We start from the raw sequence: 576,716 nt of genomic DNA on the forward strand, positions 1-576,716 counted from the left end.
TTATGTAAATGGTTTAGTTATCAATAGCCTTATATTTTTATCAGTTTATTTCCTCAAAATTGACTTCCTTTCCCAGAAATTAAAAATAGGTTTTATTTTCATACAGTATATTCTGATTACAATTTCTCTGCCTCGACTCCTCCCAGTTCCTCCCCACTTCCCCTCCCATCTGGATCTACTCCCTTTTTGCCTTTCATTAGAAAGCAAACAAAAAATCTAAGGGATAATGACAAAATATAATAAGATAAAACAAAAACAAACACATTGAAATAGGACAAAACGAACAGAAGAAAAACACTCCCCCACCTCCACCCCCACCCCCCACTCCCCTCACCTACCCCACCGCACCACCTCTGCACACACCAAGGCATAAGAAACATTCAGGAATCCCATTGAAAATGCAAAACTGGAAGCCATAATACATATGCAAAGCAGAAGAGTTATAAAGTAAATAAATAAATAAAAAAAATAAAAGTTAAAAAAATTAATAATTAATCAAGACAATCCTGAGAAGACATTTTGAGACAAGGACCCTCCAAAGATGCTGTTGAATTTGTTTTTCTGTTGTCCCTTCTCCTGCTGGGCATGCAGTCTACCCTTAAGAGTGGCTTTTTTTCCCTCAATGAGACTCCCTTGGAGTCCACTTCTCCTTTCAGCTCTAGGACCCCATGTGGTATAGACCACTACAGGCCCTGTGCATGCTGCCTCAGTTTCTATGAGTTCCTATGTGCATCTGTCCTTCTGTGTTTTGAAGGCCTCTTTCCTTGGTGTCCTCCATCCTCTCTGGCTCTTGCCCAGGGTTCCCTGAGTCCTGAGAGGAGGGATGTGATGGAGACATCCATTTAGGGCTGAGTGTTCCAAGGTCTCACTCTCTGCGTATCGCCTGGTGTCTGTATTTGTTCCCATCTGCTTGCAGGAGGAAGGCACTGTTCTATGAATTTAGCAGAAGGTCATTAGGAGTCGTTTTATCTCTATGTCTCTTTTGTTAAACAGCAGTATTTGGTTTCCCCTTAGGTCGCTGGGCTATCCAATCTCAGGTTCTTGGTCACCTAGCAGCACTGGGGATGGGTTCCATCTCATGGAGTGGGCCTTCAGTCAAATCAGATATTGGTTGGTTACTCCTACAAGCTTTGTGCCACCATTGCACTGGTGTGTCTTGCTGGCAGGGCACTGTTGTAGACTGAAGGGTTTGCAGCTGGGTTGGTGTTCACATTCCTCTGTTGGTAGCCTGTAGAGTACCTTCTGGTACCCAAAACACTATCCAGTAGGGGTGAAGGCTCTATGTAGGCACCAGCTCAACTTTGTGTCCAATGAGTTGTAATGGTGTTATTTTCAGCAATAGGACCTTAGTGTCTGTTTATGGAGAGCAACCTATACAGCCTTTGCAATAGCCTGGTTTATTAAGATCAATCCATGTGAGTCTATTTAATGGGTAATAGGGATTTATTAAGATATAAATTGAGGAAATACACTCACAAATACAGAGCCAAGTGAACAGCTGAAGTTGTCCTCTGTTCTGACCTGAAGCGAATCCACCTGGCAGTCCAATCAGACCAGGAAGCAGGCAGCAGGGAGAAGGGGCCCAAAGCACTGCCTCCTTCAGGCCTTATAGCCCAAGGTCATGGGCAGAGCAAATATCATTACATCTTTCTGTAGCTGGAGAGTTTCTCCAGCTCTCGCCAAACCCCGGCAGTCCCGCAGCCCACTTACAAAATAAACACACAGACTCTTATATTATTTAAACTGTTTGGCCTAATGGCTCAGGCTTCTACCTATCTAGTTCTTACACCTTAAATTAACCCATTTCTATAAATCTATACCTTGCCACATGGCTCGTAGCTTACCAGTATCTTACATGTTGGTACTCATGGAAGCATCTGGCAGTGTCTTCTGACTCAGCCTTCCTGTTCCCAGAATTCTTTTCTCTGCTTGTCCCGCCTATACTTCCTGCCTGGCTACTGGCCAATCAGCATTTTATTTATATAGAGCGATATCCACAGCATCTCTCCTTTTTTTGTCTCCCAGGGGACCCCTTTGTCCAATAACTTGATTGGATGTAATCCATTCCTGGTACTGAAGTTTCATTTGGTGATGAGAGATGTCCAGTTGAGGCTCTGTTTCCCCTGTTACTTGGTGATTTCATTTAGATCACCTTCATATGTGTATATATTTTAGGAAGCCTCTAGTGTATTAGGTTTATAAATAACCTTCAAATGGTGCTTAATTTTAGCTTTCCCTTCCCTATTACCTTCCTCATCTCCCTCCTTGTTTGATCCAGCGCCCACCATCCATCCAGAATTATCTCTATCTGCTTTCCCTAGGGATAGCTGTCCCTTCCCCGAGTCCCTTCCTCTATACTTAACCTCTGTGATTCTATGGATTGTAGCTTGCTTATCTTTGACTTAACAGCTAACATATTCATATAAGCAAATATATACCATATGTGTCTTTCTGGGCTTGGGTTACCTCCCTCAGGATGACTTTTTCTAGTTCCATCAATTTACCTGTGAATTGAATGATTTCATTTTTGTTAATGGTTGAGTAATATTCCATTGGGTAAATGTACCATGTTTTCTTCATCCATTCATCCGTTGACTGACATCTAGATTGTTCCACTTTCTGGCTATGAATAGAGCAGCAATGACCATGGTTGAGAAACTGTCTCTGTGGTAAGACGAAGCATCCTTTGAGTATAAGCCTAAGAATGATATAGCTGAATCTTGAGGTAGATTGATTCCCATCTTCCTGAGGAACCGCCACACTGATTTCCACAATGGCTGTACAAGTTTGCACTCCCACTGGTGATGAACAAGTGTTCATTCCTCTTACTCCATATCCTTGCCAACATGAGATGTCATTTATTTTATTGATCTTGCCCATTCTGACAGGTATAAGATGGAATCTCAAAGTAGCTTTGATTTGCATTTCCTTGGTAACTGAGGATGTTGAACATTTCTTTGAGTGCTTCTCAGCCATTTGAGTTTTGTTTTTTGAAAATTCTGTTTAGATCTGTACCCCATTTTTTAATTGGATTATTTGGTTTCTTGATATTTAGTTTTTTGAGTTCTTTATATATTTTTGATATTAGCCCTCTATCAGATGTGTATAGTTATGAAAACTTTTTCCCATTCTATAGCCTGCTATTTTATCTGAAAGATGGTGTCCTTTGGTGTGCAGAAGCTTTTCAGTTTTGTGAGGTCCCATTTATTAGTTGTTGATCTTAATGCCTGTGCTATTGGTGTTCTGTTAAGTGTGGAGGCCCAAATTACTCAGGGTTTGAGAATTAGAGCTTGCTTTACCCAGCAGGGCTGCATAAAGGGATGATTTGACCACAGATGTGGTTACCAGGTGTTTGGAAGGGTCTACATCTGGCTGTGCAGTGTGCTTTGATCTAGCAAGGGGGAGGTCTTTTGCCCCTCCCCTTGGCATTGATATAAAAAGCCTTTTTGAATAAATGGAAAAGGCCACTGGGTATTGACCCAGGTCCTCCCAAAGCTATCCTGTGTTTGTCTTTCTCCTCTTCACTATCTTTCAATCTAATATTTTCTCACCCCTCTCTCATTCTCCAAAGAACCATTGAAAAGGTGGGAGCTGGCCTCCCACAGTTCACAAGTCTTTTCCTGTGCCATTGAGTTCAAGGTTATTTGCTATTCCCTCTTCTATCAGAGTAAGTATATCTTACCTTACGTTGAGGTCTTTGATTCATTTGGAGTTGAATTTTGTGCAGGCTGATAAGTATATGGGTCTATTTGCATCCTTCTACATCCAGTTTGACCTGCACCATTTGTTGAAGATGCTGTCTTTTTTTCTAATGTGTATTTATAACTTCTTTATCAAAAATCAGGTGTTCATAGAAGTGAAGATTTATGTCTGGGTCTCCAATTTGATTCCATTTATTGACATATCTGTTTTTGTACCAATACCATGCTGTTTTTATTACTATAGCTGTGTAGTACAATTTGAGATTGGGGATGGTGATTCCTCTAGCAGTTCTTCTATTATTTAGGATTGATTTAGCTATCCTGTTTGTTTTTCTTTTTATCTTGTTTTGTTTATGTTTTTCCATATGAAGCTGAAAATTGTCCTTTCAAGATCTGTGAAGGATTATGTTGAAATTTTGATTGGGATTGTATTGAGTCTGTAGATTTCTTATTGTAGGATGACCATTTTTACTATATTAATCCTACTGGTCCATGAGCATGGGACATCTTTCCATCTCCTGGTATCTTCTTCAATTTCTTTCTTCAATGTCTTAAACTTTTTATCATACAAGTCTCTCAATTGTTTGGCTAGAGTTACTCCAAGATGTTATGTATTTTTGAGGCTGTTGTGAAGGGTATTGTTTTCCTGATTTCTTTCTCAGTCCATTTGTCATTTGTATATAGGAAGGCTACTGATTTTTGTGAGTTAATTTTGTATCCAGTGACTTGGCTGAAAGTGTTTATCAGTAGGAGTTTTCTAGTGGAATTTTTATCGTCACATATGTTTACTCTCATACCATCTGAAAATAGAGATAGTAATTTCTTCCTTTCTAATTTGTATCCCCTTGATCTCCCTCAGTTGTCTTATTCAACTAGTTCAGATTTCAAGTACTATGTTGAATAGGTTTGGAGAAAGTAGACACCCTGTCTTGTTCTTGACTTTACTGGAATTGCTTGGAGTTTTTTTCCATGTAAGTTGATGTTAGCTGTAGGCTTGCTGTAAACTGCCATTATTGTGTTGAGGTATGCCGCTTACATCCCTCATCTCTACAGGACTTTTGTCTTGAAGGGGTGTTGGATTTTTGTCAAAGGCCTTTTCTGCATCTAATGAGATGATCATGTGGTTTTTGTTTTTCAGTTTATTTATATTGTGGATTACAATTATTGAATTATGTATGTTGAACTATTCCTGCATCTCAGGGTGAAGCCTGCTGGGTCAAGATGGATGATCTTTTTGATGTGTTCTTGGACTTTGTTTGCAACTATTTTATTGAGAATTTTTGCATTTATGTTCATTAGGGAAACTGGTCTGTAATTCTCTTTCTTTGTTGGGTCTTTATGTAGTTTAGGTATCAGGGTCACTGTGGTCTCATAAAATGAACAATGTTTCTTCTGTTTCTATTTTGTGGAAAAATTTGAGGAGTATTGGCATTAATTTTTCTTTGAAAGTGTGGTAGAATTCTGTGCTAAAACCATCTGGCTTTTGTTGTTGTTGTTGGACACTTTCAATGACTGCTTCCATTTCACTAGGAGTTATAGGTCTGTTAAAATTACCTGATCTTGATTTTACTTTTGTAGGGGATATATATCAAGAAATTATCCATTTCTTCCAGATGCTAGGCAAGTTCCTAGGAATCCACAAGGAAGACTCCAGCTTAGACTACTAGCAATGGTGGAGAGGGTGCCTGAACTGGCTTACCATAGTAATCAGATCGGTGAATATCCTAACTGTCATCATAGAGCCTTTCTCCAGTAACTGATGGAAGCAGATGTAGAGATCCACAGCTAGGCACCAGGCTGAGCTCCCAGAGTCAAGCCGAGGAGAGAGAAGAAGGATTCTGTGAGCAAGGGACATCAAGATCATGATGGGGAAACCTACAGAGACAACCAAAGCAAACTAATGGGAACTCATGAAATTTAGATCAACCGCTGTGGAACCTGCATGGGACTGGACTAGGCCCTCTGCATAGTGGGACAGTTGTGTAGCTTGATCTGCTTGGGGGGCCCCCTGGCAGTAGGATCAGAGTCCATCCCTGGTTCATGAGCAGGCCTTTTGGAGCCCACTTCTATGATGAGACACCTTGCACAGCCTTGGGGCAGGGAGAGGGGCTTGACCTGCCTTTACTAAATGTACTTCCCCATGGGAGGCCTTACCTTCTTGTAGGAGGGAATAGGAGTGGATTGGGAGGGGGAGGCCGGGGGTTGGGAGGAGGGAAGAGGGAGATCTTTGGTATGTAAAACAAATAAAACATTTTTTCTTAATTAAAAAAAGAAATTATTCATTTCTTTTAGATTTTCCAGTTTAGTGAATTACAAGTTTCTAAAGTATGTCATTATGATTTTTTGAATTTCTTCAGTGTCTTATATCACCCTTTTCATCTATAATTTTGCTAGTTTGCATCTTCTTTCTCTACTGTTTAGTTAATTTAGTTAAGAGTTTGTCAATGTTATTGGTTTTCCCAAAGCACTGATGTTGTATGATATTTTGTTTGTGTTCTGACAAATAAAGCTTGCCTAGAGATCAGAGGGCAGAGCTAGCCACTAGTTAACCATAGAGGCCAGGCAGTAGTGGCTCACACCTTTGATCACAGCACTTGGGATCTCATGCCTTTGATCCCAGCACTTGGGAGGTGCATGCCTTTAATCCTAGCACTAGGGAGGTTGAAGATAGGGATATAAAGTGGGTGGAGACAGAATTGTGCCCATTCATTCTGAGGATTTGTAGAGACAGGATCCCACCCATTTAGTCTGAGATCTCATAGAGACTAATTAGGATCGTGCTTCATCTGGCACCCAATGTGGATGATAGAGTATTTTCTTTAATTTTGCCAAATACAAATAGACTAGATATAACTAGTTTTTTTTGTTATATGTAATTTTACTATATTAAAGTTAAAACCTTCCTTTTTGATTAGACAGAAAGGGGAAATGCTGTGAATGGTCTTTCTGTATACTGTGAATATGTGTTGTTCTCATTGGTTGATAAATAATGGTTGGTTTGGCCTATAGCCAGGCAGAATAAGGCTGGGTGGGAAAGCCAAACTGAGAATGATGGGAAGAAGGAAGGTGGAGTCAGCTGACACCAGCCAGCTACCCAAGGAAGCAAGATGTATAGAAAATGAGGTGACAAGACATGAACCATGTGGTAAAGCATAGATAATATGGGTTAATTTAAATGTAAGCGCTAACTAATAATAAGCCTGAGCCATCAGTCAAACATATATAATTAATATGTCTCTGATTATTTGGAAATGGCTGCAAGATGGGGAAGGACAGAGAAAAGCCTCCATTACACACCAACTCTTTGTTTCACTGATTCTTTGCATGTTTTTATTTGTTTCTACTTTATTGATTTCAGCACTGGGTTTGGTTATTTCTTGCCATCTACTTCTTTTGAGTGTGATTTCTCCTTTTTGTTCTAGAGCTTTCCAGTGTGCTGTTACTAGTATGAGATCTTTCCAATTTTTTTTTTAATGTAGGCAGTTAGTGCTATGAACTTTCCTTTTAGAACCACCTTTATTTTGTTCCATAAGTTTGGGTATGTTGTGTATTCATTTTCATTCAATTCTAAATAGTTTTAAATTTCTTAATTTCTGTCTTTACCATTTTTCATTCAGTAGTGAGTTAGTTGTTCAGTTTCCATAAGTTTGCAAGCTTTCTGTTGTTTCTGTTTTTGATATCCAGCCTTAATCTGTGGTGGTCAGCTAAGAGGCAGGTTGTTATTTCAATTTTATTGTATCTGTTAAGACTTTCTTTATATCCCAGTATGTGGTCAGTTTTGGAGAAAGTTCCATGAACTGCTAAGAAGGTATATTCTTTTGTGTTTGAGTGAAATGTTCTGTAGTATCTGTTAGGTCCATTTGGTTTATGATATTATTTAGCTCCAGCATTTCTCTGTTTAGTTTTTGTCTGGATGACCTGTCTATTGGCAAGAGTGGAATACTGAATTCATCCAATATCACTGTGTGATGGTCAATATGTGATTTAAACTGTAGTGATGTTTATTTTACAAACTTGGGTGCCCTTGTGTTTGGTTCATAGATGTTAAGAATTGTAATGTTCTCTTGGTGGATTTTTCCTTGATGAGTGTGTAGTGTCTTTCCCTATCTCTTTCAGTTAGTTTTGTTTTGAAGTCTATTTTGTTGGATATTAAAATGGCTACTTATATCTTAGGTCCATTTGCCTGGAATATCTTTTCCATTCTTTTACCCAGAGGTGGCGTATATCCTTGATGTTAAGGTATATTTCTTGGATGCATCAGAAGGATGGACTCTTGTCTTAATTAGGGTTTCTATTGCTGTGAAGAGACACCATGACCATGGCAACTCTTATAAAAGAAAATATTTAATTGTGTGGCTCACTTACAGTTCAGAGGATCAGTCCATTAATGCCATGGTGGGAAGCAAGGCAGCATACAGGCAGACATGGTGCTAGAGAGGTAGCTGAGAGTTCTTACTTCTTGACTCACAGGCAACAGGAAGAGAACTGAGACACTGGGTGGTATCGAGCATATCTGAGGCCTCAAAGCCTGACTCCACAGTGTCATGCTTCCTCCAACAAGGCTATACTTACTCCAACACAGCCACACTTTCTAATAGTGCTACTCCCTTTGGGGGCCCTTTTCTTTCCAACTACCATAGTTCTGTTTTCACATTCATTCTGTCCATCTGTGTCTTTTTATTGGAGTAGTGAGATCATTGATGTTGAGAGTTATCAATGAGCAATGTTTGTTGATTCCTGTTATTTTGTTGTTGTAGTGTGTTACCCCCCCCCCCCCCGATTTTTCTGGCCTGGGATTATTTATTCCTGTGTTTTCTTCTGTATGGTTAACCTCTTCAGGTTGAAGTTTCTTTCTAGCACCTTCTGTATGGCTTGATCTGTGCATAGATACTGCTTAAAATTTGGCTTTATTATAGAATGTCTTTCTTTCTGTATCTATGGTGATTGAAAGTTTTGCCAGATATAGTATTTTTGGCTGGCATCTATGGTCTCTTAAATTTTGTAGAACATCTGTACAGGCCCTTCTGGCTTTTAGAGTCTTCATTGAGAAATCAGATGCTATTCTAATAGAACTGCTTGTATGTGTGACTTGATCTTTTCCCCCTGAAAGTCTTAATATTCTTTGTTCTGCATGTTCAGTGTTTTATTATGTGCTGAGGGGACTTTCTTTTCTGGCCCAACCTATATGATGTTCTGTATGCTGCATCTCCTTCATTAGGTTAGGAAAATTTTCTTCAATTATTTTGTTGAAAACATTTTCTGTGGGTTTGACCTAGGTTTCTTCTCCTCTCTTTATTTGTTTTAGTTTTTGTCTTTTCATAGTGTCCTAGATTTCCTGAATGTTTTGTGTCTAGAATTTTTTAGAGTTAACATTTTCTTTGACAGAGGTATCAATTTCTTCTGTCTTTTCTTCAATGCCTGAGATTCTCTCTTCCATCTCTTGTATTCTGTTGGTGAGGCTTGCCTCTGGGCTTCTTGGTCAAATTCTTAAATTTTTCATTCCTATGTTTCTCTCAGTTTGGGTTTTTATTTATTCTATTTCCATTTTTAGTTCTGAAACTGTTTTATTCATTTCCTCCCACTGTTTGTGTTTTCATAAATGGATTTATTTTTTTCCTTGTCTTGTGCTTCAGCTCTGTTGCATTTCCCAGGGCCTACTGCAGTAGAATTGCTGGGCTCTACTGGGTACATAATGTCTTGGCTGTTACTGTGTTCTTACATTGGTGTCTAAGCATCTGGTTTGAGATGCTTGTAATTCTAGATGCTGATATCTGGCAGATTTTTTTTAATGATATACTTTAATGAACTGGCAAATAAATGTTTCACTGACTTTTGTAAGCTATTTAACAGCACTGTGCAAAGCCCTGATTTGTAGTTAAGTTGGAGAAAAGTATGGGTAACCTGACTGGTGTCAGATGTGGTAGGCAGACCAGTCCTGTGAGACTGAGTCCTTCAGTTTATAGAGTGTCAGGTTAACTCTGGGTGGATGGTGCCAGAATTGAATAGAATTGTAGAGCACCTAGAGTTGGAGAGTTTGTTGCTATGGAAAAACCTCCCACACAATTGGTATCAGGAGTGTTTTGTGGGTAAAGGGAAACAGAGCTTATTTTCCTTATTTTATTTCTATTCCTCTTTCATAATCCCAGTTTTTTCTTTGATATCATTTGGGATAACTGTTATTTTACTGTTTGAAAGACCTTAGAAGCCAGCTAGAAAGCCTATTTACATTTTTGAGAGCAATATGCCGGCAGACTCTTAGGTGCTGCAAATACAGTGGGGAGCCAGCTAAACACTGCTCTGTGCTCCCACAAGAGTGTGTGTTGTGGTACATGCATGAACAGATCTTCCTCTTATTCCCAACTCTGCAATTCTCTCTGTGTCTTCTGAGATGTTTGACACGTTCCTTCTTAAGCTATGTCTTGGTTTATGTTTTTCACACACCAGAGCTTGAGACAAGGATTTGAAGGCCAGTTGGTTTATTTGGAGACAGAGTAGGCAGGAGAGGGAGTGGGAAAGAAGCAGGGAAGGAAGCCAGTAACAATGTGTTAATGATAAGACTTCACCAGGTGGACAAATTGAGCTCCTTTCTGTTTGGCACCTCAGTAGATGGTCTACAGAAACTCTCTGTGACACAGCCACTGAGCAACAAGAAAAATGAGGAGTCCCTGTCCCTTCCTTAGTGGGTGTTGTTTCTGGGAATATTAACTCCATGACACTTCTGGTCTGCTCTTCTTGTGACCACGTGTGCTCTCATAAGCAGAGAGGAACATGAGCACAGGAAGGAAAGAAGCTCAGGATGCTAAGAGCTGCCCTGTGATAATGCTGAGCCATGCCCAGGGCAGTCGGTTAAACCACTGGTGCTTCAGACACCATCCATCTGCAAGAGGAAGAACACTTACAAAGAGTAGCAACAGAGGAGAAAAACAGGAGAGGAAATGGGCATGGAAAGCCTGTATAGCTCATAGATCACAACAGTATTTGATCACTATAGGTAGAAGTTTCTGTCCTGCAAGCCCAAACTTCTGCCTACAAATGGTGCTCAAACATCCTGCACCGACATCCACATAAAACCTGAGAGAGCTTGGGAAAGAGTTCTAGACGCGCAGAAATGGAGCCAGGCATAGCTTTCTGGTGTTGTCTCTCATGCTGGCCGCAGTGCTGAGAAGCATCTCCCAGCCACTCTCTGCAGACTTGAGCCACTAACCTGAGCCCTGACAGCATGCCATGAGCTAAGTCGCTCAGCAGGTTCCAGCAGTCTCTCACGTGGGTGGTGATACAGAGAGGCATCTCCCTGCAGCTGCCTGTAGGAACAGCCAGCCGCCATGCACTACCACCAGACACTAAGCTAAGCTACACTGGCAGTGGCTGACATAGCAGTTTAAGATTTGTTTCATGGGATCAAAAAACAATATAGATGCTCAGTAAAAACAGATCCAGACAAAAAAGCCTCTGAAGGGGTTACAGTGTGTTTAAAACTATACATAGGCTTGGGAGCGAGAAGGGGAGGAGTATGTACAGTCATAGATTACCTTTAAAAGTTTATATATGTTTAAGGTATTGTGTTAATGCAGTTCATTTAAAAATGTAATGCATGAAAAAACAAAAAAAAAGAAAAATGTAATACATAATTAAGAAATACAGATTAATAAATAGTCATCTATAATAATCAAACTTACTCATGTTAGATATGTTTTCAAGGTCATACATAGATAGATATATTTAGATAGATAGATGGTCTTCAAACACTTCAAAGACCTACAGAATATGTCATTTATGTTTAATACCTTAAGGCTTTTTATGACAGTGAGACACATCTACTCCTGACAGCATCAGTTTACTTCAGAGTAGATGATGGGCATCAAAGAAAATCCATATGGAGTTTGCTTTCCTTGTGGCAAAAGCTAGTTAGCCACTGGGCAAGAAACTGCTCTTGCTTCAATTGCTGACAGTATACTGTCCAAACTGGACCAGTAGGATGCAAAACACAATTGCCAAGATAAGGTAGGACAGTCCTTCAAAATTTCCTGTTTCTCAGAAATGTCTGTCAGATATACTAGGCCTGTAGGCCAAAGTTGGATGCCCCAATGTTACAGAAGAACCTAGAGTGACTGTCCAGGTAGCCAGATGTCCCTGTCACTAGGTAACATTTCACCCTTCTAGGGTCTTTGACAGAATTGAAGACTAAACAGTCATCATAAGTTTTCCTTAGTTATGATACAAGGTAAATTAAGTATAAAACTTTAGAGTCACAAAGATAAGATAAATTCTCTAAATTTGCCAAATACAAATGGACTGGATATTGTAACTATAATTCTTACTTAATGACTGTTTTGTTGTATATAATTTTACTATGTTAAAGTTAAAACCTTCCTTTTTAATTATACAAAAAGGGGGAAATGTGGAATATTCCTTTATACTGTGTGAATATATGTTGCTATGATTGGTTTAATAAAGAAGCTAACTGGCTAGTAGTTGGACAGGATAAGGTTAGGAAGAGCCAAACAGAGAATGCTGGGAAGAAAAAGAAAGGTGGAGTCAGAGGAGTATTGAGCAGATGCTAAGAGAAGCAAGATGGACATGCTGTAATGAGAAAAGGTACTAGGCCACGTGACAAAGCATAGATAAGAAATATGGGTTAATTTAAATGTAAGAGTTAGCTAGTAACAAGACTGAGCTATTGGCCAAGCATTTATTATTCATAGTAAGTCTCCATGTTGGTTATTTGGGAGCGGCTGCTGGGACAGGAAAACTCCATTTACAAATCACAATCAAGACTGCACATCTCATTCTAAATTATGGGCAAATCAAGTGGAAAAATGATGCCTTCCTTCCTTCCTCCCTCCCACTATTTTTCTTCTTTTATTTTAGTCATTTACACTACAGTGACTCAAAATGTGATTTCTTTTTAAGAACAGGATTTTCCAAAGAAAGTTGTAAAGTTTAATTTTTGCTCATTTCAATACTTTTGAAAGTGCAAAAGTGAAAACAGAGGAGATAACAGTAAAAGCTATTTTCGATGGTAACGTGAGAGGAGGATAGACTAAGAGCAGGAAACAGTGACACTTTCCTTTAAACCCAGTCCTCCAGAGACTGAGGCATAGACCACTAGTCAGCTTGGGAAACAAAGCTATAGCCTATCTTAAAAATGAAAACAAGGGAAAAAAAGAAAGAAAAAAGAGAATGAGAAAGGGCAGTGGTAAGGTTGCTATCTACTCTCTGAGCCAGGGAGTCCTTATCTGGAGGATGCTTAGGTTGAATTCTGGTTTCCTCAGAGAAGCCACTGAGGCTCACAATCTGGAAAGCTGGAGGTTTCAGGTGTGTTGTGCTTCTAGAGAGGCCAGGCAGCACCTGCTGGTTCCCTTGTCGCCTCCGCTGGAATTGATATTTTTAGTTTCATGTTTTTTCTTGTTAGTAACATACTATTGTTAGGATGGCACATTTATTTTTAATGTGGGTTGATACTTTTTCTTAAAAAAAAAAGATGTGTCTATAGGAGGTGAATAATTTTCTATGTCAATCATTTATAAGCAAAATAACTCTGGGAAAATAATTTATTTTTTAATGAAGGGAAGCAAGGAATGAAGGGAAGACAGAATTGGTGAGGAAGCTTGTGACTCCTCAGGAAGCAAAACTCAGCATGATACCCCAGTCTCCCTCCCCCACCCTGCCTCCATTTTATTTCTGACCCCTCCCCTTCTCCAGTGGGTTACTTATAAATTACCAAAAAAATGAATTCTTGATACCTTACACTCCTTTTGTAAATGAAATAGTGTTGTCTGATTCTGTATTTGTGAACCATTATAAACTTACAGTTAGGTTTTCTTTTCTTTTTTTTTAATTTTTTTTGGTTTTTTGAGACAGAGTTTCTCTGTGTAGCTTTGGAGCCTATCCTGGAACTCAATCTGTAGACCAGACTGGCCTTGAACTCACGGAGATCCGCCTGCCTCTGCCTTCCAAGCACTTGGATTAAAGGCGTGTGCCACCACTGCCCAGCTACAGTTAGGTTTTTAGTTGGGACACAAACACACATGCTTTGCGCTTCAACAGAGTTTTCTCTCCACCTGCACTCTGAGTAGGGCGGCCTTCTTCATTCAGAGGTGAAGCTGTACACTTGCGCAGTGTTTGTGGCTTGTAAACTTATCCAACAGTCTCATTTGCCTAAGCGAACTGGAAAGTGGAGAGGTGAAATGACCCAAACCATAACATTGTTCTTATTTCTAAGGTCAGAGCCATTCAGTGCTGCTCAGCCACAGCTCACATCTCAGTCCAAAACTGTCAAGGACTTCTGGGCAAGGCAACAGGACAACTCAAGTCTTGGTTTTTGAGACCTAAGTTGGAGGAGCCAAATGCCCCCAATTTGTAATCTGGGAGTCTGAATGTCCTGGGCTAGAGTTGCTGATGAGTGGCAGGGCATTATGTCCTGAAGTGGGTGGGTGCCACCAAATGTTTTTGGAAGTTTCTGATGATTGTTGCATTTTCCACTGTGATAAGACAGATAGACCTCTCCCCTAAACTTCAGCTAAGGGAGAAAGGTTCTAAGGGAACCACTGAGGATGCTTAATCTGCCAACTTTATGTTAGAAAACAAAAACAAAACAGAAGAATACCTAACAGTCTGTAGAAAGGAGCTGACAAAGTTCCCCTTTGGAGTAAGCTTTCCTGAGGTGGTGGTGGGGATCTGGATCTGCGATATAACATTTGAAACATAGAGGTCATAATGGATTTGGACGTGACACAGCCTAATGATAGGGAGAGGTGAGACATGTGCCAGAGGACAGAACAAAAGAAAATGAAAGCAAGCGAGAGAAACCAGACTGCCCTTGGAGTCAAATGCCTGTCTAACAGCAGCAGGGGTAAGGATGCAAACTTCTCTTCTCAGCAAAGGAGCAGGATGAATAACAACATGGAAAGATCAGTAGCTTTTCTAAATACTAGTAACAAATGTTCTAAGAAAGAAATTGGGAAGACACTCCCATTCACAGTATCCCTAAACAATTAAAATAGGAATGACCCTAACCACGGTGGTGAAAGACCTGTATTGCACTGACTCCTTGTCTCAGTCTCTGCTTTGGGGAAACGAGAAACGGAAGCTAACAGTGTGGGCCTGGCCATGCACCACACTCCTGTCCCCCTGTCAAGGTTCCAGGCTACAGAAGACTAGCTCCATTTTGTTCTAGACACATTGTTCACATTGGTCAGTCCATTCTGCTGAACCCTCCAGAGACAGAATGCTACCTCACTCACTGGGTAGCATCAGAATACAATAATTCTGCTTTAAACACCCTCTGCTAATGGCTGTGAGGATAGAAAGGGGGGGTATGTGGGCCCACAAAGGTTTCCTAGTGAGATCTGAGCTTGCTTTACCCAGCAGGGCTGCATTAAGGGATGGCTTGACCATGTGTGTGGTTACCAGGTGATTGGAAGGGTTTGCACTTGGCTGTGCTAGGGGGAGGTCTTTTGCTCCACCCCTTGGCATTCCTATAAAAAGCCCTTTAGAAGAGCTAGGAGGGGCCAATAGATATTGATCTGGGCCTTCCTGAAGCTATCCTGTGTTTCTGTCTGTTTCTCTCTCCACTATATTTCTGTCTAACTTTTTTTATCCCTCCCTCCTCAAGAGTACCCTGAGAAAAATGGGAAAATATGAGAGCCGGTCTCCCACAGAGGAAATTAAGGAAACATGGGAAAGGAAAGACTCACTCTCACCAGCTGAAAAATCAAGACTGTCAGCACAATTAGCAACATGTTCTCTGAAGATTTCCTATGTGTGGACGATATTATTCCTATGTAGGGATACTTAACATTAATAACATTAAAATAGCACTCAACCATGCTAGTGTGTGTGACATTTACTCCTTTTTCTGATATTTTCAAGAAATCTCACAAGACTTTTGTTTACAATAAAAACACCCTTTCCTTTGAACCCAATGATCTAGGATATCCTTATCAGTAGTAATCCTATCCAACACACCCCAAGAAAGACCCCATGATCCCTTTCAAGTCCTTAGTCACCCTTTGAAGATGGGAATTCAGAATCCACCAAAATCATTTATGGGTCTATGTAAAAACAACAAAAGGCAACTCAAGAGGAAGCTCACATCCACCCTCTTAAATCTTGCACTTAAATTTACGTTAAAAATCTGTTTTAATAAATTCCCACTCTGCTTCACACTGGCTCATCCTGAAATTCTTTTCTATGAAGTTAGGAATCCTGACAGCATCTGAAGGGAGGTCTCATAACTCCCGAGGCTGCAGGTGGCAGCAGCAGAGAGCTGGACCTCAGGCCCTCCGGCTATTGATTTGCCCCATCTGAAAAAGAAAGCTGATCACTGTTCTACGTGTCCATAAAACAGGAAGAAAAAAATATTCACTTCACAGACTGTCTGGGAGGATGAAGGCAACTAACCCAAGAAAATGCTAGCCACACTGTGGGTGCACCGACGGTTGGGTCTTCTCTCTCCTACACCATACACTGCAAGCTTCCTGAGGACGAAGACCAGAGAGAACTCATCGATTTCTCAAGTTCTTGGCAGGGTCCCTGGGACACAGTCAATGCTCAGTGGATCATTGAATTGGAGGAGTGAGAAGTGCAGAAAGCAGCTGTCCTGCCTCTGTCCCCTCAGGCCTTTCAGTGCTTTGAATGTAAACCTGTTAACTTTGACTACCCAAAACCTGTTTGCCCAAGGCAGTGGTTCTAACCTGTGGGTTGAGACCCTTTGGGGGACAGAATGACCCTTTCACAGGGATCACCTATCAGATGTCCTATAAATCAGATATTTACAATTCATAACAGTAGCAAAATTACAGTTATGGAGTAGCAACAAAATAATTTTATGGTTGTGTGTGTGTGGGGAGGGTCACCGCAACATGAGGAACTGTATTAAAAGGTTGAAGCATTAGGAAGGTTGAGAACCACTGGCCCAAGGGCTTTGTATAGGGCACCACCTGTCTGTGTGGGAGCTCAGGCAATTAATGTCCCCCAAAGAACTCATCAGTAATGACATCTGTAAATTCCTGCTTTCCTTGCTCCACAGGCAGAATATATAGAGAGTACATGTTCTACCCAATCTACCAGAAATCTGCCCTGAACTCCAGTGGCCAGAGGTGGTGCCTTTGATACCCACCCTAGTGTTTCCTTCTTGCCTGTTTTTCTTGAGATCCCCTCCAGATAAAGCACACAGAAGCCCCTCCCTAGTCAGCTTGTAGGGGACCCTAAATGATGAGAAGGAATTAAGTTTGAAGTGTTTGTGACACACGAGGCTCTCAGAAGTAAGGCCCTTCCCTTCTCACCACATCCATCCCTCCTCCACCTGGCTTGAGATCTTTGTGTAAGCTTCTTGTCTCCCTCTCTTTCACCCTGGGCCAGCACACTTGCCAAGTCCCAGCTGCCTTCTTGCGGGCTGTGGTGGCATCTGTTTTAGATGGCTGATTTTCAGGCCCCTCAGCAGTCCCACGACTGATGTAGCAAAGTGAATCTTGTGTTTTCTAGGCACTGAGATGACCTCAGCTTGCTCAGGGCTCATCATCCTGATCGGATTTGCCTGCTGTCATGAAGATAGTGACTGAAGGTCATTACTTTTCTCTTGGATTCTACTAAGAGTCTCTCTGTACATTTGCTTGTGGGTCTGTGTGCTCCCTGCTAAATAATGTGGTGAACAGTACAAAATGCTATTTTGCCATGGTGGGAAAATGCCAGTGGCTTTCCAGAGCGAGGCTCTTTCTCCCTTGGTCTGTCATCTTGAAGCTGTCCTCAGTGGTGGCACCAGAGAAGAGGCCCAGAAGTGGACATTTTGGTGACTTGTAAACTACTAGTGTGGAAAGCCTGCTTTCCATGTTCTTCTAGGTTCCCTCCTCCGTACTGTTCTCCACATCATTTAAAACAACATCAAACTCTTGTTGTGACTGTGCTGGATTGTAGAGTACCAACACGGATCTTTTCTTACTGGCACTCAGCGTCTTGGCTGGACAGTCACACAAGCCATGCTGATTATCAACTCAGCCCCTGTCACCCCATTACAAAGTCGTTTGAGGTTTTGTTTGTGTTTGCTTTTGCGTTTTGAAATAGGCTCTCCTTATGTTGTCAGTGATGGCCTTGATCTCACTGTTCACAGCAGATAGGCCACAACTTCAGTGCCTTGGTTTCCCAAGTGCTGTGACCACGGGTGTATACCACGGTGTCTAGCTTCTTCACCACGAATTTTAAAAGGACATTCAAGGCTCCCACTTACTCGTTTAGTTTTTTAAATTACCTTTATTTTGATGTGTGTGGGTGTTGTGCCTGCCTGTATGTCTATGCACCGTGTGTACACAGTGCCCATGGAGGCCAAATGAGAGCATCAGATCCCCTGGGACTGCAGTTACAGATAATTGTGGATTGTCATGTGGGTACTGGGAATTGAACCAGGGTCCTCCAGGAGAGCATCCAAGTGCTCTTAATCACTGAGCTATTTCTCCAGCCCCAACCCTACCATTTATGATGTACCCCACAGGTGCAAGACTCTGCTACTCTGTTTACATACATTATTTCATTTACGCCTCATGCCGACTGTCTAAGATAGGTAATTATTCCCTTGTCTTGCAGATCAGGAAACTAAACCTAAAGATTTCAAAAATAGCTAGAAAGTTACAGAGCTAGGATTCAAGCCTAGCCTTCAGCAGAGGTCGTGGCCTTCTCCTCACCCATCAACCCCCTGCTTGGTCTTAGGCCCCTGACTTGCCTGTTGGGAGCCAGAAGAGTGACACCTTTCCATTGGTGCCTGGGAAGCTGGTACCATCTTCCACTTCTGCTACACTTCCCCCTTTCCAGGCATGGCCTGCTGTGAAGTAGAGTTGTTCATCAGAACTTTGGTCTGCTCCCAAGACCATCCCCATGGAATCTATCTGTGTAGTGTCTATCTGTCACCTTCTCAGGCATCTGTATTCCCACCTTCCCCGAAGTCACCCTTCTCTTTACTTCAGTATGTGTTCTAGAGCCAAGACACCCAGCTTGCTCTCTCAAAAGGGGAGGACACCTTCGTTATAACACGAAGATGGTGACCTTTATCGAGGTCAGAACTAGATCACCATGATGGCAAATTTGTGGCAAGTCTTAGATGACTTGTCCTCAGCATCCTGCTGTGGTCCCCTTAACTAAGCAGGAAGTCAGGAGTTGTTTCTCTGGGGCAGTTCTTAAGCTTTATCCACTCTCCATCACAGCCTGTGTGGGAAATCTGCAGCAGCTCTTGATTTGGATGAGGAAATTCTTTATTGGGTGAGGACAGCTTGGCATAAACCTGTGAGCAGGTTTCCTGATGGTCCAGAGCCTACCTATGGCGATTTCTAAGCAAGAAGATCAGCATGGCAACAATTAGGCCAATCACAAATAAATCCCAGTATGGTTCGACAGTGTTGTCCAGTTTCAGCCATTTCCATCTCATGGTGAACTGCTGGCAAGAGGCATTCAGTCAAAAAAGGAAACAATCCTAGCATCTCACTGTAGTCAGAATCATTTCCCCTCACAAACCTACCACTGCCACCCTACCCTCAAGTCATCCCCCAGCTCCCTTCCATCTTAGAAGATGTGATCTATCTCAGAGTAGAGCCCATACACAGGCTGAATTACCACCATTAAAAATAACCACAAAGATGTATAAAATTTAGCTTGACAAGGTGGCACTTGCCTGTAGTCCCTGCACTGGGAAGGCTGAGGCAGAAGGATCTCAAATTTGAGGTCAGTCTGGGTTACACAGTGACTTCCAGGTCAGCCTTGATGATATCATAAGGCCCTTTCTCAAAAAAAAGATTAATTTCTACTCTTAAGAACTACAGTTCTCTGTGGCATCACTTGCCACCTGCCATCTGCTTACCAGTCTCAGATTTTGATGGCAAGAGCTGTATTTTGAACAAATATATATAGCACATCCCTGCTTACTCTGAACATGGAGTGTGAGGAAAGAGTGTCTGCTGAATTAATTCACTGGTTGTACTACATAGTGTCAACACATATTCAACAAGCAGAATTGCTGTGTGGTAAGTACAAGACTTTGCATTCTACTTATCAAAGAAAAGTTAACTAAAAAAAAAAAAAAAAAAGACTCCCTTAGTAAGCCTCATCACTTTGTCCCAGAGTGTCTTTATCAAAATCTATTTGAGACAAACTTACATTAAAAAACAGAATATCTCGGAGCAAATGCATAGTTTCCAGTTTCATAAGGGCAAAGAACACAGGAATATGAGCATCTGGGCTTGTCTGAGCAGCCATGTCATACAATCTTCTGGCCAGGTGAATGTCCTAGAAAGGAAGCAGTCCATCCCCATCAGGTACAGATACTTGAGAACCAGAAGCTGTTGTTAGAAATGCCACAATTTATGTTTGGTAGGCAGAATGGGTCCACAAAATTGTCTACACCCTCATCATGCCAGAGCAGGAGAGGGAAGCTAAAAGTACAGGAGGAACTCAACTTGCCACACTGGATGGTGGGATGTGGGGGTCACATGGAAAGAATCAGAAGCAGCTCAATGAGCCAGCAAGGCAGCAGGGGGCATGGTCTTTTTAACACTTCAGGGAACTTAATTCACCAACAACCTGAATAAGACTGAAAATGCATTCCTCCCCACTGCCTCCAGTACAGAATTAGCCTTGACTCTAGTCATAGGAGATCATAAGCAGAGTCAGGCCATTTAGACTCTTGATCTAAAGAGACCATGAGAAAATAAATGTGCTGTTTTGGGGAAGGACATTTGTGATAGAAAACTAACATAGGCCTCAAAACCCTTTCTTATTATTATCCTGGGTTGGTTAGCTCCTACTTGCGAGCAAAGAACTTTAGGTACTTGTGAGTATAGATCCCTGAAATAAAAGTGTAGTTAGCTATAGAATAATAATCACATAATCTCCATAGTATGAATCATGGAATGTGCTTATTTATTTCTCTCCAGGTTCTTGACAATCTTGAACTATCTGTTCAAAACTAAGTTTAATAAGATGCTTACTGCAAAGTAGGGCTTCAATCATTCTTACAGAACGAATGGGTAGGCTATTTTATCTCTCAGGTTGGAATCTGATTCCTGAATGATATATTACCATATTCTTTTGGGGCTTTTTCCTTATTGAATTATGCCAAGGTAGAAAATTATTTTCTTTATTTTCCATCTACTTATGGCTTATGTTTTTATTTTTATTTTGTTTGCTTAACATTGATGAAAAGTCTTCTAAGGAGTATTCCTTTAAAGCATTTTTTTTGGTTTTTTTCAAGACAGGGTTTCTCTGTGTAGCTTTGCGCCTTTCCTGGAACTCACTCTGTAGCCCAGGCTGGCCTTGAACTCACAGAGATCCCGAGTGTTGGAATTAAAGGCGTGTGCCACCACAGCTTGGCCCCTTTAAAACATTTTTACATTTATTTTGTGTTTATGCGTGCGTGCGTGTGTGTGTGTGTGTGTGTGTGTGTGTGTGTGTGTGTGTGTATGGTGTGTGTGTGTGTGTGTGTGTGTGTGTGTGTGTATGGTGTGTGTGTGTGTGTGTGTGTGTGTGTGTGTGTATGGTGTGTGTGTGTGTGTGTGTGTGTGTATGGTGTGTGTGTGTGTGTGTGTGTGTGTGTGTGTGTATGCTATAGTTCCCAAGTGGAGGCCAGAGGCCAACTTCAGTACTCTCCTTCCACCATGTGTGTTTCATACATTGAACAAGATGTCTTTCTGTATGCTGTGAATATGTGTAGCTCCCATTAGATAATAAATAAATCTGCATTGGCCTATGACAGGGCAGGATGGAGCCAGCTGGGGAAAATCCAAAAGAGATAGTGAGAGAAGAAGGGTGGAGTCCAGGAGCAACAAGATGCCAGCAGACCGGTAACGCCACGGCCATGTGGCAACGTATAGATTAATAGGAATGGGTTAAGATGAAAGAGCTAGCTAGCAAGAAGCTGAAGCCATGGGCCATACAGTTTGTAATTAATATAAACCTCTGAGTAATTATTTTATAAGTGGCTGTGGGACTCTCAGGTGGGAGAGATTCCTCCGGACTGCTGGGCAAGGCGGGACCAGAGAAACTTCCGGCCACAGTGGTCAGGCTTGGTGGCCAGCTCCTTTACCCACTGAACTGTCTCCCTGGCTCAGGAGTATTACTTTTTTTTTTTTTTTTTTTGTTTTTTTGTTTTTTTGTTTTTTTGTTTTTCGAGACAGGGTTTCTCTTTGTAGCTTTGCGCATTTCCTGGAACTCACAGAGATCCACCTGGCTCTGCCTCCTGAGCACTGGGATTAAAGGTGTGTGCCACCACCACCCAGTGGGAATATTACTTTTAAAGCGTCTTTCCCAGAACTGTGTTTTTGTTGGGCATCTATGTATTATGGAGAGTTTTTTCTTTTTTCCCAAGAAATTCACTTTGTTTTTGGTTCTGGGGATTGAATTCAACACCTCGTACATGCTAGGCTACCAAGCTGCATTCTCAAACCCAGGTTTAGGCTTCAATAACGTGTGAGCCCTTGGGGCCTCTGCTAACACTTTTCTCATGTGATGTTCCTTCGGCTGTGTGCTGCTTATCATTTGTTCCTCTCTCTGCATTCCTTCCCTCCCTCCCTGACCCCCTATGGAAGCAGGGTCTTACTGTGTGACCCACGCTTGGCCTTGAACTCACAATCTTCCAGACAGCAGCCTCCTGAAGGCTGGGATCACAGGTGTGTGCCACCACACCTGGCTCGTTTCTCAAAGACTTCTAAAGCTTCGAGGTCTGCTAAATAAATTTGTTGGAAGGAAAAAAAAATGCTCACCTAAAGTACTTAAAATTCAAGAGATTGGGACAAATCTTCCTAGCAAGAAAGAAAATAGACATTGTAAACTGTGGTCTATGTCTTTAATTCCAGCCCATTCAGTGTGTGTGTGTGTTCATAGGCCAGCGGGGTTCACCTTCTAAAGCCGTATCAGCCCACATGAGGAAGGCATATCGACTCAAATGATGTGGAACTGGGCAGCTTTTGTCAATGATTGAGGTGTTCACTTACTGGTTTTTGGTTTTTATTGTTATTATTTGTGTGTTTGTGAAGGTACATGTCACAACACATGTGTGGAGTCATGACAACTGGTGTCAGATCGCCTTACATTTTAATGTGAGTTCCATGTCACCAGACACAGCAAGTGCCTTTACCAGCCGAGCCACCTCACTGGCCCTTGTTTTTGATTTTTGAGATAGGACTTCATGAAGCCCAGGCTGGCATCGAACTCACTACATAACTGAGGATGACCTTGAAGTCCTGATCTTCCTGCTTCTTACCTGCCAAGTGCTAGAATTACATGTCTGTAATTCTTAAATTAATCAGCATTAATTTAATTAATGATTAATTAAGTTAATCATTATTAGTTTATTTCTTGAGGCATAGGAATCTCCATTCATTTATGTGATCTGGAGTTTAAAAATGGCAAGAAGTATCTATAAGTAAGATGGGCATACATGCCTTGCTCAACAGACTTCGAAGTTTGCAGAGGGGTGAGATGGGATATGAAAAATCTTCCTTTAAAATTCCAGAAAAAGAAATTCTTGCATGCTTCTAGCTAATAAGGGCAACTCAAATAAAGGAATTTTCATTGCTAAACTCTAGAAATGACTCCTCATTCCTTGACTTTACTTAGCGAAAGGTTAATACCACTGAAACAAACAAACGAAAAGTCTTCTTTTGATATATATTGTTCTGAGGATGCCCAGGACTCAGTAAACAAGTCCACCAGATACCTAATCAACTTAGACATAACTTGTGCTCTGTACATGAGAGTTTACTTTAAAGTCAGTGGTTCAGGTTAGGTGGATCAATCTCTGACTCTTCTCAAAGAATATGTTCTAACTAAAATATCAGGTGTGCCACAGTACTGCTTAGTGTGCTCATATGTTCAAAATGGCTTCTTACGGGCCCAAGAGGTAGACTTCTCTGACAAGGAAGCACGACACACAGGTTCTCCAGGCCCAAATATTTAATGTCATCAAAGATTTCCTATACTAAAATAGACCATGTGAATAGAAAGGTGGTTGTTGGAGTAATTTATTTTCATTTTCTTATTATGATCGTATCTCTCGGAAATTAGGGGAAACTGATATTATAGAACTGAATAGGAAAAAAATAATTCACCATAACCCTCCAGTGCAGAGGGAACTACTGATAATATTTTATACACATTCTTCCAGCAAATGATATGTTTTTCCCAGAGGGCATTGCAATCTCTTTGAAGATTATTTTGTTTTGTCCCTTGTGGTGGTATTGTGTTCCCCCAAAATATTGTGCACCCTAATAAACTTATCCGGGGTCAGAGACAAAACAGCCACTAGATACAAAGGCTAGAAAATGATGGCACTCACACCTTTAATCCTAGCACTCCAGAGGCAGAAATCCATCTGGATCTCTGTGAGTTCAAGGCCACACTGGAAACAGCCAAGCATGGTGACTCACACCTTTAATGCCAGAAAGCGAGCCTTTAATCTCAGGGAGTGATGGCAAAAACAGAAAGATATATAAGGCGTGAGGACCAGAAACTAGAAGCGTTTGGCTGGTTAAGCATTTGGCTGGTTAAGCATCTGGCTGGTTAAGCTTTCAGGCTTCTAGCAGCACAGTTCAGCTGAGAACCATTCGGATATGAGGACACAGAGGCTTCTAGTCTGAGGAAACAAGACCAGCTGAGAAGTTGGCCAGGTGAGGTTAGCTGTGGCTTGTTCTGTCTCTCTGACCATCCAGCATTTCACCCCAACAACTGGCCCCGGGTTTGATTTTATTAATAAGACTCTCTAAGATTCATGCTACAGTCCCTGACCCCAGAGCCAAGCCCACTACTTCATAATGTGAACAATCACCTGGTAAATATACAGATGAGTGAATGAAAACCAGGCCATAACATGGCATTCTAGAAGTAGGTATCTTTTTTTTTTTTTTCTTCGAGACAGGGTTTCTCTGTGTAGCTTTGCGCCTTTCCTGGGACTCACTTGGTAGCCCAGGCTGGCCTCGAACTCACAGAGATCCGCCTGCCTCTGCCTCCCGAGTGCTGGGATTAAAGGCGTGCGCCATCACCGCCCGGCTGAAGCAGGTATCTTTTAAACCTGGGAATATATTGAAATAGTTGAGGGGGAGGAATATATTGCTTAGAATATATTTAGAAGGAAAATGGTATATGAGGCTGTTGTTATCAAGGACAGTTAAGTCAAAGAAGGCATTGAATTTAAAGAAAGAAGTCTAGGATTTATAATGCCAGTAAGGTGTTTTCAGTTTGTGTGTTTGTCTATCTGCATTGCCTTTGGGGGACAGTAAAGGAGGTGGCAGTTTGAAGGAGTTATACTTTATCCACAATAACATAGTAGTGGTAGATGAATTAAGTATTCCTTAAGGTAATGCTAACACTTGTAAGAAATAAACTCCCCCAATTCAGGGACATAATACTGAAATGTTTGTTTTTACCTTTAATCAACGTTTTAACGTGGATGTTCCTGGGTGGTAGAGGATTTTCTTCACTGGTAATTAAGGGACTCTTTCCATTAAGTGGTTCTGCATTTCCCCAGAGCCTCTGCTTTCTGTTGTGTTCCATCCACAAAGTGCAAAAGGACTAGGAAGAAGCTCCATTTACCTACTGACTGCCTTAGCACAAATGGCACCTTTCACTTAAGCTGTTGGGGGAGGGGGGGGCGGACACATGGATGCAAAGGATGTTGGGAAATGTAGTCTAACAAGACAGGCATTTCTCCATAATTGTTCTAAAGACCAGAGATTCTAATCTGTAGTGGGCAGAGGTATTTCTGGTAAAAACGTAATGGGAGAACATCAGAACTGAAGGCACCACGTAGCCTTTGCAACAGACCAACGAGATAAAAAATTCAGACCTGATCCAGAGCCGAGACAGTTGGAATAGCCAGTAGGAATGGACAGCAGGCTTTGTTCATGGTTAAGCTTCTGAAATAATTTAAAAATATAAACTGCAAAAGAGTCTCGTAGTAATTTGTCAGCTGAATGCTTGTGCTTTTAAGTTCCTATCCTCAGTTAATTTTACCATCCTTCCAGCAAAACAGCCACCATCTTCATCAGGTGAGCTGAGTCTGCTTGCAGATGGTCCTTATATTGGGCTTGGAGTGTTGATACTCCCTCACAGCAGGAGTTGGGGAGGGTCATTGGGCCCTCAATTCGGTATCCAGCTGCTTCTCACAGCCCTTTGTAAGTCTGTCCTGTTTGCACGTGGCCACAGGGAGGCGCTAGAGTATACAGGCTTGGGAAGCTCAGGGGAGGGGGTCCATCTTTTCAGCTATGGAGAAGCCAACGGCCGTGCTGGATAAAAACTTGCCAGTGTGGCTGCTTTGGGGTCACCCACTGTCCTGTCAGTAACTCCTGGCTCATGTTCTGTAAGTAAAGCCCTCCCCATGCCCCATTAGTTCCCCAGGGTGAACTTTGGAGGAACCGTTCCTCTGTTCACATCTCTGGCAGAGAAGGGATTTGGGAAACAAGGTGCTGTTCTGTGTTCCTACAGCGATGCAGTCTGTCCTGACCCCGAGTTTAGATCCAGCAGCCCACTGAACTGAGGTGCTTCTCAGTGAGGCTGTTAGGATAAGTCGTCTGCGTTACCTTAAGTCCAGCGTATGTTCCCAAAGACAAAAGAGCGCACCAGAGGCTCGTATTTTTACAGCGACTCCACAAGAGTTGATGGATACCTCACTTTCATTCCTTGAACTCAAGATTTTACCAAATATGACTCCTTCAACCTTCTTACATTCTCAGAGGCTCTCTGGAAGTGACATTACCCTCATTTTTCTCACTGGTTCTCATGAAGACTTAGGGTAACAAGAACTGGGAAGTGCCACGCTGAAGAAATGGACAGTATGTGATGATAAACACTAGAAATGCCATGCTCCTAACACCTTTGTAATAAGTTTGGGGACTGAACTTGCTGGGATGCTTATTTTTGAAAACTAGAGTCACTTTATTAATTTGTCTGAGATGACAAAATTAATAAAGTTTGCCCTAAACACTTGATTATTTTTCTAACTGCTAAATGAAGAGATTAGTAGGACAAAACGGAGTGATCTCTCATCAGCTAAATCTAAAGTCCTGATGGAAATCGAGCGAAGCTCCTGGTTTCTTTCTTTTTTTCTCTCTTTGGTTTTTATTTGCCCCCCCCCCCCCCCCCGCCTCCCCCTACCCCCACCTCTGGTTTTTAATGTAGATGCTTTCTGTCAAAACAACAACAGAGGAACAAACAAAAATCCTCAAGACCTCCAGTGAGGAAAGTTGATCAGTTTGATCACAGTGAGCGACCTGTGAGTTAAGAGGAAACCTGGCAGGAAAGACTAGAAAAGGGTCAGAGAGAAGAGCCTGTGGCTGTATTTCTAGTGTGGAATGGATGTCCCAACAGCTGCCATCTGAATAGTGAAGAGAGTGAGCAGCAAAGAGGTTCACTGGGGGGGTCTGGGGGGAACCAAAGCCTCTGGGTGATGGTCCGAAAGCTGGGCCCTGGACAGTGTGTTGTTTTTTTCTGCCATCTTGGCCGCCTGTCCTGAGAGGATGCTCCATTCTGCCTCTGGGGACGCAGGAGAAAATGGTCTCACTATGGTGAGGAGGTGGCTGTTAAGAGAGAGTCCTGTTTTGAGTCACCCTAGGTAGGAGAGCTAACTTAGGTGGGGTCATGGCTTTTCTTGGGTTTTGGTGTTTTATATGAGGAATTATGAATAAAAGCTGGAATCTTATTGAAACCTTAGCAGCTGTTCAAATTCCCTTCTGATCTAAATGACATCATTCCACATGCTATTTAACTCCAAGGCCCTTTCACACAGGCTCGTTCATTTCCTTCTCTACACTGGGGGGGGGGGGGGGTAGGCCAGGTATCATTAGTTCTGTGTCACTGACGTGGATGGCAGCAGGACGTGGAAGGTCAATGAATGACATCCGGAGAAATCCCCAACTGAACCACTTGCTCCTGTGCGTTTTACAAACAGGTAGCTCACGTCTGCTAGGAATGGGAGACTGGGCTGGCTTTGGAGTTGGCTGGATTTGGGAGGCTGATGAGAAATGATCAGGCAAAGGCAGGCTGCAGGGAGATCAAGACCGTGGGTGGGGTCTGCATCACTCGGCAGTCGGGCCTAAGAAGCCTTTGGCTGTAGACAGCACTGGCTGGCCAATTCTCAGGAAACTCCCCACCAGTGACTCTCAATCGCTAGTCCTACTGGACTGAAGAAGAAAACACAGACAATCAGTAGTGTTTCACTCTAGAAATATTTAGGAATATAAACACTGTGGAGAGAAACATGCTTTGTTACTGAGAATGACTCTAGTCAGTCCCGTTTTTGTTTTTGTTTTTGTTTTTGTTTTTTTTTCTGAAAGTGTTTGGGATCAGACATGCTTGGCACAAAATTCTGGATCCACCACTAAAGAAATTCTGCAAAGTTGGCCAAATGACTTTATATCCGAAGTGTGGATTCCTGATGCACACAAGGGCAGAGTGCTTACCTCAATATCTCTGTCTGTCTGTCTATCACACCTAACCAAAACTGGTTAATATTGGCATTTAACATACCTGCCTCCTCCTTTCGGACTTCTAACACATCTCTGCCGGATTGCGCCCACTGACTAAAGGGTTTTCCCCACTAGTGTTTGTACCGTTAGCTCGCTTTCATTAATGAATATGCCTTCAGCTAGATGTGGTCTCTATAGTCTCTTAGTTCTCTTTAGAGTGCCCAGTATGGTGTTATGGAGATAATGGCTGCTTTCTGAGACGTTTCTGGATTAATGAATGCCACCTTAATCTATAGATTGGGCCTCATTCCACCTTGCTGTTGTGACTGACAGTTTAGGAGTTGGTGGAGATGTCAATGCATAAGTCATGTTAGTGAAAACGTGGAGAGGAATTGGTCCAAATTAGATTTCTTCCACTCATTAATTATGTCCTTGGTATAAATGAAGATATGAAAGTAATAGGGTAGTTATATATGTTAGCATGAGGCAGAGGGACTTTTCTTTCTTTTACATTGATGACATCAATGAAATTCCAAACACTTATAAATGTTCTGTTCTCACACAGCCGTCATTACTAGCTTTGAACCAATGCAGTTACCTTCGCGATACCCAAGCCATGTTCATACATGTAGGCCAGATTGAACATGGCTTGTGCACTGTGATGCTTGTCTGCTGCGATGCTGTAGTGTGTGGCTGCCGTTTCATAGTCTTTCTTAGTCCCATAACCATAGTAATGGTAATCTCCAATTTTCACTCTAGCGAAAGCATTCCCTGAGAGAAATAGCAGAGAGAGAGAGAACAGTAACCCAAGTGATTCATGTATAGTCCTCAGTAAATCAACCTAATAAGCTGTAAAAACACTGAATACGTACACTTATATATGTGTATACAATGAAATATTCAAAATCTCACAGTTAAGATTACATATACGATATGAAACACAAGACACAACACTCAATGCTAATAGCCTTCATTGCAGGATAATATTCATGATTATAAATGTACATGATAAAGTATACACAAATTTGTATTTAGAGACAGGATGACAGCTCTTGGAAAACTGAATTCTATCTTTCCTGCCCTTAGAATTCCTTTCTAAAACTCCACTCTCATGTGACAGTGGCCCCGTAAGAACAAGGCAAGAACTCCAAGGCTCTTAATTACTAAAATTGTTCTGGAGCCTAGTCTGGCACTTGATAAATATTTATGGAATGATCATGCTAGGGTATTTTTAGAAAATGCCTTCCCAAGAGGTAATTTAGGATATTACTTTCCAATAAACATGGATATGTAGATATATCAAAGAGGGAGGAAATCACATTACTTTTAAAGATTTGTGGCATCGTTCTTTTGAAGGCCACTTAGAAATGGCCTTTAAGTGTGTGTATGTATCTCAGGAGATGGCCATGCTTCTGTTCCCTAAAAGAATGTCAGTTGAAAGGATGAGGGAAAATTCATGTTGGACATTTGTCTCAGCTGTGGCCAATGTTTCACAAGATCCAGGCTTTCTCGGAAAATGGAAACCATGTGTATTAGGGTCTGAGGCATGTCTTGAGATACAGGACTTCTTCAAAAATTCTTTCTCAATCTGGCCCAGTGCAGTGGATTTTTTTTTTTAAGTTACACCTTTGGGTAACAAAGTTCCTCTAAACTTCTAGTGTCTCCTGTTAAAGCACAGATACTTCACAGATAGGTGACACCACAAGCCATCTTTGTTTCCATCTGAGCAGAGTTAACATTTTAAAAGTCTTAAGCTGATGAAGACACTAGGTTTCAGATTTTGCTTCCAACATAATTAACACAAAATGTATAGGCAAGTGGGAGCAAGGACTGATGGGGATGGCACTTAAACAAGGGTAATTATAGAGACCAGGAGAGACATGATGCGTCAAAGAGAAACCCACTCCATCTCTAATTTTGTTTGAAGCTGTCATGCTGACCACAAGGTTCCTTCTTGGCCATAGTCACAAAGGGATGGGACACTTGTGTATTCTTAAGCTTTTCAGTTAAGAGCATGATCCCCCAAGTCCCTGAGAATGGAGGACAGTGAACAAGCCTGTCCTCAGAGCAACAGTACCCTAACGAGTGCCTGTGGCAATTCTGACAGGCTCCTGGATAGATCTGTTGACTAGAGAGAGATTTCTACTGCAGTTCCACAGATGCAAGGTGGTTCTGAGCCCTGATGTCTCAGTACCCTCTTCATATGAAGCAGCTGCTAAAAGAAGCATTAGTGACTAATTGAAAGTTTTCATTATTAGATTTCCTACGTTTTGTGAGCCAGTCAGCAGCCATAACTTTGAGATGGGTGTGTCTGAACTTTTTGACACGATGATTTTGAGCAACCTGGCAAGCTGTGTGTGTGTGTGTGTGTGTGTGTGTGTGTGTGTGTGTGTGTGTGTATTCTATTTAATGTTAATATCTCTTCATTTTCAGTTTCTCTTTTCTTTGGTCCAATTTCCACACACCATTTCCTGGCTTGAAATAAACGTGTATTTGTTGCAACTGAGCTGATTTGCCATGGCTGAGAGATTGCTGGCATTGTTTTTCTCACTCCAAATAAGGTCTTTATTGCATTTTACAAAACATAGAATTTCTCACTAAAACCACATTGATGGCTTGCTGCTGTCTAACCGGCTCGGCTGGGTCTGTGAAGGCACCACTGTGGGTTTTTTCCCTCTGCTTCATATTAGCATCAGCTGAGAGTCATTTTTTATCCTATTACATCCTGTTAAAAGGGATGATTCAGCCTTAACAGGAGATGATTTCAGGAAACCTAATTGGAAATAAAATTGCTCTCTTATTGCTAGAGTTCCTCACACGTCCAAATGCCAACCGTGACAGCTGTGCAACATCTCTCTGGTTTTAATACTGTAATTTTAGGGGGGGGGGATGGGGAGGGGCACGGTGATTCAAATGCCACCTGACAGTACTGTTCCGAGCAATGATGGTGTACATTCCTTACCACATGTGAAACCAATGAGTAGGAAGGCCTTGAGGATGCTGAGAAAGGATCTTCCCACTTTTTTTTTTTTTTAAATTTTAACGTACTGACGGTGAAGGAGAGATCTGAAGTGTGTTGTCAACATCAGTGTCTCACTTTAGAGAAGTCAAACATAGTCGGCACATAATTAATTTTGCCTACAGACTCATAGAGACACAGGTCACATCTCAGGTTAGCTCAGTAAACAACTCAGCAAATGAATGACTAAAGCCAGATGAAGAAAATTGTTTTCTTGAGTAAAATTATCGTGTTTCAAACAACAGTTCTGGTACCATGGAGACAGAGACAAATTCCTAGGGCTTGCTAAACTAAAGGACTTTGAGACTAATGAAGAAAATGAATTCTCAGAAATGACCTCTCACAGCAGTATAATTCGAAGTGCCCTCTGCTTGACACCCTGGTACCTCTCTGCCTCTGTGCCCAACAACACAGCTGAAGCGTAGCAGATGAATAGTCATGGTTATGGTCCAGCTATGTGCCTAGTTTGATCTGTTTTATACCTTGAATGGCGGCTCGGTTCCATAGCAGAAGTGCCATTGGATACATCTTCTCTTTCCCCAGAATTTTAGCCTTTTCTAAAAGGAAAAAGAAAAAAAAAAGAACTATTCCATGAAAAAGGCTTAAATGAGGACATAGTAAGCCATTTTTGCATATGTATGGTTGGGGAATTTTGAAAATTGTATCTTACTAGATTCCAAAATGAATGCTGAGTTGCTTTGAGCTACTTCGTATCCCATTTCTGCAAGCAGTGCATACTGAATAAGAGAAGAGTCCACGTCGCCATCCTTATAGGCAAAGTAGGCTGTCAGGAATTTCTCAGCCCAGTGGCCTAGCTCACAGACACCTTTATACAGCTGAAGACGGAAAGAGAAATCAAACAAGCTAGTTAGCTTCATCCCACATGATGATCTGTGATCCTCATCTCCAGCTTCCGCTGGCTTAGCAGGCAAGAACTTTTTCTGAAATTGCCTGGCTTTTGAAAATTATTTAGAGTGAAGAATTAATACATCTATAGGCACACAGATTCTCAGGGTAGTTTTGTCTTTGGCACATTGCTCTCCGGCTCCTTTTAATTTGTGTAATAGACTTTCCTGGCTTGGAGGCTCTCTGACGAATAAGCATATCAATTTGGAGGGCTTTGTTGTTGATAGTGTCATTTTACAGGCACTGATGCTCTGCATGGAAGAGGCTACAGCTGATGTGGAAATGAGAAGGAAGGGGAAGTCAGTGCCTGAGGGTATAGGTGACATAATGGGGAGGGAGGTGTGCAGAGCTCCGTGGGGACAAATGTCAACTTAGCTGAATAGCCCTTATGTAACCAAAAGAGGTTAGCCATACATAATTCATTAGGAAGTTGGCAAAGGAACAAATCTAAAGATAGATTATTAGCTGGCAGCTTTGGAAATGAGTTTCAGAGGGACCAGATTGCAACGTGGAGGTATTTATACTGGTGCAGCGGACATATTTAATAAATCAATGAAGGGCATTACGGTCCTAAAAGCATTCTTTTGAAAAGTACATTACTGGCTCAGGCTGAAAGAACCCACTTTCTCAATTGTCATCCAAGTCATCAAAAATCTAAGGACCCTGTCTTCTGGGAAGGAATGGGCTATATTTTCTAGGCTAAATCAAGCCTGCCTTTCCCGAGTAGTGACTCCCAGTCTCACTGGGAGTCCCAGGTTGCTCTGGTGCTTTGACTGACGGCTGGAACAGAGCTTCTAAACTGAATCCAGAGGCCAACTCTGACTGTGCTGAGGAGCCAGACTCCAGAGAGGAAGGGGTCATTTCTCTCCTTCTCTCTCCCAATTTAAGTTACGCTCCTGTTTTTCCTCCTGTCAAATGGTGGTGTTCATTGCCAACTGTGAGAAAAGAGTGATAAAACAAAGACAACGACCTACTCTGTGTGACTAATGGAAGAGCTGTAACAGAAACCCCGGGTTTACCTCTACGGCCGTTCTGCAGGATCTCAGCACCCCTGTTCCAGTTGCGTACATCTCGGCTAGGTAATAAATGGCGAGAGGCTGCCCACTCTGAGAGGCCAAGTAAAAATATTTGAAGGCAAGTTTATAATCCTTCCATACTCCAAAGCCAGCTGAAAATTAAAATTCTTTTAAGTCACTCAATTTAAAAAAAAAAAACAAAAACATTCGATGGATATAATGGTCATAGTGATACCCACAAGTCTAAACAGGATGGGAAAAGACCGAGAACTGTAAGTAAAACTACTTTAGGTTCACTATTTTTGGGACAAGTGGCTGAGTTACTCTATGATCTTTACCCAGTCAGAAAATTAAGAAAGAAGGGCTGTTCAGTTTCACGTACATAAGGAGACCAAGAAGTGTGTGATCATGGGAGTTTCTCTGTGATCATACCGTATCGTCTCTCTCTGTCTGTCTGATACACACACACACACACACACACACACACACACACATACACACACACACACACTCCATGTAGATCTTAACCAGCCTCAAACACAGAACAGGGAAACCTCAGGTCCAGGAAGAACAGTCCTGTCTGAGCTCATGATTGGAGGAAGGAGAGGTAGAGGCATTTGGTGCTGGGCAGTCAGTAGATCTCTAGCAGGAGAGGTTCTTGGCTCAGTTCTCTTGTTACTGTTATTCCTCTTTCTGAGTCATTCCCATCTAGGGACTTCACTTGCAAAAAACAAGGACCTTTCCCTGGATCAGCTTTACATTCCCTTCCAGCTCAAAGGTTTCCTGGCTTTTAATAGCAGTGCCACACGGGAATTAAGCTAGAGCCATGGCTCAGCCTGGTATGGTGGCACTCACCTGAAATCACAACACTCTGGAGACTACAGAAAGAGGCCAGTGAGTCTAAGACAGCTCAGACTACATAGTGAGACTCTATGTCTAAACTGATAAGTAAATAAATAAAACTTGAAAAAAAAATTAAAAGGAGCAGAACATTTGGTGACAGATCACTTGGGATTGAATCCCAGCCTGTCTGTGTAGTCTTGGGTAAGATGTGTGGGCCTTGGTATGACTCAGTCTGCTCAGCTGTAAGCTATGGGGTATCCATATGTTGAGAGAGTACAATGAACTGGAACATGTAAGGCCATTACTATTACTCTTCCTAGATGCTCGAGGAATCAGACAGATCTAAACTGAGGACTTGGAGTGAATTAGGAGAACACAGTGTCAAACATATAGTACAAAACAGGCCCCCTAGAGCTGGACCACAGTGGCAAACGTCAGCAGACTTCTTGAGTAGATGTTACCTACTTGAGAGAGTTGGCTGTTGTCCAGGCTCCATCTCAGCCATGATGGACTTGGTGAGGGCATGTTCAGATGTCTGGGATTTGTCCTGACCACTCACTCTTTGGACAAATGTCCATCACTGTCTGGTGCTCCTTCCTCTAACTACCTCGCTATTGCTCTAAGAAGGCAGTATTTTTTTTGCCTGTGAACTAACTGAGGGCAACTCCACCTAATCTTCCCTCACTCATCCCTCCTCACCATCCTCCCCTAAGTTTATGTACCTGTACTTTCACTTGCCTTCCAGTGCTGCAGGATGAGAAATCCCACTTCTCTGTCAAGACCCTGAGGCCTCCACCTACCTGGGATCAATCAGATCTTAACGCCACCAACTTTTCCCAGACCCTCCTTTTATCAATTATAATTATGTTCATGTCTCTCATCATGTTATAAAAATTCCTTCTTGGATGTTGTTCCCTTCAGTTCCTTTTCTCTCTTAGAGATACATTTTGGAAATACTATTTTTCTTCTTTCTCGCCTTGTAGTCACACCCTAACCCACTGTCAACCAGTCCTCATTCCAATAAACACAATAATCTCACCAAGATTCTCCATATTGACCAAGCAATAAGGATACTGAATAATTTCTCTTTCCTTCCCTCCTCATTCCCCTCTCTTCCTTCTCTCCCCTCCCTTCTGCCTTTTCACTTCCTCCCCCTCTTCTCTCTGCCCTTCCCCCAACTCTCTTCCTCCACCTCCACTACTCTATCACCAGACTTTGTGCTACGTTATCAGTAAAATGTACACAGTATCTGCAAAGTTCTGTCTTTTCGCCCTTTTGGATCCCTGTCAACCCTTCTCCCCTTCCAGGATTTTGTTCTTTTTGACAACCATGCTTCTTTGGCTTATCCTTTCAAGATGCCAAAAGGGATCACCAGATTTATGAACATAGCCACATCTCCCTTTTCTCACATTCTTTCTTTTTCCTCTGCAAGCTCAACTACTCTTAACTTACACCTATATGTTTATGTCTCAGATCTTTCTCCTCAGCCTTGACCTCTCTTGTGAGTGCCATTGTTACTTCTGGATGTGTATGTACGCTGCTATCACAAGAACCTCAAAACATATATATTTAAAGTTTTATGTGCATTGATGTGAAGGAGTCAGATTCCCTGGAACTGGAGTTATGACAGTTGTGAGCTGCCATATGGGTGCTGGAAATTGAACCCAGGTCCTCTGGAAGAGCAGCCCGTGCTCTTAACCACTGAGCCATCTCTCCAGCCCGCGAACCTCAAAGTTAACATAGTCAAAGGTGGGCATCCTGCCTCTGTATCTCCTCACCCTTTCAACTAATGTCCAAGTCTTTAGGTTTCTTTAAATCTCTCTTTAAACTGATGCCTTAATGTTCTTTGCAAGCCACTCACAGCAACCCTTTGATGCTTGTTATATGTGGAGAAGATTTACTAATGCATACATCGTTCTAAATGAAGTAGCCATATTTGTGGTACCTACAGTAGTACATGAAGCCTAGCTGGAACTGTGCATTAGGCCATCCCTTCTCTGCAGCTTTCTGGAAGTATTTAAGTGCTTCACCGTAATTCTGCAAGATAATTACACTTATTACTCAAAGTTATATGCATAACTCCATGGTAACAACCACTTTCCAGCTTAAGAGTACTGTCAGTGTCCTATAGGCTAGTTAAAATAGCACCAGAAATATAATACATTTTCATTATTATATTAGATTCCATAAAGAAATCATTATGTTATTTCATTATAAATTGTATTTTTCTGTATTGGTAGTTGGTTTTTTTTAGATGAGGGAAGGTCACTCAAAAGACATATTAAGCTAAGAAGATAAATTTCTCTATCAATAAAATCCTCAGGAGGCAGCTGTTTCAAAAGCTAGTTTGACCCTGTGAGTCTCAGACACAACTGGATGCTATTCTTGTCACATATTTGTTCCTCTGTCTGTTTGGCAAAGATTTTACTGAATCATTTCATTCTCTGTCAGATATACTGGTTTGTCTAAACCAAACAATAAAAGCTAATTTCTATACATTAATGCATAACCATTAATGTTAACCGCAAAAATGCTAGAAATATGTTGAAGGGATGGCAAGGTTATTGAACTTACCACAGGAACACCTTTTCCATGAAAATAAAGGAGACCAAGTCCATGAAGACCAATTGCATTGCCCTAGAAGAATTTAAAAAATCTGTGATAAGGAAAACTACTGCAAAATCAATTCAAGTATTTCAAACGCACCCAGTAAGAAATGGCCAAGGCCATCAATTAGGAGGATGGCAAGTCATTCGGCCTCTCTAGCACCCTTTCATACCTTTATTTCATCACCCCTGTGACTAGAAGAACAAAACAGAAGGAAATAGAAGTCAGATTTTTTTTTTTTTTTTTTTTTTTTTTGGTTTTTTGAGACAGGGTTTCCCTGTGTAGCTTTGCGCCTTTCCTGGAACTCACTTGGTAGCCCAGGCTGGCCTCGAACTCACAGAGATCCGCCTGGCTCTGCCTCCCGAGTGCTGGGATTAAAGGCGTGCGCCACCACCGCCCGGCCAGATTTTTATTTCATTCTTTCATTTAGCCCTTAGTGCTTGCTTTGTGGGTGATTCCATAAGAGGCACTGGGCAGAGTAAAGGTAAACTCTGCCTTGGGGGTCACGGACTCCTGGGTTCTGAGCCATATCAAAGTGGGTCACCTTTCTTTCCCCTTCCTTCCTCCCTTCCTTCCTCCCTTCCTTCCTTCCTTCCTTCCTCCCTCCCTTCCTTCCTTCCTTCCTTCCTTCCTTCCTGCCTTCCTTCCTTCCTTCTTGCCTGCCTTCCTTCCTTCCTTCCTTCCTTCCTTCCTTCCTTCCATCCTTCCTTCCTTCCTTCCTTCTTTTCCTCTTTTCAGTTGGTTTTGTTTGTTTTAGAGTTCTTACCCAATAGCCCAGGCTGTACTCAAACCTACAATCATCCTGCCTCAGTGTCTCAAGTGATTATAGGCCGACACCGCCAAGCCCTGTTATGTGGGTCTTATTCCTTAGTCATGCTAAATGTAGTAAGTCTTGAAGTAAAATAAGTTGAGAATGTTGTGGACAGATAAAAGGGGGTACTTGACTGTTTGGTTGAGGCTAGGAACATGGGAGAATCAAGTTACCATGGTAGTGACATTTGAGCCGAGACTTGAAGGATGGATTCATTTTCTAGAATGGGAAGGTCTATTCAAACGATTGTTACCTAATTTGTCTAAAGGGAGTTGACATCAATAGCCAAATAGTATTTCAGGACATTGGATTTCAATGCAACCACTGCTAACAGTTAATAATTTATTATTATTTGTATATATTACATGTGGTGTATGTTTATTCAAATTCAACTGCTCATGACATGACAAATGTCTATCCGACGCTAAATTACCATTTCTGTTTCTAATTTATACTTAGAACTCTAAAAATGGGGTGCTTTCAATACAGGGAGGGCAGTGCTGCATGAGCATGTGTTCTGGTGTATCGATATTTAGTGTGCCAGTACTAGGTGAAGGGGGAGCCTTAAAATGACAGGCCATGTGGCTCATGGTAAAGCTCTTTGGTGTGCAAGTAGAACAACCTGAGTCATAGCCCTGGGACCTATGGAAGCCATAGTTTCCTGAAAGGTGTTCTCTGATCTCCATATGTTGTGGGATGCATACACACACACACACACACACACACACACACACACACACACACACACACAGAGTGACTTTCCAACAGAGAGTTCCCTCTTTTCTTCTCTCCCCTCATGTCTTTTGCCCTCTGGTGGCTGTGTAAGAAGCCGGAGCTTGGCCACTTGGCTTTCGTTCAGCAGATCTGTGCATCGATCTGTTTTATAGGCTTACAGAGTTTCCTCAGGAAGTTAAATTCTGATAAAAAGCTCTCCAGTGTCTCCTAACAACCTAAATTTAGTTCTGTGGATGCAGCCAGAGCATGCCCCCGTGACCTGGGAAGAGCACAGAAGCAGAGAAGGCATATTTTAAATACCATCTCAAGAATCCCAGCTTTGAGCCTGTGCATTTCAAAGGACTGAATATTATAAAAAAATCCTTTGGATATTCCATCAATATTAACTACATGGCATAAAAGCCCTCCCTGTTTGTTTTGTGTTGGGTATTAATCCTGAGGCCTGCAACTACACAAACATTCTGTAACTGGGCTATATCCCAGCCCTTTCTTCTCTTTTTTCTTCCATCCACCTGTGATTTCTGGTGGTCACCGTTACTCTGCTCTGGGAACAATAAGACCTATTGTGATGGATGTGGCAAAGTCTAGTGAGTCTATTATCTAAGAAGCATCATTTAAATGTTGAAAAAAAAAATGAAAGGCCAGGGAAGGAGAAGAAGGACAAAGGGAAAGGACTATAACAGCCAGAACAAACTACTTTCTTTCTCTCACTGGTAACTCAATGATGATGGTAAGCCTAGAGCACCTATTTACAATCTTAGCACCGGAGTGGCCCACTCTGTCTTCTCCATGCTCTGTGCTGGTGACGTAAAGAGTCATAGGACACTGCCCTCTGAGTGTGACAGCCATTACCTTCTTCATCATCAGAATATCTGTGGCTGCTTGCAAGAGACCCTCACAATCAGGTCTATTGATTTTTCCTCATAGAAGAAGGGGGAGTCATTAGACTCTGCGTGAGATTCCAGATGTTCCCTTTTACACCCTTCTTTCCGATGTATGGAATTCTGCTTCATTTGCAGATCTTGTGGTTTGGGGTCTCCCTGGAGTGTATAGAGTATGCATCTATGATGAAGTCATTGTCTGTGCTGCACTGAGGCTTTCCAGTGGGGTGGCTGCTCTGGCGTCATCCATGTTCCTCTAAGTCAGTGGATCTCAACCTCTAAGTCATGACCCCTTTCAGGAGTTGAACAACCCTTTCACGGGGTTCACCTAAGGCCAACTGGCATATCAGATATTTACATTACAATTCATAACAGTAGCAAAATTACAGTTCTGAAGTAGCAATGAAATAATTTTATGGTTGGGGGTCAGCACAACATGAGGAAGTGTATTAAAGGGTCACAGCTTTAGGAAGGTTGAGAACCACTGCTCTAAGTCACCCTTGCCCATGCTCTATAGGTAAGCCAGTAAACTCACTGGTGTGCCAAGTTGGATTTGGTGGAACCATCCTTTGATCTGTCATTGAGTCCAACCTAAGGTAACTTGACTTGGACAAGTGGTAGAACAGAGGAGAGGGAGACAACCCAGAGCGGACCTGCCTTGTCTAGGGACAGCAGCCTCTGGCTAGTTCTCTGCTTCCGATGTTGCCACATAAAACAGTAATCCTGCTTAACTCTTGCCATTTTAAAAGAAAATCCAAAATCATATTTTCATTTGCCAACATGGTAACAAGGTTTAAGGGAGGGACATCTCACATGGATTATCATGATCATGAGCCACAAAAGGATTTGACTGTCTGTGGTTTGATGTGACATTTACTGATTTGAAAAGCACTTTCTGGGCTGACCAAAACATATGTATAGCCAACTTCCCAGTATACAACTTCCATGTTAGGGCTTAGTGTTCTTGATTAGTTAAGGGACATGAACCTCAGGAGCAGATGGTCATTTAGCTGACATTTAATGAACCTTAGCAAGAGGCTAGGACCTTGTCCTCCTCAAATTGAGGAGACATAGATTCCAGACAGTAGAAAAGTAGCCAGAGGCAGAAAGCTCTAGATGCCAGAGTAGACACTAATTCAAAAGAAAGAAATGATTTTGTGAGCAAAAGGATGTAGGGAGGCTTAGTGGAGGGAACAAGGATTGAGCCCTGCTCAGGATGAGTAGAACTTAGAATGAAGACTACAGGACAGAAGGGTGTGATAAATGTATGAAGATAGAGTTGGGCCTGGTGTGTCCTGTGTGAGACAAAGGAGTTTGTAAATGATACTTTTATGTCCTGGTACTGATAGAACTTTAAAGCAAATTAAACAGCACACACACACACACACACACACACACACACACACACACACACACGCACGCACAGGCACACACACACACACATTATTTTGGAGACAGGTTGTTCAGGTTAGCCTTGAACTTGATATGTAACTCCTGATTCTTCTGCTTCCACCTCTGGAGTGCTAGGATCATAGGCATGTATCACCACATCTGCTTTCTTCAATGTAAAGTTCAAACCCAGGATTTTATGCACAGCAGACAAGCAGTCTACTGACTGAGCTATAGCTAAATCCCAAGAACAGTATTTTAATTAATTAATTAATTAATTAATTAATTTGGTTTTTCGAGACAGGGTTTCTCTGTGTAGCTTTGCACCTTTTCCTGGAACTCTCTTGGTAGCCCAGGCTGGCCTCGAACTCACAGAGATCCACCTGGCTCTGCCTCCCGAGTGCTGGAATTAAAGGCGTGCGCCACCACCGCCCGGCGTTATTTTTAAGTTGCAAAACAAAACATGTGTGAGAACTCTAACAAGTTGTTCGGGCAATAGCTATGGAGTATGGTTGTGCCCACCTAATGCCATCGAGAAGAATTACATTCAATACAGTTTTAAACATCCTTCATAAAGAAGAAAAGCTAAGATTAAAATATAACTAGCCTGGGTCACTGCTAGTTACAAATTCTTTAGCATCTGGGGAGCAGAGTTAATTTATGCCCAGCTTCCTGGCATTATTCCTTTGGGGTGACAAGTCCATATTATTTGCCAGATTACAAAAGATTGTCCTCAGTTACCTCCTTTAAGCCTGCCCTCCCTTGTCTCCCTAATCTAGTGGTGTTCCAGATAACTGTCTCCCTGAGCAGTGATTTCATACAAATTACAAGGGAGAGGTGCCGAGACCAGCCTCTCAGTCATTTTAGCACCAGAGCAGCAGCCACTGTCTGCTTGTCATTCCTAAACAGGCTCCTAAGGCAGTGTACAGCTTGTAAAAACAGAACAGTTGAAAGTATTCTTGATCCAAATGCTTCTTGGTTTTGCCAGTTTATAAAATAAAATCGTAAGACAGGAAAAAAAAATGCTTCCTATTGTGAGTGCCAGAGAGTTAATCAGGGCATTTCCTGAGACTAGGCCAATGGGTGTGGGATGAGGTCTTTCTTTGTATAGAAAAGGGATTCTGGGTAGCCTACTGAGTTTGCTCCGACAGACACCAGCTTCACCGAGCCTACAGCAAAGATATTTTCTTTGTTTTGTTTAGTTTTTTTTTCCCTTTGACATAAGGTCTCATTATGTCACGCTGTGTGGTCTTGAACTCACAGTGATCTGCCTGCCTCTACTTCCTGAGTACTATGATTAAAGCCATGTTCAGCAGCAGGAGATAGATCATGGATGTCCTCAGGTACTGGGGTCGGAAGAGATGGGTTTCAGGACCTTCAAAGACACTAAAGTCCTCAGATTCTGGACCTCCCATATGTGATCATGTACTATTGCATGTAGCCTATGCACATTCCCTATACTTTGAATCATCTCTATATAACACAACAAATACAACCTCAAGGTGATGTAAATGGTTTTTATATTGTATAGAGAATAAGAAATGGCAAGAAAATGTCTGTATGCATTCCATTGCAATTTTTGGATTCATTTATTAGTTGAATGCATGCATATGGAACATGGTATACAGAGGGTCAACTGTCACACCCTTTCTGTATATTCCCTCATAGCTGCAAGCTATTCTGCCTTGGCTATGTTTCGAGGTTCACTCTACCTGACTAGTTCCAGATTACAAAAGACAACTGTTAATGTCCAGCAACTATTATATGCCAGGCAATGCTTTCATGGTTTGTAATATGACAACATCAGGCAAATCTTATATTCTGAACTTACTGATAGGGAAAGTGAGGCACAGAAAAGTTATATAACTTATCATGGCCACACTGGAGAAAATTGCAGGAATGATGCTTAAGCCAGAGAATCGTGTTCTTCATCGCCTTTCCTTGGCCACGCCCCAACAACCTTCCACACGGGCTACTGGGGCTCTAGCCTTTAGATAAACTGTCCCTGAGGAAAGCTAGATGGTGACTATGTTTGTCTTAACCTTATTGCAGTTAGTGATTAATGTGTCCTCTCCACTCCTACCCCTATATTTTCTGTTCCCAAGTCATGGCTTTTTCTACTGCTCAGGGGAGAGGGAAGCTGCGTTTCTGTCTAGCTTCCTGCTGGCTCCAGCAAGGGCGGCGGAGTCACTGCCCTTTTCATTTACTAAAAGACAGAAGACAGGCCATATCCCGCCATGCTCCAGCTCAGTACTTTATTGCTGATGATCTACTCCTCTAGGACATGCAAGTCCTTTCTTAGGCTTATTGTCGGGTACAAAAGAAACTCTGGACCAATGGCTACCTGTGGTGCCTAATAGCATACCAAAGTGAGTGTATTAGGCTCTCTCAGTTTATTGCAAATACCTGTTACAGAGTCCATGCTGGCACCCTGACTCCTCCCAGCTCTTCTCACCCGCCCCCTACCCTAAACTTCTCCAGCTCATGGGCTTCCCTCCCTACAGCTTCTCATTCCCATATAACCCTGCCATTTTGGCCACATGCTTGCTCTCTTGATCTCCTTCTGTCTTCCCGTCTTTGCTCTCTTTCTTGGTTCTCCTCGCTCTCCCCCCTCCCCTCCTCTCAGTCTGCTCTGGACTCTTCCAGATGCCTCTGGCTGTACTCTCCCTCATAGCTACCGTAAAAACTTTCCCCTCAACCAGACCTTGGAGTGGTCATGTCCTCACTTCATACACCACGTGCTCGTTTTGGCAGCACATATACTAAAATTGAAACGATACAGAGAAGCTTAGCATGGCCCCTGCTCACTTTATACACTTATCACAGGGCCTTAGGATTTTGAAGTCAATCCTTGGGCATCAGTCTGCTTGAGATAGAAGCCAGTTCTCTTATGTGTTTAAGGCAGTGGGCTGAGGGTGTACCTTGCTGGCGGCCATGGAGAAGTATTTGAAGGCAGTGGCATTATTTTGTGGTGCAGCAGTATTCCCCTCTAAGTACATCTATGGATAAAAAAGAGGATATCAATAGGAAAATCATTTAAAAGTGATGCAAATATTTAAAAACTAAATAGCAATAATGATCGCCAGAGCATTGTGAGTATAGTAAATATCACTGAATTATACATTTTAAAGTAGTACCCATTATCTTAATTTTATGTCAGTTAAGAGAGCAGAAGAAACTAATGTCACCTACTACACACACACTAGAGTGATGTTGCCCCAGGACAAACGGACCCTATTTATGTTTTCTCATATTTCTTGCATCTAAATTACAGTTTGTAACATTTCTAGAAGCAGGGTACTCATTCCCATGGTAACTAATGCAAATCAGCTACAGGGAGCCAAAGCAGCCTGGGGAGTGGAGAAAGCAGAGTCTTTATGGGAAAGAATAGCCCATCCCAGGAGGTGTAAGGGCTGATTTTGACTTTGGTTGGTGTAAAACTGTTTCTCATTCCAGGGGTGGAGGAAAGAGACACTTACTTGACTGGGCCAGGGCCTGTACCAGTCTCTGATGACATCTAGCCTGTTACCTGTTGGGCCTCATAGCTACCCTTTGCAGAGAAGTTCAGGCCAGGTGTATTGCAAGGTTCTGTGAATGCCTCAGATAAAGGCTGAGTTTCTAATAGGCTTCTTCCTGTCATCTCAAGAGTACTACCCACAGGCTGCAGTGGAGTACCTCTTTAACTGCTTGTATAAAAGGGGTCTTCAAGTGTGGTCACACCTTACCCTGCATTCAACTAGCTGTACTAGTTAATTCTTAGAATACATGTACACGTGCATGCGTGTGAGTGTGCGTGTGCGTGTGCGTGTGCGTGTGTGTGTGTGTGTGTGTGTGTGTGCTTCATTCATTTATTTATTTGCAGTGCTAGTGATTGATTGGTCCTTGTACATACTAGGAAAACACTTTGCCACTAAACTGCATCTCAAGTCCATTTCTTAGGGGTGTGTGTGTGTGTGTGTGTGTGTGTGTGTGTGTGAGTGATATGCATGTGTAGGCCCAGAAATCACATTGAATGTCTTCCTTGATGAATCTCTACCTTATATAATTAATTAATTAACTAACTAATTAATTATTATTTTTTGGTCAGGAGTAGTGGTATATGGCTTTAATCTCAGCACTCAAGGGGTTTAGGGAGATGGATCTCTGTGAGTCTGAGGCCAGCACCTGGTCTATGTAGCAAGCTTCAGGCCAGTCAGGTCTACATTTTGCGTGTGCATGTGTGTATGTATGTGTGTTGGGGTGGCCATATTGCTAGCATGCATGCCACAGCACGACAGTTTTGTTGAGTTGATTCTTTTATTCCACTTTCATGTGGTTTCTGATGATTGAATTCAGATCACCAGAATTTCCCAGCAGATGTCTTACCTGCTGAGTGATCTTACTGGCCCTTCTACCTTACATTTTTAGGCAGGGTCTCTCACTAAGCCCGAGACTCACTGATTCAGCTAGACTAGCTGGCCAATGAGCTCCAAAGATCTGCCTGCCTCTACCGATTCAGAACTGAGGTTACAGACCTGCATAACCATGATAGGCTTTTTTGGGGCGGGGGATGGTGGAGATTGAAGCCCAGGTCTTCATGCTTGACAGCAGGCCACTTTATGAATCAAGACATCTCCCAGTCCCCGTGTTTCTTAGCTTTTAAAGAAATATCAAGTACTGATGAACTAGAATGTACCTTTCCTATAAATGCCATGGCATTTGCGCTCCCAGCCTTTGCTGCCTTTAAAAAGTAGTATAGTGCCTTCTGGAGAGAAAAGGAACAGTATTATTGCCAGTCACAAATACATTCTACAAACTGGCTCTTTGAACCAGATTTTATTCATTCAATGTGCATTCAAAAGTATATATGAAATAATCACTTTGTTTAAGGCACTCTTCCAAGTGTTATTTCAACTATAAACCTGAAGAGTGGGAGAATGTGTGTGTGTGTGTGTGTGTGTGTGTGTGTGTGTGTGTGTGTGTTCTCAAAACAGGGCAAATATATTTTATATACATATGTTATATATATATATATTTTAGAATATAAAACTTTTTTCTTCTCACATTTGGAAAAGCTGGATAGGCATGTGGCTTCATAGCAAAAGATGAATCTCAGCTACAGATTTAAATAGTCCAGTATTTGGAAAAGTAGGCTTTTATGTACCTATTTTGAGACATTTTGTACTACAGTTGGCAGAATCCTAATGTTTATAAGGCAGAATAAGGCCAGACACACCTAGCTGCTTGCTGAGACCATGTCTTTGTGTAGAGGTCAGCTTCAAGACAATTTTTTCTGAATCAAAATGAAGGAGATCAGCAAAACCTCTGATTTCTCTAAGTAATAAGATTAAACATTCTAGAATAATCTTATCTCTTACTGCTGCATTCTCTCGGCCTCATCTTGACTTTCTAGAAAATTCCTGAGAAACAAAAGTGACCAACCACAAGAAAGAGACCAAAAAAAAAAACTTTGTTGTCACATTTACACACAATTCATCTGTTTGAACTCAATGAGTCTATTCTTTACAAAGTCTTGACTAGATTAATATGCAATTATCTGCTCCCTCCCAAAGAGAAGAAAATATTTAGGGAAGAAATATGGACAAATCTTTTATATGAAAATTGGCTCTAAAAATGTTGCCATATTATTTGAGAGCTATTTTTATATTGCTAAGTCAGTCTTCTCTGGGGACGTAAGTACAGATGCACCTTTGCTGGACTTCAATGCATCATCTCTTTTAGTCTTCATTTGTCCTTTAGAAAATTTGACTGGCATTTGCTACATGCCTATTGATGTATTAGGTATTATAGGTCATTCATAAATGAACAAAATCATGGTCCCTTAGATTTCATATTGCTAGAAGTTCCACCAGGTGAAAAAAGACATCAATGATGATCTATTGTTGACCCTGAATATTGTAATATTGACCTGCCAAGTAAGATTTTCCCATTGGTGAAATAGTGGCATGACTGTTGGGGGTAACCAACACCTTTCTGATTGGATTTAAGGCCAGCTCTACAGGAGAAAATTCATGGCTGATACTGTTAACTTGACCAAAGGCCCACAGCTAGAGAGGTCATAGGCCCTAAGAGAGAACCTATTACTTCCTTCATTTTGCTAAATGCCCATATTATCAAACTATTTTCTAAATAGTTATGTTTCTATACCCATAGATTAGTGTTACTGTTAACCTTGGCCAGAGAAGCTTCTTTTTGCAGTGAGTAACAGTTAGTACAGAGACTCATGGTTACCAAAGACATGTGAGTAAGTCATTATTAAGTGCTCAGCCCTAAATGGAACATCTCCATCATTCCCTATCCCCCATCCCATACCCACACTGGCTCAAGGTACACCATGGCAGAGGAGATGGAAAGAATGTGTGAGCCTTAAGAATGGAGAGGAGAGCTGTGAAATGCTGTCTTCTGGACATGACATGGCTGTTTCACTTATGAATTCACAGCAGCTGTGGTTACCTGCACAAGAACTGTATAAGATCAAGCCAGTCAACATTACAGCATGGGATGGTGCAGGGCCTTAGTGGCCCTGTTCTTAGTTTAGGAGCTATTGATAGTTTAAAGTGTTGGGGAGGATAGAGTCATGTTTCTTTGAGGGTTTGGCCACTGGTAAGTTGCTAATACCCCAGTGGATGGCTCCACAACCATGTGAATGTAGGTAGCACTAACTGGACTTAGTGTTATTTATGCCTAGAAGAATTTATAACTATATTTATATATGTATATATGAAGAGAATGTGAGGTGAGAGAGGGATGTATTGGGGGAGGGGTCTGGAAGAATAAGTGGGGAGTGAAGTAGATATGTTGAAGATATATTGAATACATGTGTGAAAATATCAAAGAATAAATAAAATTATTTTAAAATAAAACATGGTTCCTAATTTGCTACCTGACAATGGTGCTGAGAAAAAAAACAAACAAAAACAAATGAACATATGTTCATAGCACTGAGTAGGTGAGATAAAAGGAATGCCCCCAAATAATTAGATGGGTAGAGAACGGGAGAAGAATATAGGTTGTACTGTTTCCTAACAAGTGTTTTTATGGCTTTTCTTTCTAAATTCTCATACTGTCATTATAAGGAAGGTACTGTTAATATATGGTCCTATTTAATGACATCTAAAGTCATGCACAGTGTATATATTCCATAAGAGGACCAAATACATTTTCTATGTCCTTGGAACTCTTCATGGGATAAAGGGGAAGGCCAAAGTGATAGAAGCCTCACTATATTGAGGCAGTCAGAAACCAGAGGAGTGTCAAGAGAAAGAGAGTCTTCATTCCTTTGGGAATGTCTAAGCTGCCTAAGAAGTCATCATTGTTTCAGTGTGGCCGGAATAGAATACCCCAAATCTAGGGCTTGTAAAAGAGAACGCAGGCTTTGACTACAAAACTAAGGATTTAATTTTAGAAAATAAACATCATTAGAGATTTACAATCATTGGGAAACCTTGAAACTAGAAATCTCTGGACTAATCTAAGTGTTAGATAGGAGAAAATTAAAACTATGTATGATTTGCCAAATTAAAAAACCACACTGGTTTTGAAAAAGGGCTTTTTGTATGGATGCTCTTCCTATCCAAATACTAACCGGGCCTGGCCCTGCTTGGGTTCTGAGACCTGGTGAGACTGGGTACATTCGGGTTGGTATTGTCAGAGACTCGGTGGGCCAAAGCTAAGCATACACCCAAATAAGGGTGTCGTCTGTGCAAGTCACATTATCTAGGTTTGATTTCCTCATTTAGATTCTCCTCCTCTGTGTTCTCCCAGTACCCTGTTCTGTCCCTATAATGTCATTCACCTACCAATTTATCTGTTTGTCTCCTTCAATGTTGGATCCTCTGTACTTAGCACCGTGTCTTCATATATTAAGCATGCATAAAATATTTTTAAAATCAGTGAATGAGTATGTATGAATCTTTAAAACAAGGGACCTGGACTTTAATCTTTATGAGACATCTTGGCCTAAGTATCATGGTCCTAAAATCATTTCAAAGTCCACTTTAGTAATTTGGCTCTCAATTAGTTTGCAGTAGAAAGTTCTGGGAAAAAAAAGTTTCATTCTGGGAAAAAAAGATAATTTGAACTTTTAAAAGGAAATAATCTACTCAGAAGCAAGTCCAAGAGTTCCCAACCCTTGTGAACAATGTGACCCCATAAAGTTTGTGAGAGTTGGCAGCTTCTCATACAGCACTTAGTGATATGGCTTATTCTACTCCACCGTCAGGGCTTCCTCTACTCCACTGCTGCAACTCTCTTCACTCCACCGTCAGGGCTTCCTCTACTCCACTGTCGTGACTCTCTTCACTCCACCGTCATGGCTAACTTCATTCCAGTGTTGTAGCTTACTCTACTCCAGTATTGTGGTTTTTTTTTTACTTCGCTGTCTTTGCCTACTTGGAACTTCAGTTCTATTTAAATTTACTGGTTCTGATATGATTGCTTCTATTGTGTGATTGCTTCTATTCTTTTTTTTTTTTTTTTTTTTTTTAAAGAGAAAGGGTTTCTCTGTGTAGCCCTAGCTGTCCCGAAACTCACTCTGTAGACTCAGAGATCCACCTGCCTCTGCCTTGTAGTGTTGGGATTAAAGGTGTGCACCACCACACCTAGCTGTAAAAATGTATTTAACATCACATGAAACTGCCATGCAAGTCACTTTGGTGGATATACAAAAAGATACCCCATGAAGGCAATTTTATGTAAAACCAAGTTGCTCTCAAGCATTTTGATGGTTTGGAGATGTAGTTCAGGTTGTAGAGTGCTTGTGCTTGCCTAGCTTGCATAAAACCCTGGTTTGATCTCTAGTACTGCATAAACTGGATGAGGTGATGCATGTCCCAAGTAATACCTGCACTTGGGAGATGGAGGCAGGGTAACCAGAAGATCAAGGTCATTCTCAGTTACATAATGATTTTGAGGCCAGCCTTGGCTATATGAGATCATGCCAAAAACAAACAAAACAGAATAATTATCCACCCAGCCATCCATGTATCTTTTAAATATTCACTGAGCAGAGCCACTGATGTAGCTCAGCTGGTAGACTGCCTGCTTAGTATACACAAGTCCTTGGATTCAATGCCCAGCACCACTTAAACTGGGCATGGTATACGTGCCTGTAATCCCATCACTCAGGAGGTGGAAGTAGGAGGATCAGAAGTTCAGAGTTATCCTCAGCTACGTAGTGAGTTTGAGGCCAGCCTGGAGTACATGAGATCTTGCTTTGAAGAAAATTATTGAGCACTTATCAATTGCTCATTCTACAATGTACATTTTGATCAGGATAGATCTTACTGCAGTGGCAGATTATAGTCTAAAGTTATATTGACAGCTACTTTCTTTCTCAGTAGAATAATGGTTTGTATTACAGCTAATGGAATGTTACTATGAAAAATAGCATGTCTCAGGCATTGTGTTAGGTAAAGTTTCATTATTTAAACTCCCCCCTCTTGTAAATTTGGCTTTTTATTGGCTCTAAGAAAATCCCTAATTTAATCAGTTTGTATCATTTTCTTTAGAATGAAATGAGAAGGAAATGCATTATTCTGAAAACATTCATGAAGACTTCCCTTATCCAAGGCTCTGTAGATCATCCTGGAAAGGGACACTAGTCTTTCTCTATATTGGGTGGCAGAGAGGATAATGCAGATGGCTCTCAGGATTGATAATATTCCTCTGCCAGTTTTAATTTAATTATGCTGCATCCACTTTAATAATATGCACCCAAGCACCCAGCATTCCTAATCCAATTCATTCTGAGCTTTTATATTTTTAAGAATGCAAATGAAATTAAAATATGTGTATAGAAAAATTCAAGATAATGTAATCAAGAATTGCACATACACAATTTTTAATAATTATAAATTTGGTCAGAGAGGTGCCAAATTATTCCCTATGATAACAAATTCTGAGAGAAATTAATTTAATCAAATAGTGAGCAGTGATGGGGAAAGGGAGGATAGTTCCAGGGCATTTTGGTATTTAATTTGCTGATCAGCAAACTGGAGCATCACATTTCAAATGAGCCTTGTGGCAATAATTTCTTCAGTGAACTGAAACATCAGACGGGCTGAAGTGGTGGTTTTCATGCCGAGAGGCACCGTCAATGTGTAGGTTACTAGCATCCACTCATTCGATATATATTTACCGAGTGCACTATTCCTAGTAGAAGACAAACTAGTGAGCAAGAGGAACAAGGCCATAAATTCCACTGTGGACACAGACAGCAATGAAGACCAATAGAATAAAGGGAGGTACATGTGCTATGTGGAAAATAAACGGTGTGGGAGTATAAGTGGTGGAACACTGGAGTTGTCAAGAAAATTCTTTCCAAGGAGGTGAGACTCAAAGGATAAGAAGCCAAATATGTGAGAAGCTGCCATAGTAGCCCCTCAGAATCTTCTTATTCTTTCACCTTCCCCTCTTCCCTGTGGCTAGCTAACTGAGCATAAGCCAAACAGGCTTAAGGTGAGATTTCTGGAGGAATGTCCACATATATTCAATTTCATTAGACTGAGGAGTAGAAAGGATCAGCCTGAACCTGTCCTAAAGAGTGCTTGATTATAAGGAAAGGTTCTGGAGTTAAACTCATGGTCTTGAGATCTCTAGATGAGAAAAACGAGGCCCAAGCCAATGATTAGAAAGTCAGAGATGGAAGGACCTGAGTGATCATGCTTCTCTCTGCATTCTTGCTCTAAAAATGGGAAAGCAGATTTTAGAGGCTATATTGTGAGAGGGGTGCAAGAATAAACGATATTTACTAGAAATAACACAGGTTTTCAGTGCCGAAGGCCTTCATTCAATTTTGCGATTTATTTTTGATGATTGATTTTTATGTATGAGGATTTTGCCTACATGAGTGTCTGTGTACCAGGCCCAGAAGGAGGCCAGAAGAGAGTGTCAGATCCTTTGGAACTGGAGTTATTATAGACGGTTGTGAGCCACCATGTGGGTGCTGGGAACTGAACCTGGGTCCTCTGTTCTCTTAGCTGCTGAGCCAGTACACCATTCTTCAAATTCTGCTTCTTAAATGCACTTACTTTCCAGCTCTGAGACTTGAAACAATTTGCTTTATCTCTACAGAGCAGGCTTTTCACTTACAAAGCACTCAAAAAAATCTCCACAGCAGTGCTGCTGCCTGAGACAGGTCCTCAGGATGCCTGGCTCTTGGCCGCTGCCACTATAGCCTTGCGATCCTTCAGTGCCACTCAGGAGGGCTTGTACTGCTGAGCTGAGGTGGCTCCAGTTCCCTTCAAATGTTCATGTTGTGTGTGGCTGACTGACAGTACGCGCGTGCGTGTGCGTGTGCGTGTGCGTGTGCGTGTGCGTGTGTGTGTGTGTGTGTGTGTGTGTGTGTGTGTGAGTGTGTGTAGGGTATTATATAAAAAGGCTCTTGTCATCCTTAAGTCAATCAAAGTTCCTGTTTAGAACAAATGAGGAAATGTTCCCAGTTATGTACCCAATGACTAACATCTATTATAGGCTAAAATCAGACACTGGAGCAATCTTATGAACACAGAACTCCCGTCTAAGGAGCTAACACAGTGCTCACAATCAGGTTTTAAAAGCCCTGGAAACCTCCATTTCAGCTCCCCCAATATGCAGATGCTTATGTAAATTGCTACTTTATGGAATTAACTTTGACATTTATCTGATGTTTACCATCTCTCATATAAAAGAGAAAACAACAGCACCAAAGACATATATAAAATAACAGTATCAAGTGAAGTGAGACTAACAGACCCCTTTTTAATGTAGCTGCCTGATAAAGGGGTGATTTCTGTCCCTTAGGCTGTTAGGTTTATGTTGAGACAGAGTTTTCCTTCCTGTGAGAAAATGAGCACGTGGCTCCTAGAAAATGATAGTAAGTGCAACATCATTTGTTTCTCCAGGTCTGCGGTGATTGGCACCTTGAAACCACATCAGAATCGAGGACAGAACTTAGCCTGCGATGTGGCATCTCACCTATGTGGGTTAGGCTTGTTTATCCTTTTTCCTCCAATATGTATTTGGAGGGCTAATTAGGCCTCTAACTCACCACAATAAGGTAAGATCAAGCACAGTGATGAATTGCAGAGATGCTTAAGTTACAGTTAAAAGCAGCCTGATTCCTGACCTAGCCTAACCTGATGAATTAGGCCCTCAGGCAACTTAGCAGAAATTTCCCATGAGGACTTTCTGCAACTGGCCTTTGGGAAAGACAAAAGTTCAAGGCCAGTGAATGGGGGCGTTCTCCATGCTCAACACCAGCCTGACAGAATGTAGGGAGTAGGAAATGTTGAGGGTCTGCACAGGCATGGGACATCCTCTGCCCTAGGTGCTCCTCAGAAGTTGCTTTGTGCCTGAAGACAAGTTAGGAAAATGCAATCGTGGGGTGAACTCTGCTTTCCCTCAGAATATGACCAAAGGCACAGCTGTGGGCTTCCCACATCCTGCCTACTACCCCCTCTTCCATTTTTCACTGGGCCCTCAGTTTACCTCACCTCTACCATTATCCCCTATAGGACTGAAGTTTAAGATCAACTTACATAGTAATCCTGATCTAGGCCTTTCCTCCCAATTAGATGTAATTGTCCAAGGGATACCTGGAAATGATGATTTTTGATAATAAAGCAATATTAATTTAAATAAAAATAGTATTTATTTGTTGATTTTACTATAGTGCATTGCTTCAGTTTGATGTTATTGGCATGCTTTGGAAGAGGTGGGGAACATTCCAGTCTATGTTCTTTGATCACATGATCAGTTGCTACTAGGCATATGGCTTCCTTAGTGGCAAAAAGCCACTGGCTGGTGTATGGTAATGTCCAGATTCATGGGTAAAGGGGCCTTAGTCTATGACTCACTAAGATCACATAGATGCTGTCCTGTTCCCACTCTGGATCCTCAGGAGGCCATCTACATTAATGCCAACATTGGAGATACTATTTTCCATCACTAAAACCTAGGTTTTTAAAAAGTGAAATTTCCAGGAAGAAATGAAAAACCACCACCATCACCACCACCACCACCACCACCATCTTGCTATCACCGTGGCAGCTATTTCTTGAATAAACCCCAAAAAACCACAGGTAGCAAGGGGACAAAACAGAAGGAAGCAGAGAGGAGAGGGTATCCCCCACTTCACATTCAAAGTAGGGCATTGTTGATCCCCCTGGCCAGCTCTCTGGTAACTGGCATGTTCTGAGAATGTGGTCTTTTCTGTGTGCATTACTTGTATCTGAACATCTCCTCTTTCTGCCAAGTACTTATAGTACTGGTATATGTCCCAATCCAAAATCTCACTGTTGGAGCTCAGATTTTCAGGTCTTTCGGTTAGTCTCACTTTCTCCACTGGAATTCCTTCACTTTTTTCCAATTTGTCAGCAACTGTGAATAGAAACAAATCAGAAAATAGAACACTCGGCCGGCAAGAAGTAACAGTTGACTTGGAGAAACACGGTTAGACTCATTCTGCTTAAATTGTGCAGGAATCTGGACTGCTGACAGGGAAGAGCCATAGGAAATCGGGACTTGCTGGGTTTTGTTTATTTGGATATGAAAAACAGTGGGAAAAAGTCTGTACTTGCCTTTGAAACTCATATAAATATTATCAGCATAGACTTGTGTGAGGATATGGGCAAGGTTTTAAAGGGACACCCATTGATCCCCCTGTGCTAACTTTTTCCGGGATGGCCATTGCAATAGAAGAATAAGGGCTACTCATTTATTCCCTATAGATAGTCTGAGAATAAATACAAAAATACATTTGCTTGAATATTCCTAACAAAATGTACAGTTGAAATACATACATAGCGATTCCATTATCATTAAGCATATGAAAAATGATCTTGTCATAAATAGCCTATGAAATCCAACAGTATTTTTTTCAAGCCCCCCTTTCCCCAGATGTCTGAGATACATGTTTAGATGTTATTGTAGATACAGAAGTTAATCTAATGGACTCAACCCACCTCTAGGAAGACTTTTATTTAGAACTGTATGTAATCTCTCTGAGTGATGTTGCAAGATGGAACGTGACATATAACTCTGAAGAGCCTCTAGGAAGGAACGCAAACTACCCCATGCTCTATTTTTGTAGTCAAAAATTGTGTGGTAGAACAATGACTGAACTGTGGAGTGATCCCTCCCGTGTGTGTGTGTGTGTGTGTGTGTGTGTGTGTGTGTGTCTTCTATTTGTTTCATTAGAATTTCTTTTTCACTTCTTTATTTTTTTAAGACAGGGTCTTTTTATATAGCTCTGGCTAGCCTCAAACTTGAAGTGACCATTCTGTGTTTCTGCATCCCAGATACAGAGTTTATAGGTTGTGACGGTTTAAAAGAAAACGGCCCCTTGTTGGAGTAGGTGTGGCCTTGCTGGAGGAAATGTCTCACTGTGGGGGCAGGCTTTGAGGTCTCCTGTGCTCAAGCTACACCCAATGTGGACACAGAGACTCCTTCTGCTGCCTGTGGATCAAGATATAAAACTCAGCCGGGTGGTGGTGGTGGTGGTGGTGGTGGTGGTGGTGGTGGTGGTGGTGCACGCCTTTAATCTCAGCACTTGGGAGGCAGAGCCAGGCGGATCTCTGTGAGTTCCAGGCCAGCCTGGTCTACAGAGTGAGATCCAGGACAGGCACCAAAACTACACAGAGAAACCCTGTCTTGAAAAAACAAAAACAAAACAATAAACAAACAAAAAGATATAAAACTCTCAGCACCATGCTTGCCTGCATGCTGCCACGCTGCTCACCATGATGATAATGGATGAAACCTCTAAAACTGTAAGCCAGCTCCAATTAAATGTCTTCCTATATAAGAGTTGAGGTGCTCATGGTGTCTCTTCACAGCAATAGAAACATTAAGATGCAGGCCCATACTACCATAACTCCACTAGGAACTTTTTAACAAACTGTCCAACATTATGTAGGTTAGAATTAGGGGAGTTCACTTAGTGTTTATGTTTAAGAAGCAAATATTCTAGCAAGGCATAGTGGTGCACAGCTCTTGGGAGAGAGAGGCAGGTGGACCTCTGTGAGTTAGAGTCCAGCCTAGTTCTACATAGGGAATTCCAGGCCAGCCAAGGATATATATAATGAGACCTTGTCTCAAACAACAACAACAACAACAACAACAACAACAACAACAACAACAACCCAACCAACCAACCAAAAACTGCCCTCCCTCCAAAAAAACCTTATGAGATTTACTCACTATAATCTGCCACTTTCTTGTAATGATTTAGGGCAACTTCACAATTTTGTAGAACATTGATTCCTGACAAATATCTGTACCCCTAAAACACAAGCATATATATGTGTTATTATTTGTATAATGCTATAGTTACAATATATCTACTTTGGTCTAAGAATATTTACAAACCAGAATCATCTGGGACATCATGCTTCCTCCAGCACTTCCAAAGGTATAATATATCAGTGCCTAAGGTACAAGAAATACAATTATATTGGTTTCCTAAATTTGGAACTCAAGTCAAATACTGTTTCTTCATTCCTACCCAGTAATGAACCAAAAAACCATTCCAATATACCCCAAGTTTCAATCTGTTCTGTTAATATAGTTTCCATTTATTGGGGGTTACCAGGGTATAGAGTCTGTGATAAAGGCATGACATATGGCATTTCATTTTATCATCTTAAAATCCTATGAAATAGATAGTATCTACCTTCAGTAAAGAACCTGATGTATGAGACTTCAAGAAATTTGTGGCAGATTGCTAAATTTCTCTGTTGAGTAGGTACTTTTAATACAACAGTAGAATGAGCCTCTCTAAGAATAAATTCTATTCAATGTTCCTTTTAAATAAGTAAATTTTGTTCCAGAAAAAATAGAGTTAACTTTACCTTGGCTTGATCATATTCCATTCCTATTCCATAAGAAGACAAAAATCCTAGTGCCTAAAGGGCATAAGAAAACACAAAACGGAGTCAATTTGTTTCATCATTTTTATCTACATATTTATTTTTTAGATTTGTTTATTTTATTTTATGGGTGTGAATGCTTTGCCTGCATGTATCTATGTGCACCATGTGTATACCTGGTGCCCTCAGAGGTCAAAAGGGGGGCATTGGATTCCCTGGAGCTGGAGTTATAGATGGCTGGGAACCACCATGTGGGTTCTGGGAATCAAATCCTGGTTCACTGCAAGAGCAACAAGTGCTCTTAGCCACTGAACCATCTCTCCAACTCCATAACTTTTTGTCTATATTGATAATGGATATCTTACATATATTTTTTATAATAATTTGTACTGTTATTTATAATACAAAAAGTGCTTTTATATTGGGAGGATTATATAATATGTGAATCTTTGGTACTTGTTGTACTTTAAAATAAGATATAATAATAAAATAGTAAAGTCAGGTGTGGTGGTACATATCTGTAATCCTAGGAGGCTGAGGAAGGAGGATCATGGCATCTAGGCTATCCTAGGCTACATAGAAAGACCTTGTCTCAAAAACAAAACAAAACAAAACAAAAGCAAGCAAACTAGAAAATATTATAAACTTGTGGTTGATGTATGTTTTCCTTTGTTGTAAATAAAATTTTCCTTAGATATGTGTTAGGGTCTGCCAGAGTCCAGCTCTGACCTGTCCAAGAGTTCTTTGGGGGAGGAGAGAGGAATGAGGAAATGACAGATAGAAAGATAGAAACAGATAATAAAAAAAGACAGAGACACAGGGTAGCTTCGGGAAGGCCCTGGGTCAATACCCAGTGGCCTCGAGGTTTATTCCAAAGGGCTTTTTATACAATGCCAAGGGTTGAGGCAAAAGACCGCCCCCATTCAAGATCAAAGCACAACATATAGCCAATTGTAGACCCTTTAAAACACCTGGTAACCACACCTGTGGCCAAATCATCCCATTATGCAGCCCTGCTGGGTAAAGCAAGTTCAGATTCTCTGACCTTGAGTAAGGTCTTACTAGGGAGCCTCTGTGGGCCCCCACAGATATAAACTTTCTCTATTTCTTGCTTTTTGTGATATGGTGATTGAGCCCAGGACCTCACATGTGCAGGGCAATGCTCTAATTTAAGTATTTTTATTCATATTTTAAAAATAAAATAGAATTGACATAATAAAATACTTAAAAATATACTGAATAAAGAGTGAAAGCCTGATCACAGAGCAACATGGAAGTATTGGAAGCCCCTGCCTGCATCCGACACAGTATGCCATCCAAAAAGCTTTTATAGAAACCACAGAAACAAGTTAAATCAGTACATCAGTGTGACGCACCAAGCGAAAAATGGGATTCAAAGCCCACATAGGCAGCTCCCAGATGGTTTGACCTATGATTTCCCACATTTGTGATGGTGTGAAAGCAATATGTGCTCTATAGAAACTGTGTTTCAAATCTGGATTTTGTTATTTCCTGGGCTAGTGCCACGGCATACTATACTCCTAGGATGCAGGGCAGTAGCAGCAAGCTGCAGTTCCTGGTCCAATGTGCTCACAAGGGTGGACCACTCTGTGATGTATGTGTTGGTAAGTTATAGTGTTTGGAAGGTGACACGGACTAAGTGCATTTCAACTTGTGATATTTTCAATTTCTTATTGGCCCTTTGAGATTCATTTCTTCCAGCAGCTCTCTGTGAACCCTTCTCAGTTCTTACTGGGCCACTCCAGTAGTCTCCAGGCCTATCTCTTCCTGTCTGTTCTTCATCTGCCATCATCATCATCTCATCTACCATTACCAAGCTTGTATTTATATGTCACAGAGTTTATAAGGATGCTGTCAAATGTCAAGCATGTTCATCGAGGTTCAATAATTCAATTACCCCAGGAAATGAGTAATTGTATTATACTTTCAAGGATAAAGAACCCTGTTACTTTTCATTTATGTGTGTGTGTGTGTGTGTGTGTGTGTGTGTGTGTGTGTGTGTGTGTGTAGGCCAGAGTATAATCTCAGGAGTTCCTCAGGTATCATCCACTTCTTTTTTGTTTGTTTTTGTTGAGGCAGGGCCTCTTACTGGCCTGGAACTTGGTAGGTCAAGTTACGCTGGTGTGGCCGGCCAGCAAGCTACAGGGCTCGCCTGCCTGTCTTTGCCTCCCTAGTGTTGGGGTTACAGGCTCATGTCATCGCCCCTGGCTTTAAATGGGTTCTGAGCTTAGAACCCAGATCCTCATTTTTACAGAGCAAGCACTTTCCGAACTGCGCCATAACCCGAGTCCTGTGTTGCTTTTGTGATTAGGAAATTGACTCTAGAAGTTATTTTTTCCCTTTCTAATTAATACATTAGTGTAACTTCTGTCCTTTACCTAATCTGCACACTGATCAAAGCCCCTACTCTGAAAATCTTCACGTTCTTCTTTAGCCTCCTTTTAAAGAAGGTGCACCTTGCACACTCATTGCAAGTGGAAAGCCCTGGGACTCCTCTGCATCTTGGAATGTGTGCTTGAAATAGCTAAATTGGCTCTTTTAAAAGATGCCACTAGCCACTTTTTGATTAAAAAAATTTCCTGCAACTCCTGGCAATTCCTGATTGTGCTCAGTTTAGAATCTGGTTCAATTATGCAGAAACTTTGACAGTAAACAAACATACTGAACTTTAAAGAGAAGGTATCATTTGGGCTTATATTTGAAGACTCTCTACGGAGTACATCGTTTTGGGCCGAGCTCAGCAAACACGTTGGTCTGTCCTTCAGGAAAACTGTGTAGACTGGTGAAGTTGCGAAGTAAAGCTGGTATTAAATTTCTACTCTGCGATGGGGAAGGGACAGTTCTCTATACAGAGCTCACTGAAGATGAAAGGACTGGACCACGATGGAACCACCCTTGTGTAATCAAACCAACCAGGGTCATGCTTCCTCCCTCTTTAGCGGAGTGATGACAATAAATGACAGGCTCTGCATTCAACCCATGTTTATTATTTTTATGCTGCTTACAGCATTCCAGGACAATAGAGGAAGCTGAAAGGCCTTAAGGGCTGTCACTTGGTGGACTGTCCTTTCCTTTGTGCCTGGGTGGGCATCGCCACCTAACAACTTCATCACCATCCGTTTTTAGTGGTGTTTGTCTTTTCTTTTTGGGATAAGGATAAGATAAAACTAGGCGGATCATAAAATGATTAAATCTTAACCCAGGAAAGAAACATTTTGTGAGCTGAGAGAAGAGTGGTGACATCTGTGACTCTCTAGCAGTTTTGAAGGTCAGATTCTGCATGCCGGCTTCTCATAAGACTCGATTCTGAATTCCGCCGGTTTGCTTATGGCACTCAGCACGGGTAAATGCCTGGGATTTACTGTGAAGGCTTTAGCGTAATGGATATTTTACCGTATTTTAAAGTAAGTTACTCGGGGTCTGCCGTAACAATTTAAAAATCAAACATCTCTCTGTTTGCTTTTTCTAAGAAATTATTAAAGGAGGAGGAAGATTAAGCAATTTCCCTCTAATTACCATACGAAGCTGGAAAGCATTTGTGATCATTACTTTTGGCTCAAACTACATGTGAAAGCAAAGTGTGAATCAGTTCTAATGAGTAACTCAGATGCTCTTAATACAAGGCCATTAACTTCAAAAACACCCAACAGAAGCCTCGAATCGTCGAAGTGGTTATTAGATTGACACTAGAGATGATGTTTTCAGCCATGGCATGGTGCTGATGGCCAGAGTCTTTCCAGAAACCCTTCAACCCTTCAAATTTGACATAAACAAAGAATATGTGGAGCCGCTGCCATTGAGATACAATTATTTTCAAAACATAGAACACAGTAAAACATCACTCACATCTTTCTCTTTTATACATCCGTGGCAGTTATTTTTATATAATAGAAAGGATTTTCATATAATCTGTGGTGAAACTGTTTTGAATTGTATAGCCAAACAAGTGTGTACATTTAAGTCCAATGACTTAAAAAAATTCACATTTGTATGTGTGTGTGTGTGTGACAATAAGCATGTGTTTTAGGTGTTTAAAGGACCACTCCTGGTAGATAGTCATGGCCTTTCACTGATCAAACTCAGGGTGCAGGCTACAGACAGGCACCTTTCCCTGCTGAGTCATTTTCATGGAGACTACTCTCTCTCTGTACACACACACACACACACACACACACACACACACACACACACAGAGATTATATACTCTCTCTCTATATATAATATATACACAGTATATATAATAGCACATATATTATATATAAGAATATTGTTATTTGGTCACATTTCCAGCTTCTTTAGGTGCATTTCTGTGTGACATTGTCCTCCCAGTTCCCAGAAACATTTCTGACAATCCATACAGTGTTCCTAGATTAGGCTAGCTCAAACAGCAGGCCAACAAAGATGCTCCTGGCCAGCCCTATTAGGTGTTATCAGGATGGTCTGTGGCACAAAAATCTCTTCAACTGGCTGTTCTTTGTACAATAAATCAATGAGTGAATGAATGAGTAAATTGATTCTTAGGGAAGTTGCTAGAGGTAACAATGATAGATAGCTTTAGTTCAGCCTCATTTCCGCTGCAGTCCTGGAGACTTTCTACTCATCTGTATACAAATGATCTGTTTCCTAATCCATAAGGGGTCAGCCTGAGATTAAAGGAGTCCCAGGATGTCAGAGAAGGGGTAAGTGGGCTTTGCTAGAGGACTTTTACCAAGCAGTAGTATAACATGCCACATTTCAACAGCATGACTGGAATTTGCATATCAGGTCAATGTCAACCTCTGTTGGTTAAGTTTGTTCACACGCACATTCTCTCTTCTGGTCTTCCTTGAGACCAAACACACATATACTGGACAGATAACCTCACTTTTACATCTGAGGAAACTGAGACTCAGAAAGGACACATCCCAAGGTGGGGCCAGTGTTGGAACCCATGGATAAAACAAGGACTGGCTGACCTAAAAGACAGAGCTGTTGAGGTGAACATTGTCACACCCTAGTATGCATTAATGCCCTTTAACGGCGGCGGCGGCGGCGGCGGCGGTGGCGGCGGCGGCGGTGGCACAGGCCTTTAATCCCAGCTCTTTGGAGGCAGAGGCAGGCGGATCTCTGTGAGTTCAAGGCCAGCCTGGGCTACAGAGTGAGTTCCAGGACAGCCAGGGCTGTTACACAGAGAAACCCTGTCTCAAAAAAACCAAAACAAAAAACAAAAAACAAAAACAAACAAAAAACAAAACAAAAAACCAAATGGGTTGAGGATTTAGCTCAGTGGTAGAGCGCTTGCCTAGCAAGCCCAAGGCCCTGGGTTCGATCCTCAACTCAAAAAAAAATGCCCTTTAACATTTGCTAAGGATTCTTGAAGGTGTTATTTATTTCTTCCAGCAGCTTTGTGAAGCGCACACATTATTACCAAGCTCCTTTTTAGATTTGAGAAAACGGAGGTTTCGAGACATAACTTCTTTAGGGATACCAAACATGAACACAAGATGGAAAAGCTATTAGGATGCAGAACCCAAGGCCACATATGATTGAACATGGTCTGGGAACTCCTGCTGTGCTACCTCACTGTGGTACCTCACTGTGGTACCTTGCAGCCTGTGACTGTGTTTCCTAGAGTTTCCCATCAGTGCCTGCCTCTCTATAGAAAGATGATCACGGCGATTCGCGGCCAGCGGTTGTAGTTTGGAGTTGTCTCCTCCGCTACTAGGTTTGCCCTAGAAAATTATTTTCTGACTAACTTTAAAGCCAATGGCAAACTATTTGATCAGAGTGCAGTCTGGTTGACTTAATTTATATGTGCATTGAAAATAAGGAAAGGAATTAAGTGATATAAATGGTAGGGTCATCCAAAGCTTTGTATTTTTGGTTAACCAAACTATGAGATATAACAATTCTTATATTTTATTAACATTCACAGATGTGTCCATTGTGTTCTTTTTATATATAATTGCAAGAATTCCATGGAGTTAAACACAGTATCCACCAACATAAATTAAGATTGTATGGATCTTTAAATAATGACATTGATCTGTATGTATTTACCTAGAAAGATATCCATGGTATTAAGTGAATAAAGAGCTGGCTAGGGAGCAGCAAATGTATGTGATCTCATTTTAAAAACTATATAGTATAACAGTTCTAGAAGTATAATAGTGAGAACAATAATTTTTATAGCTTTCCTCTGCCTAACTGAAACTGTGTCTATTAGCAGTCAGTAACCCCTCCCTATCTACCCACTTCTCTCTTCTTTTATAATGAATGACCATGGTGTTCCAAGCATGGAATTGAATGCCCCACAATAACTCCATTAAGTCATTCATGACTATAATTCATTCAACTTTACATTTTTTTTTTTGTCTCAGACACTTTACTAAATGTCAGAGATGCACTATTGAACAAGTTGCAGTGTCCGATGTTTTATAATTATCTTAATTTTATAGATGCAGATTTACAGAGATTGCCCTATCTATCATGGGTTTTTGGTTCAACTTCTTCTGGCTCAACTAAGCATACAGTCCCACAGGAACCCCATGGACCTCTCTTGCCACCAGCTGTATTCTGAAAAGATTGGGGCAAATGAACCACAGTGTGCCAGTGGGTAAGTGTCAAGCCTTCCTTAGCAATGTATACAATCTTCTAGAAGCTGCCATCCCAGATCCCTCAGGAGATGAGACCTACATGGAGAGAATGTGAAAACCATCTTGGTGTAAATGCTTCACCCCCACATAAAGACTCCACAAGTACAGACACGGGGTTCTCATTTAAAGGTTTACTATCATCAGGCTCAATAGTTCATTTTAGTATCTCCCCCTCCAAAGGCAGTTTGCCAGTCAGAGGCCATTTCCATCATAAGGCATGCTAGGTAAAGACACAGTTCAAATTTTATTCTTATCAGGTTACCTGGGAAACAGAATTGGAGTGTGAACCAAAGGTCAAATTCCCATGCAGAAGAAGGGGGAAGGGTTTTTGTTCAATAAGTAGCTTATTCACTAAGCAAGCATAATAGTGCATTCAAACTGAATCCGACTCCATGCATATTTCCTGTACTGCATTGGATAGTAACAAGGAAGGTCTCTAGTGTACACCTTTTAGGTGACCTTACTTTTGTCTTCATATTTTATGAATTCTTATATTTTTGTTTTTTGGCTAATGGTGTGAATTTTGTCTGTAAATCAGACAAAAACCTTTTCATAAAACACTATAGCAACATAAAAGCATGCCTTAACTTTATATTAAGGGGCTGAGACAAAATGATGTGTGCAGTTGCATGTGATTAGGGTGATGTGAAAAGAGAGCCGCATAGAGTGAGAGGGCAAGTGAAAATACGTGGTAGTCCTCATAATAGCTGAGCCAGGGGATTGACTCCTGAAGGTCTTTGTCTTTATTCTCTCCCCACCTCCTACCTCTCTCTTGCTATGCAGCCAAGAATGACCTTAAACTCTGATTCTCCTGCCTCTACCTCCTGAGTTCTGGGATTATAGTATGTACCACCAAGCCCTGTTTTAGACAGTGTTGGAGCTCAAACTCAAGGCTTCATTGTGCCAGGAAAGCACACTACCAACTGAGCCATGTCCCAAGCCCCAGTTTTTCTGATTTTTTTAATGAAATGATTATTTTATTATCAGAATAAAGTAAAACACATTTATTAAAATAGAAAAAGGAATGCTCTTAGCTTATAAAAGATTTGAAATTAAAAGTCAGGCAACATTACCTTAAGATTTTGTTCCACATTTCTTTCAAAGATAAACACATTCTATATATACTTTAACAATATTTGGATTCAGAGGTCTTGTGTCAAAATACACACATGGATAGATGGGAAGGTAGATTAGAGAACAGCTCTGCTCTGTTCCTATGAACCAGAAGAGTTTATCCCAAGTTCCTGCTGTACTCTTACCTGGACACCATTTCAGGGTGTTCTGAGTGGCCATAGGTCTGGGTCCATGCAGAGGGTGGGGGTATTATTTCTTCTCCCCTTTCATATGTTTGTGTTAATTGATGATGTAGCTATTGAAAAAAATTTCATTGTCTTTCAAAACTCACGTTTTGGGCTTTGTATGATCCTTCTTTAGCCAAAGACTCATATAACTGGATAGCTGCTGTTATATTTTGCATGCCGAAACTTCCAAATAGCAAAGCATCAGCCATTTTTTCCATAGCTTTCAAATTTCCCATGTCAGCTGCTCTGGCAAAGAGTATGTAGGCTCTGTTTTGAGAATGTAAAGTCAGGAAGTTGATTAGCAAAAGTGAACATTTCTGCTCCTCCTTCATATGTCTTTCTAGCAGGTAAACCGTGGTTGTCACTATTAGTAATGATGCAGCTTTGCTGAAATCCATTATACCTTTAGACCAATAATTCACTTTTATGTCAATCAAAGATTTAAATTTCAAAACTGTCTGACAAATTATGAAGCCACCAAAAATGAGGTATTTATATAATATATACCATGTACCAAGCCTATATACCAACTAAAGTGAAAAATTAAAGACTTATTCTAAAGCAGTGAGCTCTTCTATGGTCACTTCCATTATTAATAAGCATTTGTTTTATAAAATAAATTCCAAAAAATATAAGAATTATCATAATTGAAATGTCACATCTAGGAAATCTGTATCACAAGAATGTTGGTAAATTTATAGTCTAAAATAATCTTCGAAAGCAGAACTAGTTCGTCAACACAGCAGAGCCAGACTGTTTAGAAAAATAACAATCCAAACAAACTTTAATGGGTGGGGCTTTAGCGTCTAAGTGCCAGGTTCAAGTCCTGGCTCCACCAATTGCTAGTTGGAAAGCTTTAGTCTAACTTCTCCATTCCTTCTTCGGCCGTAACACTGGGATGGTTGTAGCACCTACTCCAGGCTGCTGTGAGATGACCCTGTGGTTTGCTTGGCATAGGGCCTTATTTACCTAGTACTGTTAGGATGATCCCATTGATTAAAATTTTATAGCGTAATAATTGTTCTGTAATTAGGTGGTGAATGGTGTGAAATTTTAGTGGTTAAAATACAGACATTGTAAGGTCGCCTTACACACTGCATTGTCACCTGATCTGTATTGCACACAGTGCCAGAAGGCATAACAAAGCCCAAACGCAGGTCAGAGACAGAAAATGTTTTGGGGATTTGTTCTTATTTTTATAACGTTTTTTGGTAGTACAAGATCAAAAAGTATTACCCATAATTTAATCTTGGTACAAATATAGGAACACACACACACACACACACACACACACACAGTCTTTGATTCTAATTTAAAATAACTAAACTAAGAGACTTAATTTTATGCACAACCTATCTATGCCGATACTAAAGTTGCTAGCTGGCTAGAGTAGAATAGGCTAAGGAAAAAAACCCTCAAGCAGAGAGATATCCAGTTGGGCACTGGAGTTCTGGCTGTCAAAATAGAGGGCCTGTACTCCAGTGGAACAAGCTGGAAGCCAGAGTGTTAAGAAAGAAATCATAGTCAAAGGAAGCTAAGATTGTGGAAAGCAAAGAACTGGGGAAAAGGTCTCAAAGTCAATGTGATGACTTAGTCTTGATTTTCAACTTGACTAGATTCAGAATCACCATGGAAACATATCTCTGGGTGTCTCTAAGAGAGTGTTTTCTGAAAGGTTTAACTAAGGGGTGAAGCCCCATCCTGAATGTGAGCATTACCATCCCACAGGCTACAGTTCTGGGCTGAATAAAGAGGAGAAAGCAGGCTGGACATCAGCCTTCATCTCATCGTTTCCTGACTGTGTGGCCAGTTGTCTCGTGGTCCGGCTGTGTGATTTTTTCTGACTGTGTGGCCAGTTGTCTCGTGGTCCGGCTGTGTGATTTTCTTGCCATGGTGTGACCTCAAGCTGTGACCCCACACAAAGCCTTCTTTAAGTTGCTTTGTCAGACATTTTGTCAAAGCAATGAAAAAAGTAACCAGTTCAGAAAATGTGTACTAATGTATGAGGCCATTGATATGGGTAAACCTGACTATGCGGCTGATGGTCTTTTAGAACTTGTCTGTGGAAGAATGTGGAAGAGCTGAGAAATATGTGCTAGAGAAGCCCTGGGATGCTGGAAACAGAGCTTACTGAGCCATTCTGGTGGGAGTGTGGGAGACCAGGACGCTGAATGCACTCTCTCTGTGTAAGAGAGCCTTCATGTTATATTTTGGCTTCAGTTTGCCCATATGTTCTTAACTTGGGTGACACTGAACTAAAAAATAATAAACTAGTTTGTTTGGTTGATGGAATTTTGTGTCAGGATCACATTTAGACTGTGATCTAAGTTCTCTTATTTAGATGAACAATGAGAGAGAAAGCAGAAAAATATGAAGAGCAAGGAACTTGGTAAGGAAAGGACTGGGAGCAGAAGAATTGTGAACAAAGACGGTTTGGATGAAGCCTCTGAAAGTATTAAAGAGATTAAAGAGTATTGTTAGAGAGAAGTCTCACACTCTTCATTGGGATAATAAAAAAGGTCCCCGAGGGCAAGTTGCCACTCACTAGAGGATCTAACTTGTGGAAGTAAAAATTCATTTGGAAGGAGAAAGCCTGGGCTAGATCAACATGTAAGTGCTTAGCGTTAAACCTGATGACCTGAGTTCAATCCACAAGACCCTCATGGTGGGAAGAGAGAGCTGACCTCTAACCAAGTGCTATGACCCACACAATTAATAAAAAAGGAATACAATTTTTGATCAATAAGTGGAAGGAGAGAGCTTGAACTGAGAAGGTCACTGAAGAGATTCCTTGCTAGAAAATCACCACCTACGGAAGTGTTTCCCCTGGGGCAGCCCAGAGGCCCCTCTCACTGTGTCTGAGAGGACCGGCCTGTATCTCAAACCAACAACAGAACTTGGCAGTGTTGTTTGTGGAATACTGACTTTGCAGGCATAAAAGATGAAAGAGTGAAGGAATCATAGAGGCCTTTGCTAAGGCTAGGGATTGAGGCTAGGCAATGTGTTGCAGGGTCAGATTCCCTATAAAAAAGCTAAGCTGTTAAGGCGTGAAGCTGGGCAGATAAAGCCTATGTTGTAGTGGAGACCCTAGGATCTTGGAGATGCCATGAATGTCAAATGTCCACTGAGGAATGCTGCAGGCATGAAGTATACCCAAAAGAGACCATGGCAGCAAAGCTGGAAAGGTAGAACTGCCCAGTACCACAGGAACTCACCATACTCAATCCCAAGCCCCAAGTGCTGGCCATAGTGCTATATGCAGGATTTGTGGTTTGCCCTGTTGGCCTTCAGTCTTGCTTTGATCTGATCTTTTCTTGGTATGCCCCCATTTCTCCCTTTTGGAATGAAATATTTACATCATGCCATCGTATATTATGAACATACAGTGTGATTTTTTTTTTTTTTTTATTTTACAGGGACACATAGTTAGGAGTTTTCTGTTGAGTTTCAGAAGAGACTTTGGAGTTTGAATTTTTGAGCAGTTAATAACTTTGAAGACTTTTAGTGATGGATTAAATGCATTTTTTCATTATGAGATAAACACAAGACTTTAGGGAGCCGGGATGTAAGGTTACTCTTTAAAAGGGTATGTTTGGGTGACAATTGACAAGAGGTGGATATGTGACAGTCTTGTCAGATTGATGCGATGGAAACACCTCTGGGTGTGTCTTTGAGGGTGTTTCCAGATAGATTTAATTGAGGACTGAAGACCCACCTTGAGTATAGGTGGAGCCATCACATGGGCTGGGCTCCTGTGCTGAATTAAAGTGGGAAAGTCCACTGATCATCAGCATTCTGGTTCCTAACTGGTGACCAGGTGCCTCGCAGTCCTGTTCCATCACTTCTTTGCCAGTATGGACTGTACCCTTGAACTATGACCCCAAATACACCCTTCCTTAAATTGCTTTTGCTTTGTCACATCGATGAGAAAAATAACCAATACAGTTGATAAAGACAAATGTCTAGGACCAAAGACAGATGTTAGGAAGAGAGCCTGACAACTGGGATACAGAGTCCCTTGTGACTTTTGTCACCTCACCTGCTGCTACAAAACCCTACAGCCTACTGGACTGAGAAGGGCACCAGCAGAGAGCAGGGACAGGAAACCTGATATGGGGCATTCCATGATCGACTCAGTCTAGTACCAAAAGGCAGCAATAGGCTTTGAAACAAATCTTTGTAGATGTCTTTAATCCCATGAGAAGGGTTGGCATTATGGCTTTCTTATTAGGAAAGTCCAAAGTCATAAAAGAGATGAAGAATCCAGGACCAGAGAAGTTGCTTCTGGCTAGGAAAGAGTAAGAGCTGGGTTGCAGTTCCCAAGAGAAAAAAAAAATTAGGAGAATCTGGGTAACATGGACAGACGCAATAAACTGAGCAATTGGCATCATCTGTAAAGGTTGTGGTGCTGGCTACTGAGATGAATGCTAGGGAAGGAAGGTCTAAATGCTTCTCCCGGGCTCACCAGTAACTTGCTGTGTAGAGCAGCTTATCTCCATCCCTTCTTTCTGTCAGGGAGTAGTTCTTAGTGAAGGACCAACCCTAGGAAGAATGCATTCAGAATGCAGATGTGGACAAGCTGAAAGGCTTAGTGCCGTTTCAAACTATGTCATCCTTATCCTGGGAAGTGACAGAACAAGGAGGTGGGCTGGAGAAATGAAATGATTCCCCTTTCTTTGGTGGTGTACACAGTAATTATTCTCTCCACCTTTCTGCATCTTAGATATGAATATACAGGTGTGCTTGACTTAAGGACAGTATGCGTTATCCTAACAGTACAAGAACTTTTGCTTAGCATTCCCGTAAACTCCTGGATGTCTTGGTTTGAGCAACTCTGGTTTTCTGTTTCCCGGTGCTCAGAAGGGTCAGGGACTCAAACCACAGTTGCACTTCTGCTGCTGAAAAAAACAAGCTGCTCTTCTGTGACTTTTGGGCAAGGATTGGGATCAGGAAAGCCTGGGCAAGAATTGTCTGGTGTAAAAGCTCCTGTGCTGGTGGGAGATTTGCTCCCAGGACTGCATTTCCCCCTGTCGTTTATACCCAAGAGGAAGGATCCCTTCAATGTGAAGTGGAACCGTTACTTGGGACCTGTAGCTGGAGTTTTCTCCAGTCCTGCCTGGCCCACAGTCAGGACAAATTTCTCTCACCCGCCAGTCCTGCAGCCGCTTAGACCCAACCGAATAAACACACAGAGACTTATATTGCTTACAAACTGTATGGCCGCAGCAGGCTTCTTGTTATCTAGTTCTTATATCTTATATCTTAAATTAACCCATTTCTATAAGTCTATAAGGCTTACCAGTACCTGACATCTCGCTTTTCATGGCGGCAGCTGGCAGCGTCTCTCTGACTCAGCCTTCCACTTCCCAGAATTCTCCTCTCTCCTTGTCCTGCCTATACTTCCTGCCTAGCTACTGGCCAATCAGTGTTTTATTTATTAACCAATCAGAGCAACACATTTAACATACAGAACATCCCACAGCAGGGACCTTCTAGGAGTGTTTTTGCACTATCAGACCAAATCTAAATTATCACTTGGCTTGACAGGGAATACACTAGTGGGCTCCTTATCCCTTGGCACTCTCATGCTACAGGCTGGGAAACCAAGCCCCAGCATTTGTTTGTTTGTTCTTTTTTTAATTGTGTGTATGTGCATGTGTGTGTAGTGTTGTACATGTATATGCACATACACGTGTCTGTGTGTGTGTGTGTGTGTGTGTGTGTATGTGTGTGTGTGCATGTTGAGGCCAGATGTTGACATTGGGTATCTTCCTTTGTTACTCTCCACATTATTTTTTGACACAAGGTTTCTTGTTGAGTTCTTAGAACCACTTAACTAGACTGGAAGCCAGGGACCTTGAGGATCTGCTTGTCCCCAACCCCAGTGCTAGGGTGACAAGTGTGGGTCACCATGCCTGGCTTTTACACAGGTGCTTTGGATTCAAACTCTGGTTCTTGTGCTCATGTGGCAGGTATTCTACAGATGGTTGTCTCCCTAGCCTCACTCCCAGGCCTTGAAGGGTAAAAATGAAGTACCACTTATCTTGCTGAACTCATCTTTGAACAAAACGGTATTATATGTATTAAAGTGCTTTGAGGGTGGTGGTGTTGCACACCTTTAATCCAAGCACTTAGGAGGCAGAGGCAGGCAGAGCTCTGTGAGTTCGAGGCCAGCCTGGTCTACAAAGCGAGTTCCAGGACAGCTAGGACTGTTACACAGAGAAACCCTGTCTCAGAAAAAAAAATGCTTTGAAAGCCATAAGGTCTATACAAATACTCAGGTAGAATAAAGCATACTAAAACACAAGCCATTTTATTTCACTTGAAATTTCTTACAATTAGAGTAAAAAAGCATTTTTGCTGCATGTGCCTATCAGTCACTTAGGTCTGCATGTTGCTTCATGGAAAAGAATCCCAATCTCAACACAATCCTCTTGCTTGTTAAAGGGATCAATTTGGGAATCCTTAAGTAATCATTGAACCCTTTTAAAAGCAAAAGCTGATGAACAAAGTGAACTTATTTATTATTCCAATAAGCTTTTAGTAATAAACTAAATTTTCTGATTGTCTAGTTTTTTTTTTTTTTTTTTCAACCTGGAAATTTAACTTGGCTAAAGGAACTAGATACTTACTCTGTTTTCTGTTTTTGGCTTTTAGACTCCTGGAGCATCTTGTTGCCCATCTTAAATAATTCATCTCCTTTATCTGTGATACTTTTCTTGGCTTGCTTTTTGACTATATGGGGGAAAAGGGAATAAAACCCAATATTATTTCTATTTTTAAATTTTGAGAAACAATGTGCTGACTCTGTGCTAGCGTTTTGTTTTGAGTTTTGCTACTCATTTGTCTAGTATTTGCATTTCAAGTAGATCATTTGGTATTATCCCTAGCTCAGGGGCCTGGAAAGTAGAGGAAAGAGATGCTTCCAATGGAAGGAGAGGTGTTCTCAGCCTAAGAAAAGGATGTGGGCTTCTGCAAGCAGAAGGTGAGAGGTCTCCTGGTACACCCTAGACAGAGGTAGGATCTGAGGTGCTGTGTTCTTAGTCCTGGCTGTCAATGCCTCCCTTGTCTGTGCCACTTGGTCCATATACTTAGAGCCCTGAGATTCTACAAGGACATGGGCCAGGTATCTCCAGGATGACCAGAATAGGCATAGGAGCTGAAGAGGCAGTTTTCTTGCAAAATCTTCTTTGTGTAAGGCTTCCACCATTCCTTAAAACCTTCCTGAGATGCATCAAGGAGTCTCATGAGACTTAAGAAAAATAAAGAAGTGATGTTTTTCTAACATTTATGCAACACTAATTTTTTTAAAAAACACTATTACTTGGTTTATTGATAAGAAAGCTAATTGGGCAGACTCCTATTTCCCTACCCTTCAACTATCTGTCTTTCTCCTCTCTCTCTGCTCTCTCTTCCTTTGTCTCCAAGTCCATTACAATACACAGTGAAGCCTGATCAGAAAAATAGAGCCTGAAGCCCTTTCCAAGGAAAGGCATTTGGGATTTGAAGCCTCATTAACAGGAGCACAAAGAACTTTAAGTGGCTTTTTTTTTCTCCCAGACAAGATAACAAGAGATGTCTATTTTAAAAAGTAGAAAAAATAACCAAAAAGTAAATTTTAAATTATTTTGAAAGCTTCAAGTTATTCAATCAATTCAGAAACACCAGACATTTTAGCATCTAATTTCTGCTTTGAGTTATGTTATCTATACTCATGATTAAAAGGGAAAAGTCATAGAGAAAAAAAAGCCTGACTAATCTGTGTATAGACTAGCAATTATTGATATTAGCATGCTTTCTTTCAAAGTATGGGCATATATTCTGGAAGATAGACTATAAGGAATGATTTACCATGAAAAAACTCTTCCCCAGGGCTGTTACTTTTATTAGTAATTTTTTTGACTTCCCAAATGTATTGAAATACATATTTTCACGACTATAGCAGGATTCAATTTCCAGATAAAGTTATCTTCTTGATGCTTTAATTTTGTTCTTATGATTTGAAGGTTTCCAAACTTGGGAAAGCATAGTAAGGAAATGATTTCAGGAGGCGTTCTAAATTTGATGTGAGGCAGACTAGATAGACATAGGAAGAAAACAGGTGGGCTGGGAGAGGGAGAGCGAAAGAGCGGATGAGATCAACACGATGGGTCAAGACAACTGCTCACAGTCCTTTGCTTTGTTATTACAAAATAATAACATTTCTGTCCATATCATCAGCCTTGCAAATTTGCCTGTTCCCATCATGCAGCTGATGTAATGACACATCCAAAACTCTCATTAAAGAACAATAAAGGCCGGGGGGGGGGCACGGGGGGGGGGGGGCAGGGCTTGAACCTTATTCTTGGCAAATCATGACCCAGTCCTGGAATTCCTTGTTGCCCCTGAACACACATACACCTTAATTTCTCAGTAATCCTCTTCACCATTGAAGTTTGCCCATAAGGCCAAGCTACCCAAAGTCTGGGGGTAATGTGACTCTAGAGAAACTCACACGCACCTCTTGAGAACATGTTTTTTGAGGTAGGATAGAAAGACAGGGGAAATAGGGGGACATGGGAAGGGAAAAGAGACCCTTATTCTTGAGTCTGGTTGAAGTTTTTTCTAGCTGAGAATCAAGAATTAAAGCATCTGGGCATGGTGGCACATACCTTAAATCCCAGCAGTTGGGAGACAGAGGCAGTTCGAGACCAGCCTGGGCTACAGAGCAAGTTCGAGGATAGCAAGGGTTACTCTTAAAAATAACAACAACATGAACTGGCCTACTCTGGTAATCAGATTGGTGAATACCCTAACTGTCATCATAGAGGCTTTATCCAGTAACTAATGGAAGCATATGCAAAGATACATGGCTGGCTGGCCAGGCGCCAGGTGGAGCTCCAGGGGTCCAGTCGACTCTCAACTACTTCAGAGCATCATGTCTGCCTGCATCGACAGCATCATGTCTGCCTGTATGCCGCCATGTCCCACCATAATGATAATGGACTGACCCTCTGAACTGTTAAGTGAGCCACCCCAATTAAATGTTTTGCTTTGTAAGAGTTGCTGTGGTCAAGGTGTCTCTTCACAGCAATAGAAACCCTAACTAAGAAAGAAGCTGGTACCAGGGACAGGAGTATTGCTGTGATAGGCCTGATCATGTTTTTGTTTGAAGGAATATGAACTTTGGGACTGTGGAGTAGAAAAGCAGTTAGAATGCTTTAAGTGCTGCTTAATGGGCCATTTTAGTAGGAGCGTGGCAGACAGTGGTGTTGAATGTGGTTTAATGAATTGTGGGGGCTTCACCAAGAGTTTTCAGAGGAGAAGAATTTTAGTATGTTGCCTAGAGATTGTTCTTGAGATACTTTAGTGGAGAAAGTGACTGCCTTTTGCCCGTGTCCAAAGAGTCTGCCTGAGGCTAAAGTGAAGAGATTTGGATTAATTCCGTTGGCAGAAGAAATCTCCAAACAGCCTGGTATAGACTCTGACTTGTGGTTATGAGTGATAACTCTAATGAAGATTCATAATGAAAATGAACCAGCTGAGCAGGATAAATTACAAAATGCAAACTTTGAGGAGAGAAAGAGCACCACGAAGTGGAATGGACCTAAATCCCGTGTTCAAGGAAATAAACAAATTAAGAAATGAAATTTAGGGAGTGGTGACCTCAGGTCAAGATCCCACTCAGCTAAATTTCTAACTTGTGGAAAGGAACTAAAGAAAAGCTTAGAGCCTGGAGTGGTGGTGTATGCCTTTAATCTTAGTACTCCAGAGGCAGAGGCTGATGGATATCTGAGTTTGAGGCTAGCCTGGTCTACAGAGCAAGTTCAAGGACAGCCAAGCTTAGGCAGTAAAGGTAACAATGAAAAACAGAAAGTTGGTGAAGATGTAATTGAATGAGGGGCCGTGTTCTAGCCCCAGCAAGCAGCAGAACTTGGCAGCTTTGTCCATGTGGTTCTGGTTTTAGAGCTGAGGATAGAAGAAAAGGGTTATGGAATTTGCCCCCAAGACTAAGGAAAGCTGTTGAGGCTAGTCAGGGGTGTCCCTGAATGGAAGTCTAGTAGAGAGGTCATTGTGTGAAGCTGTGAAGTTGAAGCCTGGATTGCCTTGGAGATCCCAAGATGTTAGAGATGCCAGAGTCTTGATATACCTAACAGGGAGTGGAACCAGCCTAAGAGAAAGAAGTGTGTTGCAGTCAACAAAGCTGAATGGAGCTGGAGATCTGAAGAGTACTTTGACTTTAGGCATGGAGATGCAGGGTTTGGAGTTTGCCCAGCTGGTTTTCCATCTTGCTTTGGTCCAATATTTCCTTGCTATGTTCCCTTTCCTGCATTTTGGAATTATAATGCATACCCTGTGCCATTATATGTTGGAAGTATGTGATCTGATTTTTGATTTTTATTTTTACACATGATTACAGTTAAGAGGTTACATGAATCTCAGAATAGACTTTGTACTTTTAAACATTGTTGAGATTATGATAGACTATGGTGACTTTTGAAGCTGGAATAAATGCATTTTGCTTTATAGTATTGTTACAAGCTTATGGGGAGCAGGGAGTGGAATGTGATAGTTTGAATGTAATCGGCCCCCATAATCTCATAGGGAGTGGTAGTACTATTAGGAGGTATGCTTTGTTGGAGTGAGTATGGCCTTGTTGGAGGAAGTGTGTCACTGTGGGGTGGGCTTTGAGGTCTTTTTTTCACTCAAGCTTTGCTCATTGTGACACTGAGACCACTTCCTATTGCCTGTAAGTTGTAGGACCCTCAGCTCCTTCTCCAGCACCACATCTGCCTGCATGCAGCCATGTCCCACCATGATAATAATGCACTAACCCTCTGAACTGTAAGTGAGCCACTCTAATGAAATGTTTCCTTTGTAAGAGTTGACAGGGTTGTGGTGTCTCTTCACAGCATTAGAAACCCTAACTAAGACAGTTGCTTATATAGAGACAAAATTTCTTTTATATATAGATATTTCAAATAAGCATGTTAAAATAGCAATGAATTGTTCCTAATGTCTGAGCATATATGACCTTCAAATGAGGTCTTATTCCTTTCCCAAACATTTTCTGGGAATCTAACAAATAAGACTATTAATTTTTGTTTACAGTGAAAACATTCTAACTTTCTGTGCAACACTGGTGCTCTTGAGTTTTATTTCATCAGCTGTAATCCCAGCCAATACACTTCTGGGGCCACATTATGAGCTCATTAGCTGAAAAGGAAAGGTTCTTTAGGAATCTTTTGAGATATAACTTTAGATGCCACCAAAAAAAGCTCTTGTGGCTATTGTAAAGACACTGAATGTGACTCCCTCTTGAGCAGGTTACACTCATACTTAGGTGTATCTTCTCCGTTCCCTGAGCTTCTCTCTTCCTTGATTAAATCTATATTAAAATATCTTCTCAATAAACTCTAACTCTGCATCATACTGGTTCAGGCTGAAGTTCTTTTCTGCTATGAAGTCAAGAATCCTGGCCGAGCAGTGGTGGCACATACCTTTAATCCCAGCACTTGGGAGGCAGAGGCAGGCAGATCTTTGTGAGTTCAAGGCCAGCCTGGTCCATAGAGTGAGTTCCAGGACAGCCAAGACTGTTTCACAAAGAAATCCTGTCTCGAAAAACCAAAAAAAAAAAAAAAAGAAAAAAAAAAAAAAAGAAAAGAGCTCAGGCTACCGTAGGCAGCTATAACACAGAGCTGTGTCTCTGGCCTACACTTCACTGATGTTGTTGCCTTCACTCTGTGTGGTGGTTTGAATGAAAATGGCCCCCATAGGTATGTTCCAGCTCCAGTAAGTAGCAGAACTTGGCAGCTTTGGCCACATTGTTAGAGCTTTAGAACCAAAGATAGAAGGGAGGGGTTATGGAATCTCCCTCTGAGACTAAGGAAAGCCGCTGAAGCCAGGCATACATACATCAGGGGTGTCCCTGCATGGAGGCATAGAGAGGCCATTGTGTAAAGCTGTGAAGTTGAAGCCTGGATTGCCTTGGAGACCCCAAGATGTTGGAGATGCCATAGTCATGGGATACCGGCCTAGGAAAGCTGCTAACATGAGATAGAACCAGCCCAAGAGAAAGAAGTGTGTTGCAGTCAACAAAGCTGAATAAGGTTGGATATCTGAAGAGCATTTTGATATCAGTCATGGAGATGCAGAGTTTGGAGTTTGCTCAGCTGGTTTTTGGTCTTGCTTTGTTCCAGTATTTCCTCACTATGCTCCCTTTTGGAGTGATAAAGTATATCCTGTGCCATTATATGTTGGAAGTATGTGATCTGCTTTTTGATTTTTACAAGAGATTACAGTTAAGAGATTGCCATGCATTTCAGAAGAGACTTTGAACTTCAGACTTTTAAACAGGGTTGAGAATGTAATAGCCCATGGGGACTTTTGAGTTTGGACTGAATGAATTTTTGCATTATGACATGGCTACAAGCCTTTGGGGGACAGGGAGTGGAATGTGATGGTTTGAATGACAATGCACTATTAGGAGGCGTGACTTTGTTGGAGGGAGTGTGTCACCAGGGAAGGGCCTTGAGGTTTCAAATGCTCAAGCCAGGCCCAGTGTTTCTCTTCATGTTACATCCAGATGCAACTCTTGGCTCCTCCAGCAATGTCTGCCTGTGTGCAACCATGCTTCCCATCATGATGACAATAGACTAAACTTCTGAACTGTAAGCCAGCCCCAATTAAATGTTTTCCTTTATAAGAGTTGTCATGGCCGTGGTATCTCTTCACAGCAATAGAAACCCTAACTAAGATACTCTAAACAAAATCTTGCCCCCATTCTCTACTTTGTCTTATTTTTAATTCTTCCTCTGATAGTGATAAGAACCTAGAAACACCAGATAAATGGCTCTGTTTGGTCTCTTAGTCTTTAATACTTCTCCACTATATGCTGCCAGCAACAGATTTAGAGGGCCTCCTTGAGTTTGGAGTTCTCTGATTGGCCAGCCTGTGGGTGCCTGTTCTGCCCTGATGAAAAAAAAAACAGGCTTTCTTATGATAGGTGTTCTAGTTTCATTTTGCTGCTTCATTAAAAATACTCTGAAAACTCAGAGGAGGAAAAGGTTTATTTCAGCTTACAAGTTATAGTCTGTGATTGAGGGAAGTCAGGGCAGGAACTTGAGGCAGACACCATGGAGGATTGCTGTTGCTGGCTCACTACCAGGCCTATACTTAGTTAGCTTTCTTTTGTTTTAGATTTTATTTATTTTTAGTTTATGTATATGTGTTTTGCCTGTATGTGTGACTGTGTACTATGTGTATGCCTAGTGTTTGCAGAAGTCAGAAGAGGATGTCAGGTCCTTTAGAACTGGAGTTACAGATGGTTGTGAACTACTCTGTAGGTGCTGGGATTTGAACCTGGGTCCCCTGTAAGAACAAATTGTCTTAACTGCTGAACCATCTTTCTAGACTTTAGCTAGATTTCTTATATAGCTGAGTACTACCTGTCAAGGGAGTGCTGCCACCCAGAGTGGAGTTGGCCCTCCTATATCTATTAAGGCAATTAAGATAATCCCCCACAGCTGGGTATGGTGGCACATGCTTTTAATTCCAGCACTCAGGAGGCAGAGGCAGGCAGCTTTCTGGGAGTTCAAGGTCAGCATGGTCTACCATAGCAAGTTCCAGGACAGCCAGAACTACATAGAGAAACACACATTCTCTTCCTTTATCTCAAAAACAAAAACAAAACCCAAAGATAGTCCCCTCAGACATGCCCACAATTTATCTGATGTAAGTAATCCCTCAACTGAGACTCTTCTCTGTTGACTCTTTTTTTTTTTGCTTTGTAAATAACTCCTATCATCTCCTAGCCTGCTGCAGGAATAAATCTTCACTCCTCATATCTTAGCTATGCTGATTTTGGCTCTGTACTTGCCAACATGCTAGCCTATTATGTTGGGTTACAAGGAATTAGTTGAGAAGATGATCTAGTAGAAGGCAGGGACAGATGCCTTCAAATGAAGCCAAATCTGCCAGCACCTTGGCTTTAGAGTTTGAGTCCACGTAACTGCGAGAAAACAATGATTTCTGTTGTTTAAGCCACTTGGTACACGGTATTTTGTTATAACAGTGCTGGGGAACTCGATGCTCATCCTGGATTGCATGGAAACCAACTGCTTCTTCCCTGGAGGAAGAGACACGCCCAAATCAAAGCATGGACTGCCTGCCAAAGGCAGGAGGGACTGTATGTAGCTTTCCACGGTCTCTCTAGGTCTCCAGCCTGGAGCTCTGACTTTGTTAGACAACTGCATTTCCCAGTCACTCACTTCTGACAAGGTTTGCTTTTTGAGATTATACGTAGGTAGTGTAGCTGGTAAACTTCCCTGTGTTTGGCAGTTCCTGGACCCAGAGCACCTTCCCACAGATGATGGTAATCTTTGGCTAATATTGCTGACCCTTCAATTGCCAACTTTCCTAATTATGTTCAAGACACACACACACACACACACACACACACACACACACACACAAATCTATCCTTTGAAAGGACACTTAGGTGTGCCTATCTTTTGAGTCACCTGTACCCACTCCTGGCCTGTCATGCCTTTATCCCATGTTTCCCTTCAAAGCTCCGTCTTCTCCAAAAGCACTTTGCTCTGCCTTTTACTACATTTTTCCTTCTTTTTTTTTTTTAAATTTTTATTTTGCAATACAATTCAGTTCTACATATCAGCCACAGATTCCCTTGTTCTCCCCCCTCCCGCACCCCTCACCTTCCCCCCAGCCCGCCCCCCATTCCAATCTCCTCCAGGGCAAAGCCTTCCCCACAGACTGAGATCAACCTGGTGGACTCAGTCCAGGTAGGTCCAGTCCCCTCCTCCCAGGCCGAGCCAAGGGACCCTGCATAGGCCCCAGGTTTCAAACAGCTGACTCATACAATGAGCACAGGACCCGGTGCCACTTCCTGGATGCCTCCCAAACAGATCAGGCCAATCAACTGTCTCACCCACTCGGAGGGCCTGATCCAGTTGGTGACCCCTCAGCCATTGGTTCATATTTCATGTGTTTCCGTTTGTTTGACTATTTGTCTCTGTGCTTTATCCGACCTTGGTCTCAACAATTCTCGCTCATATAAGCGACAGCCTACAGAATGGGAAAAGATCTTCACCAATCCCACATCTGACAGAGGACTGATATCCAGAATATATAAGGAACTCAAGAAATTAGACATCAAAATGCCCAACAGTCCAATTAAGAAATGGGCTATAGAACTAAATAGAGAATTCTCAACAGAGGAAACTCAAATGGCTGAAAGACATTTAAGGAATTGCTCAACATCCCAGGGAAATGCAAATCAAAACAACTCTGAGATACCACCTTACGCCTGTCAGAATGGCTAAGATCAAAAACACTGAAGACACCTTATCCTGGAGAGGATGTGGAGCTAGGGGAACTCTCCTCCACTGCTGGTGGGAATGCAAGCTTGTACAACCACTTTAGAAATCAATATGGCGATTTCTTAGAAAATTGGGAATCCATCTCCCCCAAGATCCAGCTATACCACTCTTGGGCATATACCCAAGGAATGCTCAACCACACCACAAGAGCACTTGTTCAGCTATGTTCATATCAGCATTGTTTGTAATAGCCAGAACATGGAAACAACCTAGATGCCCTTCAACTGAAGAATGGATAAACAAAATGTGGTACATATACACAATGGAATACTACTCAGCAGAGAAAAACAATGACATCATGAGGTTTGCAGACAAATGGATGGATCTAGAAAAAATCATCCTGAGTGAGGTATCCCAGACTCAGAAAGACAAACATGGTATGTACTCACTCATAACAGGATACTAGATGTGGAACAAGGATGACTGGACTGCTACTCACATCACCAGGCAGGCTACCTGGAAAACAGGACCCCAAGAAAGACACAGAGATCGCCCAATGACAGAGAAATGGAATGAGATCTACATGAACAGCCTGGACATGAGTGGGGGTAGTGAAGGGCGAGGGTCGAGGGAAAGAGAGCTTGGGTGAGTGGGAGATCCCAGCTGGATCAACAACAGAGAGGGAGAACAAGGAATAGGAGACCATGGTAAATGAAGACCACATGAGAATAGGAAGAAACAAAGTGCTAGAGAGGCCCACAGAAATCCACAAAGATACCCCCACAACAGACTGCTGGCAATGGTCGAGAGACAGTCCGAACTGACCTACTCTGGTGATGGGATGGCCAAACACCCTAATTGTCGTGCTAGAAACCTCATCCTTCTTTTTTTTATGTTTAGCCACAGACTCTAAAATCTTAACATCCATATTATAAGTAAATACTCTTTTAAGTTACCTAGAAAACATACAGAAAGAGGATAATAAATTATTTCACATCTCAAGTTATATTTACATCATGTATTATGCAAAGGATCATCAAGAATTAAAGGGATTGATGGATGAGCCAGGAGTCACTGAGTCTGACCACAAGTCAGGTGTATTCACAAAGTGACAGAGATAAAAATGGAAGGTTCTTTCCCAGGGCAGCGAGACTCTCTCACACCGACTGCTATGTCCTCACTAATTGTAGTTGCATTTAATATGGAACTACTTCAGGAAGTCTGATTTTCAGGATTCACATCAGGAAAACTCTTCACATTCACCCTTGTGTGTGCCAAGCAGACAGAATATTGTCAAAGGAGGGAGAATAATGATCTGTTACTAAAAATAACATTCCATCCAAGAAAAAATGACTCAGCAAGGGTTTAGCAGATAAAGATGCGATTAACTGAAAAACACTTGAATAAGAATAATATTACTGCAATATTATACTTGATTATCTCCTGTTCATTGTCATCAAACACCAAGACCCCCAGGGGTACTGGAGGAAGTGGTAGACAGTGTTAGCTGTAGGGAAAAATACTCCTTTTCTTCAAGCATCTATGAAAGTAAAACTTGAGATCAGGGATTCTGACTTGAGATATAATTTATTACCTAAAACTCTTAATTTAGCTAAATATGTTTTATAAAATAAGATTCAAACAATATATAATAGTAGGTATTACTGCTTATAAAGCAGTTAGTATTGGACAATTCTCAGTGCTTATATTTACTAATTCTTTTCACCGACTATGAGAAGGACTATTATCATTCTTATTTTAATGCTGAAATGGTGTGGACACAAAGACGTCTGGCAGCTTGAGCAAGGTCACTCAACTGGTCCACTGTAGATGACGGCTCAATTCTAGGCAGTGTGACTCAAGTCTGTGCTCATGTAGTCACTACTTCTTTAAAAAACAAAAGTTTGGGGACACCATGGGCATCGTTTCCAGGCATCTACAACAGGAGGGGCTTCAGACTGAATTAGCCACCACTTTGCAAGAATGGACTAAGTTCATTTGCATGTAACTGTGTTGACTTGAGGAAGCCTTTCAGCAAACAGCAGGAGAGACAGTAAGGTGCGTGCTGAGTTCCCTGAGAAGCAGATGGCCGCGAAAGAGTCCTGTTTAAGAAGTGCCTTTGGGTGTCTGAGTCTTGCCTATTTCTCTCTCTCAAAATCAAGCCTGGCTCCCCAGCTTAGTAGCTGGAAATCAACCCTGTTAATAAGGAGAAGGAGAATTTAGAACTCTGAGACCAAGCTCCCTTAAGTTGGGCGTTTCCTTCTCATCCTTCCCCCAACACATAAGATTGATTTACATCCCTCAAGACGTACATGAGCCAGTCTTTGAGGCTGATCCTTCAAGATCAAAAGAGAAAAGAGGTCTTGCCAGTGAGTGATCCAAGACATAGTCATTCTTTGCCTCCCAACCTCTCCCTCTGGGAAGTGTCCTTGGATTCTCATCTGGGGAGAAGTTGGATTGGGCAGAGGAAAATCCTGAAGCAGGTTTGATAAAAAACACTTTGTAGGCACCCCACAGGGTACTCTGGAGTGAGAGTAGCCTTAGGACTGTCCCAAGTATGGTGAGATGATCAGGGTTTTATGCTCTGGGTCTGATGGCTGTCAGCAGTGGCTACCAGTGGAAGGGCCAGCTGTTTATCCACAGCTGTCTGGCTGGGAATACTATCCCATTCGGGACTGGCTACTGAAGGCTATCTGTAGCCTGTAGCCTCAGCAACTGGGGACATGTCCTTCATTAAAGGAGTCTTTGTCTGGCATTTCCCAGTTTCTGTTGCAAATATTCAAAAAGTCGATAAAATAGAATGCAAATGATAAACTTAGCCTAGCTGCTTTAGATTGCAGAAAGGAGAAAAAGGAATGTCTAAATTCGTTTTAGATGAGTTGTAAAATACCCTCCTCCAACCAAGGACGTGGTAGTGGCTGAGGATGATAACTAAAATGAATGCTGATTAATCCCACGGGAGGCAGGAAGGAACACAAGAGCCAGAGCAAGCTCCAGCCACTCCAGGGCTCAGGCTGGCTATTGATTTGTCTTGCTAACAATTTAATAAGGATAATTACTTTTTTAGACTTAATTTTATCTCAGAAGAAAGAATTAGCTGTTGAAGTCACAGTGCTAAGGTACTCTGAGGGAAACCGCACCATTTTTTAAAGATAATGCCTTCGAGAACATCATGTTCAACTGTAAAACATCACTCAAATGTGCTCTAGAGGTCTAAGGCTTTTTTTACCTTTGAATATCACCTATAATGTAGCATACTTCAAAGAAAATTCTGAATTTGAACTCAGTTCTGAGACCATGTCCTAACTGCACAGAGACAAGTTTTGACACAATTTAATTCATCAAGTTTTGTTTTGTTTTTTTTTTTTTTTTTTTTTTTTAATTCTGAGTGTATGGTAGATACTGTGCCAGGAACATATCTTGCTTTTAAGCAATGGGGATGCAACTACTCTTTGTTATATTTGAGAAATTCTGAGTTAAAAATAATTGGCAAGATTGAAAATGAGTCATTGCTTTGTTTTCAAAGCATTGAAAACCATATGCACGTTCTAGAGACTTCAATTTGATGTTAATTGTTTCCATTTTCTAGAACAGAAGCATTTTGAGGCTAGTTAGGCTGAGCTTTGTTTCTCTTTTTTTGATGGACTCAGTGGTCTGGGGAACTGCACTTATCTACAACACCTGTTTCTCATTGTGAAGAGTATATCTTGTGCATGGAAATGTTAAATGGGGACTGAAGAAGGTCAGAGTTCCACAAGGTTAATAGTGAGCCTGTAATCATGTCTAATCCCCATGTTATTGCTTTATTTTCACAGCTTGTAAAGTTCAAATTTTTCCTTTAGAGGAGATCTTGCCTCCACAAGCTTCCTCTTTTTTAACTCCTGATGTTCCAAGTACTGTTCTTATGCTGTTTACAGTTGCAGGAAACACAAAGTGATAAGGGCCAGTTTATATTTAAACAACCTGGTGCTGTTATAGATACCTGGCACTGGCCAAGGTGACTAATAATGGGCATGGGAGGGAAGGGGTATAAATGATCACAAAATGGCTAACATTGGATGTCTGCAGAATCCAAAGCGTAACAGTGGTATATAATCTGTTACATAACTATTGCTGGCAGACCGTCACTTTAGTATGCATTTTATATAAATTTGGCCCTGAAGTCAAAGACCAGAGAACCTCTGCCCTCATCAGCCTGCCTACGTGTGTGTGTGTGTGTGTGTGTGTGTGTGTGTGTGTGTGTGTGTGTGTATGCGTGTGTGTATGCTTGTCTGTGTGTGTCTGTGCCTGCCTGTGTTCTGCCCAAGTGTGGTGGTGTGTGTCTGGGTACCTGGTGTTCTATGTGCTGTTTTTTACCCCCAGAGTGAATAAGCATGTTTTATCTGTCTATGACTTCTCAAAATCCCTTCAACCTCCCGTCTCCAGTGACCATCCTCCTCTCCTGGCATCACCACATACCCACTGACTCACAGGGAAATGCAACATCTTTTTTAGTTATTCTAAAAGAATTTTCTCTCTATGAAGCAAGTCTGAGAACTGCAGACTTAAGATTTCACAGAGCAGAAAAAGAGGCTGACATACCCCAGGGATTAAAATAGCTTCTTTGGTTATCTCAGGCATGGATGATTTAAAAACACAACTTGGATCTCCCAATTTTGGGGTTTATTGGCACCCCAACTTGGCACAACCACCATGTTCCTGGATCCAAATATTTCTCCATATTTTTCTGTGTAATTCTTCTCACCTTTTCACAAACAAAGAGAGTGTGGAAGCTGGGTGTGGCATCATACATCTGTAATGCCATCACTCAGGAGGTGGAGGCAGGAATTTGGAAAGTTCACGATCACACTCTCATCCTTTCTACATAGGGAACTGTAGGCCAGCCTGGGATACCTGGAACCCTACCCAAACAAACAAACATGAAGTCTCAATGCTGCCTACACATGAGCTGAACAAGGATGCCACCAATAGACATACTAACATGAAAAGGGGAAGGTCAAGAGGCCTGAACCAACAGGAAGAACTGTAGGCAATTAAAGGATGCTGAGTGCAGGAGAAACAGTCTTCTCCAGCGACAGCACACCAATTGCTTATCTAATACCAACCGGTCAGCCCTGAAAATATATATATACAAGTAACATCATACAGACTATGCAGGTTGTATTTATATACTGCACGCACATACCACCACCACCACCACTACTACCAACAACAACAACAATTAAATGAAAAAAAAAAAAAACAGAGGCCATGAGTTGGAAAGAGAAGGTTTGAAGGGAGGAAAGAAAAGAGGGAAATGATATTATAATCTCAGAAAATAAAAGCATAGGCTGGGCAGTGGTGGCGCATGCCTTTAATCCCAGCACTCTGGAGGCAGAGCCAGGCGGATCTCTGTGAGTTTGAGGCCAGCCTAATTTACAGAATGAGCTCCAGGACAGGCACCACAACTACACAGAGAAACCCTGTCTCAAAAAACCAAATAAATAAATGAATGAATGAATGAATAAATAAATAAATAAATAAATAAAAGTATAAACAAAGAACCCAAAAGTAAACAAGTAAAACCTTTCAGTCCTCTCCCCGGGTCTGCAAGAAAGTGTCTTCCCTTGAAGAATTGGCATCAGCTGCTAGCAGATTCCTGTGTGGGGTGGGATAGGGTCAGGAGCAGATGTTTGTCCACTTCCTATCCATAAACACTTATTAGGGCAGCTTTACAAACAAAGACATGCATGCCTTTCAACATATTTCAGCAAATAAAAATTTCTCAACCTCATCACATTTAAAACTCTATCTGGCAGATCAGGTAAATATTATTCTGGAGATTTATATTGGACTACTGTGAGTTCTTGCCTCTAAATTTGGCCCTGTATCATTGACTTCTGTAATAAGTCAATGAGATGACTCCATGGGTAAAGGCTTTCAATTTGCCATGAATACATTATGTCTTATCACTGTGCTCTGATGTCAGAAATAGCAATAGTGCCGGGCGGTGGTGGCGCACGCCTTTAATCCCAGCACTCGGGAGGCAGAGCCAGGCGGATCTCTGTGAGTTCGAGGCCAGCCTGGACTACCAAGTGAATCCCAGGAAAGGCGCAAAGCTACACAGAGAAACCCTGTCTCGAAAAACCAAACCAAAAAAAAAAAAAAAAAAAAAAAAAAAAGAAATAGCAATAGTGTATTCTGCAGAATACAGGATATCATGGTTAATAAATCCAACTCCACCCACCACAAGTTGACCCTGACTAGCAGGAGATGTGAGGGGACTAAGATCATTGTGGGTTCCATGTAAGTTAAGGACTTTATAAGAAAGGGGTGCATTGAAGAATAGCAAGGGCCTTGTATAACCCAGTGGCTAATCTTGTATTTAGATAATCTCATGTCATCTTCTAGAAATACCAAAAAAGATGTGAGACTAGCTGACCTCTGGCATTCCCTCTTTAAGGCTCCGTAATTTCACTTTTAATTTATCATATGTCAATGAAAGCCTTCATTCCTTCCAGTTCATGTTCTAATTTGCCTGCCTGAAAAGCCAGCATGCTGGAGGCCCCCTGATTGCTTTTCTTGTGAACTACTTTCGACAGTTTCTGTATAGGTTAGGTCAAAGGGCAACCATAGGGAATACAAAGAGTAGGCAGAGAGTGAGATAAGGGTAAATACTCCTTGGATTGCCAATCTGTGACTCTGTAGCCTGGCATTTTCTCTTGACCTAGGGTCACAGTTCTGTCACAGAGTTTTCTCCAAGCACTTCTGGCTGCGTTCTCAATTCCAGTAGTCACTACTACCCTGATGTCCTTTGGAGCCTTGAGATGATGATGTTACTCCTGCTACTAGTCTGGGGGAGCTTTGTGGTTTCACTCCATCCAGTTTAAACCCTGTTTTAAATTTTTCTCAAATGACTCCATTGAAAGATGCCATTTGTTTCTTGCCAAAAAAAGGGTATTGATATTTTCAGGTTCTCTCTAGAACTATCTCCTAGCTAAGCAGCAAACTGGTCTTTTGTGGGTAAATATGGGGTCAAATACTCTTGACATATTACACTTTTGAAAATTTAAATATCTTTGTTAAAGCAGGACTTTGAGAAGGAGCTGAGTCTGGGTCAATAAGAAACCTTCTGGCCTCTAAATGGATTGTTCCCTCTGGAATCCCACTGTTTTCGGGTTCTGCCTCTTGCTATTATTAGCGGTGATGCTTCTCTGTATTTACTTCTAGCAGAACAATACAGTTCTCATTTCTATAAATCTTGATGAAGGGATAGTGTGGCTTACAAAATGGGGCTTCTCATGTGTACTCGGCAGGACTTTGAATAGACACCAGCGATGAACGTATGCACACATCCTGGAGTTCCAGAGGACAATAATGCATTTCTTTGAAGTCAAGTTACACTATTCAAAATGTGAATTTTTAAGTCTACTGAATACACAGTAGCTGTTCCTGGTAGAGTAAAAGTATTTTTCATTATTTGTTCTCTTTTAAAACTTGCAAATGAAAGTCAGGTGGCCGTGGTGCACCCCTTTAGTCCCAGCACTCAGGAGACAGAGCCGAGATGATCTCTGTGAGTTCGAGTCCAGTCTGGTCTACAGAGTGAGATCCAGGACAGGCACCAAAGCTACACAGAGAAACCCTGTCTCGAAAAACCAAAAATAAAATAAAATAAAATAAAATAAACCTTGCAAATCAATTTGGTGCTTAGAAAATTGCTACATGCTTATCAAATAGTTCTGCATCTCCCCAAAGCCACTTGAGAAGCATGAAATCAAAAATTTTTGGAGAGTGTGTTTGATTGCATAGCCCATGCTGGCCTCAAACTTGCAACTCTCCTGCTAACTGCTTCTGAGTGCTAGATTACAGTTATGTGCCTCTGTGCCCGGAAAACGTTTTTGCTCTTGTCAGCCATCTTTCACGATAAGCGGAATAGCTTAGTGGCTAAGAACTAGAGAACTCCATCACTCAACCATTCAGGTTCAAATTTCACTTTGTGAAACAGCTTTGCAATGTTAAGCTGTGATGGCTAATATCCATCATTAACTTGACAGGGTCTAGCCTCTGGGCTTGCCCATGAGATATTATCTAGACTAGGTTAATTGAGGAGGGAGGCCCCAGCCTGAATATGGGCAGTACTGTTTCTTGGCCTTGGGTCCTGGACTCCTTAAGAAGGAAGAAGCCAGCATCTGAGCACAAGCATCATTGCACTCTGCTTCCTGACTATGGATTCAGTGTGACCAGCTGCCTCGGGCTCCTGCTGCCTTGATTTCCCCACCATGATGGGCTGTACCCTTGAACTGTTAACTGGAGCAAATCCCTCCTTTCTTAAATTAAGGTTGCCATGGTATTTTATCACACAACTAAGACATATCCCTTGCATGCTTACAAAAGTCACGAGGCGGGGGCTGGGGAGATGACGGGATAAATAAAGCTCACGCTGCACAGGCATGAGGACAGAAGTTTGGATCCCCAGAACCCATGTGACAGCCGGGTAAGGGTAGCAGCCCAACTGTAATTACAGTGCATTGAAAACAGAGACAGGAGATCCACCAGGGCAAGCTGGCTAGCCAGACTAGCCATTGTGGGAGTGTGCATACACCCACACATGTACATCACATGCACATACACATTTAAGAAAAAAAAAATCAGGAGTACTTGTTCCTAAGTCTGTGCCAGTTGTACTGTCATTATAACTATAGAATTTGATAGAACAGCACATAAACCGATGAAATACAACTACAAAAAGACTATATGAATGGAAAGTAATTTAAATGCTATGGGAAATTTTGAGAATGGAGTGTCACTCAAAATCACCCAATTTAATTATAATGATGCATCTTAAGAGATTGAAGGGGCAGGGAACTCTGCAGATATCTGGAAGAATTCTGAATAAGCTTACCATGATGGTAAATATTGTTAACTGGACAGGACTGAGTAACACTGGGGATAAGACTTCCAGGGAAAAGCTTTTGCGTTTGCTTGTCTGCTTTTGGCTTCTGACTGGCAAGTTTATGTTCCTGGTTTGTGAGTTCGTCTACACTGTTGCCTCCACCTCTGCTACCATCCTTTGTCAACGCCACAACCCAGCTTCTTCGGCCTCTGTTCTAGTTAAGGTCACTATTGCTGTGGTGAAACATCATAACCAAAGCCACTTGGGGGAGGAAAGGGTTTGTTTGGCTTACACTTCCACATCACACTTCATCATTAAAGGAAGTCAGAACTCAAACAGGGCCGGAGCTGATGCAAAGGTCATGGAGGGGTGCTTCTTATTGCCCTGCTACCCATGGCTGGCTCAGCCTGCTTTCTTATAGAACCCAGGACCACTAGCCCAGGAATGGCACCACCCACAATAGGTTGGGCCCTCCTCCACCAATGACTAATTAATAAAATGCCCTACAAGCCTGCCTCTAGCATGATCTTATGGAGGCATTTTCTTGAGGTTCCCTCCTCTCAAATGACTTTAGCTTGTGTCAAGCTGACATAAACTATCCAGCACAGCCTTCAAATGTAGACTGAAGACCAAAGGTTCTCTACTAATCCTCCAAGCCTTCAGTACTACTGAAACTTCTGAGGTGAAGTGGTGAACACAGCCACTGTTGGACACCCAGAGCAATGGTGTAAGCCAATTTAGTAAGTCCACTTTTAATATATATTCATTCTATTAGTTCTGTCCCCCTAGTCTTTGAATAATACAATTGCTCCATGTGTCTATAGTTCCCTATTGTACAAGAAAGATCCTGTTGGGAGAGTTCATGTGTAGTAGAATGGGTATGGTTTATATTAGGAAGGCCAATGTATGCTGAGTAAAAGGCAAACCACATTTCTCCATTAAAAAAAATTGACAGATAAATATTACAATGTGTATGTCTTACATTTTGAGTAAATTTAGATGTGCACATTTTGATAGAATCACTGAAAACTGATATCCTTAACTTCATCCTCAATTTTAGCTCTCAAGCATCTATTTAAATAACATGCTAATAAAGTAGAAATTTATATACATCTATTACACAAGAGCATGCATTGGGCTTAAATAAAACGTTGAAAATAATTTTTAAACTTTATGCTTGAGTGTCAACATGAATGTAGGAGAAGGGCACATGTTGGGAAGTTACTGGTTCCAGAGAGAGCAGGAAAGGCATAACAGAAGGGACTATGGGATGAATGTGATCAAAATTCCTTACACAGATACATGATATTGTCAAAGAATAAAAGTTTAAAAATGATTGGGCACCACTTAAATTCTGCACACAGACTCTGTGAAGACCATATTTTTCTAGAATCTTCTTTTATATTAAGAAGTCTAACTATGAAGCGTGTGTGCTTCTGTTATGGAGACTTCAATTACTAGCATAGAACAAAAGGGCTGTTACATTCATTTTGGTTTCCTTTAGCATAAGAGGGTTACTCTTAGCAGAGTGAGTGATAAGGACCTATATACTTTCAGAGATTTTCTCCCATGAGGTATAATTATTAACCTTGCTTATTATCATTATTCTCAATTCTGAGTTAAAATCCTAGAAGTTGACAGCATAATGCTATTGTGCATGTAAATATTTATAACAATAGCCTATGTTTTATCAGAAGCAGCCCTAAAATACGATCTTTGGTTAGTCATTTCAGATTGACATGTGGGAGCATGCTCTACTTACAATAGTTTTGATTTCTCTTCAGGAGATCTTTATTTTGAATTCCTTTCATTTTTAATTTATGTTGATTCTTCTTTTTTTCTAAGGGATTTTCTCTTTTATTGGTTATTTTACTTGATTTTTCTTGTTCCAGTAGATTCAATAAAAATTGCTTGACTTTGCTCACTGATACCTACAAAGAAAAGGATTTGTGTTCACTTCACTCCTGTATGACTTTTTAAATGAAACAAGAAAGTTAAAAAAAATCCCCATTTCTAAAACAAATATATAAGTTTAGTGTGATTACTCTAATTCTTGCTTTTTTTTTTTTTTTTTTTTTTTTTGGTTTTTGGAGACAGGGTTTCTCTGTGTAGCTTTGTGCCTTTCCTAGAACTCACTTGGTAGCCCAGGCTGGCCTCGAACTCACAGAGATCCGCCTGGCTCTGCCTCCCGAGTGCTGGGATTAAAGGCGTGCGCCACCACCGCCCGGCTTAATTCTTGCTTTTTTAAACATCAAAATGACATATGTCTTGCTGCTATATGCCATTTATTTCATCCAGGTTGTATGAAATAAACCCTTTGAAATCTATTTTATTATCTGAACCATGTAACCAAACACTAAAAGCTAAATGTTATAAATAAAATAAAAAGAGAATGTAACCAATCTACTCTTCCCCGGTAAGTTGTCATGGTGATATCAATTATGTGAGCTAAAATAAATGGAGATGATCCTGCCTCATGTGTTACAACAAGTATGTGTGTTGCGACTTTTAAAAATGTAAAAAAAAAAATCTTTTCCCAGTGTAAAAAATGTAAAAAAAAACCCCTTTTCCCCAGTGTATTTTCCAGAAATCATCTAATTAACCTACATGAACTAAGGCTACAAGCTTTTCAGTGTATGTATGTGCAATTTGTTTTGAATTGTATAAAATAATAAAAAAACCCAAAAAGTCTATGAAGGAAACTTACATACATACTTTTTCAGGATAAATTATATGAGAATCTTTTGTCAATTAATGCTTCTACAAAGGGTCAGGTTTTTTTCTCTGTTACCAAAGAAGTTTAAACTTCCACTTTCTGAAATGCTTAATCCTAAGGTATTCAGAGGCAAGGTGCTAGGCAAAAGCTTTTTAAAAGACAGCTTTGTTGGGCTGGGGATTTAGCTCAGATGGTAGATTTTGATCCCTAGCTTTACATTTAGTGGGGCATGATGGTGTATACCTATAAACCCAGTAGGAGAATATGAAGTTCAAGGTCATTTCCCCATATAATGAGTTTGAGGCCAGGATAGGCTATGTGAGACCTTGTCCCCAAACAAAATCACAACTTCAGCTTTGTTGACCTATAATCAACTTACCATAACTTACCCATTTGACATGTTCATTTTTTTTCAATATTCACAAAACATGTACAATAGTCAGTTTTAGAACATTTTATCGCCTCAAGAGGAAACCATAGCTGTCACCATCTTATTTTCAAATCTGTCCTACTGTTAGCCCTAACTACTTAATCTGTATTCTGTCCCTAAAATTCATATTTTGATTCTTCATATGCACATTGTCACATAGTGATATTTTTTTCTTTCTTGTGTGACTGTTTCCTTGCAGGATGATTCTTTTCAAAGCTAAACTTCATTGTAGCTTATATCAACATTTCACTCCTTTTTATGGTCAAATAATAAACCACATATGGGTATATTCAATTTTCTATTGCTGTGATAAAATATTCCGACTTAAGGAAGAAAAGATTGGGAAGGTTTATTTTGGCACATAGTCCCAGGATGCAGTTCATCAGGGCAAGAAAGTCAGGATGGCAAGACCTCGGGGAGACAGCTGGTCTCACTAGTCAGGAAGCCGAGGGAGACCAGTGCTTGTACTCACATCCTTTACTCCTTTTTGTTCAGTTTGGGGCCCCAGCCTACAGGATGGTGCTACCCATGTTTAGTGTGATTGTATTAGTTACTTTTCTATTGCTGTGATAAAACACCATGGCCAAGGCAATTTACAGAAGGAAGGATTTATTTGGGCTTCCTGTTCCACAGGGATAAGAATCTGTCATGGTGGGGGGCAGATCATCTGCACGCAGCAGGCATGGTAGCTGGAGCCAGTCAGCACCTATGGAAGGTATTCTCATTCACATCACCACACTCCTTGCTCCCCACTCCCTATTTAATCTCAGGAAGATACCTCAGGCCTGTGGAGAGGCTAACCACACCCTCCCAGATGTGCCCAGAGACTTGTGTACTGAGCGATTGTAAATTCTGTCAAATTCACAGTCAACACAAACCATCACAACAGATAATCCAAGTTCTATCCTCCCTCCCTCCCTCCCTCCCTCCCTCCCTCCCTCCCTCCCTCCCTCCCTCTTTCCCTCCCTCCTCCTCTTCCTTCCTTCCCTTCTTTTTGTATTAGGTCAGACCTGAAAGGAATCCATAGTGCTGTCAGCCACTTTCTAGTCAATGAAAATGTAAGGGGCTGGGAAGTGTTATCTTGGTACTGGGAAGCAAGAACAGGAGCTCCCTGCATGCCTTGCCATCACGAGATTATCATCTTCAGGCAGGAAAGAAAGACAGGAGAATTTTGGGGGCACGAGAAGGGAGTCTTTTACCCTAGAGTCTGTAGCTTCACTTGACTTTTAGCTGAAGATCAGGTATTCTAGCACATTCCATGAAGTATCCCAGTATTCTAGCTGGCAGTATTGCTCAGTATAGAGAGTTGTCCGCCTTTGAGCCTGGTGACCTGAACTCAGTCCCTAGAACCTACATCTCATGGTGGAAAGAGAGAACAATTCTCTTAAGTTGTCCTTTGACTTCTGCACACACACACACACATGCAAACACACACACACACACACACACACACACACACACACACACACGAGAGAGAGAGAGAGAGAGAGAGAGAGAGAGAGAGAGAGAGAGAGAGAGAGAGAAAGATCCACATAATCAGCATTTACTGTGAAGTGTTTTGACACAGAGAAAAAAAATTCCTTCTATTATAAGATACATTTATATTTATTATAAAATTATTTTCTATTACGAATGTTAAGATAGCAGTAAACAAGGAGGTTTAGGGCCTGAGTGTATGACCTTGAATATGGCCTTTCTTCTCTCCCAGTTATTTCCTGGGAATCTTACAAATAAAATTATTGACTGTGTTTACAATGAAAATATCCAAACTTTCTGTACCCCCATGATCTAGGTTTTACTTTATAAGCTATAATCCTCTACAGTGTGCCCAGGAACCATCCCATGATCTCAATAAATTTCCTTAGCAACCTTTGAAGGTAATTTCAGACACCACAAAACATATATAAATAATATATGTGTATATATTATTATATATGTATATATATTATATATATATATATGTATACTGTAAAGATAGCAAAGGTTAGTTCTCCTTTAAGAAGCCCATGCCCATAAGTAGCTCCAGGTTGCATCTTTCCCCGGAGTGTCTTTCTATTAACTCCTGTGCATAAATCTATGTTTAAAAATCTTCTAATAAACTGTGACTCTGCTTCATGCTGGCTCATCCTGAAATTCCTTTCCATGGTGAAGTTAAGGAACTGGCTTTACCTGAGTGGAAGTCTCTAAATACAAGTCCTCAGGATGTTGCACGGGGCTGTGCTCCCTGCCTGAAGAACCGCCACTCACAGACAATATGCTATGCTACTAAAAGAATGGCATTTAAAACATCAATGCAAAGTAACGATAGGCAGTGGTGGCTCACTCCTTTAATCCCAGAACTTTGGGGAGGGAGGACACAGGTAGGTGGGTCTCTGAGTTCTAGGCCAACCTGGACTACAGAGCAAGTTTCAGGATAGCCAGAGCTATATAGAAAAACCCTGTCTTGAAAAACTAAAAAAAAAAAAAAAAAAAAAAAAAAAGTTCTAGCATCTAGTTGAGGAGGCAGTATGAGCTTGACTAATGTCTGCTAATGCCTCTGATGGCCTAATGTCTCGACCTCCTTTTTCTATAGTGTTTTCTGAGTGGTTTCCTCTCTCATTCCCTCAAAGCAAGTAGAACAGTCAGCTGGGACAAGTATTAGAAAGCCTTTCTATGATTTTCAAAGACATCAAAAGCTGGGAGATACAACTGTGAATAAAAAGTCTCTACCTTCAAAACATTATTTTCTGGTTGGGAAGATAACAGCCAACTGATAGAATGAGGTTTTAAAAGTTAGTGTTATTGGATCTAGGGTGTCTAGGGACACATTTTCCTGTGAGTGGACCCCTGTGGGAAGAGACAGAACTAGTTATACAAATAGCTCAGGAAGGAGAGTTCCGGCAGTGATACAGCGAAGACAAGGTCAGGAGCACACGGATGTGCTGGGAAGACAGTGCAGCCGAAGTGTGGTGAGTGATGGTTGAACAGTGGTAGGCAGAGGGGCAGCTCCGAAGCCAGGACCAGGGCTGTGCATGGTGCTCCACGTGAGCGGGAGACCTGAGCCGAGGCGTGATCGCCACTGATAGATTTTAATTTCCAGGAGTCACTGGTTGCTGTAGGAGAATATTATGTGTTGTAGAGAGACTGGGGTAAAGAGGAGGTCAGTTGGGATAAACCGGGTGGGAACTAAAGATGATGATTGAGGGAGGAGTAACAGAGGCAGGTGTCTGGGTAGGCAGAAGTGTTTGCGAGTAGGAGTTTCTGTTGAAGGACTTGGAATGTGTACTTTATCTTGTAAACGGGAAACTGAAAGGAGGAAGTTTTGGCAAGTCTGTTTTTAAACTGCCAGGGAGTGTTTTAGTCAGAGATGGAAGCTGTGTTGAGTTTCATTTCTCCTCACCTTTTCCCCACACCCTCTTTACTCTCCTGCATCAGGAAGATTCATGATAGAGGAGTTCTTCTGAAATATCCCATGGACACATCCTACCCAATTTAGAAGCCCTTAGCCCACAGCCATAACAGGATACAATCCAGCTCCTTTGTATAAATGCTAATATTTATCTCCCAAGTCTTCCTTTTTGTAGTACTCCTCCCACACATATGCAGACATCGAGGGCAGTCTCTCTTACACTCACTAGTCCCTAAACAATATAGGTCTGTCCCTACTTCCTTGTTCTTGCCTACATATTTTTCATTGTCCCTTGTTACCATTATGCCAAATATCTCTCCTGTCTCAAGACCCAGCTGTAGCTCCTTCCCAGGGCCATCCTCATGGCCCTGTGGCCCACAGTACCCTTCCCTCTGAACTTGTGATTACTTCCTTCTTGGATAGTACTAGTTCACTGCTCCTGTCTCTAAAGGGACATATATATTTTTCAAGACAAGACCTCAAACTTACAGAGATCCATCTGCTTCTGCTTCCCCAGTGGTGGAATTAAAGGCATGCACCATCACTGCCCTGCCATAAAGTAACATCATTTTATATCATACATTTCATGGTTCATTTACTCAGTTCACTATATATTTTGTAAACTTCTTAGTGTACTTTTCTATTTAAAATATATTATCTTGAGTAGAGGAGAGCCAAATAAATGTGTAGATTTATATATTTCACAGTAATCCCTCTTCCCTTAAATCACTGGCATAGTAGAGAATCTTTTCACATGAGAGACTCAAATATTGATGGACTCTGAGGAAAAAAAGAATTTATCTTGCTCTATATTCAGTCCTAATCTGTAGCTAAATTATAGTTTGTTTGTTGTTGTTTTGTGCCTATAGATGTTTCCACAGCAGAATCCAGTCTTAAATACTTGGATAAAGGCAAACAAAATATATAGAAATAGTCCTAGCATTCTGAAAAAACTTCTATTTCAAGAATCTGGCCACTAGAATTGATGTATTTCCATGTTTTGTCTGAATGATAATTGACTTTACTCTGAAAAGCACACAAATTTTACTTATTCAAATTCCCCATCCTAACAGTCCTTACCTCAAGGAAAAGTACCGTAGATTTTTACATAGATGTTATATGTAATATGTAATATTTTATGTTCAATAATTAATCTCAGTTTACCCACTCTGTAAAATGGGTAAAATAATACTGTCCATTTCAGTAAGTATTGTGAGACACAAATAAGTTGATGCCTGGAAAGAGCTTTGTATATGATAGTCAAGTATTGGTTGTTATCAATATTTTATTGACCATATATTTCTGTTTAAATAAAAGTTTTTGTGTCTCTAAACCTCCAGAATGCAGGTCCTATAGCTGTTTTATTTGTTCTGTTCATTAGTGAACTATGTCTTGAGCCAGAGAAATCAGTGCATGTTATTCGATAAAAAAACAAAACAAAACAAAACCGCCACCATCAACAAGAACAACCACCTTCCCCCAAAAAACAGAGCAGGGCATGGTGGCACCTTTAATCCCAGTACTTAGGAGGTAGAAGAAGACAGATCTCTGTGAGTTCAAGGCCAGCATGGTCTACATAGTGGGTTCTAAGACAGCCAGGGCTATGTAGAGGGAGCCTATCTCAAAAAACCAAAACTGAACAAACAACCAAAAAGCAAAAACAAAACAAAACAATAACAAAAAACAACCACTACCACCCCACAATTTTCTTAATATCTTAAGTAGAATATCTAAAATTCTTTTGGGTAGTAATTGCACTAATTTTAGCCAATAACATTAAACAGTAATTTTAGTATTTCAAATTGCTGTCTGGGCTGTGTTTATTTGATGCTGAAAATGTCAGTTGGTCCACAAATCCCACATTTATTTTTTAATAGAATTTCATAAAGAAAAAAACATGACTAATGACTGAAGGGTTGTTGTAGCCTCCTAGTATAGCTCTTGGGAGTCAATGAATATGAAATAAGCAACTCAGTGCCCTTTAGCAATGATTCCTTTGTTCACATTTGCTGTCTCTGAGAATTAAAGAGACAATGGCAAGAGGGGCTGAGATACTTGCTGCTCTTTGGGAATTTCCATTAGCTTATGAGAAGAAAAACAATAACAATAATCAGTAAAAAAAAAATGATCAGGTTAGTCTCAGAGATCTATGCATGCTGTGAAGGGAATTAAACAAGACACAAGGGCAAAGAGGGAACTGGTCCTAACTAGATTAGACAGGGTGCCTTGCTGTAAAGGTGACTTTGCTGCCAACAAGTTAATGACAAAGAGTAGTAATGAACAGATACGGAGGCAGCCTCCCCAGCAGAAGGAAAAGCAAATGACAGTACCCCATGTGGGACCAATCAGTTATGCCTTAGGCATGAGAATAAGGCCCTGAATGAGTGTGAGCTAAGGAGAGAATTACAGAGCAGTCACATAGGGAGGCAGAGGGTTCTGTACAGGGGGAGTAGGGAGCTGGGGTTTCATTCAGGCAGGCAGCTATCACTGCACAGTTAACAGTGACACACTCTGATTTACACTTTACAAGGAGAGTTCTGACTGATGTGAGCAACAGACTGCAGAGAGAGGGAGCAGGGAGAATAGTGTGGAAACTGTAGCAGGCGACTGGGTGAAGAACAGTGTGACACTGACGAGCGCAGAAGCAAAGGAGAGAAACCACACGGGCAGACAAAGGATGCTTCAGAAGTAGCACCGAGAGGAACCAGAGAGGGACTGGACGTAGACGCAGGAGAAACGACAAAGTCAAAGATAATCTCTTGCAGTTTTGTTTAAGCAGCTGAATGGATGAAGAATCAAGTTACAGAGAATGGAGAAGAGTGGAGGCAGGGCTGCATTAGTGAGGGACTCAGACCCTCTCTGTCTTCCTCTGCATGCTTGTAATGCATCTGAAGCAGTGGGTCTCACTCAGCCTTCCTAATTCTGTGACCCTGTAATGCAATTCACGTTGTAGTGATGCCCACCCATAAAATTATTTTGTTGCTGTATCATAACTGTAATTTTGGTAGCTATGAATCATAATGTAAATATCTGTGTTTTCTGATGGTCTTAGGTGAAAGGGTTGTTAGATCCAAAGGGGGTCATGACCCACAGGTTGAGAACTATCGGGTGTGGGACTATACTCTATATGGAGAACAGAAATTGTTTCTCGAAGAGTGAGTCATGCCAGTAATGAGTTGGGACAGGAGCCTTGTTCTTTGTAAATGATAAACAGGTGGAAAGTTAAAAAATTGCACAGTGACGATTCTTTACCTTCTAGTGACTTTTCCAGGGTGCTACATTCAAAAGACATTTCTCACTTTCCTTAACTCTCTATGTCCTTCTGACATTTCTAGCTCTTACCCCTCAGCAATCACCACTCCTTGGCTTTGATCCACTACATCATGCCTCACAAATACTTCCCCCGGGAAAAGAGTGGATGTGAAGTAACAGCTTACTGAAGTCATTCATGAGGGCAAGTGAGTGACATAGCAAGACGAGATCAATCTTCCTCACGAGTGGCCCCTATTTAGGTGGAGCATGAGATGGCAGAAAGAACCCAGGCTGCTGCCACTGGTTTGATAAGATTGAGGAGATGAATTTCAACTTTCTAGTGTGTACAGAAGGAGATTCCATGTGCCGTGTTTAAGCCATCATATTTCTAAAGTGTGAACACTTGTGTTCCAGACATCATCAGAGAAAGGCCAGTGTATGCAACAGTCAGGAAGAAGAGAGAAGAAAGTGGCATTTTCTGTAGAAGCACTTGGTTTCTCTAGATCACTGATTCTCAAAACATGGTCCTGGAACAGCTGCCTCGGCATCACCTAGGAGTAAGGGATGCAGATTCTTGGCTCCACCTTAGGTATAGAAGCAGAATCTCGGGGAGCGGGGGGTGAAACCCACTCTCCTGCGGTCTGACACATCTCCCATCAGAATCTACTGCCTGGTAAAGATGCAGAGCCCCTGCTCTGGGCAGCAGTGGAAGAAGGTTGAAAGCAAATGAGAAAGAAATCAAAGCACGCGAATAAAGTACCATGGAAATGTGTGTCACTCATCCAACATTGACGATGCGCGCACACATAGCACATAGCCAAAACTTGCAGAGAGCAGATGCTGTTTCTGCTAGGGCTTTCAATCAAGAATTTAAACCGTATCAGATCACCCTTTCTCTAAGTCTTAAATACATGTATACAGCATGTGTTTGACAGAAAGGGAAGATGGGTAATTCTGAACATTAGACTCTATTTTAGCAGCTCCCCTCTCTTAAAGTAAATTTTCATCTTTGAGTTGCTTAAATTGAAGCAAAGGGGCTTTTGGTAATCATCTTAGTGTTCTTCATTTCTTTAGACGATTTTCAATTAGGACTAGAAAATGATCTTAGGATATATTGCCTAACATGACTAAGGATTTTATTTTTAGCAAGGCAAATATGTTAAATGCAGTAAGTACCACCATGTTTAAAGAAAATGCCTACTCCCTAATAGAGAGCAAACAACCTTCATTTAAAAAATGTCATCCAATTGATGAGAGAGAGGAGAGATACTGCAGGCAAGGGACGTCGAGATCATGATGGGAAGACATGAAGAGATGACTGGCCATACTAGTGGAAGCCCGTGAACTGTGGACTGGTGGCTGTGGAGCCCCCATGGGACTGGACTAGGCCCTCTGGATACAGAAGACAGTTGTTTGGCTCAAACTGTTTGGGAGGCACCCAGGCAGGGGGATCGGGATCTGTCCCTGGCTTCTGGAACCCAGTGCCTATGGTGTGACACCTTGCACAGCCTTGGTGCAGTGGGAAGGGGCTTGGACCTGCCTAGGCTCAGTGTGCTGGGATTTGGGGACTCCCCATGGGAGACCTCGATTTGGGGGATGTGGGGTTGCGGGGTGGCTTGGGAAAGAGGGCTGGGGAGTGGGAGGAGGGCAGAGGGGGGGTCTGTGGATAGCATGAGGAGTGAGTAGAAAAATTCTTAATAAAGAAAAATGAAAAAAAATGTCTTCCTCTTAGACTTCTGGGAATGATGGCAGACAAGAAGCTGCCTCTGGGGCTGGAGAGATGGCTCAGAGGTTAAGAACACTGGCTGTTCTTCCAGAGGTCCTGGGTTCAATTCCCAGCACCCATATGGTGGCTCACAACCATCTGCAATGAGATCTGGCTCCCTCTTCTGGCCTGCAGGGATACATGCAAATAGAACACTGTATACATAATAAATAAATAAATCTTTAAAAAAAAAAAAAAAAAGAAGCTGCCTCTGTGTGACCCAGGAGAAAAGTAAAAATAAGAAAAAGACGACTCTACTCCAAAAAGAAAAAGAAAAGGAGAATTTTAGGAAATCACAAAGATATCGATAGGCTATGATAGGCTACCCCAAAACTACAGAGAAAATGATGGGTGATGCACAGATGTTAGCTGAGCTGACAGTTCCAGTCAGTAGCTCCCTGGAAGTGGGAGGGGGATTCTCATTCAGAAGGTAAAACATGGAGCTTTAACGAGAAGAGACTGGTGCCCTATCCCTTAAGGCAGGCTCACAATACGCATATGCTGTAGATCCAGTTAGGAGGGTTTTTGTTTGCTTGTTTTATTTTTCTTGTCTCTTTTGTTTAAGAGAAGATTTTGCTAGGCAGTTCTAGTTGGCCTGGAACTTCCTATGTAGACCAGTCTGATTTTCCTGCAGCTGTCTCCCAAGTTCTCAGATAACAGGTATGTGTGATCATGCCATATAAGTCATAGATATTGCTAAGACAGGGATTCCTCTAGCAAATGGGTCAGCAGAGAAGAAGAAGAAGAAGAAGAAGAAGAAGAAGAAGAAGAAGAAGAAGAGGAGGAGGAGGAGGAGGAGGAGGAGGAGGAGGAGGAGGAGGAGCAGCAGCAGCAGCAGCAACAGCAGCCCATTGTGTCACTCTATATGACTTGGAAGCAGTGACTGAATGTCATCTTGAGAGGGAATCTACTATCTCAAACTGAGCCAACTCTGGCAGCCTGAGAACAGGGAGCAACTGCTGTGGATATCGCGCTGTATAAATAAAACACTGATTGGCCAGTAGCCAGGCAGGAAGTATAGGCAGGACAAGGAGAGAGGAGAATTCTGGGAAACGGAAGGTTGAGTCAGAGAGACGCTGCCAGCCACCACCATGACAAGCGAGATGTAAGGTACTGGTAAGCCACAAGGCACGTGGCAACTTATAGATTAATAGAAATGGGTTAATTTAAGATATAAGAACAGCCGGGCGGTGGTGGCGCACGCCTTTAATCCCAGCACTTGGGAGGCAGAGGCAGGAGGATCTCTGTGAGTTCAAGGCCAGCCTGGTCTACAGAGCGAGATCCAGGAAAGGCGCAAAGCTACACAGAGAAACCCTGTCTCGAAAAAAACCAAAAAAAAAAAAAAAGACATAAGAACAATTAGCAAGAAGCCTGCCACGGCCATACAGTTTGTAACCAATGTAAGTCTCTGTGTGTTTACTTGGTCGTGTCTGAGTGGCTGTGGGACTGGCAGGTGAGAGAGATTTGTCCAGACTGTGGGCCAGGCAGGAAAACTCTAGCTACAACCCCCCTCATTACAACAATAGCCACCACATGTGATACAATTTGAGGAGTCTTAGGAGGATGGGAGAACCTGGCCAGCCCACAGAAATGTGGCCAGCATAGGACCCTTCCATGTAAAGAAGGGAAACTGACAATACAAGACAACTCTGGTGACCATTGGTCACTGTCCAATGCAGGTGCAACAGTCTAAGCCATGGGTAGGCTAAGAGTTCATGAATTCAAATGGTCTCTCCTCACTCCTGTGCATAAAACTAGCCATCGCTCAGTTCTGATGCCCCAGAAGGAGATGTGCCAACACTTCATGTTTTTTACCTTCTCCTTTTTATTTATTTTTGGACCCCCTATAATCATCCTTATCTGTTTTCCTACACTTTCAGCAGCATTTTTACTTTGTTATACTTTAAATTTTTGTGTTTCTATTTTCATTCTCTTTATACATTCATCTAATTTTGTGCATGCATTTTCAAGAATGTACAGTATTTTCTCTTTTCTTTGCCTCCCCTCATCTCTGTGAGTCCCTCCTTTTGTTTTTCCATTACAATCTTAGCAGGATTTTGATGTTATCTTATTAGTTTTCATTAAAAAAAGAAAATTCTTGGGTTTTATTGTTTTATTCCTCTTCTTACATTTATCTAATTTTGTTTCTGAATAATATTTATTATTGGGAAATGTTTGGTTTTTGTTTTTTAAATTTTCTGTACTATTTCACTTTTCTCCTGATAATATTCTTCTCTAATCCTCTTTTTCATCTCCCTTACTTTTATCTAGTGTGTCTTCCTCTATTTATCCCTTTCCTATGCCTTCTTTCTTTATTTCAGTCATTTTACTATTTCCACACTTTAAATAATTTTTAAGTTCATATCATGTTCTACAGTAGTTTCACAATTTTCTGTTTCATGGTTGTTGGTAATATATTATTGGGTTTTAATTGTTTTTAAATGTATTCTTATATCTTGTACAGTTTAATTGTGTTGCTGTTAGAACTGCTTTCTCCTCTCTGAGTGGTACTGCTAATTGAGACCTCAAGAGTAAACATCTCAAGAAGCTCCCCAAATAATACTAGAAAAGATATCCAAACCAACAGATCAGCAAAACACAATGCAGACACACAAGAAACATGAAAAAACAAGGCAACATGACTTCTCCAGGAGATCATGATTCCTTAAGTACTGGATTAAAAGATCATGAAATAAGTAACATGCCAGATAAATACTTCAAAGTTTTCTGGTAAAATTGGCCAACCATGTCAAAGAGGATCCAAATTCAACCAAGGACTCTGTTGCTCTGATTGACTGATAAATAAAATGCTGATTGGCTAGTAGCCAGGCAGGAAATATAGTGTAGGCTGGATAAGGAGAGAAGAGAATTCTGGGAAGTGGAAAACTGATGCTGCCAGCTGCCCTGCCATGAGAAGCAAGATGTAAGGTTCCAGTAAGCCACAAGCCATGTGGCAACTTATAGATTAATAGAAATGGGTTAATTTAAGATATAAGAAATAGATAGCAAGAAGCCTGAGCCATTAGGCCAAACAGTTTAAATAATATAAGCATCTGTGTGTTTATTTGGTTCTGAGTGGCTGCAGGTCTGAGCAGGACTGGAGAAAACTCCAACTACAAAGGACCTAGAAAGGAAAGTTCACAACATGGAAGGAAGGTCAGCAAATAAATGAGAATATCAGAAAGATATATGAAAAAGTCACTGATGTAGAAAATATCAGTAAGATACATGAAAAAAGTCACTGATGTGGAATAAAAATCCAGCAGCAACAACAATAAAAATGCAACCAAATAGAAACATGGGAATTAAAAAAAAATCAATGATTCAAACAAGAAAATATAGTGGAAAGCATCACTACTAGACTGAACCAGTCAGTAGGAAAACTGTCAGAGATGGAAGACAAGATCTAGAATGTACTACATTCAAAGATCAATAAAGAAAAAAAGTATGACCATAGTATCCAAGAAGTCTGAGATATGATCAAGAGACTAAACCTAAAAATCTGTATGATAAAAGAAGGGGTTGAGGAAAACTCAAGGTGGGAAAATCGTACCGATATATATATATAGTTACTGCTATTTTTTATTTCTCCCCCTTAGTGTGAATATCCATATATTGCTGAATTAATGTTTGAAATTAATGTGTTTGAAAACAACAGTCTCTTCCAGGGTATTCTATAACATCTAAGGTTGTACAATGGGACATGAATAAGTGTTGTGAATGAATGAATGAGTGTGTGTGTGTGTGTGTGTGTGTGTGTGTGTGTGTGTGTGTGTATGTGTGTGTGTATCACAGAACTAGAAAGAGGACCAGGATAGTGGAGGAAGAGATTTTGAGGGGTAGGGAGGTGTAAAAGAATACTTATGGCATGAAGGCAATAGTGGGGATATTTGGGGTGTAATGAAAAAAAATCAGCAAGGAGGACCTATAAGAGATAGGGTAGGTTAATGAGGACATGCTAGAAACAAACTATAATGACACAAATGTGGGACAAACATGCAACAAAACCCATTTTGTACCCGAACATAAAATTTTATTAAAAAAAGACAAAATAAATTTCTTTTGGCAAAGCATTTGCTGATTATTTTATTGCATATTTTCATGCTACCTTCTAATGTCTTCAACTACTAGGTTATAGTATGTTCTTTGGAACATAAGGAGAAGTTTTATGGAATGCATACCATAAGATAATAGACTACAGTAGACAAGATGTAGACTGGATATCTGGAAGATGGTGAGTGACCTTGATGGTTGGCAGTGGAACAGTTGAAATGATTTGGTGCATTATGTATCTTAAGGACCAAGAGAACTGGAGAGCTGTGTATGAGAGAAAGAAGTAGACATGACTTTAGGAGCTCCTTCATCTAAGCATATAGTAGACAGAGGAGCCAATAACTAACATGGGAGACACTGGGGGAGGAAAGTTAGGGTTAAGGAAAGTCAGAGTTCCTTTTAGATGCCCTCATAGTGAGCCTATGTAGTTTGTGTCTGGGGTTGTGTTGGCATACACAATAGATGATAGGTTGAGAGAGTTGTGGGTAGATAGCTGCAGATTTGCTTTTTACATTGGTTGTTTTGAAAACTGTTTTCAGTAAGAAAAGAAAGTGTGATCATCTGCCAGAAATGAAGGGTGCATCTATTAGAAGTCTGAGAAGAAAGAGCTACAGTAAGCTTGACTAGTCAGATGTTAGGGTTTCCTGGGAAACACTAAAGGCCTACTTGAGGCTGGTGGTCCTGATAGTAAAATGAGGCACTGGTTTTCTGATTTATTCCCAGCCATGTCAACTACTCAGGTGTGTAACTGAGGACACAGAGGACAGTGTTTCATCAGGGTTGAGATTTCGCAGTAAAACATGATGGAATCATCAATGCCAAGAATGCCTCTTTGTTTGCATATGGTTTAAAACAGCAAGAGTATGTTGTTTCATAGATTTTGGAATTCTGTCCTAATTCCAAGCCAAAATTAATCAAATTAAAATTTTCAAATTAAAACTCAATCAACAACCTAAATAGCAATTATTAGCATCAAATGTTCTAACACAATACAATCCAAATATATACTAACTTTATACTAACATGTTATAAAATGATGGCTGGAAAATTTCAACATTTTTGTTTTCATAATTAAATTATATGTCTTTATAAAAGCAGTTTTGGATACCAAGTAAGAACAATGAAATATATAATTTACAATAGGTCTGAAACTGAGCTGTAGTGTTTCAGAGTGGTATTTGTTGGCAATGCATGGCATGATGTCATGCGAAGTGCAAGTGTGCTTGTGGTGTATTTAGAACCAAGTTACAATGACACTGTGCAATGTGCTATGTATAAGTGCTTGCAGAAACACCAGATTCATTACATGTTTGAGTCTGAATTAACCTTTGGGTATTGTTCATTCAGAAATGTTTTATTATTGCTCAACTTTTTGCAGTCTCTACATTCAGTCCAGGATGTGTAGTGTTTGAAGCCTACTATTTTAAGAAGCTGTTTTTTTTTTTTTTTTTTTTTATCAGATCCCAAAGCCTTAACTGTGGTTCTCTCATTCAGAAGAAATACCAAAAGCCTTTTTTTGTGAATTTGGTGCTGAAATTTAGTTGGTGGGAAAACCTTACCTAACTCCTGGTGAGGTTATTCATTTCTTTATGTGGCAGTTTGAATGAGAATGATCCCCATAGTCCCATATGTTTGAATACTTAGTTCCCAGTTGGTGAAACTGTTTGGGAAGGATTAGGAGATGCAGTCTCATTGGAGGAGGTGTGTCACTGGGGGCAGGCTTTGAGATTCCAAAAGACTTATGCCATTCCCAATGCTCTCTCTTTTACCTCCTGGTTGCAGATTAAAATGTGAGCTCTCAGCTGTTTCTGCTGATACGCCTTTGCTCTGCTATCATGGACTCTAATCATCTCACATCATAAGTCCAATTAAATGCTCTCATTTATAAGTTTTATTGGTCATGGTGTTTTGTCACAGCAATAGAAAAGTAAGTGAGACACTTTATTTATTCCTATTTATGTGAATATTCTTGTATTTCCAAATTATAAATGTATTTGAAAATGCAGTTTTCTAGTTTCTTCTAGGATATTCTATAATATATGAGATATATGTGTATGTATCTTTTCTAATTTTACTTTTTACAGCTTTTATATTTTATATTTGTATGTGAATCTTGTTTCACATTGTATATGTATGTATGTATGTATATATGTATATTCTAAAATTACAAAAAAAGAACTGAAACTTCTCAATCTCCTAAAATATTTTAGCAGAAGGAAAACTTTCAAACCCAGTTTCTGTTATCAAAGCGAGACAAGGAAAGTACAAGGAAGGAAAACTATAGACCAATATCTCTGATAAAATTGATACAAAAATATTCATCAAAAAGCCAGAAAACTGAATTCAGTAGTATATTAAACAGTTTAGATACTGTGGAGAAATAGAAGTCATTCTTGGAATGCAAGGATAGCTTAATTTTCTTGAAAATTAATAAATGTAATATATCACATTGAGTACTCAATGATGTCCAATATGCAGAGAAAATATTTGACAAAGTCAATACTTTTTTATAGTAAAAATCAACAAATAAGGAATAAAAGAGAATTACCTCAATATAATAAAGACCACGTGCTAACACTGCTTACCTGACATCATACTCATTTGTCTTAGATTGGGAGCTTTTCCTTTAACATTAAGATCAAGACAAGGACATCCAATTTTGCCACTTATATTTAGCATAGCATTGACAGTTCCACCCAGAGTATTAGACAGGAAAAAACATCTATTCAACTTGGAGAAGATAGAGTTATCTATCAACAGAAAACCTAATCATATGTGTAGAAAACCTTACAGATTCTTTACAAAACTGCTACACACACACACAAAAAAAAAAAAAAGCAAAAACAAACACAAAAAATACCACCCCAGACTCTAGCTAGTCATGCTGGATCATGCCTGCAATCCCAGTGCATGGGAGGTGGATATAGGAAGATCAGGAGTTCAAGGTCAACTTCAGCTACAACATTGAGTTTGAAGTAAATCTGTGCTACCTGATATCCTGTTTTCTTAAAATAACCAACCAACCAACCAACAAACCAACCAGCCAATCCAATCAACCCAAAAGGAAAGTAAGAAAACAATTCATTGAATAGTATCCTCAAAAGGAGCACAGAACTTAGAAACCCTAGGCAAGAAGGCAAAGACACATACAGCAGACTACAGAGCATTGCTGGAAGAAGTTAAAGAAGAAACAAATACATAGAGATACAGACTATGTTTATGGACAGAAATTTTAATATTGTTGAGTTATCAATAATACCCAAACTGAGCTACAAATCTAATGCCACCCTTGTAAAAATTCCAGTGGTATATTTTTGCAGAAATAGAAAATTCATCCTAAAATACAAATCTCAAGGAATTCGGGATAGTCAAAATGATCTTGAAAACTTGGATGTTTCATATTTTCTAATACCCAAATTTACAACAAATTACAGTAGGAAAAATATTGTCATACTTGTCTAACATGCATGAGGCCCTGGGTTCAGTCCTCAGACTGCAGAAAATGAGTATACACACACACACACACACACACACACACACACACACACACACTACAAAAAATGAAAAGTGAAAAAAAAGCATTGTGGGGTACTGACAACAGAAACAGATGTTTATAACAGAATATGAGAGGCCAGAAACAAACTCTCCATTATATGGTTGGATGCTTTTTGACAAGGCAGCCAATGCCATTCCATGGGAAAGGATGGACATTTCAACAACTGTGCTGGAAAAACCATCTCCATATGCAAAACAGTAAAAATGGATCTTAGCTTTCATCATAAATAAAACTCAAATAACCAAAGAGCTAAATGTAAGATCTTTGCCCACTAGAGTCTTAGAGGAAACCGTAAGGGAAAAGCTTCATGACATTAAATTAGTAAGACTACCTTCGATATGATCCCATATTTGTAGTCATAGAAGTGAATAGAGATAAATTGGACAATAGAAACATTAAAAACTGCTATGCAAGGAACCAGGACCCTATAGATGAGTGAAGAGGCAACCCATGGAATTGGAAAAAAATTTCCAAATCAGATAAAAAGTTAATGGCTAGAATATATAAAAAGCTGCTACAAGAAAGAACAAAAGCAACGATAAAAACCCTCACAAATAACATGACTGAAAACTAAGCAAAAGACTTGAGAACACAAAGTAAATCAGCCTCTAAATGAGAAGTGCTGTATGCTTCCACTTACATGAAATACCTAAAGTACTTCATAGAAACAGCAAGTACAAAGTTGGTTGCCGGGGCTGCAGAGGGAGGAAAATATGGGGAGTTGTTAGCTAACTGTTAGAGCTTCTGTTTTCCAAGATAAAATGAGTCCTGGAAATTAGGTGCATACTGAGTGAATGTAATTAACAGCAGTGAACTGTTCACTTAAAACCGGTGATTGATAAATGCTGTATGAGGTATATATTAGTATAATCCCCAAACCTCCTGAAATATGGTTGTCCTCACAGGTTTTGGAAAGTGCTATGATTATGTAGCCATGAGGAAATAAGAAAAGAAGGGAATGAGGACACAGAGACAGTGAAGAGCAAATGTAAGGACAGATGGCCTTGAGGTACTGGTGAGGCTGGAGTGTTTGTGTAACAACATGGAATGGTACCGGTGGTCATGAGGAACTGGGATTCTGGACTGTGACCCCAGGGAAGGAGAGAAAGGGATGATTAGTGGTAGCAAGATTTAAGTAATGAAGGGACAAACCTAGAGTTCATGAACAGAGCAATGTGCAAGAGTAAAGTGAAAACAGAAACACCAGAGCTACCCTTCTGCCCTCATCTCCATACATTCCAACAACTGAACAAATACAAAGGGCTACAGATGTGTACCGCCCTATCCTGGACCGGAACAAGTGGATTGTGGGAAACAGTATTCTAGAGGGTACCAGGGAAAGAAGTGCTTAGGAGAAAGCCAGATTCTGGATAGAGATAAAGAGGGAAGGTACTATCTGCAAAAGTATGATTCAAGATGGGTGGTTTGAAAGAGACCAAATGTCTAGAGGTTGAAGACTCCATGAATTCTATGACCAAGCCTTGAACAGATGGAAGCACCTTTAATTAAATGTGTACACTTTTATAGTATCTATCACATTGCAAAGATTGGGCTAGGGAAAGATGAATAAGATACCATATTATACACCAGAAGCTCAAAGAAGTGTTATCAAATAGAGGTCTGGAAAACATAAAATAACATTTAAAACCTTTTGAAAACTCTGAATTAGAGCTACTGTGTGGTACATAATAGGTATTGTGTCTGATGAATGAACACATTGAACTCTTGTAATCCTAAGATTCTTACATTTTTAATGGGCTAAGCTATTCTCATTTTCAAGTTGTGGATAAGCATTTGAATAACCAATTCTATACAAAGGCATTAAGAAGAATGAATAGTACATGTGAAGGGATCTGATAAAGTTTAAAATATTGTATACCTATGAGAACACAACTCCAAATATAAACTGACTGCATCATAAATCATGACTCTGGAAATGTGCCTTTTTAAAAAGTGGAATTATTTATCGGACCACAATGTTAATATCACAGTAAGCACAAATGACACTAGGCGAGTTGAGAAGGGAGCTGCTCCATGCTGAGGGCAACACCGCTGCTTCCCCGCTTTAGAGTGTTATTGGTTGTGATTGTTGTCCCAGTGGCCCATCAATCATGCACTTGAGTTGTTTTAGCAGGCCTTTGTGATTCCCTCATACTACTATTCTATCAAACACCCAAGAGTTTATTACCTCTGTGATCACTGTTATTTTATTACTTTGTTTTTTATAACTTGGAGACAAATTCACACAGTTTAGCCCTAGCTGGCCTGAAACTTGCTATATAGATCAGGCTTGTCTTGAACTTGTGCCAATGCTCCTGCCACTGCCTCCCGAGTGCTGGGATCAGATGCCTCATGCCTGTGTTGGTCATTCTTTAATACTGAAGGGAATAATATACAGAGCTTCTGAAAGTACTGAATCATTAACACAAGAATCATTAACTTTAAGCCAATGGTTCTCAACCTGTGGGTTGTGACCCCTTTGTGGGGGGGTCTAACAACCCTTTCACAGGGGTCACCTAAGACCATCTGCATACCATATATTTACATTACAATTCATAACAGTAGCAAAATTATAGTTATGAAAATGATTTTGTGGTTGGGGGGTCACCACAACATGAGAAACTGTATTAAAGAGTTGCAGCATTAGGAAGGTTGAGAACTACTGCTTTAAGCAGAGAGAGAGAGAGAGAGAGAGAGAGAGAGAGAGAGAGAGAGAGAGAGAGAGAGAGAGAGAGAGAGAGAATGTGTGAGTGTTTTGGAGCAGAGTAGACAGCTTTTGTGGACTGTAGCACGTTAAAGTCAGAAAGCAAGTCCGAAAGGGAAAACTAGGGGAAGAGCAGTATTGTTTCGGTGGTTTTGTTGTTGGAACATTAGTGGTCATTGTCATGAAAAGATAGCCCAAACCTTCCTGGTCTGCAATGATGGTACAAATGTGACAGAATACATTCAGCAAGAGCGGCTCACTTCATTGTTAAGGAGCCATGAAACACTGCACCAAGCTTGGGAGCTAGGTCTTTGGCCTGTGATCTCTTCACCTCTTAAGTCTAGGCTCCACGAGGCTGTTTTAGGGATGTTTTAGAAAACATAAGCCAAAGAATTGGGAGAGATACAGCGCATCAACACGCTGACTTGACACACTCCTCTTTTGTCTTTGATACAAAGGTGGTGTGTTTGGGACTTTGTGTATGTTGAGAGCTCCTGGAGAACCATTTAGGATTCTTTCTTGCCAGGGTTATACACGCAGGGTAGATTCCTAACTACACTAGGCATTGAGAGGACATTTATGGGTCAGAGTTACCTCTGCATCTTGAGCAATAACAGGTTTCAAGCAAAGGCATGTCTGCAAATGACTTACATACAACCTTACACTAGTCGCTGGGCTGAGAGTAGAGTGAAGAATTGAATCCCCTCCCTCTAAGACGCCAGAGGACACTCTGAGGTTACTAAAGTGCTTGAGACCTTTCTGTTTAAACACTGAGGGCTGCAGGCCAGCCAGAGCCCAGGGAAAGGCTCAGACCAGTGAACAGTCTTCTTTGAAGGAAGGAATACTACAGAGTGAGAATTTTTCAAAGTAAAAATGCAACAATAGCTAATTATCTGTTTGAGAAATTCAGAGCATGCTGAATACACACTATTAACAGTGCCTATAACCAAAATTTTCTATTGAAAAAATATGATTTAGCAAAAATATTTACCTGTGTGGTGACATTCATTTCTTTTTGTTTTTTATTATATCTTTCTGCTTCAGTATCTGCAACATACAAAGCATTTCTATAAAATTTGAAGACATCGAAAACATTCACAAAATGCAGTTTCTAGTTTAAAAACTTTCTCGGAGTGTTAGAGCTTGCATTGTAGTACTTGAGATGCTTTACAGTCCAGAGTTACTAATGAAATGTTAAAATAATCCCTTTGTTGATCGTTTTAAAAGCTGTAATCTACTTCAATGAGGCATTTGGAAACCGACCTAAGATGCATGGAGTCTACAAGTGTCAGCACCAGATACAGTCGTGGAAAGCACTCTGAGCTGATTGTTTGTTTGTTTGAAGCTGTTTGTAAGTCACAGGGGTGTAGACAGCAAACTAGAGAAAACCTCTGAGGCAGTGAAAGAGGAGAGTAAAAAAGAATTAAAAAATGACTTTATTGCAAAGGGAAATAGAAGAAAAGCTTTGGAAACCCACAAAGGCAGCAGAAAGATATGGAAAATAACGGAAAAAATACATAAAACACAAGATGCAGACAAGCAAGAAGCTGAGTACAGCTTCAGCCCCGCAGTTCCTCGTGAGGACCCAGAAGCTGCTTCCCAAGGGAAGCCTGATGGAGGCCAGGCCTCCCTTCTCAGGACAAGCCAGGCTCCCAGGAACATCAGCTCCAGTGGCTGGTGCAGATGAGACAGGGATCACATCGGTGGATCAGTCAGCAGGACAAAGATAACATTTTGTCATGACATACCACTTGAGGGCTGCTGAGCATGGCTTTTTTCCCCCTGTTTTACTTGCATATATTAATTATATGTAATGGTAGGTTTCATTGTGATACTTTCACACACACACACACACACACACACACGCACACGCACACGCACACGCACACACACACACACACACACACACACACACGAAGTATTCTGAGCACATTCACACACATCTCTTAACCCTTTCTTGCCCCCCACCCAGTGCTATTGCTCAACCCTTTTTCTTTCCCAACCAGTTCTTCTTTTAATGGACCATTGTCCTCTTCCTCTCTCTCCCCTCTTCCTCCTCTCTCCCTCTCTCTCCTGGTCTCTCTTCTTTCTCCCTCTACCCCCTTTTTCTCCCTCCTCCCCTCTTCCTTCCTCTTTCTTTCTCCCTCCCTCTGCCCCCATTTCTTTATGATCTACTGAGTTTAATTAGGGTGTTTACAGGAGCATGGTTGATTAAGGAGTTATTTACGTGAGCTAAAATAGTGCTATGTTAATGAAGACAAGGCCCTTTCATTAACATTATATCTTTATGGAGGGATGGCATCTCATGATCCCCTCCTTTTTCTGTGACAGAATGTTGATGGGCCAAGTTTTATGCTGATAATCATAGCTTTTGAGAGCTCAACTGCGGCTATTCTTGACTACATCTGGAATTAACTTAAAACCCACATACACCTGTGAGGGATTTCCTTTAGTTAGCTAAATTATTTTAAGTTGGAAGACCCACTTCTAATCCAGATCTTTGAAGTGGGAAGACATACCTTTAATGCAGATCTTTTGAGGTGGGAGGGCCCACCTTTATTCTGGGCTGTACCTTTTGCTGGCAGCCAATATCAAGGACATGGAAGAAGGAAGCTTTCTCTTTGCCTGCTTGCTCTCACCGGCAAGTCCATTTTTTCACTGCAATTACAGCCTGCTTCCTTGGAATTCTGGTAAATACTGAAGGCGAGCTGAGAAATCCAGCCTCATGGACTGAACAACTACTGGATTTTTAGACCTTTCATTGATAGACAGCCATAGTTGGACTACCTGAACATGGCCTGTAAGCCATTTTAATAAATCCCCCCATATATATATATGTATATGTATATATATAATCATTCTATTGGTTCTGTTCTTCCTCTAGAAAACCTTGACTAATACAGCAATACTACAAGGCTATGCCATGCTCTGCACCACCTTAAGAGAGAAACTATTCTTAAAATAGTTTTATTTTATAAATTTATTTTATAAATAAAAAAACTATTCTTAAAAACTGAGACCAGGGAACACTCAGAGGGGGCCTGCCACAGCTTCAGAGAGAGAGAAGGCCAAGAAAAACAATGTACTTTTAGCATACAGGAAGGCTGAATATTAATGGGCTCTGTTGTATTTAATTTTTATTTATGGTTTTGTCATTCAGCTTCATACATTTGGATAATTTTGTTAAAACATTTTTTATTTGGGAAAAATGTTTTTTTCTTTGTTTCTTTTTTGATCTCTGTATTTCCTCTTCCTGCCTTTGTTTATTAGTATTTTAACAATATTGGCTTTAAATTTGTAAATAATTTTTATTAAGTGTGTGTATGTGTGTGTGTGTGCGCGCGCATGTGCCACAATGAACATATGGACTCAGGAAATGTTCAGCTTTCTCTTTTCTGTGATGTGAGTCCCAGGATGCTCAAATTCTGATCATCAGCGCCTCTACTCAATGAACCATCTTGCCAGTCCCAATATCCTTTACTTTTATGTATATTCATTGTACACAATACTGTGTTACATAGGGATATTTAAATCCAATTATATACTATACATTGAATGTATTCCTTCCCTATACCCCATCTTTCCTTTTCTAACCTTGCCTACTCTATTTAGACCCTTGTTCCCTTAGACAATTTTGCTTTAATTGCTACTTTAATGTCATATATACATACACATACGATTTTGTGCATTTATATAAAGTCTAGGTACCACAGATCAAAGCAAACATACAATGTTTGTCTTCTAGGACTGGCTTATTCACTTAACATGATTACTTTCAGCTACATGCATTTCCTTGAAAACTATATTCACTCTTCTTTGTTGCTGAAAAAAAAACCTTCATTGTACACACACACACACACACACACACACACACACACAAATTAGGAGGTAGGATCTGCATATGAGAGCAATATGCAGTATTTGTCTTTCTGTGCCTCAGTCACTCTGCTTAGTATGCTATTTCTACTTTCATAAATTTTCCTGCACATTTCATTATTCTTTATTACTGAGTAAAATTCCATTGCAGTATATATATATATATATAAAATTATTCATTTATCTTTCGATGAGCATCTAAACTGTTCCATTTCCTTTCTGCTATGAATAGGGTAGCAATAAACATGGATGTGCAAGTATCTCTGAACTAGAATATAGAGTTATTTGGGTATATGCCTAGAAGAGGTATATCTGGGTCACATAGTAGTTCTGTTTTTAGTTTTTTGAGATCCTACCAATGAATTCCATAATGGCAGCACCAGTTTACTGTAAATAAGTATTGTTTTTAACTAAATCTAAACCATTCAATTTTACCAATAAAGATTTGGGAGCCAGATGCCGATGTGAAAGCCCACCTAGCTCAGTTGGTAGCACATGAGACTCTTAATCTCAGGGTCATGGGTTCAGCCCCACATTGGGTGCCAAATATTTTTAACTAAATCCCAATTATTCAATTTTAACAATAAAGACTCAGGAGCCAGATGCTGGGATGAAAGTCTACTGGTTTAGAGAGGTAGAGAAACTACCCAGCTGACCTTCTACCTCTGCTGACATCCCAGAAAGAGCTTTCTCCTATGCTGGCTAAAACAAACTTCTCCAACAGGATGTCCCTCCCTTCTACTTCCTATGCATCTCTCCTCTTCCTGCCCCCCCATCCTCCTGACTTCTTCTTACACTCTATGGTAGTTTTCCTGTCAACTGGCTGCTTGCTCTTCCTCTTGACCTATGGTTGATTTTATTTAATCCTGTTTACAATATTCAAACAGAAAGCTGTTAGATTAAAGGTATGTACTAGGGCTGAGCAACAGCACAGGTAGAACCACAGGTTCCTCCAGTAAACAGTGCAATCTCAGGGTTCACAGTGTGATCAAATCTCCTGCAACAAATAAGGGTTCCCCATTCCTCCCTATATCTTGGCCATCATCTGTTGGCATTCTGACTGAGGTGAGGTAGAATCTCAAAGTAGTTTAATTTGATTTTTCCTGAAAGCTAAGGATGATAATTAAGGACACGCAACTTTTTCCCCCATATGATCATTGGCCATTTGTATTTTATCTTCTGAGAACTGTCTGAACATTTTATTAGCCCATTTATTGATTGGGTTGTTCTTAGATATTTGAATTCTTTGTATATTCTAGATACTCTATGTCAGAGGTATAGGCAGATAAATTATCTCCCATTCTGCAGACTGTGTCTTCACTTGATTATTTAGCTTATAGCCTTTTCTTTCACAGGTTCTATTTGGCTATTGTTGGCCTTCTTCTCCAAGTGACTACTAGAGTGTATTAATAAAGTCCTTCCTGTCCATGAACACACCACCCTGAATATGATTGATTTGGAAGCTAAGCAGGCTTAGACCTGATTTGCGCTTAGATGGAACACTGTCCTATGCCTATATCTTGAGTATTATTTGGACCTTCTTGTTATTTGGACCTTCTATTCCCAGTCTTTTCAGGGCTTTTATTGTAAAGGAATACTGATTTTTGTCAAAAGCCTTTTCAGCATCTATTGAAATCACCATGTTATTCTTGTCTTTGAGTCCATTTATATGATGTATTATATTTACTGATTTGCATATGTTGAACTATCCTTGCATATATGGAATGAAGCCAAGTTGATGATGATGAATGATCCTTTTGATATGTGCTTGAACTCTGTTTTCAATTCTTTGGTGAGAATTTTTGCATCTATGTTTATTAGGGAAATAAATTTATATATTTTTGTATGTCTTTATCTGGTTTTTGGGTCAGGGTAATAATGATTATAAAAAGTTTAATGTTCATAAATTTGTGTATATAGAAAATATAGACTATTTTGTATATATAGAAGATACAGATACTTTCATTTGCTGTTTATTTTTAGTTTTATCCTACTATCAGAGAGAAAACAATATATTATTTCAATTTTCTTATATTTCTTAAGCTTTAGTTAGTGTCCTAATATGGAAAGTTCCTTCTGTAGATGTCTCTTCAGTCCATTTGATCTATTGTAATTTAATAAAAAAATTTCTCTTTATTTCTGGTTAACAAGACATACTCATCAATGAGAATCTGATATTTAAATCATCCATTATTATAGTGCTGAGACAAATCTGTGTCTTTATAAAGAGTAATGTTCATGAAATTAGGTGCACAAGATTTGGTGGGTATATATTTAGAACTATAATATCCTTTTAACAGATTGTCCTTTAATCCATAGAAAGTAATCTTATTTGTTTTAAATTAATTTTGTTCGAAGTCAACTTTGTCAATTATTAAAACAACAACACCTATTTATTGTTCTATTTGCTTAGAATACTTTTCTCCATCCTTTCATCCCAAGATTGTACCTGCTTTTGATGGTAACGGCCATTTCTTGGAGGCAACAAATTAATAGATATTGTTTTAAAATCCAGTATGCTGATCTGTTTCGTTTGGTTAGAGAACTGAGGTCATAAGTATCTAGAATTGTTACCAAAAGGTATATATTAATTCATGTCTTTATTAATTTTGTAGTGGTTGGTGGTTTCTTACTCCTCATTTTCTTAACTACTGTTCCAGCAGTTTCCTCTTTCCTGTAGCCTTATGGATGTATTTATCTTTCTCATCAGTCCAAAGGACTTTTTTCAAGAATCTTCTGTGGAGATGACGTGGCCATAAATTCCTTTAGCCTGCTTTTCCATGGAGATTATTGCTTTCTCCTTTAATTATGACAGATCATTTTTCTGGGTATAGCAATCAGGGTTGGCACATCAATCCAAACACTTCAGGCTTTTAAAGTTTTTGCTGAGAAAGCCATTATTGAAATGTTCTTTTATATGTAATGTTTCTCTCAGCTTTCAAAATAATTTGTTCACTATATTTAATGTTTTAACTATAGTATGATATGACCACATTTATTTGATTCCAGAGTTCTGTGGCTTGTTTAGCATATACAAATCAATAAGTATAATTCCCACATAAATAAATGTAAGGACAGATATTACATTATCATCTCAGTTGATCTACAAAAGACTTCTGACAAAGTTCAACATCCATTCATGATCAAAGAGACCATGAAGAGGTAGAATAAATCTCAACACAATAAGACTGTAGATAACAAACTCACAGACAACAAAATACTAAATTGACAGCATTTCCTCTAAGATCTGGAATAAGACAAGGCTGCCCATACTCTCCATTCCTACTTATTATAGTACTTGAGTCTTAGCTAGGGCAATAACCCTGATATTAATCTTAATCACAGACATACAGACCAGTGAAGTAGAGAGCCTGCAAATAAACTCATAAAGTTACAATCATCTCATGTTTGACAAACGTGTAAAAGGCATACGTCAGAGAAAGATACTTTCATTGACAAATGCTTCCGGAAAAACTGGATTCCTACATGTAAATGAATTAAATTTGATCCCTATTTTATCTTGCACAAAATCAATTCAAAATGGATCAAACATCACCATAGTATAAGACCCAAAACTTTGGAATTTCTACAAGAAACATATGCTGTGGGATGTATGGCAAATGTGTTGCTAATTAATCAATAAAACACTGATTGGCCGTTGGCTAGGCAGGAAGTATAGGCGGGGCAAGGAGGAGAATAAAGCTGGGAAGTGGAAGGCTGAGTCAGAGAGACACTGCCAGCCGCCAGGATGACAACCAGCATGTGAAGATGCCGGTAAGCCACGAGCCATGTGGCAAGGCATAGATTAATGGAAATGGATTAATTTAAGTTGTAAGAACAGTTAGCAAGAAGCCTGCCATGGCCATACAGTTTGTAACCAATATAAGTCTCTGTGTTTACTTGGTCGGGTCTGAGGCTGTGGGACTGGCAGGTGATAGAGATTTGTCCTGACTGTGGGCCAGGCAGGAAAACTTAAGCTACAAACATGGATAAGGCACTTCAAGGATTTTTTAAATAAGAATCTAATGGGAAATATCACAAGAATTCTGGTTTACAAAGTGAGTTCCAGGACAGCCCAGGCTACTTAATGAGACCCTGTGTATATATAAAAAAAGAATAAGAAAAAATTCCTTGCCTAATCTAAGTGTTAGACAGGGAATTAACACCCAGGATATATAAAGTATTGCAGAAATTAATAAAAACCCATATACCAGCCAATGAACAAATGTGCTAATGATTGGAATAAACAATTCTCAAAGTGAAAAATAAAAATATTCAATAAATACTTGGAAATGTGTTCAACATCCTTATCAAGAGAAATTCTTAATTTAATGAACATGTCTTGGAGATTCTATCTTACCCCAGCCACTACAGCTATCATCAAGAAAATAAATGACAAGAAATAAAAGCAAGGAAGTTGAGAAATCAGAACCCATATTAACTGATGATAGGAATGTAAACAGAGAGAATCAGTATAGATATCTTTTTTTTTTTTTTCCGAGACAGGGTTTCTCTGTGTAGTTTTGCGCCTTTCCTTGAACACCCTCTGTAGTCCAGGCTGGCCTCAAACTCACAGAGATCCGCCTGCCTCTGCCTCCCGAGTGCTGGGATTAAAGGCGTGCGCCACCACCGCCCGGCATAGGTATCGTTTTTAAAAAGAAACTGATAATCTCTCTCTCTCTCTCTCTTTCTCTCTCTCTCTCTCTCTCTCTCTCTCTCTCTCCCCCCCCCCGTGTGTGTGTGTGTGTGTGTGTGTGTGTGTGTGTGTGTGTATAAGTCATGAAACTAGAATGAGGAAAAGAAGTGACTGATGAAATACATGCAGTAAGAAAGCAGAAGGGGACTAGCTAGGGGAAGAAAGGAAACCAAGTGGAGGAGAGGAAGGCACTGAGAAAGGGAACAGGTGAGGACAAAGTATAACACACGTGTCTGTTGTGAAACATTTGTTTATGCTGTGGAACATTTGCTTTAATGATGTAAAGGTGTGTTGCATTCTTTTTTTTTTTTTGGTTTTTCAAGACAGGGTTTCTCTGTGTAGTTTTGGTGCCTGTCCTGGATCTTGCTCTATAGACCAGGCTGAACTCGAACTCCCAGAGATCTGCTTGGCTCTGCCTCCCGAGTGCTGAGATTAAAGGCGTGCATCACCACTGCCCTGTTGCATTCTTTTATGTTGCATTTGTTTAACTTGTGAAGCTGTGTTACTGTGCCAGTCTAAAACACCTTATTGGTCTAATAAGGAGCTGAATGGCCAACGGCAAGACAGGAGAAAGGATAGGAGGGGCTGGCAGGCAGAGAGAATAAATAGAAGGAGAAAAAGAGGGATCAGGAAGCAAGAGAGATCAAGGAGCAAGAGAACAAGGAGAGGAGAATGCTAGGGACCAGCCACACAGCCACACAGCCAGCCATGGAATAAGAGTGAAAGTAAGATATACAGAAGTAAGAAAAGGAAAAAGCCCAGAGGCAAAAGGTAGACAGGGATAATTTAAGAAAGGCTGGCTAGAAACAAGCCAAGCAAATGCCAGACATTTATAAGTAATAATAAGACTCTGGATTTATTTGGGAGCTGGGTGGTGGTTTCTTTAAAAGTTTCTGCCTGCTGGTGAGCCCTTGAGGAGTCAGTATGTTAAATAGGAACAAAAGTAAGTAAAAATGCCTGTGACAGCACAAGCATCAGTATTCTAGAGTTCTAGGAAAGTTGAGTGCAGTTCCTGGTCATGTACCTCCCACTGGGCCTCGAGCTTGGCTTTCATGACCCAAGGGCAGTTGGAGCAAGCTGAGGGCCACATGGAGGATCCAGGCATAGCTTAGCAGTTTAAAGTTTGCTTATGTAGTCAAAAAGACTAGAGATTTGCAGTAAAAGAGGTCCAGATTGGAAAAAAAACCTCTAAACAGGTTCCTGTGTGTTTTTAATGCACTTAGGCTTAAGAAAGAAAAGAAATTGGGTATAGGCAGTTTAGAAAGAAATAAATAGTTTTTAAAAAGTCTTTAAAGAGACAGTAAAATAATATAAAAGAAAAAAGCCACATAAAGAAGGGAAATACACAGGGAGTTTGAATCCTATATAGTATTGTGTTGATTTTGAATTTTTTGATTGCTGATGGGCAAAAACTGATGGGAGACATAGGATTGTGAACTGGACTGCAAAAATTGAACCAACATAGATACTTTAGGGCTATCTTAACTTTAAAAAAGAAGTCAAATGTTTTGTCAAATGGAAATAAAAAATGCTTTGGAGAAGAGGTTTTGCTTTTGTTTCCACAGGAAACAAGAGGCTGTGGATTCCTTCCAGGTTAATATGGTTTGATCAGGGTTATTGCTGGTCTTCCTAGAACTTGGTCATTATTTATTATTAGGGACCCGTAAAGATGTCTTCACCCACAGACAACAGGAAGCAGTTTGGGGAACACAATGTCCACATTCCCAAGAGGGGTGTGGGAGGCTTTTGATTATTTGGTGGGTTATGAATGTTTGTTATCATTTAGGAGCATATAGGAATTTATGAATGATAAAAGGGTATATTTTAAAGTAAAAAAATAACTATTAATCTCAAATACAAATTTTGTATTTGTATGTACTTTTGTATATTGATACCAATTTAAGGTACTTTTTGTTACGACACATTGTATATATGTTTCTACTCTTGTTTAAAGGACTTTTGTATATTGATACAAATTTAAGGTAATTTTTGTTACAACATGCTGTATATGTGTTTCTACTCTTGTTTAAAGGACTTTTGTATATTGATACAAATTTAAGGTAATTTTTGTTAAAACATGTTGTATATATGTTTCTACTCTTGTTTAAAGGACTTTTGTATATTGTTACAAATTTAAGGTAATTCTTGTTAATAACATACTGTATATATGTTTCTACTCTTGTTTAAAGGATTTTTGTATATTGATACAAATTTAAGGTTATTTTTGTTACAGCATATTGTATATATGTTTCTACTCTTGTTTAAGGCATTGTACCTATGCAGTTCATTTAAAAATGTAAGGTAAATTTCTAGTTTTTGAAAGCTATTATTATAAACTATTTAGAATAATCAAGAAACACAGGTCAGTAGTTAGTCATCTGTAACAATCAAATTTGTAGATATGTTAGGTATATTTTCAGGATCATACAGAGATATATTTTAGATCGATAAATAGCCTTCAAACACTTCAAAGGCCTATAGACTATGGCATTTAAAATGTTTTTGTTAACTTTATGCTTTTCATGATAATGAGATATATCTTCTCCTAGCAGTACCAATTTACTTCATAAAAGGATGATGGACATTGAAGAAATTCCATAGGAGTTTGCTTTCATTGTGGCAAGATTAGCCATTTGGGCAAGAAACTGCTTTTGCCTTGACTGCTTGACTGTGTGCTGTATAAATTGGACATGCAGGAGGCCCCACAGGAAAGTGACTGCTAAACTTTGCTAAAACAGGCAGGAAAGTCCTTTGAGATTCCTGCTTCACAGAAAAGTCTGCCAGACATTCTGCAGGACACAGAGGAAAGCAACTAATGAACTTTGCCAGTACAAGGTAGGACAGTCCTTCAAATTTCCTGCTTCACTGAAAAGTCTGCCAGATATTCTAGGCCTGTAGGCTGAAGATGGATGCCCCAATGTTACAGAGGAACTATGAGTAACTGTCCAGGCAGCAAGACGTCTCTGTTGTTAGGTAATATTAATTACTTCTAGGGTCATTGATGGAGTTAAAGACTAAATAATTGGAGTTACAGTTTTCCTTAGTTATGATAGAAGTAAATTGGGTATAAAATTTTGGAGTCACTAAGATAGGATAGATGATGGAGTATTTTCTCTAAATTTGCCAGACACAAATATACTGAATATTGAAAATTAATTCTTACTTGATAACTGTTATTTATATATATTTTTATTATGTTAAAGTTAAAACCTTTCATTTTTATTTAGGCAAAAAGGGGGAAATGTTGTAGAATATTATTTTAAGATGTGTTACATTTGTTTATGCTGTGGAACATTTGCTTTAATGATGCAAAGATGTGTTGCATTCTTTTATGTTACATTTGTTTAACTTGTGAAGCTTTGTTACTGTGCCAGTCTAAAACACCTTATTGGCCTAACAAAGAGCTGAATGGTCAATAGCATAGCAGGAAAAAAGATAGGAGGGGCTGGCAGGCAGAGAGAACAAGTAGAAGGAGAAAAAGAGGAATCAGGAAGTAAGAGAGATCAAGGAGCAAGAGACGAGGAGAGGAGAATGCTAGGGGCCAGCCACCCAGCCACATAGCCAGCCATGGAATAAGAGTGAAAGTAAGAATACAGAAAAAAAGGAAAAATTTCAGAGGTAAAAGGTAAATGAAGATAATTTAAGTTAAGGAAAGCTGGCTAGAAATAAGTCAAGCAAATGCCAGGCATTTATAAGTAATAATAAGACTCTGTGGATTTATTTGGCAGCTGGGTGGCAGGCTCCCGAAAGAGCCAAAGAGCAAAGAGTAAAAACCACATACAACACATGTCTGACAATTAGTGATGAAATTCATTGCTTTGTATGCTCACCAAAAACATTAATAAAAATAAGTTACAGACCTATAGCAAAATGAATACATGCACTTGAAAAAAATTAAATGCTGAGCGGATTTCTACCATGTAAATGCAAATTCCACAAAAGCAAGGAACTATAATAATAAACATTTTAGACTGAAAAAATTTAAGCTAGAAGCATTGAAAGAGGCCAAGATAACACTACAAGACCATTTTTTCAATATATCACTATTAAACAGATATATCCAAATGTCATACTAATTTATTGATCATTTACAATCTGCTTATTTCTGAGGTGGAATTTAATTAAAATGTATCTGTGTAAACAAATGGCATTTAGCAATAAAAACATAGAAACACACACACACATATGTTTCTATGTTTTATATGTAGTTTTTAAAGACTGAGTCTTGCTATTTAGCCCAGGCAAGACTCCAAGCCACCACTTCCCTTACACATTTTTCCCAGTGTTGAAATGCCATGTCTCTGCTGCCACTCGGCCTTTCAGTTTTAAATTCTTCTGTTTTGTATTGTAGTCCTTGGTATTGAACCTGGGGCCTTGCACATGCTGGGTAAGCAGTCTAGCACTCAGCTACATCTCCATTCTTAAATTTCATATTCTCATTGGCTTATCTGTAGGTCAGAGGGGTATTGAAATTAATATAATTAAATGGCATGGTATAATTTGAGAAATGCCAGCTAGTATTGATTATACTAGGATTTTAATTGAGAAAATAATTTTCAATAAATTCTCAAATCAATTTTTGACAAATCTGTTCATAGGAACATAAGTCATATATATTATGTTATCTTTGATATATATATGTACCATATATATGTTATCTTTGGTATGCTGTTGGGAATTAAAAAGTTCAATTACTGTACTTTAATTTAATACATTATAAAACTGATCCTACATATTTCAGCTTGTTGGCGGGGCCTATGACCAATCTATTTGGGAGGCTGAGGTTTAGAACTCCAAATTTTAAGGCCAACTTAGGAAAATTAGTTAGAACTTGCCTCACAATAAAAAGTAAAGAGGAATTCGACTATAGCTCAGTGGTAAAATGTTTGCTTAGCATGTATAAGCCCCTTGGTTCAATCCCCAGTACTAAAAACAAAAATGAGAATGAAAACAAAAACAAAACCCCATGATTTGTGAAATAAAACACACATGCATGTGATATGCTCACATTCTAGAGACATAAGAATTTGATACAGAACAAATATAGGTAGTCAAATTTTTATACTTACAAAAGTTATGAGATTTTACTTTGAAAGCAGGTCATAAATTTCCTCATGTTTTCTCTAGGATTGCATTTATTGGCCTAATATATTTTATCCTTCTGTCACTGGCGAACTTTACTTATTCCCCCCTCAATAGAAGCAAATCTACTAAAATTAATTATTTTTGACTGACACATAGATATGTATTTATGAGGTAAGATGCTATGTTTTGATCCTGGTAGCAAACTCGTAGTCACATGTTCTGTTTATTTTGTGTGATACACCGTGTAAGAACTAGTCACGGGTTATTTGATATTTAGCCCCTTGTCAAGTTACATAAGAAACTGGTAAATTCTAACCTAAAATTTAACCTTTACATGATGATAAATGTATTAATGAACATACTGTGTTAAAGATTCTATACAGTTTATAAAATTATGTATATTTGGGTTGCTGCTTAGATTCAGGGAGTAAGATAAATTAAACTAGAATTAAAAATGTTATGAATGAAATTTTCTCTATCCCATTTGTGGCTGATGGAGGGCCATACATAGTTTGCAAGTCAAGATGGCATCATTGTTCCTCACTGTGCCTTCCAATCTAATAAGTCCTCATTTTCTGCCTTTTCCATTAAGTTTACTATGATAAGCAAGTGAGATAACCCATGTATATTGCACAGTATTTTATATTTGGTGCATTACAAATTTCAGCTTTTTGATATCTAATTTGTTTTTAAGACAAGGTCTTTTTGTGTAGCTTTGGCTGTCCTAGAACTAGTTCTGTAGACCAAGCTTGCCTCAAACTCACAGAGATCTGTCTGCCTCTGCCTCTGCCTCCTGAGTGCCGGGATTGAAGAGGATTAAAGGCATGCACAACCACAGCCTGGATGGATATCTAATTCTTTAATGAATTTAACTTAAGATGACTGGAGAGATAGCACTGGTTGCTTTTGCAGAGGACCTGAGTTCAGTTCCATGCTATGGAATAATACTTGTGTACACTGTAGATTTGTCACTCAAATAGGTTTAATAAAACACTGATTGGCCAGTAGCCAAGCTGGAAGTATAGGTGGGCTGACTAAACTAGGGATGATGGGAAGGAGAAGGGTGGAGTTAGGAGTCACTAGCCAGATGCAAAAGGAACAGGAGATGAATGTGCCATGCTAATAAAGGTACCACCACATGGCAAGGCTTAAATAGAAATATGGGTGAATTTAAATGTAAGAGTTAGCTACTAACAAGCCTGAGTTATCAGTCACGCATTTATAATTTATATTCAGCCTCTGAGTTGGTTATCTGGGACCAGGTGATTGGGACAGGAAATGTCCATTTATAGTTCCATGCATCCACATGTGGCTCACAAACATCTGTAACTCCAGTTCCAGGGGATCTGGTACACTCTTTTGCCCTCTACAGGTACTGGGCATGTATGTGGTACACATACATACATGCAAACAAAATACTCATACACATAAAGTAAACCTAATTAAAAAATACATGTAAGGTAATAGTTTAAAAAAACTATGGGAAATAAAGCTTTGTTAGTGACTTCATAGTTTTAGACATTACTGTTTTGCTTATTACTAGTCTTCTCTCAATGACTGCTTTTATTCAAATTACTTAGTCTAATTATATTTGTGTATAAGAAATGATATGCTGTGACTTGATATTATAGTAACAGTAAATGCCTAGTAATTTTAAAACTCCATTATTACAGCTAGAGAAAAATGCTAGGAAAAGCAATGTGATTTGCTAGATTCCCATTGTCATTTTCTGCAAAGTACATGCAATATAATTAGACCTAGCATGACAGAATGTACAGACACAGAATACAAAGTACAAGGTGTCATGTGTTTGAGACAGAGGACCAAATTATGGATATTAAATGGAATAAAATTTATATTATAAACTGGGCCAGAAAAATCAAACTGTCAGTGCCAAGAGTAACATGAAAATTACAGGGCTAAAGTCAGTTATCAAAGGAAGGATAAGTGTATCTGAGAGAATTACTGGAGTGGGTGGGGGTGGAAGAATATGGCTGAAGGCATTAACTCTTTAGTAACTTAAGAAAATAGAAGCAATCAGTCATTATCTCCAGCAGAAGATGGACAATCAGAACACTTGGCATTTACTAAAATCTGATCCAATTTTCCTCTCAAGCTTTTAGAGTCTCACCTCAGAAAATGAAATTTTGATTGGCTATTAGGGAAAACATTCTATGGCAAGGAATACAACCCAGTTACTTTCTGAGTGGTTGTTATGTATCAAGTGAGAAGCCATGGCAATTGCTAGCTAGGTGTTGGGGGCCCCACATCATCACTTCTTCCTGCATGAATGCCAACATCGCCACAAATTCTAACACTGCGGGAGGAATTTGCTGTGTTTGGGAAGGAAATGCCAGAAATTTTACTTCTGGTAAATGAGGCTTTCATTATTAAATGTATCTGTTTTAAAGATACATTTTGTACAACACACAATACATTAGAACAGCAACCTACCATCCATATGTGCATATACCTTCAAAAGTTTGATGTGAAGTTAGCCTTGGAAGGGAAATAAAGCATTACTAAACTCTAGAATGGAATATCTAACTACAATTTATTATATGCCAGATTCTTTATATATTTTATCTCCAATATGTGTAACAAGCCAGTAAAGGAGTACACAGGAAATATCTGTGTTCATATTTTACTGTTAGGAAACTGATGCTAAGTGAGAATCACCAATGTGTCTAAAGCCAATGCCAGAATGAGATTCTCACACAAGTCTGACTCTAGACATTTCCTACTTTCTGTGCTGTTGTGGCTTGAAGCTATCGAGGGATCCATACTAGACTGACTTTAACTGGGGAGATGTTCACGGCCACAGAATGGAATCATGACTTGACAGTGAGGATTAAAGGTGTGCCCAGTCATTGAGCTAACACCACTCTGTTTCTTATTTTCTTCAGTTTCATTTCCTTCCTACTGAGTTCCCAGATTTTTTCCCTTTCCTACATTGATCTTGGATCCCAGGACAACAGTTATAGTTAATAAATACCTTAAGACAAAGGACTGAAACAACCCCCACAGGAGACCTTGGCACCAACATAGTTGCCCACAGTAGATTCCAAGATTCCAGAGGTGAGATCCCACCACCACTACTGTCTTTCCTGGATGTGATGCTGAGCCTGGTCTGCTGGAACTCTCTGGGGCTGGGCTTTTCCTCTAGCTAGCTCCAATAACAAGATCAGTTGAAAGCAGCAGCAAAGGCTCCCTCAGTCTACAGAATTACAGGGAGAAACCAATCCTTGATGTTTCAATTCCCCGTGATTTGTGTTGTTAGTGCCGCAATTTGAAATTGAAACAATTGTTTCATCCAGTATGCAGCCTCTTAAACTCCCAGTTCACAGAAGCAAAGGTAGATCAGTAGGTGATACCGAAATAAGTCACACAGAACACACTAACAGAATTGACAAAAGGACTTGAGCAAAATAATATCTGAAAGCATTCATTATAGTTCTTTACAGAGTTCATTCCCAGGAGAACCTCAACACACACCATTTCCTAGCTCCACCATTGGCTTGCCCAATATAAACTCATCTTGTTTTTCCTTCTGGTGTTGTCTACATCTAACCTTTATATTTTAATTCATTTCCAAGACCTGTTTTTCATATACCTCTCCTTGGTAGCCAATAGCTTGGTTTTTATTATTCTATTGAATGGTCTTACTCTTCCTTCAATCATTTGTGTTTCCTTGATATAAAGTCTTGAACAGAAACAAAAATAAGAGATTGATGAAAGTCCACGTCTCTTCACCTTTATCCTATTGTTACAGGCCCAGCTCTAACATTCTCAGAGGCTAAGGAACATGAATGAAGGTACTCATGTATTTAAATATCACCAAATACTTAAATGTGGTCATTAAAAGTAATAATCAATTAAATAAGTATATCTACTATCCCCATAGCTTGTTAATGAATGTTTGTTACAAACCTGGAAGACAGGGTTCAGGTATAGAATCTTCTCAATCCTTGGTTGTGGGTGAGAATTTGACAGCATGAGAAGAGCCAACACCAGGGCTCTAGTTGCAACCTGTTTGTCCTCTTCCAAAGAGCACTTTCTAAATGTATGGCACACCTGATTTCGACATTAGAATTGCTTTTTCAGTGGTCCATAATGACCGCTTTACTGACCTTATTCAATGACATATCATCTCTGTTACGCTTTAAAATCTCCCTTCTAGACTTTGTGTTGGACACAAAGTCTCTGTGTCCTTACACCAACCTAGACAGCTTTCTTCTTTTCTTGCCACTATTCGAGGCTCACTCTTCTGTTTTATGTCTCCTAATGATCATGCTTACTCAAGCTCAGGCTTTAGTTCTTTGGTGTGATCTAAGCATTTACCTTGGCCAAGAAGAGTTTAGAGTGGACATCTGAGAAGTGTTTAGAGGACAGGAAACAAAGAGAGGGTGATATGCTGATTCCAGGGGTCAGAAGCCACTTAGGAAAAAGCCCTGGGAGAGAAAGACCCTCTACTAGTTGTCTCTTTGTGTGTTTCCTCACTCCTAATAAAAGCCAGTCTTCATAGGCTGAATCTGTCAGCTATGTTTGAGATTTCCCACACTGCTACCTGTCTCTAGATTTTTTTTCCTGCCTCTTAATTTTTTAACTGGCAGAGAAAACACACCTGATCTATCACCTCTAGATAATGATATTTGTTGGATCTCTTTGAGGACTCACTAAAATGCTACCTTGCCAGCACACTATGTTCCAAGGTTACACAAAGTTGTCAAATGGCTGCCTTGTGTTCTGGATCTTTACCATGGTCCAGACTCCTTAGGTTGACCTGCCTCTGAGACACTCTGACTGCTGTCTCTTTCTCATTGGCCCTGTATTGACTGGGACAAGCTAGAGGATCTCCCTAACATCACTTAGGGACATCTCCGAGAGGGGGATGTTGAGGGACTAGGAGTTAGACAGATCCTTAATAGACAAACAGAAGGGAAGAGGGACCATGACTAGGTAATAAAGATGCTGGCATCCTCTTCTCCAAGATGGCCAGCAACCTTGTGGCCAACATGGCTAGCTTCTTCCTCACCCTCCTGACCTGAGATAAAAGCCTGCCAACTACAAACAAAGACCTGGAGGGCTTTTCCCCTTCCTTCCTGTAGGACTCTGGTGCTGATGTACCATTCCTAAGAGTTCAAGGCCAGATCAGAACATATTTATGTAACAGTGTGGGCCAATCAGCTCTTCTGTCTTTGCTCAAACTGACCAACCCTAAGTTAGGGGAGGAAGACCCTATAAAGACTTAAAAACCTGAGCACTCCAGGAAAGACTGGATTTTTCAGGCTCTCAAGTTCCCTATTTTGCTTTGCAGAGATGTTTCTCTATCTATATGCTTGTGTGTGTGTGTGTGTGTGTGTGTGTGTGTGTGTGTGTGTGTGTGTGTATGTGTGTGTGTGTATTTCCTCACTACTAATAAAAGCCTGTTTTCACCAGGAAAAAAAAATGCTGTGTGAATCAAGCTCTAATATCTGAAAAGCAGAAAACACAAGTTATGGGAAAAGGAATTGATAAAAAATTAATGGAAAAATTAAGGCTCCAAGGATACCATAACAGAAAGTTTATGCAAGTGCAAGTCAAGAAAGGGTCCAGGTTCCAGCCCCATCAAGCAGAAGAACTTGGCAGCTTTGGCCATGTGGTTTTGAATTTAAAGTTAAGAAGGTTATAGGAAAGGGGGTTATGGAATCTTCCACTGAGGTCAAAGAAAGCTGCTGAGGTCAGGTGTTTGGCAAGGCAGTCCCTCCATGGAGGCCCAGAGAGGCCATTGCGTGAAGCTGTCAAGGTGAAGCCCGGATTGCCTTGAAGAACCCAAGATGTTAGAGATGCCAGATACCTGACAAGGCAAGCTGCAGACAGGGTGTGGAACCAGCCCAAGAGAGAGAAGTGTGTTGCAGTCAACAAAGCTGGAAGGAGTAGGAGATCAGAGGAGTCCTTTGACACTGGACATGGAGATGCAGAGTTTGGAGTTTGCCCCGCTGGGTTTCGGTCTTGCTTTGGTCCAGTCTTTCCTCACTATGTGTCCTTTCCTCCCTTGTGGGATGGTAACATTTATTCTTTGCCATTGTATGTTGTAAGTATGTGATCTGCTTCTTGATTTTGATTTTACCGGGGTTACAGTTAAGAGACTGTCTTGAGTCTCAGAAGAGACTTTGGGCTTTTAAACAATTTTGAGACCAAGACAAACTATGGGGAGTTTTGAAGTTGGACTAAATGCATTTTGTGTTATGATACGGCCACAGGCCTATGGCGGACAGGGAGTGGAAAGTGGTGGTTTGAATGAGAAAGGCCCCATTAGCTTATAAATTTTCATGCTTAGTTCCCAGTTGATGAACTGTTTTTGCAAAGTATTAGGAGGTATGATCTTGTCGGAGAAGATGTATCACTGAAAGGAGAATTTGAGGCTTCAAAAGCCCATGCCAGGTCCTGTGTGTGTCTCTCTTTGCCTACAGATTAGGATATACAGCTCTCAGCTGCTGCTTCAGCGCCATGTCTGTCTGCCTTCCACCATGACGATCATGGACTAACCCTCTAAAATAGTAAGCAAGCCCCTAATTAAATGTTTTCTTTTATAAGAAAAGAAAAGAAAAGAAAAGAAAAACACAAGTTATAGGAGAATCCATCCAGACAGGCATAGAGGCTGATGGAGATGAGACACAGGAAGGCATCTAGGTTGATGGAGATGAGACACACCAAACAAGGGCAGTTCTAAAATCTGGGAACAAGTCCGGGGAGCAAATCAGGCTGAAAATAAGTGAATGTAGACATTTGGAAAAATCTAAGTTACCAGATGACTGGTGAGACAGTGTGGTGGGAAGTGTAAAGATGGGCTGCATGAGAGTCTAGAGAAAACTCCCCCAAAGGGACATTTTGTGGCGATGGAAATTCAGCTTCCTGAGGAAAGTGGAGCGTAAATCAACCTCTTTTCATTTTGTGCCTGCATTCATATGATAGCTGCCTCACAGATTTAGTCATGATTGATCTAATTTTAATCTAATTTACACGTACCCTCAGAATAATTCCCCCTCTACAGACACATATCCACTTAAAAACCCATTAAGTCCTTGTTGCATAAAACACGAAATCCCTCAGTTGACCTCTATTTCCTTCATTATCAGTTTTAACCCCATATTCATAGCTCCCTCTAAATCCAAATAATCACCACTTCATTAGTTACTGGTTCCACCTTTGAAAGTTTTCTTCTTCCATTTATATAATAACAACGTTTTCTATTGAAAATTATTGAAAATTTCCCTTAAAAAGCCATGTGTCTATGTCTTTTATGCATTTGATTTGTGAGCCACTTAACTTTGGATATCACCAAGAAAGATGCTCAGAAAGGGCATGTCCTATCTTAACTGTACAAAACTGAGTAAGTTCTTTAAACGATCTGAGCCTCAGTTTCCTATCAGCTGGGAACACCTGCCTTCCCTTGAAATTGTCTATTCACCCCATAGAACAGAGTAGAATCAAATTGTGGAAGTGTCCAGTGAAGGCGAGTATTGAATTCAAGGCAGCACAATAATAAATATCAATTCTCTTCTCCTTTCCCAGTGACCCACCTTTAAAAAAAATCCTGTGCTGGAGATCAAACCCAAGCCTGCCTTGTGCCAACTAGGCAAGTGCTCCACCACTGAGCTACACAGCCAGTGTCCAGAAGACCTGTTTTGTACACGTGGAATTAGCATTTGCACAGACAGCATTGCCCCCCCCCCTTGACTTAAAATGAAGAAGCCTTACTTTGTAAGCAGGGGAGGCACCCGCAGCCCAGGGGTCCACTTTGTTTCAGCTTTTATTCTCCCCATCCCAGGGCTTCCACCTTCCCCTTAAGCTCCTGGCCTCACTGATGTACCACATCTAAAGCTGGAGGCCTTTTCAACAGAAATTTAATCGTAAGGATCGACAGCAACAAAAACATCATTAACGGAGATCTGGTTACAGTACATGGACTGCTTTCTCCGTGACCTGGGCTCACTCCTTCTCTAGCAGAATTTCACAAGACTCTTTACCCTCTTTCTAATAGGAGGAAGTGCCATCTTCCTGTCCATGCCAGGAGTAAGATTCTCCTCAACATCTAGTTCTGTGACTCTGCTACTCACAAGGCCAGCCAGTACCCTTTCTCTTTCTCAGGTCTCTTGCAGGATTAAGTGATGCTTATTTTCAACCTTCAGACACGACTACATTATCTAGATACTCATCACAATAGTGCACTAGCTGTAGCCTCTACACTGGGGAAGCTGCTCACGTAAGAGGCATCTCTTTTTGTCCCCTCTCTACAGGAGTGATTTATAATAAGGACACCCACATAACGAGACCAGACTTTGAAGTAATCAAGGACTATGAAGACAGATATTAAAGAAATTGATACTGGTAATAAAAAGACTGTGATAATGAAAATGTTAGTACCATAATAAATTTGTTGAAGGATAAATACATTTAATGCAGTAACTATAGAATTGATAATGGACTACTGATGGAATTATTTCAGTTAGTACAGTAATATGCTGGGTATTTCAAAACAGTCTATAATTTAGTGTTGGTAGCTGAGAATGGTATTTTAGAAACTTTTTCTCCTCCACTGCTTTCTTCAAGTATAAAAATGATAAAATTTCCATAGAATAAACTTATTGGGGGAATAGGCTAATAGTGAATGAATAGTACTTTTATTTATTCTGATTCATATGCATTTTAATTGAATAGAAAAGGCTAAATCCCTCAGCACTGCTGAAGATTTTCCTTCCAGAAGACTAATTACTCACTGTAATGCCAGTAAAGAGTGTTAACAGCAAACCTGCAAAAATACTTGGATAATGTATTCTATGTACCTGTCATAGTTCCTAATATATAGAAAGTGCTTACTGAATGTTAGTTTTTTAAATTCTTGCTTAGACGAGAAGTAACTTGATATGAATATAAATTACATATGGGAAAATATGGTGGAGATGTTAACTGGTACTTTTCCCCTGATGTTTCCTTATACAAGAATCCTTTTCTCTATTCAGCCTGGGAGTTGTTCGTTGCTTTAAAAAATAAACTTGATGCAGTAGAAAGATCTAGATGTGACTATAGAATGTATCAAACATAGCATCAACGTAACAGCAAGTCTTTCTGGGAGCCATCCCCCAAATCAGAGAAGACTTGCTCAATTAGGAGAGAGGAGTGAGGTGGACTAGAAGCAGAGAGTCATTTTCACGACGATAGCCTAAAATTGAGGTTAAATAGACATTCAATTCCATTATTAACAATTTAAGAAAGTCATATGTACTTAGTTTACTGTGCATTACAAATCTGAAGGCTTTGTTAATGGTGAGTGTAAAATGTGACCCGTGCTCTAGGAATGGGGCGAGAGAGCTTTTAAGTGGAGACACTGGTGCTTTACTTAAAAAGGTGAAACTTTGCAGTTGGTAATTTACAGTTCCAGGTTTAAAGGAGAATGGAAACACCTAAGCTGTGTGTGTCAGTGCCACCAATGAGAAGTGACAGAGGTATGATTAAAAGCGAGTTAGACAGTGTGGCTATCCTCCTATTACCTGTGTTGGAGTACCCTGCACTTAAGGTTGCAGTCCACCATAACCCAGTCAGCTCTCTGAGCTCGGCCTAAATAGAGCACTTGATTCCTCCAGCTGTGCTTCCTGCTCTTTGCCTGACCTTATTTGGAAGCTGTCCCTGAGCTTGGATGTCTGACTTATCTCAAGTATGACCTTTGACAGAGTTCCCTACAAATGCTCTCCCCCTTCTGCCCATATGATAATTAGGTAGTGTGCTCCAGCTGTATGGTAAAACCATGCTGCCAAATGCAAATTAGGTGATGCCCTGGCTGCTGTTTCCATCACACTCACAGGCTGTACACAGCTCTGAATGCTGCCAATGAATCTCGAGGAAGAGGGAGACCCCATATACCTGTAAGATCCATAATCCTGAACTAAATCATTACTTCTCATATTCTCTACCAAAGTCAGCTTCTCTTTTCAATTTTCTGCCAGTCAAGGGGATTGCCACATACTCAAGTTTGAAATCTTAGGTAAACCTTTTTTTTTTTTTAAATCAGCGTCTCACCCTGTCTGGCCTGGAACTGTGTCCCCAAAGTGACACTGAACTTGTGGCAGTCTTCCTCAGCCCCCTGAGTACTGGGGTTGCAGCCCTGAGCCACCATGCCCGAACCGAATAATATTTTATTTATTCCATACCAACATCCCCATAGCCAAGAAAAGAACTGTTTCCTCTGGATAGTACAGTTGTGTGCAGAGAGTGGAGGGAGTTGTTCTGAGAACTAAATGAAATCATGGATGTACAAGTGCTTGACCTGGGCTAGGCATTCAGTAGTATAGATGGATCTTATTTTTCCAAACTGTGTTATTTCCTACGGTATCCTGCTCTTACTGAAGTGGTATGTCCTCCACCCCCACACCCCATCTATTCTTATACTTACTCTGGGGACTTCCTTAGGTTTGGAATGTTTTCCCCTTCTTTTTCTGATGTGCAAAGGCTAATCATCCTCCCAGGACACGTCTGTCCTCTTTCAACATTGGAGCTGGGTGCCCCACCCCCATCTTATACTCTTAATCCATCTTTGTGAAGTGACTAAATGCATTTATTGTCCTACCTCCTAGGGCTTGATTGACTTAAATGATCCTTCCCTTTTAGGCACTTCTCCAGATTTATGCTGTGTGTCACTCATGCCAGCACCCAACCATATACTGAGCACAATATTATATTTCTTATTTGTCCTTCCTAGTTTCACTAATGGACTTTTCATCCATATTGCTCCAACACTAGAACATCATAAAAAAATTTGGGGCATGAACTTACAACGTTTAGGATACCTTTAAAAGTTTACACGTATTCGTGTATGTCTGACTGATTACTAGTGACTGAAATAAGAGAGGTAATTATTTCTGCTAATGTGATGTCAATGAATTTCCCTGAGTATTTTAAGACATTGTTTCTTTAATTTCTTTTTCTTTTTATATTTTCATAGTATTGGGGATTGAATCCAGGGCCTTGTGAAATCTACCATTGAGCTGCAGCCCCAGTATCCAAACCGGTTTCAGAGCAGGTTTAGAACCCACTGAACTCTGTAACTCGTGTCCTTTCACTGTCAGGGAGTCCCTCTCTGATGCTGAAGAAGCTATGTGGATGAGCGGTAGAGTAAGGCTGCAGGATTCAGAACTTTGCAATCCTTGTCCTAGTTCCCTTTGCAAATGGTTGTAGTGAGGCAGAAGGTTTACCCTGTCTTGGCTCCTCCAGTTATCTAAACAACTATAGATAGCATCATGTAGTGTCATTGGTATTGCTATAATGTACCTTAGAGTAATTGAAAGTGTTGTTTGAATAATAATGATGAGTGATGAGTGTTAATTAAAAGAGCAGAAATTTAAATATAGATATTTCTCATTCAGTACTACCAAATTAATTAGTACAGGGAATAACTATGTGGCACATCCTGAGAGTTTTTGCATTTTCTATTTTAGCATATTTTACATACATATATAAAATTAAATATGTGCTCTTAGAAATATAGTGACCTTTGTACTATAAATACTTGAGGTAATGTTTAACATACATTGAACATGGAGATAAATTAGTGTTCATATATATATATAGAAATGCTTTGTCAATTAATTTGTTCTTAAAGATTTCTGATGTGTTATATAAATAAAATCCAGACTAAACAATAAACAAATGAACAATACAATTTCAGGCTTGCAAGAGAGTTGTCTCCACAGTGCTACCATTTAATAGCCAATGTAGACAGACACTCTCGATGCCTTCAGTCATTTTGCTTTTATAAGCCATATTGCAAGGGTAAGATAGACAAAAACAAAATGACTTTTATTACATTTTGTTTATTTTGATGTGTGTGAGCATGGCAGGCACTTGGAAAGGCCAGAGGACAACTTGAAAGAGCCTGTTTTCTCCTTCCATCATGTGGGCTCCAGGGATATAACTTGTTGGCCAGGGTTGGCTGGCAATTGCCTTTACCCACTGAACTGTCTCACTGGCCCAGCAATGGTCTTTCTTCATTGGATAGTGTGTTTAAGTATTAATAGCTAAAGCCCAGTTGGCATTCCCAAAATGCTATTCTGCTTTCTACTTCCATATGTGGAATATTCAAATATTCATGTCTTTTGCTTCAATTGACACTTTTTAATTCATTGCCAATGTGTGGAGACACTAGTGGCTCATTGTTCTTTGTCACTTGCACACTCACAGGTCAAATACCCGGGAGAGCCTTTGTTTGCTTTTCCACACAGCTGACAGATCATTTGCTTATCTTTCTATCGGATAAAAAGAATCCTCCCAGATCTCATATTTGTATACTATGTATGTATTTGCTTTCTATATTTGTAATCCATCTGAGATTTTTCTTGTGATTGGTATGAATTGGAATATTTCTCTTTTAGCATTCATTACTGTCCATCTCTTATCCGTAGAATTGAAAAACTCCCTTTCAGACATTGTTTCCCCATCATGCATTGGTCTGCTTTTAAACTTGGCCCCATTTTCTTGGTTTATTTGTTTGTTCTTTTGCCAGTACTCTGATTACTGTAATTTTATAATTGCATGATTTAATATCTGTTATGAAGGAACATTTCTATGTACAGATGTATGTACACATGTGCGTGCACACGCACACTCATCCTTAGTGTTCCTCTTTTTTTTCTGAATTCTAAGACTTTTTCCTAGGTGAATTTTAGAGAAAAAATTTAAATTAGTTAAAAACCCATTGATACTTTCATTATTATTATTATTATTATTATTATTATTATTATTATTATTTGGTTTTTCGAGACAGGGTTTCTCTGTGTAGCTTTGCGCCTCTCCTGGAACTCACTTGGTAGCCCAGGCTGGCCTCGAACTCACAGAGATTCACCTGGCTCTGCCTCCCGAGTGCTGGGATTAAAGGCGTGCGCCACCACCGCCCGGCTGATACTTTCATTATTAATGCACTGTATTTTTATGTTAGTTTACAAAACTCTGGCATATTTAGATTGATGTTCATTCAAGGTTTATTAGTTTATCCATAGCTTCTATTTAATTTCTTCAGTAAAAAAATCATTTTCCTCCATATATATTGTTATATCTTCTTCAAGCTTATTCTGAGATTTTTTAAAAAAATATAGTTACTATGGAAGGACTTTAAAATGAGCTGTGGGTGTTAAATTTTTAAAAATGTATGTATTTACTTTTTGTGTTTTAGTGCTTTGTCTGCATGATGACTCTGCATCATGTGCATGCCCGCTTCCCAAGGAAATAAGAACTGGGGTTGCAGAGGATTTTGTGGATGCTGAGAATGGAACCTAGGTCCTTTGGAATAGCAGTCAGTGCTCTAACCACTGAGCCATCTTTCCAGCCCCGGATTGTTACATTTTTTAAAAAAATAAAATAAACTTTTATTTAGATTTGTCATGCCTTAAATGTTTCTTTGGTAACTATTGATTTGTTTACTTTCCTCTGAGATTCATGTTTTATTTTGCCGGAACACAGTTTCCAGCAATTATTTCCACTAGGGTTTATGGGAAATCAATTTTCTGAATCCATTTAGCTTAGAAATTGTTTTACTTTGCCATTATACTTGTCTGATAGTCTGTCAAATTATAGATTCTAAATGCAAAACAGTTTTCGCCTCAGCACTTAGGATATTTCTCCACTTTCTCTTATATTTATGTTACTTAGTACATTTTAAGCCATCATGATACTTTTTGTCTATAAATAATTTCACCCCCTCCCTTCTTATCCCCCCTCACAGAATCTTACTATGTCAACCAGGCAAATCTGCTGCCTCAGCCTCCTGAGTCCCGGCTCCCAGTGAGTCACTGAGTGTAGCCTCTTTAGCAGCTTTTATGATGTCTTATTATCAGTGAAGTACTAAAATTTACACTGTGTTCTAGCAGTGGGCTATTCTATTTTTCTTGGTCTTATTGTTGGCACTCAGTGAAACTTCATTTAAAACTGTCAGATCTCTGAAATTTTATTTATTTTTCCTCTCAGTTCTATTTATTCTGCCTGGAAATCGATCACAGGGTATTGTAGCTTTTGTATTCATTCTCCGAGCTTTTTAACCTTTCTATCATTTCCCAGGCAGTTCGTGCTACGAGCCAAAAGACTTGGAGCCTCTGGATTACTCTTCAGCTCTGTCTGGGTTAACATTTGGTCTTGAGTCTTTGACTTTTATTATCATACACTTCAATTTTGAAATAAATATATCATCTTTTGTTTCATGAAAGCCCCTTCTTGCTTTGTGGATACAAATATCTTTAAATACAGAGTATGTCATTGTTTTACGTTTATGTAAGTTGTTTGTTTCTTTGCAACACTGAGTTATGTATGACCCTAGTCCTCATTTTATGTTTTAAAGTTTCCAAATGTGTGCACCTTTTCTGTTTCCTCCAATATTATCGAGGTGTATGTATGGGTATGTATTTTTGCTGTGTCTGTGCATGCATGTGTCTGTGGAGGTTGATGCTTCTTTTCATGAAGTTGGTTTTACTCAAATGTTTGGTGTATCATAATTATTCCTAGACTTGGATTTCCCTAACCTTGTCAAGAATGCTGTTTCTAACTACTTAGGCTTTCTAACTGTGACTCTGGGTACTGCAGTGTGTACTGTCTGAGTGTGCCAGAAGCTAATCTTCTGGGAACAGGACCTTCCTGAATGTCACCAGCCATTTGCAGCAGTTCCCTGTATCTCTGGCTCAATGCTCACCCTTATGGTCCCAGCATGAACCAAAGGAGTGCTTTATTCAGTTGTCTCACTGTGAGGGGATTGGTTCCAGGAACCTCCTCGGATACTGAACTCTGAGAATGCTAAATCCTTTACATAAAATTGTGAAGTGTCAGCAGTAACAGCAGATATACAATTTTCTTAAGTTCTTGCAATCATTTTGTGATTACTTATGATATCTATTGCAGTGTAAACAACACAGTAGTTATACCATATTGCTTCGGGAATATTTGACAAGAAAAAAAGGATTTATACATATTCAATAAAGACACACCTTTCCTCCAATATTTTCCATGAGTGATTAGCTGGATCCACAGAAGCCTTCTATGGATATGGAAGCCTGGTTACACTTAGTTATTTTTATTATGTCCTATAAACTGCCTGTGAGTGGCCACTAGAGTGGAGATTGTCTTTCCACAGAAAACACATAAATCTACTCCTCCTAGGTCTGCTAGGCACTAGCAATATAACACTGTCTTAGACCTAACAGTTCTAGGATTCAGTGGCTGGGGAGTGCTGTAGAATAATCATTCTGTATACTGTGAGAATATATGTCACTATGATTGATTTAATGAACAAGCTGACTGGCCAATAGCTGAACAGGATATAGTTAGGCAGGACAGCCAAACTGAGAATGATGGGATGAGAAAGGGCACAGTCAGAGGAGTCACCAGTCAGATGGAGAACTAGTCAAACATTCAAAATGGGACAGAGGTAAAAGCCATAAGCCTTGGGGCAGCACATAGATTAATAGAAATGGGTTAAATTGTAAGAGCTAGTTAGTAACAAGCATGAGCTATTGGATGAGCATTTATAATTTATATTAAGCCTCTGAGTGATTATTTGGGAGCAGGTAGGAGGGACAGGAAACTTCCGCCTACAGGGGAGGGCAATAGGTTGTGGGACCTCAGAAAGGCTGGTCTGTGATAACAGCTTCTAGAGATGTATCCTTTTTTCCTTTTCTTTTTCTTCCAGCTCTGACTGTATCAAGTGTAACAACTCCCTGGCTTTGAGAAGAGGGAATTTGCTGTTGACTTTTAAAAGGTTTCCTGTTAGGCTTCTTCCCTTGGGCAGATCTTGAATATTAGATTCTAGGTTCTTTTCTTTGTAAGATCATTAAAAGCAAAGTAGCCACTCTTCTGACTCAGAAAAAAAGACCCTTTGATGTTCACATGCAGGGCTGAGGTGGGGAAGGCATGTCCTGGGCCTGCTTGGGTGCTCTCTGCTTACTTCCCTGGACTCTGATTTTTTCTTAAATTTTGACACTGTAGGTCTTTTAAATTGTGTCCAGTAGCTTCTGTGCTTTTATAGTTTGTTGCTAAGTGCATTTTATCTACCTGATTATGAAATTCATGGGTAAACAGGATGAAGGTAGAAGCAACCATTAAGAGTGAGTTAACCCAGACCCAGAAAGACAAATGCCACATGCTTTCTCTCATTTGACAATGTTAGTGTTGAATCTGTATATCTGTGTGTTCCATTTTGAATACTCACAGAGGTCAGGAAATTAATAAGGGGCCAAGGGTATAGTTCAATGGAGACATAGCACAGTGTATGTATAAACAGTTACAAGGGGATAATGTTACAGGAAGGGTTTATGAGAATAAGGATGAGAGGGCAGAGTAGATTAGGGAATACAAGAAGGATAAGTAACACTAAAGACATTAAAAAATCATATGGAGGCCTATTACTGTAGAAGCTTCCTAAAATACATATGTAAAAATATATAAAAAAAATTAAATGGAGTTACCCTATAATGGGGCAATAATGTTCCTACTAGACATCATGGGATAATAAATGAAAAGTCTGGCTGCCAGAATGGGTTACCAGCTTCATAGTTGTTTGTCAGCAAGGTCCAACAGACCCTTGAACATTATAGGCTATTGCCAATGCTCTTGGTTACCCCCAGAATGTTACAGTGAGACCTTATTTGTTAAGTTACCATACACTTGAATTATGAACACAGGGAAATCAAGCTGGTACTCATCTGGAAGTTTCAGCTCTCCTGGCTAACTTTTATAGTGCTAGAAGATGCTGTGCATGCTATTGGAGGAGAAAAAGAACCATCAGTCTTACCCATCTGTGAACATTGCAAGCTATAACAATGACTGGCCTGTAAAGATATGTCCACCTGTGCAATAGTGGCAAGACCATCACAGGAGTAACCAATCATTTCTGATTGGATTTAAGGTTCAGTACAGAAGCTGAACCCATACATGGATCCATCAATGGGCCCAAGAACCTGTGGTTAAATAGGTCATAGGGTCTAGAGAGTAACCTATCATCATTACCCTGATAAATGGACATAGTATTAAACTGACTGCTAGAGATAGCCATAGATTAGTATATCTGTGAACCCTTATTATTGGGAAAGCATTTTTCTTCTTCTTTGCAGTAGATGACAGTTAACACAGAGACCCACAACTAATTAAGGTCTAAATAAAAGACTGAAATATTCAGACCTAAACAATTCTTCTATATCATACCCCTATCTCCCATGGCTCAGGTATGAGGAAAGAGGGGGCAGAAAGATGGTAAGAGCCATAGGGGTAGATGACTACAAAGAAAGTGTTTTCTGGACACAGCAGGAAAGTTGAAAGTATGAGATCACAGCACTTGAGACAGCATGCATAATAAGACCTGCACACACTCAGGCCAGACAGAATTGCAGCATGGAGAAGGGAAATGGTGGACATAAGGCTTCATCACAGCTAAGGAGCTATTGGCAGTTGCTAGCTGGTGGGAGAGAGTTCGTTTTCTTTCAGGGTGTTTCTCCTGGTGGTGAGCCACCCTCCAGTGAAGGCCACACATCCAACAGTATATGACAGCACAAACTGATGCTTAAAATAAAATAAAATAAAATAAAATAAAATAAAATAAAATAAAAAGTCACTGACTGGGCATGGTGGTGCATGCCTTTAATCCTAGCACTCAGGAAGCAAAGGAAGGCTGATTTCTGTGAGTCTGAGGGCAGCCTGGTCTACAAATCAAGTTCCAGGACAGCTAGGGCTGTTACAGAGAGAAACTCTGTCTCAAAAAACCAAAAAACAAAACAAAACAAAAAACCAAAATCAAACAAAAAACCCCAAAACAAAGACAAAACAAAAAAACAAAAGGACCTCCTACCAAACCAATCAAATGCACTAAAAATCACTTCCAGTTTCCAGACCCCTAAACCTTCCAGTACAGTTGCTCTGTGATCTTGTTTCTCAGTCTGTGGGGGAGGACTTATAAGAGAGTTTAATTTGTTGTTGGTTTTTTTTTTTTCCGAAAGAGACTGTTGCTATGTAGAGCAGGTTGGCCCTGAACTCTCCAGCCTCCTATTTGAATCTGTTAAGTCCCCAGACTACCATGGGCACCACCATATCCAGTTTAAAGAAGCTTTAAGAAAACAAATTCTATTTCCTATCATAAGATAGCTAAGACTAGAAAATCATAAGTGGAGGACTCCAGTTAAATAACAAAAATCACTTTTCAAAGGGGAAAATGTTACTTTTGGAGTTTATATACTCATCATATTGCCAAAATAACTGGTTGAAAAGAAAATAACTATTCTCCAGGCTGAGTGTTCTGTAAGAAGACAAACATATGGACACTATATTCTAAAGTATTTGGGTGATTGAATGTTTTATTTTTCGCCTTGCTTTTTGGTAGGATGTAGAAACAGCCTGAGGCGAGTCACTATGATAATGAGGCAAACACCCAGAGCAGTCCTTTGGAGAACGTAAACTGTGGGAGCAAACAGGTGACACACAGTCAAAGATCACCGGGCCTTAAAAATGCTATACTTCAAGGTTCTAAAATGCCTGTAAGTTTAGAAAAATCAAAATATTGATTTGACTTACTCCTGTGGGTTTTGTGACTACATTTTACAAATCTCAGAGTTACCATTAGTTTTGTAAGAGCTTTTGAGTATGCGCTGTTGTGTTTTCTTAATATTTAAAAATATGCATAAATGCTTTTGCCTGCATGAATGTGTATGCACTATGCGTGTGCTGTTCCCTGGAACTGAGTTACAGATGGCTGTGAGCCACCATGTGTGTTGGGAACTGAATTTCATTCTTCTACAAAAACATCAAGTGCTCATGATTGGCTGAACCATCTCTTCAGAGCATGCCTCACCATCTTTTTGGGCAAGGTCTTGATGTAATATCCCAGACTGGCCTTGAACTTGATACATATAGCCCAAGTTGGTCTCAAATTTCCAAGCCTTCTATTGGGATTATGGACACATGGTATTGTATGCTGTCATATTTAACACAGCCAACTGATTTTAACAAAGGTGACAAAACATTCAATGAGAAGATATCAGACAGTCTTTAAAAAATGACTCAGGGAAAACTACACACACACACACACACACACACACACACACACACACACACACAAACATGCATAAGCATGAGAGGACTTACCTAATAACATAAACATTAAGTGAAAATGCTTTAAAGACTTACATACAGACCACATAGATCAGAAACTGTAAAAGTATTACTATAAGACACAGAGGACAAGATTGATGGAATTGAGTAGTGATTTCTTGGCTATGACCCCGAGAGTATAGGAACAACAGTGAAATAGGCAAAGGAGACAGAGTCAGAATAAAAACAAAAAGCACGTCCACAGCAAAGGAAACAACGGAGTGAAGAAACAACGGAGCGATGGGGGGGGGGATGTTTGTAAACCATGCTCATGTTCCCAGTGTGCGATTGTTCACTGACAATACTAAGAGGCAGGCAGATGCTGCCTTCTTGTACTGTTTAAGCTTAGCCTCTGTGTGAGAGGTGTTGGCGCGTCCCCTTTTCTAGAGGAGGTGGCAAGGCTGCTTGCTTGCTGAGCTCTGAGTCCTTTGAGAACTGTGATATTGCCCTTTTCAATTAGGATAATGAAAAGTGTGGGTTGCTGAGCTGTTGTTAACTTTTTATTGTTCTAACTATAGAAGTGAATGACAGTGAGGAGTTGTTACTAGAAAGAAACAGGAACTCAGGTCCTGGATGCTCTTGTGCTAAACTACTGATTTTCTTGGCCTTGGTAACTCTTAGTACCTCATAGTACCCTAAGTCAGAAGCTGGTTTTAAGTCAGGAGGAAACATTTCATTTACTTTCCTTTTCTAAGCCATATACCTTAGCATCACTATTCATTTTTCCCATTATAATAAAGTATTTTATTCTGAGGCTTAATCAAAGGGGAAAACAGTCCCTATAACTGCTGTGGGATGGTCTGTATGTCAAATGTGTTGCTGATTGGTCAATAAATAAATCACTGATTGGCCAGTGGCCAGGCAGGAAGTATAGGCGGGACTAACAGAGAGGAGAAAAAGAAAGAACAGGAAGGCAGAAGAAGACACTGCCAGCTGCCACGATGACAAACAGCTTGTGAAGATGCCGGTAAGCCACGAGCCACGTGGCAAGGTATAGATTTATAGAAATGGATTAATTTAAGATATAAGAACAGTTAGCAAGAAGCCTGCCACGGCCATACAGTTTGTAAGCAATATAAGTCTCTGTGTTTACTTGGTCGGGTCTGAGAGGCTGTGGGACTGGCAGGTAAGAGAGATTTGTCCTGACTGTGGGCCAGGCAGGAAAACTCTAGCTACATATAACTGTTTTAGAATTTTTCTTAGGTGAATGTAAAGTCAAGGATAATCATATAGTTGTGGCCCAATCTGTATGTTACCATCTTAACATGGTGAAATCAAAGTGTAATGAACAAGTGGAAAAATGTATACAAAGGCAGGCTGGCAAAGTGTATATGAGTGAACAAGGACAAACTGGTTTGTTTTACCTTATAAACTAGAGTAGGGAAACTGAAGCGGGAAAACAAAAACCAAAACAGTGAGAGCAAGGGATGATTTTATGGATGAATCAAGCTTTTTAGCACTAGCCTGAAAAGCAGCTGCCTTAGCCCAGACTAGCCACTTCCCTGGGCCTCTGTGGACCTGTAATCAATAAACGATCTATTGAGCTATCACACCTGACCTTCGAAGTGCCACAATTCAGGAAGACCTCTGTAATCACTCCCATCTCTCTTTTCTTTCCTTTTCAGCTGACTGAAATCTTGGTTCTATCCTGGCTTCTGCCTATAATTTTCCAGGAAATATAAGGATTTCCCAGACACGAAACTCAGCGGTCTCTCTTCAGCCCCTATCTTAGCAACCCTTTCTTGCTGATACTTGTCCTTACTGGCCGTTCACCCTCAACTTCTATGCCACTGTTCTCTCTTACCCTTGTCAACCTGCTGTCTTCTCAGTGTTCACTGCCACTCTAAGCTGTCAAGGTTGCTTTTCTAAACAAGTAAGTCTATGAGTAAACCATTAAAATACTTCCATTGGTCACAGGGTCAGCTCAATTTTTATAGCCTGTTACATTCTCTGTCTACCTCTTCAGCCTCATCCACTGCTGTGTTCCTTTTTATGTCCTATACCACAGTAAATGGATGCCTTTCATAGACCACACTCTCTTATTCTCTGTGTCTTTCCTCCTTAGCTCTGCCCTGCAATGTTCTCACTCTCTCTCTCTCTCTCTCCTGGTCACTCACTAACCTTTCAAGGCTAGGTTTATGCCATTTAGTTTATGAAGCCTTCCTGACCACTCCATGCACCAACATAATGGACCTTTCCCACAGTTGTATAATACAGTACTCTGTAAATACTTGTAAGATCCACAGCACTTTGCTGTTTGTTAATTTATTTTTGTTTTTCCTTTAAGACTCTAAGCTGCTCAAGAATAAGGTCTGTGTAGTAGATCCTTTTGTATCCTCACTACTCAGGCACTTAACTTGCATTAAATACTTTTTCTTCTATTATTCAGTGGTTTTTAGACTATTTATGTAATTGTTAGCACAGTCAAATTTTATTTCATTATTATTTGTGGTACTAAGAATCAAATCTCAGGCTTAGTGCATGCTAGGAAAGTGCTTTAGTTCTGAGCTGTCTCTCACCGGGAATTTGGTTTCTTTTGAAATGGCATCTCACTACGTTGTCTAGGTTGGTGTTTAACTTATGAATCTCCCATTTCAGCTTCCTGTGTAGTTGTAAGCACATACTTCTCATATTAATTTTAAAGTATTTTTATTAACTCCAGGAAAATCATGTTCCTCCAACTGGATTTTCCTAAACTCTTCATATTTAGGACCCTATGGTAAGTTATAATGCACTTTCAGCCTCTGAGAATTTGACTCTTTTGAGGCTTTTAGGTCCATAAAACTGTAAAACATACAGTTTTCTGTGGTGATATTTTTTATCTGTATCCCCCAATAAAATTTATCTGAGGATCAGAGGAAAAAGCCAACCACTATATTGTCAGGCAATGGCAGCACATGCCTTTAATCCCATCATTCGAGAGGCAGGGATCAGTCTGGATCTTTGTGAGTTCAAGGCCACACTGAGCCAGGCATGGTGGCACACGCCTTAAATTCCAACACTAGTTAACCATAAAGGTTAGAAATCTGTTCAGACAGACAGGAAGTGACAGAGCTGGGCAAGAAGAAGAAGAAGTGATGTAGCTGGACAGACAGAGCAAATGAGATAACAGAACTGAAAGGCATATAGGCGTGGGTATACAGGAAGTAGGTTTCTTTTGAAGCCGAGAGTAAGGTGAGGCTAGCTGGCTTGTGGCTTTTCCTATTTCTCTGATCTCTCAGATTTTCACCCCAATATCTGGCTCCAGGTTTTTTTATTTAATAAGACCATTTAGGAATTCATCTACAGTTTTCTATGCCTAGTTCCTTTTGCTAAATATAATGTTTTCAAGGCTTATCCATATTGTGCTCTATTTTGTTGAGTAATATTTCATTGTATAGATATAACATATTTTATTTATATGTTCTTCGGTGGATAGGCATTTGGGTTTGTCTTATTTTCCTTTCCTGTCCATAATGGCAGGGGAATCAAGGTTGCAGGCTTGATGCAGCTGGGTACCCTGCACCCACAATCAGAAGCTGAAAGGAATACCTGCTGCTGCTCAGCTCCTTTTCTCTATTTTGTTTTTTATAGCTCAGAATCCCAGCCAGGCAATGGCTCCCACTGAAATTAATGTAGTGAAGATAGTTTCCCCCAGACATACTATCTACAGGATTCTAAATTCCGTAAAGTTACAATGACACAACTACAACTCCACCCCTTGTCATCTGAATGGCACTCAAATGCATTGCTTCCACCTCCTGTTCCCAGAGGCTTATGACCAAGTTATACTATAAAATACATTCAGTGCAACTTAAAAAGTCCCCACCATCTTTAACCGTTCCAACTCTTTAAAAGTCCAGAGTTTCTTAGCTGTGAATTCCTACAAAATAAAAACCAAGTTACATAATTCCAACATATAATGGCACAGAGTAAACATTTCTATTCTAAAAGATAAGAATCTAGGCATAGCAAGGAATGATCAGACCAAAGCAAGACCAAAATTCATCAGGGACAATAGCAAATCCTGTTGCTCTATGTTTAGCATCTGGAAGACATGATGAAGTTGGCCAGGTTCTAGCTCTGCCTGCAGCACACATAGCCTTTCTCTTGGTCTAGACCCCTGCAACACCTGCAACTGTTTTTGACGTACACTCCATGGCCTGGCATCTCCAGCTTCTTGTGGTGTCTATGGCAACTTAGGCTTCATTTTCACAGCTTCACTCAATGGCCTTGCACATGTTGCCTGGCCTTAGCTGCCATCTGAAGCTGTGGAGAAAGACTCTGTAACCCTCTCGCTCTTGAGTCTTTCATGTCTTCAAAATCAGTACCACAGGGATGACACTGCTAAGATTTTCTGTAGCTCAGGATGGAGTCTGTCACCCATGAACCACGGTTGTACCAGATTCTGTGTGCAGACCCCGGGGAAACATTCTCCCAGACAGTTGCTTCTGAGGATTGGAAAACTCCCTAAGTTGGATTGTCAGTCCGTGACTTCTTTCATAATAAGTTTGTATCATTGCGAGTTGGAGCCTTTTCTGTGTGAGGTCATTCCCTCAAGACACCTTTCCTTGTGTGCCAGTGCAGTCCATAACTGTTGCTTATTGACGGGGATATTGGCCACCTATGCTGAGGCGCTCTGTCTCGATCAGACCATATGGGTTTGAGCTTATGTGGCAAGCGTATGAATACTGGCTGAATTTTGATAGATATCTCCAGTAGAACTGCTAGTGACCCATCTCGTCAGGTGTGCAACAAGGCAAACAGCTCCATTTCCTACTATAGACTTTTAAATGGTTGTGATGTAGTTTCTCCTGAATTTTCATTTCCTTAACGACCTTAATGCAAAATATCTTTCATGTGTGGGGCCACTTGGACATCTGGTTTGTAAAAATCTCCATTCAATTCCTTTACCTATTTACAAAGTGAGTCATTTCTTGTTTTGATGCTGTCCAATTACTGAACTCTTACTGGGTGTGACTTGTCATTTTTTCCCCCCAATTCTCTGGTGATCTCCTTTGAAACGGAAACATTTTTAATTGGTGTCCAGTGTAATTTTTTTCTTCTTTTTGCTTATGCTTTTGGTGGCAAAGGTAGGCTGTTGTTATCTCATCTGGGGTCAGGAAGACTTACTTCCCTGTTTAGAGTTTTAAAGCTTTAGCTTCTATTTATGTCTTTTATCCAATTAGAATTAATTTGTGTATATGATATGTGGTGGGGTCCAAATTTCTTCTTCTTTTTTTTTTTCCAAATTTCTTCTTATGTCCACAGCAAGGACTTTTAAAACAATGGCAAGAGTAACATTCTTGTCTTATTTTTTATTTCAGGGAAAACACTTTAACCTTTCATCATTTACTGTATTAGCTGTGGACAATTTTTTAGATGTTAGGTTATTGCTGCCTGGGGGCCAGCCTCCAGCAGCACAGGGCTCAAAGAGAATCCATGGAGTTGGTGCACTAGACTTTTCTATCTGAGGAGATTAGGAAATAGACACTCACACTCTCTCTTGATGGTTTCCATTTTTATTCTTCTTGTGTATTTTCTATTCCTTATTTTCCTGGTGATTTCCTTCTCTCATTTATTGGTGAAATTATTAAGGCCACTCCACGTAGTTAAAAGGAGATTTATTTAATGGCATAACTTACAAATTAAGGGATAGGTAGGTCGCGGGCTCTGGGGAATGTGTATCGTAGTCCAGCGGAGTTCTCTGGAGCTCTGCTTGGCCCACCTCCACCGTCCAGGGTCCTGGAACAGAGAGCGAGCGCTGGCCCATCCAGATCTCGGGTCCCCAGGCGCCTCCCTTGGCCCCGCCTTCTAGGCGTGACAGTTGCTGAAGTCTCAATGGGGGTTGGAACTTCCAGATCAAAGCTGGAATGGCTACACACTACACTCATTCTTGATGTTTTCCTTCTAATTCTATCTTTAGTCTTCCTTATCCTTTCATTCTTGATGTTTTCTTCTAACTCCCTCAATGTTTTCTTTGTAATTTTCTCATTCTTGATGTTTTCCTTCTAACTTATTTTAACTCTACCTTTATTCTTTCCCTTACAGCTTATATACCCCAGCAAAATCTTTTAGGCAATATAAAAATTACAATGTGGTTACATTCTGTTTTTCAAGTGAATGATTACAACGAATACAAATAAAAAAACAGCATGTTTTCCATATCCCTTACATGATTAAACATTTTACATATTATAGGTGAAAAACAAATTATCCCCAAGAACCCACATACATTCACACTCAAGCAACTTGTTATAGATTAACAGAGCTTAAGCAAGCAAGACATTCTTTTACTGGCAGGCTGCATTTTGTGGTTACAAAGAAAGGACCAATCACTTTATTACTTATCTTGAAAGGTAATCTTATCAGGTATCTTAAAGGAATCACAAACCTAAACTTTTTTTTTTTTTTTTTTTTTTTTTTTTTTTTTTTTTTTTTTTGGTTTTTCGAGACAGGGTTTCTCTGTGTAGCTTTGCGCCTTTCCTGGGACTCACTTGGTAGCCCAGACTGGCCTCGAACTTGCAGAGATCCGCCTGGCTCTGCCTCCCGAGTGCTGGGATTAAAGGCGTGCACCACCACCACCCGGCACAAACCTAAACTTTTATACATGAAAAACAATCAGTCAGCTCTACTTTAAATCTTTAGTGTGCATACCCACTCATCAATAGTTTTTTTTTTTTTTTAAGATTTATTTGTTTATTATGTATACAATATTCTGCCTGCATGTGTCCCTGCAGGCCAGAAGAGGGCACCAGATCTCATTACAGGTGGTTGTGAGCCACCATGTGGTTGCTGGGAATTGAACTCAGGACCTCTGGAAGAGCAGTCAGTGCTCTTAACCGCTGAGCCATCTCTCCAGCCCAGTTTTTTTTTTTTTTTATATCAGGAGATTGAGGGCTGAAATTGATAAAAAAAAAATTAATCATCACCTTTGGTCATTAACTAATCCTAGCAAGGAAAGCACATCAGCTAATGATAATTGGGCTGCTTTGTTCTTGTTCCCTGACCTTAATGAATTCCTCATTCAACTATGTGCCTTTCTAAAACTTTAGATTGTCTTTGTGGGTTTTTCACCTCAAAGCCATTTAACAAAACATCTTAGTCTAACTTTAAGTTATTTTCAAAGCTTCATTTCAGCTATGATGCACTCCCAAACCTGTGAACACATTTCTCAACGTCAAGGTTAAAAGAATTTAAACTAGCTGGGCTACTGGGACTCAATTGTTTTTCTTAATCATTAAGCCACAGTCTATGTGGTTCCTCAATAGAAACTCATGTGTTATAGCTGTGTGATACTTCCTTGTTTTATTTTTAATCATCAAAACTCTATTTAAATTAACATTATCAATTAGACAGTACAATTTAGGAAGGAATTATCTTCATAATAATCCACAGGTAAAAATGCCCAGTAGAATGGGATATTTCCATGAGATAAACACACTACCTTACAGGCAGTGGGGATCTCCCCACACCCATTCACACCCTGTCAGATATTAGAGAAAGATGGCAGTAGCAAACATGTAAAGGCACAGCAGAAGCAAGAGACATTCTGGAGTCGGTAGTCTTGGGGCCTTGCCTATCCGAGATTCACCCATCAGGGTTTTTCTTCCTGGTGGGCCGACACCCTGAAGTTAACTGCCACCTGCTGCTCCTCTGACATGGCCACTGGCATTAGGTTTTTCCTTAGGTTCAGGGAGAGTCAATTTAGTTTATTGAGTGTTTTTAATTGCAAGTGTGTTCTATTTTGTCAGGTGCTATTTCTGCATTAATTGGGATGAACATGTGGTCTTTGATTTTATTCTATTATGTGATGTATAACGTTAATTAAATTTTCAGCAAGTAAACTAACCTTAAATTTCTGGGTCAAATCCAAATAAACATTCCTTATATTGACTCTTTTATGACTAAATTATATAAGTATTTCATAAAATGAATGCAAGAAATAGACAAGGAAGCAAGATAAAATAACTTGCTTCTTTAGATAGTGGCTATGTAGGTAATATTGAAGCTTTGGAAATAAAATTGTCTTTTTATAATGTATTGAAAGGAATATAAGTCTATAGGACTTTTCTACTCTTTGAATCCTATAGTTTCCCTTTAAAGTTGTATATTTGACTTAACAATCTGACCCAAATAGCTCTGCTTTACAAAGATTACCTTAATGCTTTCCTTAGATTCCCCCTCCCTCTCTCCCTACCTGCCCCTCCCCCACACGCTTCTTCAGCCAGCATTGTCCCAAGTAAGTTCTTGTTTAAAATTGTTAATTGGGAAGTTGGTGAAGTTCCTTCTGATTTTGTAGCTGGCTTGAGCTCTTGGCACCTTTAGAGTGAAGACAAGAGACATTTATAGAGAATTGTAAGGACAGAAACACTCACTTTTAGTTGTGACCTCAATAATGATCAAGATCTCTACTAACAAAGCCAAGGGCTTCATTTCTAAGCAGCTCCTTTTCACTGAAACACAGGCAGAACTAGGTGGCTGGCCCACAAGCTTCCTCTTCTCAGGTCTGTGGGATTCAGGATTCAGTTGCTAAGCAACCATTTCCTTACTCTTTGGCCAATGGGCTTCTTGGTAGTTCCTTTGAAGTTGGAATGAAGCCAGATGCTTGGGGAGAACAGGCTATGGGAAAGGACCATATCTAGTCTGCCACCCCTTTGGCTAAAGATAAAGGCTAAGCTTGAAATAAGTAGAGATGACTTCCTAATACAGAAGGGGCTAGTGTGTATGTTTCTATACTAAGTTCTACTCTGTTCAGGGTTGCTGGTGATTCTATCTTTTATGTTACCTCTAGAGACATATATTATCCATTTTTTTTGTAGTATATGGAGATGCCTGAGGCTAGATAACTTTATGAGTTTGTTTTAGTTCACAGTCCTTGAATGTGCAAATATCTGGTTAGCAAAGTCCAGACATAATATAGGGTATCACACGGCAGCAAAGACAGGGGTCCATCTGTATATGTGCATCTCTTCTAGTTTCTTCCTTTTTAGGTTACATTTTTTTAATTACTTTGTAGAAGGTGGGTACACATATGCCATGATACACATGTGGAGGTCAGAGAACAACATGTGAGAGTCAGTTTTCTCCTTCCTGTGGGATTGAAATCAGGTTGTTGGGCTTGGTGACAAGGACCATTACCTACTGAGCCATCTTGCTGGCCTGTTCTTCCCCTTCTTATAAAGCCACCACATTCAATCATGGGGCCTCAATCCTATTGACCAGATCTAATTCTACTCATCTCCAAAATGCTCTAAGATCAAGTTACCAACACTCTCAATACCTCATAATGGTGGTTAAATCTTAACACACGGAGCCTTGCAAGGGACACACAAGCTATATCCAAACCACAGCAAGGTGCCATTAAGTATCTGAGCTGACCTGACATCAACCCGTAGCTAAGGCACCCTTAGGCTATGGCAGATAAGAAGACTATGGGCCAAATTTGTTTTGTTCCCAAATGAGTGTTCAAGGCAAAGAGTGGAAATATTAAGATAACTAAAAAGTAGAACAGGTTGAGAAATTATACCTAAAGAATATACAACTTTCACATCATGTCCAGGTAATTACTTCAGAAAGACTATTGTCATGGATTTTTAAATCACTCCCTTTGTTAGGTTCCGTTGCTATAGCAACAAATCATCATAAATGTAGAGGGTTAAAATGATACTTGTTCTTTTTCAGTTCTTGGGGCCAGAGATCCGAAATAATAGTTAGAGGCATAGTTTCTTTTGGAGGCACTAGGGAAGAATACACTCCTCCCCCACTCCCCTCTTGTTTTTTATGTTGTTGTGCTGGTAATTAAACTCAGGGTCTTTGGATTGCCAGGCAAGAGCTCTACTGCTAAGCCAGAACTTATCCCAGAATACATTCTTTTTATTTGTTCATTCTATTTATGTGTATGGGTGTTGCATTAGTTTATCTGATCCACATGTATGCCTTTGAAAGTCAGAGGTTATTGGCTCCCCAGTACTGGAGATAGAGGGGGTCCTATGCTACCTGATCCACCTGATATAGCTGTTGATATCTAAACACAGGTCCTCTGCAATAGCAGGAAGCTATTTTTTTTTCTTGAAACAGGATTGCTCTGTGTAGCCCTGGTTGTCCTAGAACTCTCTCTGTAGACCAGGCTGGCCTCAAACTCATAGAGATCTGCCTACCTTTGCCTCTCAAGTGCTGGGATTAAAGGCGTTTGCCCCCACCCAAGGCACAGTAAGCATTCTGAATTACTGAGCCATCTCTGCCCACAGAATACATTCTTTAATCTTCAATTTTCAGTTTGTAGTGGCTGCTAGCATTCAGTGACTTGTATTTATGTTCCTTCAGTCTCTGTTCAGTGGTCGCTTTCTTCTTTTTTATATAGTTATGTGCTCTTTAATGACGGAGATACATTATGAGAAATCCGTCACTATACAAACATTATAGAATGTACTTCACAACCATAAATAGTATGGGCCAATTACTCACCCTCACCTCCTGATACAGTCAGCAGACAGTGTAAACATAAAATGTATGCAGCTGCTTTAAGCATGACATGGTATACTTTTGACAGTAAACTTCATTTTTCTAAGTAGAGAAATAGACTCTAAAAATGTTAAAAAAATAGAGAAAAGTTAATACATTAACCAGTAACAGTCACTTAGTATTTTAATCAGGTCATATATACTATATGCAATTGTATGTGCTTTTCTATTATACAACAATATGTTTACAACAACATCACTAGAGTCAGATGAGTAATTCATTGTGTTATGAGGTCACAATGACTCTGATGTCACTAGACAATTAGAACTCTACAGACCTACTATAATTTTATGGCAATACCATCATATATGTGGTTCATTATTGGAAAATGTCATTATTCACTGACTGACTAGTTGGACCTGTATCCTTTCTATAATCACAACTGAAAAATTGATAAACTATCAAAGTGCTTTATATGAAAATAAAGGATCACTTAAGGCAGAGACAGAGAAACTGAGAGTAGAGGTCAAGTGGGAATCAGGGAAGGTTTGATGAAGAATGATATTATTTGGATGGTTTTTGTTGTTGTTTTCTTGTTTGTAGAAGTCTCAGTAGGTAGCCCAGGATGTATAAAACTTAGTCTTTTTGTCTTAGTCTCCTGTGTGTGGGGACTGCAGGTATATACCACCAATGCCAGATCTACAAAAATGATGCTAAAGTGGTATCTAAAAGATGAGAATAAGTCAGTTACACAAATCATGTTTCAGATATATTGTCAATATGGAAAAAGGTCATGTGGTGAGGACAAGGTATGTTCAAGCAAATGAAAAGTTATAAATGTTGGTATAGCTAGAGCCACAGACTGGGGGTAGGAGTGGGGGACCGAGAATGGCATAAGCCTGGATTGGCGGGAGATGGTTACTCCATTCTTGATGACTGTACTAGTTAACTTAGGGCAGCCAAAATAAAATCCCATAGAATAGGGCTTAAGTAACAGGAAGTTAAATTTCTCACTCTTGTGGAGGCTGAGAGTCCGAGATTAGTGCCCCAGCATGGTAGGGTTCTGTTGATGGTCCTCTTCTTGGCTTGAAGATACCAACTTTCTCTGTTTTTTATATGGTGGAGAAAGAATAGGGGAGGGAGGAAAGCCAAAATGTCTCTCCTATTAAAAGTGATGTCCTAAACAATATTATCTCCAGATATAACCACATTGCATGGAAAGACTCTAAAACATAAACGCTGAGATGGGTGGGACACAATTGAGTCCTTAGCAAAGGCCAACGGAAGTTACTTAATTTACACCAATGAGATGATATGATCACATTTGACAAGATAATCCGAGATGAGGTGTAGAGAATTGGCAAAAGGGCAGATGTGAACATGGAGGCTAGTGAGGAAGTGTTTTCAGTGGTCTATCTAAATCCAGACAGCATTTCTGTTGGAAAATAGAGATTTCTACACTAATCCAAGAGGTAAAGTTGAGTAGATAGAGCTCTTCATTTGATACAAACATGACAATGTAAGAAGCACCTGGCATGGGGCTTAGGTTTTCACATTGCTTAACTGAATAAGTGATACAGCTCTTTAGACCAGGAAAACTCAAAGGAGATTAAACATGGGGGAAGGATCATAAGCTCCTTTGATATCTGGAACATTTCACGAATGTTTGAGAGATTATTTAACCCTTTTGAATGATAGTATTTTTATAATCATTAAACATAAACACAAACAAATACTGCCTAAATAGCAGTGTCTTAACACAATAAAAGTCCCAGTTCTTTGAACTCACATGAAAAAACAGTCAATAGTGCAACATTTATAAAAAAGTATAGGTGGAAGGGTTGGTCCTGGGCTGGAGTGCAGCCTCTGTCTTGAAGGAAAGCTGCTTAGTATGAGACACTTTCTGGCAGACACCTAACAGTTAGCATTTCAGAATAAGTCAATTTCCCCAAACAAAATATGGTATTTAATTGTTGAACTAACCTGTGATGACATAATGAAATATCCAAGACAGGCTACTTAGGAAGTAAAGGTACCCCCTTTTGCCTTTTGGTTCTGGAAGTTCAAATCCACTACTGAGTGGCCTCATTGGTTTGAGTCTCTGGTGACAATGCCATTATCATGTATGGGGCATTTGATGAAGCAACCTACTTACATTGTAGGCTAGAAAGCAGAGAGAGAGAGAGAGAAAGAAACAGGAGTCTTTCTTCTCTTTTCTTTTTTTTGGTTTTTCGAGACAGGGTTTCTCTGTGTAGTTTTGGTACTTTTCCTGGAACTCACTCTCTAGCCCAGGCTGGCCTTGAACTCACAGAGATCCACCTGCCTCTGCATCTCAAGTGCTGGGATTAAAGGTGTGGGCCACCACCACCTGGCAAGAAACAGGAGTCTCATAGTCCCTTTCACAGCATGCCCAATTTCATCACTTTGGAGTAGTGCCACATTCGGGAAGAAAGCTTTAATACTTTCCATGTTCAAACCACATTTCTTGGTTCATGTGAACATTGCTTTGACCATCCATGAGAACGTCATCATGTTTTCTTCCTCCTTCCCTGTCTCCCAAAGTTTATCCCGTTGACAATTTTCTCTTGATTTGACTTGAATCAAAGCCCTTCTAATTTCATTGTCAATATTATTTCAAATGTTACTTCCTTCTTGCCACTTCTGGGCTACACGCTGCTTTGATAGAAGCATAGACCCACTATTTCTGAGAGTTGATGGCTCCCAGAACTGGCAGAATACGTACTACCACCATGTTGGGAAGCTGAAGTGGGCGGAGCCAGGAGCCATAGCGCCAGCGCCCTTTCAGGCTTAAAACGCTGCAGTTTAAAGCAATAGGCTCAAGATAATATAAAAAAATAAGCCACGTAAAGATGGCTACCACACAGAGAATCTGGATTATGTTCTCTTTGATATTCGTAACTGAAGAAAAACATTTGATTACAAAAGCTGTTGAGTTATGCCAAAATGTATATTTTAAAGGTACCTTGACTTCAAAATTTGGATGTAAGGATATGTTGCTTTGGAAAGGAGGCTCTGATTTTGTTTCCACAGAAAGCCAGAGGCTATGGATTTGTTCAAGATTAAGATACATCAGGTTTGACCAGCCCAGACCCCCTGAAAGGTCTCCAGTGACACCATGGCCCAGATGATTCAACATTCAGAATGGTTTCAAGGCAACTGGCTCAGACGATACAGCCTCACGGACTACTCCATGATCCTAAAATTTTCTTTATGTCCCCATAAGATACAGCGCCCCCCTCCAGCAGGAAGTAGTAAGAGAAGCTACGCCCAAATTCCTAAATATACCAAGCTGGCTTTAGAGATGGAATTGGCTCACTCCCCCTCTAAACCCAGACATATTGCTCAAAAAAAAAAAAATGGTTAAGAGATTCTTATGTCCCAAATCAGAAGAGCCCTCTGGTGTGGGACAGAGAAAAACCAATATTTTTATTTAAAGCAGGTTGATTATAAATACAATCTCTTTCTAAAGAAAAAAAGGGGATAGTTTAGATATGATAGGATGAAAGGGTAGATTAATGAACCTACTTTAAAAGAGTAACAACTTGTTTAAAATGTTTTACATCGCTATAGATTTTAGTTTATTGATACAAGTTTAAACTTAATTTTGTTATACTGTATATATATTTCTATTCTTGTTTGAGGTATTATGTTTATGTAACTCATTTAAAATTATAATGGATAATTAAAAAATAGATTAATAATTAGTCATCTATGATAATCATATTTGTAGCCATGTTAGTTAAGTCTTCTAGGTATACATAGTTATATTTCAGATAGATAGGTAGTCTTCAAACACTTCAAAGACCTACAGAATATGGCATTTAAAATGTTTTAAAAATTTAGACTTTCTGGACAGTGAGACATGTCTGCTCCTGACAGCACTGATTTACTTCAGAGAGGAGGATGGGCATCGAAGACACTCCATACGGAGTTTATCTTCACCTTGACAAAAATAGCCATTTGGGCAAGAAACTGTTCTTGCCTGGACTGCCTGATCAACTGGACATGCAGGACCCATACAAAGGTGACCACTGAACTTTGCTTGACAAAATGGTCCTTCAGGTTCCTGCTTTGCAGAGAAAACTGCCAGACATTCTACAGGACACAGAGAAAAGTGAATAAGAGACTCTAGGCCTGTGGGCTGAAGACAGATGCCCCAACTTTACAAGAAAACTTTGAATGACTGTCCAGGCTGCCAGCTGTCTCTGTCTACCCTACAAGACTCCTAAAAGTTGCTTATATCCTTCTCCATTTCTCAGGTAGTAATATATCCTTCTGAGGTCTTTGATGTGGTTAAAGACTAGATACTTACAATTTTCCTTAGTTATAATAAAAGATAAGTTAGATATAAAACCTTAAACTTACAAATATAAGATAGATAGGATCTCTTCTTTAATATTGTAACTGTAATTCTTGCTTGATAATTGTTTTGTTATATGTAATTTTACTATGTTAAAGTTAAAACCTTCCTTTTTAAGAAAAGAAAAGGGGAAGTGCTGTGGGATGGTCTGTATGTCAAGTATGTTGCTGATTGGTCAGTAAATAAATCACTGATTGGCCATTGGCTAGGCAGGAAGTATAGGCGGGACAAGGAAAAGAATTCTGGGAAGTGGAAGGCTGAGTCAGAGAGACACGGCGAGCCGCCACCATGACAAGCCGCGTGGGAAGGTCCCGGTAAGCCACGAGCCATGTGGCAAGGTATAGATTAATGGAAATGGATTAATTTAAGATATAAGAACAGTTAGCAAGAAGCCTGCCACGGCCATACAGTTTGTAACTAATATAAGTCTCTGTGTTTACTTGATCGGGTCTGAGTGTCTGTGGGACTGGCGGGTGAGAGAGATTTGCCCTGACCGTGGGCCAGGCAGGAAAACTCTAGCTACACACTTTTCTATTTCTCCCAACAGAATAATGTTTTATTGATTTGATAGCATTTAAAGAAAAATTCCAAAGAAAATATCAAAATAAATATTATTTTAAGATGTTGTGAATGAATTTTTAACTCTCATTACTCAAAACATTTTATTCTTTACAATTCTAAGTGTAGCTTCTCTTTCCCTTTCTTTGTCATCATTATTATTTTTAATGCATTCTAGTCCTCTTTGGTGGAGGGATGTTTAAGGTTGAGGCAAGAAAATCCTGGGATTGGGGCAAGCCTGTTGTGGGATATTATTTTTAACTAGGCAAATGCTGGGGATGTCCTTCTGGATGCTGTGAATGTGTTGGTCTGATTGATTGATAAATAAAATGCTGATTGGCCAGTAGCCAGGCAGGAAGTATAGTATAGGCGGGATAAGCAGAGAGGAGAAGGCGGGGAATGGAAGGCTGTCAAGAGATGCTGCCAGCCACCACCACCATGAGAAGTAAGATGTAAAGTAGTGGTAAGCCCACAAGCCATGTGGCAACTTATAGATTAATAGAAACGGGTTAATAAGAACTAGATAGCAAGAAGCCTGCCATGGCCATACAGTTTTTAAGTAATATAAGTCTCTGTGTGTTTACTTGGGTCTGAGTGGCTGCGGCCCTAACAGGACTGGAGAAATCTCCAGCTACAGACAAAGATGTGTTACATTTGTTTCTGCTGCAGAATATTACTTCAACTATGTGAAGGCCTGCTACATTTGTTTCTGTTGCATTTGTTAAGGAGGTAAAGATGTGATACATTTGTTTGTGCTACATTTGTTTAATTATGTAAAGATGTGTTGCATTTGGTTCATCTTGCCTGTCTAAGGCACCTGATTGGTTTAATAAAAAGCTGAAAGACTAATAGCTAGGCAGAAGAGGGATAGGTGGGGCTGGTGGGCAGAGAGAATAAGTAGGAGGAGAAATCTAGGAGAGAAAAGAAGAGAATGAGGGAGAAAGAGAGGGACATACCCAGAGCCAGAAGCCAGGCAGCTGCCAGCCAGGAGAAGCAGTTTTGAAAGAAAGAAAGAAAGAAAGAAAGAGAGAGAGAGAGAGAGAGAGAGAGAGAGAGAGAGAGAGAGAGAGAAAGGAAGGAAGGAAGGAAGAAAGAAAGAAAGAAAGAAAGGTAAAAACTCCGAGGCAAAATGTAGGTAAAGAGAAACAGATTAAAATAATAACTAAGGTAAGTCCAAGCCTTCACAACTAATACCAAGTCTCTGTGTCTTGATTTTGGAGCTGGTTCTTGGCCTAAAAGAAAGCCTGTTACACAAGCCTGAGCTACAAAGAGACCCAATATAAAAAAAAAAAAATCGTGTTTCATATAGTTATTTGCCAACACATGCAACATAAACTCCAAACTGAATAAATGTGACTTTTCCAAATCCACTAAGCCAGCTTTGTGGAGAGAGACAATAAACTTGGGGTAGAAGAGGAAGCAAAAGTTACAGAACATAGGTTCTAGGTTACTGTACTCTTGTAAGTAGAGTTTCCTGCAATTGAATTTTCTGAATCATGACAGAACTACCTAGGGTCAAGCTAGACCTTCGGATCAGAAGCCATTTTGAAGTCAACCAAGAGTAAAAGACAACCGGGCACTGGGTAATACTCATTAGAATTTGCTTTGATGTAGGACTTGGTCCCAATACCTTTTGCTTGCCAGTTCTTAAAACTCTTGAGCTGGCCCAGTGTACGCTGAAGCTTTCTGAACTTCACAGAATTCCAAGGAAATCTCTAACCCAAGACTGAACAGTGGATTGCTCACGGTCTGAAATCATTTCTTTTTGGTTCTATTTCCCCCACCAAGAGGAAAGCGTCAGCTTATCAGGTAAAACCTCTCCAGACCAGGAGACGGTTACAGTGAGCTCGGACATCTCCTAGGACCCCCGCGACCCCTTCATCCTGCGGTCCCCCAGACAGCTTGTCTCTCTCACAGCGGGCTCGGGGTCACCTGGCGCACCTGCCGACGGGCCACGCCCTCAGTCCCCGCTCCTCCCGCTCCCCGGCAGGCAGCCGCTGCACGCCCCGCCCCGGTCGCGAAGCGGCCTCCGGCTCGGGCTCTGGCCCCGCCCCCTCCAGCTCCCCGACAACGTCCTCGGCGTTGAGCCCAAGCCTGCGCCTGCGCCTGCGCCCTGAGGCTGGAGTCGGGGCGCGCCTTGGCTAGAACGCGGAGAGCGGCGGGCGGAGCAGCCAATGGGCGGCGGCGCTGCCTAGCGGCCGGGAGGCGGGGCCTGCGCGGGTGTTAGGTTAGCGCGAGGCGTGACCTAGTTGACAGGCTCTGAGGTGCTGCTGTGGCGGCGGCCGCGGGGCAGAGCGGGCGGGCTGAGGGAGGAGGGCGGCGACGGGCGAGCGGCGAGCGGCGCGGGACGCAGAGCCTTTGCACTTTTCCCACCCGAGTGTCCCCCCCACCTCCAACCCCCCCCCTCCCCCCCACTCCACACACCCTGTTTGCCCGTGAGCCTGGGGAACTTGCAGCTTAAAGCCAGCCACCCCCACGGCAGCATGTACCCCAGCAACAAGAAGAAAAAGGTGTGGAGAGAGGAGAAAGGTAACCGGCCCCGCGGCCCCGGGGGCGGGCGGCGGGTGGGTGGGTGGGGGAGCGGGGGGCCCGGCGGGGCGGCGAGGCGCCGTCCGCCCGCAGCCTCCTCGCGCCTTCGCGGCCGGTGCGGCTCCCGCCCGCGGCCGCGTCCCCGCGCGCGCGCGCGCGCGCACCCGCCCGCGGCCGCGCGCCGCTCCCGGGCACCTGCGGCTCGCGCACCGTGCGGGCGCACACCCCCCTGGCCGCCGAGTCACCTGCTCCCCGACGTGTTCGCCTTCGGGACCCCAGCTGGGAGTTTGCACCGCCCCCCCCCCTCCTGCCCCGGTGTCCCGCGCACAGGTGCCCGCCGGCCGGTGCCCAGGCTGCTGCTGCTGCAGCTGCAGAGCCTAGGCGAGCCTGCACCTGCACCTGCTTTCCCTCTTTTCCCCGCCTCCGTCCCTCCCTCCATCCCAAACTGGCTCGGGGGTCCCCCCCGTCCCGCTCAGCTGCAGTGTGACTTCTGGAATTTGGAACCTAAAAGGAGCATCTTACGGGCGGCGAGGCTAAGTGCCTTCGGAGAAGTCTGAATGGGCTTTCCCCAGCAATGTGTTTCTCGGTTACATCCCCATTCATAGTGGGGAGTCGCACAGAGTAAGACTGCGTGCACTCTGTGAATGAACCCTTCCCTGAGTTGTGTGCACACCGAGGCTTATCCAAATCCGTTAGATTGACAGTGGCACTCATTCCTTTAAGAAGTAGAACTGCTGTGGTTTTTTTTTTTCTCTCCTGTCTGTCTCATCTCAGTTTCACAGGTCATATTTTGATGTAATGCTTGACTCTGGCGTATTTTCTGTCATCTTTTAACCCTTTATTCCTCCCCCTTCCCCATTACAGATAAACCATTTGCATTGCTACTACTAACTTGAACGAAATCCGTATATAAAGGATGAAGTTGAGCAAGGGTGCACAAATTTCTCTGGGCTATCTTACAGAACAGAGATAAAGGGGTGAAAGTTGGTTTTCTTGCCGATAGCTTGTTAAACACTTTCATTTCAGGCCCCTGGCCTTTGTGAGCCTTTTGGCCAAACAGTAGCTGCAAGAGTGAGGATTAGAAAGAATTCTCTAAATAGTGACTGCTTTAACAATGCATGAAAAAAGGAGTGAGGAGGGAAGTTTTCAAATTCACTGCAGGGAAGACGTAACATGACTGAACTGCACAGTTAAAGTGCCCTTTAAATACTGAAAGATCTGCTTCAGCGTCGTTGTCTTAATGACTATGAGTGTTGAGAGAACTAAAACTTAAGATGTCACAAAACAAATGCTGTTTAAAACCAGGGACTGATAGCAGGGCTGGAGGCATAGCTCACTGGGAGAGTGTTCGCTGACCTTCAGTAGGTCTCTCTTCACCCAGCACTGGGGAAAAAACAAGTAAAGTAAATTAAGAGTTCAGGAAAGAGTTGTGTATGTGAAACAGTGTGACATTTTACTAGTGCTTTGCTTTCGTAGTAGCACTTTCACTTGAACACAGTTCTGTGAGCATTGGGAAAATCACACCCATTTTTTTTGATGGTCTTGATATGTTAACTTTGTATAGTTGATGATAATAAAACAATAGTGTAAAACCATCGACATTGTCCTCACTAACATGAATCATTGAAAGTATAGTGAATATCTAAAGAGTATTTTTATGTTATGTTAGAAAAACAGCTCCTAAAGTAACATCTATACACTTGGACTGTGATGAGCAGACATTTCAGAATCTCTCTTTAATATCTTAATTTTTTTGCTTTTTGTTTCTTCTAAAGGGAAAATATGACCAATTTTTTTTTTAAAAAAAAATAAAGAAGCAAATGCACAAAGAAGGCTTCTAGTTACTTTCTTTTATCCCAGACTGAGCTGTTTCTGCATGAAGGGTAAAGTTAAAGGGAGATATTAGGAAGTGAATTCTTTGTATCTGTCCTCCCAGGATGTCCATTTTTGGAATAGTAAAGTGTGAACTATCATCTGTTAATCCACCAAAAAGGAGCTCAGGATTTATCGTACAATAAAGAAGCCAATGGGATTCATGCCCTTTTCCTCTCATCCCACTGGAGAGTTGATGGCTTAGTACTTTTGCAGCTGTTACTGAAATCTAAATGAAGGCTTACCCAGTTCATTGAAATGTCAAGGCATTTTAGAAACATTTTAATTCAGTACCCCATGGAGGAAGTAGAACTGTTTATGTACTTGGTTCACAGAGAAAGGATTCATTATAAAGATGAACCATTAGTAGAAGAAAGTTTGGCAACGCCTGAGAAACTATGTCTTTTGCTTTCCATTTGTTTTACTGCTTAAACAAGTAATGGAGGACTTCTTGATTAATATTGTCTTACTATTTTGAATCCTAATTCAGAATCACTTCTTGTGAATTTTCATTTCAAGCATTGTTTTCATTGTATTACATTTGGTGTTGTTTTTGTTCTAAGTCTGTACATTTACTTTTAAATAAATAGAATGACAGTCATTTCTGTCTGTAACTTCTGGCATTTGCATAAACAGTTGATTCATAGTGTCCCTCAGCCTGCTGTCTAGCTGTAATAATTCTGCACTGTGATCTGAGCTTTTAAAGCAGTGCTTTGCCACTGAGGGTCAGTTCCCTTCTCTGACTTTGCAAGCCAGTTCCAAAGCTACTTCTTTCAACCTTCCTATTCTACCTGTTATTCTGTAACGAACAGGTGACACTGACTTTACAATTCATGGAGAAATTAAGTCTCACTGGACAGTAGCAGCCCTAACATGCTCCCCATGGTGTCACTATGGCTGTTTCTTTACATTTAATTTAGGTTTTGTTCCCATTTTAGAGGGGGCACTTTTCTTCATTGCTTTAGGTTAGATTAACCCTTGTGCTTGTGCTCTTTATTCAGTCGCTTATTGTCTTTGAGATCTTGTGCCATCATGTATTCATTCTTTGGATATGTGTAATTTTTCACCATCTTCGTCTTTTCTCTGCTGTCTATAACAGTGGTCTTAATGTTTGATCTTTCACAGGGATTCACCTTGAGTTGTGCTCCTTGTCCTCTCTGCTTCCCTCCCTCCCTCCCTTCCTTTTTTTTTTTTTTTTAAGACAGGATCTAATTCTGTGTAGCTTAGGTTGGCCTAGAACTCAGTCCTCTTGCTTTGACCACCAAGTGCTAGATTACACGTGTGAGCCACTATATCAGGCCTCACTTTCTTTTTTTTTTCTTTCTTTTTTTTAGTACCCCAGAGTAATGAATTTCAGTTATATTTGATTGAAACTAGTGTTTCTAAAGTCATTGAGTGATGATGATGAACGTAATAATAGTTATTGAAGTCCTGTTTTGTGCTCTGTACTATTTTTAATGCCTTATATGGGTTATATCATTTGATTCTCCCAACTCATGAAAGTAGAAAATGGTATGAGGTAATGTCGGGTTAAGCTTTAAATGCAGTTGTCCCATTTCAAACCCTAGTTGGCACTGGTCTACAAGCTCTGGGATGTTATGTGAGTTGTCTGGCCTCTCCTCTGCCTTAGTTGCCTCACCTGAAAGTTGGGAAGAATGCCTGTAATTATCTCATGAAGAACTGAGACATAAAGAGATGAGGCAATTGATCTAAGACCATATGGATTTATATAATGATTTAGGTCATAGGCCAAACTCTGTCAACCACTGCTCTGTTTTCAGTGCTATTGATCACCCAGTTGATAAGACAGTGGCTTTGTAAAGTAATTATTTTCTCTGACCTTCCTGTAGAACTTGATAGTATTTTTCTCCTTATATGTATTAAAGCTCTTTTCTCTATATCGCTTGGACCTCACAACCTTGGCGACAACTAGATTTTATTTCATTATTCTCCTTTGTAACTGTTGTCGAATTTAAGAAATTTTCTCTCCTTTTTTCCCATTTTCTGTCTTCTCTCCCTCTAGGACCAAAAATTTATTTCTTACATTAAAAATAAGTAGATTTACTGTTTTTCTGCTTCCTAGTGGATCATCTTATGCACAAACCAGGATATTCATAATCAACTTTAAATTAATGTTTTTTGTTTTTTGTTTTTTTTCTTTAGCTAAAAGAAGGGCTAATGCCCCAGCATGCCATACAAGTCCCTGTACAGTTTTTCTCTTCTGTGGGCCTTCCCTTCCAGATAACGTTTTACAGTTTCATTAAGCTATTTACGTCTCCTTGTTTTTATTGTTGTTCTATTTGTTGAAGTGTCCTTATTTTTTACCTCTTCGTGGGAAGAAATTTATCTGTGCTTCATTAGTCATGACTTGTTATAAAAATTATTTTAGTGATACAAACATTGGAAACACTTGGCACCCAGTGAGCTCTTTATAAACAGCATCATCTGCTATTCTAAGATGCTGTTTTATATTTTAATCTTAGAGTGTATATTTAAAGTATGCATATTCTACCAGCATAATGCTATTACCGAATTGAGAGTACACTTTCATTGTTGATGCCCTTGTAAAATTGAGGAAACAGCTTTGTAGTTATGTTTCTTGTGCTCTCACTGCTTGGACATACCTGTCTCAGCAGTCTGCACTTTACTTAATTTATATTATTTTGTAACTTTCTCATTTGCTCTTTTGCCCTGTGAACTGAAGAATCATTCTTCCTGAAGTCTGTAAATGCATCACCTAGCACGCACTCCATGTTAGTCAGTGATGATAAGAAGAGTAAATGACTTTACTCATTTCTTGGTCCATTTTAGGAACTTAGTCTCAACCAGCTTTGATTTTATGTTTCTTGCTAGTGTGGAATTAATTTGACCTCCTTTAACCCTCAAATATGAAATCATTGGATTGCATTTTGGTGTTTTTTAAATCTTTGGTTAGTATAGCATGATTAATATTTATAAATGTATTCAGTACTTCCCAAGATTAAAATTTAAATACAAATGGAGATTCTGCTTTTATTTTGCAAGAACGTTTGCTGAAGATGACCTTAGAGGAGAGACGCAAAGAATACATAAGGGACTATGTTCCTCTGAGCACCATTCTGTCATGGAAGGAGGAGATGAAGAGCAAGGGCCAAAATGATGGTAAGTTTCTCAACACAATTTTTAGGCAGATGCTGTTCCCATATATATCGTGTAAGACAATTGTTGACAGAAATGAATAACTGATATTCACGAATGAGGTATTTTTGAAATTATTCTTTGGTTGCTTTTAGTTACCCATCACATCCTTCTTAAGCTTAGGAATGTATAGTAACATAATTTGTGTTCTGAAATATACCACATTTTCAATACAGTAGTTTTTACAAGTACTTTTTTATTTTTTAAAAACTATTCTGCATCAGATCTTAAGAGAAAATACTATAGCGATTTAGTCATTGGTGGTGTGGCATTTTGACCTTGCATTAGTTTCATATCCATTGGATTTTCTTTATCTTATTTTAAGGGTTGCATATGGCTAAGAGAGTATATTGCAATACAGAAAAACAACATTTCAGAGCACTTTAGAGAATGTATGTTTTGTATGGTATGGTATTATGTCTACATGTAAAAACATTTGACAAAATTTACTTAGTGTTTTTGGTTTGATGAAAGTCTGGATTGTATTAGAGTATAAGCAGATTTTACAAACATTAAAAACATTAAAAGGAACGTGAAAATTGGTTATTCAGTATCAAGTGGTCAGCCTGAAATCATATACACATAAGCAACACTAAATGGAATCAGCAAATTGTATTTGTATATTTATGCATAGTATTTATATGTATACATAAAATATCCAAAGAAAAAGAGGCTATTTGTCGGGGAGATGGAAGGGGTTGGAGGGAGGAAAGGGAAGGAAGGAAATAATGTAATTATATTTTAATAATTTTTTTAAATTCCTAAACAGAAAATTGTACATTTAACAGATAATTGATATACTTATCTCAGAATTAATAGTCATTGGTGTTAATCTTGATGTGAGGTTTAGACAAACAGCATACTTCGGAGCAAGGAAATTGACTTTATGAAGTGGACTTGGACAGTTCATTTTGCAGGTTGTGTCCTTAGACTGATGACAGTACACAGTACCTTGGGATCAGAAAATGAAACCCAAGCATGGAATTGTGGACAAAACCTGTGGAGGAAAACAGCTGATTTAAGCTTTGCTGTTTGTAAAAAGAACACAGTTGGGTTGAGCGTTAGACGCCTTTCTTTCTTGAAAGGAGGAACAGGTGTGGTGACACGTGGGAAGCTGGGGCTAGAGCATTGCTACAGGTTTGGCAGCTTGGGTACTTAGTTACTTCAAGGCCAGTTTAGGCTGCATGGGCAGACACTATTTAAAAAACAAACACCGCAACAACAACAGAGGCCGAGCTTGTTAGGCTGAGAGTGAGAAGATCTTTTTAATGGGTAGGTGGGGCAATGACTTTACCTAAGGTTTAGTGGTGTCCTAGAGCAAGCTGATTAGAATGTTCATGTCTGACCTGCTTGGCCATTACCTTCAATAAAGGCAAGTTGTTTTTTAATAATTGTCTCATTAAGACATTGGAGAGAAGTTAGTACTGGTAATGCAAGAGCGTAGGGCCAGAAATCAGGAAAACAGGGTTTTCTGCCTCCTTGTGTGGGTCTCAGTTGTTTCTTACTTGTTTATACACAGCTGGTATTGAATAATTAGCTCCATGCCTGGCAAATATCCCCCATTGTTTTAGCTTCTTTCTTTCATCTGATTACCTTCTTGGTCACTGCAGTAGCTGGTCAGTTCTCTGAGGATATGGCACATAATGTTCACTTTAACAAATTTAGTCTCTTGGGATAGAATTAGAGTCCTACTGCTGCCAGAGTATTCAAAGAGCAGTGTTGGAACGTAATGTTTAGAAACTTGGTTTTCTTGAGGGCTACTTCTGTTTTCTTTTATTTCATTTAATTTTTTTCATTTATTTAGTGTGTGTGTGTGTGTGTGTGAGTGTATCAAGAGCAGTGTTGGAACATAATGTTTAGAAACTTGGTTTTCTTGAGGGCTACTTCTGTTTTCTTTATTTCATTTAATTTTTTTCATTTATTTAGTGTGTGTGTGTGAGTGTATCAAGAGCAGTGTTGGAACGTAATGTTTAGAAACTTGGTTTTCTTGAGGGCTACTTCTGTTTTCTTTATTTCATTTAATTTTTTTTCATTTATTTATTTAGTGTGTGTGTGTGTGTGTGTGTGTGTGTGTGTGTGTGTGTGTGTTTGAGTATATGTGGGGGCAAGTTACATTAGTACCACAGCCCACGTGTCCAGGTCAGAGGATGTCTTATAGGAGTCAGATCCCCATTTCCGCTATGTGTCCTGGGAATATAGTTTAGGTTATCATGCTTGGTGGCAAGCATATTTATCTGTTGAGCCATTTCACTGGCCCTGGCTATTTCTCTTTAAAGATTCAGTCAACAAATTACCATATTTGGTGGAATTTTATTGTTAGAATTCACAGTAATTTGGTGTGTCCAGGAGTACCACATGCTAAAATATGTCTACTAAATTAGAAAATATACATTGAATACACCTGACATGTTCTTCTCTTATATGACACTGTATATTTAATCTTGTGTCTCAAATCCTGTCTCTCAAATATGAGCTTATAATTTATAAGTGATTCACAGTTATTTTATGCACTATTTTTTTCTGTTATGGTATTTTGAACCTTGAAGGCATTCCATGGGGAATTAGGTGATGTGATATGAATTGTATTTCTGTTAAACAATATTTTATTCTTTCCATGTGACATTTGAAATGTTATTTGCCCTTGTCTGTTGTGACCTGAAAACTGGTGGCTAGCCTCGTCCTTGTCCTTGAAATGTAACAGCTCATTATATAAGTGATGTTTGCTAATTTCTTCAATTGTACACACTTTACATATTCTTCACATGCACTTTCTTTTTGTCATCTCCAGTACTAAGTCATAATAAAATATTAGTCAAGACAGTTTTAGTACTTTAAAAGATGTTTAGTTAATTGGTGAATAGGAGCACAATAAATTATGTACATATGTACATTATGCATGAAATGTCATAGTAAAATTTATTTTGTATAATTAGACACAGTGGGAAGTTGCATATATGAACTCATAGTGATTGTGTCAGCATGCATAAGACCTGAGCAAGCTCCAGCCAGATAGAATCCCATTGTGGATGTGGGCATGAATTACCATCCCTAGCTGAGGAGCTATTGGCTTTTGACGGCTGCTGAGAGATGTTTTTTTAATGGTATTACCCCTGGCATATTGACCACACTCCAAGGCAGGCCCCATACCTACTAGTAGGTGGCTAGTACAAACTGGACTTGATGGTTTTAAAAAAAGAGAGAAGGAAAACCAGAGTTGGGTGAGCGGGGAGGTGAATCAGGGAGAAGTTGTGGGAGGGACCCCACACTATTATGTTAATGATTATGTTAATCAAAATACATTGTGTAGAAGTCTCAAAGAATTAGTAAAAACATTACTTAAAACAATAAATATATATATAATTAATATATGCTAATAAAATACTGGGAATAACCCAGGCCTTGTTCATGCCAGAAAGCTCTCTACCAACTGAGCTACATCTCTAGTCTATAGGTCATTATTTTGATTGTTTGAAGTGCAATTGAGGAATAAAAATAACAAAGTATTATACTTAATTTATTCAAATATCAGAAAATATTCTTTGAAAAGTTTTGTTAGAAAACTTCACATTTTGTATCTTATATATGCTTGCATTCAAATCTGATAATAGAGGTCATTTAGAAAACACCAAACTCTAAAATTCTGAGGTGTGCAGTCTGTAAGTCTGAATTACTAAAACATTTTTGGAGGTAATTGGAAACGTTTTGACATGTATAGGTTGATTAAAGAGTAGAGGCACATTTATAATCTTTAGCTTCTTTAATATTAAAAAAGATAGCATAGAAGTTCAGTATTATTGATTCTCCTTTCATTTGAACTGATTTCTACTCTTAAAAATTATTCCTGTCTCGAAAAACCAAAAAAAAAAATTATTTCTGTGAGAAATGATGGCCTATCAGCTGTGGTACTGCTTGTCTGTAATTCCAGTATCACAACTACTGAGACTGAAGCAGGCAGATTTTAAATTAGAGGTTTGTCTGGACAACAGTGTGGTGTCTTTTTTCTTAATTTTTTTTTTTTTTAATGAGAAAGAAAAAACATTAAGCTCTAACCACTGAGTCTTTTACTCTGTTTACTTTGAGATCTAATCTTAGTAGGATTTGAAATCCTGGTCAGTGAGTGACTTGTGTACCAAGCTGAAAAGTAATGTTTAGAAGTCATCAAAAACTTACCTTTTTCATTTGGGCATGGTTTTAAATTTCATTTTTAATTATACAGTATCTAGTAATTTTACATATGAATGTAATGTATTTAGATTTATATCCTCTCCCCACTAGCCCTCCAACTCCTGGAACCACCCCTGCCTCCAGACTTCAGTTCTTCATTTGTTAAAAGTGTGTATTAATCATCTTTCAATATTAGTATATAACCTATTACTTTTATTTTAGTAAGTTTATAATAACCACTTTTGGATGGCAGTATGTTTATTAATTATAAGGACTGAGGAAATTGGAATGTAAATGGTTATTCTGTAGAACAGTATATGGAGAAGGATACAGGTAAGAGTTTTGTATAATATTCAGTACTTTTTTTTCCCTTTATCCCCTTTTATTGAAAATATATTTTTTCTCACTTAATGTACCCTGATTATGATTTCCCCTCCCTCTACTTCTAGTTCCTTCCCACCTTTCCCCTCCCCCAACTGGATCCACTCCCTCTTTGTCTCTCATTGGAAAACAAACAGGCTTCTAAGGGGTAATAATAAAATATAAGCTAAAACAAAAATTAACAGATTGGAATTGGACAAAACAGAAGGAAAAGAATCCAAGAGAAGGCACAAGAATCAGAGACTCGCTCCTTGGCACACTCAGGAATCCCATAAAAATCACAAATTCGAAGCCATACTATATACACAAAGGACCTGAGGCAAACCTGTATAGGCCCTATACATTCTGCCTCAGTCTCTGAGTTCATACGTGCTTTGATCACATTGATTTAGAGGCCTTGTTTTTTTGGTGTCTTTCATCCCCTCTGGCTCTTACACTCTTTCTGTTGTAAAAAAAAAAAAAAAAAAAAAAAAAGCAACATAGCAATGGCATTTTGCTGTGCTCATGATCAGCACCTTGCTTAGCCATCATCAGAAAAGCTTCCTCCTGCAGCAGATGGGAACAAATATAGAGAACCATAGCCAGACATTAATGCAAAGAATGATAGACCTTGGAACACTCAAAGGTCATCTCCATCAAATTCTTCCCCTCAGGCCTCAAGGAACCCTGAAGAAGAGGAGGCAGAACGAGTTTTGTTTTTAACTGAATAGCTGTAAAAAGAGAAGTTAGGGCTGGAGTGGTGGTAGAGATGGCCAATGGATAACGTGCTTGCTATGCCAAGTGTGAGGACCCAGACTTTGGATCTCTAGAACCCACCCAAAAGCCAGTAGGCATGGTGGCTGGCTGTAATCTCAGCACTTGGGGGAAGGTACAGGGGATCCCTAGGGCTAACTTGCTAGCTAGGTTAGCTGATCAGCAAGTTCTGGGTTCAATTGAGAGTCCTTGCTTCAGTAAATAAAGTGGAGAGGAATAGAGAAAGACTCCCAATGTCAACACTGAGCCTCTACTTGCATATGTGCATATGCATCTGCAGACACATGCACCTGCACACATGGAAACATGTATGAACACCGCACACAGTGCACAAACACAGACACACACAAAAGATAGAAAAAAAGAAGTACTGTTTCCGACTTTTACGGTATTAATTGCATTATTTTATTAAATGTTGGATTATGGTTGAATGATATGATATAGTTGGAAAGGACCAAATAGTTGAGAAATGGTATTAAAACAGGATGGGTTTAGTCCAAGCTTTTAGGAGGCAGGGGCAGAGGGGGGCAGAGGGGGCAGAGGGGAGCAGAGAGGGCCAGAGAGGGCCAGAGGGGCAGAGAGGGGCAGAGAGGGGCAGAGAGGGGCAGAGAGGGGCAGAGGTAGGTGGTTTCCTGTGAGTTCAAGGCCAGCCTGGTTGACAAAGTGAGTTCTAGGCCAACCAGGGCCTCCACAGTGAAATGTCTCAAAAAACAAACAGCCCACCAAACAAAAACAGGATGGAATTTATAGAAATCTGAAAATTAGAGAAATTATTTCTTACTTCATTTTTCTGTTTTGATCTCTTTTTAGATTATATTCAGTTTAAGTACTATACTTTGAAAGTAAAATAATGTGCAGAAACAGAAAAGAGCAAAACTGCAGTTTCTTAGATACAAATCTTTTGAGTACATGTGATTTTATTTTTCCTTTGTAAATGATCTTAATGTGAATTTGATTTTAAAAATCTTCATTTTGGGGTTGGAGAGATGGCTCAGTGGTTAAGAGCACTGGCTGCTTATAGAAAACCTGAGTTCACTTCTCAGAATCCATTTTGGTCTGCCCACAATCACCTGTAACTCTAGTTCCAGGGGATTCTGTACCCTTTTCTGACCTCTGGGGGCACTGCATGCACATGATACACAGACAAACAAGAGGGCAAAACACCCATACATATTATTTTGTGAAATAATAAAATAAAAAATTTAAAACTATAAGACCACTTTGGTTTATTCTGTAAGCAGTCACAAAGAGATAATGTAAAACTAAAATCTATATTTAAACAAGACAACAAAACAGTTCTGAAATCCTAACATGGGCTTTATTCTCCAAGCTTTAGCTTTTTTGTTCTCTGTTGCAGCTAGCCATCTTCCTTTCTGTTTCTGGAGAAAACGCTGTTCATCTTACTTGCACAATTACTGTCATCTTTAAAGTCTTGAAGTTGACAGACTTCTATTCCCCCCAAAGTTTTCCTTTACTCACTTTTTGAAACAGTTTCTTTCTATGTTCCTTTTCATAGAGTGATGGTAGCAGTTGGCTCTATGTAGTCAATAGTAAGGTTATCTGATGAGGGTCTGTCTCCTTTATGATACTGTAATTACCATGAAAATGGGGACTGCATTGTCTTCAATATTCTTTGTGTCCCTGGTTGTCTAGCGTAGTGCTTTTTACACAATAGATGGTGATTAATTGTCCTATGAGGTGACTAAATGGTAAACTCATTTGCCCATTAATATTATCATTTTTTCCTTCCCACCTTTCATATTTTATTTAAATTCATATGAGAGCTTAGAAATTAATCCAGATGTTTATTTAAAAAAAAAACAACTTTTGTGTTTCCATTAATCAGGTTTCAGGACTGTTTGCTTCCTCATGATGCTTATATAAGGCATTCTTTGCTATGCTATTTAGCCACATCTCACATTCCCCTTCTTATTCTTATATCTTCTTTCTCTCATCCTTAGCCTCTCATTTTTCTTCTTAATTATAATCTTCCATAGATTTAACAGTCACTAAAATCTGTGGATCCTTACAGTATTTCAATTTTCCCCTCTAGCTGTTTTTACCCACCCTAATTTTTCTCTTTTAAGTCATTCTAATAATTACTCTTTATCTTACATACTAACTTACCCTACTTCCCTCCCACTCCTAATCTTATTTCTTTATTTGAATTGGCAAGATTATTTTTAATGCTGCTAATAAATACATTGCATCTTTGTAATATAAAATTGGTTCAATTAAGTTTCAAGTGTTGTATAACACAATGATAAATTTCAGTAATGAAGATTTTACTTAAGTTGTATATACATACTTAATTGAGGCAAGGATGCAAATTCATGGGTTAATTGCTATTTTGTATTAATACTGTTACAACTTCAGTTTCGATAAATCAAAATGATAGCAGAGTTTAAGTTAAATAAGTGAAAATATATACAATTGAGCCTGTTGCATGAATTTTTAAGATTGCCAGTAATAACAATTTTGACATGTTTCCATTCTAAATGTATTCATTTTGGCATTATTGATTCTTCATATTCAATACCAGGAAGTTATTTTAATATTACCTCCATTGCAAAGTTAGTAAATTTGCTTCAAAGCCAACTATGACTACAGATAGAATTTAGTTTTTGGGTCACACTAAATAGCTTGTAAATATTTTGAAAATAAATGGTAACTATAACTGAAAACATTGAAATTTCTGTTTAATGATGTTCTTGTGCAGGCTTGAGCACTCATTGAATCAAACATTTGTGAAGTATGATTATTTGACTTGTGAAGTGGAGAAGATAAGGTATATGAAGTTCTGTAGGAATTCACAATCACAATATGTTTCTGCTTTTCCTCTGCTTCATTTTAGCAGGTGTGCACGCGTGCATATGCATTCAGGGATGCAGGAGGTTGCTAGCTTCTCAATCTACTCTTGTAAGATTTTAAACTACTAGCCGGGCAGTGGTGGCGCATCCTTTAATCCCAGCACTCGGGAGGCAGAGGCAGGCGGATCTCTGTGAGTTCGAGGCCAGCCTGGGCTACCGAGTGAGTTCCAGGAAAGGCGCAAAGCCACACAGAGAAACCCTGTCTTGAAAAACAAACAAACAAACAAACAAACAAAAGATTTTAAACTACTTAAATTTTTTTATTTTGATAAAAGATAAAATTTACTATTTTAATCTTTTCAACAGTGCTGCTAGCATAGTGCAAGATTCCCATTGTAGTCCTTTTGAGTGTAGAATTCATTAAGCAAATTTACAGTGTATGTAGCCGTCTCTAGCATTCATTACAGAAGGTTTCCTCTTTCCAAATAGAAAATTTGTACTTGTGAAACAAAACTGCTAGTTTGTCCTACTCACCCAGCTACTGTTACTATCTAGTCTACATTCTGTTTCTGATTTTGTTAGTTCTGGATACCAGATGTGAGTACAATCATACAGTAGTTGTCCTTTGAGTCTGGCCTGTTACATTTAACACACTATAGATTCAACCATATTGTTTCATGTCAGAATTTTGATTTTAGTGTCATATCTTAGAGATTAAGCCAAGTATTATGAAAACTTTTTTTTTTTTTAGAAGAATTTTATGGTGGCCGGGAGGTGGTATTGGATGCCTTTAATCCCAGCACTATAGAGGCAGAGGAAGGTGGATCTCAGTGAGTTCCAGGCCAGCCTGGTCTACAGAGTGAGTTCTAGGATGACCATGGCTACACAGAGAAACCCTGTCCTGAAAAAAAAAAAAGTTTTATGAATTTTTGTTTTACATTTAGTTTTTGATCCACTTTGAGTTAACCTTTGTGTATGATATAAAGTTCAATTTTATTCCGCATGTTGATATCCAGTTTTCTAAGATATTTTATTTAAAAGTCTGTTCTTTTATAACAGCTTTGACTAGCCATGGTAGCACTCTTTTTGACAGTCAGCTTTAAAATGTCCCATTGATCTATAATCTGGACTAATGCCCAGATCACACTGCTTTTATCAATGTAGCTTTGTAGTAGGTTTTGAAATCATGAAGTGTGAGTCCTTCACTTTGTTCTTTTTTTCCCCCCATGATTTAGTTGTATTTGATATTTATTGAGATTCCATATGAGTTTTAGGGTTGTTTCTTTTCACAAAAACACTTTCAGGATATTGATAGAGATTGTGTTGAAGATGTAGATCACTTTGGTTAGTAATATTATCTTTGCCATGTTTAGTCTTTCAATCAATCATTAGTATGTCTTTTTGTTTACTTATGTTGCTTTTAATTTTTAAAATAAGTTATTTTAATTTTATATGTAGACTCTTTCACCTCCTTGGTTAACTAGCTTCATTCTTTTTTGGTCATTATAAATGGAATTGTCTTAATAATTTTCTTATCATTGGTTATTACTTTTATAAATTCTACTGATATTTGTATATAGTTTTGTATTTCACAACTGTTCTGAATTCAAGCTAATGATCTTTTTTTTTAAGTCTTGCTGTATATAATAACTGAACAGAGATAATTTTACTTCTTTTCCACTTTGGATACCTTTAATTTCATTATCTGGTGCACTTACTCTGGTAAAATTTCCAGTACTATATTAAGAAGTAGTGAAAGTTGACGTCATTGTCTTATTCTAATTTAGGGGAAATGCTTTCAGTTTTTCACTATCGAGTGTGATGATATTTGTGGAGTTTTGGGTTTCTGTAGCACGAATCTTAAAAGGTCTTATTAATAAAAACAAACCTGAAGCCAGGTATTGGGTTAAAGCTGGAAGATCAGAGAAGCAGAACAAGCCACAGCTACCTCACCTTGCCAATTCCTTACCTGATCCTGTTTCCTCAGACTGGCAACCTCTGTGTCCTCATCTGAATGGATCTCAGCTGAACTACTGCTACAAGCCTAAAAGCTTAACCAGCTCTAGTTCCTGGTTTTCACATCTTATATACCTTTCTGCTTTCTGCCATCACTTCCTGGGATTAAAGGCTCTTGTTACCATGCCTGGCTGTTTCCAGTGTGGCCTTGAACTCACAGAGATCCAGACGGATCTCTGCCTCTGGAATGCTGGGATTAAAGGCATGTGTGCCACCGTTTTCTGGCCTCTATATCTAGTGGCTGTTCTGTTCTCTGACCCCAGATAAGTTTATTAGGGTGCACAATATTTTGGAGAACACAATGTCACCACAGGTTTCTATTACTTTACAGAAATTTTGTATATTTATGTTATGTTTAGGAAATTTCCATTTTACCCCTAGTTTACTGAATGTGTTTATCATTTGGTCAAAGGTTTGGATTTGGTCAAATGTTTCTCTGTGCCATTTGAGGTAATAATGTAGTTGTTACTCTTCATTCTCCAGCCTCTAAATTTTAGTAGATTGTATATTTCTGGGAATATATCAATGGCATTTAGAGGTGTAGGCCTGGCAATGGTGTATGTAAGTTTCATTCACATTTTAGATCACATATCAAGACATATGGCCATATTTAATTGTCAGGAATCCGAAAACTGTAGTGTAGTTACATACTCAAGAAAAGAGCAAAACAGAAAACTAGTTTTTATAAATAGCAGGATATAACATCACCACACACATGGCTTATTAAATAATCATATTCTGTTGAAAACAGCTGCAGAATACACTATTAAAGAAGGAAAATTAAGCATTGCCAATTAAACTATTGTGCATTATTTAAAAATTATTAGTTTCAATAAATATACAAAACAAAACTGTCTCTTTGAATTTATTCAGAAAACTTTTGGATTTACTCAAGTATTCCTTTCATCATATTATCCTTGAACATACATGGAAACAATTGAAATAAATTGGTTAAGGTACTCAATCTTCAGATGTCTTGACTTTCAGTCCAGTGTATCTGAATGATTTCTTTCCACCCCAGTTGTTGATGTGTATATTTTCCCACAGAATATTGTTCTGTGGAGTTGAGAGAGTTGGTGATATAGTACTACTTAAAAATGTACTCTGCTTCTTGCTGAGTTTTTTTTTCTAAACTATTTGTACATCTGTTCTGCAAGATTTAATGTTGGCATTTCCTTATATTTTCGGATTGTTTCCAACCAATTACTAGGACTAATATCCTTTTCACAGATGATCACTGAATAATTTGTCTAAGTGCTGAGAAGTTGCATTTGTCTTATATCACCAGAAATAATAACTAAACTATTAAAAATCAAAGAACACTGTCAGTGCAACTCCAGCAGCAATAATTGCCCAAATTGTATTGTAGCACCTGCCAATTTCAGAATTGTTAAAGTGTTTTAAAATCTTTGAATTGGAAATATATAATAAATTTAATTTCAATATAAATCCAAAATTTTGTGTGTGAGGTTGTGTGGGTGCTAGAGACAGAGTTTCATTATATAGCTCTGACTAGCCTAGACCTTACAGTGTAGACAGACTAATCTTAAACTCATGGAGATCCACCTGCCTCTGCCTCCTGAGTATTGGAATTAAAGGCATGTGACACCACATCTGATGAGTCAGTTTTTATATTTCAATATTTGGGGATTTTTCCCTCTAATGATGCCTAGTCTAATAAAAAATACTGTTTATTGAAAGTTACTAGATTGTATTTTAGCACATCATGATGTCTCCTTTGGAAAATGATAATATGTGGTGGGTAAGATGGTGACTAGCTATTTTTAAGGGTGCTAGGCAACATTTTGGAGCATTTGTTTGAAGTTATGCATCTGGTTTTAGAACAACATAATAACAGTTTTAGAAAACTAGTTTGTTCCATGTGGAATTGACTCCTGAAAGTACACTTCTTGTCACTGGAAATAAATATTCTGAGGGGTTCTGAATCAGTCAGGTATAGTGAAAGTGATTTCTTTATGGTTGATGACTGAACAGTTGCCTAATGTGCCTGACTTGACTGTGAGATAATCTAACCTTGTATTTAGTGATACTCCCTTTCTGACCATTGTCAGTAATGTATAACATTACTTTTGGTGATTGAAATACCTGTGAGGTTATTCAAGGGCAACTAAATTCAGATAATCATTCTGTTTATAATAAAGTGATTAAACACATTAAATCAGGCAATTCTTTGCAATATTGATTGGCCTAGTGGGAAAGTGGATCTAAGAAATGGTATTTTTTCCCTTAGATTTGCTTGTAAAATATTGTAAACCTGACTTTTTTGGAAGCATAGTCTGTCATTAATTTTCTTAGGATTTACTTGATGATAGGGCAATTGTGAATTTTATTTGTATTAATAATAAGGCAGTTTTAGGGAAATGACTCATCTACCTATCTACACCTTACACACCTTAGCATTGTTTTTTGATTTGTTTAGATAGACCTTGACAGACCAAAATGTATACTTCCTATCTATAGATCCATCACTGTGATTTGTCACTGTTTCACTTTCTCTTTTCACTCCCCACCACTCCTGTTTTGCTTTATTCAGTTGTAATCCCGACCACTGTGTGACTTTATTGATGGATTATGAGCTGAGAGTTGAAGACACTGTCTTAAAGAAACACATTGGTTGGAGCTGGAGATGCCACTCAGGATAATGTTCTTGCCTGGTAGGCAAAGCTGTGGGTTGGATCTCTGGTGGCGGCGGCATCGGCATCATCATCATCATCATCATCATCATCATCATCATCATCATCATACAAAGCTGTGGCTTATAATAATAATTAGGCAAAGCTGTAGGTTGGATCCCTAGCAGTATAACAACAGATTAAAATAAATGAAAAAGTCAGATATGTGTGAAGCATAAAAATTCAAAGCAATACTGTTTCAGTGTTATGGACATATACATATATAAAAATACAAATCCAACAAGGTAATAAATATCAAACTTTGGTTTCCTTTGGGAGGAAAAGGAAAGCATTTTTCTCTCATCCAGATTAAAATTTTAAAATTTTCTTTACACTCAACAGTGAATACTTAACTGTTTATTCAGTAATACTTTGTACTGCTTTGCATATTTAAGCTACTTTATAATTTTTTTTTTAAGTAGAGGAAGGTGGGAGATGTAGCTCAATTGAAGATTGTTTGCCTCTCATCAACTAAGGCCTTGAGTTCTACCTTTGGCAAAAGGAGATAGTAAGAAGTAACTTAACAGTCAAACCAAATTTACTTGTAGAAAGTATAGTAAAAATAGTTAAACATTGTATGAGAAAAGTTTAAATAGAGTAGATAATGGGAAATTATTAGGTGAGAAGCAGGAATTCTGCAAGTAAATATATACACATAACAAATGTAGCAGTTTGTAAAATAGTAAAATGAAACTTTCCTGGTGTGGAAAAAAAAAAAACAAAAACCTTCAAATAAGGCACACTGAAGAAAACTTTGGGTAAGACCAAACTTTTGAATTTCAAGGACCACCAACAAAGAAAAATCAAGTTTCCAGGTAAAGTTAAAAAGGCCTAACTAAAAAATGAACTTGAAAAGTGTTTGCTTCTTCTATGTAGCCCTGTATCTGCTAAGGAATAGTGGGAAAATTTCTGTAAATTCTGAGATGAAAGTGCCATGAACCTAGAGTTCTATGTATAGGCAAAACCTTGCCAAATGTGAAGATAAGATCATATTTCTTCAAAAGGAAAAATATCAAGTCTAAATAATCAATGAAACATAAAGTTAAATCTAAGCAACTGCTAAGAATGTACTTTTTAAGGGTTATACAGTTTTAAAGAAAGTACTTCCAATAAAATAGTAGACATGGAAGAAAAAATGACAATTGAATAAAATTTAGGTGATTTAGTACCACTTGTGCTAAAACGAATGGGAGTAGGTTGGAGATTAAAGAAAACTACACTGTGTAGTGAGCAATGTAAAGAATTCCTGTGTACAGAGTTGCAGGAGAAGGTACTTGAAATATTTGTTGGAAATTTGAGGAGACTTTTGGTTAAAGAAAGTAAATGATCTGTTCATCAAGACTCCCCTATCTGTGCAAGGGAACTAAAGGTGTTTGAGGGGGCCAGAAAGCAAAGCATGGTGGCCCCCAACTGAAATTGCTGCCCTTGCAGGGCTGAGGGAAGAAGATGGTTAGTTAGCTCAAGGCTTTCTGAGGGGGACTCTGTCTCTGTGAACAATGAATCAAACAAGGTAAAGTGGTGCTGTGTAACATGAACAGCACTGAGTAGTAAGAAAGTGTGACACTGGTGCCACATATTTTGAGAAAATTTCTTGATACAAAGCAGGCTGAATGAGAGGAACAGAGAAAACCACAATTGAAAGTGAAAAGTTTTTGAGGTTTGGTAGACCTCAAAGAACTCTTATCAATGGCTACTAGAGTCGAGGGGTTCTATCCCTAACATGTGCACATGCCCTCCCATGCATGTTTATAGCCCTCAAGTGTTAAATACTCCATGCCCACAAATAAACTAAACCTGAGGTAGGGTGTTGAGTCTAATTTGAAGGTAGATGGTTGCCTGGCATACACTAGGCCCTGGACTAACACCCTCAAAATAAAAAAAAAATAATAAAAAGGAAAATAAATAAAAAGAATGAGAAATAGAAATATTAAACCAAATGAACAAAAAGTTCCAACCACTGAAACAAAACTCTGTGTTTTTAATGGACTCAAAGAATTGGATGGACTGTAGAGTGCTCATGAGATTAACAGATTTTAAAACTGTGGAGCAGCTGGTCTTCTGCCTTCCTCCTTTGTACAGGATGTCAACAGGAATGTGTCCAGAGCAGAGCTGTGGCTTCTGTTGTGCACTTGATGATTCTGGAGGGTTTTTGACATGTGTTGAGAGTGTTCACAGAGGGAACTGAGTTTGATCTTAAACCTGTAACAAGTCATTGGAGAATGACAGGGTCATAGATCTATGAGAGAAATCTTGTTAGATAATTCTGGAACATTATTAATAATTTTGGCTATCATGGGTCACTAGAAAACCAATAATATAAAATACAAAATTAAGGGGAGAAACTTACAGAAAGCCAACAATACAAAATAGAATGTTAACAACAACAAAAGATTCCTAGGAAATTGGAACAATGCAAGAAATAAGTAGAACTTAATGTTGTTTTCCCAACATGGTTAGGATAAAATAGTCAATCGGGGCTTTTTTAAAAGATGAAATGTGCCAACGTCCCAGAATCTAAAAATCTGAGTGTTAAAATTTTCAAAGGAAGGAGTGGAAATTATCAATGTAGAAATAAAATTGAATTTAAAGATAAAAGTGAGATGGGGCATAGAAATCAGCTACTTCCGTCTTCTGAGGAGACCAGAACAGAATAGAAAATAAGTAATAATAAAGCAAAATTCCTAGTGGTCAAGGATTTATGTGAATACTAAAATGAGTGAGTGATATTGATAATGTATTCATAAGAAAAGAAGCCAGGACATATTGTGAAGAAGCAAGATGTGAGAACAGTGTGGTAATATGATACTTGTGGTCAGAAATTAGTGCAGGTTCATAAAATCACAGGAAAGAGTAAAGAACATGAAATATTAATAAAGGCTTCCTTTTGAGAAAAAACAATGGAGAAACAAGAGGAATATTTTTCCTTTTTCCTTAACACAATGCTGTTCTGTAAGGAATGCTATTATTTAACAATTGAAGTAAAAGTTACATTGGATTAAAAAGAAGGTTGACAGCATTGAGGTAGCAGTGGTGATCTGGACCACTTTAATACTTGCACATAATCACAGACCTGTAGCTTCTTTATATAATACAGGTTTCAATGACTTTTAAGAAACTTTTTTTTTAAACTCTCACATAAGTATTTTCACATATTTCTTTGCAACATTTTACTTTTGCATAGAGTATTACTGTGAGGATGACCAATAATTCCCTTTTACATATGGATTTTATGCATGATATATATGTAGAGAATACCTTAAATATGGATTTTTTTCCCTTGAGGCAAGATTCCATACTGTAGCACAGGCTAGCCTGGAGTTCACTAAGTAACTGGCCTTGAGCTTGTGGCAATCCTCCTGCCTCAGCCTCCTTGAGTGCTGCATTTACAGGTGTGAGCTACCGTTGCTTTACTCACAAATTATAATCTCTGGCATCTTTTGTGCAAATGAGTCAGAATATATATTTTAAAATAATGAATTGTGGAGAAAAAAATCCAAGAGAATGCCAGTCAAGATTCTGAGGCATATTCTTATGGTTTGTTTGGGGTTGAGTGTAGGAATTGCTCAGTATTAAAATAGTAGTAATGAGAATAATCACAGAGATGTGAAGGTGGTACTCTGGACCGCCTGAAAGGCTCCACCCTTTTTATGAAGAGATGGATATAGTCCTTGGTCTCAATATATATACCACATCTACTATAAACTTCTGAACCCTCCACCATCATTCAGGATGCATCCCTAATGGTTGGAGAGATGGAGAATGTCATGGGAGAGAGAACGTGCAGATCCTTGCCTGAGACAAGTTGTGGAAAGAAAGTTTTACAGGTATTATTCTTCTTGTATATTTTACTTGGTGACGGTGCTTTAAGTGGATAGAGCAGTTATTTTTAATGGAAGGGGTGGGTCCTGTGGGGGAGGTTTGGGAGATAGATAGCAGTGATAGAATGGAGAAGCAGTCTTTTCCAAGAGTGGTAGAAATTTTATGAAAAATAGCACCTTTCTGTTTTTGTACTGCTTTTACTGTCATCACAATGAAGGAAGTTGTATCATAGTCTTGAATTACAAATTTGAATGGGTAATAAGATTCACCAGGGACATTAGGTACATAGCATGCAGACTTAATAGTAATAGCTGTCAGTAACTTACAAAAACCAATGGAGAATGTTTAGAATTGTGAATGATATTGGTTTTTAAAAATTTTGAACATGTACTTTAAAACTTAATTTGCAACAGGCTTTTTTTTTTATTATCTCTCCTTTGCTTGTGTTAATTGGCTGCTTAACCATTTGACACCTGATTTACTTCTCAGACATGACAATGTTTAACACAGCTATGCGTTTTAATTAAGTGGCTAATTAACTGCAGCTCCTTAAGTCTTACTTTCTTGATTTTTCCCTAGAGTAGTGGAGATTTAAGTGCTCAGAGTTTAGAAAATGGCTTTTATGATAGCTCTAGTCTTACTACAGCTTAAAATATTGTAAACTTTTTTTTGACTGTGTGCCAGGAAATTTTATAGAGATTTTTCTACAAATACTTTTCAAGATTTAGCATATGATCATTGGTAATTCTCTTACGATTGGAAGTGATAAGAAATACATGTGGTTATAGGGAAAGTTGCTTTTTAAACAGAGCAGTTGGAACTTACACCTGTAACAACCTGTATGCATGTCTTTATAAATTGGCCAAGGTAAAATAAAAGCACACACCAGTAAAAGTTTATTCAGTTTTTGGCTTTTTTTTCCCCTAGTGAGAATAAGAAGTGTAGCTTTTAAATGAGAGAATTTTGTATAATTTTCTTATTTATTTATTTATTTATTTATTTATTTATTTATTTATTTATTTATTTATTTATTTATTTTTCCTAGCTTGGGCAATAGAAAAAGTCCTTTATCTGATCTTGTCTTCCAGTCCATTTTGAATCAAGGAAGACTCATTGAAGACTCCATTGAGAAGAGTCTACTTTGAAGAAGGCAAACATATCAAAAGGGTGATAGAAACGTGCAGTTGTGTTGTGTGGGGAACAGTGTGAACTTCCTGAAGGCAAACAAACAAAAAGGATGGGAGAAACATGCAGTTCTGTTGCATGTCTAACCACTGACCTTCCTGGACTCAACATTGGGAACTGAGAAGGGAGTTTAGAAATGATGGAATTTTGTGAGCTTTAAAGAAAAAATGCTGGTCTTTAGTGTGGACAGATAGTTGGACTTCAGATCTAGGATGATGTGTAGTCATCAGTCTTGAACATTCAGAAACACTTCTTTGTTCTTTATGGATGATGGTAGCTGGCTTTCGTTTCAACAGTGTTTCTAAGATGAATACACATAAATAGTGTCTGCCAAAACCTAAAACATACAGTCTGTATTTATTACTAGAGCGTTGTAATGTATCCCTCTTGTATTTAAAAATTTTATACTACTCAACCTTAATTGTGACTTTTTGTCAATAAATAACCTTTCAAAAGAAGTATGGTTCCTATTCATGTTGTAATCAACTCTCTAATTTGTACCATAGGCAGCTTAATAGAATTGAAATTTTATTTTTTCTCATATTGAGTATGCACTTTATGGTACATGAACTTACTGTTTGTTTTTCTTCAGATTTTTCTGAGACTATATATTGCATTTATATTTTTTACAATAGCAATTTTAATACTAAATGTATTGTGATGTTAGAGAAGATGATTTTAGCAGAATATCTTTTATTTCTTCTGTGACAATTCCATACATGTAAACAATGTATTGTGATCATATTCATCCCCAACTCTCCGCTCTCATTCCCTCTAAGTACTCTCAGCTTGTCCTCCTTTCATGGTGATGTCCTTCTCCTGTAATTCACTGAATCCAAGTAATATTGACTGGTGTTACTTCCTTGCCCTTGTGCAAGTAACCATAGCTACAAGTTCACAAGTGCAGCTGTTATGCCATGTCTAGAGATAGCATTTCACAATATTCCTCCCCATCTTTGTCTTTTACCTTCTTTCTTCCCTCTCTTCCATGATGTGTCCTGAGCCTTGAGCGGGGTATGTTGATATTAATGTCCCATTTAGGTCTGAGCACTCAACAGTAACTTACTCTCTGCACTTTGGTCAGTTATGAGTCTATGTACTGGCTGCTGACTTTTGCTGAAAGAAGATTCTTTGACCAAGATTGAACACAACACTAATGTATGGATATAATCATAAATACTTAAAAGTCAATTTAATAACATGTTCATTTAGTAAAACAACAGTAGGAGGTTTCCCCCTAGGATGTATGACCTCCTGAGCCATGGGCTTTTGACCAGGTTTATAGTACCAGGCATGGATTCCTCTTTCCTGTGGAGCAGACCTCAAAGTGGTTGGTTATTGGAATAATCTTTATGATACTATTGTACCATTGGGCACATCTTGCCTGGAAGGGTTACTGTAGCATGCAGCTGGGTAATATTGTTGTTGTATTTTCCCAACCACCAACCTGTATAGCACCTTCTATCATTATGAGAGCTAGCTAGCAGAAAGTTTTCAGGTCAGTTTAAGTTTGATTTCTCAATCTTCTGTAAACAAAGTGTGCTGTGTTCATAGGGTCTTAACCATCTAGCTCTGGTGGGAAAACAAGAGAGAAATGGCAGTAGCCTGTGTTGTTTTGGGGGTCTTTCCTGATTAGTAACTTATAGGCAGGTATTCCACATCTAGCACTGAGAGTTTTATTTAGTAATCCATTTTTCATCCATGCATGTTAAGTATGTTAAAATTCCTTTTAAAAAGGAAATTTTATATATATATAGTTTGTTTGTTTGTTTGTTTGTTTTTCGAGACAGGGTTTCTCTGTGTAACAGTCCTGGCTGTTCTGGAACTTGCTTTGTAGGCCATGCTGGCCTCGAACTCAAAAGAGCCACCTGCCTTTGCCTCCCAAGTGCTGGGATTAAAGGCATGCACTACCACCACTTGGCAAGAAATTATATTTTTAAATTAGCTTTCAAAGTGGTGGGTTTCCTAAGTTTTTTAAATACACACGCACACACCCACACACCCTTCTTCCCTCCCTCCCCCTTCCTTCCTTCCCTTAGTTTTAGTAGCTCATTCCCAATTCCTCCCTCTTCTGTTTTCTCATCCCAATCCCTGCTTAAACCTTTAGCCCCCAATATTGCTCCACTCTATTTTGATAACACATGTTTTACTATCTCCTCACCTCTTTAAAGCCTCTTCTCCCCCAGAGAGTGATTTGTATTACTTGTATACTAAAATTTGACAAATTGATATCAAATTTTGGAAATTATTATAAAAGTATGGAAAGAATCTTATAAATTGATTTGAATGATACAATAAAATGTGGGGATACTGTTATACAATAAGATGTGGAAATATGCATGAAGAACTAAAACAGGAAAAACGGACAAAAATCAGATTAAATAAGTAGACGTTCATAAATTGTTAGCTTAAGGAAAAAAAAATAGCAGTTTAAAAAGTACCCTAAACTGCTGGGCCGTGGTGGCACATGCCTTTAATCCCAGCACTCGGGAGGCAGAGGCAGGGGGAATCTCTGAGTTCGAGGCCAGCCTGGGCTACAAAGTGAGTTCTAGGAAAGGTGCAAAACTACACAGAGAAACCCTGTCTCGAAAAACCAAAAAAAAAAAAAAAAAAAAAAAAGTACCCCAAATTATTTCATAGTTGAGATCTTAATGTATATTTTTAAAACATTACAGTTATTAGCTTGTTTCTAATTCAACCTGGTCAAACCTGAACTCATCATCTTTCCAAACCTGATCCCCTTTTAACTTTTCTGAAGAAATATATCCAGTTGTTTGAAATCATCTACTACTTTCCAGTGACAGCTGTATCATTTCTTCTAAATTGTTAGATTTGTTTCTTTTTAAATGTCTTTGAGCCTCTATTTCTATCCCTCTTACCCTAAACATTTATTGGGATTATAATGGTAGTCTCACTTATTTGCTAAAGCTCACCCAATCCATAGGCTTCTCAGAGGAAGCTAAAAGAAAAAGCAGATCGAATTACCCCTTGCCTCACTTCCTCTCCCTTAAAATTCATCTTCCATAAAGGACTCATCCAACGGCCTTTTATGACAGGTAAAGATCTTTGAAAGATTCATAACCTTGCCTTAATCTTACCATGAATGACGTCTTCTGGCAAGTTTGGAAACTGACCCTGTCTTACAGTTATCCTGAGCACTTCATGTTCATGGTCTTTACTTGGCACACAGTATATGTAGCTGCTGCTATAGTCACCTCTCCAACTTCACCTCTTTCCATGGTCCTTTCTTATATAGAATTATCCAAACAATTTTCGTATTTATTTTAATTTTATGTTTACTTTTTCTTCTCTTACGTTAAAAGCTTATTTGTGGCATATGCTGCCCTATTTTTTCCTTCTCTATGCTTAGCAAATATCAATTGGTATGAATTGATATTTGTGGAAATAATTCTTCCAGCTCTTAAGTAATGGGAATATAAAACTTACATTGTGAAAAACTGTTTCTTGCTTTGGATTCTTGAATATTCTTTTAAAATTGGCCTTCATGAGAGCACAGTGCTTCATAGTTAGTAAATACTTAGTTAACGATGAGTTAGTTGATCAGTTTGAAATAAAAATTGAATGTAAATATGATGGTGTTTATAGTTTTTATATTTCATTTCCATTGCTGGTGAGCACAAGGAAATTCTGCAGCGCATATCTTCAATTCTTTTTTTTTTTTTTTTTATAACATTTGTTTGTATAAACATGGGTAGGTCAGAAGACAATTTACAAGAGTCAGTTTTCTTCTGCTGTATGGGCTCCTGGGATGGAACTTGGGTCACTAAGAGTAGCAGCAACTGCATCTTTCTGGCTCAGTTGTTTCCTTTTAAAACTAATTTTGACTGGACTTTTTCTTTCTTTGTTTTTCTTTTCCTCAGTAAACATCAATTTGGTTCTCTTTTCTGAGCCAACACAAAGGTGGTATTTCCTGTCTGTGAAATGAGTTGGTTTATAGAAGCTGTTGCAGCAGAAGAGATGTAGAAACGAAAAGGTAGTCATTCGAAGAAAGCAAGAGATTTTCCTTCCTGTGTATAGAAGATACTGCTGTTGAAACACTGACGAAAATTGGAATTACCCACTTTACTGAATTGCCAATTAAATGTAATATTTAATTATTTTCTCCTTTTCTAGGCTGAATATTAGATGCCACTTAGATTTAATTAGTCTCTGGGACTTGATTGAAATGCTTGAAAAGTTATTAATTGGTAGTTTTAGATATTTTCATGTTATCTCTATGTGATACTAATTTCTAGTATGATTTATTCAAGATTCACTTAATCTTTCATTTCAAATAAGTACTGGCTGTGGCTGTAGCTCAGTGGTAGAATACTTTCTAGGTCCATGAGCCCTTGTGCCCATTCCTAGTGTTGCAAAAGAAATAACAATAACAAACCAAGCAAGTAGAATAATGTGCAAATTACATTTCATCAAAGGTGTTAAGATAAACAGAAACAGCTTCATAAATGCTAAAATGTTTTACTTTGATATTTAGTCATATCTTATCCTGAAGTCAAGATAAAGAATTTAGTAAAATTGTATCAACTACAAACCTGCCTTTCAACAATAGACTGTGAAACGCTTAATGTTCGCCTTCCTTTTCATCATTTTGCATGTAGAGAGTTTATCTGACTCTCGTTGAGAGAACGAATTCATCCTTAAATAGTGTTCTTTCTAATTTTCATCCTCAGAGATTAGTTTCCAAATTACTCCTTGGTGGTTGTACAGATCTTTCTCTGTCAAAATGGTTCACTTACAGTTCGAAAGACTTGAACCTCTCACTCCTATCCCACCCCCACAAGTTCACACACCATTAGGCATTTCACTTAACCAAGACAGCAATCCTCCTACCTTGAAACTCATATTAAAAAGTCTTGTCAAATGATTTTTTGTATGATGAATTTTCATATTCTAGAAATAGCTCAAGGTGAATATTCCATTTGATACTGCTTTCTAGTTGAATTATTAAGTGTTCTTCAAATAAAATTGCCAGTCATCACCAGCTTATTTCTTGAAATAGGATCTTTAAGTTTAGCTTTCACATTTTTATTTATGGTGACTTGTGTTAGTATTGTAAAGGCATAAAACTGTCTTTTTATTGCTTTCATGTAGAAATGGACCTGCCTATAAATAGCAAACTGCAGTTTATTCTATCAAGGCTGTTGTTTTTTTCCCCATCTCTGACCGCTATGGCTGTGCATTTGGGGAGGCAGACACATCTTCACTTTCTGGAGCTTACAGGCTATATGTCACAACACCTTGGCCTGTCCCTGGCATACATGCTGTTTACCAAATGCCTCCCTATGAAATATTCAGCATGTTACTGACAGTGGGCTGATATTGGTTCCTGAAATGATATGTTCAAGTTCAAATTCCCAGAACCTGTGGTGACCTAACTTACCATAAGGACTTTTGTCTACTTCTAAGATTGGTAGCCCAGAGACAAAGAAAGCATTTGGATTACCTGGTTGGCCTAAGTCAATGACTAGTGTCATGGTGAGAAACAAGGGAAGGGACAGGAACAGGGTGGAACATGGGGTACCATGGCCAAAAGCCAAGAGGCATTTGGAACCATCAGAAGGTGAGAGGTGGGAAGGATCCCACCCAGAGCCCCTGATGGAAGTGAAGCCTGTCTGCATATTGGGAGAAGTAATTCGTTTCCTAGGTTTGTGACTCTTACAAGTAGGTAGAGTTCATTGAATTCAGGAGAAGATCGTGTTCTTTGAGTCTGTAGGGTCATAAGGGAAGTGCCAAACTTTTTCGAATGACTGAGTTGTCATGGCTGTTGGGGACTTGTTAGGTAAACTCCTTTCAGCATTTACTGAGAGCCTGCTCCTGCCAGTGGTAAAAGCTTTCAAAGGATCATTCTTAGATAGTACGAAGAAAACTTAGAGTAGATGTAGAAGGATGAAAAATTCCATGAGTAGTGAGTTAAAAGATTGGGTAGATGTGGACATCCTAACACTGTGAAGGAAATTGCCTGGTAAGTGACATTGTTACAGTAAAAACTCATAGAAAACTGGAGGGTGGAAGATGCATCTGCAAAAAACACAGGGGTTGTTTAGTCAAAAGAAGTCCTCTTGGGCCGGGCGGTGGTGGCGCACGCCTTTAATCCCAGCACTTGGGAGGCAGAGGCAGGCGGATCTCTGTGAGTTCGAGGCCAGCCTGGGCTACCAAGTGAGTTCCAGGAAAGGCGCAAAGCTGCACAGAGAAACCGTGTCTCGAAAAACCAAAAAAAAAAAAAAAAAAAAAAAAAGAAGTCCTCTTGGCCTTGGGTAGCCCCTTATTTTGGAGTAAAGAGGGTCTCTTGAAGTGGTTAGTTTTGGCATTTGCAATTGAAAGGGAACATTATAGTAAGATTAGGGGAAGAACTGGAGGGACAAAATTTAAGACTTAAGCCCAAGAAGCCCCAGTTTCCTTAAGAGATCTAGAGGGTAAGATGAACATGGGCGGTAGAAGTGGTCTGATGCTCCGAGAGAGGTTGGTTCTTTAGAGAAAAGACATGAAGCACATTTCTCTTACCCTGAGGAATTCTCACTTGAAAATTTGGGTGTCTGTGTCTTATTAACATAACAGTATCACTGATTTTGAAAACTAGTGGCAGTTGCACTAGTACCAGAAAGAACAGAATGAACCAGCATTTCTGTCAGATAGACTGGGCATTGCCTACTAACAACAAGGAGGATTATAAGTAACCGTACACTTTCAAGGAAAAGTGAAGAGTTAAGTTTGACCATGTTAGACTGAGATGTTTATAGAATTAAATAAAAGTATATAGCCCACTAAATGAGCAGGTTTAAGAAGTTGTGTAGAGATTGAGATATGGAAAACCCTCTGTGAAGTGAGTTTAAATGTCACAAGACTAAAGATGGAATGCAAGGAGCAATAAGCTTTGACAAGAATTGCTGAAAGGGACTGTAGGGAACAGTTGACAACAGAAGAAATCAGTGCCTTGGGTCAATACATTGGTGTTTGACCAATGAATATTTACCTTCCTTGGATGCCAATGAGAAGTTTTATGAAGTAGTCCTTCAAATGTGGCTCTGGTAAGTTTGTCAAGAGTTTCAAAGAAGCCAGAAAACTGAGTTGTGACAATTCAGACAATGGTGCTCTCTGACCAGAAGTCATTCTTGCCATTTTCATTCATTAAAGCATTTTTCTCAATGCTCAGTGTTCTAACTGAACAATCTATTTATAGACACATGTTTGAGAATAGTCCTATATGGGATACAATAATTTTATTACTGTTAAATATATATGCAAATCATAAAATATAAAGGTCTATGTGATCATTTCAAATGGCAAGGGTTCTATGTACCAAAGCTAGTATGGAAAACAGTATTTTTATATTTATACACTTTGCTTTTTAATCTTATAGTTGTCTGTTTTGTGAAATTCAAGCAAATATCTATACATTTTAGTTAAAAAGTGGGCATTGATTTTCTTAATCATGAAATCGTGTTTTAAACGTGCTTCAAAGTTATTCAACCACAGGAACACATTTTGTTTTACTACCTAAAAAACGAGCATTAATAGTGGAGTGGGTTGTAGTTTTTGTGGTACCTCCTCAAGCAACTTTTTTTATAATCTTTGCAATGCCGCCCTCTAGTGACGGCTTTCCAACATGCATCATTTGAGAAGTGGGCCCTATCTGGATTTCACTAGTTCTTTGCCTTAGCCTGTGTTTTCCCCTTCTCATTGGGTAGTTTTGTTCTTCATGCTATCTTCATGCTATGGTTTTTAAAATTATTATTATTATTATTATTATTATTATTATTATTATTATTATTATTATTTTGTTTTTTTTTGAGACGGGATTTCTCTATGTAGTTTTGGTGCCTGTCCTGGAGCTTGCTCTGTAGACCAGGTTGGACTCAAACTCACAGAGATCTGCCTGCCTCTGCCTCCCGAGTGCTGGGATTAAAGGCATGTGCCACCACTGCCCAGCAGTTTTTATTATTGAATGACATAAGGAAGATATCATGAGCTTTGGAACAAAAACTAAAATTAATCGTGAATTGTCACACTTTCTTGTATTAACATGTGCATTCCTTAATAATCATCAACTTTATTCAGTGTAAAAAATTGACCCATTGAGTGTAGAATTTTCTTATATTAGTCTGCTCTATAGATGAATAAAGTCCCTTTATCATTGTCAATTTATGTTTTAGAATTGTTCTGTTCAGATATTTAATTAGGTTGGAAATATGTATAAATTTGTTTTTTAGGCCCTGTAATTTGTTTTGAACTGTATTTTCATACTCTCTAATCAAATAAATTAGTTTTTTTCTAGGTTTTTCTAATAATTTAGTTTTCCAGTCTCTCTCCCCACTTCCTGTGTGTGTATAAGTTTACTGTTTACTTCTTAGTGCAACTTTGACTAAATGCCATTATCATTATCTATATATCTGTATTTATATCTGTATCTATACAGATAAAGTTTGTCATTTGGTTTTCAATAAAAAAGACCTGTAATTTCCTTGATCTAAAAGGTGCTTAGGGGCCAGGGATATGACTCAGTTGGTAAAGTGCTTGAAGCGCAAACGTAAAGACCTAAGTTTGAATCCTAAGCACCTATATAAAAGCTGGGCATGGGGACATGCATCTGTATCCTGAACAAGGCAGATCTCCAGTGCTGCCTAGCCAGTCAGTGAGTTCTGGATTCTATGAGAGACTTTGTCTTAAGAAATAAGGTGGAGAGTTCGAGAAGAGCAGCATTTGATGTTGACTTCTGGCCTCTGTGTGCACACACACATACAATGCATACATCACAACAAAAACAAAAACTGTTTAAAATGATTTCAGATATTTTGAAATTGTGAAATATGTGTGTTTAAAATATTATTAGAATAAAATGTGATTTTTTCCCAAAAATTTGTTTTTCTTTTGATACATTTTAAGCAGTATTTAAAATATTTCCAAGCCATTGAGGAACAAGGTGCACTTTCTGTGAGTTATAAGGTGTTGTGTGTGTATTACTTAGATATACTTCATTTATGATTGCTTCAACCATTGTGTACTTAGGAGAATTAAAGTTATATGTTACTGTTGTTTGCTTATTATTTTCTCAGTTCCCAACATGTTTTAGTTATACACATTATTTGATTCTTAAAAAGGTCATTATTGATACCTTCATAGTGGGTTTTACTTTTTGTTAAATAACAGTATTCTTTTTCAATAAATTTTGCAGGTCATTTGGCTAGCCAAATCAGGGGAGAAGAAACTTGACCTTGTTTCCCACTGTGCACAATTATTGAAATTTTATTTGTGAAAAGCAAAATAATGAAGCCTCTAGATACCTTCCTTGTCTTCAAGTAGGCTAACATTTTTTCCTTTTTTTTTTTAAAAGCATGGAGAATGAGTTAACTGTCTGTAGAGAGGAGAGTACTGGAGTTCCTTCCAGCACTTACTCCAAAGAAAGGAAGCATAGAAAGTGTTTCCTTTTAAAAAAATTTAAGTCTTTTTTGTTTCTAAAGTTTTATGATTTTTCTTTATATCTCTAGGTCATGCATATATGTCTTATTATTGCTTTTCAGTATTGTATAACCTTTTCTGTATTTTCACCATTTCATATACACATATAATTTATTGTGATTATATTGTTTCCCTTATTTTTTTCTGCCATCTCCTTCCTTTCCCTCTTGACCTCTTCTTCTCACCTAGTCCCCCAGTGGCTATACCATTAGAGAAAATGACCTCCTCTTTCCCAGAACCCATTAACAGTTACTAGCTCCTCAGGAATGGATGGAATCTCATGGTCACCTCTAGTCGTGATGGAAAGTTGGAGGACCTAGATAAGTGCAAGCATCCACAGCTGCTGTGTGTTCATGGTTGTAACGACAGTGTTACATCTGGATGGCAGCATTTCAGAACAGTCTTTGCTTCCTCTGGATCATAATGTTTTCCTCCCCTCTCTTGTGTGATGCTTCTTGGTCCTTAAGACAAAGAGTGGTGGTGATGTCCTATTTAAAGTTGATTACTTATCGGCCACTTATTTACCAGATAGGTGTCTCTTCATTAACCACTACCTCTGCAGAAAGGAGCTTTCTGCCCATTCCTGAGAGCTGCACTTGTCTATGGACATAAACATAAATATGTAGAAGACAGTTTGATATGTTCATTTAGGGAAACAATACTGTGTTCTGCTTGGATCTATTCCTTCCCCCTACCATGGGTTTTGGACAGGGTTTATAGTAACAGGCGTGTACTATATCCCTTCAATCAGAATGCGTGTTTTAAAAACATAACAGATTCTTGTGAGGTTGTGTGGAAAAGGGGAACTCGTATTCAGTGTTGGTAGGAGTGTAGAATGGTACAGTCACTATAGAAGTCAGTATAGTAGTTTGTCAGAAAGCTAACTACAGAATTTATATATGATCCAGCTACCACTCTTGGGTATATACTTGAAGGACTTTATGACCTATGACAAATATACCAGCATATCCATGTTCAACAGGTATCTGTGCAGTAGCTAGGAAATGAAACCAGCCTAGGTGTCCACCATCTGAAGAATGATAATGAAAATGAAATACATATACATAGTAGAATTCCAGTCAGCCTTAAGGAAATAAAACTATGAAATTTGCAGGAAAACAAATGCAACTAGAAAATACTGTACTAATTAAGGTAAACCAGGCACAGAAAGATGCTGTTCTTTCTCATATGTAGATCCCAGCTTTGGATATCGAGTTCTGTATTTAAATTTGAATCTGTATCTATCTGGGCTAGGAAGCAAGAAAGGGGAGATGAGCAACTAATGAAGAAGATATAGTAAAGCATAGAGGGTATGAAACTGTGTGTGTTGGGGGTAGGTGGGAATACTAGGTGTTAAAAGGCTGACACAGGGTTGGATCAAAGGGTTGAGGTAAGTGGAGTTGGAAGAGGGTTAACAAAAAGTAAGGATTAGTGATAGAGCCATATGTAAACTGCTGCTTTATAAACTAAAAAATATATCTTAAAAGTTATGCAACAAAAACAGCTTGCTGTGGTAATTCTCCTTATGGTTAGATAATGCTGCTTCCAGAAGTCATTGATTATTCAACAAGAATCTTTGTGCCAGGTGTGGGATACCTCCGTATGAATTATTGGCCAGCGAGGACACAGAGGCCCCTAAAAGGATAGATGCTATTGCCATTACTCTTGGTGACCTACCAGAACTAGATAATCTAGTAAGACCCTATTTCTGAGGACACTATTGTTATGAATTATATAAAGAAGGCTCTGGCGGGTAGAGAACCAAGGTGCCTGGAGGCAGCTAAGAGACAAAGATGCCATGCAGACTGCTCTCAGTGAAGAGGTTTATTTAGTGGGGAGAAGTGAAAAGGGGGGAGAGGGGAAGAGAGAGGGAACGGCCCAAGGGTCTGCACATCTCCTGGGAGGAAAGTGGAAGAGGGGAGGAGGGAGAGAGGAAGAGGAGGGGTTTTCCCTTAAGAAAAGTCTTCTATGTCAGGGCATAGGGTGGCGCCAAGAGGCAAGATCAGAATATTAACAGCTACACATTTGACTACAGGACACTGAGAAATCAAGGTGGAACTAAACTGGAGGCTTCCTCTCTGCTGGCTAGCATTCAGTGCCAGAAAGTCAGGCTGCTGGGAGAGAAAACTTACCAAGGATCTAGCTGTAGACCATGTGTGATATAATACCTACCTTCCAGGCAAGATACGCCCACCTGTGTAATAGAGTCATAACTATTCTGGGGATAACTAACTGATTTGTGATTGGATTTAAACCTCACACCACGGGAGGGAAGCACACATATGATGCTTTAAGTCTGGTTAAAAGTATTTCCTGCCAGGCGGTGGTGGCACATGCCTTTAATCCCAGCACTTGGGAGGCAGAGAGCCAGGCTGCTTTCTGTGATTTCGAGGCCAGCCTGGTCTACAGAGTGAGATCCAAGACAGGCACCAAAACAACACAGAGAAACCCTGTCTTGGAAAACAACAACAACAACAACAACAAAAAACCAACCCCCCCCAAAAGTATTTCCTAAATAGCACAGAAAGCAAAACTAAACAATCTTCAATGGCATAAAGGAAGAGATTTATAACCTTTTGAACATTGACAACAACCTGTGTTATAGAAGGTTTTAATAGAAGATATAAAACAAACCAAAGAATATTTGCAGTGCATATGCTTGACAAATAACTTTTGTCTGTATTAATCAATCTGATTAGACAGAAATAGAAATAGACAGAAAACCCAGCCCCCCACCCCAAGAAAAAGGGAAAGAGAATTGAACAGGTATTTAATAAAAGAGGATACTTAAATGGTATGATGGTTAGTTTTCATGGCCAGCTGGAGTGGATTTGGACTTCTATAGCTATGACTGTGAGGTTTAATTGTGGAGGGAAGACTCACCCTTAATGAGAGTGGCAGCAGTCCATGGACTGGGGTCCCTGACTCAATAAAAAGGGACAGAACAGAGACTGAGCTTAACACCAGCATTCATCTCTCTGGACTTAACCGTGAGTACAGACGAGCTGCTGCTCTCATGACTTCCCTACCATGATGGGCTATACTCTGAAAGCAGGATGTAAAAGAAACCCTTCCTAAGTTTCTTGTTACGTCTTTGGTTACAGCAATGAGAAAAGTAATATAAGTAGCTAATAAAAGTGCTAAAAATTTCTAGTCAACAGGTTAATTCTGTTTAAAACTATAGTAAGATAACCTTACAACACTAACTAGAATGGTTAAAAATAAAAAGATGGAAAATATTACATGCTAGTAAAATACGAAGGACAATGAAACATCTGTGCTGCCGCTGGGAGCATAAATTGGGAAAATCATTTCTGAAAATTGTCCAGCAATATCTTCATGAATTTTATTGTTATGTAGTGCATATGTCCAGCAATTTCAGTAGGAATTGAAAGATAACCAGTAAACAAGAAAGTCACTTTCATTGTTTTTATTAAGAAAAACCTGGAGATAAAAATGTTCATTGGTAGTGAAATGGATAGATTGTATGTTCAAGTCAGTACTGTACAGGAATGAGAACAGTAGTCCAACAAACTACAGCCGTATGTAGCAGCAAAGGAATTATGCAAACATTCTATTGATCAAATTAAGCCAACACAGAAGGGAATGTTGTATATTATTTTATGCATATGAAACTCCAAAGCAGGAAAAGCTAGAATGAGACCTCAGGACAATGGTTTCTTTTATGGGAAAGGAAGTGGTATTGGAGTCAGTGATGCGTTTCTTAACACTATTGGTGGTTGCATAGGTATACTGACTTTGGGATATTTTAGTGAGTTGTTCATGGCTGCTTGACTCTTCTGTGTATATGGCTCAGTAAAAAAGCTCATAGAAAAAAAATGTTTCTTCAGTGAGAAGACAATAAATATAACAATTGAAATTCAATACAATGTAGCCCTACTTTTATCTCCTACCAAAAGGTGCCACAGTGCCAAAAAATAAAGTTTCTCTGTCAGCCTCACAAACAATCCCACCTCTTTGTCCTGCTTGAATTGCAGGGTATTTTACAAACAGCTCCTCCTCTCTCCACACTTAGTAAATGGAAACTTTTACTAAGTGCTTTTTTCCCTTTTTACTTCTATTTAAAAATTTTCATTTCATGGTATAATATCAATAACGTCTTTAAAATATTTTACTGCTTTCTTCATTTTATTGCTTTTTTAAAAAACTCATGTGCTAGGCTTCAAGGAGTCTGGCTCATTTTCATTCATTGTATAATTGTTTTTACACTTAAGTTTTTAATGTTTTGTTTCTAGTGTATACAGAATGCATTCTTTTATATGTATATGTGTCCTATTCTCACTTTATTTAAAATTTATTGTGTATGTATGTGTGGGGGTGCACATGCCACAGTGCATGTGTGGTGGTCAAAGGACGACTTTGTGGGTTCCCAGTCTGTAAATCAGGTTGCCAGGCTTCTGAGGCAAATACTTTTACTCACTGAGTTGTCTCACTGGTCCTATACATCACACACTTTAATTTTTTTTTTTTTTGGGTTTTTCGAGACAGGGTTTCTCTGTGTAGCTTTGCGCCTTTCCTGGGACTCACTTGGTAGCCTAGGCTGGCCTCGAACTCACAGAAATCCGCCTGCCTCTGCCTCCCGAGTGCTGGGATTAAAGGCGTGCGCCACCACCGCCTGGCCCACACTTTAATTTTAATTTTACTGAAAATTACTTTTGAAAAGTTCCAAATACTTGACCTTGTTTTTGTCTTTATCAATATTAAGAATAAATTAAGTTCTGAAAAATGTATATATTTGAAGTAGGGAAGATTTAATTTCTCTGTTCTTCCTCTTGGCCTTTTTAATTGACGGTGTTTATGATTCAGGGTAAACTTTAACTTACTGTTAAGTTTTGCATTTTACTTAATCTCAAGAGTTAATCATGTTTGAATTAAAAAACATCTGTTCCTGGGGGGAGGAGTTAGTTGTAACTTATCCTCAGTTTTGTGACTTTGTTTACATTCATTAATTTACTTACTTGAAACTTTATTTACTGAATAAAAACAAAACAAAATAACCTCCCTCCACCCCCCCAAACAGCCTCCCTGTCTGCAAGCTTTATGTTTTTGGGGCAGGTGCCCAATAAATATATAGTTTAATTTTCTATTTTGAAGGCTAATCAGAGGAGAATAAATCAGACGAAGTGATAGAAAATGTCTGGCAGTAGGTGGGATTGAAGCTGTCTTAGAAACATTCTCTGTCTTTTTTTTTTTTTTTTTTTGGTTTTTCAAGACAGGGTTTCTCTGTGTAGCTTTGCGCCTTTTCCTGGAACTCACTTGGTAGCCCAGGCTGGCCTCGAACTCACAGAGATCCGCCTGGCTCTGCCTCCCGAGTGTTGGGATTAAAGGCGTGCACCACCACCGCCGGGCAACATTCTCTGTCTTAAGTCAGAGAAACATCTTAAAGTAGTGCCATTTACTCTGAAAGTTGAAGAATAGGAAGCAATGTAGAATTGAGTGAAGAGCAGTTCAGGCCTAGGCCCTCTGGATAGGTGAGACAGTTGTTTAGCTTGAACTGTTTAGGGGCCCCCAGGCAGTGGGATCGGGATCCACCCTGGTGTATGAGCTGGCTTTTATGAGCCCAGTGCCTATGGTGGGACGCCTTCTGCAGCCTTAGTGCAGGGGGGAGGGGCTTGGACCGGCCTCAACTGAATGTACCAGGCTCTGCTGACTCTCTATGGGAGACTTTGCCTTGGAGGAGGTGGGAATGGGGGTGGTGGGTTGAGGGGGAGAGGCTGGGGGTGGGAGGAGGGAGGAGAAGGGGATCTGTGGTTGGTGTGTAAAATGAATAGAAAATTTCTTAATAATAAAAAAGAATAGTCCAGGCTTGAGGGTAGCCAATGTCCTGGTGAGGTAAGACATTTATCTTTCGGGGTGGGGGTGGATGTCTTCATGTGCATTTGCACATCTGTATGTGCTCATGGAGAGGCTAGAGGTCTTCCTAAGTTACTATGTCGTTTTGAGACATGGTCTCTCACTGAACTTCCAGCATACAGATTTGACATGGCTGGCTGGCCAATGAGCCCAGGGTTTCTCCTGTCTCTGTCTCCCAGTATCATGGTTACAGCAACTACCTGCCATGTTCAACATTTTATATAGATGCTGAGGGTCTGAACTTAGGTTCTTATGCTCAAGCATCCAACACTTTATCCTCCAAGGCATCCTGGCCCCAAGAACTCCATCTTTAAAAAAAGGTATAATTAATCTTTCCCGAATTCTCCTTCCTTCTTTTCTTCCTTTTTCTTTTGTTGTGCTTGAGATTGAATATAAAGCCTCATTCATGCTAGGCAAGTACTCTGGACCTAAGGTATATTCCAAGACATTTATTTGGTTTTTATTCTGCTATGGCAATTTCACTAAGTTGCTCTGGCCTTTGATTCCTTTTCATCCTGCCTAACCTCCTTAGTAGTTGGTATTTTTATAAATCTGCACCACTAGCTTGTCTACTTAATGCCTTTTTTGTCAATATGTGAAATATTTTAAATGTAATCATGAACTAAACAGGTAATTTTTTGTTTACATACTACTTATATTTTACTTAGAACAGAGAAGCAGAAGGACAGATTCAGACTATGAAGAAATTAAATTGCTATAAAGAAAATAAAATGGATAATGTGATAGACCTAGGTGATAACGTTGTAGGTAGAACAGCAATGGAATGTTTTCTGAAGTGCTGACAGTGAACAACTTGATGATAGGTGCTCATGAAAATCGTAAGAGAACCTAAGGCTAGGTTTCATTTGGATTGGAACAAAGAGATAGAAGCCTGTGTAGGATTATGTAGAGTTTTATATGGTATAATAAGTGTAGACATTTTCTTTTTCCCAAGAGCAGTAAAAAATTGTATTATGGCATGAGACTTATTTTCTTTAATAAAAAGACCAGTTCAGGGCATCAAACAGAATGGAATATTGTTATGAAACAGCTCAATGTGGAGTTGGTACTTGGCTCTTTTCCACAATGTTGTCTAAAGATTCTGATTCCTTCTTAGTCTTTAATCCACCTGATATGCTGTTATCTATATCTATAGTTTCTACCTGTCCATGTTTATGACCACGGAAAGAGGAGAAAAGGGCTAAAATTTTTCTTTGAATCAGAACAGTAAGGGGCAGATTTCTTTGTTAGAATGAAGACCATTTAATTCCTTTCCTTAGTTTGATGAGCATGATGTTGAGGATTAAATAAAAGGCTTTTTAAAAAAAATGAATCAATATTCTTAAAAGAGAGCTGAGTGTCAGTGAAGTCAAGAAGCCAAGAAAACATTTAAAGTGTATACAGCGGATATAGATGGGATTTCTGATCTCAGAAGTCATATAAAATGCACAACAGAAGTATTTGAGATGGGTTAGAGGATGGAGAGGGTGTGCTTATACATATGCTCAAAAGAAGAATCAGTAATTTTGTTAATGCTTTTGGTACCTACTGCCAATCTGTTTATAGCATGGCATTCGTTCTCAGGTTATTGTGACATATTTATGGGTTGATTTTTTTGGTTACTTTTTTTTTGGGAAGGAACATTTTAGGATATGTTGCTGGTAGTATTTGTTGAGTATTTGTGTGTCTTGGTAAGTTAATTTGGTATAATCTTTGTTTGATTGGTTATAATATTTGAATTTATTGACAGATTTTAAAAATATTCAGTGTTTATGTCCTTACTTAGATATCTGATACCTTAGTAATATAAACATGAAAACAGCCATGTGTAATCCTATGCACTGACTAAAATGCAGACAAATTATGTATTTCTCATGCTTTTGTCACTTAAAGCTGTCACACTGTTCACTTTATTATATCAGAGAGCACAAGTATCCTTATATACAAAAAGGTTGCTAACTATGCTGGGTTTCCTTTGAAATGTATTTTTGTGTGGCTACATTCTTGGTTTTATTGGTTAGAATATGTCACTGAAGTAAAGTCTGCTGTTTAAGAGTCTTACAATTCCAATTTGTTACTACTTATTTGAATTATATGGATTTGCTTCATGTTTGTGTTAAAAATTGTATATAAATAATGTACAACGGTTTCAAAACAACTAAACAATTTTATAAAACAAAATTGAAACACCTAAATAAAAATGGATTTTTATTTTTTCTAGTACTTTGTGATGATTGAGAAATGCTTATGATTTTACATATAATTTCTGAAAGTCTGATCTTAGTCACATGCATATCATTGAAGGAGAAGGCTGGGAGCATGTTGGCCTAGAGACTCAGGAAGATAGATATCCAGATACTATAAAAAATTTGTTTATTTCTCTGAAATATCCTGAAGTTGGGATCTTTTAATATTCCTTAGTGCCTGAAGATGTACTTAGTACCTTTCCTATGATTCCTCTAATAACGCTGATACATATCTACACACAGTTGTACAGTCCAGCATCAACAGCATCTTGAGCCCTGCTAGCCTATATTCTGTCTTTTGTTTGTGACAATGTAGAGAAGTTCAAGAAAATAATTTGCATCAGCAAGTTAATAGTTTTAACTTTGTGTGGGCATTTTTGTCTGTCCGAGGCAAGGTCTTACTATACAACCCTGGCTTGGCTTGCCTGGCTCTCCATATAGATTCTGCTGGCCATGAATTTGCAACCACCTTCCTGATGAGATTTTGGGCATGCACCGCCAAGCCCAGCAACTTTTATGTTTTGTGAATTAACATGTTGTATTGTTGGAGTTCTACCCTTACTTAAAATTTATTTCAGTGATTTGAAGTGTAAGCTAGTAATTTAGAAGAGTAGTTCTCTCTAGTATGTTGAAGAATCATCTTAAGGTCTGCTAAATGTAAGATGCCTTGAACCCTCTTCAGAGGGATTTTGTCTGGTTCTTTGGAATCCAGTTGGTGAAACTAACTTAAAGGTTACAGAACAAAAGATACAAGCTTTAGGTTTAGTGATTTGTGAAGCAGGATTAAAATAAAATACTATTTACACTTTTACTACCTCTATGTAGGAATTTGCATTAATTTGGTGTATGACTCTATTATTCACTAAAATATTTTAAGTGATTAGCTTGAAATTTTCTTTTGTATTAATCTGTTTATTTTGTTATTTCCCCCATGCTGCACCCAGTTTTCCTTGGCTTCTTTCAGTAAATGAATATTTACCACATGTCAGTAATTCTCTGCAGATCTGGAAGAAGTCAAGTATGGAGAAGACATTGATCTTCTAGCCTGGAAGTTCTCCTCTCCAATATTGAGAATCATTTGTAAAACAAGAATAGTCTGCATAACACATGGAGTGGAGAATTCACAAATGCCCTACATTTATACTGGTTCCTAAAAGAAATAGGAGTTTGTAATAGGATGAGTCCATTTGCAAAGATGTGGAAATGTTAGAGACTGGTCTTATTAGGGCAGGGTGATGAGTAAATCATAAAAATAAGATTAATAAGACAGGCTAGGGCCTGGGAATTTTATCTTTTGATTTAATTAATTTTTAGGTTACAATTCAAGAAGAGGGATGAATTTGAGATATTTTAACAGTAGAATTGGTAGGATTTTGATACTCAGTTGGGTATGAGATAGGAGGATTTAAATTGTTCAAAATTGTAGGACTCAGGATGACTAATTGGAAGAGTTAAGGAAGATACAGAATCTAAAGAGCAGCCATATTCAGATAAACAAGGACCTTCTAATCTGATGGCATCTTCAGGCCTTATCTTTTCTATAGTCATCTCAGTCAATGATCACTTCCTCACTTCTTAATGTCTTAAGTCAGGTTTCTATATTTTCTCTTTTTATTCCTATTTAAATAAAACAGTATGGTTTTTCAGTCTGCATTACTTCTAATGTATGTAGGCTGCCTGTGACTTAATAATTCTACATTAATTGAAACCAAAGAAATAATAAGTGTTGAATTCAAGGATTTATAAATGAAATCATTCATATATTATTTTATGATAAAATAGGAAATAATTAAATGGATCTAAAACAAGAATTTATTTGACAAATTAAGATATCTATTTGCTGGATATAGGTAAGGCTGGGCTCTTAGAATAAAGTGATCCCATGTTTTATAAAAGAAGATTTGAGGTCAATTGGAAGTTCCACTTCATGTGATTCATCAAGGACATAGATTCTTTACACCTTATTTCTCTGTCATGTTGTACATCTAGGCTCAGCTGTAGACATGTCTATATTTGGCTTTATTGAAATCCTTCTTGTGATGGTCAGTGGTGATGTCATGATGGTTATACCCAGAAGGACATTCTCTGCCTTTTTGTTTCTTGACTGTAACATGTGAGGCTGTTGATCACTTTTTTTCCCTAGGTTGCATTTTCTTGTCTGCGTTCATTGTGTCTTTTTCATGTACTTTCCATTTATCTTATGTGTAAAGGTTGGTGTTCTCCAGCATTATGGCTTTGGTCCATTTTCCTTTCAGCTCTACCCTTAATAGTCTCACCCAGGGTCACCACCATCTGCCATTTCCTAAACCCAAATATCTAGCCCCAAATCTCTTTTTTTTTTTTGAGCAGATAATTCAAATATATGAACATTCTATAGGAAACTTGGAGCTAACATAATCAAGACTGACACAATTATATTCCTTTCCATACAACCTCTCCCACCTACATTGCTTCTCAATAGCCACCTAGAACAGAAGCCAGAAAATCTAGCCATCAATTTTCTAGCTTTCCTCCTCCAATGGGACCCTATTCTTCTTTTTTTTTTTTCTTTTTGGTTTTTCGAGACAGGGTTTCTCTGTGTAGCTTTGCGCCTTTCCTGGAACTCACTTGGTAGCCCAGGCTGGACTCGAACTCACAGAGATCTGCCTGGCTCTGCCTCCTGAGTGCTGGGATTAAAGGCGTGTGCCACCACCGCCCGGCGGGACCCTATTCTTTGTAGATATGTCTCTAGAGTATTATCCCTGGCATTCTCCTCTCTTGTTTCCATTGCCACAGCCTTAGTTCAGCCAAGGTTATTTTGAGAACTTCCTTACAGATCTGTTTCTATTCCAGCTCCTTTCCAATCCTATTTAACAATTAAATAGGCCACTGACTTTTCTTCTGCTGGCATTTGGTGAACAGTGGTTGTATGTTTTAAGTTGTATAACATCTGCCCTAGTGCCAAGTGCAATTCAGTTAATAAATTATACTACTACTAATAAATGAGCATTTGCAAATAAAGAGAAACCAAGATTGGTAATTGTACTATTTAAGTAATTATCATTGTAATATCTAAGGAAATCTGGAAGAAAATTAAGTACTGCTTTCACATAAGTAGGAGCAGTGTACTGGAGATAAAAGAAATCAATTTTAGTGTTTTAAATGTTTAACTTAGTACACAGAGAACTCAGAGTCTAAGTCCAGAAATTTATGGTATTTGTTGCATATATTAGTACTGTACAAAGAAAGTAAGAACAGACCCTCTGAACAGTTGTGTCAGCTCAACCTCTGCTTCTCTCTCTCTCTCTTTTTTTTTTTTTTGAGACAGGGTTTCTCTTTGTAGCTTTGGAGCCTGTCCTGGATCTCACTGTGTAGACCAGGCTGGACTCGAACTCACAAAGATTCGCCTGGCTCTGCCTCCCAAGTGCTAGGATTAAAGGCGTGCACCACCACCACCCAGCTAAACCTCTGCTTCTTTAATATGACTGGACTCCTTGGGCCCTGCTGAGGCTTCACATAGCAGAAGGCCTTGGACACCATCCTGTTTTGACCAGTTAGCCCTGCATGAGTACCTGACCCATCTGTTTCATTCTCTTTCTGCTGGTCTTGGTTCTTCTAATGCCATCCTTCATACTCTCCCTCATCTGTCTTCTGAACACAGGTGGATACTTTTATTTTATTGGTTGTGTCTCTTCTGGGACACCTAATAAGAAGGGATATTTGACTATAGTGCATTTTGCGAAGTAAAGCTATGTAAAGTATTAACTGGATGGCATAGATGATACAAAGAAGGAATTGTGCCCAAGCTTTCAGATTAGTAATAATCTCTCCTCACATGTATTTATGATAATGCCTGTTGTAGTTGGTTGTCTACATCTCTAGCTTTAGGGAACTTTCTACCATAATTGCATTGGACAGATGTTCTATCTTAACTCCTTGAATTCCATAGATTTTTATTTTTGCTGTCTCTGTGATACCCAGGATTTATTGGACATTGTGTTCTTGCCTTTCTCTTCCATTTTCATTTCTGATGTTTGAATGTACTGTTTCATTGACTTTGTTCATTTGTCCTTCATCCTTTATAATATTTCTTCTGCAAGCTCGTCTATTGATCATACTTTACATCTTGTGTTTTGATTCGTTGAAATTTTTATTTCCAATGTTTACATTTTTAGTTTGTTTTCAAAAATCATGATTTCTTCCATGTTGCTGATCTTTTAATTTGCATTTCTGATTTCTTTATCCATTTTGCCAGTATTTCTTAGATTTTTCTGACTTTTAGTTTTGAGTCCTGGATTGGATTCACCTGCTGTTTAATTCTCTTTACAGTCATAGATCATTCTTACCAGAAGATTTTTTATTTCTTCTTCTGGTGATTCATCTCTTTCAGATATTTGGAGTTAGTACTTTAAGGGGTTATGATATTTTGGAGGAGTATTGTTGCCTTAAATTTTTCATGTTTCTGTTTTGATATTTGCACATATGTTGATTTTGATAGCTCTTCTGGCTTTATTGGGGATGTTCTTATTGAGCAGTTTAATCATGGAGGTTCTGTCTATAGTACTACCAATAGTAGAAAGACTGTTATTGTAATAGTAACAACATCATCAAAATGAAATTTAGAAATAGTCTTAAATTAAATGGAAAACCTACTACAAAGTTAAAAATTACTTAGGGTATTAATTGAATGGTATAAAGGAAGGAGGCAGGGAATGGGAGAAATAGAGAAGCAAGATTAAATAATAGAAGAGTGAAGAATATTATTGGGGAAAGTGAGAAGAGAAAGATGAAAATAATTTTAAAAGGCAAAGGAAAAAAAGAAAAAAGAGAATTCCTGGAGCTAGAGAGACCTCAGTAATTAAGGACACTTGCTGCTTTTCACAGAGGACCTGTGCTAGTTCTCAGCACTCACTTTGGGTGGCTTATAACCAACTGTAACTCCAGTTGCAGGAGATCAGAAGCTCTTCTGGCTTCAGGATACTCACAAACACATGCAGTGAACACAGACACATACACATAAACATGAATTAAGTATTTACTAAAGAATATTTTCCACCAATGAAAAAGTTCAAAAACAAAATTGGCCAAACTTAATAAAGGGAATAAAAATAAAAATAATAATTAAGAAAACAAACCAAAAAACTAATGAGGTCATAGTTCTTAGAGGATAAACTTATACTGTCATTTTAATCAGCCAGCATAATTCCTAAATACATTCTAAATATTTATCCTTATGCTGACAGGTGTAGTTCTCACCCCCTCATCAAAGAAATTTCTCTTTGTAACAGACTGAGACCACCACAGAAAACTCAAATTGGTCAAAGAGCAGAAAACAACTGATCATAGGGTGCCCATCCCCATTGGATACATCTACACCATGACCCCCCCCCCCCATCACAGGCCAAAGGAACATCCTGGAAGAGGGGCCAGAAAGACTGTAAGAGTGAGAGGACCAGGATGTGTTCTGTGAGATTGGGTCTCCTAAAAATGACAGAAGCTTCACCTATGATACCACAACAACATGACTGCCTAAACAAGTACAATACCAACAGACATGCTAACATAGAGGGGAAAATCTCATGGGGTCCTACCCCTAAATCCAGAACTATAGACTGTTGTGTGATATTTTGATTGCATTCTGACAGTGGAGCTTGCCGTAGCTGAGCTAGGCAGTAGCTGACCAAAATTAACCATGGATGTTTTGGAGGACTGAGGACAGAAAGGAGACAGGAAGTAGTAAGGTAGGACTTAGAGAGCATCTCAGTCCTTTTGGATGGAGAAACTGAAGAAATTGAAGGTAATTGGTTGCTTCTCTGCTGCTTCTTACCCTGATATTGGCTCCCAATTTTTTATTGATAAAGAATAATTAGATAAACGCATCAACAGACAGCTAAGGACTGCTGAGAGTTGGAAAAATAATCTTTCTCAGCGTTGAGTCCCCTAATTGGTTATCCAGTACCACGTGGTCAGCCCTGATATCATATAAATACACAGAAGTGAATTGCGGAATCCCTAAGAGAAGAACAGGACTGGTGAAAATAAACTCAGACTAGAAATTGGAGCAAGTCTAGGAAGACAATTCAGAAGATCTCTGGTTGTAGTGCAGTAAACAATACACTGGCCATTGATTTCATCATCATTTAGCTCCAGTTTCCTCTTGTTACCCTTACATCTATTCTTATTTATATAATACTCATAGTCAATGTATCAGGCTAGCACTATTACCTACTGTTTACATGTTTTAGTGTTTCTCTGTCTCACTGTCTTCTTTCATTTTCTTTTCTTTACATGTACTTTCCCTTCTTACTGTTACTTTTTGCCTAAAGCCCAGAAGCTGGTATGGATTGTGATACCTGAGTGCATATCTTCACTCCTCTCTTTTTAGTCTACTGTCTCTTATATCCCCCATACCCCATTTAGTATCTCCTGTGTCTTCCTCCTCTATTTCCTGTCTAGCAATCTAACACTAATCACTAATCTCACCATGATTGCTTCCTTCTTTTTTCTTTTCCTTTCTACTCATACCCAATAATGAACAGATTAGTGTATATTATACTATTGAGGTCTCCTTTTTCTGTAAAATAATTGGTACTTAAAAAGTGTTTGTTTTGTATCAGCTACTGCCCTGTTATCAGAGTGAGTTAACCATTTTATAGTGGCTTTTCCTGCAGACAGTATTCAGTCCATGGCGTGGACTAGGAAAATAGTTTGATGCTTGGAACACCAATCAGTTGGATAAAAGCATTACCACTGGTGTACTATAACCTAATCTCTTCTGAACACTGCAAATACCTCTACAGAAATAAGAGGGGCAACCCTAAGTAAAGCAAGAACAACAAAATGCTTAACCAACAATATAACCCCAGATGGCAGAAAAAGACAAGCAACAAGAAAAATCAAGACAACTCATTTCCTCCGGAAATGATCAATCTTATAATAATAGTCCCTGATGAAAATGACTTAGGTGAAATTCCTGATGCAGGATTAAAAAGAATGATTATAAATATGTTCCAACAACCCAAAGGAAGCACATATGAATTCTAAGAGAACACAAACAGCTGAATGAAATGAGAAAGTCAATTGAAGATATGAAAATAAGATTGTGTAAAAAGAAGTTACTGAAGAAAAACTGACAACTGACGTGGTTATAGAAATGTGATAGAAATGAGAAGAAAACATTGTAGGTCAAATAAAAAATTCAGCAGAAAGCTTTATCAATAGAAGGATCATATGGAGAATTTCAGAGCTTGAAGACAAAGTAAAAGAACTGGATCATTCAGTCAAGATCAATGATAAATTAAAAAAAATGAATGGAACATTAAAGAACTTGGAGACATCATAAAAAAGCAAAATTTATGAATTATGGGCATATAGAATAAGAATTTCATACCAAAGACACATAAAATCTTTTTAATAAATCATAGAAAATGAGTCCAAAATTTAAGTAAAGAGAACTCCATCCAAATATTAAGGCATACAAATAGATGGGATCAGAAAAGAAAGAAAGTCCCTATATCATATCATAGTTAAGATATTGAATATACAGATTAGTGTGAACTGAAAGCTGCAAGAGAGAAGGACTGGGCACATAATAAGGCAGGAATAAGAATCACTTCTGATTTTTCAGTCAAAACTTTGAAACTAAGAAGGACTTGGAAAGACTTCTGAAAGGTGATAACTGCCAACCCAGCTTAATATGCCCAGCACACTGATCTGTCTTGATTGAAGGAGAAAGAAAAACTTTCCATGATAAGATCAGGCCAAAGGAATTTATGATCACCAAGGAAGTCCTACAAAATATGTTGGAGTAAATACTTTAGATTGAGGAGAAAAATAAATATATCCAGGAGGCTACTGAGGGGAAAATAAATGAGGCTAACACATTTGCTAACTAAAAGACGACTATGAAAACATCAAACACAACAAAATGACAAGAATTAATACCATTCCATAGTAACTCTGAATATTAATGATTGCAGTTTGTAGCTAGAGTTTTTCTGGTCCTGCCTGGTCCATGGTCAGGGCAAATATCTCTCATCCGCCAGTCCCGAAGCGGCTCAGACCCAACCAAGTAAACACACAGAGACTTATATTTCTTATAAACTGTATGGCCATGGCAGGCTTCTTGTTATCTAGTTCTTCTATCTTAAATCAACCCATTTCTATTCATCTATATGTTGCCACGTGGCTCGTGGCTTACCGGTATCTTAACATCTTGCTTGTCATGGCGGCAGCTGGCAGCGTCTCTCTGCCTTAGCCTTCCACTTCCCAGAATTCTCCTCTCTCCTTGTCCCGCCTATACTTCCTGCCTGGCTACTGGCCAATCAGTATTTTATTTATTAACCAATCAGAGCAACATATTTAACATACAGAACATCCCACAGCAGCAGTTCACTTATCAAAGGACATAAACTAGAAGATTGTATTAGAAAGCAGAGGCTTTCTTTTTACTGTCTCCAAGATATACACTTCTTTCCATCAAAACAGCATCTTAGGGTAAAAGGATGGGATAAAAACAAGTCTTTCAAGGAAATGAGACCAAAATGAACAGTGCTATCCTGATATCTCTTAAAACTGAATTCAACCCAGATTTTATCAACATAGATAAAGAAGATCACTTCATACTGATAAAGGAATGGTCTGCCAAGTGGATATAATTCTAAACATAAACACACTGAGCACAGGTTCATCCAGTTTCATAAAACATGTTCTACTAGATAACAAGACATGAATTCATTCATATATAGTAATAGTGACTTAATACTCTACTGTCACCAATTAGATCAACCAGACCCCTCCCCCCAAACAACCAACAAACCCAAACAAACAAACAAACAAGCATTAAATGACATCAAGGATCAAATGACATCAGGCATCTACAGAATAGTCTACCCAAACTCTAAAGAATACACATTCTTCTCAGAAATCCATAGAACTTTCTCTAGAGTATATCACATATTAGGACAAAATCAAATATCAACAAATATAGAAAAATTGGAATAATGTCTATTATTTTTTATCAGACCACAGTGGAGTAAGGCTAGAAATCAACTGTAAGAGGAACTATAGAAATGTACAGACTCATGGGACTAAACGACACCTTGATAAATGATGGGTGAATCATTGAAGAAATAAGCAATTAAAAGATTCCAAGAATTAAATGAAAATGAAAATGCAGTATATAAATCTTGTAGGATACAATGAAGGCAGTCTAAGAGGGAAGTTTGTGGCTTTCAGTACAATCAAGTGCCTGGAGAGGTGGCTCTACAGTTACAAGTGCTTGCTGTTCCTGAAGGGGACCAGACTTTGGTTTCTAGCAGGTTACAACCACCGGCAACTCTAGTTCCAGGAGATCAGGTGCCCTCTTCTGACCTCTGTAGGTACCCCTTATACATACAAATAATAGAATTAGTAAAATGAATCTTAAAAAAAATAGGAGTTCTCAAATAATCTGATGATGTGCCTCAAGACATTGGAAAAACAAAAACTTAGTAAAATTAACGCAAAGACAAAAGAGAAGCTACAAATTAATGATATTAGAAACAGAACGTGTACTATCACAACAGATATCAAGAAATTCAGGCAGGAGTTCAAAATTTATACCATTAAATTGGAAAATCTAAAATGAATGTTTTTTTATAGATTCATATAACGTACTAAGAATAAATTAAGATACAGTAAACAAACACATCTATAACAAGCAATGAAATTGATGCAGCAATTAAAAATCTCCCAACTAAATACTGTTCCTGGCCAGATGTATTTTGCACAGAATTCTACCAGGCCTTTAAAGCAATACTTCACAAATTATTCCATAGAAATAGAAATTGAAGGAACATTTCCAACCTTTTAAGAAACTGTCATTATCCTTATGTTAAAACCAGGTAAAGACACAACAACAACAAAATTATAGGCTGGAACATATATGCAAAGTTTCTTAATATAATACTTGCAACTGAATGCAATAACACATCAAAACAGCATGATCAAATTGGCTTCATACTGGATGCAATCATTTACAACTTATGGAAGTCAATATATATGATTTTCATAGAAGTGAACTCAGGAAAGAAATCACATGATCATCTCTGTAGATGCAGAAAGACAGACTCCAACACCCCTTCGTAATGAAAGACCTGGAGAAACTAGAAATGGAGAGACTTTAACTTCACTTAGTAAATGACAAACTGATAGCAATCATGCAAAATGGAGAGAAACTCCAAACAGTCCCACTAACATCACTAACGAGATGCCCATTCCCCCCATCCCTATTCAATATAGTGCTTGCAGTCTTAGCTAGAACACTAAGAAGGAAGTAAAATAGACACAGATAGGAGAGGAAGAAGTCAAGGATCCAGATTGGCAGAAGCTATGATTCTATCCATGAGAGAATTGTGCCAGTTTTTTTTTTTTTTTTTTTTTTTGTTTTTCGAGACAGGGTTTCTCTGTGTAGCTTTGCGCCTTTCCTGGGACTCACTTGGTAGCCCAGGCTGGCCTCGAACTCACAGAGATCCGCCTGGCTCTGCCTCCCGAGTGCTGGGATTAAAGGCGTGCGCCACCACCGCCCGGCCAGTTTTTAATTTTAGACAGACTTTATACATTTTTTTTCAATATAGCTTTTAAAATCTCTAAAATTGACAACTTTTTCCTGGGTTGCATTTTCCTGTCCAGGTGATTGACAAGTCAGTTTGGATTGTCCCTTACAAGGGTGAGGGAAGGAATGGGCACAACATGATACAATATATATCCTTGTTTTTTTGTGGTTTTTGTTTGTTTTTCACAAAAACCTCTTGATATATAGTGATCTTGTAAAGTTTGGGGCTCTTTGAACCAAGTTTAAATGGCTATTAATGCCATTCTGTGCACCTCAAAATGTCACATTTCCTCCAACAGCCAGAGATAGGACTCAAGCCCCATTCCATTCCTCTGACCAGTCCTGCATTTTTCAGTCATTGGTTTGATACGCCATTGATTATGAAGGAGGTGCCCAACCTTAATGTCCTCAAATCCTGCCATTATTTAGCAACTTAGCAGCATCACTACAAATGTAGTGGTGCATACAAAATATTCCGTGAAGAAATAGGGGCTTAATTTTATAGACCCCGTTTCTTAAAAGTGGCAAATAGCTTATAAATCTATTTTGTCACCTCCCAAATACAAATAAATTTTGTTCTCTTTGTGAAATCCTTGCTAATTTAATACTCAATAGAGTTCTGTCATTTAGTTTCAGTGAAGAGTCTTATAATTTATAGATTTTCACTGATGCTGATACTTAGGATGGTCTGCAGAAACCATCACTTTTTTTTTTTTTTTTTTTTTTTTTTGTAGTCCAGAGAACTTTAACTGGAAAGCTGGGTTTTTAAATTTAAAAGTCCTAAGAGCAGTAACTGATGGGATGTGAAACTCAGGGTCTTGCTGTATTAGGAATCTCAATTGAATTGTCTGCATCAGATTAGCCTATGGGCATGTCTTTGGGGGTATTTTTTTTTTTTTTTTTTGATTGCTGATTGATGTGGGAGGGCCCAGCCCACTGTAAATAGTGTGACTCCTGGGCAGGGGTCCCAGGGTGTTTAATAAAAGCAGCTGAGCAATTCAGAGAAAGCAAGCCTTAATTAGTGTTCCTCCATAGTCTCTGCTTCAGTTCCTCCCCCCCCCCGCCCCCCCCCCCCCCCCCCCCCCCCCCAGTTTCTGCTTTGAGTTCCTGTCCTGACTTTTCCAGGTGGTGGCCTGTAAGTGTAAAAGAAAATAAAACCTTTCCTCTTCTAGTTTGGTTTTGGTCATGGTGTTTATCACAGCAAGAGAGAAACCAAACTAGGACAGCCCCAAAGACAATTTAGGTACTTCAAAACCTATCACTCCTTATCTCCCAAATACTTTAAAATTACATGCTCATCTGAGAGTGTTTTAGTGAGTGGATAGGATTGAGATCAATCCATGTGAGTCTATTAAATAGGTAACAGAATTTATTAAGATATAAATTGAGGAAATACACTCATGAATACAGAAGGGAGTAGACAGCTGAAGTTGTCCTCTGATCAGACCAGGAGTAAATCCACCTGGAAGGCAGGAGTAGGGAGAAGGGGCATGTGACCTTTCTCCAACTCTTTATAAGAGGTCACATACAATGGCAGGAAGCACTGCCCCCTTTGGGCTGTATAGCCCAAGGTCATGGGTGGAGCAAATACCTCTACAGGATAGCATTATAGTTCTTCATAAAGGGTGTACATATTTCATAAATACTTAAGATTAAATTTATAAATATTTTTCTTAAAATATGATAAGAGTATTTTTATGCATAATCTTTATGTATTTTAAGACATTTATTCATGTTAAGTGGGTTTACTTTGTCTTAAAATGGCAATTGAAATAAGTAGTATAAGTATGTAACAACGTGTCAGGTTTTAGAACAGCTTGCTGGCTCTGTCTGTTGGATGGAGCTATTCTCTTGCATAGTAACATTGTCTTGTAGGGCAAAAGGTTAAATACAATGTAGAAAGGAAAGAGCATTTTCACAAATTCAGATCTTCTCCTTGAGGTGCCCTATTGTGAGGGGCATCTTTTTAAATGTAGCAAAGAGTTAAACCTATATGGTTAAATAAATGTTTCGAAGGGTTCTTTTAAATAACTGGAAAAAGTGGAAATGATCTCCTTCATTGTGAAATGTGTTTTCTTTCTGTAGCTGCCTTATTAATATAATAGAACATAATTTCATCTTCAAATGATATCAAAATTGATAATAAATTTTTTTTAATGACCAAAGACATTGCCCATCATTGCTTAAAAATCCCAACTGACCACTGGTCTAGCCAGTGCACTTATATTGAAAATAGATTATAAATAGAGAACAAACTACACACTTGGTACTTAAACATATTTGAAATTTTTTGTTTGTAATTCTGTGATTCATATTGGCTCTTATAGTTGTCCTGATTAGAAAGCAGTTGGTTAGTGCTGGGAGAGATGGCTTAGTGAGTAAAAGCTCCTGTCATTCAAACATGAGGCCCTGAATTTGAATCCCCAGGACTCACATAAAATAGCCGGATGTGTTTGAGTTCCTGTGAGCCCAGTGCTCCCATGGGAAAATGGGAGCAGTGATAGGAGGATCTCCAGAAGCTGAAGTCCAGCCAGCTTGGCACATGAAGTGGTAGTAGGACCCTGTTTCAAAACAACGTGAAAGTGAGAACAGACACTTAAGGTGGTCCTGTGACCTCCACACTTGCACAATGGAATGGTAATGCACCCCCTTAGCATGAGCACACACATGCATATACACAAAAAGATGTTGATTAAATTGGGACTATTACTGATAATATGCATCTCTTTTTATTACAGAAGAAAATACTCAGGAAACACCACAAATGAAGAAAAGTTTGAGTGAAAAGGTTTCTCTCTACAGAGGTGACATCACATTGCTAGAGGTGGATGCAATAGTCAATGCGGGTGAGTGGTTCACTTTCCTGTATTTACTTGGCTATGCCTTTATGGTTTTAAAACATTGTCTATACTGTATGGGTATAGAAATGCCTTAAATCTTTTTCTTCGATTAAAAACATTGAGGATTTGTTTTATATATCCAATTAAGAGTCTTGGACTACTGGAGAAGTAACAAACTATTTTAAAGAGTTCTTCAGAAAGAATTTTAGTAGTTTCATGCTTGAGTTAATGAGAAGTAGTAATTCAGCTAGCTTTTTCTTTCTTTTGAATAAGTTCTAAAGATACAATTAGATTATATCAGCCAAAAGGGAAATGTGGAGAAATTCTCTGATTTCAAATCCTCACTTGTTTGTAAGTTTTCATTTTTATTATAAAATGCATTTTACTTGCATATTTTAGTGTATAATTTTCTTCTTTGAATGTTGAAGGAAATATGACAGCATGTTATTTACGTTGTTCTTGTCTCATATGTTTTCTTGTGTTATATATCAAAAGGATGTAACAATTGTGATTCTATAAGGATAAATATTAATAAGAGAGAATTATAATTTGTGCTTTAGAAAGTTAAACCTCCTTTGTAGGTTGAAAGTGTCAAATGAAAGTAGGTCTAGACTTAGGTAAAGGCAGTCTTTAATCTCGGGCTCTTTAATGGAAGAGGATGGTGGCCCTGGAGAACTGAAGAGAATTGAAGTAGGAAGAACTATTTGACCCAGAAGATCTTTAAGTGTCTAAAAAGGGCTGTCTTTTACAGGAAGATGTAAAAAAGAAAAAGTACAGAAAGATTTTGGGAATGGAATGATGGGATTAGACAGGTGGCTCCTTGAGGGAGCCATTAGAGAGTGGTGCTTTTTCAGTAATCACAGTGCCTCAAAATTCACCGGTTTAGAACAAGGAGAGATGATGGACTTAAGTTTGGTGAAGTCCATGAGCCAGACTTAACCTGGGTAAATGGAGACAGAAAGTTCTGGTATAAGACAACAGAATAGGAATTTGGACTGTCTCTGTCAGCCTTAACAGAGGCTACAAGATGTCACCTGTGAGTTTTCTGTAAGCCAAGAGGAAGAATGCTGATTTACAGTTAGCAGTCTCTCAGAACTCAAAAGAGTGGGTGGGACTTCTCGACTGCCATTGTTTTCCAGAAGTGCAGGGTTCAGGTAAGTTCCATGTTGTCTCAAGGCTTCCTCGGGTGATATAAATTCACACAGGGTGGTAGGAAAAAGCCTTGGAGGTGAACAGAGTAAGAACTGGAAGACCCTTACTCAGCACATGGCAGGGTTCTTGGGGTCTGGCATGAAGGCTGGAAGTCTTGTGAGCTTGCTCTTCCTTCAGAGTTGGGTGTCAGTTGCTTTGTAAAGCACAAGCTTCACCATAACCCGGCTCAGTTTTCTTTTTCTTCTAATGCCTCTTTGTTTCCTTTCTCCTCTGATGCTTCTCTTGCCTTTTTGAGATGTCATTTCCTGTTCCAAAAGGAGTGTGGATTGTTTAATCTCTACCCAATCTAGCTGCCTTTTTTTTTGGTTTGATTTTTATCTGTCACCTCACAGGCTCAGATCTTCCTTGTATGTAGACCTCATAGGTGGTTTTTTGTGGCTCTCAGTTTCAAGCAGTTTTCCTTTTGTTTATAGGGCCAGGGCTTGTGGAGCAATCGGGGTCTTGGAAAGTATCTCATGAACACTGGTACAGAATTTGGGTTAGATATCCCTGTGGTTAGTGAGTGAGTAATGATTTACTATGCCAGAATTTCTATAAATGTATGAACTTTAATTATAAAATATTTAAGATTTAAAAGTTTTTATAAATGTACCACCAACATTCCAGTTTGTTTTTGAAATTTTTAGCCAATAATTCTAGTTGCTTCTTTTTCTCCTTGTTAATATAACATTGAATTTACCTTGTTCACTTGACAGTAACAATAACTTTTCTTGGATTCTGTTAACTGTGTTTGTTCTTCTCCATGAAGCACATAATGGTACCCTTTTTATTTATTCTTTCACTACCCAAAGCAATATCTTGACCTTACGATTTTAAAAGATGTTTGGGACTGCCACCTGGGGCCATGTTGGTGTCCAAGGGCCACACTGCTGTGGGGCTGTGCAGATCTGGGGCCATGGAGACAACTGGGTCCAGGCTGCTGTCTAGGACCATGTCTGTGTCTGTGGTCCTGGCACAACCAGGGTCTGTGCTGACGTCCCTGGCCCATGTTGCCACTAAAGGCCATACGAATGCCCAGTGTCTAGGCCACAACCTGTTACAATGTTGGTGTGCATGTGCTGTGCTGCCACTAGGGTTTTGTCAATTTGAGTGGCCAGAACCATCACCTGGGGCCACGGTATCATCTGGGCCAGGGCTGCTGCCAAGGGCCATGTCTGGGTCCATAGCCCTACAGCAGCCAGGATCTCAGTTGATATCTGTGGCTCCTGTTACCACCGGGGGCTGTGTGGATGACTAGGGTCTGGTCAGCCACCTGAGACCATGTTGGTGTTTGAAGATCATGCTGCTGTTGAGGCCATACTAATCTGGGTGGCCTGTGCTGCCACTTGGGGCCATGGTGGCATCAGGGCCTGAGCTGCTGCCGAGGGCCATGTCTGGGTCCATGGTCCTGCTGCAGCTGGGGTCTGTGATGATACCCATGGCCTGTGTTATCACAGAGGGTCATTGGAAGCATTCTATGCTGAGGTAGCCCCACTCTTCACTGGCCCTGGGATTGCTGGCCCTGCCCCTTGCTGTATACTATAGCAGGAGAGCTGGCCCTTCAGACTCAGGACAGATGCTCCCACCCCTCACCATAGGCATGCACCTCATCTGGGTAGCACACTAGTGCTGACCCTGTGGTCAGGGACTTAGGTGAGCTTAACCTGAGGGTGTGAGAGAAAGAGAGCTGACCCTCCCTGCTTCTCTGTCATCTGCCATGTGGTGGCATAGGTGAGGGAAAGATGCCCTTTCTTCTCTGCCCCTTGATATATACAACAGGCAAGAGAGCTGGCCCTGGGGTCACGGGAGTGAGAGAACTAGCCCTGACCATTACCCACTGCAGCACACAGGAGAGTGTGCTTTGCACACACTAGAGCTGACCCTGTTGTCAGAAGTGCAGGTGAGCCAGCCCTAAGGGTGTGAGAGCAGGAAAGTTGACTCCGTCTCCCCACACCCCTCGTATACCCCCTACAGCAACTGGGAGTGAGGGTCCTGCACCTTGCCTGGGCAAAACAGTAGAGATGGCCCTGGTGGTGTTAAGTGTGGGTGAGCCACATCTGAGGATCTGAGAGCAGGAAAACTGGCCCTGCTCCTTGCTGCAGGCTGCATTGGGTGAGCTAGCCAAGGCAGGGCTGGAGAGCTCACCCTGGTAGTAAGGATGAGAGAGAGCTGGTGGGCTGTCCAACCCAGCTACCCCCCCACCCCCCGGCCCAGAACCAGGGCTATGAGTTAGCCTACCCCATCATCCACCTTATCTATGAACTGTTGGAACATGTGAAGGGGATGAACCTATAGATCCAAAACAGCAGGATCTCCATGACTCAGGACAATGACAGAGAGCCAGAGTAAGCCAGAGGCATTGAGCCAGACCAATGACTAATGCTAGCCAACACTTGCAAGTGACAATGAATGGACTAAAGGGTAAACTGTGTGACTCAATGGGCCACACTACAGCTTCCACAGTGAGATTCTTTTCCTCCTTTTTGTTTTTGTTTTGTTTTGTTTTTGTTTTTTCTTTTACATTTTGTTTTGTTTTGGGGGGAGGTTACAAGGCAGATGGCAGATTCGAGGGGATGGGAAGAAAAGTGGAGTCAGAATGCATGATGTGAAATCCATGAAGAAGTTAAAAGTTAAAAAAAATAAAATCATAAAATAGAGATATTCAAACTGTATGTGTGTTAAATTGAACTTTATATAATTGAATTTATTATGCCTATAATAACATGTTCTGCACTGGGAACTCATTACAGTGAAGCATTTTGGCTTTGGTTTTAAAAATCATTTATTTAATAAATCAATAAAATATTTATTGGGTAATTTTTATTGACATAAAATAAAGTATTGTTAGAAAAACCTCCTTAAGTCACTATTTTGCTTCTTCTTTGTTTTATTTTGCCTTTCCCTGTGTGTGCAGTTTTCTCATAGATGTTGCATAGTGTACATGAGTATGATGAGTTAATCTGAAGATAAGAATCAACTTTTATACCCTTCTACCTTGCTGGCTGTGATGATTGTAATTTGGCTGTGTTCACTGGGCTGGCTCCTCAGGTATTTCCTGGGTGGATGGGAAAGAAATACCAAATGTACAGGTAGCGGCTCTATTTACAGCTCTCTGCTGTGCCGTTTGTTGGCCTGGTATGAAAAGAGAGGCACAGCTGTTAGCTTTCAGGTATACAAGGAAACATGACAGGAAATTCCCGAGCCACCTCCAGCAAGAGACAGCACTTGTAGTCAAGATGGCAAAGCCGCCCTGCCGTCGCTTTCTGCCTGACTGCCAAAGTTCTTTCATGACCACCCTAGTATATTGAAACCAGTGATCTTTATAGTTCTGAATGGAAGGATTCAATATTTTAAAGTGCTTAATCAAGTATTTGTTGAAATTCCCTTACATGTTACCCGAGAGAAGCCTCTTTATTCTTCCTTCTAGGAAGTTGCACTTATGTGTGTGTTTTAACAAAAGAAGTTGTAATAGGTATAATGTTAGCTGGCAGGGAAATAGCACACATTAAGAATCAGGCAGATAGCGGGCGGTGGTGGTGCACACCTTTAATCCCAGCACTTGGGAGGCAGAGGCAGGCAGATCTCTGTGAGTTCGAGGCCAGCCTGGTCTACAGAGCGAGTTCCAGAAAAGGCGCAAAGCTACACAGAGAAACCCTGTCTTGAAAAACAAAACAAAACAAAACAACAACAACAAAAAAGAATCAGGCAGATATAGGTTCCATGTCAGGTTCTTATACTTAGACTGTTTTATTTTTAAATTTTATTTTAAGTAATTATAGTAAATTGTAGGAAAAGAAAGAAATCAGAGTTCTATGTAACCTTTTGCAAGCCTCCAGTAATGACAGTATCATGTAACCTGTAGTATAATATGAGACCTAGGAAATTTCTATTTATATATTCTTGGCAGTATTGATAGAAATAGTTCGTTGTTGCAAGGAAAGAGACTATCACTCAGTTGAAGTGTCTGGACAAGGCAAACTTTACTCTTGATCAAGGGGAAGAGCAAACACGTGGAGACAAGAAGTGCATTTTGTTTTTATTCTGAGGAAAGTGGTGACTGTATCATTCCCCTTTGGCTGGGGTCTGACCTCACAGTCTATTCAGTTGGCTAGTTGAAAAGAACTGGCAGACCAGAACTGGAGGAGGAAGGGGAAGGGTCCCTGCTCCAAGGAGAAAAGGATCACTATTCCAGGCCTTTAAATTCCCATGACAGAGCAGTGGGCCTTTGGGTAACCAAATTTTTACTAGGTAAGGAGGATTAAAACATTTGTATAAAAGTCTTATGAGATGGGGGAGGTAAGATTTTAATTCCTTGTCCTAAACACAAGTTTTATAGTATTTGATAAAAGAAACTCATAGTGCTATTCTTTACTGAGGATCACATTCAGCCCTTGAGCATTTAGTAAACACTTACACCATGGTCTAGGACATTGATACTTATATACTCCTATTATCTAGACTTTAGATTCCACCATTTTAACTTTCATTTGTAAGTGTATATGTATATGTAGTTTTATCCCATGTATGGAGTCGTGCAACTGTCACCACAATTCAGGTACAGAACTCTTTTATTAAGAAGGAACTCTTGGGGCTGGAGAGATGGCTCAGAGGTTAAAAGCACTGGCTGCTCTTCCAGAGGTCCTGAGTTCAATTCCCAGCAACCACATGGTGGCTCACAACCATCAAAAGTGAGATCTGGTGCCCTCTTCTGACACACAGGCATACTGTATACATAATAAATAAATAAATAGATAAATAAATAAATAAATAAATAAATAAATAAATAAATAAGAAAGAACTCTCTTCCATGTTATGGCTTGTCTCTGCACTTTGTTAATTGTTTCCTGAGTTTCCAGATTTTTATTTTGATGCCACCCTGTTGGTCTTTTGTCACATTTGTTGCCAAATTATAGAAGTAGAGAGTAGAGTGATATCCAGTAGAGATTAATGTTTGGTGATGAAGGGAATGGAGAATTGATCAAAGGGACAAAATTTTCAGATACACAGGAGAAATAGATTTTGAGGTTTATGACACAGATGCATGATTATAAGCAATAATAATGCATATTTTAAAAAAGAAGAGTGAATGCTGAATGTGTCACTGTAGAAGTGGTAAGCAATGTTTTGGAGATGTTAATTAGCTTGATCTGATAAATCTATATTTTAGACATATAAAATGTCATATAATTACTTATAAATGCATGCAATTATGATTTTGTAATAAAAACAATATAAATAATAAAATGTTATATAAGAGTAACAATCATATATTGTTGTAGTGGGTAGCTGTTCCAGCTTTGACCTGGAAGTACTACCCTTAGTGAGGCTTAATGGTAACTGTCATGCCTACCTATGACCTGCCCCTGAGGCAGAGTGGAGACTGGAGCTTTTAAGACTCAAGATGTGGATGTGCCGGCTCTCTTGGTTCCTGGTGATCCTGGATGCTGGATGGTAGACCAAGCGGAGTTCTCCAGAGAACCCAGCTGGACTGCACCTCACCTCTCCTGGATGCTGTAACCAACCCCTTTACAAGCTATAAGTTGCCCCATAAAATAAACCCCCTTGTTGCCTTAATAAATCCTCCAATATATTGCCTGTAATCTATTGAGATTGACTTTTCTCAATAAACAAAAGACCCTTAAATCTACCCATATTGTTGAATTTTTTCCATGTATCAATAGTAGTTCATTCTGTTTTTCTCATGTTGGTATACATAGATTTCTAAAAATTTTACCATTCATTTATTGATGGCCATTTGGGTTCTCTTTACTACTTTTCTATTGACAATAAAACTTCTATGAACTATGAATATACTCTATAAATATTCAAGTCTCTGTATGACTATAAGTTTCTGTCTGAGATAAACAACCACATGTATTATGTATATTTGAGGAATGCAGTTTGTATACATTTTTGCTAATATTTGGTGTTAGAATTATGACTTCACTAGGTATATAGTAGTATCTTATATTTTAATTACATTTTCCAAAGGATTAATGATGTTGAATACTTTTTCCTATGTACTTTCTGGCATACATATTCCCTACTTAGATGACATACTTGTTCATTTATAATGTTTCAGAACTATCTTAAGATCTTTATAAAATTTGGGCATTTTTTTGTTTTGTTTGTTTGTTTGTTTGTTTTGTTTTGTTTTGTTTTTGAGACAGGGTTTCTCTGTGTGGCTTTGGAGCCTGTCCTGGAATGCACTCTGTAGACCAGGCTGGCCTAGAAATCACAGAGATCCGCCTGCCTCTGCCTCCCAAGTGCTGGGATTAAAGGCATGTGCCACCACCCCCTGGCTGGGCATTCTTATTTTTAAAGTTCTGTCCTAAATCATATCTGATATGTATTAAAATATAATCCCCATGATGATTATTTAAGAGCTGGTGACAGTTGATCATTTGACATAGTCCTATGTTCTGTAGACAATTAGGAAAATGTTAATTCTGATTTTGTGGGTTTCATTGTTTGGATACCCATTTTTTTCTCTGGGTTCACACATTTATTTATGTTGTTGGCACTGTGCTTATAACACTTGCTATCAATTGCTAATATCAGAAAGATCAGGAAGATTATCCAGTCTTTTAATCCATAGTCTTTTCACATATAAAATTGGATAGTACTGGAGGCAAAGGTCAGAGGAAGATCATAACTTAATATGTGGAAAGTATGTAGTTCAGTGTGACACATAATCTGCACTTTGGTGTAATTTAGCTATCATAGGTATTAATGGCTGGCTGTGGAGTGGATTTCACTCCAGCTTTCTTCTCTGAGAAAGCTCAGCACAGGAGTGCCTTCAACAGTCAGCTGTGGAATTCCACATTCCTCTGATGTCCATTGTGTGCATCCGTTTCTAGTGGGCAGCAGATACTCTAGCTAGAGAAGCTGTTTTCTTCCTGAGTAGTTTTCCAAACATCACATATGCGTTAACATGAATTGTACAATTACTAATTGTGTCATTAAATTTGATTTCCTAAAGAAGCATTTTTCTAGTGAAAACATTCAGTATTTACCATGATTACCTCCTAAGAATGCTTGAAAACATTTGGGCACAAATTTTCATTTGACAAAAGAATCAGCAAAGATTTATCAAGTGCCTATTTTGTGAACCACAGACCGAGTTCTGTGGCAGAGGTAAATACATGCTGGTTGCTATCTAGCGTGATGCAGTTCTTTATTAGATTTTTATCTGAAGTATCTAGGACAAACAGAAAAGTGTGTAACCAGGGAAGCGGTGAGAGCATGGTATGCTACAGAGCCACAGGTGGCTGAGTGTGCATAGAGCAAGTGCAGATGGCTTCGGATTATGAAGTGCTTCAAGTTTCACCTTTAGGGGATGAGATTGTCTTTTTAACCAAAGGCAGTGGTGAGTCTGAAGAGTTTGTCAGAGGAAAAAGGCGCAGTAAATATGAACTACGCAGATTCCCCTGGGAGTGGTGTGAAGGACCCTTTAGGGAGTGAGTAATTTGAGGGGGAGACAGGAAGCAGAGGTGAAACAATTTCACTTTGTAGTGAGTACTTCAACTGAAGTAAATCCAGGGCTTTTCCTCCTAGTTCACAACTATTACTGCTGTTAGCTACATCTCTGCCCTCTTTACTTGCGGGTAACCCTGGTATGAGTCCATTTTAATTTGGAAGAATCTCAAGAACTCAAGTCTGACATGCCTGGGCTAGATCGGAAAAACTAGAGTCAAAGTGTATTTGCTTTTTCACCAGTATTCCTTGGATTCTTAGTCAATGTGTACTGCATTCTGGGATGCTGCCAACCTGTCTCCCACAAAACTGCTTCCATTAAAATCATCTCACCAATTGTTACCATAACCTCTTCCCTTTTTTCTTCTTGAATCTATGAACTCCTTTTGGTCCTTGTTTTCTTTCTTTTAATTTTGATGCAGTGTATGTATGAGTATGTGTGTGATCACACACATGTATATGTGTAGGTATGTGAATGCATGAGTGCATGTGAAGTCTAGAGGTCGATGCCAGGCATTGTCCTCTTTTGTTCTCCACCTTACTTTTTGTGACAGGGTTGTTCCCTGACCCTGGAGCTCACCAATTTGGCAATAGTAACTGGCCAGCAAGCCCAGGGACTCTCCTGTTCTACCTTCCCAGTGCTAGGATTGCAGTGCTTGCCTCCCCTCCCAGCTTTTGATGGAGATCTGAACTCAGGTTCTCCTGCTCACTCAGTGAACACTTTGGGAGCTGAGCCATCTTCCCAGTTCTTGTCCTTATGTTCTTTGCACATAATACTGTTGGTCACTTCATTCTTGAATGTTAATTTTCTTTTCACTTCACTGACATGTATTTGACAGTCTCCTTTAGTGCACATGACCTTCATTTCTTACCCAGAGTACGGCAATAGAGTCCTGAATGCTTTAACAGAAACTTCATTTACTCTCCAGATGCAGACAACATGATCATGTTGTCTCTTTGTTCAGCCTGCCACCTTTAGTGTCTTCTTATAGCCCATAAGGTTAATGGTGAATGCCTCAGTGTTTCAAATGATCTTGATTTAAATATCCTTGCCTGGTCTCTTGCTACTGATCTATAATTCATTCTCCCTCTTGTTTCTTTTTTTTCCTTCTCTTCCCTTCTCCCTCCTCCCCACTCCTCTTCCCTCCCCTCACTTCTTTATATAGTAGTATATAAGAAAGAATGTGCTTATCAGTCAGGCCTAGACAATTGTAAATACAAGGGAAAATATTTCTGTGGGTCTTGGTAAATTCTTTTGGAGTGAGAGAGGAATAGTTTCTTCTACATGTAGAGATGGGTTAGATGTAGTAGAGAAAATAGACTTGGATCCAAATAGATATGATTCATTGTATGCAAACTATATAGCAAGTATTCTCTTTGGAAATGCAAAGATAGTATGTAAAGTAAAAATTTAAAGTTATTCTTGTTTCATCCCTCTGATGAACAAATCAAAATATTGAGGCTAAAAGTGAATTTTCTGGATCCATAACTATATTATTTTATTATAAAAAAACACTCTTCATATAGTGTGGCCATAGTTATTTGTTCCTTGTCTCTTTTCAACCATGAGGTTGAGGATATATTTGCTGTCCTGTTTTAGCATAATTTCCTGAATTGTATTTTGACAGAGTTTTGGAGATGCATCCTTAAATCTTCAGCTTCCTGCCTTTCTTCTTTCTGTCAGTTTATTAAAAAACAAAATGTTGCCCTCAGGAGATTAATACCCTTGCCAGATTTCTGAGGATTTTATTGAAAGAAGAGTATATTCTCGTGATCATTTCTTTCTCTAAAATATGCTTCTGGTAAATTCCTGGTGTTTCCAATTGCTTCATTATTTCCTCACTGTGATGCCCTTCTCTCTGTCAGGCTTCAGCCTCCATGCAGAATCCAGCTCAGTTTTTCCTCCATCTTCCAAATTCCCATTCACAAATTGTGGGTATGCCAGAGATGTTGACTAAAATCTGAGGTCACAGCAAGCAGAGTCATCATTTAATGTAGCATCACATAGGATGATCTGTATATACTGACCAGATTCTATTAATTGCCTAGGATATAAGATAGGTTTACAAAAGATTCAACCACAGAAAGTACAAATCAGGAGAGATCAATAACAAATTCTTAATGATTTCAAAAATTGCTGGGAGATATTAACTTGCTACAACCCACAACTGGATTGACAACTTAAGAACTAAGTAATTTATTTCAAACCTTACAAGATGATAAGGACTTAAAAGTGTCCAAGAAAATTATAAGCTGAGGCTGTGAAAGAATTGGCTTTGGTATAAAAGAAATCGCAAGATGCACATGTGGATCATCTGGATCCAGAGCTTGGTTGTATTCTGGTTATTATACTTTCTATGCATTCTTCTACAGGAATTCTTATGCAGAGAGAAGATAATATTTTAGAATGGGTATTTTTGCCACACAAACAGTAAAAAATTAAAGACGTATGTAGAAAAGGTTTCTGAATTGATTCTGAAAGGAAAATTGAGACTTCACCAATTAACAGGAACTGACCCAGTAGAAATTGTAGTACCTTTTACTAATGCTAAAATTTCCCCATTGTGGACAGAAAATGAACACTGGCAAATAGCTTGCCGTAATTTCTTGGGAGAGATTAGCAACAAATATCCCAAAAGCAAAAGACTTCAGTTTATAAAAAGAACTAATTGGATTCTCACTCATACAATAAGTGGAACATCAATTTCCGGAGCCCCTAAATCCCATACTGATGCAAATAAATCAGGAAAGGCAGGTTATAAGTCAGGAAATTTAAGTAAAGTAATTCAAAGCCCTTAGGATTCCATTCAAAAGTCGGAATTATATGCTATTCTCATGGTATGATAAGATCTCTCAGAACCTCTTAATATAGTTACTGATTCTCAATATGCAAAAAGAGTTGTTTTAAATACTGAAAACATTGAACTTATTCCAGATGATTCAGAAATTTAACTTTGCTATTTATTCATTACAAAAAATGATTAGAAATGGAAATCATCCCTTGTATATAACACATTTCAGATCCCATACGGGTCTACCAGGCCCTCTAGCACAAGGTAATGATGAAATTGATCAACTATTGGTAGGAAATGAGCTAGAAGCCTCAGAATTTCATAAGAAACACCATGCTAACAGCAAAGGTTTAAGAAAGATTTTTCTATCACTTGGCAAACAAGCCAAGGAAATTATAAGGAAATATCCTACTTGTTCTTTGTATAACCAAACTCCATTACCTGTAGGAAGTAACCTAAAATGTATCCAAAGAAATGAAATTTGGCAAATGGATGTGTTTCATTTTGTGGAGTTTGGAAAATTAAACTATATGTACCGTACCATAGATACTTATTCAGGATTTCAATGGGCAACTGCTTTAAGTTATGAAAAGACTGATTCTGTAATCATACATTTATTAGAAGTTATGGTCATCATGTAGTAGCATTAAACATGGTCCTAACTCCTTAAATTTTGATATTTCCTATTATCCCCCACTCCCTGGTTTTCCGAGACAGGGTTTCTCTGTGTAGCTTTGCGCCTTTCCCGCCTGCCTCTGAGATTAAAGGTGTGCACCACCACCGCCCCCTATTATTTTTTTAATCATTAAAAAAACATCAAAAATGTGTTTAATTAATTGACAACAGAGAAAGCTGGTCAAAGAAAGGCAAGCAAATTTTGTCAAGTAAGAATTAGAACTGAGGAGCTCCATAATCATCTGGCATCTGTTCAATGTTGTATCTGATGGTTAGAAATGTACATGATAGGAACTCCAGGGATCTTCCGGATTCTTCATTTGAGGTCCTTTTGCCCCCCCCCCCAGTACAAACACAATAACACTTGTGCTGAGTGACTCCCTGGACCAAGCAGTCAGCAGCATAGTTTCCTTTGTGTGTGCATGGAAGTCGGTCAAATCGACTTGATACTTCTGTTCCAATTTCTCAATTTCAGCCATTACACAATCAGTTATACAAGGGATACACTTGTCCATCATTGACTGCACTAAGTCCAGTTTGGCTTTAATGGAAAAGTTGATGAAGTTGGTATCAAAGAGAAGGCGATAAGGTGGACCCAGTTGTGTATTATACTCAAATAAGCAGGAAGGATGTTGGGGGACTTTTCTTTCCTTTAGTACGCTGGTCTTTTCTTTCTTTTTAGGCTTTAATCTATCCTTTTGTTTAAGTCTCTTATCTCTGAGACTAAGCATTTGCTTCATAGTCACATATTTCCTTGTTTTCTTTTGCTTCCCCATGTTCACACCACACTCCTGTTTCTTCTGGAACTTGATATTTCCTATTCTTAACATGAGAAAGATTGTCTTTTCTTTTCTTTTCTTTTCTTTTCTTTTCTTTTCTTTTCTTTTCTTTTCTTTTCTTTTCTTTTCTTTTCTTTTCTTTTAAAATCTAATTCCCTGTTTAACAATTGCCAAGTGTCTTACAGGCTCTGATGACACTGACAGTGTAGGTGGAGATGTGCTGGGGGTAATCAACAGCAGTGATGATGTTCCACTGGGTTAGCATGGAGGTTGGGCTCACCAGGGCCACTTTGCCTGCTCACTGGCTGTGCTGGGAGGTGAGTGAGCTGTCTGAAGAGGAAACTGATAGGAGAAATCCATGCAGCTGGAACATGGCATGAGATAGGACCACCCACCATGCTTAGCAAGGCTGGGTAGAGAACTCTGGTGATGTAAGGCCTGGCTGCTCAGCAGCTTGCAGTGATGGCAGCAGTAAAAGCCCAAGCCCCAAGCTGAGCTGGCCTGGGTTGGTGGCCGGGGAAGGGGACCTGGGGGTAGGGGTGGGGGGGCGTGTAGAGGGGCGTGGGGCTGTGGGGCAAAAAGTGAGGGCACAGGCTGGTGGTGGGGTGGCTAACCCCAGAGGCCTTTTGGAGCTGGGGCAGGCAGCAGCTGAAGGCTGCCATAGAAAGACTGAAATGTAAAAACCTCAGATGCGTAAAAACAGGTGTGGAGAGTCTGTGGGGAGGGAGACAAAGCCAGCCACCAGTGGCAGTGGCAGCATGGTTTAATAATGCCACGTGTTAGACACCTGATGTAATGAGTATCTAAATTGTTCTAGTCTAATAAAAACTCAGGAGCCAGAAGTTGAGATTAAAGACTTGATAAATTCAAAGACAGCAGAGAGTTGATTGGCTGTCCCACTCTCAACATTTTTCCCAAACCACTGCCCGAAATGCTCAGGAAATCCTCCCTTCTCTTTTCCTGTCCTCTCTAGCAGACCTCCTCAGTCCTTCGAGAACTCTATGGCTAATCCCAGTCAGCCAGTCGCTGACTCTGTCCTTTGATTCAAGGTGGCTTTATTGGCACAATGGAATGGCTTTAGGAACAGTTCTTCCACAACAGCAGATGATACTCCTTAGCGCAAAAGCCAAAAAAGTGACTTTTATAGGAATGTTGTAAGGTGTTCTGGATCTTTTCAAATCTGGTACATTGACAGGTAGGTTTGTGACCAACTGAAAGTACTTATTCTGTGCCCCATGGTTTCAGGTATTAGAATATTTATTTGAGTTGTATTCAAGAGAAGCCATCAAATTCTGAAACTCTGCAGTAAGAACTGTGGCTGTTATGTATATATACATATATGTAGCACTTGTGTGCCTGGTGCCAGAGAAGTTCAGAAAAGGTGATTTGGATCCACTGGAGTTGGAGGAGATAGTTGTGAGCCACAGTGTGGTTGCTGGGAATTGAACCTGTGTTCTCTGCAAGAGGAAAAAAGTGTTTTTAACTGCTAAGCTATGGGATGTGTTAAACCATCATTTTCATTGCTCTTTTGCATTTACATCCCAACAAATCTTTCTTATCTGGGCACAATACTTCTTTGTTTTTATAATCTTTATTGTTTTTTCTCTTAAGAAATTTGTAGAATCTAAACAAATGTTAAATCCTTCAAATAATTAAAAGATGATTCTCAAAAGAAAATAATTGCTACAGATAATGTATGGCTTCGAAGAAATTCCTCTTTGAGTTTTCTAACCTCCACTGTCTCTGCTTTTAAGAGAGCATCTCCTGGAGTTAAATCGTAACACAGTCCTGATATTAGTCAGACTTTCTAGAGGAGCTGAACTGATATAATGATTATCTATAGAAAGGGGAATTTTTAGATTGGCTTACACAGTATGACCTGGGTAGTTCAAAAGTAGTTGTCTGTACACTGGTGTGCCCAAGAATAGGAGAGCTGCTCCGTCCATGAGGCTGAATGTCTCAGTGGTCAGTCTCAGTCTGGTGTTGAAGGCCTGGGGATTCCTGGAGAACTCCTGGCCTTTAGTGCACATTTGAAGACCAAAGAACCTATGTGCACTGTCCGAAGATCCATCCGTGAAAATTTCCCTTCACCATTATCCTTCAGGGTTATTCTAGTAAGGACTATGATGCTGCAACTGTCTGCTTTTGGTTGGTGTCGGCATAACATGCAGAGCCATCTGTAAACCATCCCTGGATCTTCTCCGGCTCAGTTGTCTAATCACAGGGCACATCCCATGAGGTCATAGATGCATGCTTTGGAATAAAAGGAATAGTAGTGGGAATAGGAATCGTAAGCAATTGGGTAACTTCATCCTGTAACTTACTTGTACCTTCAGTACCTGCACTTGCCTGAGCATATATGTGCTACTTCCATTTCATACTGGCTTGCTGGTCTACACATCTAGCTTCTTGGCTTGTTGGGTCAGAAAATACCCAGCTTATGATGGGAAGCTCAGTTGCATGGTATCCTGATAGCCCATTCTCAGGTATTTAGTTTCCACTAAAGCCCAATCCGGGGCTAAGAGCTGTCTCTCAAACAGGAAATAGTTGTCTTCAGACAATGGCAAGGCCTTGAATCAAAATCACAAGGGTTTCTACTGTGATTCAGCTATGGAGGCCTGTCAGAGGCTCCAAACAGCACTTTTGTTTGCCACTTCCACAACAAATACCTTTGGGAAGCTGGATCTTCAGGCCCAAGGAGGCAAAGCAGCCTTCACAGGAGCCTGGATGTGTTCAAGAGCTGTTTCCTGTTCTAGGCCTCCCTCAAAACTGGTATTTTTCCAAGTCACTTGTTGTGGGCCAGAGTAACTAAGCCAAGTGAGGAGTGTACTGCTTCCAGAATCCAATAGGCTTACTATGCCTTGTGCTTCTTTCTCAGTAGGAAAGGCCAAAGCCACTTCATATTTTACCTTGTAATAATTATCTCAACATGTCGACACTACTGGACTCCTAGAAATTTCACTGATGTAGAAGGTCCTTGAATTTTGGCTTGATTTATTTCCCATCCCATGATGTGCGAATGCTTTACCAATGAATACAAAGTGGTTGCTACTTTTTGCTTGTTTGGTCCAATCAGCATGTAATGCCATTGATATAATGGACTGTCATGAAGCCTTGTGGAAGAAAAAAGTGATTAAGATTGTTGTGAACCAAGTGTTGACATAGGACTGGAGAATTAATATAGGTTTGAGGTAGAACTGTAAAGGTGTACTCTTGCCCTTGCCAGCTGAAAGCAAAATGCCTACTAGTCCTTATGGAAGGGTATGAAGAGAAAGCATCTGTGAAATCAACAGCTGCATACTGGGTCCCAGGAGACATGTCAGTCTGTTAATAGGAAACCACATCTAGTATAATAGCGGCAGTTGGAGTTACTACTTGATTAAATTTTTGAGCTGTCATCTTCCATGATCCATTGTCTTTTGCATAGGCCTAATATCAGAATTATAGGAGTATGAGATGGGAAAGCCACCCATGCATCTTTTGAAAGGCACTAATTGCTGTAATACTTCCAGAGAAGTGAAGCTGGTTTGGGTTCACTATTTTCTCTGGTAGAGGCAGCTCCAATGGTTTCTATTTGTCCTCTCTAACAAGAATAGTACTCACTCTACAGACCAGGGAGCCAGTGCAGGGAGTCTGCCAATTCTTAAGTCTAACTATCCCAATTGTACATTCTAGGACTGGGAAAATAACTACAGGATGAGTTTAGGGACCCACCAAGCCAACTGTGAATCAGATTTCTGCTAAACCTTCATTGATCATCTGACTCCATAAACCCATACTTGAACCAGAGAGTCATAATTCTATCTGGAGTCACCTAGAATCAATATCAATCCAGAGCCATTGTGTAGTGCCTCCCCCAAAGCTTTAGTATTTCCTTTACTCTAATGAACAGTTACGCTGGTAAAAGAACATATATTCCTCTGGGGAATGGTACTTTGGGGAAGGAAAACTCCTTGGTGTTGTAGCCTAGTCCTCCCTCAAGGGGACCTACTCTCCCATTCTTTTGAGGAGTTCTCTGTCTGTAAACTGGCCCAAGTCTGCAAATGGCATGGAGGGCCATGATTCTCTGTTGTTAGGATTCCAGGTAGCCTTGCATGTAGTTGTTTTGGAATCTTGTTTAGAATGTACTGTACCTTTGACTTAAAAAATTTTAGTTTAATAATTATATAATGAAATAGAATGTTTGTAAAGTTTTATTAATATTTATTAATTTAGCCAAAGGGGAAATTAGGACTGCCTTCCTGAATAGATTCATGCTCTTATCAAGAGAGTTATTTGGCTGTAGAGAGAATGGGTTCCTGACTAAAGAATGAGTTTAATTCCCTGGCTTTCCATTCTCTACTCTCAACCTCTTTGTATAATGTCTCTTGTATATTATAATAGCAAGGAGATCCTACCCAGATCTTGTACTTCTGAGCCTCCAGAATGATGAGAAATAGATTTCTATTTGTTAAGTTACTGAGGCTCAGCTATACCATTATAACAGAACAAGAGGGTCTGAGTTGGAAATGAAGTGTTCTATGAACAACCTTTGCATTGAGGCATGATTACTGCTGTTGAACAGTTTCCCCAGGGTTGCTAGAGAGATGTCTCAGTAGTTAAGAACTCTGGTTGCTCTTTCAGAAGACCTGGATTCTATTCCTAACACCTACATGGTGACTCACATTCATCTGTAACTCTAGTTCCAGGAGATCTAATACCCTTCTGGCCTCCACAGGCACTGCATGCACATGGTACATAGACATACATGCAGGCAAAACACCCATACACATACAATTTAAAAAAAAGTAAAATTCTCCCCAGTTATTTTTTCTTCATTATTTGTAACTTATGTGGAGCTGCAGTTTTTGTGACTGCAGAACTGGCTGATACTCATTTTGCTCTCTCAGCTGAATAGAGTTATACTATTTGACTATTTGCTTACTAAATTTTCTACAGTAAGCCCACCGTTTATATGCATATAGGAGGACAATATGAAGAGTTTTGAATTTCAGTCTTTAGTTCATATAAAAATTAGGCTCCATAAATAACAGTGAAGGAAAGCAGCACATCAATAATAGCATAGCCACTCTTATATTTTATGGCATGTGATCCATTAAATTTGGGGATTTTTAGAGGAACTTACTGATTTTTATTAACTTTGTGTTTGGTTAAGAGTTCTTATATGTATTGTTATTTGTAGATCCAATTTGGAGCTTTTTGATTGACAGTGATTGATAAAATTTGGTGTTATATAAGGAACAATTTGGCCATTTTGAAGAAAGGAAGGTTAATAAATATTTTCTCTGTTCTCTAGTTTAGTTTTCTAGTTGTAGGAACACAATATTTTCTTTATACTAAGAATAGATTTAAATATTTTATTTTGACAAACTATCAGTACAAAGGCAAGGATCTTTCCAGCATTCACTTGATTTTTAGAACTTTGAAGAAACATTATGATAAATGACACCATCCTCTTCTCCTGACCTTTAGGTGAGATTTGCTTTGCTTTGTTAACTTTTAAATTTTATAACATACTACATTTTTGTTGTATCCAAAATTTAACCAGAGGTAAATGTTTCCTTACTGGGATTAAAAACAGAATAAATCACCAAGGAATTATGTTTAAATGAATGTATAAGTAGAGCTATATCACCCACCCCAAATACACAGCTTATTCATGTGCAATCAGTTACTGGAGTTGCCATGAACTTGGTGCTTAATGAACAGGTGGAGCAAGAGGATGAATCCCAGTCCAAAGTGGATCTGACAGCTATCAGGCCATTGCACTGATCGCTAATCCATTTCGTTTGGCAACTTAATTTATCACACAGTTAGAGTTTTCATCCCATGGGTTTGCAGGTGGAAATTAATTCAGAAACATGTCTGGCACGGCTGGGTTGAAGAGTCAATGTTAAGCATTATAAGGACACTTAGAAATAAGTATTTTCAATGTATAAATCAGGATTCTCTTCTGATTCTATTTGTGTATATCTAATTATTCTCTAATAAAGGTTATGCTATTGTTTGGTGGTCTAATTATGACACCGAACTACAGTTTATTTGTTACTGTAAGGAATTTTACTTAAGAATCTGTTAATTTTAATTTCATTGCTGAAATAACTACAGAAATTCTATCAGATGGTCTTATGACTTTAGTTTTTTCTTGGCATATAAAGAAATTAGTGGTCTAGAGCACATTTTTTGTGACATCCATAGCAAGAGATAATGAATTGGAGAAAGTTCCCTAAAGCAAATAATTTTATATTTTCTGAGTGTTTATAAATTTCTAAGTAGGCTCATTATTTTACTTAAAAAGTATTGATTAAAATAGTATTCTCTGGAAATAAAGAAGAAATTTTTCCTGGCACTTAGCTTACATTCTGACTTTGGAATTCACAAAGATGACTTTCATTAAATGGAACTTAGCTGAGGACTTGCCTCTGTTTAAATTAACTTCAAAATGAGAAACATATTTTCTTTACTTTTTGAAGACTTAATTTATAGTGCATAGAAAGTTAAATTGAATATTGATCCTTGAAAAGCAAATGTGTCCTGTAAAAAGCGACAGAACAGACGAACCCACCAGAAGGTGGGAGAGTGACTGATGTCAAAGCCAGGGGGTTGGCCCCTCCCTGTATGTCATTTTCTCCGTGTATCTGAAGCTTGGAGACAGTATCGGGTGAAGTGTGAGGGAGATTACTTGCACACTGGCATGAAGTGTTACATTTTATAAGAAGATTGAAGAAAGCTGGTAACAAATCACTTCTAAGACGAAATTTGAGAAATGAGGAATAGGATACAAGATCAATAAGATCTATGATATACCTCCAGGAAAGGACACAGGGGTATTTTTATAATTTCTCAACCCCCGAAGCAACTTCAAAAAGAGTTTAAAGTCAGTGAAAAATAATTGAGATGACAGAAACCCACAAAGAAGCATGATGCTGTCAGTGATTGGAAATGTCAGCCAAATTGTGGCTATCACTCTTATGACCATGTTTATTAAAGTAATATCTCCATAATCTAGAGGTGCTCAGGGGTGAATCATCCTGGCATCATTTCCAAGTCCCCTCTGATTCTTTGGCACTTTTCCCCAGAACATAGTATAGACCTGCAACCTATCATTGAAGAACTTGGGCTTTCATATTTACTTTTCAAGGACAGTGGTCACCAAGTCCAGTGTTAGTCCTTGGGAACTGAGTCAAAAGGAAAACTGTGTAAGTACTACAAGAGCAATAACTGTATCAGAGTTTGGTATGCATCAGAATCAGAGGCTGCTGCCACTGGGGAGTATAATAATGATTGTAGAAACAAAGGTGAGGATCTCCCAAATAGAAGCATTGTGCTTTATATAATTTTTAAATAAACTACTGATTATAACTTTTTAGTAATTGATTGAGCATTCCACTTATGTGATACCCTCACTGACCAGGAAGAGCACAAAGATTTGGTCTGGCTTTGTGTTCTCCTTTGTTGAGCTTTTGGTTTTTCAATTATCTTTTATCCCAGAAGAAGCAACTTTTAATATGAAAACTATATTGGAGACTGGTAGAGGCATCTCACTGAAAAAGAAATGTATTCAGCAGTTAGGAGATCATAATTGGTTTTAATTCCACTTCAAATAGTTTCAGAAGTTTAAGAGTTAAAATAGGATTAAATATGTGTTTTTTCAGTTCTATATTATATGTTGCTACATAGTAAGAACTTAGAGAGAAAAAAAAAGAAAAAAGTTAAAAAGTAGAAATGCACACATTGCTTTAGCTACTGAATTTTCCTTCAAGCATTATCCTTCAGGCATAGGCAGGCTTCCCTGGTAGTGGGCCTGTAGATGTAACCAACCATCTTATTAAATAAGAAACACAGAGCCAATACAGAGATGAAAACCAAGAGGTCAGAGAAATAGCTAAGAGCTAAAAACCTTACCCTTCACTGTCGCTGTTGCCCTACCTCTCCAAAAGAGACCTACTTCCTATGTGTCTATCTTTTTATAGTGTTTCTGTTCTGCCTTCTCATTGGTTGTAAACCCAACCACATGATCTCCTAGTCACTGCCTGTCTGTACAGACCTCCAGGTCTTCTATGGTTGGTATTGAGATTAAAGGCGTGTGTCTCCATGCTGGCTGTATCCTTGAACACACAGAGATCCGCTTAGCTCTGCCTCCCAGGAGCTGGGATTAAAGGCATGCACCACCACTGCCCAGCTTCTGCTAAGGCTTGCTATTAGCTCTGACCCCCAGGCAAATTTATTTATTAACATACAAATCACATTTTAGTATAAATAAAATATCACCATTTGGGCCAATATGTGTATCTGTAGATACTTGATCCCTGTATGGAGGGATTACCAGACTGCTTTCCTATTGATTGATGATAAAAATCTAAGAATCAGGAGGGTTTGATTTGATAGCCTAGCAAGACAGCTGCTTGGTAGCATGCAGGTCTTGTCCTTGATAGAGATGATAGACTTGAGGTCATGAACTCACCCATAAAAGTGAACAATTAACTTAGAGGATTTTGTCTAGTTCACTATTATTAAAGTGCTATTAGCCAAATGACATACTCATCTCTCTATGGTACATTTTCAGATCTAGACTGTTCTGAGGGTAGAGGCTATGCTAACCATTTAGGAATCCCAGTGCATTGCATTGTGACCCACAGTTGGCACTTTAAGAGGTGCTTGTAGAATCAGTCTATAAAATTGTTTTTAATAATCAGGGCTTTTGATTAAAATTGTACTAAGTAGAATCAGACAAAGAAGATTTTCTACTTTTTATTAGTTTAACAGAGCTCTCCTAATTTGTATATTTATTTACTTACTATTTTTATTGCATTTATTTAGTGTAAAATGTGTGTGTGTATGTGCTTATGTGTGTGTGTGTGTGTAGGCGCATGTATGACTTGTAGGAGTTGGTTCTCCTTTCTAATACTATGTAGGTGCTGGGGATTGAATTCAGGCCATTAGGTTTTGAGACAAATTCTTTTATTCTTTGAGCCACCTCATGGGTCCTAATTTATTATTATGGTTCCTTCGTTTTTTGAGACAAGGTCTCATTATGTAGTGTGAACTGGCCTTTAGCTCTTGGTTCTCTTGCCTTAGCTCCTGAGTGCTGGGATTATAGGAATGTGCTACCTTACCAAGCTGTTTGATCATTTATCAAAGCAACATTTCCCCTTCTTTTTAAATAGTTCTTTGGGAGCATGAATAATATTATAAACACAATAAAGGAGGAAAAAAGATTATTGATTAGCTTTTATCATGTGTCTCTAAGCAATTATATTATTTACATTTTTATGATTAACGATCAGACCTGATTTATTACACCAAGCTTTCAACATTTTTCATGTAGTTTTATGCATTTCATAATCACAGTTTTAACTAGCTAGTAGTGTATTCTTGGCTCCCTATTTCCTCAATACCCTACTTCATCTCTATAGTAAATTTTCACTAGCTTTCTTGTTTCTACATAGCTTGCTCAGAGTCCCTCATTTCTGTTGAGTTTTATGATCCTAATGCTTTGTGTATACATTGGCTGCAGAATTCTTGATGTTTTGAATTTCATGAACATCATGACAAATGAGGTACATCTGACATCAGAGTGTGGATTATACAACCCTGTATCCTGATGTTTATCTCTCTGGCAGTCACGTATAGGCAGTGTGTTTGTGGGGGTGTAGATACCATTCTGACCTGAGGTCTAGGGATTGAAGGACAAATGAGGCTTGCTTTCTGGGTTTAACATTTAACAGCAGTGCAGACACGGTTAGTGGTAGATAGCATGCTCCCTCTGCCTTCCCTTACTCCCCACCCCCAGCCATTTTTTTTTGAGTGTCTAATTTTTTTAAAAAAATTTTTATTTTTATTTTGCAATACAATTCAGTTCTACATATCAGCCACGGATTCCCTTGTTCTCCCCCCTCCCATCCCCCTTACCTTCCCCCAGCCCACCCCCCATTCCTACCTCCTCCATGGCAAAGCCTTCCCCGTGGACTGAGATCAACCTGGTAGACTCAGTCCAGGTAGGTCCAGTCCCCTCCTCCCAGGCCGAGCCAAGCGATCCTGCCTAGGCCCCAGGTTTCAAACAGCCAACTCATGCAATGAGCACAGGACCCGGTCCCACTGCCTGGATGCCTCCCAAACAGATCAAGCCAATCAACTGTCTCACCCATTCAGAGGGCCTGATCCAGTTGGTGACCCCTCAGCCATTGGTTCATAGTTTATGTGTTTCCATTCGTTTGGCTATTTGTCCCTGTGCTTTATCCAACCTTGGTTTCAACAATTCTTGCTTATATAAACCCTCCTCATTCTCGCTAATTGGACTCCCAGAGATCCACCCGGAGCCTAGCCATGGATCTCATTTTTTTTTTTTTTGAGTTGTACTCTCTCAATAACTCAGGCTATTCTGGAACTCATTCCTGCCTTACCTCCTGAGTAATATGGTCACAGGTGTGTGCCACCACATCTAGCTCAAACTCTTCTTTTAGAGCTGTGCATGTGGTGTTTGGAAAATCCAGATAGCCATGACTATGGTTTTTGCAATTCACACTTTTTATTTCTTACAAGTTCTTGTGTTTCCAGGAATGATAGGCTGAGGAGTACTAATATATTTATAGTGCTTGACTTTTCTTAGTAAATTATTTTCCAAAAGTTGCTTTTCCCTCGTGTTATGGACATTGCTTTCTTCTGCTACTTGGCTTATTTCTATTTAGAAACTTGAAACTTATTTTTCACCAAATTGTATAAATTACTGTTGAAGGCAGAGTTCTAAGATATTCTTCAAGAGTGCTTATATTTCTTCCCTCTGTATGCAGACTCCTAGAAGCCTCTGGAGTTACAAACTTGATAACTTTATTGCCGTGGTTAGTTTATATTATATGACCTTTAAGAAGGGAAGATAATCTTCCTACCATACTTTCTTAGAAGTTGAGATCACATTAGTCTGGAAGGCAGTTTTTTTTTTTTTTCTGTACTGTTGGCTACGGAAATGTGAGCTAATGATTAGTGTTGTTTGGAGGCCAACTTTGTGGCTGTTTGCTATATGTCAAAAAGTGAATGCAACACCAATAGTACATTATATTTGATGTATATGTTATATATATATATCTTTTAGTTTGTTTTGCTATGAGTTTTACTTATAAAAATTTTGCTTTTTAATTTTCTTTGTAGTTAAAATTGTAAAAATTACACTTCTTTATTTATTTATTCTATGTGTTTGCATTCATGCATGTGTGTGCAGTGGTGTATGTGTGGACGTCAGAGGACAACTTGTGGGAGTGTGTTCTTTCCTCCTACTGTGTGAATTCTGAAAATTGAACTTCAATTATCAGGCTTGGTGGCAGGTACCTCTGCATGCTGAGCCATTCCATCAGACCCCTTTTTATTATGTTTGAGACAAAGTCTTCTTATGTAGCCCAAGCTAGCTTTGAACTCACAACCTTTTGCCTTAGGTTTGTGCATGCTAAGATTATAGTCGTATCCACAATGCCCACCCAAATTCTTCTGTGTTATATAATTGAGTCTGCTGAGTTTTTCTTGTGTTCTAGAATTTGCTTATGTTAATTTTTTTTTTAATTTAGGGTTTCAGTCTGTAGCCCAAACTGTACAGGACACACTACAAAGCTCAAGCTGGCCTTACACTGGTGGCAGGTCCTACTGCCCCAGCCTCCCGAGTCCTGGGATTCCAGGTGTGAGCCCCTACTTCAGATTTCAGAATGCAGCCAACAGGCTTCTTTGTGTAGGACTCAGAAGTTTGAAGATTCTATGTGGCCAAAGAATAAAGCTGTTGAATCTGTCACTGGCATCGTTCTTGTGGGGTGATATGTCACTTTGAAACCTGAACCCCAACTCTGCTGCTGCTTAGATAAGGAGAAATAGAAAACAGTCTTCCTTTGGAAAAATTTCAGGATTTCTGGCTCACTACAGTTCTTCTTTTAGTGTTTGAATAGATTTAGCACTCTTACACTTTAACATGTTCCCTCAGTAGAGGACAGCACCCTGCACTTGTGCTGTCCTCTCTTTCACCAGGACACTCGATGAGAAAAGGTCCTCCACGCTGTGCGGTTTATCCTACTCTTCCTCCCAGTTCTCTGGATGGCATAATCACTACTGTTCTGAGCTAATGTAGATTTCTGTAAGAGGAATCTGTGAAAGCACACATTTTCAGTTTTCATCCATCAGTCCAATATCAGACTCAAAAGCATGGTTGTAACTGTTATAACTCCATGTTACTGATCATGGTTGATGCTTCACATGTTTCTATAACACTCCTAGACTGATGTTAAAAAAATCCTTAAACAAGGAAATCCTTGTAATGATGGATCATTTATTCTTTTAACTTATAAATGTTAAGGACCAGCTGCACGTCTTGATAGCTTTGCCTCTCATTTTGCTCTTTATGTTAAGAAAATCTTCAGTGTTAGAATTGAAAGTATATGTATTCAATTTTCTTGCCTGGCTTAATAAGAAACCTTGGGTTTTAGATAAGTAAAAACTAGCAGTTCTGATGAATTTGAGACATTATTTTGATTTTTATGATATAAATATATGATACATTGTTCAAATATGGTATCATTTCTATTAGAGCTTAATTTCAGCATTAAGATAGTGTGGAAATGAGAAAACTCTAATTATGATCCTGTCAGGAGCATGTAGTCATTATGTATAGATTAGCAAGTTAAATGATTCTGTCATAGGGTGTCATAATTTTAAACACTGAAAAGAACTGAAAGGTAACCAAGGGCAGATGCTTGATGTTATAGACTGGAAACAGAGTATGGAAGTAGCATACTCAGCGACACACAGGCCATATCAGACAGAACCTCAGGCCTCCTGCCACTTCTAATGTCTCAATTCTGTTCTGTGTGCACCTTTACCATGTTTGGTAATTCACGTGACATGTGCTTCACAATAAGAAACTGACAGATAGGTTGGACTTGGGAGGATTTCTTATACTTCCTAGCGGTTCTTTAATACTGAACCAATGTGGCTTCTGTTGCAACCATTGGTGAACCTTCCATCCTTTGAAGTCCCTGAGTATATCTACCTGGAAACTTAGATTGCTGGATTATATTTTGTTTAAATTGCGATAGTTGAGAATTTTGAAAATGTGCTGTTATTCAGTAATGTTGGCTTGCTATTGCATATAGAAAGGATGCACATTTGCGGATGCTTTTCCTTCTGCTAACCCTCTCCCCTGGTGCTGTGTATGCTTTGTATATGCTCAGCAGACGTTCTGCCCCCATACTACATTCTTTTTTTTTTTTTTTGGTTTTTTTTTTTTTTGGTTTTTTCGAGACAGGGTTTCTCTGTGTAGCTTTGCGCCTTTCCTGGGACTCACTTGGTAGTCCAGGCTGGCCTCGAACTCACAGAGATCCGCCTGGCTCTGCCTCCCGAGTGCTGGGATTAAAGGCGTGCGCCACCACTGCCTGGCCCCCATACTACATTCTTAGCCTCCCTCCAACTGCTTTGGAAGAGGCATTGGTATCTTTTAATAAAGAAGTATTGATCTTTTAGTTGTATGAAAACATCTTTCTTGTTAAATTGCTTTGATTTTATGTCTTAAGTATATACTTGTATTTTTCATTTCTTTTATATTGAAAATCTGAAAGTGGTATCACAATTACTTCAATTACTGCCTATTTTAAAGTTTGATTTCTTTGTAATTCAGGGACACGAATGAATCCTTTTTTCCTTTCACTTTTTCATCTTGTATAATGGACATATTTTCTATGATATAAGTATTGTTGCTTAGGCCATTTAGGATATTTCTGTCTTCAGTAACTTGAGAAGACTATAACTTTGTTGTTTTTGTCTACTTTCAGAAATTTTGCAAGTAATATAACTGTGTTCATGTTTGAACTTACAGCAGTATTTTAAATTTGGCTTCTCTGTGTTTCTTTCATTTAACTATCTCGGGAAGATAATGTATCCTCTTTAATTCTCAGGTTCCTCATATTTAACATGGAGCTAGAAAGAGTCTTAGAGCCTTGTTCAGATCAAGTCCGACCAAGCAGTTATCCAGGGCACAGGTTTAATAAACGGTGGCTGTAGCGATACTGTTCCTAGTGCAAGCTCAGGGAGGTGTTTTGAAACATTATTCTTGTTGTCCACCATCCTGTTCAGCCCATTTATCTCCCCGTATCAATTTTCAGTCCTTTTTCCTTATACCAAAGACAAGAAACTGTCTCACTGGAAGAGATCTGTTCCAAGGTCTCCAGAGGTGAGCCTCTTAGAGCATGTTTATTTCCTCCTGTGAGAAAACATGGGATGAGCTGTTCGTCTCTGAAGGATGTCAGGACACATATTGGAAGTTTTCCTTCTGGCACTTTCTCCATTCCTGGGAACAGTACGTATTTGGACAGAGCAAATGCGTGGGTGGTACTTGTGTAGAAATTATGTACAGCTTTGTTTGTTTGTTTGTTTGTTTTTGTTTTTTCAAGACAGGGTTTCTCTGTGTAACTGCCCTGGCTGTCCTGGAACTCGCTTTGTAGACCAGGCTGACCTCAAACTCACAGAGATCTGCCTATCTCTGCCTCCTGAGTGCTGGGATTAAAGGCATGTGCCACCACTGCCTGGGTAATGTACAACTATTTAATAATTCAGTCTGTTCATTTTTTACCTCTGTCATTTCAACTTGTCCATTTTAGGTTCCTGAAGTGTCAGGAGCCATTGTCATGAGCTATTGTGGGCTATGATGCAATTACAGCTTATAGCAATTGATAATTCAGATGTCAACCCACCAGAGGAATGTTCTCTGATGGGACACCCTGTCAGCAAGGCTTATGGATCACTGACTCTGAAAACTGTTGCTCTCATCTGTAATTCCACTTGTGCACTAACAGCTGTGATATCTCCCCATTACCACGCATTTTCATGTAATGTGTAAATGTAATCTCATAATTACATCTCAGTTTTATGGGCACACATATTTGTGGGTGGTCAGGAAGATGACTTCTCTTTTAGCTGTATAATTTATATATAGAGAAAATATTCTAGGATATGCTTCATAACTAGATCTATTGTCCCACGAAGGGTGTAGACACTTAAAAGCCTGCTTTGTTCCTTTTGCTCAGACTAACACAAGAAAATAACAATTTCGGCCGGGCAGTGGTGGCGCATGCCTTTAATCCCAGCACTCAGGAGGCAGAGCCAGCCTGGTCCACAGAGTGAGATCCAGGCCAGCCACCAAAACAACACAGAGAAACCCTGTCTCGAACACCACCACCCCCCCCAAAAAAAAAGAAAAAGAAAATAACAATTTCTTCTCAGTCTAAGACTAACTGAACACATTTAGCTCATTTTTACCTCAGAGCAAGTTCAAACTAGACTAAAGGCTTTTGTAAATAGATCATAAGTTTAAAACTTTATAATTATGCACAAGGTTGGAGTTGCAGGTGTCTAACCGAGGTTATCTACACGAAGCACCCTAAGAAAGGCATGTCAGTTCTTTGCTTTCCAAGTCTGCTGATAAAGAGCTATGTCTCAAAGTTTGTCATACTGGGCACTCTGACCCCTCCTTCTGGTCCTGAGACCTTGAAACCTTGTGTTGCTATAGTAAATGGCTTGGCTCCTTATCACTTACTCTAGGAATGTGCTTTTGACTAACAAGAGGTAACTTTTGTGATTTCTTTTATTGCTTCAAGCCTCCTGTAAAAAGAGAATTTTCAGGCTAGATGAGAAGCAGAAGGATTATAACAGAGAATTAGAGCTAAGAAATTATAGACAATTAGGACAAGAAAATTAGAAGAAAAGTAGAACAATAAAGAGACATGGCTGTAACAGCATGAGTGGGAGAGATTTTGTTAACCCTCAGATTAGAAATACCCGGAACTTCCTTCACTTCACTGTAGCTTCCAACCTAAACCCTGAAGGGGTCTTGTGAGCTGGACTCAAAGGACCCCGATAATGAAGTGGCCAGCTCCTATGTGATTTTGGCCATGATCTTTCTCTCCTAGTTCAGCTTTCCTTGATCGAAGAAACTTCATCCTTGCTAGAACTATAGCATCCTTGATACCAGCTACATGCTTCTTTCTCTGTTACCTTTATAGCCTCTTACAGGTAGGCTTTGGTAGAGAATATTTCAGCTTCCTCAGATACCATTCTACTGAACGTTTTCTAAAATGTAGGATTAAAAAAAAAAAAGCGAACTAGCAAAAACCAAAATCTGCATCTGAATGTAGAAATAGTCATCGGTGGTTAATGGTAACGTTTCTGACCGTTGACTGCATTGCAGTCTGATCAATGGTGATGGGTATCTGTGGCAGGTCTATGGCTAAGCCAAGAGGGAGAAAGGAGATGAGGAAGAAAAGGAAGTTGTAAAGAGGATATTGTCTTGGCTTGCTTCTGTTGTTGTGATAAACACTATGACCAAAACCATCTTGGGGAGGAAAGGGTTTGTTTCAGCTTTATGGTCCATCATGAAGGGAAGTCAGGGCAGGAACTCAAGCAGGAGGCAGGAACTGCAGTGGAGGCCATTTGGGGATCATTGCTTACTGGCTCATTCCTCATGGCTTTCTCAGCCTGCTTTCTTATATTCCCAAGGAACCCCTGCCCAAGGGTGGCATTGCCTACAGTGAGCTGGGCCCTCCCAAATCAATTATCATTAAGAAATCTTAAAAATCACTAAGAAAATGCCCCCACAGGCCAGTCTTATTGAGGCATTTTCTCAGTTGAGATTCCCTTTTCCCAGATGCCCTTAGCTTGTGTCAAGTTGGAGAAAACTTAACCAGCACAGCTGGCCAGCCTGAGAAACAAATGCATGTTTGTGGCTGGCAGTGGTAAATTTGCCTCAGATTTGTTACAGATTAGCAGTTGCCTGAGGGATGCGTACATTTCCACAGTGGCATTTAAGGCACAACTTCTCCCTTCCCAGAGAGCTTTAACTTTCTTTCTTACTAATTACTTTTACACATATATAATTTTTGAGAAAAAATAAGAGATATGTGGTAGTTGTGTTTTTTGTTTGTTTGTTTTTTTTTTGTCTTGCATCTTGCTTTTTTTGTTCTAGAAAGCAAACAATAATCCTTGGAGGATGATCTGTTTCTACCATTTGTACAACTTGAACATAAGTGAAATATGGCCACAATAGAACATTTTCTGAATGTTTCTTGGGCTATCAAACTGTTTTTGCACTTTTTAAAATTACTTGAGTTGTAAGTTCATTACTTTATGACATGGCCACTTTTAGAAGTAATATGTAATAGAGTTACTTCCTGTTCTATTACTCACCCATTAAGTCCACTAGGGATATAATGCTCCCCTTTTATTATCTATGTCTTATAGTTAAGCACTAGCTGCACCGACTTACTGAAAAACCTCTACTCTTACTCTTGTTCCTATATTCTCATACTTAAAAATTCCATTGACTAATTTACTAAATGTTTGGAACTTCTTTTGTGAGCTTTAGAACTAAAGTATCAGGTATGTGTGTGTTATAATCATGCCATAGCCAGCCATAATTTGCATAATTTGATACTGCTGCATATATGCTAGGGTGATAAAGGGGAGTGGTGATATAATAGTAAGTGTTGAGGTAAAATAACAAAAGAACATATTTTACCTGAAAAGTGATGTTGTTATGGATGTGAGACTCTTACTGTGTGAATATAATTCAACTGGGTCACTGAAGTCTAGAAGAGGTAGATTTTCTTAGGTTATTGGAGATGGCTCTAATTGGGAGGGAGGAAAAGCAGTGGGAAGTCGGTGGCACAAACAGGGGGAAATGTTCTACTCTGACTCTTTTTTTTTTTTTTTTGGTTTTTTGAGACAGAGTTTCTCTGTGTAGTTTTGGTCCTTGTCCTGGATCTTGCTCTGTAGATCAGGTTGGCCTCAAACTCACAGAGATCCTCTTGGCTCTGCCTCCTAAGTGCTGGGATTAAAGGTGTGCACCACCACTGCCCGGCCCTACTCTGACTCTTAAATCAGGAAAATACTTATATTTACTATTGGGTAAGTAGTATATTCTTACTATTTTGATAGCTTTAAATGAAATAACACCATTTTTTGGAAGTTCATGACTAATGCATTAGCAGGGGTTCTCAGTTGTTTTCCTGTAGAAAGTAAGATGGTTTGTATCCTACATTTTTAATGTGAGCTAAATAGGAAAAAACTGGGATATATCATGTTTGGAAATAATTAAAAGATATTTTAAGTGAATGGAACATTCTTTCAAGTGTATTCCTACTTGCTTTAATGTGCAGCACTTATATGCAGGTACCTACAGAGGCTAGAAGAGGGTGTTGGATTGCCTGAACTATTGGTTGTGAGCTACTCAGTGTAAGTGCTGTAAACTGCATCCAGGTTCTTTTCAAGAGCGACAAGTGCTCTTAACTACTGAGCCATCTCTCTAGCTCCAAGCAAATCTTCTTAATGGAAAGTTTTCTTTAAAGAACTAAATGTCTTTTAAATTTTATCTTCAAGAACTGTAAATATGGGGACCTTGAAAAAATTGTGGCAGTTTTAATGTTTCCATATTACATAGTATTTATGGCTTCCTTAAGATGTATACTATTCCTTTTGGTGGGACTTAAGAGTTGTATTCATAAGCATTATTTGACTTTTAAAATCTATGCAGTGACACATTGGAAATGAAACATTATTTCTTTTTTATTTCTCTTGTTTAAAATAAACACGTTTTAGAATCATCATATTTTGGCAATCAGTCAAATAGCAAAACTACCTAAATTCACTCTCTCTAAGGAAGCTAGATTATTTTGTGTGTATCTTTATGTAAGTTACATGGTATAAGAGCTTATTGAACCAAAACTTAGTTCTTTGCATGTGAGGTATCTTATCATTATATTTGGATAGGTGTACACTTCTTGTCCTTTGATTTTATTGACAGCTTTTTTTTTTTTTTCGAGACAGGGTTTCTCTGTGTAGCTTTGCGCCTTTCCTGGAACTCACTTGGTAGTCCAGGCTGGCCTCGAACTCACAGAGATCCGCCTGGCCCTGCCTCCCGAGTGCTGGGATTAAAGGCGTGCGCCACCACCGCCCGGCTATTGACAGCTTTTGAATTAAGTAAATATTGAAATGTATTTTGTTGACTTCAGGTGTGTGTGTGTGTGATTTTATTCTATTATATATTTTTTGGGTTTCCTTCTCTTAAGACATAAATCCCTTTACAAGACCCCTTGTTTGTCAAATATGGCTGTCATAAGAAATAACTCATTCAAGGGCTGGAGAGATGGCTAAGAGGTTAAGAGCACTTGTTGCTTTAGAGAGAACTCAAGTTCAGTTCCCAGAACTCCCATGGTGGCTCACAACTATCCATAACTCCAGTTCCAAGGTATCCAGTAACCTCTTATAACCTCTGTAGGCACCAGGCATATATATATATAGTGCAGGCATACATTCAGGCAAAACACTCTTCTCTCTAGAAAGAGCATTCTGTCTGCTTTGCTCAATTTATCAGTTCACAGAAATGCCTAGAACAACTGTTCACCAAATTTTAGAGTGTCTTGTGACCCCATCAGGTTGACATGTAAAATTATCTATCACAGTTACCTACTTAAAAATTGTTAGTTGCACAGTTTACATGAACCTATACTGTTATATTCTTTGGTACTCAATCAATAATAATATAATTAATATTATCAATGATGAAAAATCATTATGGTCCTAATACAAATACTAAATGAACTCTGATTATTTATAAGTTTATAAATACACCCTTAATCTGAAATTCCAAAATCCAAACTGCTCCAAATTCTAAAACTTTTGTGAGTACTGAGATGATACACTAAAATTATATAAAATTATTTTGACTATGTAATTAGTATATGAGGCAGATGTGAAATATAAATGAATTTTATGCTTAGATTTTGGTCCCATTTCCAAAGATACCCCATTATGTGTATAAAAACATTCCAGAGTTTGAAAAAAATTCCAACCATTCTGACAAATTTTTGGTCCTAAGCATTCAAATAAAGGACAATGCCTTGTGTTATTATAGATCCTGGAGGTAATGTGGTAAGTAAGATAAAGTTACTCCCCTCCTGTAACCTGTAGTCTAATGGTTATGACAGATAATACCCAAGAGATGAAGATTTGACAAAGTATTAGATAATAGTAAGAACCATGGAGAAGTTAAACATGGTGGAAGGTACCAGAAGAGCTGAAGGGTGAATGAAGTTGAGAAATATTACCTCACTAAAATTTCCATCAGGGTTAAAGAGCTTTGCTTCTGTTTTTTGTGTGTAGTGATCTTTGATTCAAATGTGAAAGTTCAGTACAAGCCATGCATAGGATTTGGGGTTTGTTACTTAAAAAAAAAAAAACAAAAAGCAAGTGCATGAACTGGCTCTTTGGATCCAGTTGCCTATGGTGGGACACCTTGCACAGCCTTGATGCAGGGGGAGGGGCTTGGACCTGCCTCAGCTGAATGTGCAGGGTTTTGTTGACTCCCCATGGGAGGCCATACCTTTTTGGAGGAGAGGCTGGGGGGAGTGAGCCAGAGGGGAAGGTTGGGGGAGGGAGCAGGAGGAGGGATGAGGTGGGGATCTGTGGTTGGTGTGTAGAATGAATAAAAAATTTCTTATTAAATAAAAAAGAAAACGGGGAAAGACAACAAAATGATCTCTCTACTTTTTGAAAGTTATCAAAGAAAGGACCTCAGACAGGGCCATAGAAGATCCATTCAACTGACTCCCTTCTCTCTTATTACTGACCCCCTTCTCTTTCAATGCTGACCCCATTCTCTCTCATTACCAGTAGTTTACATCCATTCTATAATCTTAATTCATGTTCTTCAATTAAAATTTACAATTTAGCTTTGTTTTTATATAACCCTTTAAAATTACTTAGTACCATTACATTGACTTTTTTTTTTCTCTCTCTCTCTAATCGTGTTTGGTTCTATCCTAGGTCTCTGGGCCATCCAGCTTCTGGGTCATGGCACTCCACACTCTCGTGGCATGGGTCTCAGGCTGGACCAGTCATTGGCTGGCCACTCCCACAATCTGCTCCACCATTACCCCAGCACATTCCGTAGTAAAGACAGACTGTAGGTCAAAAGTTGTGTGGCTGGGTTGGTGTTCCAACCACTCTACTAGAAGTCTTTCCTGGTCATAGGAGATGGCCAGTTCAGGCTATGTGTCCACTATTGCTAGGTTATCTTTGTATATTCCTAGGCATTTCCCTTGTGCCAGGTTTCTACCTGACCCCGAAATGTTCCCTGCTTTCTAGTAATCTTCCAGTACTCTCCTTCCTCTATATACCTCAACCCAGTCCTTCATGTTTCCATCCCCAGCTGCCTGCAGTCCACCCATGACATTTCCTCTATTTCCCCTTCCCAGGGATATTCATGCATCCCACCCTTGGGCCCTCCATGTGACCTAGCCTGTCTGGGCCTGTGGATTGTAGCTTGATTATCCTTTACTTACACTGATACATGAGTATATACCATGTTTGTCTTTCTGGGTCTGGGTTACCTTGCTCAGGGTGATTTCTATATACTCATAGATTAGTACCTACCCCAATTGTCTTCAGAAAGCCTTCATCCAGTAAATGATGGAAACAGATGCAGAGACCCACAGTCAAACATTAGGCCAAGCTCTGGGAATTCTGCTGAACAGAGGGAGGAAGGGTTGTAAGAGCCAGAGGGGACAAGGACATTACAAGAAAACCCACAGAAACAACTAACCTGGGCTCACAGGAGCTCACAGAGTCTGGACCAACAACCAGGGAACCTGCATGGGACCGAACTCGGCCCTCTACATATATGTGACAGTTGGGTAGTTTGGTCTACTTGAGAGACTCCTAACAGTGGGAGCAGGGCTGTTCCTAATGCTTTAGCTGGCTCTTGGGAACCTATTCCTCATATTGGGTTGCCTTGCCCAGCCTAAATACAAGGGGAAGTGCTTAGTCCTACCTCAACTTGATATGCCATGTTTTGTTGACACCCATGGGAAGCCTGCCTCTTTGTGAACAGAAACAGGGGAGAAATGAATTGTGGGAACTAGAAGGTAGGTATGGGGAAGGAATAGGAAGAGAGGAGGAGGGTGAACTGTGGTCAGGATGTAAAATAAATAAATAAATAAAGTTAATTAATAAAAAGAAATACTTAGTACCAGCTTACTTCCTATATCACCAGACAAATCCCAACTATTTCAATATATATATTTCTTTTTAAAACAAGGGAGGTGTTACTTGTAGAAAGTAATTTTTGCCTGTGGATACATTTCGCAGAAATAGCATGTGCCATTCAAAGTCCTAGACCTTCTTATGCTTTCATAGTGAAACATGTAGCCTGGTTTGTATAGAAGCATGAATAACATGTTGAAGATTATCAGTATTGTAACTATGTTTCTATTTATTTGAAGCATAGTAAGAAAAATAGTACAGTTTTGAAATTCAGTAGCACAAGATGGACTGCTATTATTTCTTTGACTTTGATCTCTTCTCTTCTTGCATGAAGGCTATATATATTGTGTAGACGTCTAATGGCCTAAGAAAAAATGTAAATTTTTTCTACATGTTTTCATGAGGTAGGCCATTCCTGTCCATGTGTTTGGGCTCTCCATTGTGTATGCTAATACTGTTTCCAAATGGCTTCAATACAGGTGGAACCAGTTTAACTTTCCAAAATATCCTTCCTTCTTTCATTAATGTTTGTCCGGGTGCAAGTGTAGATAGATAGTCTGGAACCCTATGGAGCCTTGCCAGGGAGTGGGGGGGGGGGCACAGAAACATGACCTTGAAGTCTGCAGGGTAAGTTGGAAGCTGAATCACTTTTGTTCAGCTTAAATGGTATTAAAGGCTTGACATCATTGTCCTCCAGTTCAAGTTCATTCCTTCTATGTATTTTACCATGTAACATGCTGGGATTTGCTGTCTTGGCTTAAAATCTCTACTTAGTAATAGTGTGAGCTCTGAGGGCATCTGCCTCTGACTCCTTTCTCATTGGCTAATTTCCTCTGGCCTGCGTGGGCACCTGGCCCTGCTCCTAGACAGTTGCCAAGCATTAGCCTGTGCCAAGATCTTTGTTTATTAAATTTCTGAATTATTTGCTCAATATAGTAGTGTGGGCAGTCCCCACCTTGTGATGTCAACTTATGTTTCTTACTAATTTATGATAGTGTGAAAGTCATAAAACTTAGCAGAAACTTACAGTTTTACAGTTTGGTCTTTTCTAGGGCTAGCAGTATGTGGTATAGTACTTCTCTCTAGCACTGGCAGCTGCAGTGAGATGAAGCTTTCAGCCATCTACACAAGCACAAATAAAAAATACCAGAGTCCACAGTGTGGCTCCAATATAGTGTTTGGTAGAGTAGGTGTACTAAGTCCATTTGGGCTTATAGTATTTTTAAATGATTATTTATTGTAACGTAAGTTCTCTGTACATCAAAGAGCATCTGTTACGATGTCCCATTCAGGTCTCCCTTTCATGAAGGCTTTTGGCTTCATTGCTGGGACTACAACATGAGGAGCTGACTCAGCTGCCAAGATTCAGCATGACGAGTGTAACCTCTTTCTCAGTTAGGCCCACTGTTGTGACTGATTGTGATATGACTATTGTGGTCTGGCCATTTTGTCCCAATTAGTGACAACTATGAAGGGCATTCTAGATCCTGCATTACCATGGGGTCACCCTGGAATTTTTCTAGATGTGTGTCACCATTTGACTTTTTTCTATGTCTAGACTTGCTGCCTTCCCTTCCCTTTTCATAAGTTTGATCCCAAAGTTAATCCTAACTTAACATTCTGCAAGCTCATCTAGTTGAAGAGGTATGCTTTCCTGAGAACCCAGTGTTGGCTATGAAGTTTTCTGAGCAGAGACCTTATTTATGATCCTAGTTTAACAATATTTGGCAGCCTATTTTATATCAAGCCTGAGTTTGAGTTTGAGAGAATTTCATACATTGATGTGGATCTTAATTTTCTGAATAATAATCTGGAAATAGACTTTTGACTTAAAGCACACGTTGGAAGTTGCTAAAGAGATTGTATTTCCCTAAACACTCTATTCTTATTACTTCACTGAGAGGGATGTGCTCTTAGCAGTGGCGGCAGCAGCAGTTGTTCATGCTTCATGTATGCCAGGAGTCTAATATGTTCATTGGATTAACTAGACTCTGGTAATCAGTAACCTCTTCTCATTTAGGAGGAGAATGACAAAAATTCATATCAGTAACTAGAGATTTTTAAATGATCTCCATGCTATGATATGGAGAATAACATCATAATTTATTCCATTGAAGCTGTTTTTATCAAATAGGTAAGAAATACAAAATTCCCATGGGAAGAAGAGTAACAGAATGGAGAAGTTTGTGGTGGTTTGAAAGAAAATGGTCCCTAAAGGGAGTTGCATTATTAGGAGGTGTGGCCTTGTTGAAATAGGTGTGGACTTATTGGAGGAAGTGTGTCACTGTGGGGGTGGGCTTTGAGGTCTCTTTTGTTCAAGCTTCGCTTAGTGTGACACTGAGTCCACTTCCTGTTGTCTTCTGATCAGAATGTAACCAGCACCGTATTGCTTGTATGCTGCCTTGCTCCCGGCCATGATGATAATGGACTGAACCTCTGAAACTGTAATCGAGCAACTCCAATTAAATGTTTTACTTTATAAGAGTTGCTGCAGTCATGGTGTCTCTTCACAGCAACAGAAACCCTAATTAAGACAGGTTGAAGCAACTGTGTTTCATTATTTCATTGTTTCATATGATGAAAAATAATATGTGATATAAAGTTTCATTTACTATATAATTAATATTATTCATGATTTATATGTGTTCTTTCTGTATTGAGAAAGTTATGGTTTATTTGATTACTTACATGATTCATTTATATCATTAGTACTTCTCAAATCTAATTCAAAAGAGATTGTAAGTAAAGAAAATACATATACAAATGTGTCATAGACACAGAGCTGTATAGAAGATGGGTAGCTCAGTGAAATTAGAAAATTAATACATGAACAAAGTAGGAAGCTTTAATAAAGAGGTTGAAATTATTAACACGAAAGAGCCTAACAGAAATACTGAGGCTGAAGAGTACAATGTCAAATGAACAAAATGCCTAGAGAGTGACGATACCAGATTTGATCAAACTGAACAATTTCTGAAGAGAATTCACAAGAAAATGTCTATTCAGAAGAGAAAAAAGGATAGGAATGGCAGATGCCTATAGAACATTGGTTACAATATCAGGAGAACTATCCTTTACATTATGAGAGTTTTAGGGGAGTAAGGTGTCATTCCTCTAAAAAAAGCTTATTTAAAGAAATAATGGTTGAAAAATTTCCAAATCTGAGGATAGATATTGGGCATGAGATACATGAAAGTTAAAGATCTCAAGTTAGATCCTACCCAAAGATGTAACCAAGATGTATTACAACAAAATTATTAAAAATTGAATTAAAAAATTAAAGAGATCTTTTTAACCCTCAAGATACAGGAGACATTGAAGGCTCTTGGTTTATGTTTTTCAGCAGAAAACTTGTAGAATAAGAGTGTGATAGTTTATTAGAGTGCTGAGAGAAAAATAGTACCAATCAAGAATTCCCAGAACAGATGTCACTCAAAAGTGATGGGAAGATGATGAATTTCTCAATCAAAGAAACATTAGATCCTTAAAAGAATTGCTAACGGGAAGTCTTCCAGATGAAATGAATGGATGCCAATTCATAAGATGAAAACATATAGATGCATAAGGCTCACCAATATGCAGTCCAATTTAGAGTGTTCTAATGCTGTAATGTTGGTATGTAAATCACTTATTGGTTTGGCATAAAAGTTAAGAGGTACACATTTTCAAATAACTGTCACTACAGCAAATTGTTAATGAGTAAGCAACATAAAATATATGTAAAATGTGTAAAGTGTGACATCAAAAATGGCAGGGGTAAATTTTTTGTGTATGTTTTGTCAGAAACATAGATAGACACCTCTGTCTTTCTGCAGTGTCACAGTTTATTGAAGAACAAATAAATTCACAAACTACATTACTCTTTTTGGTTGTGATCTAGTTGTAATTTGGTTGTAAATCAAATAGTCCTGATTTCCCTTGATAGCTGCTGTTGGCAAACACAGGTTTTTATTCCAGTATTAATTATTAATAAAATTAATTATCAGATGATACATTAGCATTTCACACACTAATATACAAAGGATATTAAAGGGGAAATGAAACAGGAGGATGCTCTAAGAGGTGAAATATTCCATCTTACAAGGAAGCTCATTAAGACAATTAGTAAACAAGTCAAAGGTTCAAGAAGTCCCTGAAACTGACCAGATTCACTAGGTCCCCCACCCCCAACCCCTTTCTCCAAGCATTTATAAGTAGTAAAGACTGCTGAGATACACTCTCAGACAAGCTGTGGTGCTTGGAAGAAACAGGGACCAACTGAAATTCCTGGAGTAGGCTCAGACCAACTGAGCTACCTGGAAAGGACATTCTCCAACCTATTTAGCTGTCTACAGGTTGTACTCTAAGTTTTCAGCTTTGTAAGCTGTCACCCATGCTGGGGTGAGTTTTAGTTACATAGCTGTGTTTGTATTGTTTCTGCCCTGTAATTAACTCCTTACCTGTGTTTCTATAAGTAACTCCAGTAAAATTCATTGGCCCACCAATTTGGACATTGGTGGTATCTGTACTCTTGTCTGACATTGATTCTCTATCTGGAATGAGTAAACAAATTCATATCTGAATGAGATGTCACATTCTTGGGCATTTGAATACTTTGTTCCCAGTTGGTGGCCCTGTTTGGTCAGACATAGAGGTGTGGCCTCGATGGAGGAAGTGTGTCATAGGAGTGGGTTTTGAGAGTTTGAAGAGGTGCCATTTCGAGTTTGCTCTCTCTGCTTCCTGCTTATAGTGTGAGATGTGAGCTCTCAACTGTTTCTGTGGCCATGCCTGGTGCTTGCTGCCATGTGTCCCCACCATGATGGACTGTTATCCCTCTAAGCTGCAAACTAAAAAAACCCATCCTCTGAGTTGCCTTGGTGATGGTATATTATCACAGCAACAGAAACCTAACTAAGACAGTATCTCCCTAGGAGTAGTGTCACATAACATTTGGTCTTAGCATACTCCTTTTATAGTTCCAGGTGAGGGCATTCCATCTGGTATGATTGATAGGCACACCCATCTGTTTTTTACGTGATTTGGTGTATTTTCCAGTGTCATTATTTGTTGGCATAAATAAATGATCAGTTTGTGCTGGCGGTGTGCTGGCAGATGGTGGTTACTCACTTGCATAAACAAGATGTGCAGAGTCATTCTTTCTTGGCACTTATACTCCTAGTGGAATAACTCTGGTCAAAGCTGCTGCTTTATAAAATAAAATCATTCTTTGTTAGTCTAAAAACTGCTATTCCATACAACATAGAGCAGGCCCAATCTTGTTTGTAAAACTGTAATGCTTTTATACATAATCAAAGTTAAATTATTATTTTTTAAATTGATTACTATGAGCAGCGATTTTTGTAAACCTCTTGGGAAGTAGAAACCAAAAAGTCTATGGTCATTACATAAATGATAAAGGAGTCAAAACACCCCCTATAGAAAGTCATCAAATCACAAGAGAAACAAAATGGGTTTAAAATTTTAAAAAGAATACATTTGGAGATGTAATTATCATGCTACAGCATAGTAACTAGGATAATCTTCATTTTTCAACCTGACTGGATGCAAGGGGTTGGTAAAGCACACCTCTAGATGTGCTTTCTTTGATGACATTCTCCAAGGTGACTATGTCATAAGGACTCTGACCTAATCAGTAGATTTATCCCCTGATGAATTAGTAGTATGACACATTATTGAGAAGTGGTAAAATGTAGAGGGTATGATGTGTTGTCGTTGGAAAAAGTGGGTCACTGGCCCCTTCCTGGGTCCTCCTTTCTCTCTTCCTTGACTGCCATGATGAGAATGATCTTCTCAACCATATCTTCCTGCCACGATGGGCAGACACCTTGAGCCCAAATAAATCCTTCTTTTTTTGAAATTGTTTAGTTAAGTATTTTGTTATCTAACTAATGTGACAACTGTAGATGATAATATTGTATTATACACTGAAAATTTGCAGAGAGAATATATATATATATATATATATATATATATATATATATATATATATATCCCCATCTCTCCCATGGGTAGTGCTGAGGATCAAAACTAAGACCTCTCTGTCTCTGTGTGCTAGGGAAGCTGTATCTCCAATCCAAGAGACTCTATCATGTCTTTCCACTATGTGTCTACACACAAAAGTTAGTGCACAATGGGGATATGCTAACCAGATTGACAGTAATTATTTCATAATGTATATATGCATTAAAGCCCTTAAATATATGTTATATATTTATACAAATAGTTACACTTTATATTGATTTGTCATTATTACCAAGTACAGATTGAAAAGGATACTCTTTAATTTTCAGAAGTTAATATGAATAGTCTACTTTTGAAAATAAATAAGAAATTTTCTTTATTTCTCTTAAGAAAAAAAGTATTTTCCCACTAAAATCAAACAAGAAAGAAAATATCTGATATTCTCAGTGGTTCTACAAAACCATCCATGGTAAATACAGAATGTTAGTGTTTAGACTGTTAGTAGATTTTAATAGAATAATTATCCATACTTACAGATTTTATATAGAAATGAAAAATCTTAGGATGGTACAAGGTGGTATGTCAGTTATTACTTTATATCTTTGCCCTATTGATAAATTATCACCAAGTTAATACTGTTGTAAAGTCTAAGGCTGTAGTATTCTGATATTCTATCATAAATCAAATCAAATCTACAGAGTGGAAGGAAAGCTTTTTGTAATAGAGTAGCATGCTGTGTCTTGAATGTGTATTTTTTTGCTTGCAAGGAAAAATTACTATTTACATTTTAATATCTATTAAAGACAAAATGAAAGCTTTTTAAATTTAAATAGACATTTTCTTTTATTAGTTGTGTAAGCAAATGCCTGAAAATATAGTAGTAAAAAAGATCTAGCCAGGCGTTGGTGGCGCATGCCTTTAATCCCAGCCCTCGGGAGGCAGAGCCAGGCGGATCTCTGTGAGTTCGAGGCCAGCCTGGGCTACCAAGTGAGTTCCAGGAAAAGGCGCAAAGTTACACAGAGAAACCCTGTCTCGAAAAACCAAAAAAAAAAAAAAAAAAAAAAAAAATCTAAAAATGTTTTTCTTTTGACTTAGCATAGAATTTGATCTAGATATTCAGTTTAGCTGGAAAGAAGCCGATCCGTTTTTCTGCAGTGCTGAGGCCCTGAACTATAGTTGCTAATATACCTTATGATACTTCTTGTATTTTCAGTATTCCTTCCTCTTTTGACCATTTATATAAAATATCTGCTTTTTTGCTGCAAGGGGTGGTAATACAGTATGCACCTTTGATCTGGTTGCTGACAGATGACTTCTAAACAAACCTCAGATGGAGATCTTCCTGGCTTTTTTTTTTTTTTTTTCGTTTCAAGCCTGGGCATGGTCAGGTAGAATGCAGCCATAGAAAGCTCTTTATTTTCTCATCAGTCATCAATAGTCTTAGGCAGGATAGGTAGGTAGCTAGTGAGCTCCTGGTCTTACCTGTCATTCACCTTCCCTTCTAGGTTGGAGAAACAAAGAAACTTTAACATGCTTTACTTGGATGGACATCTGGCCTTTCTGCTTTCTACCACACAAGGAGGATGAGAAATTTTCCTTAGTTTAGTTAGTGTTTTGGATGTATTGTGTGTAGGATGTTTTTTTTTTTTTTTTTTTTTTTTTTTTTTTTTTTTTTTTTTTTTTTTTAGATTAAGTACAAGATTGTGTGATTTCAGTGATGAGTCCCAGTGATAGTGGAATTTTATATCTATTGAGTTGTGTAGGACAGAGAAATAGAGCATTCTCCCACTCCCAATGCACTAGATAATTAATTTCCTATTTATCCATGAGCCTTCAGCAGGTCTTTAGCTGAGATACTTCAGATTCCTCATTCATGAAATAGGACCAGAGTCTGGGGATGCAACGTAGTTGGGAGGAACACTTGTCTAGCTTTCAGGAAGCTTTCATTGTTGAACCCCAGTACTATATAAACAAGCTTGGTGGCTCAGGTCTTTAATTCCAGCACTTTGGATGTGGGGGCAGGAAATTGAAGTTCAGGGTTTTCCTTGGCTACGTCCTAGCAAGTTAGAGGCCAGTTGTCTAAAGAAGATGTTGTCTCTGAGTAAACAAAGTCAAGAGGACCAGATGAGTAAAGCAATAATATCTATAATTCACTAAGGTTTTGGGATCAGTAATGTCTGGGCTTGAATCATGGCCATGCCACTTCATATTCTCACCTGTCCCTCACTTCCCCCTCTCCTACTCTTTTTACCTTGGTATAGGGGACCAAACATAAGACCTCACAAAGTTCAGTAAGTTTTCTACCATTGAGCCTCATTTCATAGTTTGTTTTGGGGCTTACTATTTGGTCTTACTTCATTTGTAAAAGGAGATGATACCTATTCACTAAAATTTGTTATAAAAATTAAAAGGGATTTTCTGTACAAAGAGCATATGGAGGACACATAGCAAGCCCTTAACATATATTTTTGAAAATACTCATTTTAAATAAAACCCTCTTTTTAACTTAATCCTGTCTTTGCAACAGCTTCATCTATTCATTTGCATAATGAATGTGTATAGTGCTTCCTGTGTGCTATCTTCTGTACCAAGCATGTTTCAAGTGTTGTCTTTGATGCTTACAGGTATTTCACCAAGTGAGGGCTTGTTTTCTTAATGTGAAATTGAATTAGAAACAATCTAAAAACTTCACCAAGGCTGTGCTGCTGGGAACTAACAGCTGTCTGGTTTAAGAACCACTGCATTTGCATCACACACTTGTCTGTTTTTCTATCCACTGTCTTGGTTCTTCTTAGGAAGATTGAAGAAGACTTTGCAGCTTGCTCTGCTTTGTATTTAGTGGCGCTTCAGAGACTTCCATCAGGCCAGCCGAGGTAGCTTGTTTTTGTCACCAGGGTGTGCTGTGATTCCACCAATCAGAACTTATTGCAGGTGCTGTGAGGCTGCCTGGAATCTCTTCATGTCTGCTGCTGCTTAGCGACCACGGGTTTTCAGTTTGGAGCGCTCTTATCACCTGGGCAACTGCTGGAGACCTCCAATTCATTTTCTTTCTGTGTTATGCCTCCAGTCCATGCTCATGGTACCCTCTTGTGAAGGAGGGCACTAGTGCATCTTGCCTGGCAGTGGTAGTAACGTGCCTGAATGTTCCTGAAGAGCTCTGTCACGTCATTATTTTGCTAAGAAAACTGATGGTTTTAAAAGTCTAACATCAGTAATATTCTCTGATGTTTGCAACTGCTACACTTTCAGAACTTGCATCATCTACCTGCTAAGTTCATGATAAATTTGAAATTGATCAGCATTTCATTAAAATGATCATGTATTTAGTAGATGTTTCTTATATGAAAAATTTTATAATTGAAAGCTTTATTATTATGAATAAATAGTATCTGAGATTCCAGTTTCACAAGGCCATTTCATATTCACTTGTGGATTAAAATGATAATATAGTGAGGATTATAAAGAGCATAAATTGAGTAAAGCCTTAGGGTAGGTACGTATACACACATACAAAATATTTTGAAATATCTCTGGCAGACTAATACAGCATTGTATAATAAGTTACAAAAACACCTTTTTTTCTTTTTCCTTCCCTCCCTCCCTTTCTCCCTTCCTCCCTCCCTCCCCCTCTCTTTCTTTCTTTGTTTCTTTTTTTTTCTTTTCCTTCCTTTCTTTTCTTTCTTTCTTTTCTTTCTTTCTTCTTTCTTTCTTTCTTTCTTTCTTTCTTTCTTTCTTTCTTTCTTCTTTCTTGATAGTAACTAACCTAGAAAGCTTGATGAGTGAGAAGTTTAAACAGCTTACTCACAGAAATCAAGGTATTCACATGGCTGTGATCTTGTCTTTAAAAACTGCTTTTATACATTTTCAGTATATTAATTAATCTGTAGTTTTTCTTGAAAGGGTACTTGCTTTCTCACTGTTAGAAGGGATTTGTCAGGAGTCTGGGCTGTTCTGTGAGATATTCTGGGAAATGATTTACATTACTTTGGCAAAGAGACTCCTATCTCCAGATAATACTGTCTTTAAGCAAACAGTGTTTGTGTAGCCACCTTGCAGCAACATTTAGCTTGAAGATAGTGTTTCACATGCTTGATAAAGTAATGAAATCATTGACCAGTAGGAATCTTAAGTGGGGCTAGAATTTTACAGCAATGTGATAATTTTGTTTAATGTGGACATTTTTATAGTGTCTAACATGTGTAGAATTTGTGCTCAGTGACCACTTGTAAGAAGAAAAGAAAATCAATGCAAGAAATTCCAGTTTGTTAAAAATATTTCTTACCTCTTTTTTTCTTAATGGAATCACTGCATAGTATGTTGATTCATGCATACTTTAAAATGTGAAGGCTCTATTGAAGCCACTGTGGAATAAGCAATTTTTTCATTAATCACATAGATTTATGATTTCTTGTATGTCTAAAATTAATTTTTCTGGAAAAGTTAGCAAATGAAGTATATTATAAAATATGTAGTTGAAACTATCTTATAAACAAGATAAAGTGTCATTGTTGGGAAAAATATCTGGATGAGAAAGTGGACAAAATTTACACTGGACAACATTCCCCACCCTCATTTGGTCTGAATTGTGTGCTTTTTGTATCTTTCATTTCTACAAAATCATATTTTTAAAGATATTTTAGGAAAAAAATTCTGGTGCTTGAATAAATGTGGATGAATAGTATTTAATTAGCCGAAATTGCTCTTTTCTTTTATGTGTGGCAGTTTATGAGTGGCTTAAATAACTGAAATGTATATTAAGACAGATGTTTTTTCATTTTCAAAGAATAATCAAAAGAAAAATAATTGATGTGTGAAGATACAGTTATTGTAAATGATATATTACATATTTTTCCCCATTTTCCTAAAACCCAGGCCTGGCATCAGTGCTTTTCATAAGTTACATTTTTCTATAAAAGTATTTATTGAACTTAAGCATTTTAATGAGATTTTAGGACTGTCCAACCTTAGAATTTTCTTACTTTCTTGGCCCAGTCTTCCCTTTGACCTGTTTCTGTTCATTCGCTTGTTTTCTGCCTCTTATTATGACTTGGTTCACTTTTTATTCACTCAGCTACTAGTCATTACCTGCCTGTGTTCCCTGGTTCAGTACTGGGATAGGGCACTGGATGTAAGAAGACAAGGTCCTGTGCTAGAATGCATCTTCATAGAGATTATGTTACAGCCATGGACCAAATAATTGAATTAATAGTTATGTATATTAAATTCTGTATTTTTTGTAATGCTGGGGATAAAACTCATGCATACCAGGCAAGTAGCTTACCACTGCTCTATACTCCAGTGTTATAATATTTGTAAGCAGTCACAGTTTTATATTTTTACAACAGAAAACATTTCCTGTTTGTTCAGTGACCTTTGGAAGTAGCCTACATGTTTTGTTGATGAAAATGGTGTAGAGTAGGGAGAGACAACACTGATGTGTTATTTGTGTCAGCACAGCTTTAGTGGCACGTAACTATGGGCGTGTTTCCCACTATACTGTTTCAACTTTGTCTACAGAATATTCCTTACTTCCACACTGTTCTCACAAGGCTTCTATGTTCGGTCTTTCTGTATCTCAGCTGGCAACTCTATTTCTACTGTTTGATTTTCACTAAAGAGAATTACAGTTTTGCCTTAAGTTTTTTGCCCTATTCCTTGGTTGCAGTGTTCTCTAGCTTTCCCTGGTTGTCTTCCACATCGTGTTAGGTACAAGTAAATATCAGTTAATGTCATGCTTAGTTTTTGTTTGTGATCCAGCTCAGAGCTGGAGTTCAAAAACACTGTCAATTAATTTGTGTTTATTTCTCATAGATGTCAAAAGAAAAATCTTTGAGCAAAAAATTGGCTCTTTTATTTGTGTTTATTTTACTTGGAATTATTAACAGTAGGTTAAAGATGTACACTAGAGAATGTCAGAAGTACCAGTTTCTAATGTTTTCTTACCAACAACCTCCTAGGTAGTAGAGCTTTGGTAACAGGAATACGTAGAAATCCAGGGTGAACTTTAACTCGTTTTTACATTCTCAAAAGTAAGTTTTACAGTAGTTAATATTTACCAAATTAGTAATTTGAAAACTATACTCATGTGCTTGCTTTGGCAGCACATATACTAAAATTGGAATGAAAACTACACACAATATTTCCATTGTACTTTCTCAAATTTAAATTCTCTGTTAAAATCCTCATGGAAAGTTTGGGCTTCCAAAAGATTTATTGTAAATGCTTACATTTTCAAAGTGAAAAGCAGTGAATTCTTTTGAACCTTGAAGGGTTAATGACTAGGTCAATATTAGCATATTGTTAACATAATTGTTTCTTGCTTATTGCCCTATTGGAAGCTGGTGTGGTCACTGCCTAGGAGACTGATGTAAAGCGGTAGTGTTTCTTTATAGGACTGACTATGCTCCCCATTAGTTTCTTGCAAGTCTTGCGTTACTCTGGAACTTTAGTGCTGTGGACAAGATGAGTGAAAACTGTGACTTTTGTGTTTTCATTCTGTCTTTTACCATTGGTGCTACTTGGTCTCACATTTCCTGTAGCAGGAATTCTAGTTAATTGGAGGAGGGGCACATGAAAAAGAAAGACATATAACCTAGTAGCTGATGTATATCTTTCTAGAACCTATTGAGTGCAGTTTTATCATGTGGAAATTATCTGTTCTTGCCTGCTCTTAAACAGCTTTCTCTTTGCCAGTGGGGAAATCAGGGAAATGAAGGAGATAGGATGAAAGCAGATTCACAATTAAGCAGCCCATGCTCCCCTCCTGGATGGAAGTGACTAGGAAGAGAAGAGCTAGAAAACAGTGCTCCTCAAGTGCTGTTTACCACAGTCACCCAGAGAGAGCACAAAGGGCCTGCCTGGTTTCTTAAAATAGGCTAGGAGTTTTGTGTGTGCACCATTGCCCAGGTGAGTCTAACAAACAGAGGGTTGAGAGCTGTAGGGGGTGAAGCAAAAAGTGTTTCTAGTATATTTGCACTTGAGCCTGTTGTGTGGTTAAGAGAAAGAGGTGAGAATAGGTGGGAGAAAGACTTGCCTTCTTGGAAGGGCCCCTGTCACATGGTATGTAGATGTTTCGGAATGATCACAGGGACACCTTGAGGTAAGTACTGCCTCCTCTTTACAGAGAAGCAAACCAAACTCACAGCAGGCAAATACGTTTCCCAAAGTGACTGCAATGACTGGAGTTTAAACACCTTCAACTTGGTGGGAATCCAAAGACCATCTGCTCATGCCATTCATTTATTCAGAGGAAGAAATTGATCTGATTCCCAGTTTTCTCATAAGCATAATGAGATTATTAATAGCACCCCACTGAGCTATCCAAATTAAATGATATATGCAAAACACTTAAAATAGTGCAACCACTTCTGAAGTAAGCCCATCATCATAATCATCATGAGTAAATACTTTGCTCTTTGTTATGGACTGGTTGCCTTGTTACAGGTGAGGGATACAAACACCAGAAGCTGTCACTTGTTCACAGCAATTTAAGAACAGAAAACAGCATGGTGAAAAGCAGGGTAGTCCAATTTGGCTTCTTTGGCCAAATTAAATGAAGAATTGTCTTAGGTCACATGTTAAATATACAAACACTATCAAAAGCTGATGAGAGGGAAAAGGAGGTCTGTGTATAATTTTCATGATACCTGCCACAGAGAGAGTTTTGTCTCTTGAGGATAGGGCCTGTAAACGTCTAGGAAAGAGACATGTTCTTTTTGTTGTTGTTGTTGTTGAAGATTGTAGTTTCATTCATTGCATTTGGAATTGGGGGCTAGGAAAAGTCTCAGGATTCAACTCTACAAAGTTGTCTTCTGATTTCCACATGAGCACTAAGATATGCTCATTTATTATTATTATTCCCACAATAATAATAAATAAATACATTAAGATTAACCACTTGTTTAAATGAGGTAAACATACATCTTGAAGGTAAAAATCAACTTATCAATACAACATTTAAACGAGTAAGATGGGTTGGTAAAACTGTCTTGCTACCAGGCCTTAAGACCTGAGTTTAATTACTGGAACCCACAAAGTAGAAGGAAAGAACTGAGATCTGATTCTTTTAAGTGATCCTCTGACCTCTACAAGAGTGCTGTAACATGTGTGCACACACATGATAAATATAAAAAAAGAAAAGAAAATGTGCAAGTGACACATTTGTGTTCACTGAAAGTAGAGTCAAACATATACCAAAATATGGATTAATTTCCTAAAAATCATGAAACCTCTTTTTAAATCTCCTGTCAAATTGAAAAGCAAGGGTAAATTTTTAAAAAACTATTTAGCCAATATGTTGAAATGCATAAAACTGTTTGCATTAGTTTGTGTTTCCCTGGAACACCCATAGTTTAGAGCACTGTTATTTGAAACAGTGTATTGATAAGTTGGTTTTCACTTTGAAGGCACATACTTAACTCACTTAAACACATGGTTAAATCTAGCAAATCTTAAGTCTGTTAGCCTGTTTTCATCATCAGATTCAGCCACAAATTTTGTTTTGATATAATAAATGACTTGTTAATATGTCTCAAGTCATAAAGGCCTTTAAACATTTGGCCTTTACTTGAATGTATGTTTTATTGCTTCATATAAACATTATGGTTGAGTTTTGTCCCTAATGGTATTGAGACATCATTTATTCATTTACAATGTATTCATCATCAACACCTTAGAGATGGCATCTAACATCTAACAACAGTGGCAGCTGGGCTATGGTTTTATCTTCCATGCTGGCCTCCATTGCCAAAGTACATGTTTAATTAGTGTTTCTGTTCTCCAAACTTTTTTCCAGTTTATTTAATTCATGGCTCTAGTTTGGTGAGAGAAACTGATTTTATGAATATCTTCCCTGCTTTTTTTTTCCAGGGAAAAAAGCATGTATGCTACATAACTTTTTACAATAGGATCCATCTGAGTTGTAATTTTAACAAAATTATTTTGTTGAGAAGAGAATTTTTTTTATCTTGTCCCTATAACACAATCCTTTGTATACATAGAATTTGCCATGATGTTTTTGCATATAATGACTTTTCAAATTATAGTCTTCAAAAACTTGTGCAAATTTCCCACAAATTAAGTAGAGTACCTACTTGTATCAGCATAAAAGTCTTCATCCTTCTAGTCACCTTCAACAATTTTCCTTCATTCATATTTTTTTCTCTTGCGTGTTCTCTTATATAGAATGGGTACTAGGACTCAAAAATAATGATAGATAAGGAACTCTCTTTACTTTTATTATGAAACTGAATTGATGGGAAAAATGAGGTGTGGGCCCTTCTGCATCTCAGCTGAAGATGCAGTAGGAAACAGAGGGTTGGTTGTAAAGTACGGTGGATGATGCATAGCCAGGGTGTGGAAATAACCTTAATAAACAAATAAAATACTTAATTATCTCCTAAATGACATTAAACATCTGTTGTTTGCAATGGCAATATAATGTTATTGATAATCCCTGCAATTCACTTGCCAAGTGACCATGATCACATGATCACCTGATAGTTCCAATTCAAGTCTACCTAGAAGATAATATAGGAAGCTGGATATGGAAGTAAAATGGAAACATTCATGCATACTATTAGTAAAAGCATACATATATTTATTTTGTATGATATTATAATGTGACACTGTCATCTATGAAGTTCATGCCTAAGAGCCTTGTTGTTGAGTTACAAAATAAAACAAAATGTCTTAGTTAATGTTTTAGTGCTGTGAAGAGTCAACATGATTAAGCCGGCTTATATAGAATGAAGCTTTTAATTCGAGTCTTGCTTACAGTTTCAGAGGGTTAGTCCATAAACATTGGGACCAGGAGCATGACAGCAGGTACACAGGCATGGTGCTGGAGCAGTAGCTGAGAGTTCACATCTGATCCACAAGTTGGAGATGGGAGAGAGAGGAGGGGGAGGGAGGAGGGGGGGAAGGTGAGAGGGACAGAGACAGACAGAGACACGCTGGGCCTGGTGTGGGCGTTTGAAACCTCAAAGCTCACCCTCAGTGACATGTTGTGCACTATTTGTTTGTGTTCTGACAAATAAAGCTTGCCTGTAACTAGCCACTAGTTAACCATAGAGGCCAGGTAGTGGTGGCACACACCTTTAATCCCAGTACTTTGGAGGAAGAAGCAGGAAGATTAGGAGTTCAAGGCCACCCTGGGCTACATATGATTGAACCAGTCTAAAGAGAAACAGTGCCAGGCTGTGGTGGTGCATGCTTTTAATCCCAGCACTAGAGAGGTGGAGACAAAATATAAGGTGGGTGGAGACAGGATCTTGCCCCTCATTCTGTCTGAGATTTCGTAGTGATAAGAAGTCTCTCGTGGCTTCTGCTCTGCTCTTCAGCTTTCACCCTCGATATCTGACTCTGGGGTTTTATTGTTAAGACTAATTAGGATCATGCTTTAGTGACACACTTTCTCCAAAAAGACCACACCTTCTAATCCTTCCTAAATAGTCTACCAACTGGGAATTGAGCATATAAACCTATGGGAGCCATTCTCTTCACTCCAACCACCACATACAACAAAACCAAAATCTCAGAAAATCCCACGATGTTTTAGTTCAGTTAAGATTTTGTGTTTCATTTATAGCTACAGTTGGCTGCACATAGCTGTGAGCTACTGGTTGGATACCCTTGGCTTAAAGGAATATGGTACTTCTGGGTGTCCTTTATAAAATGAGATTAAAGTGAAAGATAACAATGTATACTAAAATGAAGAGATGGAGCTGGAGGGGCTTTTGCCCAGGTCAGGGGCAGGCTTCCCATACTCCAGCCTTCTACTGAGTGCATTTTAGCTTGTGCCTCAGGGAAACTTCTTATCGTTGAATGTGTGGACCTTCAGACTTAAAAAAAAAAATGAGACCTTGAACACTTAGAGTTTGCTATATTCTTTCTGTCAAACCTATTTTTAAAAGTTGTGCTAATCTCACTTTTATAGGGTGACTATGTATAGTGAAAAGCAATTCCTTTCAAGTTACTGGAGCGTCTAGATCTTTTGAGCAAGTTTTCATCATTTCTTATAACTTATACACAAATTTTATAGGTGTAAGAAAAACTGAATCTGAGATTAGTGAAATTTTATTGCATCTAGATATTAGAATTAAGATGATAATAAATAATATAGTTCAAATTGAGCATTTTTGGTACTTGATATCTTACTGATAACTTCCTTCTTGTTTATTCACACGCCCCTAAGTATTAACAGTGTCTAGTAAGTACAGTGCCTGACGTCAAGCCGGTATTGAGGTACTGTGAAGGCTTGAATGGGAGCAGGGGAGAAAAGGTAGCTTAACAAACGGAGTACAGTTTGGTGCTGTCTTACCATGCTGGGTAAATTACTCTGATAGGCAGTCATTGCTTGTGAGTCTTTTTTGTAAACTTATTAGTTCTCTGAGAGTTTTGTGCATATTTTGATCATATTCTTCTTTCCTCCTCCAACTCTTTCTAGATACAAACTACCTTCCCTACCTATCCAACCTTGTGTCTCCATTTTTTTCTTTCCTTTTTAACCTCTCAAGTCCAATTTGTGCTTGAGTGTGTGGTCTTCCACCAGAGTGTAGTCAACTTTTCCACAGCCTACACTCTTAGAGAAAACTGTTTTTTCCTCTCCTAGCAGCTAAAAGTTGCCAGTAGCTTTACGGCTAGAGTGGGGTTGTGTGTGTAACTCCTCTCTCTGGGCTGGCATTTCGTCTTTCTTGGTCTTGCATGGTTTTTTGTGCATGCTGTCACAATCACCGTGAGTTCATATGTGAAGCTGCCCTGCTGTGCTCAGAAGACAGTGTTTCCTTTTAGTCATCTGCCACTTCTGGCTCTTCAACTCTGTCTGCCCACTCTTCCCAGTAATCCTGAGCCTTGGTCACAAGGTTATGATATAGATGTCCCTTTGGGGCTGTGAATTCTGAAGTCCCTTGTTCTATGTGTCTTGACCATTTGTGAATCTCTCACCATCCACTTCAATAGAAGCTTCTTAAGTGAGGATTGCACTAATCTGGATATAATAGATGTCATTAAGAGGAGATAACTACTTTGTCTACTTAGTAGAATAATAGTAGTAGGTTCTACCCTAGTTCTTGTAACATGTCTAGCCACAGGCTACTGACCTTGTAATAGTACCAGTTTTGGTTTTCATCTTGTGGAGCAGGACTTAAATACAATCAGAAAAGGATTGGTTATTCCAATAGTTTTCTTGTCACTATTACACCAGTTGGCCCATCTTTCTGGGACAGTCATTTTTGTAACTTACAGTGTTCACAGCTCTGAATGACTGATAATTATTTATCTAATCTGGTTACATTTGTAATACCTGGTTGCATATGCAATACCTTTAAGTACTGTGAAAACTAGCCAGAAGGGATGAAAGTCTGTATCATTTTGCTTTTACTCTGATCTATGGCTCTAGTATGTGTTATATGTGTTAACTTCAACAATAAGGTTACTGTCGAGTCCTGGAAGATAATCAAAGCAATGGCAATAGCTTGTATTGTTTGGATGGCGGGGGTTTGTCTATGGGACCTCAAATGTCAACAACTCCAAAAGATGTAACCCATCCCTGGCCCTGGGTTTTTATTTGTTATCTTGTGGTGTATAGTTAGGTGCATTGTTGCCCTGTGATAGGATAACTCCATTTTAATTTTTTATGTTTGTGCATTTATAGTTTAGTTTAGGAAGCTTCTATGGTAGTAGGTTTCCATATGTCTGTTTTGGAAAGTTGGCAATATTTAAAATTTGTTGGTTTTTAAATACCCAAAAATTTTAATGTTTTAAAAAACAGTAACAATGATACCATTTAAGCTAAGGAAAAAAAAATCTACCCCTGGCATGAATTATTTTCTGACTTTTTGAATGAGTCTCAAGTAGCCCATTACTTAAATCTAATTTTTCTGTAAGAATTCATCTAATTATATCTTTTTTAATACTATTTCCTTGGCAAAGATTTTGAACACTTGGTCTTCTCCTGTGGGCTTTCATATATATTGTCATTAATCCTTGAGAGTTTACAGTCGATCAAGGATGGTGCGCTGTGATGTAGTCCTTCAAAATCAAGATTTTGGGACCACACTGCACACATTTTTTTTCTGTAAAACCACTCATCTATTTGAAAGGGATTTTCATGTAAGCAGGAAGATTCGTGTTTGTATCATTTGAATTTCATTTGAATGTGTTTGGGAATAGATTTTATAAAGAAACTTACCAGTTAATGGGAAGAGAAAACTTTGGTCTTGTTTTACTTTTTGATGCTTAATGTTCTATGTATTCTACTGAAATTGTTTTCTATGCTTTTATTTATTTTAATTATTTATTTTATTCCAGGTTCTAAAGCACTCTGAGGGAAGATTGTGTGCGGCTGATTGTTGTTCTTGGTGTAGTTTTGCACTGAAGTGAACAATTTAAGTAAATGAGTCAGTATGAAGTTTTAGTTTCCCTCTATTCATATGTCTATTTTTAATTTTTTTAAAGAGAAAGAGGGAAATGTGGTATTTTCTATATAATTAATCAGATTTAAAGTTTGGTGACATACTATAATTTTTCTTTATATCTTATTTATATATTATAAATAAACACATTTTATGCATATAAATCTTTTCTCTTATCCATCAATATATCTAAGCACTATTTCTCTCTGTTCTCCCATCCCTTCCTGGTTAGTCCCTTCATCTTCCTGTTTTCTTTCCTCCCACTTTTCTCTTTTACCCTCTTATATGCTCTCATTTTCTTTCTCATTCCTCACCAACTATAGCTAAAGAAGTTAAAAATTGAGAACTGAGTCTAAGATTTTTAAAATTATTTATTTAAAGATTCTAGGTGAAAATATAATTATATTATTTACCTCTTCTCCCTCCAGCCTCTTTTATGTTCCTTTCCACTCCCTCTCAAACTGATCACCTTTATTTTCTTTAATGTTGTTACAGATGTACACATATACATGAATAAATATATAAATAAAACCTGGTGAGTTCATTTAGTATGGCTTGGGTGTCTATGATGTCAGAATTGGTCAGCTTGGTTGTGGATAACCAGTTGGGGGCTCACCCCTGGGAGAAACTAATTGTCTTTCCCTCAGCAGCCATTTGTTGCCTCTAGTTCTTTGTTTAGGGAGGGACTCTGTGAGATTTCCCCCTTCTGCATCATGTCTATTGGTACTGTCATTGTTCAGGTATTGTTTAGACAGCCATACTATTGAAGTTATTGAATTAGTGTGGCTTCCCTGTCATTTCTAGGAAACACAGTCTCATGTTGTGAAACCAGGATCTTGTGTATGCTAGGCAAGTCTTCTAGATACGGTTTTTAAAAATAAAGAGTATTAATGCTGATGCATTACATTAAAAAGGATTATGCTTGAAAAGTGGGCTCCTAGATCTGTAGAGATAGCTCATGGGTTAAGAGTGCTTGGGTCGACAAAGGGAAGCGAAGCCGGAGCTGCGGGCGCCTTTTCGGCCCGCGGTGTCTCAGATTCATTCTTAAGGAACTGAGAACTTAATCTTCCAAAATGTCAAAAAGACCATCTTATGCCCCACCTCCCACCCCAGCTCCTGCAACACAAATGCCCAGCACACCAGGGTTTGTGGGATACAATCCATACAGTCATCTCGCCTACAACAACTACAGGCTGGGAGGGAACCCGGGCACCAACAGCCGGGTCACGGCGTCCTCTGGTATTACGATTCCAAAGCCTCCAAAGCCACCAGATAAGCCGCTGATGCCCTACATGAGGTACAGCAGAAAGGTCTGGGACCAAGTAAAGGCTTCCAACCCTGACCTAAAGTTGTGGGAGATTGGCAAGATTATTGGTGGCATGTGGCGAGATCTCACTGATGAAGAGAAACAAGAATATTTAAATGAATACGAAGCAGAAAAGATAGAGTACAATGAATCTATGAAGGCCTATCATAATTCCCCTGCATACCTTGCATATATTAATGCGAAAAGCCGTGCAGAAGCTGCATTAGAGGAAGAGAGTTGACAGAGACAGTCTCGCATGGAGAAAGGAGAGCCTTACATGAGCATTCAGCCTGCTGAGGACCCAGATGATTATGATGATGGCTTTTCAATGAAGCATACAGCCACCGCCCGTTTCCAGAGAAACCACCGCCTCATCAGTGAGATCCTCAGTGAGAGCGTGGTACCTGATGTGTGGTCGGTTGTCACAACAGCTAGAATGCAGGTCCTCAAGCGACAGGTCCAGTCTTTAATGGTTCATCAGCGAAAACTAGAAGCGGAACTTCTTCAGATAGAGGAACGACACCAGGAGAAGAAGAGGAAGTTCCTGGAAAGCACAGATTCCTTTAACAATGAACTGAAAAGGTTATGCGGTCTGAAGGTGGAGGTAGACATGGAGAAAATTGCAGCTGAAATTGCCCAGGCGGAGGAACAGGCCCGCAAAAAGCAGGAGGAGAGGGAGAAGGAGGCAGTGGAGCAAGCCGAGCGCAGTCAGGGCGGCATCGCCCCTGAGGAAGAGCAAGTGGCAAACAAAGCCGAGGAGAAGAAGGACGAGGAGAACAACCCCATAGAAACAGGTGCTTGTCCGGATCTGTGAGGCTAGTGGCTATCGTACTGAACAGACATCTGTGCCGTCAGCATAGTTAGAGTAAGTGTTTGTCTGGGAACTGACGGGGCACATGTGTGATTGCAGAGGAGACACACCTGGAAGAGACGACCGAGAGCCAACAGAACGGGGAGGAAGGCACGTCCACTCCTGAGGACAAGGAGAGTGGGCAGGAGGGGGTGGACAGCCTGGAGGTGGAAGAGACCAGTGACAGTAACACTGGCTCAGAGAGCAACAGTGCGACAGTGGAGGAGCCGTCCACAGACCCCACGCCAGAAGACGAGAAGAAGGAATGAGTGTCGCCTGTCTGTGTGTCCGCAAACTTTTTTAAATGTAGGAAAAAAAAAAAGGTTTTTTTGCTTTTCAAAAAAAAAAAAAAAAAAAAAAAAAAAAAAAAAAAAAGAGTGCTTGGGTCTCTTGAAAAGGACCTTGGTTCCTGGCACCCATGTGGGGTAGCTTATAACCAGCTTCTTGTAACTACAGCTCCAGGGGATCTTATGCTCTGTTCTGTTCTCTTTGGGCACCAGCACACATGTACATGTACAGAGACACACAATGAAAATAAATCTTTTTTTAAAAAATAGATTTTGTCAGAGAGTTTGAATTAGGAAGTTGTGTGGTTATTGTCATGTAACTTATTTTTTTTCCTGGCAAGGGCTCTTTTGCCTATATTTAGTGGGTAAGAGCCAAACTCTCCCAGTGATCAGAGGCTGTTTACCTTGGCATTGTCTTTCTGTTCTAATGAAAGAGAACACCACAGGATCCCATCCCTCACCTCCCCCAGCCCCGTGTACTTGGTTCTTTCTTAGCTTTTCCCTTCTAGTTTCTGTCTTCATGCTTTCTTTTGAAGGAAAAGTCATCTTAGGTGGAGTCAGTTCAGCTCAGGTATTGCTAAGCTCATCCTTTCTATTGATAAGAACAATTCTTTACTAGTAAAAAGGTTGAAAAGGAGAAAAGAAAAACAATGAAGATTTCATCCTTTTATGAATTTACCAGAAAAGAGACGTGAATATGGAAACTACAGTGATGATAAATTTATTCTCAAAGCAGTGGTGGGAGCTGGTGAGTAACTGTGAGTGTAAACCTACCACACCATGCAAAGTGAACCACAGCAGTAGAAACCTCACTTATCTTACATAAGAGAGGCACATTATTCCCACATTTTATTTTTAAAGTTTTATAATTCTGTATAGGAACTTTCTATATTTTATATGCAATTCCTACTGAATATTGTAACTTAAAGAACACAGGCCTATTTGAAATAGAAACAATGCATATGTATTAGAAAAGGAATATAGGACCAGCAAGATGGCTCAGTGGGTAAAGCCTGTGCCAAGCTCAGTGCTAAGCCTGACAACCTGAGTTAGGTTACTGGAACCCACATGGAAGGAAAAAACCAACTCCTACAAGATGTCCTCTGACCTCCATGTGTGCACTGTGGCACACACACAACCCCAAATATACAAATACATATAATACAAATATTAAAATAGGAAATGCATAGAAACAATTTGGACAAAATTAGAAGCATCAGCAATCTCATGACCTCATAAATAATTATGTTTACATTTTGGTACATATGTTTTCAAGCCTTTTTTTGTATTTGGTTTGATTTTTTTTTAATGGGACTATAGGGGGTTGGAAAAAAGGCTCAGTGGTTAAGAACACTTGCTGTTGTTCTGGAGGACCCAGGCTCAGTTCCTAGCACCCACAGGCATCTCACAACTGTCTGTAACTTCAGCTCTTGGGGATATGATGCCCTCTTCTGGACTCTGCTGGCACCAGGTATGTATGTGGTTTACTGACTTACATATGTGCAAGTAAAACACTCATACACATAAAGTAAAAACAAACAAATCTTTAAAAAAACAACAGGATAATACTCTGCTTAGTGTCTTACAGCCTCTTTCCTTGCACTCGTTAATACATAGTAATCTTCCTGCATCATAAAATGGCGTATAAAACAGATTTTTCAGTAACCACACAGATAGGCAACATGTTAGCTTTTTAATCCTCTATTGTACATTTAAATAAAGAATTTTGTCACATATTGTACTGTTATGATCATCAGTTTTTATAGAGAACCCTAACTTATACAATGATATTATGTATCAAGAATTATGAGAGTTCTGCTATAGAGGGTTGTCTGGTTTTATACCAAAACATAATAAAGATTAGGAACCTGTGATATTAGACCAGGAAAGAGTTTTGGCTTTTAAGTTCTAACCGGGAAATGGAAAAAGAGTATACTACTTTCATATAGACTTAGCCATGAAACTAGGCCTTTTAGCACAGCTACTTCTGCTAAAGAGTGCTATCAATAAGTATTGTGTTCTGATTTAGATTCTTGTGTATTTTTAGTGTAATTTCATAATTATTATCAAAGGGGAAGAAAATAATTATTTTTAAAAGTTGGTTCCAATCTAAAAAATTAATCTATCTTCAATAGTACCTTTAGAAACACTTAGTTAATTAAGCTATACATTGATTTTGTTTTCTTATATGTTAGTATTTAGTTGTTTATTCATTAGACTCCATACTCAATGTATGTGTCTCCATGTTGCAAAAATTTTTGGCTCACTGTGTTAGACATTTTGTTACAGGGACAAAACACCAGAGAAAAACAACTCTGTGTGTGTGTGTGTGTGTGTGTGTGTGTGTGTGTGTGTGTGTGTGTGTGTGTGTTGGGGTGCAGGAGGGTGTTTATTTATTATGGCTCCTGATTCCAGAGGTTTCAGTCATGTCATGGTTCAGGAGAATGGCTTGCCTCGCAGTGGTCAGGAAGCAGAGTGAGCGAGTGCCTGTGCTTTGGGAATTTTCTTATCTTCTTTTACTGTCTGGGTCCCCAGCCTATTGGATGGTGCCCATTGCAGGGTGATGTTTTCTTCTCACCCTGATCCTCTCTGGCCAGATCCTCACAGACAATCCAAGGGCATAATTCCCTAAGATAGATTCTTTCAGTGCAGTTAAGTTGAAGTCAACCTTGACCACCACACTCAATAAAAGTATTTTTCAAAAACCTCATGTCTTTACTTTTTTCCCCCTTTCTACTAAATCAAGCAAGTGAAACAAATATCTGGCACATCAAACAGAATTTATCATTCTCTTAACAGGAACAGTTCTGTAGCCTTTGACAACAGACTTCTTAATGAGTTGAATAAATTAAGTTGATTTACTTTGAATGAGTGATTTTCCTTCTTTTTGTTTTCTATGAGTTTCTTTGGTGTTGACTACTTTTAATCAGACTAGACTATATTTCTTGGTCTGTGAATGCATAATCTTGGTAACTCACATATTATTGAAAAACATACTGTGATCAATGACATCATTGTGTGCTTACACTGATTTTCCATTCTGCACTGATAACCATTTCGGTTTGATAGAACAATTTAGTTTACTTTGATCATAAGTTACAATTGGCATGGATGGGTAGGCATAGATAAAGCATAAATACTATTATATGTGTCAGATAATTCTTAATTTTCTGATCTAGTTTAAATGAAGCATTAAAAGTATGATTAGAAAAAAAATAAACAGATGGTGTTCAGTTTTTCTTGTTATCAGGAAATACCTGAAAAGAAAGTTTAAAGACTAATAAGAGGAGAAGTGACTGATTTGGCAAATATTTCACTACTGGTAAGTTGTGATTACTGGAAAGAAGTTGTGATTACTGGAAAGGAAAGCAGTCTTTCAGTGAGAAACAAAACTGTGTCAGGAGCATAGAGGACAGCTGGCAGAAAGCCCTCCCAGTGGGTTTCAGGTGCCCAGATGCTTTAGCACAAGTAAGGAGAACATGAGTAAGAAGAGTCACCTGGAAAGTTTAGATGGGAAGTACCTCAGTGTTGGACTCTTTGGTCCTAGTGGCAGTATGGGGTTGTGGCCACCCAGTTTCTAAAGTATATTCAAAATTCTATCAGACATAATAAATATGCAGATATTAGTGTGAACATATGTTAACATTATTTTATTGACCACAAAGTAATCTATACAAATGCATCATCAAGTGGTTTCTGAGTTTATAAAACTGAAAACAATTAGATAGAAAATGATCTTGGAGTCCCTCTTCCGGAAAACATGTGGAATATATGTTCTGTGACTGTCAAAAGCTAAATGTATTAATTAAAGTGAGGAAAAACAGGTCTGTGATTAAAAACAAAAGCTCTGTCATTAAAAAACTCCACACAATGTAATATGCTTTAGTCACTAGTAGGTCCAGTTCATATATCAAAGAGAAGCCAATATTTTAATGGTATATTTATGTAATATCAAAAAGGAAGAGGCCACCTTCTCTCTTTGCTGTCTGCTGACTCTGTCTAAATTCTGGTTTCAACACCCTTTGCCAGTTTGGAGAAATGATTTGTCAGCTGCTCTGTGAAGAACTCTAAATGCGTTAAAGATGCTTTAAATGCATAAGTATTGGGAGGAAAAAGCAGGGCTGTTTCCCAAGACTGAATTAATGCTACCTTATTTCTTAGTAGTGTTGGATCTAGTAAATATTTAAAAGGCTTTTAAAGATAGATTGCCCTTTTTTATTCCCCACAGTGCTGATGACTTGATTGTGTCTGATTTTGGACTGATGTCATCAGTATTGACTTGAAACATTTTCATGGGTCCTGTTCTCAATATGCCTGATGGGTGTCCTGGCCAGCTTTTGCTTCAGAATGAAAATTTTGTGATATGATATTTACATGATAAAAGTACCAGAAACAAATTGAAATTTTGTAGGCTCTGAAAATAGAAACTGTGGCTAAAGATTTCTTAGGAAAACCCTTTCTTATGTACATTTCACAGTGTAGATATTCAACTTGCCCAGAGCCAGAAGTCTCCACAAGAACTCATTTCAGTGTGCTCTTTGGAAACACTGTGTAGAACCTATATTAGTGTTTTTCATGAGTCTCATAATTGCTTGTGGACATGATGCTCTCCCCTGCTAGAGTGTGAACTCTTTAAAGATGAGAACTGAGAGCATTTCATCTTTTAATCTCTACAGCACACATTACTGAGTGAAAAGAACAGAGACTCCAGGGAGGCTTGTGGCAGTGTGTCTCACAGTTAAAATCTCTTACTGTGTGCTAGAATAACACTCTATTGTGAATCAAAAAGCCTAGTGAGATTCATTCCTTAATTTAAAAAAGTATATACACATCTATCACACGTCTGTATGAATTATGAAAAATAAATGATCTATACAGTATATGTAGTACTTGAAATTACGATTGCAAACATTTCTGTAATACATTCAGATTAAAGAAAGGCAGTTGTCTTCTCAGAGTCTGGGGCTTTAGTGGATTTCTTCTAAGCAGGTGTCACGACTACACCTGCCATCTTAGCAGCTTAGGAGGCCACAGCAAGACTGCCAGATCTCCAGCCCCCTCAAAAAGAGTGACAATTAGAATTTTCTCCCAGGGTTTCTCATTCTTGTATGCTATATTTTTTTAACATAGTTTTCTCTACAATTATACATTACTATAGACACCTTTATAGTAGTAACTTTCTCGTCGGGACTGCTAGCTGCAAATAATGATACAGAGACTTATTATTAATTATAAAAGCTCAACCTTAGCTTAGGCTTATTCCTAACTAGCTCTTATTACTTAAATTAACCCATATATTTTAATCTGCATTCTTCCACAAGGCTCATTACCTCATCTCTGTTCTGCCCATTCTGTGTTTTCCGAATCTGGCTGGTGACTCCACCTTTCTTCTTCCAAGAGTTCTCTTTCTGCCCGGAAATCCTCCCTGGCTATTGACCATTCACCTTTTTATTACAGTAATCACAGGATCCATCTTCACATAGTGTACAAATATCCCACAACACACCTTCTTATTGGTGTGGTATTTTACATACCGACTGTGGTGTACAGGCTCCTGAAAACTTGAAACCTGACTTTTTCCTTTTTTGGGGAGGAGTCTTTATCTAGGGCGTCTTCAGCAAGGCTGATGGAAACAGGAAGGTCAGTTTTCCTCTAACTTAATGTAATCCTCCATTCTGGCCTCATTTAAACAAGTCAAGATAGATGTGTCCCCAACTTTATGAATGTTTAGACAGGAAGTGCTGTGATCTGTTTAGTAATTTCAATTACCACATTTTATTAACACCCCTTTCTGACTTATTAATTTTGAAATCTTTTAAAATCCATGAGCCGGGCAGTGGTGGCGCACGCCTTTAATCCCAGCACTCGGGAGGCAGAGCCAGGCGGATCTCTGTGAGTTCGAGGCCAGCCTGGGCTACCAAGTGAGTTCCAGAAAAGGCACAAAGCTACACAGAGAAACCCTGTCTCGAAAAACCAAAATATATATATATATTTAAAATCCATGATGCCCTTTTCAAATATTAAGGAAAATAACATATATTGTTAATATGAGGCCTTTAAAAATTTCCTATTATTTGAACATATCAGCATTCTAATTTTAAATTTCACTCTTTACAACTTCTATGTCAATGTCTGAGTTTTAGTAACCTTTTAAAAATACTTTGTTTTAATAAATGGTTACATCTTTTTCTCACAAATTGTCAAAATTTCTCCCAATTTTCATGAAAACCATTGGTGGTTTTAGCTATAATCTTTGTTATATTTTTATTGCATTTCCCCCAACAAATAGGCAAAAATATTTTAAGAAATGTATTATCCCTTTGACTTTCTTATGATGCTGTCTCAAGGTTATTTTTATTTATAGGATTAATTAACTAGAGCACATTGATATTTTTATTTATATTATTGCTGGATTTCCAGTTCCCTTTATTTTTATTTTCTCTATATTATTAGCTTAGTAACCTGAATAAAATTGGTACTTGTATGCTACAGTGGCATTGTTCACATAGATAACCTATAAATACAATTATTAGTTTCATATCAATTTTCATCATTAGTGGTAAGCTTAATTAATTTATAGCATTAAAAAGTTCAGCTTGTTAACACTTGCATTTCTTGTTTATTTTTATTTTTACTATTTTTTATATTTCAGGTTGCTTTCTGTGTGAGACATCATATAATTGCCATCCAAGTTAAAATGAATCTTTCTATAATATCCATTTTCCTGAAACTACTTTTTCTTTTGAAAATTGGATAGTATATGATTGTTGAAATTGCTGATTGACAACTAAAACATAGTTTCTGACTTGGTTAAATGAAACTGCTGTGCAAAAGTTGGTGTAATTCTCTATGAGGGTCATCATGAGCAGATGGTTTTCCATCCTGAGAGATTTTAAATATTGAATTCTACAGTTTGATATTTTACATATTACCACAATTCTCCTACCAAAGTTTTTGAAGCATGGATTCCAAATGATACTGAATTTTCTTTAACTTTACCAGAATGTTAGTTTTTTTTTTATGCTCCAGTTCTTAAAAGAAATTGATATTTAAGACATGGTTAGGGTGACTGATTCTCAGACTTAGCCTAATTAAGCTACAAAGGATGGATAGAAATGAGGAAGTAGCAATGAGGCTACTTATTCATGCTAAGAGTTTCTTCATGAATTCTTAGAGAAAGGTGTACCAGACTTATATTTCTTTACCAATGTTACCTTCCATTTGACTGATATGCAAATTAGGCATCTTTAAATAACTGATATTTTCTACTCTCTTTACAGTATCCCAATATGTCTTAGATAATGACAGCAGTGCCTTGAGTAGCAGGGGTGTGGCTTTTTCATATCTGTCTTAATGACTGATACATTGTAGCTAGTCAGTAATTCAATGGATACATGAGTGGATGCTTTTTGGATGAATAAAACCCCTGTAGTTATGTACGGGAAGTGGGAATTTCAGATTATTAGTCCAGTTATCCTGCCTGCCTGGCCCTACAGGTGTCCTTTCTCTGCTAGGATATTAAGCTCTAGGTTCTTATTTCTGATGCTATTGACATCATGATTTCTTTAAGAAAGCAATTTACTGAGGTCTTGTGGATAATAGCCTTCCAAGAGATTAGCACAGTATGTTTTTTGGTTCAAGCCATAGATCCTCTTTTTCCCCATTTTTGTTTGTTACTGAATGATGCATTAATAGTAAATAGTTTATTGTAAATAAATGGTAAAATATAATTCTCACTGATTGTCTGTGGAGGCCTAGTATTTGTGTAAAGGAAAATAAAAGATTTTTTAAAAGCCTAGTGGCAAGGGGTGTGGATTAAGGGGAAGAGCTCTATGACCATGTGCAAGAGAGCACCACATTTTCCTTGGCTTCTATGATGGCCTCTCCTGTCAGTTCCTTCTGAAATGCACAGGCTGTGTGTGCACCATGTGCCCCTGTGCTTTCCTGCTCTCTTTCTCTGCCTGGGCTCTAATTGGCATCTCAAATTGTCAGTTGGTCCCACTGTTGTCTCTCTGTAGACACTTTTCTCCTAGAAGAATAGCATCTTTTCAGAACTTCCAAACACTTCTTTTTGAGCCTGCTTTCAGATTATTACCTCTGTTTTTAATTCACAGATGTGCTCAAATTCAACATTACCAAAGTATCTAATGTACCTTTGTACTTGGAGATCTTCTAGATAGGCGATACTCAACATTTCTGAAAAAATTTAATATTTACATCTGTTTTCCCTAGCTTCAGAAGTTAGATTCACGGTTAAGTTTTTCTTTCTGGTTTTTGTATGTTTTGTATGTATGTATGTGACTGGATCTGTATCATTGCAATCCCAATTCAGTTACTGTTCCATCCGTCTATACTAAATTTTCTTATAGCAATTGAACTGTCCTGATCTATCTTCCTGGTCTACCATGAGCTGCATACAACTGCTTACTCATCATATTGATTTATTCTAAGCTATTTTAGTGCTTTATATTAGCCATAGTTAATATCTAGACTCATTAGCCTGGAATTCAAGCTGGTCTTTCATATTGCCCTACCCTGTATCTGTGGTTTGGCTCTAGTACTTCAGCCTTTGAAAGCAGCTATTCATGCAGGTCTTGCAGTCTTTCACAGCTTGATTTTTTTCTTTTTTTCTTATACCCCTTCAAGATCTTGTTTTTCAAACATAAAGTTAGCCTATTCTAGCCTACAGTTGTTGTTTTTGTTTTTTTAATCTTCTCAGAATCCCTGTAGCACTTCTTTAGCTACATGTGATGTTGCATGCGAAGGCAGAAACAGGAGGATTGCAAATTAGAGGCCTTAGAAAGATTTTATCCTTAAAAAGGAAGTATATAAGGCAAGAAAATAGTGAGCATATTTTCTTATTAACAGATTGTATTTTGTAGAACAGTTGTAAATTTGTAGAAAAATTGAGTACTTTCTCTAACACACAAATCCAGAAACAGTTTTCCACATGCAGTTTGTTGTAATTGATGAAGCAATAATTATATGTTGTTATTATTAACTAAGGCCCATTGTTTACTTAGGGCTTGTTCTTTGTGCTATGCAACTCTGTGAGCTTTGGCAAACAAAAAATGTTATAATCTTAACCTACTTAGCATTATGGAATCATACCCTTTTATCACTCTAAAAGTCCCCAGTGCCACAGCTACTTTGCTCTTGAATTTCTGTGAATTCAACTCTTGTGTAGCTGGTGTAAGTGGAACTGTGTTGTTTGGGATTTCTGAATGTCTCTCACTTATTTTACTTAGCATAATGTCTTCAAGGTTCATTGATATTATATCATATGACAGAATCTCTCCCCTTTGTAAATCTGAGTAGCATTTCATTATTGCATATATCACATGTATGTGCTAATCCATTGGTGAACATGTCTATTACTTCTACCTCTTGGCTTATTAATAGTGTTGTTATGAGAATGGGTATGAAAAACATCTTTGAGATCCTCTTTGGTTGTGTTGTTTCATGTTTGTTTATTTGTTTTTGTTTTGTTTTGGTAGGGTCTCAGTCTGTTGCTTAAGCTGGACTGGAACTTGCTGGCTAGCTTAGACTGGCTTCTAACTTGTGCCCACCTTTCTGCCTCCCAAGTCCTGGTGTTCCAAATGTGTGACACATGAAAGATGAGATTCCACTTCTACTTCTTTTGAGTTTATACTTGGAAGTGACATTTATGGGTGATATGCTAATCTACATTTAGCTCTTTGAGGACCCACCATTTCCTGTGCTCCCTGCAGGAAGTGACATTGTTTCCCTTCTCTGCTGTAGTAAGCTCTTTGTTTTCTATAATTTTCTTACAGGTCTTGGATATCATTTTAGCCTTTGAAATTCATTTTTACTTTTGTTTTTCAGTTTGGGGTGTGTCATAACATACCTTACACTTCATTGAATCTTTTAGTGAGTATGCCCTAGTTATTGATGAGCATGTAAAGAAATTCTTTCTTTCTGTTGCAGAGGAAATTTTAAAATCTCTAACACTCCCTTTTGATTCTTTTCTGGAGTTTGTATCTCAGTTTATATTGCTTATGCTTCTTTGTATATTGTCTGGACTGGATTTTCCTTAAGTATTTTTAACATGTTAATATTATTTTACATTTCTACTCTAATAGTTCAAAAATGTCAGCCACATCTAAGTCAGGTTCTGATGCTTCATTTGTCTCTTTGGACTGGGTTTTTAGTTTTAACATGTTTTGTAATTTTGGGGTTGAAACCCATAATGTCAAGTAAAAGAAACTGAATTAGATAGGCCTTACCTGAGAAATTTAATCTTTACCTAGTTTGGAGTTAGGCTGTGTTTGCTAGTTGCTGTAGCTGTAAGAGTCTGAAGCTAGAATCTCTTCAACTGGCCTTGTTTTTGTTTTCTTATCCTCTTTGGGCTTCCCTAGAGACTCCTTCCAAAATAAAGTCTGTGATTGAGAGGTGTAGCTGTGATCCACTGATGGTAGACTGGAGCCTGATTGACAGGTTAGGAAGGTATGAGGGGAGGACATGTTCTGATGGCCTATAATTGGTCTTTTTGTATGCAAACCAGTTCCCCCCCATCTGTATCCATTACATGTGCTCTGTTTCTTCCTCCCTGGGTGAGACAGGAAGGCTCGATGAAACCAGAAAGCAAGGAGACTGACTTGTATGACTTCCTGCTTCTAGGTCAGCTAGCCTCCTCTGAAAATCTAAGTGAAAGTATATTATTGAGTTTCTTTTGCATAATTAATGACTATGGGAAATCTGTAGTAACTTCTTCACATTATGCTTGAAAATAACCAAGTAGATTATTGGGTAAGAACTTAAAAATTCTTCTCTGAAATGTATATGTGAACTTAGCTATAATGTATCTTTGGGCATCTGTTAGGTAACATCCAGGATCTGGACATTTAATGGATAACATTGCCATTTTCATATTTTATAGTCAAGTGGGGTTTTATCATATTGCTCCAATATTTGAGGATTTATCTTTTTACACTAAGCACACATGTATTCCAGGTTCAGGAGGAACTGTGGAGGCATGTCTCCATAAAGAGTATCAAGTTTACCTGTCATATTTGCAAGCTAAGGTTAATTGTAGATTCCTCAATGCAGCACCTAAAATAAAGAGTCCAGAGGGAATCAAACATGAGCCTGTTCTTCTCACTAGTTATTAGTTTATTGAATAAATTACAGTGAATCATAGGACTGTGAGATATTCTTTGGTGACAGACGGCATTTTTAAATGTAGAGCTTCTGCAAGTCTCCAAAATAATTAGAATGCATGAAACACACACGCAACAGATGGCAAAGGGTTTGAACTAAATATGTGTGACTCTTCAACTACTTAGTTTTACATAATAATGTGTTTGTGCAAATAAGGTGATGACCTTTCCATGATAACTTCTACAAATACACAAAGCTGAATGTGCTCACTGGAGTTGCTAAAATCTGGCATTGATAGAATAGAAAGCACTTTTCTAAATCTTCAGTTATAATTTTTTTCCATTGTGCTATGAAGCAACAAACTCCTGTCATCTGGAATTTCTTTTCTCTAGATTTTATTTTTCTGTTGTATCTGCAAAAATTGCTTGAGCAACTAATGCTGTGTTTTATAGCATTCAATTTTCCTTATTAAGCCTTAAAATCTATACCTTTCAATATAAGCACAGATGCTCTGTCTTTAATATAATCTTGTTTCTGAAGCACTTAATCCAATTCTCTTTTCCTTTTATTTGGAAATTGCACAGTCATGTTTCTGACTTAATGTTTGGTAGCTGGACATGGAGTTTTGATAGTTCATCTGTCAGTGTTGGAGAACAGAACATTTCTAAATGTAGTTGCATGAATTAGTGACCATTCCAGTTGTGACGAGGAAAATTAGGTAATCCTTAAGCATAGCTCTAATGAGAGATGTGCAATACCTCTATCAGGAAAAAAAATGCAAACAATCCTGAGCAGGGCTGACAAGTAGACTTCCACTGCACTCTATTTAATTAAACTAGGTAACATTCAAGCTTGGCTTTACCAGTGGGCCACTCAAATAGGATAAAATATCCGTGATTAAGTACATACTCAAATACATATAGACATTGAGTGTATGATAAATATAGGATATCACATGACATTTTAATAAACAGTGCTCAGACAATTGGGTGGCCACTCAGAAAAAGATACCTTATATAATATATACCCCAAAATAATGGCTTCAAATAATTCTAAATGTAAAACAATAATAACAACAAAACTATGGGTGTGCATACATATACACATGAGCCCTAGAAGATAATATGTGCTGTTTTTAACCTTATACAGAATTCAGAGGCAAAAATTGAAAAGATTGATAAAATTGAATATATAGAAGATTTTTATAGCTGGTACATCATAAAAGATAAAGTACAAGAAAATAGTCAGACCATATACCACAAACAGAAGGCTGATATCCTTAATATCTGAATTAACACAAGTCCAAGATACAAACTGGATATGGTGTTTTTCAGGCCAGAAAATCCCAGACAAATAGAGAGGGAGAGGAAGGGAGAGAGGGAAGGATGAAGAGGAAGAAGGACATAAGAAAAGGGAAGAGGAAAGGAGACTGAGGAGACAGGAGGGACAAGGCTCGGGTTTAGCTCACTGGTTGAGATCTGGAGTTTGCCCAGCTGGATTTATGGATTGATTCTCAGCACTACAGTGAGAAGAAAAGAAAATCAAAGGATCAAAAAGTCTGTAGAAAAAGAGAAATACATGGACATTCATCAGAAAAGGGTAAAAGTGACCTCAAACATGGCAAATGACATGTATATAAATAATTAAATGATGTTCCTCAACTTTTAAAATGCCAGTGTAGAAAATATATGATGAATTTTATGGCTGAGTTTGAAGGGAAATATTCACTCTGATTTTTGTAGAAATTCAAACCAACTACCGCTTAGGAGAGAAAGCTGCTAAATACTCAAGGAAACACTTGTTTATCTTCTTACCTAGAAATCCCTCTTCTAAGCATGTGTCACACTATCCTTCAAACTCTTGAAAATTCACACTTATGAAAATATGCATAAAAAGATGACTTCTATAATTGTAAAATACTAGAAACAGCCTAACTAGAGAGTGTGTGATTAAATGATGTTTTGTGTCCACCCAGTAGGACATGGAAGGTACTGATGAGGAGATACCTGTGAACTTCTTTGAAATTATTTCTAATAAATTCTGTTAGAGAAAAATATAGAAAAAATACAAGAATATAACCCTAGGGCAATACTCATCATGTAAGAGATAAAATAGAAAATACATTTGTTTTCTGCTCTTTTGAACATAAACAAAAATGTGAGGACTAGGGATGTAGCTCAGTAGTAGTGTTTGTCTAACATGCACAAGGAAAGACTGGAGTACGATATTATAACACCACAAAACTAACCAACCACCCAAGCCTAAACAAACAGGCCACCCAAAACCATGCAGGGGAGATGAGTCAAAATTAGAGTTAATTAGTTACCTCGAGGGAGTAATAAATGTGGTGGAAAGAACAGAGGCTAGGACCAGAGTAGCAAAGACAAGTATGCAGCTTTTGTATTTCTTTAACTGTTAGAATCAACCAGGATTGTGTGCAGGGTAGATATGAAATGACTATACATGGTGACAAATGAAGCTACCTGTATGACATATGAGTCATATGAGCAAACTGAAGGGGACAGGAACCCAAAGAACTAATCTTGAGCAACTTTGGGAAACAGTTTTGACCCTAGTGAACAAATACTGTACAATTTTTATTAAATATGCCTCTTGATAAACTAACCGTACCAGTTAGTTATTCTGTAACTAACCTTATATGTATTCTAGGACTGAGCAAATAAGTAGATGAATTGTGAATAATGACAACTGGGTTTCTATTGAGAAAGAAATTATGGACTAGAAAAGAAGTTAGACTGTAATGAACCTTGTAATAAATTGGAATCAGAGGTATCAGTATGAACTTTTCCTATATATGTACATTTATATATATGAATATTTATACATATATAGAGAATTGTGTGTACGCATAGGTTAATACACATATTCATACTTACATATATACATATTTCTCTTAGCTCTGTTTGCTAGATGGGCCGAGGAGCAGTAGTACCTCAGTAGCAGTGAGGATATAGTGTCTGATCTTGATTTTTTTACATACCATTCTCCAATTTAAAAAACAAAATAAAACCAAACACCCAGATTTTTATTGTTCTAGGACTAAGGCAGAGAAAATACAGTATGATTCTGGGATCACCTTAGGGTGTTAGAAAATAAATGCTTGGAAAAAGAATAGCAGCCAATAAAAACCACACAGGAGCCAGTGTGAAGGACCTCCTTGTGCCTATGCTAGAACAACTGGAGGAACAGAAATAATGAAGACATCGAATTATATCCCACAGAATAAAGTAAATATGTATACTTGTCTGTATAAATATTGCATAGATGTGGACAAATAACTCTTTCTTTAAAAGTCCACAAATTTGAAAAGTATGTGAAAACAAAACAAAACACCAAAGCATTATTAACACCAAAACTATAGAATTGAAAGTTGTAATGCTTCATCAAGGCATGAGTAGGCTAAGTCACCTGACAACATGGAGGAGCAGCAAGATGTCTATAGTTTCAAATGTCTCATACAGGGTGCTCGTCAGTTATAAAGGAGAGAACAGTGAAACTGCTGTAAGCAAGTGATAGCAAAACTACTTACTAAGCTGGACATGTTGGTGAGGCTGAGGCAGGAACTTGAGGCCAGCCGGGCAACATATCAAGAGTACATCTCAAATAGCAACATAGACTTACTGCCTACATCCTACATCCCCGTGATTGAGAAGAATATAATATCACATTTATGGTAATTTCACCACAAATTCAGATCCCTGATGTAACCACAACTAAACATCAGCAAGACCCAATGGTAAGAGTTTTGACAATCTAGAACACCAGTTATTATCAAGTGCCATCCATGGTCCTGACAGACACAAGAAATCAAGTGTAACTGTCACATGTTGCAGGGCACTAAGGAGAAACAATAACTAAGCATAATAAATTCTTGCTTTGGATTCTGGAATAGGATACTAGTAATAAAAGATGAAATTTGAGTATTTTTGTAGTTTCTCTCCCGAGTGCTGGTATTAAAGGTATAGGCCACCATGCCTGGCCAAGTTCAGGCTTTTTATTTTTATTATTTTTTATTTTAATTTTATTCATTCATTCATTTATTTGTTTGTTTTTTTGTTTGTTTGTTTTTCAAGACAGAGTTTCTCTGTGTAGCTCTGCGCCTTTCCTGGAACTCCCTTTGTAGCCCAGGCTGCCCTCGAACTCACAGAGATCCGCCTACCTCTGCCTCCCAAGTGCTGGGATTAAAGGCATGCGCCACCACCGCCCGGCTCAGGCTTTTTAACAAGTCCTCTGTACCCAAGAACTTCTCACATGACCCCTTACAGAGGGTGAGCAACATGATACAGATCATAAATCATAAATTTATTTTGAAACAATTCTTTGGTATATACTTTCACCATTTGTTAAAGACAAAAATAAATGTATAAAATAGTAAGGTAAATGTGTTTGTTTCTTTTTACATAGAGAAGTCTTGGTTGAATATTTGACTGTAGGATATGCAGATATGCAGTGATTTTTTTTTTTTTTTTCGAGACAGGGTTTTTCTGTGTAGCTTTGCGCCTTTCCTGGATCTCTCTGTAGACCAGGCTGGCCTTGAACTCACAAAGATCCACCTGCCTCTGCCTCCTGAGTGCTGGGATTAAAGGCGTGCCACCACCGCCCAGTGCAGTGATTTTCAGATTTAATTGGTATCTGATTTTATACTCATCAAAACTGAGAAAGTCCCTTCATATAAGTACATAGTACAAAATGGCAGAAGTATGTTTAGGATCATTTCAAAAATTGTTGGAAATTCTGTTTTGTTCTCAAATCAAAATTCATTCACCGTCTTTTTTTAAATGAGACTTGATGCAGCAACCCAGACAGCAGCTTTTGAAAAACATTCTAACACAGCACAATCACACTGAGGAATGAAGATAGAAAACCTAAAAGCCTGATTTTATAATTAAACCATTGTTTCTGTAAGAGTAGAAAGCTTTGTACATGCAGTAAACCCCGCGGTTTGTAACATGCATTAGTCTTGAATCTGGCTGAGGTGTCTTAGATGGCATTCCAGCATATGCTTTGCAAAGTATGAGTGTGTGTGCTTAGAACCAAGGCTGAAGTGAAGTTGTGTGTTGCAGAACAGGGAAAATGATATCAGAAAACCTTGGCTTCATACTGCATTTGATTCTGCATTGCTTTTTGGTCACTGTACATTCAGAAGCTTTTTGCTGTTGCCAGATTTTTTTTATCACAGTCCTCATATATACATGTGCCCCCATATATGGTTACAGCCCTTAGTTTCAGAAACTAGGTGTTTAGTTAGTCATATTGATATAATCATTATTTCCTGCCTCAGATAACTGTACTTTGGTTATACAAGTTAACATTGGGAGAAGTTAGATAAAGAAGATATTGCATTTTTTAAAACTCTAAATCTAAAATTATTTCCAAATTAAAAAAAAATACCTACACTGATCCATTTTTTTTTCATTTTGTGTTTTTTGGGGCCCAAGTGGGCATTTCTTTTGTTGTGACTTTTGTTAGGCAATGCCTAAGACCAAAATCATCTGGACTTAGAGACAGTAGTGCATGTGTGTATGGGGAGGGTGAGTGGTGTTTCATGGTAGCTTTTCTTTTCATGTAGCCATAGAGCCTTTCTATTGATTTAAATATTAAGGCCACTCCACGTAGTTAAAAGGGAGGTTTATTTTGTAGGGTAACTTACAAGTGAAAGGATAGGTTACAGGGTCCAGGAAAGGTGTGTCACAGTCCGGCGGTGTTCTCTGGAGAACTCTGCTCGGTCTACCTCCAGTGTCCTGGGTCCAGGAACCAAGAGAGCTCCCCCATCTGGATCCCGGGTCTTCAGGGGTCCTCTCTGCCTTGTAGGTGTGACAGTTACTGAAGCCTCAAAGGGGGTAGTATTTCCAGGTCAAAGCTGGAATGGCTACCCACTACATCTCCCCATTTTGTCTAAATAAGAAGGTTCTAACCTAATACAAGACTATATACAATAGGAATGATTATCAAATATTGTCCAGGAGTAATAAGGGATAATGACCTAGATAAGATGGAACTACAACCAACGCGAACAATATCAAACAAGAGACACATACTAAAATCCAGAGAAGTCTGGAGCATAGGTAAATGTCATGTTACAAAGATTATTCCATAAGATGTCCTATCCTAATGAACCTAAATCTAATAATAAGTTCTATCTAAGATATTATATATATACTAAGTTGTAACTATAACTGCTAGTCTTTTTTTTTTTTTTTTTTGGTTTTTCGAGACAGGGTTTCTCTGTGTAGCTTTGCCCCTTTCCTGGAACTCACTCTGTAGACCAGGCTGGCCTTGAACTCACAGAGATCCGCCTGCCTCTGCCTCCCAAGTACTGGGATTAAAGGCATGCGCCACCACTGCCTGGCTAACTGCTAGTCTTTAATCCAGCTACCCATTACATCTTTCCAGTGGTTTCTCTCTATTCTCTCTACCAAAGTGTCCTGTACTTTTTTTATATGATGTCTCTGTATTCCAAGAGTGCTAACATAGATGCTACCAAGTGCTTTATGTAAGTATACGTGTGTGTGTGTGTGTGTGTGTGTGTGTGTGTGTGTATAAGAATGTATGTATGTAGGTAAAGATGTCCAGGTGCTGGCATGTGAAGGCCAGAAGAGAACATCAGTGCCCCATGTATCTTGAGAGAGGAGTTTTTACTGAACCTGGAGCTCACTGGTTTAGCTGGCCTCTCCAGCTGTCTATAGGATTGAAGTTACGGGTATGGCCGTGAAGCTCATGAGTGTAGGGAATCAGAACTCAGGTCCTCATACTTGTACAGCAAACATCTTTCTCATCTAACATCTTTCCAGCCCCAGAGTCCAGTGTTCTTAGTGTCTAGACCAGAAATTGTAAAACATGGTTTCCTTTATAGTCCATTGTCCAAGCAGTGAATGTGAACATGCAAATATGTTCCTAAAAATGTTCACAGAAATGTATTGTGTATTGGCTACTAATCCCATGGCCTCTTTCTGGGTTCCTATAGAGTTTGTTGACTGATGTCTGTTTGTAAACTATGAAATTCTGATGGAGCCTGACTGTGGAGAGGAAGTGACTCACAAAAGAGAAACTTCCAGAGAGGTCAAACAGTTGGGCTGCACTATTATATTTTGGGGGAGAGAGCAAATTGGGGCAACAAACAACTCCAATATTCTGTGTATGCATTTCTTAAATATTTTCTTTTCTTTTCTTCTTTTTTTTAAATACTTGAAGCAACCATAAAAGATCTCTAGAATCTAACTTTTGCTTTTTGGCAGGACTGACTCTAAATCCTGAACAGGTTTTGTTCTGTTTAACTACATTTGTGAAAGATGATCTCCCTGGAAAACCTAACACCAACAAATGGTGACCTTTACATTCAAGGCTTTTTCTTCCTTTTTTTTTCCATTTAAATCTCTTAGACTCCAAATTTTATTTCATTTTGTTTGCCCTGTTCAAAGTGTTTTCTCACTTTTCACTGTACTTTGGAAACACATTGTCAGATTTAGCATGTGTTTAAACTTGCACAAACCTACCTTAGATTTTTCTCTTATGGAAGTTGTGATCATTACTCAGACACTGCTTACTGTGTGTTCCTGTTTTAAGACAGTGACAGTGACTAAGATGAGCTTTATTTTCATTCCTATTAGCATATGAAGACATTGAGAAGATGAGAGCTCCTGTTGGTCACATGGGTCAGAGAGGCTTCCAATGGCTGCCTACCACTGTTTGGGAATGTGTCAATTCTGATCCACTACACTTCACTGTGGTTAGATAACCTGGTTTCTATTCCTTAACTATATTATGTACTCAGATCTTTTTCCTCATTGTGGAGAACACATATGAATATATAAAATTAAAACTTTATTTTAACTATTTTAAGTGTACAACTCAGAGACGTTAAAAGAGAGCTCTGTGGCGCTCGCCTTTAATCCCAGCACTCAGGAGGCAGAGGCAGGTAGATCTCTGTGAGTTTGAGGCCAGCCTGGGCTACCAAGTGAGTTCCAGGAAAGGTGCAAAGCTACACAGAGAAACCCTGTCTCAAAAAACTAAAAGAGAGCTCCATCCACTATTGCCCAGTCATAAGGATGCCTCTTTTATTCAGGGAGAAGCAGAGAGTGTTTTTGGAAGTGAATTTATTCATAAAATTCAATTTAATAAAAAATAGGAAGAAAATTTCTATTCAGGTTGATGAAAAGATTCTGTAAGAGTGATGGTTGTCCACGATGTGAATGTAATTAATGCTTCTGAGTCATGTCCTTATTAAGTTTTCTACTTAAAAACATCAAATATATTTATTTTATGTGTATGAGTGTTTTACATGCATGTATTTCTGTGTACCATGTATGTGCTTGGTACCCACGAAGGTCAGAAGAGGGCACCAGATCCTCTGGGATTGGAGTTATTGAGAGTTATGAACTACCATGTGGGTTCTGGGAATTGAACATGGGTCCTCTACAAAAATGATGGGTACACATAATGGCTGAGCCATCTCTCCGGCCCCTATGCTTTTAATTTTAATTTTCATCCGTTCTTTAATATTGTTTGCATATAAATTTTCTCTCTTGCCTGTCTTTTTTTGGACATTCTCTTTTGAATGTTATTGATTTATTCATTCATTTAATGAATGTATGTTTGATTGCATTAGAAATATAAAAATGAAAGGACCTCATTTTTATGTTAAAAATAGTCTAGTTAATTTTAAGCAAAATCAACATATGGTCCAAATGGATGAAGACAAACTTCCTTGAAGATGTACCAAATATGTAACAAGGGTGCCTGAAGAAGTGCTATAGAACACTTGAAGTAAACTAAGTGGGACCAGGTGTCTGGAAATGTGTCTAATGTGTTGGAGATACTCAAATCAGTGTCAAATTAGATTTTTATTTTTTAATAAATTTTAGCAAAATATACATAATAAAATTTATTCCATTCACTTAACATATATAATGCAGTATACTCATTGATATGCAACTATACCACATTTGTAGAACTCTCTCACTATCTCAAGCTGAAACTGCACCCAATAAATGATAGCTCTCTGTTATCCCCTTCCCAGCCTCTGGTGACTACTAATTACTACTAAGTTACCGTCTTGCTCTGAGCCAAATCACCATTTTTTAAATCTGTTTATTATACTACCATTAGGTGTTATGAAGTAGGTTCGCAGCTGTCCTGACAAGGAAAAAAAGAAAGATGGAGGTTTAGCAGCTTCCTGTAACTAAGTATCGCCATTTGAATGGAAGCATATGATCCCAAGTTTGACATGCAGAGCACATTTCAGAAGCTAAATCTTCTCTTTATTATGTAAATATTTTTGTGCACTTCAGATTTATTCTTAGGGTATATTTTATGTTGGGGGCATTGCACAGTCATTCCCACACCAGCCATTGCTTAATTGGAACAGTACATACATGCATGCATACATACATAAATATATACATATGTACATATGCATATATATGTAAAATTCAGTGATGTGATCAAGATGATAACAGCTGGGGCTTGGGCTACTTTTATCATTTTACTACAATTTTCTTTTTAAAATTATATATACAGTCAGTACTATTACCTGAGTTGCTGTCTAGGCTTTTGGGTTGTCTCTCTGTCATAGAAGAAAACAACAAAGCAATAAAGCCACTACAGAAAAGTGAACGTTAAAGTAGTTACTATGTAATTATTTCCTTCATGTACTTTATTTCAATGTTTCTGTTGTACTCATATTGGTTTATCGGTTTAAGTGTGGGCAGTGACACAGTGAAAGTCCCAGTTTAATGCCTGTTTACTGAAGAATGAGACTAGAACATTTCTTGAATACAGTGACAATGCAAAAGTAATGCTTGGTGTTTGATAGTTTAAAGCTATTTTTATAAATATTTATTTTAAAACAGGCTAGCAGTTCTGTGTGGATATTGTATGTTAATCATACTCGGGATTAGATTGGTTCATATTTTGGTTAAATATTGACTTTCTTTTTGCTCCACATGTTCAATTACTTCTGTTAGTAACTCTTTATTCTGTCATTTCTTGACCACATCTTTATCAAACTAGAGTAAAGGAGACCATGGTGAACTGGTCTGCTAAGACTTATTGTTTCATCCCAGAGTTAAAAAAAATCGAGATGCATTCATGCATCATAAAAGTCCCCTTTCCAAGGTGGACATGTATAATATTGTGCAGCTATCATCAGCATCTAATTTCAGAACATTTTTGTCACTCTAGAGGAAATCTTAGCTGTCATCTCCCTTTGTGCTTCCTGAAGCCCCTCCCAACTACTAGTCTACTTTCTTTCCCTATAGATTTGCTATCTGAGCATTTCATATAAATAGCTGAGCTAGTCTGTGATCTCTATGTAAGAGATCTTCTGTTATATAGCACAATATTTTAAAAATTTCTTTAAAGATACATTGTAGCATGTATCAGTACTTTATCCTCCCCCCTTTTGACGAAATACTATTCCTTGTTCAGATATGAAACTTCATTTATATATTCATTTGTTGATGGAAATTTGTATTGTTTCTTTTATGGATTATTTTTCTGGAAATATTTTTATGCAGTATTTGCATGAATATATGTTTTAGAATCTCTTGGTTAAATATTTAGGAGTGACTCTATTTAGTATATTTGTTGCTGTGCTCAAATACCATGACTCAAAGCAACTTATAGAAGAAAGGGTTTATTTTGACTTACGGTTCCAGAGGACTAGAGTTCTTATTGCCAGGGAATGTATTACATACCACAAAGCAGAAAGCTGTCTAATCATATCTTTATCCACACACAGAAAGACAGAATGAACAGAAAGTGTAGTAAGGCTACAAAGCCTCAAAGCCTGTCCCTAGCAGTTTCCTGGTTGTACATCCTAAAGGTTCAATAACCTCCCCAAACAGCACCACTAGCTGGGGACGGGGTGTTCAAATATAGGAACCTATGGGGGACTTATTTTATCAAACCACTACTCTGGGTCAGATGTTATCTTACTAACTTTCTGAGGACTACCAAATGGTTTTCCACAGTGACTATTTTACATCCTCAGCATTTGTGTATAATGGTTTCAGTCTCTCCTGATTCTCATCAACACTTGTAAATTTTCATCTTAAAAATACTACAGCTACCCTAGTAACGTGGCATCACCCTGTTGATTTGATTTCTACTTCCCAGATGGCTAAGGATGATGAGACTCTTCATACCAGTTGTATATGATCCTTGCAAAGAGGCTGTGCTAACCATCTCTGTGTTTTCTGGTATTAGTATGTGTGCTGCTGAAGTGAGCACTGAGCATTCACATGAGTTTGGAGAAATGCCACTCTGCATTCTTCATCTGTTTTCCTTGGGTTATTTGTTATTATTGAGTTGCTGTATTCTTTTATATTTGGGATACTAAACTTATATTTGACACATGAATTTGCAGTTCTTTTCCTACTTTGTAGACTTCTCGGTATTGCTTTTTTGATGATGTTCTTTATTTAAAGCACTTAAGTTTCTAGTTGTGATGAAGCCCAGTTTATACCTTTTTAAATTTGGTTGCTATAATTTTGGTGTCATATGTACGAAACTATTACTGTGTCCAGGTTGTATTCCTCTTAGAATTTTATAGTTTTAGTTATTGCATTTTCATCTTGTTCTCTTGTTGTCCCATGTTGTGTGTGTGTGTGTGTGTGTGTGTGTGTGTGTGTGTGTGTGTGTGTGTGTAGACATGTGGGAGCATAGTGTGGCAGTCAGAGGACAACCTCTTGTGTTGACTTTTGTCTTTTTCCTTGCTTGAGATGGTCTCTTGTCATTGTTGCATAGAGCTAGCTGTCTATATTCTCCTTTCTTAATCTTCCTTGTGAATGTAAGAACACTGACATTACAGATATGTGCTCACGTGGCTGTCTTTCCATGAGTACTGTGGATTCCAACTCAGATCCTCACTCTTGTATCATAATGCCTTTACCCACTGAGCCATCTCCTTAGCCCACATTTGCATCTTTCATTTGTCTGAAAATAATTTTTATATGTGGTGTGAGATTAGTGTCACAAATGTTAGTTTTAAACAATACTCTCTAGAATGAATTGAAAATGAAGAGTTGATGTAGAGTTGAGGGAATTCTTTTCCAAAGATCTTTTATCCTTCTGTAAGATGAAACAAAAAGACTTTGGACTCAGTGCTTGTATTGCCTTTTGCCTGAATCACTCTTCTTTAGACCCTTTCTTGCTTGGCTTCTTCTCACCATTTATACTAGAGTGCTGTCCTTTAAACTTTCTTGCCAGAGCAAGTTTACAAACAGAAGCAAAGAAAATTGTCAAGGATAATGTCATGATGATGTTTTAAATGAGACTGGATAGAAAACCCAAAAGACCCCCTCCACAGGGAAAGGAGAGAGACTCCTGATGATCCTTGTTGTATCATTATCATTACTGCTAGGATAGCAGATGCTGAATAAGAAGAGACTGTTAAATGATGCTGTCATGAGATGATTTCTGAAATATCAACAGGCTAATACAGCTGGTTTCTTCCTTGACCTAAAATGTAGTTATTATAATTCTAACTAAATTCATCAAATTCAGCATAAAACAACTTACCTTTATACCTTAAAAGTTCTTTTGTAGTAGGAAATCCTAAAGGATGCAGCTTAAGTAAATTTAGTAGGGACCAATTTCCATTAGCCAACTGTGCCCTCCCACTCCTGACCCCTACTGTGATATTGGTTTTTTTTTTTTTTGTCTCTCTATGCAGTTCCTACCTGTTGGGGTGCTTGACTTAGAATCACACTGATTATAAGGTCTATGTTGATTCTCCTTGTCCTTTGATCTGTACTGAGCTAGGTTTTAACTGGTGGGTTCCGTTATGGTCATAGGCAGCACTTATGACTTTGGTGTTAGTCCAGTCTTTGGTACTCATCACTAACCCAAGATAGTGGCCATGGGATTTAGTTAACCAAATTGAATGGTTCATCCCTACTAGGATTAAAAGTTAGAATAAATCTAGATTATGAAGAACTTTAATTATCAGCCTAGAGAATCTCCGCTTAACCTTGATTAGGTTAGTATAGCCTGCGTTGTGATTTATATATTACTTGCATCTCAGCCACGTGTAGTGTAAGGTAAAACTTGGAATTTCTGGTTCCTGTCTAAGAATCAGAACTCTGGGCTAAAACTGTGGGAATACACAGAGTACTTCTGTGCAAATTTTAAATACATTGTTGATCTACAGCTTTTGCTAAACATAGTTTGAAGAATTTTCCCTACAGTTTTCCTTTTTGGTGTTTATAATTATGTAATAGGAAATCTTTACCATATAACATTTCAAAGTAATATCTAATTACAAGAACTTTTGACTTATTAGTATTTTTTAAAAAATATCATTCCTGAATTTGTTCTAAAGATTTATAAACATAAATTTTATAGATGAGATAATTTGAAGGCATGTTTTCAGGATTTTCTCATAAGCCCAAATTTTCTTCGAAAGTGTCATCTAAATCCTTTCTGTTTCTTCACATGGAGTCTCCTCCTGCTGTACTAAAATAACAACGTTGTTTTCATCCATTAAAATATCACTGGAAGATATTGTGAATTGGCTCATTTGCCTTAAATTTTTTTTTTAACAAATAAGGCAGTGTTTTGAGTTATGCCAGATGTACACATGAGAGATTTGAGTGCACTTGTAGAATTTAAATTGAAATGCTAATGAGATTCTGACAGCCAGAAAAAACAACACAGCCTACATTTTCATCTGTTTTATTAAAGTCATTATTTAACTGGAAAAACACATTATTTAGAGCTGTTTATTTGTGTGGCATTTGTAATTCAGCTCTTAAATTTTATCCAATTAAAGTGCTTCTCATTCCATTTCACTTAATGCAGCAGACTGTATTGTGCATTCATCTTTCCTCTGCTTCATTCAGTCGTAGACTGACAGTAACTCAGTCGCATGAATGCATTGGTTTTTCTCTTCAAGCGCTTACATGTATTGCTTCATGCTGTAATGATGCTACATTGACATCTTTATTTTTCATTTATAGTAAATCCAATGAAATTTCATGGTGGATTATCACACAAGACTATTTATTGTTATTTCATGCTTTGGTTATTTTGGTTATTGCTCCAGGATTCCTAAAATGTGAAAGTAAAGGGGAAATAAAATCAAAATGTTAGCCAGACAAATTTCATAGAAGATAAATAGATCCTAATGATAATTGAACATAGGCTCTAAATCTTAAGTTATTATTGCAACAAAGCTCCCCAATGCCTTAGAACGCAGACTACCTTTTAAAAAGACTTGTTTATTATCTATTTGAACGTTTTTTTTCTCCCTAAGTTTCTCACAGCTCCTTTGAACAAAGACTTTTTGTGAATGTTTGAGATTTCCCAATTAGAGCAGCCTTTGCATTTCTACTCTTTTCTATCTACTCAGATGGGGTAAGTGTATTTGAAGTGATTGAGATGTAAATTTTTATCTATGCACGTGAAAGTCAGTACAATTAGAGTAAGAGATAGTACTACAGAATTTATGGATTGCGTGCTGCTGGCTGAGGTCAAGCCTGTGTTGGAATGTAGATGCTGTGGGAGGGTCTGGAAGACAATGTGCCTCCTTGAGAATGCAACTTCTGTGATGAGAGTGAAATATGTGAGCCCCAAACTGGACAGACGTCATCCTGAATTCCAAATCTTGGTTTGAAGTTTCTTATATTGTTAGGATGCTTCTGTATTTTAAACTACTTGATGATACTTTTATGAAAATCTGTGGTAAAATAACCTCTACTACTATAAAAGTATTCAGTTAATGTTCTATAAATAAATCTCTTTATTAACTTGAACTTGAACCTGAACCAGTGACTTCTGGTTTTCAGACATTTGCATAAAGATTCTCTCAAGGGTGTTCCATTAAGCAGCACTGAGCGATTCCTACACAGAACCTTATCTTAGTCTCCAAAGCGTATGTAAGAAGCAGACACTCCGTGTGTCAGAATGGACAGTGAATGCAGAACTCAGAGACGGGAGGCAGAGTCTGGTGCTGACTTGGTGCTTAGGAATGTTTTGGGCCTGTCTGCGGCACTGAGTTTCTTTAGGTTTAATTCCCTCTCTGCAAATGGAGAGGTTGTGATAACTTACCTACAAGGACACTACTGGCTTTTTAACTTGTGCGATTGTAATTCTTTGATTTACCAGAGAAGCCAGGACACATAATTTTTAGCGAGATTCTGTTTAGCATGTCTCCATGGCTTAATATTGTGTCCCAAACTACTTTTAAAGATGTAATGCTTGGCCTGGCCTTACAAAGATTCAGTGTACTTACAGAAGCCAGCACTGTCTTGTCCATAGTAATGTAAGATAAATATGTGGACTCTCCACCTTCTCCTGACTTTTTCTTTTAATTTGTCACCTTATAATGAACATTTAAATAGAGCTACTGAAAAATCCCAGTTTGACTCTCACCATCATCCTGGCAGGGAACTTCCTTGAGCACTTGTGTGGCTTTATTTTACTTACTGCCTCACTTTCCTATTGAAAAGAATAGAATTCATTAGGCCATAGAAATGAATCTCATTTCATCCTGATTTGCTAATTTTTTTCTTTTAAAAACCATGAGGTTGGAGGGATGGCTCTGTGGTTGAGAATGTGCACTGCCCCTACAGAGGACCAGAGTTTGGTTCCCAGCATCCATGTTGGGCAGCACACAACCACCTTTAAACCCAGCTCTGGGGGATCTGACCTCCTCTTCTGCTGAACAGGTACCTGCATTCACATGCATGTACTCACACACAAACACATACACATATGTGTAATTTTAAAGGAATGTAAAAACCATATTTGAGACACATTACACGCATACCCATACTACCCCTGTCTATATATGTGCTCAGGCAATTTCCTATCTATGTCCCGAGCTTTTGAGTCTCTATCTCTCTATTTCTGGTATTTTCTCTATTTTTTTTTAAAAAAAAGAAAAAACTTCTGTGTCTTGGCTAAATTCTGCTTTCATAAGGCTTAGTCCCCTAGTCACTGATATTTTCCCTAAATGTATGAGCCTTCTTACTCAACAGACTGATTCTGGATTCTTGTGTCATAATTTTCTAGTTCTCCAATCCTGAGAAAATTTTTGTCATTTGACTTTCAATATTATATCAGCAGCACCAAAATGCAAGTAATGCCCAAATGTATGATTGTTTTAAATTTAAATAGATATAGAAGCAAATGAGTTCAGCAATTAGTTTGTGTATATATATATATATATATATATATATATATATATATATATATATATATCTTATATTCTAATCAAGATAGGTAAGTGAATTCAAAGTCAATAGAAGATTAGAAATGGCGAGGGCAGAGTAGAAGAGTGGAGAAGGCAGAAAGTGGACGAACAGTCAGGGCTCAGTTGTTCACAGGGAAATCTGGAAAGGCCTTACTGAGAAGGCATTTGAGCCTGGCTGTGTGTGAGGAAAGAACACCCCAGGATGGGGGAACGTCAAGTGCAAAGTCTCTGAGGTGGGTGCGTACTAGACATGTCCAAAAATGTCAGGTATCAGTTGGTGAATGCAGAGTGAAATGAGTGGAGCAAAAACAAGTGCACCCCATAAAACCCTTTCAATTAATTTTAGTGAGGACATTGTTTCTGAGTGAGACAGGAACCTTTTACCTTTTGTAGGTATTGACTGACCACTAGATAGTTTGGTCATGTTAGAGCAAAAAGTACTGAATGAAGCTGACTGTACTGCAAATTCTCTCCAACCAGGAGTAGGCATGCCTTCCTTCTCCATTATCCTTTCTGAAGTCCCCAGACATACATTAGCTCTCCTTCCTTGGAATTCTCTGTTATGGGTGTCTTAGTTAGGGTTTTGTTTTGTTTTGCTGTGAAGAGGCACCATGGCACAACAACTCTTATAATCGGAAAAAATTTAATTGGGACTGGCTTACAGTTCAGAGGTTTAGTCCATTATTGTGTCAGGAAACATGGTGGCACGTGGGCAGACATAGTGCTAGAGAAGGAGCTGAGAGTTCTACATCTGGATCCACAGGCAGCAGGAAGAGATTGAGACACTGGCCCTGGCTTGAGCTTCTGAAACCTCAAAGCCCACCCCCAGTGACACACTTCCTCCAACAACACCACACCTACTCCATCAATGCCATACCTCCTAATAGTTCCACTCCCCATGGGCCTATGGGGGCCATTTTCTTTCAAACCACCCCATTGGGCCATATTACTTTTTTTGTATAGTTTTCTTACTTTTCCTACCACCCTGAATTGTCTTATAGTCAACTGGTTGAGACTCAATTTTATTTACCTTTCCACAGAGAATCTAATAATAGGATATTGTATATAATTATTATTGAAAATATTTACTAGGATGAATACATTTTTAATGCACCCACATGATTTTGGGGAAGAATAATACTGAAGTATTGAAAGAAGGAATGGAGAGAATGAAGAAGCTGGTTATACTCTGGAGTTCTGTGGAGATAAAGCCATAGGTGTAGGTATATGTATAGGGCAGAGACAGCCCATGCATGCTGCTCTGCGATGGGTATGTAAGAAATGTGCAACAGAGAATATAGTGGGCCCTATCTGGTATGGATTTGTGTTGCTGACAGATTGAATGTGATTGGCACCCAATGAGCAGTAGTACATCGGAAGAGTGTATTTTATCAGTGTCTTATCTTAGTCTGATTTGCAGTCTATCATGGAATACCACAGACTGGAGAATTTATAAGGATTTATTATTATTATGGAGGCTGGGAAGTCAAAGATTGGGTGCTAAATCTGAGGAAGGCCTTTTTATTCCATCATCCATGGCAGAAGGGCTAGAGATAATACATAAGAGAGAAAACAAGTATGGGCCAAATTCATTTTTCTAACTCTCATAACCAACATACTCGTACCATAATGACATTAATCCATTCATAAGGGCCTAATAAGAAGTTACCTCCCAATGTCACTGCACTGGAGATTAAGTTTCCAGCACACAAACTTTGGGGACGTATTAAACTGAAACACATGTATGAATATAGGGAAATAGAAGACACATAGTTGGTCTTCTATGCAAGGATACACAAAGAAGGAATGTTGGTTAGAACCTTAATTTTGGTAAGTGGGATGGATTCAGAAAGAGGTATTGATCCGGACAGTATTGTAGAAGTAGCTAGGATAAGTCCAGCTAGGCATGCTGCTTCTGTTGAGGCATCTTCACTTGTGATTCATGAAAACACACAGCTAGGATCTGAGGTGACACTGAGGTCCCAAACACAGAAGTTCTCATAAGATATACTTGCAGGTATATGTGAGCTATTTCATGACATCTCAGGGATCTAACTACATGTATCAAGGTGATTGCATTCATGGGGTGATTGCAGTATACTTGAGAAATTTTTAAATTTGAAACTTGGGATGATGATATATAGTTTAAGATTTTTTTTTATACAAGTAGATAAATACCAGTCCAAAGAGCTGAAGCAAAAATTCGGTCTTGGCTTATTTGACTGAAACATTGATAGGAAATTATGGTCATATAAGCTTGTTCTATCCATTTAATTGACACTATTAAATCTAGATTTTTCATCATTCTGAGTTGCCTTTCCTAGAATGATCCTCATCTACACTGTGGCCTCTGGTACTTTCAGTTTGATCATTTCAAGGATATCATCCACACAAACTCATAAGGTAAAAGAGTACCTGTTTTTCTTGGCCATTCAACAGAAGCACTAATTTCAGTATAATCAGACATTCTAAATCATGCACTCCTCACTAACCCCTCAATTACAGTGAGCTATGGCTATATTGGTGAGCATAAAGCTGGAAACTTAGATGAAGTAATCAAAGTCAGTTATGGAAAAAGTGACCCCAAAACTTGTGACTCTGTAAGGCAGAAGTAACCTGAATGAAAACCAGCTGATTTTAATAAGCAATGTGAGTGGGATGGGGTGTAGATCTGAACTCATCAAGACAATATCCATCACAAGTATTATATTGTCATAGTCCAGAGGGAGACACATTTCACTTTAGGTAGCAGTTCAGCTGAGATCCTTTCGGGTGAGGACTCAAGAGGTTTCCAGTCAGAGGATTAGTTGAGTTGGCGAGGTGAGGTTGGCTGTGGCTCGCTCTGCTTCTCTGATCTTTCAGCTTTTACCCCAATATCTGGCTCTGGCTTTTTATTGTAAGGCCGTTTTGAATTAGTTTATATAAGAGCTGGAGGCGAGACACTATAGCTACAGCTCTGAAGGAACAGAACTATCCTCAGAGAGGATGCATTGAAGTGAGGAAGGAAAAGGGAAGCATACTGACTCCGTTCTCCTCTTGCCTTCTGGTCTTCTCCTGGTAGTTTCCAGTGACTCAACCAGAAGGCTAGCATCAAGGGAATCTGAATGATACAATCCTTAGGGGTCGGCTTCCTGAGACAGAGGCACGGGGAGAGTGTGTATCTCAGTGGAGACCAAATATAAGTAACTGGAGAGGAAAACATCAGAGTCTCACTCTAATAACAAGGAAATATACCTGGAAGGAAGGTGGTTTAGAGACACAACTTTAAGGGCTAGAATGTTGTTACCAGCGGAAGGTGCTAGTGAAGAAGAAATGTAATTCACATAACATAGCAAAAGAGCTCAGTGATTACTAAAGGGATACCAGCTCCCCGTAAGTCTATAATTTGATTGTAGTCACTTTCTTTGGTGGAATTAGATAACTACTCCATCTTAGTGTTTCAAGTAAGAATTTGTCTCCAGTGGACAAGTGACATACTCCCTTTCAGTCAGATGGACTGGAGATAAGCATGCCTAAGGTAAAGTTAGAAACTTGAGGAGGAGCTGGCTGAGCAGTAAAACTCTTGGCAGAGACTAAAATGACTTCAAAGCAGAACAAGGGTGGGGCCATTTAGCAATGGAAAAGAAAGCTTTGGGTACCTGGAGACAATCACTGAATATTAACACAAATGTCATTGTTTATTACATAACCAAGCAATGTAAACATCAACAATCTTGAGACAGTCTCATCTAGAATTATTAGATCTGTAATTTAGATGAGAAAATATTACCAATCTAACCGGCTAATCAGCCTTTATATAATGAGAGAATAGAGTGAATGAACATATATTTAATCTGCAATGAAGACCTGTAATGAACTCACAGAAACCACCCTCCCCCGCCATCATGTGTGCTTGAGCCTAAATTTAATGGGCATTCCTTTTAGAAGAATACTTTAGTCATTTTAAAATGAAAAAACATTGACTGTTAATTATAATTAATGTATTTTATTATTAAAATGAATTTCATTTTGGACTAGTTTGAGAATGAAGAGGAGAAACTAGTTGCAAAAAAGTATGTAAAAGGAAAGCTCTCAAAAATGAGTGAAGATAGAGGAGAGCATACCACCCTTTCTAGCCCCCATCAGTCCTGGTCAGCCCCCTCCAGCCCCTCCCAACCTCCACCAGCTCCCACCCCCCACCCCCTGCCAACCTCCACCAGCTCCCACCCCCACCCCTGCCCCCTATCAACCTCCACCAACCTCCACAGCCATCTGCCCAGTAAGCACAGCTGTTGCCTTGGATTTGCTTTCGTTTGTGTTTGCTGATTCTGGTTCAGTTGCTTAGGACACCCTTCCTTTCCCTTCCCCAAGGCCAGCCTCTTCTTTATCCTTCAAGATTCTACACAATCTAGGTTGCACACTCTCCAACATGTTACTCCAATTAACTGTCACAAATCACACACTGGTATTGAGAGAATTTTCTGTTTTGTGTTCTTCATTACACTCAGCCATTTGAAGGACTGAGCCAATAAAGGAATAGGTTTTTATATATATCTAGAATTGCATTAAGTTTGTTTATTATAATGAAGCCATTTCTCTGTTTTCTCCCTTTCACTTGCTTATCATATTGCTTGATAGCAATCCTCTGGCATGTTTTTAAAATTGGCTTGAATTCTTTAACTCTTAATTACAAATAGCTGAAGTAAAAGTGAGAACTGGGACATACATCAAGAGGAGCAATGACTTTTCCAGATAATGCTGTCATCTGAACAAAATTATAGAGATAGATATATGGAATACCCTGATTTTAAACAGTAAGAAACAAAAGAATAGAAAATAGTGATATTCTATCATACCTATGGCCATTTTTTAAAAATTGTTTTCTCAATCTGGAAAGAGAACATTCATGAGTGACATCACTAAATACTGCTTTGATGCAGCTTGGTCACTATTATGCATCACAAAGCAGGCACAAGATACTTAGATTCATAGAGGTGTACTGCAGTCGTGGCTTACATCTACAGTACGGAAGGGTGCAATTTACAAAGTGTTATTTGAGACTCAGTTCTATCTTTCTAGCATGCTGAAGAATGGCATGACACATCTGTAGAGAAATGCCCTTGGGATTTTGGTTCACTGGCAACACAGTTCTAAGTATTCTTCCTCTTTGTAAACATCAGCTAGAGACCATTTTATAATAAAAACAGGAAAAATTTCTCCAAACAAAAAGTCCATACAGCAATGATCCAAGCTATCATTTTATTAAAATTGTATTATTTACCAAAATTATTATTTATATTTATTATTATTTTGTATGGACATATTTCTTTCTCTGTGTGTGTACACATGTGCTTAAGGATATACATGTACATGTGTGTATATGTATGTGGATGCCAGCTGTTGATGTTGGATATTTCCTTCAGTTTCTTGCCACTTTATTTTTTGAGAGAGGCTCTTTCACTGAACCTGGTATTGGTTGGGCTAGACAAGCTCCAGAGATTTGCCTGTTTTTGTACCCCGGCACTGGGAATATAAGATGAGTACTACCACAGCCAGATCTTTATATGTGGGCAGAGGCTCTGAACTCAGGTCCTCATGCATTCGTGACAAGCACTTGACTAAATCATCTCTTCCCTCAATGGAAGTATTATTTTTTTGAGATTTATTTCAATAAATCTTTGCTATATTTCCTACTGAGTAGCATTCAGATGTAATCATTTGTTCTTAAGGTCACAAGAGCATTAGTGGGAGAGAGACTCTAGAGAAAGAGACCAAGTACACTTGGGAGTAACCATAGGTCATGGTGACTAACTCAAGCACTTGTAGTTTTCTAAAGGTATTGCAAACACCTTGCAGGTGAATTTTTAATTAATTAATTAATTTATTTATTTATTTATTTTTCTACTTGACTTAGGCAATGATTTACATTATTAAAGCAAGAGACACCAGCATGCTTGCCACTGGTACTGGGTGAAAATGTGCTTATAAAGTTAGCCTTTTGAAAGAATTCAGTTCACAGCATTAAAGTAGCTGATGTACTGGGGGCTGACCCTCGATGTAAATGAGCAGGGTTTCAGGAGAGACTGACTACAAAAGAAGTTGGCAATCCCTGTGGTACTTAAAGAACAGGAAGTGTGAGTGCTGATCCCTGGTCACAGGGCAATATCCTGCAAATATTATAAACACCTTGTTAGGGACTGTGTGGGGTGGAGTGGGGACAATGAGACTATCTTTGATTTGGTTATTAGGGAGGGGACTCTAGTAATCCAATACTAATAAGTTCATAGACTCTCCCATGTTTATACACACCCTATATACAAGCAAACAATGAGAAATGATGTGAAGTGAATTACATAACTTAAGAATTGCTTGAAATTTGAGTTGATAAACTTCTGAATCCCAGTGTTTGGTTGATGGACCAATCATAAATATCAATACCCAGTCCATTATTTCTGTGCTACCCACTGGATTTCTTCCATTTAGTCTCTTTTTGAGACTATAAGACTGTGACTATAGTCACAAAATATTGAAAGATATGGGCCTTTCCTAGTCTGTGTTAGTGAACCCAGTTTATCAGTTTTGGGCCATAGTTATTGTATCATCAGTGCCCCCAACCCCTACCAGTGGAGTAGTTATTTCTCTTCCTGGTTCGATAAGAGACAAGACTCAGGCTCACCCTCCAACTTCCCTTCTCTCACCATCTCTCCTTCCCCCTTCTTTTTTCTGTGCCTTTTTCTTGAAGACATGCTTAGTTGTAAGAATTCATGATGCCAGACTGAGGACAGGCTCAGGGCTCAGGGACTGAGAGTGCTTGTTGCTCTTTCGGAGGATGAGGGTTCAGTAGCACTAGTATTCAGGGAACCCAGTGCTCTCTTCTGGTCTCCACAGGTACCCACATGCACACATACACATGAATAAATGATAAAAATTTAAAAAACAGAGAATTTATGATTGCCAAAATATCCTTTGTTAAGTGACTTAAATGAAGATTTTTCTGTGGTGATAGGAACTTCTGACATCAAATATTATTACTTCTATTTACACTCTGGAAGCTAATCAAAATGTAATGTGTCTTAGTTAGATTTTTATCGCTATGAAGAGATACCATGACCATGGCAACTCTTTTTTTAAAATATATATATACAAATAAAAACATTTAATTATGGTGACTCGCTTACAGTTTCAGAGGTTCAGTCCATTATCATCACGATGAGGAACAGGCAGATGTGGTACTGGAGTTAAGAGTGCTGCATCTTGGCCGGACGGTGGTGGCGCACGCCTTTAATCCCAGCACTCGGGAGGCAGAGCCAGGCGGATCTCTATGAGTTCGAGGCCAGCCTGGGCTACCAAGTGAGTCCCAGGAAAGGCGCAAAGCTACACAGAGAAACCCTGTCTCAAAAAACCAAAAAAAAAAAAAAAAGTGCTGCATCTTGACTCAAAGACAACATACTTCCTCCAAAAAGGCCACGCCTCCTAATAGTGCCACTCCCTCTGGGGGCCATTTTCTTTCATACCACCAGTTTTTTTTCTTGTGTTTGCTCTTTCTTGCCTTTTTCTTTTCTTTTTTCTTTCTTTTTTTGCCTTTCTTGCTTTCTCTCATTTCTTCCCTCCCTCATCCCCCCATCCCACCACACACTTCAATGCTTGAACCTTGATTGGTCCTGAAACTTATCATCAGGAAGAAGTAATTTGATAAACTGGTTACCATTAATCTAATACAAACAGTCTTTGCTCCCTAAAACAGATGATTCTCTGCAGATGCTACCGGTTCCAGTCTGCTAACAGTTGCAGCACTTGCTAACACAGTTATCGTGTTGTTTTGTAGGTGAGGGACAGGGTTTTACACTTAGAGTTTTACTAGAAAGCTTAGATAACAGCCAGCTGATAGCTTTGTAATAGACTTTCAAGAAGTTTGTACCTGAAAAATGTGTTCCAGGAAAAAAAAAAAAAAGCTTTCACTGTAGACAGTTGCCTACTTGATAATTATTAGCTTCTGAAGACTGATTATTAGTTCTAGTCAAACCACCTTTCAGCCTCGTGCCAGGGGAAAAAATAGCTCACATTGCTAAAATGCAGTCATGTCTTGGTTTATGATACCTTATTCATTAGCAGAGTCTTTTGTTTGTTTTCATTTTCATTGTTAACTGTTTGGTATAGTTCCCTTTTCTGGTTGGCATATTGCTATGTTGAAATCTGTTATAAACCTTTTCTGTGTTCTTAATTTTTGAATGATTACATGCAATTTTAAGTATAATAAAACATAGGTCAATTTGTTACTTTCTACAACAGCTCTGTAACGTGAATGAATGCTATTCTTCAACTTGAAAAACAAAAACTAAAATACAAGGTAAGTGACTCTTGAAGGTTCCAGTGCCATGTATGGCAGATATTGAATCTGCTGTACTTTACCCTATTTCTGGTCTACCTGTTTTTTAGTTATTAATTTGATATAATTTATTATTGTATGTATAATAGCAGAAACTATCATGACCAAGGAAGTATTCCCTTCTGTCCAATGTTGAGAAGTTTTTCCTACTTAGAGTAGATCTCCAGAAATAAAAATATTGAATCAAAGTTTAAACAATTTCAAGGCTATACACATTACCTTAGTAGCTTCACTAATAATTGGTTATACTTTTATAATAATTTATATTTGTATAGTTGAATCAATCATTACCATCTTTTGATGTTATATTTTTAAATCTTTGTCAGTTTGACAGCCAATTATGGACTCTTTTTTATTTCTTTTGATTTTATTTCTTTTTCTTCCATTGTTGCTTTTGCCCCTTTTAGTGATAGGTGTTAATTATTTTCTTTCTTTGTAGTTTTAGCTCCTGGTGAGTGAATTACAAGTGTTCCTTAGTCTGTATTTTTTCTCATCAAGTTCTATTCTTATTGTTTATAAATGTTCTCTCAATCTTTGTTATATTTGCTAGAAATATTCTAAGTTACTTGTCTCTTAGTTTTGAACATTTACTGATTGTATTATTTAGTTTTGCATTGCTATGAACAGGCGCCTGATAGAATGACTTAAAGGAGAGAGGATTTATTCTGACTCATAGTTTCAAATAACACAGTCATTGACACTTGACCCCATGCATTTGGGGACATCATGGTAGAATAAGTGTGTATAGAGCCCTTCCCGTCATGAAAGAGAGAAATCAGAGCAACAGGAAGGAAGAGGGACAAGGTAACTCCGAAGGCCCACCTTCAATGACCTTTACCTTCCAGCTAGGTTCCACCTCCTAAGGTTGACAGAACTTCCCCAAATAGCACAGCTGGCAGGAGAATCAAGTCTTGACGTTATAGCACCTACACTGGTGTTTCACTGAGCTTCCCCCTTGGAACAAATGGTGTAACTCTTGATTTCTGCTTAATGAATTACAAATACCTGTGAAGAAAACATAGCCCCCAAATGAGACAAAGTTCCTGCTGCTGTGATAGCAGTTTCTGAGTGAGTCACCATCTCTTGACATTCACAATTAAAATATTATCACAGACCTACCTGAGTGTTCTTGACTACATAGCAAAGTTAACATAATTCACCAGAGCTGAGGTCGCAGAACTGCTATAATCTACAAGATCCAAAGAGAGACATGTCCCTCATTTATTTCCCATCAACAAGCTAAATAAAGCCAGTAATTATCAGAAGTCCTCAGCACTAATATCCACACAGACACACAGACACAGACAGACAGACAGACAGACAGACATACTTATGTATTTAGGATAGAGTTCATACTAGTTGATCTAGTCAGGCTAAATTCTATCAAGATGTACTCTAAGAAACCAATAGTTGTTCTTGGCTCATAAAGGCAGTATCTTATGTTTCAATCTTATATATCACTATATTTTCAATTAATGGCTAGTCTTTATGAAAGTTACCATTTGCATAAAAGTTGCATTATTGAATAAGACTAAAATTATTATTTCAAAATGTAAGAACACAGAAAAATATGAAAGCAGAGGTTTATAATGGAACATACAATTAACTGCCTTAAGAAGACCATATTGCTATAAACTGCCAATGGCCAGACATTATATAAATGCTTCAGGTTGGAGAGGCATGTTGTTTCTTGATGATTTACATCTGATAGGCTCTCAAAATATTTGATTCCAAAATGAGTGTGTGTGCATGTGTGTTCCTACCTGTGTATATACACATAAGTAAAAGTCAGGTCAAAAAGTCTTTTGGAAGCACTCCCATGCTTATATACATTTGAAGAGCCAAAGCTAAAAATTCCACCTTTGAAGAATGCCATTAGAAATGTATAACATCCATCATACATCTGTCTCAAGAACAGACTATTTCCAGAATTTTGCATTTCTTCACTAGTAAACACTGGGGTATTAATCACTACTGAGACACCATCAGTAGTTCCTAGTGACTCTTATGTTCCCAGGCACCCTGGAGCCGTATTTGAAGGCATCCATTTAAATCTCTGGGCTTTAAGAACACCTTTACTTTTATGGGCTTTGTGTTCTCATTTTCATCTTCCTCATAATTGGCCTGGCCCCTCTTGTTCCCAGCATAGCCTCACATTTCCTTTACCTTCCTTCTGAGCTCCACTGTTGTGTCTTCATCTCCTGCTGCTTTGTTTTCAGAACCAACTGAAGCTTCAACTCCACAGCTTTAGGATTAACACCCTTGGACTGCATTCCTCCATAGAGAACATCTTCACATAGCTAGAAAGTCTGCTTTTATTATGAAACTCTCTTTTTCCTTACTCTCTGGCAAAGCTAAGTACCAGCATTCTTTTCTTCCTCTTTCACTTGTTCCCTGGTCCCTAAGTCCTGTCCCCTTTGTATGAACTTCATTCAGAGCAAGGCCCTAGATAACTTGGTTTTTGCTCAGTCACCATGTTTGCTACATTTCTGACCATGAGCCCTGCTGGATATTTTTATGTTTTTCTATGTATTAATTTATTTTATGTATATGAGTATTTTGTCTACAAGTATGTATGTGCCCCATGTGTATGCCTGGCGTCTGTAGAAGTCAGAAGAAATTAGTCTCTTAGAACAAATGGTTGTAAGCCTGTAGATGTAACAGCCTTATTAAATAATAAACACAGAGCCAAATGCAGAGTTAAAAGCCCAAGAGGTCAGAGCAGTAGCTAAGAGCTGAGACTAAAACCCTTTCTTACCCATTGCTGCCACTGCCGTCTGTCCCCTCCCTTTTTATCTTATCATATCCATATTTTCTTTTTTTGAGTAGATCTAAAAACCTACCTTTTATCTTATCATTTTTATATCTTCCCCTTTTTCTTTTTAGAGTAGATTCAATGATCTACCCATTTATCCTATTATTTCTTTATCTTTTTTTCTCAGAGTAGATTCAATGATCTACCTCATATCTATATTCTCTTTTTTCCTTTTTAAACAAAAACTCTTAATCTAATCTCCTTGTTCAGCTTTTTTCCTGACCATTAACAATTAACAACTTATAACCAACCATCATAAACAATGACAATATCCATAACTTATTAAACGACCAAAACCCTCCCATCCCACATTTTGGGAATGTGGGTATCGTTTCCTTAAAATTACTTCCTGATTTCTGGGGGTGAAGACATTTTTAGGGGATCCTGAAAAGAAAATTTTGGGTTAAGTGTCAAGTCCTGGGAGAGGTAGCTGTATCATTTGTTGTCCAGTCTCTGCATAATGGGAAAATGTAGGGCTTGTCTCAAGTCCTTGCTCAAGTAGTCTGTGAATCTGTATCATCTCAGCTAGCCATCTTGAAATTGTCCTGAGTAGTTTGTAGTCCAAAGTCAATCTTTCCGTGGTGTTAATAGTTTTACCATAGTCCATGTGGAATCTTCAATGTAGGATCCCATTACCTTTTTGAAGATTTCAAAGTCATTGTTAGGCATGGACATAGTACCCTGAAGACTTTTTCTTTTTCTTTTTATTTATTTATTTATTTATTTATTTATTTATTTATTTATTTATTTATTTATTTATTTATTTATTGTGTGTGTGTGTGTGTGTGTGTGTGTATCTATCTCCTCTGTGGTTTGGAGCAATCACAGTTTGATAAATGTCTGTCTCTCGGAACCATTAATGTTCTTCCCTAGAAGAGAATATCTTCACAGCAATTTCTCCCCACCATTTGTCTTGCCAAACTTTTCCAAAGTGACCCTAGAAAAAGATTTGCGTCCATGGTCCTACCACAGTTTGTGACTCAGCCCCGGCTGAAGCTTCTCCTTAGCAAGCCTCCTAGGCTGGCCTCAAACTCGGGATCCTCCTGTCTCTGTCTCCTTCAGTAAATCCTACCGTTGTGTGCCACCACAACTGGCTGAGGGTAGCTTGGGTCTGAGCTGGGACCCGCAAGGCCACAGGCAAGTAGCTTTTTTGAGAATTCGTACCACGAACGTTGGGTGCCAGATGTAGCAGGAATCTTAAAAGGTTTTATTAATAAAAACAAACCTGGGGGCCTGGTATTGGCGTGAATGCTGGAAGATCAGAAAGAACAGGCCACAGCTTCCTCGCCTCTCCAGTTCCTCAGCTGATCCTGTTTCCTTAGACTGGAAGCTCCTGAGTCCTCATCCAGAATGAATCTCAGCTGAACTGCTTCTCGAAAGCCTGAAAGCTTAACCAGCTTCTAGTTCCTCATCCTCACGCTTATATACCTTTCTGCTTTCTGCCATCACTTCCTGGGATTAAAGGCATGAGTCACCATGCCTGGTTGTTTCCAGTATGACCTTGAACTCACAGAGATCCAGGCAGATCTCTGCCTCTGGAATGCTAGGATAAGGTGTGTGTGCCACCCTTTTCTGGCCTCTATATCTAGTGGCTGTTCTGTTCTCTGACCCCAGATAAGTTTATTAGGGTGCAAAATATTTTGGGGAACACAATACCACCACATAAGCCACCATGGGGGTGCTAGAACCAAAGGCCTGGTCCTCTATAGAATGGCAGTCTTACGTGCTGTGCTACCTCTCCAATTCCTGTTATATGTTGTTAAACATAATGTTATCTGTTTTAACATTGCTTTCTTTTAGAAAGTCAATGATTATGATTAATGTCCACTTATCTATTCCTTTTATACGGATTTTCCCTCATACTTAATAATGAAAAAACACTAAAATTTTATAGCATCAACTCTGTCTTAGAATTATATGCTTGCCAAAACATAACTTGAGTTTTATCCTCTTTTTATTTCAAAAAGTATTTTAAAATTTATTATTTAAAAGTTGAAAGTAAAAAATTATCACACACTGAAATTAACCAGACCCCAAAAATATACTCAATGAACTTGTATGCAGTCAGAGTAGCCATTCAAAGTAGAAACTGTGGGGCTTCATATTGAATTTTATACTTTCAGTATCAGATATAGTTTTATGTACTTATCTACTACCAAAATAGAAAAATTGATGACAGTTAGACTAGAAAAACAATTAGCTTTATATCCTCTTTCATAACTCATGTCCATTAACTGCATTCAGTCCTTCTCATTTCCTAATATTTAGCCTTTCTTGTTCTCTCTTCTACGTTTTATACTGTACCCACATGTACAGTTGTTTACATATGTACCTATCTTATTGACTAAATTTCACATGAGGGAGAACATGTTTTTTTTCCCCTAAGATTGTGTGACTTTGCTTAATAGTATCCATTTTAAATCCATCCGTTTTCTTGAAAGTTCTGTGGTTTCATTTTTCTTTATAGCTGAATAGTACACACACACACACACACACACACACACACACACACACACACATACACACACACACACACACACACACACTTTCATTATCCATTTCTTTGTTAGTGGACAGCTAGGTTGATTCCAAATCTTTGCTATGCTGAATAAAACAGCAATAAACATAGTGATACCATAGGCGTATAAATATCTCCATGCTATGGTATGGAGTTCTCTGGGTATATGTCCAGGAGTGAGATATAAGGGTCATATGGTAGTTCTATTTTTAATTTTTTGAGAAATCTCCAAACTGACTCCCACAATGGTTGTATTAACTCACAATCCCACCAACAGTGAATAAGGGTTCCTTTCTCTCCATGTCTTCTCCAACATTTGCCATCAGATGTGTGGTGAAAGCCATTCTGACTGGGGGGAGGTGCTATCTCCAAGTAGTTTTTATTTGCATTTCCCTGATGGCTAGGGGTATTGAATAATGAAGTGATTGGAACTTAGAATAAAAGTTCCTCCATAATTAATTTTAATTCACAATTAACTTGTAAAATATTATTTGAAGCACTCTCTTTGTGAATCAGAAATTAGAATTGACTTACTGTGTTTCTTTCAGTATGCTATAGTTCAGCTTATAACATTGCATATATTTTATTTTCATAATTTGTAATGTTTTAACTTTTGTATTTATAAGCAAATATAACAAAGAAAGAAATCATCTAACTTTTTTTATTCTTTGAGATCCTGTATGCCTCACAAAGAATAACATGTCATTTGTAGACTTCTAGTTCTTATAATGTTATTTTAAACGCAATCCTTCGATTTCTTTTGTAAAGTTTCTTTTTTCTTTAATTTGTGTGTAACTGTTGCCTGCATTTGTTTGTTTTCACCATGTTGGTGCCTGGTGCCTGCAAAGGTCAGAATTACAAGGAACTCGAGTTACAGACTTTTGTGAGTTTCTGTGCAGGTGCTGGGAACCAAACCTGGATCCTCTGAAAGAGCAGCAAGTACTTGTAATCACTGAGTCATCTCTCCAGCCCACCCATAATGCAATTTTAAACTGATAACTTCTCTGTAAGGTCTCCCGGTATATTTAAAGGACTTTCTGATAGAGACTACCTACATGCCACAGATACTTTTTCTTACATTAAAAATTTTATTTTATATGTATGTGGATATGTGAGAATGTAAGTCTCTCTCTCTCTCTCTCTCTCTCTCTCTCTCTCTCTCTCTCTCTGTGTGTGTGTGTGTGTGTGTGTGTGTGTGTGTGTGTGTGTGTGTAGTTGTACACATATGACAATCCATGTGGAGATCAGAGGACAACTTTTGAGATTCAGTTCTCCCACCATGGTGGTCATCCCAAAATTCCAATTCAGGTAGTTAGGCTCAGGGTCCAGTGCCTTCACTCTGAACTTTCTTACTAGAGCCTATGAAGTGTGTTTTGGTAGCTGTTCCATTTACCACTTGACAGCATGATAAGAAGTGTATTGAATGATTAGATACTCAATCAAGGGAATAAAAATCACCTGGTTGCATTATAAAATAAATGTGTTATTGGGTGAAGTGGCACACACCTTTAATCCCAGCACTTAGGAAGTAGATGCAAGCAGATCTCTGTGAGTTCAAGGTTAGCCTGGCTTACACAGTGAATTCCATGCCAGCCAGAGCTACATAGTGAGACCCTGTCTTGAAAAAACAAAACAAACAAATAAAAAGAAAATCAATGTGTTGGAAACAACTTTCTAAAAATAGATAGAAATATATACTTGGTCCATGTAGCAGTAAATCTAAATGCACATATTGCTTATTATTTTGATTAATCATTTTAAGAATATCTTGACTCAATAAAAATATTTATTGAAGTATTTGATCATGGTGGCCTGAGAGATGTCTCAGTGAATGAAAACACTCCTTGTAACCTGAGATCTAGCCCTGGAACCCATTTAAACATCTGAATGCAGTGGCATGTTTCTATAATCCCGGCATTCTTGTCTTGAGAGGGGAGGCAGAAACAGGAACATCACCAGGAGGCACACCAGTTTTAATCTGAGGTTTACTTTTTGAACCATCAGAAACAAGAAGACCTGTGAAGATAAGAACAGACTCTCAAAAGTTGTCTTCTTTCCACATGAACACAGTGGCATGTGTGTGCCCACATTCACACATATTCCCCAAATAAATAAATAAATAAATAAATAAATAAATAAATAAATAAATAAAAATATTTGACCATAATAACAAGACTCCAAAGCAATATGTGTTATTCCTATTTCCACAACCATATAAATATGAATCTTTGATCTTGAATAGTTCTCCTATCACATTGTTACTCATTAATTGCTAACATCTGCTTGTGTTTGGGTGCATATTAAAATCATTGGCCAACTAATATAAATACAATAACTTGGAAGTCTAAATTAAGACTTTCCTTTTCTCTACCCAAACAGATTTAAAGTATTTAAATGTTTCTTGATCCACATTCCGTTCCTCTTTCTGAGTTGACTATGGTTGTTGCACCTGGTTTGATCCACACCCAGTTTTTACAGTGTTTTTGAAGTACAGAAATGTGGGGATTGTCTTAGATTAGAAAAAAAAATTCCTTGTGTTTTATAGCTTGTTTCTACTTAGGTTATTTTTAGTCCATGAAAAATTTTCATTAAAAATAATTGCAGTCTTTGGCACATTGAGGACAATATAATTACTGAATGAATTTACATAATTATGTCTCTTTCACAACTTATTCTTGCTTATTTTTTATTGTTTTAAAACAACACAGTAGTTAGAATGGAGGCATAACCTCCAAATCTGAAGGTCAAGGACAGCAGGGAGTTGGAGGAAAGTGCACGGGAGTGAAGTGGCAAAGGCTGAAGAGCTACAGTAGTGTTGGTCCTTTTAGGTCAAGTAGTCACTTTACAAACAGGCCTGGCCTTTCCACTCCTGGGAGACACCCGGGGCAGACTGAGATCTTAGCAGGTAGACTCACTTTCTTTTCATAAAGGCAATGCATCTAATACATATTTTCTTTAAGGGATAGAAAATAATGATAACAACATTCTGACTGGAAGAAATTTATTTTTGGGGAACTAGGAATTATAGAGAATGTTGGAGAAAGGAATTCTTGTAATTAGTTTTAAAATACAGATATTTAAAAAAACAGATCTTGCCGGGTGGCGGTGGCACACGCCTTTAATCCCAGCACTTTGTGAGTTTGAGGCCAGTCTGGTCTATAGAGTAAGACCCAGGACAGGTACCAAAATTAAACAGAGAAACCCTGTCTCACAAAACAAAACAAGCAAACAAACAAACAAACAAAAACTTAAAAATACTTAAGGGAAATATAGGTATGATTGGCTACCTGGGAGCAGAATTCTGGCTGTGGATTACATACTTTTCTGGTGCCCATAGGAGGCATTGTTGAATGATCTCAATATTCACTCCTATATTGCCTGGAATCCTTTCTGGATCCTTAAGAGGATACTACATGTGGTTACTATAATTTGATTGTTGCTGTAAGAAATAGCCCATTTTAAGGGAAAACCAAGTTAAAAAAAATAGAGGTGTGTTTGAGTGGTCTGTCTCTGTGTTATTTGTACATCTAATCAAAACCTCTGGGCTAAATAAATACATTCAAAGCCTTTTTGTATCTAGTTCACATTTTTCTGTTTCATTGAGAGGGTAACTTGTGAAATGTTACCTTATATCCCGTTAGCATCTAAATCTACATAATAGTGTCTATGGGAGAAGGTAGGCTTATTAGTAGTTACCCGCCAGAACAGGCATCCTGTGTAATCTAGAGCTGTAGTTCTGTTCTCCTGAGCATTGTGCAATTCACGGGTTACTGAATTACTCACATTTAGGAAAGGTGTTGGAGATGTTGCAAAATATCTTAATACACAGGTTAGCCCTCCACAGGGAACAATCTGGTCCAAAATGTGAGTCATTTCACTGTTGAGAAACTCTAGTATAGACTATTAGTTCTTGACTAAAAACTTGTTAGGAATGCAAATTAGTTGGCTCCACTTCAGAATGGATGACTCAGAAACTGTGGGGGGGGGGGCAAGTGGCCATTTAACCAGTCCTTTGGGCAATTCTGATTACTTTGAACCTTAAGAACAAAAGTGAGACCATTTTGGTATCTCAGAACATTCAAGAAGTATTCACTGAACACGAAGCTTTGACCAGGTTCCTGTGTTAAGTGCTCAAAGGCAAGTCTTCCCGAAATCAGTCTGCTTTTGTCATTTTACGTAGATGAGTACCATTTCTTCCTGTGGTCCCAAATCCTTCTGTTGTCTAGCATTTTGTCCAGTATATTGTTTTTAACTTTAACTTTTTTTTTTTTTTAATTTTATGTGTATGGATGGTTTAGCTGTGTGTATGTCTGTATACCACATGCATGCCTGCCTGGTTTCTTTGGAGGCCAGCAGAGGGTTTCTGATCCTCTGGGACTGGAGTTAGAGGTGGCTGTGAGCTGACAAAACCCCAGTCCTCTGGAAGAACGCTGTGTGCTCTCGATTGTTGAGCCATCTCTCCAGCTCCTATGGGCGTTCTTATAGTTTTTGGTCAAAGATATGGTTGATACTGATCAACTTTGTCAACTGATAAAATTTAAAATTTTAGTAATTTAGCATATTTTAGGCCACACAAAAAATGCTAGCGATGAGATGGCAAAAACAATGTCTTAATGGATTTAATTAATTAAGTTTTGTTTTTTGAGACAGGACCTTACTCCCTTGGCTAGGCTGGCCTGAAGCTCGTACTGGGTTTACATTTGTGGCAGTTCTCCTGCTTTAGCCTTTGGGGGTGCTGCAATTAAAAGCCTTAGACACCATGCCTGACTGACAATGCTTTATCATGTTTTATAGACTGTAATTAATATAGCCATATTTCCAAGTTCCTAAATTCTCATCTTACTAAGAAGTTCCTGGTGGTCAGAATTTAGGACATTCTTGTTGAGTGGATTATATGCTGAGAAGAGATTTTCAGTATGTGTTGAAGTGAATCTGAGTTCCTTGATGACTTAGAAGAATGGATGGTCCTGATAGAAATAGGAAGAGGGAACACTTGGAGAAAGATGTGCAAAATTGTCTTGTACTTAGTGAATACCATGCATTTAAACACATCAAAGTAAAAAAAATGATTCATTCTGCAAGTGTAAACTAAACAAATCCTTCCTTCCCTAAGATGCTTTTGGTCAGTGTCTTATCATAGCAACAGAAAGAAAAGCAGTCTTACCCCTCCCCCAGCAAATATCAGTGATTTTAGAAGAGTATAGTTTATGATATCGCAAGATTTATATTGGTCTTCCTCCTTTCTTTGTGCAAAACTCCTTAAATCCTTGGAACCTCCAGAGATGACATTTTGTATGCTAATTAATTGACTGGAAGATCCTTTTAGCTTCAGGATCTGGGCTGGTCATAGAAAGGCTTAAAGCAGAATTAGAGGTTTTGGACTTTCAGTCTGAGCCCTCATCTTCTGGACCAGTGGTTCTCAACCTTCCTAACACTGCAGTCTTTAATGCAATTCTTCATGTTGTGGTGACCCCCAACCATAAAATTATTTTCATTGTTACTTCGTAACTGTAATTTTGCTACTGTTATGAATCAATGTAAATATACGTGTTTTCAAGTGGTCTTAGGTGACCCTTGTGAAAGGGTCATTTGGCCCCCATAAAGGGTTGCAACTCACACGTTAAGAACCATTTCTCTAGACAGAGGAGAAGATCTAAAGGTTAAATTGTCCCCAGTGGCCAATGATGTGATCACTCATGCCTATGTAATGAAGTCTCCATAAGATTCTCAAAGGATAGCATTCATACAGCTGAGAATGTGACAGTTCTTGCGCCACAGTACACTGGAAGAAAGCAAGGAAGCTGCTTGCCATTTCCCTCTGTATTACTTCATCAGCATCCTGTGTAATGTGCTTTATCATGAACCAGTAAGCATGTTTCCCTGAGTTCTGTATGCTGCTCTAGCAAATTAACTGAACCTAAGAAGTAGGACTGTGCTGTAGAGCATCAGAGAGGGAAACAACACGCTTACAGTTCACACCAAAAGCCAGGGGTCAGGAGAAGGCTTGGGGACTGAGGTCTCAAAAACGTGGGATCTAACTCTCTTCAGAATTGATGTGGAGGCCTTCAGCTGATATCTTCAGCAACAGCACTGGTTGCCACATCTGGTGTCTGAAGCATGTTGTGAGAGTCAGGTAGGAGAAACTGAGTTTAAGGGTTTGTTTCTTTGTATCTTCAAATATATTAATTAGGGTTATATTAATTAAACGACATGTAAAGTCATTTTGAACACAGTGTAACACGACTGAAGAAGTGAGGAGGTTACTAGGTGACCCTTCTCCTTTAGGTTACTTAGAAGCTCAAATGGTAAGACTGCCATCATCAATATGTGGCTTCAATGTCATCCTGGGCCCTGTTTCCAGTGCAGCTAGACAGGCATAGAGGAAGCTTTGGCCCAAGAAGTGCATAACATGTCTGTTAACTTTCAGTTGGCTGGGATTCAGTTTCATAGCCTGAAGGGAGGCTGGGAAGTGTCTACTTTGTGTTCAGAAAAAAAATCAAGCATGTATTTGGAATGAGTGACTCCTGTGGCTACTCTGTTACCTGATTTGATTCTTGAGAATTCAGATAAATACATTCATTTAAAGAAAAAAGACAAAAGTGGCCTTGCCTTTTTTTTCCCACAGTTTTCCTGAAGAAATGTAATAGTATTGAATCAATTAAAATATATACATGCAGGCTTTTTGGCACATATTCAGGATTGCTAGACAGTGTAATTGGATGTTTCCTATCCCGACCACCCGGTTCCAAATAACCGACTCAGAGACTGAATATGAATTATAAATGATAGGCGCATAGCTCAGGCTTGTTACTAGCTAACTCTTACACTTAAATTAACACGTATTTCTATTTATGCTTTGCCACATGGCTCATGGCTTGTTACCTCATTTTGTACATGTCCTACTTGCTCAGCAGCTGGCTGGCATCTCTGACTCCACCTTCTTTTTCCCAGCATTCTCCTGTTCTGGCTTTTCTGCTTAACCTTATTTTGTTCAGTTATTGGCCAATCAGCTTTTTATTAACTAATTAGAGTATACATATTCTCAGTGCACAGAAGAATTATTCTACAGCAAGACACAGTTTCCATGTTTAGTACTTGTAATCAAAATATAAATTTCTAATCTAACAAGTAATTATAAAACAGTTCTAGGGCCAGGAAAAATAAGCATGTAAGCTTGGCTTTCATATTTGGAGTAAGTCCTAAATTGGATTTCAGGAAGTTTCCCAAAGATAGAAGCAGTGATAATGGCAGGGGTAGAAATTAGACAGGGAAGTGAGAGTCAGAACCAATGCTATAGGTTGTATGCCTTTTTCTTCTTTTTTTAATTAAGACTTTTTTTTTTCATTTTACATACCAACCATAGTTCCCTCTCTCATTCCTCCTCCTCCTCACTCCAACCCTTCTCTTCCCTCAGCCCACTCCCCACCCCCTCCTCTGAAAAGGTAAGGCCTCCCATGGGGACTCAGCAAAGCCTGGTACATTCAGTTGAGACAGGTTCAAGCCCCTACTCCTGCATCAAGGCTGTGCAAGGTGTCCCACCATAGGTAATGTGCTCCAAAAATCCAGTTCATGTACCAGGGATAGATCCTATTCCCACTGCTAGGGCCCCCTTAAACAGACTAAGCTACACAACTGACTTACTTATGCAAAGGGCCTAGTCCAGTCCCATGCAGGCTCTACAGCTGTTGCTCTAAAGTTCATGAGTTCCCACTAAATTGGTTTGGTTGTATCTGTAAGTTTCTTCATCATGACCTTGATGCCCACTGTTCAAAGAATCTTTCTTCCCCCTCTTTGACGACTTCTAGAGCTTGGCCTGGTGCTTGGCTGTGGATCTCTGAATCTGTTTTCATCAGTTACTGGATGAAGGCTCTATGATGATGGGGCATTCACCAATCTGATTATGGGTAAGCCAGCATAGGCTCCCTCTTGACTATTGCTAGAAGTCTAAGCTGGGGTCATCCTTGTGGATTCCTGGGAACTTCCCTAGCACCAGGTTTCTCCCCATCCCTGTGATGTATCCCTCTATCAAGGTATCTCTTTCATTGCTCTCCCACTCTATCCCTGTTCCAGCTCAACCATCATGTTCCCTTTGTTCTCATACCCCATCCCTTACCCTCTATTACCCCCTTCACCCCCAGTTTACTCAGGAGATCTCATCTATTTCCCCTTCCCAGGGCAATCCATGCATTCCTCTTAGAGTCCTCCTTGTTAGCTAGCTACTTTGGAGCTGTGGGTTGTAGTCTGGTTATCCTTTGCTTTACATCCACTATACACTTATGAGTGAGTACATACCATTTTTGTCTTTCTGAGTCTGGGTTACTCATTCAGGCTATTTTCTAGTTCCCTCCATTTGCCTGCAAATTTCATGATGTCATTGTTTTTTACTGCTGAGTAGTACTCCATTGTGTATATGTACCACATTTTCTTTATCCATTCTTCAGTTGAGGAACATCTAGGTTGTTTCCAGGTTCTGGCTATTACAAATAATGCTGCTATGAATATAGTTGAGCAAGTGTTTTGTGGTATGATTGAGCATTCCTTGGGTATATGCCCAAGAGTAGTATCATTGGGTCTTGAGATAGATTGATTCCCAATTTTCTGAGAAACCACTATAGTGATTTCCAAAGTGGCCGTACAAGTTTGCACTCCCACCAACAATGTGGAGGAGTGTTCCCCTTGCTCCACATCCTCTCCAACATAAGCTGTCATCAGTGTTTTTGATCTTAGCCATTCTGACAGGTGTAAGATGGTATCTCAAGAGTCATTTTGATTTGCATTTCCCTGATGACTAAGGATGTTGAGCAGTTCCTTAAATGCCTCTTGGGCATTTGAGATTCTTCTCTTGAGCATTCTCTGTTTAGTTCAGTATCCCATTTTTTTTTTTAAATTGAATTGTTCAGTATTTTGATGTCTAGTTTCTTGAGTTCTTTTTGCATTTTGGAGATCAGCCCTCTGTCAGGTGTGGGGTTGGTAAAAATCTTTTCACATTCTGTAGGCTGTCATTTTGTCTTACTGACTGTGTCCTTTGCCTTATAAAAGCTTTTCAGTTTCAGGAGGTCCCATTTATTAATTGTTGCTCTCAGTGTCTGTGCTACTGGTGTTATATTTAAGAAATGGTCTCCTGTGCCAATCCATTCAAGGATACTTCCCATTTTCTCTTCTATCAGGTTCAGTGTAACTAGATTTATGTTGAGGTCTTTGATCCACTTGGACTTGAGTTTTGTGCATGGAGATAGATATGGATCTATTTGCAATCTATATCTTGACATCCAGCTATGCCAGCACCAATTGTTGAAGGTGCTTTCTTTTTTCCATTGTACAGTCTTGGCTTCTTTATCAAAAATCTGGTACTCATAGGTGTGTGGGTTAATGTTAGGGTCTTCAATTTGATTCCATTGGTCTACATGTCAGTTTTTAATGCCAATACCAAGCTGTTTTTGTTATGATAGCTCCATAGTAGAACTTGAAGTCAGAGATGGTTATGCCTCCATAGGTTGCTTTATTGTACAGGATTGTTTTAACTATCCTGGATTTTTTGTTTTTCCACATGAATTTGAATATTGTTCTTTCCAGGTCTGTGAAGAATTATATTGGGATTTTGATGGGGATTGCATTGAATCTGTAGATTGCTTTTGGTAAGATTGCCATTTTTATTATGTTGATTCTGCCTATCCATGAGCATGGGAGATCTTTCCATTTTCTGATATCTTCTTCAATTTCTGTTTTCAAAGACTTAAAGTTTTTGTCATACAGGTTTTTAGTTAGAGTTACCCTAAGGTATTTTGTATTATTTGTGGCTATTGTGAAGGGTGATGTTCCTCTGACTTCTTTCTTGGCCCATTTATCATTTGTATATAGGAGAGCTACTGATTTTTTAAAGTTAATCTTGTATCTCATCACATTGCTGAAGGTGTTTATCAGCTGTAGGAGTTCTCCTGGTAGAATTTTTGGGGTCACTTATGTATACTATCATATCATCTGCAAATATGGAAAGTTTGACTTCTTCCTTTCCACTTTGTTATCCCCTTAATCTCCCTTTGTTGTCTTATTGCTCTGCTAGAAATTCAGGTACTATATTGAATAGATATGGGGATAGTGGACAGCCTTGTCTTGTTCCTGATTTTAGTGAAATTGCTTTAAGTTTCTCTCCATTTAATTTGATGTTGGCTGTCGGCTTGCTGTAAATTGCTTTTGTTATTTTTAGGTATGTTCTGTGTATTCCTGATCTCTCCAAGACCTTTATCATGAAGGGATGTTCGATTTTGTTGAAGGCTTTTTCAACATCTAATGAGATGATCATTACATGGTGTATTACATTGATAGCCATTCATGTATCTCTGGGATGAAGCCTACTTGATCAAGGTGGATGATTTTTTTTTATGTGTTCTTGGATTTGGTTTGCCAGTATTTTATTGAGTATATTTGCATCAATGTTTATGAGGGAGATTGGTTTGTAATTCTCTTTCTTTCTTTCATCTTTATGTGGTTTTGGTATTAGGGTAACTGTAGCCTTGTAAAAAGAGTTTGATAATGTTCCTCCTGTTTCTATTGTGTGGAACAGTTTGAAGACTATTGGTATTAGCTCTTCTTTGAAATTCTGGTAGAATTCTGTGCTGGAACCATCTGGTCCTGGACTGTTTTTGTTGGGAGACTTTTAATGACTGTTTCTATTTCCTTAGGGGTTATAGATCTATTTAAATTGTTTATCTGGTCTTGATTTAATTTTGGTATGTGGTACCTATGCAGAAAATTATCGATTTCTTTTAGATTTTCCAATTTTGTGGAGTACAGGTTTTTGAAGTCTGACCTGATGATTCTATGGATTTCCTTGTTGTCTGTTGTTATGTCTCCTTTCTCATTTCTGATTTTGTTAATTTGGATGTTCCTTTTTTGCCTTTTGGCTAGTGTGGATAAGGGAATGTCTGTCTTGCTGATTTTCTCAAAGAACCAACTCTTTGTTTAATTGATTCTTTGTATTATTCTCTTTGTTTCTATTTTATTGATTTCGGCCCTCAATTTGATTACTTCCTGGCATCTATTCCTCCTGGGTGAGTTTGCTTCTTTTTTTGTTCTAGAGCTTTCAGGTGTGCTGTTGTTACTAGTGTGAGATTTCTCCAACTTCTTTTTTTGTTTTGTTTTGGTTTGGTTTTGTTTTTTGAGACAGGGTTTCTCTGTGTAGTTTTGGTGCCTGTCCTGGATCTCGCTCTGTAGACCAGTCTGGCCTCGAACTCACAGAGATCTGCCTAGCTCTGCCTCCCAAGTCCTGGGATTAAAGGTATGCGCCACTGCTGCCCATCTCCATCTTCTTTATGTGGCCATTTAGTGCTATGAATTTTCCTCTTAGCACTGCTTTCATAGTGTCCCATAAGTTTGAGAATGCTGTACATTCATTTTCATTGAATTCTAGGAAGTCTTTAATTTATTTTTTATTTTTCCCTTGACTCAGTGGTGATTCAGCTGAGCATTATTCAGTTTCTGTAAGTCTGTAGGCTTTCTGTAATTTGTGTTGTTGTTGAATTCTAACTTTAAGCCATGGCGGTCTGATAAAATACAGGGGGTTATTCCAATTTTTTTGTATCTGTTGAGATTTGCTTTGTTACTGAGTATGTGGTCAATTTTAGAGACGGTTCCATACAGTGCTGAGAAGGTTTATTATTTTGTGTGTGTTAGGGTAGAATGTTCTGTAGATATCTATTTAGTCCATTTGAGTCATAATGTCTGTTAGTTCTCTTATTTCTCTGTTAAGTTTCTGTCTGGCTGACATGTCTATTGGTGAGAGTGAGGTGTTAAAATCTCCCACAATTAGTGTGTAGGGTTTGATGTGTGATTTAAGCTTTAGTAATGTTTCTTTTACATATGTGGCTTCCCTTGTATTTGGGGCATATATTTTCAGAATTGAGACTTCATCTTGATGGATTTTTCCTGTGATGAATATGTAATGTCCTTCCTGATACCTTTTGATTAATTTTAGTTTGAAGTCTATTTTGTTAGATATTAGGATAGCTACACCAGCTTGCCTCTTAAGTCCATTTGATTGGAAAGTCTTTTCCCAACCTTTCACTCTGAGGTAGTGTCTGTCTTTGAAGTTGAGGTGTGTGTTTTGTATACAGCAGAAGGATGGATCCTGTTTTCATATCAATTCGCCATCCTGTTCACCTGTGTCTGTTGATAGGTAAATTGAGTCCATTGATATTGAGGGATATTAATGACCAGTGATTGTTAATTTTTGTTACTTTTTTAATGGTAGTGTGTATTTCCTTTCTTTAGGTTTTGCTGCTGTGGGATTATCTATTGCCTGTTTTTTCGTGGGTGCATCTAACTTCCTTAGGTTGTATTTTTTCCTTCTAATGCTTTCTGTAGGGCTGGATTTGTGGATAAGTATCGTTTAAATCTGGTTTTGTCTTGGAATATTTTGTGTACTCTGTCTATGGTGATTAAAAGTTTTGCTGGGTATAGTAATCTGGCCTGGCGTCCATGGTCTCTTAGTGTCTGCATAACAGCTGTCCAGTACCTTCTGGCTTTCAGAGTCACAATTGAGAAGTCAGGTGTTATTTTTTTTTATAAGTCATTTGGCCTTTTTCCTTTGCTGCTTTTGATATTCTTTCTTTATTCTGTAGGTTTAGTGGTTTGATATTATGTGGCAGGGGGACATTTTTTTGGGGGGTCTAGTCTATTTGGTGTTCTATAAGCTTCTTGTATCTGCATAGGCATTTCCTTCTTTATGTTGGGAAAGTTTTCTTCTATGGTTTTGTTGAATATATTTTTTGTGCCTTTGAGTTGGTATTCTTCTCCTTCTTCTATCCCTATTATTCTTAGGTTTGGCCTTTTCATAGTGTCCCAGATTTACTGGATGTTTATGTTATGACTTTTTTGGTTTTAGTGTTTTCTTTGACTGACAAATCTATTTTCTCTATCATATCCTCCATGCCAGAGATTCTCTCTTCCATCTCTTGTATTCTGTTGGTTATGCTTGCATCTGTAGTTCCTGTTCGCTTACTCAGATTTTCAGTTTCCAGCATTTTCTCAGTTTGTGTCTTCTTCATTGCTTCTATTTCATTTTTTAGGTCTTGAACTGTTTTCTTCACCTTTTTGATTTTTTCTTGGTTTTCTTGGCTTTCTTTAAGGGATTTATTGATTTCTTCCAATTTTTTGTTTGCCTTTTCCTCAATTTCTTTAAGGGAATTTTTAATTTTCTCTTTAAAGGTCTCTATCATCTTCAGAAATTTATTTTTAAGATTGCTTTCTTCTGCTTCATCTACGTTGGGATGTTCAAATCCTGTTGTAGAATCACTAAGTTCTGGTGGTACCATATTGCTCTTTATGTTGTTGTATGTATTTTTGCACTGGCGTCTACCCATCTCCTCCTCCAGTTGGTGCAAGAGAGGTCTATGTCTGAGGGAGTTGCTCTTGGTCCAATCTGTGCTGGCTGTGTCTGTGTCTCAGGGGGCCACTCTTGGTCCAATGGGCACTCTTGGTCCATTCAGAGCTGGCAGATTCTGTGTCTTAGGGAGTTGCTGAGGTCGCAGGGGGATGGGTAGGTCTGGGGCAGGGAGTGGTTCTTATGGATTGCAGGGTCTGGTCAAATGGGTGGTGTTGGTGGGGATGCCTGTCAGCAGGAGTCTTCCCTGTTGGCCTGCACCTGGGGTAGCGATGGTTGAGAGTGGGGGGAATGGTTTGTATCTTGGGGGCTTAGGTCCTAGATAGGACTCTTGGACTGTGAGAAGAGACACTTTCCTCTTGGTCCTGTAAGAGATGGCAGATTCTGTGTCTCAGGGAGCCACTGAGGTCGGTGGTTGGTGGGAGGTGGGAGTGTCGGGGGAGTGGGATGGATGGGTTTAGGGTAGGGAGTGGGTCTTGTAAATTGCAGGATCCAGTCTGATGGGAGGTGTTGGTGGGGATGCCTGCCTGCAGGAGTCTTCCTTATGCCTTCTTATATATACTTTAAATCCACTTCCTGGGCAGCAGTGATGCCCATGGTATGGGCAGCTATGGAGACAAAATAAGGAGATACCTTTATCTGCTAGAAGAGTTTTGAAGAGAGGGATTGATCACTTATGTGTAGATGTAACCAAATAAAATATCACCATACTTATGTAGCATGGAGAACTTTCATTCTAACTCAAGATTAGCTGACTGTGTTCCTGGTTGTATTTAGACTTGAGTTTACTATGTTGAAAAGTTAGTAACATCAGTGAGAATATAATAAAACGTAAAATACACTTGTAGATTCATAATTTATCCCTTGTGGTTGAAGTTGGGATGCAATTACATTTTCAAGTGTATAAAATGTAATTTAAAATTATATAACTTATGCCCAGTCAGATGAGTGACAGTGAAAATCAGTCAAAGGAGAAGATGCTTCAAGCTGTAGTGCTGCTTGTGGGTGACAAAACATACAAGTGCTATTCACATTGATTGGGGACTCCAAGCAACTATGGGATACAAGAACTCTTGAGAACTAAGCACAACTCCTCTTGTCGGGAGGGAGAAATGCTTGTGGTGGTTAACTGAGAATTTTCAAATGAAACTTGGAACCTATAAGCATGTTTACTCTGTCTTCAAGGCATATCAGTACTGTAGAATGTATGTGTTCTAGTTTTGTATCATTTCCTAAGTCAGGAAATGGCAAGTTATGAAGAGGACAGAGAGTTAGCAACTGAGATATGACTCAAATCCTGAATGTTTCAGTTTTGTGACTGACATTTATTTTACCTTTACAAACTCCTGCCACATCTGCAAAACCTAGATATAACCATATCCAAAGGCTATGAAGAGCCAGAGTATTTATTTTGTCATTGTTGCTTTTAGTAATACATATGGTGGCAATAATGATGTGGTCTAAAGAGAAGTTATAGTCCATCTTTAGTCACTTATTATGTATCTTGTGGTAGAAATATTAATAGCTTGATTAATAAGTGCTATCCCAGATCCTACTCTGGTGAGTAATGGATTATTTCCGTTATTCTCCAGGTTCATTTGACCTGTATGCTTGAGAGTCCAACTTTCTGTAATCTATATTTGCCGATTCCTTAAATCTGTTTTTCTATTAGTTCATTCAGTACAAGTCATTGGTAAAAAATTGGAATCAACAAGCAGAGTGAGGTTTCTATTCTCTTCATGAAGTGGGATTCTGTGTCTCTCTGAACTGAAGGTCTCAACATCTGGTCTTAGTTTCACAAGATCTTAGTTTAGCTTTCACCAACAACTCCCTTAACCATGGTTATGGTTACCACAATAGTAACTTCAGGGTGCCAAGCTATCCTTTGTATTTTCTGTGATCCATCTGGATATATGCCACCTTTATCCAGGTGCCCCAGTTGGACATGCCCTCTGGTCCTTTCTAGAACCCTAAAAGCTATAGAAAGTTATTTAACTTGTGAAATAGCTACTGAGCCATTTTCTAAATAAATGTAACACAGATAGATATACACATTCCAGATTCTGAAATGTATCTTGCTCCAAAGGATCGGATAAAGGATTGTGGATTAGTATTTTAACAGTTTTAGTGTAAAAGTTGTACCATAGTTCATAAATCTTTTCTGCTCAAAATCTTATTAATAATCAAGTGAACATGTAAAATTTAAATGGTCTTCAGCTGACACTACCAATGCCAATGCAAGTTGTCATGGGGCTGCTAATTTAAATAAATCCTCAAAGTGAGTAGAGTCTGTGGAGAGTGGTTTCACAGTTATAATGCACTTGCATTTACTGCTTTTCTATTAGTTCTCAATTCCACTTCATTACTTTTTCATTAACAAAAGGAGCTTCTTACTACATCCCAAGACATCTTAAGATGGAATGCACAGATGGTAGCAGTAACATAACTTTATCTAATTGTCTCACGTTCCCTCAATCCTTTAATAAAGATAAATTCAGATTTTGAAGTTTTGCTAGTGTATGCATTACTGAAGCTGGAATATTTTTCAAACTTGAGTCTTTTTATGAGTGCCATGCCCAGTAGAGGATGGTGCATTCCTGGGGCTGATCAATGACAGCCCTGTGACTACTGCTCTGCCATTTAGGCTTCTCACAAATTGACCAGAATGATATGTGGAAACCATAGCTCATTAGAGCCAGTGCACATCACCACAACAGCAGAATAAGTATGGAGTGCTTTGGGTGAATTCACCAGAAAAGTATGGAGCTGAAGAGAATTTTGTATTTACTTGGATCATGCATTTATTTCTGCTTCCATTAACTCACAGACATTATATTGAGCACTTTAATTATTGGTGCTGCCTTGGATAAATGCTACCAATACCATTGTCTGTAAATGCATACTATACAAATATAGTATTTTTAAATCTCATTATGAAAAATTTCAGTCAGTACTGGTAAAATCCCCTATTTTTAGCAAATTATAATATTAGCATGAAAAACTTCATACCATAAAGCTGTACAGTTCTGTAGATAGGTTACATACATAACTCTTGGTTTGCAGTAACTAACATAGAAGGGAGGGGTGAGACATGGGTCACATAAATGACTCTGACAGGGCAGGGTCGAAGCGAAATACAAGATAGCTAGGATTTGTAGGTGCTTTCTGGTACCAAAACTTTAGAATAAATTTGTTTCATTTTATTTATTTTTTTAGATGTATTTTATTTAATTTATGTTTTTGTGTGTGTCTGTATGCACATGTATGTGAGGGCCCACAGAGACCAGAACATGGTGTCAGATATTGGAACTGGAGTTGCAGGTAGCTTTGAGATGCCTGATGTGGGTGCTGGGAACTGTTATCTGTCCTCTACCAGACCTACAAGTGCTCTTAACCACTGAACCATCTCTCCAGCCAACTCAGAATAGATTTAAATCTAAGCATCTCAAGCAGCTTCGTACCAAATAGTTCTGTGGAACTTAACTTATTTCTCTTAGGAAACACTGCAACAGTGATTGCACAATGATAAAATAATCGTCGTCTTGTCTAATTTTTTACTTATTATGAAATTCAGTAGGCTATTCTTGGTGGATTTGGAAAGCTCATGGGTAATATGCTTTTAAAAGTTTTTCTTTGGGAGTCTAAATAAAACATGACATTCAAAATTAATTGAAATCTGCTCTGTGATTACTGAGATAAAATATTTCCAAATTAAATTAAAGGTGTCCTTTATTTTTTTTTCTGATAATTCTTCTGCAGTCATCATTCCATCTGAGAAGGTGGAAGTATGGAAATTAAAAGAAGTCATTTGTAAGAACATTTAATGGAAGAACATTTAATGGGAGTGTGATTATCACAGTTAAGAGAAAGCTTCATTGCACCTTCTTCTAGGTGCAGTTTTGCACACCTACTTATCTTTTTTATTTCAAGATAGTTTTAGGAGAAGTATAAAACAACAAGATATACACACATGACTTAATATAGACCACAGTTAAAGTGCAAGCAAATCATTGTAATTGAAGTATGTCAGTTGGCTGTAAAATTATTTCTTTTTATTGTTGTTTCCTTTTGATTTTAAGACAGTGTCTCATGTAGTTCAGCCTGATCTCAAACTGGTGTGTGTAGCTGGGCTTGCCTTGAATTTCTGTCCCTCCTGCTTCCATATCTCAAGTGCTGGGATTATAGGCAGTCACCACTCTGCCTGGTTGAAAAGTGTATTTATTAAAGCCTTCATTACTTTTAGGAAGAATGTCCCATGTTTGGAGAGATTGATAAGCTATGGTCAGTACTATCTCCGTATCAGTTCAAGGTTTGCAGATGAGCTGCCAAAGGGAGTCCACTTTCCCATCTGTACTTTGGTTTTAGTTTCCTTCCCAGGGATGTGAGGACTACAAGGCATGAAACAAACAAGACTAATCAAATCAGGGAGACCACACAACACCTGCCTCTTCTTCCTCAGAGCTCTCAGGTGGTAGTTTTTCTCAGAGTTTACCATTGTTACTGTTGACTATAGTTAAGGCAGGCACATTACATTTCTGCATACACTGTTACATTTTTTTGAAATGAAGACATTTAATTTTAATTCTTATTCAATCTGGTATACTCTTAGTTATTTCTGCATGGTAAATTATGCAACTATGTTGTGATGAACATTCCAATTTCTTTAGATGCTGCAGGTAGAATGGCTGTAAGACATGATTAATTTTAGCAGCCCAAAATAATATTTTTTCCATTTTTCATTCTTTATTGGGAATGATGTTTTATTGTGAGTCTATTTATTGTACAGTGTGACTGAGATTTGGAATGAGAGTCTTGATTCTAATTTTTTAAAAAAATATTTTATTCTTGTAAATTAAAAAATATATATGAATACTTTATTGTTCCTCCTTCTCCTCTCCCCAACCTCTCCCATAACCCCCACTCACTCTCAAATTCATGGCCTCTTTTTCTTTAATTATGATTGTTACATATCTATATAATAATATATAAATAAAATATGGTGAGTCCACTTAATATTGCTTGTATGTATATAATTTCAAGACTGACCAATTGATAGTGAATAATCAATTGGGGGGCTCATACATAAGGAAGACTAATTCACCTCTCCATTGTTGTTAGTTGCCTGCAGTTCTATGTGTAGGGGTAGGGTACAGTGAGATTCCCTCTTCCACCATTAGCATGTCTACTTGTGTTGTCATTGTTAAGGTCTTATTTACAGAGCCATATTGTTGAGGGATTGTAGCTTCCCTGTCATTTCTAGGAGACACAGTCTCACAGCCGACTTCCTGGTCCTCTGACTCTTAACAATCTTTCTGGCTACTCTTCCCCATGTTCCCTCGGCCTTTGGTGTGGAGATGTAGATACATCAGTTGGAGCTGGGCACCCATAATCAGTTTTGTAGCTAGAGTTTTCCTGCCTGGCCCACAATCAGGACAAATCTCTCTCACCTGCCAGTCCCACAGCCGCTCAGACCCAACCAAGTAAACACAGAGACTTATATTGGTTACAAACTGTATGGCCGTGGCAGGCTTCTTGCTAACTGTTCTTACAGCTTAAAATAATCCATTTCTATAAATCTATACCTTGCCACATGGCTCGTGGCTTACCGGCATCTTCACATGCTGCTTGTCCTGGTGGCGGCTGGCAGTGTCTCTCCAACTCAGCCTTCTACTTCCCAGCTTTATTCTCCTCCTTGTCCCGCCTATACTTCCTGCCTAGCCAATGGCCAATCAGTGTTTTATTTATTGACTAATCAGCAACACATTTGCCATACAGAACATCCCACAGCACAGTTTCTTTTTTTTGTTTTGACCAGTTGAGTCTTTCTGTAATGCTCTTTGTCTTCTGTGAGGATAAGCTTCTTCAGTGAGTGGTGGGAGCTACCCTTATCTGTGGATATAAAAATATGTACTTACTGTAACATGAATCTTTAAAAGACTTACTAATAAAACAAACCTGGGGCCAGGTATTGGGGTGAATGCTGGAAGATCAGAGAGAAAGAACAGGCCACAGCTTCCTCACCTCGCCAGTTCCTCAGCTGATCCTGTTTCCTCAGGCTGGAAGTCTCTGAGTCCTCATCCAGAATGAATCTCAGCTGAATGGCTGCTAAAAGCCTAAAAGCTTAACCAGCCTCGTTCCTGGTTTTCACGCCTTTTATACCTTTCTGCTTCCTGCCATCACTTCCTGGGATTACAGGCTCTTGTTACCACACCTGGCTGTTTCCAGTGTGGCCTTGAACTCACAGAGATCCAGATGGATCGATGCCTCTGGAATGCTAGGATTAAAGGCGTGTGTGCCACCATTTTCTGGCCTCTATATCTAGTGGCTGTTCTGTTCTCTGACCCCAGATAAGTTTATTAGGGTGCACAATATTTTGGGGAACATAATATCACCACAACTTACAAAGTAGTTAGGGGTTACACTGGTTTAGAAAAGTATAGGTTTAAGTAGTGGTGGGTTCTCCTCTAAGATCTATGACCTCACTAGCCCCAGGTAGTTGTCTGGGTTTCTAATTCCAGGCATGGCTTCCTTTCTGTTTATCAGGCCTTAAATTTCAACTTCAGATTCTTTGTAAAGCTGGGCAGCAATGCCTATGTTATAGTATTCATTTGTAGTATTTGAATTCATGTGCATTAAAGGGGCTAATGAGTATTTAGCAGACAATAAGTGTTCTCCAAAAGCCATCATCATTAGAGATGACTTCCTAACATTTCACCTCTTAGATGAATAACCTAGGCTTTTGGATTATTAATTCAGCATCTGGTTTTCTAAAGGAAATTAAAAAGAAGTGCTTTGGAGTACAGATTAGAGTTTACCTCTGAATAACTAAATTATACCTTCAGAATGACTAAAAAGTGATTCATCTTTCAGAGTTAGCTACAAGAAAGAACAAGGACAAGTAATATTAATTTAGGTGCAAATATTTGTGTAGGCTTTGTTTGCTTACATAAAAAATGGGTAGAGAGTATCAGAATTGTGTATAATCTTGAGGAAAGTGTGGGCCAGAAGTATCTGAATCTTAAACTCAGATATGTCTAAAGGGCATTGATTAGGCACACTATACTGGGCTCTATGTAGATATGGTTCTGGAAACATCTGTGGTGCTACATAGATCCCAGGGCCTTATGCACTAGGCAAGCACTCCTACCTTTGATCTCACACAGTTAAGCAATAGCTAGGAAAGCCTTTCTCGGAGCAGGACAATCGAACAAGAGTCTTGTGGTCAGGATTCTCCAACAAAAAGTGCCTTTTTAGGGACATTAATTTTAAAGAATTAACTTACATAATTGTGGAGGTTTGACAAATCCAAAAATCTGTAGGGACTGCAAGAGACTGTGGAAGAGGTACAGTTTTAGTGGTCTGTTGGAACATTCCCACTTTCTAAGGAGAAGGAAGTCTTTTCCTGAGGTCTTTGACTGATGAAATGAGGCTCACTGACACAGGGGAAAATAGTTTTTTTTCCATTCAAAATCTATTGATTTATATATTAATCTCCTAAAACAATATTGTCACAGAAATACTTGTTGAATGCACTTCTGTGTATATTGGCTTATTCATTGTGTCACTGGCTAGACCACTCTAGAATAGCATATGTAGATCTCCTGCTTGGATGGCAGAAAGTGCATAGGTCTGATTTTGTTCTTGAATTTCATTTTAAGCTTACTTTGATGTCTGAGACTGCTGATACCTCATATCCACCCACTCACACCATCAGTCTTTATGTTTATGTCCTTTGTATATACTTATACTTTGGAACTCTTCCTGGAAGCCTATGATGAACCTTGATTCTAGCCTTCTGAGATTGTCTCCTCTAGTCTTCTGCATGGTAAGCTTGGCTTCCACATTCCTGGTCTAAGGTAAATGCACACAGCCATTAGTATCTTGAAATGTAATCTCTTCTCTTTAGCTTGTATATTTCTGGAAGTTATTGTCCTCCCTGTGATTTTCATGACCTATTTCAGGTCCTCCTGGTCCTCAGCAACAATTTTCACAGAACATCGGGTCTGATACAGCATGTCTCTGCTCTTTGATTTGCACTCATTTATTTCCAGGCTATTCCTGATCCCTTTGTATGCTTATCAACGTTTTATGTGGAAGACTAATTATTAGATATAGTGGCATTCTTTTAATAATTGAATGTGTGTGCTGTTTATGACCTACAGACCAGCATTCTTATTTTGTTCCATTATGGCTTTTGTTCTCAGGGGCCTGTGGTTTTCAAAAGCCATTGTGTTGCATAGCTGTTTATAGAGTTGTTTCCATAGTGCTTAGATCCTTCAAGCTAGCCATCCTACCTGATACCATAGTCCAGCAAGTGCTGTACTAGCTCTTTAGCCTTTTAGATTGGATCTGTTCTCCTGGGATTAAATTCCAGATGTGACTTTGCAGGTTGCTATCTGCCTGTTTGGGGCATAGGATGAGGCGGCTTCTTGCAGGTTTTTGGACAGATGTGCCTTCATTGACACTTTTAAATCTTATTATATATCTACTTATTGGTCTTTTCCCTCTAGTGGCAAAATATTTTTCTTCTTCTTAGAATAATTCTTAGAATAATTTTAGGACTCAAACAAATAATTGTAGTCTAAAAATTACATTAGCCAGGTAGTAGTGGCTCATTCCTTTATCCCAGCACTCAGAAGGCAGAGGCAGGCAGATCTCTGTGAGTTTGAGGCCAGCCTGGTCTACAGAGTGAGTTCCAGGACAGCCAGAGCTGTGTACAGGGAAACCTTGTCTCAAAAAAAAAATTACATCAAGTAATTTCCTTGGTAATACTTTAGTTGCTCGGAACATTACCAAAAAGAGGCACCCAATTTCTTCTGATTTGAAAGGGGAAATTTAGACCAGGAGGCTTTTAGTCTGTGAATATAACATTTTAAAAAACACTACCAGTATTATGGGAACAATAAAGTCTGATTCATCTAATAGCTTTCTCTGACATTTATTCTTATCTTTCTATCATAGATACATATTAATATATAGTTATTTTCTTTGAAAAAAGTATAATCTTTTCTTTTAAAATATATTGGCTTTCAAATACAATTTCCACAACCTCTTGTGTATTGTAAAACATGATTCCTGAAACAGTGTTACTTTGAAGCACAGTATTTAGAATCTTCTGATCAATAGTATGTTTTAAGCCTTTAATACAACTTGATTTATGTCAATCAAATCATAAATGTAGTTTGCTAAGGCAGAAACTACTTGATTTCAGTACTATTATAACAGACTAATCAATCAATATTTCAAAAAAGAGGCTTTTGTAATGAGATTTTATATGGTATTGATTTCAGTTTCTATATTAACATACAGAGCCAAGTGTTTTAAAACTTAGGCAATTCAAAATATTGTTCTTGAGGAAGATGTTTGAAACTTACAATGCTTTTTCTAAAGAACTGTTATTTTAAATGACAAGCCCCCAGGCTCACCCACACAAGCCTACTCCTACCCAGGGCTAGAAACAGTGTTCTAATGGGGGCTGTGACTTCCTCTTTCACTGAAACCATTCTAATTCCTGATGCTTTTTGTGTTTTTCTGGCATTGGACCTTAAGTGTGAGGGGGCTATTTCACAAGGCACATAGACTGAGTGTGCTTAGGGAAGAAGGGAAAGACAAGGGTGCAGATCAGTGCAGGTGAGATACAGATACAGAAGTCCAGTGATTGCAGAGTTGTTACCACCGAGGCACAAACAGAAGGAAGTTGACTGCTTTGAAGATCTTGCAGGATCTGTGTTGGTGCCCTCTCCTTGGCATAGAACTCCAGGCTCTGTGGGATCAACATTGCAGCAGTGGGTGTGGCTTCCTATTGGTCATCTTAGGATGATTGCTGTAGTGTTTATAGCATCTTTGCAACTGAGAATAAGGATTCAGTATTTATTAGATTATACATGTACATTTTACATGCTTTAAGGATTTGTTCCTCCAGGCTTTAAACTTTTCCTTTACTTTCATTCATTTAGCTTTCTTTTGTCCCCTTTCTATACTTTATAAATTAGTTTATATGTAAATAACAGTCACCATTCCCAAGATATCAGTTCTTCCCAAATACACACACACACACACACACACACACACACACACACACAGACACAGACACACACACACACAAACACACACACACACAGACACACACACACACACACAAACACACACAGACACACATCACATATCTCAAATTGAATAGCAAACCTGGCAAATTTTCACACGTGTATGTGTTGTGTGTGTAGCATGTGTATGTGTGCGGCATATATGTACAGCTACATGTGTATGGATGTGTATATGTGGAGACTAGAAGTTCATGTCAAGTATCTTTCTCAACTGTGCTCCACTGTATTTTTGATGACAGGGTCTCTAACTGAACCTGGAGCCCTCCAGTTCATCTAGGGTAGTAGGCCAATGAGCTCAGAGATTGTCCCATCCCCACTTCCCCAGTGCTGGAATTACAGATGCCCACCCATTTATGTGGGTGCTGGAGATCCAAACTCAGGTCCCCATGCTTGTGTAGCAAGGACTTTATTGACTGAGCCATCTCCCTAGCCCAAATTTGGCAAATTTCTAAAACATAATATAGGAAAGAGTATGTGATCTTAGTTTAATGATGAGCTTTCAGCCACAACATCAAAAGTATAATTGAGAAAAGAAAACATCTAACAGAACTTCATTAACCATTTCTGCTTTATGAAGGCGACTGTTAGAAAAAATTAAAAGAAGCCACAGACTAAGCCAAAACTTTATAAAACATGTATGTGAAAAAGGAATAGAATCTAAAACATGCAAAAGCAACGTAAAATCTAACAAGAAAACAATCCAGTTAAAAAGCAGGTGAGCGATCTGAATAGACATTTCAGCACAAAAAAAAAATGTACACAGGACATATGCATGTGACAACAAGCTCATTGCCGTATGTCTAACAGTTTTCAAATTTAAAGTCATGAACTTCTGCTGTACTGCTGTCATAGTGGCTGAATCCAAAGCATTGACATTGCTAAATGCCAACAGGGATGTGGAGTAGCAAACGTTCTTGTTCATTGCTGGCTGAAAGATCTTTCTTATAAAACCGAACATAATCTTTCTGTGTGATCCAGTGGATATGCTTCTGAGTATTGACCCAGATGAGCTGAACAGTGTCCATACAGACACCTTTACACAGATGTCTGTGGAAGCTTTAGTCATAATTGTCGAAAAGTGGCAGCAATTGGAATTTCCTTGAATAGACAACTCAATATTGATACCACAGGCTCTTATTCAGTAATAAGAGAAATGACCTGTTTGAGCTTGAGAAAAAGCCTGGAGAAGTCTTCGTGAGTGTTACTAGGTGAAAATAAGCCAATGACAAGAAGCTGTATATATTGAGTACAGCCCTATCACATTTTGCAAACAGTGAAGAAATGGAGACAGTGAGAAAGGCTTGAGAGGGAGGATGAATGTTGAGCACATGGCATTGGTAAGGCAGTGAAGTTGCTCTGTGTCACACTATACTGTTAGATCTACACCATTATAGACTTGGCAAAGCCTGTAGAAGTGTGTGATACAATAACTGAATCCAGCTGAAATAGTTAATTATATGTTATTATTTATCACTTACAATAAACCAATATCAACCAATGCAGATGTTAACTATTGTGGCAACTTTGGGCCAAAGAAAGAAAGTAAATATTTGGATTAATTTTTTTATAAACCTAAAACTGAAGTACTGAAAAGCAGTAAAATGCTTAGTTAAAAAACAAAAACAAAAACAAAAACAAAAAACAGAAAACACTCCCCTAAAACAACAGACTAATAGTGTATCACTTTCTATGGTTAGCAAAGTCAGTTATTTCCTATTTCATAGTTCTTTTTTTTCTTTTTTTTTTGGGGGGGGGCGTTTAAATTTGAAGACCAGGCTGACTTTGAACTCACTGAGATCTGCCTGCCTTTGCCTTCCAAGTGCTGGAATTAAAGGTATGCACCACCACTGTCTGGCTCATAGTTCTTTTAAAATATGTTTTTCTATTTATTCCCTCTTTTCAGTATTATTCTTTCCTATTCATTAGTACATATTTTGGGTATAGGAAACTGAGGGAAGGAAGGTTTCTAAAAGGTAACTTTGCTATGATAGTAATATATGTGCATATTTTGCCTTATTCAATAAATACCAAGTATACGTTCTGGACACATGGTTCTGGTGGTAAATTAAAGCTTACAGGCTGGTGGCAATATAAATAAAAAAGACTTTTGTGATTTGGTAAAGGCTTTTGAGATTATGGAACGTGTTAAGGGGAGGCAATTGGAAATGTTTGATCAGGGATATAATAGCTGATATACATTTTAGAATGGTCTTCTGGATTGCCACATGGCAACCCAACAGCCATTAATAGAAGGCGAGCACAGGAACTGAAAATAGAAGCTAGCTCATGTCTCCAGACAAGGGACAGTGGCCGTTTTACTTTGGTTGCTCCTCTTGCCTTTTCAGCTCTTGTTTTTCTCAGTGTACTGAGTGATGGTCAACAGCTCGAATTATATAATCAGGCTGTCTGGTTTGAAATTCTGATACCATCCCTCTCTAGCAGGGTGATGAAAGCATGGTATTAAACCTACCCATATCTCATTAGTTAGTTGGGCATAATAGTACCTATATCTAAGAAGTGTGAGAATTACATAAATCAACTCACTAGGAGTATGGAAAATATGGTGTCTGCTACAGAGTAAGTATGGGCATGTGTTCTTGATGATATTGAACTTATGGTATTATTGAGAATTCCATCACTCTAAAGGTATTGGCACAGTGCACTGTGACCATGTCATCTCTGTAACCTTGCTAAGGGTGAGCCCACTGTATATGGCAACCTATCTCATTCCTGTTGCAGCCGTATTGCTAAAGCTCTTAATAAGAGCTGCCTTCAGTCCTGGGTACAGTCTCTGCTTGTGGAATTGTTAGGGGTATACAATTTTTCTCTATTTTATATTACTTCACTCTAAGTTCATATTTTCCTGAAGGTAGTTATACTTTTAAAATTTTGAAATGTGTTTACAATTAGATATTATTTTATTTAATGTATTATACTTTATTAAGATTCATATTTCAGTATGTGTTAGGTATGGATTTCTATGCTGTTACTTAGTTTGCAGTTTGAATGGGATTTCTATTTTTCTAGTTTTTTCCTCTTTTGCCCTCAGCGTGCCTTGTCTATACATGCATATAAACACTCAGATGTTTCTGCATTCTGACATAGGCAAGCGTACACACATACAGACTTTGAGCTCTTATAGGTGAGCTACATCCTTATTGAAGGGGCTGAAAAGCCCAGAGTATGAGCAGCTTCCCCTACCCTCCCCCTTGCCTCAAATATTATTGCTTTTGCTCCTTGCTCATTGTTTTAGATATGTAAAACACTTAAATACTTGCTATTTTAATACATCATAATGAATGAGCTCATTATGTTTTGAAAGTCAAACACAGATCAAAGTAGTTGGTTTTTATTTTAACTAACTTTTACTTTTTAGGTTTAATTCCTTAACATGAAAAATCTCACACTGTTTGTGTCTATATATATATTTGGTAATTAGAACTTAGCAAAAGGGCCATCTAAATAGAGACTCAAGTCATATTGCCCTATGCAGAATAGAAGAGACATGTAGCTATATACACCTCATATGTAAGTTTCATCTCCAGGTTAATAGTTTCAAATTGGGGAAAAAATAAAATCTATATTGTGTATAGCTGTAGATTTGATTTAATGAAGCCTAAACTAATACTAGAAAGTATTTTTATTCTGTCTCTTAAAGTATGAAAGAGACATTGATTAAACATTTAAATATTTTGCATAATGACATTTGTTTTCTATGCACATATTCTATTCTTGTTTTGTAGCAGAGGCACACCGTGGTTAGAAAACATGCATAAGCTTTAGCAGCCTGTGTTAGGACATGAGTGAATCTGCAGGGTACTTCTGAGCACGGCTCTGAACTGCTGAACTGTATTGCCTCCCATCATTGGTAGAATGCCTTATTTCTCCACCTGAAACTGCCTCAAAAGATATAAAGAAATACCTCATCCATCTACAGAGGAACAACCAACTAAATTTATTTTTGGAAATAATAAGAGAGGGAAGTTGTTTTGCTCTATACATAGACTCTACAAGTAGAGCAGTTGTATAACATGGTCTAACTGTGTAAATTACACTTTCTCCATGGTTCACTTAACTACTTGAATTTATCATTTCCTTTCAACCTGAAGCATATCTGATTCATATTTCCTGGGATGCTCACACTCTGTTTGGGTTATAGAAGCCACAGTCCTCATTTACAGGTGTATGCACAATATGGCCATTTGGAATCATCCTACCCTTTATAAGTTTAACTTTTCCTTTTTACTGAGAAAGAAAACAATGTAATGAGAAAACATTTATTGTACTTCTTATTGTTATCATTGTAACTGATGTAGTGCTCATGGAGGGACTATCAGCCAGTTATCTCACCAATGTGTGAAGTCCTAAGCTGACAACTGAGGCAGATCAGAAGCAAGTGTCTTAGCATATGCAACCAAGTTCCCCATGAACTGTTCTCTTTGGAATATACTCATTTAATACTCTTTCCTTCCTTTGAAAAGGAAACGTGTGGTTTTGAGGTTAAACGCAGACTAATATGATAACTTGCTCTTAAATACTACAGTTTCAAGTCACGATGTAAAATCAGTCATTCTTTGGAAAAGTAGTTAGATATTGGAAATGACTTTATTTCATAACCTTTTAAAATTGAGACAGTTGATGAGCTTGAACTGTTTGGGAGGCCCCCAGGCAGTGGGACCAGGACCTGTCCTCGGTGCATGAGCTGGCTTTTTGGAACCTAGGGCCTATGCTGAGATACTTTGCTCAGCCTTGGTGCAGGGAGGAGGGGACTGTACCTGCCTCAACTGAATCTACCAGGCTGGGCTGACTCTCCAAGGGAGATCTTGCCTTGGAAGAGGTGGGAATGGGGGGTGGATTGGGGGGGGGAGGCTGGGGGGTGGGAGGAGGGAGGACAGGGGAATCCGTGGCTGATATGTAAATTAAATTAATTATAAAATAAAAATATTTATAAAAAATAAAATAAAATTGAGAAATTAACTGGAAGTTAAAATTCTTACAGTTCACACAATTTTTGAGGATTTATGATCTTTAAACTAAAAACATTTTTATACTCTTTGACTGAAACTTTGCTTACTCTAAAAACTAAAGTTTATATCTGTAGTCTTGAGTGTCACATTTAAAACAGTATAAAATAACAGAAAAAGATTACTAAATGTTTGCTTAGTCAACAAAAATAGTTTAGTGCAAGGATTTTTTTTACAGATTAAAGCATGACATTAAATATGGGATTAAGTCAGCTGTGCTTCCCTCTTCGTCTGGTACTCTGCACCATCCAAAAGGGGCCGCCTCACCTCCTAAGCCTGGGGTCTTCGGTTCACTAATTTGGACATCTGTGCTTACGTTGGACAAATCCGTATTCTCTAAATTTGAGTACCCTTTGATGCACAAAACATCATTTTCCTCAGTATTTTGGACCCACCTAAGTTTTAACCTATTCCAATCAAAGTATAACAGCATTTTAAACAATGTCTTACTATTAAATCCAATGACCATTTCCTTTTGTTGCATTGAGTTCCATCTTGATTACCCAAATTTAGTTTTAGTGAGAATGTGTGAACAAAACTGTCAAGTATTTTTCAGTCTAAAGAGTTCTTTAGTTCGTCCTTACTCATTAGTAATTTAGATTTCTGGTATGGAATGCTGGGTTTAGCATTCCAGGTGAGTAGTTTTCTCCAACAGTTTGAATGTAGCATCTGCTGTTACGGATAAATCTACTGTCTATCCAAATATATTTTCTATAGCAATCTCCAGATTTCCATTTTTGTCTTACAGGATGTTAATGAGAATATGACTCATATAGATTTTTATTCATGTAACATGTATGCATAGAAATAAATACATAATCTCCAATTTCTTCAGTATGATGAGTCTTTTTTTTAATTAACTTTGGGAAAATATAAGCCATATCCCTGTATAAATACTACCTCTGCAATTTTCTCTTTTTTCACCATGTGGTGAATCATGCAAATGGTACATCGTTTTGTTCTTGTACCCTAAGTCACTTAATTTCTCTGTGATAGTTTTCATTTTCTTTTCTGTGTTTCTCTCTCATAAGTTTTATTTTTAGCACATTCTAAATGATAGGTTGGTTCATTCATTTTACTGAATTCTTTCACTTCTAGTTTTTTTTTTAGTTTTTGAAATTCTCCTTTCCATTTTATTTTAGTCTTGATTTATGTGCCCTCTAAAGACATTTTAAATGTACATTCTTTGATATTCAATGTATTTATTTCTTAGGGTGAAGTCTCCTATCCATTAACAGTTAACCTTTTTTCTTTATGTGGCTTCATTATTTATTATTATTATTATTACTATTATTATTATTATTGCTCACTACCAATATAGGGTATTTTACATTGGAGTCCTTCATATTGGAAGTTGTAGCAGTGCTCTATAAGATACTTTTCATTTGATTTTCAAGAAATTTAGAAATATTCCTGATTCAAGATAAGTTAATTTTTCATCTGAAATCCCTTTGTAGCATATGTAATGTGACTATATACCCTAGCCTTATTTGTGGCCAGACACTCTTATTCTAAGATTTGTCCATGTGTAAGCCTGGTTAATTTATTTTAGATTTCCCTTCAACAGCGCAATAAATATTTCTTTTTTTTTTTAATTTTTATTTTGCAATACAATTCAGTTCTACATATCAGCCACAGATTCCCTTGTTCTCCCCCCTCCCGCCCCCCTCACCTTCCCCCCAGCCCGCCCCCCATTCCAATCTCCTCCAGGGCAAAGCCTTCCCCACAGACTGAGATCAACCTGGTGGACTCAGTCCAGGTAGGTCCAGTCCCCTCCTCCCAGGCCGAGCCAAGGGACCCTGCATAGGCCCCAGGTTTCAAACAGCCGACTCATGCAATGAGCACAGGACCCGGTGCCACTGCCTGGATGCCTCCCAAACAGATCAGGCCAATCAACTGTCTCACCCACTCAGAGAGCCTGATCCAGTTGGTGACCCCTCAGCCATTGGTTCATATTTCATGTGTTTCCGTTTGTTTGGCTATTTGTCTCTGTGCTTTATCCGACCTTGGTCTCAACAATTCTCGCTCATATAAACCCTCCTCATTCTCGCTAATTGGACTCCCAGAGATCCACCTGGGGCCTAGTCATGGATCTCTGCATCCAGATCCCTCAGTAGTTGGATGAGGTTTCTAGCACGACAATTAGGGTGTTTGGCCATCCCATCACCCGAGTAGGTCAGTCCGGACTGTCTCTCGACCATTGCCAGCAGTCTGTTGTGGGGGTATCTTTGTGGATTTCTGTGGGCCTCTCTAGCACTTTGTTTCTTCCTATTCTCATGTGGTCTTCATTTACCATGGTCTCCTATTCCTTGTTCTCCCTCTCTGTTGTTGATCCAGCTGGGATCTCCCACTCACCCAAGCTCTCTTTCCCTCGACCCTCGCCCTTCACTACCCCCACTCATGTCTAGGCTGTTCATGTAGATCTCATTCCATTTCTCTGTCATTGGGCGATCCCTGTGTCTTTCTTGGGGTCCTGTTTTCCAGGTAGCCTGCCTGGTGATGTGAGTAGCAGTCCAGTCATCCTTGTTCCACATCTAGTATCCTGTTATGAGTGAGTACATACCATGTTTGTCTTTCTGAGTCTGGGATACCTCACTCATAAATATTTCTATTCTAAGTTTTAGAGACTGCTTTTTGCAAGTGACTCAGTTTCCATTTCCCTTCTCTCATAAACACCTGAAGTGTGTAGTTACCAGCTACTAAGTTCTGATGCTCAGTGAAGTATTTTAGTTTTAGCTTTGTCCATCATTGTAGATGATTTCCATTATTACTACTTGTGTAAAGATCTATTATAGCTCTCACAGTAGTATATAGCATATATGTTATCCATCATAAGATATGTATTATCTTGGAAAATATATACTTCACATATAGAATGCAAAAATAAGGTTTAATATGCCTTTTCTAAAATTTGAAATAGCTACAGGCAAATACTCCATATATTATTTTGGGCCTGTCTTAGACACATGAACAACTGAAGTGGTAGATGCAATTCATAGCATTGCTTTCAGTTTCTGGATAGTATGATGAGTGAATCAATCAATCAATTAGTGCTGGACACAGAGAAGAAAGCACAAGGATTAAAAAAGTGTAGCATGAACCTTAAAAGTTCTTATTAATAAAAACAAACCCAGAGCCAGGTATTGGGGTGAATGCCGAATGATCAGAGAAACAGAACAAGCCACATCCAACCTCATCTTGTCAATTCCTCAGCTGATCTTGTTTCCTCAGACTGAAAACCTTGGAATCCTCATCTGAATAGATCTCAGCTGAACTGCTGCAAAAAACTAAAAGCTTAAAAAGGCTCTAGTTCCTGCTCCTCATGCCTTATATACCTTCCTGCTTCTGCCATCACCTCCTGGGATTAAAGGCGTGTGTCACTATGCCTGGCTGTTTCCAGTGTGGCTTTGAACTCACAGAGATCCAGACAGATCTCTGCCTCTGGAATACTAGGATTAAAGGTGTATGCTACCACTGCCTAAACCTATGTTTAATATAGTGGCTGTTCTGTTCTCTGACCCCCAGATAAGTTTATTGGGGTGCACAATATATCAAAAAAGTGCCCTCTGTTACTATGATATGCTTGTCCTATAGTGTGTCTGGTCTACCTGTATATTTACAAAATCTTTTTTATCTTTTATATTGCTGTGGTTACTTCTTTTGCATATTATAAACTGGAGTAATATACTCATTTATTCATTAAATATTTATCAAATATTTACATTTTTGGCCAGGCACTATTTTAAACACAGGGGTACAGCAGAATACAATACCTCTGCTTTACTACAATATTTTGATGGTATGTGAAAGGGAAAGCAGAAAGTCAGTTAATAAAGCAGTAAATGTAGCACTTCCCAGGCTTTTATAACAGCAGTGAAGGACATTAAAGCAGAGTCACAGGGATGGAGAGTAGACAGAGTGTGCTATTCTCTGTGTTGCAGTGAAAAGCTATTTAATGAAGCGTGATACACTGCAAACAAAGATCATGCAAAATGAAGTCACGGTCTATGTGCATGTCTCTGCATGATCATTATAGGCAGCAGGTTTAACAGGATCATACTTACTGTACTAAATACTGAAATGGAGTGAGTGGAGAGCATGGCAGGAAAGGCTAGATGGGAGGAAGAGGACCAGCTTCTGGGAGTTCACTTTGACTTTGAATGAGATGGAAAGCTGAGATTTCAAGAGGTGGGGTGACATGATCTGTCTCATGATTTAAAGAGAACATCAACTCTGCCATGATCTATCTCATGATTTAAAGAGAACGTCAACTCTGCCAGCTTCATGGAAGCATTAAGTATAGGAAGGCAAGAGTAAAGGCAAGAGTGCAAATTAGACTAAGGCCTCAGTGTTCAAGACTAGAGAGAATGGTGGTTTGTAACAGGGTGGTCAAGGTGGATGATGAAAAGATGACTGATTTTGAAAATGTTTCAAAGGTGAAGAAAGCAGCATTTGTTGAAGGAAGGATCTGAGAAAAGAAAGTAGTTGAGGGTAGTCCTGAGGTTATTGGCTAAGATATTGGAGCAATAGGTTCACTAGTTAATGAATTAGGGTTATAAATAGAAAGAACAGGTATGGGTATGGAAATTCAGAGCATGGCTTAGATAAGATGAAGTTTAGGATAACGACATTAAACACCCAAGTCTGGTGACAAACAAAAATCTCAAGGTAAAGGCCAGGCGGTGGTGGCATATGCCTTTAATCCCAGCACCTGGGAGGCAGAGGCAGGTTGATCTCTGTGAGTTCGAGGCCAGGCTGGTCTACAGAGCGAGATCCAAGACAGGCACCAAAGTTACACAGAGAAACCCTGTCTCAAAAAACAAACAAACAAACAAACACACACACACACACATACACACAAAACCAAAAAACAAAACAGACAAACGAATAAACAAACAAAAACCCATAAGGTAAACCTCACCAAGCAATTAAAACACAAAGAGAGAGAACTTCAGATCTTTAATAAAAATAGAAGAAATGGATAGACTAGTCAAAATGTTAAATATAAGAAATTCTAGGCACAGAATGTTCAAGAAACCTGGAAAACTTTAAAGCCAAACTATGAACAATAGGGGTATAGGAAGAAGAAGAAGAAACCAAGGTCAAAGGCACAAAAGATACTTTTAATGAAACAATTGAAGAAAATACTGCAAATCTTAAGAAAGAGGTACCTATTAAGGTACAAGAAACATATAGAATGTTATGGGCCAAACTGCCTGAATACCTCTTGGGAGAGGGGGAGAGAAGGCACAGAGTCAACAATGCAGACACTGGGAGTCAGATGAGAAGCACTTGGCAGACTCCTTCATTGCTGGTATGGGGCTACCGTAAATACCCCTGGCACCCTATTAGCTGTCAGCTATTTCCTTGACTGTGTTGGCTTCTTCTCATTGGCCCCATCAATCTGAAGTTCATAGGTCACCAGTCACTGAGCACAGCAACAGACTCCAGTTTGGCTTAAGGGAAATTGTTATTGTGCGTGCTTATACACATGCTTTTGTGTACTGCCAAGGTGGCCATGGCTCCACCAGCTGGTTCCTTTTCTCCTCACAACAGAACACTAAATAAACAGGACCAGAAAATAAATTCCTTACAACACATAGTTAAAACAGTAAATGTACAAAACAAAGAAAAGCTATTAAAGCTGCAAAGGAGAAATATCAAGTCACATATAAAGGCAGACTCATTACAACAACACTCAACATTTCAATGGAGACTCTGAAAACCAGAAGGGTCTGAACAGGTGTTCTATAAACTTGGAGAGACTACAGATGCCAACCCAGACTACAATACTCAGAACAATTATCAATCACAGTTGATGAAGAAAGAAAAACATTCCACAATAAAACCAAATTTAACAATTTCTATCATGGATCCAGCTCTACAGAAGACACTAGAAGGGAAACTTCTGACCAAACTACACCCAAGAGGAAACAAAGAAAAAATAATCCCAAAACAGTTAATCAAAGGAGGAAGAAAAAAATCCAGATTATAACAACATAATAATAGGAATCAATAAATACTATCCATTAATAACTCTCAATATTAGTTGTCTCCATTCCCCAATAAAAAGACACAGTCAAACAGATTAGAATAGAAAACAGGATCCCTATTTCTTCTGCATGCAGGAAACACACTTCACTATCAATGATAGACATCATCCCAGGATAAAAGGTGAAAAAAAGTATTGAAAGCATATGGACCCAAAAATCAAGGTGGCATAGTTATTTTAACATCAGATAAAACAGACTTCAAACCAAGAATAATCCGAAGAGATAGGGAAGGATACTACATACTCATTAGTGGAAAATTATGCAGAGGATATTATAATGTAAATATTTATGGACCAAACACAAGGGTACCCAAGTTCATAAAAGAAACACTACTAAAGTTTAAATCACTTATTGATCCTCACATAGTGAAGGTGGATGACTTTAGTACCCTACTCTCTCTAATAGATACATTGTTCAGATAAAAACTAAACAGAGAAATGCTGGAGGTAAATGATGTCATAAATCAAATAGACCTAGCAGACATTTATATTTTTTTCCATCCAAACACTAAAGAATATACTTCCTTCTTAGCAGCTCATGGAACTTTCTCCAAAATTGACCACATATTAGGACACAAATCTCAACAGATACAACAAAATTGAGATAACGCCCTGCATCTTTAATCAGTGATCACCACTGACTAAAGTTGTGTAACAACAACAGAATAGTTGTACAAACTCATGTACACTGAACAACTCACTACTGAGTGAAAACTGGGTCAAGATAGAAATCAATATGAAATTAAAAACTTTTTTGGAATTGAATGAAAATGGAAACACAGCACAGCAAAACCTGTGGGACATGATGAAGGTGGTTCTAAGAGGCAAGTTCATAGCACTAACTACCTACATCAGAAAACTGGATAAATCCCATGTTACTGACTTAGTGACACATCTGAAAGCTTTAGAACAAGAATAAATAATACCAAAAAGAGTAGGTAGAAGAAATAATCAAACTCAGGTCTGAAATCAATAAAATAGTAACAAAAAATTACAAAAAAATTGGACGAAATGAAGAATTGGTTCTTTGATATTGACAAACCCTTAGCTAACCTAACTAAAAGACACAAAGGGAAGATTCAGATTCATAAAATTAGAATTGTAAGGGAGGATATCACAGTTGACACCAAGGCAATCCAGACAATCATTAAGCGCCTAGTTCAAAAATCTGTACTCCTCCAAAAGAAATAGCTGAATTTCTTGATATATATTACCTACTAGAGTCAAATTAAGATCAGATAAGCAACTTAGACCTATAACCCCTAGTAAAATAGAAGCAGTAATTAAAAGTCTCCTAACCAAAAGAGAATCCCAGCACCAGATGGATTCAGCTGAGAGTTCTACAAGATCTTCAAAGAAGAGTTAACTCTAATACTCCACAAATTATTCCACAAAATACAAACTGAAGCAGTACATCCTAATTTTTTCAAAAAAGCCACTATTACTGTAATACTAAAACCACACAAAGGCTCAATAAAAAAGAAAACTATAGATCAATCTCCCTTATGAATATAGATGCAAAAATTCTCAATAAAGTATTTGTAAGCAAAATCCGAGAACACAAATAGATTGCACACCATAACCAAGTAGGCTTTATCCCGGAGATGCAGTAATTGTTCAACATACATAATAAACATAATCATCACATAAACAGACTGAAAGACAAAAATCACTTGATCATCTCATTAAATGAAACTAGGGTTACAAGGTACATACTTCACCTTAATAAAGACAGTTTATAGTAACTCTACAGCCAACAACATCCTAAATAGAAAGAAACTCAAAGCATTTCCTCTAAAATAAGGAATAAGACAAGATGCCCACACTCTTTACACCTATTCAATATAATGAAAATTTGAAGCCTTAAAGAAATAAGACAACTGAAGGAGACCAAGGGGATATATATAAAAGGAAGAAATCAAAGTATCTTTATTGTAAATTGATATAACTGTATACATAAAAGACCCCCCACCCAACATATACCAGGAAACTTCTACTACTGATAAATATTTTCAGCAAAATGACAGGATACAAAATTTACTCACAAAAATATGTATCAAATGACAAGCATGCTGAGAACTAAATAAGGGGAACAATGCCTTTCACAATACCTCCTGTCCTCTGTGTATATATTTATGTTCATATCTTGGTATATCTCTAACTAAACAAGTGAAAAACTTACATAATAAAAACTTTAAGACACTGAAGAAAGAAACTGAAGAAGACATCAGAAGATGGAAAGATCTCCCATGCTAATGGATTGTTAGGATTAATATTGGGAAAATGATAAAAATATATTGTATAAAAATTATTTTAAAAAAGAGCATAACATTAGTTGAGCTCCCCTAAGGAGTTGTATAAGGAAGAACATAACATTAGTTGAGCTTCCCTAAGGATCTGAATAAGGAAGTAGTATATATAAAAGAGGAAAATTGAAACATGCATTCTACCAATGGCTAGGACTCAGGTGAATATCAGCTGACTAGAAATGGATACTGAGGAGAAATAGCCAGTAAGGCTGAAGGAGATCTAAGAAAGATGAGAATTAATGGACTTCTCAAAATTGTGAAGAAAATGAAATGTGGAAGAGTGACCAGCTTGTCAAGTACTTTTTAAAAAATCTTCAATGAAGTGGTGAATTAAGATGGAATTTGTGACATGGTAGTCATTGACCACTTCTTTATTGTGTCTGGGATGATGAAATACAGCATCATAGATAATCTGGATAGCTTGCTAGTTATTCCATCAAATGGATGTATGAATCAGCATTTCTCATATGACATAGTCCCTTGGTTTCAGAATGTGTGTGTGTGTGTGTGTGTGTGTGTGTGTATGTGTGTGTGTGTGTGTGTGTGTGTGTGTGTGTGTGTGTGTGTGATTGCAAAATAATGAGGTTCAAAAAAGACATCATGGGAATGGATGCCTCCACAGCATTTCTGTATCTCCTTGAAAGTCTGTGCTTATGAAGTGGCTTGTGTGGCCCTTCTTTCAGGGTTCGTTTCAGGACTGTGTTCTAAGCCACACAATGAAAGACCTACTTTATTTGCAATTAGAACTGCTAGTCATGCTTCAGTTTAAAAATTCTTTTAGACTTTGGAAATACCAACATCAAGCTTTCATTCAAAATGTGCTACTTATCATTATTGATGTTGTCTAAAATGAAGGATGCAGGCTGTGGTAGTTTGAATGAGAGTGGCCCTCATAGGCTCATATGTTTGAAGGCTTGATCCCCAGTTGAAGGAACCCTTTGGGAAGGATTATCAGGTGTAGCCTGGTTGGGTTAGGTATGTCACTGTGGTTGAGATTTGGGGTTTCAAAAGACTTCAGCCATTCCTAGTGTATTCTTGCTGCCTCCTACTTGCAATCAGTATGTGAATTCTTAGATGTTGCTGCCACCATGCCTTTGTTCTGCCATCAGGGACTCTAACCCCCTGGAACCAAAAGCTCAATTAAACACTTTCTAAGTTGATTTAGTTATGGTGTTTTGTCACAGAAATAAGAAAGTAACTTAGACACTGACACAGAAGAAAGGAATATAAAACAAACTTCATCAACTGCACTACCAATAGGATAAAGATACTTTTTCAATAAGAGAAAGTTAGCTTTATTTTTGTGAAAAATCCTGGGATTCCTATATGATAGGCAAATATATCCATATTCCTATATGATAGGCAAAGTCATAATACTTCTCCAACATTGTATTTCCTCAAGTAGTAGTATTACATGTTGTCTCATTTGTTCTTGCTCTTTTGGGGGGCCTGCCACCCAGCACCCAAATAAATCACATATGGAGGGCTTCTGCTAACTGCTCTTATATCTTAAATCAACCCATTTCTTAATCTATACCTTGCCATGTGGCTCGTGGCTTACCAGCATCTTAACATGTTGCTTGTCATGGCGGTGGCTGGCAGTGTCTCTGACTCAGCCTTCCACTTCCCAGAATTCTTCTCCTCCTTGTCTCACCTATACTTCCTCCTGCCTAGCTACTGGCCAATCAGTGTTTTATTTATTAACTAATCAGAGCAACACATTTGACATATAGAACATCCCACAGCAACCTATAAATTTCCAGTTAGTAAAGAAAGGCTTCTAGCTAACTCAGAGTTTAAAGATTAAGCCAAGTATACCTGTCAAGTATTTATTCTTTGCCCCAGAAGGAATTTAGAAATTGAGAGTCTGTGTTCTCATTAGAATTCTCTGGAAATATAGTAATTTAATGGCAAAAATTATGTCATTATTCAAATAAGAGATGAGATGAAAGTGATTTTAAACCTATATTGATGAATTAATACATAAAATCATTTGGATATTCCTTGTAAAATACAACAATGCTAACTTTTATTAGTGTGCCGGCTTTAAGTATCTGTGAGATAACCAACTTGAGAATTAGGAAGTTTTTTTTGGCTCAGTTTCAGAGTTTCCAGTAAATGATCATTTGGCCTTACTGTTTTCAGCCTGTGAACAGGCACACATCGTGGTGGAGATCTTGTGATATAATGTCCCATGTACTTCATGAAGGCGAGAAACAAGGAGTGAGAAAGAAGAGGTGTAGTGGGTAGCCATTCCAGCTTTGATCTGGAAGTTCCAATCCCCACTGAGGCTTTGGTAACTATCACGCCTACAAGTCAGGGCCAAGAGAGGACCCTGAAGACCTGAGATCTGGATGCACTGGCTCGCTTGGTTCCTGGACCCTGGATGCTGGAGGTAGACCGAACAGAGTTCTCCAGAGAACACCGTCAGACTGCGCTACACCTTTCCCAGACCCTGTAACCTATCCCTTCACTTGTAAGTTACCCCACAAAATAAACCTCTCTTTTAACTATGTGGAGTGGCCTTAATAATTTCACCACTAAAGAGGGACTAGGTACTCTTTTCCTCCCTCAAAGGCACATCCTCAGCTTACCTGTGTCTCTACTGCATCTGTGAATGAAACTGTTAAGATCTTAGTATGTGCATATTTATGATCTTCTCATGTCATCTTTATTTTAGAGTGTCTTGTTTCATGTACCAACTTTTTAAATCTTTTTACCTTGTTTATCATTCATTTGCCCCCATTTTTTACTTTTAATCTAATTCTTTTCCCTTATGTATCTTTCTCTTTGAATATATTTGTTAAAGCTAAAAACAAATGATTAAGTATTAGTTATAATTGAATTCATTGTGAAGTATTGTGTGCTAAGGACAGACTCAGATGATAGATCTGGAATGTAACTGTTGAAGTTTGCAATATAGTGCCAAGAGGTGCTTGGCAGTTATCAATGGAACATAGTGATGATACATAGCACAGATAATACAATCTTCCAAAAATAAAATCGAAGAACTCATTATTTAAATTATTATTTTAGTATTTGTAGTCACCTCAAAGAGATAAACATCCCTAGAATTTCACCCAATATCCCCTTTACACTTCTGATGAGGATACCGACAACATTGGAATGCAATAAACATCTGGAGAGCAGAGAGGGAAGCAAAGAGCATGAAATACCCTCAATGGACTGGGTCATCAGTTACCAAATGAACCAAGGATTGGCTGAGTGTGTTTCTAACCTTGACGTATTTATTTGTCATTGTACATCTTAGGAGTGGAAATAGTTCATCTTCTATGTTCATGAATTTTGATAATATTGGTAAATGGATAAATTTTTCTCATAAGTTCATTATTTGTGCTTCTACCATAATTCCAGTTCCAGAGGATCCAACTCTCTCTTCTGACCTCTACAGGCACACACAATATACATACATGTAGGCAAGACACTCATGCACATAAAAATAAGTGAATGCTAAAAAGTTAAAAGTTTATTAAAGTATCTAGTCTTGTAAGATGTTTTGGAATCTGAGCAAACCAAGTTTCAGGAAAGGAGACAATACCACAGAAGTCACTAGATCTGGCATGAAGATAGCAGGAATGAAACCAGATTGTAGATTATCAGTGGAGATGGATGCATGAGACAGAGATCAGTTATGTGCAAAGTTGGGCAATATGAGTACTCTAGAAAAGTGAAACAATACCTAGGAAAAGAATTGGAGCAAAACCAGTGTTTACTTTTTGTTTCTTGGTTTTGTTTTTGTTTATTCGAGACAGGGTTTCTCTGTGTAGCCCTGCTTGTCCTGGAACTCATTCTGTAGACCAGGCTGACCTCAAAATCAGAGATCCAACTGCCTCTGCCTCCAGTGTTCTGGGAATAAAGGTGCCCAGTGTTTATTTTTTAAAAGAAACTGATGAACATTTGAAGGAGTGAATAGTTCATGAAGAAGTTAAAAACAAAACAAAAACACAAACCTGTCAAAGAGAAAGGATGCAAAGACTCTCAGCAAGAGCATGGGGTTTACAGTGGAGAAGTTGGCTATGCAAAGGGGCTGAGCCACTTCTTTTGTGGAGAAGGATTTTCAACGGGAAGGTGAGAAAAAAATGATACAACCAGTGCCAAATCTTTGGAGCTACTCAGTGAGAATTTCTTTGGGATGGATAATGAGAAGGGAGCAGGATTCAGTATTCATTGTTGTTAGACCCTACATAGGTGAGGGTGCCATTAAGATGGGATGCCCTGCAGGAGAGAGAGAACAGTATTAAAAACAAAACAAAAAAATCCTGATAAAGCTATTTTCATATGCTGAAAACTCTACTACAAAGAGCCTTCAAAACAAGTGTCAATATAGTTAGTTGTTTAGAGGAAAGAGCTGATTGTACTGATTCAAGGGTATAATTTTAGCAGAGGGCATGATTAGCAAAGTTTAAGGCTGGCCTGGGATACATACTGACCTTGTCTCAAACCCACAAATAAGTAAATCAGTCAATCAATCAATCAATCAATCAATAGATCAAATCTAAATTCATGCTTCTTACTGTAAACTTATAATATTCATGAGCAGGAAGCATCCAGAATAATTAAATGTGAAATTAATAGGTAGAAAGTAACTTAGACTATTAGATATCTGTAGGGTAGTAAATTAATTAGAGAAATGAAAACATAAAATTTTAAAATTCTGTTTCAGAACTGCCACAAAATAAGCAAAATCCAAATGAAATTGAGAAAAATATTTTTATCTAGTATAAAAGACAAGTGGTTAATATTTTTCTTTATAATAATTTTGATATTTATGAAACTAAGTTATTAGTAGATAAATGGAGACAAGATGTAAAATGGTTTACTTAAAAGGGGAAACAAATAGATGTTAATTATGAATAAGAAACTCATGTTGTCTAAAACAAGTTAACACATAGATACTTTGGGGATGGAGTAGTGGGCATGGTCTTATATAGTTTAGGGTGGACTTGACCTCAGCATGCCCAGCATAAATACCTTTAAAATGTTTTAAAAAGTAGTTTGAAAACTTCAAACTTCCCTCTAAGTTTGTATATCTATGCACATAGATTAGTACAGCTCTCAGTCCTCATCAGAGAAGTTTCTTTGTGCAGTGGATAGTCGTTAACACAGAAATCTGCACCTGATCCCATTGCAGAGGTTAAGTGTGTGGGAAGTACTCTAAACCAGATGTGCTATCTATATCACACCCTTCCCAAGACTCAGGGGCCATCTTGGAAAAGAGGAAAGAAGGAATGAAAAGGCTGGAGGTTAGGAAGGACTGGAGTCAATCAGTGTCTTCGGAATACATCAGGGCTGCTGTATCATGAGTTCATAGCACCTGTGGTTGCCTGTGTAAGACCTGCACAAGATCAAGCCAGTGAATATTGTAGCATAAATGTGGAGGGGATTACAATTTTCTACCCTAATTGAAGAACAATGGATAGTTGATGGCTTCTAGGTGAGTAAGAGTCAGTTTTAGGAGTGTAATCTAAATTACTTCATCAAGGATAAAACAGGTATGTGCTCACACAATTTTTAATATGATCTGAGTTAAAATTTTTAAAAATAATTATTGCTATAATGTTCTATAAATTAAAAGTGAAAGTCCTTTGATTGTTGTAAAGATTGGTATGTGATATTGGGGAATAGGGGTGGTAAAATTTTTCTTTGCGATAAGTTAACTTGACTGGTGCTAGGAATTTAATGGGTTGGAAATACAAGACACACTGTTGATACAGTGGCTTGTACATACAATATTATGTATGTACAAGTAAACATTCATCAGTTATATGTACATTAGTAATATTGTGACTGTGACCTATGTCTTCCTGAAAGGTTCCTATTGATATGAATCCTTATAGTAGGGAATTACCTAGTCTAGAAGTCAAGTGTGGGGCCTCTCTCAACAACTAATTGTTAAACTTTGACCCATGGGACAATGTGTTGGTGCTTGCTGGAGAGCATAGAAAAGCTTGGCAGCAGGAGAAAAAGTAGAGAAATAACTGTTGTACTTAGAGTCTAGCTGAGTTTTACCAATGCTTGTGCTAATACCATTTCAAATGATATTTGTGCAAGTGTCAAATACAGTTAGTAGAGGCAACCCTTTTGGTTCCTGTAGGAAATAGGTGTTATGTTAGGTACTCATAGTAGTAGGTGTCCTAAATGTTAGTATTAATTTGAAAATTACAGTTGCTTAAAATACCACCTGCGGACATTTTTGTATGAGAGAAAATTGTTGTAAACCAGATTAAAGATTATTTAACTCCAGTTACACACTGAGAACTGAAGGAAAAAATGTATAGTCATTTGGATTTTCTTTATTCTTTTAGCTTCTTGTTTTTAATTTATGTATTTTTCACAAATATGTATATATAATATATATATGTGTGTATAATTTGATCATATACCTTATTATGCTCTCATTTCTTTGCCCTCACTGAAGTCCTTCTGTTGTTTTAACTTCAGCAGAGTGCTTATACCTTAATCTACTGCTTTTTTAGCCAGCAACTGTGACTCCTGCAGTTACCAGCCTGCTTCTCTGGCAGTGGCCTGGCCACTCAGGTCACAGCCTGGTGGGAATTCTGTTCTTGCAGGCACTGGCTCTTCCATTGTAGCTTTAACTAAATCTCTATTCTATTTACAAATAGAACTGGAGATTCAAAGGCTAGAGTGAAAACTTGCTAGCTCAGAGAGGTTGAGTAGCACCTAGCCAACCTTCTCTTCTTGCTGGCTTCTCCCAAAGAGAGTATTCTTCCACGCTGCCAAACAAAAACAGATGTACCATTCCAGATCCCACCTTCTTCTTTCCTGGTGTATCTCTCTATCTCTTCCAGATGCCCTCTGATGCTCTGTGATTACTTTCTGCTAACTAGTTGCTAACTCAGCCTCCTGACCAAAGGTTAATTTTATTTAATTAATGCAAATGCAAACCTGGGGTTCACAGTGTGAAACAATATCCCCCAACATTCTTCTTCCCAACAAGTATCCCTCCTACTTTCCTGTCTTTGTGTGTGTGTGCATGGGTGACTCACTGTATTCAATTAGGGTTACTTGCATAAGCATGAGTTGGGGTTATTTACATTAGCAAAGTCAAGTTACCAGTGGCTCTACTTTGCAAGAATATTACTCCCCTCCACTAGCAACCATTAATTGTCCTTAGGCCCTCATGACCCCCTCCTCTATCATGCTGGCATGTTGATTGACTCAGTCTTATGCCGATCTGTACAGGTAGCCACTGATGTTGTGATGTTCTTGAGTGCAGATAGCTGTTTCAGAATGCAATGTTGCAGAACACTGTTATCATCTAATTCTTACCTTCTTTCCATTTCCTGTTCCCTGATTATTGGAGGGCTTTGGGTTTAGCAGATGATAATAATACCCTGTTTAGGGATAGAACTCAATAGTTAACTTTTTCTGAGCAGTTATGAGTCTGTGCAGTAATTGTTGCCCACTGCAAAGAGAAGCTTCTACCAGGGCTGAGAGACAAACTAGTCTATGGATATAAACAACAATAGTAGGTTCTGCCCTAGAGCCAATTACCTCCGTAGCAGTGGACTTATGGCTGTGTTTTGAATTTCTTCTATGAAGCAATAATAAAATCCAATGAAAAAGCAATTGGTTGCCATCTCTAACAGTCATAAAATTATTGTAGCAGTGGTCATATCTTACCTTATAGATTGATGTTGTAGTTTGTAAGACCATTGATGACTTTTCACCTTCTGCAACCTGATACCACTGTCTGACATTCTGAACACTAGACAGCAATGAGTACCTTTTCAGATCAATTCCAGCTTGATTTCTCCATGTCCTATAACCAGTGTGTAGTGTCTTTGGTATTAAGATCTTGTCATCTAGTTTTGGTGGACAATTGAGAACAATGCTGTTACCTTCTGTGTATCCCTTGTCTAATTTTAAATTATCCAGTTAGCCTTCCCATCTGACAAAAGTTTTTCTGTTTTTATATTTAGTACTTTGAATAAAATCACAGCCTTCAAGTTAACATATAAGCATTTTGAGAGCCACAAAAATACATGAACTGAGAAGTTACACTGTGGGAGTTTTTCTCATCATTTCCTTCACATACAGCATTTGAAATGCATATTTCTTTGATTTTAATATTAGATCAGAATGATCTTTGCATATAAAATATCCATATGCCAAAAATAAGTATATGTATCTATCCTAGAGCTGCTGAACAAAGGTCAAAAAAGAGACTTTGGGCCATGTGTAGTCATAATACAGATTCTTACATTAAAACAGTTTTATTCATTTGTATTTCAATCTATTTTATTGGGTGACAGACAACATCTTATTAATCAGCTGATTATTTTCTTTTAAAAGTACTCACTTGTTAAAATATCTGTGAAAAATAGAAAAAGAGCTTGTTTATTTACATGCATTCTCAATTCTACCTTCATATAATTTCTGGGTAGCGGAAGCTAAATTATTTAATTTTCTTATAACAAAAATTTAAAAGCACTGTAAATCTTTTATTAATTTGAGTATAAATGAACTCATATACTTTTTATTATGATTGTATACTAATTGTTAAAAATCCTTTGTTTCAAAAGAAGGATTTTTGTCCACTTTTTAAATTTGTATTAATTTATCAAATAAAAATGATGTCATCAAATAAAAGCAGCCTCATCTCCTTTTCACTAATTACTTCTCAGCAAGATAATTCCTTTTTAAATTAAAGAAACTATCTCTGACTTTAAATAAAGCTCCTTGGCCTTTGTGTAGTTTGTTGCATGCCTAGCTCATCAGCGCATGCTTGAGGACTCATTTTTAGCTTTAGAGTATGCCAAGTCAGCTTTTCAGTTCACCGTGCTAACTGAATTTTATGTACAGACCATAAACTATATGTTGAATCTATTCAGATAAAATTTGTCAGCTTTTATGCTCTTTTGCATAGGGTATAATATTAACTTCCCACATCCACACATATTTAGTTTGATGCAATGTGAGGTTAGCTGGTAGTTTAATGGTTCCCTTGCTTTATATCTTCCCAGCTGAACATTAAACTGTCTCTCTCTAGTATTTTATTTTTTCATGTACAGCTTCACTAGAAAGACTGTGTCAGTTGACTAATTTGATTGAAATCAAGTGCTAGAACTGTGTTAAGAAAGCTTTTCCTTTTTCTCTTTTGGCTAGACCCTGTCATTCCATATATGAGTCCATATATATATATATAATGTATGCCATTACTTTCCCTATTTCATGAGTTGAAATTAAGATTCATAATACATATCTTGGCATTGGCTGTAAGGAAAACACAGTTCTGTCATTCTCTTGGCTAAAAGGCCTCCTGGGATTTTCTGATATTGGAAAAAGAACACATATAATGTGCAAACTGTTAATTCAAGAGCAGCAAAGCACTTAACTCTTTAGAGTATACCTCATCTCAAATCACTGCTTTCAGGAGAAACCAAGGCTAATTTAAATATGTGACAGAGAGTGACATCGTTTGTTTGAACCATGTTTCAATGAACTATGTTGTCAGTTTCCTTAGTCTATGTGTTAGGGAAATGCTGTGCATTGTTAGTTCATGCAAGCTCCAAGCACATATAGTGTATCTTTTTTTTTTTTTTTTTTTTGGTTTTTTGAGACAGGGTTTCTCTGTGTAGCTTTGCGCCTTTCCTGGATCTCGCTCTGTAGACCAGGCTGGCCTCGAACTCACAAAGATCCACCTGCCTCTGCCTCCCAAGTGCTGGGATTAAAGGCGTGCGCCACCACTGCACGGCCATATAGTGTATCTTACTCTGGTAGCCAGGTCCATGACAAGGCAGGAAACTTAGCTCTCTGGACATTTTACCAGCTATGTGAGAGGCCAGCTTAGACTGTAAGTAGCAGTGTGTCCTCACTAGAATAGATTTCTAATTTGCATCTGTTGATTATTGCTGTATGTAAGTTCCCTTCTAAGTGCTTTACATATAGGAACCTTGTGGTGATATTTTATCTGTGTCCCCCCAATAAAATTTATCTGAGGATTAGAGGAAAAAGCCAGCCACTATATTAAACACAGAAGTCAGGCAATGGTAGCACACGCCTTTAATCCTATCACTTGGGAGGCAGGGATCTGTCTGGATCTCTGTGAGTTCAAGACTACATTGGGAACAAAGCCAGGCATGGTGGCACACGCCTTAAATTCCAACACTGGTTAACCATGGAGGTCTTGAGGTCTGTACAGACAGACAGGAAGTGATGTAGCTGGACAGAGAAAGCAAATGATATAGCAGACCAGCAAGGCATATAAGCGTGGGTATACAGGAAGTAGGTCTCTTTGGAGACTGAGGTGTCAGTGAGGTGAGGTTAGCTTGTGGCTTTTCCTATTCCTCTGATCTCTCAGGTTTTCACCCCTATATCTGGCTCCGGGTTTTATTTAATAAGACCGTTTAGCAATTTGTCTACAGAACCTAATTGTTTTCACAGCTCTTTGAGATTCTAGTATCACCCCCATTTTGTGTTGAGGAAGATTAAATACAGAGAGAAGTTATGAAGCTTTCTCAAGGTAATACACGAATAACACAGCCAGGGTTTGCACATAGGTAGCCTGGTGCAAGGTTTGTTTAATGCCTGTGTTATGTTCCTTCTTAGGCTGAGAATGAGTTATAAACCTGAATGTTAGGTCAGAAGAGGAGACTGGTTAGGAAACTTCAAAGTTTAAGAGTACATGCTAAGAGTGGGGTTCAGAACACTCCATCTAGAGCCTAAGAAGAATCATGAGGAATATTTGGCTATGATGTCAAGATATGACATCACAGCATGAAGACTATGAGTGGATTTAGAATCAGGAACACAAATTTGATGAGCCCATGGCTGAGTCTACATGGAACAATAGTCTTAATCCAAGAACTAGTCTTGTCTTTTCCCCATTATTTTATAGTAGCTGCTTGAAATGGGCATATAAAATTGGCAGAATGATCAATTCTCTGAAGTAGGTGAGTGTAACAGGCTGGAGCTTCTAGAACTATCACATTTCTTCTTTCTTTTTGTTTATAGACAGGTTCTTACTCTGGCACTCAGGCTTCCCTGGAACTCACTATGAAGCTAGATCAGCCCACAGTGGCTTGAAGCTTTTAGAAGTCCTCTTGTCTAAGCTCCTTGAATGCTAGAATTACAGGTGTGAGCTACCATGACCACCAACCATCACAGTACTGACAGATGAACTACCCTTGGTTTCTGTAGCTGTCTGAATATGTGAAACACTTTGCATACTCTATTACTTGGATCTTTACAACAGTCCTCAATAAGTATGAAATGACCCCAATCTTTTATTTTAAAAAAACAAAGCATATTTCTAGCCTTCAGTGCTAATATAAAATTCTTGTAGCTTCAAATAAATTCCATAGAATAATTATTCCTTAAACATTTTGTTTTTCAAACCTGATTTTTCTCTTTTTCAGCAGTCAAGATATTCAAGCTCCATATATATCTACATACACACACAGGATGGAGATATTCAAGTTCTCTCTCTCTCTCTCTCTCTCTCTCTCTCTCTCTCTCTCTCTCTCTCCCTCCCTCCCTCCCTCCCTCCCCCCCCCCCCCTCTCTCTCTCGGTGTACTTTATGAACAAAGTGTATTTTATAGACAAATTCTGCTTTGTGTATAAGGGAGAACACACTGAACTTTTAGGTTATTGAAGCTAACAGTTTCAAATGTCATGTACTGTATCATTTCATCCTCATATTAACAGTTGTGGTGGTTTGAATGAGAATGGCCTCCATAGGCTCATATTATTTGAATGCTTGGTCCTTAGTTGGTGGAACTCTTTGGGAAGGATTAGGAAGTGTGGTGTGGGAGAAAGTATGTCACAAGAAGTGGGATTTGAGAATTCAAAAGCCTACACAGGTCTCAATATTGCTCTTTCTACTTCCAACTTGCAGATCAGGATATAAGGTCTTAGTTACAGCTCCTGTTCCATGCCTCCCTGCTTACTAACATGTTCCCTGACCTGATGGTCATGGACTCACCCTCTGAAACCATAAGCAAGTTCCCAATTAAATACTTTCTTTTATTAGTTTCCTTGGTCATTGTGTCTCTTTACAGCAGCAGCAAAGTAACTGAGATAATCATAGAAACAAAAATATATTTATCTCCATTTTCAGAAGAGAAAATTGAAGCCCAGAGAGGTCCAGTGACTTGCACAAAGTTCCACATCTAGGAAATATTAAATGTGGGATCATAAATCAGGTCTATAGAACTTCTACATTGCTATTGTTGTTTTATATTCAAGTACTGATGAAATATAAATAACATTTCAAAGAACAAAATTGTAGAATACACCAGCTTCCTCTTGAACAGCAAAGGGCTACCATATGCTCATTAGAGGCCATGCCTAATGCAGTCACTGAACTACAGCTGGTGCCAATGCTAAAGCAATGGGATCTTTCTCCTGTTCCCATTGTCTTCTCTACCATATCATGTACACTCTATCCTGAGAATTGAAGGGCCACAGACCATTCCATTCCTCCCATTCCTTCCTAGCTGATCTACCTTATGTCCAAATACACACCCTTGCCTTCCGTATCTCAAAGGGTGTAATCTCAGGTTCTATATCTCAATCAAAGTAAATATAGTTCTACTGCAAGTATTGCTGTGTATGTTCTCAGGCTAACCTGTGTGTTTAAAGATGCAGGCAGTCATGTTGATAGAGTCTGTCAATGTCATCGCTCTTTAAACATAAATCCTAGCTTATCATTACCTCTAACCATCATCTACCATAAAGGCAAGTTGAAATAGATTTTTTTTTTTACATAAGATATTCTGGCAGGTAAGTTTTTGCTACTATTTGTACATGAAAATATATCTCTATTTGCTTAGGGGCCATACTGTTCCCTCTAAGAATGCCATTATACCCACTTGTAACACTTTTGTGCTCTGAGGATAATCAAGGTACCACTATGTTCCTTATTGTGGTAGAATTCTATCTCTTCCCTTTTCCCATGGAAACAGTCTTACTACATAACCCAGGCATCCCTTACCCATGAGCAGGCATTAAAAGTGCATGTCATCTTGCCCAGATTCTTCCTGTGATTAGATTAGGATAAGACAGGATAAATTCCTCCAGGAATCAATAGTGCTAATTCTCTCACGCTAGGAACTCCTTCTCTGTAGTTAATGTCTAAGAAGTATCTAGTCATCTCTGAGTCTAGTCCAGGCATATCCAGGATTTGGAAGACTTTTCTAACTTCAACTCAGAGTTAATTAATCCATTCTTTTTATCTCTGGCATCTTAGGTCTTGATACAGATCACACCTGTAGATCTACTCCTACTTCTGCTTCTGTTCCTAGGTAGTTCTGAGCCTTCCAGAGCACTAGTGGGTAAGGGTGATGGGTGAAACAGGTGGAACAGGATATGATTTTCTTTATTTACTCTGATTCTGGTCAAACAAGATTAATTAGAATTGTAAACTTTGTGGCACACAGATATAGTTTTGCTTTTTATAGATGGTAAAAAAAATCTTTTGTTCTGTTGTACAAACTACTTCCAAACTGACCCAGCCTTTAGGCAAAGCTCCACTTTAGATGCAAAGTGCCTCACTCCTGTGTGTTCATTCATATTGTAGTGTATCTATCAAAAGGTGGAGCCCTTGCTTCCAGGAGTGGGGATCTGCCTTTACCAAAGTCTTAGCTTGGTGGAGTTCCATAATGCCTTTCTTAGTTTCTCTCATATCTGTGGTTTTTTTAAAAAATGCAAAATGCAAAAAAAAAACCAATGTCCTAACTTGCTTTGTTTAACCATAAGGCTTCCCAGGATTGTGCATTTGTCTTTCTAAATACTGCCAGTCTCTACTCTGTTAGCCTAACATTGATACTTGTAGTTAGAAGTGTTGAACGTGGTAGTGGCACACAGCAGTAATCCTAGCACATGGAGGATTTCTGCTATGCTTATCCTCAGACTATGGTTCAGAGTAAGGGCGAGGAATGACTCAGAGTTTTGTGGTTGACATAATTTCCTTAACTCTGTACTTTCCCCCATACATTTGCATTCTATGTCAATTTAAAAAGCACCAATTAGCTGAATGGTCAGTTCCTGTTAGTTCTCGATTTATTATCCAGTGGAAGTTTTTAGGGGCAAGATCTTGTTAAGACAATGGAAAGGTTGCTTGTAGCATGAATCTTAAAAGTTTTTATTAACAAAAACAAACCTGGAGCCAGGCATTGGGGTGAATGCTGGAAGATCAGAGAAGCAGAACAAGCCACAGCCACCTCACCTTGCCAGTTACTCAGCTGATCCTGTTTCCTCAGACTGGATGCCTCTGAGTCCTCATCCAAAATGGGTCTCAGCTGAACTGCTGCTCAAAAGCCTGAAAGCTTAACCAGCTCTAGTTCCTGGTCTTCATGCCTTAAATACCTTCCTGCTTTCTGCCATCATTTCCTGGGATTAAAGGCTCACTTTCTGGGATTAAAGGCGTGAGTCACCATGCCTGGCTGTTTCCAGTGTGGCTTTAAACTCACAGAGATCTGGGTGGATCTCTCCCTCCCAAGTGATAGTATAAAAGGCGTGTGTGCCACCATTTTATGGCCTCTATGTCTATCTAGTGGCTGTTCTGTCCTCTGACCCCAGATAAATTTATTAGGGTGCACAATATTTTGGGGAACACAATATCACCACAGTTGCTTTTTGTGGCTTCTTTGCTTTACTTGAGTTTACCTTTTTATGATTTCAGTAGATGAGTCAACTTTTTAGTTTGTTCTGCTGTGTGTCTGTGATAACTTTCCCAGGAATTAGCTCTGATGAAGCAGCCCAAATGCATTCCAGTCATCTGAACTGTGGCAGGGAAGATGTTAAGAATGTCCCCGTATCATCCAGAGTTTGGATTTTCCACAGCAGACTCTGAGAAGAGATTTGGGCTCTTAGGAGAAGGAAAAAACCAGCACACAGTAGAGGAGGCTTCAGCACAATGCCATGCATATCTGTGAGTTGTACAATAGAGTTGGCTCTTCAGTGAAGAAACAGGTTAGCCTTGTCTGCCTGCAGCTCAGTCACAGGTTGTGAAGGAGGGCAGTTTTCCAGAGAAGGGAGCAGGTAGGAGCCACTAGCAGTCCATGGATATCAGAGCTTTTATTCATTGCTAAATAAGAATGTCACTATTAAGTGTTAGGTTCGGAGCTAGATACGTAACAAAAGCGAATGCAGTTCTTTCACCAAGAGGTTAAAAAGCCTGGAAGAATTATTATTTTAGGATAAATTCAATAGGGAACAAGGACCAAAGAGAAGGCATAGCTATTATGTCAGTTATAGAAATGAAGATGAAAAATCTTTCTAAGCAAACCTACTGGACACCAATTTCTCTGCTTTTTCTGGGCTGTCCTCATGGTAAGCTGCTAGCTTAGGGAGGGGCAAGAGCCAGGCATGTATGTGAACTGAAGGATTAGGTTCCATCTGAACAGCTGCAGTATGGATTTGCCATTAGAATATCTAGAATCTTTCAGACTGAACTTCATGCAGACCTGTTCAAGAATTTTATCCTCGAGAGGGGCAACTTGTTGACAAATTTAACAAAAATGAATATATTATGATTGAGGTTCCTAACAAGATACTATCCAAGGAAGTGTTATTGATGCTCAAGGAATATTAGAGTGCTGTTACTAAAGGGATGGGAGTTGGGGGTGGATGCTGAAGAAACAAACATATGTTCCTACTAAAGAAAGTATGCAGTGGACTTTGATTTTATTCTGGGCATGACATGATGAGATGATATCATATGCAGGAATAGGATGAACAAGTAATCTTAGTGACAGAGCCTCTAAATGGTTGATGGGAAAGGGATCTCTCTAATAGGAAGGTTTAGACTGATACCATGAGGAGAGCCCAGAGAGAAGCAGGAGAGACAAGTGTCCAGTAGATTAAGAATAGGGTGATACTAGGTAAAAACAGTCAGGAGTGAAGTTTGAGTAAATTGGATCAGAGACAAGGCTTGAGACAGGGCAATCAAATACATTTTGGAATGAATAGAAAAAGCTAAAGCCAAGGTGAAGGTGGCAGGGATGGAGGAAAGGCAGCTGTGTTCTGCTTATATAACTGCAGGACTGAGAGAACAAAGAGCATCAGAATGACAGAAACTTAAGCTAGAGTTTGATTTCTACATTTTTGATGTTCTCCTGTGAGATCTGCATTAGTACTCTGATTGTTGTGGTGGTGAATTAGCTTTCATATCAAGTTGGTATCAACTTCTGTCTTTTCTTATGAAGCTTGTTTTTTACACTTCATAGTGATTTTGAACCCTATTTGTGGTGAAATATGTCTGCTACCATCTTTGTGAACATACAAGTACTAAGATAAGGAAACATGAGATATCTTACTAAGATAGAGATGACAGGAGGAAACTGGAATAATGGGAGACCTCTCTAGTCAACCCAGACAGCGGAGGAATGGAGACTCAAGTGACTTTAACCAAGATCAAGCCTGAACTGAATGGTAAAAGTCAGGACTTTGCACAGTGACTTCATGGCACTGTTACATATGCCCACTCTGCACACATATTTCCTTACTAAAGTGGCATGGGCGGGTTCCAGAAACAAGGCAAACTTCTTTGTGTCCAGAAAGAGGGTAATATAGGCAGCCAGAATTCGCTTTTTCCCCTCACTTGGGACTTTCTCTAATGCTTTAGACACACACACGCGCGCGCGCGCGCACACACACACACACACACACATACACACACAAACTCAAATACACACACTCAAACTCTCACACTCACATGCGTATGCACTACTCCAAGATGTCTGCTGTAAACTCTCTCACTGCTTCCACTAGTTGGAGAGATTCCATGGGATTTGTTCTGGTCTTGAGTATGTAACCAGGAGCACCTGGTCTGTAAGCATAGTGACCTGAATTTGAATTTTTGTCACTTACATAAAAAGCTGGGCAGGGCTGCATGTGCCTGTAACCCTAGAGGGGTTGGGATGGGGTGGGATATAAACAGGCTGATCCCAAGTGATCCTTGATGTGCCAGCTTAACCAAAACAGTGAACTTCTGGTTCAATGAGAGATCCTGTCTCAAGGACACAAGGCTGAGCAAAGAAGATACTAGCTGTCCTGCTCTGGCCTCTACATGCATGTCCATGCATATATACCACCCAAATAGTTGGAGAGAGAGTGAAGAAGTCATACAACTCAGTCTATGGCCTGTACCTTCATCCACACCCGCATAGACACATGCACGCATAAATATATGTAAATCAGAAAGAAAGAAAATGCCTTTGAGTCACATTCTTGAGTAAAGCCTTGAGTCATGATGCTCTGCCTGGGACATCACATATCCTTTGGGAAGTGGCAGTTCACTTGTAAAGTTTTTGATTAAGTAATTCCAGACAGATGAGGCATTGTTTGGGTTTTTAAATGTCTTTCTACCTACCTAATTAGCTTTATTACTGCCTTTTCAATTATTTCAAGTCGTCCTAAATACATAAAATTTATTTCTACCAAGTCCCAAATTGGTTGTTATGGTAAAATGATAATAATGCCTATAATAATCCCAACCTTTTGGTGAGAGTAATTTGAATGTGGAAAATACAACGATAAGTACAAGTTAAAATGTGACTTTAAAAGAGATCTGATTTAAAGCTACAAATTGCCTTGGTACTTTAAATTTTTTTCTGTTTCCTCGTGGTGTTCTATTTGAATGTCAGTAAATACTATGATTAAAGTGGGTATTTATTACTTAATTGGAAAATAACATTTTGTACTAGTTGGATTGCATTGTATACTGGTTTTGAGAGCTACTCATATTTTACTGCTGCACTCCCAGATTCATGAAATTAAGTGACAGATGCACTCAAATGCATTTGAAGACCTATGTACCGTCAGATTACAGCAGAACTTCATCATGCCACATACTGAAGAGGAGACTCACTCTAAGCCATCTGTCTTCCTGCACTGTGCAGTACACTTCTTCCTTCACTCCCTAATGGCTCAGCTTCTTTTTCTCTTGTAGAACATTTGCTAAAGGAACTTGAAGAAATAAGCTTGAAATCAAATTTCTGCAGTTAGAAAGTATTCTTCATATTCTAGTATATAATGAGCTGTTTGAATTTTTGCTTTTAAAACAATTTAGTTTTCATATTACAGTTTCATGTGTTTTGTTTTTGTTTTTGCTTAATTTTTACATAGACCATCTTGTCTAAGCTTTTCATTTTCAACATATGTGTTATCATTTATGTGTTTGCTATAAACAACCAAGGACTGGGTTTCTCAAAAAGTATCTTATGACACTGAATTATTTCTTTTACCCTCCCTCCCTGCCCTTGCCCTCCGCTCTCATTCCTGCCTATGCTGTGCCATGCTGTCCTCTCAGCCAGCTGACCCATGTGCTTCTTGCTGATTCTCCCATTTCCACCTCCATCTTACAGCAGTGCTGAGTTATAGGAGTGCTCCTCCATAGCAGCTTCTTATGAGGGTTCCAGAAATTGAACTCAGGCCTCAGGCTTTCTTGGCAAGTATTTCTACCTGCTGAGCCATCTCCCTGGCTCCTGGGTTAAGATATTTTTAGGGCTGTATCAGATGACAATTGGAATAAGTTGTATACATAATTTGCATCTAATGTAACATCTGATTCACTTGGATTAAAATTTGTTATTTTAAATTTTGATTTCTAAATGTCTGGCAATGTTCTTTTATCTATATTTTATTCCTCATCTGTTTTATAAACTAATATTATTTTTATATTTTCTGCTTTGTTAGCTTGTTTGCTGTTTATTCTTTAACCATTTCTAGGCTGAACCACCTATAATTTTTAGTATTTCTTTTTCTTTTCATTCTTTCTGAGTCAGGGTCTCATTATATAGTTCAGGGTGGTGTTCAAATACCTTAGCCTCCTGAGTTCTGGGATTATAGGTATATGCCAACATACCTGGCAGTATTCATTTTTAAACAGAGTGAATCGATGATTACTTTTACTATTTCTTGAAAAATGTAAGGACAATAAATTAAGATAAATGCACTTGTTTCTCTGTCTTTCTCATATGATATTTAACACGAACATTTAAGTTTTATGTACATTTTAGTGCCTTAGGACATTATTAAAAATTTGTGGCCAGGTGGTGGTGGCACACACCTTTAATCTCAGTACTTCGAGGCAGAGGCAGACAGATATCTGAGTTTGAGGCCAGCCTGTTCTAAAGCTCAAGTTTCAGGACAGCCAGGACAACACAAAGAAACCCTGTCTTGAAATAAAGTTGTACTAAATAGCCCACAGAAATATAGATTTATTTTTGTGATGAGATCTGGGCATGTGGACTTCTTTTGTTAGTTCTGAGTCAGTTATTGACAGAGAAGCTTGGAACAGAAGAGAAGATGTATGGGTGAGTTGAGCTGAGAAATTTGAAATGCAGTCAGGTGAACAGAGGGGACTGGGTCTAGTGTACAGGACGTGCCTCCTGGTCCAAGTCTGGAGTATGTGGCAGGGGTTAGATCTGGTTTGATATGGCTTGGCAGGGACTTGTGGGCTAGAGGATAGGTAGGGTAGACCTGACAGAAGACTAGAGAGTGGTTGGTTGCAAGTAGGAGATTCGAGACTAGGATGGCACTGGATGTGGGACCCGGATGGCACTGGATGTGGGACCCAGGCTAGAAATGACAAGTTTTAGAGAAAGCATGGCGTGGATGAGTGGTCAGGAAGATACACTAGGCTAGACCCTGCAGAAGGAAGTGGGAGTTCTGGCTAGGTGGAGAGGTTGGATGCAGTGCAGGAAAGGCCTGTGGGTGGTTGATTGTAGGTATGATAGGTGCAGGCAGAAAACTAGAGAGGGTTGTGACACAGGCTGTGTAGTCAGACTAGATGAACTCTAGATCGGGCTGGTTGTGAAGAAGATGTGCACTAGGAGGTCAAGGAGCCTGACTAGTCTAGACCCTGGAAAAAAGAGGTCAACGTCTTTACATTTTTTAATGTGGCTAAATCTTATATAGAGAAGATTTGTTTTTGCTTTTGCCCAATAATCATCCCAACACCACTAGTATTCAAAGATCACCTTAATATCACCAAGGGTTACTGGAAACAGCCTTTCATTTCTTGAGATGGGCAGCCTACTTCAGATTCATCTTTTCTATTAAGGTTTCCTTAATGGAAAGTCTGTTTTGACTAGTTCCTTCCTGCTTGTTTGACTGTAAATTTCAAGTTTATACCACTTGAACTCCCAGATTCACTGAAGTCCTGTTTATATTCCTAACTTAGCAGCTGTCACCCTAGAGTCTAAGTCCTGTGCTTGGCATGCAGGGATTAAGTCATCTTTTCTATCTCACGCCTTTCAAGTCCACTTTTGTCTGGGTATTTCTATGCTGTTCTCAAACCATTGTTTTAATTTATCTCATGATCATCTAATTGCTTTTAGTATGATGTTTGATCTCATATAATCTTGCCAATCATTGCCAAAAGCACTAATGAAGACTCAGTTTGCCACCAAGAAGATTTTACAGGAATTTCAAAAAGAAAAAAAAAATCCCAAATAAAGTGGGTGTTCATCTGAGTTTAAAAGAGATCATTAATGTGAATATTTCATGAAGGATGATTGAAGCCTACTGTGAACATTTAAATGAATACTTCTCTTTTCATGACTAGGAGTCAAGACTAGAAAAATAATATTAAGATACTGCTTTTCTGAAAGGATAATTAATTCATTATACCCCATAGCTGTCAGAATATTAAAAACAAATTTCTTTAAATCTTTATATCTTTTTTTAACCCTCCTAATTTAAAAAGTTTAATTCTAAATATAATGTTGGGGTTGAAGAGATGGCTCAGTGGTAAAGATCACTGGCTGCTCATGCAGAAGACCTGGGTTTAATTCAATTCCCAGAACAGACATGGAAACTAACAATCATCTGTAACTCCAGTTCCAGAGGCTCTGACACTGTTTGTAGCTCCCATGGACACTCAGCACACAGTGGTGTGCACTCATATATGCAGGCAAAACCACAATACGAATAAAATAAAATCAATAAATCTTTATATAGATAGTATTTATGGTCATTTATCAGATTCTGTTCTTAAGTAATTTTAAAATGCATACCATGTGAAAACTAAGCTATAGTATAGAGGAAGACTTCTTAATGTATTATTATTTCTTGTAATGATTTTTTTTAACTTTTTATTGATTCTTTGTGGACTTTAGATCATGAATCCTGATCCTATTCATCTCCCTGTCCCCTTGTATCCACCCTCTGCTCTTATAAACACCCCCCCAACCAAAAAAAAAAAAAAAAACCTCAATGTGGAAGCTGTTGTGTGGCCCGGTGAGTCACATAGTGAACCCTTTAGTCCATACGTCTTTACTTGTAAGTGTTCATTGCAATGAATCATTGGTCTGGCTCGATGCCTCAGGCTTCTGCTACACTATCAATACTGGGTCCTCACTGGGACTTCTCTTGGATATCCTATTATTGCCTTATGTAACGGAGTTCATAGATGAGGTGAATGTTGGGGTTGGCCAACTCATAGCCCTGGTTCTGGCCCTGGGTGATAGCTAGGTTGGTCAGCCCAACAGCTCTACCTCATCCTCACCACCAGGGCAAGCTCTCCAGCATTGCCCTAGCTAGCTCACCCAGTGCAGCAGGCAGTGAGAGACAGGGCCAGTTCTCCTGCTCTCATGCCCTTGGGGGTATCCACACCCACACCACAAGGGCTAGCTCTACTGTGTTGCCCAGGCTAGGTGTAGGTCCCACTCTCGAGACTGCTGCAGCTAGTGAGGACCAGGGCCAGCTCTCCTGCTCTCATGTCCTGAGGGCAGCTCTCCTACCTGGTACAGGTGGTGAGAGGCGAGGAGCAAGGGCGTGGCATCTCTCTGTCACCCATGCTGCCGCATGACAGATGAGTAGTGGGGTCAGCTTTCCCACATTCATGCCCTCAGGGCTTGCTCACCCGCCCTCCTGCCAAGAGGATCAGTTTTTCTATGCTGCCCAGGCAAGATGCAGGGCCTGCTCTCCTAAGTGCAACAGCTGGTGAGAGGCAGGACAAGCTCTCTCCCTCCTATGACCTCAGGGCCAGCTCTCTCACCCACCACAGGCAGCATGGAGTGGGGGTGGGGGTGGGACTTCTCTCCCTTGCCCATGTTATCACATGACAGGTGAGGGGCGGGGCCGGCTTTCCCACACTCATGTTCTCAGGGCTGGGTCCCTGTCAACAGAGTCAGCTCGGCTCTGCTACCCAGGCAAAATGCAAGGCCTGCTCTCGTGACAATATAAAGGAGAGAAAAATCTTCCTAACTTTAAATTTTAATATATAAAAAGCGCTACAATTTATTGAGGATTTATAAATCAACCAAATTTTTATTTTACTATATACATAATTATCTATTTTGAGATTTTGTGTCATAAAAGTTGGTGCCTAATTGTAAATTAACCAAAACCAATAATTTTCACATTTAATTGAAATCTGTATATTAAAAATATTTTACCTCTATACACTTAAAGTATTTTGAAGTTGAAATTATGTATGTGATGAGTTAAAATTATATATGTAATGACCGGAATAAAACTACTCTCTGTCAACCCTCCCTTTACTTGTGTGGTTAAAATGGTTTGAAAAAGAAAGAAACTGAACATTCTAAACTGCAGTATTATATGTAAATTCAAATAGTTCTTACCTTGTATAATTTCTAAATTTTATTACTCTTTTTGTGCCAATTAATTGTGATATTTAAAGTTCTATCTTTTATAGCTATTTTACTTTATTTAGATACTTATATTTTCTCTGAAAATATGGTACAGTTTACAAGGGATTCTCCATACACTTGCACATAACTGGTGGAAACAAAGAAAAACAGAATATCTGCTTGTTCATGTACCAGTAACCAAATATTTATTAAATAACTGCATGTCCTCGAGGCTGAGGACACAAAAATGAACCACACCTGTTTTCTCCTCAGGGGGATACTGCCCTAGTGGGGCTGGAAACAAGGGAAAGACATCCCCTGATGGTGAACTAGAAAGTACAACTCTAGATTCAACCAGAGCGTGCTGTGGGGTCTCACTAGCCTAACCTTTGTGGCATAGTGTCTTGGGTATGTGGAGAAAGAGGAGCCTCTTCTGTCTGCCCTTTGTGTGTAAGGAATTGGAGAGAGGCAGTGGGGAAAACTCATGAATCAATCAACTGTGTAGAACAGCATTCCAATGAGTTGTGTAAAAGAATTGGAAAGAGTCTGAAGTTCCTTATTTCATGATTTTCTAAAAATGACTGAGGCCGTGTCTGCTTTGGTATTGCCTAACCAGTTCATGAAAGATAGCTTGACATTTTATTGCCTTGTATCCATCCTCAAATTATGTTACTCATTGTATTCGTATCCAATCTTAGAAATGCATAAAAAGAATGCTATTGTGTCTATGTGTGTGTAGAAACAGGGGAACAGATGGGCCTGGATTTCTGTAAAAAAAAATAATCATAGTGTCTTCTTGTGTGGAGGAATGTAACAAAAGAAAGTAGCTAAATGTATCTGTGGCACAAGTGGGTAGTGTCAGAATTGACAGATGTAGGATATTTTTAGTGCAAAGGAACACCATCGTAGTGGCATGGCCCTCCTTGATGCCTGTGGGCAGCCTGAAGCACCTTTTGAATAGGCACTGGGATGCAGGGATTGAGGGCACACAGACTGTGCGCAGGCTGCTGAGCTGGTTGTACTTCTGTTGTTTTAGAGGGGGTCCTTCTTTGTCTACAAAAGGCGAGGATAACATTATCTATCTTGTGGGGCACAGGGAACATCAAATATGTATGTGAAGTTTTGAGGTGAGGATTGGATGCACTGTCAGGACTGCATTAGTGATATGAACTGCCAGCAGCACACTGAACAGGGCTGGGGATTGGCTGTAGCTGTGTAGATCACTTTACAATGTTCTATCTTGCCACTTTTCCTTTGTGAGGAGTGAAGAAGTATTTGGCTTAAGAGTGTTTAGGACAATACTTGGGGAGGTCTTCAGAGCAACATCATAATGAGATGAACGTTAGCTGGAAATCAAAGGTCTGTGTTTCTGTGTCCAGCATGTACTCAGGCCTGGACGATTGAGAGGATTGGCAAAGCAGGTTTAGTGCTTGAGAGGTTGCTTGGTCTTCTGCCAAGTGTTTCAATTGATCAGAAAGTACCGAAAGGTTTAGCTGACAGGAAAACAAGAAGAAACTGCAGAATCTGCTAGCAAATGAAGTTGGTAGTGACCTTGGAATATTAGGAAGTGAGGCATTTTTTACCTCATTGTAGAAAACAGGGAATGCACTGAAAAATTAATTGGGGCTTGTAGCAAAGTCTTGTCTGTTATAACATTTGCACTTTTAACTAAAATCTATCTTGTTTTCTTGTTTGCTTTTAATATGACATTTTTCTTATCCTGCTTATTAAGTCAGAAAAACTTGCTTTATATTATTCATTAGCATTATTTATCAACAAATCGTGTTTAATATTTATAATTCCAGCCCAGGGTAGTGGTGCATGCCTTTAATCCCAGAACTTGAAAGGCAGAGACAAAGGCAGGAGAATCTCTGTGATTTCAAGGCCATCCTTGTCTACCTAGTGAATTCCAGGACAAACAGAACTACATAATGAGACATCTTTGTCTACATAGTGAGTTCCAGGACAAACAGAGCTACATAATGAGACCCTGTATTGAAACAAACAAATAAAATTACAATTCCAAGTACCTAATCTCATTATTAATATATCTATACTCATATGCATGTGTGTTTATGTGTGTGCACGTGTGTATAATCAGAGACAGCATAGAATTGAGAGTCTGGAAACCTACTTTCTAGCTTTAGTTCCTCTCTCCTGTACTATTTGCATGTATTGAACCAGAACCTTATTATTTAGAACTAACTCTATCCTTTCCCCTTCTTTTTCCTTTTATCCCCTCCCCTCCCGTCCCCAAAAGACAAGATTAAGACCAAATGTTTCCTTGATGGTAAAGACACAGGAGCATGAAGGTTTTTCCAGGTAGAGGAAGTAACATAAGCAAAGGGATGGAAAGATAGAAAGCAATTTGATACTTTAAATAAACTGTAAGATGTTCAAGACCTTAAAAGTAGTGGAAGAAACAAACTAGGCAGAGGCAAAGTGTCTTGGATGCTCCTGTAATCTTGCAGGCAGTGGAGAGCCCTTGAAGTGCTTTGTTTTCTGATAGTAGAATAAGAAGATAAAATAGTAAAGACTGAATGGGTTAGGTAGGGTGGATGTGATCTAGGATGGCTCCAGGGTTTCTGATTTGGATGTTTGATTTATTGTGCTATTATTCAAAAGATATTCAAAGGTAAATAAGGAAAAAAGACAATTACTGTAATTTTAAGTAACAGGATTAAAGTTCCTTTGGAAGATCTACCTGGAACTGTTATTGTCAGGTATTTATGTCTCTGATGATCAGAAGAAGGCTTTATTGACCATCCCAGTTTGTGAGCTCTTAATACAGATGTAGGGTAGAAAACTGTAGAAGTGAATTATTATTTATGAAATATATGTGCCTGTAAGAGAAATTAACTTAAAGAAGGAGTTTATAAATTTGAAACTGAAACAATTCTCAATGCTAACAAGGTTCATGAAAACACATTAGAAAAGCTCAGATGTTGCAGAGGTCAGAGATTTACTTGTATAGTAAATCATTGACCAGTCAACAACATGGGAGCAGACATCAGTGATAATTATAGCAGAATATGTGTTAGATTCTGTTAGATGAGAGAAAGATATAGCAGAATGCAGCTTCATTATGTGTACCCCTAAAACTTAGTTAATTACATCATTTCTCCCTTAACTTGCTTCCCTCCAAGTTGTCTCAAAAATTCCTCCTTTTTCTCTTTCAAATTCATGGTATCTTTAAAAAATTGTTGATATATTTATATTCCTATGTATGTAAATACAGCCTGCTTAATCTGCCTAATGTTCCTTGTATGTATGTTTTCAGGGCTGACCATGTTATTGTATAACCAGTTGGTGTGTTCTTCCCTGGGAAGACTTATTTCTCCAGTGCTCAGCATTCCTTTTGCCTGTAGTTGTTTGTGTAGGGTTGAGGCCTCCTGGACCCTCATTTATGTTAGCACATCTTTTGTTGTAGCCCTTGTTCAGCTCATGTTCAGGCAGTCATGTTGGTGAGGCTTTATGGGTATAGATTCTGACATTCCTAGAAGACACAATCTCATAGCAAACTCCCCATTCATGTCTCTTAAAATCTTTCCCTCTTCTGAAATGATCCCTGGGTTGTTCTGAAGCTCCACAACTCTGGATTTTGATTGCTTGTGGTTGTCTGTAATGTTCTCTGTATGTTATAAAGAGAAGTTTTGTTTGTTTGTTTTTTGATAAGAGGTGAAGAGTACATTTACCTATGGATATAAGGACAAATATTTAGAATGCAGTTAGTGATTATGCTGGTTTAGTAAAGTGGTGGTTACAGGTTCTCCTTCTAGATCCCTGACTTCACTAGCCCTGGGTCGTTAGCTAGATTTCCAGTACGAGGCTTGATTTCCCTCTTGTTGAGTGGGTCTTAATACAGTTGAATGAAGGTCTGTGTCTTTCCATTCCACCAAGGTTTTAATTCTACTACTGTATTCATAGGGTTATAGTGTCATATTGGTTGTTATTATGGTTCATAGGAGTCATAGTTGGATAGGACTGATTATTTTTTTCCCTTCCTTTGGAAGCTTATCTGGCACCTTCTGGTACCATGAAAGCCAGTCCTTAGAGAAGAGGCATTCAGGTCAGTTTCAACTCAGGTTGAAGTTCATGGTGTCTTTAGCAATAGGGACTTACCTTAAAACAGAGAGGTTTTGATGAAGTAATGGCATACGTGTGGTAGTTAAGAGTACAACATGTGGTCCTCTGGTAACTGCAAAGAAGATGGGATTCATGTGGAGGCCAAAGTCTTTCTTGGAGAAAACCAGAGATTGGATTATAGATGGAGGATATTTACAACAAAGCGAGAGTTTGAAAGCAAAGTAGAGGTCAGAGACAGGTCTGTGGGAGGAGGAATCCTAGCAATATGGGGAGTAACACTACTTAGAAAACGATGGAGGAGGCTTGATTTCATTGGGGAGCTTACAGTAACCTTAGTGTACAGAATCCATGTGTGATGGACCAGCTGACTTCAGAAGTCCTGCCCCTGTGGCTATTGGAGGATTCCTGCAGAGTAACTGATGCTCAGTCAGGGTGTAATTCGTTGCTGTTTCTTTCCTCTAGGTCTTCATGCAAATACACTAACATGATCCAGTGTTTGGAAGTTTTACTATTTATACTTCTTGATATCTTTGGAGGTATTTCTAGATAGCACAGTGAACAGAAGACTGTGTATGCAAAAGCATAGAAAGTATTTCTTTGGTTCTGAAATGGACCCTGGTTAGTGATGCTAGGTGAATCATCTTAATTCCCTGATGAAGTATTCAGTAAGATGTTGCTGCTGATGGTTTTGACTGGAGGGCTGGAGGAAGAAGACAGGAACAATGAGTTAGTAACTTGACTAACATCACTATGTGGCTTTCCAAAATGTACTAATACATATCAGATTTTTTTGTTTTTTACATTTTATTATTGTGAAATGTTACAGACACCTCAGTTGGAACTGATTATGATTTTCTTGTGTGTTGATCTGTTAAATACCTTCTGAGACTCAGTGACATCTGGTAAATCCTGCTCTTGCTCTTATCTACCACTAATTATGTTCCATATCTTAAACATTTCATATTGTTTACTATAAATTACATTCATAATTTACTGAGCTCTTCTCATTCAAATCTTTTATTCTCAATTCCTCTGTCTTCTGGCTACTACTTTACAGAATATTTTCTTTCTTTTCTCCAGTATCTCAGTTGAGTATAACATATCAGGAAAGATCATCTGACTCTTTTGTGTCAAGTGGTGCATGGGCAAATTACTCGCCTTCGTTGTCTGCAAGTTCTTTAAGTTTAAAATGAGGAGTTGAGCCAAGAGATTTCAACATAATGTTGTGAAAGTCTTTGGTTTTCTGATTGTCAGGAAGCAAATAAATTCCAACTTTTTAGCATCTTTTTTGAGAGGAGTAAGGGCAGAGGGGAAGGATACAGAGAATGCTGCCTCTTGTAGTAGACTCATCTTTTAAACCTATGTACTTGCTAACTTTGGTTGCTGCTGAGCCACTGTGGTATCAACATCTATGTGTTTACTAGATAAAAAAACAACAACAAAAAAACCAACAACCATACAGATTCTGTTCAGGGTGCAAAGATTAAATACTGTTTGTGGTAAATAAGCAGAACATTTAGTTCCTTCCTGGCAATCATTATCTTTTGTGTCTCTGGCACATAAAATATGTACAGTAACTCTGTGTCTCCCTGTCTCTCTCCTGTCAGTCTCCTGATGCCCCTACTCTTCTATAAAGTAAGATACTTAGAAGTATTTCTTGTTATGCCTCCATAATATGAGGTTGTTTTATTTCATATAATTGACGTGATTATTTAAATTGTGTATTATATTTTCTAATGTTACTGTTTTATTTGTATTTCTTTATTTGAGACAGGGTCTCATTGTGGCCTTAGCTGGCCTGGAACTCTCTATGTAGACCATGGTACCCTAGAAGTCACAGAGATCTACCTGCCTCTGTGTCCCAAGTGCTGGGATTAAAGTTGATTTTTTTAGTGATGATAAATCCTGGAAAATAAATGCAATTTCAAGTAAAAATAGCAAGTTCCTTTTGTTTTCCAGGTCATTTCTTTGAAGATAGCTATAATGTCTATTGATTTGTTTCAGAAGAAAGTAATACTTTTGCCAGGTCTTAATTTCAAAGTAGATGCTGTATCAGAATATAACTAGAGAGGACTAATGATTCAAGAGACATATCCACTAATGATTCTCATGTGAAAAAAACTAGCAAAAGAAGTTCAAGTACTTTCAAATTTCTAGGAAAATTAATTTAACCTGTAGTCAGATACAGATTCACACACCAAACATACCCTAAGGAAAGTATATACACAGAGTGTAACAGGGTGGAGCAAAGATGCATATGAAGTCAGTTTAGTGGAAAAATTTAATATTTGTGTGAGAATATAACAAGATATATAATTACCAATTATCCAATAGATTCATTAAGTGATAGAAAAAGCAGTTTCTTAAATTTTAAAATTTTATTTATTTATTTATTTATTTATTTATTTATTTATTTAGTGTGTGTGTGTGTGTGTGTGTGTGTGTGTGTGTGTGTGTGTACCACAGAAATGAGTAAATGCTAGAGGATAACTTGTGGGAGTTGGTACTCTCCTTTCACTGGTGGGACTTGGGGACCAAACCTAACTCTCTAGGCTTGGTTACAAGTGCCTTTACCTACGGAGCCATTCTGCTAGCCTGGAAAATAATTTCATATCTAATGACATATCCAAATGTAGTCACTTTGATTAGCTACAATGAAGCAGACATTAAAAAACAATTATAGCAATAACTCATTTGTTTCAAATGCCTATTTAAAGTCTAGGATGAGTATGTAATTTATCATCTAAACCAGGGCAATAAGCATAAACTGTGCCTATTCCTAGCAATGAAGAATGAATATATATGTATGTTTGTATGTCCTAGTTAGGGTCCATGATGTTTCTACTTTAATCATGATTATTTACTAGAAGTTTTAAGAAATGTATATAAAATGAGGGCATGACTGCTCCAAGGTCTGGTTGAGGGGAAGGTTTTTTATTGTAGATATGAGGGAGAGTACAGCCAGAAACATCTGGAGGACACCAGAGCAGGGAGAGAAGATAGTAGATTAAACATGGCCAGCAGACCTCACCTAGCCATGAAAGGAGAGAGAGAGAGAGCAAGAGAGGAAGAGAAGAGAAGTACATTTGTCTTAAAAAGGTTTTCCATGTATTTGAATTGGCGTATCCCCCAAAACCCCACACATTGCTGTTAATTTCTAAGGTTCCCCCCCCACGCCCTTTGCACCCTCCTTGTCCCCCGTGAGGCAAACAAGAGTCACTCTCCTGTATTACACTTGTGTGTTTGCTTCCCTGTGACATCTCTCAGTGCAGTTCTCCGTCCTCTGTGTTCATTGAAAGTGAGTGAGTTGTTAGGTTTGGTACCATTTCTTCTCTCTCTGTTTTTTCAGGAAATATTTCAAATCTGACGCTAAATATCCTTATTCCTTTGGTAATAAAAACACCAGAATGAATCTTCTTTTAAGCAGACCCTTCCCAACAGTGTCTGTGATCTGTTCCAAATTCCTTCAGTCTTCAAAATATTTACAATGATTATGAAATATTCATTTAAAAATTACATCATCAAATAGATTTCTCTGTAATATCAATTAATTTAAATTATCAACTAGTGCATGTACTTTCAATTATTGTTCCTTCTCTTTCCTGGTGTCCTTTATTCCATCCCTTCAAAAAGAAACTATTTGTTCCCATGGAAGCCTTTACCAAGACAGATAAATATCAACATCATGGTTGAAATACCAAAGCACAGTGCCAGCAATTATCCCACAATTTGTGTGTTGGCGTAATAACACACAGGGACTTGAGGGTATTGCTAATAGCCATCAAGGGTAGCAAGCTAGTCTCTAAACAAATTAAAATGCCCCTGAGGACTTCTTCAGCACAGCATAATCAAGATTTGGTGATATGAACTGCTTTGTTAGGACTTGTTGTGAATTTTGCATTGGCCTATTGTATGTGAAAATTAGTGCCGACCTTGTAAGTGGGCATATATAATATGCAGGGCAACCAGAAGGACATTGAACTAGCCAAAGGAAGTGTAAGGCACATCACTGGGAAAGGACATTATGTAGTGAATTCTAATGTGAAAATGAGAATATAAGGATGTTCAATTTAGCTGGGACTTGTCTGGAAAAATGTGTTGGTATCTGTCATCTCAGAGCTGAAATGTGCTGATTTGCATGACCGAGGACAAGGGTACTCCCAGGAATAGAGGAGTCTTTGACTTAAATAAACCACAAAGTTGACTTATTCTCATTTTTATTCTCTTTTAAGATAATATTGACAAAATAGATCTTATCATTCTTATCAGAATAAATAAAAAAGATTATAGGGATAAAGATTAGAAAGTTTAGAGCATTTTAAAATTAAACTTGATTTTTCAAGAAAATTATGTGAAAATACTTTTTTTATAGTTCCTTTGTGTTTCATTTTACAAAAAGATATTAGTAAATTAAGAATATTGAGTATTTTTCTTACTAGCACTTCAAACATTTCTATAATAATAAATCCATTATCTAAATTTGCTGGAATTTGGAAGTTAGATTTTCTTCAGCCTCTTAGACAATGTTATGTTGGTTTTAATAATTTTTGTGGTCTCCTTTAGTTATAATTTGTTATATTGAAAACTTCCTTCTTGCCCCTACTAATTCTAATCCTGGGAAATATTCCTATAGGTGGTACTCTCATTCCCTGGGAATATTGTATACTTATTTTATGTAATACTAATGCAAGATACCTGCATAAAATAGAAATTAATATGTATTGTATTCGTGAAGCAATCACAAGGCAGGTCATTTAACAGCTGTTACCCATAAAGTAATTTGTTTTTTTACCATCTGCTTTATAGAAACAAACATGAAGTAAATTTAAAAACATGCTAGAACCACAAGGATTTTAAGGGCTTACTATTGGGGTATATGTGAATTTTTCTCAAAAGCAACACATAAAAAGCAGAATGTGGAAGTACATACTTGTAATCCTAGGTTTTTGGAGACTGAGGCAGGAGGACTACAAGTTGAAGGACAGCCTGGGTGGATACTCTGTTAAAAAAAATAAGTGTGTGTGCGCACACACACACACACATCTCACATACACATATAAACTCATAACACACATTTCACACACATATCTCACATACACGCATAAACTCACAACACCACTTCACACACACACACACACACACACACACACACACACACACACACACACTTTTCTCAACAGAGTGATTACATTCCCAGGTAGATTTAATGGTTAAACTATGTCCTCTGACCTGAAACAAAATGTTCTTCCCTGGAACTTGCATAACTGTTTCTTTTCTGATGTAATGATGAACACTTCTAGACCATCTTTCCAGGTCTTCTAGACCTGGCAGCCTTTCCTATGTATGAAGACAGGTGCCATGGCCTCTTCTCTTTTTGCAAAGCCAGATTTTCTCATAGTATCATAATTCAACTCAAATTCCTTTTAAAAATTGGATTGGATTTTTTATGTTCCTTAGAATGGAACATACCATCCAGATCTGTTCTGCTAGAGCATTCTACTGTCTAGATAATGTTGGTTTTGACCTAATGTGACCTAACCATGCAATAGTTAGTATAAAACTGAAAGGTACTGGTTAACTAATCTCTATATTGTCTTCCTCCTCTTTCCTTCTTGTTTTGTTGCATAGATGGATTCAGCTTCTAGCTCTGCATTCATTTATGAGAGGGGCTGCATTTATCTTATTTAAGTATATATATATCTTCCTTTCCTGGGTATCATCTTTGCTCCTTTCAAAGGGATCTGAGTTCTAAGTTCCTGTCTTTCTCCTTTGAATTGTGAGTCCTTTAGTTAAGTATATATATCTTCCTTTCCTGGGTATCATCTTTGCTCCTTTCAAAGGGATCTGAGTTCTAAGTTCCTGTCTTTCTCCTTTGAATTGTGAGTCCTTTAGTGAAGTAGCGAGGCTTAGAACTAATTTCTGTGTTTCAAAAAGTAGACAGCATGAGTGTGGGGAGGTAATATAATTGATACCTGGCTTTTACAAAAGTACCTGACATTTGATAAATATACCTTTTCTTCTTATTGTTGAATTTGTATTTAGGAAAGTCAGCTACTTTCTAGATAATCCTGTCAAAGTGAAGCAAAAATATAGAGGTAAATCCTCAGGAAATGAGCTTCTATTTGGAAATAAACATGAGGTCACAATATAGGACACATGCACAGGCTGGTGTTGGCTATGTTAGCCAAGGAAGAAAGTGGGGGTTGGGGTTTTACTGGGCAAAATAGAAAAGGTGACCAGGAAGACAGTTCAGTGAGTAAAAACACTACCCATTCAAATTTGTTTGATAAAGATGATGTACATCAATATTTCCAGCACTCCTATCATGAGATGGGAAGTGGAGACAGAATTGCCCAAAAATTTGAGTAACAGATAGCTTAGAATATGCAACTTGTGGCAGAAACAGTGAGAGCTATCCTACCCCAACAAAGTAGATGGTGACATTTAACTCCCAAATGTTATTCTTTGACTTCCACTTGTGTGCCATGGCAAGCATCCTTCCAAGAGAAGGGACAGGGGCAGGGAAAAGGAGAGGGGAAGGGAAAAGGTATTTTGAAAGAAGTTTATTGGTAATAAAGCCTAGTGCAAGAGCTGGTGAGCTCCACTTGTTAACTGGCTCCAGTTACTAAGTAAACACAATCTAAAAATCACAGCAGACTATTCCATTGACTAGGTTCAGGAGGCAGTGAAACTAAGAAAGTGCTCCTGTAACATCAGTTCGCTGTCTTTATAATATGTGTTATTAGTTAGATTTTGTGGTTTTTTGTGACAAAATCGACCCGAGAAAGGAAGGGGTTGTTGTGGTTCACGGCTTCAGAAGATGGGTTGTCACAAGAGCGAAAACATAGTAACTGGACCATGAGACCATATCACATCCATAGTTGGGATGCAGGGAGAGCAGAATTTGGGTGTTCAGCTCACTTTTTGCTTTTTATTCACTTCTGGGCCCCAGCCCATCAAATGAAGATGCTGATGTTCAGGGTGGGTCTTCCAACCCCAGTTAGCCTAATCTGGAAATTCCACATAGATACTCACAGAGGTTTGTCTCCCTGTGATTCTAGGTCTTCTCAAGTTGACAATCAATATTAGCTATCATGTAATGTCAGGCAAATCATATTTGAGCACTCTTCCTTCCTAGCCTTCATTTGTCAAGGTTTGACCTTGGTAACTCCATTTGGAAACTGACAACTGTGTAACTCCTAAACTCAACAGTTTTCAGGCCTTGTTCTTGTTAACACATTGGCTAGTTTGCCCTGGACATGGAGTGAAGAGAGCATTAAAATAATCTTGAATAAAATATAATTTGCCCTTTTGCTTTATAGAAGAAAACACATGCATTCTGGGATCCAAGGTCTGACATTAAGCAAATCACAAACTGTGAAGTTGATTTATGCCTGAAGCTAGCTAATACCATGCGTGGCCAAAGAAATATGGTTGGAGGTCTCCATTTATTTTCATACCATTTATACTTTTATTTTTCTTATGCAAGTCATAAATTTATGTAAAATACTACTATAGAAGCAGAATTTTTCTAAGAAAGTAAAAAATATGAAGATACTTGAGCATGTTCTGGTGTCTGTGGAACTTTATCTGAGAACCATTTAATTTCTGTCCAAGAGTAGCTGTGACAGAGAGGCTTTGGGTCTCCTTGCAAGGGACTAGACTGGTTATACAGGCTTCTCTTTACAGTGGATTCTTGTGTAGGGGTTCTCATCATCTGTTTTCCAAGACTATTACATGTTGAATTGACAATAGAAGCTATCTTCAGTTATCTTATTATGAATTTGGGGAACTTTTCAAAATTAGCACATTATCTCTGAGAGAAAAAATTCTATGCTCAGTTGAACCAGTATTATTTATGAGGCACTATTGTGGTGGCATTGTTCCTGGTTCCATAGGTGACCCAAGGATTCTAAATCCTGTTACTGTTGTTTGACCAGGAAGGAGCTTGCTTACCTTACAGCCTTTAAAGGAGATAGTGAGCTTTTAATGATAATGCTGAATTGACATAGACTGAGAAATAGATTTGGAATGCAAGTGGAAGTAATGATACTCATAAAATCCTGTTAGAGCTTTTACACACTGAGTACACAGGAGTGTTCAAGGAGCAACTTATTGAAGGAACATGCTCAAAATGTTGTTTAGGATGTTTGTAATTCAAAAGGAGGTTTCTAGAGAACTATTTTACCTGTTTTGATGTTTCTGGGAGGCTGAAAAGTGTCTTGATAGCTTAACTAGGCATCTGGTGGTTAATTAAACACTGAGTTAGAATGTCTTTAAGGAAAAGGGTGGAGACTGTTGTTTAACTCTCATTTATTTACTAATTTATCAGATATTTGTTTTTGACATCACCTAAATGCCAGACATTGAACTCTTAAAGAAAAATATATGGAAAAGGAGACAGAAAATCTAATCTAGTCAGAAATGGAGAGAGGCGTAGGGAATGACATGGAAATAGGTAATGGGAGCCTCCCACTGATCAGTTTTCTCACTCTATAGTTCTTCCATATTGCAGTAAAGAAAACAGAATGCTGATAGTATGAAGTAAATCTGCAGAATTCCTTATGTTCTGCATCAAGCTAATTAAAGTAAAAGCAAGCAACTAAATGCTTTCTAGGTGGCACTATTACATTGGCTTCTTGAAGGGAAACCTGATGCTTGGCTTTCCTGTGGAGGGAGAAGATGTGTGAGAAGGGCGTTCAGCTTCCTCCTATGAAACATGAGATATGGCTTGAGCCTTCTGAGCTGATATAAAGAAATGTTTAGAAGAAAGTTCTGGGGATAGTTAGTGAACAGTGAATTTTCATTTGCTCTTTGATCGATTTTGTTTTTAGGCAACCTTGAACTCTCTATGTACTCATGCTGGTCTCAAACTTATGGAGATGACGATCCTGCCTTCACCTCTTACATTACATGAATTTGAAACATTACCTTTGCTTTGTGCTAGGCAGTTTCCTAAGGGCTCATAATTCCATTGAAGCAAGTACTCTTTATTTGTGATTATTCAGACACATACTTAGGCATCTTTTTATTCACTCAGTATCCTTTTTTCCTGTAAATGGACCTTTCAGTTAGAATTGTAGGCTGTAGAGAGGGGACTGGTTATCTAGTAGTAGAGAAACAACAATAACTAAATTTTAAAAGGATTGGAATTAATTGATGTGCCTGAATAGCACATAAGTGAATAGCACAACATGCAGACTTGCTTGGAACAGTTAATGTTTTTGTACTCTCCAACCATTTCTTTCCAGTGGCTCTTTATCATTTCCTAATCTAGTTGTGTTTTAATGTATGGTAGTTGTCACAGTAAATATGCTTGTACAATATGGAATTGGACTCTAATTAAATCTAAAGAAAATGAAATGGAATTTATTTCATGTTTATTGTGTTAAAGTTTGTTAATTGTGTATTAAAGTATACTGGTACTTACAGTATTATTTTGAGTAAGTGACTATCACAGTCAATGTCTTCTGCTTCTGAAGACATCAGAAAAAGCAGAAAGTTTTAAATAATAGCTGCTATTATTTTTATGTTATATTTTTATATCTCTTTTGATTGGCACAGTTGTATTTATGAACTACATTATACATTTTGATGCATGTTTACGGTCTGTATTGACAAATCAGAGTAAGCAACTTATCTGTTATTTCAAATGTTTATCATTTTAGTGTTGGGGAAATTTAAAACCTTTTAGTTACTTAGAATATAAAAAAATAGGACTGGCGAAATGGCTCAGTGGCAGAGCACTTGCTGTATGATCATAATGATTAGGGTTAAGATCCTAATATCCACATAATAAGTCAGCATCCTGCAAATGCCTGGAGTTTCTAGAGCTCTGACTCCTGCTTCTGATGTCCATACATGGAAGGGCACACGCGTGTGCCGCGCACACACACACCACTATATGAATTCTTTGAAATAGAAATATACAGAATATAACTAGGTAGGATTTTAAGTGTCCCATAGCATAGTAGACTGACTGTGGTTAATAATATAGTAGATGATACATAAACATTCTGAAATTTAAACAAGACTCCATGCCTCACTTTTCTTGCCCTTCTCCCCTTTCCCCCTCAGCTTCCTGCCTCCTCTCCCTCCCGTTCTTCCTTCCTTCCTTCCTTCCTTCCTTCCTTCCTTCCTTCCTTCCTTCCTCCCTCCCTCCCTCCCCTCCCTCCCTCCCTCCCTCCCTCCCTCCCTCCTCCCTCTCTCTCTCTCTCTCTCTCTCTCTCTCTCTCTCTCTCTCTCCTCCCTCCCTCTTTCTCTCTCTCTCTCTCTCTCTCTCTCTCTCTCTCTCTCTCTCTCTCTCTCTCTCTTTCTTTCTTTCATGGGGGGTTGCATTCTGAGGCTTGCTTGCTAAGCAAACAAACACTCTCCTACCAACCCACTTGCCTAGCCAGGAACCCTGTTCTAAGCCGAGTCTTTGTTAGTATCATGCAAAGTTGCCATGATGTGAAGTTTATGGTGAGTGGGGTCATAGGGGCGTGGATAGTGTTGGCTATAGCAGAACTCTAAGTCTTCCTGCTTCTATGCAGGGTAAAGAGAACATCAAAATGAGCTTAAGGAAGGTGAGTCTGAGTAATAATGTGGCATGCTTTAGACATATGGCACACTAAAGGCTAGTGTGCCAAGTAAGAGATATAATTGTGTAGCTTTTGAAAAAAGGAATTTCTTCAGTCAGATTCTTACACTGAAAGTAAAACATAGTTTTCTGTCACAGGATATATCCATTCTTCTTCCTTAAAACAAAACAAAATGCAAAAGAGCCAACCATCACCACCTTTACCCAGAGTAAGCAACAAATTAATCAGTGGGAAGGAACCTCATTAACCAGCCTTACAACCAGTACAGTCAGTCAATGCGATTCTTCCCGTCATCATGTGCTTGTTCTTGAAGAAGTTTCCTGACAGCCGTTCTGTTCCAGAATGCAGTGAATTTCTTGTTAGACTTTTGTCATCCTAAGAGTGTTTTTACTGTGATGACAGTAATCACAACTTTAATAAAATACAGTGGTATTCAGATTCTTTGTGCTTTATCAGTCAGTTTCCATGCTTTTTGATAGTTGAAAAGATGATATCTCTACTTCTGTAGATGAAAAGCATGAGTCTTAAAGAGGACTGTTTCCTTTCTTGTAGGCCTTTAGTTTATAAAGACAAGTCAGATTTGAATCTCAAAATATTTAGCTTTCAATGCTTGCTTCTCCAATGACACCTGGATTAATATATTTTTTCTTTTGGAGAATTTATGTATAATAGAAAATGGTACTGAAGATCTGTAGCATAGATTTATTGCTTTTCTCAATCCACATTTTAATGAATATTGTAGCATGTGTCAGTCTCCCCATCATTTGCAAGATGTTGGCATTAATGAGGAAACATTTTAAATTAGTGTGTCTCTGGGGAATTCAATAAGGAGTAATTGGTGATCTTTGAGAAAATTGAAGATCTGCTGTCAGGAGGAAATTTCTACCCTCTGCACGGCATAGCCAGAAAATAAAAGAGGGTTTCATTTCCAGTTCTCTGAATGGGAGGGGAACTATTACTTCTTTGTACTTATCATTGAACTTAGTAATTTTGGGGGACAACAGTAACTTGTACTATTTTGGGAGCCTCTGGGGCCTCACTGTCCAATAAATGTATCCCAAACCTAGCATTGGGATTTTCATTTAATAACAGAGTTTCTGGGAGGAGCATTATTTACTCATGGATATCCATTCTCCACTCAAACTTTTTAATATCATATTTTTAAATAACCTATAAAATAGTATATTTCCATTGGGTTCTTCAATGTATCCTTGGCTTTGGTTACTCATTTCCCACCTCTTCCCTATCTTCTTACTCACCACCTGCTCAGGCCTTTCTACTCCGTGTGTTTCCTTCTTCCCAGTCCCATGTATTCTATTTCCCCATCCCCTCCAAGGGCCCTCTTTTGTTTTTGTGGCCTTTACCAGCATTCAGTGTTAATCACACTACTTTAAAAATTCATAGCTAGGATTAGAATAAAAGGGAGAACATGTGGCACTTTCCTTTCTGGGCCTGGGTTACCTCCAGATATGCTTATCTTCCTGAAAATTTCATTTTTTCCCACTGAATAAAATTCCCTTGGTGTATGTACCACATTTTCATTAGTCAGTTTGCAAGTAATTGACATCTTGCTACTGTGAATGGATCCACAATGAACATGGAAGAGTAAGTATTTCTGTTGTAGGAGTGGTATAGCTGGGTCATATTGCAAATTGCAGTTATCTTTAACTTTTTGAGGAACTTCCACACTGATTTCTACAGCAGCTACATGAGTTTATAGCCCTAACAGAAGCAACTGTGGAAGGCTTTTCCTCACCAGCATTTATAGTTCTATGTTTTCTTTATAGTAGCCATTTTGACTGGAGTAGGATGGAAGCTCAAAGTTGTTTCATTTTCATTTCCCTGCTAACTAAGGATGTACACTTTAAAAAATATTTATTGGTTATTTGCATTTCTTCTTTTGAGAACTCTCTATTCTGTCCCTTAGTACATTTACTAAGTGGGTCATCTGTTCTCTTGGTGTTTGTTTTTTGAGTTGTTTGTATATTCTAGACACTAATCTTATGTAAGATGTACAGCTGGCAAAGACTGATTAATATTTTCCATTATAGAACAAACACTTTTTAATTTGTGATATGCTACTTGTTCATTGGTGGCCTTTTCTCCTAAATGATCAGAGTCCCATTCATAGAGTCCTTACCTGTCTCTATGCCTTTTTTAAAGGTTTGTTTTTATTTATGAGTACATGTGAATATCTGTTTGAGTGTCTGCCATGTTAGTGCGTGTATCCCTGGAGGCCAGAGGATGGCACCAGGTCCCTGGCGCTGGAGTTACAGGCAGTTGTGAACTTAGGTCCTCTCGAAGAGCAGTAAGCATTCTTAACCACTAGCAATCTGTACAGCCCTGTATCTGCATCTCTAAGTGCACTCCCTACTTTATCTCTACTAGTTTCAGGAATATCATTTAAGGCTTTGGTCCATTTGGAATTGATTTTTGTGCAGTATAAGGGATAGAGATCATCTTCCATTTCTCTACATGTTGACATCTAGTTTTCCTAGCACCATTTGTTGAAGATTGTCTATTTTCCAATATATATTTTTGGGTCCTTTGTCAAAAATCAGGTAGCAATAGTTGTGTGGACATATGTCTGGATCTTCTATTCTGTTCCATTAATCTGTCTATTTTTGTACCAGTACCATGCTGTTTTTATTAATATGGCCCTGAAGTATAGCTTGAAATAGAGTACTGAGATGTCTTCAGGAATGTTCTGATTGACTGTTCGGTATATCTTTGGGTATCTTAGGTCTTTGTGCTTTCTTATGAAATTTAAGATTTTTTAAAAATCTTTTCTGTGAAGAACTAAGTTGGAATTTTGATTAGTATTGAATTTGTATATTGCTTTTAATAAGATAATAATTTTCAAATCTGTGAGTATGAGGAATTTTTCCATCTCCCAGTGTTTAACTTTTTCAATGTTTTAAGTTTTTCATTGTATAATCCTTTCACTTCTTTGGTTAGGTTTATCCCAACATATTTTGGTTTTGTTTTGATTTATTTTGCTGAGGCATTTGCTAATGGGAATGTTTCTATAATTTCTTTCTCAGAATTTCCTCTATTGATGTAGAGGAAAGTTATTGATTTTTGTGTGTTAGTTTTGTAGCCTGCCACTTTGCTAAAGTGTTTATCAGCTCCAGGAATTTCCTAGCAAACTCTTCGGAGTTCCTCATGTATAGAACCATGCCATCTGCATTTCAAAATACTTAAACTTCTTGTTTTCCTGTTTGTATTCTTCTTATTGTCTTCTCTTGTCTTATTGCTTAGCAATAGCTAAGACTTAAATCTCTATATTGAACAGGGTGCAGAGAGTGAGAATCTTTCTTTTTCTGGTCTTAATGTGAATACTATTAATTTTTCTCCATTTAATATAATGTTGACCATAGATTTGTCATAGTAGCCTTTTTATTAAGTTGAGATGTGTTTTTTCAATTCTTAGTCTCTCCAGGGCTTTTATCATGAAAGGAGCTTAAATTTTATCAAGTACCTTTTCCTCTCAAAGACCTATTGAGAAAATGATGTGCTTTCTGTCTTTGAAACCATTTATGTGATGAATTACATTTGTTGATTTACACGTGTTGATCTATCCCTGTATTTCTGTGTGAGAGTCACCTTGATCATGGTGGAAAATTTTTGTATGTATTGGAGATTGGTTTGTGATTTTCTCTTATTTTTTCTTTCTTTTTTTTGTTGTGTGTTTGTCTGGTTTTGGAATCAGGATAATAGAGGCTTCATAAAAATTTGGAAGTTTTCAATAATTTGAAGAATGTTGGTGCTGGTTCTTCTTAGAATTCTGCACCAAATACATCTGCACCTGGGCTGGTTTCAGTTCAGAGATTTTTAATTACTGCTCCACTCACATTGCTTGTTACACATCTGCTTAAGTTATTTATTTCCTCTTGGGTTAAATTTGATCAGTCATATGCTTCTAGAAATTCATCTTTTCTATCATATTTTCCAGTCCACTGGAATATGAATTTTAAAGTATGTTCTATAGAAGTTCCAGATTTCATTGGTGTCTGTGCAGATAGCTCCCTTTTCTTCTTTTTTTAATTTAGGTATTTTCTTCTAGTGAATTTGGCTAAAGATTTATCAATCTTGTTTATCTTTTCAAAGAATAAACTTTTTTTGTCTCAATGGTTCTTGGTATTTTTATTTGTTTCTATTTCATTATTTTTGTTTTGATTTTAGTTATTTCTTCCTGACTACTGACTAGTGTTTCATTTGTTCTTTTTTTCCCCCCAGTGCCTTAAGGTACATGATTAAATCATTTATTTGAGATCTCACTGATTTTTTTTTAAACTATGCACTGAGAACTATAAAACTTCCTTCTGAGTACTACCTTGATTGTATCCCACAGCTTAGGTACTCTGTGTCTTTGTCTTCTTTCAGTTCTGGGAATATTTTGATTTCATTTTTTATTCCTTCAGTAACCATTGGCATTGATTTGTAGTCTTTATTCTATGGTGTTCATATAGAATATGAGGAATGACTTCTGCTCTCCTTATTTGCTGAGACTTGCTCATGTCATAATATATGGTCTCCTTTAGAGAGATTCCCATGAGCTACTGAGAACAATGTATATTGTGTGGTGTTTGGGTAGAGTGTTTCGTAGATATCTGTCAGGTTCATTTGAGCTATGGTGTCTTTAAAAATACTCTAACTCGTTTATTATTTGTTGCTGGATCCTAACGGCTCCTGATGTTGCAAGATCCTAAGGGCTTCCTTGGGGGAAGAGGGTGAGAAGGCACGGTATTAATGACACAGATACCAGAAGTCAGTTGAAGGCAAACAGCAAACTCGTTTATTCAATAAGGGGAAGGCCTTATATACCCTGCTCCCAGCACCCAAGCTGTGTCCCCACCAAATCTGTTGGCATTACATGGTTATCCCTCATTGGCTGGGCACAGTCAGAAACTCTGACAGTGACCAGGAACTCTGACAGCGCCTGTTGCTAGGCCCTCAGGCAGACTCACTCAAGTTGGCTCATAAGGAAGTAAGTTATGTGCATGCCTTGGAAACTGGTTTGAGTCAATTTCCTTGACCCTATGGGCCTGTCCTACTATAATTATTGGTCTTCATAATGAGCTTAGACAATTTTATTTTTTAGAAACACCGTCTATGTTTTATTTATAAGAAATTCTCTCTTAAATGGTTTAATTTTTTAAACAGTCCTCTAAAACATGTTTGATTTCTACTTTTTTTTGTAATTACAGAACTCTAGTGTACATTTTTGTGAGTTTCATATATTTATATCATTTCTACTCCTTCCTCTTCTCTCTATAACTTCTTCCATGTCCCCCCTTCCTTCTCAAATCCATAACCCTTTATTCTATAATTATTGTTGTTTTTATGTGCATACGTACACATATATAGACAGACAGACAGACAGACAGACACACACACACACACACACACACACACACACATACAGTCTGCTGAGTTCCTTTAATGTTGCTTGTACATATGTATTTAGGGCTGGCTACAGCTAGATACTTGGTATTGGATAACCAATTAGAGGGCTTTTCCTGGGAAAGAGTGATTCTCCCTTTCTCAGTGGTTATTAATCGCCAATGGTTCCTCATCTACAAGTAGGACCTTGTGAGAGTTCCCACAACCACCTTAATATACTAATTGTTCAGCTCTTGTTTAGGCAATCATATTGTTTGTTAGTTTGTTTTGATTTGTGTAGTTCTGGCTATCCTGGAACTCAGTCTGCAAACCAGACCTCTAACTCAGGGATCTGCCTGCCTCTGCCTCCCAAGTGCTGGGGTTAAAGGGGTATGTTACCATGTCTGGCAACCATATTGTTAAGATTTCATGGGTACAGATTCCCTGTCATATAGAGAAAACACTGTTTTAGAGCATATTTCCATGTCCTCTGGTTCTCACACTCTTCCTGTTTCCTCTTCTATAATGTTCCCTGGACCTTAGATGTAGAGTTTGTGTTACAGAAGTATCATCTGAGGCTGGGAACCCCAGAGATGTTGTTTTCTCCATTTTGACCAGTTGTAGCTTTCTGTAATGGTCTCTGTCTGCTGCAAAATGAAGCTTCTTTGATGAGAAGTGAGATGCACATATCTGTGAATATAGGGATAGTATTTAGAAGGCTGTAGGAAATTGGCAGTAGTAGGTGCACCTCTAGGGTCCCCCATTAGCCATGGCTAGTTGGCTAGATTTACAGTACCAAGCATTAATTATCTCCCATTAAGTGGGCTATAAGTCCAATTAGATGGCTATTGGTTACTACCTAGATACACGTGCCAGTATTGTACCTTTGGAAATAACTTGCCATGCTGGTCATTGTAGGGGTTGGTAGGCATTACAGATGGATAGGACTACTGATTGTTTTCTTCTCTTGTCAGTTTGCATAGCATCTTCAGACACTCACTATGGAAGCTAATCCTCAGGGAGGGGGCTCCTAAATCAAGTCCAGCTTAATTCCTCCAACTCCTGTATGTGGTGTCTTCAGTAATAACAGCTTACCTTCAATTACTGGGAGGCAACCGAGGGTAACAGCAATAGACTATTGTTTTGAGAGTGTCTTGGTCTGTCTTGATCAACCGCTTGAAGGATGAATCTCCACATCTAACACTAGGGCTTTTGTTAGATAGTCTATGACTCTTTGGGGGAACATTATCATGCCAAGTGGCACTACTTCATTATGTGTGTGTGTGTGTGTGTGTGTGTGTGTGTGTGTGTGTGTGTGTGTATGTATGTATTCTATGTATATGTATTATATGTAATTTCAGCATCCTTGAATCTCAGTGTTTCTCTGTTTATTTCTGTCTGTTGGTAAGAATTTGGTGTTGAGCCGGGCAGTAGTGGTGCACGCCTTTAATCCCAGCACTCGGGAGGCAGAGCCAGGCGGATCTCTGTGAGTTCGAGGCCAGCCTGGACTACCAAGTGAGTTCCAGGAAAGGCGCAAAGCTACACAGAGAAACCCTGTCTCAAAAAAAAAAAACAAAAAACAAAAAACAAAAAACAAAAAACAACAACAACAAAAGAATTTGGTGTTGAAATCATGAACTTTTACTTTGTTGGAGTTAGTCTGTGACTTTTTACTTAGTAGTATTTGTTTAATCAAACTGGGTGAGCTTTGTCTTTTAATTTGTGTTTATTTAGAACTCTAATTTTTTCTTGATGGATTATTCCTTTGTTCAATATGAAGTGACCTCCCTTTATCTTTGTGACTATATTTGAAGTTTTTTTCGTTAGCTGTTAGAATAGCAATACCTGCCTGTTGTTTTTTTGTTTGCTTTAGGGGGTGGGTTTTGTTTTGTTTTGTTCCATTTGGTTGGAAGACACTGTTCTCATTTTTTCACCCTAAGATAGCATTTATTTAGTTTCCAAGAGGCAATAAAACTAAGGATCTTGTTTCTTTTTTTCAAGATTGACTTTTATTTTAAATTATGTGTGTGCTTGTGTGTCTCTGCATGGGTATGGGCATGTGCTGGGTGTCTATGGAGTCCATAAGAAGGCATCGGAGATTCCCCTGGGTTGGAAGTTACAGGCAGTTGTGAGCCACTTGACAGGGGTGCTCAGAATTGAATTCAGGTGCTTTTTTTTTTTTTTTTTTTTTAAACCTAGTCTGCTAGTCTGTATCTTTTTTAAGGAAATTAAGACCATTAATAATAATTATTAAAAGGTTTGTATTGATTCTTGTTTTTGTTGGTGTGTGATTTTTGTTGTTTCTTATTCTTGTTTTGTTTAACAACTATCTTAGCCTTATTTATTATTTTCCTTTTATCCTGTGTGTGTGCTCTTTCTCATCAATCCAAAGTATTCTTTCCATTTTCCACTGCAGTGCTGACTTGGTGCTCATATGTTGCTTTTACGTGTTTCTTCTGCTGTGTTATTTTTCTGGGTGTGTTGGGTTGATTTTGCCATTGTTATCTTTCAGAATCTGAAATATACCTTTCCAAGCCCATCTGATTTCTAGGGTTTCCATTGAGAATCAGCAGTTATTCTTATGGGATTTCACTCTTATCTCTTTTCTTAGTTCTATTTATTTAGTGTTTCAACTATGGAGTGATGGGGGAAGTTTCTTTGCGATCTTGTCTACTTGGTGTTCCTGGGGTCCACTTGTATTTGGATGGACATCTCTTTTCCTAGATTTGGGGATTTTCTTCTATGCTTTTATTGAAAGCATTTTCTATTCCTTTCACACAATTTTCTTATGGTCATAAAGACTTTGTCTTTTGTGATATTCTAAATACCATGTATGTTATTTTCATAAACATTTAAAAACATCATTGACCTTTACAAAGTTATCTAGTTCCTCTACTTTGTCTTTAAGCACTGAGATTCTATTCTCCACACAATCCACTGTATCTGTGAGGCCTTCCACAGAACTTATTTGATGTATTGTGTTTTTCATTTTAATCATTTCGGTTTGTTTACCTTTGTATTTCTTTATCTTCATTGAATTCTCTCTTCATATAATAAATTGACTTCTTTCTTTCATCCAGATGTTTGTTGTGTTCTTTTGGAATTTATGTGTGCATTTTTGAGATTTTTGGTCATAATCATAATCATATTTAGAATTGTGTATCTAGGATTTTTTCTGTTTCATAATTGGGACATTATCATGGGATTAGTATATTTTGGAGGTTGTGAATTTTTTTCATGTTCCTATCATTGGTTAAAGTTTTATTATGTTTTAAATTGGAATTGCTTTCCTACTTCTGGTGGCAGTGTTTGCAGTGTTCTTCAAAGACTAGGTTGTAGTAGGGTTTTGGTGGTGTTTTCTTCTTTCAGACCTATCAGGACATAAGGTTCTGTCTTCATACTGCCTCTGCAAATTGAGTACTATCTGCAACCACAGTTGCTGTCCAACAGTAAACCCATCTGAAATTATGATATTAGGTGACTACAGAGGAGTCATTCCCTAAGTATCAATTATTTGGAGGAATAAAGGACACCAACAGTACTGTGTGTACTACTTTATTATTTGTTGTTGATATGAGTGAAGAAAATAAAAGAAGAAATCAAAGTGGGATTAGTGATTAATATTAGTTTTTTGGTAGGAAATAGAGGATAGGGACATAGAAAGAAGGAGGATTGGTAAAAGCAGAGAAAAAGATTGGGTGGTAGAAGTCTTGGAAGTTTAGGTTGAAGGTAGACCAAAAAGAAAGTGGTAAAGATAAGCACTCAAAAATCTCTCATGATGACCAGTCATAGAGTACTGTGATGTAAGGCAGCCCATCCAAAGATGGGAGAGGTAAAAGAAAGATTATTGGATCTTTACAGAGTGGGGAGAAAAGAGGAAACTGTATATAGTGATGGATTGAGGTTGCCTGCTATGCTAATCTTGGGTATTATATAAAAAAGGAAGAACTGTAGAGGAGAATCAAAAGCTGGGTAGGACTGTGTGGGGAACCAAATTTGGCTGCCTCCTTGACCTTCTGACCTCATAGGGTGATTTGTGGTGAGAGTCTAAATCTGGTGATCTTGTAAACCTCAAGTGGTAACTGACAGTAGGGTGCAAAGTATTGTTATACTCCTGGAGAGCCACAGTTGGGGTTAAGTATGGGTACACTCTCCGACTTCAAAAGGTGAGCGGAAGCTGTAACCAAAGTGTGGGTGGTCTCCCTACTTCAAATATGCAACCAGATGCTTTTCTATTTATAATTTGGTACTTTGTCATGCACAGAAAGGCCAAGGTGTGAAGCCTTCAGGAACCTGGTTTATTATTAAATGAGATTTTAAATTTGGAGAGATTCAGAAAATGAGAAGTACATATGTAATCTTGGTAATATCCACTGAGACAAAAATTTGGAGGTGTTGCCGGGCATTAGTGGCGCACGCCTTTAATCCCAGCACTCGGGAGGCAGAAGCAGGTGGATCTCTGTGAGTTCGAGGCCAGCCTGGACTACAGAGTGAATTCCAGGAAAGGCGCAAAGCTACACAGAGAAACCCTGTCTCGGAAAAAAAAAAAAAAATTTGGAGGTGCTTCTGTGGGGGTTCTAGGTTCTTGTATCTCCAAATACCTGAGCAGAATGGGGGACTGTTTACTAGGAAAAGTCAAATTTCCTGAGATGAGGCCAGCCTGAGCAGAGTAAAATTTAGCAGCTCAAAGGGCTCCTCTGTACAAAGAACTGGGAATTAAAACTTTTTTTTTTTTTTGGTTTTCGAGACAGGGTTTCTCTGTGTAGCTTTGCGCCTTTTCTGGAACTCACTTGGTAGTCCAGGCTGGCCTCAAACTCACAGAGATCCGCCTGGCTCTGCCTCCCGAGTGCTGGGATTAAAGGCGTGCGCCACCACCGCCCGGCGGAATTAAAACTTTTTAACATTTATTTATTCTTTTAAATTTTATATGTGTGTGTGAGTGGATGCAAGTATATGGAGGCCAGAGTAAAACACATATGGATCAGTTTTTGTTCCACTCTATATGGATCTAACTCAGGTCTCAAGTTTAGCAGCAAGTCCCTTAACATACTGGGCCATCTCACTGACCCAGGTGCTGGAACTTCTACATTATCTTTGTAGGAGTCTTTAGCTGATTTGTATAGTGTGGTCTTATCTGTTGCATGAACTTCTACATGCAACTTCTTGTGTCACTAAATGTCCACCCAGGAGCATGTGTTTCATTGTTATTTGAAAGGACATTTTGAACACTCTGTAGGTGGCTCTGTTCCTGGACTGTGGCTAGTTGAAGTCTCAGAGAGATTTCTAGACTTCTTACTTTTCAACTAGGTTATTTTTTTTTTCATATACCAGTTTTCTAAGTCTTTCCCAAAGTCTTTTAGACCTTACTCTCTACCTTATTCCCTTCCTTGGTGGGTCCAAGCATATAGTAATCCTGCCTAGTCTTAAAGCCACCAAATGTGTTTCTTGCTAGGAGACTTTGAAGCTTTCCCTTGTATTGAATATAAAACATTGGTTCAAAAATTATGTTTATAAAGATGTCTAATGAAAAGAGGATTCTAAGGCTGGAGAGATGTCTCAGTGGTTAAGAGCATTGGCTGCTCTTCCAGAGGACCCAGGTTCAATACCAAGTACCCACATGGCAGCTCACAACTGTCTGTAACTCCAGTTCTAGGGCATCTGACATCCTCACGCCAATACACATAAAATAAAATTAAATAAATTATTAAAAATAAGAAAAAAAAAGGATTCTATAAAAAAATAAGTAGAAGGTAGAGTAACAGCAACTATTAAAACTCTGAAGGAAATGACACTAACAGGATCAGAAATTTCACCCTCAGGTGTTAACTGGCCAAGAAAAATATCTCAGAATTCCAAGGATTGATACTGATCTGTGTAGCCCATTTGAGTCATGGGATTAAAGAGCTTGAATACTTAAAGTGAAACCCAAGAGTTTTAGAAAACTCTAGCAGTTTATAAAAAACAGCATGGGATTTCATCTTATTTAGCACATTAATAGGCCATAAGGCAATTACAATCTTGTAGCACGAATCTTAAAAGGTCTTATTAATTAATAAAAACAAACCCAGAGCCAGATATTGGGGTGAATTCTGAAAGATCAGAGAAGCAGAATAAGCCACAGCTAACCTCACCTTGCCAACTTCTCAGTCGATCCTGTTTCCTCAAACTAGAAGCCTCTGAGTCCTCACCTGAATGGATCTCAGCTGAACTGCTGCTAAAAGCCTAAAAGCTTAAAAAGACTTTAGTTCCTGGTCCTCACGCCTTATATACTTTTTTGCTTCCTGCCATCGCTTCCTGGGAATAAAGGCATGTGTATTTCCCAAGCAAAACAGGAGATCTCAAGTGCTGGGATTACAGGTGTGTGTCGCCACCATTTTCTGGCTTCTATGTCTATCTAGTGGCTTTTTTGTTCTCTGACCCCAGGTAAGTTCATTAGGGTGCACAATATATTGAGGGACACAATATCACAATCTTTCAGATTTATTGGCTGATCATTGTTTCTTCATAAAAACAATCGAGGCAAGCAAAGCTGTTCAATAGTAGGTTTTATAAAAGCTAACTGGTGGGGCTGGAGAAATGGCTCGGTGGTTGAGAACACTAACAACTCATGCAGAAGACCGGGGTTTAATTCCCAGCACCCACATGGTGGCTCACAACTCTCTGTAACTTCAGTTCCAGGAGATCTGACACCCTCTTCTGACCTCCAAGGGTACTGTGTTTATGTGATACACAAACATACATGCAAGCAAAACATGCATAAATATAAAAGTCCCCCCAAAAATAAAAGTTTTTAAAACTGTGAATCTAAGTTCCTTTGAATCAACAATTTAAAGGAAATTTTAAAAAATTTTATTTTCATATTTCCCTGAGAAAGAAAAAGTAGAAGTATTTTTCTACAGTAGTAGTTATAAAATTATTGGTTTTGGAGCTCAATACACTTTTTAATTGGGGCAAGAGGGGTAAGTTTTAAGTGTATTTTATAATGGCATTTAAAGCTTGAAAATATTCAAAATATTCACCGATTAATTTAAAATGATATTAGTTTGTACAAAAGATGATTGTTAGGCTATCCCACAAAAAGCCTATATATACATGGATATCACAATTATAACAGCCACATTGTAGAGCAACCAAGAATCTACAAGTTCCTGAATGGATAAATAAAACTAATTGTTTCTCTATCATGAATGTACCATTAAAAGGAATGGTGTACTCTTCCATAGCATGATGCTAACTAAAAGAAACCAGGTACAAAAGGCCACACACTATATGACTTGCTTAGATAAATAAAACGTCCAGTTAGTAACAGATGGTAGATTAATTACTGCCAGACTCTGGGAAGTGATAAATGAGAAAGAACTATGAATGGATACATAGTTTCTCTAATAAATTAGTAGTGGTAATGTATGATTTTGTGCATATATTTAATACCATTAGCTTGTACTCTTTATAATGGTAAACTTTATAGTATCTGAGTTTTAACTCAAACATAAAAGCATTTTGCATTTAAACATAAATTATGTTTTTATTAAAATTACTCTATTTCTAAACAAAAAAATCAGAGTCACATTGCTCTATATTTTATTTAAATCTATTTTATATTTAACTAGAAATAATTGAATTCTTTTGTTTGTTCCTGCGTTAAATCTCTTGTATTTATACCATTTTGGTTGAAGTATTTTAAAAAAATGACCCCATAAATTAATTTAGTTGGAAAATAGAGGAGTATTATAATGGATTGTTCACACAATTATGGAATGTTTTCTCTGATATATTAATATTTGACATATGGTGATTCTTCAAGTATAGTTGAAGTTTATAATCTCCAATCTCTAAGTGATGTTGATTTAGCTACAATCATTCACAGGTTGGACTGGACTGGGAAGATAGATTACTCATTCACTCACAATGACTGGTGGTAGAAAGTGGAAGTCCACTAGATTGTCAGCAGACTAGAGTGCCTTAATTTTCTTTGGAGGACTTCTCCATGTTCCCTGGGTTTCTTTTAGGGTACTAGATAGATTGATTCCAGAAGGAAAAAATCTCCAACAAGAAGGGGAAATCTGTAGATGTTTAAAGACCTAACATCAGGAGTTAGTGTTAATTTACCCACATTCTGTAGAACAGAACTGTAGTGTTTGCCTAGATTTGAGGGCATAAAAATAGACTTCACTTTTTTAAAATGAGAAGTTGTCAAGTCATGTGCAGCTATGCTCCACTGTACAAGCTCTTCTGACATTTTGAATGCTATGAGCATGTGGGTGCTTGGTAAATATTATGATTAGATGCTGTTTTTATACTGTTGCAACTTATGCTTTGAAATTAAAAGCATCTCTAATTGGACTTTGTTTGAATTATTTAAAGTTTATTGCCAAACAGATAAATTTAATGAGAACAGAGTATTTTACAGCTTTTTATTATCCACCCATCCCTTTTAATTTGTGACATTATGGTTTAGTTTTGTTGTTTATGTTTAATTACTTAAGAACAATTTCTTTCAATGTAATAATAAAAAGTACAATATAAATAGAATGTTGAGTGTGTGTCTCAATATCAGTGTGTTGTATCTAGAATAAACATCTCCACTTCACCCAGCACTGATTCTGCAGGAGTGACTTGGTTTTGTCTTTAAAGGTTATCTATCAGCAGTAGTTAGAAGATGCATCAGGGCTTAATTCATGTAGGAACTTAATTACAAACTTGGAAGACATTAAACATATAATATATTAAATAAAACATATTTGTAATTTGGAGACCACAAAAGGGTGAGCAAAAAAATCTTTCAAACTAGCTACAGACTTCACATTGCTTTTCATACATTCTGAACTTAAAATGCCCACAAAATGCCTTCCAAGTTTCCTGTAAAGCTCTCTGGGAAAGGTGATATTGTATGCAGGCCCAGGTTAGAAATTCTTACTTGTTATTAAGCATTTATGTAATTTGGGGATTTTGATGGCTATCAAAGCATGCTAAAAGTGTCATTCTTTCAGCTGCCCCTTGAAGTTGCTTCTGGAAATCTGCTTTGAAATTGCTTTCTGAAAGGCCTATTCAGGGAGTATTGAAAATTAAGGTTTTTCTCCATAGCAAAATGGCAGTGTGTCTGCTAGTGGAGGTGTTAGGCTAGATGTACCTGCTGTTACTGATCAGGGCAAGTGATGCATTATGCTGCTTCTTACAATCAAAATCAGGAAGCTAAAGCTTGATTGACAGACTGTCATATTGAAAATCTCAAAGCTACATTTGTTTAAAATTATTTGGTGGAATGACACTATATAACTTGGAACCTATTGTAGAAAACCTCTCCACAGCACTGCTGTCAGCTCCACAGCATGACTGGTCACCATTGCTCTTTGAAACAGCAAATTGCCTTACTATAGGGTAATGAGTGTCCCTCAGGAACCCTGGGCTATTTTAGTCACATCTGAAAACCCGGGATGTAGATTTTCAGTATTCTTGAGAGGATGATACAGAAGGATAAACTAAATGTTTACAGGCAACTAAGCCCTCATTAGGTGACTTTCCAGATTAGAGCTGAGCAAGCTACCACACCCTGCTACCCTACTGAGTATGAGAAAGAGCAGCCGTCTTTACAGACTCTTCTAGATTGTGTAATCCTTTCATAAAACCTGTAGCAATCCTGGTGTGGTTCTGTGGTTCCCTGAGTGGCCCCTACTTCCTTTCATTGTATTTTGACCTTGCTATGTAGTTTGCCTTTACTTTAGTTTTGGTTTCAGGGGGAGTTCATACTTCAGTGAAAGCACTCTGTAAGTGTTCTTGTATATAAACAATTTCATGAGGCTCACATGGGATCTGGGGAAGGTCACCCTCTAGAAGGCAGGCTGGATCCCTCACTTTCCCTGCGTACTAGCTATCTTATCTGCTCCCTAGTGCTGCATTTTCAAGCCACACATAAAAGATCCTTTACCCACACCCTTTGCCAATTTTCAGTTCTCAGCTCATGTCAAAACTAACTTGTGTTTATCTCCTTCTTTATATTCCTAAAGCAGCTATACTTAATTAGTATGTAATTGAGAATTAATCATTTCATTCTTTTTTCTACACATTCAATCATTTATTGATTTTCCTATTCAACAAGCATTTATCATGCTTCTTGGCATAATTCCCAATGAAAGATCCTTATTCCTATGATGGAGATGAGAGTTTTGTTATTTTTGACCATCACAACGAGGCACATAAAGAAGAAATAATCATAACACAAGGCACTGTGTACAAAGTAGCACCCCTGGAACTCATTAATGTGATTTCCTCAAATAGACTCTACTCCATAAAAAGATACTCTTTTTATATGTTGATTGAAATGAAGATGTGGGAAATGGAGATGAAGCTGGACAGATGGACATAGTTTTATAAGGTGCAAAATATGGTGCAGAATTTCTTTGTTACTGAAAGGAAGTAATTTAGGAAAACAAAAGAATAATTGAATTTAGAGGATTTCAAAAATGATTCTAGCTCATGGTAAGATTAAAAATAATAGGAAAAAAGTCATATTTGATTAAAAATATGTCAACATCTCCAGATACAGAAAACTGCCTTGTTTTCTCTACAGTCTTAAATGATTGTTGTGTTTTCCCCTTTGGATACTGATCTATTAACTGAAGTCCCTTGGAGTTGCTGTTCTACTTATTACAAAGTTTTTCACAATAGTCCATAACAATTATTATAACAAACTCTTAATTATATGACACCAAATAGGCTTGTTTACGGGTTGGTTCTAAAACCCAGTGAAAACCCAAATTCTTAGAAGTCCTCAAAAATACATATGTTAAAAGTAGTCTGCAATTTTGAGCTTCATAATAACCAATAAATTCAACTGTTTCTCTACTGCATTCTGGGAATATAATTTGCCTCTGAGGACAACATTATATTAAAAGGGACTGTGTGCTGGGATGTAGCTCTTGTTTAGCATATGTAGTGTATTGAGTTCAATCTCCAGTACCACCCACACAAATAGAGTCATGTGTCTTGTTATTGTCACCTTCAAGTTAAAATTCTGTCATTGCCTCAGAACTCAATCTACTAGAAAGATTAATCCATGGTTGGTTAGATTTCTTCTAGAGTGGTGATAGACTGTCAAGACTGTGAGTGCATTTGTTCTGCAGTTTGAAAAGTCATCTGGTTTAATATAAAGTTGATGTTACACTGTGATAAAATTTGCCCATCCCTAATGTTAGAAATAAGGACAAATTCTGAAAGAAATCTAAAAAATAATCAAAGCCCATTGTTTTAAAATGGTGTTTTGTTCACAGGAACAACATGAAAGTGTTTTCCTTCAACAGTCATCAGCATTTTGACAGTAAACCCACCATGTTTGTGGACTAGGAGTATGAACAAAGGAAGGAAGAAAAAAGTAACTCAAAGAATTTTTAAAAAATCAATGGTGACATTGTAGTTGTAAAAGAATTACATAATTATAATCTTGTCTTCTAGCAGTTTGAGTCATCCAATTTCTTGGAGAAATCTTTCTTATTTTTAGTACTTCTGTGCTTTAGATTTTCATTATTTTGAAGTGTTTTTCTTCCTTATAAAGTAAGCTGTTTTACATTATATATAAAAAGAAGCATAAGCAAAAACCACAATAGTCTATGGTTTAATAGCTATTCTCCTCATAGTCTCTCAAAGATCCTCAGGTTACCATAAGCCCAAAATGAAATCCATTATTAGAATGCTCCCTCTGCCAGGTTTTTATTTCTAATATGTTGTTTATTTTTTAATCATCTTTTGAATTATTGACTATTTCTTGGTGTCTTATAATGGCAATTTCTATTTGTTTTGTGCACTCTGTACAGCAGATTTCATTTTTCTGCCTCACTCCATTATATGTAATGGCTTAGCTTTGAAGTTTTTACTTGATATAAAGGGGTGTTAATTTGCTTTAACACATTATTGTCTAAAATAGTTCAGGTTTTGTAAAAGCTTTATCTTGAAATACTCTGAAAGATGCTTTCTTTTTTATTCTCCTGTTCATAAAAGATGCTTGTAATTCCCCCATGTATTTTTGATACATGCTGAGATATTAAGCAGCCACTGAGTGACTCTGCTAGATAATGCAGAAATGCATACACTTAGATTTCAAAGCAATTGTTATGTTTTCCTCTGACAGTACCCTTCCAGTATTTTATTACTACTCCATGTCATTTTAACTCAAGCCTTCTAGCAGTTGTTTTGCTAATTGTTTCCTACTTGTTTCTGTTTTCTTCAGCTTGACTCCAGAATGACATATCTATTTTCTCTGGGCTTTCCTGCAATTTTTAACTGAACCCCTAGAGTACTGTGTCCTGTCTTATTCTCTTCTGTTCTTTACCAATGAAGCATGACCAGAAGATTGTTATATCCTTGAAAGGCAAGTTCTTAGAATGGAGTGGCAGGTCGATGGGCAGGAATCAACAGTGCGGTAACAATACTAATTCAACTACAATTAGATTTTAAAATTGGTTGGCTTTTTAGGCTAGCAGTAATGTGAAAGGAACTTTTTGTCCCATTGGGATTTTGTTCCTCAGTACTAGCTTGCTAGGGAGAGGTGATGGTAAAATAGGAGGGATCCAAGAATAGGAAAATTAAGATGACTTTGGTGGTCTTTAAGATGCTTATGATATAATGATTAAGCTATATTTGCCAACATTTATTATGTATCATATGCAAAGTTAAGACTTCTATGCAATACCCACCTTGAGAATGTGTCAGTTGCCTTCATTGTTAGTATATTGACTTCCTTTTTCTTCAAATGACTACAAGTAAAGTGTAGTCACTACAATATATCTTTACTTTCCTGTGAGTCAAAAGTCTTAGGCAATTTTTTCACAAGTCTGTCATCAAGGTTTCAGCCAGGGCTAGGTTTTTGTATGAAGGCAGAACTCGGTGAGGATATGCTGTCTTATTTCTGTTTGTTCATTTTTTTGTTTATTTTTTTAAAGATTTATTTATTTATTATGTACACAGAAGAGGACATCAGATCTCATTACAGATGGTTGTGAGCCACCATGTGGTTGCTGGGAATTGAACTCAGGACCTCTTGAAGAGCAGTCGGTACTCTTAACCTCTGAGCCATCTCTCCAGCCCCGTTTGTTTGTTCTTGATGAAGCAATTCAGTTACTTGTGATTGTTGGGCTGAGATTGTTGACTGGCTGCTATCCAGAGCTGCCCTCTGTTCTTCAGGCTTCCTCAGTTCCTTCCTCATATTCATTCTCTAAAATGGTTGCATGCTTCTTCCAAGCCATCACTGGGAGACAGAAAGACTCCTGAAATACAGATTCTATAAGTTATGTGATGAACTCATGCTTTATAATCATTTATATCTTATCTTTTCAATAGTCTACTGCTTAGAAGCAAAACAGGTGTTTCCTGTACTCAACAGGAAAGGAAACCATAAGAAATGGAGATAGAAACCATATGAGGGAGTCTTTGTAGGAATTTCTCCATGAGCCAGTATTGCTATTTGTCCTCCAATACCTACCTTCCCCTTGTCTACCCAAAAGTAGATTACTAGCTGAACATAAATCACCAGGGATAAAAACTTAATTACTTAGCTTCTCTCCTAGGTTTGGCTTTGCAATGAAGCATGGAGGTAAGCAAAGGAATCTGGAAGGCTGGGATTGTAGATTCTCCACAATCCTCTGAGGATCTTCTTACTCCCTCAGTGTGAGAGAAAAAGAAAACTTTATGTTAAACCTCATTTTTAATTTTTTAAAAAAAACATGTTTACCTGAATATGTTGTGTATCAAACTTATCTCCACCCCATATCTCCCTATGCTCATCTTTAGTCCCTCTCATCCCAGATGGTTCCCTTTGTTCTCCACACAATTTCACTTCTTCTTTAAGGATATGTATGATTTTTTGTGGCTGTATAAAATCTAGAAACTACAAATGAGAGAAAACATATATTTGTCTTTCTGAGACTGTCTTAATTTACTTAATGCATTTGTCTCCAATTGCCTCCATTTTCCTGCAGACAATACAACTCCATTCTTCTTTGTAGTTGAAAAGTTCCATTCTGTTCATATACCACATTTTCTTTGTCTATTCCTCAATTGATGGGCAATGAGGTTGGTTCTGTATTGTAACTAGTCCTACAATAAACATAGATGCGTAAGTATCTCAGTGATCTGTTGACTAGGAGTCCTTTGGGTAATTACTCAGGAGTAGTATAACTAGGTCTCTTCAATCTTTTTGAGAAACCTCCTCACCAAATTCCACAGTGGCTGGATTAGTTTGCGTCCCCACCAGCAGTGTGTAATTACCCCTTGGTCTACATCCTCACTGGTATTTGTTGTTTGTTTTTTTAATGACTGACATTCAAGCTTTCTTATTTTTGACTGCTGTTGCAGGACATTTCCTTGAGTTCCTCATATGGTGGCCAGATACTTGAGAGGGTTCTCTTTTCCTGAATCTGCCACGTCTTTTCTAGGACCCATCAACCTGGGAGGCAGGAGCTAGCCTTTCAGCTCTATGTCTCCATCAGGAGAAGTTCTCTTCTTAACCCTGTGAGCACACACGGTCCTTATTATTTTGCAGTGAATGGGGTTTTAAGGAACTTGAACTGACCTCTAGGTGCAGCTTAAATATAACTAAAACATCCTGTTCTCTGACTCAGGTGTGTCAAGTATGGCACTTGCCAATCTAATGAGAGTGAATTAAACATTTTTCTGAGAAGCTGTTCTTATATATAGCATTTCTCTTTGTAATCATTTTTTTTCCCCATTCTAGCCCTGACCCTATCCTAAGGAGAAAAGGTCTGTATCTGACTCTTGTACCTGTTGGGCAGCAGTCAGCTCATAGGATATATAACCAAACTTAACTGCTTCAAGTTACTAGTTAGTATTTAAAGAATGATCTAGAGTAGACAAGTACCTCTGAGTTGAGAAATAGCACAAGACAGAAAGACCATGAAGAGTCCTGGACTGTAACAGGTTTAGTCACAGCCAACTCATGTAAAGCTAGCTATTTCTAGTCAGTATAAACCCTGAAGATCATCCTGTGAGTGATAAGAATTGATGTCCCCATGCTTGTGGATTCATACAAATTTCACAAGAGATTGGAATGCTAAAGTGAGTCATATTTAAGTAGTAGATTCTTTCTAAATTGTTTATTAGTCTCCACACCTAGAGTGTTTGTTTAATGGCAGTGTAGTAATGAGCTCATTATTAATTTTTAAGATTACAAAGTAACCCTCGCTTATTTGGTGAATTGCACAATGCAGAAGTGTAGCTCTGCTTTCTCAGGACCCCCTCTGCCTTTCTGTACTCCTTTCTTGTTTGTAGCCTTACGTTCATGGAATGCTCTCTTCTTAAAAACTGGCACTGCATTCAGTGTTTCTCATTTTCTATTTTTCAACTATTACAAAGTTTTAAAATATTTTTTGCCTAAATTGATAATAATATATTAAACCTTAGTAGATAAAAGTGTCCAGCCGGGCGGTGGTGGCGCACGCCTTTAATCCCAGCACTCGGGAGGCAGAGCCAGGCGAATCTCTGTGAGTTCGAGGCCAGCCTGGGCTACCAAGTGAGTTCCAGGAGAGGCACAAAGCTACACAAAGAAACCCTGTCTCGAAAAACCAAAATGCCCGGTCCCGCGGGCCAGGTTATTTGATGAGACCCGAGGAGGCACCTCCTGAAAGATCAATGGGGGTGAGAGAGAAAGGAGACCAGGCGCGTAAAGGAAGACAGAGTCAGTCTGAGTTGTGTCGAGGTCTCCTTTATTGACTGGGTGTTGAGGCTTATAAACAGGGCTTCAGGCAGGGAGGGGGAACAGGGGAAGCACGGAGAGAAGAATGGAAAATTCCTAAGGGAGGGTGAGGTCACTTTGGTCCCAGGCCCCTGCAGCTGGCTGATTAGCAGGTACTCCAGGAAGTTGTACAGCCCGAGGTTAGGCCAGGAACTTCCTGCTTTTGTAAGGTTTGATAAAGTAAGGACACCACTGTCCGGAATCGGTCCCCAACACCAAAAAAAAAAAAAAAAAAAAAAAAAAGTGTCTAACATTTTTTGGAATATAGTGAAAGTAAGGATCCATTTGCTTCCCCTAGCAGAAACTATAGCTATGTTAGGGAGTTAAGGGTATAAATAAAAGAAACCGAAGAAAAAAATGCTAGTCTGATTTTGGTTGAGTCATGGACACTGCAGGTGTTCTTGGGTGCTGTGCATGTGAAAAGGAAAGGCAAGTGCTCTAAGAAGCCTCTGAAAATATTGACATGCTCCTTAAGATAGACCTTAGCTAGATAGGGAAAGACAGAGAGAATCCTGACTACTTTGAGAATCTCTTGTCATGAAGGACAACAATTGTTCCCAGACCTGTGTGAGCACTCTGCAGCCCACCCCAGACCTAAAGGACGGGACTTCAGGAGACATGGAGTACCTAAGTGAGTTCTTGAGGGCTGGCATTTAGGGGTCTCTAAAGAAGGTGTATCTCATTATTAGCACAGCTGCTTGAAAATGAACTTGAGAACATGCATGATGGCTAAAATTCTTACAATATCAAATGAAAGACCACATTCATAGTAGTTGGATATACTTGTTATATTTCTTATTTTAAAAACCACTTATTAGCACTAAGGTTGCTATTCTCTTAATTCTTCTTAGATATTTGGAGTTGTTTATTTATAGAATTTGTATCAAAAATAAAAGCAACTAAGAGTCCTCAGAAATACTTTTCTGTTTTCACTAATTATTTATTCATTTTTTTAATTCCTCTGGCAATCTTTGGGTAAGGCTAGATTTAAGGAAAGTGAATATTAATACAGGGCATTAATCTAGCTGCCTGGGGAGGAATTTTTAGCTATGACAATTTGGAAATCCCTTAAGGAGCATTTTGAGTGTCAAATTTGACATAAAAATATGGGTAAAATTTGAATATTCTGGCAGAGATAAAAGATATTCCAGATATAACATTCAGTATTAAAGCCTCTGTTGAGCACTATGGGCTTCCACATGGTGAAGTGGAGAGGATGGAATTCATAAATTTAATAAATATTATACATTCACCATAGGAGGGGAAATTGAGTCTTGTGTTTTCATGATAAACATGGTAAAAATGTTGATAAGCAGAAGTAAAGGCCACCTCTGCCTTCACAGGCCATCCACATCCTATCCACACAGCTCATGTAAGTATAAATAAGAATCATGAGTTTGTTTGTTTGTTTTTTTTTCCCCTAAGGAAGTAGTGGACACCTTTTAACACCCTGTACTGATTCGTTTCTGTCACCTCAACATAAGCTAGTGTTATCTAGGAATAGGGGACTGCAACTGAGAAATTGTTTCCATAAGATTAGCCTGTGGGTAAGTCTTCGGGAGTATTTTTGGTTGATGATCAATTTCTGAAGGCCTGGTATACTGTGAGCAGTGCCACCTCTGAACAGGTAGTTATGAGGTGTATAAAAAAGCAAGCTGAATGAGCCATAGAAAGAATCCAGTAAGCAGTGTTCCTCCTTTGCCTCTGCTTCAGTTTCTGCCTCTGTTTTTGGGTAGTCACCAGAGACGACTACTCAGCTACTCATTTAAGCTGACAGAAAGTATTAGCTGGCCAGTGATTTCACTGGGTATTCAGGATCCCAGTGTAACATGAGCCTTTCTCAGAAGCTTTTAAGCACAAAAACCATGTTCTAGGTTGACATACTTCAGTTAGCAAGAACAGTTAGCCAGAAGTGGAACTACAGAAGCCAAAAATTAAGGTTAGAACATTTAGAGACTTTCCCAGAACTATGGACCTTGATAGATGAGGTCTTTGTTTTTGTTTTGGCAGGTGATATTGTCTACATGATGAGTTTTACAGCTTGAATGGTACTTCCATCATGGAGTCAGTTGTGCTAATGTCTGGGGCCTTGTTATACCTCTAGGTTCTTGCCTTGAGTTCATGCCTGACTTCTCTTCATGATGGACTAAAAGCTATAAGATAAAATAAATCCTTTCTTCTCCAGTTTGCTTTTGGACATGGTGTTTATCACAGTGATAGAAAGCAAACTAAGACACAACTGCAATAAAACCTATCTTTGAAGCATTGGGAAGGAATTTTTATCCTCGTCTGAACATTATTTTATTGTGTCTCCTTAACTGTTTCATAACATGCCATAGGCTCTGCTCCCTAGAAACAGATACCAAGGTGTGAGTTTGTATGCAAGTACTTCATTGAAAGAACTATTTCCTAGCAGAGAATACTGAGGGGAGTAGGTTAAGAAAAGAGAAAAGTGGGCGCTGGTGGTGCATGCTTTTAATCCCAGCACTCGGGAAGCAGAGGCAGGCGGATCTCTGTGAGTTTGAAGCCAGCCTGGGCTACAGAGTGAGTTCCAGGAAAGGAGCAAAGCTACACAGAGAAACTCTTTTTCGAAACCTCCCCCCCAAAAAAAAAAAAAAACAAAAACAAAACTTTGCCGGGCGGTGGTGGCGCACACCTTTAATCCCAGTACTCGGGAGGCAGAGGCAGAAGGATCTCTGTGAGTTCAAGGCCAGCCTGGTCTACAAAGTGAGTTCCAGGAAATGCGCGCAAAACTACACAGAGAAACCCTGTCTTGAAAAACAAAAAAACAGCCGGGCGGTGGTGGCGCACGCCTTTAATCCCAGCACTCGGGAGGCAGAGGCAGGTGGATCTCTGTGAGTTCGAGGCCAGCCTGGGCTACCAAGTGAGTTCCAGGAAAGGCACAAAGCTACACAGAGAAACCCTGTCTCGAAAAACCAAAAAAAAAAGAAAAACCAAAAAAAAAAAAAAAAGAAAGAAAGAAAGAAAGAAAAGAAAAGAGGAAAGTTGATGTAGATGAGTATCACCCAAAGTCCAGCCCTGGTCTAATCCCAAATAGAACATCTCAGAGTTATCACATCCTTTGTTCTGCTCCTTCCTGAGCCATTCATTAACTAAACCTATTGTCAGAATGCAGCACTTCCTGGACTTTTCTGGGAAGGCCACGCCCAGGGCCTGAGGACATTTCTTATTCAGCAAGTGTTATTATAGGCTGGGCTTGAGTTTGAATGGTACTATTTGTTTATGTTAAATGCATTCTTTTTAATGTGTTAGAATTCTTTTGTGTGCAAGTAGCTAATAACATTTTTGATATCTTAATAGAGAGCTTAGTAGAAGCCTAAAGGAACTTGGATATTTTATAGAAATATTTTGTAGGCAAGTATTTTGTTTGAAAACTAATTACTGCATGGAATGCGTATATCACAGAGATAACCCAGCATTATTCCAATAGGAAAGAGTAGACTTCAAGATATTCTTTTGTTAGACTCCTCTTTTTGGAGACTCCTTTTCAAGGATCATATGTGTATGTTTATCAAAGGTGGACCTTCAAAGTAGATGTTAAAAGACACTGGATGTTTAGCTGGATTTATAATTGTTTTAAATATCCTCTTATGAATCAAAATAACTGAGTTTTCCTTTTGACTGTCCTGGAGATCTTATTAATGTCTTGATATATTAAGTAAAGTCAATAGAAACTGGTCATAATTCATAGTCATTTCATGGCTGTTTATTTTAAATACATTATATGACAGATTGTCTCCAGGCAGAGAAATAAGAGTTATAATGTGACTCTCATCTCTGTGACACTGCACTCATCCCACAGATTTTAGTGAGTGTGCAGATACAGAATAATGTCTTTGCATGAACAGGCTTTATTATCTATGTGCATTCAACTTAGTGCAGTTAATTTATGAATAAGGCAAATATTATGACCTTATTTTAAAACACAAAATCCTGGAGAACAGTAAAACTGTGACATGGTAATAAATCCTTTCTTTTGCTGAGCAGACAAGTTCATTTGTGGTTAATCATTGCTTCTCCAAGTTTAATGACACTAAATATTCTTTAAATTCTCACATTTGTCCTATGGTTAGTGTATTGCTCCTAGGTTCTTGCAAAGTCATAATGTAAATAGTCTCTGACTACATGTTCTTTCTTCCCACTGACATGCTACTAGGTGGTAAACTTTCATTGCACATGCAATTCTCTCTTAGTATATTCCTATAGTCAAGAACTATGAGAGCTTATTTATTGGGTATGCTGGGCTCTGGTCCCAAGTCAGAACAGAATTTTGAGTTACTATACTTGTGCTGTAAGTTATGCAGACTGATTCTACTAAAACAGCATTAGGACAGCTTTATGATACATTATCATGTAATCATCTATCAGCATGGAAGCAGAGGTAGAATGTCATGGAAATAAACATGGATTTTCATATCGTGCTCATTAATCTGATTTGTTTTTTACAGCTATAGCATTTTCTGAAATGACTTTTTCAGCTTTTGTTGTAGACTCTTGCTCATTTTGAGCAAAAATCTCTTATACGCATATAATAAAAAATGTTTACTGTAAAATGACCTTGAAGAAAATTGATCTACTTTCTTTTTGAGGTAGGATCTTGCTATGTAGCCAATAATGTGCTGGAATTCACTATTGATCGAAGCTGGCCTCAATTTACATTGTGGTCCTCTGCCTTAGCCTCCTGCATGCTAGGATTACAGGTGTGTACTTGCATGACTAGTTTATCTGCTGAAATTTCAGATTGAAAATCTAAACCCTCAGCAAGTCTTTTGCTAAATGTATACACAATATATGTTCGTGAACTTAGAAATGCATGGAAAGTTCACAGTTGAATTCTTCACAATAGCCCCAAAATGACCCAAATGTCTTTTAGTTGAAAGATGGGCAAATACATTTGTGTAGAGTCATATAGTGGAATAATATATAACAGTGGAAGAAGCACACATATAGCAAGTATGAAAACACAAAAGTATTGCTGTGTGAAAGAAGCCAGAAGCACACAAAATATGTGATGGGCGATTCCATTTAAATAAAATTCATAAGCAGGCAAAGTTATAGTGTGAAGAAATGTGAATAAAGGTCAGCAATTAAGCAAAGGAAGCAAATGATTACTATAAAAATCAGAATCCATTTGATCAATGATTGTGGTTATGAAGGGTACTGTGTGGCACTTTACAAGTGTTTCTAGTACTCTTTTTCTTCACATAGGTGGTGGTGGTCACGCATTTACAATAACTTTATGTACAGTATGTTAACTATATTTCTCAAATATTATAAAAGCATTTACTCTACCTACTTAATGCTGGGATTCTTCTAGGGATTGATATCTATAAAAGTACTTTTCAGAATAAAAGGGATAGTGGTCTTGTGGAAGCCACTGAACAGAAAGGAAAAATCTGTGACCTGAGATTTAATTTCTTACATAGCCAAAGACTTCTTTTTGCTATATACAGACAAATATTGGTTGACTGAGATGCTCAGATCCTGAATTTTACATTCTGTTAAAAAACCCTCAATAGATGAATGGACTGTAATACTATGTGTATGTCTGTATACTATTTCTGAGTCATCCCTGGAGCTGATATAGCAGTGTACCCTGTACTTCAACACCTAGAATTTAGCTACTCTTAAATTACTCATGAAAGTATGACTGCTGGTTGTTTGAGAGAGGCCCAAACCACTCATAGATCTTTGTGTAGTATGAATTTATTTCCTCTAGAAGTAAAGTGCTCATTTACTAATGATAATATTAGCAAATACCTGCCTTAGTGTTTTCTTTGTGGGAATATATTACATGCAGCATACTGCTATATAACAAACATGTTATGTGAATCTCATAACTACTCTTGAGATCTCATTGTAATGAAAATGTTTTAGTGATTATGAATCACTAAATCTGAATAACTCAGGGAGTTATCACAAAACAATTCTTTGTTGTCAGGAAGTGTATGTCACAGTAGCTTCATTTAGTTCTAATATATAAAGTATTGAACATTCCTTTATTTGTTGGCTATATATCTTAGTCTGGCTTCTGTAGTTATGATAGAATACTACAAACTGGGTAGTTGGTGAGGAAAATAATGTCCATCACAACTTAGAGGGTGAATGCATCTCTCTTCCTGCAAAGCCAATAACATCATCATGGGCCCCACTTGCATTTCTTCATCTACCTCTGTCTCTACTGAGCTGCACCTCCACATGTCATCAACATACAAACTGGGGAATAAGTTTTCAAAACATGAACTTAGAGGAACACATTCATATTTTAGTGGCACATTTGTATAGAATAGAAAGTCATCTAAAAGAATGATAAGCTATTTATTCTCATTCTACTGATACCTTTCATATGAACTGGAGCCTTCTTTGCCCAAATGCTTATTTTGAAGCAGCGTTAAAGGTAGAGATGGTCAAATCACATATTTTGAGGACTACTTCAGCTTTTCACTAATTTCTGAAACTCGGCTAGGCCAAGTTCAAAGCCCAGTTTTTTGTTTCCAATTTCTATATGACATAAAGGAAGTTATTGAGTAAAGATCCTGGTTAATATGCAGGTAAATGAGAGAGAGGCAGTACTGTGGGTATGGTACATCATTTTTACAAGATTTTTGCTAGAAAACAATCCATTGCTAGGATATATAACTTTAATTTTAGTCAAAATTGATAGGATGTATAATTTTTCTAAGGGGAGCAAGAAATTTATAAGGAAGAGTTTTGGTTAACAAGAGATGTGTGGAACTGTTTCAATATCATCATTGCTTTTGATAGATCTGTTTAAACTGTTATAATACAGGATAATATATATAAAACAGGATAAAATATCCTGTTTGGTGAGTCATATATTTATAAGAATTTATCGATTATTCTGTATTTTCTATAATATTCCATGATCCCCTGTTCTTTATTTGTGTGGTTTCTGTTACTGTTGACTTCTAGTTTTATTCCACTAGAAGTGAATGAATGATCTGATAAGATACAGGAAAATTTCTTTTGAATTTGTTAATACTTAATTAATATTCTAAAATGCAACATTTGGGAAATTGTTTCACGGGTTGGTTGCTGAGAAGAATTGTATTCCATAGCTTTGGGTATAATACTACGCAGCGACACATTAAATCAATTTAATTAATGGCATAATTTCTCTTGGTTTCCTTTATTGATTTTTTTCCTGAATGTTCTATCTACTGATGAGAGTGGGCTATTAAAGTCACCTCTTATGGTAACTGGACCTATCTGTTCCTGTATGTTCAGTTTTTGTTTATATTGTATATGTAAATTATATCTTATATATGTATACATATTGCAATGATTATGAATTTTATGGGTTATTTCCTTTATTAATATGAGGGGTCTTCTCTATCTCTTCTCATTTTATTTGTGTGAGATACAGCAGAATTATTTGCTTGGTTTTGACTTTTGTTTGTTTGATATATTGATTTCCATCTTTTCACTCTTAATTGTATGGTTCTTTGCCAGTGCAGTATTTTTTTTTAATGGGCAAGGGGAGGATGTTCATTTATTTTGTTTTTGACAAAGTCTCACATACCCTAGACTGGCCTCAAACTCTTTATAGCTAAGGGTGGCCTTTAACAACTGATCCTTCTGCTTCTGCGTTTCAAGTGTTGGTATTGCAGGCATGCACCTTCACACCCAGTTTATGAGGAGCTGTGGATTAAACCTAGGGCTATGAGTCTACTAGGCAAGCACTCTATATAATAGGCTGTAAACAACGAATAATGGAGTCCTATTTTGAATCCAGTCATCTAGTCTACATCTTTAATTGGAGAACTAATAGCCTTTACATAAAGATACTATTGAAAGGGATGCTGATAATTGCTGTAATTTTGTTGGTGGTGGTTGTGACTGATTAGATTGTTGTTCTTTTCTACTCCCTTCTTTATTCATATATGTTTGACTGCTTTTTGTGTTGGATGCAGTTTATTCTTTCTTAGACTTTCTTTGTTCACCTATTCCTCCTGTGTATCTTATTCTTTTCTATATGCTCTTATGATTGAAACCATCCTTTTTCCTCCTGTATGTAAGATTCCTCTAAGTATCTTCTGCAGTCCTGGCTTGGGGGTCATGAACTGCTCAAATTTATGTTTATATTAAAATAACTTTTGTCTGTCAATTTTGAAAGACAGCTCTTCTATATACAGTGATCTTTCTTGGTGGTTATTTATCTAGCAACATACTCAGCTAGAGGGATACTGCTGCAAAGGTCTGGTACTCCCACTGCAGCTCACTGTTCTGTCTTTCTGGCAGTGAATCTCACTGCAAGTACAAGAACTGCATGTAGGTGGACTTTTCTTTCCTATCTGCCAATTCCCAAATAACCACTCAGAGACTAGTTTTAATTATAAATGCTCGGCCAATAGCTCAGGCTTGTTATTAGCTAACTCTTACAACATAAATCAACCCATTTATATTAATCTATATTCTGCACATGGCATTAACTCCCTTTCTTTCTTTCTTTCTTTCTTTTTTCTTTTTCTTTCTTTTTTTTTTTTTGAGACAGGATTTCTCTGTGTAACTCTGGTGCCTTTCCTGGAACTCACTCTGTAGCCCAGGCTGGCCTCGAACTCACAGAGATCTGCCTGCCTCTGCCTCCTGAGTACTGGGATTAAAGGCATGTGCCACTACCGCATGGCTTGCATTACCTCCCTTTCATCTTGCACCTCCTGTTTCCTTTCCATGTCTCAATGGTGACTCCTGTAACTTCACCCTTCCTCTTCCCAGTGTCCTCTGTGTCTTGTTGTCCTATCTATACCTTCTGCCTACCTACCATCTAGTCAGCTCTTTTATTAAACCATTCAGAATACCTTAGCAAAGACACATCTTCACAGTGTACAAAAAGATTATTCCATAACAACTACAGGTCTTCTTCTGTGGGGAGGACTGCCAGTCTCTTCTCATCGGATACCTGACTTACCTTTTGGACAAGCCTTCTTCTTCACCCTCTGGGGAAGTGTGGTGGTTGGAGATCTGTGACCTCACTGTTCAGGTTCACAGATCATTGAGTACTTTGAACTTCTCTATTTATGAAATCATATGAATAAAAGTTAAGTATCAAAAATTGTTCTTTTGTACCAATAATACATATAAATGGAGACCAGTTCTATTTATGTTGATCCATGGCCATTTTATTATTTTATCAAAAAAATGATCTTTGTATCCACTGATTTCCATATCTCCTAGTAAAGTGGATGTTTTATTTTACCAAAGATGTAAATTAGAAATATATGTGTATAATAAATAAATATGTAAATATATATTACATTCCCCTTAAAGCTGTGTGCATATGTGTACATTTGGCCGTACAACTACAGGAATATTGATTTGTTTCCATCTTTTGACACAAATTTAGAATACTTCTAATGGATACAACATGGTGTTCTCAAATCAGTTAACATATACTTATAAAGTATGAATTTTATTTGAAATCTTTGAGTTAATCTTGATCTCTTTAGATTATACATTTTTCTTATAACAAAGATTTTATTTCTACCTGTATTTATTCACATAGATAAAAGTATGTATAGAAAGCATGTTAATTTCCTATCACTTTGTAATTACCATAAGCTTCATGGTATATTATAAGTGTAGGTACATTAGCTGGCTTCTCTTCTCAGGAGACTGAAATCAAGATGTTAACCTTTTACAATCTTACCTGGAGGCCTTGAGAAAACATTGTCTCCAAGGGCATTCAAATAATTGACAATAATTAGTTCCTTGTGGCTGCTGGACTACAGTTTCTAATTTCTTGTTGGCCATCAGCAGAAAGCCATTCTCATTTCCAAGTATCTTCTCCATCTTCTTCCAGGTTCATAATCTTTCTGACTTCAATGCTACACACATTTGAAGGAGAGGATAGTGTATCAAGGTGAAAATCATTGGAGTCCATTCTTAGAATCCTGCCTACCACAGATGGAGCAGTGTATTTACGATTCTGGAATTTCCCCAAGATTGTTATTGATAAGGCACAGTATATAGGCAACTAGCTTTGCTTGAATACTTAATGTCATTATACTTATTAATTAGTGAAAATGAATTTTATATGGCTCTTTTATTTATTTTTATTCTTTTATTTTTTTTTTATTTTGCAGTACAATTCAGTTCTACATATCAGCCACGGATTCCCTCGTTCTCCCCCCTCCCGCCCCCCTCACCTTCCTCCCAGCCCACCCCCCACTCCCACCTCCTCCAGGGCAAAGCCTTCCCCGCAGACTGAGAACAACCTGGTAGACTCAGTCCAGGCAGGTCCAGTCCCCTCCTCCCAGGCCGAGCCAAGCGATCCTTCATAGGCCCCAGGTTTCAAACAGCCGACTCATGCAATGAGCACAGGACCCGGTGCCACTGCCTGGATGCCTCCCAAACAGATCAAGCCAATGAACTGTCTCATCAATTCAGTTGGTGACCCTCCAGCCATTGGTTCACAGTTCATGTGCCTCTATTCGTCTGGCTATTTGTCCCTGTGCTTTATCCATCCCTGGTCTCAACAATTCTCGCTCATATAAACCCTCCTCATTCTCACCAATTGGACTCCCAGAGAGCCACCCGGGGCCTAGCCATGGATCTCTGCATCCAGATCCATCAGTAGTTGGATGAGGTTTCTAGCATGAAAATTAGGGTGTTTGGCCATCTCATCACCAGAGTAGGTCAGTTCGGGCTGTCTCTCGACCATTGCCAACAGTCTGTTGTGGGGGTATCTTTGTGGATTTCTGTGGGCCTCTCTAGCACTTTGCTTCTTCCTATTCTCATGTGGTCTTCATTTACCATGGTCTCCTATTCCTTGTTCTCCCTCTCTGTTGTTGATCCAGCTGGGATCTCCCGCTCCCCCAAGCTCTCTTTCCCTCGACCCTCGCCCTTCACTACCCCCACTCATGTCCAGGCTGTTCATGTAGATCTCATTCCATTTCTCTGTCATTGGGCGATCCCCATGTCTTTCTTGGGGTCCTGTTTTTCAGGTAGCCTCCCTGGTGATGTGAGTAGCAGTCCAGTCATCCTTGTTCCACATCTAGTATCCTCCTATGAGTGAGTACATACCATGTTTGTCTTTCTGAGTCTGGGCTACCTCACTCAGGATGATTTTTTCTAGATCCATCCAATTGTCTGCAAACCTTATGATGTCATTGTTTTTCTCTGCTGAGTAGTATTCCATTGTGTATATGTACCACATTTTGTTTATCCATTCTTCAGTTGAAGGGCATCTAGGTTGTTTCCATGTTCTGGCTATTACAAACAATGCTGATATCTGACAGAGGACTGATATCCAGAATATATAAGGAACTCAAGAAATTAGACATCAAAATGCCCAACAGTCCAATTAAGAAATGGGCTATAGAACTAAACAGAGAATTCTCAACAGAGGAAACTCAAATGGCTGAAAGACATTTAAGGAATTGCTCAACATCCCTAATCATCAGGGAAATGCAAATCAAAACAACTCTGAGATACCACCTTATGCCTGTCAGAATGGCTAAGATCAAAAACACTGAAGACACCTTATGCTAGAGAGGATGTGGAGCTAGGGGAACTCTCCTCCACTGCTGGTGGGAATGCAAGCTTGTACAACCACTTTGGAAATCAGTATGGCACTTTCTTAGAAAATTGGGAATCCATCTCCCCCAAGATCCAGCTATACTACTCTTGGGCATATACCCAAGGAATGCTCAACCACACCACAAGAGCACTTGTTCAGCTATATGGCTCTTTTAAATGTGTTATTTTCAATGTTAGGATTGTCTTGAAGATTATCTTAAATTTATAAAAAAAAATTGATTTTTTTCTACATTCATTCAAAGATTGTTAAAAATTTTATTAAGAAGGGTTCAGTAACCTGATTCTTACTACAAAGGCCTTTTCCTCCAATGTGTTGTCGGCAGAGAGGAGAAAAGAGTTGCTTACTGAGGCCTGTGTTAGGGTGAAAGCAGAATGTCTTGTGATTAAACTGAATTTCACAGAGAATGTCCTTCGGAGTAACATGACACTGCTGTGCATTTTTTTTTTTCTGTGAATCTTGTCTATTTTTATGGCTTCCTCAAGTCCTGTTCTACCAGTCATTTTCCAACTGGCAACGCTGAAGCTCTTGGGAAACGAACAACTGAAAGGTCAGTTGCCTTTTCTCTCTGTTTGACTTTAGCTACAGAAACCTAAAAAGCAGCCACTGTGCACCAAGAAAGTTTGCTTTCCACAGGTAAAATGATGGCATCCACAGTAGTCACAATTCTTTTGTCCTCCCCCTGAAAAGTCACATTCACGTTCAATGTCCTTAGGAAAAGCTATCATGTGTGTTCCTCAGTTCATCTTTGCTGTATTTGGCTTCCATTCTTTGAAGAGATAAGTTCCAGACAGGATATACTTCTTTGTGGTACTTTCTAATGACTGAATTACCCTTTGGCTGACTCCACCATTTGAGGAGCCCTTTGACTGATCCATTTCCTTTATAACTAGTACTTAATATGCATCAAAATTGTATCTTCTCTAAAGCTTATAGGCTTCCATTCAACATCGTTCCAAATATGTCTTTTAATGAGTCAAGCCTCTCTGACATCTCTCCCTATTCTCGTCCCACAGCGCCCATACATTTAAAGTTACATTCAGCAGAGCAAAGTTTCCCAATACAGCCATACAGTGGCTTATTCATAGAGTGTGCTGGGAATCGTCTGATGAAGGATAAGGGGCAACGATGTCATAGTCCTTTCTATGATTCTTTTGTGTGAATTCAACATCTACATTGATGCCCCTTGAAATAGTTTGACCTCTCAGTTCTGTGACCCCCATCTTTTTATCACTTACAAGGATGAACACATTTTGAGTCTCTTTATTCTCTACCACTTGACTTCTAAGATAAAGAAATGTAAATTTCTTTATTATTGAGACATTTTCTATTCTCTTATTACTTATGAGTATGAATTTCCCTGTCATACTGTGTAGGTAAGAAAAACTGCCATTATCCTGAATAGGTTGACTTCTAGATTACTATTCACCATAGAGGGGAGTCATTGGAAATTTTATGTTCATTGCAGACTGTTTTTTCAAAGCTTCATGTGAACTGAGCCTAATATTCCAAACACATTCTGCCCAGCTCAGTAGACTAGGCTGCTCCCTTCCTTGATGTATACATTATACTTTCCAAAGCTTAACTTAGTGTCCATTCTTTAGCCAAAATAGACGTTGGCAATTGTGTAGTGAAGGATATTTCCTGTTTTTTTAAATGTATCTTCAGTATGTTATTTCAAGAGCTCTTCATTATCCCTTGTTTCCTTTCCTTCACCCTCCAGACTCTTGATCACTTCAATCTAGCTACCCATCTCTTTCCCCCTTACCTGCAGGCTGCTTAACACTGCTTTAACGATCATATGCTTTTTTTTTTTTAAAAAAAAAATTGTTTTGTATGCTTTTGCTTTGCCTATAAAAGATTTAGTAGTTCTTCAGGACCTTAGAACCATTATACAAATCTACATGTGGTTAACCACCCCATGATTTTACATTAGACCCCATGCAGGCTCCTTGTTCTGGGCCTTTGCACTGGTGATTTCTTCTGTCTCAGCTCTTCTACTACACTGGAAATTTGGTTGTATGTATTCTAATGTATGGTCATGCCAAAAGTTAAGATCCTGTAAAGACATATGCTTTAAATTTTTACTTTAACTGATTTTTAAGCTCAAATTATCATCAATCTAGGGTTTCTAAGTTTACTCTGTTTAAAATATGGAGTTCTTGTTCTCCCCCCTCCCGTCCTCCTCACCTTCCCCCCAGCCCACCCCCCATTCCCACCTCCTCTAGGGCAAAGCCTTCTCCGCGGACTGAGATCAACCTGGTAGACTCAGTCCAGGTAGGTGCCCTCCTCCCGGGCTGAGCCAAGCGATCCTGCATAGGCCCCAGATTGTGGCTGATATGTAAAACTGAATTGTATTGCAAAATAAAAATAAAAAAAATTACTTTATAATGTATTCTTCTACATGTATATATAATTGACAATAAAATGTTTCGAAATCAAAAAAAATATGGAGTTCTATCACATTCTATTCCCTTCCTTTGCCTTTTTTTTTTTCTTCACAAGACCTATGTATTTACTAGGCAAATTTCTCTTGTTCACTTATTTCATTATCTTCCTAGTTCTTACAGAATGTTAAGATCATGGTTGCTCAAATATACAGCTTTATGTCACCTAATAATGGAGATAAATTCTGAGAAATATTCATTAGGCATCATAGCATCTGCTTATACAGCCCTCAAGAGTTGTATAACCCTACTACACCCTTAGGCTACATAGTATAACCTGTGACTCTGAGATACAAACCTGTACAACATGTTAGTATACTGAATATTGTCAGAAATGAAAATCTAAGTATTTATGCATATAAGTTTAGAAAACGTTCAGTAAAATGTTATATAAAAGGTCAAAAACAGTATTCTTGAATAGGGTACATATCAGGATTGGAGCTCAGAGGTCTAGAAGTTTCTATGAGTGAGTCAGTGAGTGAATGGTGAGCAAATATGAAGGTGTGGGACATAATTGTTCACTACTGTGAACTCTATAAATACTATACACTTTGGCTCCACTAAACTTAATTATTTTCCTCTTTAAATAATATAACATTAGCTTACTATAATTTTTTTCATTTTATAAATGTTTAATTTTTAAAGTTTGTCGACTCTTTTAGTAATAACATAGATTAAAAATACATGGAGCTATGCAAATATATTTTCTTTATTCTGTAAGCTTTTTCTATGTTATATTTTACTTTAAAATATTTCTTTTTGAAAACTGAGACACACATACAATATTAGTTTCTGCCTGAACACATTCAAGACCATAATTATCATTATCTTCCTGCTTCACAGCTTGTATTCCTGGGAAGACCTCAGGGCAACAATATAGTGGTGGCACCATCTCCTATGATGCCAGAGCTGCCTTCCAGAGTGTTTCCTGGGGACCTTCCAGGACTGCTTTATAGTTACTTGTTTTTTGTGAGAGGCAGTGCACATTAAAATAATAATAAAATATAATAGTAAGCATATTAATTGGTAATATGGCACTTTATTATTATTACCAAGTATTTTATATATATTATATATATATTTTTATATATATATATATATTACATAATTGCATGTGATACACTTTTCAGAGGCTGGCAGGACAATAGATTTGTTTATGGCAGTGTGGTCACAAACACATGAGTAATGCATTGTACTAAGATGTTACAGTGTTTACTACACTACTGTGCAATAGGCATTTTTAGCTCCATTACAATTTTATGGGATCACTACGGATATATGGTCCATTGTTGACTGAGGTGTTTGTATGTGGCACATGACTCTTTGTGTGTGTGTGTGTGTGTGTGTGTGTGTGTATAAAACCATATACACATTATAGAATGTATAATATGATAATTGCAACCAAAATTCAAGGTGAGATTTCTATGAAAAGTATTTATATGGAGAACTTAGAGGAGATTCTAAAGAACTACAGAATTTAAGGAGTCAGCGGTATTACTATTTTTCTTAGCTGTTTTTATTTGCTGCCATAGGGCCTGGAATATAATTTGACAAATTCCTATTAAAATATTATTTTTTACCATTAGAAAGTGATTTTTTTTTGCCTTAACGTTTTAGGGAAAAATAATGGTCTGATAAAAAATTTTTGACTTTCGAAGTGCTAACCAAACTTGTAGAGATGCACTTGTCTTTTTGTGTGTACCTCAGAAAATTGATACTCTTGGTAGTTGTATATAAAATGTGAAACTTTATTCTGTATCTGTCTTATTTATCCTAAGAATCTGAACTATTTGCATTCTCTCCTTTATTGGTACATTATAGGGACAGATAGTCCTTCTACAACTCATGCTGGAATTTAATTACCAATAGAACAGTACTAAGAGATGGGAATATTCAGAGCTTATTGTCATGAAGGAACTGTCATTATTGTGAGAGTGTGTAAATTATCAAGAGAGTAGATGAGCAATCATGAGAGTAATTTTTTGTACTTTTTAAAAAATGATTTTGTTATATTGCTTCTGTCTGCCATGTGTACTCATTTGCCTTTGACTTGTCTCAGTTACTTTTCTGTTGCTGTGAAGAGACACCATTAAACAAAGCCACCTATAAAAGACAACATTCATTGGGACTCATGGTTCCAAAGGGTTAGAATCCATGGTAGGGAGCATGGCAGCAGGTAAGCAAGCATAGCACTAGAACTGTAGGTGAGAGCTTGATCCACAGGCACAAGACAGAGAGGGAGAGAGGGAGAGGGGAGAGAGAGAGAGAGAGAGAGAGAGAGAGAGAGAGAGAGAGAGAGAGCCAAAGCCTAGTGTAAGGTCTCCTCCAACAAAGCCACACCTGCTAATCCTTCCCAAACGGTTCAATAACAACCACCACAAGACTTTAAAACACGTGATAATGCAGCATGAAGGCCCTCTCTGGGTATTGACACAGTGATTTTAGATTTCTAAACTTCCACAACTTAGAACCATATATATATGGTGTGGTGGTATTGTGTTCCCCAAAATATTGTGCACCCTAATAAACTTATCTTGAGTCAGAGAACAGAACAGCCACTAGATACAGAGGCTAGAAAATGGTGGCACTCACACCTTTAATCCTAGCCTTCTGGAGGCATGGATCTCTGTGAGTTCAAGGCCACACTGGAAATAGCCAGGCATGGTGACACACGCCTTTAATCCCAAAAAGTGAGCCTTTAATCCCAGGAAGTGAGGGCAGAAAGCAGAAAGGTATTTAAGGCATGAAGACCAGAAACTAGAAGATTTTGGCTGGTTAAGCTTTTAGGCTTCTAGCAGCATTCTGGATGAGGACATAAAGGCTTCCAGTCTGAGGAAACAGGATCAGCTGAGGAATTGGCGAGGTGAGGTGGCTGTGGCTTGTTCTGTTTCTCTGATCTTCCAGCATTCACCCCAATACCTGGCTCCAGGTTTGATTTTATTAATAAGACTCTTTAAGATTCATGCTACAATATGGTTTTATATATGTGTGTGAGCCATATATATGTATGTGTATATATTGCTCACATATATGCATATATATGGATATATAAGTATATACATATATGTGTATATATATGAGCCATATATCTCTATATAGACATATTTAATAAAATTATAGCAGAACCACTTCCAAATCTAGAGAGATACATGAAATCCAAGTACACAAGGCATTTAGAACAACAAGTATGTGTGTACAGATAAAACTCCCCATGCTAAAATAAATCAAATACTGGAAGTAACAAGAGAAAAATACCCACTTATGAAGGTAAACTGAGCAGACCTCTCAACAGAAGCTCTAAAATCCAAGAAGCATGCAAAGATTTATTTCATGCCCAGAGAATAAATAGCCGAGAAACAGATTTCTATAATCCAGAAAATCATCATTTAAAATCGGTGGAGAATTAAAGATCTTCCCAGATAAGCATAAACTAAAGCAATTCATGATTTCTAAGTCAGTACTCCAAAAGACTGTAAACAAATCCTGTCTACAGACAAGAAAAATAATAATACAAACCAAAGAGCTCAAGCAAGAAAAGTTGGTGGGATGAATAATAATAATAGATAGATAGATAGATAGATAGATAGATAGATAGATAAATAAATAATTAGAAAATAATGAAACATGTTCAGCTCAGTTTATGGATAAACTTCTACGATGAATAATGGTGAAAGACAAAAGTAGCACTTGAATCAACTAGGGAAAAAAATAATGATCAATCAGTACTTCTCAGTAATCATCCTAGATGTAACTTCTTTTAACTCCCCAATTAAAAGGTGAAGACTAGCTGATTGGAAGAAATACAGTATCCAAGTTTTTGTTGTCTGCATGTCACTGGCAAGCTCACAGAGACTGAAAGTAAAAGTCCAGGAAGTAACATACTAAGCAAGTAGAATCTGAGAGCCTGCAGGACCCACCCCAAATCAGTCACATTATAATTTATAATTAAAATAGTTTATTTCAATGAATATAAATGATAGTTCCTATTTGAATTGTAGAAAGTACTTGTGGTCTAGAAAGATAAAACGAAAGAACCACACATTAACCAAAATAGCAACAAATAACCCCTGACATACACACACATAAAACATATGAAATAATGAACATAAGATAATTTCATAACAAATAGTCCTGGGAATTCTGATATATTGATGATAAGAGATCCTTAAGGAAATTGACAAATGAGAAAAAAATTAGAGAAATAATAAAAGTCCAAGCTGTAGAAAAGCTTGCATTTAACTGGTTATGGTGAAATATGTCTGTAATCCCAGCATGATGAAGAGTTCCAGACAAACTTGAGACTCCACTGTGAGAATCTGTCTCAAAAAAAAAAATAATAAAAGACAAAAACAAAAAAAAGAAGAAAGAAAAAATTCTGTCTTAGATCTAAAGGACTAATCAAATTCTAAGCTGCATAAATGAACAAAAACCCTAATCATATCGTAGTGGTGTTTCTCAGATGTGAAATTAAAGGAAGTGCCTACCTCATTTTCAGGCACAGAGATAGCTAACCTACAAAGGCAGATGACTGAGAAAGCCTACCAGTGTTTTCTGGGAGAAAGCACTGTGCACTCTAACCAGGGTAGATTTAAATAGGGAAGTGATCATGAGCTCAAGTAAGGTGAGGAGGATAACAACCAACTGTGAACATGGATATTTTAACATTTATTGTTAATTCAAAAGCCATGATAATAACATAGCTAGAATGCTAGTTTGGTGTTGGAAAAAAGGTCACTACATTTATGATAAGAAACAATCCATTCAACAATATAATAATTGTAAATGTATGCACTAAATGTTGGTACACCTCAATTTAATAAAACAAATATGATTGTACATGAGGAATAGATAGACCTACATACAACAACAATGAGTAGCTTTAATACCCCACTTTCATCAATATATTTGTCTTAGGTTTCCTATTGCTATGAAGATACACCATAACCACAGCAACTCTTATAAAGAAAACATTTAATTTTCAGAGGTTTAGTCAATTATCATTATGGCAGGAAGCATGATGGTACACAGGCAGACATGGTGCTGGAGAAGAAGCTGATAATTCTACATCTTGATCAGCAAGCAGCAGAAAGAGAGAGTAAAACTGGGCCTGGATTGAGCTTCTGAAACCTCAAAGCCCACCCACAATGACACACTTCCTCCAACAAGACACACCTACTCCAACAAAGCCACACCTCCTAATAGTTCCAATCCCTATGTGCCTGTGGGGGGTATTTTCATTCAAACAACCACAATATTTATAATTCTGACAAACTCATATCCAACCCAACCAAAAGAGAGGGACGATATGCATTTTAAAATTAGGGGGAAAGGGAGACAGTGAAATCTAGGATCATTAAAGAGAATATACTCCAAAAAACTGTAAATATCTTGAATAAATTTCTATCCATATATTACTTATTAAAATTTGAACAATTATAATGAACAAAGAGATCGATAATAAGCACTTGGTTTGAAGTGACCACTCAATACAAATAAATAAATAAATAAGTCCACCAAGGATCAGGTGGATTCACTGTCTAGTTATATCAGATAATTTAAAAACTAAAATAAGTGCTTCTTAAATCCTCTACAGAGTAAGTAGAAAGGGAAGAAATACTTCTAAAATTATAGAAAGACATAACAAAATAAAGAAATTTTAAAAGATTTATTTATTATGTATACAATGTTTTACCTGCATGTGTTCCTGCAGGCCTGAAGAGGGCTCCACATTTCATTATAGATGGTTGTGAGCAACCATGTGGTTTCTGGGAACTGAACTCATGACCTCTGGAAGAGCAGCCAATGCTCTTAACATCTGAGCCATATCTCCAGCCCAAAATAGAGATTTTGTAAATCAATTTCTTTGATAAACACAGACATAATTCCCATTAAAATACTTTCAACCAATCATCAACACATGAAAAAGATCATATACCATGATTAAGTTGACTTCATTTTATGGGTGCAAGGACTGTTCAAAATGTGCACTCTAATGATCACAATATAGCAGATATGTAAGTTCAGGAACAAAAATTGTGTGATAATCTCAACACATGCAGATATAACCTTCAAATAAATTCAGCATTCATTTATATTAAAAGGTCAACAAACTGAAGTGATAAGGATTATACATCACAAAAAGGTCATGTATAACAAATTTAAGGCTGATGTTACACTTAATGGAGAAAAATTGAAGACATTTTCTTTATATCAGAAACAAGACAAGGCTGTCAACTCTCTGTACTCATATTTAACATAGTGCTTAAATAGGCAAGGCTAAGAGAGAAATGGGGACAGAAACAGAAAAGGAAAAGTTTAAAATATCCCTTTTCTTAGATGGCACAGTACTGTACATAAAAGACACTCAGGATGCCGTCAAATCATAGTATCCTTAGATCTAATAAACATTTGCTGTAGTGGGACATAGCATCAGGGTACAAAAATCAGAAAAATTTCCAACAACAAACTTTTGGAAAAGAAATCAGGAAAATGATTTTATTTATAGAAGACTAAAAATGGAAAAACCAACTAACCAAGCAAGCAAATTAAGACAAAAAATGAAAAAGCCTAAGAAGGAGATGGAAGACTGCTACAATAAAAACTATAGAACACTGAAGAAAGAAATTTTAACTCACCAGATGAATGAATGGTTTACATATTCATGGATAAGCTGAATTAATATTGCAAAATATATGCTACTAAAACAATCACAGATTCAAGACAGTCTATATCAATATTCTAATATCAGTCTTTGTAGAAAGAGAAAAAAAAGCCCCCTAAAAATGGAAACACGGTAGATTCTTACTAGCTGTTTCTTGCCTGCCAGTTAATGGGGTTTAGCACCACTGTGGAATTCCATCCCTGGATCTGTCTGTGGTCTGTGAGAGATTATATGGATAATTATAAAAAATTATCTTCTGTTGTAAGATGAATCTTAAAAGGTCTCATTAATTTAAAAAAAAAGTGACACCAGATATGGGGTAAAAGCTGCATACTAAATGTATGCAGTACCATCCAATGGATTGGGGTTCAGGACTGAATGAAAAAGAGGAAGCCAGCTGAACACAGGCTTTCATTACTCCATGCTGCCTAACTGAGAGTATGTGACCAGCAGCTTCCTGCTTAGGTCACCATGACTGCCATGACATGATGGACTATACTCTTGAATACTGAGCCAAAATAAGCCCTTTTTGCCTTAAATTGTCCTTTTCATGTATTTTTTCCCCACAATGCTTACAGTAAAGAATAGTCTAAGCAATTTTAGTAACAAAAACATTATGGTACTGACACAGACAGACATACAGATCAGTGGACTAGAATGTGAGACCTTGGTATAAACCACAGAGCTACAGGTGTCTGGTTCTTGAAAAAGGTGCCAATCACATATTGGAGAAAGGCAGCCTTTTCAACACATGGTTCTGGCATAACTGAATATACATACACAAATGACTAAAATTAGACTGTTATCTTACAATCTGCACAAAAAGTTCAAAATGGATCAAGGATATGAACGTAAGACTTCAAACACCAAAACTGCTAGAGGAAACACAGAAAACAATTCAAGATGTAGTCATAGGAGAAGGACCCCATAACTCAGGAAATAATGACATGAATTAACAAGTAGATAGTGTGAAATTAAATAAAAAAAAAAAACTCCTTCCCAGTAAAGGATACAATGGATAATGTAAAGATGATCTACAGAACAGGACAGAATGTTTGCCAACTCTCTATCTGACAAATATTTATTCTGCACAATACACAAGTGACAACAACAGAACACCAAAAGAACAAGTAATCCAATTAAAAATGGGCAGATGAAGTAAACGGGTATTCTTAAAGGAAGTACAAATGGCCAATAATTACAGGAAAAAAATGTTCAACACCAGCTACCAAATCAAAACTACACTGGGATTTCAATTTAACCTAATCCGAATAGATACCATCAAGAAAACAGCAACATGTGGTGGCACATCTCTTTGATCTCAGCAATTGGGAGGCAGAAGCTAGTAGATCTCTGTGAGTTCAAGACCAGCTTGGTCTACATAGCAAGTTCCATACCAGCCAGTGCTTCATAGTCTAATAAGTAAATAAATAGTAAAAAAAAAAAAAATCAACAAATGCTTGTAAGAAGGGGAGAGAAAAGGAAGCCTTATGAACTACTGGTGGGAATATGAATTCATACTGCCACTATGGAGACCAGTATGAAGTCTCCTCAAGTCAGAATATCAGAATAATAAAAAATTATCTTCTGTTGTAAGATGAATCTTAAAAGGTCTTCTTAATTTAAAAAAAAAAAATGATACCAGATATGGGGTGAAAGCTGAAAGATCAGAGAAACAGAAAAAGCCACAGCCAACCTCACCTCGCCAACTCCTCAGCTGATCTTGTTTCCAGGAATTCTCAGACTGAAAGCCTCTGAGTCCTCACCCAGAAGGGATCTCAACTGAACTGCCTAAAAGCCTCTAGTTCCCAGTCCTCACACCTTATATACCTTTCTGCTTCCTGCCAAAACTCCCTGGGATTAAAAGCATGCGCCCTTACCAAGCAAAGTCATGAGATCTCAAGTGCTGGGATTATAGATGTGTGCCTCCATGCCTGGCTCTGTTCCAAGTGTGGCCTTGAACTCACAGAGATCCAGATGGATCTCTGCCTATCAAGTGATAGGATTAAAGGCATGTGTACCACCACTGTCTGGCCTCTATGTCTAATCTAGTGGCTGTTCTGTTCTCTGACCCCCAGATAAGTTTATTAGGTTACACAATATATCAACCACATTCTACCTTCACATCTATGGCATCCCTCTCTCCTAATTCTGTTTTGAGATTCAGAAGATAAATTAGTTTATAGATAGAAAGTTAAAATGTAGTAAATCATCAGTATTCATTGGTAATTTGTCTTCCCCCATGAAGGAGGAGCCCCCTCAAGAGTACATATAGGGAAATATGAGCCTAGGCTAGAGACCAGGGAGCATAACATTGGAGGAATTGCTGGGGTTGTTTCTCCCCACCCTCATCCCCATCTTCCTCCCCCTCTTGTTTTTAATGACTTCTCTCTCTACCTAGTTCCTACTTGCTATTGTTTCCCTAGATTCCATCTCTGACTTTGAATTTATTTCATCTCTTGTGCTGGAGTACTTACCTACATGAAGTTCTTATATTTGTGATTACTCACATGGTATCTTTTCCTTCATATCTCAAACCTCCTGTATTCTCAAGGTGAGGGTCAGCTAATACTTTTTTTTCCCCAGAGTCATGGGTATTTCCCTCTATTATATAATTTTTGAAACTTTTTTCTTTTCATTTTATGAAGTCATTAGCTTTTTGAAATCACACCATTTTTCATTTATGTATTCCCCAAGATTTGCTACCTAGAATATGATAATCACTCATTACTTTTTATCATATGTGAGTGTATGAATCCTTTCTAGATGTTGTGAACTTTATTCAGGTGTTTTTCAAGTAAAACTTTGGTAAGTATCCTATCATTCACTGGCTCAAGAAATTATGTCTTATATACAAATCTAGCATAAGGATTGTCAAACTCTGAACTTTAAGTGTGTCCAAATCTCATAAAACAGTAAAGTGGGATGAGAACTAGGACTTTCCACCTTCCAGAAGGCGCTTCATGTATCCCTGTTTTACCATGTATTCATAACCTTTTGCATTACCAGTGGTTTCTGAAGTTTGGGACATAAAAACCCAAGCCAAACAGCAACCAAAAAGACTCTATAAAACCCCAGGAGCCCAGCATGGTGGCCCACACCTTTAATCTCAGCACTCGGGAGACAGAGGCAGGTGAAATTCTGTGAGTTTGAAGTCAGCCTGGTCTACAGAGCAGTTCCAGGATAGCCTGGGCTACACAGAGAAACCATGTCTGAAAAAACAACAACAAAAACTCTTTAAAAAACAAAAAGCAGGGATTTGTCTTCATTCTGTTTCTGGTGTTTCTTGTTATTCATTTTGGTATATTATTTCATCATTTTCATCCATTTCTAATTTTTCTTTTGTAGATATTCAGTTATAATCTCAAAGAACAACACTGATGGCAGAAGAGCAGTGATTACACTGGGTGATAAAGTAGGGTGGGTGATTATTCTGCACACTAAAGTTGACAGTATTCATCTGGAAGATAAACAGTCACAACAAATCAGACAGAAAAACTGTGTTCCAAGTAGCTTTTCCAGCTCTATGGTGATTGGAGTCATTCTGTGTACTGTGAGGAGCAGCCCAAATGCTGTATAGTGCTCAGAGAGAAAATTCCTATCTGCTAGCACAATGTGATGACTGCAACAGCTTGCCCAGAGCAAAACTGACTGTAATAAAAACTTCTAGGTTGGAACATAGTGATGTCATTTGTGTTACTGCCTTTCTAAGTTGTCTCTGTGTCATGTCAACCCTAAGCAAACAGATATTAGTTTGGGAGCCTCAGAAAGCTCTGTCATTAGGCATTGCCGAATTACAGCATCAATTTTTTACAGAGTATATCAGCTGAAGTCTTGGTGAGCAGTGGAGTCTAGATTTTAAGCAGCTCAAGGCGTTGGGGGTTAAAATGGTTTTTGTCTCCTGACTTTGTATTGAATTCACTTTAAGAAATGCCATTCTGTAACATAGTCATTAGTTTTCAAGACTCAGTGAGTTGCTTGGCTTCTGTATTCTATAACAGTATTAAATAAGGAAAGATGAGCTGATCATATCATCCTGGTACTCAAGAAAATATGAAAGAAGTCTCAAAGAGAAATGACTATCCCTATCTCATAAACGGTCAGTCCACTTTAGCAAATCACTTGTGGATTTGCTCTAAAAAAAAAAAAAAAACAAAAAACAAAAAACAAAAAACAAAACAAAACAAAAAAACGGCTATGCAGAAGGCTGCATACATCTCTACAAATTATGGTGTGTGTGTGTAGAGTTTTCCCACTTTAAATCCATAGAGTCATCACTGGAAATAGCCTGTGTCTTGGTTTGTAGAAATGTACCAAAAAAAAAAAAAAAAAAAAAAAAAACAAAAAATACCAAAAACAAAAAAGGAAAAGAAAAGAAAGAATAGGAAAGAAAAAGGTAAGATATGAGTAATAAGTCCTGCATCTCATCTCAGTGTCCATCCAATGGCTCTTTCTCACTGGGAAAGCACACACATTCTTCATTTGTCAGCCTTGAACTAGCATTCTGCCAGCACTCCCCCTTGAGCTGCCGGTGCCCTTATTTTCCTCATAGTACTCTTCTATAGCATCTTTCTCAAGACCTCCATTTAGAAGTAGCACTTGGAACTTCAGCCATTCTGTTATTGTGTTCTTGAATTATTATTTTTTTTTTATTGAGCAAAATGAAGAGGATCTAAAACAAATTTTCTTTGATGGAGACCATAGTTGCTTCTTTAAGGTAAGTTTCTGTGTAGCCTTGCTGTACTACTAAAAAAAAAAAAATGAAGCCTCAAGTAATTTCCTTAAAGAAAGGAATGATTTCCCTAGTCATAAAATGAATCAGTATTTTTATTAGGAAAATTTTGAAGTAAGAATAATATAGTGAAAAAAGTGAACCTATTACTGTGCTAATAACGTGTTAGGAATAGTTGTATCAACACTAAGTGCCCCTTCATTTTTCTAACACTGGGGGCAGTGGGTAAATGAAAATGCTCATACTTTGTGCTTGTTTTCTGGGCAATATTTTAAGTAATATCTATTAGATGACTTTTTTAGCACTTGTGCTCAAGAACCTGAAATGTTGAGTGGCTATCATGACTCATTAAATTCTATTTATTCCAAACCTGTGTATACAGCTAGTAACTCTCTACCTAGAAATTGCCAAGGACTGGCTAATTATTTCATTGTTTTACCTAATGATTTCACTGTACTATTGTATGTGTATGTGTGTGTGTATGTATGTATGTATGTATGTATGCATGTATTATAGTTTAAGATCCAAAGATATATGTCAACAAAAACAGATAGACTTCTTGATCCACTTGCTCATGAAATTCCTAATTATCTATACTGAAAAAATATGTACATTTGCTGTACTGTAGTTAGTATGCATGTTTCATTCAGTGGATACTGTTTATGGTTTCAGTGCACTCAAATTTCTTTTTTTGTGTGTATTCTGCTAGATTTTAGGTGTCTCATGTATATAGGTTGTTCATGTATGGAGTATGTTTTAGGGTATAGGTTGTTCATGTAAGAAGTATGTTTTGGGATATAGGTTGTTCATTTATGGGATATGTTTTAGAGTATAGATTATTCATGTATAGGGTATGTTTTGGGGATAGGTTTGGGGTTTTGAAGGAATAGAATTTTATTTCTTTTTATCTTTTATTTTCAAAAATTCATGTTCACATATGTGATAATTTTACACAAACTGTGTTTTCTTTTTCAATACTAATGTTCAAAAAGATAAAGGAAAAAGAATGGTTGTACCCTTTTAATTATTTTTTGTAGTGAATTTGTTATTTGAATATTCTTAAACATTTTTAGCCACTTAGCCATGACAGTAGCATTATAAATAACTACAATACACCTTTCAATGAACCAGAATTCCTGGCCACCCTTGTCTCTATATCCTGATGTCCTCTGGCCTAGTAACATAATTATGTGTGTCTTTGCTAATGGTACACATGCTTCTGCTGGTCACTCTCATCTTTCCCGTGATTTTTACATCTAAGAAGATCATTTTTCAATTAACTTCCATATGCTGTTACATGAGTTACATTTTTAACATAAGCTCAGTTGTCCCTCAGTTATTCAGTACTGAGAAATAGTAACATATTTGTGACTGAAAAATCATTTTGACATTCCTATATACATAACATAAATATCTAAGAGAACCATTCTTTTAGGTGGATGTGATCAGTAGGTTTTTCCCTGGTTCTCTAGTTGGACAAAGCTTCAGCTTGCTCAGAAATTCCAAACCTGCCTTCCTACAGGAGTTACTGGGAAGCTGAATATGCACAAAGATCAAGGCCCCACCCAGGACTTACTAGGTCACAATCTCTGGATAATTTGTATCACCAGGTAAGTCTAGGAAACATGAAACCAATAAGTTGACATGCAGAGCCTGATGATTTGTTATGGCATTTTGCTGTATAGAAAAGTTTCATGGATGTATTGAGTTGATACTATTTGTTTCTAATGCTGCTCAATTAAAAAAGCAAAAGGCTGGGCATGCCATTCTTTAGTCCCGGTATTTTAGAGGCAGAGGCAGAGAGATCTCTGTGAGTTCCAGGTCAGCTTGGTCTACATTCCAGTTCTAGGAGAGCCAGAGCACCATAGAAAGACCCTGTACCAACCAACCAACAAACAGCAGAAGCCGCTGGGTGTGGTGGCTCCTGTATTTAATACCAGCACTCAGGAGACAAGTGACAGAGGTAGGCAGATCTTTGTGAGTTTGTGTAGCTGAAAGTTTTCCTGTGTCCTGCCTGGCCTGAGGTCAGGACAAATCTCTCTCACCTGCCAGTCCCACAGCCACTCAGATACAAATAAACACACAGAGGCTTATATTATTTATGAACTGTATGGCCATTAGCTCAAGCTTATTACTGACTAGCTGTTACACTTAAATTAACCCATAATTCTTGTTTATGTTTAGCCATGGGGCTTGGTACCTTCTCTCAGTTCTGCCTTCACATCTTGCTTCCTCTGTGTCTAGCTGGTGACTCCTGACTCAGCCTTCCTCTTCCCAGAATTCTCCTTGTCTGCTTATCCCTTCTATACTTCCTGCCTGGCTACTGGCCAATCACCATTTTATTTATCAACACATTCACAGCATACAGGGTGATATCACCCATCAATTTTGAGTTTGAGGTCAGCCTAGTTTACCTAGCAGTGGTTCCAGGCCAGCCAGGGCAATATAGTGAGACTCTGTCTCAAACAAACAATAAACAAATGGAGCAGAAAAGAAAATTGCTCTGATGTAAATAAGTTCACCTTCTAATGAGACCTCAAGTGAAGTGACATCAAAATGAGTAGTACTTTGAGTATTTGCTATGTTCAAAACACTATCTTAATGTGTTTTACATATTTACTAACATTAACATAGATTATAGTTAGCAAGTGAAAAATACTGGATTTGAACCTAAGAAATCAGTTTTCAGAATCAGCAGAATGAATATCTGCAATATGTTGCATATAGCCACCAATATACCACACAGTTGTTGGGGCCATGCCAAGTGCTTACTGTAATTTTAACTCATTTGCCAATATTATAAACTAAGATGAAAAGATGCGGATTCAGAAGGGTTAAGTCATTTCCCCAACTTGTCCTGCTGGTAAGTGGCAGTGCATTTTCTGATGTCTGTCCTCCTGTTTCACACAATACGAGCAGTCCCGCAGAGGGATCTCCTGGAAGGCAGCTGTGTCATACTGTAGTGTCTACATTTAAAATCTATATTAAAACACTCTACTATCTACACTGAATTTTACAAGTCAATCTAAAATAGACTACAGAATTCATTGTCCCAGAAATATTTTGAAGGAATAAATTGGTCACTCTGTTATCTGTCATGGGCCAGCTGAAAGGGAGAAAGAAAAGGATTAACATACTCGTGGAGAATTTTTCATCCTGTATTTCTTTATCTTTAAGGGTAGCATAGTTGTTGAATATATATGCATTTTCTGACCTTTTAGTGAGAGGTTATGCTTTGTTTCATTCATGCATTACATATTCCACATGTGCTTTGTCACAGTTTTTTTCCTTTAATTTAAAAATGCTTTATCAATTTACTCTCATATATTTACTAGCAACATAGTTTGAACTGTCTCTCCATTCCCTTCCAACTTGGCCCCAAATGCAGGTGAAGGGTTAGTTGGTTTACTGGCCCTCCTGCTTCCTCTGGGTCTGGGACTTCTAAGGAAAGGAGAAACTGGAGATGAGAATGTGAAATTTGTCTGCAGAGGTGAAAATGCTTAATGTGCTTGTGAACTAATGCATTTCTCCTAGGTAAGATTATTGTACTCTAATAAATGTTGAAACCTAATTTTCATTCTTAGGCATAAACTTTAAAAAAAAATTGTTAACATTCCTAGAGATTTGTTGTTTTCAGGGTTGAAATAGATCAGGGCCTCGTCCTAGACAAGCACTCTAAACACTAAGCTACATCCCCAGTTTGGAGGAACTTTTTTCATTTTTGGAGAAAAATGCTAACTAAAGTCTTCTGGTTAGATCAACAACAGATAAACATGATCATAAAACAAGAGATTATATCCTTTGCCACTGCCACTACCCTGACGCCAAGGACATGTTGATGGGGGTTCACAACTGGAAGAGAACACCAGTTTGCTATTGAACTTAAACCGAAGACTAGAGTCAGTGAAACATATACCTGACTGTTAATATTCTTTCACTCCCAATAAAACTAATCCCAGCAGCAGGGCTAATTCCTCTGAAATACTGTCTCTGGTATATTTTAATAACTCTGTGGCTTTGGTTTAACAAGTAACCATCTACATAGGTTTTCTTTTCTTAGCAACAACAGAAATACCCAGATTTCACAAAAAGCGAAGAATGTTTTTGTTTTGTTTATTTTCCTATTCTAAAAGCTTTCCAATAGTGAATCTGTAGAAAGAAACCATTACTCCTTCTCCTTTTTGACATTCCCACTTGTACTTTTACCGGAAGTTATACAGTGAGCAGAAGCCTGTGTTGGGGGAAGAGAGGGGTGGATGCCACTGCTAGCAGTTGACTCTGCAAAATCATTGGAGGGTGTGGGGGCAGGACAGAGTGTAGTCTGTTAATCTTTTTTCTTCACTTTCCCTTTTTATCACCCTGTATTCCAATATCTGTTTGGACCCGGGGAAATGTTCCTATATCATCAAAGGTAGAATAAAATTCATTGAGCACTTATTACGATCCAAGTATGAGTTAAATGTTCTGCTTAAAGTATATAAATTATTCCTAACACTTAGAGAGACAAGATTATTATTCAGTTTCCTAGAAGTTAAAACTGTGGCTTAGAGAGGTTGGCCAAAGTGCACAAAGCCATATCCCAAGTAAATGGCAGAAACTGGATGTGAACTCAGGTCTGTTTAACTAAACAAAACAATGCTGTTACTCATCGTCTCCAATATCAAGTGTCGATACGACTTACTGGAATGCTAGGTGTGTTGTTATGCACACTTGGGATAAGTGTAAATTTATTCAGCATGTTACTAGGGACAGAGCAACAGAGGGGGAAAAGACAAGAAGCATCAAGTTGGGATGCCTGCATTTAGAATCAACTTGTTTGCTGGAAATTTTAATTTTACTGTATATGGCATATGATATTGGAGGTTACATTATGCAATTGAACTTGGTTTCTTTTGTGAAATAAGAATGAAGCAAGCAATACATGTGAGATATTAGTAAATGGTCTTCATTAATTCTGGTGGCAACTATAGAATAGTTTACATTTTAAAAAGAAATTTCCTAAAAGTTGCCTCAGATGATACTATCAGGCAAGTTAAGTTCATTCATGCCCTTCATTCTTCCATCAGTTGGCTTAGGCCAAGTGTGAAGTTCATTCATCCTTTAGAAAATAACAATAAGGGTAGCATTTAACTCATGTTGTAAGTACTATGAACTTCCAGTTAGCTCGGTAGTTAGATACATGCTGTAAACCATAGATTATATACTTTTTTTCTAATATGTACCTTTAAAAAAATCCTGTAGTTATAATTTAAATACATTTTCCCATACTTTCCACAAAGACATCTTAAAAATTTGATAGTTGATTTATGTTACTACCATTGGTGAAAGGTCTTCTAGCTTGAGGTTCTATGACATGTTGTAACGGTGTGAAGCAAATGTCAGTCTCTAATACTTCCTATCTCTATATATGTCTAGAAAATATTCTCTGGATAAGGCATTTCAGTAATTCAAATTTCAAAAATATTGTGGAATAATTTTGGCATTCTTCATTTTTGTTATCAGCAATAGTGCTCTTACAGTTGCTAAGACGGTTTTTTTTTTTTTTTTTTTTTTTTGGTTTTTCGAGACAGGGTTTCTCTGTGTAGCTTTGCGCCGCCTTTCCTGGAACTCACTTGATAGCCCAGGCTGGCCTCGAACTGACAGAGATTCGCCTGCCTCTGCCTCCCAAGTGCGTGAGCCACCACCGCCCGGCTGCTATGTCTGGTTTTTAACACTAAGCCTGGGGAAAGCTTCAGATAATGACACTTCTCTTGTTATATGAGAGCTCTGTTGCAGGGAATGCAGACATTAAGGTCTGCTTCCCAAGTCTGAGTTAAAAGAAGGCAAGTGTGATTGAAAACACTGAGGTAGTTTGTAGCAGCAGACCAAGTGACTGAAGTCGTCACTCTGAGATCTATGAAGTATGAGAGAGGTTTACCTTAGCCCACCAAATGTTTCAAGATACAATCCTCAAACTGACTTCAAGTAACAGTAACAACATTTCCTCCCTTAACTCAGACTCCCTTTTAAAGGTATTTCAATGTCTCTGCTCATGTTTATTTAAGAGAGTAGTCAGGAGCTCACGATTTAGGACCAGACAAATCTTTATTCTCTTACCTACTAATTATGGAAGTGTAATAAGGATTCCACTATAACTAGAATATATACTGAACATCTTTTCCCTTCTCTCTGTTCACCACCAAGCATGTATTTTTCCTCCCTTCTTCCTCCCCCCACCTTTATTTGCCTCCCCTCTCTTCTTCCTCCTCTCCCACCTAGATTCCTCATCTCCTGTTCTCATTCTCACCTCCCATTCCTTTTTCCTTCTTCACCTCCCTCTACTCCTTCTGGTACTCCCCTCTTCTTCCTCCCTTTCTCTTCTCTTCCTCTCTTCCTCCTCCTTATGCTGTCTTGTCAAATCCTCAGAGGATTTCATTTGCACCAGCATGAGGTCCCATCTCTTTTCTCAGGCTTCTTTGCTGATCTCCTGTTTTACTTACTGAGTGTGAACTACTCTGACATTTTTTTCAATCATTAAACACTCTAAGCTCATGCTCCACATGAAGTTTTTAAAAGATTTTCTGTGCTCAGAATACTGTTTACCTCCCATTCACCTGGCTGACTCTCCTCCTCTCCTCTCTCCTCTCCTCTCCTCTCCTCTCCTCTCCTCTCCTCTCCTCTCCTCTCCTCTCCTCTCCTCTCCTCCCCTCCCCTCCCCTCCCCTCCCCTCCCCTCCCCTCCCCCTCCCCTCCCCTCCCCTCCCCTCCCCTCCTCTCTCCTCCCCTCCCCTCCTCCTCTCCTAAGTCTTAAGCTTTTCCTTAAGTATACAATATAGATTCTCCAGTCACATTCACTCATAGTAGTGATTTCCAAAGCACCTTCCATACACTTTCACTTTATATGCATTAGGCATTTGCTTAATATATGAATTTCTGCCCTTTCCCCCAGTAGAAGATCTCCATTTGTTTTGTTTTGTGTACCCAGCCCTAGACATAGTTGTTGAGGAGGTACTTGGTACATCCCCATTAATGTTGAATGAAGACACATTTCTAGAATTTTTTAAAGCCTGAGTTTGCTCATCTGAAAAACAAGAACAAAAATTCTTATGTGTAGATTTATTGTGTAAGGCATTAATATATATTTTACAGAATTCTTAGCAAAAGGTGCTGTCATCATCAGCAGAAACATAATCAGACAATGCTTGTGCCCAATCTATGTGTAAGACATCATTAATATTTATAAAAAAGACACTTTAATAAGAGACCTTTGCTAGACTTTTGTGTTACCCGGACTTCCCTGGCTGTATATTTTAACACTTATCTCCAGCTCAAGGATATAAAAATGAGAACTTTGATCAGTAATGGGAACTGGCTTCAGCTTTGCAGTGTCGAAATTGCCCAAGCCCCAGTGTACATTCAACAGGGTAATTACTTTGGGTAGTAATTGTCTAGACAGTCTTCCCTCCCCTCTAGCCAACTGGCATAGAAAACCAAGTACTGCTTTTGTGTGTGCACACAATCAGGCTGTAAAATCCTATTATCCCCTATTTCCACACCCCTGTGGCTGCTTGCTTCCTTCTGAAGCCTCTAGTGGGGGTGGGGGAGGAAGAAGAAAAGAAAGAGAATAAAAGAAAAAAAGGAAAACTCTCCTGGCAACACTAAAGTTTATTTCTAACCTCATTGTGCCTGTGTAATGTAAAAGTAGGGAATGGACGCACATCTGTGACTTGCACATACCTTCAACCAGAGTCCCATGATCCTTAGGGGAAAGCCCAAGAAAGTTCTTGTGGGCAGAAATACTTCTGTGTGGGGTTGGGAATAAAGTTGGATTTAGTTCTCTTCTCGTGTTCACAAAACAGAGCAAGATCAACTTTCTTCTTTGAGTCCTCTGTTGGGAATGCACACGCTGCTTAGGAGTCTCTGCTGACTTCTCCTTTGTAACTGATCCCCAGCAGCAGACACTGTGCCCAGCCCAGCTCTCCTTATTGGTTCATGCCCATTTCCTTGTCTAGCCTTTCTCCTGCCTGCTTCCACTGCGTCCATGTCAATCTGATCTTTTTGGGGGGAGGTGGTCTAGTTTCCCAGGTGACTGAAATTTTTTTTAACATTCTTTCCGCAGCCTTGACTAATTGACATCTGTTCCCTGAGGATAACACCTCCTCTGTTATTTGCCACATCTCTCGCTACCACTGTGTAATGACACTAGAGGGCTGGAGTTAAGAGTATCGAATGTAGGCAGCTCATGTTAAAGAATTTTTTCCAGAATCTTGAATGGTCTGTTTTTGTCATCGTTCATTCCATTGACGTCCATGCCTTACGTAATTCCATCACCTTCTCCATTCTCTTTAGCTTTGGGACATATCCTCATCTTCAGATTGAACCTTCCAAATCTCAACATTATACCCATGCTTCACCTTCCTCTGAGTGACTGACTTGTCCTTGTTAGACTCTTCCCCAGATTGCAGTTTCTCCATCATGACCTTGTACCTTGATCTAAGTCACATTCATGACTTGGGTCCCATCTCTTGAACTTCTCAATTTTCTTTTCTATTCGCTTGTCCTCACTGTAAATTCTGATCTCTACATCTCTGTCCCCTCTCTCTGAGCTCAACAAATCTCTTTACTGGCATTTGGTTCCCTTTAAAAAAATCCACCTCCCACTGACCTACCAAAACCCCTACTCCTAGCTATTTAGAAGAATTATCCTAATCATTGTTTTTATTTTCTTCATCTCTCATTAACTTAATACCCTAGAAGCCTGTGAGCTATTACTCTGCAAATATTGCTTTGGTACTGGGGGGAGGGGTGGGCTCTTTTCCCATATTTGGTACTATCTTCTAATATCATGGTGGCACAGCTACATTATTTACATCTTCTTTAAAATAATTCTAGTTCCTTGACTTCATGTTTTCTTCCCATGGTTATTTTTCTCCTCTGTAACCTTTCTTCTTTCTTTCTCCTGTGTGTATGTGAGTTGTGTTTGTACATGTGTATTATGCATGCTAGTGAATGTGCAAGTGCTTGTCCCTATGCACTGGGATGTAGAGGCCAGAGGAGGGTGTCAGATGCCTTCCTCTGTCTCTACTCAGCCTTGGTCCTTTAAAAAGGGCCTCTCACTGAAGCAGAAGCTTGTCACTTTGACTAGGCTGGCTGGCCAGCAAGCTCTTGGAATCTGGAATTTAAGAGTCTGTCCCAGTGCTTCAGTTACAGGCACATGCATCCATGCCAAGCTTTTTACATGGGCATGAGAGATTTGAACTCAGGTCCTCATGCTTGCAAAATTTGTATTCTTAGTCACTGCCACTTTCCTAGCTTCCCTTTTTTCTTTTGTTTACTCTTTGGCTTAATTATCTTTTCTTTTCCATCCTTACAGAAGAGATGTTCTTTTGTTCTGTCCCTTGCATCTCTGCTGCCTTCCTGTGGGCTGTCTCATCTACCCTCTAAACTTTAATAGCAATCTCTTGACCTTACTATCTTACTTCTTATAGATATTACCAGAGCACTAACATTAAAAATACTTTGAACTTAAGGTGATTTTAATTGATCATCTGAGCTGCTCTTGAGGGTTAAAGAGAACAATATTAATAATCAGAAGACAAATCTATGCTGTGCATAATGAACCATTCACACAAAAGTCCTGAAAATCTCATCACCAAGATTGTCTTTCATCTTCCCGAACTTTCTTGCCAACATTTCACTGACTTGCGCTGAACAATCTGTCATTTACAGCATTGTACTCTGTTGTCTTTCTTATTAGACCTCTGTTTTCACCCTGCTCCACTATTGTACCAATGTGTCTGCTCCTCTTTTTTCGCTATTCATCTATAATATCCTCTATTTCCACCAAATGTTCTTCAAGTGCATTGACTTTTTACATGCTTGCTTAAAAACCATGGCCCCAAACCATCAGGGCAGACAGATGTCATAACTTGGAATTCAACACCCTCCCCACAAAGCCTGGCATAATAAACTAACCACCTAATGAGCAGAAAGCAACAACCAAAATCCAAACTTTCAGTTGACCTCCTTCAGAGTGTATTTTCTCTATACCGTTAGCTTTTCTCCAAATACCTCCTATCAGTGACTGCAGCCCTCACCCACATCCATCTTTGCCTGAGAGATCTTAATTCAGTCAGTCTGCCCTGAGGCATGGTTGTCTTAATAAAATCACTCCCACTTGATTCTGACCCATGTCTGGGTTCAGGGCTCTTGACTGTTTCATCTCTGTGGTTTTGTTCATCACTTTCCATGGCAAACATACACTTTTCTTGCTTTCTTGTTACATTCCTTCAATCCCGAGCCCTAGTTTTACCTTCTTCAAGAGGCCTTATCTGATCTCTTCAAAATATATAGTTGTTTTCTTTCTATATTGAAAAAATAAACTTTTACATTATGTGTCTTTTAATCTATAAGCAGCACACTTGACAGCAGTCTTTGTTTATAATATAGAAGCCACTTAATAAAAGGCTTTAGGTTATAGAATACTTTTACATTCTTAAAGTGGTCAAACATGAGTTACTTTTCTTTTTCTAATTGAACCATAAATCTCCATCCAAAAGGTACAGTAGTTGCAACTTCAAGATGGTGCTAAATTAGCATTTACTAATCTTAGGAGAAAGGAATATTGAACATCACTATCGTTTTCAACAACAGATGAGCTCTTATTCAAATAATTTAGCAGTAGATGGATTCCTTCAACACCCACTCTCTAAGGAGCTTTAGAGCATCAACAGATCTATAGGGATTCCTCATGGAACTGTCTTGCTGCATCAAGCCATAAAATGTGCTTCAGTCAGAAACTGTGGTTAGGAGAGCATTGTTTTTTACTAGTTTTCCTGAGCCAGGGGAATACTTTTAATAAGTCAGCCTGCTGACAGGCAGTGTTGTGTTTAATGGGGAGCTGGAGTTGGTGCAGTAATTTCATGCAGTTATAAGTTATTGCATCTAAATCAATTTCTGATTTTTTGTCAAATATTTGACAAGTGAGTGGTTTTTTCTTTATAATTTTTTCTAGCTAAGTTATGTTCTTGTTAGAACTATATAGTCTATGTATTCAAGATTGAAATTATTTTGTTCCTATTATTTCACTAGTACTTGACTTGGAACTTAGTTTTACTAGCAAAAAATGGGGTGGACATTTCATACAGGGCTTTTAGAAGTGCACGTATAATTTGTTAATCTCTTGCCTTTGAAAGTGGAGGCTGAAGCTAAGTAAATAATAAACTTTTAACTACTTGGAGCTGTGCATTTTTTAATGTAGAACATGTTTGGATTTATTTTGGATGAAATAATAAGAAGGGGTATATTGCCAGGTGGTGGTGGTGCACGCCTTTAATCCCAGCAGTTGGGAAGCAGAGCCAGGTGGATCTCTGATTTCAAGGCCAGTCTAGTCTACAGAGTAAGATCCAGGATAGGCACCAAAATTGCACAGAGAAACCCTGTCTCGAAAAAAAACAACAAAGAAAGGGTGTACTAAAACATACATAAAATTTTCTATGCTTATCTAAGTTTTATTAATTGGAAAATAGTTGATATAATCCATTTCTTCGCTTTTTATAAGCCATAGGTTTATTGGGACTTTATAAACTACCTAGTTCTTTCTCTGACTTCAGCAGAACTGTAGTTGAACCCTTCAAAACTTTGAGAAGCTAAGTCAAACTTCCTTTAGAAAATGTTCCACATATTTAGTGTTAAATATACTTTCTAGCCATTCATAGAAAATGAACATCCTCTATAGCAGGAAGTCAAAAGATAAATTGTTGGGTAACAATTTGAAGATGTAAAATAAGAATAAAGGTTTCAGAGTTGTTTGTAGATCAACAGGGAGCAGTGGTATCTAGCAAAACTTTGGGAATACTGAAGATTTCCTTGACCAGAACAGCAGAATCAAATGCAGGAATCTGTGCTGCTCTCATCACATTGGCTCCTCTGAACCTCACAACGACCCTGTGCTTGTGTTTCAGTACTCCACTCTACATGTGTGGACAGAGGCGAGCCACAAGGCTGTGTGGTGTGACTATATACCTGTGAAGGGGTGGATTTCAGATTTCAGATCTTTTGATGCCAACTCACTCTCTCAAAAAGGATGTGTAAAAGAGAAATCAGCTTTTGCAAGACCACCTTAAAAAAGTACCAGCCCAGACAGTGTCAACAATGCTCATAAAGGAAACAGGCATTGGCACCACTCAAAAGTTCTTCATCTGCTGAGTGTATAATGGAACCAAAACATGTGTTTATCCACAAAACACTGACTCTTTGAAGTAAAAATGATACACAACCTCAAGATCCTGCTATTTCTTTTATTTGTACCCAACTTTTATTTTTATGCCTAGAAAAATACATGGAGGTGTTTAGGACTAATGTGCTGGCAATTTCCTACTTTTAGTGATAGTAACATAGTCTCAAAAGCAAGCACAATTATTCTGTATGTTTTTCTTAAGTTTTATTCAGCAATAAGACCATAATTTTTCATATTTAAGGAAGTATGAAAAATTTGTCGAGTTTCCAAAGCTGAATACATGTAGCGTTTGATCAAGGCACATACAAGACTGGCCAAAGGGCGGACAATGCACTTTGGTTTGTTGTTGTTGTTGAAAAAAAATCATGGCAACAAAAAGTGGTATGGTTTTTAAACAAGTAATAGCTCACAATTCAGTAGGAAGCTGTAAAGAAATGTTACATTACAAGTCCATTATGTAATATCTGGAAAACTGTGACAGTAATGGGCAGTATTCTCCACCATTGGGAAAGTAAACTGAGTATTTATGTACAGTGTTAAAGCATCTCATATAAGCCAGATCTAAATTTGATTTCTAGTGTTTATTTTTCTTTGAAATTCTCACTTACTTAAAGTCCTAGTTTCTCTGGATCGCTGAGAGGAATTACTGATGGTTACACTACCTTCTTAACTATGCAGACAGTTTTTCTTAGACATCCTTTGTAATAAAAACATTATAAACACTAACAATTTTGTGTTTAAGATTCATTTTTCAAGAGGCCGGATGGTACAGGCAAAATCAAGATGCAATTCTAGTATATGTATTGATTACACTACACAGGTCTAAGTTGTCATGGTTTTTTTAGTATACACCCCCCCTGCACTTATATCATTGTTCTTGTGAAGTCCTTTATTCTTGAAGCTCTGCTGAGTACAGTGGCTTTAACAGCTGACTTCACACTGTTGTTATGCCAGCTGATGTATTCAGTTCAGAAAATATGCTTAACTTTCCTAAGGATATTTAATTTGCCTAGGGTAAAATGAGATGTGCAGCAAGTTTGATATTGCCCATTATGTCACATATTTTGATTTATTGAGTACCACTGGGATAATACAAATTTAATCATTGGAACATTATTTCATAACTAGTTTTTGAAATTTATTTTCTCATTCAGCCAGGTTTCTTTTTTACATTGTATTAATACCAAAGTGAAAAACGGCCTGTGCTTATACTACAAGGATCTCATGTGAACGCAGTCCTGATTGTTCAACACAGCAAGAAAATTCACTTTCACAGTCAACAAGTCATCTTACTCAGTAGAACACAAAGTAAATGGTTTATAACTTCAATATCTGCAAGGAAAATACAGTACAAATTACTAAAAAATACTAAAATATAGAATTGTGTTCAGGCATCTCCACTACATCAACCGCAGCAGCAACCTGAAATCTGAAACTTTTAATAAAAAGTTCTTAAATATAAATTATATGGCAAATGTACAGTACATTGCTTTTCTCAGTCTCTTTTCCAGTGTTTTGCAGTAGAAGGGAGTTCCTACCATCACCTTTCTTAGGTTTAAAAACCCTGAAGCAGTCTGGCATGGGACCTCCTGCATCATGAGTGTGAGTGGTCTGAGTCTGGAATCCCACTGTCTCTGTAGCTTCGGTTACTACTGCTCTCACTGTGGTTGTTTTTGTATAGATTCATCCCGTTAGGAGGAAATATGGTGTGTATTACAAACTCCTCCTTGGAGATGGGTTCATTGCTTATGGGTAGCATCTGAAAAGAAGTTTCCCTGATTTCCAGGATGGAGTTGTCCTTCTTAGTGCCAGCTTCTGCATAGTCGTCCTTTCTTCTCCTCCCTTTGCTGTACGCACAGTTCCGCGAGAACAGCGACCCATTCCTATGTACATACCAACACACCAAAGCAAGGAGGGCGATGGTTACCAGGGCCACAGCGCCACCAATGATGGCCGCCAAAGGTAAATTCGGATTTTTGTAAGGTTCTTTCTCTTGCTCTCGATTGAGGGTGGTTGTGGGGTTGTACATTCGAAGAGGAGCCGTTTCCGTCTCAATACAAACAGGAGTTTCATCAAACAGGTAAAGGTTACTGGTTTCCATGGGAACCATGCATACTCTATAGGGCGAGTCAGGTTCTAGGGCTGTGACCAAGTATTCACTGCGTTCTCCTGTTACTATTGTTTCTGTTATAGATCCAAACGCTGGGCTGTGGCCCAGTTTAAGCCAGCTGAGTCGTAGAGCAGTCATAGGCAGAGCAAGTCTCCAGGAGATATGGATTGTGTCAGAGGTGACAGACTTCACAGTAATTAAAATTGTTTTTCGTGAGGGGCTGCCTGTAGTTCTCTGATCCTTAATGAGCTTGGGGTTTTTAATATCTGGTTGTTTGGTCACAGGAGCTGGCCACTGTCCTTGAGCAGGATAAGCTGTGTTAGGTATTGCAGTGGTTATCTGAATGGTGCTCACAATCCCACTATCTTTACAATCAAACAGTTCCGCACTGAGGTCCTTGATAGCCATCCCCCGAACCTTTTCTGGGGCTTGGCACATGAGCCCACGCACATTGACCTTCACAGGTAGCGACTGTAACCAGTCTCGTACCCATTTCATCTTGCACCCACAATACCAGGGGTTGTTGCGGAGAATCAGTTGGGTTATATTGTCCAAATCATCAAAGATACCCTGAGGTAAATTGCTTAGGTTATTATTGGACATATCGAGTCGATACAGCTGCCTTAAATAAGAAAAAGCGTTTGGGGGTACCCGGTTGATGTGGTTGTCTTGAAGGTAAAGCTTCCTCAGGCTTGTGCCCGGAAGGTTCACTGGTGCGGCTGTCAAGGAATTCCGCACCAGGGACAGTTCTGTTAAGTTTACTAAGTTGAAGAAAACTTTGTCACCCAAACCATGGTTGTTCAACAAGTTTCCATCCAAAACCAGGCGTTTCAGGCTAGTGAGACCATGAAGTGACGGTGAAGAGATAGTTGATATGCGATTGTCATCCAGGCGCAACTCTTCGATAGTCCTGGGCAAGCCGCCGGGGATTGTGCTAAGGTGGTTGCGGGACAGGAAAAGCAGTCGCAGATAGTTGCTGTCTCGAAATGCTCCTTCTTCAATGCTAACAGCAGAAACTGAGTTATCATCCAAGTGGAGCTCTTCCAGGTACGGGATTTTCGAAAGTGAATCATACGTGATAGTTCTGATATTATTCTCTTGCAAATGCAACTCTTTCACGTACTTTGGAAGGTTGGTAGGAAATTCATCTAAACTGTTGTGGTATAGGTATATTCTTTGTACTTTCAGCAAGTTTTTCAAATCTGAAGGAATCCCAACATTGTTTATTTGGTTGTTCTGAAGGTAGAGTGTTGTAGCATCCTCCGGAATTCCCGCTGGAATGGATGTCAGAGAGCGATCGTTACAGTAAATGAAACCCGCGTCACAGCGACACACAGATGGGCAAGATTTAGCCATAACTGCCAGAGGTGCCACTTGGAAGAACAGCCCAATTTTAGTCCCAATGAGGAAGAGGCTCCAGGCTGGGCTGATCATGGTCAGCAGTGTTGAGGTCTTTACAGCAGGTAGCTTCTGTTACTACAACAGAGTAAGAAACGATAGAAAATAATTAGGCCAGAATACTGATGTGCTTTGAGAACAGATGTGGAAATGAAATCATCGATAACAAATTTCAATATTTCATTTTCAGAAAGGAGCATGCCAGGAATTCATTGCTATCTACAAACAAACACTCACCTAATTTATTTACCTTGAGTGTCTCTAGAATATAAATCTACAACTATCCTGTTAAAGTCCATTTTATTTAAAATGTTAAATATAATTAAATAATAAAAAATATTTTAAATTATAATCTATATCAGATTCAACTAGTCATGAAGATTATCAAATTTCTAACTTGTTAATATTCAAAGAAACTGACTCAGAGAAATATAATTTGTTATAACTAAATCTGATATATATGCCAGTGTTTTCTGTCTTCTTTGACAAATGATCATAAAAGTACAGAAATGTGTAATGAAAAGCATCTATGCTTTTACTCTTCTAGAATAAGCTATATACATCTTGAATTCTTTAATCTCAGTAAAGCCAAGCATTTGTTTCATTATCAATAGCTCTTTAATATTAATATTAAATAATGTTTAAAAGGTATTTCTAGAAAGAAAGTAGGAATAGTTTACTTACTTCAGGGAAAGAATTGTACAACTTATATGTCGAGTTGGTATAATGGAAAATTCCATTTCCTGCTTACCTTTCTTCTTTTCAGTACCTATTTTGTGACATTTCATACTGTATGGTTTAATAACTTGATCCAGTTTTTCTTATTTTCAGTCTCACAACATGTTTTAACAGTGCATTTAGTTGTCTTTAAATTCTAAGCTAGAATGATTCAAGTTTCCCCCTGGGCTGGAGAATTATAGATTTATGTGGATATACTATGTATTGTTCCCTTCTCCACTTCTGGGCGTTAATCAGCCTTTATAATTTTAGGCATGAAAATAAAATAGCTTAATATTTTTTCCTACCTTATTGAACGATGTTAAGTAATTTTACGTGGGTGACAGTCCAATGCATATATGCTACTTTCTTGGTGAGGGACTGGGACTTTAAAACTCTTTAGTCCTTGGAAATATTCTTCACTGTTTATTCAAGTAATTCTATGCCGCACACACCTCCAGATCAGGCTTGCTGCTGCCAATGAACATTCCAGCTGTGGGTCAGCATGGTGGGCAAGCTCATTAAACTGGGGGCCAGAAACAATTCAGCTTCCCATTACTATGCAAGACACATGGCTTCCTAAATTTTTTTTCTCTCTGATAGTTTCAGTGTGGTGGCTCCTTTGTGTTGCTTAAGTCCCTCAGTGGAAACTGCCCTCTTTGAAATTCTTATTGGCTCTTCTGTGCAATGTGGTCAGAGATAGTAACTTCAGATCCTCATGAAGAAAGCCATTCATGATGCTAAGACCTGTGTAGTAATGGGTTTTCCAGGCAGTTACCCCCTACCTTTATTCCCATCCAGGATTATCCAAGTATAAACTCTGTACAGTAGCTACATCCTGAGGTGTGATTACCTGCTGTGAAATAGCTATTTCTTCTTCTACTTCTTGCTGCTTTCTCAGAAATCCTGTTTCAGTCACGTTCTACTGGGATGGGTGGAGTTTCTTTTAAGAAGCAAAGGAAACAATGCAAACAGTCTTCATGGAAGGAGAAGGAAGCACACTAAATTTCCTTTATATTTCTCTTCCTTAAAATAGGCCAGGACTGAGCACCTCCTGTGAAAGAAAAAAAAAGAGTAATACTATTAATAGTGAAAATTAGTAGTAAAAATTAGGACTGAAATTTCCTAGTGGTTTAGCATCAATTATTTCTTTTAAGCAACAAATCTTGCATCATAACAGCTGGTAGAAGTGGTAGACTGACCTCTGTGTTTGTGTTTACCACTTAATTATATAAATTAAGTTGGAGCCAAAGATGAGATTGTCATCCAGCTGATAACTCCCACTGTTAAGTGATTCTTTGTGTCACACGGAATCAAACACAGAGGCAAAATTTCATTTAAGAAGCAATAAGACCATTTCAGGGCTTTCAAATTCAGGCTAATGTCTTAAAGTGAACTTTCTGGTGCCCCAGCATACAAAGTTTTTTAAAAGAGGAACATGCCAAAGATGGGAGCAGATACATGGCAAAAGGTTTTGATGAAAACACTGTGGTTACTCTGTACTTTCTGAATATGGTTTTACAAATCACACAATCTACCATTTAAAATGTTAAAAAGTTGTTGCATTGGAGCTCTTCTTTTGATTTGCTCAGTACTCAGTTTGGTGCTTCCATTTTCCCAGCTGAAGTATGTGGGCACCCCTACCTTCCTACTGAGGGTACTACAGGACTCCCCTGTAGCAGGAAATTCTAGGACGTGTGCTCTTGCTCATGTGGGAGCATAGAAGTTCAAGTCCCAGTTAGGACTTTAAATTGTATTTTTAGAACAAGAATACTACTGCAATCTTCTTTTAGTACATTGAACTTCAAAAGAAAATCTGTATTTCAAATAGGAAGGTCACTGTTTTGTTCCATCTATTTACAGTGGTCATTTAGGAAGAATGGTAACCTGAGGCATCTCCTTTTCTTGGTTTAAACACGAACATGCCACCCCCCACAATGTGTAGTTCTCATTTCTGAAAAAGGACTTTAGGCTTAATTAAGAAGACCAGCCATGGAGCTGTTGATGGCTTTGCCTACTATTCTGAAAGAACACTCATGAGAATTTTTAAGGCGTTGGACAAGGGGAGAAGTGTGGGCATGGGTTACTCAGGGTTACTCAGCACCTTCCTTACAGATAGAGAACATTTGGGTACATGGGAATATTTGACCACAAGATTAAGGACTAAAGAAATCATTTGCTTCTCTGCCAGTTACTATCGAGTATCCAACAAGGATAGCATCTGTTCCAGAATTTACTGGGAGTGTGTGTTAACCAAGGCCACAATTCATGTTTCTATCTTTTGTTGCAAAATTCCCATTTCTTTTAGTTTGTCACTCAACACTAATGCTGTTAGAGATTATATTAATAGTAAATAAACTTGAAAATGGCAAATACACTTTTTTTTTTAAATTTAAGCAACCTAAAAATAGCAGTTGGCAGATAGATAAAGCAGACTCGTGAATACAGCAAAGTGCCCGCAGAGGAAACTTTAAATGATTTATGTTTAATATGAGGGCTTTTCACATTACTACTGGATTTCAATAGTATGTTTGCTCATACAATGTTGCCTTCTGAGTGTGTACATGTGGGAAAATCAAGCTGCCAAAATTATAGCTATACAGTTACTTTTGCTGTAAATGTTTTCTAACCTTGAAAATAATCCAACATATAAAATAATGTTATTTTAAGTCAAGGGGAAAATCACTTTGGTTAACTTGCATTAAAAATTAATTTAAAACTACTATGAAAATAACAAGTGAGAACCTGTGTGAAATGACCAATTGTCGAGTAGTTCTTATGTTCCAGGGGCACTGGCAAAGCATACTTCAGAGGTCAGATGATGAAGCTACTGAATGGGATTTGAAAGTGGCTGGTTGTTCTAAGTCAGGACAAACCACAGTGTGACATTTATGAGAACTGGGGATAAAATAGCCAAAGTAGCTGCTTGAAAAAAAAAAGAAAGAAAAAAAGAAAGAAAAATCTCACTTAATCTGTTTTGCCAAACCAGGCTTTAAGAATATATGCATTGATTCTCATTTTTTTGACCAGAGATGGAAAAAAATATTAATGTAAAAAGAAAGATTATTATTTTATTTGACCTGATTTACACTTATGAAACTGCTATCACTGGTGTTTGATATGCAAACTAAACATCCACTGTTCACACAAACATGCAAATAGTGTGAATTGACAGAAAACCTTAAGCCTCATTAAATCATGAGAAGAATGTCATTTACTTCTCCCCAGATTTCATTAAAACGAAAAGCAAAAGCATAAAAACCAGTGTTTTCTTAGGAACAGGTAGTCTTACAAATAGATACTCTGCATATAGTCCCTCTCACCTGTCCCTACTGCTTTCAGGTCAAAACTGTTCAGCTCATGGTTGACTGCATTTTATATGCTTTTATACCTTCTTCATATTTCACACTGTAGTACGAAATAGGGATTTGGGGCATATTTAAAGTTACAATGGTGTCTCTATCATAAGCAATCCAACTCCCATATTACACTTGGTTTCTGAACTGGATCCCCATAGTCTCAGACATTGACCTTGTAGTTGAATGTGAATGATGAAAAGCAAAATGGCCAGCACTGCCACGAACACTGGCCCGCTCCACAGCACTGGCTTCAGAGCCTTCTGTCTGCGTGGGCTTGAAAAAGGCCATCACTTCTGAACAGAAAGCAATCGATGCCCTAGAAAAAATATTGCCACTGGGGTAATAAGGAAAAACATAAACCGGGCTCTGGGACTTAGTGATGTGTTCTAAAATTATTTTTAATGGAATTATTAAGTATGTAACACTTAAACCTCAGCTGAAGGAAAAGCACACTCACCTTACTGGTGAAGTAGATTTTTAACTGTCATTTTTTGATTGTCTCTTTTCACAGTAAAAAAAATAAAAATAAGAAATAAAAATTAAATGGCTTATAACCCCAACCCAGTCTAAAGTCTCTAATTTATTTTCATAATATATCAAAGAAAGTACATGAATAGTTAAAGATGCTATTCTTTGGATATGCTTTATGAAAACTAATACATATTAATACATCATTTCTCAATAAGACCTTGACATTTAAGTAAAATCAAGAACTTGATGCAGAGTACATGTTTACATGATTTCTTCCAGTGGAGAAAGCATTTGAATGAGGAGGTATTTCTTACATTTTAAAGATATAATTTATCCTAAAGTGAAGGTATGTGACAATAATGTTAACTTCCTAAACCTTGTATTTGCTACCTTTTACTCAAGTTGATTTTGATTTAACTTGTTTGATCAATACACTTTAAAGAAAATCTACGTCAAGTTAATGTTGTGAGATTTGAGCTCCGTTTTATTGACTTGCCTCACAGAATGATTTCTTAATGGCAGAAACTTTTTTAAAATACTAATTTTAACAATAAGATGGCATTTAGAATTCACGATCAAAGTTAGTTACATTATTTTAAGTAAAACCTTGACCCTGAAGAAAATTCATGCTTAAGCAAATCCATCCATGTTTGTGAATGTTTCTAGCTGAATTGGAATGTATACGAGCAGCATTTAGCATATTAGGGAAGTAATTTATTTATGAAGGTGAAAATTGCTCACCTAATGAACAACCTGTGAATGTTAAGATTCTGCAACAAGAAATAATATTTCAAGTGAGCTATATACATGGTGAAACTGGAAAACTGGACTCCATCAGGTTAGTTAAGAGTGACAGCAAAATGCTTTCTAAGTAGCCTGTCTGGTAGTTAAATTTTCCACACTCATCAGATTTCAGGAAGGTCCCAATTCCTGTGTTTACTGCAGGCAAACCAAAGGAACTCTAAGTCTCCTCCTGAGAGTCATGAAGTCTGCAGGGTTTGCCCGAGAGGCGGAGAAGCAAGCGTGCCTTTTCACACTTGGTTTTGTCCAGAGTCTTTTCTCGAAGAAGGTTTTGTTTCATTTAGAGAAAACAGGGATAAAAAGTTCCAAAGCAAAAGGATTTCCCCACTGAGTTTGTTATAAATGAACCTTAATTCTGCCTTTGCTTCATTTAGTTTGTTTGTAAAGTGAAATCAAGCATCTTTAAGACAAAAAGATGGGGTGTTACCCTTTATCACAGCACAGGCTCTTCCTTTCATGATATTCAAGCCAGACTAAATGAATGAGAGACCTAAGACCTGGATGAAGGAGGGAACAACTGAGACTGGAGCTAAGTGGCCCAGGGCTTGAGGCCCAGGGGGTGCTTTAAGTTTGTGCTGACATTTGCGCAGCTGTAATGAAAAGTGTGCCTGCCTGGATTAAACCAGAAACACTGGCATTGCAAACCTAAGATTCCTCTTCCAGTGTGGGAGTCCAACCTGCTTTACACTTCTAGCCTTTCAGTTTCCATGCGCTAGTTCGACAACTATTTATTTGAGTCAAGTGTGTGACAGACAGTCCCTGTTCTGGTTAGTGAGACCATCTAAAATCCTAAAACACATTGCTTCTTCATGTCTGCATAAGATATTTATTGATTTAAACTGGATGAATAGGAAGAAAACCAACAACACATAAAGCTGATCAATCCATACTCCAGTGGCACACTTTAAAAAGCAATGCCTAACCAAATGTGGTCTGCGGGTGTTCTCTTCAAAGTTGCCACGGCAACTTGTTCATGTGAATCGAAAGAACAAAAGCTGTCATTGTCTCATCAAGTGAAAGCAATTTTTACTCTCCTCCTCTGAGTAGACTAATACCTGGAAAGAGCTGTTCATACATTCCTGACACTTAATTTTGGGGTGGGAGAGAGATTATGCATATGCAAAGCAAAGACATGTTACCTATCGACTAAATTATATTTTATGCCTTTCTCCTTAACACCTATTCTGTGGATTCTTGATAATGGATAAAACTTAAATCCTGAAAGGTCCCTCTTCTGCAGTGTAATGTGGCTTTCAAAACTGTCCATATCATTGTGATGTTAGACAAATTTAGTGATGTTGATCTGCATTTTGCAACAGCTTTGTGAAAGGAATACACCTATTTTATTTTCTAAAAGGAAGGACCCTTTCCTGGAAAACAGTTTCCTAACAAACCGTCTCTTGGTTGCAAATCGGTCTGTGACTTTTGGAAAACCTGTGGCGGTGGCATGTTAGAAGAAGCCAAGAAACATCCCTTTTCTGCTCTGAAGAGAGAATGCCGTTCTGAGCGCGGAGATTGCTGAGAGATTTACTGTTGAGTTTTGCCCGCTGGGGGGTGGTACACGCTACCAGAACACTGCTTGTGAAGCCGCAAGTCAGATGTTGGCTGCTGCTGGCCAGTCTTTCCCTGGTTTAATTACAACAAAGCCTCCCGTTGAGAAGAACAGTGAAGGCCTCTGGGGCAAAAGGTGGGGGTGGGAGCAGGGATGGGGAACTAGAGGAGAAGAGGGAGGAATCAAGGCTTTTGAAAATTCACTGAATCCTATTTCCCTCCTTGACTTCGTTTATGGTGCTCTTCATTTGACACGAAACAACTATTTATAATACCTTTTACCGAATCGGTATGAATAAGAGAGTGCAGAAAGGGTTTATTCAGGATTTTTAAGTTAGCTTTAGGTTTTGCCATTAATCATGTTCTTTGTTGTGTAGCCCACCCACCTTTAAAAGGGAAGAAGGTTGAGACTGACTGAAATGGCAGCTCTAAACGAAGTATTTTTAAATGACCAGATTTAATTTAATATTCATATGAACATCAGCCTATCATAACAAAAAATTCAAGAAAGAAACATTCATATAATATCAAAATAAGGCATACCTTCAGCCACTAACATTTGTTGGGTTTAAAACTGTTCAAAATAATCAAGATAGAGGAGAAAGCCTTGGGATGTGTGGCCAAGAAAAGCACAGGGGAAAATTTGCATTGCTTGCGCTTGCATGTTTAAAGCTGATAATTGTATTTTTCATCTGGAGGGACTGAACGTTCATTAGGGTCTTGTGTCCCTAGGCAGGAGACGCTGAGTGTAATTGGAGTTTCTATTTGATTGGGCAATAGAGCCAGAGAAGAAACTGGGGTAAAGATAATTAATAGCTCTCTAACAAAGTCTGACAGCCACAAGATTTCAACCAAATTTATTTCACACTGCTTCATTTCGCTCTGAAAAAGTTTTGATAGAATCAGAGACTTCTTAATTAACACTTGAAAGCAAAAGAAACATAGCCTCCATTAGCTGCCACATTTAGTTATGACAAATTTTCTGTTCTGTTTTGTAATCTTTTTTAAATTTTTGTAAAAACTTTATTTGCTTCCCAATTATGTATCTCATAAATATTAGATTCAGGAATTGTTTAATTGGCATTTAAACCTAACCAGAATCAATTTTAAAAGGGGTGTGCAGAGAAATAAAAAACCCAATTAATAACGATCAATGCTACCATTGGAATATTCTATTAATGAATTCATTATGTTTACTCATTTGCTAGTATGTTTTCTGACCCTTGGGAGTTCTCTATTAAAAGAATAAACTGATTTTTTTTTTTAGTTAAACACATGTAATGACATTTTTAACACTTTTCTTCATTTTAGGCTGATAAATATATAGATAAATATATATGTCCATATACACATATATTTGAAGCTAAGTTGTATAACCAATCTTTGCATAGTCATAACACATTATGATTGTTAATATTTGTAGTAACAATATTTTTGTGATACTTTTAAAGGATTAATTTCTTTATTCATTTCAAGAGATGGGTGCCAGTCATCTGTCACTCTGAGTCAAGCTTAAGTGATTCTAGCCTGAGAGTGGACAGTTTCATCCTTTTCTGTTTATGCTGGTCAGGATATTCTTCTGCAGTTGGGGATGAATGAAGGAATCCCTTCAGCTGAAGCACTTTTCATGGCTTTCATCATGGTATTTCATCCTAATCACATAGCCAATGTGTGCATTTTGAGGCACAGATTTACTGAGAACAATTAAAATAACTAATTTGATTTTGCAACTGAAAAATAGCAACATTTTCTATTTTCTTGTAAGTTTAAATAAATAAGCCCCCTCCCAATGTTGAGGAAAGACGGGCCTGTTGCACTCTTTACCTTTATGCAACCATTTTGTTTCAGACATAATTTACTGAAAAACATTTTTTTTTTTTTTAGCAGATATGTTTAAATACCTTTCGGAAGCTTTGTTGTCTACATGCATTTGTTCCAATATAAGGTTTTCCACTGTGAGTTGCAAGTGAATGGACACTCAGCCTTTACCATTTGATGATGACTCCAGGCTTTCCTCCCCTGCTACCCTCACTGCATACATCAAGCACCCGCTTCCAGGGTGATCTTTGTTAGTTTTTCTGAGTGGACTTATCCAGTTACTATGCTAGTCACATTCTACACTTGCCCAAGCGATGGGTTTTGGCATTCTCCTGGACTGGGAATATGGTTTGGCCCGAGACTCTGAGCTGAATTTACTAGTTGAGATTCCCGAGCCCGAAATGCCTGAAGGAGCTGTGGCAGGATAAGCGGTGCAAGCTTTCAGATCTAGGTGTAGCTGTTAATCCTCTACAGAGGCATCCTGTTCTCCCAGGGCAGCTTGCTGGCCGTGAGCAAGATGTATGCTTTTCATGTACTGCGTACTCATGGGCTGAGGGATTATCGATTTTCTTTCATAGTTATAAAAACAGCGATTGGTGATCATACCACACATACAGTACACACCAAGTTAGCGACCTTTCGCTTTTGTAGATGAGAAAAATCTGCCTCCTATTCTATCTCAAACACTCAACTTTCCAACTTACAGTTTTTCGTAAAGCTTTGTGTTGATAGCAATTGCTTGAAATAGAGGAGAGCTTATTGTTAATATTATTATTATTATTATTATTATTATTATTATTATTAATGCTATAAGGCTGTAAGAAACTTCTCACATTTGGCTATTTAGCAGACTTTCCCTAGCTGGCTTACACGCACATCTTTGCTTGTCCTGCTGACCGAGCAAACGTGGCTACTTGGATTCCTCATGGAACCCAGCAAGTCATTTCTTTCTAGAGAGTAACAACAAGCGAAGTTTCTGGGACAATGTTAAGAAAAAGCATGAAAAACACTTACCAGGAAGACGAGAAAAAAAGCAATCCTTTATACCCCGCTGCTACAGCTGTAATTCCATTGCCTGTGAGTTGAAGTAAAAACCCTCCCCCGTCTGCGGAGCGCGGCATCCAGTGCACACAAAGCCACAGCAGCTGCAGCCTGAGCCCGTCCTGCTTCAGATCACTCCTGCGCTGAGGACTGCGCGCGAGAGCATCCAGTTGACTGCGCGCAGCCCACCTCCAAGTCTGAAGTTTAAAGCTTCACCTCGCAGTGGTTGAGGAAGGGGGTGATGTCATAGGTGGGCAGGACTTAGCCCAGCTCTTGTTCAGTGAGGTAACTGGATAATCAGACAGATGAGTTTTGCCAACGCTAGAGGGGGTGAGAGAAGCCGAAATGAGCCGCTCAGCTTGCCAAAGCCAAGATGCCATTTGGTTTGTAGGCAGCTCCTCAGACTCTAAGCATACCCTAAAGTTTACTACTACGAGGTAGTTGGTAGCACACTCAGAAAAAAACACAAGCGTGCGGGAAGGATATTTGTAAGATCACAATAGAGGAACAGGTGTCTCATGTCCAAGCCATCTGTATTGAAAATAAGTTAACGAAAGTCAGATGATTTTCATTACATCTTTACAATTGTGTTATAACTGGAGAATGGAGGATGGCAATCCCAACTAATATCTATTTTTGTAAATGAATAGAAAGCAGGTTCAAATGATGATTTACTTAGGAGAAAGGAAATAGGAATAGGAGAAAGATAAAAATATTGAAGAAAACAGTCTTATTGAGAAGTAGAAAGGTTTTTCTTCTCATATGCATTTTTACATAATGAAGCAGGTTTCATCTACTACTAGAGCGACCATTTACCTTTGTGCCTAAGTGCGTGTGTCTACTTTAGAACTAAGTTGATATAATCACTTATATTTAAGAGATTTCCCTAAAATAAAAAGATTTAAGACTTAACTAGAATCTTTTTCTTACTTTTTTTTAATTTGCTGCCATGAGCATGGATTCAGACATCATCATCATCTAGAATATCTGTTAGAGATGGTTCTGCCAGGATTAAATTATTTTAATTTGAGTGCATGAAAAAATATTGACAGTTGCAAGACACTGAGATTTCTCTGCCTCATTAACAGGATTTTAAGACTTTAATTTCCAGGTATAACTTTATCAACAGTTTTCTGCTATCTGGTCAACAACTACTTTGGACTTGTGAGTTACCCCTAAGGAGGTGAATTTAAGTGAAGGATCTTATTTATATATTTACCCAAATGGCCATTTCCTTTGATGTCTTTATTTGCTTGGTTCTTGCAAGTTCATGACTTTATCCTTTCTAGGAAATTTTCTGTTTGTCTCTGGAGGCTGGTTGTCTGTCTGTCTCAGGAGTATGTGGTCGTTTTCTCTTCATTAGCTGCATTTCGTTTATACACGCCTTTGGCATCTGTTACACCTTTTGAATTCCCCTCCAAGAACGGGTGCTATCAGAGTGGAAGGTGCCTGGACCCCTTGACAAGAGATGTTCTGACACCCATTGTTCTGTGATTGCTCTTTTGCTGACTTCTGGGGACTGAGCCATTGGATAAAAGTAGGGCTTTTTAACATTTAACATCTACTGAAAAGCCAGTTTCTTAGTAGTATTAAGTAGTGTAGGTTAAACTCAGAGGTGGCTGCTGCATTTTTTTTGGAGAAAAGGAAAGTAGGAATAACTGATAATCTCTCAGGAATAGATGGGTTGTTTTCAGTTACTGCAAATCAAACACCTGGATTAAATTATTTCTTGAAATAGTTCTTTCTAGAAGCCATTTTCAGATGAGAGTTGATTCTATTTAAAAAGGAAATTTTTGCCTGACCAAATTCCTGTGGGCTTATATCCATATTTAATCAGTTCTGTCTCCATTCAGCTGCCTGAAAGCCTTCAACAAAAAAGAAAGATAAATGGGCAATTTGGGTTATAGGTATCTAAAGGAAAGCAGGCTGGCCTGGGAGCTGGGTGCTCTGCGGATTACATTCCCTAGGCTGCCGTTTGTCATATGACCTCATATTACCTGCTCTGTGCTTTGGTTTCATCTCATGGGAAATAAAGGCAGAAAGAATTTATTGAATACCAATTATGTATTCTGCCTCCCCCACCCCACAAGCTGTGAATTAAAATGTAGCAGCATTCAAGAGACTGTCAAACATGTAATCCATCCTGAAGGTACTAACTTTAAAGACAAGTCTCAATAGAGCCTTCACTGCCATCTTCCCTTTTACAAACACATATACTCTTTTAAAATGTAAATTCCGTGTATTTGTTTGTATGTGGAGGTTCGGAGAATACACACATGTCATGATGTAAGTGTGGAGGTCAGAAGACAGCTTACAGGAAACCGTTTTCTCCTTTCACCACCGGAGGGTCAGAGTCCAAACTCCAGTCTTCAGGCTTATCACTCTCACAGGGCCCCAGATATATACTCTGGGGTGAGCACAGAGGTGGGTAGGGCTGTCCAATTCCTGCTCTTAGCAGACACCTGAAATCCTGCTAGTTTCAAGTAGCCTTTCTTTACCATGTGCTCATGTGACTGCTTTCTGCACCTCCTCTAGCTAGGTTAAAATGTCAAGAGTTACTTCAGATTGCTTTCCTACTGTGCATTCCTAAGGAGACTAACAGGAAAGGGAAGGCTGCCTAGTCGAAGGAGGAGGAGACTAAGCAGCTTTCCTTGTGATACCCTCTAGGCTGCTCTGTGAAGGGTGGGACTGCAGTCTCCCAGCAGGAGGACTCAGAGTATCTGCGTGGTGTGGAGGGCAGCTGAGTCTAAGCATATGGGCTTCCGAGTCTTCCATTGATCTGGGCTCTCTCTTGGGCTTTGCCACATGACTATAGACAAATCACTTAGTGTTTCTGAGTTTATTAGCTCAGAGCATGACTCATAGTAACTCCCCAACAAAGTGATAGCTGCTCTTACTAAGCTGAGGGCATTCGGGCATGTGGAAAAAGAAGTATTATTCAGTGGTGGTAGGGCAGGGCCAATAACATGTTTTTTCACAGTTTTCACATTTCTCTTTGGAGTTGTTCTGTAGGCAGAGGATGGGAGTGCAGTGGAGGCAGGAAATTGTTTCCTGTCTTCTTATGTCACAGGGCTTCATGTTCCCAGGACTTAAAATCTAGTTAAGCCCTAGAAGACTTTTTTAGGTGAAAGGTATTTGTTGCTACTTTGCATTTCTTTGTGTTTTGTAAGACAGTCCATGAACCTAACATTGTTCCTGAGAAAATGTGTTTCCGAAAGGAAACAACCGGCTTGGAGATGGACCACTTCCATAGCATCCTAGGTATAGGGCCCAGGGACAGTAGAAACTTGCCCCATCAGAGGAGTTTGTGTTTTTCTCTGTGAGAAGAGGTGTTCCCTTGTCAAAATTAGGGGACATTATATTTGGAATCGGGTTTTCCAGGCTCTGCCACTTTCTTGTGTGTCCAGATAGAAAAACAAAACAAATGCTCCCACCCTCTTGCAGATCACTTTTACTAAGTTCCAGGTAAAGCCATGATCATTAATGATTACACAAGGGATCTTTCCATCCAGGCCTCCTAATTTGCCTATACTTAGGCTCATCATGAGTACTCATTGATTACCTTGTAAAAGATACTGCTACTATAGATGATCCTAAACCACCTCTGCCTGAGATATTTTGAGATTAAATCTTAGGACACATCAAAGTTTTAAGTTAGAAATATTGCTGATGATCTTCTGTCTCTTGAGGCTACCAGTGAGAATCAAATCTTTACAGTTCTGGGGGGAAGAAAAGGTTGCTCTGGCTTTGGTAAACATCTTGAACTGCTATCTGTTGAGACTCTCTGGATTGCAAGTCACTGAAAGCCTGGCTGTACTGCCCAATCAACAGTTGGAATGGACAAGCTTATGTGGTAACTTCACAATTATGGAGTTGGGGGTAAAACTTGAGAATCACTTGTCAGCAACGGATGCAGTGTCCTCTGCTCTCTGTTCTGGCTTTTTCGGTGTCAGCAGACTCCTTAAGCTACACACAGCGGGCCTTCCGGAGCCCTGGATTTCCCTTAGGCAGCACCAGTGTCCATGTTCCCTTCTCCATTAGCAGTGTTCCAGGGAGGGGAAGCCTCTTCCTGGAAGCACCTGAACTCTCATTTGTTTAAACTTGAATAGATTCTCACTCCAGAGCTATTGTAGAAGAATGGGGAGATAAACTGGTGAACTACTCTCCCCCTAGGAGCTGTACTTAAAGTGGACCCTTCTAGAAACAGAGGGCACATCCCAAAGAAAACAGAGGTCTTTATGTTGGAAAAGGAAGCAAGGGATGTTAGAGATGATCATTTTCAGAGGATTTGGTATACTGAAACTTGAAACTTGGGCATGTTTTATTAATTTATAGACTTGAAGTTACTCTGTTTCTCTCCTTTCCTTTCCTTCCTTCCTTCCTTCCTTCCTTCCTTCTTTCTTTCTTTCTTTCTTTCTTTCTTTCTTTCTTTCTTTCTTTCTTTCTTTCTTTCTTTCTTTCTTTCTTTGTCAGAGTTTTTGTTAAAGTTGCCAAAACATCTTTGAGAGATTTTTCTGTCTGTAGACCCTTGAGTCTAGCCCACTTTTTCTCTGTCAACAGGTAGTGATGCATGTCAGGGCACATCAGTATTGCATCTAAGCACAAGCCTCTGCAATGTTAATAAAATATAGAGTGCACATTCAGCTATCTGGAATTCTGTGAAGTCAGGCCAGATGCTTAACGCACCAGTTAGAAACTGTACCACATCTTTCTGAACAATTCCACAGAGTATTAGAGAAATAATTAGATTTTTTAGCAGGTCACAGATGCCATAGAATACTAAAAAGGGTTTTAAAATGTTATATTAAACAGTTCTGTTCTGATAGTTACCTTTTAGTCAACACTTAAAATGTACCTTAAAAACAATATATATTCCTTTTAACTATATTTCCAAAACATATTGCACTGGAGTAAGATCTGTTATTACAGGACTTGAGGCAGAAATCAAAGCAAAATCAGAGTTTCTATTTCCTTGCTCACCTCTCCACACCTTGCTCTACCCCCCTCCCCCACACCAAGTTAGAGTTCTGCACTCCTGAGATTAGGAGAAAGATAATGGGGGTGGGGCAGGAGAGTAAAAGAAACACTCAAAATGCTCATTATTGGTCCCCAGCAAAGAAAGGAGGAATTGTGATTCCGAATAGATTAGTAGTTCCTTGCCCACAGCACAGCGACTGGGTGAGGCAGCTGGCTAGGGAGAGAGGAGAAACTTGAAGGGCTTCATTTTCTTCCCTCCTTAGGGCCTTCCTGAATGGCTATGCAGATGGTGTGATGTAGGATTCCAGCTTTAGGGGACACTGCCTTTGACCTCTTTCCACTCTCCCAGGGTCATCCTTCGTGCTTTCTTTTAAAATGGAGAAACAAAAACAAACAAACAGAAAACGAAGACTTTGAAATGGACCTCTAAGACAGCAGAGCTGGGAACAAGCTGGGCAGACTCATCCAAGTGAGGCTTTCCTTTTGGCCCTGGGGACAGTGCTTCAGCTTGCCCAGCCTCCTCTCATATACCAAGACAGGTTCCACATAAACTCCCTGTTAGGGACTTCCAAAAACTGGTAAGGGTCCCCGTTAAACTCAAGCACACAGTGTACGAAGATAGCTGAACCCCATGTCTAGATGCTTCTCATCTTCGCAGGAATGAGTGGGGCCTGAATAGTTTCATAACAATCCACTGATGATAAATTGAGCTGTAAGCTTCACCATTTTATCTTTAGGAATAAAATAATTTGAGCAATGTTTCTGCTGGTTGTCTTGAACCTTCAGACCTAGAGAGAAACTTCACCAAAGGTTGTCCTTGACACTTCATTACAAACAAAAGGACCAGGTCTTTATCTCTATCAATGATTGGTTTATGACAGGGTTGGGGAATGGCTAACAGTATCAGTAAGTAGGTGCGCAAACTAGATAACACAAGTGGCCAGCCAACCCTAAGCCATGTGACTGTGTACCTGGCTACCGCTGCTTTAGTCTGGACAAAGTGGTCACAGCTTACAAACCATCCCATTGTTTTCCTATTTCTGACGTTTTGGTGCTGATTTTGGGAACACAAGCTTTCTGAGAAATTGTCGATTTTGCCTTTTTCTGAAACTGGCTCTGTCACTTCTCAATGCTTTAGATTGCCTCCTTTTAGAGAGTATTACTTCTCTGCAGTCAAGATTCCTTAGGTTAAATAAATGTATTGTTGAAAGAAACACATCCACACATCCAAAGTCGAATTAAGGGCTATATCCGCCTGCATCTATTTATAAACGGTGAAACCTCTTGCTGGTGCTGTCTAGACAAGCAGATTGACTTCAACAATGTTTTTCTTCTCTATGAATTGTATGAGTTGAGTGTTCACAAAAAGTTTGAAAGATAAGGTATTTTCAGCTCATTTGATTTCATATAATTCAGTGTTCTACAAAGTCATCTATTCTAAATAACAGTAAACTAAAAACTAAGTCATGTTTACCACTGGGAATTTTTCTGTGACATAAAAGCACTTCCTTATTTGAATGCCATTCATGGCATGCCTGTCACATTATTAGACTTGTTTAGTTCCTTTTAAGGTCATTAGTTCTCAATTTGAAAACACTTTAACATTTACTAGTTAAGTTTTTATTTCTTGTTCTGACATTAAATTGTATTATTACTACACGTTCACAAATAGACTTTAGGGTTCCTGTACTTAAAAATTAAGTTCTAGATTGACAGGTTTTAAGTGCATATATCACCAAACTTCACATATACTTTAACGAATCTTTATTCTTACTTTAAAATGTTTAAAAAATTTAGAATTGAAAAATGCTTCTTTTTAAAGTTATTAATTTTCATTTGGGAATAATTTGAGGTGCTTCCTAATGGATTTTTAATTCTCACATTTATACAGAAAAAACATGTGATTCAGAGTCACTTTGGATACAGTCCTGTGTCTTCTTCAGGGGCCCAAGGAGCACTTCACTGGGAGTGCTTACATGCAACTCTGCCTTCCTCTTTCTCCCCAGGACAAGTCAGAAGTCAGCCTTGCTAAGAATTAGGACAGGCCAAGTACCATATACAAGCTATATATTTGATATTCCAGATCCTAGGCTGACAATGTTTTTTTTGGGGGGGGTGGTGGTACTCAAATTATTTTAAAAGTAGGATTTAGCTGTTTTATTTTATCTAGGATTTTAGGTGCTATAAAACTTCAGTTAATGGCATTACTCAGATGTAGTAATTATGCAAAATTATTGCTACTTATTGTTATTGTAGTTATTATTTGTTCATTACAAGCCTCTTACATTTTAGAGAAGTTAGAGGTAACTATTTTGCATCTTGTATGCATTCTGTAGAGTTTTCTAACAAAGCAGAACTATTCTTTCTGCTAGAGAGTAGGAACAAATTATCAGAAACCAAAATAATTGTAAGGAAATTTTAGTCATCTTTGTATCTTTTCTTGCTATTTTTACTCAAAGATGTGTGTTTCTCTAGAGAGATATGGGTGTTGCATTGAAAAGCAATAACTTAGAAAGTTAAGCGAATGAGTTCCTATAGAACTCAGACTCTGGTCAGTGAGGTGGCTCAGTGGGTAAGGGTACTTGCCCTTAAGTCTGACACTTAAGTTTGATCCCCAGGACCCACATGGTGGAAGGAGACAACAGACCCTTGCAAGTTGTCCTCTGACCAAATTTAATTACAATGAATGGAAACTCTTACTTTTTATTGATATTTGAATTTTAAAAGAATCAAAATATATCATAAAATATTATAATCTCAAATATATTTGAGTTAAAGAAGTGTTTAGGTGACCACAATCATGTTTAAATAGCAAAAAAATATAAGCACTACAAAATGTATACAACTGTAATCCTTCTCCTACCCCCTGACTTCCTAGTTATTCACATTCTACAATTTGTATTTTAAACTTTCCTCTTTGCTTCTTGCTGCTACAGGAGCTCTTTATGCTTAGAGAAGACTTCCTGAGTGAAGAATAGCTATTTCCACCTCCATTCTGAAAGGAACATCTAGCTAGCAATTACCCAGCAGATGCTAGTCTAAGAAGTGTTATATGAATTCTGACAATAATATTAAAGTGTGTGTGTGTGTGTGTGTGTGTGTGTGTGTGTGTCTAATATCTATGGTTCTAAGACAAATAGCTATTCAATTTTGTTTTGCTTTTTTTTTAATATATGCACTTTATCTAACTCACTAGCCTTCTCTTTGCTTAGATTGATTTACTGCCATCTCCTAAATCTCTGAAGTTCCTGGAAATGGGTGGTAGATCTTGTCTAATTTCTTACTTGGAGAGTGTTTCACAGAATCTCAGAAAAAAAGTGTTGCAGAGGAGAGGAGGGGAGGGGAAAAGAGAAGAGGGAAAAAAGAGAAAAAAAGAGAAGAGGAGAGGAGAGAAGAGAGGAGACGAGAGGAGAGGAGAGGAGAGGAGAGGAGAGGAGAGGAGAGGAGAGGAGAAGAGAAGAGAAGAGAAGAGAAGAGAAGAGAAGAGAAGAGAAGAGAAGAGAAGAGAAGAGAAGAGAAGAGAAGAGAAGAGAAGATATTTTACCAAAGCCCTTTGGGTTTGATGCCTGCTTCCTCTGTATCTGCTCTGGGCCAACTTTTCAATAAAAGTTCATTGACTGTGAAGCTATGTGTCATAAATCTGGTCATTTCCATTGAACTCTTCATTATCCAAAGACGTGATAACTAACTTTCTCAAGTTGTTTCACCCACTAAACATAGATTGTAGGCAGCTCCTAAACCATCCCATGACAGCTAGCTAAACAGTCTTTCAAAGAATCCCAAAGCAAAACACAGAAATCTGTTGTTGGTCTGTGGCTGAGGTCAAACAGTGATGTGCCCAATGCACTCTGGGCTGCTCAGACTTTTGAAATGAGACTGGGAACAGTTTAGGAGGGAAAGCACTTGAAGAGATAGAAAACAGGAAGTCGGAGAAGCCAGGATAGCAAGCAGTACACCACCCTGCTGTGAGATGAGCCCTGGCTGGTAGATATTGGAGTCTTGATCAGTTATTCTGATGGTATGTGCAAGCAAGGAAGAAAAAGGGAATTTCTCAAGAATCTACACAACACTTGTTCCTTACACCTTTCAGGTAGTGAATTTGAGGAGAAGATAGGAGAGAATAATAAAACTATAAAGGCCAATGGGGAAGATGATGGTGGTTCTTAGATTTAGACAAAATGATGTAAATGTCGCAAGATGGGTTTTCCAATAATGATAATCGTGTGGTCAGAGTGGTAGAAAGTGAAGAGTAAACTCAATTGGTAATGTCTTGGTGAAGATGAGGGCTTAGGGCACATAGACATGGAGCTGTGTTCTTGCTTCAAAGTATTAAGAAATATGACCTAACGTAGCTCATAATCTTCTTAGGGAAAAAGTGAAGTCTTTTCCAAAGCTGCTAGTTTCAAGTTTACAGGAGACCTGGGATCCCAAAGTCATTAATCAGTTCTGCACCCAGGAATGCCTCCACTGAGAAATGGCCTGCTCTATATGGAAAGGAGGCTCTTTGTTTTAGGAGGTGGAAGTTGACGTTTGTCAAGAAAGCCATAATTAAGCCTTGGCTACTAACTGGAGTATGTGCATGAGGACATGTGTCGCAGCCAAATCACCTGCTGGTCCTGGAGTATGGGAAAGCTTTCTGAGACTTCTGGTTTGTGTCTAGATTAACATCTCATCTAACATTCCAGGGTGAGCAGAGTCAACAGAATTGGCAAAATACAAAACCAGACAAATACAGATTTTAGAACAAAGAATAAAAATGCTATGATATAAGGGTTCATCTCAACCTCTGTCAGAAAGAATTTAAGAGCAAATATTAAAAAGAAAACTATACTCATTAGGGGTGTGCTATTTGTTGAATATATCAGAATCTTAGTATATATTTTTGTTTACACTCAGCTTTTTTGATTTTCATTCTTCCTTTCATTTTCTTTTCAGTGAAGAACATCTTTCATTAATAGACAAAAATGTGATTTTTCTTAACTCATTATTTTTAAAAACCAATTATCTTACTAATTTCAAGGATTGATTCTCTTTTGGGATATTCTCTAATTGTAGTTTTCCTTTCAATATTTGTAATAAAATTAAATTACATGTTTTAAGAGAGGAGGCAAAATGCCTTAGACATTTTCAAGAGCTATAAAGATTTTAAAAATGAATTGGCCCCTACTGTTTACATTATACTTATTTCAGTCAACTCTACATTCACTCTGAATTTCACTACTAAATGATACTGTTATGGTGGGAAGTTGGAAAATTATTGTGATAAAAACAAACAAGAGATGTAATCTTAATTTCCACCATCTAGGATCTTTTTACAACTTATCCCTGTATTACAAGTATTACAAATATATTGGTAATTACCCATCAGTGGTAGTTAATAGAAATTACTATTTCTTGATAATTAAATTATTCTTTAATGATTGCAAACCTCTGTTCTTAGCAGCATTCCTTCATAACTCTCCTGTTGCACTAGCGAGAGTGTCTCTGGCTTATCTGTCTGAAATTCAAGTTCTGGGCTTTAGCACTTTTAAAAAATTATTTAAAAATTTTTTTTTCACTACTTGTATGTCTGTTTGTCTTTGTGTTCTTTTTGCATGTGAATGCAAGTGCCCACGAAGCCCAGAAGCAGATGTCAGACCCTGGAGTTGGAGTTCCAGGAGATTATAAGAGGCTGACACTGGTGTCAGAAACCGAACTCCAGTCCTCTGCAGGAGTAGCTAATGCTTTCAGTCACTCAGACACCCCTCCAGACTCAAGCAATGGCAGTTTTAAAAAATATATTGCAACATCATTTTCTTTTTGTTAGATTGTTTTTAACTGTGAGTAATAGTAGAATTCAAAGTAGCTTAAATAAAGACATTTTATTTAAGGGCTGTTCTGGGTTTGGCTAATCCCCTTACATAGTGGCTTGCTTTGTTTAAGGAAAAGCAGTTTCCTCTGAAGGAATCACACACAAAACAATAACCAGTCTCTGTGTGGCTTTTGAAAGGCAGGGAAATTTTCCCTACTGACTTTACTTCATATCTTCTGGCTAACACTAGATCATACACCAGTACCCAGGTTGAGTACTTGGTGACTGGCTGGCTGATGGGCCTAGTTTCCCTGGAAGAATGTTAGCACTAGACCAGGAGGAATGAGATACCTGGAAGGAGAAGGTGGAGGACGTGTGGGTAGTCACCCATCCCAGATAAAGTAGTTCCCAGGTACCCAGAAATAGCACTGAGTTCTTAACTGCTGGGTCTCTTGCTGGATTTGTTTATCTAACGAGCATGGGATGTTTTGTTAATAGTGCTCCTGTGGGGTTACACATCTTCTCAGAGGGTGTGGGGCCTTCAGATTTTGTCTTTTTGAAATGCGGTATTTATGTTTTCTGCTTCCTGAGTTATTTGTATTCTTCTGGATGTATTGTAGCAGGTATTTATATATTCTGAATAATAATTATCTGTCTGTGTGTTTTCACTGGTATATTGTCTGCCTGTACATGATTTTGTGCTTACTTTGTTGTTTTAACAATAATAAAAAAAATGTTTCTCGGGCTGAGATGTAGTTCAGAATGCTTGTCTAGTATGTGTGAAGCCCTGGGTTTAATATCTAGCACTGAAACAAACAAACTCTATAACTTAAATGTTTACGTTTCTTTTGTCTTATTCACAGGAATCATTTGAGATATTCTGATTATACTGACAGTAAAGATTTCTCTTTCATATTGAGGGGGTGTTTTATAATGATAGTAACATGCTATTGTCTTTTCTCTCTCACTCATGTAGTTTTCCAGGGGCTTTATGAGCTGCTGTCATGGCACTGAATGCCAAAGCAGAAGGGTTGTCTACTGTGGCCAGGGACGAGTGTGACTTTCAGACATGCCACATGATGATACTTTTATGAATAAATGTTGGTTTTGGAAAGTATGCTTATTTATATAACTATATGAGGGGTTTATTATTTTTTCTAAATAAATATTTATTTAAATTTTATCTATTTCAGTGTCTTACATAATAAACAGAAGAAATATAATATTAAGAGAAAGCTTTGGGTGTGGCCTTCATAGTCTGTAAGAATGTAGGGAAATCTTGTAACTCCAACTGTTGAGACCACTGCTGTGTATGAATACAAGTGTGTAATTCATAAATTCCTTTATTTGAACTTGTATGTTCAAAAATTGAAACATTTATTTAGCTGTCCTTGGGAAAATATGATTTGGAAGACAGTTGTGTTCCTGTACACATTTGTGTGTTAAAAAGGTGGAACGAAAGCAATGGATTGGGCTCATCTCCTCTTTGCATTACCTGTCTTCTTCAGTCAGCCATCGATACAATGAGCATTGTAACATAGCAGAAATAACCTGGATTTTGACATCAGCCGGGAAACACAGTTAGGACAACGATTCAATTTCTATATACCTCATCTTCACTGAGCTTCGTTTTAGTATTTTTTACAAATCTAATTTTTAGTATTTTTATAAACATTAAATATAAGTGAGGGTCATACATAGATGTCAGGAACATTGGTATATTGTTTTGTAATGTTCACTATGTTCTTTTATGTAAGATCCTCTGAGCGCCTAAAGTCAGAAAAATGAACATTAAAAGATCAGACTTGCAACCTGTCAAACTCCAAAGCAATATTTTTAAATGTCAGCTAATGTGGGACAGAGTGCTACATAACTGTGACAGAGTGTGTAATGGTACCTTCTGTACATGTGTGCCCATGGCCTCAACAGTGCATCCCCCCCCGCCCGCCCCCAATTCAGTAATGTCTTCTCCAGGGAGAACCTGTCAGAAAGATGTTCATTGAAGAGTCACTTATAAGGTAAAAGAAAATGGAAGCAATGAGATAGCCACCACTAAGATACACACTATATCTATAGAGATAATCCTTTCGCTGCTTTTTGTGTGCTTAGAGGTTTCAGCAAATGACATTGGAATGTGCTGGTTATATAATAATGAGAACCAAAGATGGACTATGAGTTTTATGAATTCAATGATATTAAAAACAAAATTTTAATATGGAAAAGGAAGGAGATACATTGAAGTGTTAACAGTGGCTTTATCTCTGAGTACTGTTATACGTTGTTTTCTTAATGCTTCAGTTTGCAATTTTTCGTTAATAATTCTGTACTGTTTTCAGTCTGAAAATTGCTATTTAAACACATCTTTGGAAAAGATTGTTTACTTTTCATTATAGCCTTCCAATCACTAAGGATAGAAAGAGCCTCTAAATGAATGTGGAGACTAATCGATCTTGGGAAGGGGACACATTTGATTGTATGTCTTTCTTACTAGGAAGAGTGGGATGTAGCTGAGCAGTGCTCAGGGATGCAGGACTTCAGAAACACCTCCTGGATTCATACTTAGTAGACTGTGTATCTGGCTGATCAATATATGCTAAGGGTATATGTTAAAGCCAGACACCTAGTTCATTGCCCAGATTTTACACGTACTGAATTCATTTGTGAAGGGATTGCTTGATCAATGTGTCTCCTTGACTGTGTCTGTATGTAAACTGGGAATAATAATGTTCTCTCTTCCATATGTTGTTGTGAGTTTCCACTCTCAACAAACTGAGTTACTAGATTTAAAATTGTTATCACAGTGTTGGCACATAATAATCCCTTACTGAAACGTCAATTGTAGTGGGTCTATTAAGACTTTAATCATTTGGGAGGCAGAAGATTCATGAGTTCTAAGCCAGGCTGGGCTACATAGAGAGACTGCCTCAAAAATAACACAGTATCAGCAACAAAAGAGTCTAATCGGGTATTTACCCTAAAATCAGTGCCCCCAAATAACAGCAATATCATATTGTGTTGAGTCTCAGTAGTTATAGTTCATATCTGTTCCATAGGCTTTGGCTTAGAAGCTTACCTGTGTGGGGGTAGATGTGCTTCTGAAATGCCTCACCTCCATGGCTGCTAGATTCTTCTCATTTTTCCTGGGAGCTCAGCTGGAGCTATGCTATGTTCTAGTCCACTTAGGCTTTCTTTTAGCACAGTGGCTGGGCTTAAAGTGCAAGCATCTTAAGAGGACCAGGCAGGATGCCTTGCATTTTTATAACTTGTCCTCAGTAGTGACTTAGTTTTCTATCATAGTCAACAATCTATCTAAATCTAAGAGAAGAGAAGTCATGGATATAAGCCTGTATCTAATATAGAAGTCACATGGCAAGAATAGCATAAAGGATTGTTGTTAGGCATGACTGAGAGGTGCAGTCGCCATAATAGCACTCAGTTGACCTATAGATAACACAATATTCTTGACATCCTCATCCATCAGTTGCAGCAGTCCTAAATTTTGTTTTAGAACTGTCATAATCTTTTTAGAAAATATAGATTATGGGACCTTTTTTTTTTATCATTTGCCATTCCCTCTCATTCCATTCCTCTCTCCCCCACTGCCTCTTTCTGTTTCCCAATTTCATGTGCGCTTTTTTTTTTTTTTTAAAACCATGGAGTCCATTTTGTGCTGCCCGTGTATGCATTGATGTAGGACAATCTACTGGAGCAAGGGTAACCTATCAGGGGCTGTATACCTGAAGAAAACTAACTCCCCCTTAACCAATAGCCATCTATTGCCAATAGCTTCTCAGCTAGGGGTAGAGCTTCATGAATCTCTCATCAATCCATGCTGGGGTTTTGGCGCTTTGATTTTGTGTAGGTTTCATACATGCAATCACAGCTGCTTTAAGTGTGTGTGTATTTGTCCTGTCACATTTGGAGAACACTGGGAAACATTTTAATATTTTCCATATTTTCCTTTTTTTTTTTTTTTTTTTTTTTTGGTTTTTTGAGACAGGGTTTCGCTGTGTAGCTTTGCGCCTTTCCTGGAACTCACTTGGTAGCCCAGGCTGGCCTCGAACTCACAGAGATCCACCTGGCTCTGCCTCCCGAGTGCTGGGATTAAAGGCGTGCGCCACCACCGCCCGGCATATTTTCCTTTTTTTAATGATCACTCATTATTAAGAAAAATTATTAAATGAAAAAAAAGCACAACTCATATTCAGAATAGACAATCTCTGAGCACGAAAGTTCTAAGTGTAACTTCCTAAGCTTGAGAACCCGTCTTACCCTTTTCTCACTTTGGTTATATCTAGTGTTGGGATCTTCAGAATTCAAGAAAGGAAAGAAAGAAAACAAACACATTGTATTCACAAATATTTCTAGGTTAATTGTGGGGGGTTCCTTAGGACCAGCCTCAGATGCCACATATAGCAAATGAAATGGTAAAATGCAGTCCTCAGAGCCTAGTCTTTAATACTGTGGTTGCAAGCCACCGATGAGCCAGTGAGCCAGTGAGCCAGTGCTGGAGTTCACTGTTGGTGAATCTGTTCAGCTCATCTGTCAAGGAAGGCAGATGTAGGGAAATATGCCTGTACATTTAATATTGATAAGGTCCATGCAAATATTTTAGCAAATGAGACAGTTCTCTCCAGATTTGGGGGCATGGGCAAAGAGGCTATTTGTCTCCCCCCCCAAAAAAAAAACCCTTTGGTGTGACCCCTGATCTTGTGCAAAGCCATCTCTTTTGAATTAAACATGTCTTATTCTGAAAGATGCCAGGCCTGGCCCTTTGGAACATTAACTTATCTTTGCAGCTGTAATTTATTTCTTCCCTTCAAATGGAAACACTTCATTTTCAAAAGGAAAGAGCATTTCAGGTTTGATGTGAGAATAGAATGAAATATGGAGGCGAAGGATTAGTTTCAAAGAAGAAGAGGGCTTTAATGGCATCCCAGTTCCCCTTCAAGTGCAGATGTTGCTTTGTAGATTGAGGTGCAGTGAAGTACCTGGGAGTAATGCAGGGCAGAGTGTCAGCTGATGACCTGAAGGAGTCATCTCAAGTATATTACTTTGCTACTGGAAGCAGTTTATAGGATAGTGGCTTTCCTCCCCTCAATGTAACCTTCATTATTGAGTTAATATTATGCTTTAGTCCGTTCTCTAAGGGTGTTAGTTGTATTTAGTCATTTAATCCTCTGACATCCCTATCACAAAGTTAATGCCATTACCCCTCCCCTTTGACAGACAAGAATAAAGTGCTTCAGAGACTTGCCAAGGGTCACACAGCATCACACAAGGCTTCACATCCATGTGGAGCCTTGCCCCAAAGCTCCTGATAATGCTTTTGAGTTTTTTTTTTTTAATGTGATAGTGCTAGATATCTTTTCAAATTCCTAGATCCTGAGAATATAAGTGGACATCTGCTTGAGATTCTGCCAACATCCACATGTAAAAACCAAGAGCAGTCCTGGGTGTGCTGGAGGCAGGAAGTTGAGAATGATGTTGGCCTGGGCTGCATAGCAAGTTTGAGATTAGCAGGGGGTACATACAAAGCAAGAGCTACTCAGGTGAAACAAAATAAAACAGCAAAACAAAATACGATCAGAAACTGTTATCAAAAAGTCAGTGTGGCCAAGCAGTGGTGGAGCATGCCTTTAATCCCAGCACTTGGGAGGCAGAGGCAGGTGGATCTCTGTGAGTTCGGGGTTAGCCTGATCTACAGAGTGAGTTCCAGAACAGCCAAGGCTACAGAGAGAAACCCTGCCTTGAATATACATATGCAGCTAAATAGATAAGAATTTAAAAGTGTGGTGTATAGTGGTGGGCATAACTAACTGCCTTACAAAGCACATACTAACAGCACTGACAATGAGCAGAAAAGGTAACCCTTGCTTACCATGCTGTTGGAGGAATACAAATCAGTATAGCTAACATGGAAGACAATTTGGTGGGGTTTCAAAAGATGAAAACAGATCCATCATGTGATCCATAAACACTATTTCTAGGTCTGTGTGCAGAGGAAATAAAATCAGCATATCCAAGAGGTGCCTGCACTCCTGTTTTCTCTGCAGCATTATTCAACATGGCTGAGATAAGGAATCAGCTTAAGTGTCTGTCAGTGGAAATGGTTAGAGGATATCTTCATATTAGAAGTCTATTCTTATAAAGAGAAACAAATCTTGTCATTTGGACAACATGAAGAAATTTTAAGGACATTATGTTAAATGAAACAAGGCAGTTAGATAAAGATAATCACATGATCTTTTGCATAGGTGAAATCTAAAAAAGTTGAATTAAGAGAAGCAGAGATTGGAATGGTGATTTCCACTAGCTTGGTGTGTGTGTGTGTGTGTGTGTGTGTGTGTGTGTGTGTGTGTGTACAGTGAAGTGATCAAAGGATACAACATTTCAGTTTAATGATCATCCACTCTACACAGCCTAGAGTCACCTGAAAAGAGAGTCTGAACTGTGTGTAATTCTCTTTGTCAGGCTGATCTGTGAGCATGTCTGTGAGGGATTGTCTTGATTGTTAGTTGATGTGGGAGGGCCCATTCCACCATGGGAAGTATTATTCTCTGGGCAGGTGGTCCTGGGCTGTCTAAGGAAGCTAGCTGAGTATGAGCCTAAGTGAGCCAGCAAGCATCTGTCTTCTGTGATTCCTGCCTTCATTTCCTGCTCTGAACTTCTTTCAGTGATGGATCAGACCTGTAAGCCAAATTAACCTTTTCCTCTCCAGTTTGCTTTTGGTTGGAGTGTGTTATCACAGCAACAGAACTATAATAGAGATGAGGAATAAGTTCATAGGTATTTTATGTAATGTGGTGACTGTAATTAATATCAGTATATAACAGTATTTAATAAATATTAAGTATACAATATATTGCATACTTAGTAATCGCTAGGAAAATAGATTTTAAGTGTTCTCAGTAAAACATATGTGAGGTAATCCAGATGCTAATTAGCCTAATTTATATGTCTTAAAGCATTAGGTTATACACAATAAATGTATACAATTTATGTTTGTCAAGAAAACACACATGAAAAATATAAGTAAAATGAGATTGAAGATAGAGCAGTAGGTAATAAATCATTGTTTCAGACTCTTTGCTTAGCACTCTTTACTTCTGGAAGCCGAGTTTTGTGGGTTTGGGGCTTGGGACATAACCTGCAGTGATGTCTGTGAGGACTTGATGAGTCATTTCATCTCTGTTGGATTAATTGCCCTGCTAGCTCAAGGCAGTTGCTGGAAGGGGCAAATGAATTATCCTTGCTGTCAAATCCCACCACTGGATCTAAAGTCCCCGCTTGTTTACCGTTCGCTACTGCTGTGGCTGTGCATCTTTTCTTGTAGAAAGGTATTTCAAGAATGCTTACCTCGGGATCCTCATTGTCTCTGTTTGCCCCTCCATTTCTCACCGTGTCACTGAGTGACAACAGGTATCAGGTGGTCAGCGCGGTGTCTGGCATATGGTCCCACGAAGTCGGCTGCGGTCATCATTATCTCACTTGTAGCAGATGCCCTGGGTTGGAGAAGCAGTGAGAGAAACTATCTCTCAGAGAAGACAGACTAAGCTAAGCGGAAACCAGAATGTTCTAGTTGTTCTTGGTTGTCAGCAGCCAGAGATGCTGAAGGGAGTTGGGAAGTCAGATTTCTACCTTAAGATTTCTAACTTTTAATGTTAATAAAACAACTTTTTTTTTTGGTGAATTCTTTGTGCTTACATGACAAGTTTGATCAGTTCATGGGGGCTATCTTACAATGCTCATTTATGATTGATGACATGGAGTGTTATGGTCACTGTCTCTAGGAGAGAGCTGTATTGGCCATTTCTAGATTATTCTATAATGATTTTGAGAGCCTCTTGTTTTATTTCCTAATATTACCTTATTGCAGTACTCTGTTTGTCAGGGCTTAGGGTGGTCCTCTGAGACACAGGAAGCACCCTTCCACCGTGGCTTTTCTCACCAGAGCTTGCTGTCACGGTCTTTCACATTCCTTCTCCAGCCTCAGCTCCTAGCTGAAGTCTAACATTTAGATGGGTCCTGTGAAAGATGAGCCATACAGTCTTGCAGATTTAAATTTTATTAACTTAAAATTTCCCTCTTGCTGGCCAGCGGTGGTGGCACACACCTTTAATCCCAGCACTTGAGAAGCAGAGGCAGGCAAATCTCTTTGAGTTTGAGGCTAGCCTGGTCTACAGAGTGAGTTCTAGGACAGCCAGGGGTACACAGAGAAACCTTGTCTCAGGAAAAAAAAAAAGTCCTCACTCTTAAATGAATTACTGATACTTAAAGGTAAAAACATCATACCTTAAAGATGAAGCTATTGATTCTTCTGACATTCTTCCCAAATATCAGATATGTATTAATATTTTGTAAACATTCTACTTCAGTAGTCTGAAAGTTTGCTCTACTCAAAACTATTAAACTATTTAGGATGGGTCTTGAGTCTTTCTTTTTCTTTCTTTCTTTCTTTTTTTTTTTTTCTGGTTTATAAGACAGTGTTTCTCTGTGTTACCCTGGCTGTCCTGGAACTCACTCTGTAGACCAAGCTGGCCTGGACTCATAGAGACCCATCTACCTCTGCCTCCCAAGTGCTGGGATTAAAGGTGTGTGCTACTACCACCTGACTGGGTCTTGAGTCTTTTGTGGTTGTTAGAATGGTTGATGGACCAGGCAGCAGTTTAGAAAACATGAGGGCTTGTGACAAAATGTACTACTACTAGGGAGTGACCAAGGGTAACGAAGAAGAAAAGGCCTAAGGAGAGGGAACCTACTACTTCTCCCACTGCCTCTTGCTGGCATTTAGGCTTCTTTTCTTTTGTCCAGAGGTCACTGTAACCTTTTATTTCCTTTGTGCATGTCCTGTACGTGTTTATTTTCTAGATCCCATTTATTGACATCTCCAGTTATCTCTACATTTCATATCCTTCTGTAGCTGCTTAATAAAGGTCATGTTTATAGTTTTGGTGCTGAAGGTTTGCCCAGTGGGCCAGGTGTCAGCTTCTGTAACATCCAATAGCATCCCTGTGCAGAGATCACAATCCTATGATTCCACGCTGGTGCAAATGAGTTAGACATCCAGGTAATGACTTTTGGTCTGCAAAAAATTACACCATGGTAATAACAATTGCTTGCTAAATTCTGACCACCGTCACTATGACTTCTGTAATCTTTATGTCAACTGTTAGAGCTAGGTAATTTCAGGAGAATAGGAAGAGTAAAAGTCCAGGGGTTGGTCCAAAAATGACTTACTGGTTTCCTAAAGTCATATGCAGTGCTATTTCCCTAGGTGTGGTGTGGGGAACACATAGGGCACAGGCTTTTGCTAGCTAGTGGGCTTTTGTGCTAAGGACAACAGGTAAATCTCTATCCTTTTGAGCTTTTCTCCAGGGCTCACTCAGACTGCATCCCTGTCACTGATGTCTTAATAGAGACAGCGTTTGCAGTCACCCTCTGGGCTCTGCTTCTCTCATGCTAGGATTACAGGCATGTGCCACCATACCTGGTTCCTGAGCTAGCTGTTATTTTATTTTATTTTGAGATAGGTTTTATAACCTCGATGGCCTGGAACTCACTATGTAGACCAAGCTGGCCTTAGACTCCTAGAGGTTCATCCGCCTCTGCCTCCCAAATGCTGGGATTAAGCGTGTGAGCCACCACCCAGCACAGTGAGATAACTTTTAAATGAAAAAAGTGCCAGAGCTCCAAGTTAATATTGTACAATCTGGATTAATTCCTGTATCTTTTCATTTCAGTCATGTAGAAAAATGAAGTCTGCATTTTCTGGAACTTGTTATCTTCTGGGCTGGAGGGAAAATGCAACAGGAAGAGAATTTGCAATAGATTTGGTCTTCTTTAAACAGAGATTTAGCAATTGTGAATAATAAACAGATATTGCCATGAGTTGTCTTTTTCATTTACAAAAGAAATGTAAACATGAAAGGTATCTAATTAATCTGGAGAGCAAAGATAATCATAAAATATGTTAAAAAACAACTAGGTAGTGATACTTTTTGAGTACTTATTTTATTTAGCTTGTAACTTAATTTTTAAGAGTGTAAGGTATATAATTTGATTATTAGTAACAACTGTGCTTAATAACCAGCTTGGGAAATTCCTGAAAATTTAACAGTTGGCTTTTGCAAAACAGTAGGAACCACCTGACACCGGTTTATTTATATAGACACAGAAGCTCCATTAGCACTTTCCTAAAGACTACACCCCTGCCTCAGCTCCACCTCTGCACTTAGGGTTTATAAGTCTCATTCTTGGGTCTGGCTCTCAGCCTACATTGTAATAAAATTGTGATATTAGGTAAGCCATTCCATCTGATTGTTCATTTTTTAATTACCTGTAAATAATAATGGAATTCTGAACTTTATGCTGTATCAATCCATCTTTACAATGGAGAACTACTGCAGTTATTCATTTTACCGTTGTGGAAAGAAAAAAATCCACAGAGCCTATCATTTGCCTTACTGGTAATGACAGAGGTGATGTGTAAACAAGAGCAATTTAGTCCCCAAACCTACCATCTTACCCTTCCAGTACACTGCTTACTAAAGTCTTTATGAACACTAAATGGCAGGGCGTATGTAAAGTATTGGCTCAGGATAGTCACCCAAACACCAGAAACTGTCAGAAATGTGTCTGAAAAGGGGAACTCTGTGGTCTAGCTTGTTCTCAGTCATGACTGCAACAAGAAAAAAAAAATCAATCTCCTGGGGAGCTTTTAAAAACAAAACCAAATTTAAACGTCATATATTAGCATAGGATGTGTATTATAGTCATCAAACAAACACATAAATAAAAACTTAGATGTCCCCATCACATCCCATGTTAATAACCAGAACTCTATGTGATTGAGTATGGCTAATGGTGGTTTGTTTTGTTTAAATTTTCCAAGTAATTAAAATATGATTTCTTAACTTTGTGGAAAAACTGGAAACTGACCCAGTGTTAATAGAAATCTCCTGTTTGTAGATCTCTCTTCTTTCTTTCACTCACAAGATTACCACCAGGGAGTGTGTCTGCAGAGGAGGGGTTGGGGTGATGAGGTGGGGGATGGGTGCTGGTGCTGGTGGTGGTAATCCAAACAGAAACACTGGTTTGAATGGCTTTTCCAGGCCCCTGCCAGGGTTGCAGGGTCATTAGTAAGGAACTGCACTTTCTGCAGGCAATTCCTGCTGATGCTATTATCTGAGGTCACTCTTTTTTTGCAATTCCAGCCACCACCTCAGGGACACTACTGCAGGGCAGGTTCTTATGGATGGTTACTTCTGTTTCCTGTGCGATAATTTGTACTCTTTAGCTCCATAATTAGTTGTATGATTTAAATGAAAAAAATTACTGTTGTGAAATTCATATACCATAAAATTAATCCTTTTAAAAATAAACAATTTAGTGGCAATTAGTGCATCCACACTGTAAAACCACCACTTCTAATCTCAAGATAGCTTCATTACCCCAAAGGAAATCCTGTGTCGCCCCCCTTCCTCCCCATTTTACCTTCTCTCCTCATCCTCCCCCTAGCTCCTGGCAGCCACCAATGTGCTTTCAGCTTCACAGGATTTGCTGGCCTAGAAATTTTAGGCGAATATAATCATACTGTATGTGACATTTGTGCCTGATCCAAAGTGCCGTCACATTATAATGTGCCAATACTTCATTCCTTCTTGAGACTGAGTAATAATCTTCCATATACATCGATGAATTTCATATGTATGTTTGCTAATTAATTTTTCATAGCTATTGGTTATCTTTGCATTTTGTATGACTAATATTGCTATAAACTTTAAGTTCTGCACATATGCAGAGCTTTTGTGTTCATGCATATGTCTTAGTATCTATCTCATGGTTATATTCTGCTTAACCTTTTACTTTCTTTTTTTCCTTTTCCTTTTTTGTATTTTTGAGACAAAGTGTTTCAGTTAGTGTTCTGTTGCTGTGAAGAGACACCATGGCCAAAGCTGCTCTTACAAAAGAAAACATTTGACTAGGGGTTTGCTTCCAGTTTCAGAGGGTGAATCCATATTTATCATGGCAGGGAGCAAATATGATATTGAAGCAGCAGCTGAGCTTTGCATCCTGATCTGCAAGCAGCAGTCAGAGTTAGTGACACTGAACCTGGCTTGGGCTTTTGAAGTCTCCAAACCAACCCTCAATGACACACCTGCTCCAACCAGGCCACACCTCCTAATTCTTCCCAAACTGTTCCACTAACTGGGAACCAAGCATTCAAACATATGGAGCCTATGGGGGCCATTCTCATTCAAACCACCACACAGGGGGACTCTATTATGTAGCTCTGGCTGTCCTGGAACATACTACTTAGACCAAGATGGCCTCAAACTCACAGAGATTCTCCTGCCTCTGTCTCCAGAGGGCTGGGATTAAAGCATGGGCTGCTTAACTTTTTGAAAACCACAGAAATTCCAGCATTTTATTCTACCATCAGAGATGTACAAGAATTTCAATGTTTCATATCCTTGTCAACATTTATAATACCTCATTTTTAAAATTATACCTATAGTATTGAGTATAAAATAGTATTATGATGTTTTGCTTTGCATCTCCCTGGTCACTAATGACACTGAGTATCTTTTCATATGCTTGTTGAGTTCACCATTTATATATTGCTCTGAATAAATGACTATTGAAGTCCTCTTACCTTTTTAAAAATTTATTTTTGTTGTTTATATACTTTTGATATTTAATACTTATGAGATACATGATTACAAATATTTTCTTTTACCCTCTGTGTTAAACTTTTATTCTCTTGGTAGTTATTTTAGTCAGGAAAGCTTTTAATTTTGAAGAAATCCAATTTATGTATTTAGTTTTTCTTGCTTATACTTTTGGTACTTTATTTCAGATTTTGTTACCAAATTCAAGGTCATGAATATCTATTCTGTTTTTCTAACAGCCTTATTGTTTTATCTCTTCTACATGAATTTATTATCTATTTGAAGTTTAAAATTTACATATGAATTAGACAGGCTCTAATTTCATTTTCTAGCATGTGGATGTCCAGTCATCACTGTATTCTTTATTAAAGACTATGTCACACTAGTGAGTACATTTAGTGCTCTTGTTATTTATTTTTTCTTGTATTTAATGTGCACTGCAGTTTTGCCTGTATATATTCTGTGTGAGGGTGCTGGATCCCCTGGAACTGGAGTTGCAGACAGTTGTGAGCTGCCATGTGGGTGCTGGGAATTGAACCTGGGTCCTCTGGAAGAGCAGCCAGTGCGCTTAACCACTGAGCCATCTCTCCAGGCCCTGGTGCTCTTGTTAAAATTCACTTAGCCAGAGATGTTTAAGTTCAGTTGTGCACTGTTCATTCTCTCCCTCATTGTCCTATTTTACAACAGTATCAGCTGTTTTGATTACTGATACTTTGTAGTAAGGGTTGAAATTAGAAGTGTGAGTCCACCAATTTTCTTTTCCTTTCTATATTGCCTTAATTATTTAGGACCTCTTGCAATACTAAATACATTTTCTTGGGCACCAAATCTATAAGCTTTATTGCTCTGTAGTTCTTATTTTGTATCATGTCCTGTTTGGCTTTGATTCAGGTCCCTAAACAAATTAGCAAGCCTTCCTTCCTCCTATACTGTTTGAAAGAGGTGGACAGGAATTGATGTTAATTCTTGAAATGTTTGCTGTAACTGGTGCTTTTCTTTAATTGGGATATTTTTGATACTGACTCAATCCCTTTACTTGTAGTATGTCTAATTATTGTATCTGTTATTTTTTACTCTTTTTTTGGGGAGGGGCGACACCCAGCTCCCAAATAAATCACACATGGAGACTTATTATTACTTATGAATGTCTGGCCTTAGCATGGCTTAGTTTCTAGCCAGCTTTCCTTAAATTATACCATCTACCTTTTGCCTCTGGGTTTTTCGAATTCTCTTGCTTCTGTAAATCTTACTCTTACTCAGTGGCTTGCTGGTTGTGTAGCTGGGTGGCTGGTCCCTGGAGTCCTCTTCCTTCTCTGGTTGCTAGATCTTTTCACTCCTCCACCTCTTTTTCTTCTCCCCAGATTTCTCCCTCTATATATTCTCTCTGCCTACTCACCCCACCTATCCTTTCTCCTGCCTTGCTATTGGCCAGTTCTTTATTAGACCATCAGGTATTTTACACAGGCACAGTAACACAGCTTCACAGAATTAAACAAATGCAACATAAACAAAAGTAACACACCTTGAAATAATATTTTACAACGTCTGTTGAGTTTTCTCCTTGAGTCAGTTTGGTAGTTTGTGTCTTTCTAGGAATTGTTGATTTTGTCTGATTTGTTGGTCCACAGTATTCACGGTATTCTCTTATAATAGAGCTTCATTTCTCCAAGATTGGCAATAATGTTGTCTATTGATTTCTGATTTTCTTTACTTTATCAATATGCTTATTTTAGTATAACTAAAAGCTTATGAATTCTGTTGATATTTTTAAATGTTTTCATGGACTCTACTGATTCCCTAGTCTCTGTGTCATTTATCTCTGGTGACCTTTGTTCTTTCCTTTATCCTACTAGCTTCGGGTTTAGTTTGTTCTCTTCTTCTGAAAGACTACAGTTAGATTATTAACTTTAATGTTTCCTTCCTTCCTTAAGTGAAGTCATTTACAGCCACATACTTTCCTCTGAACAATGCTTTTGTTGCATACCATAACTTTAGTATGTTGTATTTATTTTCCTTTGTCTCAAGGTATTTTATAGGTTAACTTGTCATCTTACAATGTATTTAAGACTTGTTAGGGACTTAGTATGTGGCCCGCCCTGGCCTCTGTGCACGTATTTATGATTTTCATATCTTCTGACACCTTCATCTTTGCATGGTGTCTTTCTTTTTCACTCATTAGAATTTTGGACTCAATGTCTCCTTTTTTGTAACTTCTGTGTAGCTTCTTTTACTGTAGTCTGCATCAATTGTGGGTGTTGAGATTAAGGTGTTCAGATGGGCCCCAGGTGCTCTGGTTTTCTGCCACGGGATGCAATCTATTGTTCCCATATACACTCTGCGTCGGTTCCACAGGTCCTCACCAGATGGAAGCCTATGCTGGTGCTGTGTATGTCCTTGAATGTCTCTAACAAAGACTTCTTCCTTTTCTTCCCCCACTTTCTCCTCCCCCTCCTTCTCTTCCTCTTCTGTCAAGACATCTGTCTCAAGTATTTTGTTGTAGTAACAAACAACAACAAGGACAACAACAAAGCAAGCTAATGTACCTTGTAACATTTTCTAGGGATTCCTACAGCCTTTTCTCTACAACAGGCATTTCAAGTGATAGAAACAAAGTAAAGTATTTCGCATTATTTTCCAAAGAGTCCTCCATATAGACTGGAACAAACCCATCCTTTATGAATAGGGCCTTTTCTTCTTCCGTTCCCAAGGACTGGAGTCCCACACTGGAGAAGGAAAAGACAGTAAAGGCAGATTCAGTCAAGTGCTGTAATCCTTTCCTAGCATTTGTAAGCTTCCTTGTGTGTTTGCTTAGTTGACGTAAATCTCCAAGTGTTCTTCAGAGTCCTGACAAAGTTGATTCTGACAGTTTGGCTTCATTTCTGAGTGTTTCTGTGGGGGCCATGCTCTCGGAACTGTCTGCCCTGTCATGTTCACTGATGTCACTTGAAGTTTATTTCGGGGGCTTTCATGTAGCTCGGGGTTTAACAGAAGCTGTTGCTTGAATCCAGTGTGGGCATATCCATATAAGGGACTACCTGTCATCTCATTCCTCTTTATTTAATTATTTGTGTAAATTTGCTTTAGAACACGGGAACTCTTTATTTGAAAAGCATTGACCATTAAAAAGGCATATCTAAAGTAAACTTGATAAGAACATATTTTTGAAATATAGTCCAGTTTCTTCTTTAACACAGTTTCAAATTAAATAAAGCAAAATGATTTTTTTTTTTAAATAATCCTATGCTAGTTTAAAAAAAAATCTTGGCAACTGAAAATCAATTTTAATTCCTGGAAAGATTTTAGAATAGAGTGAAAAATAAATTCTTCTGAAATTGAAACCAGTTATTTTGTTAGCTGAACATTTTGATGAGAAATAACTTCTATAATGTTGCCAAGACACAATTACTAGAGATAAATGTGAATTTTTTGTCAGTTATTTTGAAAATTTCGTTTTAAATTTAATACTAGAATGCAACTCAATGCTTTACAAACTACAATTTAAGAACAATCTATGGGAAATTAGTAATATATAAGTTGTAATTCTAAGGTTATATAGTCTCAGAAATCAGGAAGCAAAACTAACGAAAAAGAGCATGACTATACCAGGGAATATGAAAAACACTTAAGTCAAAGATTAAGCATAGCTTTTGATGGAAATCCTTCTGACTGCTGCTCTGGGGAAACACGAAGCATTTCAGGGGGTAGTTTTTATTTGAGCTTAGGAAGACAGTGCATGTATAAGATAAAATAATCTCCTTTAGCTCAAAATTCCCCTTCCTTTTCTCTTTTGCAAGAAGGAAAAACGTACATGGGTTCTTTGTGCCCCAGTAATAGGAAGTGGAGCACAAAAGGCCATTTAAAGGGTGAAATACCTATAACATTTTCTAAACTACTTATATTAACTGGCCAGAACTTAGGTTTAATTAACTTTGCAGGGTCCACAGTGGGTGCAGGACAATGGCTAGTTTGAGACAGAGTGCCAGCCTCCGCTTTAACTTTGAGTTTCCTGGCCCCAGCCCACTGGTGTCACTACTTCAGTGTTATTTAAATGCAGGATTTTCGATTTAATTTCCTTTCAGGGAGGCATATAAACCAGTTTCTGTTCCAGGGAACCATCAAAGAATCTCCTGTGCTTTGTTAGATGAACCGCTGCATATTCAGAGTACAGACACAGGGTGGCCGGCAGCACATTAAGATACTATGGTGTCTATACGCTGCTGAAGATCCTAAAACCCAGGTAATTGTCAGACTACTAATACTGTTTGCATACATGTTCAGTTTGGTGGGAAATTGTTTAATTACACAGGAGACTGTAAATGCTAAGATTAAATACAAAACCTTGGATTCTTTCTTATAAGACAGTACCTAGTTGTCCGTTTTTCCCCCTTTGTCTTGTTTTTACAATTTTTCCACTTATGTTTTGTGATTCTGAGCAGTTTGTGCCAAAATCCATTGCACTGAATGTAAAAATATTTTGTAAGCTTTAGAAATAATGATTTTGAAAATGTTTTGTCTGCATCTGATGACTTGGTATTTTTTGGTTTTGTTTTTGCTTTTTTTTCTTACTAAGAGAATTTCTAAAATGAGTTTACATAGTTGGCTAGTGAGCAGTAGCTATAGTGAGGGTGTTAGATGTGATGGGGTGGGTAAGTAAGTAAAACGGCTTTTAAAACCTGTGCAGCAGTTGTGTGTTATTGTTGCCAGGAGGCCATTGGTGAATTCTTTCCACTATAATCCTGTGTCCTCTCCTCTTGGATTGGACCTCCTTTCTTCCTGTCAGCTGGTTAACATCTTGCCACCCCTCCCTTTTCTTCAGACATTGGTTACTCTTCAGTTACTTTCCTGAGCATGTCAGCTCCCTCTACTTCTACAATTCTCCTGGCACGTCCTTCTCTTATAAATTATCCTCCTTATGATAGATAATCTTGTTCATCTTCTTTGTGGTCATCTGACTAACGTCCCTCTGTGTGACTGCACTGGGACCTTCACATGAGCAGAGATCAGTGGGTCTTGCCTGAGTCTTCTCCCCATTGTACTCTGGAGCACCACATAGTGCCTGCTACCCCTGAGTGCTTGCTGTTAAATGAAGTATAATAGGGTTCTCTAAACACATGCTCTCCAGTGTTATATTGTCGTAAGAACTCAAAATAATGTCATTATATATATGAATAGGAAGTTGACTAACTGTGGTTCTAAATTGGTCATCTACTCACTGTTAGCTCATGTGTCCATTCGTTAGTGGTGTTTACTGAGAGCTTACTCATGCTGGCTGCCATCTCGGTTTTCTAAGCTATATGACAAATTACTCGAAACAGTGATTTGAAACAATGGCGTGTGCCTTATGTCTGGTGGGTTCTGAGAGTTGGGACTTTACACTATCAGACAGATATAAACTGTCCTTGCTCCTTAGTGGGTCTGGCCAGTGTTGAAGCTTCTATCCCGGTGTCTCACATGTCTTTCAGTGTCCTCAGCAAAGATGACTTGACAGCTTCACTAAAGCTGTGGGACAGGAACTCTCCTTCTCCTGGCCAGCTCGGGTTCTGGCTATCCTCAATGGAGCTGCAGACCTCTCATGGGCAGAGCTCACTCTCTGTCATTCTAGTGTGGGAGTTGATTATTCACATGACCACTAAGGGCTCCTCAGAGCTCAGGAGTGGAATCCCCACACTGTGCTAGGCTTTCCAGCTTAAGAGGAAGAGACTAAAAAAAGGAGATAATGCAGGGAGAGGCTCAGTGCAGGTATTGTAGATTCTTTACCTCAGATTTTTTTGTGATACAACACAATAATGTTTATTGTCAGTGAGAGGAGGACTGCTAATTATGGAAGCATCTGTTACAGGTATGAAGTGTGTGGGCTCAGAGCAGGCCTGGGTTCAACTTCTGCCTCACCACACACTTAAGATTAGTCTGTTGTCTGTCTGGGTCCCAAGCCTTTCCTTTTCTCTTTTTCTTTCCTTCCTTCCTTTATTTATTTAAAGTCTCAGCCTTTGAGTGTGGGGATTACAGGCATACACTACCAATGCCAGCCTCCAATTTCTTACTATTCTATTACTAACATGTTTTGAAGAGATGGTATGGAAAAGATTATGTATAGCTAATGGAGACTAATAGGACTATTTGCAACATAGCGTTTTCCTAAACAGTACATAAAGGAAATCTTACAAACCATTGTTCATTTCTTTTTATCCAGGGTTGGAAAGTAAACCCATGGCCATGTATATGCCCAGTGCTGCAGAGCTAACAGCATGTAGAACTCTTATTTCAGTTTCTAAGGGCAGCCCATTATTTTAAAAAAAAAAAAGTAACAGATTGGGCAAATCATTCAACTTACTTGAAAAGTTAAAACATTTAAAATAAATTTGTGAAAAACTTATGCAATGAGGACATTGAAATACAAATATCAAACCATTTAGAAAGGGAAATACTATTTTATACCCAAACCAATATAATAGACCCTAAGAAGTAAACACAGGAAAGTAGACAATCTCAAGTGTATTTATTAGAAAGCAAAAATGGAAACAAAGGATAGCATGAGATAAAAGGCAAGGAACCACAGGAAGTATAAAGCAGAGTGAGTCACAGCACAGCTGATCAAAGGCCAACCCGAGAGCGTCAACATGAAGCCACTCTCAGAAAGTAGGGAAATGTTAAGAGAATTCTGTAACATCCATGCTTTTCAGACTTAGGGCAAAATATATGATTTTCTGAGAAAGGCTAACTCCACTCAAGGATAACTCAAGATACTTAGAAACCTAACCTCAACCAATAACTAGAGAAGCAACCAAAGCATTAGCTATTTGTGTTTTCCATCCTTCATTTCCTTGGGTGGATTTACACCAGTTCTTCAAGAAATTGTAACAGAAAGTAGATTTCCAATGTCCAAATTCTAGAACTAGAAAGCTCAGTAGATTCCCATGATTTCCAAGCCAAGGCCATCTGCATGGTCTCATCCTATGTGGCAATCTTTCCCAACCTCCTCCACAGAACTTCCTGTTGTGACCTTTTAAAAGTACGTATTTAACTTTCATGAGTTTCCACGTCTTGTCTCAATGTCTTAGGAATGGAGCCAGGAGTGGTTTGTTGTCGCTGTGGCTGAATCTGAGGGGACTCCCCTGTTCCAGAGAGTGGACATGAGCTGACCTGACTCTTGGCTCTCCTCACACTCCTCACACATAAGATTTTAATAATACAAAAACTCCATGTTTTTTTCCTACTTTGTTCATCTATCTCCCCTCCCCTCATTTGTTTCCCCATACTGTGCTGGTTTGGTATTGATCTATCATACCACTACCATTAAATTCAGTATGTAATAGCTTTTCAGAATTGGCCCAAAATAGCACACATAAAGGTGAGAAGTGTTTATCAGTCTTAATTAGGAACTTTAATCTGGGTGTATTAAATGAGATATTAGCAGATTGTGTCCAGTGGTGACTATATTAAGGTATCATCACGGTATAACTACATTTCAGGAAAAGGAATGGAAAACAGTGACTACAGTAGAATGAAATGTGGCTTGGAAGGGCCAGGCTGTGGTGGCGCACGCCTTTAATCCCAACACTCCGGAGGCAGAGCCAGGTGGATCTCTGTGAGTTTGAGGCCAGCCGGGGCTACCAAGTGAGTTCCAGGAAAGGCACAAAGCTACACAGGGAAACCCTGTCTCGAAAAACCAAAAAAAAAAAAAAAAAAAAAGAAATGTGGCTTGGAAATTGATAAAGAAGTCAATGTACAGTAATTTATGTCTGTTGTCTTTTTTTTTTTATGTCCGTTGTCTTTTTTTAGTGGTATATTTTTAGTTTCCTGGATAAACTGCTTAGATTTTAGATGCATCACACCAGGGAAGTGAGGTAAACTTGCCTCTTTGGTTTTTTGAGGTAGGCCCTCTCTTCTACCTATTTATTTCTTATTTAAAGTAGACTGTCAACCGTCTGATAACATAGTCTATAATTTTAGGGTCCCTTGAGGTATTTCTCCAAATGACTATCTGCTTAGGCTTCAAAACGTTTTTGCTTACACGTTAGTTTTATCTGGCCAGATGGAAAAGCATGTGATCAGAAGATTCCACTGGTTCTGTGTACTGTGTGTTCTTTGCCCCCTGCCAGACTATTCCAAGGCTTCCTAACCCTGTTCCAGTGTGATGTGCTAGCACTCTGTTCCCTGGGGCATATCGTCAAAATTCCTTGATAGTGGCCATTCTTGGATTTTTCTTTAAGTCTTCAAGTTGTTTGCCATTCCAAAGGCTCCTTACACCCACTAAAGATTTGTAAGGTTTCTAACAGACATATGGACATCTGCTACCGACACACCCTTCTCTGTAGACACCCTGGTAAAAGAGGCAGCAGACAGGAAGGCAGCAAGAGGTAACTGCTCTTTCTGCAGCCCTGCTTTCTCAGACTCCAGATTTTCAAGGTGGAAAACACAGAGGAAATACTGGTGTCCTTGCCTTTCTGTGTGTTTCTGGATATCTGGTAAAATTTGGTATAAGATTTCTGTATAAAGTCGCTCCTAATTTTAAATATGAGGTGAAATTCATTTAGGAAATGATGCGTTCTTTAGCAGCTCATTAGGGAAAAAAAATAGAGCGTACTATTTACAAAATAATAACAGACTGTGTAAATCACCTGTAATTGTCTTTTAGAATGTGTTTTAATATTGAATTGGTTGGCAGGAATATTATTTGATTTGGCTTTGCTTATGAGGAAAGTGCCACCCCACTCCTACGCAGATGAACACCAAATAATTTGCTTCCCTTGACTTGGCATAGAAATGATTAGGCATCAAGACAATACCCTCAAAGCAATGCCTCAGAGTGTCTTTTTGTGGAAAAGGTTAATCTGGCCTATCATTGGCATCATTAGAAAATCTTGAGAATAGAGACTCACAGTTTGTGTGTGAAGTGTTGCTTTAATTATACAGTGTGAGCACACCTAACCACAGTAGGAGCCCTACTCAGGAGTCGTAGCCACCATGCTTGTGCGGTGCAGAAATTTCCCTGCATGTGCATGCATGCTTATTATTTTGTTTATTACAGGCTGTCCTCAGAGAACAATATGTGACAAACAAGTACTGCATATGCATATGAGCAGTTTCATTCAATAGATATATAGGAAATGAGTATGATTTTATTCCTAAGAATATCCTTTTTTTAAGTAAAAGTGTGATCGTGTTATCTTCTTGGTATTCTATCCTTATCATTATCTTCTTAGCGTTATTTATCTTAGCATATCTCCTTATCATTATTTCTTTACTGAAACAGAACCTGCACATGAAATGAGTTACCGGTGGTTGTGAAAACCCTGAACATGTATGTTGTATTGCATTTGTAAGATATAAGGGACACTATTAACTGTTGGACACTAATTATATCTTTGTCTTTCTTAGAGATTCATGAATTGATTTCTTTAAACTATTTACAACTTTAAACAAAATACTATTCTAAAAATTCTTCCAGATCAAAAATTTAACTAGTTTCCTTAACACACACACACACACACACACACACACACACACACACACATACACACACACTCACTCACAACCTCAGTAGAATTGACCTGCTGACCTTAATTCCCAGGAAACTGTCACATTACTTCTTTACCCCTTTGTCTAACTTAACAATGTGACCCAAAATACTGCAGAGCTTTAAAGTTTCTCAGCATTGTAAGGTCAAGCTTTGGTCACCCTAGTTACAGTTTAGATCTGCAGGTCAAAGGTCAAAGATGAATGATGTCAGACACATCTTACTTGCGTGCAGTAAACAGCTGAACATATTTGACATGATAAAGGTATTCTTCAGTTTCACTAATAAGAGCTGCAGGGGCATCAGCCAACAAGGGATTTTCTAGAAGAATTTGCAGTAGCATGCTGTGGAGTCAGCAACAGCATAAGTATTAGATAGATAGTCTCTGATGAAGACTGACAAAATATAAAGTATGCACAACAGTTCAGATTACACTTCTCTGCCCATGCTTGTGATTTGTTTGTCCGTGTGTCATCAATGTAATCGATCATCCACCTGTTTACAAAACAACTGCTCTGTTCATTTCTGGCTAGGCACAGCACAAGCGTCCTTGTTGGGAGCATATGCTTTTTTTGTTTGTGAATAATACACGGTCTTTTTTCTGCTAATTTGGGAATTATAGTTAAAAGAAGTTACATTTAACTTCAAAGTATCTTCAGGATGCTTGTTCACAGTAGAGATCAGGTTGGTTCTCTATCTGTGTTTTATAACTTAACACTTTTTAAAATATGGTCTTTGATCTCCTGTTTCCAGAGGTTTGATTCTGTATTCAAGTTTTTGGTTTTTGTTTTCTTGAAAGAAAGTGATCTCCTACACCCTGAATCAGAGGAAAAGAAAAAGAAAAAAAAAAAAACAACAAACTGATATTAAAACAAACTACTTGAAAAATTCACAAGAAGTTTTTATAAGTAATAGCCTATAAATAATTTTAATGAAAAACTAAGAAATATACTTAGAAATGATAGATCAAAATACTATGTGGATGAGTTTTAAATTATTATTAAAATATATTAAAGAGAATTAAAAAATTAACTAGATTGTGACCTTCAGACACGAATATACTGGAGAAGACTTTTTGTTGTTGTTTTTAAAGCTTTACCAGTATGGAACTTTACAGCCAGTAGACAAAAATATGTGTAAGCAGCAGGCTTAGGCTAATTAAACATTAAAGGATGCCCTGTCTCTGAAGGCTTTGTTTCCCCGTGTGTATTTTGTGCATCTGTAAGACTTAAGCTTGCTGGAGCATTTGGTCTTGATCACATACTATAAAGGTAGACAAAGGAGGGAGTGAAGAGGTTTGGCAGCTGGGAGGTGTTAATATGGAATTTAATAGCAAAGGAGAGGGGGCTTGGGGCTTTGCTAGGTGAAACAGAGATTGGCAGCTGGGTGGAGGAAATCCAGCAGTCTGGGAAGAGTTGGTTGCCTGTGAGTTTCAAATGACAGCTAGCTTTCATGTAAATGAATGGATTGTCTCCCAGTTTTCCTTTCAATTCAATGCAAACCTTTGCCTTGTAGATTTCGTAGAAACTAACTACTCAGCAAAGAAGGCAATTGCTGACTTGTTTAGCAGGACTTAGGGACACCGGTTCAACCCATTGATGGAGTATTCTGTTTGGTCATTATGCCAAGAGAATGGCATATCAATATTTAACTGGTGAAGAAGTTACTACGTTGAAATACTGGTTTCTGTAAAAACTGTATTTACACATAGGAGATCCTAGGGAAAAAAAATGAAGGTTTGTTTTAAATATAGAAAATATCTGAAGTGCTTTCAGGATTTCACCTGCTTTTCTATTTCGATGAACATATAGATAGTTTTAGGGTCTTGTTTCTGATGCATTATTTCCGCAGTTACACCAACCAGTTCCTAATTTCTTCATGTCTGTGTGTCAAAACCATGGGGTTTTCAGTATCATATTTTATTTACTCTTCATTTTAAAATTTATTCTTTTCTTGTTCAGCTTCAATGCTTTTTAATATGTCAATTTATACATTTATACTCTTGCTAGTGTTCTGTGCTCCCTCCCCTCAAGAAAATGTGCATGTTTTGCTAATGTAGCAGCATTTTTTCTTTAGGGTGTACATTCAAAGTCAGCTGAGCATAATTTCCAAACTCTAGACAAGTTGAGATAGTGGAGAGGAAGACGGCACTCTTTAAAACCATGTTCTTCTGCAGCCAGACTCTTCCACATAAGATCGGTGTGATGTTGAGCAAAATATGGAATCTCCCTGAGTCTGCTTCCTTATTTCTAGAAGGAAATTCCACTATTTCATTTGAAATATTTTGTAAAGTTGCTTTAATTTCTTTTTCTTTCCTCTCTTTTTTTTTTTTTAAACCAGTGGACTATCTGGACTACCCCTGATACATAGGAGACTTTCAGTAATTGGCAACAAATGTCCATCCCAGTTAGTTTGCTGTGGGTTCTTGGACAAATCACTTGGGCTTCTAATTCTTGCCAACCTCGAAGACTACTTGTGCTTGTCAAATAACAGGTGTGTAGGTGGGTAAATGGACTGAAGAGTGGAGAGCTATGGAGAAATATAAGATGTGCCAGGCACAGATAAAACACCATCAAAATTGAAACTATGTGGGCCCTCTTCACTCCGATGATCTTTTCCCAGAAGGTTTTCTGGACCGCTCTAATGAGTTGCAGACCACACCATGACTCCTGTGCTGTTGAGTACTTGGAGTGACAATATCCATGCAGATTTTTCACCACCTTGTCACTGGAATTTGTCTCAGTGCTATCTATCATATAGAGCCAATGCAGACTTGAAGATTTTCCCTTTGCTTTCCCAGCTCTGCACGTCCCTCATAGCTACAAACACTACTTCTGTAGAAGAGACAAATTGCCTTCAGGCCATTTCCTGCCTCATTTCTGAGCTCATCTTGGTATTTCTTCACCTGCAAATCTTTTTAAAAGCTTAAGGGAAGAGTCACACACCAAGTATGTTAGAGTTGTCCAAATCCTATCATTTTGCTTTACTCAATTCACATTTTTCTCTTTAGCATCTTTTTCTTTATCTGTGGACTTTTTTTTTCTTTTCATTTTGCAATGAACATAGCTTATTTTTCTTAATACTCATTTCCATTGATCTGGGTCACATGTGTAGTACTACAGCCTTGCTGCAGCTTAATAATTACCTTCAACACTATAGGCTAAGTTTCATGACCACTACAAGTCAGAGCACTAGGTAACTGAGTTGCCTTATTTTCCAGTGACACTGAGCACTAGCCTATGATTTACATCCTAAGAATACAGTGTACTCAGTACTATTCACAGTAGAGTAATAGTGTGTGCATTTTAAATATTATAAAGCATAAATAGTTGTGGTTTTCCAATTTGATCTGCATTAATATTACCTGGAGATCTTACTGAAACTCAGACGCCTAGGACCCACCTCTAGAGATTTTGATTTAGTAGCTCTGAATCAAATAAGAATATATGTTTCTAAAAAGATTTCAAGCTATGCTGCTGCTACTGCTACTTTAGGGCCCACAACATGAAACATGCGATGTGGAGAGTACTGGGATTTGTAAGGGACCTTCTTCTAGAGTAGAGTGTTTATTTGTAAAGTGCCAAGAGCGTGGCTATGGTGCTTTCCTGGTGTTCTGAGCTTTGCCCTCAGTTGATAGGAGCTGCCTTAGAGTTGCATTCCCCTCCCTGGCTGCCGAATGGGCAGACAATGCAGGGAGTGCCAAAGTCCTTGTTTCTTGTCTCAGTTCCTGATAACTCCAGGGGCCATTCCAGCTCCAGAGTCCTTTGTTGAAAAGCAGCTTAGCTCAGCCTTTCTCTCCTTAATCTTGCTTCCCTGACTTCCAAGAGCACTCTCTGGTTGAACTATTCTCTCAGGGTTAGGTATCAGAGAATGAGGCCCATAGCAGTAGATAATAAAATAATGTAATTGTTAGTACAGATTTGACATTAATTAGATATCCCGCTTTGTACGTGTGTTGCAGCTCAGAAGCCCTGCTTTCTCCTTCATCTTCAGACACCTAGCCAGGTTGGTCCTGTCTAAGTTCTTGATTGTTTCTTGCTCGTGTTTCCTAAGCTGCATAATTTCCTTGGCCTCAGCAATGTTGGCCCTTCTCTCTATAGTCACTTTTGATCGATGTCCACCTTTCTCTTTGTCTTCTAGTTGAAAAAGCATTTCCACATCTGCCAATCTTAGACTCCACGTTTGCTCTATTTCATCCACAACAAATGCTTCTGAAGACAAATCCTGTGTTTTCCAGGCAGCAGGTTGCTGTTATTCGGTGGCCCAGGAGTAGGATGGTTTTCTCGGGATAGTGACAGTCACTGCCACTGGTGCTTCGGAGGGGCTGGGCACTTGTCTAAACACTTTGAAACATTTATTATTTTGATCCTTGTCACAGCCTTAAGAAAAAGGCACTGTTATCCTTATTTCACGAAAGAAGACATGACAGCTTAGGGAGGTTTAATAACTTACTAGAGTCATATGATGGGAAAGAGGGAAAGCCATGATTCAAGTCCAGGAATAACAGGGTCTGGAATCTGTACTCACCACACACACACACACACACACACACACACACACACACACACACACACGACATGCTGCTGCTTTATCACATTTTACACACTCCTGGTTGGCAGTTAGGATACTTGTTGATTGGTACAATTTCTATAGTTTATTGAAATACAATTCTGTGTTATATAACTTACCCATTTAAAGTGTATTATTCAATATTTCCATATAATTTTTAAATTGTAAGAAATAAAGTATGCCATGTAACCCATTTAAGTATGCATTTTAACATATCTACATATCTACAATGTTGTGTTCCTTTTGAACTTTTTCTTTATTGGTAATAGAAGCTCTGTAACTATTAAAAAACAATTCACGGTCTTACCCCTTTTCTAGAAAGCCCTGACCTATTTTCTGTGTTCATGAAATTGTCTATCCTAGCACCTCCTGAAAGTGGAATCCTAACAGTTTTCCTTTGACCCCCTGTTCATTTTGCTTAGCACAGTGCTTTTAAAGACTTACTTATGTTGTGACATGTACCTGCATTTCAATCATTTTTAAGCCTGGATAATATATTGAGTATAAATACCAACTATTATTTATTAACTCATCTATTGATAGACACTTGGATTGTTCCTGTTGGCCTTTTTGTATACTGAGTCTCTTTCAGTGCCCTGCTGTCAATTCCTGTGGCTTTGTACCTAGCACTGGAATGGCTGGGTCATCTTTAGCCTTCTCAGAGACTGCTACTGAATCCACATTCTGAACAGCAGCACAGGACGACTACATTTTTCTCACATCTTTACCAAGATGTTATTTTCCATTTATTTTGTTTTTGCCGTCTTAATATGGATGAAGTGGTGTCTTCTTGTTCTTAATTTTATTTCCTTCATGATTAAGTATGCTGATCACCTTTTCATCTATGTATTGGTTATTTGTGTATCTTCATGAAAGATATGTTTGTCCTCAGTGCTTGGATGCATGTTTTGAGGGATGGCTTACCAGATGTCTGATACTCATGTGATGTATAATTTGCTAGAATTCCTCAATTCTGTAGTAGTCTCTCTCCATTCCTTTGATGGACACGTTTGAAACAAAAAGGATTATAATTTTGGTGATAAGTCACTTACCTGTTTTTCTCTTCTCTGTTTCCCCCTTGTGCCTTTGTGCTATATTTAAGACTCACTCCATTGTCATATGCAAGGTCACAAACATTTACGGTATCTTATCTTCTCAGAATTTTATAGTTTAAGCCTTTGTTCTTAGGCTGTTGATCCTTTCAGAGTTAATGCTATTGTGTAAGTGAAAGGAGGAGCTTCATTCTTTTGCGTGTACAAATCCTGTTGTCCCGGTCTTAGTTAGAGAAGAAACTGTCCTTTTCCTGCTGATCGGTTATTGTTCCTTTGACAGAAAACAGTAAACCTTGTGGGTTTCAGTTGGGACTCCCAATCTATCCTTACCCTATTATCACAACATGTGAAATAGCTGAGCTTCTGGTTAAATTTCAGAATCTGAAAGTGTGACTTTTCCAAACTTGTTTTTTTTTTTTTTTAAATAAAAGTTGTGTTGGCTACTTGGAGACTCATTGCAGATTTTAATTAATTAATTGATTAAATTAACGTGTGTTTATGTGTGTGAATGTGTGTTGAAGTACTCATGTGGAGCGCAGAGGACAACTTTGTGGAGTTAATTCTCTCCTTCCACCTTTATGTGGGTTTCAGAGATGGGCTAGGCTGGCAAGGCAAATGGCTTTATCCACCGGGGCACCTCTCCAGCCCCGTAACACAAACCTCCCGCGCTATGCTCTTGCACTGTTAACACTTAATGTTTGTCCAGAGCTGCCTGTTTTCCCTTTAGAATATATTCCCATACAGTCATATTTTTTTTAAAAAGATTCTTTGTAAGATGCCTTGTTTATCCCATGGTTTACTACTACAAATCTACTTCTACTTATCCATGATTTCAAACCCCAACTAAATTTGTCCTGAACAGATCCTTTTTGGAATCAGAGACTGATCTGGATTGATGTGAGGTTTTGTTAGTCTTAAAAAAAAAAGCAAGAAAAAGAAAATTACCTGATATCAATATTCATGTTTTACATAAGAACTTCTGAAATGATTCTTCTCACATGGGGATTTTATACTGCACATTGGATATAAACTGCATTTCCTTTTTAAAATTAAATGTTTCTGAATCTCAATATATATTTTGCTCCAGGGTTTTCGTACAAGTGATTGTTGATCTGGGTTTTTGCTTTTTAAATATGTAAAGAAAAACCACATTTGTTGGAGTAGGTCTTAGACATTTCAGTATTACAGCTTTGTGCTGATGTTGTGAGAGAACAGCCTGTTGGCAGGAGAGCCCCAGTGGATCAAATCCAAATACATTGGGCATAATCTTTCACTGGCACTACTTATCACTCAGGGGAGACAGTGCATAGTCTGCGAAGGACAGTCATGGGATAGGGGATGCTGCTGTGGGTAGTTTCTGGTATGAGTGTGTTACACGAGGCATGCATGTGTTGATCCCTTCATCTAAGAAGAGTCACTGTCTCTATTATGTTGATACCAAAACACATTACTGGGATTTTCTTCCACAAAAGGAGACACTCTACACTCAGTTCTCTAAATCCCACCACATGACAGCACTTGCTGCATGCACTGGCGTTGAATCAATTGTTCTAATCCACACTACTCAAAGGGTGAAGAAAGAGTGATGGAGAAGTACTTCTCTCAAACATATAGCTCCATGAATCAAGTAGGTTTAGAAGTCCTGGTTCTGAAAAAGATGGACATCAGTTTTCAAAATTCAAACCTGGGGGATAAAAGGAAAATGGATTTTTGTCTGTGTTATGAGGGATGTAATCTTGGAACATTAGTGGCTAGTGTGAAAGCCTTCACCTTTAACAGTACTGCATATCTTCCAGGAGGATTCCAGGAGGCATATGCAGAGTATTCCTGTACTATGATTCATCTGGAGTTATTTTTGTAACTTTGTTTTTTAAATAATTAAATTTAATAAGGAAAACTTGCATGACTGTTACAAATGATGAAGCAGTATTCTCTCTTTACTTCTTTCTCTCTCTACTTCTCTTCCCCCCCACCTCCCTCCCTCCCTCCCTCCTTCCATCCATCTGTTGTTCCCTTCACTCTTCCCTCTCTCTACTTCTAAACTGCCCTGGAACTCACTGTGATGCCTCAGTCTTCCATGTGCTGGGGCCATAGGTTTTTCAACATCACACTTGGCTCTACTGTATTTGAAATGCATATATGGGCACTAAAATTAACATTGTATATATGTTTTTTTTACCTAAAATCAATTTGGAAACTTTTGGAAAGAAACACATTGAACTCTTAGAAGAATTGTCCTATTTCAGTCACAGACGCTAGTACCTGTCAAGAGGATGCATTTGAAGGAAGAATTGAGGGGTAGGAACCACATAAAAATTTTCCTAAATCTATTATCAGAAATACAACAATCCCTTCTTTTAGTAATTCCTAGTAAAGTGCCAGTAAGAAGAACCTCTGTAGATGTGCATATACATTTATCTTTACATGTCTTCTGCCTCTAACTGAAATCTTATAAAATAGGGTGGCCCATTAAGCCCTGGTGAAAGTGTTTATCTTAGGGTTATTATTGTTGTGATGAAGCACCATGACCAAAAGCAACCTGGGGAGGGAAGGGTTTATTTCACTCACAGTTTCACATAATACTTTATCATCAAAAGCACTGAGGGCAGGAACTCAAACAGGGCAGTAATCTGGAGGCAAGAACTAATGCAGAGGCCATGGAGGAATGCTGCTTATTGGCTTGCTTTCCCTGGTTAGCTCAGCCTGCTTTCTTTAAAAATTTAAACACTTAAAAATCCAGTCTTCTTAAAAAAATACAGTCTGTTTTAAAATCCAGAGTATTTTAAAACCCAATGTCTCTCAACTGAGGACTCCTATAAAATAAAAATTAAGTAAATACTTTCTTACTTCAAGAATGAAGAACCAGGGTACAGTTAATCTAAACAAAGAAAAACCAAACTCCATCTATAAATAACTCAGAATCCAATAACTGGGATTTGCCCACAAGCTTCTGGACTCCTCCAAAAGACTTGGGTCACTTCTCCAGCTCTTCCTTCTGCAGCACACACAGCTTGTCTTCTCAGCACTGGCTGGCTCCACTCCACTGCTGCTGCTGTTCTCGGTGGACATCCCATAGTACTAACATATGCAAAATACTGGGATCTCTTGCTGCAGCTGCACTGCACTTTGGAAATAGCCTCTTTTGGGCCCTTTTCACGATGCTAAACCTCCACTTTTCTTCATGACCCCTTCAAGTCTGGTATTTTGCTGCTGAGGCTGCACCTTCACCAATGGCCTATCCTGTTTTCTCACAGTGCCAAGCCTCAGATACTTTTCAGGAACCCTTCATGCCCTCGAAACCAGTACCAGAGGGTGACTTTTACACTACCAAGTTAGGGTGCTGGTGCAAGCTGAGAGCATTCAACCACTTTTCTAGTCCAGTCTTCCCTATCCCTCCAAACAACAGCATGGTCAGGCCTATCACAGCAATACCCAACTCCTGGTACCAACTTTTGTCTTAGTTTCTCTTCTGTTGCTTTGCAGAGACACTATGGCCAACATAACTCTTATAAAAGAAAGCATGTGATTGGGGGCCTGCTTACAGTATTAGAGGGTTAGTCTATTATCATCATGGTGGAATCTGCAGGCAGCAGGCAGAGGAAGAAACTGGGCCTGGCATGGGCTTTTGAAACCTCAAAGTCCATTACCAGTGACACATTGCCTCGGAAAAGGCCATACCTCCTCCAACAAGGCCATGCCTTTGAATCCTTCCTAAACAGTTTCACTAACTGGTGACTAAGCATTTGAACATATGAGCCTGTGGGGGCCATTCTCTTTCAAACCACCACAGATATTCATCCATGTTCTTTGATGCTCTATTCATAATAGCCAGAAATTAGAAAAAGCCTAGATTGGATATCCATCAACCGATGAATAGATAATGAAAATGTGGTATATTTGCACAATGGAATATTATTCAGTGGTGAAGAAAACTAAGTTATGAAATTTGCTGGTGAATGAGTTGAAATAGAAAAAAAAATCACCTTGAGTGAGATAACTCAGACTTAAAAAGACAAATATTGAATATTTTCTCTTACATGTGGAAGTTAGCTTTTAAGCCTTAGATATATGTGTTACAGTCCGTATAATCAGAGATTAGGTAACAAATTAGGAACTAAGAGGGAGGTGAAGATTTCCCAAGGAAGGGGAAATAGTTATGGAGAAACAGGGCCTGGGGTACTGGATTGGGAGGACTTAAATGGGGATAGGGATGGAATAGAAAGATAAGAGAGGGAATATGAGGAGGGACAACTAACTAAGGGTCTGTAAGGAAACCTGCTACTATAGAAGCTGTTATTCCTAATATTTATATTGTATTATATGGAAGAAATCTGAATGGTATGGTGATATTTTATTTGTGCTGAAATGTGAGTTTTGCACTTGACTGTCCAGCTTTTATGTGAGTGCTGGGAATCTGACCTCAGGTTCTCACGCTTGCAGAGAGAATGACTTGAGTCAGCCCCAAGCTGACTGTTGTCAAGATAAAAATAAGACTATTGTTGGAAATAAAAATTTATTAAGTTCAACTTATGTAAAATTAGTAACCTAATCATTATTTGTCCTTCAGTTTCTCCTTTATTTTGTGTGTTTGTATTTGCTAGATAGGTTAAAAGGTATTTTAATTACTTTTTTTAAAAATCAGTTTTACACCCTAATGTACCAGGTTTTAAAAGTGTAAATAGAAATGCTTTCTAATTTTTCAAGCCAATCATCCACTTCTTAACAGTTACTTATTTGAATGTTTTATTTACTTGTTTTCTTATGCTTCTTGGAAAAATAATTTCACGTTAAGAAACATCAAAATGGTTTGGCAAAGTAAAATAAATTCACTATATTTCTAATGTCACTTAACTTTTATTAATGATATCTATTGATATTTCTAGGATTTAAGTCAATAAAATGTTTTTTTTTTAAAGGCCAGGGATATTTTAAAAAAGGACACCTTAAAGAACTTAATTATATACACACACACACACACACACACACATATATATATATATATATATATATATATATATATATATATTAGGGAATGACAATTCAGTATCATTTGGAATTATTAGTCGGAGTTGACTTTACTTTGACTAATACTGAGAAAGAAAGTTGGTTTTGAGAAAACTGTGGAAAACAAAGGCATTTAGCATATTATAATTGGTGCCAGCAAAGGAAATGAACTGAAGTTGTGTTAATATAAACACAACTGTTTTGTTTCCATCTGAAGAAAGAGAGGGTTTTGATGTCCCCTGATGTGGGTTATTTATTAGCAAAAAGTCGGCTGCCAGTCTACATTCCACTGTAGTGGATTTTAAATATGGAGTGAAACAGGAAATGTCCTGAGTGATATGACCATCTGTCAAGTGTAAATGGCGTCTGAGCAAGTGCATGTGATTTGCACAAAACAAGGCATTGCCTTGCAGTGCTGTCTGAATGATTTTAACCTCCAGGAATTGCAAGCCTAGCACAGAATACTGATTTAACAAATTCATAATTCCTGTGCAGTTGAGTTGATTGTAACTTGTCACAATGGTGGTAATTTTTGCTAAGTGAATTCAAATAATATCTCCCTCCAATCATGCAACATCCATATGATACACTTTTGAGTATCTGGAATTCTCCAGGAGTTCCCTTTGAAGCACTTAGGAGTTCTTTCTTGGCCAGAAACCTGCTTTCTCAGTAATTATAAATCAGGAACACAGGTAAGAGGAAGGAAGAAACACCAAGGGCTGATTTCTGTAATCCCATCTTTCTGCTTTGTTCACAGATGTCTAAGAGAAACCAGGGCTTGTTCAGGCTCATGTTGAGGAGTTTATTGAAGCCATCAAATCAGTGACAAGTTACAGTGAACACTTTCTGTTGTAATGTCCTCATCTAACAGTGTATGTCCATCTTTGTAATCAGTGGAGGAAAAGTGAAGTGCCTCTGTGTGTGTGTGTCTGTGTGTGTGTGTGTGTGTGTGTGTGTGTGTCCATGTCCATGCATGCACATGTGCACATCAAGTACACATAAATGTAATGGAATTGTAGATAGAATAAGCATCTAAATAAAACTGAGGGAGTAAAATGATATGCTATCATTTTAGTTACACACATGACATACACTTTTATTGAAATATAGACGGCTATACCTTTATCGAATTACAGTTTTATTATTCCATTGCTGTTTACATGAACTTCCATTAACTCTGCTGTGAATCATAGTTTGAAATGTATCACAAAATTACTTTCATCATTTTACAACTTTAAAATAAGTATCAACATCAGGCTATTCTGTTCCTTTAATGGACCATTTTAATCCTTAGTAATGTAACCCTTTAAAGTCTCCATGTCAAAGATAGCATTTTTACTTGAAGAAAGTAAACAATAAGAGCTTTAAAGTTTTCAATATCTGTTTCCCTTTCTGATTTTAATGGACTTCCAAAACAACCAAGGGCAGTGGGTGGCCACTTACTTGCAGGACTCAGTATTTAAAAACATACAATTCTTTTCCATTTTAACCCTTTTCCTGAGATACATTTGCTCTCTTAAAAAATGACATTTGACAAATTAACTTATTGAAATGTTAAATAATGATATGTTACATTTCAGAGTTTCATCTGAAGGTCTGCCCTTTATGAATTTCACATGATTTAGAAATAAAGAAATAAAACATGCGTTTATGCTCAGATATATGGCACATACCAAAGGACTTGCAAAGGTGTGTAGACCTGGCAAAGATGAACATAACAGCAAACTGCTGTTAAAAAGCACACACCAGGCTAGGGGTGTGGTGTGGTTTAGTGGGAGAACACTTGCACGGTATGGGGAAGATTCTAGGTTCAACTCCCAGCACCCCAGAAAACGAAACAAAACACATCGCTTGCATTTCCCTCAGTTCATGGTTACAGAAAGCATCCTTGTCTATTGAAGACCTACAATAGGCACAGAGCCAACATATGCCTGGCCTTTCCCCAAAAGCATTAGTTACCATTCATTATTTACTTTTCAGTAGTAACTTGAGTTAAGGGTCCCTTTTTTTCTTTCCAGCACCACAATCGGGTTTAGAAACAATGTGACATTCCCTGTATATTCCTATACATTTGTGACTTTTAGTTCGAAATTCTTAGGATGGCCAGATGGCTCAACAAGTAAAGGCACTTGTTGCCACGTCTGATGGCCTGAGTTTGATCTTTTTAACCATATGGACAGCAAGAACTCTTTCATAAGTTGTCTTCTCACCTCCACATGAAGGCTGTGGCACACACACACACACACACACACACACACACACACACACAAATAAATAAATGTAAAAAATATGGCACATCTCATTTGTCTGACTATGGGGAACTGGCACGTAGTAACATTCTATAGAATTATTTTTTGGAATTCAGTTTCTTAAAATACTACCATGGTAATGACAGTTATATTTATTTTCCACTGCGTCTTGCCACATACTCCTCAACTTCCTTTCCCTAGTTCTCCTCCATCTCTCTCCCCACTAGCTTTACCAGTCTATTTTATTCTGAATGCAGACAACAAATGAAGCTATAGAGAGACATGCCATGATGGGTTGGCCCTGGATAAAACCACCCAGGGCAGTCTGGAGCAAAAACAAGTTGGGGAGGGAACCCAAAAAAGCCCAGTGAGGCGGTGAGGAGATTGGAGATGAATCTGACAGGCCTCCAGGATTCTTTGCCAAGGTCATCAGAAGAGAATCCATGCATATTCTTCAGTGAATTCTTCCCTTTGCCTTTTGTTTAGGATTTGTCAATCGCCCCACTCTCCCTTGATAACCTTTTTATTGCCTTCTGTCTTTACCTTTTGGAGTTATTGCGTGCCCCTAATTTTGTTATCCACTCTGTAAAGTAGAATTTCCAGAGAAGTAAAGAGTAAGTAAAATTGTTATCTATATTGAGGGAGAGAATGAGGTAGAATTTGTCAAATGTCTGCAGAATAATACAGCTAGAAAGAAGTGGCTGGGACAAAGTATATAGCCATGCATCCCATTCCCTGCCCCCCTCCTTCGAGATAGGGTTTCTTTGTGCAGCCCTGGCTGTCCTGGGACTAGGTCTGTAAACCAGGCTGGCCTTGCCTCTGCCTCCTGAGTGCTGGGATTAAAGGAATGCACCACCATTGCAGCCTCTAGGTAGCCGCAAGGTTATTCAGTGGAATACAGCACTTGCTGTAATCAGTGGCCAGCTCTCTAGGTCTAAACTAGGTACTTTATATTTTAAAAGTATATTTGGGTAGAAGACTTAAAATGTATTTCATGTTTCTTATGTAACTTGGGTTAACATTGCTTCATGTATGGTTACATGAAGATCATTTGATGCACCTGGACTTTTGCCTGTTAATCAGATGATGTTGGTTGTGGTGCTAAATTCTTACATCTGCTTTTCCTAACTGGTTACTTTCTGCTGCTGATGTAAACTTGCTCATGGTGTCTGTGCTGTTGTGCAATAGCTCCTGTCTACCTCTGACTTTGCTGCTCCTAATCAACATGGCAGGGAAAGCAAGTATCATGGCTCAAAGAACTACCACTGTAGCTTAGCTTAAGCCATCTTGAAAATGAGAAACCTCCAGTGACTCTTGCTCAGTAGCTGGTAAATGCAATCCCTGTGAAGGTGTTTTTTTTTTTTTTTTTTTTTTTTTTTTGTTTGTTTGTTTTGTCGATGTTTAAGTTCATCACATGGGTTCATTGAAATTCCAAAGACAGTGACCTGTGTCATCATATTTAAGATGTTGCAAAGCTGAAGACAGAAGGGCAGTCTGGTGATGATGAGAATCTTTTCTCAAGAAACCATAGATTAGCTTTGTTGTCTTTTTTTTTTTAAATTTTTTTCTCTTCCTTTTAATGTAGGAGGATATGGGTGATCTATCATTAGTTATCATAGTATTCAGTAACTCAGTAGCATTCAGCTTCCTTACTATGTTGTATAACTATCCCTTCTAGTTTCAAAATTAATGAACACTGAACCTTTGCTTACTAGGAAAGGATGGGTTAGGCTTCTATGAGCCTCTGCTTAGAAAATCTCCATCAAATAATCAATATACAACTTTCTCTTATGTGTGCTTCTCTTTAAAGACACATTCTTTATTATAAATAATTAATAACGGACAATATTTCTTCATACTAAATTCTTAGCTAATGGAGTTTAACATCTTTCTGACCCTGGTAATGTGATTGTAAGCATCTGTGGCTTTGTTCCAGATGCTTCCCATTGTGGCTTTTGTTATCAATGATCACAGCCTGCACCCACGCATTTGGCTGTTGTTTCCATCTTTTCACAGCTTGTTCACACACCATAGATGTTACTTTAGCATCTTTTTTTGTGTGGCCCTACACAAAGATGGTAAATTTGACTCCCCCCATCCTCCGGCTATACCTTATTGATCATTGACCATGAAGTCACAACCAACAGCACTGTAGCTCATTTCTGAATGAAGGGTATCAAATTAATATATTCCAAAGAGTACCGACATCTTACCCTTACAAGCACTTAGGCAGCACCATTCTTAGGGACACTGCATATATTGAAATGATGCCAAAAAAGGAAAAAAAAAGTGAGAGGTATGTCAGTAGACCCTGAGAAAGTCAGGGACATGGGAGCTGAGGTAGAAAGCAGTACTTCATCCCAACTGGGAGCATATGCTCTGAGTGCCTCAAATATGTTGCCACCCCACATGTGTCTGAGAAAGAACATGATTGCTCTCTGCAAACACAGATCTGATAATAAAGAGCTTGGCTCCATTTCCCCAAATATTCAAATGTCCCTTTCTTTTTCTCTCCTCCTAGTACTTCCAAAATGCCTATGCTAGCATGCTTGATTGTGACCATCAGGTTCTAAAGCTCTCTTATGTTTTCCTTATTCTTTACTTTCAAAGAATTGAGGAAGTTCAATCAATATATAGTAAGTAAAAAACAAACAAACAAACAAACAAACAAACAACAACAACAACAACAACAACAAAAAACCCAAGGAAGAAAGATCTACTAAAGTGTAACACTGGAAATAACCCCTGGGCTGGCAAATCGTGGTTGTCAACTTGACATACCTGGGAAGAGGGAATGTCAACAGAGGAGTTGCTCCCATTAGAATGGCCTGTGAGCATGACTATTGGGCATTTCCTTGATTCCTATGGATGATGGAGGGCCTAGCCCACAGTGGCTTTCCACTGAAAGCCGGGGGAATCAAGCCTACTGGTAAGCTCCAGTCCTCAGTCATCTGAATTCATTGCTTCACACCCCACCTTGAGTTCCTGTGTTGGTTTCCCTTGATGATGGACTGAAATCTGTAAGCTAAATCAACCCTTTCCTTCCCCAAGGTGCTTTTAGGTGGTGTTTGATCATAGAAACAGAGAGGCAAACTAGGACAACCCCCAAATGATGAATCTCTAAGGCTTCCTGTTTGTTTGCATGCTTTGACATTTGCTGTTGTTGAGAATTAAATACTTTGAACATTGTGATGTGGTGACTTGGAAATCAGAATGCTTGGATTACAAATGTGTGTGCCATCATACCTGGTATCCTTTCATTTAGTGATTTTTTTTAATCCTCTTTTTTTTTTCTAACTTTATTCTTTGTCATATGTTAGTACTAAAGTGTCCATGCCACCATTTCTATGGTCATTCAGTGATCTTACAGAGAATTTCTTGAGTTCTTATTCATAGGAAAAGGACCCATGTATGTTCTTCATATTAAGTATTTGAAATGCTGCCCAAGAAGCTACTTTAGGACTGAAACTATCTCTGGCTTCTGTGCCACTTCCCCTGGTGAACAGACAGATGTCAAAACATGGGGCCCTAATTTTTTCAGGACAGTGTCCTGTCTAATTGCCCACACTAGTACCAGCAAGCTGCATCAACCATACAGTCTGCCTTCCTGATGACCTCCTGCTGGGGCAAGAGCTGAGGACTAGAGGGTAGCTGCTGAGTGGAACGTTAGCATTCATGGGAATTCATTGCTTTGTCATAATATACACAATAACAAGGGAAGGGGAAAGATGTAATTCGGCTCCTAGTTTCAGAGATTTTAGTCCACTGTGCTTGGCCTAGTTACTTTTTGGCCTGTGGCAGTCTAGCACATTATAGTGGAGGCATGTGGCAGAGAAAAGCTATCTAGGCCATACTGGTCAGTTGCAAAGGACCTATGTCCCCGTCCCACATATCGTTCAAGGACATATTCCTAGTGACGGAGTTCCTCTAGCTAGGCTCTACTTTCCAATGTCACATTGCCTTCTAATAGTAGCAGCAGCTGAGGACCAAACTTCCATCCAAAATCTTGTGGGGGGTCACAAAATCCTGTTGGGACCACATTCGTCACATCTGGGGAGCTTCATGGGGATTTGGACAGCTGATGGTGGGACCCGAGACTTGTGCTACTCACTGTGCACCATTAGCTATATGTGACCATTGAATATTTCAGTACAGCTATTCAAGTGCAGTTTATGTGTATACTATGAACAAGATTCAGAAGGTTTAATAAGAGAAAAAGTGAACTACCTCATTAAATAGAAGATAAACCACCTGTTTTTTTTTTTGTTTGTTTGTTTTTTGCAACAGGATGGTGTATTTACTTATTTCTGTGATAAAATACTCAGACAAAACAGTTGAAGGGGAAAGGTGTTTCCTTTGGCTTGCACTCCAAGTGATAGTCCATCATGGTGGCAATTCCAGGTCCTGACAACTTAACAGTTAATACTATCTATCACACAGGATCTCATGTAGCCCAAGCTGTGTAGTTGACAGCAACACTGAAATCTTGATCATTATGCTTCCAAATTCTGAGTTCTGGGAATTCAAGCATGGAATTCTGGGCCACGACATTTAGTTTATCTGGTCCTGGGGCCCAAGCCCAGGGCCTTTTGCACAATAGGTAAGCATTCTTTCACCTGAGCTAGATAGTAATCCACTTTCCTGCTTCTATTCACTTTTATTTTGTGTATCTTCTAGAAAATGGAAAGATTATAAGTGGTTAACATATGTGGCTGGTTATGTATCTATCTGTCTATCTATCTATCTATCTATCTATCTATCTATCTATCTATCTATCTATCTATGTATCTATCTATCTATCTATCTATCTATCTCTATCTATCTATATATCTATGTATCTATCTGTCTATATCTATCTATGTATCTATCTATGTATCTATCTATGTATCTATCTATGTATCTATCTATGTATCTATGTATCTATCTATCTATCTATCTATCTATCTATCTATCTATGTAGCATATATGTAATGTTTTTGACTACCCCTGTCTAGTTGGCAGGCTGCATTTTCATTGCTAGGACACTGAAGAAATTAGAGTAAAATGAACCCAGGCTTTTCCAGCTATGACTTTAGATAGGTAGTTACTTCTATTTTCAAAATATTTATATTTTGACTACCCATGTTTTACTTTGAAAGCCACCTGCAATACAGAACATCTGCATGGTATTTTGCCAAGCATTTGGGAAGGTTTGCTGTCTAGTGTTATCATTCATTCTTGTTTGGCATTTATTCTGAAACAGATAAACTCATTTTTGCTTAATGGATTTTACATATTCTTTGAAAGGCTTGATAGCAAGTGTTCTTGTCTTAAAGTAAACGTATCTGTTGAATTCCCCAAGGGCCTGTTTTTACAGTCTATTTTCCTGGCATATACAGAAAGTGGAGTATTGCATTATTATGTGTTCATGCTTATAACTTATACATAGAAAATTTTAGAGCATGTAATGTAAAGCACCTCATAAAGTCAGGGAACAATAAGAGCTTGGTGAGTGATGAGAGCTCTTTGGTTTTCTCCCTATTTTTGTGAGGTTTGGTATAGTTAATATTCTAATCTAAGAATTTATGAAATGGTAGTGGTTTACTAAAATATAATTTTTGTGTGCCTAAAATTGATTGATTTTTTTTAAGGGCATGGTGCATTTTCTATCAAGTTCTTTATATTTCAGAGTGTTAGAACTGGAAATATCAAATATTTTATGTCCTGATATGTGCAAGATTAAAAGAAAAAACAAAACAAAACAAAACAAAAAAACAACAACAAAAAATTTAAGTGGATGAGGAACCTGAAATTCTAGGTCTGAGACTTTATTACTACCGTGGCTGTTGTCACCATGTTAATGAAGTAAATGACTGAGAAAATGACATCTCTAAGCTTCAATTTTTAGCCTGCTATCTTGTAAGAACTTCAGACACAAATTAAGATTACGTAAGATGTGTGATGGCATGCTAACACTGTAGAAATGTGAAATGTGGAGGTGATGCTAGAGTCTTGCCCTTGGTACACTACACTAACTCTGCACCAGCTTGCAAGGATCACATACATTGGACTGTGAACAAGAACAAAAATAAAAACAAAAAACACATTATATTTTTTAAGAGAAGAGTATCTGTGTATAGAAATATAGAAACTGTGAATAAGAACAAAAATAAAAACAAAAAACATATTATATTTTTTAAGAGAAGAGTATCTGTGTATAGAAATATAGAAACTATGGTAACTCTAAAATGAAAGAATGGGATGAGTTTTTATAGACCCTTAGCAGAAAAGTGGCAGGTCTTGGGTCAAGTTCCCATTGTTATATCAATGGTCCTGTTAATGTGGCAGGAGGACATTTTCATGGTGACCCACTAATAGACAAAAAACTATTGACTCTGGGAAAAGGAGAATCAGCATCTCCTAGGATAAGCAATTGTTACTTCTGGGTTGTTGAGCTTAGGGAGGATGCAGGGGCATCTATGGGGTGATGATGAGATTTTGTTATTTATTCTTTCATTGTTTTTGGTGTGGCTGTTAACTAATTAACCTCCTCCATCTCTCTTCTCCATCCTCCAGTCCTTATAATTAATATAAAACCCTTCAGAATTTTTCTCTAATGATAAACGAGGGGAAAGATAAGAAAGCAACTTGATAACCCCTAGGGTACAAGGGACTTGATGGGGAAGGACACTCAGAACTCATCATTTAATGAACTAATAATTGTTATATTGTTGCTTATATTACGGTGTGTATGATTTACATTCATTTTTTTTAAAGTCACTACTTGATGGCTCATGACTATAATCCTTGCACTTGGGAAACTAAGGCAGAAGAATTGCAGCAGATGTAAGGCAGCCTGGGCTTCATAGCAAGACCTTATCTCAAAAATAAAATAAAGTTTAATAAAATCACTATGTGCACCTAAAAAAAAAAAGCACTTGTTTGCTTGGACTGTTGACTCTAGCATGTACCCTCCTCAACCCTCCAATCCCTTCACTCTGTTCTATACTTCTGATAGAGACTCAGACTTCCTGTCTTGAGGATGTTTCCCTTTTGTTCTGATCCATGCCTGACTGACAAACGTTTGTATTTGTATCTGCTTTTAGATTAATGCTGCATAGCTCTGGATCAGAAATGCTAACTTCCAGCTGATGTGGTTAAGACTAAGCCTGTTTCTGAGATGCTAAAATAGGCTTTGATGACTATTTAACCTACAATGAGTTGTTCACTGTACTTGAGATCCCTACCCTCGTTTATGACCCAACAAGCAAAATGTTTAGAGGAGAGAAAATAGAGAGGGAAAAAGCAGAGCCTCACATTACAGCTTAAAGGATGGCGGAGTTTGAAATGGTGTGTGAGAACTGATGAAAATATGCTCTGAGTAAAATAATGGAGGTATGTCTTCAGGACATTAGGAAATCTTGTGTGTGAGATGGCTATGGAACTTTGTGTGATGTGTGGAGCTATGCCTTGCAATTATGGAGAAAAGGCTTAGATAAACATGACCATAATAACCTAGGAAGCAAATCTCGTGTGATCTAACTCTATTCATTCCATAGACATTCCTCTTCTCTTCTCTAGTTTTCAAGGACCAAAGCTTTCAAATGTATTCTTTGTTCTTTAGTTTTTTTCTCCCTTCTTTGCCTTCTTTGTGTTATTGCACATCCTCAGTATGGAAACTTGGGCTCTGTGTGTACCACCTGATCTTTAAGCATCAGATTATCTTTGGCAAACCTTGTTAGTTTTCCTTCCTCCTTGCTTTCCCTACCTACCTCCCCTCTCATCCCTTTCTCCTTATTTCTTGCTACAATGTTGGCATGTTCCTAAATTTTCAGTTTTATGTTATTATCTTAGCTTCTCTATATTGCTCTTCAGAAATGAAGGAAGTTGTTATGCTATAAATATGCCCCCATCTAACTGTGTTGGTGATGAGTTTAGGATGGGATGGGGCCTTGGGAAATAATGATTGCATTTATATGTGGTCACAAGGATAGAGCCCCTTCCTGGGAATTTTTTCTTATAAGCACAGGAATGGACACATGTGGGGTGTGGTGGGGGAAAGGTGGTTTCCTGAATGCTGGAAAGAATGCCTTCATAAGCCTGGAATTTCCCAATGTTCTGGTCTTCAACTTCCCACCTCTCAGATCTGAGCGGTAAATCCCTGCTTGTTTAACTATCCAGTCTTGTTTACTTTGTCAGCATCCCAACATGACAGCAGAGTGATAAGCTGGGTGTGCTGCACAGTAGTTAGTGTTGCCAGTTGAGGAGAGACTGAAGCAGTGCATGAAGACTGGTTCTGCCATGCTGAGTTCCTACCCAGGAATACACTGTATTTTCACCTCTTCAGACTCATCTTATGTGTCTCAGGAAGTGTGTGAGTTCAGCTCTCACCTTTTGAAGGGTTCTTAGGTGGAGGAGAGAGGAATGAGGAAATATTAGGTAGAAAGATAGACCTACACAATGAGGAGAAAGACAGAGACACAGGATAGCTTTGGGAGGGCCCTGGGTCAATACCCAGCTGCCCAGAGCTTTATTCAAGAGGACTTTTTATAATATGCCAAGGGGAGAGGCAAAATACTTACCCCTTGCAAGATCAAAACATAATGTACAGCCCAGTGTAGACTCTTCCAAACACCTGTAAACATGCTCATAGCCAAATCATCCCATTATTCAGTCCTGCTGGGTAAAGCAAGCTCAGATTCTCTGACCTTGAGTAAGGTCTCACTAGGAAGCCTCTGTGGGCCACCACAAGCAAGTTTTTTTTTTTTAAATACATTTTTGTCAAATCTAGCCTTAAGTATTACCATTTCTAAAATTTTGATATGTAGCATTGGGTGCGTTTCTAAGTATCACCTTATCTATCCTACAGTTTATCTATCCTACAGTCCTGATAAACTTCTTAGGTCTAGAAGCTTCATGTTGAAGAGTGTAGTTTTCTACTTAGTTATTTTATCTTTTCTTAGCTCTTCCTTTCTTGTGTGGATGGATTTCCCTTATCTATCTTCCTTCTTTTTCCTCTCCTCCTCAACCTTTCTTTACATTTCCATACTGTGACAGCTGGAACTTCCTAGTGCATTGTTGATGGGAGGTGACACCAGAAGACAAGAAGACATCCTGAAGAGGGAAGTCCTGTGTCCAGTTCTGTGCTGTAGGGAAAAGTTTTAGGTTTTCACTGTTTAGCATAATGTTAGCTGTAGGTTGCTTTCCATAGATAAATGGTTCTTACTGCTCTTAGTTTATGGAGTTTTTTTTTTTAATCCTCCCCTATTTTTTCACTTATTGGTGTTATAGTTTTCAACATGTGTTGAGATAATCATGTGTCTTTTCTTAATCTGTTGTCATAGTTAATTATATGGGTTGCTTTTGAGGGTTTATCCGTCATTGCTTCCTAAGAATAGACTGCATTTGATCATAGTATATGATGTTTTGTTGTTGGATCTGATTCACTAAAATCTTAAGGCTTTTTAGTATCTTCTAATTGGGGTATTTTCATTTCTTGTAATATCTTTCCCTGATTTTGGTGTTAGGGCAATATTAGTTCCATAAAATATGTTGGAAGTGTTCTACCATGTCCAATTTTTTTTTTTTTTTTTTTTTTTTTTTTTTTTTTTTTTTTTTTTTTTTTTTTTTTGAGACAGGGTTTCTCTGTGTAGCTTTGCGCCTTTCCTGGAACTCACTTGATAGCCCAGGCTGGTCTCGAACTCACAGAGATCCGCCTGGCTCTGCCTCCCGAGTGCTAGGATTAAAGGCGTGCGCCACCACCGCCCGGCCCATGTCCAATTTTTTGCAAGAGTTGTGTGAAATAGATATCCCTGCCCCCACCCCTTTAGATGTTTGGGAGAATTTCCAAGTGAAGACAATTGTGCTTGAAATGAACATTCCTCAGTAATCTTTATGTGTGTGTGTGTGAGAGAAAAGTGTATATGTGTGTTGGCGTGTGGGGGGGCGCATTTGTGTGTGTGACTATGTGTGCACATGTATGTAGAGGCCAGATGTTGATGTTAGCTGTCTTCCTTGGGTGTTCTCCGCCTTACTTTTTGAGACAGCGTCTCTCTTGAAACATGAAGCTCATCTATTCAGCTAGATCATCCTTGTCTTCAAGCCACCCTGGCTTTTAAATGAGTGCTACTGTGGCCAGCCTTTTTGTATGGGTGCTGGGGCTTGTGCAGCAGGCCCTTTACCTACTAAGCCTTATCTCTGTCCCTAGAAAATTTGTTTTTTTTTTTAATGTCAAATTTGATTTTCATATTAGATACAAGAGTATCTAGAAACCTTATATTTTTTTTAAAAGCAAGACTTGGTCACATTTTTTTCATTGTTCATCCATATTATATAGTTTATTAATTTATTGTCATGAAAACATTTATATGATTTCCTTATTAGCTATCAAATGTATGCATAAGTTGAAGTAATGTTACTCTTTCAGCTCTGATGTTGGTGATTTGAACCTTTTTCAATACTGACTGGCTATTTATCAGTTAAATCATCTCAGGGAATCACTTTTTGATTTTGTGGGTTTTCTCTGTTTTCAATTTTAATATAAATAATTTCTATTCTGATAACTATTATTTATTTTCTTCTGCCCATTTTGTGCATGAAAAGCTTTTCTTCTGTTTATTAGGGTGGAATATGAAGACTTTGTTTTGAGACCTTTTTTTCTTAGTATTGATATTTAGGTTAAAAATGTTTAAATCCTCTTGTGTTGAAACTGATCGTTTTGGATAGTTGTATATAATTTCTCCTTTAATTTAACACTTGATTAAACATTTATTACTTAATTTTATTTATTCTTAGGTTAGATATATGTGTATACTTTAGCTTCCAAATACTTGAAGTTTTTCATGATAACTTTCTGACTTAGATTTCTATTTTAACTCCCTTGTGTGATAAAAATGTACTTAGTGTGACTTGAATGTTTTTGACTGTATTGAGAATTGTTTTATGGCCCAAGATTTTATGTAATTTTTGTAAATGTTCAATGTTCACATGAACAGAAAATCCTGCTGTTGGTGGTTGGCATATTTTTGTAAGTGTTAGTCAGGTTGGTTAGTAGTCCAGAAGTGATTTCTTTGAACTTGTCTCATTAATCATCAAGACAGCAGTGTTCATGTCTGTGTGCATTTGTGTATTTATTCTGATAGTTATGAGGATTTTAAATCTTTGTTATTAGGTTTATAAATGTCAAAGGTTATTGTGTCCTCTTAGTGATCAGTTTTATTATTTGCATTAAACTGTCATTATTATTGGTAATATTACTTTTTCTGAAATTTATTTCTCCTGATAATAAACAATATAGCTACATAATTTTCTTGTGTTAGTGCTAATATGGTATATATTTTGCCTTTCTTCTACTTGAAAAGATTTTGTGGCTTTGTATTTAAAAGAGTATTCTATATAACACAGTCTGGTGTTGATTTTGAAAACCCAATATGATTTTTAACGAGTAATTTCAACTCTATTTATTTATTTATTTATTTATTTATTTATTTATTTATTTATAGACAGGATCTTAAGTGCCCCAGGCTATTCTCAAACTCTCCAGGTGGCTAAGGATGACTTTGAACTTTTAATCTTTCTACTTTCACCTCAGAAGTCTGGGATCATAGGTATGCACCACAACAGACCTACTGTGGTGCTGAGGATTGAACCCAGGGCTTCATGCAAGCTAGACAAGCATTCTACCAATTGAGGTACAGCATCAGATGTTACATTATGTTATTTCTAACTCATTATTGAAATGAGTAATATTTAGGACACTAACATTTGATATAAATATTAATATATAGCTAGATCCAAATATATCAACTTGCTTACTTTTACTATGGCTTATTATGATATTCTTAGTTATTGTTATGGTGGTTATGATGCACACATTTAACTTTCTTCAAGAAATTATATAATTTATACATAAGAATCTCTTTTATTGTTGTTTTTGTTTGTTTTGTTTTTTAAGACAGGGTTTCTCTGTGTAACAGTGCTGGTTGTCCTGGAACTTGCTTTGTAGACCAGGCTATCTTTGAACTCACAAAGATCCACCTGCCTCTGTCTCCCTAGTGCTGGGATGAAAAGTGTGCTCCACCACAACCCAGCTTAATATATATATATATTATATATAATATGTATCTACATATATGTATATAAATAATTTTATGTGCATTGGTGTTTTGCCTGCATATATATCTGTGTGAATGTTGGATCCTCTGGAACTGGAGTTACAGACAAGTGTGAGCTGCCATATGGGTGCTGGGAATTGAACCCGGTTCCTCTGGAAGAGCCTACATAAAAATATCCAGCCCAGGAGCTGGGCAGTGGTGGTGCACGCCTTTAATTCTAGTACTTGGGAGGCAGAGACAGGTGGATTTCTGTGAGTTCAAGGCCAGCCTAGTCTACAGAGTGAGTTCCAAGACAGGTTCCAAAGCTACAGAGAAACCCTGTCTTGGGGGGGAAAAAAAAGCAACAAAATAAAACAAAACAACAACAAAAAACCCATATCCAGCCCTACATAAGAATCTTATAATGGCATATTTTCATTTCCCTTTTTTTTGGGGGGATATATACTACTTTTAACATAAACACATATACATACATTATAATGACATATTTGCATGTATATTCATATGTATGTTCTATATCCGTATTGCTGTATATTTTGCCTTAAATAGTCCATTATTTTATTTTAATTTTTTATTACATCTCTCTCTCTATCTTATGTGTGTGTGAGAACATATGTGGGTCATGGCATGAGTGTGGAAGTTAGGACAACATGTAGGAGTTGGTTCTTTCCTTCTACTATGTGAGTCTTGGGAATTGAACTCAGGTCATCAGGTTTGATGGCAAACACCTTTACTCAACTGAGCCATTTCACCAGCTGACACATTATTTTTTGAAGAAATTTCAAGAATAGAAGAAATATCTAGTATATTCATTCAATTACTTTTCAATTCTTATGTTCCTTATTTATATATATTCATCAGCATTTCCATGTGGTATCACTCTCTTTCTTCTAAATTACTTTTTTCTTATTATTTATAAGTACAATACTGCTAGAAGTGAAGTTTTTTAGTATTTGAAAAAGTCTTAATTTTACTGTGTTTTTGAAAGATGTATCATTGATCTGAGTGTGGTAGTGATGCACACCTGTAATGACAGTTCTTGGGAGACTTATGCCAGAAGATCAAGGCCAGCCTGGGCTTCTCGAGAATCTGTAAAAAGGAAGAAAGGAAGAAGGAAAGAAAGAAAAAAGGGAAGGAAAGGAAGGAAGAAATCTCACTGACTATAGAATTCTCAACTGCCAAGGTTGTTATATATTTTTTAATCATTTACATATGTTATTGCAGTGCCTGTGACTTGCACGACCCATAGAGAGGAGTGGTATTCATCTTACCAGCATTACCTAAAAGGTGTGAGTGTTGAACTGCAGTCCAGGGCCCCTTTCTTGCTGTTTTAAAGTAGTTGGGTTGGAATTTGTTTGGTTTATTTCATATTTCCTTCATTGTGGTTTGTTGAATTTCTTGGATTTATGAGTCTATAATTTTCATAAGATTTAGAGAATTTTGTGCATTATTTTCCAAGGCCTTTTCTGATTTTTGCCCCCTGTAGGACCCTAAGATGTACATATTAGGTAGCTGAAAAACTGTCTTGCATTTCGCTGGTGCTCTATTCATATTATTTTATAAGTCCCTTCTCTGCTTCATTTTGGTAAGTTATGTGGCTATACTTTCAAATTCACTATTTTCCATATGGTTCATTTAGCTCTAAGTCCAATGTAATGTATGCTTAACTCTTATATTTCTAAATTCTAGAAATTTACTTTTTAAAATCTTCTGTCTTCTTAGTATGCTAGTTTTTCCTCTGTTTTCTTGGACATACAGAAGAAAGTGAAATAGGTTCTTTAAATTAATTTGCCTGCTAGTTTCTCTTCTCTGTAATTTCTAAGCCATCTTTAGTGATCAGTTTTTATTTCTTACTCTTATAGATTGTGTCAAAAGACAGAATCACAAAAGCTTTAGACCTGATTTTATTTTTATTTTTGGTTCAAGAATCAGGCAACACTATAATCTATCAATTAGGAGGCAGGCAGAGGAAGTAGACTTCACATACAGAAAAGGGCTGAAGAAAGCAGGAACATTCAACAGAGTAGTTGATTTCATCTTGACTGTGTCCTATCTGGAAAACAAGTCATGTTTAACAGTGGTAGAGCAGGACTAATGTTCCCCACCACTTAGTTTAATATCCTTGGAATATTCTCCCTCATGTCTCTTATAATTATAGTATTTCCGTTTCTGGCATATTAGAGCATGAATACTTCATAGCTATGCATGGCCCAGCATTGTTGAGGTAGTTTCACCAATTGGTGATGTTGACCAGGACTCAGCCACAAGCACAAGAACTCCCCATACATCCTGCCCTTCGATATTGCTTTCTCGTTCCAGTGTTCTGCTGCTGAACTGGTTAACTACTTGGCAGTTCTTTATTCAAACTTTTGTTTCTCAACTCAAGAAGAAACTTCTTGACTCCCCTCCACTCTCCCTCCTGGCTTTATCACTTGGAAAGTGTCTCCAGGAAGTGAGATGCTACAATCCTAGGCCTCTTCTCAGTCATTGTTTCTCTCAAGGATCGCTCTTCTGTACTGGGTGGTGTACCGTGTTTCATAGCTTTTGTGTCTCACATATGGTTTACTGTTTTACAGTGCTTCAGATTGGAAGGTACATCTGGGTGGTCTCTGTTATTTTCTGTTGTCTGGCACTATAAGTCATTTTATATATTTAGACTATGTGTTGTGTAATAATGATCTATAATGGAATTATGTATCAGTTTATCCAATGTAGATGATCACTGTCTTTTGAGGTGATAATGCCAAAGGATTTGCTACAGAATATAATCATTGCACCAACAGAGCTAAGTGAGGAGGATAAATTGACCAGTCAATTTAAGCTTGCTCAATTCTATCAAAAACTAAATGTCCTGTTCTTCAAATCAGTTAATCATTTTTATTTAGTTCCTACATTGAATATATTTTTAAGTAGTAGTCCTATTGTATTATTATTGCCAAGGATTATAGATGCTGGAAATGGCACATCTCTGTTCCAATAGAAAATAAGATGGGGAGGGAGTTGTAGGACCCTGGCTGATGTATCAGTCTTTCAGAAGGGTAATACTTTAAATGATGCATGTGTAGTATTTTATAGGAATAAAATATAAAGTCAGAGTTGGAAATAATTATAGACCCCTTTTTATATATAATAATTTTAATACAAAACAGAATTTTATTTCTCATAGTTTAATGCTTGGAAATCTCTTGAGTGATTTCTGACCCATAGGTAAGGCCTTGAAGTAAATTTTTAGGAGAGTTTATATGGGCCAGTTGGAGTTAAATACTTGTATATAGTGTGTTAGTGTAGAGAGTGATGGTGAGCTGAGGCTGACAGCACAGAAAAGACTGGCCTCCAGAAGCACATGGAGGGTGACTCTTGGTGGAGGCATAAACAAAGGTCTTCAAAAATTACAACACACATACATGCACATGTCAGAAAGGATCATCTGAGACTTCAGTGCAGCACGGGTCATGATTCTTATAAAGGTGACAGTGACTTAGTTAATGGTCATAAGCAACATTGTAGTTGTTCCTTCAACTAGCATAAAGTCATTGATAAGGACAGTTACCATAGTATATTGCCAGGTGAATAAAAGGAAATTGAAAAAGCATATATGATTTTGTGTGTGCTTATCAGTGCAGGTGAAATTTCCTTCCATTTGTAAGTGACCACAAGCCAGTCTAGATGAATGTTTCTGTGAAAAGACATCCCATATTTGTTCTGTTAATTCATACAAAGTGTGTGTGAGTGTGGACCTGTGCTTCGTACCATGGTGTGAAGGTAGAGGCTAAAAGAAAGCTTGGTGGAGTCAATTTTCTCTTTTCATCTTTTCACAGTTCTAGGTATTGAATTTAGATCATCAGGATTTTGCCACAAGCCGTTTACCTACTGAGCCATCTCGCTTGCCTGTCTTTCTTCTTTCCCATAAACACTTGAGGTTTATATATTTTAGTTCCATCTTAGTTACAAGCTAGCTTATGAGTCTGTTTTATGTCAGGCATGTTGTTCCTTCCATGATACTATGATGCTGATCATAGTTGGAAGAGGCTATGTCCATCCTGTTCCTTTCCTCCAGGAATTTCCAAATGGAAACACCATCTACCAGCTGTTCTTTCTCTGAACAGGCAGGTTTCCAACAAACTAGTGATCGTCTGAAGTCCTACAACTCTTATCAGCTCCTTAAAATGCTTAGATACAGAAATATTTTCATAGAATGGAGTATTGAATGTGAACCGAACATTCTACTTCATTGGCTCAAAAACCCAAAATAATTTACACAATTAATGTAGAATTTTTCCAGCTGAAAAAATAAGACATAAGACTATATGAAGCACTAATAACTTGAATCATTATTATAGATTGTTACTGTGTGAGTTTGACTCAGAAACATGTTAAAATAGGAAAAGACATCCTAGGAGATGTTCATAGAATCATGAACTAGTTGGACAAAACTTGGTTCATCTCTGACTTACTGCTTAACAAGAGGTGCAACAATAGATAAAGTTATCTATTCTTCCAAGTTAACCTGTTCAACTGTGTTGAGGAGAGCAGCAAAATTCCCATGGTTATTTTTGCCCTCAAACACATAGTCCAATTACTTAAACACAGAAAAGGCAGAAGGTTCAGGTCTGACTTAGAAGTCGTCTGATTTTATGTTCTTGTTAGTTAAGTCAAGATAGAGAATTGAGATTGAAGGTAAGGGATTACAACAGAAAGAGTCATGTGAGTGTGGTAAATGATTTTTAGAACCAGAACAATGCTAGATTGTGTGGCTATCACCGATACTGTTTATACAGCAAGCCTGTCTGATCTAGGTATTTACTCCTCTTTTGAACTCATGCAATTTTCCCCTTACCATTGTATGGCAGCTATCTTGCTTATCTTTTCAATTAAGTAGATACTGCATTCCTCAAAGATAGACATTCTTTGACTTGTTATAGGGCCATCCTTGCAAGCCCCCTGTCTGTCACTGTAAATACCTCACAAATATTTGTTCCTGACTAAATCCCCATACCTGCTACCTTGGCCGTCATCACAGTGGTGACATAGCAAATACTTGAGTACATCATCTACTAATCATTGACCTTTCAGAAGTGTAGAGACACTTCTAATGACATTATCTGGAATTGCTTTTTGTTTCCTTGCAGGAAAGACTATAGCTTTCTCCAATTCTCTGTTTCCTTGTACCTAACTGTTATAGCCTTTAACATGAAGGTCTTGAGTGCAAGTGTGTGGCTCTCTTTATCTTGAGAATTTAATATAGCTTTGCAAAAAGGTTTAAAAAGCCTATGGCCATTTTTTTAACCCCCCAAGTTTTTACCCAAGTTTGTTTAAAGGGTCTATTGATACTTCGAGTGGCAGTGAGAAGTCCATAATGAAGCATGTTGCCATGTTCATTGGGTGTGGATGTAGTACTAGTCATTTAAATTCTTTCTTGTCTAGCTCTGTTTCCAGCTAGTATTACTTTCTCTGGGAGTTTCATCTGTGACTCTATATTAATTCACATGGCCAGTGGTCACCTGCCACTCCAGCTTCCATTCTCTTTGACGCTGTGCTACTCCAATGGCTGACAGATTCTGTCATCTGGCTCTGAAGATGGCTTCGGGGTGCTTTGTTGATTTATTTTATTAGTTTTTGGAAATGAGCTGTCTTTGATTACAGCTTGTCCGTGTCTTCTGACTGCTAACATTGATTCCCAGCAGTCAACAACTTTGTCATATTGTTCAAGATTAGGTTTCCATGTGTCATTTTAATAGACTAAAAAGCCATTCTCAGTAAAATCGAATTCCTGTGGGCATCGTTGTTAAGGATGCTCTCAAAATGAAGTAAATTTGTAATGTTTTGGAGGTTTTACCGGGAAGCTACTGGCTGACTGTATTTACTGAAACTACCAGTGTCTCAGCTGGATTTAATATTCTGTAAATTCAATTTAAAATCTGTTTGCTTTTAGTTAGTTAAAATTTGACTTACAATAATTAAGGTTTATGAACTTTTTCCTTTATGCAGGTAATACAATCTTAAAACTTTTATTTTTGTCTTTAACTGTAAAAAGTGTTAGTTTTTTTTTTCACATTTCTAAGTATGACCCTTACTACAGAACTTCTGGATTATTCTATAGCATGCCAATGCCCATTTTCAGTTTAGATAACTGATACCATATGACACACTAGTCATATTTAACTACAGGCAATAGTAGTGAAAAAAATGTTCTGAAACCATGTAGTGTGGGTTCAAATCCCAGTTCAGGCATTTATTATTTGTGTAACTCAGGGTTACTCAGAATTGTGTCATTTCTTTGTGCCTTTTTTTAAAACTGTGAAATGGGGATGTTAATGTTGACTTTAGGGGCTGGAGAGATGGCTGAGTGGTTAAGAGCACTTGCTGCCCTTCCAGAGGACCTAAATTTGATTCCTACATCCACATTGAACAACTGACAACCATCTGTAACTCCATCTCTAGAGGATTCAACACCCTTTTCTGGTCTTCAAACATAAGTCTCATACCTTCACACAAAAATGCACATATATACAAATAAACAAAATAAGTTTTAAAAAATAGTTGCTTAGCTGTGCATGGTGGTGCATGCCTTTAATCCCAGCACTCAGGAGGCAGAGGCAGAGGCAGAGGCAGAAGAAGCAAAGGCAGAGGCAGAGGCAGAGGCAGAGGCAGAGGCAGAGGCAGAGGCAGAGGCAGAGGCAGAGGCAGAGGCAGAGGCAGAGGCAGAGGCAGAGGAGGCAGAGTCAGAAGAGCCAGAGGCAAAGGCAGCAATAGAAGAGGTAGAGGCAGAGGCAGAGGCAGAGGCAGAGGCAGAGGCAGAGGCAGAGGCAGAGGCAGGTAGATTTTTGATTTCTTGGCCAGCCTGGTCTACAAAGCAAGTTCTAGGACAGCCAGGGCTGCACAGATAAACCCTGCCAGGAACATGAATATGTCTATTATATGTGGATGGTAGTGTTGGCTAACTCAGATCTACTCATACACACACACACACACACACACACACACACACACATATATATTAATGTGCCTGACTAATCCGGATTTCATAAATTAATGCCCTTATTATCCTGCTTTTGATGAGCATGGGCAGTTGTTAATGCCCACATTTACTTAATGTAACTCCTCAGAAGGTACAAAGTAGAGCCAAAGATTCCTCCTGTTTCTTTATAATTTCCCTTTAGTGTTTAGTTTGGCATGTGCTGAGGATTAAAGCCAAGGCCTTGTGACTGCGGAACACTTACTCCACCACTCAACCTTGATTCCCATCACTCTCTTTATTAACCCAGAAATTCTTTTTGGAACACACTTTTGAATACACTGGGGAGCAGAATGAGTCTGTGGTCTTTTACAACTCTCTTGGGTGTCAAAGTGTGGACCCTCTATGATCATTTAGCACGCTCCCAGGAGTTTGAGATTCGTTGTCCACCAGTTCCTGTTTAAACTAAGTCTGGAGGATAAAAAATTTCTACATTTTTTTTTAAAAATGTTCAGTGATATTGATTTTGTCCAGCTTAGCTGGGTCAGTATCTCAACCTCTTCTTCAGAGAGCTCTGTGAACGGGGCGAACCCAAATGAATGTGAAATGGTGGACACCGTTAGCCAGATGTGGCATTAGAGACCTAAATTGCTGAGCAAACTCTTAAGCTCTGGGTGGACTTGTCTTATTGGCAATGATTATTTGGGATCAAATAAGAATTGTCTCTAAAGAGAAATGGTTGATTTCAAAGAAAAATTCCATTTGCCACAATTTTGATCCTAGTAAGACACTCATTTTTTCAGCTGTTCATAGTCTTGGGGTCTTGAGTGAAAGTAACCCTGCCTGTCCTGCCTTCTCTATGTGGTTGGAACAACTGTATAGGGAAACTTCATTCTTGCTGCCCATGCCAGGCATATCAAGAGTTCAGTCCCACCAGCACTTGACATAAATTTTAAACCTGGTTTACCATCTTCCTGGGTCTTCTTTAGCCACATGTTTTTTTTTCCACCCTAGGCTTGCTCCAGCACTCTACGAACACATTTGTTTATTATAGAACATACCAGTTGGGTCTTCCTTCTGTGAAAGCCTGTCTTATTTGCCATGCCTATGCATTTAACTTTGACTCCCATAATGGTGTCCTGGCATTTGTGCTTCTCAGTGCCCAATAAGCTCCTACTAATTTTAAGTATTGTGCTTATCACACAACTTTAGGAATTTCATTTTATAATCCCATATAATCCTAAATATAAATATATTTACTATTTTTCTTTTATACGTAAGGCAACTGACACTCAGAGAAATTAAGTAATTTACATATAGTTATCCAGATCAAGTACCCATTGAGGAAGAAATTCACATCTAGGTTTGTCTGGTTACAGAGTCAGAGGTCATAGCTTCTTCTCTGCTATTTCTGTTCCATACTGTTAGATGGAAGGCAGGGCTCCACTAGGGTCAAGGGTTTCACAGAGTCTGGAGTTTATCATTCTAGGTCCACATTCACCATCTTCACCTCTTTGTCCAAGTTTATGAGGGCCATGAACTCCAAGTTAGTCTTCCTGACCACTTCTTGGGCTGGGTAGGATATTGCTGTGAGAATGCTCAAGGATGAAACTAGAGCTTGTGGGGTGGGGACTTTAACTGCTGAACTGAACTAGGCACCCCAGTATCTTTAGTAGACACATGACAGATTGCAGATAGCCCTTCTCCAAAGCACTCACAACAGTGCTTTCAATTTCAAGAACCTGCTACATTGCGTAAGCCTTAGGCCCTAGGGGCTTTCTCGGGCCTTACATCCAGTTTACCTTAGAGAGAAGGAGCTCCCTGAACTGCTCAAGCAGTGGCTGACAGGCATTTGTGGATAAATACTCTGTTTCTCTCAAACTTTATCATACTTGAGGATCTCGGAGTATTGTTTGAAAATTATTAGTTCAGAGATGAAGTTCAGAATTTGCATTTCCAACAAGCTTTTAGATGATTCTGAACCTCAAACCACACTTTGAATAGCAGGTTTCCACATCCATTCTTCTGATTTGAATAACCACGAAGTATATTTTACACTGTTTCTGTGGTCCTCAGTAGACTTGAGCTCTTGATGCCTATCAGTGTAAACCTTTTAGTAGTAATTCCCTTGTTTCCCTCCTTCCATTTACTTTCTCATGTCTCCGGAAGGCTACTCAGGATCCCCAGCATCAGATAGAAATAGGCTACTTGTACTTTCTTATCATTCCTACGGCTCTCCACATTTTCATTTGGTAGAGACCACCTAAACAGGGGCTCTACCAGCTTTCAGAATGCATAGTCCAACAGAATAGCAGGATTTACCCAAGTGCTCAGGACTTTGTTGACATGAGGGCACCTTCAAAAACCTCTTTCAGAAAAGTATCACTAGGCATGATGGAGCCCCAGGTTGAGTAGCCAGAACTTCCCCTATATTGATCTTCAAGTGTTTGCAGATGAGGGCATAGCTGGCATTTTTCCCTTGGAGAATGGCCAGAATCTTTATTTGAGAGAAAGATGCTGTGTCTTAGCTGTAGAAACCCTAGAACCTCTAAAGTCAGTATGAACCAAGATTCCCAAGTATCTGGAGCAATGATCTTCAAGACTGAAAGTGAGAGGGAATAGGGGAGTGAACAGGGAGAGAAGAGGAAAAGGGGGGAGGGTGGAGGGAAAGAGGGAAGGAGGGAGACCAAGACTGACTTGCATTCTCAGAGCTGAGAAATTCCATTACTAAGGTTCAATAGAGATAAGGTTGGGGAGTGACCTGCATACTTTCTATCTGCATTCCTGCTCCAGGCTGGTCTCTCCCTTCTATCAGCTGCTAACATTTTCTCTAGTTCTCATTAACCTCATATTTAAACATGACATCAACCTGTTTCACTCTACTTGAGTAAGATTAGAAGTTAAAGTAGAAGAAGCTAGAAGAACCATTCTCAGTTAGCATCAGTCTCAAAGGTTTGTCATCTGTTTCTATTGTCAGACTCCCCTTATCAGCAGATACTTCTCTATTGGCCCCTGGGACCATCTCATTTTGTTTTTCATTTGAGTTCAGTGCCCTCATTATCAGAGCCATTCTGTATGGTTGCACAGTTTACAGATCATATAGTCTGCAGGGTGGATGGTGGGTAGGTAGGTGGAGAGCTGGAGGTGTGTGTTTGTCGGGGGCTCAACTGGCATAGACTGTGAATGTGTGGTGAGAAATAGCATTCTTCGTAGGAGATTTTGTAACTCAGCAATTCTGCTTTCTCTCAAACCCTGAAGACTTAAATTCTATTCCCATAAACCAACTCTACCTAACATAACCATGTTTCATAAAAGCATTTTCTCTACCAAACACAAGAGTGGCTTTCTTTCTATGAGGAATCCTATCTTTCTTCTAAAATTGGATTGCATCCATCTTCTAAAATGCCAATTTCTCTACCTTCTCCTCATTCAGTCCCTGGAAGGATGACATGGGTTCTTTCTAGGTCTTAATCATACCACTGTGAGGACCTGTGCCTCAGCTGTGACCCCGGCATTGCAAGGGATCCCAGTTTCCCACAGGCCCTTCTGGAGCTAACTTAGTGTTTTGATGCTGCCCTGCTTCCAAGGCAGGCTTAGATAGTCTTCCATTTGAGGATGCCCTGTACATTAGCTTTACAGAAAGCAATTTTTCATATTATTTATTCTCTGAATGAACTTCTGTCTTCTGCTCATGATCAAAGACCTTGATATCTAAGCCACTGTCAGACAGGAGAGCAGTTGCAGGCCTTGGTGGAAAGGCTGAATTCCAGAATCCATTGACATCCATACTGATGAAGGCAGCAAGGTAGAGAGAGAGTTTGGGACCCAGGGACAAGAGCCAAGGTAAGCTGAGATAAAAGCCTTTACTAGCCCTGAGACTTGGACAAGTTTACTTTCTTTCACTTAAAACAATTTTTTAATCTAAAAAGATTTCATAAAATATATTTTGATCATATCTTTTCCACTTCCAACTTTCCCAAATGCTCTCCATCTCCCTACCCACCCATATAGGTCTTGTGTGTACTCTGACAGTGTCTGAGTTCATACATGTATCAATACTGTTGTTTCTGGAAGACATTGTTTCCTTGGTGACACCTACCACCTCTAGCTTTTAAAACTTTTCTATTTCCTCTTTTGAATCGATTCCTAAGACTTGAGGGGAGGGGGCTTGAAAAATTCATCCCTTTTAGGGCTGAGTGCTCCAAGGTCTCTCACTCTCTACATATTATCCAGTTGTGAGTCTGTCTCTGTGTTAGTTACCATGTACTGAAAGAAGAAACTTCTATGATGAGGATTGAGTGAGGCACCGAGCTATGGATATAGCAATGTGTCATTGGGAGTCATTTTATTGCTTTGTTCCTTTAGAAGAATAACAGTAGTCAGTTTTCTTATTTTCAGTTTTCTCATCTGTAAAATAGGGGGTGATGAGCCCTCAACCATAGGGAATCTATAAAAATTAAACAAGTCAACATCTGTAAGGTGTGAGAAGCAGTAACTTCCGAACAAACCCCCAAATTCTTCAGTGGTGATTGAACCCAGAGTCTATACCTCTGAGAGGACTGGTAGTCTTTTCTAAGTGGCTTCAATCTCTTCCAGCAGAGGAAATGTGCAGCGAGTAGGAAACAGTTAGAAGTGGGCATGCACAGCTTCTCCTTGGCAGAGCAGTAACCTCCGATTGTCATCAGCAGAGAGCAAGAGACATCTCTCTGTGGTCCTAGGAGGCTTGAAATCAGTGGCAAAGATTCATGTCCTGTAGAAAACCCTATTTCCACAAAAGCTGCCAGGGTCTTCTGATAGTGTTTTCTCACATAGCTTTCAGACCCGACTTGGCTTTCCTGCAGAATCCCAATAAAATGCAGTATTTCTCCTCAATAGTGGATTGTACGCTGTGAGTACCCTGGAAAGCATCTACTCATCCTGCAAGTATCATTCCTTCACGACCTTATCATTATGCCCACGTCACTCTTCTCTGTCCAATAATATGTACCAATCTTGTCTATCCTCTGGCTTCCTCAACTTATCTTGAGTATTCTTATCATACGGTCTTGTTCGGCCTACACCCTCGGAAGGACACCCCTGTAATAGAAGTCCTGAGTATTCTTTACATGTGGCCATTCTTACCTGTTATGTGGCTCTTCTGTGTTCCAGGTATAAGTTCAATGTTTTGATAACTTTCTTTTCTTTGTCTTCAAAAACTAGAGAGCAGACCTCAAGATTAAGTGAACAACCACACCCAAATCACTTAGCACATGCTAATTGCCTTATAAATGATTGTGAAAGTAAATATTTGACATTGGTGGTATATTGGCTGCATCAAGGTGCTTATGTTTTCCTCAGTATTGTGACTTTTAACTACTCAGGGACAAAACCCCAAACCTAAAAACTATAGAATGAGTGTTAGCATATCTTAGACTGTCTTTACCCAACAAGACTCCAGGGTAAAACCCCAATCCATTAAAGTGCCCTACAAGGTACAGTCTCTTCTAGCTGTACTTTCTTAAGGGGGGGGGGAAAGCATAGATCTGCTGTTCTGTCTGATGAGATTCACCCTGTTCTGCCAGATGACCACTTAGCCTGCATCTTCTCCTGTCGCTGCTTAGATGTCCCTTCATAGGTAATGCCTTACCTGACTGTCCTATGACAGGATCCTGAGCCCAGAAGGAAGAAATGGTTCTATAGCACCTAAAAGTGCCTGGCATTTAGTCTGTGTGTAATAAATATTTGCAGAATGGATCAAGGGATACTTGCTCTTTTACAGTTTTTGCCAGAACAAAAGCACAAAGGGAAACATCATTAAGAAGATGCCGCAAAGCCCGGTGAACACTTTTACACCAGCGTGTGACACAAAAGATTGACTTGTGGAATACAACTTACATTTTGTGAAATGTTAGAGATCTTGTTATCAACAACTTTTATCAACCTAACACATTCATTTTGCCATTGGAAAAAGCAAAAACAAAAACTTCTAACGTCCCTCAAATATTTGTCTGTCATGCTCGGCATGGATATTTACACTTTTCCTAGAGAGGCAGCCTTGGACAGTGTGCGACAGCCAACACTGTGCTGGGTGTTAATACCCCGTGGGTTTGCTGAGAAAAAGGTGGCTTTGTACATCAGCCCCGCCTTGGATTTTCACTTGGCACCCATCCAAGTATTAACACGACTTAGTTGGTAAAATTTCCTGGATGCAGAGGAGGGGTGGCATCCGTGTCAAGTGAAACCCCGATAGGATAGGCAGGACACATTTACATTCAAAGGGAAACAGTGTCTGCTAAACTGTGTAGCAGCTATCTTTGCAGGAAACTCAAACAGTGTCCAAAGAACAAATAATTGTAGTGATTAATCTGATAAGCTGGTGACATGGGAAGAAAGTACAAATTGAAGTTTCAGCAACAGGTGTAAGACACGTCGTCTTTCTTTTCCTGATATTCCTAGGAAAGTAATGAGATAGCTTAATTACATGATAACGCACTCAAAGTCCAGCTGGAGCTCCACAGTTCCTGTCAGCTGCTCACTTGCTTTCTTTTCTTATTGGACATGTTGAGATCTCTAGATGGTCAAGTTTAGCTCTCTGCTATCCTTTCTCTTTTGATTTCAGAGTGCTGTTAATATACAGTGAAGCGGTCTCCATGTTTGGCTCTTTATTTTTTCCCCCATGATATGAATTGATGATCTACTCAAAGAAACAGCATTCTAAGCTAAAGCATATATATATTGATGATATATACTAAATAGTGCACTCCCAAATTCATGGCTTACAAGTTTATTAATATGAATGTCATGTACTTGTTTGTCCCTTAATTTTGAAACTAAGGCATAAAACCACGATGGGTTTTATGAAGCATTTTCCTGGAAACATTAAACTGAATTATACGAAAGTTGGTTTTGGTGCTGTAGAAGTATCTCATAATGAGACACCTCTTTTCTCCTCTTCCTCCCTCACTTTCTTCTTGTTTTGATAGCTACTGACTGAGTACCCATGATGCACTAGCACCTGGGCATGGTGAAGGCTAATTATACAACCTTGGCTGTTCTGTAGAGGTAGTGCTCACCAAGAACCAGTCTGCCTTGATTATTTAGTTGGTCTTGGAAGATGTGAGCTCTCACAGATCTTTTCTAGGGAAGCATCTGTGCTTATTTGTTACAGAATGTCCGTCAGGTACTAGATAAGTTTTGGAAGCTTTCTGTAAGCCAACTTTAATGCTTTGTTATTTGCATAATACTGTTTCTCTTATACTTATTGCTAAATGTAGACATATGTAGAGTAGACAGTATTTCTTCTTGCTCCTTTTTTCCCCTTAGGGTCTGGACTTACTTTTTTTCCCCTTCTCATTCCTATTCTGAGCTTCCTGTCTTGGTTTACAACATTATGAGTTTGCACTCTATATTGTAGCAAATTGCTTTTAAGGAAATATTCTATATTTGCTCAATATAAAAATAAATGGCTGCGGATATAAGAAATGGAGAATGTAGATAGCCTGAAGATTGCCCTAAGAATGAATGCAATAGGAAGCTGAAATGTTTTTTAAAGGAAATTAAATAGATTAATCATATATTTCTAAAAGATCATTAGCCAGGTAGAAAATGATAAGGAAGTCATTGCTTACCTGATCACCTATTCCAAAATCTGAATGGAGACCTGAGATTGCATCTTCCATTACAGATGTTTCACAGGCTCATTTCTCTACAACCATTACCTTCTCCTTGGCTATACCCAGGCAAGAGGGTTGCCTGAGAGAGCTCTTTATTTCAAAACCTGCTCACATCAACAAGAGAAAAAATTGCCTGGACATTTTAGTGTACAACATTAGACAAAATATTCTTACAGGAAATCTGAAAGTCTGGACTCTGTAAGGGCTCTTGACGCTGCAGGAAGGAAATAGCGTTTCTGACTCGGCCTGACCTGTGTTTAAGTTGAGATTGAGTGCTGTATTAGTTCTGTTTGGAATCCTCCTTGAAGACTTGTCCATCATAGTCAAGCCCAGGGTTCAGAGCTTCTAAAAAAGATTTTAGGCCGTTAAAAAATACATTGTATGGTAGCACTTAACAGTCCTTGAGAAAAATGATGCGTGTGAGATATGATGGATTTCAGGAATTATATCAGCACCCTCCAGTCAGTGTTCCCTTACTTCTTCTTTTATAAATCAGTAGTTTGCAATTTTGACAGGTAATTTTTTTTTTCTGTCAGCTAAAACTTGATGTAGTTTTTTAACTGTGGGCAAACTGGAAACTAAGAACCTCTCAGAAGTTGCTGACTTGTTTCCATTCAAATTATGATTTGGCTTGCGGAATTTTTGTCATTTTTGTATTTATGTTTTATTATTATTAAAAATAATTTTAAAATTTATTCTTCAAAAATTTCATAATTCATACAATGTATTTTCATCATCATTATCATTACCTTTCTATAATTCTCACAAGATCCCTTCATTCCCTCTCTTCCAACTCCATGTCCTTCCTCCTTTTTTTGTTATTAATAATACTTGAATTTAATTACTGCTGTCCATATATGCGTGGGTGTGGGGGCCATTCACTAAGGTGTGGACAACCTACTGGCTTCCATGTCCCAAAGGAGAGTAACTCTCTTCATCAGCAGTCATTGACTGCAAATAGTCCTATGTCAAGGGTAGGGGCTTGGGATCCCTCCCCCATTCATGCTGAGATTATGACAGGCTTGATCTTGTGTAGGTCTTGCTCATATAACCACAGCTGCTGGAAACTGATGTGTATAACAGCCAGGGCATGTCCAGACGTTAGCATTTCACAGTATTTCTCCTTATCCACCACTCTTCTGCCATCTTTTCTGAGCAGCAGATGGGGGGAGATTGATATAGGTAATTCATCCCTAGACAAGCACATACGATCACCGATACTAGTGTGTTGACTAGTTATGGGTCTTTGCACTAATCTCTACCCACTACAAAGAAAAAGTTTATCTGACCAAAGTTGAGAGTAGCACAAATCTATGGGTATAAACATGAGTCTTTAGAACGTAGTTTGACAGTTTGACCATTCAGTGAAACAACAGTAGGTACCTCCTAGGCCTACAGCTACCCTAACCATAGGCTTCTGACCAAATTATAGAACCAGGTGTAAGTTCCCTCCTGTGGAGTAAGGAAGAACTAGAATGTTCAGACAAATAGTGAATCAAAGTAGAAGTTAGGCCTCATAGTGTGGCAGTACATATAACATTACACTGTTTTCTTTTTGAAATTATAATATAATTACATAATTGCTTCCTTCCTTTCCCCCTTTCAACCCTCTCATATACCCCTACTTGCTTTCTTTCAAATTCATGGTCTATTTTTTCATTAATTGTTGTTACATGCATGCATGTATATGTATATTTCTAAATATAACTCAGTCTATATATTACTCATATATTTTTTCAGGGCTGATTATTCTATTGGAGAATGAATTGGTATATTTTTTTTGGGGGAAGATTGTTTCTCTGACTATCCAGCATTCTTTAGTTGTCTCTAGTTTCTTTGTGTAGAGTTGAGGCCTCATGGGGAATTTGGCATGTCTATTGTATTGTCCTTGTTCAGCTCATGTTTGGGCAGTCATGCCGGTGAGATTTTATGGGCGTAGCTTCTGACATTACTAGGCAACAAGTCTCACAGAAAACTTGCTGATCCTCTCACTCTTACAGTCTTTCCACTCACTCTTGTGCAAAGTTCCCTGAGCCTCAGGTACAGGAATGTTGTGTAGATGTATCCATTGGGTCTGGGCGCCACACTTCTGCATTTTGATTGCTTGTGGTTTTCTGTAGTGGTCCGTGTCTATTGCAAAGAAAAGTCTTCTTGATGAAGGGTGAGAACTACACTTACCTTGGGTATAGGAACAAATGTTTACATTGTTGTTAGGGATGATGCTGGTTTGATCAAGTAGTGCTTGCTCATAGGTTTTCCTCCAATATCTATGACTTCACAAGCACTGAGTAATTTGCCAGGCTTCCAGTACCACACATGGTTTCCCTCTTATTGAACAGGTCTTAAGTCTAATTAGAGAGATGATTTTTGTATATTTCTTTTTTTTGTTTGTTTTGTTATTTTTACAAGCGATTGAAAGATGTCTCTGTTCTGAAAGAACTTATCCTCCTAAATGAAATCACATTCCAAACATTATAGTCTGAGCTTTTAAAAGATTCATTTCCTGAATAAAATGAGATAGTTAAAAATAAGATACGGTTTGTCAAGTATTAGGGCAGACTATTTGTAGACTTATTAAATTCCTATCAAAGACAAAGAAGTCTTCAATTGTCCAGCCTCATGACCTTCATGTCTATTTCTGATTTTGCTTACTCTGATCCTTCTAAGGTTGTTTTAAGATGATTCAAGTTAAATTACTTGGACTTATTTCTAGCCTAGGAATTGCTAGGGAATCTTGGACCCAAATATATAGTTATTAAAGAAAACATTTTGGTTTTTATAATCTGGATTAACCATTTCTCTCCAAGTCAGTATGTGAATATAGATCTGTGCTTGTTTTAGAAGGTAAAAAATCTGTTTATATTTTGAATTATGAAATAAGGTACATTTTATTTATAAGCCTATCTCTTTCTATAAAACACATTAACATATATAATGAATATTAGTCTGTTGTTTTAAAAAATAATCTCCAGGGACTGGAGAGATGACTCAACAGTTAAGAGCACTGGGTGCTCTTCAAGAGGACCCAAGTTTGATTCCTAGCATCCACATGGTGCCTTACAACCATCTGTAACTCCAGTTCCAGAAGATCTGATGTCCTCTTTTGGCCTCTTAGTGTACTGCATTCATGTAGTACACAGACATATAAGCAGGCAAAACACTCAAACATACAAAAGATAAGATAAAAATGTACTAAAATGATCTCCATGGCAACTTTAAAGGTTCTATGTGTATTTTAAAATTTAGACTAACCAAAGGCAAAGAAAAATTTGAAAAAGTTTTTATCATGGAAAAAAATTATTATAAGGTATGCCCTTATAAATAATAAGAGAGCAATTTTGTGTATCCTTTGCCTTCCATTTCCCTCTGATAGTAACATATTGCATAACTTTCACAACAATATTTCAGTTAAAGAAGTGAATGTCTTGTTTTTTGGTTTTACAAGACCGAATTTCTCTGTGTAGCTATAAAGCTTGTCCTGGAACTTGCTCTGTAGACCAGGCTGGCCTCGAACTCACGATCCACTTGCCTATGCCTCCCAAGTGCTGGGACTAAAGGTGTGCACCACCACCACCACCCAGCTTGAATGTCTTTTTATTATAATAAAGTACACATAATATAAAGTTTAGCATTTTACCATTTTAAGTGTGTAATTCATTGGCAGCAAGTAGATTCAAAATGTTGTTTAAATGTCACCATCAGTCATTTCCAGAACTTACCGTCCTCCGAACTGAGACTTTGTAACCAAATCTACCTCTTCACACTTCCCTCCTGCCAGACACTGGCAACCTCTATTATATTTTGTCTCCCTGTGAATTTGCATTTTACAGGTAGCTCGTATTCATGACATCATACAATGTTTTCTCATTGGCTCATTTTGTAATCTTTGCTAGTGCTATGGACTGTTTCACAGTTCCTTGTTTTATTGTTGTGTTATGGAAGTCATTTACTCTCTAAAATTCTGCATTTCTTTATTTCTGTGTATGAGGTGGGGGACACAGGATGCTTATACAGAGAGGTCAGAGGACAACTTGCGAAAGTCACTTCTCTCCTTCCACCAAGTAGGTCCTGGGGATCCAACTCAGGTCATCAGGCTTGGAGCAGAGTACCTTTATTCCACGAGCTACCTCACTAGCCCACAGATTAAAAAAAAATCTTTTTGGGATATGATCCTGTGTAAGAAACATTCTTCGCATACTTCTTCCGCCCGTGCTTTACTTTCTTAGACACTGTGGCATGTCCTTTTAGTTTCCTTATAAACTATGCTTGTACTTTGATAAGCAAGAGTTACATATTCAAGCCAGCTGATCTAAACTGATCCCACTTGTTTGTGGTGAAGAGTTCTTTAAATATGCTGCCGAGTTTGCCTTGCTAGTATTTCATGGTAATGTTGATAAAGATTATTGGTCTGTAGTTTTTGCACAGTGTCTTTGTTTGGTCTTGTTATCTGGGTAATTTTAGGCTGGTTACACAATTTAGGAAGTGCTCTTTCCCTTTCAGTTTTTGAGACGAGTTTGTGATTAGTGTTTTTCTTTCAATGTTAGCAGCAGTCAAGAGTTGAGCCATCTGGTCCTGTGCTTTCCTTTGTCCAGTGGTTTTTGATTACTGATTCAGTTTCCTTACCAGTTAAAGGTCTACCCAGATTGCCTGGCTTAATTATTTATTTTGATAGATAGTGGGAGTCTAGTTTCTAGGAAGCCATTTCAGCTAGATTACACAATGTACTAGCATACACGTATTCGTAGTATTCTCTCGTAATGCTTTCTATAAAGACCAGTAGAATTGCTTTCACTGCATCCCATAACATGTGGTGTGTTGTGCTTCCATCTTCTCTTGTGGTCCTGTTCCAGTGAAGCACCCAGACCACCTGAGTGGTATCTTACCTTGAACCATGGGAATTTATAAGCATTGGGGTGACATTTAGTAAATGATCTCAGAGGAGCTAAAACCATCTAATGAAAGTTTGAGTAACAAGCACATTTAGAAAATCAAAGGCCCCCAGGTCTACCACACTGAATTCCTCACACTTTTATGGTCTAGACATTGACTTTTCTTTGTTGCTCTTTGGTCTAAACCAGCTTTGGAGATGCAAAGCTGTATGATTCACATAAGTATTTGGCATGGTTATCCTAATGTACATCTAGTGTTTATTTTGGGTAACCTAAGTAACACTGGCACTTTAATCCCCCCTTCCTCTCTTATTCTTTGTCCAAATATTCAGCTTGTTGTCTGAGTGGCCTGTTTGTATTTCCTGAATTTTCACTTTTAGACATTACTGTTTGGGATTCCATTGTGAAAATGGGTTCCAGTTTTTTTCTCCTGCTCTTCACCATTGCCAGGGACAGTGTTTCCTAATGTACAGGGTCTTGCCTATCTCCTTGGCTTTCCTATATAATTATATAAAAATTATGATATAACTATAGTCAGTGTTTATATTACTATATCCCAGAAAAGGCTATCCAGAACTAAGGAGACATAGTGTATTTAATTTCTCTCTCCTATGATACTTATGATATATGTATCCTTTTAACCCTGGTGTTAATAATTGCTTTTGTAATTATTTGCTTAATTCTTTATGTATATATTGTTAATGCAACTCAGCTCCATTATCTGTGATTTAACTCTTCTTTCTGGAAAAAATTAAGTATTATATCACGTGTCCTTTTGAAGAGGCATCTTCTGGAACTGTCTGACCTGAGCAAATCATCTGGATGTTTTTGGCCTTCTGAGCAAATTATCCTGTGGGTTTGGTTTACAGCCATGACAGCTGGCTTCTGACTTTAGAGTGTCCTGGCTACCCTGCTCACCTTTGTTGTCTTCTACCTATCGTTTCCTCTGCTTTTCATTTTCCCCTTTCTTACTTTGTTTTCTCATTTTACTGCTACTCACTGTGTATCTTTCCAAAAGCAACAGTATCTTGGAAATAAAGTTTGAGTCATTCCGTACTTAGAAATCTGTTCCCTTTATGTTTTCGCGGTTGGTCTCACAAAAACAAAACTCCGGGATGAATTTTTTTCCTTCCTACTTTGAAGAACTTGTTTTTGTTTTTCTTTTGGAGAAGCTAGTGGAATACTAAGCCCTGAGGTTTCTCAATAATGTGCTTTGATGCTCATCTGTTTGTGTCATCACCATCATCCTTCAGTGGACTTGTTTACTCGGGACCTTGTGTTCCCTACTTAGGGATTTCCCAGTTGTTAGGAATTTTTTTTAACAGCTTCTCTTGTTTGTCCTTGTAGAATTTGTACAACTTCATATTGCATTTACTAGAATGATCTCTTTCTCTTATATTTAATATTTGTGTCTTTGAAATTTCCTCAATTCTATCTTTCCAACTTGTATTTTTTTTCTGTTATAATTTTCAGTTCTGTGAATCATTGTTTTTGGTTTCCTGAATCCATCTCTTTCTTTAAATGGCATTTTGTTTTCATGTCACAATTGCAAATCTTCTCTTCTCTCTGGCTCATACAGTCTTTCTGTCCCCTCTTTGAAAAAGATTCCTGAGTCTTTACCTGTATTCTTAATAACTAATTTTTATAATAGATTTTACTTTATAGTAGATTCGGTTTTATTCATCATCTCGCTTTCTTTCCTTTTCATGCTTTCCAGTTTGGGATCAGTATCATTTTGCCCTTCCTAAAATCACTCCTATTTTGATAAATCCAGTGGACATTTTTGTTTCTTGAATTTTTTGACCTCTCTGAAGTTTAGTCCTAGTTACAAACTATTGCCCTGTTGTACCTATGAATTCTCTGAAAGGTCCAATTTTTTCCCTATTACTTTCTTTTTGCTTTTCCCATGATTCTTGCTTTTAAGCGATATCCTTTAAGACCAGCAAAACAAAATCATATATATGTATATATATGTATATGTATATGTATATGTATATATGTAGTCCACACAAATAATGTGGTATATTTCTGTATCTGGAGAAATTACCTATAATAGCTATTCTTTAGGTTTTGAGTGAGTAAATTTATTAAGGTGTTTGTTGTTTTCTGAGACATGATTTCTCTGTGTAGCCCTGGCTGTCCTGGAACTGACTCTGTAGAGCAGGCTGGCATTGAATTCAGAGATCTGCCTGCCTCTGCCTCCTGAGTGTTGGGATTAAAGTTGTGTACTCCCAGTGCCTGGCAATTTATTACGTTTGTAGCAAGCAAAAGTAAGAGAATAATAGCAAGTATATGATAGATAGAATTGGGTGTTTACCTAAACTTGGGCACTTACAACATCCAGCAGCAACTGACTAGGGAAACTCCATTAAAACAGTCAGCTCAGCTTCCTGATTGAGAGCATCCCAGACAGAGAAGTCTCTCCAAGGATGAGCTTGTGCTTCTCTTTCTCACTGCAGGCATTTTATGCCATGGGAACTCCAGTAACTTCTGTTGGAAGTGGCTTATATTCTAGTTATTTTTGAAGGATATATGGTTTTGTGCATGTGGTGTGTGTGTGTGTGTGTGTGTGTGTGTGTGTGTGTGTGTTGCACATATAGATATACAACACACAGACTCATTGTCCCTTATACACAATGTTTGGGACCAGAAGTACTTCAGACTTTGGAATCTTGGAGATTTGGATATATTTGCAAATTCTTACCAGTTGAACATTGCCAATCAGAAAAGCTCTAAAATCTGAAACTTTTTGAGTGTTATGCTGTAAATCAAAAAGTTTAGGATTTCAAAGCATTTTTAGACTTCACACTTTCAGAATGGGGATTTTCATCCATTTTATATAGTTTTCCAGGATAAAATTCAATCTATAAATTAGGCCAGTAAAAGACTTTTACTTTCTTTTCTTTTGAAGAATAAGCTATGATTGGGTGGGCTATGCACTCTGATGAAGACACACCAACAGTCCAGAAATTCGGTGCCTTTATTATATGCAGCTGAACTAGGAGATGGGTTAGCTACTCTTGTTAGGGGGACTCTGTAAAGGCGGAGTCTCAGGCTGCATTCATTCAGGAGGAGGAAACTATGGTTGGTACTTGCTACAGATACTGGTTTTAGCTAAAGGTCAACCCTTTGTCACCTGTACTTGGACCAGGGAAAGTTCTGCCCTTCAGCTGAGCCTGGCCCACTGAAGGCTTTGCCATCTCTGGGGGTATGAGGCATTGACGACTTTGACATGCTGGCGCTCATTCATACAAGGATACACTTGCTCTCCACAGGCTAGTCTCCAAAGGCTAGTGAAGCTTTTAATGCTTGGTTAAGTCCAACTCTTTTCTTTCTTTTTTTTTTTTTACATTCATGATATTAATTACATTTGTGGTATTCACTGATTACATTTACAGTATTCATTCAATAACTATATTTATGATATTCATTAGTTACATTAACTGTATTGATTTATTACATTTATGATATTATGTCTTGATACTACTGTTCATTTGTTGGGCTTTTCCATCATATAAAACAGAAATTCTGTACTTAGGAAATCATTGCTCTATATTCCTTTCTTCTCCATCTTGAGATAACATCTAATTTTTCTTTCTTTCTTTTTTTTTTCTTTTTTCGGTTTTTTGAGACAGGGTTTCTCTGTGTAGTTTTGGTGCCTGTCCTGGATCTTGCTCTGTAGACCAAGCTGGCCTTGAACTCACAGAGATCCGCCTGGCTCTACCTCCCGAGTGCTGAGATTAAAGGCATGGGCCACCACCTCCCGGCCTGCCATTCAGCTTTTTGTTAGACCAGTCAAGTGCCTTAGGCAGGCAACACATCTCTTCTTTCTTTTTTTTTTTTTTCCTCTTTTTAGCCAGAATTTTCTTTTTCTTTTTCCTTTTTTTGGCCATTCAGTTCTTTATTAGACCATCAGGTGTTTTAGACAGACACAGTATCACAGCTTCACAGAGTTAAACAAATACAACATAAACAAAAGTAACACACCTTAAAATAATATTCTACAACAGAGAAAGAACAAAAGAAAAAAATCCTGCATTGTTACAGGGTTTTACATAATGTTGAATGCTTTCTATATTCTTGGAGGAGGTCTGGCTGGCTGGCATGGATTCTCCCATGAAGTCTGGTTAATATATATAAAAATGACTTAATCCCAATTTAGGAAAGAAGGAGTTAGCAGATTTTGACAGATTATATAACGTTCTTTTTAAAAATGGAAATGGCTGTTAGTATTATGTAAATTTCTTATAATATTTGGTAAAAGTTAATAATTTTGTTTTCTTATTTGTAGCCTGTCATAATTTGTAGCTGGCTAATTTCTAATTTGTAGACAAGCATAATAAAGAGCAGACTTTTAGACTGGAAGATAATAACACACAGATACCATATGAAGCAGTGTGGCGTTTCATCTCAAATACAATTTAGCAATTTTGTGAACTTGGAGAATTCAGGTTTTAGTAGGCTGAAATATAGACAGAAAGAAATGCCAGAGTAAATAAATGGTGTTACAGTGTCCAATCCTATTAGATCAGGCTGCATTGTCTTCAAGATATATAATATGTCCGTTAAAATCTTGGTACTCTAATTTTATATATAACTATTCTACTATTAACATAACTTGATTAATATTATTCACTTTATAAGTCACTCTCAAAGTTAGGCAGAAATTTTAAGTGTAGTATTCAAAAGAATTGTCTTGATTTTTACATTTTAGAAAATTAAATAAACCTGCCTGTTACTTTACAAAATGAAATCTATTTTGTTAAATTTTCAAATTAGAAATATTGGTGTTGAGTGTCATCTTTCTAATAATAATTTTGTACTACTGTTTTGTTGTAACTCACATGAGTTTGGTTTGAAAGTGAAAGTAGACATTGGCAATAGAGCTCATTTGTAGCATTCTTAGCATCTTTGAAATAAAGCAATGATGCTGGTGGCTGTACTCTGTCTTCTTAGAGCCACTTTTCGGAATTAATGGACTTGTACATTTATTAACAGTGAACACGAATGTGGTCATTTAAATGGCAAGTGGAGTATCTGATTCTCATGTTAACTAAAATGAATAAGGACTGTCCATGAATAGATTATTATTGGAAAGCCTGATAAATGGCAGAATCTATTGGTGGCTTCACCTTCTAGATGGCTCATAAATATGTTCCGTGATGAGGTCATTTTGGTCTTCCAGTAACTAAACCCCTGAAGGAAGTCTTAATACTGCCCTGGTTGGTTATTGAACGTCTCTAAATTTAGGGCTGGTATAGCAAAGAGTTACCCTTTAGTATGTAGTATTTATTGCTTTAAAAACTAAATCATGCACTTTTCCTGGCCTATTATTCATGAACTGAGAGTTCAGCCTAACCTTCACAGACTATTTTAGCAAAGCATCAATGATATTCAGACTCATTGTAGTATTTCATGTATAATGAATCCCCAAGGTAGCAATTTAAACTTAGAGGGAAGTGGTCCTATTTGTAGTAAAAAAAAATGTAAACTAGTGTAACTAATTGTAGTTATGTTTTTATATGAAGCCAGAACTATATAATTTACAACTAGAATGATTTCTGTGGTCTTTAAATGTCCATGGTGCTTGATTGTTTTCTTCTCATTCATGTGTTGTGAGGGACACATTTTATACTTACAACATTAAATAAAAAGCTTATGCCAAGAAGCCTACAGTGCAGTGCTATATTTAATGCAAGAATAAAGAAAGGATATTCAGCTAAGATAAAATTCTAGAGATTTTGGAGGCAGGGAAAGTGTCAAAGAAGAGTTGCTTTGAACAGGTGTGTGAGTTGGTATGGGTGGGCTTCACAATGCTCTGCTCACCCTAGTACTATTAAGGCTGTGGCCAATTGCTGTAGGCTGGTGGTCTCCCACTTCAGGGAGAAGAACCTGTTGGCTTCTCTAACTTAGGGTTTTCTCTGGCAAAGAGAACTCCTTGTTAATCCTGCAGGTTACACAGGGGAATGCGGAGGGCTTACCATCCACCATGGACCCGCAGTGAGTGGGAGAAGAGGAAGAGTCTGTGGCCCCGCATCCCGTCTCTTCCAGGAAAAAGATGTGGTATTACAATATACTTCTAGAGTATCCTAACCAGGGTTGTGCTTCAGTGGCTCATACTGCTCTGTTAATATAGCCTTTACTGAATCTCATCCTTCCTAATTTCCTTAAACATATTGAGGACATCTCCAAAGGAACGGATTACTCCCAGATCCTTTTCTTAGGAACAAAAACTAAACCAGTTTAGTAAAGTGAAGAAAGAACAGTGTAAAATACAGACGAAGCTCAGCATCATTGAATGACTGTTTACATGGAATATCACATTCATGGCTTCAGGACAACTCAGTTAGTTACACCAAAAGACTATTTGGTAGAGGAAGGATTGGCACTTCCTGTCCGGGCAGTGAAACTCTCCAAAAGGTGAACAGATGACATGATCAGAGGTTAGATTCCATGTGGTGGATTCTTTCCCCCCTTGTCGTGTTTTGAGTGTTGGGTCCTTGAGCATGACAGGCATTCAATTTATCACTAAGCCACTACTAGAGTTATTCTTTCAAATAATAACCTGATGGTAATATTTTGAGGAGGTTGAAGATAGCATATGAGAAACAAACCATCCTGTGGTCCAGGTGAGGCAGTAATAGCTCTGGAAACAGGAAGAGGGAAAGTAATTTATGGATTTATCATATGGCATGATGTGGCTTGTCAGAAGAGAGAAAGGTATTAAAATATATGAATACTTACAGCCTGGATTGCCAACTAAGAGAATTCTGATGGTTTGTCCAAAATAGAAAATATTAGCTGAGGACCATGCTTTTAATGGGAAAAGTTTGCTTCTGTGACAAAAGTCTGTCATGCATCTCTCCAATATCTATTCTCCTTTTCTCTCTCTGTACCAGAACCTTTGTTTTACTTAAGCCTATAATGTACTGAGCTTGAGATACCTCCCAGCTTTCCTTGAAACTGTCCTGAGTCACATGGCTGGTGTTATGCTAGCTGCCCTCATAGGCTGCTCAGAAAAGGGAGGCTCATCTGGAAGTTGCCCTGTCACCAGAGACCTTGTGCTCATTGTCTACTTTCTAAAAGCACATGGGCTAGTGGGCTTGAGGATTACTTTGAGGGTGGAAAGCATGTGCAGGTTTTCTAATGACCAGGGGGAAACCATATCAGCCTCAAATTGTGTTTGTGTTCAGGAGAATTACACCTCATCTGCTCTGTGTCACAGGTACTTTGGATCTTCTTTTCCAGGTTTTTATAACTAAAAGAGCCTGTTAGAAGGCAGGGGGCTCTTTAGGCAATGGGAAACAAAAATAAATAAATGATTAGAAATGAAGTTAACTATATCAGTTAGCATTTAATGATTATATTCTAGTTTTGTATCTCAAGAGGTAAAGAGATGGCTTAGCAGATGATATGTAATCAATAAGTGGTGGTTCTTCTGTAGACACCCAGCCCTGTCTGAGGCCAGGCTCTTAACTACTGTGCTGCATGTAGGATGGAAAAGGTCAATCATTTGTTTCTGAAGGAGAATAGACTGAGTAAGAACACAGTACTGTTTTTTTAACATACATTTTGGAAACAGTAGTTTTTACTGCCTTTAAAATAGCTTGCAGGGGGGTGTAGAGTTGGGCCAGGAGTTAAGCGTACTTGATGTTCTTCTAGAGCCTGGGTTTCACTCCCAGCACCCACATGGCCGCTCACAGCTGTTTGATCTCCAGATACAGGAGATCAAATGCGTTCTTCTGGCCTCAGTGGGCACTGCACTCTCATGGCAAAGAGACATACATGCAGGCAATACACCCATACACATAAAATAAAAATAAAAACGTATGCAGTATCCATGAAAACCACAGAATCACAAGTCAATTTATGTCCATAAGGAAATACACTTTTTTTACTCTTCTTAATTATAGAAAATGGGTAGTTATTAGTAAAACTCCATGAGTCTGACCCCATTGACCCGGGTCCCCAGACCCTAACACTGTAAAATTTACATTTAGAGGCCATCCTATAGCAGAAAGTGTAAATCAAGACTCATTTAGGTACAGTAGTCAAGCAGAAAGCTTCTAGCCTTGATTCTCTTCTCCAGGAAACTTGGGCTCTCTCATTGGACTAAAGACATGCTCATCGAGAGGGAAAACATTCCTGGTACTAGAAATCCAGCTAACTCCCCAGAGTTAGTAAAGTCATGGCTCTTGTAGGAGAACCACAAACACCACTTTACTAAACCAGTACAATCCATAACAACAGTCCAAACATTTGTCCTTATACCCGCAGAGAAGTATAGTCCTCAGCCTCCATCGAGGTAACTTCTCTTTGCAACAGATGGAGACCACTACGGAAAAGCACAACCAACTAAAATGCAGAGCTGTGGAGCTCAGTTCCACTGGACACACCTACCAAACAACTCCTGTAGCTATAAGACTCAGGGAACATTGTGGAAGTGGGGGGTGGGTGGGCAGAAAAATTGTAAGAGCCAGAGGAACAAGGAGTTTGCTGTGAAATTGTGTCTCCTACGAATGTCAGAAGCTACACCCATGAAGCCTCACCAACATGACTGGCTAAGTATGACCTAAACCAGGACAACTCGTGTAGACATGCTCATGTCAATAGGGAAAGCCCATGAGGCTTCAACCCTGCACAAATAACTACAGACAATTAAGAAATGCTTAGTGAAAGAAATAGTCTTCCACAGGAAAAGCACACCAATTGATTATCCAATACCAAATGGTTATCCCTGAAAATATACATAAAAGAAAGCAAAAAGAGCAAGGGGCTTCGTGGGAGGATTTGGAGGGAGGAAGGGGAAAGAGGTTAAGATAAAATGATCTTATAATCTCAAAGAAAAGACAGTTATTTAGGACAACAACAACAAAAACAAACAAAAGAAATTTGAGTTAGCTTTGCTCTTTCCTTTCTAGCCTGCACAGACTTTGTTCTAAGGCCCATAGTTCTCCTCATTCTTCACTTTGCTCCAGCAGCGCAGGCCTGGAAATTGTCAGGTGTGCTCCATCTCTGAGTCATCAGCTGCAGTCCCCTACTCTCAAATATTCTAGCCTTGTTCTCTGCATAGCTTAATCTTATCCCTGTATATGTAGTTCATATGTCCTGCACATGATGTACTAATGCTTGGTCTGCTTAAAAAGACTTGTGCCATGTTATCTGCTGCTGTTAATCTGTCTTATTTCCCCAACCCAATGCCTAGAGTAGTTTCTGCTTAAATTCTAGTATAGTATGTACTCATTAAGAAGATGTTCTGAGTGAGTACATGGCAAGGGCAGTATGGGGACCACTTATAAAAGTCATAGTATAACACAGGTTGTGACTTTAGAGACAGTTCAGTAGTGTTAGTTTGCTTTTCCTAAAAGCCACAGTGGAATGACAGTAATCTACAAGGGTTCACATTCCACTGAGAGGCGGATGCTATAAAGCACTTGGCATGCTTTTGTGAGAGGGCTTTTCTAAATCTTTGCTCCAATGTTTCTCAGCTATTGGGTATTTCTGGACTATCCCTAACTTTTAAATATTTATTTATATTTTATTTATGTGTATAAATTTGCCTGCATGCATATATGTGTACCACACATATGCCTGGTACCCATGGAGGCCAAAAAAGAGGGTGTCAGATCCCTTGAAACTAGAGTTACAGAGGGTTGTCATGTGTAAGTGCAGGGAACCTAACTTGGGTCCTCTGCAAGAGCAACACCTGCTGTTAACCAATAGGCCGTCTTTCTAGTCTCTGTTTTTGTATTTCTAAGTTAGCCTAAATATTCAGCCTCTAGTACTGTGTGGTGGCAGATGAGTATTTGTTACAATACATGTTATGTATTGTTGGTAAGATGGAACTTGATGGGACTGTCTTCAGAGTACAAACCTTCCCTTCAGCATAGGAGATTGAAAGTTTTATTCACACAAGTTTATGCATAGAGAAATGCAATTTCTATAATTTAATTTCTATAATATAAGACACTGAGCTTAACCTGCGGCGTTATTGGGAAAAACATGAAGAAAAAAACCACAAAAAAACAGAAGGAAAAACATGGTAGCTGATATTTATAGAACTCACAATGTTGACAATGGCCTGTATACTCTGCATGTATTGATTTTGGGAGTTAGTTTCAGTCTCCAGGTAGGGCAGGCTTTCTGGTTAAAGAGCAACAAACCTTTTACCTCCTGAGACAGAAGAGGTAGTGCACAGCTCTTCCTGTCTTGCAGGAAATTGTAATTTTATGGTCTTAATAAGGGGGATGAAATAAGCATAATAAATAGTGGTAAATGCAGAAACTTGGTGCAGCAGACATAAAACACATTGTAACAAAGCCTCCGGGTGCGTGAACATGACCTGTGCACAACCAGAAGTGAATTTAGAATAAAGCATGCCTTCAGATTATTTCTCTCAAAACAATTAAGTGAACAGGCCCAAAGCTTTTTTTTTTTTTTTTTTTTGCTTGGCAAATATTTAATTTTCTAGTGTGACCAATGGTCCAGTCGACAGAGAATCTGACATTTTTAAACTGACAACTAGGCACAATCTGTAAAACAAAACAACAAATACATGATTTGGGAAAAGGCCAAAGTGTTTAAGTTAAATCAGATTCACGGAGTAATGGGAAGCATAAAACTCAGGTTCACCAGAGAGAAAGATAGTCTTTCTTGGCTACAAACACCAGCCATCTTCATTTGTTACCTGAAGAATTAATACAAGCCACAAGCCAGAAAGTTTTAGTGTCCAGCATGTGGTAGCCATGCAATGAAAAGGAAAGAAAAGTGGGCAGTTTACCTGAATATTCAATCATCGAGACAGTTTGTTAGTGGTCTGCAAGAGTGTTGGAGGCAGAATTGGTTGTATGTGGTTGACAGAACAACACTCTTTGCAATTCATGAAAGCAATTCCTGGAGGACTTAAAGTAGAGAAATTCATCATGTGATTTGTTTTCTGTTTCTCATGTAGCTTTACCTATGAAAATGCCTTGCATAGAAAGTTAATGTTGTAATGATAGAACACGAGAGAAATATTTATTTTTAACCACTGTCATGTGTCACTGAAGACAAGTGAGCTAGGAAGTTTGGACAATGTATAGGTTTTCTAAATATTTAAACTGTCGTGAATGGTGACCTTAATTTGGTAATCACATTTTTATTGCCTTGAGTTACAAATACAGCATATATATGAGCATAAAAGTAACTTTGTGATCAACTTGGTAGAAGTCAGGTTTACATCCCAAATAATTGAACACTATTTGTGTCAGTATGATGTTACTAGTGAATGGAAGAGGAGAGCAACTGCCTTACAGTTCATTGTAAAGTAAACACGGTAAGATATCAAATTAAAGGGGCAAGCATATTATTCCAAATCTTTTCATTATGTTTGAGTTTTTATATGTAAGCCTTTCTACATTTTAAAACTAAGTTCGGTTTTCAGATGAGTTTTTCTGGCCAGTGCTGCCTCCACTATCCCCTCTCCCAGGATGGGGTCCTTCAGTCAAACACTGCATTGTATTTTTACCTCAATTGCTGGTTTCAATTCATTCATCTGGATGTTATTATAAATGCTTAAGGCAGGGATGATACCATCTTAATAACCTAAAGTGACTCAAGCACATCACATCATTAGTCCTTCTCTGCTCCCTTCTCTGCTGGCTTATCCCAGCAGAAAGCAGACATGCTATTATGTTTCTTTTTTTTTTTCAGTTTCTTTCTTGAATTCATATCCTCCACTTCCATCTTGCTGATAGTATTTCAGGTAAACTGTGTGGAATAATTGCTTATACTTCTTATCTTCTCCATCCTTCTCTCCATTTCCTCTACTATCCATTCACTCTTCCAAACATGCTCCTTACCAAGTTCATAAATGAATTACAGTGTTCAAATCTCCTTTGCTTATTTATATATGTCAGAAACTATTAACTCAGGGTCTCCATACTTCAATTAAGTCAACCTGACATCTACATATCTTACACTTGCTCCACAGAGCTGTTGGCTAAAAAGTAGCATAAACTCAAAATCTTGAAACAGGAGAAGATTTTTCTTTCCTAATTCTAGAGACTAGACGTTTTAGGATGCTCATGGCAGTACTCCATGGAAAAGATTCTTTCCTCTCTCTCTCCATCAACTTCTGATGGCTTTCCACATTCTTTGGTTTGGGACCATATACTGCTAGTCTCATGCCTCCACCTCTACATCTCCAAAGACACATTCTCCATTAATCTTGCCTCTACTATTTCAGGGATCAGGCTCAGAACTTGAGGGGCCACTTTTCAGCCCACTGTGATGATAATGTCAGTCTAATGTTTTTGTTCATAGTAGAAGTATACTATAATATTCCAATCAGAGTGCCATTTTAATAATCAATAAACCTTTTTATGTGAGAAGAGTTCTCCTGTGTATCGGATACCATTCTAGAGCCCACAGAGAGAGTGGTTAGCAAATCCCTACTCTCATGGACTTACAGTTTTGTTGGGGACAAAAAGAACTATTGTTTGATACAAATGTATTACTTAAAGTAAAAAACCCCAGGACATTTTCCAACGTCATAGAATCACTTCCTGCTTGTGATTAAGCTGGTAAGACATAAAAATGTATAAAACCTAGAACAGAGAGAATATAAAATAACCATTTTCGAGGTCATTTGTTGCCATATCATATTTCATATGTTCTACCCATGTGTTAAAAAGCAAAGGGAAAGAAAATCAATGTACGAAGAGTCCATTGAATTATCTAATCTGTTGTCACTGCCAGGCATGTAATGCAATTGCAGTCCTGGAGTCATTGGGTAAATGACAGCATGTGACTGGACTTCTTTAAGTAATGTATTTATGCCCTCTTGTTAGTCTAATTAAAGTAAATTTAAGCAATATCACCAAGCCAATTTCAGATAAACTTCCGTTTCTTCAGAAAACCTCCCAGCTGGGCAGTGGTGGTGCACACCTTTAATCCCAGCACATGGGAGGCAGAGGCAGGCGGATCTCTATGAGTTCGAGGTCAGCCTGGGCTACAGAGTGAGAAACAAAAAACTGTAGCTAGAGTTTTCCTGCCTGGCCCACAGTCAGGACAAATCTCTGTCACCCGCCAGACCCACAGCTGCTCAGACCCAACCAAGTAAACACAGAGACTTATATTGCTTACAAACTGTATGGCTGTGGCAGGATTCTTGCTAACTGTTTTTACAGCTTAAATTAATCCATTTCTATAAATCTATCCCTTGCCACATGGCTCGTAGCTTACCGGGAATCTTCACATGCAGCTTGTCATGGTGGCGGCTCATAGTGTCTCCCTCACCCAGCTTCCTGTTCTCTCAATTCTCCTCTCTGTTAGTCCCGCCTATACTTCCTGCCTGGCCACTGGCCAATCAGTGATTTATTTATTGACCAATCAGCAACACATTTGACATACAGACCATCCCACAGCAAAAAACCAAAAACCAAAAAAACTCCCAACTTCTACCATTTGTCTTCTTTTCAATTATCATATATTAGGTATACAAAATAAAGGATTTTATTGAGATACTTTAATACATGTATATAATATACTTTGATCACATTCATTTCATTGTTATTCTCTCATACACCTCTGCTCCATTTCTACTTTGAAAATATTACCCCCTTTATATCCACATCTTTATGTGTGTGTGTAATATATAAATGCATATATTTTTTCTGTATGATAAACTTATGCTCTTGTCTGCTGTTTCTGAATTGTTTATTATTATTGCTAGTATCATATTTAGGTGCACCACCATCCTAAACTCATTTATCACAACCTTACTGTTATAGGAAATGTTTTTTCATGTATGTGCTTTCTACTGGACAGTTAATTCTTTAAGAGGCAAGATCATATATTTTCAGTTTCCTTTTCTAGCACTTACCACAGTTTATGACATGTGGATTATTTAAATTTAGTCAGCTGTCTGCTGGCACAAGCCAGGAGTGGGAGAGCTTGGAGGATGAGTGAACCACTGTACCAGGCTTTCTCTTTGGGGACACCAACCAAGTCATGACGTGGAGATCTGTTATGACTTTTAAATGCTCAGCCTAGCTCAGGTGTTTCTGGCTAGCTCTTTTAATTTAAATTAACCTGTTTTTCTTTATCTACCTTTTGCTTTGGGGCTTTTTACCTTTATTCCTTCTGTATATCTTACTTTTACTGCTTCTTGTGTCTGGCTGGCAGCTGCCTGGCTTCTGGCCCTGGGCATGTACCCTTCTTTCTCTTCATTCTCTTCCCTTGTTCATCTTTCCTATTTATTCTCTGCCCAGCATCCCTGTCTATCCCTCTCCTACATAGCTGTTGGCCATTCAGTTTTTTATTAGACCAATCAGGTGCCTTAGGCAGGCAAGGTGAAACAAGTGTAACATGTCTTTACATAATTAAACAAATGCAGCACAAACAAATGTAGCACACTTTCACATAGTTAAAGTAATATTCCATAGCATAAACAAATGTAACACATCTTTGTCTAGTTAAAATAATATTCCACAACAACCCACCTTTATTATCAGGTTGTCTATGATTAAATCCTTATTTGTCAATTCAGCTAACTCAGTGAGCTTGCCTGCAAACAGCCAGGAAGAACACTAAAAGGACTTATGAGGAGGTATTATTTGCAGGATACCATTCTAATTAATGTCCTAAGCATATACATCTAGTAGGCAGTAAATCTTGTTAAGCATGCAGTAAATCTTATTTATTAACACAGCTTGCTTTTTCTTTTAAACATTATTGTTTCAGACGTTTATCCTGACCATGCAATAGATTTTCATATACACAAGCAGCTTTTAATTAAGGTCCATGGATGTTTCAATTTGTCAGAGTCAAAGATGTAAAATTATAGGCAGTGTAATTATAAGAAAGCACAATTAACAGTTAAACTTTTGAATGCCATTAACTGTGATATTTTAGTGACATGATTTAGAAGAATTAGCTACAAAAAGAGAATTTTTTAAAAAATAAAACGTGGTGATATTTTCTAAAATTTAAATTGTTTTTCAAAAATTACTCTTTGAATGGATCCCATTCTTAAATTTCTCCATTCTTTCATTCCTCATATCTCATATCTGACAAATCATGATCTGAAAAACATTTTCTTATTATTTCTTACATGCATCTGTTTTTACTGATTTTGTCAGCTTGTTTAATCACTGTGAACATTAAGTCATAGAATTGAAGCAATGAATAAAAGTAGTAGTTATGTAAATGAGTTATGCATTTGTGTTGTATGCTGAAAATACATTCCTAATGAATCTTTTTGTTTTTTGTTTGAAACTTTAAAAATATTCTGCTAATTTTCACTTCTTCTTTCTCTGTGTATTTTATTATATGTGTAGTGTGCTCTTGTTAATGAGAATGTGTGTACATATGTACATACAGAGGGCAGAAGCTGATGTGTCTTTCTGCGATGACTTTCCACATTTAGTTTTTGAGACAGGGTCTCTCAATGAGACTATGTTCATAGATTTTGTTTGCTGGCCAGTAAGGTTCAGGAATCTGCCTCCTGGTACCAGGGCTGTGGGCACCTGACAAGCATGACTATCTTTGTGTGTAGGTTCTGGGATTCTAAACACCAGTCTTCATGGCTGGCACAGTTGGCACTTAACAGAGTATCTTCCTGATCCACATTGTCATTTCTTTTTTATTATTCCTTTTATTTTTGAGATTATAATACAATTACATCATTTACTTCTTCCTTGTCCTCCTCCTGAACTGTTCATGCATCACTGCTTGCTCTTTATTAAATTCGTGGCCTCTTTTTCATTAATTGTTGCTGCCTGCATATTTGTATATGTCTATACATGTATTTTCCTAGATATAATCTATTCATTCTGTATAATGTTAGTTTTATGTATGTTTTCAGGGCTGTCTAGTCGGTATTGGATAACTAATTGGTGTGCTCTATTCTGGGGAAGACTATAGACTATTTCTCCTGCTTCCATCACTCTTTAGTGGCCTGTAGTTCTTTGTATGCAGTTGAGGCCTTGTGGTCCTTTCTCTGTCTACTTTAGCATGCCTATTGATGCCCTTGTTCAACTCATGTCTGGATATCTTGTTGGTGAGACTTTATGGGTGTAACTTCTGACATTACTAGGAGACACATAGCCTCATAGCAACTTGCTGGACCTCTGACTCTTTCAGTCTTTCTACCCCCCTTTTCTGCAATGTTACCTGAACCTTAAGTGTGGACATGTTTTGTAGACGTATTCCTTGTGACTGGCCTCCACAGATCTGCATTTTGATTGGTTGTAGTTTTCTGTGAGGGTTTCTGCCTGTGAGGGATTGTGTTGGTTTAGTAAAGTGATGGTTGTAGGTTTTCCTTCAACATCTGTGACTTCACTAGCCCTGGGTCGTTGCCTAGGTTTCCAACACCAGACAGGATTTCCATCCTGTTGTTCAGGCCTTAAGTCCAAATTAGAGAGCTGTTGGTTACCACCAAGGCATGTGTGCAGCTACCGTACCCTTAGAGTTTTTATGCTATGCTGGTTATTGTTATGGTTCATAGGCACCACAGCTGGATAGGATTGTTGATTGCTTCCCTCCTTTGGATGCTTGCATGATGTCTTCTAGTCATCAGGAAGGAGGCATTCATGTCAGTTCTAGCTCAGGGGCTTCTGGGCCCTAGGTCTTAAGTGCATGGTGACCTCAGCAATAGGAACTTACCTTCCACCTCTGGGGGACAAGCAAGGACAATAGCAATAGTCTGTAATGTTTGGGAGTCTCTTGGACAATCCTGACCAACAGCTCAGAAGAGGTTTTTTCTCAAGCCTACTGTTGGAGTGCTTGTTAGGTGACCTTTGGCTCTTAGAGGGAGTGTTATCAGCCCAGATGATAAAATTTCATTTAAACTATGTATGATATTTACACAGACTTACATGTTTTATAGTGGGCTAAGTGGATAATAAATAGTATTATTCCTTATGATTTGTCAAACATCTTTTCTATTATTTTACCCTCTTCTCTCATTTTCATTGAGTTATTGAGAGATGACATTTGAATATACTTTAGTATAGTCCAGTATTATTATTTAACAGTATGTTCAGAGAGAGATAGGGGCAGCATTGAATTGTGCTTTAGATCATTAGCTTTAGAATCAGAGTTCTAAGATTTGAATGTAGGCTTACTACTTATAGTTAGATAGCTTTTGGGGGAATCAGGAGATAACACTACTTAATACCTCAGTTTTTATATTTGTAAAAGAAGATAATACATCATTTACTAGTATAGCTATTATGGGGAATGGATGAGGTAATTAGTTAAAGCAGTTTGAATAGACCTGGGCTCTTACAAGGAACTGAATAAATATTGGCCTTCAAAGTAAGGGAGAAAGAAGAGGCTTTCCAGTTCAAGATGGTACCACAGACACATTGCAAAGGCAGCAACTCTTAGCATTTTCATACTGGTAAGGAGTATTGGTAAAGGAGAGTTGGGACACAGGAGTCAGAGCCAGGTAAGAATGTTCTGTCCTAAACCTTCTTAAAGAGAGGCCACAAGGATGGCACATCTCACAAGCCATCTTTGAGACTCTCACCGATGTTCCATGCTTGGGGCTTTGAAATTTATTCTATGGGAGAATTTTAAATGTGATAGTGATGCTAGTATTTGGGCTATATAGAGAGCATCCATCTTGTTTTCTGGGTTTCATCACTGATGATGATAATAATGATTTCTGTCTTTTGGATGTTGTGATGATTAAATAATGTAACAGAGCTAATATATTTAGAAAATTGTCAGGCTAATCATATTGTTCACTAGAAGTTAGCTATTATAAATTGTGAACAGATAAGTGGTTTGCTAGGTTCTCTATAGCTTTATGTAATTCCTGATAAAGAAATGCACTTGATTTTCTCTGAGAACAGAGAGGATGAGAGGTTTCAGATGAGTCATGATTAGTGATTGTCAGACATTTGAGCCACTTTTCCACAGAGTTGACCCAGATCTAGACCTATGGGAAAGAAGATGGCCACTGCGGAAATTATGGCAGCTAATTCTGAGTCTCAAGGACATTGAAACTTAGGACCGCAGGCTCCCTTTGGCAGTTTAGAAAGCACAAAACATGAATGGAGAGACCACATCTAGATCCTCTGAGAGGATTATTTATAGTCCATGACTTCTTGTATACAGATTACAAAAATATGTCTTTCTCTTGAAGGTATAATCCTGTTGCAGGACACATGGCTTGGTGTCCCTTTGGCCAGATATCTTTGGATAGGACACATCCTGGGCAACTGCATTGCTGTGTTAGCCAGAGAACATGTAGATTATTTGTGGCTATGGTTTGAATTTGGAGTGGTCTTGTGATTTGCTTTGATGAATAGAATGTGATAGAAGTAAGTTTATGTAACAGCTATAATAGACCTCAAGAGACTTTCAGATTTCATTTTTAGCTTTTGGGAATCCAGCTCTGGATTCACTATGTGAAGATGCCCAGTCTAGCTCACTGGCAGATGGGAAGCCATGCGGAAGAGAGCTCAAGTGTCCTAGTTGACAGCCTGGTTACTGCAGGCACAGCGCCTTGATTGATCCCACATGAGATCACAACAGCCTTCTAGCTGCAGAACTGCTGGTCCATGTGACCCTGAGAAAGAATAGATGCCTTTGACATCAAGTCTTACGTTTGGTGATGGGCTCTTATACAGAAGTATATACCCTGATGATCCCATGCAAACCGAAAGGGAAGGAACAGATAATTCTCTGTCTATAATCCATCTCCAGTACTGACATCCTCTCAGCTTCCAGTGTCATTTCCAGTGATTAAATGTTGAGTCAGGACATCTGTCTTTCACAGACAGAGCCATTACTGTATTACATAGATCCATGTGGTCTACAGGAGTAGAAAGCATGATGATAGAGATTTCCAGGATAGTTTCTGATAGACCTAAGACCTAGAAGTGCCCACTTGCTTATTACTCTTCATGCTGCTCCATGCTTCATGCAGACAGTAATGAAAGACTCAGAAGTGTTATGAAGGAAGAACTGCTAAGTTCTTGGCTAGTTCCCATTACCAGTGTTACCAGGTGTTCCGTTCTGATGTGGACAATAATAAATGTATCTGGAAACGAATGAGTTCTAAGAACACTAGCTAAGAGAAAACTCACATACAATGATGTGGCTGAAAGTGTGGTGGAAACCAGAGTAACAGAAATTAGAAATCAAAGTGTAAATGCAGTGCTCAGGAGATGGCTCTGTGGGTAGTGTTTGCTAAGCAAGCATGAAGCTCTGATCTCAGATCTCCAGTCCCCATGTGAAAAGCTGGCTTAGAGGAATGTGTCTGTAAGCTAGCACTGGAGGTTGAGGGGAGGCAGGGGCTCCCTGCCCAGTTTAGCTGAACAGTGAACGTCATATTTACTGAGAGACTTTGTCTAAAACGGAAAAAAAAAATGTAAGGTGGAGAGGGATAGAGGAAGGACACCTGATAACCCACCATTGATCTCTGGTCTCCATATGCTCATGCACAGGCAAGCACACCCTCACATTAACATGCACACCCATGCATACATGGGGAGGGTAGAATGTAAGTAAATTCCTCTTTACCCATTCCTCTTACCAGATTGCCTCATCCAACCTTAATAGAAGAGGAGGAGCCTAGTCTCACTGCAGCTTGATATTCCTTAGCTGGCTAATATCCATGGGAGACCCGCCTTTATCTGAAGAGAAACAGTGGAGGAAGAGACAGAGAGAGAGAGAGAGAGAGAGAGAGAGAGAGAGAGAGAGAGAGAGAGAGAGAAGAGGGGTAGAGGGAAGGTGGGGGGAGGAAGAACTGGGAAGAAGGGAAGAAGGGGAAACCTTGGTTGGGATTTAAAAAAAACCAACTCTTTGCTTTATATGTAATAGAAAGACAAGGCATTGTATTATTAGGAGTCTTCACCTAATCACAGGCAGACTCTAGCTAAAATAAGCAGATTGCTTGGCCATACTCTGACTACAGTCATATTTTGGTACCCATATGGGTCCCTAAATTAAATACAAGCTCATCTTATATAATAGTAGAAAGAAATGGACCACTCAATGAAGAAATGGCTAGTGGACTCAAAGAAAATATAATTCAGTTATGCCAGACAGATAAAATGTCAATGGCTTTGTTTAGTTATAAGATATAGAACCAATAATTTTTTATGTCAAACTGAAAAGTGGTGATATTTATGGTGTCATACAGATCTTTCTTCCCCTTTCTTCCTCTCTCTCTTCCTCCCCACTCCCATGTTTCTCTTTCTGTTAGATTTTTCTTTTTTTTGATTGGTCTCACCCTGTAGTTCAGGCTGACTCAAACTTATGATTATCCTGCCTCATCCTCCTGAATGCTGGGGCTATAGGCATTAAGTACCATGCCTAGTCCCCCCCTCTTTTTTTGTTCATATAGAGAGGAAGCTTAAATTTCAATTTATGTACCCATTACTTACAATTATTTAATTGAAGCAAGCCCTAACCAGCCAAATCTCAAGAACTTTATCTAAAAACTGTAATATGACTAATATAATTTATAATTAGGTTCAATATTATTCATTAAATGTGCAACAATTGATAATGAGGACAATATTTTAGGGCATGAAGTAAAAGAGAATGAAATTACTCAGAATAATTTATAATCCTGTTAAAAGTGATTATTACTGTTCAAGAGATTCGTTTGTCTTTATCAAGGAGAGCCATGCCTAGTGTGTTCTCTTGTGTTTTGAGTTTCCAGATCATTTCGATTGCTGACCTGAGTTATTTCTTCTCAGCCCTCATCTCCCATGATGTAGAGTCAGCACTGGATGCCGCAGCCACCCTTGTCTCCTTGTACTCTTCTCGGCCACAGCATTCAGTCAGCGTTGCCCCTCGTTCTCTGTCTGCTCTTTAGCTGTGTTTCCTTCATCCTTCTCTGCCATGTAGCCACGGAAACCAGGAATATCCCAAAGAAGTCTCTGAGCCTCTTTTGTTTTCCAACTATGCTCATTTACTGGCAGTCTCATGCATCTCACAAGTTTACATGAAATCTATGGATAGAGGACTTCAAAAATTTTGTCTTTGCTGTTTCTTTCTTAGTTTATATTGTAGCCTGAATATCCACCTCAAATGCCCCAATCAGTTTCTGTGGCCATTCTCATCAAGAGTTTAGTAGAAATGCTTGAGCATCCCTAACCTGATTCATCTCTTTATCTCACACAGTTTAATGCAGTTACAATAAAACTTACAGTTTTGCCATGTGTACACAGAGATTTGCAAAACCACATGTACATGAATACCCTAAAGATGGGATACCATTCTGGGAAATAGAAGGCTAGGCATTTTCTTTCTTGTGCAATGATCATAGAAGGTACTTACACATAATTAGATGATACATCTAGCCCACTATGCACTGAGGTTATGTGGTATAGCCTGGTGCTCCAAGGATACAAACATGTATAGCATGTTGGTGTATGTTTATTAAAGGTGATTGTGACACAGTGCTAACTATTATGTATAAATGTATCTAAACATAGAAAATATAGTGGGAAATTTCTAAATCCAGTATATTTTTCCTGGGCCACTGTCCTAGAATAGGCTGAAACTGTCTGGAAACATCATAATGTGCTTATTGGAAAGAAATCATTTTCACATACCATCAACTCCACATCATGGTTCAGAGTACCAGCATCTCTTTGCTGGACTTCTGCAACCATCTTCTACCTCATTTTGTTTGACTTTTGCTTCCTTATGGCAATGTGTTCTTAAGGAAATTTAGGTTAGATCATGTCATTTTCTTGCCTAACGGCTTCAGCTGCCCACGTCCCTCAGTTTAGAAATGTCCTTTAGAGACCTAGGTAAGTTGACTATCCTTTACGCTCTAGTCTCCTCATATACTTTTCTTCTGGCCCTTTCTGTCCCAGCTATACCCGACTCCTTTCTGACTACCAGAGTTTGACATAAGCTAAAAGAGAGATTTTGCAGTTGTTTAACATATATTCAGCATCTAGAGAAGTATCTGGTCTGAAGTGAGCACTCTCATTAAATATTTATTGAATATATGGTGAGACAATTTCTGAACTCACTCTTTTTTGAGCATCTCAGAGGGCATTGTACAAGACATCGATGTGTATCAATCTTTACAGGAAGGCTGAAGCAATGCTGTTATTTTCTATCATAAGACTGTTGACTTTCTCTCTCAAGATTATTGACATGTTTCCCTGACTCATTTACTCTCCAGAACTTGATGCTCTTTAGGTGTCACGTGACACAGTGTAGCTCTTTTCCTCTTGTCTGGACTAGTTTTATCTATGGAATGGAAAAAACAAAACAAAAACAAAATTTTCTTCTTTTCTTGCAATATTTTTCATTTGAGTTAAACATCATTATAAAGAAAATTCTAGGGCCAAAATTATAGCATGTTTCATGTAAGGTACCAGTTGTTGCTATAAAGGATGGTACTCATAATTCAAATAGTTTACCACAATTTAAATCTCTCCATCCAAATCACATGGAATCCAGAATGGGAGTCCCTGCCCCTGGAATTATAAATGGATTTCTATTGTGCAAACCCAGCATCCCACACATTTCCAGTGGAGATGGAAAGGGATATAGAGGGTTTAGTGATTTATGTACTTTATGAGATATGCCTGTGACCATGCACACACTCATAGCCCACTGCCTGGAATTTAGTCAGACCTAAGTTCTGACATGGACCTGGAAGATGAGTCATCTGCATGCTCAGGAAGAAGCAGCTGCTCATTTGCTGATAACCCAGAGTTTTTGCCATGCTCTCTCTGTGTTGCCCTCCTTTCTCTTACTCCTCATGCATAAACTGATTTGTTGCTTCTCTTCTTCCTTAGTGGTTAATGGAATCCCAACACTAAAGGTCTATGCAATTCTATACTCACCTTCTATTAACTTCTGTTGTCCTCTTTCCTTCTGAACCAATTCTTTAACTATGTTCCCAGCATCTACACTGTTGAAAAGTACGACATCCCACAGCAACTGTTAACAGTCATCATCACCCAGGAAGGCATGAGGTCCTATGGATACCTCTTCTGTGCACCATGGAAGGTTGAATGGTACAATTTCTGCAAGTATCTGTTGCCATGGCTGTGTCATCCCTAGACTGCCGCAATTTAGAAAACTCCTTCCTAACCACCAGGTCCTACCTTATTTGATCCCTTCTTCCATGATGTTTCCTGGGCCTTGAAGAGAAGAAGGATGGTATAGATGTCCTATTTAGTGCTGAGCACATATCATTCACTTCTTCTCACCATTTTGACCAGGTATGAGTTTCTGCATTAAATGTCGTCCTTTGCCAAAAGGAGTTTTTCTACCCAGGCTGAGAGTTACACTAGTCCATGGATATAAACAAATATTTAACAGGACATTTGAAAACATATGTCCATTTAGTGAAACAATAGTCACACATTTCTTCTCTTTGGTCCATAACCTCCACAACCATATGTTTTTGACCAGGTTTACAGTGCCAAATATATATCCCCAACCATGGAGGAAGCGTGTGATCCAATTTCAAAGCAACTGGTTAGCCCAATACAGTTGTGGCACTGCTGCACAGGTGAACATATCTTGCTGGACAAGTTGACATTGTAGCAAACATGGTCAACAGCTCATGAGACCACTGATGAATTCTTCCCCACAGCTTGAATACAACTTTTGGTACTGTAGACATTAGCCACCGGGGAAGAAGCTTCTAGCTCAGTTCCAACTTGATTTCTGGGGTACCTAAGATTTTTGATAAACAATTCATTCTCAAGATTGTGCCTGGCTGCTGTCTTCCTAGTCATATGGTGTGACGAAATGGGATTTCTCTCCACTGCTGACCCATCTGCAGGAAGAATAACTTCCCTTATTAAAATGGGCAGTTAGATTTGATGCTTGTGATGGCTGTGGGCTTGTCCTGAATGTAAAATTATCTGGCTTTTCCTCTGATTCATCCTTTGAAATCGTAACCTGCTTCTCCTTTCTCCAGCAGGTACTCTGGTGCTGAATTCAGCTTCTCTGTGTTTCTTGCTTTTCCCCAATCTTATACAGGATCCTCTCACTTCTTTCATGCATTTCTGAAGTATCCTAACCGCTTCTTCTATCTCTCTGGGAGATAAAGTCTACTTTTAATTTTTCGGATTCTCCCCTTCACTAGCTTACTTAAAGGCAGCTTTCACTCTGCTGTCTTACCTGGATGTACTCCATAGACCCCAAATCTTAAGTATAACTACTCATTGTCCTCCAGTTCTGTGTCACTGAACCATGATTGAGTGAAAGTATAGGGCTAACAAATGTGGTATATTCTTTTACCTTATTTATGTAATACTTTTCTCTGGGTATTTAACTGTGGCACCGTTTATAATTCTTACTTAAAAATTGGAAGAAATTCCAACATCCACCTAGTTATGTAGCAATTGTGATTAAATATGTTTCATAAAGAGGCACAAAACCTAAATTAAGACTTCCATGTATTGGTACAGTACAACCTGCTAATGATACTTGTTCAGGCCAAATGAGAGTAATAAATCATGTTGTGATACAACATATAGTTTAGTTTTATCCGAGTTACCAATATAGAGTCAATATCAGATACCAAAATGAATTGTGAGGTATCAGGGTTTATATTTTCAAAGGAAACATTTTACTAATGGGTTACATCCCCCACCAAGGATATTAAAGAAGCCAGGTTGTTATAGAGAAGACTTTGTGAAGACTGTTTTTCTGAAATAAATAAAATTATGATGAGGGAGAAATGTGTGTATATGTGTTCATATGCATGCACACTCACACACAGTCATTTTGGGAACTTCAAAGGAGACCATTCTGAGTTTTTTGTTTCCCCTGGACTTAGAGGAGCACATTTAGCTGGTGTCTGAAGCCTTCCTGAGTTATCTGAAAGTAAAACCATCAAGAATTATTTTTTAAGCTAAATGGAGGGCTGTGTATGGGAAGTAAGTGAATTATCTAGTAAGAACCAAGCAGGTTTAACTCTTGGGACTGACTACAGGACCAGTGACCTAAGCAATTTTACTTCTCCATCCAGGGGGCTGCCAAGAGGGGGAGTTTCTTTTGAAGGATAGATCATCAGGAAGCTGGCAGGAGGGTGTGGTGGTGATGGAGTAAGCAACTGTGGGTTCAAGTGAGTCATGCCCGTTACTGGAGTTGTAGTCACAGGAGCCTAGAGGAGAAGTATGTGAGAACTCATGCAAATATGGAGAGAAGGTAGAGGAGAGAATAAGGGGGTGAGGGAGAGAAAGAAGAAGGGGAGAGAAGGAGAGAGGGGAAGGGAGGGAAAGAGAAAGGAAGAGGAAAGGAGGGAGACAGGGAGAGAGACAGAGAGGGAGTCAGCTATGTGAGTGGTAGGTAAACAGAGCCTGAATTCATGTGAGAATCTTGCAACCCCACCTTCCTCCTGTCTGTTACACCACAGACATGTTACTTGCTATAGACTCACAACAGGAGAAACAGAGCACTCTAACCTTTGAGTGATGATTATACTGTTACTTCATATTTTTCAACCAGAATTCTTTTTTTTTAAAATTTTTATTTTATAATTTAATTTTACATATCGGCCATGGATTCCCCTATCCTCCCTCCTCCCACCCCCCAGCCTTCCCCCCTAGTCCACCTCCTCATTCCCACCTCCTCCAAGGCAAGTTCTCCCCTGGGGATTCAGCTCAGCCTGGTAGATTCAGTTGAGGCAGGTCCAGTCCCCTCCTCCCTTCACCTAGGCTGAGCAAAGTGTCCCAGCATAGGCCCTAGGTTCCAAAAAGCCAGCTCATGCACCAAGGACAGGTCCTGGTCCCACTTCCTGGGGGCCTTCTAAACAGTTCAAGCTCATCAACTGTCTCACTTAATCAGAGGGCCTGGTCCAGTTTCATGGGGTCTCCTCAGCTATTGGTTCACAGTTCATGTGTTTCTGCTAGTTTGACTATTTGTCGCTGTGCTTTTTCCATCATGGTCTCGATATCTCTTGCTTATATAATCCCTCCTCTCTCTCGCCGGTTGGACTCCTGGAGCTCCACCTGGGGTTTGGTTGTGGAGCTCTGCATCTACTTCCACCAGTCACTGGATGAGAGTTCTACCATGACGCACACACACACAAAACAAACAAACAAACAGACAAACAAAAAACAAAAAAACAAAAACAAAAAACAAACACACACACACACACACACACACACACACACATACACACACACACATACACACAAAACCAACCAAAAAACCCTTCCTTGGTTCATTCCATGTAATGGATTTGTCAATAGATTTTCTTGTTTTGTGAGCTTCCTCTAAATTCTTCATCATGTCATGCTTGGAATCACATGATTTGAAATTCAGTTGAAGTAATTTATATCATGCTGACTCATGCCAGGCACTATACTAGACTCAGAAATTTATCCCCAGTGTGAGAGCTGTGCATGAAGCCTGGTTATGAAATACCTATATAACTCCAACTAGTGAGTCAAAGTGCAGACAGAGCTGAGAGACCATAATGATGTGGAAATGATTCATCAGACTAAAGGAATTAAGGGATTATAAACCATGGCAATGCTGCCATTTGTGGAGGACTCAAGATAGTGAGCATATTGTGTGAGTACTGTCTGAACTGGTATTTGCAAGCCCTCTTAAGGGAGTTTTGTATGGTCATTTTCCTAGGCAGAGGTTCAGAGAGCTTAAGCAGCTTGTGCCAGTTATACAGTTGGTATGGATCTGCATCAGTATGAGAAAAAGTACAGAAGGAAGAAGGAGAGCAGGCAGATAGACTGATCGGTGTGGGTGGCATGGTTCTGATACCTTGGAAAGTCTGGAGGCCTCATGGGATGTGCTACATTCCAGGCCAAGATATCAGGCTTTATCATAGGTGTGTAATGAGTAGCCAGGGAAAATTGGTTTAAAAACATCCCCAAACAAACAGAAAAGAACAAATAAGCAATGACAATATTTAATAGCTACTAGTCCTCTGATATAGATCAGTATTTCTCATCATCACTTAAAATGTCTATTATTTTGACAGCATTAAAAAGTAACATAAATCTTGTCTAACGCATTTGACAGCCAACCCTCATAGAGCTTATTTGTCTGTATTTTGTTTGTTTGTTTGTTTTCTCTTTTTTGTACTATAAGCACCTTTGTGCTGAGAAGCACTCATAAGCTCAGTGGAAATAGAGCATGTTTCTTGTGTGAACAGTTCTACCTCAGAAAGTACCAGGACTCAACTTTCAGATCATGACACTTTCTCCCAGAGTTATTTTACATGATTCCTGATATATAGGCATAAAACAGGTATGTAAACATTTAGTAATAATAAATTAAAAAGACATTTATTTGCTATATGTATACTTTTGTCATTTATTAAAGATGAAAGCAAAATAAATTTTATGCAATGAGATGCATACATTTGTTTATTTTTTCATAAAGAAGTCTTGGCTGAATATTTGATGAATTTTTCAGAATTGATTGAGTCATATTTTGATTTTAATATCAGTATTGTGACACCACTTTGAATCAATTTATAGTACAAAATACCAGAAGTATATCTAGAGCCATTTCAAAAATTGTAGGAAATTATGTCTTAACTCCAAGCCAAAAATTACTGAGGGTTTTTAAGTAAACTCAAGGCAACAACTCAAAGAACAACTCTTCTCCCCCCCCTCTTTCTCTCTCTCTCTCCTTTTATTGTGTTTTTTTTTTCTGTTGCTTGAGATAAAACTCAGGGCCTTCTGCTTGCTAGACAAGTGAGCTAAAAACCCCAATCTCTCAAACAGCAATTTTAAAAATCAAACACTCTAGCATAATACAGTGCAAAGATGTACTAATTTCTTTCATACCGAGGAATGAAAATCAGAAAATATTGTGTCTTTGTTTTCTGTAATGAAGCCATCATGTTTCCATGTGAGAAGAGAATTTCCTGAGTGTAGTGGGAGCACTGCAACTCTGAGCTTAGGTGTCTATGCCAGTCCTTTGCCGTTGGGTGGTGTGAGGACATGTCTGTGCACAAAGTGCCTATTCTGAATCCAGATAGTGAAGTCATGCCATGCAGCATGAATGACAGCTGCCAGAAACACCTTGGATTCATTATGTGTTTGATTTTGAATTAACCTTTAATCGTGTCCTTTCAGAAGTCTTTTACTGTTGCCAACTTTTCTTGTCTACTATATTCAGTTCTGTGGCCCTGCATGGTGTGCTAGAATTGAGCAAACAAAATGTTCCTATTGATGAGGCTTACCAACAGGGTAAGGGCTCTCATCACCTTACTAGCTGTGTGGACTTCTATGGACTTATGCTAGACTTACATATTAATAAGAGTAGTTAGCAGAGGCAAAAATCACATAGACTCAAAGTTAATTTAACTTTTATTGATTTGTAGGTTTGGTATTTAGTTTGTAATTTAGCTTTGTTTTTATAATTTGTTTGTATATGTGTTACACGCCTTAACGTCGCTTTGTTAGTATGTATTTAAATGCTATACAATACATACTCATACTTAAGGCTAATTGAAGACCTACAGAATTTTATTCTCTTAATTCTGAAACATACTTGATAAGATAAAACTGACTATAGAGACATATTAATATAGTTTAGCAAGAGGAGATAGAGAATGGGATGAAATTTCAAGCAAGTTAAGCTTATCAGAGACACAAAAATAAGAATAAAGAGATGTTTTGACTGAAGTCTTTGTGGTAAATAGAAATGGGGGGCAGAAATGCTCACATTACTTAAACGGACGAAAGGAGTTGACAAAGACCCCTCAGAAGGATAAAGATGTGACTTAATTCCAGTTCCTCCCCAAACACACCATGAGAGAACTAGAGGAAAGAAGTTGATTTGAGAGGTGATCCTAGGACAGCCTGGAGGGAGGGTGAAGTGGGGTGAGGAGGGACAAGAAGGCACAGAGGGTCATAAAGTATTATTACCAAGTAGTTTACCTCTGTAGAGCACTGAGGCACAGTCCCGCTACAGAGCTCCAGGAGCCAGTGTAAAACAGGAGACGCTGGGATAGCTATGCACCAACTTCTGTGGTGATTTGGTGGTTGAAAGAATTCCCTGCAGCACCCTGGTTCTGAGACTTTTCTGACCTGCCTCATGACAGACACGCTGTGTCTAGAAGCTACAGCAAGGCCTTCAGGCAAAGCAGGCAATTACTGGCAATAATCTCATCTCTGAGGAAACTGAGTGTCCTACCGTGTCGTCTTAGGAAAGAGCTGAGGAATTCTCATGCAAGCCCTCTATATAATACATGCACTTGCGAAAGTGGGAAGTTCAAACCTGGGACTATTATCATTTTATACAGTCCTGTTGCAAATCTGTTGGTAAACTGAATAACTTGTATTTGATTCAAATGGAATTTTTTCACATTTAGATTTATCTGGAATGATGAGTTAGTTACTCTGGTTAATTCCTTGCCTTGAAAATGGTTGTGTTTGCTCTTTTATGCACCTCCTGTATCTGAAGGTTTTCTTCTCACATGGTCACAAATAGAGCTTTTCCTGTGATGGACTCTCCCCTGCTTTGCTACTGCAGTCATCTGCAGAATGTAACTGGTTGGTATCATTTCTCAGCTATTGATTTCAATTACCTTATCTAGGTCCTTAGGACAAGTAGTGAGAAATACAATACCTAATTCTGAAGAAAGGGGTTTTTAAAGGAAAATGTGCTCAAACATAGATGGAGCTCATTTCTGTTCTAACACAAAAAACACGTCTGTCTGCACTCATTGATGTCAGTGCTGATGGCGTTTTGCATTCCCATGGACATAAAAACTGTTCAGACCTACATGCGACTTGTACCTTTCAGCCCCGAGGATGCTTAGAGTTTGTCAGCAGTTTGGGGCTGTTGTTCCTCTCTGACGCTTGTGGGTACTCAGCCCTGTGGGTTTCAAGTCCTTATCTTCAGATGGTGCCATCTATCTCTGACCACTGATGTCACCTCCTCATGACCTGCGGCTTCAGGCTGGTTGACTGTGCGGCTGTCAAATGTTTTCTTTTTCCTACTTACCTTGCTTGTGGTGGTTCAGGTTCATCTCATCTCATTATATAAGCAATGGTTTAGGAATTTTGTTGTGACCTATCTTTACACGCATAACCTGTGAAACTCAGGTGTAGGCAGCTTGCTGCAGTGATGGCAAGTTTGCATCGTATGCTTTGCATATATGAAGTTATTCGTGTGCTTAATGCCAGGGACATGAGCAGCACTCATTCCACCTTCCACCTCATCTTACATTATTTTCAAAAGTAGAACACATTGAAGTCTTCATTCTAAGTAGAAATTTTAGAGCTCAGTACAATTTTGAAAGTACCTACCTGCAGATACAGTTACAGTGTTAACTACTAATTCCATTTCCCCCAAGTAATTAAAACTATATTTATGGTTAAAATACTTAAATTTTATATTTTCTTCTTTCATTTATTGGGATATGATTGGTATGTCTTAATATATATATGTAATTCACAAGAATAGTCTTAATATCATACTATTTAGAAAGGAGCTTTATATTGTATTTTATTCAAGCATATCACCTTTATGTTTCAGTATCACTAGATGGCCTTCCTAAAGTGTCATAAAGTTTTATATTCGTATTAGCAGTATGTGGTAGTGCCTGCTTCCTCAGACGCTGCTGATCCACAGTTACTCTACCTGAGACTTTGGTTTCTTGTAACCTGCAGAACCAGAAGTGCTCTCTTCTTATTGTCATTTGAATTGTCAGACCTCTTGTAAAGACAGACTATTGCTAGACAGTTTCAAAACTCTCCACACTTCTTGTAAGTTTCCTGCTTATATTCTTTGCCCATTAAATCACTTATTTGCCAGTAGTTTTCTTGTTAGCATCTTTGAGTGATTTTCATAGTAAATAGATTATCTTCCACAGTAGTTGCAGATAATTTCTATTCTTTTTCACTTTCCAAAGCTTACAATTCAGATATACAGATTCTATTTCTCTTGTGAGGTGTATGGTGTGTGTGTGTGTGTGTGTGTGTGTGTGTGTGTGTGTGTGTGTGTGTATGTGTGTGTGTGTGTGTGTGTTATGTGTGTGATGTGTATGTTTGGGTGTGTGTATGTGGGGGAGGTGCATGTGTGTATGTGTGTGGTGTTTGTATATGTGTATGTGTTTCTGTGTTATTTACCTGGTGAGAGATGTGTTAGTTATGGATAGCAGAGATTCAAATTAATAGTGACAAAAGATAGGAGTCTGCTTATCTTGAATAATCAAAAGTCTGCACTAGATTATAAAAGTAGTGGCTTATTTTCTTAGTAATACCATTTCATAACAGGGCTCTCTTTCTCTTTCTGCCCTGCCATCTTTGATTATTATCAGAATCTATTTATAAAAAAATGTAAGTGACTTCTTTATTAAGGAAGCCAAGGCTCAGAGAAGTGAAATGATCTGGGGCCACCACTCCCCTGCTTGGCGGAGGAGTCTCATGATTTCTTTTTCTCTGTCCCTCCGCTTCCTCATACCGTGATTTCATTAGATTCTCTTGGAGTGCATTGCATTGGAAACCACTGGTGCAGATGATACCTATTAAAATGTGGTTTTTCTTTGTATCACACTTTAGCCATGCAATGTTATATACGATAATTAACACCCCAATTAGCCACTCGTTTTATAATAAAGAAAATGTTTCCATTAAACTAATCTGGGAATAAGTCAGTAACTTCCACACTGAAACTTTCATTTGTTTTCAGTGTAATTTTATAGCAGACTTCTTTCTGAAAGGATCCAGACATTTTAAACATGCTCAAGTTTTGTAATTTTGTATTATCTTATTTATTGTCGTTTTATATTAAAACATAATTTATGAGCAAGTTATCCTGAAAAACTACTGAAATAAATAGCAGAAAGGCTGATTTTGGTGGGTCAAAGAAAGAAAGACTGCCAGTAATTTTGTAAGCATGTCATAGAGGAATCTAAAGCTGTGTGCATACAGTCCATACCTATGTGACATATTCCATCTGGCCCTGTGAAAACCAGCTTACAAATGAGTTGAGAAGGCAGGAGTAAGAGTTAATATGTAATGCATAAAAGACACACACAGTAGTTGAAAACAGCTGTAAATTAAACGCCATAAACTAGAATATGTCTAGTTTCTAAGTAAATAGAAAATATCAAATTTGAACCTTCATTCATTTTTGAAAAACTCTATTTTTTTGTCATAAATTATTCAGATTATTTAATACTTACAATGAATGAAACATGTTTCTTTACTATAACCTTAATGATTTAAATTTAAACTTCAGTTTTTTAATTTTTGAAAGTTGCTTTCTTGAGCTGGAGAGAGAGCTCAGCATATATAGACAGGTGCTTTTACCAAGTTGATGACCTGACTTTAATCCCTGGTTCCCATGCTGTAGGAGGAAGGGTTCATTCACAAATTTTTTTCAGTCCTTTACACATGCATCATACACTCATACTACAAATCATAAAGTAACTTTATGAAAAAGTTATCTTCTTATTAAGTAATAGTAGACTCAATCTTTCAAAAGCTATACATTTATAAATGTTGTATTTCTTTTTGACATATTAAAATAAATACAGATCTATTGAATTAAAGAATGGTCCCCGTGTACAATGTAAAAATTATCTTGTCTTGGTCTTTGGGAGACACAGGCTTTTATAATTAATTACTGTGGAGTCTAGATGAGGAACAATAGCACACATTTGTAGCGATTCTCTTAACGTATGTATGTGGATTAAAGAATCCGCTTGTTCCCCTAAGGCCATATTCAAAGTTATAGTTCACATATATTGTCTGCCAAGCAATGGCATATTAATAAAAATTTCTTCAGTGTTCTTAGATGTTTTATATAATTTAGGTTAAAAAAAAAACAGCTTTCAGATCGCAGCCTTTCATGAGTGTTGAGAGAACTTTAGTTTCATTCTTAGTCTTCTGATAATAGATCCCAGGAGTGAATAAGGTTACACATTTCACTTTTGTAATCATCTTTGCTCAATGTACTGATTTTAGGAATGCATTAATATAGTACAGCGCATTATTCTAGGCTGCTTTGTAATTTGTTCAGAATGATTGCAAAATCTCAGTAAAAGCAATTCAGATACTTCAAAAAGCACTCATCATTCATGATTAAAGACACACAAGCCTAAAGAAGTATATTCAACTAATTTTGAAGAATCATTGAAATATTTTGGGAATCAGTTTTCCTAACAAAATATAACAAAAATTAGAATTCTGTTTACAGTTAGACATTTGCAGACTTAAAGTTATTAGCTCGTAAAATCTGGGCCCTAGATTAAAGAGAAATATTACAAAATGTAAACTATTTTAAATGGAAATATTTCTAAACTGCTTTACCCAATTCCAGGTCTTAATTAAATGATACTGAACCTGATATACAGTTTTTGAGGACTTGGGTTATCGTTTTTACACCTCTACTAGCATACGAGGCTGTTATCTGGTCCTATGGTTTTCAGGTTTCTGTCTCTGATTTCTCTTAGCCTTATTTGTCTAATGCTCCTTGTCTAATAAGTCTCTACCTTCAGAGTGCTTTTCCAGTTGCCTGCTCCCAATTTTCTATGACCTCAGAGTTAGATCATGAATATTTAAAAACATATCATTTATAGCATCAGAACTTGAGGACAACAGAAGGTGAATTCATCAGAGGGTGAGGCAACAGAGGGTAATGGCCTGAGAGGATGAAGGCCACAGAAGTGAATTCATCAGAGGATAAGGGCTTAGAGGATGTTGTAGGGAACTGTCCCTAGATTCAAACTATCATCATCTTCATGAGGTCAGCTGTGTTTATTTACAAGAGTCCATCATGATCAGCTCTGTGGACTGCTGACATTCTCTCCTTGAACGAGGGTGTGAGGAGGGTCATTTGGGACCCTCACCTGAGTATGCCTAAGAATTGTGTGCAATTCTGCTCTAACTGCACATGGCCTTGGTGTCTCAAGGAGGATCTAGAGTATGTAAGCTGGGTCTATGGGACTAGGTCTCTTTTTATTTGACTAAGCCATCATCCATACAGGTTGAGACTTTCTAATGTGCTGATTTGGAATCACCTATTCTCTGTAAGTAACCCCAATAAACTAATTGGTTGCCCAGAAAGAACTTTGACTCTATCTTTGGTTTGGTTTTAGGATCTTATGAGGATGGGTAGATGCTGTTTAAATACCTCCAATGAAGGGATTTGTAGATGAACGGTCTTGTTAAATAAGAAACACAGAGCCAATGCAGAGATGAAAGCCCAAGAGGTCAGAGCTAAAATCCTTACCATTCACTGCTGCTGCTGTCCTCTTCAGCAAGAGAGCTACTTCTTGTCTGTTTGTCTTTTTTATAGACTTTCTATTCTGCCTTCTCATTGGTTGTAAACCCAACCACATGACCTCCTCGTCACTGCCTGTCTGTACAGACCTCTAGGTCTTCTATGGTTGGTATTGAGATTAAAGGTGTGTCTCCATGCTGGCTATATCCTTCAACACACAGAGATCCAACTAGCTCTGCCTCCCAAGAGCTGGGATTAAAGGCGTGCACCACCACCGCCCAGTTTCTGCTATGGCTTGCTATTAGCTCTGACCCTGAGGCAACTTTATTTACTAACATACAAATAAAATCACATTTCAGTACAATTAAAATATCACCATATCAATTAAAGTAGCAGAGGGTGAGGGCATCAAATGCAGCAGAGGGTGAGGGCATCAAAGGACAGGAGCATCATAGACTGAAAGCATCACAGTCCATTTCCCCCTTTTAACTCAATGCAGTGCTTACAAAGGTAATGGATGTGAAAGAATTAAAGCTGCAGTATTGGTGAACTGTCTCCAGATTTTTGCTTACCACTTTTGATCTTGCGTTGTGACAACTCAACTGTGTTTCAACATGACATCTGGCTTCCCAGTCTTGGGAAACTTTCATATATCAGGTTGGATTTTGCGCTGGAGTTTCTGGGTGTTTCTGTTTTCCATCTTGAAGACTTGTACAGTAAAGACGCTAAGGAAGTTTTAGAAAGCACACCCTTGGCTTTGACAGGACATGATAAGGAAATACTTTTCCTTCAGTTATTCTTTAAGCAGAGAACTTCCGTCATCGTGGTCAATGGAGTTCTCTGTCTGTTTAAAGCCTCATATGAGGGACACACAGACATTCAATGTGCATGTACCTCCCCCTTCCTCATATAGGAACAGCATTCTTCATAGTTTAAGTCATTTGCTGTGGGAAAAAATTATGTCCAATGAGGAGACTGAGGATGTTACATTGCTATATGCAAGGAAGACACTCTGAGGTTCTTTTGCTGAGGATGCACATTAGGACATGGTAGTCTATCAGTGGTGTCTATAGTAGCAGGGGCATAGCATCATACAGACAGAAGGAAAATTCTGGTACTACTATTTATATTCAAATTTTACTTTAAACCCTGGGATAAACAAAAAAACATGCTTATGTTAAGTCCCACTTTTAAACCCTGAGATAAATAAAGATGCTTATTTCCAGAGCTTATCAGAAATTGTGAAACGAAAATGAGCAATTCGCTGGGTGGTGGTGGCGGCGCATGCTTTTAATCCCAGCACTCGAGAGGCAGAGCCAGGCGGATCTCTATGAGTTCAAGGCCAGCCTGGTCTACAGAGCAAGTTCCAGGACAGGCACCAAAACTATACAGAGAAACCCTGTCTAAAAAAAAAAAAAGAAAAAAAAAAAGGAAAATGAGCAATTCAATTTTCCGAAGGGGTTTACAGACATTCTTCCAATATTGATGAACTTTCCAGTTAGTCTAAAACATCATGATTGTAGCATTTGATTGATCTGCCAAAGCTCGTAAAACCTTACTGACTTTTTCTATTCAATTACAACAAAAATACTTAGAATACTTTTATAATAAGATGAGTAATGGCCAAAAAGTATTTCAATCTATATCAGGGCCTCAAGTTTTCTGGTGACGGAGTACATAAAGTGTCAGTTTACAAATACATACAAAAATGAGATTTTTTCACTTGGCTGATCCTTTACTTCTTGACCAGTGTCTGTCATGAATGGTTGTTTTGCAAAACCAGTAAGAAAAGCCCCCACTCTGCCCCAAGCACAGCGTAGTCAAGCTTCAGCAATGTAGACACTTTTCAGAAGAAACCTGTGGAAAGTGCATTCTGAAATGGCTGACTGGATATGCATTCTTCATTTTCTTTTACTACATGGGCCCTTAAGGGACTTTTTTACTTCTTAGGCTAATTTCCATACTTAAAAATTATGCAAATTAATAGTGTCAAAAATGCTGAAAATGTTGTACTTTTATGATTATTTGGAATATTATACTTACCTTTAATCTATCCCCCAGCACCTATTTTAATAATTGTTGGATAAGCACTGACTTATTAGGTAAGATAAGGTATTTGAACGGACAGTCTCTTGATAAAATTTCCCTTTTCCTTTAGCTGTGTCAAAAATGAAAGCTGTTTCTGTGTCTTAATTTGAAATGATGACTTAGGGGCTCATAGAGTTTAGATTTATAATAAAAAGGGGAAAAACCACATTATAAAAGAAGGCAAATAGAGGCCAGGGACGTGACTCAGTGGGAGAGCACTTGTCCAGCGTGTAGGAGTCTGTGGGTTCAGTCCTCAACAATCAGTGGGTAAAGGTGCCTGTCACCAAGCTTGCCACCCTGAATTTGATCCCTGGAATCCACATAACGGAAGCAGAAAACTAACTTCACAGTCTTGTCCAGTGACCTCCATGTAGCTAGAGTTTTCCTGCCTGGCCCATGGTCAGGGCAAATCTCTCTCACCCACCAGTCCCACAGCCATTCAGACCCAACCAAGTAAACACAGAGACTTATATTGCTTACAAACTGTATGGCCGTGGCAGGCTTCTTGCTAACTGTTCTTACAGCTTAAATTAATCCATTTCCATAAATCTATACCTTGCCACATGGCTTGTGGCTTACCGGCATCTTCACATGTGGCTTGTCATGGTGGCAGCTCGCAGTGTCTCTCTCTCAGCCTTCCACTTCCCAGAATTCTTCTCCTTGTCCCGCCTATACTTCCTGCCTAGCCAATGGCCAATCAGTGATTTATTTACTGACCAATCAGCAACACACTTGACATACAGACCATCCCACAGCACCTCCATGTGCATGTCTTGGTACATGTGTACACACACACACACACACATACATGCACACACATGAGCACACACATGCATGCACACACATACATGCGTGCTAAATGAATGCAATTTTAAAATTAATAAAAGAAAGGAAGGTGGAAAGTCAATGATGTTTTAATAAATAGAAAGTAGAACTCTAATTGTCTAGTAGATATTTATGGATGTAGAGACAAATGCATATGTATCAACTGAATAATAAAGAGGAAAATATGTTTATTTATTAAAAGTTTTTAGTTTATATACATATGTAAGTATATTTATATGTAAGTATATTCATAAATATTAGGAGGTATTACAAGACATATTTGCATGTATTACAAACCCATGAAATATACTTTTCCTTTAGAAGTCAGTTGTTTAGCCTTAAAATTTTATCCTTTTAAAAAAACTTAGAATGGCATAAATTCTTACTAATTCTCATTTTTGCATCAGATTATTATAATCTGCAATAAATATGTATCTCAAATTCAGCCTGGAGAGTTATTTCTGATGGGTTTTGATACATGAATGGCAGCACTGAGTACCTTCCTTGTTTATTGCTGGTGTGGTGTCTTGTGAGATTGAATGGGCTTCGGCTATGTTAGAGAGTTGCGATATTGCAGACTGACAGTACTCTCTCTGAGTAATATCTTTGCTGCTTCTGTTAATTGGAGATGGTGTTTTGAGTTGTGACCCAGCAGTCTATACAGGAAACTTACAGTTCACATTGACTTTGCTGGGATTTGTTTTATTGCTTTGTGGATTGAAGTATAAGGACATTACAACTGCATAGTGCAAACATCACTAATAGGCCTTGAGGTGTCCTTTGAAAGTCCCACACAGTTACCTTTAATAGGAAAATTAGTGAAGTCAAGAGTGGGAATAATTTCTACTAAAATGAGTAAACTGGTAATCTATAAAAATACATCAATGTCCAGGTGGTAGTGGTGCACACCTTTAATCCTAGCGCTTGGGAGGCAGAGGCAGTCAGATCTCTGAGTTCAAGACTAGCCTGGTTTACAGAGAGTGTCAGAACAGCCAGGGCTACACAGAGAAACCCCGTCTTGAAAAACAAAGAAAAAAATAACAGAAATAAAATGGGTAAAGCCTAAAATCTAGAAAATAGGCCAAGAGAGACTTAAGTAGATGAATAGAAGGGATGGCGTCGGCGGTGACAAAAGGACACAACACATGGGAGGTGAAAGAAGACGAGAGGCTGGGGGGGGAGTTTTGGGGGGTCCGGGGTGGCAGGGTTGGGGACACACAGGGAAGGAGAATAGCCAAAACACGCTTTGTTCAAAAGTGCTATAATGCTATTGAATATCTTGTATGCTAAATTAAAAAGTGAATAATAACACCCAAAAGGGACAGCAGGCTTTACAGTAATGCTTCTCTGCCCAGGAAATGCTTAGGAAGTTGGAGCTAAAGTCCCTTATCTTCCTGTTAGCGATGGTGTTCCGCATCAGTCATGTGATTAGGTCTGGCAGAAGAGACAGCTGTGGGTCTCTTTGTCCTTAGTGCAACTCATGCAACCTCATCCAACACTTGGGAGAGTTTCAACAATTCTGGTTCTTTTGAATGACATTCTTTAAAATTCTCACTTAATGCTTTGATCTTGTTCTGTATATAATATTCTTCTGTTTAGAAAAAGCACTCTGCTCTTGTAATGGACATATAATTTCATAATGGTAAGGATTGTTAAATTCGCATTTTTTACTTCAATTTTAATTAACTCTGTTGCAGCGCACTTTAAATGTATTCATTTGTTTATTAACTGTTTTACTTACTAAGCATATATAGGATACATACAGTAAGACAGGCATTATTTTTGATATATAAAAAATTCTAAGTTATTCTGAACACCTTTTATATGCTGTTGAGTGACTAAATTATCTTTTAGTGTTCACAATCCTGTGCTGGGAGATAACCATTTTACTAGGTCAAGAGAGTTGAGTAAATTGTAATCCCTGTTCACCAAGGATGAATAGGAATAAAGTTGAATGGATGTTAATACAAAGTAATTTTTCTTAATAGGTGGATTAAAAGATTAGCCCAAACGAGATCTGTGCCCTTCTCTAGTTCATCTACCATTTTACTTCTCATCAGCATATTTTGTCAGAATTGTTCGATGGGCCAAGTCAGCAGCAGAATCATTACCAACTCACCAGGGCTTGCCTCAGTCAGCTCACTGTGACTGCACCCTTGAGACTGTCGTTCTGTCTGGAATGCAGAGGACATAGGGGGTCCTGACTGTAAGGCAAGGAGAGCTACAGTCAGAGTAATCCTTCAGTGGCTCCTCATAGGGGAGGAGGGAGGCCGATTAGGGGGACTCATCCATTTGGCTGTGGAAGGTCCTGGAAGATAGCATTAATGTACTCCAGAGATTCACATGCACAGGGAGAAGGCAGCATGGTGAAAGTAAGGAAGCAGGAAGCCTCAAGACTCCTGGGAGCTGACTTGAAACCTCCAGAAGCTGGGATGAGTTAGAGTGACTTGCAGTGACACCCTGGTTAGAAAGTAAGAAGTAATGAGTACACCGTGAGTGCTTGAGGATGAATCATCGTTCTCAAAACTTCAGCCACTTCTGTAGCCACCATAATAACTCTGCTCAGTAAGGAACAGGCCCACAGTTACTGTTCTGAGATTTTAAAGGTAGAGGTTAAAGTTTCACCCAGAAAATATATTCACAGGATTCAGATATATAACCTTCACATGAACACTTAGGCATCAAGAGATTTTAGACAAAACCTTTCAGAATGTTTTTAAACCATCCCTTTCTTTGTTCCAACATGCAACATTTCAAAATGTAATATTTTAAGCATGCTTGTTTGAATGCTATTCATTAGAGGTTGTAGAACTAATTTAAAATTGAATTATTAGGATTTTGACTTGAAACTAAATTTAATGTTTGCTAATAAAGTTTTAAAATAAATTGATATAATACAATATTGAATGAGATATTTTCCATTTCCTTGGGATTGTAAACTAAGACTCAAAGCTAAGGGGAAAGGTGCACCAGGTGCCATGTATTATAAAGCGACCTGCCCACAACTGGTGGTCAGAGAGTCAGGCCATAGTATCTATCTATCCATCTATCCATCTATCTATCTATCTATCTATCTATCTATCTATCTATCTATCTATCTACTTCTGAGACATGACCCACCATGTAACATTTGCTAGCCTGGAACTCATAGAGATCCACCTGCCTCTGCTTCCAGAGTGCTTGGATTAAAGGCACCACTACACCTGGCTCCTATTCCATATAATTTAAATGCCTGTGACCAGTTCCTGCTCTCTGCTGTTAGTCCATGATTACATTTGTTTTCGAATCCTTAGCAAGCATAGCTAGAAATCAGTTTGGAGGATATTAATTAATGAGCATTCTTGGATGAAAGCCTGTGGAAGGATGGGGAAGGGCTGTAAACTCGGAAGGCAGAGAGCTGTGTTGTATTCTCAGCAAAGGTTTCCACTGAGCAAGCAGAAGGTGAATGACTCTTCAGTGTTGGGATAAAGACAGGA

The 576,716-nt window shown here is 38.5% G+C and overlaps 4 protein-coding genes, 1 long non-coding RNA gene, 1 other non-coding gene and 2 pseudogenes across 13 annotated transcripts; 4 read left to right on the top strand and 4 right to left on the bottom strand.

The window, feature by feature from the left end:
• Positions 1 to 18,922: 18,922 nt before the first annotated feature.
• Sel1l2 (SEL1L2 adaptor subunit of SYVN1 ubiquitin ligase) lies at positions 18,923 to 160,245 on the bottom strand. Of its 7 annotated transcripts, none has more exons than XM_059261523.1 (21): positions 160,019 to 160,238; positions 153,453 to 153,570; positions 111,195 to 111,250; positions 90,102 to 90,270; positions 70,780 to 70,882; positions 64,252 to 64,414; positions 56,173 to 56,226; positions 55,691 to 55,750; positions 55,523 to 55,604; positions 53,547 to 53,701; positions 52,861 to 52,917; positions 45,018 to 45,086; positions 43,264 to 43,341; positions 36,494 to 36,556; positions 35,869 to 35,956; positions 33,080 to 33,228; positions 31,825 to 31,990; positions 31,637 to 31,711; positions 28,734 to 28,906; positions 19,839 to 19,967; positions 18,923 to 19,122 (listed from the first exon to the last, which is right to left on the bottom strand). In XM_059261523.1, exons 2-21 carry the CDS (start codon positions 153,514 to 153,516, stop codon positions 19,000 to 19,002), a joined length of 2,076 nt encoding a protein of 691 aa, XP_059117506.1. In that variant the 5' UTR covers positions 153,517 to 153,570; positions 160,019 to 160,238; the 3' UTR covers positions 18,923 to 18,999. The 7 variants fall into 7 exon arrangements, with proteins under 7 accessions (XP_059117506.1, XP_059117507.1, XP_059117509.1 ...); XM_059261524.1 differs by having other exon boundaries at positions 18,923 to 19,119; positions 160,019 to 160,235; XM_059261526.1 differs by lacking the exon at positions 52,861 to 52,917 and having other exon boundaries at positions 160,019 to 160,245.
• LOC131910183 (small nucleolar RNA U13) lies at positions 39,712 to 39,799 on the bottom strand (annotated as a pseudogene).
• Positions 43,081 to 43,185, top strand: LOC131910122 (U6 spliceosomal RNA). Its single transcript, XR_009378988.1, has one exon. It is a non-coding gene; the product is annotated as a U6 spliceosomal RNA (small nuclear RNA).
• Positions 160,246 to 160,631: 386 nt separating the features above from the next.
• Positions 160,632 to 432,226, top strand: Macrod2 (mono-ADP ribosylhydrolase 2). 2 transcript variants are annotated; one of them, XM_059261532.1, is made up of 4 exons: positions 160,632 to 160,917; positions 165,814 to 165,930; positions 214,693 to 214,800; positions 269,036 to 269,687. In XM_059261532.1, exons 1-4 carry the CDS (start codon positions 160,872 to 160,874, stop codon positions 269,050 to 269,052), a joined length of 288 nt encoding a protein of 95 aa, XP_059117515.1. In that variant the 5' UTR covers positions 160,632 to 160,871; the 3' UTR covers positions 269,053 to 269,687. The 2 variants fall into 2 exon arrangements, with proteins under 2 accessions (XP_059117515.1, XP_059117516.1); XM_059261533.1 differs by lacking the exon at positions 269,036 to 269,687 and adding an exon at positions 431,898 to 432,226 and having other exon boundaries at positions 160,636 to 160,917.
• Positions 182,513 to 184,245, top strand: LOC131909726 (uncharacterized). The gene is made up of 2 exons (XR_009378916.1): positions 182,513 to 182,607; positions 183,691 to 184,245. It is a non-coding gene; the product is annotated as an uncharacterized LOC131909726 (long non-coding RNA).
• Positions 227,145 to 227,704, bottom strand: LOC131909724 (rRNA-processing protein FCF1 homolog; annotated as a pseudogene).
• On the top strand, positions 270,126 to 271,610 carry LOC131909723 (SWI/SNF-related matrix-associated actin-dependent regulator of chromatin subfamily E member 1-like). The gene is given in 2 exon segments (XM_059261531.1): positions 270,126 to 271,239; positions 271,356 to 271,610. Coding segments are annotated over 2 exon segments (1,236 nt in total). The 5' UTR covers positions 270,126 to 270,212; the 3' UTR covers positions 271,565 to 271,610.
• Positions 432,227 to 446,916: 14,690 nt separating the features above from the next.
• Positions 446,917 to 450,769, bottom strand: Flrt3 (fibronectin leucine rich transmembrane protein 3). Its single transcript, XM_059261530.1, has 2 exons — positions 450,576 to 450,769; positions 446,917 to 449,083 (listed from the first exon to the last, which is right to left on the bottom strand). The coding sequence occupies exon 2, from the start codon at positions 449,039 to 449,041 to the stop codon at positions 447,092 to 447,094; it is 1,950 nt and encodes a 649-aa protein (XP_059117513.1). The 5' UTR covers positions 449,042 to 449,083; positions 450,576 to 450,769; the 3' UTR covers positions 446,917 to 447,091.
• Between the last annotated feature and the right edge of the window lie 125,947 nt (positions 450,770 to 576,716).

Source organism: Peromyscus eremicus, chromosome 4 (assembly GCF_949786415.1).
Source record: "Peromyscus eremicus chromosome 4, PerEre_H2_v1, whole genome shotgun sequence".
Lineage (NCBI taxonomy): Eukaryota > Metazoa > Chordata > Mammalia > Rodentia > Cricetidae > Peromyscus > Peromyscus eremicus.

What these genes read in the sequence shown, in the direction of transcription:
- Macrod2 (XM_059261532.1), top strand. Translation starts at nt 160,872, where the DNA reads ATGTACCCCAGCAACAAGAAGAAAAAGGTGTGGAGAGAGGAGAAAG. An exon ending in GGTGTGGAGAGAGGAGAAAG is followed by an intron (nt 160,918 to 165,813) that starts GTAACCGGCCCC and finishes TTATTTTGCAAG; the next exon opens with AACGTTTGCTGAAGATGACC. An exon ending in GAGCAAGGGCCAAAATGATG is followed by an intron (nt 165,931 to 214,692) that starts GTAAGTTTCTCA and finishes TTTTTATTACAG; the next exon opens with AAGAAAATACTCAGGAAACA.
- Sel1l2 (XM_059261523.1), bottom strand. Translation starts at nt 153,516, where the DNA reads ATGCTTAAAGCAGCTGCATACATTTTATGTTTACACTGTCTGCTGACT. An exon ending in ATGGAAAAGGTGTTCCTGTG is followed by an intron (nt 35,957 to 36,493) that starts GTAAGTTCAATA and finishes ATTATCTTGCAG; the next exon opens with AATTACGGTGAAGCACTTAA. An exon ending in GAGATATTCTGTTTTTTAAT is followed by an intron (nt 19,123 to 19,838) that starts GTAAGTTTGTCT and finishes GCCTCTTGCCAG; the next exon opens with CAGTTCACCATGAGATGGAA.
- Flrt3 (XM_059261530.1), bottom strand. Translation starts at nt 449,041, where the DNA reads ATGATCAGCCCAGCCTGGAGCCTCTTCCTCATTGGGACTAAAATTGGG.